General features: G+C 33.4%; 208 protein-coding genes, 1 non-coding gene and 28 pseudogenes across 237 annotated transcripts, besides 49 other annotated features; 129 read left to right on the forward strand and 108 right to left on the reverse strand.

Moving 5' to 3' along the window:
• Positions 1-2815: part of a mobile genetic element that runs on past the window's edge.
• On the forward strand, positions 1499-1819 carry TVAGG3_0374420 (uncharacterized protein; the record flags this gene model as incomplete). The annotated part of the gene is made up of 1 exon (XM_051231891.1): positions 1499-1819. One exon carries the CDS (start codon positions 1499-1501, stop codon positions 1817-1819), a length of 321 nt encoding a protein of 106 aa, XP_051101621.1.
• Positions 2816-3149: 334 nt separating the features above from the next.
• Positions 3150-3822: a mobile genetic element.
• Positions 3823-4261: 439 nt separating this feature from the next.
• Positions 4262-14593: a mobile genetic element.
• On the forward strand, positions 4323-4831 carry TVAGG3_0374450 (annotated as a pseudogene). The gene has a single exon. A coding segment is annotated over exon 1 (509 nt).
• TVAGG3_0374460 (uncharacterized protein) lies at positions 4854-5144 on the forward strand (the record flags this gene model as incomplete). Its single annotated transcript, XM_051231892.1, has 1 exon — positions 4854-5144. One exon carries the CDS (start codon positions 4854-4856, stop codon positions 5142-5144), a length of 291 nt encoding a protein of 96 aa, XP_051101622.1.
• TVAGG3_0374470 (uncharacterized protein) lies at positions 5248-5721 on the reverse strand (the record flags this gene model as incomplete). The annotated part of the gene is made up of 1 exon (XM_051231893.1): positions 5248-5721. The coding sequence occupies one exon, from the start codon at positions 5719-5721 to the stop codon at positions 5248-5250; it is 474 nt and encodes a 157-aa protein (XP_051101623.1).
• Positions 6100-6712, forward strand: TVAGG3_0374480 (organellar and viral DNA polymerase type B; the record flags this gene model as incomplete). Its single annotated transcript, XM_001294933.1, has 1 exon — positions 6100-6712. A coding segment is annotated over one exon (613 nt), but the record flags the coding sequence as incomplete, so codon positions are not given.
• On the reverse strand, positions 9701-10264 carry TVAGG3_0374490 (uncharacterized protein; the record flags this gene model as incomplete). Its single annotated transcript, XM_051231894.1, has 1 exon — positions 9701-10264. One exon carries the CDS (start codon positions 10262-10264, stop codon positions 9701-9703), a length of 564 nt encoding a protein of 187 aa, XP_051101624.1.
• On the reverse strand, positions 10342-10557 carry TVAGG3_0374500 (uncharacterized protein; the record flags this gene model as incomplete). Its single annotated transcript, XM_001325399.2, has 1 exon — positions 10342-10557. One exon carries the CDS (start codon positions 10555-10557, stop codon positions 10342-10344), a length of 216 nt encoding a protein of 71 aa, XP_001325434.2.
• TVAGG3_0374510 (uncharacterized protein) lies at positions 10677-10838 on the reverse strand (the record flags this gene model as incomplete). The annotated part of the gene is made up of 1 exon (XM_001325400.2): positions 10677-10838. A coding segment is annotated over one exon (162 nt), but the record flags the coding sequence as incomplete, so codon positions are not given.
• TVAGG3_0374520 (uncharacterized protein) lies at positions 10861-11289 on the forward strand (the record flags this gene model as incomplete). Its single annotated transcript, XM_001325401.2, has 1 exon — positions 10861-11289. One exon carries the CDS (start codon positions 10861-10863, stop codon positions 11287-11289), a length of 429 nt encoding a protein of 142 aa, XP_001325436.2.
• On the forward strand, positions 12181-12891 carry TVAGG3_0374530 (uncharacterized protein; the record flags this gene model as incomplete). The annotated part of the gene is made up of 1 exon (XM_051231895.1): positions 12181-12891. One exon carries the CDS (start codon positions 12181-12183, stop codon positions 12889-12891), a length of 711 nt encoding a protein of 236 aa, XP_051101625.1.
• On the forward strand, positions 12922-13179 carry TVAGG3_0374540 (uncharacterized protein; the record flags this gene model as incomplete). The annotated part of the gene is made up of 1 exon (XM_001312473.1): positions 12922-13179. One exon carries the CDS (start codon positions 12922-12924, stop codon positions 13177-13179), a length of 258 nt encoding a protein of 85 aa, XP_001312474.1.
• TVAGG3_0374550 (uncharacterized protein) lies at positions 13439-13678 on the forward strand (the record flags this gene model as incomplete). Its single annotated transcript, XM_001280322.2, has 1 exon — positions 13439-13678. The coding sequence occupies one exon, from the start codon at positions 13439-13441 to the stop codon at positions 13676-13678; it is 240 nt and encodes a 79-aa protein (XP_001280323.2).
• TVAGG3_0374560 (uncharacterized protein) lies at positions 13914-14348 on the reverse strand (the record flags this gene model as incomplete). The annotated part of the gene is made up of 1 exon (XM_001280321.2): positions 13914-14348. The coding sequence occupies one exon, from the start codon at positions 14346-14348 to the stop codon at positions 13914-13916; it is 435 nt and encodes a 144-aa protein (XP_001280322.1).
• TVAGG3_0374570 (glycine-rich protein family) lies at positions 14594-15139 on the reverse strand (the record flags this gene model as incomplete). Its single annotated transcript, XM_051231896.1, has 1 exon — positions 14594-15139. One exon carries the CDS (start codon positions 15137-15139, stop codon positions 14594-14596), a length of 546 nt encoding a protein of 181 aa, XP_051101626.1.
• A 1131-nt stretch (positions 15140-16270) lies between these two features.
• On the forward strand, positions 16271-16724 carry TVAGG3_0374580 (transposase-related family; the record flags this gene model as incomplete). Its single annotated transcript, XM_051231897.1, has 1 exon — positions 16271-16724. A coding segment is annotated over one exon (454 nt), but the record flags the coding sequence as incomplete, so codon positions are not given.
• A 601-nt stretch (positions 16725-17325) lies between these two features.
• Positions 17326-18005: a mobile genetic element.
• A 691-nt stretch (positions 18006-18696) lies between these two features.
• Positions 18697-20157, forward strand: TVAGG3_0374600 (malic enzyme; the record flags this gene model as incomplete). The annotated part of the gene is made up of 1 exon (XM_001312469.1): positions 18961-20157. One exon carries the CDS (start codon positions 18961-18963, stop codon positions 20155-20157), a length of 1197 nt encoding a protein of 398 aa, XP_001312470.1.
• Positions 20158-20770: 613 nt separating this feature from the next.
• On the forward strand, positions 20771-21430 carry TVAGG3_0374610 (retrograde vesicle-mediated transport, Golgi to ER; the record flags this gene model as incomplete). The annotated part of the gene is made up of 1 exon (XM_001312468.2): positions 20771-21370. One exon carries the CDS (start codon positions 20771-20773, stop codon positions 21368-21370), a length of 600 nt encoding a protein of 199 aa, XP_001312469.1.
• Positions 21431-21435: 5 nt separating this feature from the next.
• On the reverse strand, positions 21436-22541 carry TVAGG3_0374620 (positive regulation of myosin-light-chain-phosphatase protein; the record flags this gene model as incomplete). Its single annotated transcript, XM_001312467.2, has 1 exon — positions 21485-21952. One exon carries the CDS (start codon positions 21950-21952, stop codon positions 21485-21487), a length of 468 nt encoding a protein of 155 aa, XP_001312468.1.
• Positions 22542-22728: 187 nt separating this feature from the next.
• Positions 22729-23378: a mobile genetic element.
• Positions 23379-23493: 115 nt separating this feature from the next.
• On the forward strand, positions 23494-25368 carry TVAGG3_0374640 (ankyrin repeat and SOCS box-containing protein 4 family; the record flags this gene model as incomplete). Its single annotated transcript, XM_001312466.1, has 1 exon — positions 23494-25368. The coding sequence occupies one exon, from the start codon at positions 23494-23496 to the stop codon at positions 25366-25368; it is 1875 nt and encodes a 624-aa protein (XP_001312467.1).
• A 99-nt stretch (positions 25369-25467) lies between these two features.
• Positions 25468-25499: a mobile genetic element.
• Positions 25500-25653: 154 nt separating this feature from the next.
• Positions 25654-25686: a mobile genetic element.
• On the reverse strand, positions 25687-25869 carry TVAGG3_0374670 (Ankyrin repeat family; the record flags this gene model as incomplete). Its single annotated transcript, XM_001312465.1, has 1 exon — positions 25687-25869. One exon carries the CDS (start codon positions 25867-25869, stop codon positions 25687-25689), a length of 183 nt encoding a protein of 60 aa, XP_001312466.1.
• A 2836-nt stretch (positions 25870-28705) lies between these two features.
• On the forward strand, positions 28706-28939 carry TVAGG3_0374680 (serine threonine-protein phosphatase family; the record flags this gene model as incomplete). The annotated part of the gene is made up of 1 exon (XM_001312463.1): positions 28706-28939. The coding sequence occupies one exon, from the start codon at positions 28706-28708 to the stop codon at positions 28937-28939; it is 234 nt and encodes a 77-aa protein (XP_001312464.1).
• A 4-nt stretch (positions 28940-28943) lies between these two features.
• TVAGG3_0374690 (uncharacterized protein) lies at positions 28944-29792 on the reverse strand (the record flags this gene model as incomplete). Its single annotated transcript, XM_001312462.1, has 1 exon — positions 28944-29792. The coding sequence occupies one exon, from the start codon at positions 29790-29792 to the stop codon at positions 28944-28946; it is 849 nt and encodes a 282-aa protein (XP_001312463.1).
• Positions 29793-30242: 450 nt separating this feature from the next.
• Positions 30243-47262: a mobile genetic element.
• TVAGG3_0374710 lies at positions 30740-31603 on the forward strand (annotated as a pseudogene). The gene has a single exon. A coding segment is annotated over exon 1 (864 nt).
• Positions 32577-32978, forward strand: TVAGG3_0374720 (uncharacterized protein; the record flags this gene model as incomplete). Its single annotated transcript, XM_051231898.1, has 1 exon — positions 32577-32978. One exon carries the CDS (start codon positions 32577-32579, stop codon positions 32976-32978), a length of 402 nt encoding a protein of 133 aa, XP_051101628.1.
• TVAGG3_0374730 (uncharacterized protein) lies at positions 32998-33150 on the forward strand (the record flags this gene model as incomplete). Its single annotated transcript, XM_051231899.1, has 1 exon — positions 32998-33150. The coding sequence occupies one exon, from the start codon at positions 32998-33000 to the stop codon at positions 33148-33150; it is 153 nt and encodes a 50-aa protein (XP_051101629.1).
• TVAGG3_0374740 (uncharacterized protein) lies at positions 33803-34460 on the forward strand (the record flags this gene model as incomplete). Its single annotated transcript, XM_051231900.1, has 1 exon — positions 33803-34460. A coding segment is annotated over one exon (658 nt), but the record flags the coding sequence as incomplete, so codon positions are not given.
• On the forward strand, positions 36066-36728 carry TVAGG3_0374750 (uncharacterized protein; the record flags this gene model as incomplete). Its single annotated transcript, XM_051231901.1, has 1 exon — positions 36066-36728. The coding sequence occupies one exon, from the start codon at positions 36066-36068 to the stop codon at positions 36726-36728; it is 663 nt and encodes a 220-aa protein (XP_051101631.1).
• TVAGG3_0374760 (organellar and viral DNA polymerase type B) lies at positions 37310-38224 on the forward strand (the record flags this gene model as incomplete). The annotated part of the gene is made up of 1 exon (XM_001312461.1): positions 37310-38224. One exon carries the CDS (start codon positions 37310-37312, stop codon positions 38222-38224), a length of 915 nt encoding a protein of 304 aa, XP_001312462.1.
• On the forward strand, positions 38562-39173 carry TVAGG3_0374770 (organellar and viral DNA polymerase type B; the record flags this gene model as incomplete). The annotated part of the gene is made up of 1 exon (XM_001312460.1): positions 38562-39173. One exon carries the CDS (start codon positions 38562-38564, stop codon positions 39171-39173), a length of 612 nt encoding a protein of 203 aa, XP_001312461.1.
• On the forward strand, positions 39264-39779 carry TVAGG3_0374780 (KilA, N-terminal/APSES-type HTH, DNA-binding family; the record flags this gene model as incomplete). The annotated part of the gene is made up of 1 exon (XM_001312459.1): positions 39264-39779. A coding segment is annotated over one exon (516 nt), but the record flags the coding sequence as incomplete, so codon positions are not given.
• Positions 40097-40624, forward strand: TVAGG3_0374790 (uncharacterized protein; the record flags this gene model as incomplete). Its single annotated transcript, XM_051231902.1, has 1 exon — positions 40097-40624. The coding sequence occupies one exon, from the start codon at positions 40097-40099 to the stop codon at positions 40622-40624; it is 528 nt and encodes a 175-aa protein (XP_051101632.1).
• Positions 41100-41404, reverse strand: TVAGG3_0374800 (P-loop containing nucleoside triphosphate hydrolases family; the record flags this gene model as incomplete). The annotated part of the gene is made up of 1 exon (XM_051231903.1): positions 41100-41404. A coding segment is annotated over one exon (305 nt), but the record flags the coding sequence as incomplete, so codon positions are not given.
• Positions 41446-41901, forward strand: TVAGG3_0374810 (annotated as a pseudogene). Its single transcript has one exon. A coding segment is annotated over exon 1 (456 nt).
• Positions 41918-42337, reverse strand: TVAGG3_0374820 (protein of unknown function, DUF4108 family; the record flags this gene model as incomplete). Its single annotated transcript, XM_001294609.2, has 1 exon — positions 41918-42337. One exon carries the CDS (start codon positions 42335-42337, stop codon positions 41918-41920), a length of 420 nt encoding a protein of 139 aa, XP_001294610.2.
• On the reverse strand, positions 42744-43328 carry TVAGG3_0374830 (uncharacterized protein; the record flags this gene model as incomplete). Its single annotated transcript, XM_051231904.1, has 1 exon — positions 42744-43328. One exon carries the CDS (start codon positions 43326-43328, stop codon positions 42744-42746), a length of 585 nt encoding a protein of 194 aa, XP_051101634.1.
• TVAGG3_0374840 (uncharacterized protein) lies at positions 43581-43979 on the reverse strand (the record flags this gene model as incomplete). Its single annotated transcript, XM_051231905.1, has 1 exon — positions 43581-43979. A coding segment is annotated over one exon (399 nt), but the record flags the coding sequence as incomplete, so codon positions are not given.
• On the reverse strand, positions 44009-44806 carry TVAGG3_0374850 (uncharacterized protein; the record flags this gene model as incomplete). The annotated part of the gene is made up of 1 exon (XM_051231906.1): positions 44009-44806. One exon carries the CDS (start codon positions 44804-44806, stop codon positions 44009-44011), a length of 798 nt encoding a protein of 265 aa, XP_051101636.1.
• On the reverse strand, positions 44811-45344 carry TVAGG3_0374860 (protein of unknown function, DUF4106 family; the record flags this gene model as incomplete). The annotated part of the gene is made up of 1 exon (XM_051231907.1): positions 44811-45344. The coding sequence occupies one exon, from the start codon at positions 45342-45344 to the stop codon at positions 44811-44813; it is 534 nt and encodes a 177-aa protein (XP_051101637.1).
• TVAGG3_0374870 lies at positions 45729-46765 on the reverse strand (annotated as a pseudogene). Its single transcript has one exon. A coding segment is annotated over exon 1 (1037 nt).
• Positions 47263-47385: 123 nt separating the features above from the next.
• TVAGG3_0374890 (protein of unknown function, DUF4106 family) lies at positions 47386-47595 on the reverse strand (the record flags this gene model as incomplete). The annotated part of the gene is made up of 1 exon (XM_051231908.1): positions 47386-47595. One exon carries the CDS (start codon positions 47593-47595, stop codon positions 47386-47388), a length of 210 nt encoding a protein of 69 aa, XP_051101638.1.
• Positions 47386-47595: a mobile genetic element.
• A 698-nt stretch (positions 47596-48293) lies between these two features.
• TVAGG3_0374900 (protein of unknown function, DUF4106 family) lies at positions 48294-49136 on the reverse strand (the record flags this gene model as incomplete). The annotated part of the gene is made up of 1 exon (XM_051231909.1): positions 48294-49136. A coding segment is annotated over one exon (843 nt), but the record flags the coding sequence as incomplete, so codon positions are not given.
• Positions 49137-49138: 2 nt separating this feature from the next.
• On the reverse strand, positions 49139-49471 carry TVAGG3_0374910 (protein of unknown function, DUF4106 family; the record flags this gene model as incomplete). Its single annotated transcript, XM_051231910.1, has 1 exon — positions 49139-49471. The coding sequence occupies one exon, from the start codon at positions 49469-49471 to the stop codon at positions 49139-49141; it is 333 nt and encodes a 110-aa protein (XP_051101640.1).
• A 780-nt stretch (positions 49472-50251) lies between these two features.
• On the reverse strand, positions 50252-50608 carry TVAGG3_0374920 (protein of unknown function, DUF4106 family; the record flags this gene model as incomplete). Its single annotated transcript, XM_051231911.1, has 1 exon — positions 50252-50608. A coding segment is annotated over one exon (357 nt), but the record flags the coding sequence as incomplete, so codon positions are not given.
• A 4694-nt stretch (positions 50609-55302) lies between these two features.
• Positions 55303-57016, forward strand: TVAGG3_0374930 (poly ADP-ribose polymerase family, member PARP family; the record flags this gene model as incomplete). Its single annotated transcript, XM_001301695.1, has 1 exon — positions 55323-57014. One exon carries the CDS (start codon positions 55323-55325, stop codon positions 57012-57014), a length of 1692 nt encoding a protein of 563 aa, XP_001301696.1.
• A 28-nt stretch (positions 57017-57044) lies between these two features.
• On the reverse strand, positions 57045-58336 carry TVAGG3_0374940 (uncharacterized protein; the record flags this gene model as incomplete). Its single annotated transcript, XM_001301696.2, has 1 exon — positions 57411-58313. One exon carries the CDS (start codon positions 58311-58313, stop codon positions 57411-57413), a length of 903 nt encoding a protein of 300 aa, XP_001301697.1.
• A 326-nt stretch (positions 58337-58662) lies between these two features.
• On the reverse strand, positions 58663-59928 carry TVAGG3_0374950 (uncharacterized protein; the record flags this gene model as incomplete). Its single annotated transcript, XM_001301697.1, has 1 exon — positions 58702-59928. One exon carries the CDS (start codon positions 59926-59928, stop codon positions 58702-58704), a length of 1227 nt encoding a protein of 408 aa, XP_001301698.1.
• A 315-nt stretch (positions 59929-60243) lies between these two features.
• On the forward strand, positions 60244-63229 carry TVAGG3_0374960 (uncharacterized protein; the record flags this gene model as incomplete). Its single annotated transcript, XM_001301698.1, has 1 exon — positions 60259-63108. One exon carries the CDS (start codon positions 60259-60261, stop codon positions 63106-63108), a length of 2850 nt encoding a protein of 949 aa, XP_001301699.1.
• Positions 63230-63363: 134 nt separating this feature from the next.
• TVAGG3_0374970 (helicase) lies at positions 63364-64841 on the forward strand (the record flags this gene model as incomplete). Its single annotated transcript, XM_001301699.1, has 1 exon — positions 63491-64807. The coding sequence occupies one exon, from the start codon at positions 63491-63493 to the stop codon at positions 64805-64807; it is 1317 nt and encodes a 438-aa protein (XP_001301700.1).
• Positions 64842-64951: 110 nt separating this feature from the next.
• Positions 64952-67407, forward strand: TVAGG3_0374980 (clathrin binding; the record flags this gene model as incomplete). The annotated part of the gene is made up of 1 exon (XM_001301700.1): positions 64952-67360. One exon carries the CDS (start codon positions 64952-64954, stop codon positions 67358-67360), a length of 2409 nt encoding a protein of 802 aa, XP_001301701.1.
• A 1132-nt stretch (positions 67408-68539) lies between these two features.
• TVAGG3_0374990 (major facilitator superfamily transporter) lies at positions 68540-69842 on the forward strand (the record flags this gene model as incomplete). The annotated part of the gene is made up of 1 exon (XM_001301701.1): positions 68546-69778. One exon carries the CDS (start codon positions 68546-68548, stop codon positions 69776-69778), a length of 1233 nt encoding a protein of 410 aa, XP_001301702.1.
• A 386-nt stretch (positions 69843-70228) lies between these two features.
• TVAGG3_0375000 (uncharacterized protein) lies at positions 70229-70435 on the forward strand (the record flags this gene model as incomplete). Its single annotated transcript, XM_001301702.1, has 1 exon — positions 70229-70435. The coding sequence occupies one exon, from the start codon at positions 70229-70231 to the stop codon at positions 70433-70435; it is 207 nt and encodes a 68-aa protein (XP_001301703.1).
• A 772-nt stretch (positions 70436-71207) lies between these two features.
• Positions 71208-73553, reverse strand: TVAGG3_0375010 (SLL0572 protein family; the record flags this gene model as incomplete). The annotated part of the gene is made up of 1 exon (XM_001301703.1): positions 71325-73553. The coding sequence occupies one exon, from the start codon at positions 73551-73553 to the stop codon at positions 71325-71327; it is 2229 nt and encodes a 742-aa protein (XP_001301704.1).
• A 439-nt stretch (positions 73554-73992) lies between these two features.
• Positions 73993-75030: a mobile genetic element.
• A 2304-nt stretch (positions 75031-77334) lies between these two features.
• Positions 77335-77372: a mobile genetic element.
• Positions 77373-77928: 556 nt separating this feature from the next.
• Positions 77929-77965: a mobile genetic element.
• Positions 77966-79783: 1818 nt separating this feature from the next.
• On the forward strand, positions 79784-81109 carry TVAGG3_0375050 (Rac GTPase binding; the record flags this gene model as incomplete). Its single annotated transcript, XM_001309564.2, has 1 exon — positions 79996-80763. A coding segment is annotated over one exon (768 nt), but the record flags the coding sequence as incomplete, so codon positions are not given.
• A 16-nt stretch (positions 81110-81125) lies between these two features.
• Positions 81126-82332, reverse strand: TVAGG3_0375060 (actin; the record flags this gene model as incomplete). Its single annotated transcript, XM_001309563.2, has 1 exon — positions 81175-82305. One exon carries the CDS (start codon positions 82303-82305, stop codon positions 81175-81177), a length of 1131 nt encoding a protein of 376 aa, XP_001309564.1.
• Positions 82333-86833: 4501 nt separating this feature from the next.
• Positions 86834-112057: a mobile genetic element.
• TVAGG3_0375080 (phage tail repeat-like family) lies at positions 87296-87919 on the forward strand (the record flags this gene model as incomplete). Its single annotated transcript, XM_051231912.1, has 1 exon — positions 87296-87919. The coding sequence occupies one exon, from the start codon at positions 87296-87298 to the stop codon at positions 87917-87919; it is 624 nt and encodes a 207-aa protein (XP_051101642.1).
• TVAGG3_0375090 (uncharacterized protein) lies at positions 88059-88410 on the forward strand (the record flags this gene model as incomplete). Its single annotated transcript, XM_051231913.1, has 1 exon — positions 88059-88410. A coding segment is annotated over one exon (352 nt), but the record flags the coding sequence as incomplete, so codon positions are not given.
• Positions 88440-88682, forward strand: TVAGG3_0375100 (serine threonine-protein phosphatase family; the record flags this gene model as incomplete). The annotated part of the gene is made up of 1 exon (XM_051231914.1): positions 88440-88682. The coding sequence occupies one exon, from the start codon at positions 88440-88442 to the stop codon at positions 88680-88682; it is 243 nt and encodes an 80-aa protein (XP_051101644.1).
• On the reverse strand, positions 88687-89535 carry TVAGG3_0375110 (uncharacterized protein; the record flags this gene model as incomplete). The annotated part of the gene is made up of 1 exon (XM_051231915.1): positions 88687-89535. One exon carries the CDS (start codon positions 89533-89535, stop codon positions 88687-88689), a length of 849 nt encoding a protein of 282 aa, XP_051101645.1.
• TVAGG3_0375120 lies at positions 89608-90792 on the forward strand (annotated as a pseudogene). Its single transcript has one exon. A coding segment is annotated over exon 1 (1185 nt).
• Positions 91786-92310, reverse strand: TVAGG3_0375130 (uncharacterized protein; the record flags this gene model as incomplete). Its single annotated transcript, XM_051231916.1, has 1 exon — positions 91786-92310. A coding segment is annotated over one exon (525 nt), but the record flags the coding sequence as incomplete, so codon positions are not given.
• TVAGG3_0375140 lies at positions 92921-93503 on the forward strand (annotated as a pseudogene). Its single transcript has one exon. A coding segment is annotated over exon 1 (583 nt).
• TVAGG3_0375150 (uncharacterized protein) lies at positions 93552-94541 on the forward strand (the record flags this gene model as incomplete). Its single annotated transcript, XM_051231917.1, has 1 exon — positions 93552-94541. A coding segment is annotated over one exon (990 nt), but the record flags the coding sequence as incomplete, so codon positions are not given.
• TVAGG3_0375160 (DNA/RNA polymerases family) lies at positions 94572-95444 on the forward strand (the record flags this gene model as incomplete). The annotated part of the gene is made up of 1 exon (XM_051231918.1): positions 94572-95444. A coding segment is annotated over one exon (873 nt), but the record flags the coding sequence as incomplete, so codon positions are not given.
• TVAGG3_0375170 (uncharacterized protein) lies at positions 95834-96097 on the forward strand (the record flags this gene model as incomplete). The annotated part of the gene is made up of 1 exon (XM_051231919.1): positions 95834-96097. The coding sequence occupies one exon, from the start codon at positions 95834-95836 to the stop codon at positions 96095-96097; it is 264 nt and encodes an 87-aa protein (XP_051101649.1).
• TVAGG3_0375180 lies at positions 96145-96713 on the reverse strand (annotated as a pseudogene). The gene has a single exon. A coding segment is annotated over exon 1 (569 nt).
• On the reverse strand, positions 98724-98924 carry TVAGG3_0375190 (uncharacterized protein; the record flags this gene model as incomplete). Its single annotated transcript, XM_051231920.1, has 1 exon — positions 98724-98924. The coding sequence occupies one exon, from the start codon at positions 98922-98924 to the stop codon at positions 98724-98726; it is 201 nt and encodes a 66-aa protein (XP_051101650.1).
• TVAGG3_0375200 (organellar and viral DNA polymerase type B) lies at positions 99351-100292 on the forward strand (the record flags this gene model as incomplete). The annotated part of the gene is made up of 1 exon (XM_051231921.1): positions 99351-100292. One exon carries the CDS (start codon positions 99351-99353, stop codon positions 100290-100292), a length of 942 nt encoding a protein of 313 aa, XP_051101651.1.
• TVAGG3_0375210 (protein of unknown function, DUF4106 family) lies at positions 100655-101530 on the reverse strand (the record flags this gene model as incomplete). The annotated part of the gene is made up of 1 exon (XM_001309562.2): positions 100655-101530. One exon carries the CDS (start codon positions 101528-101530, stop codon positions 100655-100657), a length of 876 nt encoding a protein of 291 aa, XP_001309563.2.
• On the forward strand, positions 101567-102025 carry TVAGG3_0375220 (annotated as a pseudogene). The gene has a single exon. A coding segment is annotated over exon 1 (459 nt).
• Positions 102042-102460, reverse strand: TVAGG3_0375230 (annotated as a pseudogene). Its single transcript has one exon. A coding segment is annotated over exon 1 (419 nt).
• Positions 102497-103730, reverse strand: TVAGG3_0375240 (annotated as a pseudogene). The gene has a single exon. A coding segment is annotated over exon 1 (1234 nt).
• TVAGG3_0375250 (protein of unknown function, DUF4106 family) lies at positions 104583-105119 on the reverse strand (the record flags this gene model as incomplete). The annotated part of the gene is made up of 1 exon (XM_051231922.1): positions 104583-105119. One exon carries the CDS (start codon positions 105117-105119, stop codon positions 104583-104585), a length of 537 nt encoding a protein of 178 aa, XP_051101652.1.
• On the reverse strand, positions 105496-107102 carry TVAGG3_0375260 (annotated as a pseudogene). Its single transcript has one exon. A coding segment is annotated over exon 1 (1607 nt).
• On the reverse strand, positions 107135-110218 carry TVAGG3_0375270 (annotated as a pseudogene). The gene has a single exon. A coding segment is annotated over exon 1 (3084 nt).
• On the reverse strand, positions 110272-110509 carry TVAGG3_0375280 (protein of unknown function, DUF4106 family; the record flags this gene model as incomplete). Its single annotated transcript, XM_051231923.1, has 1 exon — positions 110272-110509. A coding segment is annotated over one exon (238 nt), but the record flags the coding sequence as incomplete, so codon positions are not given.
• On the forward strand, positions 110980-111951 carry TVAGG3_0375290 (uncharacterized protein; the record flags this gene model as incomplete). Its single annotated transcript, XM_051231924.1, has 1 exon — positions 110980-111951. One exon carries the CDS (start codon positions 110980-110982, stop codon positions 111949-111951), a length of 972 nt encoding a protein of 323 aa, XP_051101654.1.
• Positions 112058-112453: 396 nt separating the features above from the next.
• TVAGG3_0375300 (uncharacterized protein) lies at positions 112454-113561 on the forward strand (the record flags this gene model as incomplete). Its single annotated transcript, XM_001309559.1, has 1 exon — positions 112469-113509. The coding sequence occupies one exon, from the start codon at positions 112469-112471 to the stop codon at positions 113507-113509; it is 1041 nt and encodes a 346-aa protein (XP_001309560.1).
• A 72-nt stretch (positions 113562-113633) lies between these two features.
• TVAGG3_0375310 (protein kinase protein) lies at positions 113634-117716 on the reverse strand (the record flags this gene model as incomplete). The annotated part of the gene is made up of 1 exon (XM_001309558.1): positions 114442-117711. One exon carries the CDS (start codon positions 117709-117711, stop codon positions 114442-114444), a length of 3270 nt encoding a protein of 1089 aa, XP_001309559.1.
• Positions 117717-118046: 330 nt separating this feature from the next.
• On the forward strand, positions 118047-118322 carry TVAGG3_0375320 (uncharacterized protein; the record flags this gene model as incomplete). Its single annotated transcript, XM_001309557.1, has 1 exon — positions 118047-118322. The coding sequence occupies one exon, from the start codon at positions 118047-118049 to the stop codon at positions 118320-118322; it is 276 nt and encodes a 91-aa protein (XP_001309558.1).
• A 347-nt stretch (positions 118323-118669) lies between these two features.
• On the reverse strand, positions 118670-119437 carry TVAGG3_0375330 (exonucleolytic nuclear-transcribed mRNA catabolic process involved in deadenylation-dependent decay; the record flags this gene model as incomplete). The annotated part of the gene is made up of 1 exon (XM_001309556.1): positions 118670-119437. The coding sequence occupies one exon, from the start codon at positions 119435-119437 to the stop codon at positions 118670-118672; it is 768 nt and encodes a 255-aa protein (XP_001309557.1).
• Positions 119438-119632: 195 nt separating this feature from the next.
• TVAGG3_0375340 (mitochondrial ribosomal protein S18 family) lies at positions 119633-120773 on the forward strand (the record flags this gene model as incomplete). Its single annotated transcript, XM_001309555.1, has 1 exon — positions 119633-120613. One exon carries the CDS (start codon positions 119633-119635, stop codon positions 120611-120613), a length of 981 nt encoding a protein of 326 aa, XP_001309556.1.
• A 120-nt stretch (positions 120774-120893) lies between these two features.
• TVAGG3_0375350 (positive regulation of nuclear receptor transcription coactivator protein) lies at positions 120894-122425 on the forward strand (the record flags this gene model as incomplete). Its single annotated transcript, XM_001309554.1, has 1 exon — positions 121024-121962. One exon carries the CDS (start codon positions 121024-121026, stop codon positions 121960-121962), a length of 939 nt encoding a protein of 312 aa, XP_001309555.1.
• A 75-nt stretch (positions 122426-122500) lies between these two features.
• TVAGG3_0375360 (ankyrin repeat protein family) lies at positions 122501-123853 on the reverse strand (the record flags this gene model as incomplete). Its single annotated transcript, XM_001309553.1, has 1 exon — positions 122501-123853. One exon carries the CDS (start codon positions 123851-123853, stop codon positions 122501-122503), a length of 1353 nt encoding a protein of 450 aa, XP_001309554.1.
• A 66-nt stretch (positions 123854-123919) lies between these two features.
• Positions 123920-124126, reverse strand: TVAGG3_0375370 (spectrin binding; the record flags this gene model as incomplete). The annotated part of the gene is made up of 1 exon (XM_001309552.1): positions 123920-124126. One exon carries the CDS (start codon positions 124124-124126, stop codon positions 123920-123922), a length of 207 nt encoding a protein of 68 aa, XP_001309553.1.
• Positions 124127-124793: 667 nt separating this feature from the next.
• Positions 124794-130122: a mobile genetic element.
• Positions 125019-125231: a mobile genetic element.
• Positions 125180-130123: a mobile genetic element.
• Positions 130124-131579: 1456 nt separating this feature from the next.
• On the reverse strand, positions 131580-132401 carry TVAGG3_0375410 (structural constituent of ribosome; the record flags this gene model as incomplete). Its single annotated transcript, XM_001309549.2, has 1 exon — positions 131770-132384. One exon carries the CDS (start codon positions 132382-132384, stop codon positions 131770-131772), a length of 615 nt encoding a protein of 204 aa, XP_001309550.1.
• A 136-nt stretch (positions 132402-132537) lies between these two features.
• TVAGG3_0375420 (protein ubiquitination) lies at positions 132538-133845 on the forward strand (the record flags this gene model as incomplete). The annotated part of the gene is made up of 1 exon (XM_001309548.1): positions 132538-133830. The coding sequence occupies one exon, from the start codon at positions 132538-132540 to the stop codon at positions 133828-133830; it is 1293 nt and encodes a 430-aa protein (XP_001309549.1).
• Positions 133846-134299: 454 nt separating this feature from the next.
• TVAGG3_0375430 (RING/U-box family) lies at positions 134300-135114 on the forward strand (the record flags this gene model as incomplete). Its single annotated transcript, XM_001309547.2, has 1 exon — positions 134386-134616. One exon carries the CDS (start codon positions 134386-134388, stop codon positions 134614-134616), a length of 231 nt encoding a protein of 76 aa, XP_001309548.1.
• Positions 135115-135473: 359 nt separating this feature from the next.
• TVAGG3_0375440 (armadillo (ARM) repeat-containing protein family) lies at positions 135474-136826 on the reverse strand (the record flags this gene model as incomplete). The annotated part of the gene is made up of 1 exon (XM_001309546.1): positions 135474-136826. One exon carries the CDS (start codon positions 136824-136826, stop codon positions 135474-135476), a length of 1353 nt encoding a protein of 450 aa, XP_001309547.1.
• Positions 136827-136871: 45 nt separating this feature from the next.
• On the forward strand, positions 136872-139721 carry TVAGG3_0375450 (peptidase S8 family; the record flags this gene model as incomplete). The annotated part of the gene is made up of 1 exon (XM_001309545.1): positions 136872-139721. The coding sequence occupies one exon, from the start codon at positions 136872-136874 to the stop codon at positions 139719-139721; it is 2850 nt and encodes a 949-aa protein (XP_001309546.1).
• A 534-nt stretch (positions 139722-140255) lies between these two features.
• On the reverse strand, positions 140256-140808 carry TVAGG3_0375460 (uncharacterized protein; the record flags this gene model as incomplete). The annotated part of the gene is made up of 1 exon (XM_001309544.2): positions 140307-140786. The coding sequence occupies one exon, from the start codon at positions 140784-140786 to the stop codon at positions 140307-140309; it is 480 nt and encodes a 159-aa protein (XP_001309545.1).
• Positions 140809-141124: 316 nt separating this feature from the next.
• TVAGG3_0375470 (SH3-domain family) lies at positions 141125-142723 on the reverse strand (the record flags this gene model as incomplete). Its single annotated transcript, XM_001309543.1, has 1 exon — positions 141394-142701. One exon carries the CDS (start codon positions 142699-142701, stop codon positions 141394-141396), a length of 1308 nt encoding a protein of 435 aa, XP_001309544.1.
• A 668-nt stretch (positions 142724-143391) lies between these two features.
• Positions 143392-143429: a mobile genetic element.
• Positions 143430-144602: 1173 nt separating this feature from the next.
• Positions 144603-144639: a mobile genetic element.
• Positions 144640-145654: 1015 nt separating this feature from the next.
• Positions 145655-145870, reverse strand: TVAGG3_0375500 (uncharacterized protein; the record flags this gene model as incomplete). Its single annotated transcript, XM_001309542.1, has 1 exon — positions 145655-145870. The coding sequence occupies one exon, from the start codon at positions 145868-145870 to the stop codon at positions 145655-145657; it is 216 nt and encodes a 71-aa protein (XP_001309543.1).
• Positions 145871-147003: 1133 nt separating this feature from the next.
• Positions 147004-184679: a mobile genetic element.
• On the forward strand, positions 151312-153099 carry TVAGG3_0375520 (phage tail repeat-like family; the record flags this gene model as incomplete). The annotated part of the gene is made up of 1 exon (XM_051231925.1): positions 151312-153099. One exon carries the CDS (start codon positions 151312-151314, stop codon positions 153097-153099), a length of 1788 nt encoding a protein of 595 aa, XP_051101655.1.
• On the forward strand, positions 153731-154764 carry TVAGG3_0375530 (Prim-pol domain family; the record flags this gene model as incomplete). The annotated part of the gene is made up of 1 exon (XM_051231926.1): positions 153731-154764. A coding segment is annotated over one exon (1034 nt), but the record flags the coding sequence as incomplete, so codon positions are not given.
• On the forward strand, positions 155387-155977 carry TVAGG3_0375540 (uncharacterized protein; the record flags this gene model as incomplete). Its single annotated transcript, XM_051231927.1, has 1 exon — positions 155387-155977. The coding sequence occupies one exon, from the start codon at positions 155387-155389 to the stop codon at positions 155975-155977; it is 591 nt and encodes a 196-aa protein (XP_051101657.1).
• On the reverse strand, positions 157004-157435 carry TVAGG3_0375550 (uncharacterized protein; the record flags this gene model as incomplete). Its single annotated transcript, XM_051231928.1, has 1 exon — positions 157004-157435. One exon carries the CDS (start codon positions 157433-157435, stop codon positions 157004-157006), a length of 432 nt encoding a protein of 143 aa, XP_051101658.1.
• Positions 158612-159370, reverse strand: TVAGG3_0375560 (uncharacterized protein; the record flags this gene model as incomplete). Its single annotated transcript, XM_051231929.1, has 1 exon — positions 158612-159370. One exon carries the CDS (start codon positions 159368-159370, stop codon positions 158612-158614), a length of 759 nt encoding a protein of 252 aa, XP_051101659.1.
• Positions 163108-184257: a mobile genetic element.
• On the forward strand, positions 168546-169540 carry TVAGG3_0375580 (annotated as a pseudogene). Its single transcript has one exon. A coding segment is annotated over exon 1 (995 nt).
• On the forward strand, positions 171890-172375 carry TVAGG3_0375590 (integrase core domain containing protein family; the record flags this gene model as incomplete). Its single annotated transcript, XM_051231930.1, has 1 exon — positions 171890-172375. The coding sequence occupies one exon, from the start codon at positions 171890-171892 to the stop codon at positions 172373-172375; it is 486 nt and encodes a 161-aa protein (XP_051101660.1).
• TVAGG3_0375600 lies at positions 172605-173120 on the forward strand (annotated as a pseudogene). Its single transcript has one exon. A coding segment is annotated over exon 1 (516 nt).
• TVAGG3_0375610 lies at positions 174416-174970 on the forward strand (annotated as a pseudogene). Its single transcript has one exon. A coding segment is annotated over exon 1 (555 nt).
• On the reverse strand, positions 175353-175826 carry TVAGG3_0375620 (uncharacterized protein; the record flags this gene model as incomplete). The annotated part of the gene is made up of 1 exon (XM_051231931.1): positions 175353-175826. The coding sequence occupies one exon, from the start codon at positions 175824-175826 to the stop codon at positions 175353-175355; it is 474 nt and encodes a 157-aa protein (XP_051101661.1).
• TVAGG3_0375630 lies at positions 175844-177448 on the forward strand (annotated as a pseudogene). The gene has a single exon. A coding segment is annotated over exon 1 (1605 nt).
• TVAGG3_0375640 (organellar and viral DNA polymerase type B) lies at positions 178074-179678 on the forward strand (the record flags this gene model as incomplete). Its single annotated transcript, XM_001328740.2, has 1 exon — positions 178074-179678. The coding sequence occupies one exon, from the start codon at positions 178074-178076 to the stop codon at positions 179676-179678; it is 1605 nt and encodes a 534-aa protein (XP_001328775.1).
• TVAGG3_0375650 (uncharacterized protein) lies at positions 179784-180641 on the reverse strand (the record flags this gene model as incomplete). The annotated part of the gene is made up of 1 exon (XM_001328741.1): positions 179784-180641. One exon carries the CDS (start codon positions 180639-180641, stop codon positions 179784-179786), a length of 858 nt encoding a protein of 285 aa, XP_001328776.1.
• On the reverse strand, positions 180666-180905 carry TVAGG3_0375660 (uncharacterized protein; the record flags this gene model as incomplete). Its single annotated transcript, XM_001328742.1, has 1 exon — positions 180666-180905. The coding sequence occupies one exon, from the start codon at positions 180903-180905 to the stop codon at positions 180666-180668; it is 240 nt and encodes a 79-aa protein (XP_001328777.1).
• Positions 180952-181385, forward strand: TVAGG3_0375670 (annotated as a pseudogene). The gene has a single exon. A coding segment is annotated over exon 1 (434 nt).
• Positions 181413-182389, forward strand: TVAGG3_0375680 (uncharacterized protein; the record flags this gene model as incomplete). Its single annotated transcript, XM_051231932.1, has 1 exon — positions 181413-182389. A coding segment is annotated over one exon (977 nt), but the record flags the coding sequence as incomplete, so codon positions are not given.
• On the forward strand, positions 182565-182987 carry TVAGG3_0375690 (uncharacterized protein; the record flags this gene model as incomplete). Its single annotated transcript, XM_051231933.1, has 1 exon — positions 182565-182987. One exon carries the CDS (start codon positions 182565-182567, stop codon positions 182985-182987), a length of 423 nt encoding a protein of 140 aa, XP_051101663.1.
• Positions 183018-183458, forward strand: TVAGG3_0375700 (uncharacterized protein; the record flags this gene model as incomplete). Its single annotated transcript, XM_001328744.1, has 1 exon — positions 183018-183458. The coding sequence occupies one exon, from the start codon at positions 183018-183020 to the stop codon at positions 183456-183458; it is 441 nt and encodes a 146-aa protein (XP_001328779.1).
• Positions 183507-183725, forward strand: TVAGG3_0375710 (uncharacterized protein; the record flags this gene model as incomplete). The annotated part of the gene is made up of 1 exon (XM_001328745.1): positions 183507-183725. The coding sequence occupies one exon, from the start codon at positions 183507-183509 to the stop codon at positions 183723-183725; it is 219 nt and encodes a 72-aa protein (XP_001328780.1).
• Positions 184680-185451: 772 nt separating the features above from the next.
• TVAGG3_0375730 (uncharacterized protein) lies at positions 185452-186840 on the forward strand (the record flags this gene model as incomplete). Its single annotated transcript, XM_001328746.1, has 1 exon — positions 185452-186840. The coding sequence occupies one exon, from the start codon at positions 185452-185454 to the stop codon at positions 186838-186840; it is 1389 nt and encodes a 462-aa protein (XP_001328781.1).
• Positions 186841-187422: 582 nt separating this feature from the next.
• Positions 187423-188930, forward strand: TVAGG3_0375740 (ankyrin repeat protein family; the record flags this gene model as incomplete). The annotated part of the gene is made up of 1 exon (XM_001328747.2): positions 187587-188930. One exon carries the CDS (start codon positions 187587-187589, stop codon positions 188928-188930), a length of 1344 nt encoding a protein of 447 aa, XP_001328782.1.
• A 29-nt stretch (positions 188931-188959) lies between these two features.
• On the forward strand, positions 188960-191389 carry TVAGG3_0375750 (protein kinase protein; the record flags this gene model as incomplete). The annotated part of the gene is made up of 1 exon (XM_001328748.1): positions 188966-191308. The coding sequence occupies one exon, from the start codon at positions 188966-188968 to the stop codon at positions 191306-191308; it is 2343 nt and encodes a 780-aa protein (XP_001328783.1).
• Positions 191390-191400: 11 nt separating this feature from the next.
• TVAGG3_0375760 (protein ubiquitination) lies at positions 191401-192691 on the reverse strand (the record flags this gene model as incomplete). Its single annotated transcript, XM_001328749.1, has 1 exon — positions 191574-192593. The coding sequence occupies one exon, from the start codon at positions 192591-192593 to the stop codon at positions 191574-191576; it is 1020 nt and encodes a 339-aa protein (XP_001328784.1).
• A 389-nt stretch (positions 192692-193080) lies between these two features.
• Positions 193081-194043, forward strand: TVAGG3_0375770 (protein folding; the record flags this gene model as incomplete). The annotated part of the gene is made up of 1 exon (XM_001328750.1): positions 193086-193931. One exon carries the CDS (start codon positions 193086-193088, stop codon positions 193929-193931), a length of 846 nt encoding a protein of 281 aa, XP_001328785.1.
• Positions 194044-194321: 278 nt separating this feature from the next.
• Positions 194322-196721, forward strand: TVAGG3_0375780 (armadillo repeat-containing protein 4 (armc4) family; the record flags this gene model as incomplete). Its single annotated transcript, XM_001328751.1, has 1 exon — positions 194364-196676. The coding sequence occupies one exon, from the start codon at positions 194364-194366 to the stop codon at positions 196674-196676; it is 2313 nt and encodes a 770-aa protein (XP_001328786.1).
• Positions 196722-197052: 331 nt separating this feature from the next.
• TVAGG3_0375790 (uncharacterized protein) lies at positions 197053-198213 on the forward strand (the record flags this gene model as incomplete). The annotated part of the gene is made up of 1 exon (XM_001328752.1): positions 197053-198213. The coding sequence occupies one exon, from the start codon at positions 197053-197055 to the stop codon at positions 198211-198213; it is 1161 nt and encodes a 386-aa protein (XP_001328787.1).
• Positions 198214-198452: 239 nt separating this feature from the next.
• Positions 198453-199880, forward strand: TVAGG3_0375800 (chromatin disassembly; the record flags this gene model as incomplete). The annotated part of the gene is made up of 1 exon (XM_001328753.2): positions 198497-199699. One exon carries the CDS (start codon positions 198497-198499, stop codon positions 199697-199699), a length of 1203 nt encoding a protein of 400 aa, XP_001328788.1.
• Positions 199881-200171: 291 nt separating this feature from the next.
• Positions 200172-202256, forward strand: TVAGG3_0375810 (uncharacterized protein; the record flags this gene model as incomplete). Its single annotated transcript, XM_001328754.2, has 1 exon — positions 201796-202185. One exon carries the CDS (start codon positions 201796-201798, stop codon positions 202183-202185), a length of 390 nt encoding a protein of 129 aa, XP_001328789.1.
• A 151-nt stretch (positions 202257-202407) lies between these two features.
• TVAGG3_0375820 (uncharacterized protein) lies at positions 202408-204816 on the forward strand (the record flags this gene model as incomplete). Its single annotated transcript, XM_001328755.1, has 1 exon — positions 202685-203509. One exon carries the CDS (start codon positions 202685-202687, stop codon positions 203507-203509), a length of 825 nt encoding a protein of 274 aa, XP_001328790.1.
• Positions 204817-204935: 119 nt separating this feature from the next.
• On the forward strand, positions 204936-205977 carry TVAGG3_0375830 (maturation of LSU-rRNA from tricistronic rRNA transcript (SSU-rRNA, 5.8S rRNA, LSU-rRNA); the record flags this gene model as incomplete). Its single annotated transcript, XM_001328756.2, has 1 exon — positions 204936-205652. One exon carries the CDS (start codon positions 204936-204938, stop codon positions 205650-205652), a length of 717 nt encoding a protein of 238 aa, XP_001328791.1.
• A 156-nt stretch (positions 205978-206133) lies between these two features.
• Positions 206134-207151, forward strand: TVAGG3_0375840 (CAAX-protein geranylgeranyltransferase protein; the record flags this gene model as incomplete). Its single annotated transcript, XM_001328757.1, has 1 exon — positions 206203-207084. The coding sequence occupies one exon, from the start codon at positions 206203-206205 to the stop codon at positions 207082-207084; it is 882 nt and encodes a 293-aa protein (XP_001328792.1).
• Positions 207152-207261: 110 nt separating this feature from the next.
• Positions 207262-209519, reverse strand: TVAGG3_0375850 (helicase protein; the record flags this gene model as incomplete). The annotated part of the gene is made up of 1 exon (XM_001328758.1): positions 207918-209465. The coding sequence occupies one exon, from the start codon at positions 209463-209465 to the stop codon at positions 207918-207920; it is 1548 nt and encodes a 515-aa protein (XP_001328793.1).
• Positions 209520-210095: 576 nt separating this feature from the next.
• TVAGG3_0375860 (coiled-coil domain-containing protein 151 family) lies at positions 210096-211700 on the forward strand (the record flags this gene model as incomplete). The annotated part of the gene is made up of 1 exon (XM_001328759.1): positions 210096-211682. One exon carries the CDS (start codon positions 210096-210098, stop codon positions 211680-211682), a length of 1587 nt encoding a protein of 528 aa, XP_001328794.1.
• A 36-nt stretch (positions 211701-211736) lies between these two features.
• Positions 211737-213040: a mobile genetic element.
• On the forward strand, positions 211833-212960 carry TVAGG3_0375880 (Mariner transposase; the record flags this gene model as incomplete). The annotated part of the gene is made up of 1 exon (XM_051231934.1): positions 211833-212960. One exon carries the CDS (start codon positions 211833-211835, stop codon positions 212958-212960), a length of 1128 nt encoding a protein of 375 aa, XP_051101664.1.
• A 733-nt stretch (positions 213041-213773) lies between the features above and the next one.
• TVAGG3_0375890 (protein ubiquitination) lies at positions 213774-214833 on the reverse strand (the record flags this gene model as incomplete). The annotated part of the gene is made up of 1 exon (XM_001328760.2): positions 213774-214833. A coding segment is annotated over one exon (1060 nt), but the record flags the coding sequence as incomplete, so codon positions are not given.
• A 44-nt stretch (positions 214834-214877) lies between these two features.
• Positions 214878-215942: a mobile genetic element.
• A 425-nt stretch (positions 215943-216367) lies between these two features.
• TVAGG3_0375910 (uncharacterized protein) lies at positions 216368-220612 on the reverse strand (the record flags this gene model as incomplete). The annotated part of the gene is made up of 1 exon (XM_001328761.1): positions 216439-220554. One exon carries the CDS (start codon positions 220552-220554, stop codon positions 216439-216441), a length of 4116 nt encoding a protein of 1371 aa, XP_001328796.1.
• A 432-nt stretch (positions 220613-221044) lies between these two features.
• Positions 221045-221073: a mobile genetic element.
• A 141-nt stretch (positions 221074-221214) lies between these two features.
• Positions 221215-221247: a mobile genetic element.
• Positions 221248-221620: 373 nt separating this feature from the next.
• Positions 221621-222659: a mobile genetic element.
• A 381-nt stretch (positions 222660-223040) lies between these two features.
• TVAGG3_0375950 (polynucleotide adenylyltransferase protein) lies at positions 223041-224716 on the reverse strand (the record flags this gene model as incomplete). The annotated part of the gene is made up of 1 exon (XM_001328762.1): positions 223460-224716. One exon carries the CDS (start codon positions 224714-224716, stop codon positions 223460-223462), a length of 1257 nt encoding a protein of 418 aa, XP_001328797.1.
• Positions 224717-224773: 57 nt separating this feature from the next.
• On the reverse strand, positions 224774-225786 carry TVAGG3_0375960 (phosphoenolpyruvate carboxykinase family; the record flags this gene model as incomplete). Its single annotated transcript, XM_001328763.2, has 1 exon — positions 224803-225786. One exon carries the CDS (start codon positions 225784-225786, stop codon positions 224803-224805), a length of 984 nt encoding a protein of 327 aa, XP_001328798.1.
• Positions 225787-225880: 94 nt separating this feature from the next.
• Positions 225881-226303, reverse strand: TVAGG3_0375970 (uncharacterized protein; the record flags this gene model as incomplete). Its single annotated transcript, XM_001328764.1, has 1 exon — positions 225881-226303. One exon carries the CDS (start codon positions 226301-226303, stop codon positions 225881-225883), a length of 423 nt encoding a protein of 140 aa, XP_001328799.1.
• Positions 226304-228100: 1797 nt separating this feature from the next.
• On the forward strand, positions 228101-236149 carry TVAGG3_0375980 (chromosome transmission fidelity factor 18 family; the record flags this gene model as incomplete). Its single annotated transcript, XM_001328765.1, has 1 exon — positions 228101-236149. The coding sequence occupies one exon, from the start codon at positions 228101-228103 to the stop codon at positions 236147-236149; it is 8049 nt and encodes a 2682-aa protein (XP_001328800.1).
• Positions 236150-236598: 449 nt separating this feature from the next.
• Positions 236599-237281: a mobile genetic element.
• Positions 237282-239969: 2688 nt separating this feature from the next.
• On the reverse strand, positions 239970-241720 carry TVAGG3_0376000 (spectrin binding; the record flags this gene model as incomplete). The annotated part of the gene is made up of 1 exon (XM_001328766.1): positions 240003-241715. One exon carries the CDS (start codon positions 241713-241715, stop codon positions 240003-240005), a length of 1713 nt encoding a protein of 570 aa, XP_001328801.1.
• A 47-nt stretch (positions 241721-241767) lies between these two features.
• Positions 241768-241789: a mobile genetic element.
• A 1704-nt stretch (positions 241790-243493) lies between these two features.
• Positions 243494-243700: a mobile genetic element.
• A 666-nt stretch (positions 243701-244366) lies between these two features.
• Positions 244367-245454: a mobile genetic element.
• On the forward strand, positions 244402-245454 carry TVAGG3_0376040 (uncharacterized protein; the record flags this gene model as incomplete). Its single annotated transcript, XM_001328767.1, has 1 exon — positions 244402-245454. The coding sequence occupies one exon, from the start codon at positions 244402-244404 to the stop codon at positions 245452-245454; it is 1053 nt and encodes a 350-aa protein (XP_001328802.1).
• Positions 245455-245818: 364 nt separating this feature from the next.
• Positions 245819-245840: a mobile genetic element.
• A 530-nt stretch (positions 245841-246370) lies between these two features.
• Positions 246371-246577, reverse strand: TVAGG3_0376060 (cyclin-dependent kinase inhibitor 2C-related family; the record flags this gene model as incomplete). Its single annotated transcript, XM_001328768.1, has 1 exon — positions 246371-246577. The coding sequence occupies one exon, from the start codon at positions 246575-246577 to the stop codon at positions 246371-246373; it is 207 nt and encodes a 68-aa protein (XP_001328803.1).
• A 141-nt stretch (positions 246578-246718) lies between these two features.
• Positions 246719-247755: a mobile genetic element.
• Positions 247756-248100: 345 nt separating this feature from the next.
• Positions 248101-272385: a mobile genetic element.
• Positions 248974-251124, forward strand: TVAGG3_0376090 (annotated as a pseudogene). Its single transcript has one exon. A coding segment is annotated over exon 1 (2151 nt).
• TVAGG3_0376100 (uncharacterized protein) lies at positions 252631-252939 on the forward strand (the record flags this gene model as incomplete). The annotated part of the gene is made up of 1 exon (XM_051231935.1): positions 252631-252939. A coding segment is annotated over one exon (309 nt), but the record flags the coding sequence as incomplete, so codon positions are not given.
• On the forward strand, positions 253076-253785 carry TVAGG3_0376110 (annotated as a pseudogene). Its single transcript has one exon. A coding segment is annotated over exon 1 (710 nt).
• Positions 254703-255490, forward strand: TVAGG3_0376120 (annotated as a pseudogene). The gene has a single exon. A coding segment is annotated over exon 1 (788 nt).
• Positions 255519-256754, forward strand: TVAGG3_0376130 (uncharacterized protein; the record flags this gene model as incomplete). The annotated part of the gene is made up of 1 exon (XM_051231936.1): positions 255519-256754. The coding sequence occupies one exon, from the start codon at positions 255519-255521 to the stop codon at positions 256752-256754; it is 1236 nt and encodes a 411-aa protein (XP_051101666.1).
• On the forward strand, positions 257890-258750 carry TVAGG3_0376140 (annotated as a pseudogene). Its single transcript has one exon. A coding segment is annotated over exon 1 (861 nt).
• Positions 259187-260101, reverse strand: TVAGG3_0376150 (organellar and viral DNA polymerase type B; the record flags this gene model as incomplete). Its single annotated transcript, XM_051231937.1, has 1 exon — positions 259187-260101. One exon carries the CDS (start codon positions 260099-260101, stop codon positions 259187-259189), a length of 915 nt encoding a protein of 304 aa, XP_051101667.1.
• TVAGG3_0376160 (uncharacterized protein) lies at positions 260712-260912 on the forward strand (the record flags this gene model as incomplete). The annotated part of the gene is made up of 1 exon (XM_051231938.1): positions 260712-260912. One exon carries the CDS (start codon positions 260712-260714, stop codon positions 260910-260912), a length of 201 nt encoding a protein of 66 aa, XP_051101668.1.
• Positions 261121-261524, reverse strand: TVAGG3_0376170 (uncharacterized protein; the record flags this gene model as incomplete). The annotated part of the gene is made up of 1 exon (XM_051231939.1): positions 261121-261524. A coding segment is annotated over one exon (404 nt), but the record flags the coding sequence as incomplete, so codon positions are not given.
• On the forward strand, positions 261798-262187 carry TVAGG3_0376180 (uncharacterized protein; the record flags this gene model as incomplete). The annotated part of the gene is made up of 1 exon (XM_051231940.1): positions 261798-262187. One exon carries the CDS (start codon positions 261798-261800, stop codon positions 262185-262187), a length of 390 nt encoding a protein of 129 aa, XP_051101670.1.
• TVAGG3_0376190 lies at positions 262318-262799 on the forward strand (annotated as a pseudogene). Its single transcript has one exon. A coding segment is annotated over exon 1 (482 nt).
• TVAGG3_0376200 (HNH endonuclease family) lies at positions 262970-263533 on the forward strand (the record flags this gene model as incomplete). The annotated part of the gene is made up of 1 exon (XM_051231941.1): positions 262970-263533. The coding sequence occupies one exon, from the start codon at positions 262970-262972 to the stop codon at positions 263531-263533; it is 564 nt and encodes a 187-aa protein (XP_051101671.1).
• Positions 263583-263844, reverse strand: TVAGG3_0376210 (annotated as a pseudogene). The gene has a single exon. A coding segment is annotated over exon 1 (262 nt).
• TVAGG3_0376220 (DNA/RNA polymerases family) lies at positions 263989-266127 on the reverse strand (the record flags this gene model as incomplete). The annotated part of the gene is made up of 1 exon (XM_051231942.1): positions 263989-266127. The coding sequence occupies one exon, from the start codon at positions 266125-266127 to the stop codon at positions 263989-263991; it is 2139 nt and encodes a 712-aa protein (XP_051101672.1).
• Positions 266172-266756, reverse strand: TVAGG3_0376230 (phage tail repeat-like family; the record flags this gene model as incomplete). Its single annotated transcript, XM_051231943.1, has 1 exon — positions 266172-266756. The coding sequence occupies one exon, from the start codon at positions 266754-266756 to the stop codon at positions 266172-266174; it is 585 nt and encodes a 194-aa protein (XP_051101673.1).
• Positions 266775-266930, reverse strand: TVAGG3_0376240 (uncharacterized protein; the record flags this gene model as incomplete). Its single annotated transcript, XM_001328772.1, has 1 exon — positions 266775-266930. One exon carries the CDS (start codon positions 266928-266930, stop codon positions 266775-266777), a length of 156 nt encoding a protein of 51 aa, XP_001328807.1.
• Positions 266950-267351, reverse strand: TVAGG3_0376250 (uncharacterized protein; the record flags this gene model as incomplete). Its single annotated transcript, XM_051231944.1, has 1 exon — positions 266950-267351. The coding sequence occupies one exon, from the start codon at positions 267349-267351 to the stop codon at positions 266950-266952; it is 402 nt and encodes a 133-aa protein (XP_051101674.1).
• TVAGG3_0376260 (phage tail repeat-like family) lies at positions 268323-269612 on the reverse strand (the record flags this gene model as incomplete). Its single annotated transcript, XM_001328773.1, has 1 exon — positions 268323-269612. The coding sequence occupies one exon, from the start codon at positions 269610-269612 to the stop codon at positions 268323-268325; it is 1290 nt and encodes a 429-aa protein (XP_001328808.1).
• On the forward strand, positions 269895-270479 carry TVAGG3_0376270 (uncharacterized protein; the record flags this gene model as incomplete). The annotated part of the gene is made up of 1 exon (XM_001328774.1): positions 269895-270479. One exon carries the CDS (start codon positions 269895-269897, stop codon positions 270477-270479), a length of 585 nt encoding a protein of 194 aa, XP_001328809.1.
• On the reverse strand, positions 270484-270726 carry TVAGG3_0376280 (serine threonine-protein phosphatase family; the record flags this gene model as incomplete). The annotated part of the gene is made up of 1 exon (XM_051231945.1): positions 270484-270726. One exon carries the CDS (start codon positions 270724-270726, stop codon positions 270484-270486), a length of 243 nt encoding a protein of 80 aa, XP_051101675.1.
• On the reverse strand, positions 270745-271107 carry TVAGG3_0376290 (uncharacterized protein; the record flags this gene model as incomplete). The annotated part of the gene is made up of 1 exon (XM_001328776.1): positions 270745-271107. One exon carries the CDS (start codon positions 271105-271107, stop codon positions 270745-270747), a length of 363 nt encoding a protein of 120 aa, XP_001328811.1.
• On the reverse strand, positions 271247-272065 carry TVAGG3_0376300 (phage tail repeat-like family; the record flags this gene model as incomplete). The annotated part of the gene is made up of 1 exon (XM_051231946.1): positions 271247-272065. One exon carries the CDS (start codon positions 272063-272065, stop codon positions 271247-271249), a length of 819 nt encoding a protein of 272 aa, XP_051101676.1.
• A 2690-nt stretch (positions 272386-275075) lies between the features above and the next one.
• Positions 275076-276938, forward strand: TVAGG3_0376310 (conserved oligomeric Golgi complex component 2 family; the record flags this gene model as incomplete). Its single annotated transcript, XM_001328777.1, has 1 exon — positions 275076-276938. One exon carries the CDS (start codon positions 275076-275078, stop codon positions 276936-276938), a length of 1863 nt encoding a protein of 620 aa, XP_001328812.1.
• A 91-nt stretch (positions 276939-277029) lies between these two features.
• On the reverse strand, positions 277030-278209 carry TVAGG3_0376320 (protein ubiquitination; the record flags this gene model as incomplete). The annotated part of the gene is made up of 1 exon (XM_001328778.1): positions 277398-278030. One exon carries the CDS (start codon positions 278028-278030, stop codon positions 277398-277400), a length of 633 nt encoding a protein of 210 aa, XP_001328813.1.
• Positions 278210-278340: 131 nt separating this feature from the next.
• Positions 278341-278370: a mobile genetic element.
• A 1044-nt stretch (positions 278371-279414) lies between these two features.
• Positions 279415-281110, forward strand: TVAGG3_0376340 (protein ubiquitination; the record flags this gene model as incomplete). Its single annotated transcript, XM_001328779.1, has 1 exon — positions 279424-280983. The coding sequence occupies one exon, from the start codon at positions 279424-279426 to the stop codon at positions 280981-280983; it is 1560 nt and encodes a 519-aa protein (XP_001328814.1).
• A 505-nt stretch (positions 281111-281615) lies between these two features.
• On the reverse strand, positions 281616-282182 carry TVAGG3_0376350 (uncharacterized protein; the record flags this gene model as incomplete). Its single annotated transcript, XM_001328780.1, has 1 exon — positions 281616-282182. One exon carries the CDS (start codon positions 282180-282182, stop codon positions 281616-281618), a length of 567 nt encoding a protein of 188 aa, XP_001328815.1.
• A 2297-nt stretch (positions 282183-284479) lies between these two features.
• On the reverse strand, positions 284480-284821 carry TVAGG3_0376370 (ubiquitin-like family; the record flags this gene model as incomplete). The annotated part of the gene is made up of 1 exon (XM_001328781.2): positions 284480-284821. One exon carries the CDS (start codon positions 284819-284821, stop codon positions 284480-284482), a length of 342 nt encoding a protein of 113 aa, XP_001328816.1.
• A 382-nt stretch (positions 284822-285203) lies between these two features.
• On the reverse strand, positions 285204-286170 carry TVAGG3_0376360 (uncharacterized protein; the record flags this gene model as incomplete). Its single annotated transcript, XM_001328782.2, has 1 exon — positions 285204-286160. The coding sequence occupies one exon, from the start codon at positions 286158-286160 to the stop codon at positions 285204-285206; it is 957 nt and encodes a 318-aa protein (XP_001328817.1).
• A 565-nt stretch (positions 286171-286735) lies between these two features.
• Positions 286736-287713, reverse strand: TVAGG3_0376380 (Histone deacetylation protein Rxt3 family; the record flags this gene model as incomplete). Its single annotated transcript, XM_001328783.1, has 1 exon — positions 286736-287713. One exon carries the CDS (start codon positions 287711-287713, stop codon positions 286736-286738), a length of 978 nt encoding a protein of 325 aa, XP_001328818.1.
• A 123-nt stretch (positions 287714-287836) lies between these two features.
• Positions 287837-288208, reverse strand: TVAGG3_0376390 (uncharacterized protein; the record flags this gene model as incomplete). The annotated part of the gene is made up of 1 exon (XM_001328784.1): positions 287837-288208. One exon carries the CDS (start codon positions 288206-288208, stop codon positions 287837-287839), a length of 372 nt encoding a protein of 123 aa, XP_001328819.1.
• Positions 288209-290295: 2087 nt separating this feature from the next.
• TVAGG3_0376400 (uncharacterized protein) lies at positions 290296-291111 on the forward strand (the record flags this gene model as incomplete). Its single annotated transcript, XM_001328785.1, has 1 exon — positions 290301-290924. One exon carries the CDS (start codon positions 290301-290303, stop codon positions 290922-290924), a length of 624 nt encoding a protein of 207 aa, XP_001328820.1.
• Positions 291112-291187: 76 nt separating this feature from the next.
• Positions 291188-292875, reverse strand: TVAGG3_0376410 (uncharacterized protein; the record flags this gene model as incomplete). Its single annotated transcript, XM_001328786.2, has 1 exon — positions 291358-292569. The coding sequence occupies one exon, from the start codon at positions 292567-292569 to the stop codon at positions 291358-291360; it is 1212 nt and encodes a 403-aa protein (XP_001328821.1).
• Positions 292876-293081: 206 nt separating this feature from the next.
• TVAGG3_0376420 (uncharacterized protein) lies at positions 293082-294584 on the forward strand (the record flags this gene model as incomplete). Its single annotated transcript, XM_001328787.2, has 1 exon — positions 293218-294549. One exon carries the CDS (start codon positions 293218-293220, stop codon positions 294547-294549), a length of 1332 nt encoding a protein of 443 aa, XP_001328822.1.
• A 365-nt stretch (positions 294585-294949) lies between these two features.
• Positions 294950-296546: a mobile genetic element.
• A 340-nt stretch (positions 296547-296886) lies between these two features.
• Positions 296887-297497, forward strand: TVAGG3_0376440 (ubiquitin-like family; the record flags this gene model as incomplete). Its single annotated transcript, XM_001328789.2, has 1 exon — positions 296899-297474. One exon carries the CDS (start codon positions 296899-296901, stop codon positions 297472-297474), a length of 576 nt encoding a protein of 191 aa, XP_001328824.1.
• Positions 297498-298055: 558 nt separating this feature from the next.
• TVAGG3_0376450 (phosphoglycolate phosphatase protein) lies at positions 298056-298918 on the reverse strand (the record flags this gene model as incomplete). Its single annotated transcript, XM_001328790.2, has 1 exon — positions 298083-298910. One exon carries the CDS (start codon positions 298908-298910, stop codon positions 298083-298085), a length of 828 nt encoding a protein of 275 aa, XP_001328825.1.
• An 894-nt stretch (positions 298919-299812) lies between these two features.
• TVAGG3_0376460 (uncharacterized protein) lies at positions 299813-300390 on the forward strand (the record flags this gene model as incomplete). Its single annotated transcript, XM_001328791.1, has 1 exon — positions 299843-300307. One exon carries the CDS (start codon positions 299843-299845, stop codon positions 300305-300307), a length of 465 nt encoding a protein of 154 aa, XP_001328826.1.
• A 265-nt stretch (positions 300391-300655) lies between these two features.
• On the reverse strand, positions 300656-302155 carry TVAGG3_0376470 (Ankyrin repeat family; the record flags this gene model as incomplete). Its single annotated transcript, XM_001328792.1, has 1 exon — positions 300656-302155. The coding sequence occupies one exon, from the start codon at positions 302153-302155 to the stop codon at positions 300656-300658; it is 1500 nt and encodes a 499-aa protein (XP_001328827.1).
• A 610-nt stretch (positions 302156-302765) lies between these two features.
• Positions 302766-304901, reverse strand: TVAGG3_0376480 (uncharacterized protein; the record flags this gene model as incomplete). The annotated part of the gene is made up of 1 exon (XM_001328793.1): positions 302766-304901. The coding sequence occupies one exon, from the start codon at positions 304899-304901 to the stop codon at positions 302766-302768; it is 2136 nt and encodes a 711-aa protein (XP_001328828.1).
• A 126-nt stretch (positions 304902-305027) lies between these two features.
• Positions 305028-305065: a mobile genetic element.
• A 1175-nt stretch (positions 305066-306240) lies between these two features.
• Positions 306241-306277: a mobile genetic element.
• Positions 306278-306960: 683 nt separating this feature from the next.
• On the reverse strand, positions 306961-307308 carry TVAGG3_0376520 (uncharacterized protein; the record flags this gene model as incomplete). The annotated part of the gene is made up of 1 exon (XM_001328794.1): positions 306961-307308. One exon carries the CDS (start codon positions 307306-307308, stop codon positions 306961-306963), a length of 348 nt encoding a protein of 115 aa, XP_001328829.1.
• Positions 307309-307811: 503 nt separating this feature from the next.
• TVAGG3_0376510 (uncharacterized protein) lies at positions 307812-308384 on the reverse strand (the record flags this gene model as incomplete). Its single annotated transcript, XM_001328795.1, has 1 exon — positions 307812-308384. One exon carries the CDS (start codon positions 308382-308384, stop codon positions 307812-307814), a length of 573 nt encoding a protein of 190 aa, XP_001328830.1.
• Positions 308385-309351: 967 nt separating this feature from the next.
• On the forward strand, positions 309352-309921 carry TVAGG3_0376530 (uncharacterized protein; the record flags this gene model as incomplete). Its single annotated transcript, XM_001328796.1, has 1 exon — positions 309352-309921. One exon carries the CDS (start codon positions 309352-309354, stop codon positions 309919-309921), a length of 570 nt encoding a protein of 189 aa, XP_001328831.1.
• Positions 309922-310325: 404 nt separating this feature from the next.
• On the forward strand, positions 310326-311777 carry TVAGG3_0376540 (cellulose synthase operon protein C family; the record flags this gene model as incomplete). Its single annotated transcript, XM_001328797.1, has 1 exon — positions 310326-311753. One exon carries the CDS (start codon positions 310326-310328, stop codon positions 311751-311753), a length of 1428 nt encoding a protein of 475 aa, XP_001328832.1.
• A 1442-nt stretch (positions 311778-313219) lies between these two features.
• Positions 313220-315133, reverse strand: TVAGG3_0376550 (bifunctional inhibitor/lipid-transfer protein/seed storage 2s albumin superfamily protein family; the record flags this gene model as incomplete). The annotated part of the gene is made up of 1 exon (XM_001328798.1): positions 313220-315133. The coding sequence occupies one exon, from the start codon at positions 315131-315133 to the stop codon at positions 313220-313222; it is 1914 nt and encodes a 637-aa protein (XP_001328833.1).
• Positions 315134-318698: 3565 nt separating this feature from the next.
• Positions 318699-322738, forward strand: TVAGG3_0376560 (chromosome condensation; the record flags this gene model as incomplete). The annotated part of the gene is made up of 1 exon (XM_001328799.2): positions 318745-322353. The coding sequence occupies one exon, from the start codon at positions 318745-318747 to the stop codon at positions 322351-322353; it is 3609 nt and encodes a 1202-aa protein (XP_001328834.1).
• Positions 322739-322788: 50 nt separating this feature from the next.
• TVAGG3_0376570 (spectrin binding) lies at positions 322789-324372 on the reverse strand (the record flags this gene model as incomplete). The annotated part of the gene is made up of 1 exon (XM_001328800.2): positions 322979-324172. The coding sequence occupies one exon, from the start codon at positions 324170-324172 to the stop codon at positions 322979-322981; it is 1194 nt and encodes a 397-aa protein (XP_001328835.1).
• Positions 324373-324513: 141 nt separating this feature from the next.
• Positions 324514-324550: a mobile genetic element.
• A 1177-nt stretch (positions 324551-325727) lies between these two features.
• Positions 325728-325765: a mobile genetic element.
• Positions 325766-325947: 182 nt separating this feature from the next.
• On the forward strand, positions 325948-326973 carry TVAGG3_0376600 (RNA binding; the record flags this gene model as incomplete). Its single annotated transcript, XM_001328801.2, has 1 exon — positions 325974-326816. One exon carries the CDS (start codon positions 325974-325976, stop codon positions 326814-326816), a length of 843 nt encoding a protein of 280 aa, XP_001328836.1.
• Positions 326974-327011: 38 nt separating this feature from the next.
• Positions 327012-327306, reverse strand: TVAGG3_0376610 (DNA-directed 5'-3' RNA polymerase protein; the record flags this gene model as incomplete). Its single annotated transcript, XM_001328802.1, has 1 exon — positions 327085-327306. The coding sequence occupies one exon, from the start codon at positions 327304-327306 to the stop codon at positions 327085-327087; it is 222 nt and encodes a 73-aa protein (XP_001328837.1).
• A 660-nt stretch (positions 327307-327966) lies between these two features.
• Positions 327967-330165, forward strand: TVAGG3_0376620 (exocyst complex component Sec5 family; the record flags this gene model as incomplete). The annotated part of the gene is made up of 1 exon (XM_001328803.1): positions 327977-330085. One exon carries the CDS (start codon positions 327977-327979, stop codon positions 330083-330085), a length of 2109 nt encoding a protein of 702 aa, XP_001328838.1.
• Positions 330166-330877: 712 nt separating this feature from the next.
• TVAGG3_0376630 (cytolysis) lies at positions 330878-331568 on the forward strand (the record flags this gene model as incomplete). Its single annotated transcript, XM_001328804.1, has 1 exon — positions 330884-331528. The coding sequence occupies one exon, from the start codon at positions 330884-330886 to the stop codon at positions 331526-331528; it is 645 nt and encodes a 214-aa protein (XP_001328839.1).
• A 220-nt stretch (positions 331569-331788) lies between these two features.
• On the reverse strand, positions 331789-332916 carry TVAGG3_0376640 (regulation of vesicle fusion; the record flags this gene model as incomplete). The annotated part of the gene is made up of 1 exon (XM_001328805.2): positions 331822-332886. One exon carries the CDS (start codon positions 332884-332886, stop codon positions 331822-331824), a length of 1065 nt encoding a protein of 354 aa, XP_001328840.1.
• A 3344-nt stretch (positions 332917-336260) lies between these two features.
• On the forward strand, positions 336261-336530 carry TVAGG3_0376650 (uncharacterized protein; the record flags this gene model as incomplete). The annotated part of the gene is made up of 1 exon (XM_001328806.1): positions 336261-336530. One exon carries the CDS (start codon positions 336261-336263, stop codon positions 336528-336530), a length of 270 nt encoding a protein of 89 aa, XP_001328841.1.
• A 944-nt stretch (positions 336531-337474) lies between these two features.
• On the reverse strand, positions 337475-337744 carry TVAGG3_0376660 (uncharacterized protein; the record flags this gene model as incomplete). Its single annotated transcript, XM_001328807.1, has 1 exon — positions 337475-337744. One exon carries the CDS (start codon positions 337742-337744, stop codon positions 337475-337477), a length of 270 nt encoding a protein of 89 aa, XP_001328842.1.
• A 9-nt stretch (positions 337745-337753) lies between these two features.
• Positions 337754-338536, reverse strand: TVAGG3_0376670 (armadillo (ARM) repeat-containing protein family; the record flags this gene model as incomplete). Its single annotated transcript, XM_001328808.1, has 1 exon — positions 337754-338536. One exon carries the CDS (start codon positions 338534-338536, stop codon positions 337754-337756), a length of 783 nt encoding a protein of 260 aa, XP_001328843.1.
• Positions 338537-341945: 3409 nt separating this feature from the next.
• On the reverse strand, positions 341946-342569 carry TVAGG3_0376680 (uncharacterized protein; the record flags this gene model as incomplete). Its single annotated transcript, XM_001328809.1, has 1 exon — positions 341946-342569. The coding sequence occupies one exon, from the start codon at positions 342567-342569 to the stop codon at positions 341946-341948; it is 624 nt and encodes a 207-aa protein (XP_001328844.1).
• A 9-nt stretch (positions 342570-342578) lies between these two features.
• TVAGG3_0376690 (armadillo (ARM) repeat-containing protein family) lies at positions 342579-343361 on the reverse strand (the record flags this gene model as incomplete). The annotated part of the gene is made up of 1 exon (XM_001328810.1): positions 342579-343361. One exon carries the CDS (start codon positions 343359-343361, stop codon positions 342579-342581), a length of 783 nt encoding a protein of 260 aa, XP_001328845.1.
• Positions 343362-343614: 253 nt separating this feature from the next.
• Positions 343615-343711: a mobile genetic element.
• Positions 343712-343925: 214 nt separating this feature from the next.
• Positions 343926-345383, forward strand: TVAGG3_0376710 (thioredoxin-like family; the record flags this gene model as incomplete). The annotated part of the gene is made up of 1 exon (XM_001328811.1): positions 343935-345374. The coding sequence occupies one exon, from the start codon at positions 343935-343937 to the stop codon at positions 345372-345374; it is 1440 nt and encodes a 479-aa protein (XP_001328846.1).
• Positions 345384-345632: 249 nt separating this feature from the next.
• Positions 345633-345660: a mobile genetic element.
• Positions 345661-345748: 88 nt separating this feature from the next.
• Positions 345749-345775: a mobile genetic element.
• Positions 345776-346284: 509 nt separating this feature from the next.
• Positions 346285-347178, forward strand: TVAGG3_0376740 (spectrin binding; the record flags this gene model as incomplete). Its single annotated transcript, XM_001328812.2, has 1 exon — positions 346289-347056. The coding sequence occupies one exon, from the start codon at positions 346289-346291 to the stop codon at positions 347054-347056; it is 768 nt and encodes a 255-aa protein (XP_001328847.1).
• A 136-nt stretch (positions 347179-347314) lies between these two features.
• Positions 347315-348352, forward strand: TVAGG3_0376750 (proteasome regulatory particle assembly; the record flags this gene model as incomplete). Its single annotated transcript, XM_001328813.1, has 1 exon — positions 347315-348352. The coding sequence occupies one exon, from the start codon at positions 347315-347317 to the stop codon at positions 348350-348352; it is 1038 nt and encodes a 345-aa protein (XP_001328848.1).
• Positions 348353-348811: 459 nt separating this feature from the next.
• Positions 348812-349607, forward strand: TVAGG3_0376760 (UV excision repair protein RAD23 family; the record flags this gene model as incomplete). Its single annotated transcript, XM_001328814.2, has 1 exon — positions 348819-349571. The coding sequence occupies one exon, from the start codon at positions 348819-348821 to the stop codon at positions 349569-349571; it is 753 nt and encodes a 250-aa protein (XP_001328849.1).
• Positions 349608-349913: 306 nt separating this feature from the next.
• Positions 349914-350956, forward strand: TVAGG3_0376770 (macromolecule glycosylation; the record flags this gene model as incomplete). The annotated part of the gene is made up of 1 exon (XM_001328815.2): positions 349914-350891. One exon carries the CDS (start codon positions 349914-349916, stop codon positions 350889-350891), a length of 978 nt encoding a protein of 325 aa, XP_001328850.1.
• Positions 350957-351109: 153 nt separating this feature from the next.
• On the reverse strand, positions 351110-351767 carry TVAGG3_0376780 (universal ribosomal protein uL13 family; the record flags this gene model as incomplete). Its single annotated transcript, XM_001328816.2, has 1 exon — positions 351147-351749. One exon carries the CDS (start codon positions 351747-351749, stop codon positions 351147-351149), a length of 603 nt encoding a protein of 200 aa, XP_001328851.1.
• Positions 351768-352586: 819 nt separating this feature from the next.
• TVAGG3_0376790 (uncharacterized protein) lies at positions 352587-353018 on the reverse strand (the record flags this gene model as incomplete). Its single annotated transcript, XM_001328817.1, has 1 exon — positions 352722-353018. One exon carries the CDS (start codon positions 353016-353018, stop codon positions 352722-352724), a length of 297 nt encoding a protein of 98 aa, XP_001328852.1.
• Positions 353019-353081: 63 nt separating this feature from the next.
• On the forward strand, positions 353082-354518 carry TVAGG3_0376800 (protein of unknown function (DUF3447); the record flags this gene model as incomplete). The annotated part of the gene is made up of 1 exon (XM_051231947.1): positions 353082-354518. One exon carries the CDS (start codon positions 353082-353084, stop codon positions 354516-354518), a length of 1437 nt encoding a protein of 478 aa, XP_051101677.1.
• Positions 354519-356685: 2167 nt separating this feature from the next.
• TVAGG3_0376810 (uncharacterized protein) lies at positions 356686-357021 on the forward strand (the record flags this gene model as incomplete). The annotated part of the gene is made up of 1 exon (XM_051231948.1): positions 356686-357021. One exon carries the CDS (start codon positions 356686-356688, stop codon positions 357019-357021), a length of 336 nt encoding a protein of 111 aa, XP_051101678.1.
• Positions 357022-357786: 765 nt separating this feature from the next.
• TVAGG3_0376820 (uncharacterized protein) lies at positions 357787-358419 on the reverse strand (the record flags this gene model as incomplete). Its single annotated transcript, XM_001328818.1, has 1 exon — positions 357787-358419. One exon carries the CDS (start codon positions 358417-358419, stop codon positions 357787-357789), a length of 633 nt encoding a protein of 210 aa, XP_001328853.1.
• A 74-nt stretch (positions 358420-358493) lies between these two features.
• Positions 358494-359861, reverse strand: TVAGG3_0376830 (uncharacterized protein; the record flags this gene model as incomplete). The annotated part of the gene is made up of 1 exon (XM_001328819.1): positions 358494-359861. The coding sequence occupies one exon, from the start codon at positions 359859-359861 to the stop codon at positions 358494-358496; it is 1368 nt and encodes a 455-aa protein (XP_001328854.1).
• Positions 359862-359948: 87 nt separating this feature from the next.
• Positions 359949-366742: a mobile genetic element.
• Positions 361574-362386, forward strand: TVAGG3_0376850 (uncharacterized protein; the record flags this gene model as incomplete). The annotated part of the gene is made up of 1 exon (XM_001328820.1): positions 361574-362386. The coding sequence occupies one exon, from the start codon at positions 361574-361576 to the stop codon at positions 362384-362386; it is 813 nt and encodes a 270-aa protein (XP_001328855.1).
• TVAGG3_0376860 (uncharacterized protein) lies at positions 362828-363067 on the forward strand (the record flags this gene model as incomplete). The annotated part of the gene is made up of 1 exon (XM_001328821.1): positions 362828-363067. One exon carries the CDS (start codon positions 362828-362830, stop codon positions 363065-363067), a length of 240 nt encoding a protein of 79 aa, XP_001328856.1.
• Positions 363513-363965, reverse strand: TVAGG3_0376870 (organellar and viral DNA polymerase type B; the record flags this gene model as incomplete). The annotated part of the gene is made up of 1 exon (XM_001328822.1): positions 363513-363965. The coding sequence occupies one exon, from the start codon at positions 363963-363965 to the stop codon at positions 363513-363515; it is 453 nt and encodes a 150-aa protein (XP_001328857.1).
• TVAGG3_0376880 (organellar and viral DNA polymerase type B) lies at positions 364127-364927 on the reverse strand (the record flags this gene model as incomplete). Its single annotated transcript, XM_001328823.2, has 1 exon — positions 364127-364927. One exon carries the CDS (start codon positions 364925-364927, stop codon positions 364127-364129), a length of 801 nt encoding a protein of 266 aa, XP_001328858.1.
• Positions 365174-365767: a mobile genetic element.
• Positions 366743-367637: 895 nt separating the features above from the next.
• TVAGG3_0376900 lies at positions 367638-368557 on the forward strand (annotated as a pseudogene). Its single transcript has one exon. A coding segment is annotated over exon 1 (920 nt).
• Positions 368558-371076: 2519 nt separating this feature from the next.
• Positions 371077-371106: a mobile genetic element.
• Positions 371107-371390: 284 nt separating this feature from the next.
• Positions 371391-371562: a mobile genetic element.
• Positions 371563-372142: 580 nt separating this feature from the next.
• Positions 372143-372380, forward strand: TVAGG3_0376930 (uncharacterized protein; the record flags this gene model as incomplete). The annotated part of the gene is made up of 1 exon (XM_001328825.2): positions 372143-372380. A coding segment is annotated over one exon (238 nt), but the record flags the coding sequence as incomplete, so codon positions are not given.
• A 1397-nt stretch (positions 372381-373777) lies between these two features.
• On the reverse strand, positions 373778-374451 carry TVAGG3_0376940 (uncharacterized protein; the record flags this gene model as incomplete). Its single annotated transcript, XM_051231949.1, has 1 exon — positions 373829-374413. The coding sequence occupies one exon, from the start codon at positions 374411-374413 to the stop codon at positions 373829-373831; it is 585 nt and encodes a 194-aa protein (XP_051101679.1).
• Positions 374452-375612: 1161 nt separating this feature from the next.
• TVAGG3_0376950 (zinc finger, RING/FYVE/PHD-type domain-containing protein) lies at positions 375613-376161 on the forward strand (the record flags this gene model as incomplete). Its single annotated transcript, XM_001328826.1, has 1 exon — positions 375613-376161. The coding sequence occupies one exon, from the start codon at positions 375613-375615 to the stop codon at positions 376159-376161; it is 549 nt and encodes a 182-aa protein (XP_001328861.1).
• A 165-nt stretch (positions 376162-376326) lies between these two features.
• On the reverse strand, positions 376327-377268 carry TVAGG3_0376960 (spectrin binding; the record flags this gene model as incomplete). Its single annotated transcript, XM_001328827.1, has 1 exon — positions 376327-377268. One exon carries the CDS (start codon positions 377266-377268, stop codon positions 376327-376329), a length of 942 nt encoding a protein of 313 aa, XP_001328862.1.
• A 323-nt stretch (positions 377269-377591) lies between these two features.
• On the reverse strand, positions 377592-379169 carry TVAGG3_0376970 (retrograde vesicle-mediated transport, Golgi to ER; the record flags this gene model as incomplete). The annotated part of the gene is made up of 1 exon (XM_001328828.1): positions 378206-378814. One exon carries the CDS (start codon positions 378812-378814, stop codon positions 378206-378208), a length of 609 nt encoding a protein of 202 aa, XP_001328863.1.
• An 87-nt stretch (positions 379170-379256) lies between these two features.
• Positions 379257-381483, forward strand: TVAGG3_0376980 (ER to Golgi vesicle-mediated transport; the record flags this gene model as incomplete). Its single annotated transcript, XM_001328829.1, has 1 exon — positions 379266-381404. One exon carries the CDS (start codon positions 379266-379268, stop codon positions 381402-381404), a length of 2139 nt encoding a protein of 712 aa, XP_001328864.1.
• Positions 381484-381882: 399 nt separating this feature from the next.
• Positions 381883-383639, forward strand: TVAGG3_0376990 (serine/threonine-protein kinase TAO family; the record flags this gene model as incomplete). The annotated part of the gene is made up of 1 exon (XM_001328830.2): positions 381915-383243. The coding sequence occupies one exon, from the start codon at positions 381915-381917 to the stop codon at positions 383241-383243; it is 1329 nt and encodes a 442-aa protein (XP_001328865.1).
• A 4-nt stretch (positions 383640-383643) lies between these two features.
• On the reverse strand, positions 383644-384684 carry TVAGG3_0377000 (zinc ion transmembrane transporter protein; the record flags this gene model as incomplete). Its single annotated transcript, XM_001328831.2, has 1 exon — positions 383778-384602. One exon carries the CDS (start codon positions 384600-384602, stop codon positions 383778-383780), a length of 825 nt encoding a protein of 274 aa, XP_001328866.1.
• Positions 384685-385536: 852 nt separating this feature from the next.
• Positions 385537-386254, forward strand: TVAGG3_0377010 (uncharacterized protein; the record flags this gene model as incomplete). Its single annotated transcript, XM_001328832.1, has 1 exon — positions 385748-386062. The coding sequence occupies one exon, from the start codon at positions 385748-385750 to the stop codon at positions 386060-386062; it is 315 nt and encodes a 104-aa protein (XP_001328867.1).
• Positions 386255-386279: 25 nt separating this feature from the next.
• Positions 386280-409561: a mobile genetic element.
• Positions 388721-389569, reverse strand: TVAGG3_0377030 (uncharacterized protein; the record flags this gene model as incomplete). Its single annotated transcript, XM_051231950.1, has 1 exon — positions 388721-389569. The coding sequence occupies one exon, from the start codon at positions 389567-389569 to the stop codon at positions 388721-388723; it is 849 nt and encodes a 282-aa protein (XP_051101680.1).
• TVAGG3_0377040 lies at positions 389588-390883 on the forward strand (annotated as a pseudogene). The gene has a single exon. A coding segment is annotated over exon 1 (1296 nt).
• On the forward strand, positions 391335-391520 carry TVAGG3_0377050 (phage tail repeat-like family; the record flags this gene model as incomplete). The annotated part of the gene is made up of 1 exon (XM_051231951.1): positions 391335-391520. The coding sequence occupies one exon, from the start codon at positions 391335-391337 to the stop codon at positions 391518-391520; it is 186 nt and encodes a 61-aa protein (XP_051101681.1).
• On the reverse strand, positions 391753-392383 carry TVAGG3_0377060 (uncharacterized protein; the record flags this gene model as incomplete). The annotated part of the gene is made up of 1 exon (XM_051231952.1): positions 391753-392383. A coding segment is annotated over one exon (631 nt), but the record flags the coding sequence as incomplete, so codon positions are not given.
• TVAGG3_0377070 (uncharacterized protein) lies at positions 392494-392895 on the forward strand (the record flags this gene model as incomplete). Its single annotated transcript, XM_051231953.1, has 1 exon — positions 392494-392895. The coding sequence occupies one exon, from the start codon at positions 392494-392496 to the stop codon at positions 392893-392895; it is 402 nt and encodes a 133-aa protein (XP_051101683.1).
• On the forward strand, positions 392915-393070 carry TVAGG3_0377080 (uncharacterized protein; the record flags this gene model as incomplete). The annotated part of the gene is made up of 1 exon (XM_051231954.1): positions 392915-393070. One exon carries the CDS (start codon positions 392915-392917, stop codon positions 393068-393070), a length of 156 nt encoding a protein of 51 aa, XP_051101684.1.
• On the forward strand, positions 393715-394299 carry TVAGG3_0377090 (His-Me finger endonucleases family; the record flags this gene model as incomplete). Its single annotated transcript, XM_051231955.1, has 1 exon — positions 393715-394299. The coding sequence occupies one exon, from the start codon at positions 393715-393717 to the stop codon at positions 394297-394299; it is 585 nt and encodes a 194-aa protein (XP_051101685.1).
• On the forward strand, positions 394325-395185 carry TVAGG3_0377100 (uncharacterized protein; the record flags this gene model as incomplete). Its single annotated transcript, XM_051231956.1, has 1 exon — positions 394325-395185. One exon carries the CDS (start codon positions 394325-394327, stop codon positions 395183-395185), a length of 861 nt encoding a protein of 286 aa, XP_051101686.1.
• On the reverse strand, positions 395302-395667 carry TVAGG3_0377110 (uncharacterized protein; the record flags this gene model as incomplete). Its single annotated transcript, XM_051231957.1, has 1 exon — positions 395302-395667. The coding sequence occupies one exon, from the start codon at positions 395665-395667 to the stop codon at positions 395302-395304; it is 366 nt and encodes a 121-aa protein (XP_051101687.1).
• Positions 396316-397152, forward strand: TVAGG3_0377120 (organellar and viral DNA polymerase type B; the record flags this gene model as incomplete). Its single annotated transcript, XM_051231958.1, has 1 exon — positions 396316-397152. One exon carries the CDS (start codon positions 396316-396318, stop codon positions 397150-397152), a length of 837 nt encoding a protein of 278 aa, XP_051101688.1.
• Positions 398677-399211, forward strand: TVAGG3_0377130 (KilA, N-terminal/APSES-type HTH, DNA-binding family; the record flags this gene model as incomplete). Its single annotated transcript, XM_051231959.1, has 1 exon — positions 398677-399211. A coding segment is annotated over one exon (535 nt), but the record flags the coding sequence as incomplete, so codon positions are not given.
• TVAGG3_0377140 (protein of unknown function, DUF4106 family) lies at positions 400832-401407 on the reverse strand (the record flags this gene model as incomplete). The annotated part of the gene is made up of 1 exon (XM_051231960.1): positions 400832-401407. A coding segment is annotated over one exon (576 nt), but the record flags the coding sequence as incomplete, so codon positions are not given.
• TVAGG3_0377150 lies at positions 401899-402199 on the forward strand (annotated as a pseudogene). The gene has a single exon. A coding segment is annotated over exon 1 (301 nt).
• Positions 403311-403895, reverse strand: TVAGG3_0377160 (phage tail repeat-like family; the record flags this gene model as incomplete). The annotated part of the gene is made up of 1 exon (XM_051231961.1): positions 403311-403895. One exon carries the CDS (start codon positions 403893-403895, stop codon positions 403311-403313), a length of 585 nt encoding a protein of 194 aa, XP_051101691.1.
• TVAGG3_0377170 (uncharacterized protein) lies at positions 403915-404067 on the reverse strand (the record flags this gene model as incomplete). Its single annotated transcript, XM_051231962.1, has 1 exon — positions 403915-404067. One exon carries the CDS (start codon positions 404065-404067, stop codon positions 403915-403917), a length of 153 nt encoding a protein of 50 aa, XP_051101692.1.
• Positions 406808-407284, forward strand: TVAGG3_0377180 (uncharacterized protein; the record flags this gene model as incomplete). The annotated part of the gene is made up of 1 exon (XM_051231963.1): positions 406808-407284. A coding segment is annotated over one exon (477 nt), but the record flags the coding sequence as incomplete, so codon positions are not given.
• On the reverse strand, positions 407661-407903 carry TVAGG3_0377190 (serine threonine-protein phosphatase family; the record flags this gene model as incomplete). Its single annotated transcript, XM_051231964.1, has 1 exon — positions 407661-407903. The coding sequence occupies one exon, from the start codon at positions 407901-407903 to the stop codon at positions 407661-407663; it is 243 nt and encodes an 80-aa protein (XP_051101694.1).
• On the reverse strand, positions 407922-408284 carry TVAGG3_0377200 (uncharacterized protein; the record flags this gene model as incomplete). The annotated part of the gene is made up of 1 exon (XM_051231965.1): positions 407922-408284. One exon carries the CDS (start codon positions 408282-408284, stop codon positions 407922-407924), a length of 363 nt encoding a protein of 120 aa, XP_051101695.1.
• A 65-nt stretch (positions 409562-409626) lies between the features above and the next one.
• Positions 409627-425859: a mobile genetic element.
• TVAGG3_0377220 (attachment subunit-related family) lies at positions 409845-410886 on the reverse strand (the record flags this gene model as incomplete). Its single annotated transcript, XM_051231966.1, has 1 exon — positions 409845-410886. A coding segment is annotated over one exon (1042 nt), but the record flags the coding sequence as incomplete, so codon positions are not given.
• TVAGG3_0377230 lies at positions 414613-416219 on the forward strand (annotated as a pseudogene). Its single transcript has one exon. A coding segment is annotated over exon 1 (1607 nt).
• On the forward strand, positions 417131-417926 carry TVAGG3_0377240 (annotated as a pseudogene). The gene has a single exon. A coding segment is annotated over exon 1 (796 nt).
• A 2414-nt stretch (positions 425860-428273) lies between the features above and the next one.
• Positions 428274-429131: a mobile genetic element.
• A 118-nt stretch (positions 429132-429249) lies between these two features.
• TVAGG3_0377260 lies at positions 429250-429315 on the forward strand. The gene has a single exon. It is a non-coding gene; the product is annotated as a tRNA-Glu (tRNA).
• A 3563-nt stretch (positions 429316-432878) lies between these two features.
• Positions 432879-436608: part of a mobile genetic element that runs on past the window's edge.

A 436608-nucleotide genomic window follows, 5' to 3' on the forward strand; every position in this document is an offset into this window, starting at 1 on the left:
AAAATCCATCTTTGTTCGAAATGTTGCTGGGTTACAGTTGTAATAGTAACTGTTCCACTAGCTTCTACTGCCTTCATTATCATAGTGATGGTTCATTCCATGGAACAAATTTATTTGTCGGTGGATTTGAATCTGAAGCAAATGCAACTTTAAGAGTTGGATTGAAAGCAATGATATCATTTACAGATATAGATGTGCATTGTAGGCGTCGCGACTGAACTTTACTTAAGCTGAATGTTTCCTACGTTTTATGTTTAAAGCTAAAAACCTCCATGTTTGCATAAGTATTGCTACAGTTTAAGTGGTAATGTCTGACTTTAGTAATGATATTAGCTAATGGTGAGTCTGGTTTTGACACTAAACCTTTCCGGCGAAGTCGTCGCAAACGAGCAGAGTGTTTGAAGGATATTTTTTGAAGGGGTATTTTGAAAGTTTTGATAGAATGTAGTTTGTCAGTCGTTTCATATCGTAAACTCCTGAGTACTGACGTAAGTGGTGTTTGTCAATAATTCTTTCCATCTCCTCAGAAGTCTTTTGCATTCCTGACTGTATAAATTCAACGATGGCATAATATTTCTCTTACGTCGAATGTAACGTTGAAGAAATTCAATGAGTTCACTGTCTGGAACTTTAACGACAGAGGCTTGAACTTTTGACATAAATGTTTTCGCTGTTGAATCCATAGAGTCTGAAGTTGCTGATATAATGATTTGGTCATAGTAAGAGTCGTTTCCTAAACGCTCTGTTATGAGTATATGACGAATTAAATTAAATGTCTTACCTGAACCCATCTTTCCACAATAGAAATAAACGCCATTTGAACAGAACTCATAGTCCTTACTGAAAGGAAGAATGAGAGAAGAGTTAAGTTTGTCTGTAGTTTCATTCATGTCTTCATCTACGTCATGTATTAAATGCTTCATTTTATCTCCATTAAAAATGCAAGTCAGAAATATTCAGAACATAGCACCGAGTCTAACTGACAAGAGTATAAAGATATACTATGAACACGTTATGATGAAAACCAACCAAAATTCAAGAAAGTCAGTATACTTATGAATATCCAAGACACTGGGTAGAGTATGTAGGAGGTGAGAAAGCTATTGAAATCAGACAGGTTCGAAGTATTCCAGCAGGAAGAACAATATTATTGAAGAACTTTAATGTTTTGAGATATAATGATGAAACAAAGAAGCAAGATAGTTTCCTGTTGCTGTGTATGTGAACCTAGACACAGGAGATGACATGAAAGTTTTTAACACAAAGCTTCAAACGGTAGTGAGAGAACAACTGACTGCGGAAGGGCATCCATTACCTTCAGAAGTTACCATAGCATATAATTTTGAAACAAATCAATAGATTTTAAAGTCATCTCTGCAAAGAAGTCAGGTTTACATTTAATGAAGCAGATGTATATTCGAATGAAAACTTCAAAGCTATTGCATGGTTAGATAATGACGATTGCTTTAAGAAAATATTTAAATTCAGTGACTCAACAATGTCAATAGATGACCTTCGTGGAATGTTACCATCGACGTTTACAGTAGAAGGTTCAGCAGGATTGCTTACAAGATTGTCAATTGGTGGTATTTGGTCTCGTGAGAACATTGTTATAAAATCCAGTATAAGTGAATTTGCTGAAGAATCTATATTATGTCTTTCAAACTACATGTATTCGCCACCGAAGCATTATAGTATAACAAACTTTGTCAGTAAGTTTAACATAAGACTTGTCGAACCTTCTTCAATGAAAGATGTTGTGCTACCTAAAGATGGAAAGGATGGACTCATTATTGAGATGATTTTAATAGCATATTAAATGAGCTTGTTCTTGAAGGTCATTCATGATGAAATAACTGTTGTAGAAGATGTTAGCAATTGTTCAGACATTTTGAAGCGTATAGATGAGATAAGAAAGAAGTTTATGAATGAGAATGTTTATGTTTCATTGACTTTCTCCAGTAACGAGAACTTTTATGAGATAATATTGAAGAGAGATGATTTTAATATGGTGTAAATGGTAGCTTGGACAGCTTTAGGCGCAATGGGAACAAAAGCATTAGCATTTGGAGCAAAAGCACTTGGGCTTATGACGCAGTAAATAAAATGAGTGGAGGAAGGGTTTCGAAGACATTAGATGCAAATAAAGGGAAAGATTGGAGGCTGGGTTGCAAAGAAGTTAAGATTAAATAAAATAGGGCTCATAAATAAAGCATCCAATTTGGTTGCGACTGAGTCAGAAAATGCTTTAGGAAAGGACGATGAGTTTGCAAAACACGCAAAAGACTTTAATGACCAGATGAAAGGTGAAACAATGCATTTAAATAGATTCGATGGAACTAAAGAAAATGTTTCTTCTCCACCAGTAGTTCTTCCGTATGGTCCCTATGGAATGTATGGAAACCTTACGAAAGACCATTTGACCCATTGACTGGTGGAAGTAACTGGTATCATTACGGACGAAGAAGAAAGACAGTCAAGTTGGAGACAGACGTGAAGAAAGCAACTAAAAAGAAACCAAGGAAGAGAGTTATAAAGCAATGAATTCAACAGGTTAGAAATGAGGTTAGAAAACGTGTTAGATCTAACATTCTAACATAAACATTATTTTTGTGCTATGTTTTCATACGTGTGAGGGTGGTGATATCATTAATTTTAAGTTTATTTTTTATTTTATTTTTATTTTATTTGGATGTAATGACAGAACAAAAGCAACTCATACAAATCAAAACATATAACAAACATACATTTAAACATTTATTCTTCCTTCCTGAGCATAACATGTTCTTTCAAATACATCCGAGACCAGTTGACTTTTCATTGACTGTTTATAAAGATAGAAATAGTTATATCATTAAACCATACGATGACGAAGGTAAGTTATGTAAATTGTACGTTAAGAAGTTAGAGAAAGTTTATGGCTTCAAGTATGACTACAATAGGGTTAACACTGATGATGAAGATATTGAGGAAAATTTATGAGAACATTAGTGAAGTTGTTAGTGAGAACGATAGTGAGAACGTTTATTTTTACATTAGTGAGTTCGTTAGTGAAGTGAAGTGGTTGGCGGCTTTGTAAAGTGTCAAATTCACAAGTATTGGGTAAGGTGGAACGCAGTGCCACAGTACCCAAGACTTGTATACTAACTAATGTCGAACAATTTCCTCAAAGTTTCTCAGATTTATATAGATCACTAGAGTCCCCTAGGCACTGATTCTGGTTCAGTACCTAGGAGGCTCTAGTTCTCTAACGAACTGATAAAATGTTTTTAAATTTTTGGATATTGCTACCTGTGAAGCACTGACTTCAAGTCAGTACCTCACAGGTAGCAATTACATTGAAAGATGGGAGAAACTTTGTCCGAATGTTAAACTATTCGGACAAAGTTTCTCCATTTGTAGTGGAGATGGAAGGCTTTGAGGTATATTGTATTAATATATACCCCAAAGCCTTCCATCTCCACTTGAAAGTGTCCAAACTTTGGGTTAATAGTTTGCAATTAACCAAAGTTTGGACACTTTCTAGAAGGAATTGGAGGGTAAGAGATATACATTCATATGGTATATCTCTTACCCTCCAATTCCTTCTTAAAATGGGAGAAACTTTGTCCGAATGTTAAACTATTCGGACAAAGTTTCTCCCATTTTTTGAAGGAATTGGAGGCTATGAGATACTGATGCAATGTCAGTAACTCATGGCTTCCAATTCCTTCCTAAAACTCATAAAACTGGACATTACATGCATATAAAATTTGACATGTAAAATCCACTTTTTGTGAGCGGGGATTTGACTCCGTCAAATCCCCTTTTTCGTTTACGAGACCATAAACCTTTCAATTTCGAAGATTTTGAGAGCATTCCATACCGATGTCAGTCATGGTCTCTACCGACGTCAGTCAGGACGTGAACCGACGTCAGTTAGTAAATTCTATCGTTCTACTTTACAAAATGTAAACTTCTATCGTTCCAGTACCATATTTTCTTCGCTAGGGTCTAACACCAAATAGACCCTTTGTACTTGCAAATTCAATGCTCTCTCATTTTTTTGCAGAAAAGGAAAAACCTGAACACCATCGGGACTCGAACCGAGGTCCTCGACACCTATGACAAGGGAGTCCATACCACTGAGCTTTGAGCCGCTTACATATTTATTAGTAAAATATCATATATATGTTATATATGACACTTTTCATGCAATGAAGGTTATGTTGAAAATGACCAAACTTCATGAAAATCATGAATTTTTAACATTTCTTTAAGACAGAAAAAATAAAGTTAGAATTTTTTTTATTTATTTTTTTATTTTGTATGTAAAGACAGTAATGACAACATTAGAGAACACAACAACTGCTATCGTTCATGAAGCCATAAATGAAGAATACGAGTACATACAGTATAACAAACAGTTACGTCTCATTCGTTCAGTCAAAGATGATATGTATCAAATGCAAAGTATAATGAATGCTCTTCGTTCTACAAAGCAAGCATATCATTGGTTTGAAAACCAACAGACAAAAGAACTTTTAGAAAATTTCCTCATATGATTGCTTCCCTCGGAAAACCGAGAGAAGAGATTCCGTACGAAAATCGCAAGAATTTGGCTCCTGGTTTGAAAGGTTATTATGTTCATAGACTATTAGTAAATGCTGTAGCAATGTGGGCTTCACCTCGTTATGCTTGTTATATTTTCATGATGTTAGATGAACTATATAAAGCAGAACGTGAAGAGATGGAAAAGAAACTTCAAGCAAAAGATGAAGTCATTGAAGATAAAGATAAAAATATACAGAAAAGAATACCACGTTCGGTACCAAAAGGAGAAGAGCTATAAGTATATGATATATACTGAAGAGATGGAAAATGAAGAAGATAAAGATATGGTTATGTTACATTTAGTCAGAAGAAACAACAAGAGCTTTTATGACTTAGCTAAGATATATAAATCTGACAGAAACTGGTTCTATCGTGAAAACTTACCGATTTCAATGACTCCGAATGAGCAAATAAAGGAAATTGTCAAAAATACTCTTCCTCAAACACACTATGACATCAAAGGTTGCACAATACTTACATTCAAAGAAGACTTACCATTACTGAAGGAAAAAATAACAGAATATTTCGATAACTTCAAAGAGGAAGAATGAACAAAAATAATTTTTTTTGTTCAATGCTTTGAAATTATTTTTTACAGTCAGTCAATGACGACTGACTGACTGTTTGGAATTTTATACAAAAATATATTTTTGCTTAAATAGCTTCAGGGTCTATTTCTTCAACCATTTCACTTCCTTCGTCAATGTCAATATAAGCTTCTTCAACCTTTGGTAAGAACTTTTGTATAACATCTTTGTTCGTTATTGTTTTCAGAGATGAAGGATAATATTTCACATTTGTTTCACCTTTCTTATATTCTTTCTGTTCGGAAAGATTCATAGCAATACTGAAGAAGTCAACGTTAGAGTTCTTTATAACAGTATAATGAGTATCTTTGACATTCACGAAGAAACTCTTTTGTTTCAAAACTACTGCTAACTCTTGTGAAGTATAACGTTTGCGGTCAATGACGATAGCTAATGGTCTGACATACTGACCGAACTTAGATTCTTTCACAAACTTCTTGTTAAAGATAACATTAACATTTGAAGCACCATTGAACTCATTCTTGATGGCAGTAGCGAGAGCATTGTATGAAAAGAACTTGCAATCTTGCATGTGTTTCATTATAATAAAAAGTTCGAAATATTTTAAAACTAGCCTTAAAAAATCTAAGCTAATTTTTTTCTAAGAAATTTTTTAATTTCCTACTAAAGATGTATCGGAAGTTGTCTAAGTTAGAACACTCGGAAATAAAACAACTTCTTACAGAAGCTAACATAGAAGTAGCAAAACATTACGCGACAAACAAAAAATCACTCGCTGACATCCTCAATGACTACAATGGTGCAATAAGTTATGATAGAATTCATGAGTTCATAAAGCCGCAACACGGCGAGGACGAAGTCTATGCAAGAGCATTTCCTTTAAATGATGTTGCTATTGACTTATATCATAGACGTTCAGTACCACATGAAGTAAGAAGAGAAATGTTTGACATAACAAATGCGAACGTTGGTGAAACACGAGAGAGACGACACACTGAAACAACAGAGAAGAGAGATGTTTAAGAGCGCTATAGAACAAGTTCGCAAAGCTAATGATGTCATTCGTTCCATTGACGACAAACCAAAAGAAGGTAAGAGATGGTTAAAGAAAGATGAAGAGAATAGGAAGAGGAATGTTAAGACAGGCAATAGACTCATTGACTTTAACATCGAAGCTTTAGATGAACCAAACAGAGACTACTTACACAAACATTTGGGTAAGGTTTTCATGAGACTCTTAGAGAAGATTAAAATAAACTCCCAACAAAGATGGATGGTATGTTATAAACTTGGTGGAAAGTATGAATGTTCTACGTTAAACCTCAATAATATTGGAACATTACTACATCAGCTCTTGAAGGAGAACTTTATAACAGAGATTGAAGCAAATGCTGCAGGTATTGTTGAAATGCACTATGACTTCTTCTTGACAAACATAAAGAATCTTACTGAAATAAAGATGTATGATTTAACAGAATATGAAGGCTTAACGATGTCAGATGTTAAGAAAGGAAAGCCAAAAAAGAGACCCTATAGAGATGAAAGCACACTGACAAATGACCAGAAAGCCATTTTGGAAGCTCTTAAGCAAACAGGAAACCCAGCACTTATAGAAAGCTTTTGGAAAGATAATGGTGAAAGGAAGTTTTATAAAAAGAGAAGCGGTCAGTTCTGGAAGTATCTTTGCACATTACCTATAAATCTTGAACGCTATCAAATTTTCAATGAACTGAACAAAAGAACTGCAACACTTATGACAGAGGACAATTGTTTCGTTTATGCTTGCATTCAGGCTGGAGTAGATGGAGAGACTATTGACCACATGAGAGAAGTCATTCGTGTTAGAGACTTTCCTCAAAGTAAAGTACAAGAAATTTCTGACGCAACAGGTATAGCATTTAATGTTACCATTGGTTATTTCAATGACTCAAGACATAATGAAATAAAGAGATATATACCAAAAGAATGTGAAACTGTTAGAACTATTGACTTACTTCTTGTTGAAGACCACTACATGCTAAATGAAAGACTTCCAATGACAACATACTTCATTCGAAACTATAAAGAAATTCTCAAAGCTTGTGGTGGAATGAACATTGAGAAACAGATGAAGATTTATACAAAGAGAGAAGATAAATATGTAGTTCGTTATGATAGAACAACACCGTTATGGGATATTATGAAAACATTGTGGGGGTGCAAATATTTCGAACCTATTTCTTATGGAGAACTTTTCATATATACGACTGACTTATATAAACAGAACCTTGCACCATTTAAAGATTTGACATATGCTCCAAAGTATTGTGTACAACTGAAGAAGAAAGCCGAGTCAAAAGAAGTAAATAAAAATAAGTGCAAGTTCATTCCTGAGCACGTTTTCTTTGCTGACTTTTAGTGTAGCACAGACGGCTTTCATAAAGCTTTTAACATCTGTTATGACAGTGAAGATGGTTCAGTGAGTGAAAGCATTTGGGGTCAGAATTGTGCAACAGAATTTTTGGAAAGACTTCCTGACAAGAGTTTAGTATATTTTCACAACCTCAGCTATGACATAAACTTTATCTTAAGACACATGACAGAAGTGAAAGGAACTCCCATCATTAAAGGTTCACGAACAATGCAAATAACTGGTTTATATAAAGGAAGGGCTATTATTATAAAAGACTCTTACAGTGTTATAAATAAGAAGCTTAAACTATTTCCTGCTATGTTTAACTTACAAACTGGCCCGAAAGAAGTATTTCCTTACAACTACTACAGCAGTACTTTGCTCATGAATGACAACAGAACTGGTGTCATTTCTGAAGCATGCAAGTTTATCCAGGATGCGGATACATTCATGAAGAACATAGATTCCATCAAAGGTTGCAGAATAGATGAGAACCACTTCGACTTAGAAAAATATAGCTCATTTTATTGCAAACAAGATGTAAGAATTTTAAGAGAAGGATTTGTAAAGTTCAGAAATGACTTATTGAAAGAGTTTGATTTAAACGTATATGACTACGTTAGTATTTGTTCTATTGCTAACAAATTGTTTGAGAACAGAGTATACTTCCCGAATGGAAATCTTTATGACCTCTCAAATAAACAAAGAGAATTTATTTCGAGATGCATTCAAGGTGGAAGATGTATGCTGTCAGATAACATGAAACAAAAGAGCAAAAAGAAACTCATTGCTGACTTCGACGCTGTTTCATTATACCCTTCAGCAATTGCAAGACTCTATACTTTAGAAGGTATACCGAAAGTATTGAAGGAAGAAATGTTAAGCACAGAGTATCTCATGAGACATTTATTCGATGACGACCAAAAGGAACCCATTGGTGAAAAGTTTATGTCTGGCTTCTTTGTTCTCATTAAGATAAAAGAGATTGGCATACATAGACACTTTCCTTTAATAGTTTGTGACCCTGAACTAAATCCAGAACTTAACGTTCCCAGAAGTTCAAACACTTGCTGTTTAATGTATGTTGACCATATAAATTACAAGACCTCATAAAATATCAAAGGTGTCAAATGTGAAAGTGTTGCAAGGATACTATTACGATGGAAACAGAGATATTAGAATAAGAGATGAAGTAAAGAAGTTGTTTGAGTTAAGGTTAAAGTATAAGAAAGAAGGATCCTTTGCAAGAAAATATAAAGCTCATTCTGAACAGTATTTATGGCAAAACTATTCTATCTCCTATTGAGTCAAAATAACCATAGTAGATGACAAAGATGCTATAAGATATGCTATAAGAAACTACAACCATATAGTGAAGTTCGAAGGGTTGGATGGTTCAGATAAAACATTAAATATTATTTTCAAGCTAACGAAAAGCATTTGCAGACACTTTAACTTCTGTCCTCTTGGTGTAAATATTCTATCTATGTCGAAGAGAATAATGTGTGAAGTATTCTGTACTGCTGAGGACTTAGGAATGGACATCTTTTATAGCGATACGGACAGTATGCATCTCTACAATGAAGACATCCCTCGTTTAGCTCTGGAATTTCAGAAGAGATATGGTCGCGAACTTATAGGAAAGAACCTTGGTCAATTTCATAGCGACTTTGCAGAAATCACAAAAGATAAACAAAGTTTAGCTTATAAAAGTATTTTCTGTGGAAAGAAGACTTACATAGACTTACTCACTAACGATTTAAATGAAGTTGCATTTCACTGCAGAATGAAAGGCGTGAAGCAAGATGTTATTGCTTTAACCGCAAATGAAATGTTTCCTGACTCTGTTCAGTGTTTCTATGATGAAGATAAAGGTTTAATGGTTCCGCAAGGAAAATTTGACAAAGACTCTGAGTTCAGTGTTATGAAGTTATATAAAGCACTTTATGACGGTCAAGAGATTGCATTCGACTTATGTAAGTCTTCTAGTCCTTGCTTTGCTGAAAAGTTTAACTTTTCTATTCAGACTAAGACTTCATTCATAAGAAAGCTTAAGTTCTGAGGTCATGAATGAGAAAAATAATGAGGTCATTTATTTTTGTCAGCAGTGAGACCATTCATGATAAAAATAAGCCGCTAGCGGCAAGGGCGAAGCCCATGTGGTCATTTACAATACTGCGATGGTAGAGTTTAAGAGTTGTGCTTCAATGTAGAGACAGTCCTTATGGTCTGGAGGTAAGAACACTGGGCAGTTATGGTCATGAGTGGAGAACATGTCTATCCAAAACTCACGATTGAAGCCAGTTAATTTATAGTATTTAGGGTTAGGAAGTGGTGAAGTTCTTGTATGACCAATGAACTCATTTTCAACGCCTTTGGCTATATTAGAGAAAAGAATAGCTTGCTTTCTATCCCAAATGCCAGGTGTTACAATCTTTGAAAATTCATTTTTCCTCGGAAGCATTGCATCATAATTGAAAACATTCTTGAAATCATCACTTGGTTCAGAGATTTGAAATCTTATACGTAATGGATTTTCTTTCTCTTTAGCGACTTCATTGAATGGTGAGAATACAATGAATTGACAGTCATGTGTTCCATCTTCATTTTCATTAAATTCATAATGAAAGTCTATAAGTTGTGGCTGACTACCTTCTTCTTTCAGTTGTGCAAGAAACTCACGTAAAGGCTGTAAAGTTTGTACTTCAATGTTGAACTTTTTCTCGAACATCTCATTAAATGAAATCATACATTGCAACAATGTTGTATCGTCTTTAAAGTATTTGTATATGTGAATGTTTTGGGCGCTTAAAGACTGTTGTCATTTTCTATCTCGACTTGAAGTATAAAGTCAACTTTCCTAAATGCTCTCGTAATGTACATATTTGTTATGCCAATATATTTTTCTTCATTTATGTTCACAATCCAGTCTGTTGGAAACTTAAACGTTACTCTGTTCCCCTTTATTTTGACGTCAGGGTTTTCACTACTGAACGCAACAGATAAAGGTATTTGTCTATACATTTAGTTCCGATAAAAATAACCCATTTACTCTTTCTTTGCTTCAGCTTCTTTAGCTTTTGCTTCAGCTTCTTCTCTAGCTTTTTTCGCCAGTAGTCTTGGGTTCTTTTGTCTTCCAGCAGCTAATGCAGCAAGTTGTTTTCACTAAGTTTTCTCTTTGGTCTCTCTGGCTTTTGTTCTTGTTTTTGTTCCTTCAGTTCGGATAAAATTTGCTCACGAATTTCTTTCTTCAATGCTTCAACATCTATTGTCTGAGTCATTTGACTGCAGATAAAAAAACAAAATTAAAACTTTAACCGATGTAAAATGAGCTTGTCAAAATCAGAGCGAGAGTCTATTATATTAAATGACGCAAGAGGAATACAACATCCTTTCTATTACGTAAGTCAGAGTAAAGATGGTAAAATATACGTAAGAAAAAGAAAGGTTCCATTAGCGAATGCAGAAAGCGACAACATTAAGGTGCATGGCACCGAGGGCGAAGCCCATGTTAAGCCTTCTATTCAAACTGAAAAGTCAATAGAACCAGAAGAAAAGAAGCCAGATGTACTTTCAATAACGAACCAAGAGCTTATTGCAAAGTTCGTGAATTTCATTGAAAAACAAACCGAGTCAAAGAATCCTGACCCGCCAGTGAAAGAAGTTGAGACAAAAGAGAATGTACAGTTCATTGAAAATGTCAAGAAACAACTTCCACCACGAATGCCAAGAAGAAGAGTGAGAATAATGAAGTAAATAGATATTTTTATCTGAAGTAAATACATGCAGAACGAACAGCTAAACGAATTTACTCCAGCAGAGCATATTCATCAGATTCGCTCATATTTCGATATCATAGACATTGCAGTTCAAATTGGTGACACTAATAGAAAATATTCTGACGCAAAGATTCCATCACAACCTGGAACTGCTAAAGATAACACATGGGTAACATTCAATCTCTCACCTCCTGGTGAAAATATGTTGGACCTTTACAATACATTCATTACGTATAAAATGGAAGGTCAATTTATTGTAGATAAAGAAATTGGTTCAGGTTCCAATAAAACAAACCCACCAGGATTTTGGATTGGTTTCGATGACGCTTTCTATGCAGTTGCTGGATATCAAATCCTTGCAAATGGTCGTATCGTATATTCTCAAGACAACGCAAGAGAAGAAGCATATATAACTTCAAACTCACAAACTACCGAACAAATAAAGAAAGTAGATGTTTTCTCAAAGACTCGACATGAAGATGTATGGAGTCATTCGGGAACATGCAGAACAGGACAAATTGTTAGTGGTCCAATTACAGCAGGAAAATCATTTGATTTTAAGCTTCGTTTAAGAATTCCTGTTAGAAGATTCCTTCCATTAGAAGCTATTCGATTTATTCCAGCTTTTGCAGGAAACATTCAGCTTAAAGTAAAGTTCAGTAGCGACGCCTTACAATGCACATCTATATCTGTAAATGATATCATTGCTTTCAATCCAACTCTTAAAGTTGCATTTGCTTCAGATTCAAATCCACCGACAAATAAATTTGTTCCATGGAATGAACCATTCACTATGATAACGAAGGCAGTAGAAGCTAGTGGAACAGTTACTATTACAACTGTAACCCAGCAACTATTTCGAACAAAGATGGATTTTAATGAATGTTTCATTCATCCAAAGTCATTCTCTTTAGACCCTAACATTTATACAGAACTTGTAGAACATTATACAAACGAGGCTTTATGTTTTCCTGTTAAAGTTATGGATTGGATTCCTATGGACGGTTCATTCTCAAAGAATACAGATAGTTCAAGTGCAACATTTACAGCAGCTTATACGCCTATTAATGTTAAAAGTATTTGGGCACTATTTAGAAAGAAAGACAACTATTATGTTAATTTTGAGAACCCTAAGTTTAAATATCTTCAGCTTTCCATGGGAACTTATGGAAATATGCCTGCAGAACCTGAAAAATCATATGGACCTGTATTTTATGAAATGGTTGCGAACGCCTGCAATACAAACAATGATATGATAGGATTTAATGAAGATGTTATGAGGTCATTGGTGGATGATGGTAGTGTGGAACATAAATGGGATAGCTATGACAACACACATTTCTTATGTGGTTTTCCAACAGAAGTGGACTTTTGCTTCCAGCAAGGTCAAACATCTACTGCTCCAATAACATACAAATTGTTTGTTAAAGGACCTATTGAACTAGCAACTGAAAATGTACCAAAGCCACTTATTGGATTTATGAGGGATTGTTGCTTTGCCATTCAGGTAAGACAGTCAGGCATCCCCATAATAAGATTAGATGACTATAACTTAGCTGCGGACGACAGTGAGGAATAAAGGATGAACATCTATTTTTAAAGCTTATAAATGAGTTCTTCATCAAGCTCTCGCGAACCTTCACCATCTATGAAACAAACTTTACCAAACGATTATGGAGCACCTATTGAATATTTCTTACGAGCTGCACAATGGCAAAGAGCAGTCTCACCAAGGTTAGGTGTTCCACCAGCTCCTGTCAAAAATAGCATTTGGTCAAGTCCTTATATAAGATATGGTCTCCCACTAGGTTTGCTAGCTACAGCAGGAGCAGTTATGATGTTGAAAGAAACAAAGCAAATGTTGTAAATAATACTGAAGTAGCTGAAGTTAAACAAACTCCGACACCTTCGCCAAAACCAACGTCAAAACCAACACCTTCACAAACAACACCTTCAATGACTCCTGAACCTATGAAAGTACAAACTCCTGTTCAAAGTCAACTCCTAAACCGACTCCAACATTTAAACCAGAACCTACTCCTCAAATAAATCGAAAAACTCCTGCGTTTCCTTACTGAAAAAATAACGTTATTTTTATTTAATATTAAAATTTTATTTAGAGTAAAATGACAAATAAAGTCACTGAAGCAATGAAACAAAAGTTTTTGGTAGAATACATTAAATCAGGAACTGTTCCAGAAGGTTTTTACATTCATACTATGAAAGATGGTAGAGTTCAGTTTAGAAAGATAAAACAACCATTAGATAAAGAAGGAATTTTGAGAAAGATTAAACTTCATGAAGACAACATTGCTGAACTTAAGAAGAAGTTAGAAGAGTTGGATAAAGTCAATGATGAAAAATGAAGAAACCAAGGAAGAGAGTTATAAAGCAATGAATTCAAGAGAAAGCTAAAGCAATCAGAGTCGCAAAGCGGCTAAGGTAGAAATGAGGTTAGAAATCGGGTTAGATCTAACCTTCTACCCTAAATTTATTTTTGCGCTATGTTTTCATACGCGTGAAGGTAGTGATATCATTTATTTTTAAGTTTATTTTTTAAAATTATTTTTATATAAATGACAGAACAAAAATAAAGCATATCTACTCAACAGGAATGAGACCCTTACTGACTATGTATTCGTTTAATGCTTGATGAAAACAATGGTACATATTATCGTATGGGTATACACAGCGTCTGTTTCCATCGTCGTCGTATATGTAGAGCTCAAATCCAGTCCAACCTTCTTTTGTACAATATGTAGCTTTATTTAAGTATGCATTTATGTAGATAAGGCAATTTTCTTCATCGCTCCAGAAATAATTTTTGTTCTTTGTTGAAATAGTTTTCGTTCCTCTGCGACCATAAGGAATGTATGCAATGAACTTTGCGTCATAAGGGATTGTAATATATTCAGGGTTTCTTTCATCGTCAATGGGTCTGTCTTTGTTAAAATGCATGTTTCTCAGTTTTACTTGGGTTTTAAACAGCTCACGGAAACGTTCTGGGAAAGAGTCATAGTAAATGTAGTCAGACATGTCTTTACAATGAAATAAAAAAGTTGGAAAATAAATAAAATAAGGTTATTTTTATTTAGTGAGGACGGTAGTGAATTCGTTAGTGAAGTCGTTTATGCGTCAGATGGTTTTGCAAATATTTAAGGTTAAGTTGGTGTTATGGTTGTGTTGTAAAATATACGTTACTGGTTTCATAAAGTGTCAAAACCGCTAAGTGGTGTACGGAGGCGCGCAGTGCCGCCGTACCCAAGTTAGGGATACTAACTTTATGAAACAGTAGGTAGTGTAATGAATGAAGCAATTTGAGCAAAAGTGATGCCTTGGGAGCCACAGCCTTGAATTTTAATGTTCTCAACTTCTGCATAGTCTAGAAGTGTTATTCTGATTGCGCCATCTCCATATTTAACTCCACTTTTCATTGATGGTTTTCTTAGAAAATATTCTCTTTTATAATTATAACCATCAGGAACGAAAGAGTTAATAGAAAAGACGTATCCTGAACCTCCTGCAGCACTAAACCCATCGTCACCAGCAGCAGCTCCTCCATACCAACCTGCACCACCTCCTGAATTTGAAAGACTACATCCAGAGCAATGACCAGACCCTCCAAATCCAAAAGATGCTGCCTTTCGATTATCATGACTTACTTCTGTACCTGGACCTGTTTGTGTTCCACCATAGGCCGCATATTCTAGATATGAAGGATTAAGCGTTCCATCACCACCTTTATCTCCACCACCTGATCCTCCTGTATTGTGATAAGCATAAATAGATGTGGCAGAGTATCCTGACCCCCCCTCCACCGCCCGCAACTATGATGCGATGGTAAAGTGAGTCATTTTCGAGGCGAATATCACTAGCTCCACCACCTCCAGCACCATAAATATTTTCTGAGTTATAATAAGATCCATTTCCACCTCCATTGAATCCTCCTCGTTGAATTCCGGGAGTTTCAGTTGCCATTCCTTTTCCGCCGATATATAAAAATCTTTTTGTTTCGTTCTTCAGTGAAAGAATACCTTTTGAATATCCTCCTGGGCCGCCATTGTTATTGAAATATCCTCCGCCTTGCGCTTCCCAAACTTCAAGGAGATATTTTCCAGGAGGAAAATTAACTTCATACGGAGCACAGTCATATGTTAATGAACAAGGATATTCAAATGTATATTTGTAATCTTTTTCTTTAAATACTTTATTTTCTCCTTTAGTATGATCTGTTAGGTTGTATTTGAAAGGCAATTTTATTTATTGAATTAGTAATGATTAAACAGAAGTAAAAAGATAAACATGACTTATAAAGCAAGGATTTTAGTCGAATGACAAGTCAAAAGTAGGATATATCTTATAAAAATAATGTGACACTCAGAATTCAACTCCGAATTTTAGTTGGTAGAATCGATGAGCGGGTAACCTTGATGTAATAATTTCTGATTTTCATGATTGGGATTTATATTTATTTTACTCAGTGGTATATGAAATTGTTCTTTTATTTTTATTGGATTTTTAAAGAAAAGTAATGTTTCATTATCAGTATTATTAGTTACATGAAAGATGGTCTCAGTAAGAATACTTTTGGAGGAATAGAATTATTTTCTCCTAAAATTGTGAAAACTGAAAAATAACATTATTTTTGTTGCATGCTAAGTTCGGTCAAAATGTAAACCTCTCAATTTTATCATCGGGGAAAGTAACTCAATTCCTTCAAAATTATTCTTTAAATATTGAATTTAAAGTTATTTAATTTGGATTATAAATAAATAGGCTAATACAATATTTAAAAATGAGAAAAAATAACTTTTCAAAGAACTTTTCATAATCTCAAAGAAAATTTTTTATTCAATAATTATATAAATTAATTAACATTCATAATGGAATTGGATTTTTTTTATAAAAAATTGGTCCTACTTAACTTTTTGAGAGAATTTGGCTTTTCATTTTTTATTATGAGTAGACCAACCATTCCTTCTTGGTGGTTAATTCAAACACGCGAAAAACTTGAATCTCGCGAACTCAATTATTTAATTGCGTGTAAGCGAGTTCCATACGAGGATGAAATGAAGTGTGAATTTAGATCAATTTCGAAAAACACACTTAAAGCAGCATACACAAATGCAAATTTAACGCCCCCAAACGTTAAACCTGGTCCGGCACCAGATGATATTACTCCTGAAAATTTGCAATATGTTCTCCAAAAATTTCAGGAATATAAGTGCGGAATCCAAAAGATGTTTTGGCGTTTAAACATGGATCAAAATGTTTATTCAGTTTCCTACAATAAACTCAGAAGAATTTACAGTATTTTGGAGATCAAAGAACCAAAAAGTGACAGGCCCCCTCAAAAATATTATACGCCATATGAAGCAACAAAACCTGATACCATATGGCATGTAGATGTTCATTTTTTATACGGTTCACAGAGGTTACCTGTTTATGGTATAATAGACGATAAATCTCGGTTTTTGTTGGCTTTAAAAATTTTGCCAAATAAATCTTCCGAATCTACAACAAGAGTTGCCGAAGAAACGATTGGCTTATATCAAAAGCCATTTTGTTTCTGGTCCGACAACGGGGGAGAGAATATGGGCCAATTTTATAATTGGCTCATGCGAAACAACATTCAAATCCGCCACACTCTCCCCCATATGCCGCGCCAGAACGGCAAGATTGAAAGGCTCTGGCCGTCTCTTGAAAGAAATGTCGGCCGGTCTTCAAATGCAAAACAAATTCAAGAATTTCTTGATAAATTCAGGAAAAATTACAACTCAGTACCACATAAAACCCTTCCCAAAAAGGGTTTTCGCCCCATGACTCCAGAAGAGTGTTACAATGAGACACCACATTGGAAACAGGGTGAAACGCCATTTTGGAGAGTTATGATTGATGGACACTTCGAAATCAAAGAAATACCGAACCATTGAATACACAATTACGAATAAACGCTTAATTTTTATAAAAATCTTATTACATTTTTCCTGAATTTTTAAATTGTACAATAAAGATGGAAGGCTTTGGGGTACATATTAATATAATATACCTCAAAGCCTTCCATCTCCACTACAAATGGGAGAAACTTTGTCCGAATAGTTTAACATTCGGACAAAGTTTCTCCCATTTTAAGAAGGAATTGCAGGGTAAGAGGTACATAGTATGAATATATACCTCTTACCCTGCAATTCCTTCTAGAAAGTTCCAAAACTTTGGGTTAATTGCAAGACATTAACCCAAAGTTTTGGAACTTTCAAGTGGAGATGGAAGGCTTTGGGGTACATATTAATATAATATACCTCAAAGCCTTCCATCTCCACTACAAATGGGAGAAACTTTGTCCGAATAGTTTAACATTCGGACAAAGTTTCTCCCATTTAAAGAAAGAATTGTTCCTTATGAGGTATATATTCATACTGTATACCTCATAAGGAACAATTCCCTCCTTAAAACGAGAAAACTTGTTCGAAATTGTTTATCATTTCGAACAAGTTTTCTCGTTTTTAATAAGAAACTAAAGGCTATGAGGCACTGATTATATATTAGTGCCTCACAGCCTTTAGTTTCTAATAGATAGCTGGGAAACTTTCTCCAAATGATAAGTTATTCAGAGAAAGTTTCCCAGCTATCAAGAGGGAATTGTTCCTTATGAGGTATATAGTTATAATGTATACCTCATAAGGAACAATTCCTCCTTAAAATCGTAGATATTTTTTACTTATTACTCATGCTTTCAAAATCACAATCCTCTGAAAAGTTATTTTTTATTAAGAATTTAGAATTTTGATAAATACCTTTTTTCAATTTGATATAATACTTATATATTTTCAAAAAGACATTTTGAAAAGATATCTCAAAAGTTCTCTGAAAACCTATTTTTGATTAATTTTGAGAAATATCCGTATTAAATTAATCAATAAATTCATTCAACACTACTTTAATTTTTAAATTCAAAAAATTATATGTGCTTCTTAAAATGTCTCACAAAAATTTTATTATAAAATTATATACAATATTAAAAATCCCACAACATTTTTTACTTTACATAATCGTACTTCCTCGACGATTAATTTCCCCTCAATTCCTATCGTTGACCGAACTTAGCATGCAACATTTTAAGCATTTTTGTAATAAAATAAAGCTATTTTTGTGGCCAACATAGCCATGTTGAGAAAAATGTTTTCCAGAAAACAATCTATCGATTTCGGCATGAAGATTTGAATGGACTTGTTATTTGTGTTGCTTTTGTATGCTGTATTTTTCGCGGAAAAAAATGCAATTGGAATTTGAAATCTGAAAATTATGTATTTTTCATAATCTCATTGATAAATCTTATTTAAACAGGATATTAAGTAATTTTATTAGTATTAAGATGGAATTTAGCGAGTATGCTATTCAATTCTTCAAATTTTTACCCAACATTTTTCGGGGTTTTATAAATTGTTTTTATCATCTTATCTTTAATAAATCTTATCATAATTTTTGTCAAATTAATGGAGAACTATTAACACAAAATTTTAAATCAATTTTTATCTTTTCAAAAATTGTGAGAGTACTATTCAATTTAGCGAAAAATTTTACGCGCTCTCAATTTATGACCAAGTGAGCTCTCAAATTTACAATCACTGAATCCAGTTCATTTCTCGAAATGTCTGCAAAGAAAGACTACGCATCCCTCTCAGTTGCCGCTCACAAGCAATGGCGTGGCAAGATCGAAACAGTTGCTCGCTGCAAAGTTGAAGATAAGGATGATCTTTCCATCGCATACTCCCCAGGCGTTGCTCAGCCATGCCTTGAGATCCAGAAGAACCCAGAACTCTCTTACGAGCTCACACGCCGTTGGAACACAGTCGCCGTTATTACAGATGGTACAGCCGTCCTTGGTTTAGGCGATATCGGACCAGAAGCCGGCATGCCAGTTATGGAAGGCAAGGCTTTACTCTTCAAGCGCTTCGGTGATGTCGATGCCATCCCACTCTGCGTTCGCTCCAAGAACGTCGATGAAATTGTCAAGGTTGTTTCCCTCCTCGCTGGTTCATTCGGTGGTGTCAACCTCGAAGATATCTCTGCTCCACGTTGCTTCGAAATCGAGAAGCGTCTCCAGGAAATCTGCGACATCCCAATCTTCCACGATGACCAGCACGGCACAGCCATCGTTACACTCGCTGCTCTTCTCAACGCTCTCAAGATCGTTGGCAAGAAGATCGAAGACGTCAAGATTGTTACATCTGGCGCTGGTGCTGCTGGTATCGCTATCATCAAGCTCCTCGTCGCTGTCGGTGTCAATCCAAAGAAAGTTATCCTTACAGACAGACAAGGCGCCATCTACAAAGGCCGCTCTGGCTTGAACGACATCAAGGTCGAGATGGCTGAGATCACAAACTCCGAGCTCAAGCAAGGCACACTCGGCGATGTCATCAAGGGCGCCGATGTCTTCATTGGTGTTTCCGCTCCAAAGACACTTACACAGGAAATGGTCAAGTCCATGGCCGAGAAGCCAATCGTTTTCGCTATGGCTAACCCAACACCAGAAATCATGCCAGATGAAGCTAAGGAAGCTGGTGCTATTGTTGTTGGTACAGGCCGTTCTGACTTCCCCAACCAGATCAACAACGTTCTCGCTTTCCCAGCTCTCTTCCGTGGTGCTCTCGATGTCCGCTCTTCCCGCATCACAAACGAGATGAACATCGCTGCTGCTCGCGCTATCGCTTCCCTTGTTTCCGATGCTGAACTTACACCAGAATACATCCTTCCAAAGCCATTCGATCCACGCATCAGAGAGACAATCTCAAAGGCTGTTGCTCAGGCTGCTATCAAGTCTGGTGTTGCCCGCATCCATGCTTAAATTTAATAAAATTCTGTCACTATATTAGAAACATTTAACTTTTTTTATATATATTTAAGACGTAAATCATATTGTTATTAGTTACCAAATGTAGAACTTTGAAATTAATGCAAATAATAGTTGAGTTTAGTATCCAATTAGAAATCTATCAGCAAAATTTGAAATATCTTCATAATTGAAAGAGTTGTGTGTGGTATTTCTAATGTATTTGTTTGAACTGTGATGAATGATTCGTATACTATAATTTTATTGAAAGAATTGTAAATTGATTGGTTGAAAAAAGTTAAAAATGAAGTCGTATTATGAATAATCGATCCCCTACTACGCCTGTATTTTGAGGTTAATGTTGATTTTTAACAACTGAGAACTCCGATCGAAGGGATTCAGGATTTCAATGAGTAAAAAATGTTTTTTACTGATTATATTGCATAAATTAATGAGCATGTTGAACACACATTATTAAAATGCAAAAATGAAAGCGAAACTAGCGTTATGTCAATTTGTCAACAATCTGAAAGGTTGTAATCTTTTCGAATGTGGAAAATTACGATTCGACCAAAACGATGTTAACAATTGATCTCACGAATTGTGGGAAAATTTCTGTCAAAATTTTATGTATGGAGATGTTCAGTCGTCCATTATCAGAGTTGTTCTTGTTGGCGACTCTTCAGTAGGAAAGACATCAATATTGAACCGTCTAATATTAGATAAATTCAATAATAGCGAGCAAAGCACAGTAGGTGCGAATTATCATATTTATTCCCAAGAAGTAGATGGCAAAACAATAGAAATTCAGCTTTGGGATACAGCAGGACAAGAAAAATATAGATCACTAGGCCCAATTTACTTCCGAAATTCAGCTGGAGCCCTTGTTGTCTTTGATTTAACAGCAAAAGAAACATTTGATAACTTAAACTCTTGGATAGATTCATTTACAGACGTTGCTGGATCAGATACTGTTATCTGTATCGCAGCAAACAAATGTGATCTGACTGAGAACTGTGAGGTACCTTTAACCGTAGTAGAACAATGGTGTAAGACTAAAGGATACCATTTCCAGCCAACTTCGGCTTTAACTGGCGAAGGAATTCCAGAATTATTCCATGAATTGGCTGTTTTGATAGCTAAATCGAAATGGATGAAGAAGAAGAGTCAAATACACTCCCAGGAACTTGAACCTGCTGAACAACCTTCTGAAGGCTGTGGTTGTTAGATATGAAAAAAAATTATTTTCAAAAAAAAATTATTTTGTAAATATTTCATTTCTTTTGTTTTTCCCAAATTTTTTTCGATATTTTATTTTCAAAAAAAAAAAGAATAAATAATATTAAAATTTTTCAGCAGTTACCATCAGTCTCTTTAACGGCTTCGAACATATTGGACACGTCTTAAGGATCTGCTTGTTGTTAATATAGCAAGTATCGCAGACTTGTACGTGTGGACATGGTCCGAAGGTGTAGACTGGGCATTCTGCTTGGCAAAGGATGCATTTTCCTGGTGTGATTTGAGGTGTCTCACCATCACGCCTTGGAGACATCAAGCAATTAATCATATAATTTGTAATGTCGGATTTGAGTGGCTCTGGAGCGATTTCCTGGGCTCTTAAGCCTTCATCATTCAACATTTGATGGTCGCAACCTGCATTAATAAGGTATTGAACGATTTCTGCGTGATTGCAATTTGCAGCGTAATGAAGAGGGGTAAATTTCTTGTTATCTTGGGCGTTGATGTCGGCGCCGCATCCAAGGAGTAAGTCTACGTTATCAATTCTGCCATACATCGTTGCTAGATGCATTGGAGTCTGGCCTTGCCAATTTTGAGCATCAATTTCAGCTCCACAGCCAAGAATAGCATGTACTATTTCTGTGGACTCGCGCTCGCATGCATCATGAAGAGGCGTGCGCTGATCAGAGCAACGAACATGGGCTGTCGCGCCATGAGAAAGTAAGAAATTAACAGATTCTAGATTTTGACCTTCTACGGCGTAAAATAATGGCGTTTTCTTATCTGCATCAACTAAAGAAATATTTCCGCTATTTTCAGCAAGAATCTTAAGTACATCGAAATTGCCACCGATTAAATGCATTGGAGCTAAATAAAATTAAAAAGAATGCCTGAATAAAAGAATAATGAATTTTATTTTGAGTAAATGATGAACGAATTTATTTGGATCTGCACCAGATTTAACAAGTATTTCGACAAATTGTGGTTTTCTTTTTTGAACTGCTTGATGAAGTAACGGATTTGATTGAAATTATGAAAAATGCCATAAATTTAATAATGAATTCCATTAATATCTTCTATTTTTGCAATAGCTTCTTTAAATTGCTCTACATTGTCCTCATCCATGGCTTTGAGAGCATTCTTGAAAGCTTTCATTTTTTTCCTCTCAAAAAAACGTAGAAAATAATCGTTTTGGCGCTTTATTTGTAAACATCTCAATTTTTATTTCTTTCTTTTCAACACCAACGTATAACACACTCACAACTGATGTATTAAGCAGGATCTAAATTTCTACTAAAATGCCATATTAAAAAAATTTTAATGTCCAATCAAGACGTTCATCCAAATGAGTGCGGGACAAATTTGCCAGGTGTCACTTTTCAATAACCTTAAATTACGCTTTTCTAATTTTTAAAAAATAACCTTAAATTATATTTGAAGAAATTATGTCTATGATATATGTTTTATGCTAGAATCTTGGAGTTTTCATGCACTACACAAGAGCTCCAAAGTTCCAAGAGTGAATGCTCAATAGCAATTATAGAGATGTACCTTTTCAAAATGACTTTTACTGATTAAATTTAACCAATAGAAGACATTTTAAAAAGGTACCTCTACAATTAGATATACAAGAGATTCAAAGCTTCATTTCAGATAGATTTGAAACTTTGAAACGCTTGGTAGATTTTGAGTGAATGCTGACAATCATCTTTGAGAAGGTTTTCTTTAAGAAAACCTTCTCAAAGAGGTTTCTCAGGAGCCCTGAGGCTCCCTTTCGTAATGATTGGGAGCCTTGGGGCTCCTGAGACGAAGAATGGCTTCGCCGAATCTTTGATCAGCAGAGGCCAAATGAAAAGGCCTCTGCTGATGGATTCTCAGGAGCCCTGAGGCTCCCTTTCGTAATGATTGGGAGCCTTGGGGCTCCTGCAGCAGAGTATCGCTCCGCTCCATTAATTTTTTTTAAAAAAAGTGCCGTGTGGCAAATTTGTCCTGTTCCCTCATCCAAATAAATACAACGAATTCCGTAGTATCTATAAATACTACATTGATTCGTATATCGCGTTATATCAGCTGAAAACGGACAAAGAAGAAGAATTAAAGGAGATTTACAAAATGATCAAAACAGAATTGATTGATTCAAAGAAATATACTCCCAAAAAAATTATAAGAGATATCTTATATATAATTCCTTTTAATAATCGCTATACAAAGTCATATTTATATCTTGCCAAACTAATATCTGATGATTATCATATGGAAGAGGTCAACTATGTTGAAGAAATTCCAAACTACCTGTTTTATAAAGAATATGGAATTAAATTAGACAAATCTGCCGATTTTAAAAAAATTGACTTAGAAAATCTGGATATTCATATAGAAAATACAATTTACAGGGCAATTATGTATAATGACTTAGAAACATTCATCCAATTCACAGAAAGAGATGATTTTGATCAAAGCCGGGGCCTTAAATGTAAATTGTATGTATATTATGATGGCGATTATTCATTACTTGAAATATGTTGTTACCATGGAGCTGTTGATTGTTTCAAGTTATTAAGATCGAAATTCGACTCAAGCATAACCGGAAATTGTCTCCGTTTATCATTTTTAGGTGGAAATCCAGAGATCATGAGTGAATGTTTGAAATATCAAAGACCGGATAAAGAATGCATGGAATATGCTATTGTTTCACACAACATTGATTTTGTTACATTCTTGATGAACGAGTACGATTTAAAGATCAATTTATCTTATTGTGCAAAATATAATAATCTTGATGCATTGTTAGTTTATTTCGATCAAACTAATGATATTAATAAATGCTTTATTCAATCAGCGAGGTTTAATATTACATCTCTTTGCGAATATTTTCTTTCACTTGGTGCAAATATCAATGAAAAAGATGAATTTGAAAAAACCACTCTTCATATTGCAGCAGAGTATAATAATGAAGAGATAGCAGAATTTCTTATTTCACATGGCATAAATATCAATCAAAAAGCTAAATATGGATACACTGCTCTTCATATTGCAGCAAACTATAATAGTAAAGAAACGGCAGAAATTCTTATTTCGCATGGTATAAATATCAACGAAAAAAGTAATGATGGATCAACCGCTCTTCATAATGCTGCATATAATAATTATAAAGAAATGGTCAAGATTCTTCTTTCACGTGGTGCAAATATCACTGAAAAAGATGAATTCGGAGAGACTGCACTTTCAGTTGCATTAGTCCATAATAGAATAGAAACAGCCGAATTTCTTGTTTCAAAATTTTCAAATATCAATGATGAAGATAAATATACAAAATTTGTTCTTCACTCTGCAGCATCTGCCAATTCGAAAGAAACAGTCGAACTTCTTCTTTCACACGGTGCAAATATCAATGAAAAAGATATTGATGGACAAACCGCTCTTCATTATGCAGCAGAATTTAACAGTACAGAAACAGTCAAACTTCTTCTTTCACACGGTGCAAATATCAATGAAAAAGATATTGATGGACAAACCGCTCTTCATTATGCAGCAGAATTTAACAGTACAGAAACAGTCAAACTTCTTCTTTCACATGGTGTAAAGATCAATGAAAAAGATAATGATGGAAAAACCACTCTTCATTATGCAGCAGAATCAAACGGTGCAGAAACCGCTGAAATTCTTATTAAACATGGCGCAAATATCAATGTAAAAGATAATGATGGGGAAACCGCTCTTCATATTGCATCACAACATTACGGTAAAGAAACTGTCGAAGTTCTTCTTTCACATGGTGCAAATGTCAATAAAAAAGATAAATTTGGAAAAGCCGCTCTTCATTATGCAGCAGAATTTAACAGTACAGAAATAGCCAAACTTCTTCTTTCACATGGCGCAAATTTCAATGATAAAGATAAAAATGGAAATACAGCTCTTCGTATTGCATCATCTCACGATAATGACGAAACGGCTGAAATTCTTATTGAATATGGGGCCAAAAAGTAAAATTCATACATATGATTCTTTTTTTTGTTGTTGTTATCTAAAATAAAATTTATTTCAAAATATCGACTCACTTTTGATTTCTTGATGAAATTCATATAATTAAGGGTCATTAACCACTTTCTGACATTCTCTCAATTTTTTTGACACATAAACTTTACTTCCCAATTTTCTATGATAAAAAGTTAATAGTTTTGGTTGGGAAAAAGTTATTACTAATCACTAATTAGTACATCATATAGCTGTTAATCTTTTTGTTTTTAAAATAAAGATATGTTAATATTATGAGAGCATGTCAGAAAGTAGTAAGTGCACCATTAATTATATAAGTTTCTCCCAAAGATTCGTTTTCTGCCAGATTGGTCTTTTGGAACTCGGAATTTTTCTTATGTTATACGTTGCTGCATAATGAAGAGCTGTTTCCCCATCATTAACTTTTTCATTGATATTTGCACCATATGAAATAAGATTTTCAACTATTTCCTTACTATTATTAAGCGCCATAATATGAAGAGCCGTTCTTCCATGAAAATCTTTTTGATCGTTATTTATACAACATTTGAAATGAGAAAATAGGAAAATCTTGATGAAATATAATTACAAATTTGGTATATAATGTGGCAGGAAATCCCATTAACATCTCAATACATGATTGATTTATCTCTGATCTGATGCCAAAATTAAAATGTATAGGTAATGAAAATGATTACATAGATATTAATACTTTATCATTACAGTTTTGTAAAAATTCAAATTTATATGCCATTGAAGAACAGAAAATTGATAAGATATTTGGTAATTGTATACTAAAACATAGCAATTTTTGCATCAAATTTCAAGAAATGAATTTACTGGTATTTGAATCCGTTTTTTTTTTCAAATTCTGAATGATTTGATTTTGTCACATTTCAAATTGAATCATCGCTTTTTCAGAAAAGTTTTCTCGAGCCTGATCCATACCTCTCTATCATGTAATTTTATGGTTTAATATCTTACCAGTTATATCTCCTAAGATATATACTGCTGCCTTGCTTTTAAACTGTAAAAATAAAAATTTAAGAATGATAAAGATTTTAGTAACTTGATTGAAAGCTATAATAACAAATGTATGCTTTAGAGAAGCTATTTGTATTCTAACTTTCCTATCCTGTAAAAAATTGTTGATTAAACCATCAATTTGTAAAAACCAAAGTACCATTAGCATGCCATTCATTTCATGGCTCAGTTTGTAGCAACTTGATTACATGTTGTCAAATTCAAACTCTTCATTTCAACCACATAAAATTTACGATCTTCGTCATATAGAATTTTCATCGATCTGCATCTAGACTATGATAGCTTTCAGTTTTTAAATCAATCGCGCGATTTTTTTGAAACATCCGATCGAGCAACAAATTTTCCCATGAATTATTCGAATTTCTAATAGAAAACTATTAATTTGAAGCCATTACCTATAATTTTTTAAAAAGAAAATTCACCTAAAACGACAAATAATTCTCACCAGTAATCAACCGTTGATTTGCGGATTTGGTATATGTATATGCACTCCTTTTGTTAATGAGAAGTTATGAGCAAAATTTTTCAGCTTGATTGTCATAAAATCTTTGCAATATAATCAATAACCTCTAGAAAAAACCCAAACTAAAATATTATAACGCATTTCATATTATTAATGAGAATTATGTGACCTTTGTCATAAATTAATGAATTTTATGATGAATTAAAGTAATTTTTTCAATTTTTTTACTTTAGGTCAGGTAAGTGGGGCTTCCAGGCGCGTTGCGCCCTCTAGCCCATAAGAAATTTTGCCCAAGACCCAAGAGGAGGACCGAACCCCAGCCAACCAGCCGGTGACAAAACCAAAACTGTTGTTATTTACATCATATTAATGGTGTCACTTTTTAAAATGTCACTTTTATGTCACTTTTCACAAATTATATATGTTTTCATGTTTTGTCACTTTTCTGTCACTTTTCGGTAAAAACATTTTTATTATTATTATATAAATGAATTTTACAAAACCACCGTTACCGTTCTTTGGAAATAAGAGTAGATGTAAAGATATTATATTGAGAGAACTTAAGAAACTACCGAATGGTCTAACATTTGTAGATTTGTTCGGTGGAAGTTTCTATATATCCCATTTATGTCATACCGTATTTCCTGACTCAAAGATTATATAATGACTTCGACAACTATATGAACCGTCTCAAACATATTCCAGACACAAACAATATATTGAAAGAGTTAAAAGAAAAGATACCTATAGGTAAGATGGAACGTATACCATTAGATAAGAAAAATATTGTGAGAGAGGTTTTTGAAAAAAGCAGAATATATAGACTGGGATAGTATATCGTGCTAGACTATTATATAGTGGTTCTATAAGAGTTCATGACATTGAAACACTTATGTCAAAAGTTTTATATCTTAACTATACAAATGTTTTCAAAGAGGACATAGAAAAATATATTGAGGGTATAGAGTTTGTGAGATGTCATTGGACAGAGTTGTATGAAAAATATAAAAGACAAGGAAAATGTTTTCTTTATAGTGGACCCGCCGTTCTAAACACATGGGATTTTCAATACCAAGTAGACTGGACTTTGAGAGACCTTTAGAAACTTTAGACGTTATACATAACCATCCATGCTTTTACTTTACATCCGATAAAATGGTTTGGAAAGTGTCATGAAATGGCTAGAGGACATACATGACTATGAGTTTATAATGACAAGATAGAATATGAGAGAGGTCCTATAAACCGGAGAAAGTGTCACAATAAAGAAATTTTATTAGTAAGTAAATGTGGTTTGAAATAGGACTACTTGTTTTAGGTTTTTTCCATTGTGTCATTATTTATTTGACGTGGCAGAAAAGTACAGAGAATATGAAGATGAACCAATGCCTGCAAATTTCAGCATATGTACTCGTAAGAGATATTTTATCTAATATTAAATGGACGCACAGAACTTAGCGAATGCACAGCAACCTGGACAACCAAACCCAGAGAAATTTCCAAATGAAGTTAGAATACAAACTGCAATGGCAAAACTATGGTCAAGTGCCAACAGATGTACAAATGCAAACTGCCATGTCAAATGACGCTGCGTTAGGTTTGCCACCATGGTATGCAAATATGAGATGGAAAGAGTTTTATACAAACCCTGAAGTGGGATATAAACAACTTTATGCAGATGACGCGAACACAGGAGTTGACCCAGAATATGTTTTCTACCAGAGGAGAAACAGAATGTATGAGCTCCAGTTAAAGAATGCTATGGAACTCAACAGGAAACGTAAGAGACTAGGCGGACATTAGATTTTTACATATAGTAAAATGGGTTTCTTCAGTAAGATAGGAAACTTCTTTCGAAATGTTGGAAGAGGTATATGGAATGGAATAAAATCTGTCGGAAGAGGAGTATGGAACGGTGTCAAAAATATTGGTAAAAGAGTAGGTCAGTTTGTTGGTATTATACCTAAAGACCCTGAACCAGAAGAACAAGCTCCTGTAATACAACAGCCTGAACCTGCACCACAGTCAAGTTGGCAACCACAACCGGTATATTAAAAAATTATATTTTTACCGTTCGATAGTAGTTGTATATGAAACTAAGTTCTAAGTAAAACGCATGGTATAATGGAATTATTCTTTTTCTTCCATCTGTAGTAAACCATACTTGAAAGTCTGAAATACTTCCACTCGGCGGTTCATATAACTTTGTAGGTTTTTCGTAAAAGTCATTCATCAGACATAAGAAAGAGTTTTGCGCACCAGAAAATGAAGCATGAACAATAATAGCATCTGGGTCGAAAATATTTTCATATGTTCCATTAGGTTTTTCGACTTCATAATAGTCCGGGTGTACTGGATATGCTGCAGGCTGATTTAACATCCTCATAAATCTATACCATGCCAAGTTGTTATATTTTGTAGAAATATAAACGTTTTCTCCAAGGTCTTCTATTTTATTGATTTTAACAGTTGCATTTTTCCTGTCATAAATAATATCGAGATGGTATTCTCCTTCGTCAATGTTAAACTGGTTTGCATATTCAATATAGATATCGTTTATTTTTTCTTGAAAAGCTTGAAGAGTTGTTTCTAAGTTTATAAGCAAATTAACTTGTAAAAGTTTTCCTTGTTCAAATTTCTCATACATACGTTTTTCTTTGTTATAGTATCGAACTTCAAAACCGACCGTAAATGGGAAACCATGTATGGCTTCTGAAATGAACTTCATTCTACGAAAGCCAATAGCTTTTGTGACGGATGGGTCTCTTAACCATCTTAATGGGTAGTCAAAACGATAGCCTTCATGCTTTATAGTATCTAAGTCAAACTTTTGACCGACATTAGTAAAAAGTTCATCTAATGGTTTAGTTGTAGCAACTCTAGAATTTTCTTTTTCTATTGGAAGCATATTTTATCTAGAATAAAAATGTCAAATGAAACAGCGTCTATGAGAGAAATACAACACAACCGACAACTCATTATGCAAGCTCTAAATAAGAACACAACAAACTTTTCAAACTATTCTAAGATATCTGAGTCATTGAAAGGGGGTGACTTAAAACTGACATTAAACCCTATAACAGATGAGTTTCTATTTCAAGACAATAAGAACAATACTGTCTGTATAAATCCAACAAAAGGAACTTTAAACGAGAAACCTATAAATGAACTTCTTTTGAAAGCAGATGTTGACAACAAAGCTGACAAAGAATATGTAGACGATGCAATAGCAAAAGAAGAAGAAAGAGCTAACAATGCTTATGCAACAAAAGAACATACTCATCCTGAACTAGCAGACAAAACATATGTTGACAATAAAATGTCAAGTGAAGTGACAAGAGCTGAAAACGAATATTCTAAAAAGACTCATATACATTATATTAACCAAATAACAAGTCTTAAGGAAACATTAGAGACAAAAGCAGATAAGACTCATACACATTCTATATCTGATCAAACTTACAAGAAACCTTAAACAGGAAAAGTGACGTTGGACATACACATACCATTGCAAATATTACAAACTTACAAGAAACCTTAAACAGGAAAAGTGATGTTGGACATACACATTCTATATCTGATATTACAAACTTACAAGAAACCTTAAACAGGAAAAGTGACGTTGGACATACACATACATCTTCTGAAATAACAGACTTAAACGTTAGCCTTGAAAATAAAGCAGATAAAACATATGTCAATGAAATATACCAAAGTTTGATAGGAACAAAAAATATTGAAACTATTGTTGGTGACTTTTCTGTCAATGAAGAAAATAAATATTTTAGATGGCAGTTGGTACAGTCCTTAAAAAATGGTACACGGCATAAACTCATTCCGAAAAATAACAATGAAATGTATGTAAGCTATAAAAAGAATGATGGCACACAAGTTAAAGTTCCATTAGACAACAACTGCTACTTAAACTTATATGGAGACGAACAAAAGAAATATTTAAGGGTTTATGAAATGGCAGATATGACATTGCCTGACCCAGCTCCAGCACCACATTATTATGACTATGGAGATGACGACAGAACACCACATGTAGATGAACAAAAGCTAACATTATATTTAGATTATTATAGATATAAAAGATATAATGCAATAGAAAAAACGAGAATAGTATATTATTATACAGATGACAGAAATAAATATTATAGTCAAGACTTTACCTACCCTGAAAACATAAGATTATATTATAAAAATATTCTGACACAAACCAGAAGAAACCTGAAATAGTTGCACTATATTTTAAGTTCAAAAGAGACAATCTATAATATCTCATATGTTTGATTTAATGAACCCAGTAGGTTCTATTTATACATCTATGGATGCAAGAGGTCCTCAAGTAATGTTTGGTGTTGGTGCATGGGAACAAATAGTCGACAGGTTTTTGTATTGTGCAAACTCTTCAAAGGAAACAGGTGGAAGTAAAGATTTCAGGTGAAATTTACCTGCACACAGTCATTACATAGATTTAAGTACATCTCAAGCAGGTTGGCATAGGCATAGATATTGGGATTGGTCAGGAATGACAAAAGGTAAAGGATATGATGTTAAAGACGACGTTAAGTTTGCTATAAATTGTTACTGGAGTGACACTCAGGAGAAGGAAACCATACACATTTCGTTTCAGGATATACACAAACAACGGGACAAAGTAAAGAATACATGCCACCTTACATGACAGTTTACGCATGGTATATAATTGCTTAGTCGTCATTTTTCAACTTCTTTAGCATATTCGTCAGGAGTTGTCTTATATTTGTTAGGAACTGTCTTTGAAAGTATACCACTTGAACTTTGACAAGTTTGAAACGAGGTCTGACAATAGTAGTTTTATCTTCTGCTTGCAGTGTGTACATTTTGCCATGTTTGCCTAAAACTTCATAATATTCTCTTATATACTTTCTTCTATTTTACGAACACGAATGTGAGTACCTGTCGGGTTCCCATTGTTGTCATAGTCAATAGTATTTTCATATGGGTCGCGTTTAGGTATTTCTATTTTTACTTTGTCACCTTTCTGAAGTTTGAAGCCCGGCATTCTTTCTTGTTTGTCTCTTTTGACTAAATTATTAAATATATAGTCTTTCTCTAAGTCAGGGTTGTTTTTCATTTCTTCGGGGAGTGGTTTCCCAAACCTTTGTGTTTACGGTTATTGTAAATATTTAAAACTTGTTCTCATCTTTGCCATGGAAAGTGTCTATACTTGTCGTCATATGACATTTCATTTGCTTCATCACCTTGTGGTTGGTTTAAGTCTCTTAACATTTTTATACAACCGTCAATGACACCAAGAGCAGAATGGTTTTGGTCGACAATGAAATATTGGTTTACATTTTTTTGAACGCAGATAGTTTTTACATCATCTTGATTTGAAAGAACTTTCACAGTCAGATGTCAGTTTTGTTGGATGGTATTTGTCAACGAATATTGTCAAAGCAGTTTTCACATCTAAAATATTTTTGGACCATAATGGTATGGCTTCACAGTATCTTGTGTTTTGACCGACAAATATTAGCCAGTATGGAGGTCCATCTGTTTCTAACTCTCGGAATGTTTTCCAAGATATCCATAAACCAAGCATTTGGTGTTGAACTAAAGATTTTTATCATGAGTGCTTTCTTTGTTGCCTTAGAAACATAGGGGTCCTTGTTTGGATTCGTCATTTTTTAACCCATAAGAAATGGGTTTATTTGGCGCATTAGCAGGAGTTGCATCCAGATTTTTGCCCGCAGTGGGAACAATAGCCAGAGGTGTATTTGGAGTTGGAAGGAAGATTTTGAGTACATTAGGTATACTTAAAGAGAAAGCACAACCTATTATACAAACTGTACAGAAAGGTTGGGATGTAGCACGAGATGCAGCAAATCTTATTCCAAATCCTGAAACAAGAGGAAAAGTTCAAGGATGGATGGACAATGTAGGAAGACAAGCAGGAAACTATTATAACAAAGCAAATGACTACTATAACCAAGCAGGACACTATATGGACCAAGGTGAAAGATTCTTTAACAGAGGATATAACCATGCACAACAGTGGGTAAACAATAACCAACCGCAACCACCTCAAACTTGGGGAATGTAAAGTTTTTTACTGAGATGAAATGAACAATACAGCATTGAGACAAATGGGTTCAAGATGGATTTGTCGACTTCCAGCAGTTACACAACGTGTTTGTCAAGTTCTTCCTATACCTCAGGAAGTTTTAGACCGACTTAAAAAACCTAAACAACCAGTTGAAAACAAACCAAACTAAAATTTTTTACTGAGATGAAATGACCGAAGAAGTTGAAACGGTAGATTTGACACCACAAACAAAAAGTTCAGAACCATTGTCAAAACCTGTCAAAGAACTTACAGATGAAGAGAAAAATTCAATAATAGAAAGTGCCAGGTCTGGAAATACAAACCCTAACTATAAAGTCACTTTTCATAGAAATGGAACGGCTAGTATCTCAAAAAAGAAACAGACTCTCACAAATAAAATATTGAAGTCTGAAGGAGCTTTCGAGACAACAGATGGGAAAGTATACTTCACTGACCAACAGTTCATTATAGAACATCTCATTGACTTAGAGTCGAAATATTCTAAACTTTACAACAAACACAAAAAGTTGAAAGGAAAACAAAAACAAATGGCATATGATATTTACGAAGATGTTGACGACACAACTGTTCCTGCAAGTGAAGTAAAGTCAGGTGAACCGAAAAGTGACGAAAAACAGATAGAAGAAGGTGAGCCAAAAACTGAAGATAAACCAAAAACAAAGTTTAGTTTCCAAACTAAACCAAGTCAACCTTCATTAGCTGGTATGGGTTGGCGTCAAAGACTTATGGCAGCAGGCGGTTATGTAAAGTAAAGAAAAAAAACATATTTTTTTATTTTTATAAAAATGCCCCCATATAGAATGGACAGAAGGTCTGCTAGAATAAAAGCAGAGTTAGAAAGATATGGTTGGAGAGTTTCGAAGAAGTTTAAATATAGGAAGGGAAGACCCATAAAAGTCTATGACAAATTGTCTGGTCTTCGCTACGAAATGGATTTGGAAACAGCACGTGCCAATTATCCAAACAGATTAGAGAGGTTAGAAGAAGAACGTCTTATGGACATGCCTTTCGATGTTAGTGAACCTCAAGTTGAAGGACACGACGGCTTTGCCAGATTCTACTGGAAACATGACGAACAATTGCATCCTTTGAGAAGGAAAAAAGGAAAAGGTGAAGACGCACATGCTCCCATGGAAAGAACAAGATATGCATATGAGAAGTATCGTGAAGTTAGAAGTCAAATTACATCTGGTCGAACCTTTACAGTAAACTTTGACGAAGGAAAGAACAAAGAAGGCTTCATGGGTGTACTTGCTGCCATACAAGACGGAAATAAGAAAGGATACAATCTCAGATTGACCATAACAGATTTGGATGGTCACATTTACTATGCACATGGCAATGTCACAACAGCTGCAATGCTTCTTGACGCTTTCAAGACTACAAAGAGAGAACAAATGGTTGACTCCGACTCAGACATTTTGAATGCAATTGAAGGAATTGCAAGTGTCAAGTTCGAATGGTACCAACCTAACCCTCAAGCAGTCAGACAACATGTTTGTTAGATGAGAAATATGAAATGGCATACCATTTTAAAACAGTATATTTTTACATATATTAAATGTTTCAGGTTGAAAAACAAAGAACAAAAGTAGCAGATACAAAACCGTTAGACTATATCTTTACAAATGCCGGTAGGACTGTTTCAGATGAAGAAATTTCATCCCGAACATACAGGTTTGACTATCCAATTCGTTGGCTTCAAAGTCCTTCAGAAGCAAAGGCAATAGGATTTAGAAGAGTTTTGTTTTCAAATAGAACTAACGCGTTTATGTTCGCAGTAGATTTTCATGGGCAGTATAAAGGTGATGATGGTCTAATAGACAAATTCGACGAAATGAGAATCTTTACAGTTCGTTCAGACGAAAGTCTTGAGAAAACTCTAAATGACTTTCAAACTCAAATGAACAAATATTATTGGGAATTTCAAGAAAAATACGACTCTTTACTAAACGGAACGTACTATCTGAAACTAGAATACGATAAGATGAACTCAACAGTTTCATTTCAAAAGATTGAAATTAACCCTCCAAGAGATACACAGTTTTTATTTTGGCAAGTAGACAAACGTTCTTGGGCACAATTTCTTCGGTTACTAAACCAGAACGAACCATTACCACCTGACGGTCCTTTTAAATTTATACATCCACCAGCAGATTTGACAGTTTATAGAAACGTGTTTGACCCTCAAAATGTTATGTGTCATGCAAGTTTCAGTTCAAGCAACAATAGTTTTCTATGTATTGGTAAGGACTTTTATGACTTTGCTTCTAAATTCTACGAACCACCTAGTAACAGTTTCTCTGACTTTCAAGTTTGGTTCACAACAAACGGTGTGCAGCATATTATACCATTGTACTATGACTTTTATCTCGAATTGTCTTTCATATATAACTACGGAAAAGTGCTGAAAAAGTATTGAATGTGAAGATATTAGAAAATAACATTTTTTTCTAACATCGTAGAAAACTCATGAAAACAATTTATTTTTGTGAATATGTAAGCGGCTCATAGCTCAGTGGTATGGGCTACCTCGTTAAAGGCGTCGAAGACCTCGGTTCAAATCCCGATTCGCGCAGGTTTTTTCCTTTTATGCAGTGAAATTTCATGTACATAGGTTACTTTGGTGTTAGACCCTAGTGAAGAAAATAGAACGATATAAGTTTACATTTGTAAAGTTGGACGATAAAAATCTCTGCTACTGTCAGTAAAAGTACTGCTACTGTCAGTAAAAGTACTGCTAGGAGCAGTAAAAGTACTGCTACGAGCAGTAAAAAGGAAAATTTGAGAGGGTTTTCGACGATAAAGTACTGCTACTGTCAGTAAAAGTACTGCTACTGTCAGTAAAAGTACTGCTACTGTCAGTAAAAGTACTGCTACTGTCAGTAAAAGTACTGCTACTGTCAGAAAAAGTACTGCTACTGTCAGTAAAAGTACTGCTACTGTCAGTAGCAGTACTGCTAGTTGCAGAGATTTTTATCGTTGTGGTCCGACGGTTAAGCCACAAACGAATGTCCGACGTCCCACCAAAAAATATTTTTTTATTTTTATTGTAAGAACAGTATGACAGTCGAAGCAAAAACGTTCACGAACAAATCTAATGGCGAAACATTCACAAAAGGCACCTATAACGGTATTGAAGTCTTACGTAGAGACAAGGATGGTTATGTAAATGCAACAAATATGTGTCAGCAGTTTAGGAAAGACTTTAGAAGGTTGTTGGAAAATAAGTCCTGGGAAGAGTATTTTAAGGCATTTTGTGAAGAATATACCAACCCGCGGAAAACAGCGGGTTGCTTTTTATACAAAATTCATGCAGGAATTCCTGATGAAATCAAACAGGTTAGAGGAATGTATGTAGACCCAAGACTTGTAAACTATATAGCAATGTGGGCTTCTCCAAAATATTGCATAGCAGTTGGAAAAATTCTGGACTCCATAGACAAGAAAGTTCATGAGAAATTAGATGAAGAAGAACTTGAAGATACAGTAGAGAATGCAAAACCTTTGTTCGAACAAGAAGTTAGAAAAAATGTGCTTAAACAAATAGAACATGAACGTGAGATATGTTCTGGTTATAGAGACTCGCCATACGAACTAGACCAATGGGAACAAGAAGATTTAAAGAGAGAATTTAGAGAATATGAACTCGCTAAGATAGCATTAGAAGCTGCAGAAAAGAAGTTAAAAGCTTGGGGTTGTTTTGTACAAAAATATTGTGAGTAAATGAACCATTTATTTTTATTGAATTCAGCAAAAATAAAGTTTATGTTAGAATGTTAGATCTAACACGTTTTCTAACACGTTTTCTAACATCGTAGAAAACTCATGAAAACAATTTATTTTTGACCTAAAGACGCAAAGCGGTGGGACATAGCCCAAAAAATAAAGTTTATGTTAGAATGTTAGATCTAACACGTTTTCTAACACGTTTTCTAACATCGTAGAAAACTCATGAAAATCATGAAATTTACACCAAAAATAAAGTTTATGTTAGAATGTTAGATCTAACACGTTTTCTAACACGTTTTCTAACATCGTAGAAAACTCTTGAATTTTCATGAATGGCTCGATGTTGTCCATTGTTCTGTTTCAGAACAATATTTGTACTGTTTCAGAACAATATTTGTACTGTTTCAGAACAATGTCCGACGTACCACCAAAAAATAAAGTTTATGTTAGCATGTTAGATCTAACACGTTTTCTCACCTCTTTTCTCACCCGTTGAATTTTCATGAATTTCCTTAAGATAGAAAAAATAAAGTTAGTTTTTTTAAAAAAATATTTTTTATTTTTATTGTAAGAACATGTTAGCAACAACTTCACCAAACTCGTTAGTTATGAATCCTACGTCAATGTTGGTAGAGATGAAAAGCTTCATTCCTTCTTCATATACTTTTGAAACAAAAATCCAGAAGATAAAGCAAGAACTTTTAACATCTAATTTAAACTGTAGTGCGAAAGATGAAACAAATGAACAGTATCTTTATGAAATGCAGGACATTATTGACCATTTACCCAAATTGCCTGAAATCCAACAACAAAAACTAACCATTCCCGAATTTGACGAAATAGAAGTCAAAGCAACTGACTCAGTAGAAATAAAGAAGTTCATACGAAAGGTAAATTATGAATTCCTTGGTTTTCATTGCAACCATAAGGTTATGGACAAAGATTGCGACATGGTATATAAGAACATCTCTGACCTTTACAAATCCGAAGAATTTAAGACCTACGACAACTTTGTTTCATTAGTTGCAAAATGTGTTTGGGAAATAAGAGATAAAGATAGTAGGGGTAAGGTATGGAACGAACAAATAAGACCCGCTATGTTCGAGATGAAGAAAACCATTGACGCCTTAGTTGTTTTAGCAGGTAAGGTTTCAGAATATAACGCTAAAATGAACCCGCAATGTTCAAAATGTAAAGCAGCAATGAGGAAATATAACTACTCCGTCAAAGAGATAGAACGTATGCGAAACGACTATGCAGATTTAAAGAAAGAAGCAGAAAAACCAGCAGAAGATAAAATGGACATGTTAGCATTTCTGAACAAAAACTATCCAACAGCAGAAGATTTCCTTCTATCTGACGTCAAGAAGAAGTATAAAGAAACTTTCGGTATCGTTAAAACTTTTGACATACTGACAGAAGAAATAGAAGCTACAAAATTGTTTAGAGTCATGAACCATCGCAACATATACCATGTAAAACGCTTGTAAATAGTTATGTTAGAAAACGTGTTAGAAAACATGTTAGATCTAACATTCTAACATAAACATTATTTTTGCTGAATTCCGTATGAAATTTCATGAATTTTGTATGTTTTAGACCATGTTAGAAAACATGTTAGAAAACATGTTAGATCTAACATTCTAACATAAACATTATTTTTGCTGAATTCCGTATGAAATTTCATTATATAACTGTTATTTTTTTACGAAGAGAACTTTAACACTTCGTAAAAAAACTCTATGAAATCATGAATTTCCTTAAGATAGAAAAAATAAAGTTAGTTTTATTTTTATTTATTTTTTTATTTTGTATATAAAGACAGATATGTTAAACATTGAGTTTGAAACAGTTAAAAAGATAGACAATGACACCAAAGTGGTTCGAATTGGTGATTTAAACGTAAGATACTCAAAGAAATACAACAAATATTCTTTGTCAGACATTATATCTCCATCTGGAAAGAAAACATACCATTGGGTTAAAAATGCTTCTACTCAGAAAATTTTGACAAGAAATCCTGAGCTTATGATATCGGTAAGATTCTATGGAACTACAGCATATCTTATAGACAAAAGTCTTATACCAATAGTTTTGTTATGGATTGACCCAGTTGTTGGATATAACTTCATAACATATGGTTCATTCGATACTGAACGTTGCAGTGAAGGCTTACTTTACATCGTTCAGAAACCGAAGGACTTCAATACAAAGAGATATAAGATAGGAAGAACATATAATATAAGTAGTAGATATGACAGTATAGTCAATAGAGTCAAGGTTGTGTTTGTTAACGATATGAGAGCTGCTGAAACAGAACTACTTGAAAAGTTTGAGAAAATGTATGGTGCTCCCACGAAAGGTAAAGAAACGTTTGAAGTAGATGAGATAGATAAAGCTATAAAATTATTTGACGAAGTTGCTGAAAAATACATGTAAAGCGTTTATTTTTGGTCTTTTGTGAAAGATAGAAAAAATAAAGTTAGTTTTATTTTTATTTATTTTTTTATTTTGTATGTAAGGACAGAAATGTCAACATCAGAGAACACAACAACTGCTATCGTTCATGAAGCCATAAGTGAAGAATACGAGTGGGTTCAGTTAAACAAACAGTTACGTCTCATTCGTTCGGTCAAAGACGATATGTACCAAATGCAAAGTATTTTGACAGCATGTGCTACACCAGATACTAAGAAACCACAAGACTGGTTTGAATTAAATAGCACTCATGAACTCCTCAGTGAGTTTGAACATGTAGAACTTAAAAAGATGTACCAAGACAGACAAAACTTACCATCACATCTAAAAGGTATATATGTTCATAAGTTCCTAGTTAGTTCAATAGCAATGTGGGCTTCGCCTCGCTATGCATGGTATGTTTGTAAACTTCTTGACGAACTTTGTACAAAGCAGAGAGAAGATATGATGAAAGAAGACAAAAACATACAGAAAAGAATACCACGTTCGGTACCAAAAGGAAAGGAAAAGAACTATAAGTATATGATTTATACTGAAGAGATGGAAAATGAAGAAGACAGAGATATGGTTATGTTGCATTTAGTCAGAAGAAACAACAAAAGCTTTTACGACCTTGCTAAGATTTACAAATCTGACAGAAATTGGTTCTATCGCGAAAACTTACCGATTTCAATGACCCCAAATGAAGATGTGAAACAAATAGTTCAAGATACGTTACCTCAAACACACTATGATATTAAAGGTTGTACAATACTTACCTTCAAAGAAGATTTGCCATTGTTAAAGGAAAAAATAACAGAGTATTTTGACAACTTCAAACAAGTAGAGTAGATGAACCATTTATTTTTCAAGCTTGACACCAAAGATGGCTCAGGTAGCTCTAGATGGTAAATTGTCTTGTCAAATCCTTCTGGCATTCCGAGTCCTTCCTTCTGGCATTCCGAGTCCTTCCTTCTGGCATTCCGAGTCCTTCCTTCTGGCATTCCGAGTCCTTCCTTCTGGCATTCCGAGTCCTTCCTTCCGACAAGAAAAAAATTTCCCGACAACTGGAAAAAAATTTCCTGTTGTTCGTCCGTAAACCCTTCAAATTTTCGAAAATTGAGAACTTTTTGGTCGAACTTCAGAAAAAGTTTTTCCTTCCAACAGGAAAAAATTTTCCTTCCAACAGGAAGAACTCTTCCTTCCGACAGGAAAATATTTTCCTTCCGACAGGACACAAACGGATGAGTGACGTACCACCAACCGAGTCCATTCCAAAGCCAGAAGAACCGACAGCCCCAGCACCACAACAGACTAAGACTAAAACTCTTTATTTTTTACGCTTGACTTTTTACAATTTGAACTTTGTTTGCGTAGATATGAATTCTGAAAGAAGTATGAGGGTCTTGTATGACTTTGTACTTCTCCCATAGTTCATGTCTGTCAAACTTACCTGCCATGGACTCTTTCATAAGTTCCATGAAATCGTCTTCGGACAATCCGGGGAAAAGTACAATGTCAGTAAGTATTCTTTTAACATCCTTACTTAAACTCTTTGCTGTCTGTACACAAATGACAACTGAGATGTTAAAGTGTCTGAGCTTCTTAAGAATTCGACACATATCTTGTTCTCTGTTCTTTAACAAAGGATGAGAAGCAAAGTCATCTAAGATAAGAAGACATCTATGAGGGTACGTTTTCCAATCGTAAGATTGCAATTTCTTCGAAATGTATTCTATCTCTTTCTGTTTGTTTCTGAAGTGTTTCTTCTCTAATATTCTCTGCATTTCCTCATTTGGGTCTTTAAACTTCGAATTTATATACTCATTTATAGCATTATACTTCAAAACTCTTCTTTGGTACTTCTTTATCCAATCTAACAACTCAGTATCCTTTATACATACTAACTTAGACTTCTTTATAATATCTTTGAACGAATTGACGGTTTGGTCAAATTGACCAGAAGTACTACAAATGACAACTAACTCATAGAATGGGTTCTTCTCATCTAGTTCTTGTTGTTGTGCAGCCATTTTAAGATAAGTGAAAGTCTTACCAGACCCAGGTGGTGCAATTAGACCTGTTATACCATTCTGAGCAAATAAGAACTTGTCATGTATAGGCTTTATCTGAGCATTTTCTAACTTCCTCTTGTTCTTGTTTAAAACATTCTCAAATTTTTTGTCAATGTCAGCAAACTTTTTTTCTAACATATTTTTAGAAAAATTAAAATTTTTATCTTTTTGAAAATGTCTAGCGATTTCGCTATCTATATTCGAGACAAACTTTTCGACAGCAAAACATCTGTCGACCAAAAATCTTACATAGTGTAAACAAGAAAGGTGAATTTGTTCTAAAGTTCTGTTTCTGGGAATATGACAAGAACCATAAAACATTAAGCAGAGCAGTCTTAAAATTTGTCAATGACAGACTTGTTGACAGAGATGACACCGATTGGAAAGATGAAGTCCAACAAAAGTTCTTAGAATGCAAAGAAGACACATGCGCTGTTCTTGAAAATGAAATAGAAAACAGAATAGAAGAGCTATTAAAGGACAAAGAACTTTTACATAAATATGGTTCTGAGAAATTTGACATAACTCCACCAGAAAAGAAGAAGAAGAGAGAAAAGAAAGAAAAGAAAGAAAAGAAAGTAGAAGAGAAGAAAGAACCTGAACCAGTTCCAGAGAAGGTGAGATATGACATGTAAAAATAAAATTTTATTTTTAGAACATTTCTGGGTCAATGTCAATGTTCTCTTCCTCTTTAGGGGCAAACACTGGCTTAGACTCTAAAATCTTTTTACCCAATTTACCTTGAACTTCAACTATCTTAGACTCATAATATTCATAGTCGTCTGCTTTCTTTGGTTCATAAGGTATAACAAGTTTGTATGCTTTACCTTCTTTAAGGTTTGAGAACCTTCTGTCAAAATTTTCTTTGACTGCTAACAAACCTTCTATGTCTAAGTCTTCAAAAGTTGCACCACTTTTTCTAACAACAGCAAACTTAACTGGTGCAATGTTCCAAATTTTGTCAAATGTAGACTTTTCAAAATTGTAGAAGTAAACATTCAAATATGCGAATGGAGCTAACTTATCTTTGACTTCTGTCATGTACTTATTTACTGAGATGAATTTTGCCATCTTTTCTATCGGATAAAAAAAGATTTTTTTTTAAATTTACTCAGAAAAATTATTTCTTTCTATATACACCATTCCGAACTTTGAAAAGATGTTTTATACCAGCATAGAATTTTTCTCTAGAGCTTGGTCTTATATCGTTTTCATAACAATATTTTCTATATTCTTCATATAAAGCCTTTTTTTCATACATTTCATAAGGACAATCTAACCAAAATAGCGCATATCTATTTTCGTTATCTAGGTCTCTATATGTTTCTTCTGTTTGTAGAATTTCGCTTTCTCTATTTAGTTCTATGTCTATATATTGTGGCTTAAAAAGATGTGGGCAAGAAGGGTCTGGCGCTATGTAAAAAGTTAATTTTTCTGTCATCTTTTCTATCGGATAAAAAAAGATTTTTTTTTAAATTTACTCAGAAAAATTTTTCTTTGTATATACGCCGTTCTGAACATCTAAAAGATTTTTGACATTTGCCAAGAATGTACGTTTAGACGCTGTCATATAACCATATTCTTGACAATATTGTTTATACGAATCGTACAATGACCTTTCATCTAAACACTCAAAGTTAGTCTCATCTATAAACAGTTCATATACACTCTTGTTTGCTTCTAACAATGTTTGTCTTTCTTCGGTATGTGGAATTTGTCTTGGATTGAACTTAGAAATATCTAATGTCATGAAATATGAGAACAAGTGGTTGTAAAAGTCAGATGTCAAAGTTTCTGCTAAGTCGTCAAAATATTCTGTATCTTGCATATGAGAATCTGACGTTCTGACAACTACATATCTTCTGTCAGAACTTTCTAACTTCATCGGAACAACATTGTTTGAAACCATAATGAAGTTTGCAACATTTTCACAAACTCTTTGGTCTTTATACTTTCTTTCAACAACTCCAACTTTGTCTGTTATAAGACTCTTCAAAGCATCTGAGTTCAAAACTTTTGTTGTATCTATACTTTGAAGTTCGTTACATACTATAAGTTTCATATTCTCAATTGAAGAGTTAAATTTACCGCAGATGTTTTCTAAGTTTGTCATATTAGGGTTCGAATAACCTTCTAATAGTTTGCATAAGATATCTGTAAAGAATGTGTTCTTACCAGTTCCTTGTTTTCCAATTATAATGAGAGCAGTTTCATTTTTAGCACTTGGATGTTGTAAGATGTTTGCAAACCAACATAAGATATACTCATAGACTCTTTCGTTTCCATTGCATATAATTTCTTTGACATGGTCTAACCAAGCTTCTATAATATTTTCTTTCCATTCTACTTGTTCATATTTATATCCAGTGAAGATAGAATAGAAGTTTGGAGAAGGTGTATAGAACTTTATACCTCGAACTGAAAAATCTTCTAACTTTGACAATAAGATATCCCAAGCATCTAACATCTTCATGCCAACTTGTACGACTTTTATTTTCTTAAGTTTCTGTCTACATTCTTGTTCTGAAACTATTGTTGCTCTTGGTTTGTTAAAGACAACATCCCATTCTTTCATGACATAACATTCTGGGGCAGAGTCAACATAAATGACTAAACGTTTCAAATTCTCGACTGCTTTGTTATAGTCTCTAAATGGACACATATTTCTGAATGCTTGGAAGTCATAAAAATCTGAAACATCTATTCTGTACATTTTTATAAAAATAAAAAAAATATTTTTTTTTATTCTTGACTTTGTTGTTCCATTTGTTGCATTTGTTGTTCTTGAGCTATTTGTTGTTGAAGTTGTTCTTGTAATACAATACTTTCACCGGTTGCATCTTCCAATTCGAAACTTTCTGCCGTCATTGACAAATACATAGGACATAAAAGTTTTACAGGAACAAAGTTTGCGTCAACTAATGTCAACGTTATACTTGCCAAAGTGTTTGAGTTCACTAAGGTTGAAAATTCTGCATTCGAATGAACAATAGGCAAACCAGCAGAGAAAGTGTTGTTTATACGCATAAGTATCTTTTGGTCATAATAGTTTCTGTCGACATTCGAATAACACTTTGAACCTAAGTTTGAAACAATATATAAGATTGGTGTGCTTAATGTCAATGGAATAGACATTCCTTGTATGACACCTTTTCCTGTTATAGGAAACTGTTGGTAGTAAAAACCAGAAATAAGTTTTGTATTATAGCTCATATTGTTTATAGTAAACTCAGTCGGACATCCAAACATAATGAAACCTGCTCTAGTTGCAGCACATGTTACACCTGTACTTAAAGTATTAAATAAGTCAACAAAACCTGTTGGTGGTATATCTGAGTAAGTATCTTCAAAGGAGTATTTTTTACCATTCACAACAATAAAGTCTTCTGGTGTCAAAAGAGCAAAACAGGCTTTAGTCGTCATTGTGTTTAAGGTTAGTTTACAATATCGTCCTTGAGGACTTTGTAAGTTTGTTGTTATAGAATTATATGACTCAGGGTTTTTAGTCGTAATAGTATAAACCACTATATCTTCTGCCATTTACTTAGCAAATAAATTTTAATGAAATGTTGTGGTCGTCAAATATTTTTATAACGTCTGGGAAACTATATTTTAAGTTCAACGTTTCACCTCCTTTCATAACGTATATCTTGTCAATGACATTATATGAAACACCACAGCAACTAACGTCGGGTTCTATTTCTTTGATGTTTATATCGTCTGCCTCTGTCAAAAGTTTCAATAGTTCTTTCAAAACTTCATGAGGTGCAATGACATATGAGTTCACTTTTACAGGGTTGTGCTCAACCAAGTTTAACATTATACCTAAAGCTTGACAAATCTTCTCCTGAGTTTGAAGTTTGTCTTTCAGTTGTTGGTAGTCGTTTCGAATATCTGCAACAGAACTTAAGTCTCTGCTAACTTCAGGATATGTTGGTTCTTTTACAGGAACTATTGTTATACCATCTTTGTCTTCGTATGGTTTCCCCATTTCAACATCTCTTTCTTTGACATTGACAACAACACTTTGACTGTTTGTTTGAGTTGGTGAATTTAACCTCACGTCTGCCACCGCCATTAAACCTTTTGAAACACTTACGCTTCTATTTTTCGGAAATGACATTTTACTTAGAATAAAAAGATGGACGTATTTGAGTATCTCTTCGAATTGAAGCAAAACAAAGTTTACACACACAAACAATACAAATACATTGACAGAATAGTTCTTTACACAAACAATGGAAAATGTTATAGAATAGCAATATTTGCTGAACCAAAATATTTTCATAAAGCAAAGAAAGTTGGTATAACTGAAATGGTGAAAGTTCTTGAAGCAGACAAAAATATAACTTCAAAACTTACAGATATTTCTAAAGGTAAGTTTATCTTACAATATTATGTCAAAACTGGCGTACTGTCAATATTTGACGGAGAGAAGTCAGTTCAAGAACAACTTACTGACCTGCTGCCAAAATCTGCTCGATGGAAGCTGTCGTTATACCAATCTGAGGAGCCCCAGCAGGTTTCATCGAACGAATCTTCAAAAGAGCATCTTCCGTGAAAAGTGCTATTGGTTTTGTAAACTTCTTTGCTTTCAGTTCATCTGGACCGTCTCTGTCACCAGTATATTGTATTTGTACAGTACCAACAGTTGAAATACCACCCATAAAGTCTTCTGAGTCAGCAAATGGAATGCCAAGCCAAAAGTTTGAACGGTCTCCATTTGTATATTGAGTTTTTTGACCTCCTGTATGAGTCCATACTTTCACATATGGCATAATAGAACTTTGCATTTCAGGGTTAATGGTTGTTGTGAAGTTGTTGTTAAAGTTCATAGCATCTAATGTCAAGTTGTATGACCTCATATCCTCAACTGTAGAATATTCTTCTCTTGGATAGTATTTGCCATCTATGTTTATATGGTATTTAATACCAGGGTTGTAGAAACAAGAATAGTCATTTATAGTTCGTCTGAAAAGAACAAACAGAGTATCTGCATGTTTCATTGCAGTTGTTAAGGCAATATCTGTTCTTGCACCTGGGTCAGCACTTTGGTTTCCAACTTCACCTGCAAAGTCTTTGACAGATATTTGGTGTATAGGGAACATAAGTGGAACTGCAATATATTTGGCAGCTAAAGCATTTGAAATATCTGGGTCCAACATATAGACTGCAAGTCTGCTTTCTATTCTCTTGCATTCAAACTTTTCGCATGTGAACTTAACTGGGTCCCAAGCAGTTCCAGCAGCATTGAAATAATAGTTTACTTCAGTGTTGAAGTTTGAGAACCAAAGTCTAAGTCAACTTTGTCTTTGCAAAAGTCACAGAACTTTGGCTCCACCAGTTCCAGCTACAGTAATAGTGAATGGGTCTTGTGTTGGTGCAATGACTAAGTTTTTTGCTTGGAGTAAGTTCAATAGAAATTTTTCCTGCCCAGTTTGGCAAGTATCTTAAAAACCTGAAGATGAGGAAAGATGACAAAGGAACTCTAAGTTTCAATTTTACTTTAGTGACAGCATTTCCATCTGAACCAGAAAGGTTAACATAAACTCCTGGAACGTTAGGGTCAAGTCTTCTTATTTTCTCAATAGTTGCATATTGGTCTGTTTGTTCTCTAGCTTGTGGTTGTACTGAGTTTCTCAAAGCGAACCATTCATAGTTGCCCATGTTACTTTGAACTAAGTCAGAGTTAGAATATATCTTATATCCCATGAAAACTTCTGGAGCATATTGGTATCCGACATAGAAAATTCCATTGCAACCTTTCTTGTCAGACAACTGGCAGAAGGTTTTATTTCAATGTCTTGTTCCACGTATAAGAAAAGAGTTGTCAATAAATTATATGAAACCTGTCGCAAGCAATATCTACTGTTGTGAAGAACCTTCTCCAAACTCACCTACGTTTCCATAAGAAACAGCAGTTGTATATTCGTAAGTTCCAGGAACAATTTCTGACCTTCTAATGGCATTGTCGCATTCGTTATACCATTCGGAAAACATTTCCATTCATAGCATCCAAAACTGTTGGCGTTATATTCTGAGCGGCGTACATTTCATATGAGTAAAAATATAGAATAGTTGGATTTATATGTCATAATAGAACCCACGTGGACCAAGCTTTACTTTCTTCCTGACTGAGTTTTTAACTCTTCTTTTTCCTTCATTGCCCTCTGCTTGAAGTTGTGCATCTTTGCATTATGTTCATCTAGTATGTTGCAAATTTCCCATGTCCTTTTTGCCTTTTGGCTCTGGTCGCCCATCTCAGGTAACCTATATCCTAGAAAAGAGTTTGTCATAGTCTGTATTTGAGTCTTCGCGTATTGTTGCATGACTCTTTCCTGAGTTTCCGGTTCAAGCTCTTCAAACAGTGCCTGTCCATATGGAATATGCTCGTTTCCAAATATATGTTTTTGTAGCCATTCTGGTTTTCTTTCCATGTTACCAACTATATCTTTTGTGAATGGGAAAGCTTCTACCCAATCTTTCAGTCTTGCGTCGTTTATTTCTGTAGTTGTTTTATTTTGTCAAGGAACATGTTTTTCAATACTAACATTTCATTTGGTACTGTCCATTGAGTTTTCTTAAATATTCATCCCTTCTCGGTTCATTGTCTGCAAAGTAAGTTTTTATAGACATTTTGTAAACTTTCGTTTGGCAAGGTCATGTACAATAGGTTCTCTTCCTTCTCCCTCCCTAACTTTCTTTCTAAACTCTTCACCAAATATACCATCTCTATGGTTCTGTGTAGTTCTTTGAGATAAATGTTCTAGAACGTCAGGTGTTATATTTCCATCAGCCATGTTCATTTCATACTGGTCCAAAATATCTGCATGTTTCATATCTTTCAATGGCATTAAAGCGCGCTTAAAATACCAGCTATATCTGGTTCACCATTGACTTCCATTGCGTCTACAACTTCTTGGAATTGTGGTTGTAAGTTTATGAACCACCTATCCGGGTTAGCTTTATGACCCCATCTCATTGTAGTTCCATCGTCTGCAGAAACAAAAGTAGGTTTGTTTCCATCTTGGTTAGGTTCTGAATGAACTTTAAACAATGTTTCATTTCTATATGTTTTCTTGAAATTTAACCTTTTATCTTCACCGAGTTCATCCGAAGATTGAACGTTAAATGCTCGTAAGTAAAAAGGGTTGTTGTATTTGTGTACATTTTCTTTCAGTACTTTCATTCTATGCTGAATATTTTCATCTGGTGTTGGAGTCTTTTGTATGTCGGCAAACATTTTTCGATATTCTTCTACTATGTCAGCCGAATCTTTCTTAGACTCTTGGAAAGATTCCATATTCACCTCATGCTCTTGTTGAGGGTCAAGATTTTTCGGCTGTTCCAAATCTTCATCTAGTTCTGTGAAGTTAGTTTCCAAAGGAGTGACTTGTTCGTTTCCTTCAGGCTCTTCTAGCTGTTGTTGCTGAACTATTTCTTCCATGTCTGGTTGTATCTGAACTATTTCTTCCTGTGGAGTTTCTTGTACCTCATCTGCTGGCATTTCATATATTCCGAGACCGTTTTTAACAATTTCCCTATCTACGTCATCCGCATTCATAAGCTTTTGTTCTTTCGTTCCGTCTCTATTTTTTACGCGTTTCATGACGAAAGTTGAATTGTCATTTAGCTCTGACATCAAATATCTCGGAGTAAATTCATCCATGTCATTTGGATGATATGCTATTAAATCATATCCCTTAGCGAGCTTGTATTTTCCAGGTTTGAGATTATATCCGTTTTGGTGCTGAGCCATAAAGCTAAATAGGTTCGGGTCAGTATTTCCATCCTTGAACTTTCCAATAGCTTCTTTATATCTGTCACTAAAGTCAGCAGTATCTGGGAAACCACACTCTTCTTTAAGCATTTTTAAGAATTCTTGGTTTCCTTGTTCTCTACTTCTTTTATGTCCTTGCTCTGTTTGTGGTTGTTGTTGTGCAGGGTTTTGAACTGTTGGTTGCTGTGCTGGTTGTTGTGTTGGTTGTTGTGCTGGTTGTGGAGGTGGTTGTTGTGCTGGTTGTTGTGTTGGTTGTTGTGTTGGTTGTTGTGTTGGTTGTTGTGTTGGTTGTTGTGCTGGTTTTGGTGCATGCCTGTGTCTGTGTCCATGTGACGATGTAAATGTTTTAGGTAGTCCTGGTGCAGGTGCTTCTCTTGGAGGGTTTGGTGGTATATAAGTTCCACCAGCTGGCACATATGTTCCATCTGCAGCGTAATGTCCTACCTGACTTTTCGTTTTTAAGAAAGCATTTACTAGGTCTGTTTTGGTCTGTTGTAACTCTTTTTCTTGACTTTTCACAACAGTTGCTCTAACGGCGTCATAGGCACTTTGAACTGCCTGTCTCGTTGCTGCATCTGTTATTTTCGTCATATTTTGTGCTACTTCTTTTAACTCTTTGTCGAAACCTTCAGACTTCAGTTTCTTTCCAGATGAGAAGTCGTTCACTAGTTTCACCTTACTATGAAGAGCTTCGAAGGCGTTCTTAAAGTCAGCATTCATTAAAGCTTCATTTGAACTGTCTTCATCCGCTTGTATTTTTGTCCTTATTGACCCTATAAGTTGGGCTGCTTTAGCGTTGGCTTGGGCATCTAACCAGTCATTATTAGCTTTTATATATTCTGCGCTTTTCATTGCCTTTTGCATGGCTGCGTCGTTATTTTTACTTTCTTGTGCTAAGTTTTCATACTGTACGGTTTGGTTTTGCAACTGTAAAAGTTTTTCTGCCTTTACATTTGCTTCAACTTCTTTTTTATACTCATCGCTATCCATATATGTCTTCAGGGCTTTTTGTTTTATCTCTTCATCTTTCAGTATTTTATATTGAGTAGTATGGTTTTTCAAATTTATGACATCTTGTTCCATTTTTGCTACTTCTGCTGCTTTTTCTGACACTTTTTTCGCATATTCCTCTTACTTAGTTCTTTCAGTTGTTCTCTTTCTTCTTTCTCTACGTTTAACTCATTTAGTTTCTTTGTGTGTCTGTCATATTCTAGTTTCTTTTCGTTTTCACTTATTTGCTTCTGTATGTCTATGTTTGACTTTTTGACATCTGTTATTTGATTTTTGAGTGAACTCAAATTCATTTGACTTTGAGGGTTATAAGCTGTTCCGTCTGCAGCTCCACCATAGCCTGCCATTTTCGCTAAAAGTGCCGCTCTTAAACCTCCACTCTGTGCACCAAGAACTCGGTTTAAAAGCATAGGATTGCTTGACATTTGTTGCAACATAGTGGGGTCATTCAGCATTTGTTGTTGCAACTGTTGTTGTGGTGTCAGTTTTACTTTTGGATGTTTCAATGCTCCCTTCCTCTTACGTATATTCTTACGTAGCTTACGTGGCATTTTAAGTGAAGTTAAAAAGCGGTTTTTGACAGATGTTTATATGACACTTTCTCCGATTTATAGGACCTCTCTCATATTCTATCTTGTCATGATTTCATCGTAAATGTTTTGTCAAGACTTCTTCGTAAATGTTTTGTCAAGACTTCATCGTAATGAGTGTAAAGGACCAAAAAATAATGTTTATGTTAGAATGTTAGATCTAACATGTTTTCTAACATGTTTTCTAACATGGTCTAAAACTCTTGAATTTTCATGATTTCATCGTATATGTTTTTGTCGAAACTTCTTCTTCGTACATGTTTTGTCAAGACTTCTTCGTAAATGTTTTGTCAAAACTTTCTTGTCTATGTTTTGTCAAACTTCATCGTAAAGACTTTGTTGAGACTTTGTCAAACTTCATCGTAAATGTTTTGTCAAGACTTTCTTGTCTATGTTTTGTCAAGACTTTCTTGTCTAATTTCTCATGAACTTTCTTGTCTATGTTTTGTCAAAACTTTCTTGTCTATGTTTTGTCAAAACTTTATTGTCTATGTTTTGTCGAAACATTTACGATGAAATCATGAAATTCATGAAAATTCAAGAGTTTTAGACCATGTTAGAAAACATGTTAGAAAACATGTTAGATCTAACATTCTAACATAAATTATATTTTTGGGTCCTTTACGCTCATTACGAAGAAGTTTGACAAAAACATTTACGAAGAAATCATGACAAAACATTTACGATGAAATCATGACAAAACATTTACGAAGAAGTTTCGACAAAACATTTACGAAGAAATCATGAGTTTTCTACGATGTTAGAAAACATGTTAGAAAACGTGTTAGATCTAACATGCTAACATAAACATTATTTTTGGTCATTTACGCTCATTACGAAGAAGTCTTGACAAAACATTTACGAAGAAGTCTTGACAAAACATTTACGAAGAAGTCTTGACAAAACATTTACGATGAAATCATGACAAAACATTTACGAAGAAGTCTTGACAAAACATTTACGATGAAATCATGACAAAAAAGTCAACGGCTGGTCGGCTGGGGTTCGGTCCTCCTCTTGGGTCTTGGGAAAAATTCTTAGGGCTAGAAGGCACGAAGTGCCTGGAAGCCCCACTACCTTTTTTTTTTTTTTTTTTTTTTTACTTTAAATAGCATTAGAATATATTAATATATCGGGACATATTTTATGTCCTTCAGATTTTATGACAATTTGGCCAGAAATTTTGAAATAAATTTGATCCCCACATATTCTCGATGGTTCTATGATTAGTAGTTAGATATTTTTAGCCAATTGATTAACCGTTGCCAAAAAACATGTCACTATTATGATTATATTCTCTCTGAAAAAATAACCCGTAAAAACGTACAAATCATAAACAATTATATATTGCATATACAAGCTAATTTCACAGGAAAATTTTGATTTCATCGAACTATCAAAATCAAATTGTAAAAATTCAATTTAACCATCATGAGGCATTCATGAATTTCATTTGCATTTATCAGGTCTATTTAATATTCATTAAATTATTTCAAATTAATATTTCAGATAATTGGAAGATTTATGATCATCGAAAATTTTGGGAGATTTTATATTGCAATTTAGAATCATATGAAACTTTCTAATAATCTTTGGAATCAACGATGATATACTAGAATCAAAATCTCGAGCACAAAAGTGACATTGAATACTAGTAAGTATAGAATTTCCATGTAAACTATTCAATTTTATCGTTTTTTGTAGTCCACATTTCCTCACTCTCGATTTTACTCATAAAAATATTAAAAAAAATCACTATACAATATATAAAATATATATTTATATTATTAAAACCATGTTATTTTTGCGAGATTGCATCTGAAATTAAAATTAGGGATTTTTTGATTTTTGAACTAAAATTTGGGATTGGCAATTATTGAATAATCGATTGGAATATGAAAGAAACAAATTTAAAATTGAATAGAATGCGCCGATAGAGTTTTTCTCACAATTTTAAAAAGTTGCTCAATTCCTATTTTTGATTGAGTTTTTGCAAATGCTATATATCAAGTGACAAAATAAAAATAAAATTTTTGCTGCAATTCTATTTTTGCAACAATTTGTAAATAACGAGCAATCCTTGTATTCCAATAATCAACACTGCGATCACATATTATAAGAAATCCTTTTGAATTAGATTTTTCTTCGAATATTAAACCGGACAGTGTATTTCATGTTGCTTTGCGAGAAGATATATAATTTGCAAAGTGAATAAGATGTACACGATTCTGTATAAATCGGTAATTATTGTTTGGGAAATAACTCGGCATTGTATGAGAGATAATCTTAAGAGATTTTTAGATATGTTGAAATTTATATTATTTAGCTTCATTATCATTTGTTAATGTGTGTCTTTGCTGTTTTCTGATATTGGATATAAAGAACTCTTCTGTGAACGAAAAAAATCTTATAAATCATTTAATTCTAAACGTGCACAAAACTCATTCAATTTATGAAAATCGAATCTTTTTTGATATTGAGCTATTCCATATAAAACTAAAGAATACTTTATATTTTTAGTAAAAAAATGTTGAAAGCAGCTTATTCCCAATACATGTTGATTCAGACGTCAAAAAAAGTATTATAGTCAATCAAAATACAATGTGTCGAATCTTGTTCATTTATTACTATCGGATATTCTGAATTTTCTTTAAGATTAGATATGATTTTCACAATTTTAACCATTGTATGCTTTTTTGAGTGATGTACTGTTGGATCCCAATGTTTGTGTTATATTTGAATGTTACACTCTTCGTAATTCCTATGTCACAATAATTTTTAAATTGTAATAAGGTAGGTTAAAATAATGGCTGCTAAAACTACCGTTCGTAACACTCTCAATTTTGTATCGTTACGGGCGGGAGCGCCTGTGAATTTGCCGATTTCAAAATAAATAAACTTTACATTTGTAAACTGTTTACATTTGTAAACACTTTACAACACGTAAAGTCCTCAAATTTGAGAGTGTTACTGTCAAAATTTCGTGTTACGAGTGATTTTACCTACCTTATAGCCTCATTTAAAAGAGATCGATATATTACTATTTTTGATTTTACTATGCACATACTTGTTATATTCATAATTAAATAATAAGAAAAAACATAATAATATCAATTTTGCAATAACATGTTTTAAGCGTCAATACAACTGCCTAAATATATAATACATCTATCATATAATATAAAATTATGAGTATGTGGTTACAAAATACAATATTATCAAATCAGATTTCATTATGAAATCAATATTTGATATATTCATAATAAATCACATTGTTAATATAATAATCATTATCAAAGAAACAATAAGAAATAAAATATCAACCTTAATGTTAGAGAATTTTCAAATTGTTTCAAATTAAAAATAAGAACTTATTTAACCATATCCTATCGTCCAATATATGGAATCGTGCAATTTATATTCGGATATTTTAGAAAAATATATCAATTTAGTTCATAAATTATTCTTTATATTATTTCAGTATATCATATTGCACAATCATGTTATAATATTGGAATGTAGTTTTGTATTGTATTGTTTGGTTCTAAGTCTTCTCATTTCAAAAAGATTATTCCTTATTTCCTCAAAAAGGCTAAGTAAATCAAAACTTGGATAGCATATACTAAATAATATATAATTGGATAAGCATAATAGCTCAGGACGAAAGAAAAAAAATCAGATAAAAGTATGCATAATATTTTCGGTTCAGTTTATTTTTAAATGAATTGTCATTAAATTTGTAATGCATTTTTTAAACCAAAAAACCAAAATTCCAAGCTTTTACTTTTGAATGGTATTCAAATTTACCCTCTCCTATGAAAATGCCCCAGCAATATTTGAATTGATTTAAATCTAATTAAAGATATTTACAAAATAAATTCACGTCTCAAATTTACCTACCTATTTAAATATATTTAATATAGTTTAGAGTTGAATTTTACGTAATCAAAAAATTAAATTAAACTAAAAGTTAAAATTTGTTGGTAGTTACCTAAGAGCTATATCCGGATTCATGATATAGAGCATTTCACTGTGTTAATTGAGCTGATTTTCAAACTTCAGACAAGATGCTCCAATATGTACAACTTGGGTTGGGAGTTATTCCTTCTAACTCTGCATGTACTAATATTTATCCAAACACTGTAATGAATTTTATTTTCTTGCCTAGATTTTGATTTTATAGACCACCTGTCATAGCATGAAAAAAAATGCCATATATAAAAAGATGCCGCTGATATTAATATTCCCTTTATCAATAATTACACAAGCCAATAGTGTATGAATTGATGCATCCTATATATATCAAAAGCAATGAGCTTGATATTTTGTTGAGATATTTATCTATTATTAAAATAAAATATTGTAAATTTGCTAAATAGAAGCAATAATAGTAATCTAGTAGGTTTCAGGTATATAGCTACTATCATGCCAAATACAACTGTATCAATGGGTGTTAACTTTATTTTAACATATATCTCTTGATTTGCGATGATTTCGCGATGAAAACCATTGAAATATCAATATATTCTTCATTAGTCAAGTACCCTTCAATAAGTTCACATTAAAAACAAATGAATCATGATTTATAGTCGTTTTCGGATCAAATTTTAAGTTTTTATGGTAAAAATTTTTTGGCAAAATTAAAAATTTTGGGAAAAAAAATCAAATTTATTCAATGTCTGATTCAGAAGAAGTGGTATATGTCGAATACGAAGAAGAGGAAATATTAGAAGAAGAAGAGGAAGAGGAAATGAATGATATCTTCAGTGAACACACTATTAATGTAGGATATACTCAGCTCGTTAACTCTGTTGGTACATTGAAGGCCTTTGTACCAACCTGTGAAGCTGATTTATCTCCATATGGATTAATTACTGTCTACATTCCAGCAAATTTACTCCCTCTCTCATTGCAAAGTGTCCTTTGTTTGAATGTTTCACAGCACCTGTTAAAAGTCAGTATAAATTTAGAAGATTATAATTGGAGAAATCGTCCAAAGTTCTTTGAAGTTGAACATCCCGTTTATCATAAGAATTTTGTAGGTATTGCCTTGGTAAGAGAACTTGCCGAAAAATTCTTTACACAAAAATATGAACCCAAATCTGAATACAGGTCAAAAGCTTTTGTTCTTGCATCCAACACCAAATTTCAAGAATCTAAGGTTCAAAAGATTACAAATCATGGTTTCACTAAAGTACAAGCTATTTCAGCATTAAATCAAGTCAATGGAGACACTGATGCTGCAATATATTTACTCCGTACAGGCCTTGTTCCAAAACATTTTTCAGCTTACGGATCCACGAAAGATATATTGATTTCATACAACCAATGTCCTCTCCTTTACTTAGTTCTTGAAATTGTTGACATTTATTTGAATTTGACCGACCATTGCTGCATTTGCATGAAGCCACTCGGTGAACCAACAATCAAGCCAACAGTTTGTGATAATCCTTTATGTATTGTAAAGTATGAAAAAATCGGAATCGGAACAACCGTTGTTCAAGAAATCCGACGCGATCTAGGAGTTGCAGATCTCTTGTTCTCCGTATTTGCATCAACTATTGGCGAATTTCTTCTCCCAGCTCCCAAAGAATTCAACAATACTGAAATGATGAACATTTTCAAGGAACTTCCACCTGTAAATACGTTGGCACAATATCGTTCCGATAACAAACTTTGCGCCTGCATCGGAGTTAAGCCTTTCAATCTCATCAGATGGATTTTATTCACAAATAAAAGCCACTTTATGGCTTTACCACCAGAATTAAGAATTAAAGAAATCAACTGCAAGTATCAATTCCTTACTCTCATTTCAAACTTCGAAAAAGAAGCAATTTTTAAGGAATACAAGAAAAAATTTGGAAGTTTCTACTTATGGCATGGTTCCAGCTCAAACAGATGGTACCCCATTCTCAGAAATGGACTCAAAATTTGTTCTAATGACAATAAATTAATGGCTCATGGTGCTGCCCACGGAAGTGGAATTTATTTAGCAAAATGCATCCAAACATCCCGAGGATATATACGTTCTTCTGCTAATAATTACAAGCGCTCGATGTATGGTGACTTAAACATGATCGCTTTATGTGAAGTTATCAAAGATTTTAAACATCTCACTGAGGTTCAAGACTTTTGCCATGTTTTGAGGGATGAAAGCGAATGCATTGTAAGATTCCTTTTCATTAACGTTCAAACAAGTTCATATGATACACTGAAGCAAAAATTCAGCAAAATCCCATCTATCTACGATGTTTTCAATAGCTATGCTGAAACAACAAAGAAGAAACAAGCTGAGAAAGCGGAAATGGAGAAACAAAAAGCACTTGAAATGGAAAAACAAAAGGAGGAAAAGCAAGACGACTTTTAATTCTTTATTCATTTGTAGTTTTTTTATTTATTTATAAATGATTTATTATTTTGATTTTTTTTAATCCAAAAATATCCTAGTATATTAAAAAGTTGTCAACAAAGACACGCTTTATTCGTGACTTTGTGCTAGATTTAGATATCAAAAATTTGATTTCAAATTCAATTTAGATTCCAGTCAAACTCAATGGATATGTATCTTTCTATATAAGGAAACAATGTGCGCTATACAATTCCCTGTTTAAAATCTCCTTGTGTTTCTGTGGAGAAAAAAAATATTCATTTTAGGTACCTATGCAAGTTTTCCTAATATTAGGATATTAGGGTATTATAAATGATAAAGAGCGAAGACAAAAAAGAAAATTATTTTTTCTGATATAATTTCATAACAAGTAGTTTATTGCTTATCAATATATCTTACATCATCTAAAATATCCTTGTTAACAAGCATGTCAAAATATGTAAATCCGGTTGGTTTTGGTTGAGGACGTAAATTTGTGGGAGCCATTGGTTCTGCGCCAGATGAAGACTTTTCAACAGCCACAGGTATAGGTAAACCATTCTCATCAACCTTTTGATCACTTCCTCCTCGGAATTTTTCAACAGCTCTTCTGAATTTCTCGGCTTCTGCCTCTTCATCAGGTGGTGGACCCCAAAGGGCACCTCCTTTCTTTGGCGGAGGATTTGTTTCCTCTTCATCTTGATTTTGAATTTGATTTTCTGTCTGTTTTGGCTGTTCTGCATTTCTTCCTGCTCGTTGGCGTTGTAATTCTTCTTGAAATGCTTTCGCATTTTCCCTTTCGTCAGGTGGAGGACCCCATAATGCTCCACCACCAGATCTTGGCATATCTTCTTCCTCATCATTATCCATTGGAGATATTCCCATTTCATGGTTGTATCCCCAAAGTGCACCAGCCTGTTTTTCTACGACAATTTCAACTTTTCTCTTTTTAGGAGATATCTTTTCAGGTTGTACTGGTTCTTCAGGTTGAGATGGCTTTAATTCTTGAGGTGGTTCTTCTTTTTGAGCAGATCTGGCTGAATTTCGTTGAGAATCTTTTTTCGTTGCATCTTTTGCTGCTGGTTTTTTCTTTCTGATAATGTTTCTTGCAAATTGACTGTGTGGGTCAAATTTTGTAATAGGTCCTTCGGCACCTGCTACCCAATGTGGACCTTGATTTACTTTCGCGCGTTCTTCATCTATTTGACTTCGAAGCATCTTCATAACTTTTTCCATTTCGTTCACATCGTTTTCCAATTTCTCACTTCTCTTGGGTATTTTCGATTGACGAGGAGGCATCTGTTTAAAATTACTATAAAAAATAAAATTCAATGATGAAAAAATTTGAGCTTCAAAATTTAATAATTTAGAATGTTTCCCATAGTTTACTTTTTTTTTTGAGTGAATGAGAAGGAGATGAAATTTATGATACATGTCCCCTGTCTAGAGAGAAATTCATTATGACAACATTTTTTCTGGTCAATTTATAAGATTCTTCAAAAGATTCATTGAAAAATTGTAATAAATTTTGTCAAATTATTGATTCTTCTACTCAAATTGATATCAAACCAAACTTTTATGTGTATAATTTGGTGATTCGGGCTCATTTATAAAGAAACAATCAAATATTATAAAAATTGAATTAAAATAATTAAGGAAATGAATAGCTTTAACAAATATATTAACATTACTCATATGAATAAACAACAACCTCTTCTTCTTCAATGAAATCTTCTTCCTCCTCTTCTTCTTCGATGTTTTCTTCCTTCTTCTCTTCTTGTGCAACGGAAGAATGTTTCGAGTGGATGCTTGGAGGCAGTGAAGAACCTGAAGATTTCTTTGATGAAACACTTGGAGGCTTTGATGAATTTGTTGACGCAGACTTTGATGATGAAGCTGATTTATCTTCTACTTTGTTATCAGATTTCTTCGTGGAAACAGAGTTTTTATCTGATTTTGTTTGATAATTTGAAACAGTAACATCATTGAATGTTGCAAGATTGGAAATGTCAGGTGTTTGTTGCTTGATAAGGTATTCTTCCTCTAACGAATGAACTGAACCAGGATTTCGAATATTTGGACTGATTTCGGAATCTGGCTGAGCGGCTCTATCAACTCGTTCTGGTAACTCAAGTAATTTATTAATCCTATCTTGGAATGTTAATTTTTGCTTTTGTAATGCAGATTTACGATCGGTTTGCTTAGATGACGATTTATATGAAGATTTTGCAGGTAATGATGATTTATTTTGAGATGATGTATATGAGCGAAGGTCCTGCTGTTGACTGCTTTGAATATCAACAACTCCTCGTGATTTAACTTGAGAATCTGTTTTGTATGATGATTTATCAGTACGCTCTGTACCTACTCTCTGCGATGTTGCTCTGCTCGAGTGATGACCATCACTTCTGTGATGTCTATGGTGATGATGTCCAATAGGCTCTGGATCTTGAGAAATTACAAGATCTTGAGGAGTAGTTACATGTTCTTCAGAATCTTCATGATAATGACGACGGTGGTATGGTGGTGGTGGATCGTTTTTTGTGCATTCTGGTCTGAAATTTTTTACAATTTGTTCAAATTCTCTTTCTGTTGGTGGAAGTTTAAGTGGTATACTAACAGGAAGTTTCTTTGGTTGATGTTGAACATATCCATTTGTTTCTAGAGATAAAGTAAATAACGTTCTTTCCATTTTATTAGAAACAAGAAAATTTGATACCCAATTCGATGCTATTCTATATTCTATACCATCTGGGATTTGCTTTGCAGTTTCTGGATGATTATTAAAATGCCAAGAAGCTTTTGCAGAAATTTGGCACGCAATTGCATTTTTGAACGCATACTGAAAATCTCTAATATTACCCGGATTATTAGTTGCTGATGCCTCTGAATAATAATCAGTTCCAGATGACATAAGAAAACAAATTGAAAAAAAAACTGACAATTTTAACTTATTCGGTTTCTTACATCTCTGAGTTTCTATTGCTCTGCATTTTTACTGAAATTTGGTTATCTTGGGCATCACTATAGAGAAAATTCACACGCATGTGATATTTTTACTGACATCTTATTGATTCATCATAATCCAAAAATGAATTGAACCATTGGCATTATCCATTAATGTTTGCACTAATTTCTATGCTAAGAGGTTTTCTGCAAAGCTCTAGGATTAACTTATTTCTCGAAAATTCTTTCAATTGAATTGAATGTGAGGGAAAAGTGTTCGTTTAAAAATTGTAACTGAATGAGTTTTCTTCCAAAATTGCGAGAAATCGCAAATAATTTTGGAGTTGAACTTAACAGGAGCAAGATTTCATACTTGTTGTCGAAATTTTTTAGTTTGATTCCTCAAAATCTCAATGGAAATGAGCAAACTGAATTATTAGCTCTCAGTTACATATTAAAAGGGGATACGGTAAAATCAGATTCGATATTAAACATTTCTCGTTCTATACCATCAAAATATTCCGATATATTATTAGTATTAGTGTTATTATCGGAAAATAATGAAAGAAAAGCAAATGTATCTCTCAACATTCCTACAATAAAACAGATAGAAAATACAACAGACAAATATCAAGAATATAATACTGATATTACTTTTGAAGATTATATCAAACAACGCTTTGCAGATGTTCAAAATCAGCAACTTACATTACTTTCAACTAGTGAAGCGTCACAAGTTATTGTTATGACATTAACCGGTTTAAAAACAGATTACACAGAAATATTAGATGATCAGATTAAAATCACAACTCAAGTAAGATTTGAACATCATACAGAAGCATCTTCAATTGAATTATTCCGTAAATTTTGTCAAATTGGACAAACACGTTTACAAATTGTAAAAAGTCTTAAACATGATTCGTTTTCATATGAAATTCGACATCATCTTGCTCATTTTGATGCATACATTTCAACTTTAATTGATAATTCGCCAACATCAATTCTCACAAAAATTCGCCCCTTCGGACAAGTTTTCAAATGGATATATCGACTTCTCCAAAAAGAATCATTTGATGATATACATAAGGAACTTCTTCTTAGCTCTCAAACAAGTTTTAAATCAAGTTTATCATTAAATCTTTGGCAAGCTGCATTTGAAGAGACAGCTAGACCACTCTACAACTTTGCATTTACAACAGATGAATTTGAACAGCCAAAAATCTTGTTTACTTTTAAAGATATCAAAGAAGATTGTATTTTTGCTGGAGAACTCCTTAGATTTCTTAGAGATGCTGCACCATCGCATCCTGTTATCGAACTTTCCATTAAATTTGCTGAGGTTTTTCTGAATTTAGAAAACAGATTAAATGAATACGAAAAACGCTGCAACAAAGCAATAGAAAGGAACACAGACCAATGGATACGATTTCATGCACATCAAGAAGAAATCAAGTACAATAAATTTGTTCGCGAACAAAACGCAGCACGTGAAAATTTGAGGCAAGAAAGAATCAGAGAATTAAGTGAAATGAACAGACTGAAAAAAGCAAAACAGGAAGAATATGATAGACTTAGACAAGAAGCTGAAGAGTATAAAGCCAAAAAGAAGGAAGAGGAAAGACAGCAAAAAGAAGAAGAGAAAGCATACATTGAACAAGTAATGTCTGCAAAATCAGCAAATCCTGTAATGAGGCCATTAACTCAACACGAATTAGAACTTGTCGAAAGAGAGAAATTAGATTTGTTTCTTGAGTTCCAGGACCAGATGAGAGAACTTGGAGCAAGTGAAGAACAAATCATGAAGTTCTTCCCTGACATTAATATTCCTGAAGATGAAAATGATGCTTTGAATGTAAATGTCGAAGAAATCGAAGAAGAAGAAGAGGAAGAAAAGAAAATCGTTGAAGAAGAAGAAGAACAAGAAGTTGAACAACAAGCACCAATAAAAATGACACCAGATGTTTCTAATAACTTGATCCAGTTGCAATATACATCTTTTGTTGATGAAATTGATGAATCTGAAACTGATCACCAAGAATTTCATCGTCCTCAAGAGCAACAAAGAGGAAATCAAGAAGAAGATGTTCAAACAACAAATAATGAACAAGAAACAGCTGATAATAACCAAATTTTGGAAAATAATCAAAATGATAATCAAAATATGGATATTGAGGAAGAAGAGGAGGAAGAGGAAGAAGATATGTATGAACTTGCGCCACCTTTGCAAACAATTCCTGCAATTTTCCATAGATTAGTAATTCCATCTTTTAAATTACAACACAAACTTATATCTAAAGCAGTTTTCTCGCTTATAAAAGCAAGAGATTTATTTGTTGATCAACTTACGGCTCTCAGGAAGATTTTTCTCATTCAACCTTCTCCGATGATGGATAAATTCATTGAAGAATTCACTGATATTCCATATCAATTAGGATCGAATGTGAGAATTACAAGAGCTTTCAAACAAGGTTGTGAAAAAGCAGGATTTAAAGGAGCTGTTTCTATTTCTCTTGATGTTAATCAGCCAACAACTGTTCAAGGAATCATTGAACAATTAGATGGAATGATTATAGAGTTGGCTCCTGAAGAGATCTTCCTAAGATTGTTGCCTGATTCCATTATCAAAGAATATGTTGCTACTTTTAGAATGATCATGATGCTTGCCCTCGCTAAAGCTGCAATCAAGAAGCTTTGGAGACTTGATAGAGATTCATATTCTCATCAAAGCGATGCATTTGCTTTTAGATTTATGTCTCATTTTGTCATTGCAACAGAAGCATATCTTTATGGTTCTGCATTAGCAAGAGTTGTTCCTGATTTAGAGAAAGTTTCTTATAATGAAAGCATTGAAGAATATCTGCAAAGCCACAGAAATGTTGTCAAAATTATGTCGATTTATACATTAACTTCCCAAGATATGCTTCCATTTAAAACAAACCTTTGTTCTGCACTTGGAGAAATTATCAGATACGCATATGGTCCACTTCTTGGTGAGTCTGGTATTTCTTCAAATGATTTCTTTAACAATGCACATGTTTTCGCTGAATTAACCAGACAAATGGATGATTCATTTGCTGGTCAAAATGAAACTTACAAATTACTTTATCTTTTGTTTGAAGATTTTCTCAATGAAAATAATTATGTTTAAATGTATTGTATATTTATTCTAATTGACTATAATTCTCTATTTTTGGGCTAAATTTCTCCCAATTAAGCTTAAGAAATACTAATAGCACCTCAAGAACCCATTTGTTCTTACAATCGTGAAAAAAAAAGTAAAACATTATTTTCGAAATTAATTATTCTATTCCTTTAGCTTGTTTTGAAATGGCAAAATCATTTCTATATAATTTATTCAAATGTTGGTCATGTACTCTTTCTAAAATGTGCCATATTTGATGACTTCTTTTTCCGAGTTCGATTTAGATGAAAGAATTATAGCTGGTTTATATGCAAGCAATCACTATAGAGCAACAAAAATTCAAGAGGAAACTATAAGTAACCTTGATAGTAATTCCAATATAATTTTAATGAGTCCTTCAGGCACAGGGAAAACTTGTGCATTTAGCATATCTTTATTGAATCGAATTATAAAAAATTACACCAAGGAAGAAGGAAATATATATATAAAAGAGCAGAATAACTGTCCATTAGCTCTAATAATTGCTCCAACATCAGAATTAGTAAAACAAATTGAGATCGAGTTAAGAAAAATATCAAGAGACTTGCCTATTTTGATATCAAGTGTTGAAGGATCATCGAAACTAGATGATGTCTGGGCAGATCTCAAAACATCACACATCCTAATTATAACACCAGGAATCTTAAACAAATATACTAAATCCAGAAACATAAAGTTCTTCAGAGTTATTTCTATTGTTATAGATGAATGGGACAAATTATTTTCAGACAAATATTTATTTTTGGAAATTGAGAAATTCTTTCAAAAGAAAATGGTTAATCTTCAACAGATTATAGTTTCTTCAGCAACATGTAACCCAGAAGCTTTTCAAAAATTAACAAAGCTTTTCCCATTGGAATGGAAAATCATTTCATCAGATATCCAAGAAAATAATATAAAATCGAGACATTTTCTTAAAAGAATTGGTTCCTTTGAGAAGAGAATCAAATTCACAATCAATTCACTTAGGAAAATCAAATTTCAGCAAGCATTAATATTTTGCAATTTAAGAGAACTTGCTAGTTCATGCAATGATGCTCTAAACGCATGTGGTTTTCCTTCTTTTTATATTAGTTCACAAATTGATCAATCACAAAGAATTGATATTGTCGAAGAATTTCGCGATATGGAATATAGATGTTTAGTTACTACAGACTTAGTTGCACGAGGTTTGGATATTCCAACTGTAAATATTGTCATTAATCTCGACATGGCTCATGATCCCGAAACATTAAAACACAGAGTGGGACGTGTCGGACGGTTTGGGACCGATGGAATGACAATAAGTCTTTTGAAAAGATCTGAATGTCGGCAAATTCCAGAAATTAAAAAAATTACAGGATTGAAATTTGAATCTTATTCTGAAAGTCAGCAATATCATATTGACTTACCACCAATAGGTAATGAAGATAAGCTGCAAAACTTTGAAAAACTTTTAGAATCTCAAGAAAAATGTAAAGATATCGAAGTTGATATAAATCTTAATGAAAAAGGTGAAGAGGAAGAAGAAATACATGATGAAAATGAAGAAATTGGAGATATTGAAAAGCCGTCAAACGAAAAGCAAAATCCAGAGGAAGTTCCTCAAAACAGGCAAATTTGGTTTAGCCCTGAATATTGGGAAAACTATTATCAACAATGTCAAAAGTATCGACCTCCAATATGAGGAATATTTTAAGATCTACTTTCTACTTTCTTTTGTCAAATCACCTTTTTTTGTGACAAAAAAAAGTATTATTTTTGTTCTAAATAAAGAATATAATATATTGTTTTAAGTTCAAGCGGTTGTAATTGACACTTTTATTGATAGATGAGTTTTCGAGCGGAAGGAAAAAACGAATTAATCTCGCTACGTAATCAACTTGATTCAAATGATCCAGCTCAACGCAAAATTGCAGCCAAAAGAGTTGTTGCAATGATGAGAGCTGGCGAAAATCTTTCAATTTTATTTTCTTCAATGTTACGTTGTGTAAAAACAAATGATATCGAATTAAAGAAATTAACATATCATTACTTAGTTACCTATGCAACCAGCGAGCCTGAACAATCTATTATGGCCGTCAATACTTTCATTCAAGACAGCCAAGATTTTAATCCACTCATACGTGCGCTGGCTGTTCGTACTATGTGTAGAATTAAGATCGATACTGTTGCAGAGAACATGATTCTCCCTTTAAAGCAAACTCTTGCTGATAAAGACCCATACGTTCGAAAGACAGCAGCTTTAGCGGTTGCCAAGCTTTACGAAGTCATTCCTGAGCAAGTAGAAACAGCCCAAATCTTTCCAATTTTGATGAAATTATTATCAGACGAAAATCCTTTAGTTGTTTCTAATACAACAATTGCATTATTCGAAATTAACGAGCACAGAACTACTCCTCTCTTCGTTCTCAACGAAAAGACAGTTTCTCCACTGATTGCTGCATTAACTCAATGCAGCGAGTGGGTTCAGACCAATCTTCTTGATTGCCTTTCAAAATACAAACCGCTCGAGGCAAAAGAAGCAGATTTCTTGATTGATAGACTTATTCCGTTTTTAAAGCATTCCAATCCGTCAGTATCCATTGGAGCTTTCAGATGCATCTTCATGTTCATGAATAAGTCCGAAAAACCTGAACAAGAAATCTTTTCAAACATTATTCCTCCATTCATCACAATGTGCTCTTCTGGTGAGCCAGAAATACAGTTTATTGTATTGAGAACTATTTCTCTTTTCGTTAACAAATATCCGAAAGCACTTTCAAAAGAAATCCGCGTTTTCTTCATTAAATACAACGATCCTTCATACATTAAGATGGAAAAGCTCAATATTCTCATTCAGATTGTCTCACCCAAGAATATTACGCTCCTTCTTGACGAATTGGACGAATATTGCAACTCGGTCGATATCGGATTTGTCACAAAGTCGATAGAAATACTTGGCCAGCTTGCCACTAAAATCGAAGCATCCGCTCGTCGGGTTGTTGACATTCTTGTTCGTCAAGTTGAATCAAAGAACGATTTCGCATGCGAACAAGCCATTATCGTCATTACAGATATTCTCAGACGCTTCCCCGGAGAATTTGAGTCCGTTATTACAGTTGTTTTCAAGAATATTGAGAATATTAAAAATTCCAGAGCGAAAGCATCAGCAATTTGGATACTCGGCGAGTATTGCCAGCGCATAGACAATGCATCCGACATATTAGATATGTTTATTGACTCATTCCACGACGAATCTCCCGAAGTTCAGATTGAATTGCTCACAGCTCTTGTTAAAGTATACTGTTTGAAGCCAGACGAGTCCAAGGACCAGCTCCAGTTCGTTCTCAACGAATCCATCAAGGAGAGCGTCCTTCCAGACGTCAGAAACAGAGCTCTCATTTACTGGCGCCTTCTTTCCGCAGATCCAGAAGCTGCAAAGAAGATTATTGTGTTCCCGAAGCATCTCACAGGCCAGAACAGCTCCAAGTTCACTCCACAAGTCCTTGACGAGCTTATTAAGAACATAGGAAATGTTTCTGGTGTTTTACATGTTGCTCCTGTTGATTTCATCAGAAGAGTTCGATACATGCCTGAAGATAATGATGAAGAAGTCGAGAATTACGATGTTTCATGGGATCTCGCCAAATCTCAGGAGAACTTGAACGTTTTCGTGTCTTGGCAATCACAAAAATTCTTTTTGAAAGTTGTAAACAAAAGCCAAGAAAAAATTTCCAATTTCGCACTCGCATTGAATAAGAATCCAATTGGAATAAATCTTGATCAAGACGTAAAGTTCCCTACAGAATTACAATACGGAGAATCATTCGAAGTCCAGATTCCTATCAAAGTTTTGCCTGAAACAGCTGCAAACTTCGAACAAACTGACCTTCAATTTGCTTTGAGAACAAATAGCGGTTTGGTAATGTTCACTTCACCTATCAACATTTATGCAGTTTGCAAACGAGTTGATGGTGTTAACAAGCAGAGTTTCGAGTCATCATGGACAATGGCACCAGGTGAAGATGCAATTTCGATCAAGGGAACAATGGCAGATAATGTTTATCTTGAATCAAAGAATATTTCAGTTGTTTCTAATGAAAACAACGTCATCATGTGTGTTTTGAATTTCGGTAATTGTACATATCTTGTTAAGATGCGTCAGAGTGGTGAAGATGTTCAAATATTAGTCCGTGGTCAGAATAACTTATTCCCTATTATCAGAAACAATGCTCAATCTCTATTTCTTCTTCAATAACAATTATTTATAAATATTTTTAAAAGAAAATAAAAACTCTATTTTTATATATACATAATGATCTCATATTTTGATTGTTTTTTGATTTAAAATGCTATTAACAAAAAACCCTCCGATGTCAAAAACTAAAAATGGCTTAAAAAATCGTGTTCGAAAGAGTACTCCTTTTTGAGCACCTATATTAAATGAGCGGAGTTCATCCATTTTCGGCCTTATTATGATTTTTGATTTAATATTATATACGTGCATGCAAAGCCAAGTCATGACATTATATTTGATCTGCAAAACATCCAAGTTTTGAGTCTCTATTGTCAAAAATTGAGATTGTGTCAGAAAGTGGTTATTGAACCCTAAAAAGTCGTCAATTTTACAAAGTCGAGTTTAAAAATGTAAAAACAGCTAAGCAATTGATAAAAGACAGCGGGATTGTTTAGTTTAGATAATTTCATAAAGGATGACAAGAGATATGAAATATTATTCTCAAATAAATCACAAGATTATTTGCGAAATCTTCAAAGAATTTTTGATTTCCCCAACAATAGATATTATGGTTTAAAATTACTATTATACTATAATCTCTTCAAGAAAACGTCTGAACATCCATTGTTTAATGCATAAAATCCAAGAGTAGGTGCCAAAAGTGCTTACTCTTAAACAACCGTCGGATTTCCGGGTGAAATCGTGACACACTTTCGTCTTTCGTAGGCAGTGGTGGTTGTTACAAAAGGTAACTTCGAATGTAGCGTGAAATCTGCAAAAAAAATTCTGAAATTTGAATGGAGAACACAAAAATTGAATAGTTTACGTCAATAAAAAAGAGAAAAATGAAACCAATGTGTCTCGAACCTAGGACTTAGAGCAGCAAGCCCACTGTTTATCCCATTACATATTACACTACATGCATCTCTCACCTCAGTGAATGAGATCAACTATATGATAACTTTTTCCCCATTATATTCTTGTGGAAAAGTGACAAATAGCAACTTTGACCCTCTCTCAAAAATCCAATTGCCATTTTACAGTCATGTCAAATGAAAAAGATTTTTCTCTACCTCTTTAATAAAGTAATTCTCTGTATAATGCTTAATGTATATTTTATGTTTTTTTCGTGTCGTTTTGATGGCATATTAAATCTCATCCGCTGCTCTCAAATTGAGAGGAAAAAATTGTAATGAATTCAAAAAAATGGGTTTCTTCCGGAAAGAATTACTCTATGTTATAGTCATCATATTCGGATCCATGAACTTTGGTGAAACAATGGCCTATTGGAGCCCAGCTAACAAGCAAATGACAGCAGATCTTCAAATTAGTGATTTTGCAGGAACAGTTTTCAACACACTTCCTGCTTTCATGGGTATCATTACACCATTCTTCATCCACATTCCAATTAACAAGCTTGGCCGTAGACTTACTTCTTGCATTACAGGTATTTCTGCCGTTGTTGGTTGGTTACTTATCCCAATTGCCAACGAAAAGTTATGGATTTTCGCGTTCATTGGTCGTACAATCCTTGGCTTAACAGTTGGTTCATTCTCAACCGTCTGCCCATTGTACATTACAGAGATTTCTCCAACAGAGGTTCGTGGTTCATATGGTATTTTACACCAGTTTGGCGTTGTTATCGGTGCTTGCCTTTGCTACTTGCTTGGTATTTGGATCAATTGGCGCTACCTCGCTTTGATCCTTGCCCTTCAGCCATTCATCCATGTTGTATTCATCTACTGCGTCCCAGAATCACCACACCAAGATCATGAAGAAATTCCAGGATCAAAGAAGGAAAGCTTATTCTCCAAGAAATTCATTAAACCAATCTTGGTTTCATCCCTTCTTATGTTCTTCCAGCAATTCTCTGGCTGCAATGGCTTCCTTTCCAACCTTGAGAAGATTTTCAGCGATGCTGGTTCTTCAATCAGGCCATCTGTTGCCGCTTTCCTTGTCGGACTTTCTGGTCTCGTTGCAACAGGTTTCTCTGCACCACTTGTTGCCTGCATTGGCCACCGTCCAGCCTGGCATATTTCTTCAGTCTGCTGTGCCTTGGCTCTTCTCATCGCCGCTCTCAACTACTGGTTTAACTGGTCTAAAGTCATCCCAGCCATCATGATGATTTTGGATAATCTCATGTTTGGATTTGGCCTTGGTCCAATTCCATGGGTTATCACTCCAGAACTCTTCCCAGACTCTGTCAGACCAGTTGCAACATCAATCATGACAACACTTAACTGGACATTCGCTGCAATCGTTATGATGATTTGGCCACCAATGTCAAAGTACCTCAAGTTTGGTGTTTCAATGGCTATCTATGCAGGCATCTGCTTTGCAGCCTTTGGCTGGGGCATTTTCATGCTCCCAGATACACATGGAAAGGAAATGGGCGCAATCTTTGAAGAAAAGGCAGAGCCACTCCTTTCTAACAACTAATACTAAAACCTAAATTCTTTTGCATTAATTATAACATTAATTTGATATTTATCGAACAAAAATCAGCAATAAATTGGTTAATGGAAAGATATTGTATGCAAAATATGGGTTTGTAGTGATGAAAATCATTTACTGACCATCCAAATTCATTAGAATATTAATTCAAATTAAATTTTGCAATTTTCAATTATTTCATGAATAGAAAACAAAAAGTCACTCTGAGACTATCAGAGTTTTTAGTTCCGAAGAATGGAATTCCAATTGGAATGTAATCTTCTTTTATGACCAGCAAAAAGAAATGATTTACCGATTTTGGTGATTGGCATATAATACACGCCAACGTGGTAATTAATGAATGAAGTGTGCTGCAGTGTTCGCTATATTTTTCATGTTGATTGTTTTCAAATTTTTCTATAAAAAAAATTGAATGCAACGGCATTTTTTCATATTATGAAAATAACAATCTCTGTTCTAGATATAGGTAATCCACAATCAGGAAAAGCTGGTCTTGCATTGCATTACGCAAGAGGTACATATAATGAAAATGACCAAGTTCCGCCTGACGGAAAACTTAACAGGCAAGTTACCTTTGACGGTAATTACGTTGATATGGAGATATACGATCCTCCAGGTCAGAATGACTTTTCTGATGCATAAACGAGACTTATTCAACAATGCGATGGCTTTTTCCTAGTTTTCCGTGTTGATAACAAAGAGAGTTTCGAATACTTGCAAGAAGTCTATAATGAAATTGTCCGTGTCAAAGGCCCAAAGACACCTGTTGTAATTGTTGGAAATTACTGTGATTTACCCCAACCACATGTAGTTCCATATCAATATGCCCAGGAACAATCTGCTAGACTTTTTAACAATGCACCTGTTTATGGAGTTTGCCATAGTAATCCAAATACCATTATTCAAGCTTACGAAACCCTCGCTCGTCGTGTTTTCAAGAAACATCATAAGGATGAGTCCTCTTCTTCTTCATCATCATCAAAGAAGAAGAAGAAACCACAACAGCCAGAAGCTGGATGCTGCCGTATTGTATAAAGAAAAATAATTTTTTTTATTGATATCAATTTCACAACTTCTTGTGATAAGTATAGCCGTCACTCAAATTTTTATATTAAATATGCATATCTTAAACAATTTTGTTAGAAAATTTTTCATGTTTGATCATCCAAAAATGAACATAAGTACCAATGCTGAGAAACATAAACCATTGTAAGTTGATGAGCTGTGTGCAGCTTGAGACAGAAGATATAGAAAGTTTATATATCAAATTTAGTGCTAATAGTTAATAATATAAATTAAAAATTCCTTGCAATGCATGGTAAAACTCCACTGGTGTAAATGGAGTATATTATAAATAGTTATCCTCATTTGAAAAAAAAATATTAAGATTGAATGAAAAAAAAATATTTAATGGAACGAAAGACCAATTGCCGACATAAAATATACCCTTTTCTTTTTCTCAATCCCTTAATGTAATATATTAAATAACAAACATTTTTTTTACATTAAAAAAAAACAAAATTCAATAGTATTACTCTGTTCCTTTGTCCTCTGGTTCACTTACTAATGTTGAACCTTGTATTATTTGATTGATTTCGTTAACTCTATTCATCAAATTTGATCTTTGTCTGAAGAAAGCCTCTTTTTCGCCGGGATTAAGTTTGATTACGTACTTTCCAAGGTGCCTCATCTTATCCCTTTGCTCCATCATGTTCCTTTCGATGAGATCTTTTCGGCCACCCCAGTTTCCGCTCAAATACTTAATACAGTGGAGGCCAGAAAACCTCCTCGTTGCGGCCAAGGCATTCAAAATTCCGAAAATAAGAGCTAATCCCATACCTTTCGCAGTAAACTTCGCGTAGCCGTTAATAACGTCATGTTCGCCAATGGACATGCCACAGACTTTAAGAGTTTCCTCCGAAAAGAAACAGAAATTGTTCGGTAATACGATAAAATCTGCACATTTCGGATACATCTTCAAAATTGAAGGAATCTTCTCCTCAATGTCCGTAGATGGCGCGAAACTGAAAATTCCGGTAATAATTTTGCCTTTTAGAGGATCTTCGACAATATGACCGTCAGCAAGCTGCAAAGTAGCATGGGAAGGCATCAGAGCCTTTACTGGCCTCATTTGGCTCAAGGCTTTCTTTAAAGATTCTTGAGTTAGCGTTGTTTTAACCTCAATTACGCCTAAAACAGAATCTGCTGGGACAGGAGAGATAACTGTATCGGTTCCATCAATAGTAAATCTCGGGCAGGCATCGTTAACGATGATTACGTCGAGTTGGCCGGTTTGATTCATCGAACAATCAATAATTTCGCCGGTAGTGACTCGAAAGCCAGTAGGAAGGTGGGATCGTAAAAATAGTCGGACAAATGCCTCTCTGTTTGCGCTATCGTTGTTGAGAACAAACAATTCTTTTTCTGATGCTTGAGATAAGGCCATAATGATATCAACCTGGGCCTCAAAGTGGTCTTTGAGAGGTGGAGATAGTTGGTTGTTGAAGAATTTGTTGATGTATTTACGTAATGAGTCATTTATGAAATTAAGTTCGAGGGAAGTGTATAAAATTGTTTTCTTGTTATCAATATTCGGAATAGATTGATTAATTGTTACTAATATGACGTCTGCGTTGCTGCTATTGATTGTATTTACGATTGAGTTCAAACTTTCATCTGTTTGCATATTTAATGGGTATAATGGTGACGTAGATCTTTGTATTTGTATTGCGCCGTATTTGCTAGCAATTTGTGGTCCGTTTTCGACATTTTCAGGATCAATAACTAAAACTGATCGATTTGCCATTTCTTGAGCATGAGGATCATCAATGACTGCTTGCGATAATGCATACATAACAGTATGCTCTTTGAGAATGTTATCAATTGAAATTTTCACTTGTCTTGGCAGTTCTTTCGATCCTCTCTCAAGAACAATAATATTTTCACTGACCATGACGTTAACTATGCCTGGCCAAAGAGATTTCGAACGAACATTATCAAGAGTTTCGGCTGAAACAACACAAAATTCTGCATCAGCGTTAATATAAGGAATTTCGCATGCGCTCGCATCGAAAACAATAATATTTGCACATTGCTCGGCGCATATTACGGATTTTCTGTAATCTGCTGTAACAAAAATTTTATATGCGCCACAAGCTTGGTAATTCTTAATTTGAGTCTCTTCTTCTGGTGTAAATAAGCCTGGTTCGATCACATCATCTTGATTAAACTCGTAATGAGGTGATTTTTCGATGTAAAATACATCATCTTTGACTTGGAATCGATGTAATGGGTAAATGATAGCAACTCTGTCATAATTTTTCTTTAGTAATGAGCAGAAGTATAAGCCAACTTGCGTTTTGCCTAATTTTGGTGCAAGAGAAGTTAAAGTAATTACAGGTTTAAAAGATTTAACTACAAGAGATGCTTTCGGTAAGAACTCAAATCCACATGTACCGGTTGAAAGAATTCTGTTGATAAGAGACTGAACAACTGGCATTGGAATATTTTGCGCTTGAATGACGCAAGTTTGGATTCTTTTTTCAACAATAGTTCGTTCTAAACTCCTTAGAGAATATATTGAGTGAGGATGTTTGTAGATTCCTTTAAAATGTCGAATCGGAGGTTCACCATCTTCGCAATAGACAAATCCAACAACTTCGCGATCTTGTGCTTGAGCAAAATATCTCCAATAAATGTGAAATGTTGAAAAATCACATCCCAATATCAAAGTTCGAGTTCTAGGTGATTGAGTTGCCATAAATTTGACAAAAAAATACTGAAAAATACAGTAAAAAAAAGAATTCAGAATAAAGGGTATTTATTTACTGAAACTTGTTGGGGAATAACTTTTTAGTGATCTGCTGCTAAGGCCTCCAGCAAAGAAATAGCAGATTAAATAGTAGTTAAATGGAAATTATCTGCATTATTGTGATATCATGACAAAAGTATCCCCTTAATGTATTTGTTATATTATAACAGTTGAAGAGCGATCATTTAGATAATTCTTATATGATATAAATCGAATAATTCCATAATTATTTATTATTTGAGTTTATAGAATAAAAAAATGATTCTGCGCAGGAATAAAATGAGTAATTATGATTCGGAAAATAATACCAAAACTGATTTGGATCTTCATCAAGTTTAAATGGTGTGAAAAAGTGTCATTATAATAAAATAAACAAAAAAAATATTAAGGGTGCACCCGTATGTACGTTTATTTGAGAGGAGGAGGATTACCCTCTCAATTTTGAGGGATTCGTTAGTTTATTTTCTCGATGAATATGCAATAAAATTTGATTTTTACCTTATCAATATACTTCATATAATATACACATGTTCATGTAAAAACTTTTTCCCAAAATCCTCAGGAATTAAGGGATTTTTGAATTTTAAGAATTTTTTTCGAATTTTTTCGAAAAAAAAATATTTTCAGAACAGCCTTAACGGCTAAGATTTAGGAACAATGTTAAGTATCAAAAAGAAAGGAGGTCTGATATAGACAACATATATCGTTGAAGGTTGAAAAAATCTCTAATATTTGAGCCCAAAATTTCAAATTTTAATTTTTTGAAAAAAGAGGCCACCCGTATGTACGTTTATTTGAGAGGAGGAGGATTATATTTTTGAAAGGGTGAAACATTATGAATATGTTAATTATATAATAATATGTATTATTATAAAAAAGAAAAAATAAAGCACGTTAAAATTTTTCTTTCTTGATTTTTTACAAAATCTACTTAGAATTATGCAAAATATGACTAAATAATTATAAATTTCAAGTTAAATTTTAATTTTGATAAATAATTAAATTTCAAAATATCAAGTTCAGTTCGACTATGTATGTAGTAATTCCTCAATAAAGTGCCAAAACCCTATTAAAATATATGAACATTTTCAACATTTTAATGTTTTATTTAAAAATTTGATGGAATATGAGCTTCAAACAATTATTATGTAAATAAAAATAATTAAATATATGTATTTATTCGTATTACAACCGTAGTAAGTCGATTCTTCCTTTCTTCTACTGAGGTTTGAATTTGATTTCGAATTGTAAAGAGATTCAAAGGGAAAATACTAGCGGATAAAAACTACCTCCATGAAAGGGTCATAATGGAGTCAAGTTGTATTTTTTGATATTTTTTGCTTTTCGAGCCTAAATAGGTAGCCAAGATAATGCCTAAAATAAGGTTCTAAATTCTGAAGTTTACATGATCCTCTTGTGTGCACCCTTAATTCCACAAAATAGTATCGATACTTTCTTGATTTTGGTAATGGATTCCGACTATTTAGGTATTCGATGACTAATGGACGAAGAATGGAAGAAAAGAGCAATTTCGAGATAAAATTATTAAAAGATATATTAGACTGTTTGATCTGCAAATAAACATATTTGTACTGTTAATCGGTTTTACAGAATAGATCTTGTGTTATTGTAAGTTTTGAAAAAAAATCGAGAATTTTTCCTAAGATACTCATTTTACGAGATAAAATGATATACCATCTACTAGATATTTGTGAGTTATTTCCCTTATTTGACAAGTAACTACAGAAATTGTAGTTTCAGGAAATTTGAAAATGTTTGGTATTGTCATATTCAACGTTTTCAATTTCAATATACTATAATAATATAAATATAAATTCATGCAATCTGTCCTTAGATATGCTATCTAAACCTTAGATAGATATTCAATTTCATCATAAAGAATGAGAAAATTTCAAATTGTGAAATAAGACAAACATATTCATATATGAGATAATAACCAACTATATTAGGTTTCTCAATTCTTCATTTAAAATTCCAAAAAAAATTCAAAATTTCAAAAATCCAAAGAAGAAATAAAAATTTTATATGCAAATTTGCAAAATAAAAAAATTTTGGAATTATAAACATTATTTATTTTTGGTGTTTGTTCCAAGATTTATCTTTTTCCCCTTATTGGATTTGAATATTTTAGATTATTAGTTTAATTAATTTTGACTGGTATATTTCATGATGTCCACATCACAACATATTCTGAAAAATGAACCAGAATATATTTATTTAAAAAAGAGAAAAGGTATTAATAAAGATTTTTAATTGAGCTTATTTAAAAGGTTTTACTTCAAGAACTTTATATAGTTTACTTTTTTAAGTAACGTAATAACAACATCTTCAAGTTTATTTTCAATCCTTACGAATGTTTTGATGGGATGAGCTTACTGATAATTGGCTCATCCCATCAAAACATTCCTTAAAAACTCTGGCCTCGATGAAGGCCAGATTTCGCAATTTATCTCCTCAGAGCCCAGTTCCTCGACGATCGTCCTCATTAGGCTCGATCCGAGAGGAACTTGGCTCTGAATGAAAATCACAAGCTCTGGCCTCAGGAAAAGCCAGAGCTTCGCTAACCATCCTCGGGGCCGGGGTCCTCTAAGACCACCCTGATTTGGGGCGGCCGGAGAGGAACCCAGTCCCGAGAGAGCGTCCATAAGAAGCTCTGGCCTTTTCTGAGACCAGATCCCTCAAATACAATCCCCAGGGCCGAGTTTGAGGGAGATCATCTACATCATTGATGATCTCCTCTCGTCTCGGCCCTGAAAGACCTACAGACACAGGATCTGGCCTCAGCAAAGGCCAGAGCTTCTTTTTAAATCACCAGGGCCGGTTTTCCAAAATGCTTCTCTGATTCGGCCCTGGTAAGCTTACAGTATGAAGCTCTGGCCCTTATTCAGGCCAGAGTCTGCACATTTAATCCTCAGGGTCGAGTTTGAGGGAGATCATCCACATCATTGGCGATCTCCGCTCATCTCGGCCCTGAAAGACCTACAGATACAGGATCTGGCCTGAGCAAAGGCAAGTGCCTCGCTTACAGACTACATTTGCCGTTTTCAGGAGATCTTCCAAATCACGGACGGTTCTCGCTGAGATTCTGGAAAAACATCTAAATTACTACTCTAGAAAGACTAGAAGGGGGCCCTAACCTTGAGAAAGGACCCCCTTCCCGGTCTTTCTGGAGAACTTTGTTTCGCATTGCGAGTGTCTGCTGCGAATCTGGGGCAGAGCAGCAGACACTCGCAATTATATGTCGCGGCAAGTGCACCTGTGGTGCCAGAATGCACTTGCCGCGACATTTGCGAAATGCGAAGATGATTCCGGAAGGAATGGCAATACTGGCAAAGGCCACTCCTTCCGGCACCAGAAAGACTAGAAGGGGGCCCTAACCTTGAGAAAGGACCCCCTTCCCGGTCTTTCTGGAGAACTTTGGTTTGCATTGCTAGTGTCTGCTGCTTCTTTTGACAGAAGCAGCAGGCACTCGCAATTGTATGCCACAGCAAGTGCACCTGTGGTGCTAGAATGCACTTGCCGTGACTTTCGAGAAATGCAATGATGATTCCGGAAGGAATGGCAATACTGCCAAAAGCCAATCCTTCCGGCACCAGAAAGACTAGAAGGGGGCCCTAACCTTGAGAAAGGATCCCCTTTCCGGTCTTTCTGGTCGTAATACACATCATTACTTTCTCATTCTTTATTCTCTTTTCAAAAGCACACTATATGTTGTAAACAGAAATTCATCAAAAGTGACACCTCAGAAAAGCTAAAATATTGAATTTTTGGAACTTTTGATAGAGCACGTTTTTAAATATTAATTAAAGTAAATGTATATTTTGTAAAGATTCTTTTTAATAAAAAAATAAAATTTTGAAGAAGAACACAAAATCTTCTGAAAAATAATATCACATAAACTCATATTATTTTCTAATATATAACTATTTTATATAAAAATCAAATTCAATGATCTTAAAAGCGAAGGATAAACCTCAAAATTTACGAATATAATGAGTGGGAATATAATGCTTATCTATCATAAAACCATATGAAATATTCCCACTCATTATATTCGTAAATTTTGAGGTTTATCCTTCGCTTTTAAGATCATTGAATTTGATTTTTATATAAAATAGTTATATATTAGAAAATAATATGAGTTTATGTGATATTCTTTTTCAGAAGATTTCATTCTATATGCCTATGAAAAGTACTCTCAAAACTAACTTTTTCCTAATTATAATTAAATCTAGAATATTGTATTATGCTTAGTATTATTTCATTTTTCTCATTCAATTTAGAATTTACAAATGTCAAAAAATTGAGAGCTGTCACTTTTGATGAATTTCTGTTTATTACACTATATTAAACTTCAGCCCATATACTTCTGCATTACAGAGAGACAAAATTTATAAATATAATATTTCTGACGGTTAATTCCGTTATTATTAATCATTATAACTCATATTCTCAGCAGATGCATAAGATAAGAGATTAGAATCATAACCGCCCGTCGGAGCAACATCTCACTACATATAGTTCAGTTCAAATTTTATGAAAATCATTTCGAAAACAACAATTTACATCCAAATCAAGGAATAACGTGTTCCTTGTATTTGGATAACAATCCGCCCGTCGGGACTGGACTATTGTAGATGAATGTTGCATGATTTATTTATATCATTTAAGATCTCCAAAAAAAAAAAATTTAATTCGGAAAAAAACATCTAATCTCTATGGAAAATCATGACCGCCCGTCGGAACAACATCTCACTACATATAGTTCAGCTCAAATTTTATGAAAATCATTTCGAAAACAACAATTTACATCCAAATCAAGGAATAACGTGTTCCTTGCATTTGGATAACAATCCGCCCGTCGGGACTGGACTATTGTAGACGAATGTTGTATTATATATTTTAATTTTATAAAATTTCTACTTAGCAACTGCCTGTCGGAGTTTCATCTCATAGTACATAGCTCAGTTCAGAAATTTGTAATCATACCTATTTACAACCGCCCGTCGGTGCTGGGCTATGAGAACTTTGAGATTTTAATTTTATTACAGAGGCCTCGGGCTCTCCTACTTCTTATTTCTCTTCCTGACTAGTTTCCTCCCGAGGCCTCTGAAAAAAAAGGAAGAGTAAGAGAAGCAGGGGAGAGTATCAATGTTTCATTGGTGTCAGAAAACCTTAGATAGTATACAATTTTGAATTCCTTTAAGTTGATTAGCAATTTCACAAAAATATATTAAACCGTTTTTATAAAACGGTTTAATCGTCTTCAACACAATAATTTAGTACTTTTTAAGGGTGCATTCACGCCCGTAGGGCATAATCTTCAATTCTACTCTTTAATGTTATTTTCCAATTATCCTTCACGACAGTTGTCAGAATTTTGAATTAGAGTCAGACGGGTGTAAATGTACCCTTAAAAATTTATTTAAACTTGAAATCATATGCTTCGCGTATAAACCTTTCAATTCGCTCGAATTTTGAGCGACAGACGCGAAGAATATGATTTCAAGTTTATTTTCAAAATAAAAATTTTTAATTTCTGTCTCAATATTTATTTTAAAGATTAGTATTATATTTATCTTGTGTTGAAATAGTCTATGCAATTGCTTGAATAAAGGTAAACATCTGCAAAATCTTTCAGTGATTGGAATCTATCAAAATTACTCAATGTTCAACGAATATTTTGCCAAAATTCCAAAAGGTTTTGATGGTGTTATCAATGCATTCTTAAAAAATCTCATCCATATTGGCAAAAAGATTCAAACAAATGATCCGTTATGCTATTTAACATCCCCAGAATTAGGAATATGTCACTAGTTCCCGCAACATATTCAAACACTTAATAACATGGATATGTTGGAAAATTACCAAAAATGGGAAAATCTTTTTAAAATGGATGAAATCGGTTTAGAATATATATCTAAGCACCGATAAAGTTTTGTTAACATGTATAATTATTGATGACTCAATAAAAGTCGCACGTGCCTAAAAAAAAATAGTCAAAACTTTATTTCATTTCAAAGTCGTTACGATTATTTATTAGTTTTTTTTAAAAAAACTAAATTTTGCTTCTAATAGTTCTTAGCTATTCAATCGACTTTTTTGTTCCTATGAATTGAGGTAAATTTAAAAAAGTGACAAAAAATTTTTAATGACAGCAGAAACCTTATCAGGATTTTTTAATAGTAACCCAGACTTTGAAAGAGTCATACTGGATTTACATCAGATTTTCAGACAATTGGTCATGATATATCTAAATGATCCTAGAAGTTACTCGTATCATCCGGATTATATTCAGATCAACGATCTTAATGAAGTAATTGCACCCCTTCCACGTCTATCCAACCTTGAAAAGAACAAATGGGTAAGTTTACCGGATCTTTTAGATAGTTCTTTTGATAGAACTTATACGAGTATCCATGATTTTTCATTTTTATTGAAATGTTATCTACTAGACCCGATAAACCATGACAAAGAACTTGTAATTTCCAAATACAAAGAGACATTCGTTCCAAGGGGTTTCAAAGTTCTCGGATATGGAGCTCATAGTGTCGTTTTACATTCCGATGAATTCTTCTCTTCACACATATTTAAATTCTCAAAACTAGATCTTTCCGTGGAAAATAAGATCAAAGAAATACTGGGGATTCTAATTTATTATCCAAATTTGGCCGTGCCTAATAAATACTTTACCAGCAGCCCTTTGTATCGAAAAGGAACATTAACAGCCTATATACAAAACAATCCTAATCTCACACACCTAGAATTACTCGAAAAATTTTATCAAATTTGTTTAGACGTACGAAACATTCACAACCACAACATTATACTAAGAGATATAAAGCCAGACAACATTCTCCTCGACGAGTTTGATAAACCTCACTACGCAGATTTTGATGTTTCAGTGTTTGACACCGACAAAGCATATGATGTCACCGGAACTAGGTTTTACATGGCTCCAGAAGTTGAGCAGAACCTTTTCAAATTGAAATACGTTGGTTACGGTGTTAAATCAGACATCTTTTCACTTGGATGCGTTCTCAACTACATGTTCAATCACAATTATCCATATTCTATATATACACCTCTTATTCCAAAAAAAGTCATTTATCTGATTGATTTCATGAGAAATCTATAGATGAATTAATTTCATTGACCTTAGGAACTATGAAATATTATAGATCAAATCCTGTCAATGAAGGACACTTTGGATTAATGAATTATGTACCTAGACCTGATAACAAAATAAATCCAAAGCAAAATAGTGATTATGGAGAAAATTGTTTCAAGAAACATGCGGACAATCATAAAAATGCTCATAATCCAGGAAACAATCAAAATTCAAATAAATGACCCCCACCACAAAATGGATTTTCATCAACTAGTTTGAAAAACAAAAACTAACTTTTTTGAGAGCTATTTTGAAAGAAAAACTCATAATAACTCAAATGATATAAGAAATTAAAACTTCATTTGCTAATAAACATAAATCTTTTGAAATTAAAAGAATTTTTTTTCGAATTCAATAAATATTTATTCCGAAATTGTTTTAGAAGCACTTGCGGTGGACGATGGATGGGCCAGCCTCGTCGTATTCCTCCTTGGTGATAACCATCTGTGGGAATGTAGCGAGGGAAGCAAGGATGGAGCCACCGACCCAAACGGCGTACTTACGCTCTTCTGGGGCGACGATCTTGACCTTCATTGTTGGTGGAGCAAGAGCTGTGATTTCCTTGTCAAGACGTTCGGCGATGCCCTGGAACATTGTTGTGCCACCAGAAAGAACGATGTTAGCGTAGAGATCCTTACGAACATCGATATCGCACTTCATGATGGAGTCGAAGAGTGTCTTGTCGATACCATCGTATTCCATACCATCGAAGTATGGCTTGAAGAGCATTTCTGGGCAGCGGAAGCGCTCATTGCCGATTGTGATGACGTTGCCATCTGGAAGTGTGTAGTTGACGTTGATGGAGGAGTCTGTAGCGGCCTTCTCCATTTCAGCATCGAAGTCGAGGGCGACATAGCAAAGCTTCTCCTTGATGTCACGAACGATTTCCTTTTCGGCTGTTGTGTTGAAAGCATTGCCACGCTCTGTGAGAAGCTTGACCATCCAGGCTGTGAGATCACGGCCAGCGAGGTTAAGTCTCATGATGGCGTGTGGAAGGGAGTAGCCTTCGTAAATTGGAACTGTGTGGGAAACACCATCACCAGCATCGAAAACGATACCTGTTGTACGGCCAGAGGAGTAGAGAGAAAGAACGGCCTGGATGCCGACATAGAAGGATGGGACGTTGAATGTGTCGAACATGAGGGAGATCATTTTCTCACGGTTAGCCTTTGGGTTGAGTGGGGCTTCTGTAAGAAGAACTGGGTGCTCTGTTGGGTCAACACGAAGTTCATTGTAGAATGTGTGGTGCCAGATCTTTTCCATATCATCCCAGTTGTTGACGATACCGTGTTCAATTGGGTACTTGAGGATGAGGACACCAGCCTTGGAGCAAGCTTCATCACCAACGAAAACATCCTTGGCATTGCCACCAACTAATTGTTGTTTGTACTTTGGACGGCCGACAACGGATGGGAAAACTGAGCGTGGGGCTTCATCACCAGAAAAGCCAGCCTTGCACATACCAGAGCCGTTATCGATAACAAGAGTCTGAACGTCTTCTTCAGCCATTAGAAGAGAATGTGAAGTGAAAGAAAAAGTGTTTCTTATGACCTGTAAAGTTCTCAAATTAATTCATATAAAAAACGGTTTGAAACAAGTGAAGTCGTTTTTGAGCATTGATAATTTGTTCTGTCCGGGACATTCTGTGGAGTCTATCTGTTTCGAAATAATTATATAAAATCTATCTGTTTAATACACTATTTCAAATAGTTTCGAACAAGTTTCTGCAAATATTCAAACAAAATTGAATTTAATTTTAAAGGTTGTGGTTAATAGATAAATGATCTCTATCATGATTGTAAAGCAAATTTTTATTGCGAATCAGCAATTGCTATTCATTGAAAATTTTATTCAAACTAATTTTTATCATTCGCAGAAATTATGTTGCTAAGAAATTTTCTATAGCAATCATATTTTATGTATTGATTTTCACACTGAGAAAATGTTTTAAAAAAATTTCAATTCTCTTCAATTTGCAGTTTCTATATATATTAGCTAGACTGGGAAGATTTACTCATAATTATCTGGTAGATTTGATATACTTTGTTCTCATAACAGTAAGAAATTATGGTTTTGCAGCTGATGACCTCACGTGGCGTATAAATTGAATGGTTTAAGTCATTATGCCATGTGACGCCATCAGGTGATTAGACAAGAAATTAATCCAAAGCATATTTTCAATCAATATTTTATTTTATTATTATAATTTGGATAACCCTCATATAATCGAAATAATAAAGGTATTGACATTACTTGATCAGAATAACTTGTTCCCTAATATCATAAACAATGGTTAATTACTAGTCCTTCTGCAGTAACATTTTTATCAAATCTAAAAGATAATCTTTAAAAAAAAACTTAAGACTAACTTTGAAAGGATTTTCCCTTCAATATTGGAATTTTTTTTTTCAAAAAGACAACGAAAATCTTTAGCTTTGTTTGTTGCCATGATGTATGCTGTATTTCCATTATTATTCTTTGCTTCTTTATCAACTCCAACAGAGATAAGATAGTTAACAACTTCAAGTTTACTATATTGTGATGCTTTGATGAGTGGAGTATACCCATCATTATTTTTTTCCCCTATATGTTAATGATTATCTTTTAGATTAGATAATGTTGTTAGAAATGGTTAATCTATCCCTTTTAAATAAGAATTACTTCAATGATAGGTTGAAATCTCGCAATGAAATCAAATTTGATTCTTGATAACATTAAGAGCTTTTTGAATTGATTGAGCATGTATCACCATATGATATATTAATTACTACTACTTATTTGAATAATAAGCGTATTAAATTTCTCATATAAAAATTTATTTTGAAAAATGAGAGTTGATGTTTATGCTAAGGTAGTCACAAAATCTAAGTAGAAGGGCTTTGAAATATTGAGGAGATTTGGAATTTTGGCTCTCAAAATTTACCCTTCCTCACGACTCGAATTCTGAGCCTCTCAATGAGTTTCCTCTCAATTTGTTATTGACTTTTGAATACCTTTATTGAGAACAAAAAAAAATAAATATATTAAGATTCGTATAATATTAGCATTTTTCATAAAATGAAGGCCTGAAAAACGGGGCCATTCAAAAAATGAATTGTTTTGGGGAGTAGTGGATCTAGCATCTGTGTAACAAATAATAAAGATTGGCCGTAAAAATTAGGCCTAATCTCTTTTGGGTTAAATTTTGTAAATTGATATCTCTTCACATTCGTCTGTAGTGAGGTATAGATAACAAGATGATGGAATAAATGTTTTTGACATATTCACTTTTCACAATAATAGCCGAAATTAAGTAATTTGTTGCTAATTTTTTGTTTTTTACCTTGTTTTTAGGCGTACCACTACTTATTCATCTTTGTATCATTTTTGTGGAGCTCGTATTGAAAAACAATCAATGAAATCCATGTTTTCATTTGAAATCTGATAAAGTTAAACGTGCATATAAATTTCTCACTGATATCACTCAACTGCAAATTAACATATATGCAATTCAATAAAATTAGAAAAATTTCGGATTGTCCAAAATGAAAAATATAATTTTTTTTCTCTAGCCAATAAATCAATGTCTTATATTGCATTCATTGTTCAATAAGTAGTTACACATAATATTAGCATATAACACTCTTGCTGTTTACAGATACAAATTTTGATACAATTAATTTGTTTAAAGCTATTATGTTTATAGAGATCTCTTATATAACATGTTGTATAAGGTATCGATATTACTATTATTGTATTTAATGCACCTTTTTTCAACATATATATATAATAAATTAATACCCAGATTTGCCTTACTTTTACCACCTCTCTAAAGCTGGGGACACCGCCTATCGTTGGGAGTAGCTATTAAATAGAACCACCAAGGGTATTTTTCGAACTGCCGGTGTAGTTTAGTGGAAACATCCGACATGATGATTCATTATGCCAACGTTTTATTCCCATTTAGCTAATTTTTTTCTTTTTTGGATCATGAATTTTTTTGGGGTCACTATAAGATTTGTTTCATGTTCTAAATCTGCTGCATATGTAATCTATTTTTATTTACCTATTTTTTAAAAATCTATTGGATTGCCAAATTTGAATATATTTAAAATCATAAAAATCCAAAAAAACTATAAATATATGTTTTATGCATAGTGCTGATACTCAAATATCAGATTACTTAGATCCATGAATAATATCCGAATTTTTTTTCTTAAAATTAAACTTCAAAACTTCTTGCAATCTTATTCTTAATCAATTGTAAATTTTTAAAACCATTTTTTAAAATAATTTTGCGTAAATTTTATTCTCATGTTGTTTTAATCGAAAATTGATACATTTTCAAAAAAATAATATTGACTTATGAAATTCATTTTTAAGGTGAAATAGTATTGTTTTTATTAAAGTATATGAATAATATATAAAAAATTAATGAATAATATAAGCAGATTTTTAGTTTACAAAACAAATATGAGCAATGCAATTTCAAACTTTTGCTGGCAATTTCGATATTGCTCAAGTTTGTAGTATTTGTGATACCTATAACATCGGCTTAATCAAATTCGATTTTTCTTATGAGTTATTGAGAAAATTTGATTGCAATGAGAAGGATTTCGACGTTTTTGATAAACTAAGAGCTGAGCTTTAGGGTTCAGTTCATTTATGGCTGTAGTTTGATGTCGTAGATCTCTTTTTTATTGTAAATTCTTTCAGCATGGAGATCGAGAATGAATCTTTTGAGAACTTTATGAGTTTTTACACCCGTAAAGAGGTCCTTCGAGGAAAGATAGTCCAGACTACATGAAGATGTGGGTTAACCAAAAAAATCCGATGGTTTCCCCATATTCATGTAGATCTTCGAAAAAATGAGCACCAAAAAAGCCAAAAAAATAGGCTTTTTATTGGATTTGTACACTAGATCAATAACCTATTTAGGATCTGACACTCTTTTTAGCCAGAGATATGAGGTCCTTTCTAGGAAAACGATCTATTCATCCATAAAAAAAAATGAATTATCGTTTTCCCCAGAAATTACATGGGGAGTGGTAAAAGTAAGGCAAATCTGGGTAATGCAAAATTTCCAACCCTGAAGAGATAATGTGAATATCCGATTCTACCAAGTTAGTTGAATTTTTTTTACAGAAAAGATTACTCATTTCTTTTAAATATTATTGTTTTATAATTTTATTTTCTTTAATGTTTATTTGAAGACTTCAATAAACGTTCTCATTCTTTGTGTGACGTTATGCAGCTTCTTGGCAAGAATATCAAACTTATGTATTCTTATGTCATCAATTTTGTTCAATTAATTTACAATTTCTGTCCTCTGTTCAATCTTAATGTTTTATAATTATGCTTTTCATTTAAATTCATTAATAAGATAAATTTCGACATTTAAAAATCTGTCCTCTTTGAAAAATTTTGAATATTATTCCGCCAATTTTTTAAATATTTGCTTCTTAGGTTCAAGCTTAATGATGATCAAATACATGAAATTATTCAACAGAAAAGAATTGTTATGCTATTTTATAAATGCTTAGATATGCGATTAAAATTTATGTATGTTTGTATGTAACTATATTTGTTTAGAATAAAAATTATGAATTGGGGAAATTAAGTATGTTTTTAGGCTTCTGTGACGTGCCACTTAATCCATATGTTTAAAGGCTGCTTTTCAATGATGCTTCACACCAGTTGGTATACATATTTTAATTTTAATTTTTGCTAAAAATGATAATATTTCATACATATACGATTTATTTTAATATTAATTTGTGTTCAATTCAATTTTGTGCAAGAATTCCAAAATATGTTAAACTCCTTTTCTTTTGTAAAGTTTCTTATTCAAATTTTTGATAGAGGTTCATTCAATATTGAGGCAGAAAAACGATAGGGAGACTTTACGTAGGAAAATGGGTTTAGATTCTAATTTAATTGTGGCTGCATTCGATCTATAAAAATATATTTCTAATGTTTAATGTTATTTTGTCAGAATCGTAGCAATTCTTGTCATTAATAAACTTTTATTGGAAAAATTTCAACTTTTCAATAATCTAAAAAAAAGGTAGTGGGGCTTCCAGGCACTTCGTGCCCTCTAGCCCCGAAGATGTTTAGTATAAATGAAGTTTTTATTCGGAAAATTGTTAGTCTTCTGGTGTGAATTCGGAGGACTCTTCTTCTTCCTCCATTGCTTCTGGGAAGAAGCCTTCTTCTGGGTCGAAAACATTATATAATGTGTCGCTTTTCACAAATTATATATGTTTTCATGTTTTGTCACTTTTCTGTCACTTTTCGGGTAAAAACATTTTTATTATTATATATAAATGAATTTTACAAAACCACCGTTACCGTTCTTTGGAAATAAGAGTAAATGTAAAGATATTATATTGAGAGAACTTAAGAAACTACCGAATGGTCTAACATTTGTAGATTTGTTCGGTGGAAGTTTCTATATATCCCATTTATGTCATACAATATTCCAGACTCAAAGATTATATGCAATGACTTCGACAACTATATGGACCGTCTCAAACATATACCAGACACAAACAATATATTGAAAGAGTTAAAAGAAAAGATACCTATAGGTAAGATGGAACGTATACCATTAGATAAGAAAAATATTGTGAGAGAGGTTTTGAAAAAAGCAGAATATATAGACTGGGATAGTATATCTGCTAGACTATTATATAGTGGTTCTATAAGAGTTCATGACATTGAAACACTTATGTCAAAAGTTTTATATCTTAACTATACAAATGTTTTCAAAGAGGACATAGAAAAATATATTGAGGGTATAGAGTTTGTGAGATGTCATTGGACAGATTTGTATGAAAAATATAAAGACAAGGAAAATGTTTTCTTTATAGTGGACCCGCCGTTCTATAACACATGGGATTTTCAATACCAAGTAGACTGGACTTTGAGAGACTCTTTAGAAACTTTAGACGTTTTACATAACCATCCATGCTTTTACTTTACATCCGATAAAAGTGGTTTGGAAAGTGTCATGAGATGGTTAGAGGACATACATGACTATGAGTTTAGATACGATAAGATAGAATATGAGAGAGGTCCTATAAACTGGAGAAAGTGTCATAACAAAGAAATTTTATTGGTAAGTAAATGTGGTTTGAAATAGGACTACTTGTTTTAGGTTTTTTCCATTGTGTCATTTACTTATTTGACGTGGCAGAAAGATATAGAGAATATGAAGATGAACCAATACCAGCAAATGTTCAGCATATGTACTCGTAAGAGATATTTTTATCTAATATTAAATGGACGCACAGAACTTAGCGAATGCACAGCAACCTGGACAACCAAACCCAGAGAATATTCCAAATGAAGTTAGAATACAAACTGCAATGGCAAACTATGGTCAAGTGCCAACAGATGTACAAATGCAAACTGCCATGTCAAATGACGCTGCGTTAGGCTTACCACCATGGTATGCAAATATGAGATGGAAAGAGTTTTATACAAACCCTGAAGTGGGATATAAACAACTTTATGCAGATGACGCGAACACAGGAGTTGACCCAGAATATGTTTTCTACCAGAGGAGAAACAGAATGTATGAGCTCCAGTTAAAAAATGCTATGGAACTCAACAGGAAACGTAAGAGACTAGGCGGACATTAGATTTTTACATATAGTAAAATGGGTTTCTTTGGAAGAATAGGAAACTTCTTTCGAAATGTTGGAAGAGGTATATGGAATGGAATAAAATCTGTCGGAAGAGGAATTTGGAACGGAGTCAAAAATATTGGTAAAAGGGTAGGTCAGTTTGTTGGTATTATACCTAAAGACCCTGAACCAGAAGAACAAGCTCCTGTTATACAACAGCCTGAACCTGCACCACAGTCTAGTTGGCAACCAAATCCAACACCTCAACCGTATTAAAAAATTATATTTTTACCGTTCGATAGTAGTTGTATATGAAACTAAGTTCTAAGTAAAACGCATGGTATAATGGAATTATTCTTTTTCTTCCATCTGTAGTAAACCATACTTGAAAGTCTGAAATACTTCCACTTGGTGGTTCGTATAACTTTGTAGGTTTTTCGTAAAAGTCATTTGCCAAGCATAAGAAAGAGTTTTGGGCGCCAGAAAATGAAGCATGAACAATAATAGCAGCTGGGTCGAAAACATCTTTAAATAAATATGGTTCATCTCTTGCATATCGACTGTAAATATTTGCTAAAGGAAGTTCGACTTTCTGATTTAACATTCTTTGCAAATAATACCATGACATTGCAGTGAATTCTGTATATATTTGTTCGTCTTTCTTTGGATTGTCTTCGTAGATTTGAAATGACACTTGTGAATTTTGTTTGTCATATACAATTCTCACATAAAGTGTGCTCTCGGTATTTGCATATTCATCAGCATATTTTGCATAACATGAATTTATTTTATCTTCTATATTTTTTAACGCAGTCTGTAGAGAAGATGAAAGGTCAACTTGTATTAGCTCAATTTCTTCCCACATTTTTCGTTTCCCTTCAGATATATAATCTATATGAAACCTTACAATAAATGGAAAACTTTTATCTTCTACAGACACAAACTTCATTCTACGAAAGCCAATAGCTTTTGTGACAGATGGGTCTCTTAACCATCTTAACGGGTAGTCAAAACGATAGCCTTCATGCTTTACGGTCTCTGTCTCAAACTTTTGACCGACATTCGTAAAAAGTTCATCTAATGGTTTAGTTGTAGCAACTCTAGAATTTTCTTTTTCTATTGAAAGCATATTTTATCTAGAATAAAAATGTCAAATGAAACAGCGTCTATGAGAGAAATACAACACAACCGACAACTCATTATGCAAGCTCTAAATAAGAACACAACAAACTTTTCAAACTATTCTAAGATATCTGAGTCATTGAAAGAAGGAAACTTAAAACTGACATTAAACCCAATGACAGATGAGTTTCTGTTTCAAGACAATAAGAACCATACTGTCTGTATAAATCCAACAAAAGGAACTTTAAACGAGAAACCTATAAATGAACTTCTTTTGAAAGCAGATGTTGGCAACAAAGCTGACAAAGAATATGTAGACGATGCAATAGCAAAAGAAGAAGAAAGAGCTAACAAAGCTTATGCAACAAAAGAACATACTCATCCTGAACTAGCAGACAAAACATATGTTGACAATAAAATGTCAAGTGAAGTGACAAGAGCTGAAAACGAATATTCTAAAAAGACTCATACACATACTATATCTGAAATAACAAACTTACAAGAAACCTTAAACAGGAAAAGTGACGTTGGACATACACATACCATTGCAAATATTGCAAACTTACAAGAAACCTTAAACAGGAAAAGTGACGTTGGACATACACATACCATTGCAAATATTGCAAACTTACAAGAAACCTTAAACAGGAAAAGTGACGTTGGACATACACATACCATTGCAAATATTGCAAACTTACAAGAAACCTTAAACAGGAAAAGTGACGTTGGACATACACATACATCTTCTGAAATAACAGACTTAAACGTTAGCCTTGAAAATAAAGCAGATAAAACATATGTCAATGAAATATACCAAAGTTTAGTTGGAACAAAAAATATTGAAACTATTGTTGGTGACTTTCTGTCAATGAAGAAAACAAATATTTTAGATGGCAGTTGGTACAGTCCTTAGAAAATGGTACACGGTATAAACTCATTCCGAAAAATAACAATGAAATGTATGTAAGCTATAAAAAGAACGATGGTACACAAGTTAAAGTTCCATTAGACAACAACTGCTACTTAAACTTATATGGAGACGAACAAAAGAAATATTTAAGAGTTTATGAAATGGCAGATATGACATTGCCTGACCCAGCTCCAGCACCATATTATTATGACTATGGAGATGACAACAGAACACCACATGTAGATGAACAAAAGCTAACATTATATTTAGATTTTTATAGATATAAAAGATATAATGCAATAGAAAAAACGAGAATAGTATACTATTATGAAGATGACAGAAATAAATATTATAGTCAAGACTTTACCTACCCTGAAAACATAAGATTATATTATAAAAAATATTCTGACTTAAACCAGAAGAAACCTGAAATAGTTGCACTATATTTTAAGTTCAAAAGAGACATCCTATAATGTCTCATATGTTTGATTTAATGAACCCAGTAGGTTCTATTTATACATCTATGGAAGCAAGAGGTCCTCAAGTAATGTTTGGTGTTGGTGCATGGGAACAAATAGTCGACAGGTTTTTGTATTGTGCAAACTCTTCAAAGGAAACAGGTGGAAGTAAAACGATTTCAGGTGAAAATTTACCTGCACACAGTCACTACATAGATTTAAGTACATCTCAAGCAGGTTGGCATAGGCATAGATATTGGGATTGGTCAGGAATGACAAAAGGTAAAGGATATGATGTTAAAGACGACGTTAAGTTTGCTATAAATTGTTACTGGGATGACACGCAGGGAGAAGGAAACCATACACATTTCGTTTCAGGATATACGCAAACAACAGGACAAAGTAAAGACTACATGCCACCTTACATGACAGTTTACGCATGGTATAGAATTGCTTAGTCGTCATTTTCAACTTCTTTAGCATATTCGTCAGGAGTTGTCTTATATTTGTTAGGAACTGTCTTTGAAAGTATACCACCTTGAACTTTGACAAGTTTGAAACGAGGTCTGACAATAGTAGTTTTATCTTCTGCTTGCAGTCTGTACATTTTGCCATGTTTGCCTAAAACTTCATAATATTCTCTTGTATACTTTCTTCTATTTTTACGAACACGAATGTGAGTACCTGTCGGGTTCCCATTGTTGTCATAGTCAATAGTATTTTCATATGGGTCGCGTTTAGGTATTTCTATTTTTACTTTGTCACCTTTCTGAAGTTTGAAGCCTGGCATTCTTTCTTGTTTGTCTCTTTTGACTAAACTATTAAATATATAGTCTTTCTCTAAGTCAGGGTTGTTTTTCATTTCTTCGGGGGAGTGGTTTCCCAAACCTTTTTGTTTACGGCTATTGTAAATATTTAAAACTTGTCTCATCTTTGCCATGGAGAAGTGTCTATATTTGTCGTCATATGACATTTCATTTGCTTCACCACCTTGTGGTTGATTTAAGTCTCTTAAGATTTTTATACAACTGTCAATGACACCAAGAGCAGAATGGTTTTGGTCGACAATGAAATATTGGTTTACATTTTTTGAACGCAGATAGTTTTTTACATCATCTGATTTGAAAGAACTTTCACAGTCAGATGTCAGTTTTGTTGGATGGTATTTGTCAACGAATATTGTCAAAGCTGCTAAGATATCTAAAATATTTTTGGACTGTAATGGTATGGCTTCACAGTATCTTGTGTTTTGACCAACAAATATTAGCCAGTATGGTGGTCCATCTGTTCTAACTCTCGGAATGTTTTCCAAGATATCCATAAACCAAGCATTTGGTGTTGAACTAAAGATTTTTATCATGAGTGCTTTCTTTGTTGCCTTAGAAACATAGGGGTCCTTGTTTGGATTCGTCATTTTTTAACCCATAAGAAATGGGTTTATTTGGCGCATTAGCAGGATTGCATCCAGATTTTTACCCGCAGTGGGAACAATAGCCAGAGGTGTATTTGGAGTTGGAAGGAAGATTTTGAGTACATTAGGTATACTTAAAGAGAAAGCACAACCTATTATACAAACTGTACAGAAAGGTTGGGATGTAGCACGAGATGCAGCAAATCTTATTCCAAATCCTGAAACAAGAGGAAAAGTTCAAGGATGGATGGACAATGTAGGAAGACAAGCAGGAAACTATTATAACAAAGCAAATGACTACTATAACCAAGCAGGACACTATATGGACCAAGGTGAAAGATTCTTTAACAGAGGATATAACCATGCACAACAGTGGGTAAACAATAACCAACCGCAACCACCTCAAACTTGGGGAATGTAAAGTTTTTTACTGAGATGAAATGAACAATACAGCATTGAGACAAATGGGTTCAAGATGGATTTGTCGACTTCCAGCAGTTACACAACGTGTTTGTCAAGTTCTTCCTATACCTCAGGAAGTTTTAGACGCGACTTAAAAAACAACAACAACCAGTTGAAAACAAACCAAACTAAAATTTTTTACTGAGATGAAATGACCGAAGAAGTTGAAACGGTAGATTTGACACCACAAACAAAAAGTTCAGAACATTGTCAAAACTGTCAAAGAACTTACAGATGAAGAGAAAAATTCAATAATAGAAAGTGCCAGGTCTGGAAATACAAACCCTAACTATAAAGTCACTTTTCATAGAAATGGAACGGCTAGTATCTCAAAAAAGAAACAGACTCTCACAAATAAAATATTGAAGTCTGAAGGAGCTTTCGAGACAACAGATGGGAAAGTATACTTCACTGACCAACAGTTCATTATAGAACATCTCATTGACTTAGAGTCGAAATATTCTAAACTTTACAACAAACACAAAAAGTTGAAAGGAAAACAAAAACAAATGGCATATGATATTTATGAAGATGTTGACGACACAACTGTTCCTGCAAGTGAAGTAAAGTCAGAGGAACCGAAAAGTGACGAAAAACCGATAGAAGAAGAAAAACCAAAAACTGAAGATAAACCAAAAACAAAGTTTAGTTTCCAAACTAAACCAAGTCAACCTTCATTAGCTGGTATGGGTTGGCGTCAAAGACTTATGGCAGCAGGCGGTTATGTAAAGTAAAGAAAAAAAACATATTTTTTTATTTTTATAAAAATGCCCCCATATAGAATGGACAGAAGGTCTGCTAGAATAAAAGCAGAGTTAGAAAGATATGGTTGGAGAGTTTCGAAGAAGTTTAAATATAGGAAGGGAAGACCCATAAAAGTCTATGACAAATTGTCTGGTCTTCGCTACGAAATGGATTTGGAAACAGCACGTGCCAATTATCCAAACAGATTAGAGAGGTTAGAAGAAGAACGTCTTATGGACATGCCTTTCGATGTTAGTGAACCTCAAGTTGAAGGACACGACGGCTTTGCCAGATTCTACTGGAAACATGACGAACAATTGCATCCTTTGAGAAGGAAAAAAGGAAAAGGTGAAGACGCACATGCTCCCATGGAAAGAACAAGATATGCATATGAGAAGTATCGTGAAGTTAGAAGTCAAATTACATCTGGTCGAACCTTTACAGTAAACTTTGACGAAGGAAAGAACAAAGAAGGCTTCATGGGTGTACTTGCTGCCATACAAGACGGAAATAAGAAAGGATACAATCTCAGATTGACCATAACAGATTTGGATGGTCACATTTACTATGCACATGGCAATGTCACAACAGCTGCAATGCTTCTTGACGCTTTCAAGACTACAAAGAGAGAACAAATGGTTGACTCCGACTCAGACATTTTGAATGCAATTGAAGGAATTGCAAGTGTCAAGTTCGAATGGTACCAACCTAACCCTCAAGCAGTCAGACAACATGCTGGATACTTCCCGTTCATAAATAAGTCTGACATTGACTTGACAAGGTATGGAATTTACAATTCAATTGAAACAATTGTCAATGAACCTTGTATTCTTACATGTCTCAGGAACTCTGGTCTTGTTACAGATGAGAAGATGAAGTATCTTGAGTCATGTGTGAAGACAAGGTACATTCTCAGAGGTCAATTGGCAAAAATTGCACCGTTGGCAAATGTCAATATCCGAGTCAACATACCTACAGCTAAAGGTTCTTCACATGACGACTATGTTGTTGAGTTCAATTTACCATGGTTGAAGATTGCAATTGTCCACAACCACTTCATGTTGAACGAAAGTCTTACAAACCCATTGTTCGGAAAAGGCAAGTGCAACATTGTCAGAGCTGTAAACATTCTTTTCGAGAAAGGTTTGTTGGAACCAATTCCAGATGACAAGCTGACAGAAACTTTTGTACCAAAAGACGAAACAAACTTTTCACTGTTAGCAAGACCAAAAGTTGTTCCAGACAAAGTTCTAGTACAAAAGAAGTACACAATTCCACAAGGAGTTGGATTGTTCGGATACCAACCTGAACCAGAAGAACTTCCAATGAGGTTGCAAGAACTTCAAGATGCTATAAACAAACTTCCATTGAGACATCCGATTGACGTCAAATTGTATTGGAGAGCATCTGAGTTAGGTCAGAAGGTTTTATATGAAACAGGTTGCTTCGACGATGTTTATGAGATAACAGGAGAAGTTTCTCAGAAGATAAGAGACTCACTTGAATTTCCACGAACTGGACCAATTGGTTGCAACAAGTTCGACTCAGATGAAAAGATATACTATGTCGACCTTAACGCTGCATACATGAGGTTCGTCCAATATATCCCGACTGGAATTCCAAACGAAGACGGTGAGTTCCCAGGAAGGAACTATACAGTTGGAAAAGTCATACAACAACTCTATGATATTAGGAAAGCTTCAAACCCCAAACTTGCAATGACAATCAAATTGCTTATGAATTCGACATGGGGATATTCCATTAAGAAACCTCAAGAGATGAAGAGTAAACATTATGAGAAGGTCGACAACTTTGTTGAAAGGTTTTCTCCTTTTGTTTTGAAGTACGAATTCACTCAAGGTCAAAGTGGCTTAGTAACCACATTAAAACCTATTGTCGAACATTGGTCTTACCCTCAGTTCGCAAAGGCAGTCCTTGACAACTACAACAAATTCTTCTCCGAAGTCAAATCCAAAGTGAAGGTTTACTATGAGAACATTGACGCACTCATGACGAACGAAGAAGGGTACAACAAACTCATTGAAATGGGCATGGTCGGTGAAAAGATGGGTCAATTCAAATTGGACAAAATTTCACCGAAGTTCATGTAATATCGAAAAGGAAGTACTGGGGTGTTAAAGAAGATGGTGAAATAGTTAACATTGCATGAAATAAAAAATTTTTATTCGAATTTGAATCGGACAGGTCGAGTTACACCATTCTTGGTCTCAAAACTCATATTAACCTGTTTGTCTGTATTTTCGTCGACTATGGCACGGACACAAACATTGACCAAACGGACAAAAAGTTGTCATTTCGGATGGTCACGCAGCCAATCGCATTCGAGCACTTCGAAGAAGCCTTACGTTCCAAGGGAGAGGGTGTCTGGTGCAAGGGAGAGGTCATGAGACTCTACGAGCAGTACATCCTCAATGCCTGGGAGGACAAATCGTCCTTGGATTGGCAATTCTACCAACTTCTCTGGGACGACCTCCTACGCAACTGGGATGACGAAAGAGTCCAATTCAGAGGTCGGGAACTAATTTTGCAAATTGACCTTAATTTCACATACTTATCCAAATAAACGCCTAAATTTACTCGGGTTTCCCCTAAAATAAAATTTTTTTACTCTTAGAACACTCGAGGTTCTCCTTACGGTTGTTGAGCTTGTCACCGTCAATGTGTCTGACCCTCGTCTTCTTGTCTGGATTTGGAACCCATTGAATTGCGACAAGCTTGCCCATGGAGATTGAACCGCGATTCCGAAGGTTAAGGTTCAAGTGTCCCAAGTTGTTGAGGACTGGGGTAAGAACCTTGCCTGTCTCCTTGTTGCGGATTTGTATGGGTAGGGTTGGAAATTTCGTAAGCGTCATCGCAACAAGGGTTGCCCAAACTTCCTCTTCTTCGTGTTTCTCTTCTTCCTTTCTTCCTCTTCTTCTTCGTGTTTCTTTTTCTTCCTCTTCTTCCTCGACAATTCCTTCTTCAATTGGTACTCACGAATTACGGTGTTGGAGGTTCTGTCCTTTCCGAGTACCTTCCAGATGGCGTCTATCTCTTCGAGAGAAACGGTAGATGAGTCTGGCAAGGTCTCGGTTCTCTCTCGCGTAAATGCGCAAGGTTTCCGTCAAATCATTCAGGCATTTCTCATTGGAAGCTTGGTTCATGAGGACATCGGCTTTGAGCTTGGTCATCTCTTCCATAAGACTACTTTGGAGAGTCTTAACGGTGTTTGTCAGATAGCTTTCAAATTCAAAATTTGAATTTGAACTGGGCGCTTGTCTGGCAACATTGAAAGGACATCTGCCATTGTGTTCGGCTTCGGTGCTTGTTCGGACATCGAAAAAATGAAGTGGTTTGAGAATGACGGTTTTACTTCAAAAAGCTTGTTATGACGGTTAAGTCATACAACAAGTTTAAAATAATATCTTGTTCTTCTTCTGAACGTTTGTTGTCTCTTCCGATAAAAGTTTCGAACATGAGAACCAAAAAACGTTTTTTGAGATTGCGGAAGAGTTCAGGCAAATTTTCATATTTCTGGATATGTTGGAGCAGTTCGAAACATCTGAGCTGACTTTCGGACAAAATTGGGACATGTCAACAAATTCATCTTTGGTCGGACTGCTTGAAGGTAAGTCCCTACATGTAAGTAGCTCTGTAAAGTCTCTCATTTCTGCTAACTTTTGGAGTATAGCTTCGTAGTTTAGAAGTTTTAATTTTAATTGTCTTATTCCACTCTTTACTTCTAAACGGTAAGTATCCATGAGTCAAGAGTAGCTTTGGTAGCTTTAAGTGGAGCTATTTGTTCCTTGACTTCTGCAATTTTGGTTGCAATTGTGGTTTGAAGCTCCTTCAAGTTCGCCGTCTATGTCGTTCTCAACGCCTTCAACCATGGCTTGAACTCTTCATCGGTCCATTGAGATTGGTGTGGGACGAATTTAACTTGCTTCATTCAAAAAATGAAAAAAAATGTTTTTACTCAAAACGTTAAGGTTGACTGACTGGTTGGATGTCGCCCTTCACAGGTTATGTAGACGGCTGACCGAGAAGTGAAGGAGAGACTGAATTGCCAATTTTCATATGGTGGTAGGGGGTTCTCTTGTTTGGTATTTTTATCCAAGGACGTTTGTTTAGGAACTTAACAAGCTTCTCTTTTGGCGTCCTTTATGCCATCGTAGGCTGTCCCGTCTGGTATTTGAATTGAATTCCAGTCGAAGTCTCGAGCTGAAGTGTAGACCTTCCAGAAATAGTGGTGAACTTGACCTTGGGCTTCATTACCTGCGCAAGTACTGCTTAACAACTTCATTTATCTCTATAAGGTAAATTGCCTCGTCAAATCCTTCTGGTATTCCGAGTCCTTCCATCCGACAGGAAAATATTTTCCCGAAACTGGAAAAAAATTTTCCCGACGACAGGAAGGACTCTTCCAGTTGTCCGTCCGTAAACCATTCAAATTTTCGAAAATTGAGAACTTTTGGTCGAACTTCAGAAAAAGTTTTTCCTTCCAACAGAAAAGTTCTTCCTTCCGACAGGAAAAGTTCTTCTTCCGACAGGAAAGGTTTTTCCTTCGACAGAAAGGTTTTTCCTTCCGACGGTTAAGCCACAAACAGATGTCCAGTACCACCAACCGAGCCCATTCCCAAACCAGAGGAACCTAAAGCACCAGCCCTGCACCTCGCAACCTCAGTTCCAGCAAGTCCCTCCACCAAATTACTACCATTTCCACCTCAAGGTTACTACCTACCACAAGGCTTCCGAACTACCCTCCTCCTCAGCCTATGCCTTACTTCCCCAACCCTTGGATGTTTATGCAAAACCCTGCCCCACAATTCCAATCTCAATCCAGAGAGACCAAGAGTTCGAGAAAGTCTGAACCGCTTACGCAAAGAGTATGCTACTACCCCAATGGAAGAAGACAGGCTTTCAGTCTCTCCTCAAATCGACCGATTCGATCGTACCACAGATTCGGTTCGTGACCGTCCGTGAAGACTACCTCAAGCAGTCTGAGAGACTCTTCATCCTTACAACCATTTACAGTTGGAGCTCTCAAGAACATGCGCAATTACGAAGGTCAGACACCAGCTGGAGACCGCAAAACAGAGTACTCGCAAGAGCAGTCCAACTGGTCAAAACAACAAGACTGAGATAGTCGACTTCATTCTTGCAGCTTGCCCATACAAGTAAAAAAATAAACAATTACGAGTTAAAACTTTTTATTCTTTCTTTTCTGAGTTGTTTAGAGCTGGTTTCTCTTGTAGAAACCTTTCGTACTCTTCCATGGTCATGTAATTGCGAATTTTGTACGCAATTCCAGGTTCGTTGTTTTTGAACCTGATGTATGTAACGCTTCCATCCTCCTCAGGGAAGTAAGCTGCTAACATCTGACCAAGTTTTCTCGGTGACTCGGAGCTCATTAAAAATGTCACTTTTTAAACGTTAAGTTTTTAGTCTTATTTTACCCTTTGTTTACCCTTTGTTTACCCTTTGTTTGTCAAGGTAGTATTGGAGTGCAATTTCTCCAAATTCTCTGTGTCGGAGTTCTTCAGCATTTTCCAAGGTGTTCCTGGAGAACTCAAAGAAGTTGTCAAGAACATACTGCCATGCTGCTCTTCGGAGTTCGTCGGTATTTTGGAAGTGTTGCACCTTCGAGTCTTCTGACATGAAAAAAATGACACTTTTTCAGCAAAAATAATGTTTATGTTAGAATGTTAGATCTAACATGTTTTCTAACATGTTTTCTAACATGGTCTAAAACTCTTGAATTTTCATGAAATTTACACCAAAAATAAAAAATAAAATTAGTTTTATTTTATTTATTTTTTTTATTTTGTATAAAAGACATGATTTCAACAATCGGCACAACAACAATTCAAACAACTACAGCACCAAACTCGCTAGTTATGAATCCAACATCTATGTTAGTAGAGATGAAAAACTTCATTCCTTCTTCATATACTTTCGAAACAAAAATCCAGAAGATAAAGCAAGAACTTTTAACAAGTAATTTAGACTGTAGTGCGAAAGATGAAACAAATGAACAGTATCTTTATGAAATGCAGGACCTCATCGACCATTTACCCAAATTGCCTGAAATCCAACAACAAAAACTAACCATTCCCGAATTTGACGAAATAGAAGTCAAAGCAACTGACTCAGTAGAAATAAAGAAGTTCATACGAAAGGTAAATTATGAATTCCTTGGTTTTCATTGCAACCATAAGGTTATGGACAAAGATTGCGACATGGTATATAAGAACATCTCTGACCTTTACAAATCCGAAGAATTTAAGACCTACGACAACTTTGTTTCATTAGTTGCAAAATGTGTTTGGGAAATAAGAGATAAAGATAGTAGGGGTAAGGTATGGAACGAACAAATAAGACCCGCTATGTTCGAGATGAAGAAAACCATTGACGCCTTAGTTGTTTTAGCAGGTAAGGTTTCAGAATATAACGCTAAAATGAACCCGCAATGTTCAAAATGTAAAGCAGCAATGAGGAAATATAACTACTCCGTCAAAGAGATAGAACGTATGCGAAACGACTATGCAGATTTAAAGAAAGAAGCAGAAAAACCAGCAGAAGATAAAATGAACATGTTAGAATTTCTGAACAAAAACTATCCAACTGCTGACGATTTCCTTCTATCTGACGTCAAGAAGAAGTATAAAGAAACTTTCGGTATCGTTAAAACTTTTGACATACTGACAGAAGAAATAGAAGCTACGAAATTGTTTAGAGTCATGAACCATCGCAACATATACCATGTAAAACGCTTGTAAATAGTTATGTTAGAAAACATGTTAGAAAACATGTTAGATCTAACATTCTAACATAAACATTATTTTTACTGAATTCCGTATGAAATTTCATGAGTTTTGTGTGTTTTAGACCATGTTAGAAAACATGTTAGAAAACATGTTAGATCTAACATTCTAACATAAACATTATTTTTGCTGAAAAATGACCAAATTTCATGAATTTCCTCATAAGATTGCTATCCTCGAAAAACCGAGAGAAGAGATTCCGTATGAAAACAGTGAAGAACAGCGAGTAGGTAAGAAACCCCAGTCGCCAAAACTCATGAAAACAGTGAAGAACAGCGAGTAGTGAAAAAACCCTGGTCGCCAAAACTCTTTATTTTTCAAGCTTGACTTTTTACAATTTGAACTTTGTTTGCGTAGATATGAATTCTGAAAGAAGTATGAGGGTCTTGTATGACTTTGTACTTCTCCCATAGTTCATGTCTGTCAAACTTACCTGCCATGGACTCTTTCATAAGTTCCATGAAATCGTCTTCGGACAATCCGGGGAAAAGTATAATGTCAGTAAGTATTCTTTTAACATCCTTACTTAAACTCTTTGCTGTCTGTACACATATTACGACTGAGATGTTAAAGTGTCTGAGCTTCTTAAGAATTCGACACATATCTTGTTCTCTGTTCTTTAACAAAGGATGAGAAGCAAAGTCATCTAAGATAAGAAGACATCTATGAGGGTACGTTTTCCAATCGTAAGATTGCAATTTCTTCGAAATGTATTCTATCTCTTTCTGTTTGTTTCTGAAGTGTTTCTTCTCTAATATTCTCTGCATTTCCTCATTTGGGTCTTTAAACTTAGAATTTATATACTCATTTATAGCATTATACTTCAAAACTCTTCTTTGGTACTTCTTTATCCAATCTAACAACTCAGAGTCTTTTATACATACTAACTTAGACTTCTTTATAATATCTTTGAACGAATTGACGGTTTGGTCAAATTGACCAGAAGTACTACAAATAACAACTAACTCATAGAATGGGTTCTTCTCATCTAGTTCTTGTTGTTGTGCAGCCATTTTAAGATAAGTGAAAGTCTTACCAGACCCAGGTGGTGCAATTAGACCTGTTATACCATTCTGAGCAAATAAGAACTTGTCATGTATAGGCTTTATCTGAGCATTTTCTAACTTCCTCTTGTTCTTGTTTAAAACATTCTCAAATTTCTTGTCAATGTCAGCAAACTTTTTTTCTAACATATTTTTAGAAAAATTAAAATTTTTATCTTTTTGAAAATGTCTAGCGATTTCGCTATCTATATTCGAGACAAACTTTTCGACAGCAAAACATCTGTCGACCATAAAATCTTACATAGTGTAAACAAGAAAGGTGAATTTGTTCTAAAGTTCTGTTTCTGGGAATATGAAGAACCATAAAACATTAAGCAGAGCAGTCTTAAAATTTGTCAATGACAGACTTGTTGACAGAGATGACGCCGATTGGAAAGATGAAGTCCAACAAAAGTTCTTAGAATGCAAAGAAGGCACATGCGCTGTTCTTGAAGATGAAATAGAAAAACAGAATAGAAGAGCTATTAAAGGACAAAGAACTTTTACATAAATATGGTTCTGAGAAATTTGACATAACTCCACCAGAAAAGAAGAAGAAGAGAGAAAAGAAAGAAAAGAAAGAAAGAAAGTAGAAGAGAAGAAAGAACCTGAACCAGTTCAGAGAAAAAGAAATTTGACATGTAAAAATAAAATTTTATTTTTAGAAACATTTCTGGGTCAATGTCAATGTTCTCTTCCTCTTTAGGAGCAAACACTGGCTTAGACTCTAAAATCTTTTTACCCAATTTACCTTGAACTTCAACTATCTTAGACTCATAATATTCATAGTCGTCTGCTTTCTTTGGTTCATAAGGTATAACAAGTTTGTATGCTTTGCCTTCTTCGAGTTTGAGAACTTCTGTCAAAATTTTCTTTGACTGCTAACAACCTTCTATGTCTAAGTCTTCAAAAGTTGCACCACTTTTTCTAACAACAGCAAACTTAACTGGTGCAATGTTCCAAATTTTTGTCAAATGTAGACTTTTCAAAATTGTAGAAGTAAACATTCAAATATGCGAATGGAGCTAACTTATCTTTGACTTCTGTCATGTACTTATTTACTGAGATGAATTTTGCCATCTTTTCTATCGGATAAAAAAAGATTTTTTTTTAAATTTACTCAGAAAAATTTTTCTTTGTATATACGCCGTTCTGAACATCTAAAAGACTTTTGACATTTGCCAAGAATGTTCGTTTAGAAGCTGCCATATAACCATATTCTTGACAATATTGTTTATACGAATCGTACAATGACCTTTCATCTAAACACTCAAAGTCAGTTTCATCTATGAACAGTTCATATCACTCTTGTTTGCTTCTAACAATGTTTGTCTTCTTCGGTATGTGGAATTTGTCTTGGATTGAACTTAGAAATATCTAATGTCATGAAAATATGAGAACAAGTGGTTGTAAAAGTCAGATGTCAAAGTTTCTGCTAAGTCGTCAAAATATTCTGTATCTTGCATATGAGAATCTGACGTTCTGACAACTACATATCTTCTGTCAGAACTTTCTAACTTCATCGGAACAGCATTGTTTGAAACCATAATGAAGTTTGCAACATTTTCACAAACTCTTTGGTCTTTATATTTCTTTCAACAACTCCAACTTTGTCTGTTATAAGACTCTTCAAAGCATCTGAGTTCAAAACTTTTGTTGTATCTATACTTTGAAGTTCGTTACATACTATAAGTTTCATATTCTCTATTGAAGAGTTAAACTTGCCACAGATGTTTTCTAAGTTTGTCATATTAGGGTTCGAATAACCTTCTAACAGTTTGCATAAGATATCTGTAAAGAATGTGTTCTTACCTGTTCCTTGTTTTCCAATTATAATGAGAGCAGTTTCATTTTTAGCACTTGGATGTTGTAAGATATTTGCAAACCAACATAAGATATACTCATAAACCTTTTCGTTTCCATTGCATATAATTTCTTTGACATGGTCTAACCAAGCTTCTATAATATTTTCTTTCCATTCTACTTGTTCGTATTTATATCCAGTGAAGATAGAATAGAAGTTTGGAGAAGGTGTATAGAACTTTATACCTCGAACTGAAAAATCTTCAAGTTTTGACAATAAGATATCCCAAGCATCTAACATCTTCATACCAACTTGTACGACTTTTATTTTCTTAAGTTTCTGTCTACATTCTTGTTCTGAAACTATTGTTGCTCTTGGTTTGTTAAAGACAACATCCCATTCTTTCATGACATAACATTCTGGGGCAGAGTCAACATAAATGACTAAACGTTTCAAATTCTCGACTGCTTTGTTATAGTCTCGAAATGGACACATATTTCTGAACGCTTGGAAGTCATAAAAATCTGAAACGTCTATTCTGTACATTTTTTTATAAAAATAAAAAAAAATATTTTTTTTATTCTTGCTTTGTTGTTCTTGAGCTTTGTTGTTCTTGCATTTGTTGCATTTGTTGTTCTTGAGCTATTTGTTGTTGAAGTTGTTCTTGTAGTACAATACTTTCACCAGTTGCATCTTCCAATTCGAAACTTTCTGCCGTCATTGACAAATACATAGGACATAAAAGTTTTACAGGAACAAAGTTTGCGTCAACTAAGGTTAAGTTTATGTTTGCTAAAGTGTTTGAGTTCACTAAAGCTGAAAACTCAGCATTCGAATGAACAATAGGCAAACCAGCAGAGAAGTGTTGTTTATACGCATGAGTATCTTTTGGTCATAGTAGTTTCTGTCGACATTCGAATAGCACTTTGAACCTAAGTTTGAAACAATATATAAAATAGGTGTACTTAAAGTCAATGGAACAGACATTCCTTGTATGACACCTTTTCCTGTTATAGGAAACTGTTGGTAGTAAAAACCAGATATAAGTTTTGTATTATAGCTCATATCGTTTATACTAAACTCAGTCGGACATCCAAACATAATGAAACCTGCTCTAGTTGCAGCACATGTTACATCCGTCCTTAAAGTATTAAATAAGTCAACAAAACCTGTTGGTGGTATATCTGAGTAAGTATCTTCAAAGGAGTATTTTTTACCATTCACAACAATAAAAGCCTTCTGGTGTCAAAAGAGCAAAACAGGCTTTAGTCGTCATTCGTGTTTAAGGTTAGTTTACAATATCGTCCTTGAGGACTTTGTAAGTTTGTTGTTATAGAATTATATGACTCAGGGTTTTTAGTCGTAATAGTATAAACCACTATGTCTTCTGCCATTTACTTAGCAAGTAAATTTTAATGAAATGTTGTGGTCGTCAAATATTTTTATGACGTCTGGGAAACTATATTTTAAGTTCAACGTTTCACCTCCTTTCATAACGTATGTCTTGTCAATGACATTATATGAAACACCACAGCAAGCAATGTCGGGTTCTATTTCTTTGATGTTTATATCGTCTGCCTCTGTCAAAAGTTTCAATAGTTCTTTCAAAATTTCATGAGGTGCGATGACATATGAGTTCACTTTTACAGGGTTGTGTTCGACCAAGTTTAACATTATACCCAAAGCTTGACAAATCTTCTCCTGAGTTTTAAGCTTATCTTTCAGTTGCATGTAGTCGTTTCGAATATCTGCAACAGAACTTAAGTCTCTGCTAACTTCAGGGTATGTTGGTTGTTCTTTTACAGGAACTATTGTTATACCATCTTCGTCTTCGTATGGTTTCCCCACTTCAACATCTCTTTCTTTGACATTGACAATAACACTTTGACTGTTTGTTTGAGTTGGTGAATTTAACTTCACATCTGCCACCGCCATTAAACCTTTTGAAACACTTACGCTTCTATTTTTCGGAAATGACATTTTACTTAGAATAAAAAGATGGACGTATTTGAGTATCTCTTCGAATTGAAGCAGAACAAAGTTTACACACACAAACAATACAAATACATTGACAGAATAGTTCTTTATACAAACAATGGAAAATGTTATAGAATAGCAGTCTTTGCTGAACCAAAATATTTTCATAAAGCAAAGAAAGTTGGTATAACCGAGATGGTGAAAGTTCTTGAAGCAGACAAAAATATAACAACAAAACTTACAGATATTTCTAAAGGAAAGTTTTTAATACAATATTATATCAAAACTGGCGTACTGTCAATATTTGACGGAGTGAAGTCAGTTCAAGAACAACTTACTGACCTGCTGCCAAAATCTGCTCGATGGAAGCTGTCGTTATGCCAATCTGAGGAGCCCCAGCAGGTTTCATCGAACGAATCTTCAAAAGAGCATCTTCCGTGAAAAGTGCTATTGGTTTTGTAAACTTCTTTGCTTTCAATTCATCTGGACCGTCTCTGTCACCAGTATATTGTATTTGAACTGTACCAACAGTTGAAATACCACCCATAAAGTCTTCTGAGTCAGCAAATGGAATGCCAAGCCAAAAGTTTGAACGGTCTCCATTTGTATATTGAGTTTTTTGACCTCCTGTATGAGTCCATACTTTCACATATGGCATAATAGAACTTTGCATTTCAGGGTTAATGGTTGTTGTGAAGTTGTTGTTAAAGTTCATAGCATCTAATGTCAAGTTGTATGACCTCATATCTTCAACTGTAGAATATTCTTCTCTTGGATAATATTTGCCATCTATGTTTATATGATATTTAATACCGGGGTTGTAGAAACAAGAATAGTCATTTATAGTTCGTCTGAACAGTACAAACATAGTATCTGCATGTTTCATTGCAGTTGTTAAGCAATATCTGTTCTTGCACCTGGGTCAGCACTTTGGTTTCCAACTTCACCTGCAAAGTCTTTGACAGATATTTGGTGTATAGGGAACATAAGTGGAACTGCAATATATTTGGCAGCTAAAGCATTTGAAATATCTGGGTCCAACATATAGACTGCAAGTCTGCTTTCTATTCTCTTGCATTCAAATTTTTCGCATGTGAACTTAACTGGGTCCCAAGCAGTTCCAGCAGCATTGAAATAATAGTTTACTTCAGTGTTGAGGTTTGAGAAACCAAAGTCTAAGTCAACTTTGTCTTTGCAAAAGTCGGCGAATGACGTTTTATTTGTTCCCACTACTTCTGTAAGAGTGAATGGGTCTTGTGTTGGTGCAATGACTAAGTTATTTTTGCTTGGAGTAAGTTCGATAGAAATTTTTCCTGCCCAGTTTGGCAAGTATCTTAAAAACCTGAAGATGAGGAAAGATGACAAAGGAACTCTAAGTTTCAGTTTTACTTTAGTGACAGCATTTCCATCTGAACCAGAAAGGTTAACATAAACTCCTGGAACGTTAGGGTCAAGTCTTCTTATTTTCTCAATAGTTGCATACTGGTCTGTTTGTTCTCTAGCTTGTGGTTGTACTGAGTTTCTCAAAGCGAACCATTCATAGTTTGCCCATGTTACTGTTTGAACTAAGTCAGAGTTAGAATATATCTTATATCCCATGAAAACTTCTGGAGCATATTGGTATCCGACATAGAAAATTCCATTGCAACCTTTCTTGTCAGACAACTTGGCAGAAGGTTTTATTTCAATGTCTTGTTCCACGTATAAGAAAGAGTTGTCAATAGAAATTATATGAAACCTGTCGCAAGCAATATCTACTGTTGTTGAAGAACCTTCTCCAAACTCACCTACGTTTCCATAAGAAACAGCAGTTGTATATTCGTAAGTTCCAGGAACTATTTCTGACCTTCTAATGGCATTGTCGCATTCGTTATACCATTCGGAAACATTTCCATTCATAGCATCCAAAACTGTTGGCGTTATATTCTGAGCGGCGTACATTTCATATGAGTAAAAATATAGAATAGTTGGATTTATGTGTCATAATAGAACCCACGTGGACCAAGCTTTACTTTCTTCCTGACTGAGTTTTTAACTCTTCTTTTCCTTCATTGCCACTACTTTCACTAGATGAAGTTACTTCTTCACTACTTTCACTTTGTTCTACTCTTCTTCTTTGGTGTCGCTTTGGTAACTTGCCCTCTGCTTCAAGTTGTTGCATCTTTGCCTCATGTTCACCTAGTATGTTGTAAATTTCCCATGTCCTTTTTGCCTTTGGGCTCTGGTCGCCCATCTCAGGTAACCTATATCCTAGAAAGAGTTTGTCATAGTCTGTATTTGAGTCTTCGCGTATTGTTTGCATGACTCTTTCCTGAGTTTCCGGTTCAAGCTCTTCAAACAGTGCCTGTCCATATGGAATATGCTCGTTTCCAAATATATGTTTTTGTAGCCATTCTGGTTTTCTTTCCATGTTACCAACTATATCTTTTGTGAATGGGAAAGCTTTTACCCAATCTTTCAGTCTTGCGTCGTTTATTTCTGTAGTTGGTTTTATTTTGTCAAGGAACATGTTTTTCAATACTAACATTTCATTTGGTACTGTCCATTTGAGTTTTCTTAAATATTCATCCCTTCTCAGGTTCATTGTCTGCAAAGTAAGTTTTTATGACATTTTGTAAACTTTCATTTGCAAGGTCATGTACAATAGGTTCTCTTCCTTCTCCTCCCTAACTTTCTTTCTAAACTCTTCACCAAATATACCATCTCTATGGTTCTGTGTAGTTCTTTGAGATAAATGTTCTAGAACGTCAGGTGTTATATTTCCATCAGCCATGTTCATTTCATACTGGTCCAAAATATCTGCATGTTTCATATCTTTCAATGGCATTAAAGCCGCGCTGAAAATACCAGCTATATCTGGTTCACCATTGACTTCCATTGCGTCTACAACTTCTTGGAATTGAGGTTGTAAGTTTATGAACCACCTATCCGGATTAGCTTTATGACCCCATCTCATTGTAGTTCCATCGTCTGCAGAAACAAAAGTAGGTTTGTTTCCATCTTGGCTAGGTTCTGAATGAACTTTAAACAATGTTTCATTTCTATATGTTTTCTTGAAATTTAACCTTTTATTTTCACCGAGTTCATCCAAAGATTGAACGTTAAATGCTCGTAAGTAAAAAGGGTTGTTGTATTTGTGTACATTTTCTTTCAGTACTTCCATTCTATGCTGAATATTTTCATCTGTGTTGGAGTCTTTTGTATGTCGGCAAACATTTTTCGATATTCTTCTACTATGTCAGCCGAATTTTTTTTAGACTCTTGGAAATATTCCATATTCTCCGCATACTCTTGTTGAGGGTCAAGATTTTTCGGCTGTTCCAAATCTTCATCTAGTTCTGTGAAGTTAGTTTCCAAAGGAGGACTTGTTCGTTTCCTTCAGGCTCTTCTAGCTGTTGTTGCTGAACTATTTCTTCCATGTCTGGTTGTATCTGAACTATTTCTTCCTGTGGAGTTTCTTGTACCTCATCTGCTGGCATTTCATATATTCCGAGACCGTTTTTAACAAGTTCCCTATTTAAGTCATCGCATTCATAAGCCTTTTTCTTTCGTTCCGTCTCTATTTTTTACGCGTTTCATGAAGATAGTTGAATTGTCATTTAGCTCTGACACCAAATATCTCGGAGTAAATTCGTTCATGTCATTTGGATGATATGCTATTAAATCATATCCCTTTGCGAGCTTGTATTTTCCAGGTTTGAAATTATATCCGATTTGGTGCTGAGCCATAAAGCTAAATAGGTTCGGGTCAGTATTTCCTTCCTTGAACTTTCGAATAGCTTCTTTATATCTGTCACTAAAGTCAATAGTATCTGGGTAACCATAGTCTTCTTTAAGCATTTTTAAGAATTCTTGGTTTCCTTGTTCTCTACTTCTTTTATGTCCTTGCTCTGTTTGTGGTTGTTGTTGTGCAGGGTTTTGAACTGTTGGTTGCTGTGCTGGTTGTGGAGGTGGTTGTTGTGCAGGGTTTTGAACTGTTGGTTGCTGTGCTGTTTGTGGTTGTTGTTGTGCAGGGTTTTGAACTGTTGGTTGTTGTGTTGGTTTTGGTGCATGCCTGTGTCTGTGTCCATGTGACGATGTAAATGTTTTAGGTAGTCCTGGTGCAGGTGCTTCTCTTGGAGGGTTTGGTGGTATATAAGTTCCACTAGCTAGTATATAAGTTCCACCAGCTGGTATATAAGTTCCACCAGCTGGCACATATGTTCCATCTGCAGCGTAATGTCCTACCTGACTTTTCGTTTTTAAGAAAGCATTTACTAGGTCTGTTTTGGTCTGTTGTAACTCTTTTTCTTGACTTTTCACAACAGTTGCTCTAACGGCGTCATAGGCACTTTGAACTGCCTGTCTCGTTGCTGCATCTGTTATTTTCGTCATATTTTGTGCTACTTCTCTTAACTCTTTGTCGAAACCTTCAGACTTCAGTTTCTTTCCAGATGAGAAGTCGTTCACTAGTTTCACCTTACTATGAAGAGCTTCGAAGGCGTTCTTAAAGTCAGCATTCGTTAAAGCTTCATTTGAACTGTCTTCATCCGCTTGTATTTTTGTCCTTATTGACCCTATGAGTTGGGCTGCTTTAGCGTTGGCTTGGGCATCTAACCAGTCATTGTTAGCTTTTATATATTCTGCGCTTTTCATTGCCTTTTGCATAGCCGCGTCGTTATTTTTACTTTCTTGTGCTAAGTTTTCATACTGTACGGTTTGGTTTTGCAACTGTAAAAGTTTTTCTGCCTTTACATTTGCTTCAACTTCTTTTTTATACTCATCGCTATCCATATATGTCTTCAGGGCTTTTTGTTTTATTTCTTCATCTTTCAGTACTTTATATTGAGTAGTATGGTTTTTCAAATTTATAACATCTTGTTCCATTTTTGCTACTTCTGCTGCTTTTTCTGACACTTTTTTCGCATATTCCTCTGTACTTAGTTCTTTCAGTTGTTCTTCTTTCTTCTTTTTCTCTACGTTTAACTCATTGAGTTTCTTTGTGTGTCTGTCATATTCTAGTTTCTTTTCGTTTTCACTTATTTGCTTCTGTATGTCTATGTTTGACTTTTTGACATCTGTTATTTGATTTTTGAGTGAACTCAAATTCATTTGACTTTGAGGGTTATAGCTGTTCCGTCTGCAGCTCCACCATAGCCTGCCATTTTCGCTAAAAGTGCCGCTCTTAAACCTCCACTCTGTGCACCAATAACTCGGTTTAAAAGCATAGGGTTGCTTGACATTTGTTGCAACATAGTGGGGTCATTCATCATTTGTTGTTGCAACTGTTGTTGTGGTGTCAGTTTTACTATTGGATGTTTCAATGCTCCCTTCCTCTTACGTATATTCTTACGTAGCTTACGTGGCATTTTAAGTGAAGTTAAAAAGCGGTTTTTGACAGATGTTTATATGACACTTTTGTTCAGCACAAAAAACTACTCGGTCAAAGTGTTGTCAGTTTTGTAAAATAACCGTCCTATCTGTTTCTATAAGGGAAAAGGCTTCTCAAAGTATACTTCCTTGGAACGCCTGTAACTTTTCCTGTAGCGACGATAGACCCTTACTTGTCCGGACAAAGTTATACTATTTTGAATGCTCTACAAAAAAGTCAACGGCGACGACTCTCAAAAACCGTTGTGTAAAAAGTTTTACCGTTTGACAAAAAAGTATATATAGAAAACAAAAAACGTTTATAGTTCATTCAATATTTGAGATGGAACGGTTTGCCAACGGTAACTATTAAATAAAATAAAAAAATAGAGGGGGTTACCGTTGACGAAAACGGTTTATTTTAAACTTTTCTATGAGTAGTCCGAAAAAAACAGTTCATTTTTGTCTAATGTACGCGTCTCGAACAGTGAAGCCCAATTCAATAGAATACTATCTCGAAAAACAAGAAGCTGACACTGCTATTCAGTCTTTAATACAGAACCAAGCTCAGGAGAACTCAAAAGACTCCCAATTCAAATCGACATCCAATTCGAAGCAATTAAAACTTGACTCGAATGTTTTAAAACCACAGCCCGCACGAACAAATACAGCTCTAAGAATAGACCAAAGAATACCGAACAAAGAGTTGAGGTCAAGATTGAAATTACAATCGGATGAGTATTTTTCCCTTAACAACCAGGGAAATACTCCATATAACCGTATCTACACAAATACCGTTAAAGAAACAATAACGGCATACACAAAACTCTGTCAATTGGTCCCCAACCAGGACCAATTGACGGACATTATATGTTCCTACCTTCCCATATTTGCTGAGTGTGTGGAAGGTAGGACATTGTTACAAGCTTGCTTACGTATGCCACCAAATCTCCGTCAACAATTTGCTCAAATTGTACATGAATTTAAAGCTTTTAACAACGGATACGATGAAGATGAAGTAGCAGATGAATTTGGGGAAGAAAAAACATTTTTCCCCTCATATACTACGCCTGCAACAGTATTTCCTACTAATGAATTTCACAACTATTGTGTCGTTCATTTAATTGTTGTGGATATGCCCACAGGTGAAGACATTCTCAGTGGTGACTTCATCGAAGTCTGTATCAATACAGAATTGGGAGAAGATGAGTTGCACAAATTCTCCAACGTCGAACATATATTCAAACCAGCACACCAACTCTTTATCGAAACTGAAATAACACTCACACAAAATATGTCCATCTCATTTAAATCCAAATCAGGACGTCCATACAGAATTTGGATGAACTACGTCCTCCTCCACTACGCCGACGATGACGAAGAAGAGGAAGAAGAGGAGGAGGAAGAAGAAGAGTCCTCCGAATTCACACCAGAAGACTAACAATTTTCCGAATAAAAACTTCATTTATACTAAACATCTTCGGGGCTAGAAGGGGCGCAGCCCCTGGAAGCCCCACTACCTTTTTTTTTTTTTTTTTTTTTTTTTTAATCTAAGTTGCCATCTGTGATGCTTCCTATTCTGTTACAACTATTATAGCTTACATTAAAATTCATATTCAAAATTTCAAAATTTTATAAATTGATCGATACCATGATTTTAATAATATATTTGTTTGTGCTTTTAAATTTCTTAAGCTTTCAAAATTTAAGAGAATTGATAACTTAATACAATATGATCTCAATGATATATTAATTAATAATTTGCAAAATTTTAAAAAGTCTTCTCAAAACTAAATTCAATGCCTTTCAATCGAGATTTTGAGGCAACTTTACTATCTCAGTATGTGCTAGTCTGTCTAAACTATTATAAGAGAGTTGTTACAAAGAAGCATAAAATAATCGTCCGGCCAATAGAGCTTTCAATTGGCCGATAATACTTTTTTACGCGACTGTATTTGATGAAAACAATGAAATCCAATCACGATTTTCAGAAATTAATGCCAAAACGCATATCAACTATCAATAATTTACACTTTGATCAATCACCTGGTGATGTTTGGGAACTCTTTTACAATACATCATCTAATTCAGAACCAATTCAAGGTACAAATGTTCAGGCAGCATCAACGAATAATGAATGTTTCTTATATAACTGTATATTCATTGATATTACAACTAATAGTGCAATCTCTTTTTCTGAAGCAAACAATAAGTTTCTTAACTCTTATTGTTCATTTAATAACTGCAGCAGTAATACAAATGGTGGATCTATCTACTTTCAGTGTAATAGTTCCATTGTCCAATACCGAACATGTGGCTGCAAATCAGAAACAAACTATGAAGATGGAAATGGACATCATTCATATGTTTGGTTAATTTCTAGTTCAAATAATAAAAATAATCTTTATTTAAGTTCTTTTTATGAATGCGGAAATTTAGGAAAGCCCCATACAAATAATCTTTGTTATGGAAATATTGAAGTTAAATCAATCAACACAAGTTTCTGTGAAGCACACTATGGCTCAGGAATATGTCTAAGTGATCCAACAAGTCTAAGTAACGTAACATATTCATCATTTTGTAACACAACATCAAATTATTTTATTTTAGATTTAGCTAATGGTAACTATAATTTTAATTTTTGTAATGTTTTGAATAATGAGCACAAAGAATCTGTTTATGGAACATTCTTTGCATTTGGATCAACTGTTCTTATTGAAAACTGTTCATTTCTTGGAAACACAGGACCAGGAGTAGAATTTTGTCAATATCTTCGTGGTTCAATTACAGTTAAAGATTCTTTCTGTGACCGAATAATAGATAAAACATATGAATCAGTTACAACAAATAATGTTGAAAATATATATTCTATTCATCATCTTTCTCACTTTTCTTCATATCTTTGTGAAGCAAAGTTTCCTATTGTTGATAAAAAACCCACGGCATCTGCATCCGATGCGTTTCATCAATTATCATTCATCGTTAGACGAGTGCGTTAATTTTTCATGATTTTTATTGTTATCATCATTTATTAAAAATATTTTTTTTTACAAACAAAAAAAAAAATAAAAAATAAAAAAACACATTTATTTAAAAGAAGATTAATAATATCTTCGTTCTTTGTCTGGAGTGTGACATCTTTAGCTGTGTGTCCTTCGCTGTCAACAACACTCAAATCGAGATCTTCACGAGAAAGGAGAACTTTGACAACTTCGACTTTTTCGTTTTCAATAGCATTGAAAATAGGAGTTCACTTCATCAAGTTCTGACGGTTGACATCGACATTTTCGTGTTGAAGCAACTCTTCGACGAAACTAGTTGAGCCACATTTGGCTGCAACATGGAGAGGTGTCCACTGGATTGAGTCGACGCAGTTCAAGTCAACGTCATCTCTATCTGCGAACAGACGGATTAAGTCTGAGAAATCATTTGATGCAGCGATGTGAAGAGGTGTGAAACTGGAATCGTCAGGAAGTTGTGGATTGACATCTTTGTCGTTCAGAAGACACTCAACGTACTGTTTGTGGTGGAGAAGAACTGCGTAATGAAGAGCACTGCGATTCTTTTTTTTTGCTTCTTTATCAGCACCAACAGAGATAAGATATTGAACAACTTCAAGATGACCATTACATGATGCATAAATGAGTGGAGTATATCCATTTTCATCCTTTGCTTCTTTATCATCACCAACAGAGATAAGATATTGAACAACTTCAAGTTCACCACATTTTGATGCACAAATGAGTGGAGTATATCCCCAATAATTCTTTGCTTCTTTATTAGCTCCATTAGAGATAAGATATTGAACAACTTCAAGATGACCTTCCCTTGATGCCAAAATGAGCGGAGTATGTCCTCATTCACGAAGTCATTTTTTATATAATAAATCTGATAAATGTTTTAATTAATAAACAACAATAAAAAAACAAATTTAATCATCTTCAAGAACAAATTGACTTTGTTTTCTCTGAGTCATAGAAGCATTTCCAGAAGCAGGTGAATGGTATTCTTCTTGTGAATCAAATGATGACTGTGACAGCAAAAACAGGGAAGTTTGGATTGATCTTTGTGGTTCTGGGAAATCACTCATCATTGGGATGATTCCGCTCAAGAAGGCAATGAAATCTGAGTCCCTGACGAATTGGACGACTTCTGGTTTGTACATTGTCCAAAGAGACATAATTAACTGTACAGCGGCAGCAATCAAATCGGGAATGAGTAGTAAATCGTTTGCAAGTATCAAATATATTCTGTTAAGTATTTGTCTGTAAATCAATCGAAGTTTCTTCATATCGCAAGCATCAAGCAGTTTCAAACAAAGAGTAATAACTACAGGGCCTTGTCTCTCACTCAATAGTGGTAAAACGGCGTTCTGTATGTCTTGTTCTTGTACACATGTAGGAGATTGGCTGAGTAAGGCAATTAATGTCCAAAGAATGGTTGTTCTGCCTTTTACAGCTGAGCTCAAGTCCTGCATCAAACAGGAAATAATCAGGGACTTTTGGGAAATGTTTGCGTTCTGAAGAGCGCAATTTCTTAAAATTGTCAAAGCAACGTACTGATTATTGCAAACTGGACTCAAGAAGAGCTGCGAGAAGACACCTAGTAAGCCAGCTTCTTGTAGAATTGTACAGCCTTCAGATGAATTTGATAAAGCTCCAACAAGAAGAAGAGCGTACTTCTGGAGCGAATCGATGGATAAGCTGCTAACTAGAATCTTCAAAATATCGTTCATCATAGCTGTATCTAGAACAAATTGTTTGCAAAGTACTAATGCGGTCAAAATTTGAAGTCTTTGGCCGGTGAAAGTCTTGACTTCGAACAGAGCTGCGAGTGCTGGATGGTTGGCGAGTCTTGGAGCTATTGTTGGGATGTTAGCCATTCTAAATAACAGTAAAAGTGCAGTTTGTACGCATTTTCCTGACGACAAAAGTCCTTGTATGTGATCAAGGATCCTATTGTCATCGGCAAGTGTCTCTATCTGCTTATCCGTACACTTGTTTATTGCAGTACAAAGAGGCTTGCTGATGTCACTTTTTTCAGCGGCCGAAATAAGTGAAGTGACCAAATCAGTAACTTTATCTGGATTTAGATTGTCGACTAAGAACTGAGCAAAGTTTTCAGGAACAGAAAGTGAAACATCGAGAAGAGAAAGAAGATTTGCAATATTCTTCAGCTGATTAGCAATGAAAGGTATGATATAAGTAATAGCGTTAAGTGTTTCTTGTGTTTCGACAATTGATGTTGGTTTTGAGAAGAAATCTACCAATTGTTTTTGGTATTTTTGAACTTCACCTTCTCCACCTGCAGCAACTAGTCTGAGAACATAAGGAGCGATAGATTGGTCGTCGAGTTTTGAAACAAATGTCTTTGTGTACTTGCTAACTAAACTTGTGTGAGGAGAAGGAACAGAAATGCAGAAACGGATGGCTGCAGTGATTTGCGCTGGTGTTCCCTTGGCAAGGATCATCTCAATGATTGGTCCGCCGACGTTTTGGATGAATTTCGGAAATTCATCCGGTTGAAGTAGCTTCGATGAGGCCAAGAGTACTTTATCTGGATGGACAGAGTCCTTAGTATAATTGTCGACAATACGGGATGTCCTTATTCTGTCTAATAATGAAGGAGATACGTTATCTACGAAGAAATCAACAAGTGTTGAGAAAGCTGGGTTGTTAGGCTCAGTCAGGACACGAACGGTATGGTCCTTATCGATCGGCGGATAGTCTTTTCCGGCTTCCAATTGGACACGATCGTTTGGAGTTCCGAAATAGACCTCCCCCTTCTTGAAAAGTGCGACAATTTCCTCGAACTCAGGCCTTTCTGCTGGATTTTCGGACCAGCAACGAGTAATTAGGCGTCGAAGACTGTCAGGAACAGTTCTAGAAAGAGGAAGGCGCCAGCCGCGGTTAACAACGTGGTCAATGATCTCTTTGTGTGTCTTCTCGCGGAAAGGAATGAGACCTGTTTCCATTTCCCACAAAACGATACCGAAAGAATAAGAATCTACCTTTGGACCATAGCGTTTACGGGCAAGTACTTCAGGAGCTGTATAATGCGGGGTTCCAAGAGTTCCGTAAAGATCTTTATTGTCTCTCATATTTCCGGAAAGACCGAAATCTGCGATTCTCGCTGCATCGCTTTCATCGAGAAGAATATTCATGGTCTTGAGATCACGATGTACGATACCGTTCGAGTGCAAAAACGCCATTCCGCTCGCAACTTGGTAAGCAAGGGCTGTAAGACGGGCAGGAGGGAGTGGATGCTGAGGACAACGATGTATACGGTCGAATAATGAGCGTCCCGGACAGAATCTTGTAATAATACGATAAGGTTCTTTGATATGAGCACCAACGAGTTCCAATACGTAACGATTCTTGAGGTTTGCCATATTAGCAACCTCTGAGTAAAGAGATGCCCACGTAGAAATCGATAATTTGTCACTTCTGACTTCTTTAACTGCAATTAATTCTCCTGTTGAGATTCTTGTTCCCATAAATACAGTGCCGAAGCCGCCAGATCCGAGGGTCTTTCCGACAATGATATCTTCGCATGGAATATCAATGGAACGGAATTGATTCAAGGCATCATCCATTCTGAACCTGATTTGTTCCATTGGAGCGCCTTCCGTAGTTGGGTGATGCATGCCGACTGTATCTTGATTCTTCTTTGGCAAATGTCGATTGATCGAATAAAGTCTTGTTTCAATTAACTGTTGAACATCAACGGCGTTCTCAATTGAAATACTTTTTTGCTGAACTTCGGTAAGAGCTTGCTTAAGGTGCTGAAAATCTGCAATTTTATTGACAGTATCTTGGATTTGATCGTATTGTAAAACTTTATCGGGATCTAATGATAATAATTGGCAAATTTCAATAAGAGATTTTCTAAAATTATCAATGTATTCATGGACATGAGTTGTAGGCCAGTTTAAACATGTCCTAATCCAATTCGATCCTAAATTCGGTATAACTGTTGAAAAATGAGCGACTAATCCTGTGAACCTTTCCAAGGCCACTATTTCTGACTGATTAAGCGATTTGTTTTTTAAAGGTTGAATCGCAGATAAGAAAGATCTGATTTGTTGAAGAATATATGCAATGGAAGCACGATAAACTATTGTATCCTGAGCCATAAGAAAGATATTGTTTGCAACTTTTACGCATTGAAACAATTGATCTCCGGATTTTTCAGGAAACATTAAAAAATTATTACAAAAATATAAAATAATATGGGGGGAGTAACACAATGAGAATTTATAAAAAATTTGAATTAATGAATTAACAAAGTATTAGAAGGAACTTCACATTTATTACCTGTTTTAATAGAAAACAAAGGATTTTAGGCTTAGATAAGATATTCTTGATTAGAATTAGGTTATTTATCTAAATCATTTTGTTTTTCACTATAACATTAGCAACGTAATAGGAAATCTTTCGAAATAATAAGCCTCTGCATAATTTATTAGTTGATTTTGTCATAATTAATTTTTGAGAAAAACCGCCGAGCTTAACGTACACTAAATTTTCAATAACAATGTGGAGCATTAGTTCGAATATTCAATGGAAAACTCAAACGCAACCAGCAGCTAAAGAGGGTGTGACGACTCGTAAGCCCTTACAAAACATTACAAATCGAAATAACACTTATACGCCACCAGAAAAAATGTATTTGGCAGTAAAGCCACAGGAAAGGCCTGCAGTTAGATTTAACTTTAAACAAGACGATAATCCTATTGAAGAAGATATTCCATTTATGATGGATCAGGATCAAATTATTAATAATGATGACATTGACGATATTGTTTGGTAATTTCACTCTCGGCTATTGTTTGTAAATCAATTTCTGTTCACTTTAAATACATTCTTTTTACAAATTTTCGGATCAACAAAAATATAAGATATTTATACTATATATGAATATCAAATCATATCTCTCTCTTACATGTTCCGGATAATTGCTGAATATACTGATACTATAATCTATATGTTTCCGATGAGCAATTGATTACAACTTATTTCAATTTTTAATAGAACCAAATGAATAATTTTGGCATCTATATGCATATTAGTAATATAGTAGTAATAAAAATGGATTTAATAAATAAATATTATTTAGAATCTTTAAAAAGAAAAAAACTGCACAAATTATAAATCATTTCAGATGCTATAGATCTTATTCTCGAATTTTTCGTTTTCGAGTTTGCCACCGAAATACTTGTTCATCAAAGCAACGAACGTATCCAAGGTGACCAAGGCATCTGAGCCAGCCTGGTGAGCTGGACCAACACGAGGAACGTTGAGCTCGTTAGCGAGAGCCTGAAGACCACCGCCCATGAGATCCATGTTGCTTGCGATAAGTTTGATATCGTAGTAATGTGGGAATAATATGTTGAGCTGGGCGTTGAAATCCTTGACGTCTGGTGGGAGTGGCTTGCAGGTGAGCATCTTGAGCAAGTAGGCGAAGTCAGAGACTGAGTGATATGTTAAGTAGGTAATTCTGTCATTCATGACGAGGCCTGACGTGTAGAGCAACTGAGTGAAATCAAATGGCGAGATACCCTCGTTATTGAATCTCTTGAAGTCAATTCCGGACTGCTGAAGAAGCTCAATGGATTCAGAAGTGTACATATCTTCATCTAAGTTGAATTTGAAGTTAAATTGCCATGTGGAACATGGTTGAGGATATCCACCTTGACCGTCTCCAAGAGTTATACCGATCTGAATGATTTTGAGATAATCTACGTTAAGTCTTGTGAGCTGATATACGTAATCTTCTTGTGAACTGAAAGATCCAAATGGTTTTGCAATTTGGCCAGGGAATTCTGTATCCATAGCAATGTATGGATAGTCTTCGATTAGTTCGGAGATCTTTTTCATCTCATCTTCGAGATTGTGAGCCCAAACATCACGGATATTCTTTTCCATTAAATTTGGTATGCCCCCTAACTAAAAATTGAGAGACTATCATGACACCTGAATAAATCGAAAAACACTAAAGAATGGATATTTCAATAAAATTTATAGATATTTAATTAAGTTACATGATGTACATGCAATTAAGCTTATTTACTCGAATTTTTAGATTTTCATATTCGAATTTTATAACGTATTTTTTTGTAGATGGATTTCCTCTGGCTGAACGATCTTTCTACAGAGTTCGAAGGATTTGGAATTGCGCCAACCAAGTCCGAGATTGTTGCAATGCGTTCATCAGTATCATTACTTTGCGAAAGATCTTATCATGATTTAGTTCATTTCTGGGGTAAAATTAAAGGAACAGAAAGAAATTATTTAATTGTTGTATGTTATACAGGAGGTCTTCTTGGAACTCGTACGCCATACGCTTCATTAGATGGTGTTTCTTGGTTTGGACTTCCAACTGTCACTCAAACACTCATTTCTCATGTTGCAAACATTCGCGAACCTATTAAAGGCCAACCTCTTTCTAAGATTACCGTTCGTCATCCAAGAAATACAGAACCTTTCAAAGAATTAAATCCACTACTTCCACCAAAACCAGTCAAAGAAGGCGAAGAAGAGGAAGAAAAGGCTGAGGAGGAAGAAGAACAAAAAGAAGAGGAACCAGAAAACGAAGAAGAACCAGAACCAGAGGAGGAAGAAGAAGCTCCAGAATACGTTGAGTTTCAAATTCACGAAGATCAGCGTCTAGCTGTTCTTGTGCACATAATTGACAAGCATGGATTCATATTCCCACAAGATTCTCTTCTTTGGAAGTCTACATTCGAACTTAAACCGAACCCACTCTTCAAAGGTATTCCACACGATGCAAAATTAGAAAATTTCTTCAGATTTAATAAGGATGTTATGTCAGATACACAGCGTCCCAATGCAATTGTTGACGCGATGCCTCCTTTAACAGGAGAGCTTCCACCTAATGGATGGATTGTCTCTACAACTACACACTCTAACGTGGTTAAAGTTAATTCACGTGTATGGCCTGGCTTAGTTTTTATCTGCAAAGGTAATAAATGGGGTACAGTCTATTTTGGCAATGGTAAGCCAAATACAGATTACTTATTTGCGGTTGAAGGACTTGAAAAGAAAGAAGAAGTCAAGTCTTCAAGAATAGTGTACAATTAATTTTCTTTTTTTTTATTATTATTTATTTAGTATCTGATTATATAAAATTTGCTCTTGTTTCTCAATTTCATGAATACTATTTCTGGTGTTTTGAAAGAGCTTGAATGCCAAATCTAATTTAAAATTTATTCAGTTAATTCAGCAATTTTCCAAATATTTTATAGGTCACTATCGATTTTTGTGACACCCTGATTAATATTATCTTCTCCATTACTCATTTTGTAAATATGAGTCAAATTTGATCATTTCGCAATTTCGAAACATAAGGTTCTTTTTTCTCACATATATCATCAGCAATGCGACACAAATATTTTTCACTGTTGGAGAAATGATCTATCTCTTCATTCGGATAATGCGTCAATTGATATATCGGGAAAACGGTTTTGACACTAAAATCTATGTCATATAAAATGAATTTCTCGCCGTACGGGAATGCATCTCCATACGCCGCTCAAGGCAGTATGATGACAAACACGAATGTCGCAATTCAGCATCGTAATAATGAAAAGATGCTTCAACTCGTCAGAAGATTAACGTTATCTCCAAAAGAAAGAGCGGAAGCGCTTCATATTTTAAGTGTGCAACGCGAACAAATACCTGGTTTAGCGCCATATCTATGGTATTCACCAGCAACTATCACTGCTTTATTATCAGAAATAATTTCAATTTATCCTTATCTTGCTACTAACAATTTAAACATTCCTCTTTCAAACAGGGTATGCAATGTTTTGACCCTGTTCCAATGCGTTGCAGGGCATGATGAAACAAGAACTCCTTTCGTTAGAGCAAATATTCCAATTTATCTCTTCCCATTCCTTCATCAAACATCTCAGTCCAGAGAAGCCGAATACTTCAAATTAACATCTCTCGGTATCATTGGAAGCCTTGTTAAGGCAGAACAACCGGATATAATTGAATATTTGCTTAAAGCAGATTTTGTTCCACTTTGCTTGAGGATTCTCCAGTTCAGTCAGGAAATCTCACGAACTGTCGCTGCATTTATCATCCAGAAGATTTTATCTGATGCTGGAGGCAAAAATTACATCTGTTCTACAAGAGAACACATCGAAACAGTTCTAAAGGTCTTGAATCGCGTTGTTTGCGACTTGACACGCGATTTTTCAAGCCGTTTGGCGAAACATGTGATCGGATCTTACCAAATCCTCTTTGAAATCAAAGAAGTAAGGAATCTCATCGCGTCCCTTCTCCCTGCTGAACTTAAGGACGCAAAATTCTCTCCAAATACTGATGAACAGTTCAAGAATTTAGTTACTACTTTGCAGAACATGACTACATCGGCCAAGGCTGGTGTACAACCATTAGTTTTCTCAATCAATAAGAAAGATTGAAAAAAAATTATCATGCGGCTTTAAAACAATAGAGTATATTAATTTTTTTTTTTACATTATAATTTAAAAAGTATATTCCACGTTACACTTTTTGAATATAAGGTTGAAAGTTTGAAAGCAAGTTGCTCTTTGTCTCCCACTATATTACCCCTGAAAGTTTCGCCTTTACTAGTCAATCCTATATCTAGAAAACTTTATACTTTTAAAACGATATTTCCTTTAAAATAGTTTAATAAACAGTAATTTGCAAAATTGTTGAAATCTTCCATTGATTATCCCGTTTCAATTTTGAAACAAGTGACACAGGTTACAAAGTTGACTGCGAAATTCAGGTTCCAATAAAATAAAATGAGTTTTAGGGTGAAAACTCAATGAGAGGGGAAAAACATTCAAGAATTAGCTATTGTAGCTACCAAAAAGCAAAGTAGATTTTAGCAAAGTATTAATTTTTACAAGACAATGGATATTATTGTCAAAAACTAAAAATTATAGAATACAAACTAATGATGTATTGTCTTGGAATTGAAATTATATTTGATTACTTAGCACCTACGGACTCTAGATAGCGTTTTACATTGCCTGTTGCGACAGAGAGTGGAGTATATCCATTTTTATTCTTTGCTTTTTTATCAGCTCCAATAGAGATAAGATATTGAACAACTTCAAGATGACCCCATAGTGATGCTCTAATGAGTGGAGTATCTCCATTATTATTTTTTGCTTTTTTATCAGCTCCATTAGAGATAAGATATTGAACAATTTCAAGATGACCACGTGATGAGGCTATAATGAGTGGAGTATCTCCATTATTATTTTTTGCTTTTTTATCAGCTCCATTAGAGATAAGATATTGAACAATTTCAAGATGACCACGTGATGAGGCTATAATGAGTGGAGTATTTTCATTATTATCCTTTGCTTTTTTATCAGCTCCATTAGAGATAAGATATTGAACAATTTCAAGACGACCTTCTTTTGAGGCTATAATGAGTGGAGTGGATCCATTTTTATCCTTTGCTTCTTTATTAGCTCCAACAGAGATAAGATATTTAACAACATCAAGATGGCCTCTGGTTGATGCGTAAATGAGTGGAGTGGATCCATCATTATTCTTTATTTCTTTCTTAGCTCCAACAGAGATAAGATATTGAACAATTTCAAGATGGCCAAATATTGATGCCCAAATGAGTGGAGAATATCCAAGATTGTTCTTTGCATCTTTATTAGCTCCAATAGAGATAAGATATTTAACAACTTCAAGATTACCATTAGATGATGCATAAATGAGTGGAGTAATTCCATCATTATTCTTTGCTTCTTTATTAGCTCCAACAGAGATAAGATATTTAACAACTTCAAGATGACCTTTTATTGATGCGTAAATGAGTGGAGTATTATCCCATCCACTTTTTGTTTCTTTATCACAACCGCATTCTATCAGAGATTTAACAAGTTTTAAATTCCCTATTTCACTTGCGACAAGAAGGACATTCATTTCATCATCAAATTCAGATTTTTTGAATTTCTTTGTCCAAAGTCCTTCTTCGCATGCTTTAGAAATCATATTTTGATTTCCTTGAGATGAAAGTTCATCAAGGAATTTGTATATACTTACGAAATCACCTGATTTTTTAAGTTCTGAAATTTTTGATAAAATTTCATTCTCTTTACTGTTTTGTTGTTTAATCTGATTGATTTTCTGAGCGTTATTTTCATCAATTTGTTTGAGTTGAGATTGAAGTAATTTTATTTCGTTGTCACTTTTTAATTTTTGTTTTTGAATTTCGTTTAGCTCTTTTTGAAGATTTTGGATTTTCTCTGTAGAGTCAAACATTTCTTTTGCTTCGTGAACTAAAAAGTCAATAATGCCATTAAGTATTCCGAGTTTCATGTGTTTTTTGATTGATTTAAGTGTTGAAATAACATCTTCTAGGTTTTCGATATAAATATTAGAATTTCAAACACATGCATATAATTTATATCCTTTGATAGTATGACTGGACTGCTTGAGAAGAGTAATGAAGTCGTTTGCTGTTAAATTTGAAATCTTCATGATCTTTTTGATGTCTTCACTTTCAAATACATCAAAGAAATTACCTTCTTTAATGTAATCACTGATGTGAGAAGCGATGTATTCATAATTCTGAATAATGCCTTGACTCATGAAATGAGAAATCGTAACTTTACAGAAAAGTCCGACTCGGATTTGTTGAATTTCGGAGCTTCAAATTAGGAATATAGTAAATAGCATATATCACATATTAATAGTAAGGGTTTAACTGGTCTCAAACTACTTTTATCATTACCATAAGACAATTGTCCCAAAAACAAACTAAAAAAATAAAAACTTAGATAAATAAGCAAGATAAAAATAATAAGGTCATATAACTAATTCTTGAAGAATATCTCCGATTAGATTAATTATTGTCAATAGATTCTAGATACCATTTTACTGGACCTTGTGCACATTCCAGTGCAGTGTATCCACTATTATTCTTTCTTTCTTTTTTAGCTCCAACAGAGATAAGATATTGAACAACTTCAAGATGACCATTTTTTGATGACCAAATGAGTGGAGTATATCCCTTTTTATCCTTTGCTTCTTCATCAGCTCCATTAGAGATAAGATATTTAACAACTTCAAGATGACCATTTCCTGATGCCCAAATGAGTGGAGTATCTCCATTTAAATTATTTGCATCTTTATCATCTCCAATAGAGATAAGATATTTAACAACTTCAAGATGACCTTCACTTGATGCATAAATGAGTGAAGTTTCTCCATGATCATTTTTTACATCTTTCTTAGCTCCAACAGAGATAAGATATTAGGCAAAATCGCAACCGAATTTTTAAATCTCGATCGCAAAGAAAAATTTCGATTTTTTATAAAATCGCGAACTTCTGAAAAATTGCGAACAGAAAAAAATCGCGATTGTTTTTGAAATCGCGTTTTATTAGAAGTACGCGATTTTATAAAAAATCGAAATTAGATTAAAATATAGCGTCTAAAACCAAATTGCGAACAAGTTATGTATTGATTAAGAAAAATATATTTAAGATGAAGAATTGCTTGCTATGATGTACTGATTCATGATCAGTACATCATAGCAAGCAATTCTTTACATGAAGTTCGAAAACTTGGGTGCAATCAGATCTGATTGCACCCAAGTTTTCGAACTTTGTATAGGGAATTAAAGGGTGAGAGATATATAGTCTATCTATATATCTCTCACCCTTTAATTCCACCTCTGTAAGCGATAAAATTTTATCAAATATTTTATACTACGAGAAATTATGGCTTTGTTTCATAGACGTATTGAATTTACCGATTGTGTTAAAATGAGATCGCTTAATCTTTAAATTTATTAAGTTAATCAAATTTTTGATTAAACGCAACGATGTTTTGTGAAATCAAAACGATAAATATTCAATGCAAACGCACCTGAGCTATGTTCCTTTATTGCAGCCATTAAACATTTGTCTGGCTCACAATTTGAGAGCACTTCACCTAAATAATGCTATAATGAAAATTGAATTAATAAAAATCGTTTCTTCAAATAAACTTCACAAATATATTATCATTATGTGAATTTTTACTTATAAAATTAAATACATATTTAGTTTCTAGTATTTTTTTTTCTATTGTCATTCAAAATATAGCTACAAAACGAAGAACCATAATTTTGATAAACACTAAATGATAATATGATTTATAATATAAATAAAATATTTTCAAGTCCAATAAATCAAAATTGATATTTTTAAAAAAACTAATTAAGAATTCAGTGATAATTTTATCAAATATTACAAGACAATATGATTTATAAGCAGAATAAAATATTTATTATTAAATTTGAAAAAACACTTTTTTATAAAAAAAAATTCGGGCTATTTATCTTATATATATATTATACAATGATTTGACATATATAGTATAATAGAAATATCATAAAAACTAACATCCATTCGAATAAAATATATTTTGTCCATTTACGAGTCATCAGCAATATAAGTTATACTATAATTTTCCACTTTACATCCAGAACTAGTGCATATCGATGGCTTCGATGGCGTTTTATCGATTTATCACAGGCGAAATCATTATCAAGAAGTCATCGGCAGCCATTTCATTCTAGAATATCGAACTATTTGCTTACAATTTAATTTAAAATCATCTGATAATTTTATATTTTATAGGTGTTATATTCACAATGATATATATTTTATAATATTGAACATGAGTTGAACAAATCTCCACCTTACTGAAATAATATATGTTAATTGAATTCTTATAGGTCTATTGAAATCATATATGTCTATTGAAATATTGTATGCCTATTGAAATTTTATATATCTTTAGAAAAATTGTAAAATAATTCAAATTTTCAAGAAAGAGCATTTGACTTCATTTATGAATAAGAAAAAAGGTCATTCGTCCTCAAGCCAAAGAGCTGCTCAATCAGCATCACAGAGGACCCAAGCTCCAAGTACTACGCCTGTACAAAGTCATTCATCACATCAGAATACTGCGCCTGCACAGAGTATTTCACCACATCAAAATACCACGCCCGTACAAATTGATCCACCACATCAAAATACCACGCCCGTACCAAATCCTGAACCACTTCAAGATACAGATGATCCAATAGCATTTTTTGCTCAAAGGGAAATCGATTACATCGCCACTTTTGCTGACGCTCCAATAATTCCAGATCCTCCAAAAAAACAAAAAGAACCACTTAAAATAAGAATAGAAGAAATTTTACACAATGACGATAATAATACATTAATTAAATTAACAAATCTTACGTGCAAAGATTTTCGAGATCTTATAAGACTTTTCATCCCTTCAATTGAATTACATCATTATAAGAATACTAGGGTTTCAATGGAAGCACGTTTATTAATTACATTAACATGGCTTAAACACGCTCCTGGATTCGAAGAATTGGCCGATAAATTCGGTATCAAAAAGACACACACAAGGCAAATTATCATTGATGTGATCGATGCAATTGGTTCTAAAATCGGCCGAGAATATGTGAAATGGCGATCATTTATTAAATGGGATGATCGCGAAAAATCAAAAGAATATCCTTATATGTTGGGAGCACTTGATGCCACAGTTCAAGAGATACCCAGAAGTGCCAATCAAGAAAAATATTATTCAGGCAAACATAAAATATGCTGCATCAAAACTCAGTGCTTTGTAAGCCCAAAAGGATTTCTTTTACATTATTCCAAACCAATCAGAGGAAAGAGACATGATTTTCATTTGTTTAGGAAATCCAACACATTGATAAGCAAATTAAAAGCAGAAGCAGATAAGATGAAAGCAGAAATCGATCAAATACCAGTCCTTTTGGCAGACTCTGGCTATCAAGGAATTCATCAAATTATTCCATGGGCATTAATTCCATACAAGCGCAGAAAAAATAGCGAATTAACTGCTGAGCAGAAGACATTCAATAAAAAATTGTCAAGCAGCAGAATAATTGTGGAAAATTACTTCTCCAGACTCAAACAATATTGGAGAGTAATTGGAGGAAAGTGGCCCTTACATGTTGATAATGATCTCACTTTTTATCACAAAACATTTGGCATGTGCGCTGGCTTGACAAACAAACTCTTGTACAGGAGGCCACTTCGTAAAGGCGCAGAAAAATGGGATTTCCTTGACTTAGACAGCATGGATGAAACAACAGATGCATATAATTACACAGATTCAGCTTCAGAGAGTGATAGCGCCAACTTATATTTGAGTAAAAAAATATCTTTTATATTAATATAATTTTTATTCAACATAAAAAATATTAAATAATAAAAATATTTTTTAATATTTGCTAATGTCAAAAATGATTGAAAAGTGACGGCGGTTTGCGGTTTGACATGATATGAGTTGATTGGATATTTTATTTTTGTTCACCTGAAAGATATTATTGGATATTATTGAAATAATTGTAATAAAAGCAATATTAGTAATGATTGTCAAAATTTGTTTGAAATGTGACAACGGTTTGCGGTTTGACATCTTATTTGTTAATACATTTCAAACGAATTTTGACAATCATTACTAACATTGATACACTTCCAATAATTACATTGTTGATCCACTTCCATCACTAACATTGTTGATTCATTTCCAGTATTTGAGTTGCTTATCCACTACTATTATTGACGTTGTTAATTTACCTCCATTAATTGCATTGTTGATCCAGCTCCATAATAAACATTGTTGAACCATATCCATAATAAACATTGTTAAGCCATTTCCAGTATTTGAATTATTGACCCACTCCCATTATTAATATTGTTGATCTACCTCCATTAATGTTAAAATTGTTGATACGCATTCCTTAATATATTTATTTTAATTTGTTGTTAACTAAATAAAACCTCCTAAATAATAACTAAAAGAACCTGCATTATCTCTGAATATACTCATTTTTAATTAAATACTTATTATTGTGATTATTTATTTTTATATTATAGTTAAACCTAATTAAATGAACTCACAATACATTAAAACACTTTATAATTACAAATGGATAATAAATTATTGACCAATTCTCATTTCTAAGTAACGAAATCAAAAATGTGAATTATATCAATATGACACTTTTAACCTTTTTTAATCCGAAAAATCCAAAATACAATTTATACACATATTTAAGCAATATAATTATATATGTGATGATAGATCTCCATGATCAGAGTTTCGAGTTTTATTGAGTATTCATTGGACATCAAAGTTGAATCAAAGCAGCAAAAGTGAAATTTTCCGAGGAAATTTTGATGTAGCGAATTTTTTGTGTGAGCATTAATAGATCGAAATCACAAGAGAATATAATACCTCGCTACATATACTATTATATTATCATGTGAAATAAGAATGTTGAATCAATATCAACTGAGATATAATAGTATATAAAAAGTATTTTTATCATAGCTAAAAAAGAGATTTTTCACATGACAAAATTCTCAATGGAGAAAAACCATCTATATCCTACATATAACGTATAACGCATTGTTTTATACTTAAACACTTCTCTATGGATATATCTTGCGTAACATATATCTATCAGACTCGCTCATTTATTAAGCTATTAATAAAAATAGTATTCCATGAAAATCGTTTTTCCATTATATTATCCGTGAAATGCGGCGTAAACTTCACAATTCTCCGCTTCGGACGGAAAGAATTGTGTAGCCACACACTTGTCATGCATAATTGTGTATTAAGCAAAACGAAAGCATTCACGATACAAAATCTGTTAATTATGAATACTTTGATTTGACATTGAATATCTCATATCGAGATTTGAGATATCAAAAGCAAATTTTGATTTTTTATTATACAATTTTATTTGTAGTCTAATTATTATAGATATCATCAAATATTGTGAAAGCACAATTTTTGGACCAGAAATTTTATAAAATATTCAAAAGCTCAATTTTTCGAAAGTATTAGATAGCTATTATATTTGACATTGAATGCAAATATACTGTATGTGATTTTTATGAATATTTGTATTAGATAATTTGCGATCTGAAAAAAAAAAATTGAATTTACTAATATTTGTTCTATTTATATAATATACTCGGGCATTATATTATGATTAGAATACAATTGCTAAAATCGAGTCTAATATTTTAGAATATTTTTTTAAGATATTTGGGATTGAGTATTCATACTATGTGATTTTCATAACCAATGAATGTGCCCTACAGTATAAGTAAATATAAGAATAATTTTTTTCAATTTGATATCTTTTTTTAAAAAAGTGTGATTTTCACAAAAAAAGTGTTATAGTAGTAGGATTATAGTCCATACAATACTATTGTAATCTCTTTTCTCGAATTTAATTTTTCAATTAGCAATTCGAGAAAAAAATATTACTTAAAGGACGACTTATCACTCCGAAAAAGACCAAAATTAAGGACGTGATTTTTTTGAAAGTTCGCGATTTTTCAAAAAGTCGCAATTTTTTCCCGAATCGCGATTTTTTAAAAAAATCGAAATTTATCGTTCAAATCGCGATTTATTAATAAATCGCGAAAAAATTCTGTTCGCGATTTTTTAAAAATCGCGATTTAAGCTAAAAATCACAATTTATCATCAAAATCTAGATTTAAAAATTCGGTTGCGATTTTGCCTATTTAACAACTTCAAGATGACCATGCCATGATGCATAAATGAGTGGAGTATCTTCATGTTTATCTTTTGCTTCTTTCTTAGCTCCATTAGAGATAAGATATTTAACAACTTCAAGATGACCATGCCATGATGCTACAATGAGTGGAGTAGATCCAATATGATTCGTTGCATCTTTATCAGCTCCAATAGAGATAAGATATTTAACAACTTCAAGTTGACCATTTTCTGATGCACAAATGAGTGGAGTATCTCCATTTAAATTATTTGCATCTTTATCATCTCCAATAGAGATAAGATATTTAACAACTTCAAGATGACCATTTTCTGATGCTTTAATGAGTGGAGTATATCCAAAATAATCCTCTGTTTCTTTATCATCTCCAACAGAGATAAGATATTTAACAACTTGAAGATGGCCATTTGCTGATGCAAAAATGAGTGGAGTTAGTCCATATTTACTCTTTGTTTCTTTATCACAGCCATGTTCAATAAGAGATTTAACAAGTCTGAGAATTCCTTTTTCACATGCAACATGAAGGACATTCTTTTCATTATCATATTTATCTTTTTTAGGAGCTATCTTTTTCCAAAGTTCTTCTTCACATGATTTTGAAATCATTGTTTGATTGCCTTGAGATGAAAGTTCATCAAGAAAATTGTAGATACTTTCGAAATCATCTGATTCCTTAAGTTCTGGAATTTTTGATAGAATTTCATTCTCATTATTGTTTTCATCATTAATCTGATTATCTTTTGTTTCTTTGTTACTTTTTGGAGTTTGATTTTGATTTGAATTCGAATCTGCTTGAAGTGGTGGAATTTTCTCTGTAGAGTCAAACATTTCTTTTGCTTTGTGATCTAAAAAGTCAATAATACCATTAATAATTTCGAGTTTCATGTATTTTTTGATTGATTTCAGTGTTGAAATAACATCTTCTAGGTTTTCGATATGAATATTAGAATTTCGAGTGCAGGTATATAATTTATTTGCTTTTGTAGTATGATATGACTGTTTAATAAGAGCATTGAAGTCGTTTACTGTTAAATATGAAATTTTCATGATCTTTTTGATGTCTTCCGTTTCGAATATATCAAAGAAATTACCTTGTTTAATATAATCACTGATATGAGAAGCAATGTATTCATAATTTTGAATAATGCCTTGACTCATCGAAATGAGAAATCGTAACTTTACAGAATTTTTGGATTTCTGGGCCTCAAATTAGGAAAACAGTAAATAGAATATAGCACATATTAATGTTAGGAGTTTAACTGGTCTTGAACTACTTTTAACGTATCAAAAAAGAAAATTGTACATAAAACAAACTCAAAATATAAAAACCTAGATAAATAAACAAGATAAAAATAATAAGGACATACTAATTCTTGAAAAGAATGACTTCTTCTCGTAAATCTTGCAACATCCTTTAAATTCTATATGCCAATCATGATGCCTTGAAGCTCCTCTGATATGTGAGATGATTCTTTATTTGTAATTCATAAATATTCTTGATTTTATCTATTTTGGTATAAAAATTATATTTTCAAAATGGAGTTTTTATACTACTGAATAGTTTTGTAGTTAAAAAAGGAATAAGTTCTGTAGTAAGCTCTTTTATTATATGCTTTCTCAGCTATTTGACCTTTTAACGCCAGCGGCGGAGTTTGAAGACGTTGCGAACCTTCCAGTCAGCATAGCGGGATGGGCGGAGATGGCGGAAGCCATGGCCGACACCACTGAGACCACGGTGCTTGCGGCCGGCAGCTGTGAGGCCACGAGCTTCACGGCGTGTGTGGACGGAGTCGCAGATCCAGTTGAGCTTAGCATCGTGCTGGATAGCTGGGTGGACTGGATCGACGAAGATGCACTCGAAGTACTTGAAAGCGCCATCCTGGTTAACCCAGTAAGAGTTAAGGAGGCGGAGGGATGGGAGTTGCTTACCAGCCTTCTGTTCAGCGATAGCCTGAAGGTTAAGGGATGGTGTTAATTTGTAGATATGGTGTGTACGTGGCTTACCATACTGGCGGTTCTTAGAAGCAACACGCCTGCGGGAGCCCTTGCGTACGCGGATACGGTAGACAACCATACCCTGCTTGGCCTTGTAACCCATGCGGCGAGCCTTATCTGGGCGGGATGGATGTGTAAGGCGGACAAGCTCTGGAAGTTGGCGGTATTCCCAGCAGCGAAGGCGGAGGATGAAGCGCATAACTTCACTCTGCTTCTTGGTGTAGAGTTCACGGAGGTATGTGAAAGCACCCATGAAAAAGGAAAGACCACAACCGCTTGCCAATGCACTTTTTATTTTCAAATAAGGTTAATTTATTATTGCAATCTTTTAATATTTTTAGAATATACTATAGTACTTGTTTATAAATTGCGCTTTTTTAAAGGTAAATTTATATCAAATTTTTTTATGAGTGATAACAAATCATTTAGACTTTCTTCACTGGGCCTCCAGAATGTCGGAATTGGCCATAAGACTGATAATTTTACCCTTGTTGTTGGTGATAAATCTTATAAATGCAACAAATTTTTTGTCGATTTTATATCTCCAAAAATTGCAGAAATTCATTTAATTGATCCTTTATTGGATACATTTCAGCTTGATATTCCAGATCCAAATGGCTATTTTTCAATTTTATTAGATCTCATGAACGGAAAACCAATCAAATTACAAACAGAACACCTTGAATTTCTTAAAAAAGCTGCACATGCATTGGGCAATAATGAATTACTCCTTAAATTATTAGATATTCCAAATGAAAATATCAATTATCGAAACGCTCTTTCAGTATTAGAAGAAAAACTACCTTATGGACTTGATGTTACAAATGAGATCAATATTATCGCTTCATCTTTTTATAATATTAAATCAAAACTTCTTGAAGATTTGGATATCGATATTTTAATGAGAATATTAAATTCTCCGAACCTTGTTATAGAATCAGAAAGAAAACTATTCAAATTTGTTAAGAGAATTATAGAAAATAATGAAGAAGGACAAGTTTTATTATCCTCAATTAACTACACTCAACTTCCTGATGAAGATATGGAGCAATTTGGTAAAATAGTTCAATTTGATGAGTCAAAGACTTTGTTGTGGAACTCATTCCAGTCAAGACTTTTATTGGAGTGTAAAGTCGTACAGCAAAAGACTAGATACAACAAGAAGATTGCTAAATGTTTATATGTTGAAGACAAAATGTTCGATGGTATCTTTAATTATATTAGAAAACTTAATAAAGGTGTAAATCCAATTGATTGTGGTGCTGTTTCAGCTAAAGTGCAAGTTTCGGAATGTACAATTAAGATTAGAGAGTTATTTGAGCGAGACACTCATCCAAGATGGTATTTGACAGAAAAAGATAATAATTTCCTCCAATTTGACTTTATTAATGGAAAAGTTTCAATGAATGGTTATAGTTGGGGTAGTGGAAGTGAGAGTAGCTACTGGGAATTCCCTGTTTCATATACTTGGGAAGGATCTGAAGATAATGAGAACTGGACACCAATAGATATCAAAGATAACAACGAAGAAATGGGTGGAAATGAGAAAACTCATCACTGGGACTGCGAAAAGAGCCCGTTCTTCAGATATATCAGATTTAGATTAAGAAACGTCCAAAGAAGAGGTGGCCTTTACTCAACACAGCTTGAATTATTTGGTTTCTATGAAGAACCAAAAGAACAAAATCCAAATAAGTAAAAAAAATTTAAAAAGAAAATTATAGAACTATTTATAAATAAAAGTTCATTTATAAATAATACCCCCTGTTTATAAATAAAGTCCAATTGGAAAAACCATCGCAATTGGAAATATCCGTCGAGATTGGAATTTCCAACATCTCAATTTATTTATTCGGAAATTAAAAATAGAACCCCTTATGTATGAATACCTAATGAACGGCAACACAAAACAAAGGAATTTGAAAATTGGAAAAAAAACAAGAACTTTTCGTTTTCACGATCAGTCAATGTAAAAAATTAATTGGTGTATAATATCTTTAAAAATTTTAAGTTTTTATCTCAATATCAAATTCCAATCTCGCTTTAACCATTCTTCCAAATGGATATTATCCATAAATAGGTGGTATTATTTATAAATAAACTTTTATTTAAAAATAGGTCTAATGATAAAAGTGGTTTTCGGTTTTTTCAAAATTTTTATATTCAATCTTTATCCATAATTCTAAAATTGAACGAAAATATCTTTTCCAAATAAGACCGAGAAAATTTCCGTCATCATTCAGTTCATTTTAGCATGAGCAGTACCAACTCCAATGCTTCTTATATCAATAAACGTGAAAAATTGTGTGGCATATGCGAGGAACCTTTGGACGGACCATGCTCCAAATGCAAAGGAAACAACCACAGTGGATGTGCAACAGTTCGAGGTCGATGTGGTGATGCATTTCACGAACACTGCATAGATGAGTGGCTGAAGTTCTGTGATGTTTGCCCATGGTGCAACAAGGAATTTGAGTTTACTTAAAAATCATATACTTGCAGGCAAGTATTTTTCATCATAATTTTACGAATAAAAACAAGCAGTATTATTAGCTCCTTATCTTTTTTATTTTTGATATAAAAAGATTCCTCAAAATTGATAATATATGTAGATCATATAACATATACGATGAAAAAATAGTTTAAATTCCTTTGAAATAGAGGTTTCAAATACATCTCAGCGCAGCTACTTGAAGGCATAATGAGGATTTATATGAAAAACTAATAGTTAACCAATAAAATGAAAAGAAGTCAAAGAGAAAACTTGCGAAAAACCTCTGTATCATATTGTGTCCATTACCAATTAGGACTATTATCGATGAATAGATATAATAGGCTGAAAGCACAACTTCAGAATCCCAAAGCAATTCAACTTGTATACAAGGTTACATATGCGAATCTGATTTGACCCCGATATATTTCCATGAGATGTTAATGAAATATGTATTACTCATATAATCCAAACAGAAAAAGATAGAAAAATAAATGAATTATGTTATTTGAAGATTTTATGAATCATATTGTATCTTTATTAAAAATAATAGCTAATTTATGATCTAGTTTCGAATAGTTTTGAGTTTAATAATTCCAAATTTATTTTGAAAATAAAATTTTCATAAAAAATATAAAGAAAAATTCTTCCATATTTATCAATTTTAATTTTTTTGGCGGTTTTCCAATTATGAAAATGACTTCAAAACATTATTCACGTTGAATGTCAACTAATAATTATGAAATTCAAGAAGAATGACGAAATTCAATATAATTTTACAAATTACCATTGGTAATTGATTAAAAACATAAATATTGAACACTGAATATCTTTATTACAAAACAAACACTTTATAAAGTCTGTGAATCTCTATATTTTCGCAAATTTTCAGCCATTTCTGCAATTTCACTAATATCTTCCTCCGTTCCCATAAGTATGTCCTCAATTTGGGCATCATCATATTCATTTATGGCAATTACAGCGTCCGGTCCTAGAGAATTGTTTAAAAAGTACAAAATTCTAGTTAAAAGAGGGCAATATTTCAACGGATTATCACTCATTTCCATAACAGAGCCCAATGACAAAATAAATCCTTTCTGAACTAAAGAATTTATCACATCAATTGAAAAATAATTAGAAGCAGCCTGAATAGCAGAGATGCATTTCTTGGATGTCATGAAATCACTGTTCCTTGCCATTTCCGCTAAAGCCGAAAAGATTCCATGAGATTCTAAAAATGTGGCTGAATCCGGAAAACTTTTAACGATTTGCTTAATTAAACAACTTGTTCTGCTTGTGGTTTTTGGTTCCAATATAGCAGACCTAATAGAATCCCAGTTCAAATGGGGAATTAAGTGATTTACAATAAATTCTTCATCGCATTGAAGGCAAATCTCAAGAAATGATAGTTCTGCATCATCAATTTCACGGTCATGCGAAAAAATCGTTTCAATTATACCTTTCTCAACAATTAAAGCTGTTAATCCTGGTTCTTGAGATAAAACACTTGCAAGAGCATAGAATATACCAGGACATGCATCAATAACATTATAGTATTGGATACATGCGTCAATAACAAGCTCGAAAAATTCAATATTAATATGATTCATTTGTATAACGCAAATCGAAGCAAAAACATTGAATATTTCGTTAATAACAATAGGAAATCCAGAGCACATGTTAAAATAGTTCATAATAAGATCAATAGCGTTAGAAATGCATTCAGTCGAAAATTTCGGACAACAAAGAGCTCTCTGAATTGATTGGACAATGTAAATAACATAATCTATTTGTTCATCACTCTGCGGAACGATCAGTATCGAAATCATGTGAATTAAAAATTCATCATCGATTAAATCATATCTATATTCAGGTGGAAACTTCATAATTTGAAGAAGCAGGATCGATATATTTTTAGAGTATTCATTAAATGGCTCTTTAAGCGTATCAACTAAGAATTCAAGTATTTGATGTTTTTCAAGTATATTAACAGCCAAATTATATTCTATATTACTCTTATTAGTGCACATTATCAGCTGCTGAATACAATTTGCAAAGTCACTGAATTGTTGGTTTTGATAAGAAGAAATGAGATTCGAACAGCAGTAATTAAAGTAATCTGACGAAAACAGCTCGCTTTTTGTGAATTCTATATACAGTGTATTGTAATCTTGTTTATTTTGAGTAGACTTTGATGGATTCATTAAAATAACCCTGAAATTTTATGTCAGACCCTACCTTTCGAATTAATGTTTTCTCTGCTTTTTATTAGATATATCCTTCCGGGCCGACATTTAATCGACACAGGGAAAGGTGAACTCAGTAAGAAGCCAGAACACTTTTACTATCTGACATGCAACCCTCATGATGATTGTCCAGAGAAAATGATAAAAGTTTTCGGAAATGAATTCGAGAAGAAGTCATTTATCATCAGAAGAGACCTTTACGTTGCATATATAACACGAGATGAAGCAAGAAATGCTCTTCGCGCCGGAATTAAAATTCAGAAATTACCGAAACGTGATAAATTAACATACAAACACATTTTAAATACAACAAATCAGTATATCGCACTCATTGCACCAGGATGCAAGGTTCCTTACCGTCACGGATATATTGGAGATAAAGGTTTGATTTTTGAAAGCAATGAATCAGTCAGTGACGTGCTTACCAAAGTCTCAAAGATACCATGCGTCAGAATGGTTGAACAATTACCTCCAACTCACTTAAATACTCGTTTTAATCGAAACCTTGCGCAATATCCGAAACAAGACTGGGGCAACAAAACACTTTTCAAGTACAGTACAGTAAACAAGTTTTCAGACAAAGGACTTGGAGGCCACGGCCAAATTGTTTCAATTTCTGATACAGGCTTAGACGCTCAACTCTGCTGGTTCAAGGATCCAGATCAAGATGTACCAACAGAATCATTCAATGCTATGGACCATCGTAAAATTCTTACTTATTTCAGATACGCAGATGATAAAGACGGCCGCCATGGCCATGGCACGTTTATTGCAGGCATTATAGCAGGCCAAGCTGTTTGCCCGGACGATGACGATGATGATCTTTGCCCAGGAACAATTTATGATGGCGTAGCTCCTTATACAAGAATTATTGTTAATGATTTATTCAGAGAAGGCTCAGATCTTATCCACTGGCCAGGTAATGGTACTGATGTTTTCCTTTACCCTCGATATATGAGCAGCGCCGTTCAATATCATGCATTTGATTTCCAAAGTGGCTCAATTATCAGTTTTGCCATCGATTGGATCCAGTATTACATGCCACAGATGCTTCTTCTGTTCTCCGCTGGTGATCATGGCCGCATTCAAGGCAGCAAAATCCCATCTCCTGGAGATTGTAAAAATGTCTTGACAGTTGGAGCACTCTACCCAGAGGAATTCGGTATGAACCAATACGATGAATCATCCCCTGTATACGTTATTTATAATAATAACACGTATTTGGGTTATTGCGATCCAGCACATGGAACAACAGTCATGGACTTAACTTCGAGGCATGATTACTTACCAGAAGGATTAACATTCCCTATTGGTGAAAGCGAAAAAGAGGTTTTCATTGCCAAAGAAGAAACAGATATCTCATCTAAAGAATTATGTGCGGCAGTCATAGTTTTCGGTACGACAAAGCTTACAGGAAAAATCAAGAGACCAGTTATAAGGCTTCCAACTTCAGCAGAAGTTGATTTCAACACTGATGGAGATATCAAATTTGATTTTTACTACGGAGCCGACGAAAGGCACCTCAAATTCGGTATCAGTAACCTTCACGATACAACTATAAGAGGTCCAGTTTCTCTTGCGAGGTACAAACCAGAAGTTGTGATGCCAGGAGGCCCTGTTTGGGGTCCAGATGCCGGAAATAGAGAAGGAGAAACATGTGGAAATGACGGCGTTAGGCTTGGCGAAGGTACTTCTGTTGCTGCTGCATTTGCTGCAGGAGATATGATGATTATCAGACAGTATCTCAAACACGGATGGTACCCACGAGGTGAAAAGAATAAAGACGAAGTTATTAAGTCCTCAAATCACATGCTTCGCTGCATCATGGCCGGAATTTCGGATCCGGTCAAAGGACACCCAGACGGAGTCGGTTTTGGCCGGCCACGGCTTGAACGTTTTATCATCCTTCCTCAAGATTACAACCATACTAAGGGCCAATTGTACGGATACAGGTTATTCCGAAAGACAACAAACAAAGGAACGGCCTACGAGCAATTCGACTTCACCCCACAGGAAGATGGTGAAATGAATGTTACAATGGCTTGGAATGATCCACCTCACGACCCTTGGGCTCCATCAGATGTTTTATTCAGGCTTGATTTAAGAGTAGAGGATTCAGAAGGTTCCCCTGTAAGAGTAGGAAACAGAAAGGCCGAAGAATTCGCTGCTTTCGATGCCCATAACACTTGTAAGAGAATTGATATCAAATGCAAGAAAGGAGTCACTTACCATGTATTCGTTTTAATCCATGATATCGTTTACTATAACCGTGTAAACTATACGTTACTTATTACGGCTCCATTTGATCATTTCGATGATAATCAGGCTCCAAAGCAAATTGCCCAGCCAACATTACAACCAAGATGCCCTAATACATGCGAAGGTTCCGGAACATGCGAAAATGGCTTTTGCGTCTGTCCGGAAGATAGATTTGGTGATATGTGCCAATCCGAACTCCGAAAAGTTGATGAAGACGAGAGAATCGAAGAAGATCCATTCCAGCAATACGAATGGAGTATGTACGAGTTCACAGTTTCGAAATGGGGACCACAAAACAAATTGGTCATTGAATTGACACATACTCCTGATGCAAACGTATTCTGGATGTTTTCTATCAACGAACCACCAACATGGCATCATACACAACAAAGCAAATTCCATCATGATTTCGTAATCTTAGAAAACTCAAAGATTATTCTGGATTATCCTCATTGGGACTTCTTAGAGACTGGTGATAGGATTATTTTTGCTGTTTATTCCTTGGATCCAAAAGATATCGCTTATCAAATTAAATTCTCGGAACTTTCTGTGACACAGCAACAACCCCAACAACCAGCTCAGCCTCAAGAGTAATCTAGTATCATAATTATTCAATTTTTCTGTTATTTATAGATTTCATTTTGTTAAATTCTTTTTTTTTTAACAATCAAAATAGATATATTAAAAATTTTAATACTGTAACAACTATTTCTGCTTTTTTGTTATATTTAAGCCATATCTTCAAATAAATCTTTTGAAATCTTTCTTCAAATACAATCAAATATCACGATTCTTAATAATAAGTTCTAATAAAATCTATGATGCCCAATAAAATATCTGGGAGCTTATTTATCACTTGAAATTTATTGGAAAAAGAGACCATAGGCTATAATCACTTAATCTTACAACCACATATTCTTTGTTATTCTGATTCCTATAGTTTTTCAATTAACAAAGCCAGAGGAAAAATTCATCCCAATACAGTAACTCTAACAAGGGCGGACTATTATGATCGGTTGATTTCATGGGCATCATTAACATGATTAAATACGTCATGTTAATTGCAAAATTTAACTGTGATATTTTCATTGAGAAAAGTTATGTATTCCATTGCAAAAATTACATAAATGGTGATAAGATAATAATAACCTGTTTAATAAGACATATGTCATACATATTTTAATTAGCAATTTTATTTTCAGGGACTCCATAAATATGATTATGTTTCTTAGTTGCTCCTTCGAATAAGAATCCTTCTGGAGCATGGAATGGAGGAGCACCATCTTCATCAACATGAATTGACATTTCAATCTCAGCTGGAAATGCCTCTTCATTAGCAGATTGTAGAACGAACTTATCAGATACTACTGTATTTGGCTGGAATCCAGAGATGAGGAATTCTAATTCGCCAATTTCTTTATCGCCAAGGAAGTGATGCTTGAAAAGGACAACAACAAAAGAAGAATCTTCTTCATGTTTGAAATGGAATTCCCATGTATGATTGATGTGATGCTTTTCGCCTGCCTTCAAAGCATATGAAAATGGTTGAAAATTGTGTCTTGGGCCAACACAGAGGATCAATTCTGCCTTATCAGTAGCTGCATATGATCCAAGGTCAATGCTTCGAACTTGGATGTATACCTTTTTCATTTTAGACATGAGAAAGAATGATTTGAATGAGTCACTTTTATATCAAAATGGCATCATTACTCTTACATGTTTATTAATGGTTTATTTGTATGTTATACTAAGGTAAATCAATGTTGCAAATTTGACCAAAACGTTTTTTTTCAGAAAATTGAATTCACGATCGGCATCGTTAGTTGACCGGACAAGCATAAAAGTTTTAAATTGTGCAATTTTCTCATCCCAAAAAACTATGTCAAAAATAATTGAAATATTTCAATTTTCTCAAAGTCGAAAAAAATCGACTCTTTACAAATCACGTGACAAGGATAGAAAAATAATAGAATAATCAAGAATAACGATCACAATTTTTTTTTGCTGTTCGTAAAAACCGTTTCATTACATATAATGGCATCAAGTAGATTTTGGAGCTACCGCGCTTTCATTTATTCATACAAGATCTCAAGGAAGCTCCTCTTTCAGTCCCACTAGTAAATTTAAAAATAAAATTGAATAAATTTGAAGAAAATCATTACAAACATAAGTTATAAATAAAAAGGAGTAAAATTAAATCGGATATATTTAGAATTAGAAATATCTGAAAGTAAATAAAATAAAATAAAAAAAAAATATAATAAAATTAATAATCTTGGAAAACAACACCGATGAGGTTTTGAGGTGCCTTAGCGCATTTTTCACCTCTCATTGTCTCAAACTGGAGTGGAGACAAAGAAGTGATTGCGACGTATTCTCCAGGGTTAAGCATGATGCTTTCAGCGATTTCGTCATTGGCCTTTCTAAGTACAACACCCAGAGCGATTCCGATTGGCTGGATGCACTTTGTTGGGACGAATCCAGTCAAATGAGTGACAGGATGCATTACGTAAGTCCAGTCCTCGTGGGTTCTCTCGAGGAGAAGGAGACGGCGACCGCGAACGCAGTTCATTTCATTCGGGTTTTCAGCACGGAATGAATGAATAACTTCAACGGTGCCAATCGGATCGTAATTCGAAATAAATGATGTAATGGAAATATCGACTGATCTAAAGGCTGGTGTATCGCATTGGAATTCTTCGAATTTCTTGATACTTAAATCATATCTGACAAGATTGCGACTTTTAGCGTAATTTGTCATATCTAAGATCGGATTAATTACTTTGGCAGCTTGCTCGATATGGAAAGCGGCATTTTGCATGTTGGCGGCAACTTTCATGTAAGCGTACATAACAATATCGAAAAGTTCACGGAACATATCGTTTCTGATTTGGCTGAACTTGGCAAACTGTCCAAGTAACTCTTTGAACTTGTCGAGAGCTGTATTACTCTTGTTGACAAGAAGTAATCTTTGACTTTCTGTTTGAGCACGAGCTTCAAGAATAAGTGGCCAGTTTTCTTGGATTGGTTTCTTTTGCTTGTCTGTAACTGATGATTTCTTTGCAAGTGAAAGAGTGCAATCGTTGATTTTTTCTTGGGCTTTGACGTATTTCTTATCTGCTGTCGCCACGGTCTTTGTTAAGACTTGTCTAAGCATGGTTAAGTCATTGATTGGCTCCTGAGCATCAGTAAGTGTCTGCTCTGCTTTAGATTTGATATTTGGTTTCGGATAGTGCTGTAGTTCGGTTGATTTGTCTTTAATTGTTTTAGACATTTCACGGAATTGATCGTTTAATCCAGCAAGATGCTCCGAAACGACTTTGATCGCATCTGCTTGAGTACCGGGGAATCCCATCAAAGGAATTTCTCCTTCAGCGATCTTAGGAAGATGGTCTAATTTAAACTGTAATGGCTTTTTGTCTTTGTACTCTTCTGATAAAACAAGAGCGAATTTATAAAAGTATGTTGCTATTTTGAGATTTTCATCGTTCATAACACGAAGAAGCTCTTTGGCTTTAACAAGTCTTTCGTTGAGAATATCAATCACTGTTTTTTGTTGATTGTGCTTGCTCATTTTTTGTTACAAAAGTGTTTGATACTTTTTTTTGTCAAAAAAGAGGTGGAATTTAATTACGTCCTTTATAATACTATATTCATAAATGTTATTTTTCCCAGCTCCGATTTGATTAACTCCAAGTTTTTCGATATTTTTCAAATGTGAAGTGAATTTTATGGCTCAAAAAATGAGGATAATACTCATCTTTGTTTACAACACAATAATTGATTAGTATTTTATCATACTTTCAATTTTAGAATAAGAAATTTTGCGAATTCTTTATTTAATACTATAAATTTTTGCAAATTAGCATACCCTTCAGCTAAAAAGATGTTTTTAGAGTGTCTTAACCAGATAAGAGTCCTAAATTTATTTAGTAGTATATGAGGGCGGGTTGTGTGACATTTTTTGTAAACATATGATTTCATTCAATATTGAACGATTTTGTATCATTTTTTGTAAACATATGATTTCATTCAATATTGAACGATTTTGTATCATTTCTTTTAACATATGATTTTATTCAATATTGAACGATTTTGTATCATTTCTTTTAACATATGATTTTATTCAATTTACACGTTGTCAATTCTTCAAATAATTTTTTATTATTAGCATAATAGTCATTAAATTCTTCAACAGATGAAAAAATTTTTATTTAATGATAAATGAAACCGATTTTAAAAATAAATGAAACAGAGGAGGAAGTGTTGTAAACAGAAATTCATCAAAAGTGACACCTCAGAAAAGCTAAAATATTGAATTTTTGGAACTTTTGATAGAGCACGTTTTTAAATATTAATTAAAGTAAATGTATATTTTGTAAAGATTCTTTTTAATAAAAAATAAAATTTTGAAGAAGAACACAAAATCTTCTGAAAAATAATATCACATAAACTCATATTATTTTCTAATATATAACTATTTTATATAAAAATCAAATTCAATGATCTTAAAAGCGAATGATAAACCTCAAAATTTACGAATATAATGAGTGGGAATATAATGCTTATCTATCATAAAACCATATGAAATATCAATTTTTGCTTTACGCCTAATTTTTGACGACAATTAGCAAAAAATGTTAAATGTTAACACTCAGTCCATTTGAATATGAAAAATAAAATTGACTTTGATTAAATGTTTTTATTTATCATGCAATTCTTCTTGCGACCAAAGATTTGAATAAAAGTTCAAAAAATAAGATAGCTTAAAAAATAATATACGGTAGTGTTTACTAATAGATGAATAGTATATAAATTCTATTAAAATGGATTTGATCCAAAAAAATATAAAACCAAAAATAATTGTTATTAATTTAAATGAAGAAGTAATTAAAACGATTTGATTTATGATCAAATTTTATATATTTTTTTGGATCAAATCCATTTTAATAGAATTTATATACTATTCATCTATTAGTAAACACTACCGTATATTATTTTTTAAGCTATCTTATTTTTTGAACTTTTATTCAAATCTTTGGTCGCAAGAAGAATTGCATGATAAATAAAAACATTTAATCAAAGTCAATTTTATTTTTCATATTCAAATGGACTGAGTGTTAACATTTAACATTTTTTGCTAATTGTCGTCAAAATTAGGCGTAAGCAAAAATTGATATTTCATATGGTTTTATGATAGATAAGCATTATATTCCCACTCATTATATTCGTAAATTTTTGGTTTATCCTTCGTTTTAAGATCATTGAATTTGATTTTTATATAAAATAGTTATATATTAGAAAATAATATGAGTTTATGTGATATTATTTTTCAGAAGATTTCATTCTATATGCCTATGAAAAGTACTCTCAAAACTAACTTTTTCCTAATTATAATTAAATCTAGAATATTGTATTATGCTTAGTATTATTTCATTTTTCTCATTCAATTTAGAATTTACAAATGTCAAAAAATTGAGAGCTGTCACTTTTGATGAATTTCTGTTTATTACAGAAGAAATAAATGAAAGTGAAAATGTTCAACAAAAAATAAACGTTGTTAAACCAATTACTGATATAAAAATTTTTTCATCTGTTGAAGAATTTAATGACTATTATGCTAATAATAAAAAATTATTTGAAGAATTGACAACGTGTAAATTGAATAAAATGTTTAAAGTTGATGGATTCAAAATTTCAAAAATAAAAGGAGTGATTAGTTTGAAATCTATTCCTCAATCAAGAATCACCTCATTAATGAAAATTGATGATTTAACAAAAAGAATAAAAGAGATTGAAGAAAGAATGAATCAAATAATTGATTTCATAAATTCAAATAATCATTAGTTTCTTAAAGTTCTATGTTGAACTCAATCTTTATTTTTAAAATCGGTTTCATTTATCATTAAATAAAAATTAGAATATAAGTGATGAAATATATTTTTTAATTAATATTAAATCAGAAATGGCGGCAGGATTCTTTAAAAAATTATGGGATGGAATTAAGAAAGCTGCGGGTTGGGTTTATAAAAAGGTTATTAAACCGAGGATGTTTTATTGTCGTCTGGAAAAGTGACAAAATTATTATTGTCGTCTAAAAAGGTGACAAATTATTATTGTCGTCTGGAAAAGTGACAAAATTATCATTGTCGTCTAAAAAATAGATTTTTCAAGCATGTTTCGGTACCTAAATAAAGGAAGAACATCAATTCCATCTATGTATATAGTATGCAAACACGCATGATATATGGAGTAGCCCTTTATCTGGCTAAAAATCCTATTATTTGAAAATTCGCATTGTCGTCTAAAACCGCCAGACGACAATAATAATACCCCTATTAAACCTGTTGCAAACTTTTTGGCACCAGTAGCGAAAACGGCAGGAACTATCATAGGTGGAGTATTAGGTACTAAAGCAGGTAATCCGGCGATGGGAGCACAAGCAGGTAACGCAATTGGTGGAATAGCTGAAGGAATACTTAATAAAATAGGAGGTAGATAGTGGAAAAAATAAATAAATATTATTTTTATCTTAGTATCGGTTGTAGTCTTTGATAAACTTTTTCTCCTTTATTTAAAATTTCTCTTATTGGGGCTGCTTTTGGTGTTATTGATTCAGCAACGTCACTAATTGCTTCTTTATTCTTAAATATCCAATTTGCACCCTTCTTCAATGTTTCCCAAACTTTACTCGCTCCTCTTTTTACTCTATCCCACAGTTTCTTAAATATACCTGCAGCCATAGTTGATTATTTCATTAAAATTAAAAATTCATTTCCATCTTTTAATTTTGATTTTTTTATTTATTAATAAATGACGACTAACTATTTAGTGCCAAACACTAAACCAATTAATGGAAATGTATTTCATTCATTCGAAAAGATAAATGAAATATTCGCAAAGAATGATGGAAGAAGATATTATAGAGAACTTGAAAGTTCATGCTATGACTCTGATGCTCCATATTTTGATGATAAACAAATCATTTAAGAATTACAAATCCAGCTCATGATGTGAACCAATTAGGTGACACATATATTAAACGCAAAGTTAAAGTAACTCTAGTTTCAAATAAAGCTTTCACATGTGATGCCGCTTTTAAATGCATGCGTTTATTCGTTGGTTACAAATCATCAAATCAAAGCTTTAAACAATTAGAAGTAGAAACTGAAAGAGGTGATGCCGTTATCTTCAAATGGATTGCGCCCGTGAATCTTTCGCATTTGCAACATATAAACCAAAATCAGAAAGGAAAGTTAAAAAGTTTGTTCATTCGTTATATAATAATGTTCAAAAATATGATAACTCAGTATGTGGTAATATATTGACCCTTCAGAAGTTTTCAAGAACGCAAATAAAGAAGTTGATATCACTTTTGATATGATTATTCCGGTAAATGATTTGTTAGCATTTCAGGCGTTCGATGATTATCCTAAATCATTTGGTGATATCATTCTTAAATATTATGTTTTCAGGGATACTTTAGTATTTTGTCAGGTTGACCCGTTAAGAGTTGCTGATTTACAAAATTACGTTTATGAAAAGATAACTGATGAAAATTATGAAAAGATTATGAATCATGTTTTATAAATATGATCGCAAATCCAACAAATCGGACTTCCTGCCAAATTAATTACAAGCTTAGCCGCTACATCTGCTGACGCAACAGTTGATGACGTTATTATTTCATGCACAAAGATGGAAGTTTTAGAGGATAAATGCATTACACCAGGATACGGTTTAAATTGAAGAATCAGTTAAAGCAATACCACGTTTATTTAGTAAGGAAGATCCATTCATGATTCCAGCTCAACATATTGACGTTCGTTCACTAAATGGAGGTTGCATCACTCCTGAAGGTATTAGCTCGGATTTCTCATACGCTCTTCATAATGTTACAGATGTTGTGTTAACATTTCCGAAGAATGCAATGCAAAGAACGGTTTTAGAAAATCCAATGCTTCGAGGTCTTCAGGTCACTATAGATTCCAGAAACTTCCCCGATCAAGCGATGACCACAGTGGGTGACATATTCTTTACACGTATGCTTCAAGCTTCTGATTTAGATGGAGTGAATGAATGCACGGAAGAATACGAGGACTCATTAACTAGACCACTGAATGATGATAATGGCACGCCATTAGCTAGAACATGGAAAGACCAAACTTCATTCTTATGCACTATTCCAGTTCAACGTGATGGAGCGGGTATATTCTTTGATGGATTAGAAACTTTCAACTCACAAGTTACAGTACAAGTGAAAGCTTATCCAATCATTCAGGTGAAAATGACACTTACTGTTCAAAGGTGACAAATCATCCTCAGGTTTGGTTTACTAGGACTACATATTGGACATGGACACCAGATGAAGGTTTGAAATATCATCCAACAGGTACACCACCGCAGTATAGAAGTTCATATGATGAAATATTGATGAATAGAAATGTTTAAATTATAAATTTATTTTTTGATTAAATGGATTTAAATTCATCCACCCCTTATGAAGAATTAGCAGGAGTATATAATACATACGTAGATGATATGATTAATGAAGCATTGAGTGATAATAGAAATGCTCTATCTAAGGAAAAATTAATGAAAATTCCATATTCTGAATGTTACTTAAATTCAATCACTGCAGCAATTGGTAAACAAAATAAAGGTAAAACATTAACGATATTAAAACAAATTATCATTATTGCTAACACTTCCCCCCATTCACATGTGTTAATTATATCAACCGTTCAGGTTCACCTTCAGATGATACATTTGAATCTTTAAAGCATTTAATCAAAATTCCAATTATTTATTTATCACAAGAAGAAGCAGAAGATTATTTAAAAAACTTTTTAATGTATAAAGAATTATATAATACAATCAAGAAGCAGGGATTAGAGGATAAAATTATTGATAAACAACGGGATGAATTATTTGAAACACTTTCCATTTCAAATTTTGATAAAGAATTTTTGCATTCACTCATTTTCTAGATGATGCAGTGAAATCAAAAACTAATAACAAATGAGAAATCATATTTTAATCAGTTATTAACTCAATGTCGACACATTCAGTGTTCATTCTTTATGGCTGTTCAATATTTCAAAGCATTAAGCACAAACATTAAATCAAATCTATCAACACTTTTCATTTTCAGTGGGTTTAGTCGTCAACAGTTGAACGTTATGCTTTATCAAGTGAATTTACCAATGAGTATTAATGAACTTTACACACAATATCAACAATTAGGTGAACATGGAAAAATAATAGTTGATTTAAATAAAGGAGGTGTTAAATTTGATTAACTTTTTATAATTAATTTTTATTTTTTATTTATAATTAAACATGGCAGAAATGGCAAATCTTTTACAGGTTCCATTAAAACAGGGGACAAACAAAAAGGGTGCATATAATAGAACTATGAAAGTTCCAGATGGAATGAAAGAATTAGTTCATATTGTTGCTGGTCTTCAAAAAGATGTTAAACAAATGAGAAACGTTTTAACATTACCAGAAGCTCAAGCATATGCCAAACGTCATGGTCCCAAATTGGGAAGCACACGAAGCAGACATTACGGGTCCAAATGGAAAACCCGATGGTATAATGAAGTTTTTCGTTTACTGATGGTCAAGGTAATATTAAAGTCATAAATGGTTATAAATTAACTATAACTGATTATCCTAAACGTAAAAGCATATAATGAACGTTATCCTATTCAATTTGATGAAAATGGAAAGCTGTTAAACAATACATTGGAGAAGGTGAAAATGGTCCAATTAATTCATACCGTAGTAATCCATATTCTTATTTCAATAAAGAATTAAATGCTATGAAGAGGGACCGAATGGACTACCAAACGATATTCTACCAGTTTGATGGTCAATATGCAAATATTAGACCTGAAATTTCAGCTAAGAAATTCTTTAAAGTTGCTTTATTCGATCCAGTATTCGCAAATGTTAAAGATGAACTTAAACAGCAATTCCAACCAATTATAGTAGCAAGAATTGCATCAGGTGCTTTATCTCAAGCATTCAAAGATTTAATTAAGAAACCATTATATCAGCAGCGAGGTTTAACTTATGATTTAGTTAAGGAATCAGATAAAAGAAAATTTGAGAATCAGATGATTATAAGAATGCAATTAATGAATATATTAGGTCTATTAATTACAATGAAACAGCTAAAATCAACTTCATGAACAAATACAGGGAATAATTAGATTCAAAAGTTCCAGCAAAATAAAAGTTTAAATATATTTTTTATTCGATTATAAATGAGAAGACGTTTCACTTGTCAAAAGAACACTAACGCAAAAGCAGAGATTACGGTTGGTTATAACGTAAATGATGATAAATCACGAATTATTCAAAATGTTAAAGTTAATGTTAGCCCCGAATTAACAAGGTCAGCAACTCAACCAAATTTATTAACTCGTGACTTACCGAAAAAGGAGGAGGAGAATGAAGAAAACCATGAGAATGAAGACCCAACCATTTTATCTGAACCTGGTAAAGAACCCGTTGAAATTCCCACTTATCCAACATACCCCCGCCTCTTTCATCAAACATCGAGAACCCATATAAAATAGACATTAATTCTGAATTAATGAAAATTACCGTGATATATAATTAATAATTATGATTCAATAATAAATTTAATTGATCAATCCGGTTTAATTATTTACCTTATGAATCATTAATTCACATTATCGCCATTCTTTGTGATGTTCAAGATTCAGACGTTAAGATTCAATTTTTCATAGATGATGAGGTTTCATGCTGCGGAACAGTTGCAAAAATAAATCCTATAAAGGATATTAGCACAATTAAGATATCAAAGAACGGAACAACAACCGAACTTCATTTAACATATAATGATATTTATAATAAAATAGTTGATGAATATAAAATATCACTTAAAAAATTCTTTGTTAAGGCTATTTAATATTCAAGCATTAACATATATCGAATAATAATCCTTTGAATTCATAATCAATAATAATTGACCTTTCACCAGTTTCTATCGTTTGTTTTTTTTCTTTTTGTTCCCCACTATCCGGATCGGTCATTGTAATTGTTTTTGTTATAGTATCAGCTTTTATCTTTAACTTCAATCTTTTTTCCATCGGGATATTTAAACCAAAATTCCAAAAATTCGATATTGTCAATCTGTTCATATTTTAATCTATCAATTGCATTTTTAATACCATCTGAAAAATCTTATGAAATGGTCATTATGTGTCGGTTTGATTGAACTAAATTTGAATGAAGTGAAATATAACCTGTTGATGAATATGACACCGACTCATATTTTTCTGAAAAACACTAAAAATTTATAACATGAATGAATTTCTTATTCGTTGAATTTATGAATTCTTGAGGTAATCTTATTCTAGTTTTATTTATCACTGAGGAAAATAACGCTTTACCATATTTTTAATCGTAATAAAAATGTCAATTATCAATATTATTTCGAATAATAACTGTGAATTAAATTTAACAGTTAGCGGAATTTATAATGTTACTCTCGTTTCTGTGAGTGGTAAATTTTAATCCCATTCTTTTAGACCCTTCATTATATATCATTTATTAAGATGACCATGAAAAAAACGTATGATATGTATATAAATAATGTGATAGCGAAATGGATATTAACATGATTTTAAGTTATTTAAATGAATCATTTATCATATGGTATGAAGAAAATTTTAAATCAAAACCTTATAAACTTTTTGAACTTGATGAAATAAATAACCTTATTAAATTTCCGCTGAAAATTAAATTTTGTTCTCCTCATCTTCCTTCATTGTTGGGATATTAAATTTTTGAAAAAGATGTTGGGGATGTTTTGTATTCTGACACCGGTTCCAATTTCATTTTAATCAAATGTGATAAAGTTAATACCCCAATGAGATTTTCACATCAAACATTAGACCCTAACTCTTACCCATCAATACAAAACATTTTATCCATCAACTTAAACACATTTTCTTTATCATATCCGTTTCAATTATCCGGGAATTCATTTATTCTTCATTCAAAAGATTTATCAAATATTAAATTTAGAATAACTGACCTATTTGATTGTGATTTAGAATTTATGAATGAAATATTATGGCAATTTCAAATAGAAAAAATAGCCGATGAGATAACGGATTAAATATTTATTTTTAAATCGTAATAAATGATTAAACAACAGCAACCACAGCAACTTAAGGCACAAAGCGCCCAGGTCCTTCAAACCATTACATATGCCATATATGCATATAATTCAAAGACGGCAGAACAAACACAAAGGTTGAAATATGGAGATTTGGAGATAGTATTGAAAAATGAGCGTTTCGAATTCGTTTGCAAAGGTGGTGCAGTGATATCAAATATAAAAGAAATTTTATTTATGAATTCAAAAATTAAAGGGATAACGGATGATATAACATCAATTCCACCAGAAGAACAAAGATATTACGCATTAAATGCATTTCCTAAAGTTTTGAAGATTGGAAGATTTAATTTAAATGAGGAATTCATAAAAGGTTTCCTTAATGACATAATGAAGAAGGCAGATAAGGAATATGTAAATGGTGAATTAATGAAGAAAGCAGATAAGGAATATGTGGCTAGTGAATTAATGAAGAAGGCAGATAAGGAATATGTTAATGGTGAATTAATGAAGAAAGCAGATAAAACATATGTTAATGGTGAATTCATGAAGAAAGCAGATAAGGAACATGTGGCTAGTGAATTAATGAAGAAGGCAGATAAGGAATATGTTAATGAAAAAGATAATGAAATTAAAGAAAGGGTTGAATGGTATCATGAATGGACATCAAAGATTTTTAAAACTAAAGCTGATACAGGATGGGTTTCAGGATGTTTAGACCTTAAAGCAGATAAGGAATATGTTAATGATGAGTTAGAGAAGAAAGCAGATAAGGAATATGTTAACGAAATATACCAAAGTTTGATAGGAACAACTAAAAATATTGAAACTATTGTTGGTGACTTTTATGTCGATGAAGAAAATAAATATTTTAGATGGCAGTTTGTACACTCCTTAAAAAATGGTACACGGTGTAAACTCATTCCGAAAAATAACAATGAAATGTATGTAAGCTATAAAAAGAATGATGGTACACAAGTTAAAGTTCCATTAGACAACAACTGCTACTTAAACTTATATGGAGACGAACAAAAGAAATATTTAAGAGTTTATGAAATGGCAGATATGACATTACCTGACCCAGCTCCAGCACCATATTATTATGACTATGGAGATGACGACAGAACACCACATGTAGATGAACAAAAGCTAACATTATATTTAGATTATTATAGATATAAAAGATATAATGCAATAGAAAAAACGAGAATAGTATATTATTATACAGATGACAAAAATAAATATTATAGTCAAGATTTTACCTACCCTGAAAACATAAGATTATATTATAAAAAATATTCTGACACAAACCAGAAGAAACCTGAAATAGTTGCACTATATTTTAAGTTCAAAAGAGACAATCCTATATTATCTCATATGTTTGATTTAATGAACCCAGTAGGTTCTATTTATACATCTATGGATGCAAGAGGTCCTCAAGTAATGTTTGGTGTTGGTGCATGGGAACAAATAGTCGACAGGTTTTTGTATTGTGCAAACTCTTCAAAGGAAACAGGTGGAAGTAAAACAATTTCAGGTGAAAATTTACCTGCACACAGTCACTACATAGATTTAAGCACATCTCAAGCAGGTTGGCATAAGCATAGATATTGGGATTGGTCAGGAATGACAAAAGGTAAAGGATATGATGTTAAAGACGACGTTAAGTTTGCTATAAATTGTTACTGGAGTGACACTCAGGGAGAAGGAAACCATACACATTTCGTTTCAGGATATACACAAACAACGGGACAAAGTAAAGAATACATGCCACCTTACATGACAGTTTACGCATGGTATAGAATTCAATGAACGCTCAATGTTTGTAAAACAAACTTTAGAACGGACTGAAAGTCCTGAGCTCTAAAAGAGTGAACGGCATAATTTAACATTTTATTTTTATCATAAATGACAAAATTAATTAAGCCAACTATTTCTAAATTAATGATACCAATGAAATCATTTCATGGAGTACTTATCCCAGGTTCTTCACAATTAGCCGGGGCAAGTGTTGTGACTCAAGGTGGAACATTAGCGAATCCATTCAAATTATTAACTAAAGATGAACTTAATAAAATGATGATAAAATAACTGATAACAAAATTTTATTTCACTGCTACCAGGTCACCGGGTCACCGGGTCACCAGGTCACCAGGTTACATTAACTTTTCCGAAAAAATGAGACAACATGACATTTTGACAACAACATGGGTTCTTCAATAATGCTTCATAAGTACCTTCCTCATTAATGTTTTCAAGTTCTTCAATAATTAATTATTTTTGAAGAACTGAAGGGGTCACCGGGTCACCAGGTCACCAGGTTACATTAACTTTTCCGAAAAAATGAGACAACATGACATTTTGACAACAGTGCCGGAAATATGATGCAGTCCAAAAATAAAGTTAGTTTTAAAATTATATTTATTTTTTTATTCCTATATAAATGACAGCAACAAACGACAGCCGCAACTTTATCGTTTCTGATGAAAAAGTTATTGATTCATTAGTTGAGGAATTAGCTGAGGAATTAGTTGTGGCAGAAACTAAAACCCTCAACGAAAGAATTGGTGAAAACAAGGTTGATTTACATAACTACCTCAAACACGATGGAGGAAGAGGAAGGAAAACTGGTATGGCTTTATTAGTAAATAAAATTTCAAATTTAACGATTATAGATGTTGATATCAATAAATCGTACAATGATGAACTTAAAGAAACGGTCAGAAAAGACATTTTATCAAAACTTTCGGATAAAGATGTTATTGTTAAAACCGCTTCTGGAGGTCTTCACATTTATTGCAACACTAATTTCTTCTATGCAGTTTCGAACAGAATGATTAAATGTTATTCCTGCAATGATTATGATATCGATATCATGACTTCTATTGATGATTCAAAACGTTCATTAGTAGTTATGGCTGATTCAAGAGTTCGAAAGAATGCAACAGAACCAATCAGTACATACTCATTCATTCGTGGAAGTTATGATTCATCATTAACTAGAACAGTGAATGATATATTAAATGATTTGAATATTAAGGTAAGAGTTGAACAGAAGAACGAAGAAATAAAGAGTATAATGAATGAAAACAAAGATGTAAACATTGACGATAAACTTGCCCAGAGCATAGTTGATGGTATCTGTGATTTTGAAGTACATAATGACGGTGGAAACATGAATTTAGAAAAAGAAGTTACATTATTCACACTGTTTCAAGCTATTAATTCATTACCCAATCATTTGATTAATGAAGCATACGATAACGTTTATAACTTCTGCAGTTTAACAGAAAATGCAAAAAGTAATTTTGAAAAAGCACGTAATAGATATGCACATTTAATGACTTCTCCATTTGTTTTGGTGAAGATTCTAAAACTATATCAAAAGGAATATTATGATGAATATGTTTTACCTTTATTACGTAAGCCAAAAATAACATTTGACATCAAACTTGATGACTCGTTTTTGATAACAGATATTAGACGCAAGGCTGAAAATCATCAGTATAAAAACAGTTCTGAAGTAATTGAGGATTTATCACGTGTAATCCGTTTTGTAGATTGTGGAAACAAATATTTCATTCAGAAAGATTACAACATACACGATAAAATGAATCAAATATCATTCGTTCTTCAATCAAACATGAAAGAGTCACTTAAAATGATTAAATTATTTAAAGAAGAAGGTAAAACAATAACAGCATGGGACGTACTACTAAATCAATTGTCTTCATTAACTGTTAAGGGTGTTTGCTTTAAATCTGATTCCCCCGATGTTTTCTCAACGTTTCAAGGTTATAAATACAACATTCTCGAAAAGCTTGATTACTCAAAAATTGAGATGTTTATGAATTTCATTAAAGAAGCCATTTGTGATAATAACGATGAAGTGTATAAATACCTACTCGGCTGGATTGCATCAATGATTCAACATCCTGGAATCAAGAATGAAACAGCAATTATTTTGAAAGGACTTCAGGGAATAGGTAAAAACAGATTCACTGACATTATTTCTGAACTTCTCGCTGGTTATTCATGCAAAAACATTACCGAAATAGGTGAGCTAACGGGTAATTTCAATTCAGTAGTTGAGAATAAAATGTTTCTTGTACTTAATGAACTGAAGAATGTAGGTGAAGACAGACTCGCAAACTTCAACGCTTTGAAATCAATTATTACGGATAATGAGATTAGAATTAATGAAAAGAATCAACCCAGAAGAACAGCACAAAACGTTGCCAATTTCATTTTCGTAACTAACAACGTTTACCCTGTCAAAATTGAAGTTGGAGACAGAAGATATGTAGTTTTAAGAGTTAATGGTAAATTTAAGGGTCAATTTGATTACTTCAAGAATTTGATGAATTCATGCACAAAGGAATTTTATGATAATTTACTGACGTATTTTATGCAATATGACCTTTCATCATTTAATGTACGAATCATTCCGATGACTGAAGCCAAACAAGATTTAATTGAATTATCAACAAATCCTTTAGATGTATGGATAAATACACATTATGATGAATTGTGTGCAGGTATGAAGTGTAAAAATGCGCTATTCTGCAAACCATCAGACATGAAAGACAAGAATTTCCAAATGAGTATTAAGGATAAATGTGATAGGAAACAAAGAAAAATAGATGGTAAACAGACATGGTATTATGTTTTGAAAAAAGAAATGAAATGATTATATAAACAGGTTGAACCAAACGATAATGAGGATTCATTTACTGACGATGAAATACCTATAAATGAAGCTTTATAAAGTATGATTTGAATTTATTTTTGCATTAATCCCACTATGTTGTTGTCAAAATGTCATGTTGTCTCATTTTTTCGGAAAAGTTAATGTAACCTGGTGACCTGGTGACCCGGTGACCCCTTCAGTTCTTCAAAAATAATTAATAAATACCTTCCTCATTAATGTTTTCAGTTCTTCAATAATGCTTCATAAGTACCTCTCCCTATGTTGTTGTCAAAATGTCATGTTGTCTCATTTTTTTCGGAAAAGTTAATGTAACCTGGTGACCTGGTGACCCGGTGACCCCTTCAGTTCTTCAAAAATAATTAATAAATACCTTCCTCATTAATGTTTTCAGTTCTTCAATAATGCTTCATAAGTACCTCTCCCTATGTTGTTGTCAAAATGTCATGTTGTCTCATTTTTTCGGAAAAGTTAATGTAACCTGGTGACCTGGTGACCCGGTGACCCCTTCAGTTCTTCAAAAATAATTAATTATTGAAGAACTTGAAAACATTAATGATAAAATAACTGATAACAAAATTTAATTTTTATATAAATGGATACCCCACAAGCTCAAAATTTACCACGAATCATAACAAGGGAGGAAATGATAAAAATGATGCAAGAACGAATTAAAAACAACAAACCCAGAAGGGTTCGGGAAGAGGAATAAAAATTAAATTTGGATTGAGTTTAAAAATTCATCTTTATTAAATTCATCTCTTCCAATCAATTTATTTATTCTATTAAATTCTTTTATTTTTGCTTCACTCAGTTTAAGGATTGAACGGTAAGTTTTTAATTTTTCGATTATTTCTTTCCTCTCTTTATCGTTTTCAGCCCCACCACATTGCAGCTTCTTTTTGTAATAGCTTATTTTTGATTTAATGCTGTTTAGTTTCTTTTTATATTCATCGCCAGGACTGTTGGATGCTTCATTGTCACTCATTTCTTACGAAATAAAAAAAATTAAATATTATTTAAATATAATGGAGTAATAAAATAAATCGGAATTTCTATTAATTTATTGTCAACTTCAACTAATGCATTGCCGTTAATATATCTAACAAATTCAGCAATTGTGTCAAATCTTCGTCTTCTTTTTGTCATTGATTTATCAGTTTTTCCATAATCGAGATGAATCAAAACTTTATCCCCTTGTTTAAAATTCATGAGCCCCGAATTAATTTGTTCACGTTTAACATCATTCAACCTTTCCATTTGTTTTCTAATATATTCCCATTCTTTTGAAATATCATTTTTCATTTCCACTGGTTTCATGTTTATAGTTCTATGCCATGTATTATTGTAATAATATACTAACTGCTGTATGATGGAGTCATGATTTCCATCCCAGTATATCTGACCGTTAACCACTAACGCATCTCTAAGAGTTCTCATTACCGCATCAACTATTTTATTATGAAACGTATATGGAGAAGATGAGAAGTAAAAATTAATTTGTGGGAAATAATGAGCCATAGCTGCCTGAAATCCTTTATCACCATCACCCCTGATATTATCCACCCTTTCATGATCTAGTAAGTATTGAATAGCTCTTCTTGTTTCCTGTTCTGTTTTCCCTTTCACTGGAATGCAATATAAATATCTAGTGTTAATGTTAATGGCAAATAAATAAGTAACTTTTCCTTTTGAATATTCTAAATGATCGATTTCGTATGAATATGGATATGGTGCAAATGAGGGGCGACTAAATTTTTCCTTTAACGGTTGAATTTTTGGGTCAATTGGTTTATTTAATATCTTGAAATCCTTTTTAAAATCTTTTTGCTTCTTTAATGTTTGAAATGGATATAATAAAGTGAATGATGAAGGATTAACTGAAGGAGGTTTTGGTATTGTAAGTGATTTAATTTTATCTGCTTTGATTTTGGATGATGAAGTTTTGGATTTCATTCCTCCTTTCATTAATTCTGGATGTATTTTATTCATTTGTTTTAAATATACTGTATATAAAGGTTTGATATACTTTCCCGCTTCGAGTTTATGTTGAAGGATGAATTCCAAAAGTTGATCTTCATTTAAAACTTGGGTTGAACATGGTTTAACTAATGAATCATAAATTAAAGCTTGTGCTTCATTTATGGTCTGAAGGACCTGGGTGTTTTGCGCTTTTTGTTTTTGTTCCCTTGATTTTTGCGGCTCAGGATTATATAATTTATATAATTCATCAATATCTTCTTCTGTTAATACTTTATTTTTGAAATCTTTCAACTGTTTAAGTTGTGATTTAGTTTTTCCCTTTACATATTCATTATTTTTAATTTTGTCTTTAATTTTAGAAATTATTTTATCATGATATTTCAAAATTTCATTTTTATAATACGGATAATAATAATCCATATCATCACCCGTTATATTGTTATTATGTTTTTGGAGATATGCTTTTAATTCATAATAACTAAGAAAGTTTTGATTAAATACTAAATCATCAATTAAAATTTTTAAATTTATGGTATCCATTTATATAAAAATAAAATAAATGTTTAAGGGTGCCCACCTCTTTGATCAAGAATCAAAAGCATTATTTACATATTGAATCACCTCATTAATGTATCAAATAAATGGCATACAACATCCATTTTCACAACATACAGCCTTAGTGTGTGCTCCTGTTAATGCAGTCTTACCGATTGTTAAGCGAGTCATCGACCTGTTTTTAAGTTGTAAATTAATATTCTGACCATCAAATATCACTTTATCATTTATTATATCCAAATAATTTTTAGGTGTTAATCGTTTATTTTGTCGTAAACTAACACCTTTCATTTTTTGTGCAATCTTTTTAAAATCACTTCCATCAATTGAACCGTTGAATGATGTATAACACTTAGGGCATAAAGCAACCATGTTATCACCTTGTTTCTCAATTGCTAAACCCAATAACTTCTTCTCATGTGCTTTTTCTTCGGCTTTATTCTTTAATTTAGGTTTAAATTTCTCATCAAAACAGAAGAAATCAAATGGTGCGAATTTGAAAATGTTTTTATCATAAAATTGTTTATCGGTTACAATTGCTTGAAATGCTTGAGTGTTAGGAAGATTTGGGTCGCCAGCGATTGCCCAATAAGATGAATCAGTATCACCTTCAATGAAATGAAAACGATTAACATCCATGCATTTATACATAAAATCATAAATGAAAACCAAATACCAGTATTTAGCATTATCTAAAGTGAAGAATGCCTCTTGTAAACATGTTTCACATCTATAAAATCTATCTTTGAGCATCATTTGATATGTATCTTCACCTATTTCTCTTATGTTTTTAAACTTATTTGACATACATGCAACGCGTGCCTTCTGTGCATTCATTATTTTAGTCTTTGTGTAATTTTGTGTATTCATTGCATCGTAACCATATGATCCATTAAGCGAAATCTTGCAAAATAAACTTTTTCCTTTATTTCCTTCTAATTCAGCCTTTTGTCTTTCGTTCATAAATTTGTTCGCAAATTCATTAAAACAAGTGTTTTTAGTAAATGTTAAAATTGATTGAATATCATCAATGATAAAATGAAATCTGTCTATTAGACACCAAAGATAATAAGAAGAAAATGGTTGATATTGGTTGTGTGTTGATGCTAACTGAGTTAATTTTCTCTGTTTCTGGTCAACTGGTAGATTGTTTGATTTCATGTAATTATACATAAAACTACCAATTGTTTTTTCATCTGTGATAATATCTAAATTTCTTATTATCGGTAAAAAGTTTATGTAATCATTAATGTATTTTTCATCAATGTGACCCTTTACTTCAGCCACGAATAAAGTATTTTTTTTTTCTAAATTCCAATGCTTTTGCTTTCTTTGTTGCTGTATCACAAATGATAACACCATTCAATCTTCCCGGCATATACATTTTATGGTCAGTATATTGAATGAAACATCATGAGGATTAGATGAAATGATGAAGGATATAATGAATTAAAAATCAACACCAACGAAATGATCATGATGTTGGTGGTGTCCTCATTTGATACAGTTTTAGTTTCTGGATATATATGCAAGTTTATTAATGTGTGTGATTCTTTAAGATTAACACGATGTTGAACATTTGATAGACCACCAGTAATTCCATTACGGAGAATGTGATAAGCTTCAACTGAATCTAAAGTCATTGGTAAATTATTTTTTAATGCATAATTTCTTAAATTGATTCTTAAACGTTGAACATTTCATCTTTATTTGATTTTACGACATTGCAATAACAACACATTAACTGACAATTTTCTTTGGTATGTGGTTTTTCATTATCGATTCTATCCAATGTTGGTTTATTTGCATATGTAAACGCTTTACCACACATTTTGCATTTAGATGAAAGGATTAAATCGTGATAGTATTGAAAATCATCCATTGAAACATTATTTTTAGTATCCCTTTTTGCTTTTTCATCTTGTTTCTTATATGATTCAATTTTATATTTCCAATACTTTTTCGTTAATTCAAAACTTGATTCTATCTCTTCCTCAGGATATTTTTCATTATGATTAAAGTCTTTATATACTAAAGCGTAACGAATCATTGAAGCATTCGATGATAAAGAAAGATTATGAAGCATATCAATTTTATAAACAAATGTTTCTTCAATAATTTTATCAATTGGGTCAATCATAATTTCAACATCTTTATTGCAATAATGAATAAAATATTCTAATCTATTCTTAAAGTTTTTAGCATCATTGAGATATATTTGATAATCACTATCTGATATAGTTTCTTGAGTTAATGCTGAATAAAATGAATCTTGAGTGAATGGTTCCACTTTATATAATTCTTCTTCGTAATTTTCCCACGTGATAAATTGATAAGGGAAAAAGGATTTAACACGTGATTTATTGTTTCCGAAATCTTGAGTGAATTGGTCTAATGTCCACCCGCTATATAATTTCTGATGTCAATAAATCTTAATTCATATGGAACGTTTGTTTTCTTTACAATGATTTGCTTAAATTGTGAAGATGAACCCAGCATTAATTTTATTTTCCATTTTGCAGTGTTTAAATCATGAAGAATTAAATTTAAATCAAACTTTCCCGAATTAAAACCTATGATATTCACTTTATTAAATTCCTCATCTAGAAGTTCTTTAAATGCTTCCTTCTGTTTTTCATTTAATGTATGAGACAAAGTCCCCACCGTTTGCGGCTTCAATAATTCATTGTATTGTTCAATATTTGATTCAACAACTAATGAACAGGTTGAAAATAAAAACTCAATCCAATCAGAAATAAAAGAATCACTCGAAGTTAAGCAAAAATTCCTCGTATATGTTTTATCGTTTAATTTAACCGTTGATGATACCATGAATGGTTTTAAGTAAGCATTCAAAGTTGCACACTCAGAAAGTTGTAATTCTTCTTTAGTCTCTAATGTTTCAAAGTCAAAAGTAATATAATATCTTGTCGGTTGATAATATTCCTGCAAATTGTGAGCTAATAACCACTGATATATCTTCTGTTCGTAATATGTGGTGCATATGGTTGCTGTGTCTTTTGCAATGAACGTCTTGAATTAATCTTCCATTATTTTCTTTACATTTCTCACAATGCTTTAAAAATCTTCTTTGGTTTTTCCTTTCTGGATCATCACGGATAGAATAAACTTCTTCTTTACAATATGGACAAACTTTATAGCCGGTGAGTGCTTCAACGTCTGTTATTCTGTCAGCGTGAAGTTTTCCACATGGACTCTGTGTTAATAAAATATTTACTGTTTCAAATTCTGGATCTATCATTATTGATTCCACTAATGGAAAGTCTACCTTATTTATGTCCACGTCTTCTGGTTGAGGATCACAATAATAGAAATCAATATTAACATTTAACATTCTCGCTAATCTCTCACTTTCTGATGAAATGTCAAACCCTTCATATGCATCTATTGCTTCATTTAAATAGCTTCTACGAGTTTTAGGATTAACACCATCAGGAATGTTATAGAAGCGTTTAAATAACCTTCTACCTTCTGCTCTAATTTGATTATCATTCATTTTAGCTGTTCCGTTTTTGTTCATTTATGTAAGAATAAAAAATTAAAAAATAAATAAAAATAAAGTTTATTTTTTAAAGCCCATAAAATGAATTAAGAACACATAAATTTTTATCATCTGCGACGTGACGAATACATTTTAATTTACTCAAGAATGCGTACCCTGATACATTAAATCTAATTCCTGTCTTATTTAATTTCACAACTTTGAAAAGGAATGTATGAATAGCTATAAAATGATGAGAAGATGTTTTATGGGTTGCTTCCATTTTTTCTGAAATAAATGAATAAATATAATGTTTATAAGTTTTCATATCTTTTATGTTCTTAATAACGAATGGTATAGACCTTTCAACTTCATCTTCCTTCGGTGCTGTTCTTTCATATGAAACATTATTGGTATCTTCAAAATGAAACCACAATCACACAAAATTTTATATGTTCCAATGGTTTCTTTTGATATTTTATCTAATAAATCAAAAACTTTATCAACACCTGTGCATTTATTTAAATAATAATTTGTGTAAATATCATGATCTTCTTTCTTAATCGTATTAGTTGCATATGTCACGTTTTTAAGAGCTTTTTTGAATTTCTCAGAATCGAGAGGCGGTGAAAGTAAGATACAAGGGTATTCTTCATTATCAATAAATTGTAACTTATGTTTACGAATAAATTTAATACCTTCTTCTGAAAGTGTTTCGTCTATTTCACCATCTAATAAATTTTGTGTTGATTCTGAGACATAATTTTTATATCTTTCTTCATGAGATTTCTGAACTTCTGATTCTGAAGCTGGGATATTCATTAAACCCTCTACTTCATTTTCATTATATTTTTCAACTTCTCTTAATTCCTTAATTTTTTCATCTATTTCATCTCTTATTTTTTCCAGTCTTTCAATTTCATCATATTCATCATCTTTAATCCGTTCTTCATAATATTCAGGGAAAACATCAGGTTCTTTAGGTTTTTCTTCTTCAGATGTGAGTTAGTATACAAGTCTTGGGTACGGCGGCACTGCGTTCCACCTTACCCAATACTTGTGAATTTGACACTTTACAAAGCCGCCACCCACTTCACTAACGAACTCACTAATGTAAAAAATAAACGTTCTCACTATCGTTCTCACTAACAACTTCACTAATGTTCTCATAAATTTTCCTCAATATCTTCATCATCAGTGTTAACCCTATTGTAGTCATACTTGAAGCCATAAACTTTCTCTAACTTCTTAACGTACAATTTACATAACTTACCTTCGTCATCGTATGGTTTAATGATATAACTATTTCTATCTTTATACACAGTCAATGAAAAGTCAACTGGTCTCGGATGTATTTGAAAGAACATGTTATGCTCAGGAAGGAAGAATAAATGTTTAAATGTATGTTTGTTATACTGTGGAATTCGAATGAGTTGCTTTTGTTCTGTCATTTACATCCAAATAAAAATTTTCAGTAAAATAAAAAATAAACTTAAAAATTAATAATATCACCACTCCCACACGTATGAAAACATAGCACAAAAATAAATTTAGGTGAAGTGGTGAGATCTCACCTCTTTTTTCACCTGTTTTTTCACCCTGTTGAATTCATTGCTTTAATAACTCTCTTCTTGGTTTCTTTTTAGTTGCTTTCTTCACGTCTGTCTCCAACTTGACTGTCTTTCTTCTTCGTCCATAATGATACCAGTTACTTCCACCAGTCAATGGGTCAAATGGTCGTTCATAAAGGTTTCCATACATTCCATAGGGACCATACGGAAGAACTACTAGTGGAGCGAAACATTTTCTTTAGTTCCATCGACTCTATTTAAATGCATTGTTTCCCCTTTCATCTGGCCATTAAAGTCTTTTGCGTGTTTTGCAAACTCATCGTCCTTTCCTAAAGCATTTTCTGACTCAGTCGCAACCAAATTGGATGCTTTATTTATGAGCCCTATTTTATTTAATCTTAACTTCTTTGCAACCCAGCCTCCAATCTTCCTTTATTTGCATCTAATGTCTTTGAAACCCTTCCTCCACTCATTTTATTTACTGCGTCATAAGCTCCAAGTGCTTTTGCTCCAAATGCTAATGCTTTTGTTCCCATTGCGCCTAAAGCTGCCCAAGCTACCATTTACACCATATTAAAATCATCTCTCTTCAATATTATCTCATAAAGTTCTCGTTACTGGAGAAAGTCAATGAAACATAAGCGTTCTCACGGGCTTCGCCCTCACCGCTTTGCGGTCTATCTAACTTCTTTCTTATATCATCTTATACGCTTCAAAATGTCTGAACAATTGCTAACATCTTCTACAACAGTTATTTCATCATGAAATGACCTTCAAGAACAAGCTCATTTAATATGCAATTAAAATCATTTCAATAATGAGTCCATCCTTTCCGTCTTTGGGTAGCACAACATCTTTCATTGAAGAAGGTTCGACAAGTCTTATGTTTAAACTTACTGACAAAGTTTGTTATACTATAATGCTTCGGCGGCGAATACATATAGTTTGAAAGACATAATATAGATTCTTCAGCAAATTCACTTATACTGGATTTTATAACAAATGTTCTCACGAGACCAAATACCACCAATTGACAATCTTGTAAGCAATCCTGCTGAACCTTCTACTGTAAACGTCGATGGTAACATTCCACGAAGGTCATCTATTGACATCGTTGAGTCACTGTATTTAAATATTTTCTTAAAGCAATCGTCATTATCTAACCATGCAATAGCTTTGAAGTTTTCATTCGAATATACATCTGCTTCATTAAATGTAAAACCCGACTTCTTTGCAGAGATGACTTTAAAATCTATTGAGTTTGTTTCAAAAATATATGCTATGGTAACTTCTGAAGGTAATGGATGTCCATCCGCAGTCAGTTGTTCTCTCACTACCGTTTGAAGCTTTGTATTAAAAACTTTCATGTCATCTCCTGTGTCTAGGTTCACATACACAGCACAGGGAAACTATCTTGCTTCTTTGTTTCATCATTATATCTCAAAACATTAAAGTTCTTCAATAATATTGTTCTTCCTGCTGGAATACTTCTAACCTGTCTGATTTCAATAGCTTTCTCACCTCCTACACATACTCTACCCCAGTGTCTTGGATATTCATAAGTATACTGACTTTCTTGATTTTGGTAGGTTTCATCATAACGTGTTCATAGTATATCTTTATACTCTTGTCAGTTAGACTCGGTGTTATGTTCTGGAATATTTCTGACTTGCATTTTTATATGGAGATAAAATGAAGCATTTAATACATGACGTAGATGAAGACATGAATGAAACTACAGACAAACTTAACTCTTCTCTCATTCTTCCTTTCAGTAAGGACTATGAGTTCTGTTCAAATGGTGTTTATTTCCTATTGTGGAAAGATGGGTTCGGGTAAGACATTTAAACTATTCTCATATACTCATAACGAACGTTTAGGAAATGACTCATATTATGACCAAATCATTATATCAGCAACTTCAGACTCTATGGATTCAACAGCGAAAACATTTATGTCAAAAGTTCAAGCCTCTGTCGTTAAAGTTCCAGACAGTGAACTCATTGAATTTCTTCAACGTTACATTCGACGTAAGAGGAAATATTATGCCATCGTTGAATTTATACAGTCAGGAATGCAAAAGACTTCAGAAGAGATGGAAAGAATTATTGACAAACACCACTTACGTCAATACTCAGGAGTTTTACGATATGAAACGACTTACAAACTACATTCTGTCAAAACTTTCAAAAATACCATTCAAAAAATATCCTTCAAATACTTTGTTAGTTTGCGACGATTTCGCTGGAAAAGGTTTAGTGTCAAAACCAGACTCACCATTAGCTAACATCATAACTAAAGTCAGACATTACCACTTAACTGTAGCAATACTTATGCAAACATGGAGGTTTTTTAGCTTTAAACATAAAACGTCTCATAACTGACTTCGTTATCTTTCAAGGTTTCTCACGTTATGATATTGAACTCATTGGAAACAGTCAGGTATAACATTACCTTTTGAAGAAATTTGGGAAGCATATAAGTCTCTCATCTCTCCTCGTTCATACCTTGAGATTCATATCATGACTAATACATTAAAGTCAAAAATATTCCATGGGAACGACCAACATTGTTTTAAAGTTTAACCTTCAATTGACTGATGGTAAACAAATTCCATGCATCTCTGTCGCCATTTCTGTTAATATTTTTGCTGTCATTCATATCATCACTTCCCCATCCGTTAGCTTTTGAGGATATGCGTTAGAATAGCTGTTCTTAAATGAAGGCTTTTCACCTTTGAGAGCATAAACTCTATAACTTTCTGCATACTTTATGTTTGAACCTCCTGAGCCATCATTGACATAAATTTTTATAGGCTTCCACCCTTTGTTCATTTCCTGCTTCTTCCATTAGCTCTTTTGTTCAATAGTTCTACATCTTTATACACAGCACCTGTCTCAGTGAATTCAAACAATATTTTTCATTCGTTAGCTTTACATTCAAACCCTTGTCGAGTATATTGTTTCATTTCATACATATAAAAGGTTTTTATTCTATATGAAATGAGAAGCAAATCCATCTTAGCTGGTGCCGTTAATGTTCCAATTGAACCAACATCAAATGTTGACTCACGAACGACAAACAATTATTGTCATAAAGAACTATAGTTCAGAGTGTTTGAAAGAAAAAGAACCAGAACTTAAGTCGGTGAATTTTAAACTCAGCTTCAAACGCTAACGCTACATCAGATGTTAAGTTAGAGTATCCACCACTGGACCAAATTCTTTCAAGAGAGCCAACGACAATCCTTACACAAATGTTCAAACAAATCCTTCAGATAACGTAGACCATTACCTTCTTCAGTTATACCAAACAATTTTACTCAAAGACGATAAGAAGCTTTTGACAAATCTTATAAGTAAGAACCAAATAATTCTAACAAAGGAGGACCTTGAAAATGTTATATCACAAATAACAGGGAAACAATGTGTCATTGACTATCTCGACCCTGAAATCGAATGCTGTGGTCAAACTCCACTATTCATGAAAATAGGTAACATCCGCATCATTGAACACCAGGAACTACAGGAGTTGAGTTTAAGTATAAATATTCGAATGAATATACAAAACTTTCAACAGAATATATAAGCTTTGTTTGAAATATGTTTTAGTAAATTTAAAGCAGTCAGTCAAAAAATTTCAAGTTAGCAATTTGTAATATCTATCCAAAACTTCTTCAACAGTATCGAACTCATCTTCATAATGCAAACCTAATCTTATTGACTTGGTGCAGTTTTCACTAACACAATATTTTTCTGTTCTCTTGACTGACATAACTAACTCATTTGTTTCATCAAACAGCAACAACCAAAGTTCATGACCTAATACATAACATTCATACTTTATATTTTTAGCTCTGAGTTCTCTTGTAAGCTGTTGCATTTAATATTTTCTAAAAAGTCAACTTCAACAGTCATTCGCACTGGTGCCTTCAGTTCTACAGGCTCTCCTTGAAAGTCAACAAGTCTGAATTGCATGTCTTTCAAATTATGAGGACTAATGCGAACCCATTTACCTAAATGAGTTGCTATGACAGGAACGTTTGGAATGAACATTGAATTGACTGCATAACAGAAGGATTTATATTCTACTGAACCTTTACTATTAACTCCTGAAATGCCTGTGACATTAGCTATTTTAGACTCAATGTACAAACAATTGCCATAACATACATATGGAACAGATTTCATCTCAATCGTTTTGTCAACACTTTTCAAAGGAAATGTCATATGGTATGCACCCAAAAGAAGTTGAACTCTATGACTCATTCGTGTTATCTTAAACTCCTTCGCATAACTGAACTTCAAAACTCCTGCAATAAGTTTAACATTCATTAAGTTTTCTTCGTTATCCTTGTTTATTGTAGTATTTATGAGAGCATTTAACACTCCAGCTAATGTTTCCATCTTATATTCTACATTATTGTGAAATCTTATTTCGTGCTTCTTTCCATCTATTTCAATCTCCATGAAATCTGTTTCATCTGTTATAACGAATGAAGCGATAGTATTGAAGTCAACCATTCTGAATGCAAGCGCCTCATTCTGTAGACCTAAGTTTGTTTGTAGCTTTACTGTCCCGTATTCGTTTGGGTCTGTACTTTGCAAATAGAACAACATTTTATTCTCATTAAAATATGAGTATAGCTGCATATGCGTATGAAGCTGACAGAGCTAAACGTTTATATTTTGGTCAATACTCTCTCACACTTACTGACAAATATATTGTTATCACTGATGGAAATACTGAGAAATACATAACATGGAAGGACTATGAAAAGTTTGACCCTATTTTAACTCCATGTACTATGCCGTTTATAAAGGACGGTGAAATTATTGAAAAAGATAATACAACCGTATATAGGTCTGTTTATGAAGCATTAGAATATATGTTGAATCATAACCCAAAAAGATTTGACCCAAGCACTACACCATGTGCAATGCCTTTTATTAAGGACGGTGAAATCGTAAGAGTTCCGGATTCAACGGTTTACACAGCTGTTCAAAACAGTTTACAAAACATTTTAGCGAATATCTTTAATTCAGAAACTACAGAAATAAAATTACCATATATAACAGATGCTAAAGAAATTAAATCAAAAACGACAACATTATTTACGTCACTTAATGATTTAATGACTTATATCATTAATATTCCTGCACCAACTACAGCATTTGATCCAAACTCGACGGTTTGCAGTGTACCTTTCATAAATGACAGTTCATTAATTACTTTAAGGGATTCGACAGTAAATGAATCATTAAAGGCGTCATTAATGAAAATCATTGATTTTAATTCATTCACGAATACATATAATTCATTCATTAATGTTTCATATGCTTCTAAAGAAGGTGAGCCAAAAACTATGATAAAGCGGTGTATGAAATAAAAGCATCAACGACGAAATTGAATTCGTTAACTTTTGACGGTGATAGTTTCGTTAATGACATAACATCGGGGAAAACAATTTTAACGAAAGAATACTTAAAATCTCATGTTAGTGAGTTCGTTGAAATTGAAAAAGAAGGTGGAATTAAGTTCGATCCACTGAATTTCATTTTCAGCTTAGCGAATGCGGGTGTTAGTTTCGCTGAATGGACAACTATACAGAGTGAAATAAATGCAATATGGACGTTTTTGGGGTCAAAAGCGGGAATGGGTGAGCTTGTAAATGCTGCAAGAACATTAGGTGAAACAGGAAATTTTGTAGATGGTTTTAAAAGACTTGTTTCAAATGTTTTAACAAACACAAAGAAATTATTTAGATATACCGTACATAACGGACGGATTTTCGAACAGATAGCAACAAACCCTCCGGTTATGGCTGCGTTGATGATGGTTAGAGATATAAAACCACGTAACGACGGGAACGAAGAACATGAACAACAGGATACTGGTCGGGTTATTCGAGACATTAAAAACGTGTATCCTGAAGTTATTGATTTATTTAGAGGAGTTAATGATTCAATTTCAAAACATTCTATAACCCTCGATGAAGAGAATAAATTAACAGATTATATATTCGTCATTATTGCAGAATTAATGAAGAGAATAAATGAAAAAGGAATTGGTGATATCATTAATGTCAGCGATGTAATGATGAAAAGAAATTTTGACTCATTATTTACAAAACCGAAAACAGAATATAGTCTTTATGACGTAATTACCGAATTAATGAAAAAGATTAATGATAATAAGAGTTCTGGCGGAAGAGTTGAATTAGAAGTGAATGATGTTAATGAGAAATTAGCCGAAAAAGCAGACAAAAATGAGCTTTTAGCTCTGAGTGATAAAGTCAAGAACCACGTTCATTATATAACTTCAGACGAACAGATTATAACGGACTACCATGGATATTTAACACGAAGTGATGAAGCGAAGACAAAAAATGTTAATGAAAGAAGATATAAATACATTCGTGCTAAAGGTTATGACATAAGCTGTACTGTACAGTATGATGTAGCTAAAGCACCAGAAGCATTTGGTTATACCGGTGAAATTTATGCCTCTACTTTCAATGTTAACGGTGTATTAGTTGAACCAAGATTTACTTTGAGAGTTAAGGCAAAAATAACGTTTGAAGATGCTATTAAAAGTAAAGCTGACAAAGTTGAACTCGAAGCAATGAACAAAGTTTTGAAATCTCATAAACACAATATCTCCGATATAAATGAACTTCAAGCTACATTAAATAGTAAAGCTGACAAGAACCATACACATGAATCCTTCACTACTGTTAGAGCAGACGACATAATATTGAACTATACCCTTGGTTCAAGTGCACCTTTAGAGAATCCAAGTACAAGCGTAAAAGATACTCTTAACAATTTAGATAACAGTTGCAGGAATATCGAAGATCATGCCAGAAACTTTGAAGCATATGAACTACCAGCAATGTTAGATAAGAAAGCTGACAAAACTTATGTAGATGAAAATTATGCAAAGAAGTCGGAAGTAAATGCTGCGCTTAATGGAAAAGCCGACAAGAACCATACACATGAAGAATTTCAAACAATCAAGATTAAAGAAATTAAAGCATGCATCGAAATAGTAACAAAAACAGGAAGAAACGGTGCAACTGTACAAGAACAAAGAATTTATCCTCCTACTTTTCCTAATGGTTTAATAACAAACAATATAAATATTGAAGATGGCAATAAAGTTATAAACGTTAAACATGAACTTCAAACAATGAAGGCCCAGATTCTTCAAACATTATATCCTATCGGCTCTATTTATACGTCAATGAACTCAACAAATCCAGCAAGTGTTTTAGGTTTTGGTACGTGGAAGCAGATTGTAGATAAATTCTTATACTGTGCTAACTCTTCAAAGCAAACAGGGGGTTCGAAGAAAATTAAAGAAGCAAACCTTCCACCGCACTCTCATACAGGAACTACAAACACAACAGGTAGTCATTCACATTCAATAACAAAAAGAGGTTATACAAATCTTGCAGCAGGTTCGGATAGACAGGGAATGCATAGATATGATATTTCAAGTGACCCAGTAGATTCAAGTGCAGGTATTTTCTGTGGAACCGCAGGAAATCATTCACACACTTTCACAACAAATCCAACAGGCTCGGGTGCAGATTACATGCCACCATTTGTGACTGTATTTCGCATGGTACCGCGTTCAATGAACGCGCTTGAGCCTAGAATAAAATCTTTAACTTTACATAAATGAGCTTGAAAGAAGTATTCGAACAACATCCATGGAGGTCATTTAAGAAGTTCAATGAAGCTGCAAAGAGTTGGGGATTTACTAACAGAGCTGAAGTGAAAAGGTTCTTTGACAAAAATGTTGTACATCAAACAAAAATAAACCCTTACGACTACTTTTTACCAATTTACTCCAACACTCCTGACGCATACCAATTTGACACTCTCATTCAAAGCAGAAAAGGAGGACATAAACCATTCCTCATCTTCATTAATGTTAACACTCGCAAAGCATATGCATATCCAATGAAATAAAGGAACTCGTGAAGTGTTAAGAGTTTTACAAAAGTTTGTAGCAGAACATAGCCCAAGTACTTTAACATCAGACCAAGACAGTGCATACCTCAGCAATGAAATCACAGATTTTCTCATTAAGCATAACATAACTCACTACACTACTGAAGACCATAACCATAACATACTCGGCATCATAAACCGCTTCATAAGAACGCTCAGAGATTTAAACCAAGAGCGAGACTTTACCGAAGAAACAATGAAACATTTTCTCGAAGTATATAATTCCTCAACACATTCTACAACAGGACATACACCAAATTCAATGACACAACAACAAGAAGAAAAGTATATACAAAAGAAACGAAGCCAAACACAAAATATCAGAAATTCAACACAATTTACCCTCATTCCTGGTACAAAAGTTCGTGTAGTTCTTGACGACAAACCGTTGACAAAGAAACGTTTAAGGTTAAGTAGAAACTATTATATCGTAGACTCTACGCAAGGTAATGGATATCTTATAAAAGCTGCTGACGACTCTATTGCGTTTTACCCTCGTCACAAATTAGTCGAAAGTAGTAATGGCAAACTTGCTGAAACCATTGACGAAGCAAAGCGAGGAGTGGTTATTGAAATACTTGGCTATAACATAAACGATGACACTTATAAAGTAAGATATGAAGGAGGCGTTGAAGATGTTATACCATCTAAGAACTTGAGAGAGTCAAAGCCAACACATCTGGGACCATTAGAGCGGGAGTACTGGAAAGACAAAAATAAGCCAGAAAGAATAAGAAAATTCTTCTAAACTTTTTCATTAGATGTAAATCAGACATGAATGAGAACAGTCATGTATTATTAATGGTACCATTTATTTTAACATAAATTTACACCAAAAATATATTTTAGGTGAAGAGGTGAGATCTCACCTGTTTTTTCACCTCTTTTTTCACCCTCACGAATTTTCATGAATTTCCTTAAGATAGAAAAATAAAGTTAGTTTTATTTTTATTTATTTTTTATTTTGTATAAAAGATATGATTTCAACAATCGGCACAACAACAATTCAAACAACTACAGCACCAAACTCGCTAGTCATGAATCCTACGTCAATTGGTAGAGATGAAAAGCTTTATTCCTTCTTCATATACTTTTGAAACAGAAATCCAGAAGATAAAGCAAGAACTTTTAACAAGTAATTTAGACTGTAGTGCGAAAGATGAAACAAATGAACAGTATCTTTATGAAATGCAGGACATTATTGACCATTTACCCAAATTGCCTGAAATCCAACAGCAAAAACTAACTATTCCTGAATTCGACGAAATAGAAGTGAAACCAACTGACTCAGTAGAAATAAAGAAATTCATACGTAAAGTAAATTATGAGTTTCTAGGATATCATTGCAACCATAAAGTTATGGACAAAGATTGCGACATGGTTTATAAAAATATTTCTGACATATATAAATCGGTGGAGTTTAAGACATACGATAACTTTGTTTCATTAGTTGCAAAATGTGTTTGGAAATAAGAGATAAAGATAGAAGAGGTAAGGTATGGCATGAACAGTTAAAACCAGCAGCTTTTGAGTTAAAGAAAACCATTGATGCCTTAGTTGTTCTAGCTGGTTTTATTTCAATGTATAACGCAAAAATGAATCCGCAATGTTCAAAATGTAAAGCAGCAATAAGAAAATATAACTACTCAGTCAAAGAGATAGAAAGAATGCGAAACGACTATGCAGACTTAAAGAAAGAAGCAGAAAAGCCAGCAGAAGATAAAATGGATATGTTGACATTTCTGAACAAAAACTATCCAACTGCAGAAGATTTCCTTCTGTCTGACGTCAAGAAGAAATATAAAGAGACTTTCGGCATGATTAAAACATTCGATGTACTAAAAGAAGAAATGAAGCTACGAAATTGTTTAGGATTTCAAATATACATCGTACAATTCATGTAAAACGCTTGTGAAAAAAGAGGTGAAAAAAGAGTGAAAAATTAGGTGAAAAAAAAGGTGAGATCTCACCTCTTCACCTAAAAATTATTTTTATTGAATTCAGCACAAAAATAATGAATTTCATTAGTTAGAAAAATAACGCTAATTTTATTTTTATTTATTTTTTATTTTGTATGTAAAGACAGTAATGACAAACATTGAGTTTGAAACAGTTAGAAAGATAGACAATGACACCAAAGTGGTTAGAATAGGTGATTTAAACGTAAGATACTCAAAGAAATACAACAAATATTCTTTGTCAGACATTATATCTCCATCTGGAAAGAAAACAAACGACTGGGTTAGAAATGCTTCAACTCAGAAAATTTTGACAAGAAATCCTGAGCTTATGATATCAGTAGCATTTCATGGAACAAGAGCATATCTTATAGACAAAAGTCTTATACCAATAGTTTTGTTATGGTTAGACCCAGTTGTTGGATATAACTTCATAACATATGGTTCATTCGATACGGAACGTTGCAGTGAAGGCTTACTTTACATCGTTCAGAAACCGAAGGACTTCAACACAAAAAGATATAAGATAGGAAGGACATATAATATAACTCAAAGATATGACAGTACAGTCAATAGAGTCAAGGTTGTGTTTGTTAATGATATGAGAGCTGCTGAAACAGAACTGCTTGAAGTTTTTGAGAAAATGTATGGTGCTCCCACGAAAGGTAAAGAAACGTTTGAAGTAGATGAGATAGATAAAGCTATAAAATTATTTGACGAAGTTGCTGAAAAATACATGTAAAGCGTTTATTTTTGGTCTTTTGTGAAAGTCAGAAAATAAAGTTAGTTTTATTTTTATTTATTTTTTTTATTTGTATGTAAAGACAGTAATGTCAACATCAGAGAACACAACAACTGCTATCGTTCATGAAGCCATAAATGAAGAATACGAGTACATACAGTATAACAAACAACTTCGCTCATTCGTTCGTCAAAGATGACATGTACCAAATGCAAAGTATAATGAATGCTCTTCGTTCTACAAAGCAAGCATATCATTGGTTTGAAAACCAACAGACAAAAGAACTTTTAGAAGAATTTCCTCATATGATTGCTTCCCTCGGAAAACCGAGAGAAGAGATTCCGTATGAAAATCGCAAGAATTTGGCTCCTGGTTTGAAAGGTTATTATGTTCATAGACTTTTAGTAAACGCTGTAGCAATGTGGGCTTCACCTCGTTATGCTTGTTATATTTTCATGATGTTAGATGAACTATATAAAGCAGAACGTGGAGAGATGGAAAAGAAACTTCAAGCAAAAGATGAAGTCATTGAATCCAAAGACAAAAGCATACAGAAAAGAATACCGCGTTCAGTACCAAAAGGAAAGGAAAAGAGTTATAGTATATGATATATACTGAAGAGTTGGAGAAAGAAGAAGATAGATATGGTTATGTTGCATTTAGTCAGAAGAAACAACAAAGCTTTTATGACTTAGCTAAATATTAAATCTGACAGAAACTGGTTCTATCGTGAAAACTTACCGATTTCAATGACACCGAATGAGCAAATAAAGGAAATTGTCAAAAATACTCTTCCTCAAACACACTATGACATCAAAGGTTGCACAATACTTACATTCAAAGAAGACTTAACATTACTGAAGGAAAAAATAACAGAATATTTCGATAACTTCAAAGAGGAAGAATAAAGTCACGACAACATTAACGAAGAAGTCACGACAACATTAACGAAGAGAGAATGAGGTGAAAAAAGAGGTGAAAAAACGGGTGAGATCTCACCTCTTCACCAAAAATATATTTTTTACTTAAATAGCTTCAGGGTCTATTTCTTCAACCATTTCACTTCCTTCGTCAATGTCAATAGAAGCTTCTTCAACCTTTGGTAAGAATTTCTGTATAACATCTTTGTTCGTTATTGTCTTCAGAGATGAAGGATAATATTTCACAGATGTTTCACCCTTCTTATATTCTTTCTGTTCGGAAAGATTTAAAACAATATTGAAGAAGTCAATATTAGAGTTCTTTATAACAGTATAATGAGTATCTTTGACATTCACGAAGAAACTCTTTTGTTTCAAAACTACTGCTAACTCTTGTGAAGTATAACGTTTGCGGTCAATGACGATAGCTAATGGTCTGACATACTGACCAAACTTAGATTCTTTCACAAACTTCTTGTTAAAGATAACATTAACATTTGAAGCATTATTGAACTCATTCTTGATGGCAGTAGCGAGAGCATTGTATGAAAAGAACTTGCAATCTTGCATGTGTTTCATTAAAATAAAAATATTAAATTATTTTGAAAAATAACTTAAAAAATCTAATCTAATTTTTTCAAAAAATATTTTTTATTTCCTACTAAAGATGTATCGGAAGTTGTCTAAGTTAGAACACTCGGAAATAAAACAACTTCTTACAGAAGCTAATATAGATGTTGCAAAGCATTACGCAACAAACAAAAAGGCACTCGCTGACTTCATTAAAGACTATAATGGTGCAATAAGTTATGATAGAATTCATGAGTTCATAAAGCCGCAACGCGGCGAGGACGAAGTCCATGCAAGAGCATTTCCTTTAAATGACGTTGCTATTGACTTATATCATAGACGTTCAGTACCTCATGAAGTAAGAAGAGAAATGTTTGACATAACAAATGCAAACGTTGGTGAAACAAGAAGAAGAGACGACACACTGAAACAACAGAAAAGTGCTATAGAACAAGTTCGCAAAGCTAACGATGTCATTCGTTCCATTGACGACAAACCAAAAGAAGGTGAGAGATGGTTAAAGAAAGATGAAGAGAATAGGAAGAGAAATGTGAAGTCAGGCAATAGACTCATTGACTTTAACATCGAAGCTTTAGATGAACCAAACAGAGACTACTTACACAAACATTTCGGTAAGGTTTTCATGAGACTCTTAGAGAAAATTAAAATAAACTCACAACAGAGATGGATGGTATGTTATAAACTTGGTGGAAAGTATGAATGTTCTACGTTAAACCTCAATAATATTGGAACATTACTACATCAGCTCTTGAAGGAGAACTTTATATCAGAGATAGAAGCAAATGCTGCAGGTATTGTTGAAATGCACTATGACTTCTTCTTGACAAACATAAAGAATCTTACTGAAATAAAGATGTATGATTTAACAGAATATGAAGGCTTAACGATGTCAGATGTAAAGAAAGGCAAACCAAAAAAGAGACCATATATAGATGAAAGCACACTGACAAATGACCAGAAAGCCATTTTGGAAGCTCTTAAGCAAACAGGAAACCCAGCACTTATAGAAAGCTTTTGGAAAGATAATGGTGAAAAGAAGTTTTATAAGAAGAGAAGCGGTCAGTTCTGGAAGTATCTTTGCACATTACCTATAAATCTTGAGCGCTACCAAATCTTCAATGAACTGAACAAAAGAACTGCAACACTTATGACAGAAGACAATTGTTTCGTTTATGCTTGCATTCAGGCTGGAGTAAATGAAGAAACTATTGACCACATGAGAGAAGTCATTCGTGTTAGAGACTTTCCTCAAAGTAAAGTACAAGAAATTTCTGACACAACAGGTATAGCATTTAATGTTACCATTGGTTATTTCAATGACTCAAGACATAATGAAATAAAGAGATATATACCAAAAGAATGTGAAACTGTTAGAACTATTGACTTACTTCTTGTTGAAGACCACTACATGCTAAACGAAAGATTACCAATGACAACATATTTCATTCGCAACTATATAGAAATTCTCAAAGCTTGTGGTGGAATGAACATTGAGAAACAGATGAAGATTTATACAAAGAGAGAAGATAAATATGTAGTTCGTTATGATAGAACAACACCGTTATGGGATGTTATGAAAACATTGTGGGAGTGCAAATATTTCGAACCTATTTCTTATGGAGAACTTTTCACATATACTACTGACTTATATAAACAGAACCTTGCACCATTTAAAGATTTGACATATGCTCCAAAGTATTGTGTACAACTGAAGAAGAAAGCCGAGTCAAAAGAAGTAAATAAAAATAAGTGCAAGTTCATTCCTGAGCACGTTTTCTTTGCTGGCTTTGAGTGCAGTACCGATGGCTTTCATAAAGCTTTTAACATATGTTACGACAGTGAAGATGGTTCAGTGAGTGAAAGCATTTGGGGTCAGAACTGTGCAACAGAATTTTTGGAGCGACTTCCTGACAAGAGTTTAATATATTTCCATAACCTCAGTTATGATATAAACTTCATCTTAAGACACATGACAGAAGTGAAAGGAACTCCCATCATTAAAGGTTCACGAACAATGCAAATAACTGGCTTATATAAAGGAAGGGCAATTATTATAAAAGACTCTTACAGTGTTATAAATAAGAAGCTTAAACTATTTCCTGCTATGTTTAACTTACAAACAGGACCGAAAGAAGTATTTCCATACACTACTACAGCAGTGTTTTGTTAGCAAATGACAACAGAACTGGTGTCATTTCTGAAGCATGTAAGTTTATCCGGGATGCAGATACATTCATGAAAAACATAGATTCCATCAAAGGTTGCAGAATAGATGAGAACCACTTCGACTTAGAAAAGTATAGCACATTTTATTGCAAACAAGATGTAAGAATTTTAAGAGAAGGTTTTGTTAAGTTCCGCAATGACATATTGAAAGAATTTGATTTAAACGTTTATGACTACGTTAGTATTTGTTCAATTGCTAACAAATTATTTGAGAACAGAGTGTACTTCCCGAATGGAAATTTATATGACCTCTCAAATAAACCAAGAGAATTTATTTCACGCTGTATTCAAGGTGGAAGATGTATGTTGTCAGATAACATTAAACAAAAGAGCGAAAAGAAACTCATTGCTGACTTCGACGCTGTTTCATTATATCCATCAGCTATAGCAAGACTTTATACTTTAGAAGGTATTCCAAAGGTTATGAAGAAAGAAATGTTAAGCACAGAGTATCTCATGAGACATTTATTCGATGACGACCAAAAGGAACCCATTGGTGAAAAGTTTATGTCTGGCTTCTTTGTTCTCATTAAGATAACAGAGATTGGAATACATAGACACTTTCCTTTAATAGTTTGTGACCCTGAACTAAATCCAGAACTTAACGTTCCCAGAAGTTCAAACACTTGCTGTTTAATGTATGTTGACCATATAACATTACAAGACCTCATAAAATATCAAGGTGTCAAATGTGAAGTGTTGCAAGGATACTATTACGATGGAAACAGAGATATTAGAATAAGAGATGAAGTAAAGAAGTTGTTTGAGTTAAGGTTAAAGTATAAGAAAGAAGGAAATCCTTTGCAAGAAAATATAAAGCTCATTCTGAACAGTATTTATGGCAAAACTATTCTATCTCCTATTGAGTCAAAAATAACCATAGTAAATGACAAAGATGCTATAAGATATGCCATCAGAAACTACAACCATATAGTGAAGTTCGAAGGTTTGGATGGTTCAGATAAAACTATTTTCAAGCTAACGAAAAGTATTTGCAGACACTTTAACTTCTGTCCACTTGGTGTTAACATTCTGTCTATGTCGAAGAGAATAATGTGTGAAGTATTCTGTACTGCTGAGGACTTAGGAATGGACATCTTTTATAGCGATACGGACAGTATGCATCTCTACAATGAAGATATCCCTCGTTTAGCTGAAGAGTTTGAGAAACGTTATGGAAGAGTTCTCATTGGTAAAAACCTTGGTCAATTTCATAGCGACTTTGCAGAAATCACACCTGGAAAACAAAGTTTAGCATACAAGTCAATATTTTGTGGAAAGAAGACTTACATAGACTTACTCACGAATGATTTAAATGAAGTTGCATTTCACTGCAGAATGAAAGGCGTGAAGCAAGATGTTATTGCTTTAACCGCTAATGAAATGTTTCCTGACTCTGTTCAGTGTTTCTATGATGAAGATAAAGGTTTAATGGTTCCGCAAGGAACATATGACAAAGACTCTGAGTTCAGTTTAATGAAACTTTACAAAGCACTTTATGACGGTCAAGAGATTGGATTTGACTTATGTAAGTCATGTCAACCTTGCTTTGAAGAGAAGTTTAACTTCTCAATAACGACTAAAACAAGCTTTATTCGTAAGTTGAAGTTCTGAGGTCATGAATGCGAAAAATAATGAGGTCATTTATTTTTGTCAGCAGTGAGACCATTCATGATAAAAATAAGCCGCTAGCGGCAAGGGCGAAGCCCATGTGGTCATTTACAATACTGCGATGGTAGAGTTTAAGAGTTGTGCTTCAATGTAGAGACAGTCCTTATGGTCTAGAGGTAAGAACACTGGGCAGTTATGGTCATGAGTGGAGAACATGTCTATCCAAAACTCACGATTGAAGCCAGTTAATTTATAGTATTTAAGGTTAGGAAGTGGTGAAGTTCTTGTATGACCAATGAACTCATTTTCAACTCCCTTACTTAAGTTTGAATATAATATAGCTTGCTTTCTATCCCAAATGCCAGGTGTTACAATCTTTGAAAATTCATTTTTCCTCGGAAACATTGCATCATAATTGAAAACATTTTTGAAATCATCACTTGGTTCAGAGATTTGAAATCTTATACGTAATGGATTTTCTTTCTCTTTAGCGACTTCATTGAATGGTGAGAATACAATGAATTGACAGTCATGAGTTCCATCAGCATTTTCATTAAATTCATAATGAAAGTCTATAAGTTGTGGCCGACTACCTTCTTCTTTCAGTTGTGCAAGAAACTCACGTAGAGGCTGTAAAGTTTGTACTTCAATGTTGAACTTTTTCTCGAACATCTCATTATATGAAATCATACAGTCTTCTAACGTTGTATCGTCTTTAAAGTATTTGTATATGTGAATGTTTTGGGCGCTTAAAGACTGTTCGTCATTTTCTATCTCGACTTGAAGTATAAAGTCAACCTTTCTGAAAGCACGTGTTATATACATAGATGTTATGCCAATGTACTTCTCTTCATTTATGTTCACAATCCAGTCTGTTGGAAACTTAAACATTACTCTGTTCCCCTTTATTTTGACGTCAGGGTTTTCACTACTGAACGCAACAGATAAAGGTATTTGTCTATACATTTAATTCGGATAAAAATAAACCATTTACTCTTTCTTTGCTTCAGCTTCTTCTCTAGCTTTTTTCGCCAGTAGTCTTGGGTTCTTTTGTCTTCCAGCAGCTAATGCAGCAAGTTGTTTTTCACTAAGTTTTCTCTTTGGTCTCTCTGGCTTTTGTTCTTGTTTTTGTTCCTTCAGTTCGGATAAAATTTGCTCACGAATTTCTTTCTTCAATGCTTCAACATCTATGACCCCTTGGGTCTTGTCCGTAGGGCTTGTCTGAGTCATTTGACTGCAGATAAAAAAACAAAATTAAAACTTTAACCGATGTAAAATGAGCTTGTCAAAATCAGAGCGAGAGTCTATTATATTAAATGACGCAAGAGGAATACAACATCCTTTCTATTACGTAAGTCAGAGTAAAGATGGTAAAATATACGTAAGAAAAAGAAAGGTTCCATTAGCGAATGCAGAAAGCGACAACATTAAGGTGTATGGCAATGGTGAAGTCCACGAAGTCCATGTTAACCTTCTATTCAAACTGAAAAGTCAATAGAACCAGAAGAAAAGAAGCCAGATGTACTTTCAATAACGAACCAAGAGCTTATTGCAAAGTTCGTGAATTTCATTGAAAAACAAACCGAGTCAAAGAATCCTGACCCGCCAGTGAAAGAAGTTGAGACAAAAGAGAATGTACAGTTCATTGAAAATGTCAAGAAACAACTTCCACCACGAATGCCAAGAAGAAGAGTGAGAATAATGAAGTAAATAGATATTTTTATCTGAAGTAAATACATGCAGAACGAACAGTTAAACGAATTTACTCCAGCAGAGCATATTCATCAGATTCGCTCATATTTCGATATCATAGACAATGCAGTTCAAATTGGTGACACTAATAGAAAATATTCTGACGCAAAGATTCCATCACAACCTGGAACTGCTAAAGATAACACATGGGTAACATTCAATCTCTCACCTCCTGGTGAAAATATGTTGGACCTTTACAATACATTCATTACGTATAAAATGGAAGGTCAATTTATTGTAGATAAAGAAATTGGTTCAGGTTCCAATAAAACAAACCCACCAGGATTTTGGATTGGTTTCGATGACGCTTTCTATGCAGTTGCTGGATATCAAATCCTTGCAAATGGTCGTATCGTATATTCTCAAGACAACGCAAGAGAAGAAGCATATATAACTTCAAACTCACAAACTACCGAACAAATAAAGAAAGTAGATGTTTTCTCAAAGACTCGACATGAAGATGTATGGAGTCATTCGGGAACATGCAGAACAGGACAAATTGTTAGTGGTCCAATTACAGCAGGAAAATCATTTGATTTTAAGCTTCGTTTAAGAATTCCTGTTAGAAGATTCCTTCCATTAGAAGCTATTCGATTTATTCCAGCTTTTGCAGGAAACATTCAGCTTAAAGTAAAGTTCAGTAGCGACGCCTTACAATGCACATCTATATCTGTAAATGATATCATTGCTTTCAATCCAACTCTTAAAGTTGCATTTGCTTCAGATTCAAATCCACCGACAAATAAATTTGTTCCATGGAATGAACCATTCACTATGATAACGAAGGCAGTAGAAGCTAGTGGAACAGTTACTATTACAACTGTAACCCAGCAACTATTTCGAACAAAGATGGATTTTAATGAATGTTTCATTCATCCAAAGTCATTCTCTTTAGACCCTAACATTTATACAGAACTTGTAGAACATTATACAAACGAGGCTTTATGTTTTCCTGTTAAAGTTATGGATTGGATTCCTATGGACGGTTCATTCTCAAAGAATACAGATAGTTCAAGTGCAACATTTACAGCAGCTTATACGCCTATTAATGTTAAAAGTATTTGGGCACTATTTAGAAAGAAAGACAACTATTATGTTAATTTTGAGAACCCTAAGTTTAAATATCTTCAGCTTTCCATGGGAGCTTATGGAAATATGCCTGCAGAACCTGAAAAATCATATGGACCTGTATTTTATGAAATGGTTGCGAACGCCTGCAATACAAACAATGATATGATAGGATTTAATGAAGATGTTATGAGGTCATTGGTGGATGATGGTAGTGTGGAACATAAATGGGATAGCTATGACAACACACATTTCTTATGTGGTTTTCCAACAGAAGTGGACTTTTGCTTCCAGCAAGGTCAAACATCTACTGCTCCAATAACATACAAATTGTCTGTTAAAGGACCTATTGAACTAGCAACTGAAAATGTACCAAAGCCACTTATTGGATTTATGAGGGATTGTTGCTTTGCCATTCAGGTAAGACAGTCAGGCATCCCCATAATAAGATTAGATGACTATAACTTAGCTACGGACGACAGTGAGGAATAAAGGATGAACGTTTATTTTTAAAGCTTATAAATGAGTTCTTCATCAAGCTCTCGCGAACCTTCACCATCTATGAAACAAACTTTACCAAACGATTATGGAGCACCTATTGAATATTTCTTACGAGCTGCACAATGGCAAAGAGCAGTCTCACCAAGGTTAGGTGTTCCACCAGCTCCTGTCAAAAATAGCATTTGGTCAAGTCCTTATATAAGATATGGTCTCCCACTAGGTTTGCTAGCTACAGCAGGAGCAGTTATGATGTTGAAAAGAAACAAAGCAAATGTTGTAAATAATACTGAAGTAGCTGAAGTTAAACAAACTCCAACACCTTCACAAGCAAAACCTTCAATGACTCCTGAACCTATGAAAGTACAAACTCCTGTTCAAAAGTCAACTCCTAAACCGACTCCAACATTTAAACCAGAACCTACTCCTCAAATAAATCGTAAAACTCCTGCGTTTCCTTACTGAAAAAATAACGTTATTTTTATTTAATATTAAAATTTTTATTTGATTGAAATGACAAATAAAGTCACTGAAGCAATGAAACAAAAGTTTTTGGTAGAATACATTAAATCAGGAGCGGTTCCAGAAGGTTTTTACGTTCATACTATGAAGGATGGTAGAGTTCAGTTTAGAAAGATAAAGCAACCATTAGATAAAGAAGGAATTTTGAGAAAGATTAAACTTCATGAGGACAACATTGCTGAACTTAAGAAGAAGCTAGAAGAGTTATAAAGCAATGAATTCAACAGGGTGAAAAAAGAGGTGAGATCTCACCACTTCACCTAAATTTATTTTTGTGCTATGTTTTCATACGTGTGGGAGTGGTGATATTATTAATTTTTAAGTTTATTTTTTATTTTACTGAAAATTTTTATTTGGATGTAAATGACAGAACAAAAGCAACTCATTCGAATTCCACAGTATAACAAACATACATTTAAACATTTATTCTTCCTTCCTGAGCATAACATGTTCTTTCAAATACATCCGAGACCAGTTGACTTTTCATTGACTGTGTATAAAGATAGAAATAGTTATATCATTAAACCATACGATGACGAAGGTAAGTTATGTAAATTGTACGTTAAGAAGTTAGAGAAAGTTTATGGCTTCAAGTATGACTACAATAGGGTTAACACTGATGATGAAGATATTGAGGAAAATTTATGAGAACATTAGTGAAGTCGTTAGTGAGAACGATAGTGAGAACGTTTATTTTTTACATTAGTGAGTTCGTTAGTGAAGTGGGTGGCGGCTTTGTAAAGTGTCAAATTCACAAGTATTGGGTAAGGTGGAACGCAGTGCCGCCGTACCCAAGACTTGTATACTAACTGATGTGGGATATAAGAAATTTATAACATCATCTTTATTCATTTTTCCATCATAATCGAAATCATTTAAAAACTCGGCAAATTTTTTACAATTTCTTAAATAATATTTATCAACTTCATAACCCGCCTCCTCTAATATATCCTTTATTTCCTCGTTTGTGAATCCTAAATTTTTAACATCGTTAGTTTTGACGCTCATTTCATACAAAATAAAAAAATAAAATAATAAACATAACTAAGTTTTAATTTTTCGTAAGACATGAATTTTTAAAGTTTATTTTTTAAAAATTTTTTTATTTTTTATTTTATTCATGAAAATAATTATTTCTAATTTCTTTTACTCGTTTATGAGGTCTTTGATTATGACTCCATTGATTCCATTCAGGATTTAAACAATGTTTAATTAATCGCGGAATATCTGACATCATCTATATATATAGCTTCTTTTATAAAAGATAAAAAATAAATTATTTTAAAATTAATGTTAATTTTTTTAAAATGTGTTTAGTATATAATATTTATTACTAATTTATTTAATAATGTCGCACTTTCTTACAAATTCATGACTAAAAAAACGTAAGAAAAAATTTTTATATCAGTAATTGGTTTAACAACGTTTATTTTTTGTTGAACATTTTCACTTTCATTTATTTCTTCCTCCTCTGTTTCATTTATTTTTAAAATCGGTTTCATTTATCATTAAATAAAAATTTTTTCATCTGTTGAAGAATTTAATGACTATTATGCTAATAATAAAAAATTATTTGAAGAATTGACAACGTGTAAATTGAATAAAATCATATGTTAAAAGAAATGATACAAAATCGTTCAATATTGAATAAAATCATATGTTAAAAGAAATGATACAAAATCGTTCAATATTGAATGAAATCATATGTTTACAAAAAATGTCACACAACCCGCCCTCATATACTACTTTATTTTGTTAATTTGAATTTCACGAAAGATTTCCATTTTGGAACCACAAATCACTGTGTGAACCCAAAACACGGAGAAAAAGAAGTATTTCAAAGGTTAAATTAACCTTGCGATTCAATACTGGTAACCTTCATAATTTTGGAGAACCCTCAGAAAAATTTATTTTTCTTACAATTTTTTCAAAATTTATGAGTTCTACTCCGAAAAAGAAGCCTAAAAAGCCAACACTACCTCCAAATGAGATGTTTCATGCAAAACTTCCTCATTACTCCAATGATCCAATCCCAGAAGAGTTCAAATTCCCTTCTTTCGATTTATACGTTAGACCAATCAAATATGAGTTAGCTCCTGACCCTATTTTCCTTAACGAGAGACTAGTTCCCTATTACGAAGACATTGTCAATCAACTTACACCAGTGATTAATCAATTACTGAGTGATATTCACACATTAGAACAGAAAATTACACATAAATTAGATGAACAACCGATAAAGTACAAATTTAACTTCTTGAATGCTGATTTATGGCGAAAATTCAATACATTACTGGGAGAATTTAACAAAATTAAAAATAATTTACTGGTTTCACGACTTTCAATTATGGAGCGAAGAGTTGAGTTACTGATGAGGATCAATAATTTGGCAACATATCTTGCTGAACATCCGAAATATTTTTATATTAATATAATTCACGTGAATCAATCCTGGAAATCACTTGAATTCGATTACTTATCATCGTTATATCTTCAGTTCAAGGCAATAAAGCTATCAATAAGGGATATAGAGCAGCAATTACCTTTCATTCCTCATCCATTCTCAAAACCAGAAGAGAATGTCGATATGTTCAATCATTTAATACAAGACGCAATCCAAACAGTCGATCCATTGACAGGATATATCCCTGCTTCAGACACATACGATACATTTTATTTTTTCCTCACGTCAAGGCATTCACCAGTTCGATTTCCGAAAAATTATGACTGGAAACCCATAAACTATACCAAATCCTTCAATTACATCATGCAAAAACTTACAGAATTCAGTAATATCCAACCAAATACTCAAGAGTATCAAATCCTTCAAAGTTACACATCCACATACATTTTTGAGATGCTTTGTCTCATAGACAGAAACAATTCGAAGTGCCAAAAGCTTGACAACGCTTTTTACAAAAATTCTCTTAAACCAGTTAAAAAAGTCATTAAAAATCCCAGTTATCTATCACCAGATGAACAAGAAATGACTCCTCCTCAGTTATTTAAGAGCATTACGATGCTTTCTGGTCTAATTGGAGAATGTATCACTGCAACCTTCGAAAGTAACCCAGTTGATGTTTTGTTCCATATACAGAAGGCCAATCTTGCATTGATACTTGAATTATTAAGGAGAACTAAGAAATCAATGGAAGATCTCAAAATTAGTCAAGAATTGAAGTCATTTTGGGAGCTACTTCTATCAGCAACACAATCATCTGGTATTTGCTCAACAATTAAGTTTACAGAACAATGGCTAAACATTCAATCAGTACCTGATGAGTTTAAAAGTGCTGCAAAGGTTCCATTGGAGTTAATTAATTGATATTTGTATATATATTATATATATTGTTTGTTATTAAATTTCTATTTTCTAATTTTTTGAAAATTATTTTTAATTCTAACGAATTATATAAACTCATTTGCAAAAAATTGTTTCGGAAGTGTCTGAGATATAATATTTTTATTTTTTATTGAAAAATTACCCTAAAATTTTTAATTTCCCTGAGATCAAAAAATTGATTCTAACTTAGTCAAATTTTAGCATTTGTTCATTATAGTATTACCATTATAAAGGCTCTATGATATCCTATACTTCCATTTCAGTATTGGTCTCTATTATATTTCAAATAGTTCTATAATTTCGAAAAATTTCTCCATATTTGCGTTGCGAAGGTAAAAAATTAAGGATGTTTCAAGTTAAGAAAAAATGTGTTTGAAAAGTTAGTTGAATAAATAAAAGGGAAAAGTAATTATTCTTTTTCACTTTTTCAATTTGCCACCCAAATTTTGTGAAGTATTCAAAATGAAAATGAAAAATTTTATTGAAAAAGTGCATAAAGAATGACAACCTTTTTTACACTTTTTGAATTTTCAATTCAAAAAGTGTAAAAATGTGGTAAATTTACGACATTTATTTTGAAGCAATTACGATTTGTAAAGTAAACGGCTTTTCATTTTGATGAGTCAGGACCTTATTCATAACTTTGAATACATTGCTGCTCACATCAAAGATTACATTGATGAAAATAAGTTATTCGGTGTGTTTGAAACACAAGATATCAAAAAATCATGAAATTTTCACATTTGACAACAAAAGACTTCATCGATCTTCTCAAACAATCAGATCCTACAATCAAAGCAAGCGAGTTATACAAATGCACTCGAAATGCAAATATTTCTATTCAAAATTTCGAAGAAGTTGTTTCAATTCTTAAATCAATCAAGAAATACATGAAACTTGGAATACTTGATAGTGTTATTGACTTCTTAATGCAAACGCAAAACGAAATACCTAATTCTACAAAGAAAATCCAACAACTTCAAACAGATTTGAATTCAAATCAAAATCAACCCCCAAAAAGTGACAAAGAAACAAAAGTTGAACAGATTAAAGAAAAAAGCTATAATGAGAATGAAATTCTATCAAAAATATCAGAACTTAAGGAATCAGATGATTTCGAAAGTATCTACAATTTTCTTGATGAACTTTCATCTCAAGGCAATCAAAAGATGATTTCAAAATCATGTGAAGAAGAACTTTGGAAAAAGATAGCTCTTAAAAAAGATAAATATGATGAAGAAAAGAATGTCCTTCATGTTGCATGTGAAAAAGGAATTCTCAGACTTGTTAAATCTCTTATTGATTGTGGTTGTGATAAAGAAACAAGAACTTACTATAAATGTACTCCGCTCATTTTGGCATCAAGAGAAGGTCATCTTGAAGTTGTTCAATATCTTATCTCTGTTGGTGCTGATAAAGAAGCAAAGAATGATTTGGGATATACCCCACTCATTTATGCATCAGGACTTGGTCGTCTTGAAACTGTTAAATGTCTTATCTCTGTTGGAGCTGATAAAGAAGCAAAGAATAAATATGAAAATACTCCACTCATTAAAGCATCAGAAAATGGTCATCTTGAAGTTGTTAAATATCTTATCTCTATTGGAGCTTATAAAGAAGCAAAGAATTATTGGGGATATACTCCACTCATTTATGCATCAAGAAATGGCCATCTTGAAGTTGTTAAATATCTTATCTCTGTTGGAGCTGATAAAGAAGCAAAGGATAGCTATAAATATACTCCACTCATTTGGGCATCAAGAGGAGGTCATCTTGAAGTTGTTAAATATCTTATCTCTGTTGGAGCTGATAAAGAAGCAAAGGATAGCTATAAATATACTCCACTCATTTGGGCATCAAGAGGAGGTCATCTTGAAGTTGTTAAATATCTTATCTCTGTTGGAGCTGATAAAGAAGCAAAGAATAATCGGGGATATACTCCACTCATTTCTGCATCAAGTCAAGGTCGTCTTGAAGTTGTTAGATATCTTATCTCTGTTGGAGCTGATAAAGAAGCAATTAATAAAGATGGAAAAACGGCATTGGATCAAAAATTAATTTCAAAATTTTGACAAGTAAATATTTGACATTTACAATTTTTTTTTAAATGGCAACTAAAAACAAAGTTTCTGAAATACAAGTTCATTTCAGGAACTTAGAAACAATGGGCGACCAAACAGTTGTCCATAGGAAGAAATTCGAATTTGCTTTAGTTATTGTCAGAAAATTTGTAAAATTATTCTGTTCTGACGCTGTTTCGCAAGTTCCCAGAGATACAGATGAAGCAGTTGATGAAATTCTTTCATTCTTCCATCCATTATTGCAAATTTTCAGTCAAAATATAATTCAAACCTGGACTTATCCAACAATTGAGAATCCACCAAATTTTATTTTAGATCAATTACTTGACTTATTTACTAAATTTCACAATGCTGTTGAAAAATATGGAGAGGATTTTTCTAATATCATCAATGTCAATGCGCCAGAATGGCAGCAATTTAATAATCTTGATCTCCGTGCAATTCTTGCATCATTTACTCAATATATCAAGCAGCCAAATATCTCAGAAGTTCTTTTAAATAAAGTCAAAGCTAGACTTTCATCAATAGAAGAAATTCTCTCTAAAAACAGTGATGAAAGTTTAGTTGTTAGAACATTCTCTCCTATTCCTGTCAATTATCAATCATGGCTCGTTGATTACAATGATTTTGAGGAAATTAAAGAAATTGGCCGTGGTGTTTCCGCACATGTCTATTACGGCAAGCATAAAAGAACCGGAGAATACGTCGCCATTAAGAAATTTACCTTCCAAAAACTGAATTCTGCCAAATTCCAATCAGATCAACGCGAAGTAGCCGTTCTTGCCACAGCCCAGCATCCAGCACTACTCAGACTCATTGGAGCAACCGATTCCTGGCCATTCTGCATCATAACTGAGTGGATGGACGGTGGATCTCTTTACAAAGCCATCCATACTCCTGGCCACATGAATGCCACGCTCCGTACAATAGCAGCATTTGATATAGCACGAGGTATGCAGTTCCTTCATTCAAGGAAGATCGTTCACAGGGACTTAAAATCCTTGAATGTTTTATTAGATTCGAACAAAAAGGTTAAAATCTGCGATTTCGGGTTTTCACGGTTCGCAGAACAGTCAACAGAGATGACCAGCAACATCGGTACACCGCATTGGATGGCTCCTGAAGTACTAAAAAGAGGATCAAGATATACATCGAAAGTTGACGTTTACGCTTATGGTGTTTTGTTGTGGGAATTGTTGACTTCTGAAACTCCTTACGACGGTTTCGGTAGCCAACAGATTATTTCGGAAGTTTTGAATTTCGATGCAAGGCCACACCTTCCAGAACAAGGCAACATGGCCATGCGGGACCTAATAACACTATGCTGGGATCGCGATCCAAATACGAGACCAAATTTCGATGATATCGTAAAATTATTCAAACAAGGATTGGTGATGTTCGATGGTAGTAACACAGAAGAAGTACTCTATTATATAGAAAAAAGTGCAACGGAAGGTGAGTTACTCATTAACATGGTCGAAAAGTCCTTCAAAGATTTGAAAGAAAATAATCAAATTTTTGACACTGTAAAGTTAATTGAAAAAGTGGGTCTTCCACCAATATGTATTGATAGTTGCTGGGAGATTGTTGAATCAATTTACTCGGCTTTCGTAATAAGTAACCCGGAACAGCTTTCTAGGCTTTTATTCGTTTTCTTCCAAACATCAAAAGTATATTTCGTCTCAAAATTGCTCAGACAGATGCCGCCGAACTCAATACCATCTAGTATCATGGCAAAGTTCGTGGAAAACCTTCCGACAGGCAATCCTGGGACAGATACAAATATTGTTATCTCGGCTTGCAAGAATTCATGCCACGACTTAGCATCTATTTACTGCGTTAACCCAAAGGATATCGCTTTGGCACTAGAAGTCTCTTCAGTTAAAGGAGTTGAACTACAATTGAAATACATTGTGGCAGATCGATGCGTACAAGGGTTGAACAGCACAGATATTAGTCTACAGACCGCTGCATTGCGCTGCCTCCTGTCGCTTGGCGAATATAAAAGAATTCCGATTATTTTACTTGAAAAATACACACAGAATGAAGATTTGAAAGGATTATCAACGGCATCATACATAGCATTAGCTTCAAATGGAATTAGAATACCAAAGGCTGTTTTGAAACAAAATTTGGAAAATTTAGAAAATTCCGAAATTTCGAGATTGCTTTTATCATCCGCGTGCGAGAATGAAGAAAATTCAAGAGATATTATAGAGTTATTAACAAATATTACTCAAAATTCTGTTAATTTACTTATTCGAATGGAAAAACATGTTTCTTTGAGAGATTTGATTCTTGAAAAGATTAAAAACGGAAGTACCCCTGATTCATTAGCTCAAAAGATCAAGAAGGGCTTCCAAAAGTAATTTTTTTTAATTTGATAATATATATTTTTGTTTTATATATATATTTTTATTATTTTTATATATTAGTAAAACCTTCCTATCGGCCATAAATACAATTTTTAAATTAATGTTTTAATTCATCATTTGAAAAAATTATTTACTTCAAATGATAAATGGTTTTGGTGAACATCTTAAAATCAATAGTGTTATTTCAAAAATATTCAAATTTTATTAATTTATTTATAAAAAATTCAATAAAAAGTATTTAAATCATCGCAGATTTTCACTACTTAACCTTTGCATCTTTCTTAGCACCAACAGAAATAAGATATTTAACAACTTCAAGATGACCATATTCTGATGCATAAATGAGTGAAGTCCATCCATTTTCATCCTTTGCTTCTTTATCAGCTCCAACAGAGATAAGATATTTAACAACTTCAAGATGACCATTTCTTGATGCATAAATGAGTGGAGTATTTCCAAATTCATCCTTTGCTTCTTTATCAGCTCCAATAGAGATAAGATATTTAACAACTTCAAAACGACCATTATATGATGCAGAAATGAGAGGAGTATACATCCTTTTATCTTTTGTTTCTTTATCACATCCAATAGAAATAAGATATTTAACAACTTCAAGATGACCATATTCTGATGCATAAATGAGTGAAGTCCATCCATTTTCATCCTTTGCTTCTTTATCAGCTCCAGCAGAAATAAGATATTTAACAACTTCAAGATCACCATTTTTTGATGCAATGATGAGTGGAGTTTCTCCCCATTTCCCATTTGTTTCTTTATCACAGCCACATTCAATAAGAGATTTAACAAGTTTTAAATTCCCTTTTTCGCTTGCTTCATGAAGGACATTCATTTCAGTACCAAATACAAAATTTCTTGATGTCTTTTTCCAAAGTCCTTCTTCACATGATTTTGAAATCATTGTTTGATTTCCTTGAGATGAAAGTTCATCAAGGAAATTGTAGATACTTTCGAAATCACCTGATTCCTTAAGTTCTGAAATTTTTGATAGAAGTTTAGAATCTATTTGAAATTGCTGGATTTTCTTTGTAGAATTAGGTATTTCGTTTTGTGTTTGCATTAAGAAGTCAATAACACTATCAAGTATTCCAAGTTTCATGTATTTCTTGATTGATTTAAGAATTGAAACAACTTCTTCGAAATTTTGAATAGAAATATTTGCATTTCGAGTGCATTTGTATAACTCGCTTGCTTTGATTGTAGGATCTGATTGTTTGAGAAGATCGATGAAGTCTTTTGTTGTCAAATGTGAAAATTTCATGATTTTTTGATATCTTGTGTTTCAAACACACCGAATAACTTATTTTCATCAATGTAATCTTTGATGTGAGCAGCAATGTATTCAAAGTTATGAATAAGGTCCTGACTCATCAAAATGAAAAGCCGTTTACTTTACAAGTCGTAATTCCAAGGAAATAGAAAATCCATTAAAATATGTTCATAGGTAATTTCCATCAAAAATGAAAAGAATTTCTTTTATATTTCGAAAGATCTAATTTTCTTGAACAATAATTAACATTATGAAGCTCATTGATGTGTCATAGCAAATGCTGTGGACTATACTTGAATTTATAGGCTTGAGAATGACTCCAAATTAGAAAATCAGTTCAAAAATAATTACATTTATCATTATATGTACAAAATCTTAGCAGAAAGCGCTGTACTGATGTATCAAGAAGGTCTTATCAATTATTTTTTTTTACGATCCAAAAGTGACCAAATTACAAAAATTTTCAAAATCATTATATAGAAAATGGATGATGAAATATCAAGAATTTTAAATTCGCCAACATATTATGATGTCTTGCAGGTAGATAGAAATGTTGATCAAGAAGCTCTTAAAAGAGCTTACAGAAAAGTTGCATTGAAAGTTCATCCAGACAGATGCAAGCACGAAAAAGCTACCGAAGCATTTCAAAAAGTTTCACACGCCTACGAAGTCCTTTCTGATGAAAACAAAAGAAGACAATACGATTTATACGGAGAAACAGGTCCACGACCAATGAGAGCTCAAGAAGCAGAGGGAGCTCGCGTCTTTGTACAAGAAATAGATCCAGATATATCCAGACAATTCTTCGGTTTTCATCAATTTGGCTTTGGAGATGACTTTGATGATTTTCCATTTGGCAACGTACATTTTCGCAGATACAATTATGCAAGACCACAAGAGCAGAATTTACATCCATTCAGGAATTTCCATCTTCTATCAATTCTTGTTATTTTTATTGTTATGATTTTGCTCAATTCATTTGTACAGAGAATGGGATCAGGAAATATAGAAAGTTTGATAAAGTCTAATCTAGTATTTAATGGTATGCCAAAAAATGCTGATAGAAAATACATTGATTTTACAACATTATACTCACAGGAACCTTTCCAGATACCTTACGATGTTTATGTTACTGTTTATCGAAAATTAGGTGGGGTTAGTCCTCAAGAATTAACTAGATTCATACGAGATGTTGCAGATTCTGAATATATTAACTTTATGAAGGAAAAATGCAAAGCAGAATCCACACATAGCCTTCCTAAGACATCTTGTAATAGAGTTAACGAATTGGTGAAACAAAGACCAAGAAAATCTGTCTTTGATCTTTAAATTAACCAATTTTATTTTCTTATGCAATTTAATACTTATAGAAAGTTTTCTTTTATCATAACTTGTTTGGCAATACTTGTAAACATATAAAATTTAGCTTTTATTTCTTCAATATATCTGTATTATTTTTTTTTAATGTTTACTAAGCTCTTTTAGTGTATTAGGACGTAAGAGTTATATTTTCACATGCATATTTGTAATTAAGAAGAAAGATTGCAAGGTAGATAAATTTTGTTGTAAACTTTCTTCCCAGAACCCAAATCAAGAAACAAAGTATTCGTTTTTCCCTCTCGTAATCCATCTTCTTGATTACATACTCATTTTCCCTTAAAGCGGATATAAGAATTTTACCGGTGCATCACGCCAATAATGATAAAAAAGTGCCAAGTAGTGATTACTAAACGTACAAATAAATTTTAAATCATTGCGCAGATGGATAAATTTGATAATGAAGTAATTGAGCTTAGCAAATTAGCAGGTGCCAATGCTCAAAGACACCCACTCAAATGGATTAGATGGGAAAGTTCTTATATTTCTCCTTCAGGCACACATGCTCCTCCGTGGAGAGAAGCTGAAGGCGATTACGGCATTGTAATTGTTTCTACACATGATGCTGGAATTGTAATCATATTATGCAAGCAAAACGGCAAATGCCTTAAAATCAAGGGCTATTCAATCGAAAAGAAAAGCGCTTCTGAAGAATTAAACTACGAAGAGGATGGACCAGAAATGAAATCAATTGTAGATGTCTTACATGATATATCTAAGCACTTTGACAGTACATATGACGCTAAAGTTAAAGGTGAAATTTCAGACAGTGAAAATTTGGCCGTCTCTCGCGAAATCGCACAGAATTCACTTGTTTCTCTTCCACAACCGGTTCTTGTTCTAAGACAGCCAGAAAGCCCTACTGGCGAAGAAGATGCTGAAGAAAATCAGCCAGAAGATGATGAAAAGATTGTTCAATTCAACAAACCTTCATCAACTGAGGGTGAATACTGGAGCTTACATGCCAAACTAAAGGCACTTGGCAACCCAGAAACGTCTGATCCAACAAATAACGATCTTAAGGAATTGTCTGAGAATCCAGTTTTCAAAGAAGCATCTGGCCAGCGCGCTATTTATTCAACCGGTTCTATTCCTGCTCTTCGTGATATCCTTCGATTCAAACAAACACACAACTACGGAGATACTAGAACAACTCAACAGATCTATGCTCTTCGTATATTCGCTATGATTTCTCTCAATGCACTTATCAGAAGGCATTTGGCAAACCAAGATTTCGTGAATTTATTATTTGATCTCCTTAGAAGAGAAGAAATGACTTTAATGCCAGATTTACTTACAACAATTGCAAACTGCTGTCACAACACCGCTTTTCGCAACTTTTTCATTCAAGTCGGTGGTATTGAGCAATTAATTGTATTCATCAAACAGAGTGATTTAGTTTCAGATGTTTGCTATACACTCTGGTCAGTCAACAGATCAGCCGAAGCAACAAAAGCTATGATTGACTCTCACTTAATGATTGAACTTGAAAGATACACAAATCCATGCAATGCAAATGATAACCAAATGACAAATATCACACGTTTGCTATGTTCTCTTCCTAAATATGGTCCAAAGATATTCGAACCTTTGAAACCATATCACATCAAATTCTTCTGCCAAGGTCTAAAGTCAACAGATGATGAATGCGTATCATGGTCAGCTATGGCTTTAACATGCTACCCAATAGATGAAGAATTACAGAAATTATTCTGTTCAAAGGCTCAAGATGGCCCAACAAACTTGATGACAATGCTTGATAGCAAGAATGAAAATGTTATCTTATCCGGCCTTAATTGTGTTGTTACTCTTGGCGAAATTCCAAGCATCAGAGATGCATTTATTCCTGCTATTCATGCTAAGCTCCAGAGGCTTTGGAAGAGCGATAGTCCGAAAGTTATTCAAGGTGTTCTCAAAGCTCTTGGCGTTTTGACATTGAACAATTCATGCCTTGAATGGACACAGAAGCAGAATATGATTCCAGATTTGTTGAAATATCTCTCATCAACAGATCCTGATTATATTGTTTATGCAGCTAAAGCAATTGGAACTTGCTGCAACCAGAAGTCAAATCTTCAGCAATTAATGCAACTTAATGGTGTTAGAACACTATGGTCATTAATGAAATCTCCATATTCTGCTGTTCAAGCTGCTGCAACACGTGCACTTGTTCCATTCTTGAAGTCACCAGATTCACCAACAATTGTCAGAACATTTGTTGATGGTTTAGATTTGCTTGTTGGACTTCTAAAGAGTGATGATTCAGATGTTCAAGAAAGCGCTTGTATGGCAATTACAGAAGTTGCACGCGATACAGAAAATCTTGCTTTCATGACCGATCTGGGCCTTGTTGAATTACTTTCTAGACTACTTTCCACAACAAAAGATTCAGTAAGAACCCCCTTAGCAAATGCAATTGGTGTTGCCGCAGCTTATGGAGATAACAGACATCATTTCGGCCAAGAAGGTGCTGTTGATCCATTAGTATCATATCTCCAGCCACCATCAAATAATCCAGAAGTTCATGCCGCTACAGCTAAAGCTCTTAAAGCTCTGAGTGAAGATGCTCAGAACTCTAAGAAACTAAGCAATGCGGGTGTTGTAGAATACTTATTGATGATGGTTTCAAGTACAGATAGAGAACTTCAAATGGCTGCTGCTGTTGCTATTAGAAATATCAGAACTAACAGAGGTTAAGTTAATAATTTTAAGATTTTAGAAGTAAAGTGTATTTTTTTTCTTGGTTTATTAATTATAGCATTTTAAATTACAGCAGTCAATTATGAGCAGTAAAACCATTATTCAAAAAAGATTGAGGCAATACATTTGGAGAATTATATGAATTTAGAAATTTCATAGACTCCAATTTTCGTAACTATCTATGTACTTATTTGTCAGGAAGCTGTAATTCTTAATTCCCTTGTATTCGCAAAGTTTCATCTCTAAGTGCGGGTGTTTTTTCAATTTGAAGACTAAAACTTAAATACTTATCCATGGTGATATGTTTTATATTAATTCATTTCGGTTGAAAATGTGTCGAATTTCATGGAGAAAAATGACGGTTTTTATAAGAATGAGCGCTGATCTTTTTGGAGATTCTTCGGACGATGGAGATTCACTTTTTGGCGTAAAAGCCCCATACAAACCCAAAGAAGCGCCCACGCAAGAAAACAATCTTGTTTTACTAAGCATTACTTCAACTCCTACTCCAAAATCGGAAAATGAATTACCCCCAATTCCACAACCACAGCAAAGTCCGCCAGAACTACCGAAATTATCACCAGAACCACAAGTTGAAAAACCTGTTGAACAGAAAAATGAACCTCCAAAACCAGTAAATGTTGAACAACCAAAGCAACCAGAAAAACCAGTGGAGCAACCACAGCATTCAGCTCCAAAAGCAAAGGGAAAGAAAGTTTATACTAAAACTGACGTAGAAACTTCTCTTTCTCAATTTAAGAAAATGATTCAACAAAAATTCGATGAATTACAACTCGAAATACAGTCATTTAATCCACCTCCAATGCAATACCGTCATGTTTGCCTGTCAAATGAAAAAATGCTTCAACAAGTTCGTTCTATTGCGACTGAATCAGCTCAAAAGAACAGAATTCTTACAGAACTTCAATCACAGATTGATGAACTTTCATCTGTTTTTGTTGATCGCGAAGAAAGAGTTAACTTACGATCAAAAATTCAGCAATTAAATAAAGAATTAGCAGAATACTCACAACCAATTGATACAACAGCCTTAAATAATAATATAAATAGATTAGAAGAGGAACTTAAGAATATTTCTGAAAATTACAAGAAAGATGAACAACTTGAAAGAGATTCATCAGAAAACAAACTTCAGGTAGCTAAAAAGAATACCGAAAATGATACAAAACGATTAAATGATCTCATTAAGCAATCAGAAAATACAAAAAAGTCACTTGAAGAACAACTTCAAAAATTAACCTTAGAAAACCAGAAATTATCGGAATCTAACCCACAAGGAGATGATAAAGCAGCTGCTCAGCTCAAACAAATGAAAATTAAATTGGCAGAAGCGGCAAAAGGAGTTGTTCAAAGATTGGCCGGTGGAACCCTCAAAATATTCACAGGAAATATTAAAGAAAAGGGAAGATATCCATCAGCTCAGGTTTTAAACGCGCTGAAGCAAACTTTGGGAAATATTGCCGATGAAATTTTGAATCCAGATGATTACGACGAGGATGAGGAAGAGGACTAAATTGTATGATTTTCTATTACTTAAGTATTTTTTATCATTTTTTTTATTTACAATATTATAACAAAATTTATGATACACTTTGATTGGAATTCTTCCAAAATGCATGGTCATGCTAATAAATTGAGATAATTTTAAATTTTTTAGAAGATTTTGAGAATTTGCAGGGATTGGCTATTTGAAAATTCTTTAATACACTATAGACTACAATAATTTCATATTAAAAAAGTAAAATGTCTCTCAAGATTTTGGCTTTCAAAAGTGACAACTCAGCATAGACTTAGTAATGGAGGAAGAAGATTGGGGCTTTACTAATGATATTTACCAATCCTTTTTCCAGATGAACTTCGAATGGCCATGCCTATCATTTGATGTTATTCAGGATACATTAGGTGCATCTCGTCGTACATTTCCACATACTGCCTACTTTGTTTCAGCAACACAAGCAGAATCAGAGGACGAAAATCAACTCCTTGTCACAAAAATCAGCGAGCTTCAATATACTAAGAATGATGGCACAGCAGAAGAAGATCTTCCAGATCCAAAGATCCGTGTCTGCGGCAATTTCCACCCATCATGTGCTAACAGAGTAAGATGCATGCCACAAAATACAAATGTTGTCGCAACATGGACAGAAAGCGCAGGCGTTTGCATCTGGGATATCAAAGACGCAATTAATGCATCAAACACAGATTCTGGTGATGGAGCCGTCAATTTGCTTCACGAGTGCCCAGCAGATGATGAAGGTTACGGCCTCGCATGGTCTAAAATCCAGCAAGGCTTATTAGCTTACGGTGATGTCAACGGCATCATTCAGCTTTGGAAGCAGGATGGAAGCTCATTCCGTCAGCTTTCTCAGTTCCCAGCTCACGCCGACAGTGTTGAAGATATCGTCTTTTCTCCACAGGATGACGGCATCTTTGCAACATGCAGTAGTGATGGCTACGTCTGTATCTGGGATAACCGTGATCTCAAGGCTCCAATCCTCAAATTCCAGGGTCGTAATCTTGAAAAAGATCCAGAAGCCAACCCAGCAGATAAAATCGATATTAATGTACTCGACTGGAATGGTATCCAGAAGACCCTCATTGCTACAGGCTCAGACGATGGTCAAATCAACGTCTGGGATATCAGAAACGCATCTGACGAAAACGGCCCAGCATTCTCAATCGATTACCATCAGGATGCGATCACATCCATCGAGTGGAACCCCAACGACGAAACAGAGCTCGCAGCATCATCAGAAGACGGAAGAGTCACTGTTTGGGACATTTCTGTCGAAGCTTTCGATCCAGAAGACCGCGAAGAAGGTATTCCTGACCAGATGATGTTCGAACATCCAATTGCCGAGCCAAAGGAACTCCACTACCATCCACAGATTCCAGGACTTATCGCTGTCACAGGAGAAACATTTGATGTGTTCATTCCTGATATTGTCGAAGATGCTGATGCTCAAGAGGATGGAACTCCAGCTCCAGAAACAAATTAATTTTTCATACAACTTTTCTTTTTTATTATATTTATATTGAGTTATTATTATAAATAAAGTCTTTATTGAATGCAAAATGATGCTTTATTTCTACCTTTTTCAGTAAATTATCCACTGATATTTTCGAAATATAGATAAACTAATAATGTTGTTCATCTACACATATTAGAAACTCTTAAACACGGGATGATCAGCGTCAAATTGTCGTTGATTAAGATGTCTCTTTGTAAAAACTAGAATTCACTTTTTCTCGGAATCTAGCTGAGATAAATCAAAATTATTCGAAAATATGGAATGGTTGTAAACTATAGTTGTATCCTATTTATTTCTTTTTGTTTGACCATAAACCTCAAGATTTTTATCAAAATCTCATCCTCTCAAAAAATGGTATAAAAAAGGTTCAAATCCTTTTATTCATAAGTTCCTCGCAATTATTATCAAACTATAAGAATTTTAAAATTTTGAAACCGATTTTATTTTTATGGTTCGACTTCCTGCCCTAAATCCACACATTGTTTTCGTTAGCCGTTTTAACAAGAATCGCCAAGTTGTTTATAAACTTGATAAAAGCGGAAAACTTATTGATAATCCTAAAGAGACAACTTTAGAACGAAATTTGCAAAATATACAGAAATTACCCCCAAAGCTTAAAATTAAATTAGTAACAAATGAACAAGCAGCCAACCCTAAAGTAAGTAGCGAGGTTTGCAATTCCATAACAGAAATTTTACAAGAACCAACATTAATTTAAGTTCCTGAATCGATTCAACAGATTCCTTCACAATACCTTGTAATATAATAGTGTCAAAAGGCGAAATTTCACTATCTTGGCCTTATTTTTCATTCAAAAATGTTTTTAAAAATTTAGAAGAATTCTCATCAAAACATTAAATTACTAGAATCAAACATTTTTTAACCATACAATTTTTATCAATTAATTGAAAATTTCATAATTTTTGTAAAAGTACTATTTTATTCCTATTACCAATTTCCGTTTCCTTACAATTGATAATGTTTAAGTATTTTCTAAGTTTTTGGAATAATTTTATTAAATTATAATGATATTGAATGATTGAAATATATGAAGAAAAGAAGCCGTAAGCTTTGTTAGTTGATACAATTATATAAAGATACTTGAATAATGGCTTGCTTTCTAAGTGTATCTGTTTCCTATTAGGCAAAAAGAATTTTGATTTGAAATTAAATAAATTCATTATTTCGTCATTTGGTCATACAATTGAATAACAAACATGATAAATCAAACTATTAAAATTGAATGTGAACAGTAAAAGATTGATTGTGAAGTTTATCAAAATTAGAAAGATGAAATTTTTTACTGAAATCGTGTATTCATTATTTATTTTATTTCTTTAAAATCTATCTGACGCTTAACCGCTTCATGCAAATACGTTTTTTAACCTCACATCCGAATAACCCCGAAATTATATGATATCTTAAATTATTTTCTGCAAAAACAGCAAAAATTTTGAAAAGAGATCTCTGACTCGGAATTTTATAAGATCATTAAACAATTCTCTCATCCAGAATATCAACTTTAACAATCATGCAATTATTGAATTATCATTCAAAAAATTAAATCCACATTTCAGTTTTCTTTATTATGCTATTTTTCCTCTTCTCAATTGCTATATCAGATGAAGTTCCTCTAAGAACAAGGCCAGCACCCACACCTTCACGCACATTTAATCGAAAACCATCAATAATTTCAGGATCATTCTTCCTTACTGTGATGTCAGTGGCCGCAATTGCTGTTACAATTTACTTTTTCGTTTACAGATGCAAAAAAAGATGTCGAGGAAAATTCTGAAAATGAAACTGGATCAAAAAAAGACAAGAATTTCAAAAATCTCAAAAGGAAGTCAAAAAAACACAGAGTACATGGTCATCATCCTCGCAAGAACACACCAACCATTCCAGAGGGCGAACCATTACTTCCAGAATCAAATTCGGACTACAGCTATTACTCTTATGAAGAGGAAGAATTTGGTGAAGGAGAAGAAGAGGGAATAGTAGAAGAGGAGGAAGATCAGGCAAGTCTTTCCGTTAAATCACAACCCGCTTTTCCAGATAGTATCATGGTAACGAATGGATCCGCTTTTATTCTAACAGATGCTGACAATTTACTTGCAGAATATGAAATTGTTGCGCCAAATAACACCGATGAATACAATCAGAAAAATAGTATGCAGATTGTCAGAACTGCATCACAAAATGATGCATTGATGGCAATTCAAAATAAATTAAATGAAGAAATTCAAAAGAAAGCACGTGAAAGGCTTTCAGATGCAACTATGAGTACAGAGCAGTTCAAACCAACACCTCTTTCAAATGAAGAAGGTAAAGGAATCACTTCCCAAAGTAGTATAAATATTCCTTCATACATTACTGATGCACTTAGACCTTCAGATGATGAATCTTCTTCTTCATCAGAATTATCAATAGCTAAGCTTGGTTCTGATTTATAAGTTATTATATCGATTTTATATTTTGTTTGTAAAAAAAATCAAAACCAATCAACATGATTTTTAGTCTCTAAATATTCAATAGAATACCCACACATTCAAATTCGAATAGGATTTTCGAAATATATATAAATCAACACGAATAAGCATTTCACAGCTTTTTTGAGCTATAGGTTTACCAATGCTCATATATGCTAATTTGTATTGTTATGGATTTCTAATTGAATATAATATTCGAGTGAAAAGATGCAACTATAGCCATGTGAAGTTGTTTGGCATGCATAAATTATTAATCTAAGACAACCTTAGCCAACTATCACTGTACCAATGGAACTTTTGCCCAGAAAATTGAGTTCGTAACGTAAAATTAATCCATCGGAAATCTTTAACTTCTATTGAATTGCAATCAATTGTTAATTCCTTACTGCCAAGTTCACAAATGTAAAAACGGTTATCAATTCAATATTAAGCTATTTTACAAAAAAATTTCTTTGAATTCATAATGTTTCTTTTATTCCTATCAAATGTTGCATTAGAAGAAACACCAACAAGGACGAGGCCTTTAGCAACAAGACCATTGGCAACACCAACGGCTACATTTAACAGAGAGCCAGTCGTTATTTCAGGTTCTTTGATAATAGCTGGTACCATATTAGCTGCTATTGGTGGTTCTGTATTCTTTTTCTATTACAAGTACTTAATTCGTCAGAAAATTATTGAAAATGATGAGCCAGAGTCATGCTCTGACAAAGAAAAACTCAATGAATTCAAAACTGGAAAGAAAAAGCATCGGAGACGTAAAAAATATTCTAACAATAGTGTGCAACAACACAGTAATGTAGATGATCAAGAAAAAACTCCATTACTTCAAAGTCGAGATCAAGATTCATATTACAGTTATTATTATGAAGAAGAAGATGGGGAAAGTAATAAAGGAACAAAAACAAATAACTTCTCAACAAATCTTTCGACATTTGTTCTTTCCGAAAGCGAAGAGTCTCCATCTGATCACTATGAAATTCCTCCTGAAGCCGATAAAGGTACTAGAAGAGGTTCCATAACGAAAACAGCATCAGAAACTGATGCATTAAATTCTCTGAGATTTAATTTGAATTTGAATAGTCCCAAAGTACAAAAATTTCGTCAATCAAGTATATTTTTTGGTCAAGATAAAGCTCAATCACTCGAAAGCGGGATGAATGCAGGAATTACTGCACAATCAAGTTTACAAATACCATCATATATTACTGACGCTTTGAAACCTTCTGATGATGGATCATCTTCATCATCTGAACTTTCTCTTGCAAAAATCCCAGTAGATATGTGATATCAAATTATATATTTTCTTATTTTGTTTGTTTATAAATAATATTACTATGTATGCATAACAAATTCTATTTACAATCATATTCTTAACAAAATAACAATAACATAAGTTAATATTTCCTACATGAGTGTAGGTTTGCTAATCTTTGCATAATTGGTGGAAAATTCATATATGCTAAAGCATATAATGGTTTTTGCTTTATATTTAATCCATTCCAGCTATAATAATCTAATAATGTTTGCGAAATATTTCCAGATTTCATCATTGCAGAGCAATCTGAAGCATAAATTTTCTGTTTATATAATATGTTCTCTATCGGGGCCATAAAGAACATTAATGGTACATACAACGCAAATGTGGCAATTAATAATCTTCCTGCGGGTAGTGAATCACTTTCACATAATGAAGTTAATCCAGCATGATGAATATTGCGTATTAGAAGCGAAAACAAAAATACTTTAAAAATATTTAAAAATAATTTCATAAAAGGAATCTGATGTCTATTCATTTCGTATTCAACAATTGCCAATTTTTTGATATCACCTTTGTGCATGACATTTATCAATGTATCTGAGTAAATAATTTTTGGATTAAATAATCCCCGTAAAAAAATTCTTGCATGCTTCGTTCTAACATGATCATTGATCACATATGTTGTTATATCTTTGAAAAATTGCTCTGAACTTTTGTGATATTTTGCATTAATCGAATGTAAGTCGTAACCATTAAGAAATGAAACTATTAAAGCAATTAATGAGAGTAGTATGAAGATTGTGAACCATGGACTTTTCGGAGATGGGTTTATTACGTTACTATTTGAATCCTTTTTTTCGTAATCGATATCTTGAAGCTGATTTGAATCTTCACGATAAATTTTGTTAATAATAGTAACTATTAATGATAATGCAGCACCTATTAATACATAAATAAAAGCTAAATGCGATAATAGATAGTTAATTGAAGCGACATTATATTTAACTTTACTTTCAACAATATATTGATCGTAAATTCTTGGAAATGCATATCCAAAAATGAAATATATTGTGTAATTGAATATTGTGAACTTTAAATCTGAAGAAAATCTATTTACATAGCGATGAAAGTTTGAAATAATATAAATTAATGAACCTAGTGAAAGAGCAATTGATAAATACTGAGAAGATAATTTAAGTATTGAATAACGTATTGAAAAATACTCAAATTGAAGTGGATGCTTCATATATCTTCTGTACTGCTTGTATTCAAGCAATATTAGTAATGATTCTATTATTAAATCTAAACAAAGTAATGAAATAATTGTAGTTTTTAATTGCATTTAAAAAAAATTATTATGTAGGGGGTGTAAAATTTTATTTGAATTCAATTTTTTCCTCCCCCAATATAAAAAAATTTTGATTCCCCTCAAAGTGTCCTTAAAAGTGACACAATGGCTGGAACTGAGAGAGAAGTTGCCTTCCGCAAGCAAAGGCGTGACTATACAAAGCGTACAAAAAAGAACCATATCCGTGAAGGAACCAAAATCACTGTTAAAAAGCAAGAGAGATTCATACGTCCTGAATCATTAGTATCTAAAAACCGCCAGTTACAGACTGACAAAAAGAAATTCCTAGCTAACACAAAGCGCCCAGTTAGCAAGAATTTCCCACAGCCATCTGAGGAGGACAAAATTGCACTTGTTGTTCGTGTCACACCAAAGAAAGAGTATTTATGCAAGGAAGTTCGTACAATTCTTACAGAATATCGCTTAAATGATCAGTTTGATGGCGTTTTTGTTGCTCTTACACAAGAAAATCGTCAGAAACTTAAATCAATCGCCCACACAATTGTTTACGGTGTTCCTACTGTTGAATTCATCCGCCAGCTCATTCACACACGCGCTTTCACAGTTAAAGATAACAATGAAATCGCTATTAACTCAAACAAATTAGTTTCAGAGGCACTTTCAGATAAAGGCCTTGAATGCCTTGACGATATGGTCCATTCCATTTCTTCGGCTGATGACAATGCTACAGCAGTTGCAGCATTTCTCGCTCCTTTCCACTTCAACAAGATCGATGTCTCAAAGCCAAGACTTCTTGCAAGCCAGGGAGGTATCTCTGGATGGACTGCTGATATCCAGGACTTCATTTCTAAGATTATATAAAGATAGAGCTAAATATTTTTTATTAGAGAATGAAATTATAAATAATCTTTACTATTTTTAACTCAATTTCTTGAAAATTTAATACATTTCCTACAAAATTCAATATTTTCCAAGATTCCAAAAAAAATTATTTTTATCTCAATTAGTTTTCTGTAATTTTAAGATATCTTATTATTGTGAATAGCTTAGAGTGTTATTACCTGACTACAACAGCTCAAAGAATCTAAAATTGAAATTGATCATTGATTTTAAAGATCAAATTGTAAAACTATAATTTCTCTAGTTCCTAAAATAAAGAAACATATCAGTTAAATTCAGCTACTGCATATCATTCAAATTGATAATTCTTCAAAATTTTAGGTTCTTATCTATATCTATTAACAATCAACTAAAAATCTGTTTCTAAATACCATCATTCCTTAGAACAAGATCAGAAAAAATAATATTTTAAAATCTACGAACTAAATGTGACACAAGCATACTTTATCCATTCATGTATGTCTGAAAATCATTTAGTTAATGATTCTTCTTATTTTTTCATATTGTTGAAATGACTGAAAATACATTGTATAAAGATCGTGAGGATTGGAAAGATATTGAACCTCTCCCACTTCCACAACAGCCAGGAGATCCATTTCAAGTCGAATATACTGAAGATTATGTTGATTTGATGGGATATTTTTTGGCTGTTCTTCATAAAAAAGAAGTTTCTCAACGCGCATTGGAAATCACAAACAAAGTTATTCAAAGATTTCATAGCCACTATACAGCATGGTGGTATAAATATTACATTTTAGAAAAAATTGGCTACGATTTCAAAACAGAACTACAAAATCTCGAGAAAATTATCAAAGATGCTCCAAAGTCATATCAAGCCTGGCATTACCGCCAATGGTTGCTTGAAAGAACAAATGAAAAAGTTGATGAAGTTAGTTTCCTTAAAGAAGTGTTTTTAATTGATGCGAAGAACTTCCATGCATGGAGTTACGCAATATGGTTTGCAGATCATTTCAAACTATACAAAGAAATTTATGATCTTGCAAACTACCAAATCGAAATCGATATGAGAAATAACAGTGCATGGAATACAAGAAAAGCCATGGTTGACTTCATGAATTTAGATCCAAAAGCTGAATTCGAGGCTGCAGAACAAAGTCTTCTTAAAATTACTAAGAACGAAGCATCGATGAATTACGCTTTTGCAATTGTTGAGAAAGACAAATCTTTAGAACCAAAATTACAAGCACTCGGCGAAAAACTTTATCAAAAGAATCCAAAGAATCCTCGAGCTTTACAAATTTTATTGTATGTAGCTTCAGGTGCAAATGATACCGAAAAAATACAAAAATTGTGCCAAGAACTAATTATTGCAGATCCAATCAGAAAACCCTACTATTCATTAGTTTTGGAAGGTAAAATCAAATACAGATAACAAATATTAATTAATACGTTATCTATTTTTGTTTCATATGAATTATAAAATCATAAATTTTTATTTACTTTTTTTAAATTTGAAAATAAATCAAGTACATTTGATACCTCGTTATTGTTAATACAATAACTTCAGTTTTCTTATTTATATCCATATTGTCAAGAATATATAAATCTGATTTAAATCACGGTTATTGCGTTGATTATATATAATAGTCAATTCATGTAAATATTACAATAAGTAATTCCTTATATGATGCTTCACATAACAAGATACAAATCTCCAAAGTTCCCTATTAATGTGTACTTATATATTTTTGGATATTTCATAGAGAACATTTTCCTTTACCCCAGAAAAACATGTTTCTTATATGCATAAGGGTATATAGATATATCATCATATAAGCAATTTCTTATTAAATCTTTCAAATGATGAATTCTAATTATAAAGAATTTAACGAGAGTCTTCAATTTTTCTATAGCTTCCGGCACTTTGAATTCATAACTATCAGAAGAAAAAAAGCGTTATCTAGACAAAAACACGTAAATATCGTATCTTTCCTCTGGCAATATACAGGTTTATAAATTAAAAATGTTCAATTTGTCCTCATCCACATTATAAACATATACAATCATGCAGAAATAGAAACGTCATCGAACTTTAATTAATTCAAATTTCTGACAGCAAGGATGAAATATCATTGATAACTCATTTTAAACAGCATAAATGGTGGCATCGTCATATGGGCGTAAGTATATTAATAAATTTAAGTAATAATAAAAAGACTATGATTGTTATTTGAAATTCTATAAATAATAAATACTTTATTTTCTCTAATTACGCTTTTTGTTTGGTTTTCCACCATTCTTATCAAACTTACCACTTTTCTTCTTATCATTCTTTTCGAAATTCTTGTTATCATTCTTTCTTGGCTTATCATCATCGTCATTACGTTTCTTTCTGCGATCCTTCTTTGATTTAAGCTTTGCTGCAACAACAGCAGCATCCTTTGGATCGCGTTTGTTTTTAGAAACGAATGTTCTCTTTTTATCTGTGACAGCAGACATTGGATTAGAAGCGATATCTCTTGCTCTTTCTATATCTTTCAGAGACTTCTCGAGAACTTTTTCTTCTTTCTCTTCTTCGCGCATTTCTGCGACTTTCTCTTGAACTTCATCGATCTTCTTTTGTGTTGCTTCGATTACATTATCAGGAATTGTTCTCTTTGAAACAGGATTACTTTCAGCTGACTTTTCAATAATAGATTTCATCATTTCGCGGTCATCTTCTGTGATAAGAGCAATAGTACGTCCTTCAGTGTTAATCCTTGCTGTTCTTCCAACTCTGTGGACATAAAATGTCAATGATCTTGGCATGTTATAGTTAATAACGTTTTCTATGCCTTTTATATCCAAACCACGTGCAGCGACATCAGTTGCAATGAGGAATTCGGCTTGTCCACCTGCAAATAATGAATGTGCTTCGTATCTCTTGAGCTGTGTCATGTCTCCTTGTAATTCAGCAACTGGCATGCCGAGAGCTTTGAAAAGGAGGTAGAGGTTGTGGACAATCTTCTTCGTGTTGCCGAAAATAAGTGTCTTTTTGGTGCAAAGACGAGAGCAACATGCAACTAAAGTGGCATCTCTTGTTTCTTTCGTACATCGGATGAATTCTTGGGTAAGACCTTTGGCAACTTTGAAAACATCATCAAGATCAATACGAACTGGCTTTTTAAGAGACATTTCCGCTAATCTTGAAACGGATGAGTTCATTGTAGCTGTAACAAGGATAGATTGAGTGGTTTCTGGAAGTGATTTGTGGACTTCTTCGATTTGTGAGTAAAATCCTTCTTGAAGAAGACGATCTGATTCATCAAGAACTAATACAAGGACATTCTCAAGAGTAAAGCCTTCACAGTTCTTAATATGATCAATAATTCTTCCTGGTGTGCAAACCAAGAAGTCTGGGTACTCCAAAAGACGTTCTTCCTCTTCTTTGACATTGGATGAACCACCTGTAAGTAAAAGTGCTGTAAGTGGTGTAAATTGGATGATTTGAGATAAAACTGAGTATGTTTGTGCTGCAAGTTCGCGTGTTGGTGATAAAATGACTGCTCTTGTTTGTGCTTCTGTAGATTTTGAACGGAGAAGACGTTCAACTGTTGGAATAAGGAAAGCAGCTGTCTTTCCTGAGCCAGTAACAGCGGAAGCGCAGACATCACGGCCTTGAAGAGCGATTGGAATCGTCTTATTTTGAACTGGTGTTGGAATTTCGAAATTCATTTTATGTAGAGCACGAATAATAGAATGGGAAAGGCCTAACTCTTCAAATGACTCGACATCGTTCGGAAGAGGTGTCTCTGTATCGAAGAAATCAGTCATCTTCTGAAAAAAAAATTTTGACCAAAATCTTTCATGAAAGATTTTATTTTTAATTTTATTAATGATTTATACGTGATTAGAATTACATTCCATAAAAATCAATAAATTAGCTGATTTTGATAATTTGTGTCCGATTTCATGATAATGCATAAAAACTCAAAATTAGGCTTCAGTCACTTGATCAAATAAACTTCTATCTGGCATATGATTTATGCTCAGCTCGGATCATCTGGAAATCTATTAATTTAGATTCATAAATTTGAATATTGAAAGAATGATTTAATATATTAGATCCATGAATTTACCAGATGTATTGTGCACCAACCCTACTTTTCTTGATTCATTATTCAGTAATAATGTGCCTCAATCATGTTTTAAATGATATTATTATGGAATAATTAAAATGTCCGTATCCAAACAACTTAGAGATGCTTTTTTGTATGAGTTGGAAGTAGTCAAATATGAATAACAATATCAGATAACTGACAATATTGCAATTTGAGCAAATAAAGCCTTAAAAGATACGAACAATATGCTTCAAATGTGAAGTACTATTAAATGGTAGTATTCTTTTTGTTTTTGATGGTATTCAATTCAAATTATGAAATTCCATACTAACAGACAAAAATTATGAAAAAACAGGAGGAAGAGAAGCCAAATATTGCAGAAACTTTTGAATCAGATCTTGCATCTATTAAGGAAAAGGGCAGAGATTTGAAAGGTACTGATCGCGATTTTTATAACTCAATTGTACAGAGATTAGAAAATAACGAACAGGTTTTATCAGATCTTCGAAAAGAGCATACACAATTAAGAAGCTCTCTTGCAGTACTTACAAAAGAGAAGCAGAAACGAACAGGCAGCATTGACCTTCATGCAGATATTAAACATTCAACACACCAAGTTAACCTATTAAAGAAGCAAATAGATAATTACAGACATAAGAAACAAGAAGCAGTTAAACGCCAAACAGAATTACAAATCCAGCTTCAAAATCTTGAAGGCGGTTCCCAATCAACAGACACAACAACTGAGCGAATTCAAACTCTGAAGAATCGATTGGATAATGCTGAAATTAAGAACAATGAAACCAAGCATCTTCTTAAAATATATAACGCAATTATTTATCAATTCCAGCGTCAAAAGATGCAATGGAACAGACTTATTGAAGCTCAAAAGAAGGAAATTGAGCAGAAGAAGCGCGATCTTGCTGATCTCGAGCTTATTGCAAGAGATTCCGTTCATTCAATGAATGCCGCCAAACTTGAGTACAACAACTTACAGGCAAAGACAGCAGCCGCACGTGAAAAGCGTGAGCAACAACTCAAAGCCAAAACTGCTCAATACCAAGCAAATTTGCATCAACTGATTATGGAAGATTCGAATGATGCAAGACAAGCGAAGCCACAGCAATCCCTTAATTCTCAGGCATCTGTTGTAAGGAATCGTAACAACAGAGCCCAAAAAGATAAGAAAGACGAAAAGTTCAGAACGGTTTCTTCTAAATACGAAGAAATCGTTGAATACTTCGGAACAGGTGATCCAGATGCAATTGTCAAGTTCTTTGAGGATCGTCGTAACACATCTGCAACATTAACAAAGCAAATCGAAGATCTCAAAGCCGTGAATGACCAATTGTCCAAAGAAGTCGCTCAAAAGCGTTCTGCTATTGATGAAGCAGAGTACACATCTCATAAAGGTGTTGGTGGAAACAGACTTCTCCAAGAAGCCAAAAAGATTCTTTTGTCAGAAAATGAGAAACTTCAAGAAGCAGAGAAAGAGAAACTCGCAAGCATTGCTTTCAAAGAATCAGTTGTTTCCGGCATCTACCATCTTGCAGATGAGATGCAGCTTGTTCAGAAAGAGCCTCTCAACGCAAATTCACCAACAGAAGTCTTAGATTGGATCAAGGAAATGATTACAACAATCAAACCAAAACTTGAAGATGAAGACTATGATTTCATGCAGATTTGCAATGCTCAGGTTGTTGCTTCTAAGATTGCTGCTGAAAACAACTTCGACATCAGAGAAACCGAGTCATCTAAGAGAATAACTAAACCTAATAAACTCGGCGAAGTTCTCAAACAACAGAGACAAAAGGGAGACAAAGGTGAGTTTGTTAGCCGAGTTATGGATAGAAATGCAACAAAGGCAATGGCGCAAAGAATTGCCCAGCAAAAAGCTGCTGAAATTGCTGCTAAAAAGAAGAAAATGTAAAAATTTTATTATCGTAAATTCACTTTTTTTTAAGTAATTATATTACCCATTATATAGGGTGTCCAAAGGTGCGTTTAGCACAGCGCTCTATATGAGACTATTAAAGGAGATATATGCTGATTATAAATATATAATAAAAAATATGAATATATGTATATGATGAGTATGTTGTATTTTGGCGCCATGCTGGGATATAAAATGAATTTTGAGACAAGAGGCGGTTTCGCGGGAAATTTTGGCGGGATTTTTTTCATTTTTTTAATGAATCATAAAGAAAACATCCTCGCTCTTGCAAAAAAATGCAAAGACTGTAAAAAAATCTACGAGACATTGGTAAAATGCTTCGGTATGGATGCTCCTAGCTATTCCACTGTAACGTATCATGTTAGGATGTATCACTTCATGAACAAAAAGGCGCCCATCATAAAAATTGACAAAAAATCGCCGGATCAAAGAAAAATCAAAGCAATTCTTCAAGCGCTAGATGAAGACCCAAGAGCATCACTCAGAAGGATAGAGGAGATGACAAAGATACCACATACAACAGTCAGTTATTATCTGCACAATTATTTGAACTACAAACTAGCGTATACACGTTGGGTTCCGCACAACCTTAATTCAGTTCAAAAAAAATCTAGAGTCCAATCTTCGAAAGAGCTCCTCTCTATATTGGGTGCGTATCAATCCAAGAAGTTTCGCTTTTTAGTAACAGGGGACGAGTCTTGGTTTCAATATGCAACAGAAGCCAAAATCATGTGGATCCCGAAGGATGAAAATCCGCAAACATTCCCGAAGAAAAAAATTGACACACCAATGATGATGTTGTCGGTTTTTTGGGGCGTGAATGGCATCATCGCAATTGATATTCTTCAAAAACCTAATACGATGAATGCTCAGTATCTAATTGACAATGTTCTTACTCAAATTATCAATTCTGATGAGTTTGAGAAATCCAAACAACAAAAACAAAAGTTTGCAATTCATTTTGATAATTCAAGAGTTCACAAAAGTCATAAGGTAATGAATTACTTGGTGGAAAACAATGTCAAAGTTGTTCCAAACCCAATTTATTCACCTGATATTGCACCCTCTGACTTTTATTTATTCGGCACGCTAAAAAAGAGAGCTGAAGGACGCGAATTCGCGAGTCCAGATGATCTTGAAAATTTTGTAAGAGAGCAATTTGAGCAATTTTCTCATGATGATTTAAAGCGTGTCTTTCAAGCCTGGATCGATCGCTGCGAACGCGTGATTGAATCCAATGGTGATTATATTTAAATAAACTTTATATATATGTAACTTGTTTATTTCTATTCGCAGTATTCAGGTTTGTGCTAAACACACCTTTGGACACCCTATAGAACATTTAAAAGAGAGTCCACTCCAGACATCACCGCTGGAATTCACTATTTAGCATGATAATATCACGCTGTCTAACAATTTATATATATATATATTGTGCTTTTATTACAAAACACAAATCTCTCTATTATGAGCTAATGAATTAAAAATACATTTTACTCGTCTCAATAAATTCAAACGAAAAATTATAATTAATTGAATTAATTAATCATATTGAAGATAGATAATTTTTTATATCACTGTTTCCATGATCGAAACATGTTTTTCCTTCATTATCCTTTGCTTCTTTATCAGCTCCATTAGAGATAAGATATTTAACAACTTCAAGATGACCTTTTCTTGATGCATTAATGAGTGGAGTATATCCATTATCATCCTTTGCTTCTTTATCAGCTCCATTAGAGATAAGATATTGAACAACCTCAAGTTTACCAAAATATGATGCACAAATGAGTGGAGTAGATCCAATATGATTCTTTGCTTCTTTATCAGCTCCAATAGAGATAAGATATTTAACAACTTCAAGACGACCTTCACTTGATGCATTAATGAGTGGAGTAGATCTAATATTATCCTTTGTTTCTTTATTAGCTCCAACAGAGATAAGATATTGAACAACCTCAAGATGACCTTTTCTTGATGCCCAAATGAGTGGAGTAGATCCATTATTATTCTTTGCTTCTTTATCAGCTCCATTAGAGATAAGATATTGAACAATTTCAAGTTTACCAAAATATGATGCCCAAATGAGTGGAGTATCTCCATCATTATTCTTGATTTCGATATCAAAATTATGTTCAACAAGACATTGAACAAGTCTGAGATTTCCATCTTGAGAAGCTTTATGAATAATGTAATCTCCTTCTGAATCTTTGGTTTTTGCAAGTTCATTGAATGCAATTGACATCAAAATTCGAATATCTTTTTCTGATATTTCATCTAAGAATTTATATATATTTGAGAAATCATTTGATTTCTTCAGTTCAGAAATATTTTGTAAGATTTCGTTTTGAATATTGTAACGAACATAATTATGTTTTGGTGGTCTTGATCGCAATAATGAATCATGAAATGAGTTGATGATGATATTGAAGTTGTTTTCGTTACTCAAGTTTTGAATTTCATCAATTATTTGTTTGCTGCAAAACTCTAATCGGATATGTTCAATCAGTTGATAAAATGTTTCACTTTCTCTCGTAAGAGAAATGACGAATTTCGCTAATGAATCTTCATCTTTGATTTTCAGTTTATCACTATTGATAATTCTTTGTAAAATATCAAACCCAACTTTGTTCGATATTGTTTTGAGTTTATTCTCATCGATTTCGAAGAAATGTGAAGATATGAAATCTGCACATTCAAATGTTTTTTCTTCTGATGATATGTCGAAATAGAATTCAAGTAAATCAAAACAATTATTTAAGTCGATCGTTGTATTATCGATGAAATGATTTTTATAAAATTCAATTAGGTCATTAATATAAAGTTTCACTCCAATATGAAAGAGATCTTTACAAACACTTTCGTTGCATTCAACGTCTGTTTTCCGATATTGAAGGATTTCTTTCAAGATATTGTATGTTTCTTGTGTTTGTATTTTTGTATTGATATCAATCTTGACATTATTATTGTCTAAAAGATAGTTTTCATAAAATAATTTTGAAAATGCAACTGCGAAGTATTTGTTAATGATGAATTCGACGTTATTGATTGTTAGTGTAACCTTTTCGCGCGTTTTGCAATCATTAATCCTCTGAAGTATTTGATTATTTAGTTGAAACAATACCATTTAATCAAATAAGATATAAAATAAAAATTGCTGGATAATTTAAGGGTGCGCCCGGGAGGATCATGTAAACTTCAGAATTTAGAACCTTAATTTTTAAGCAATTACTTGGTCCCTAAATAGGTAGTAAAACTCTAAAAATATCAAAAAGTACAACTTGGCTCCATAATAATCCTGTCATGGTGGCAGTTTGTATTCCCTAGTATTTTCCTCTTGAATCTCTTTTTCTGTCGAAATTAAATTCAAATCTCAGAAGTAGAAGTGAATAATCGACTTATTGCTGCTATTATACGAATAAACAAATCCATTATATTATTTTTATTTACATAATATCTGTTTGAAGTTCATAATTCTATAAATTTTTCTTCAAAAACATTACAATCTTGATAGTTTTGATACTGTTTAATAGGTTTTTGGCACCTTATTTAGTAATTACAACGTATCGAGTCGATCTGAACTTAATTTTCGGAAATTTAAAATATTTATCATAAGTAAAATCTGATTTGAAATTTATGTTTAATTACTATATTTTGCATAATCCTAAGTAGCTTTTGTAAAAATTCATCAAAAAAATTTTAACGTGCTTTAATTTTTTATTTTTTAAAATAATACATATTATTATGTAACTAGAATATTTACAAATTTTACTGCTTTCAAAAATTTAATCCTCCCCCTCTCAAAATAATAATTTTGTCACTTTTTCCAGACGACAATAAAACATCCTCCCTGTTTTTTGCAAAAAATAAAATTTCATTTTTTTATGCTTAAAAAGTCAGAATTTTTATTTGCTTCTGGGATATATGATGGCTATATCAGACGCCCATTCTTTTTGATATTCAACATTAAACATAAAACTTAGCCGTTAAGGCTCTTCTGAAAATGTTTTTTTTTCGAAAAATTTGCGAAAAAAATCAAAAAATTTAAAAATCCCCGAATCTGCAGGGATTTTAAAAAATTCTTTTTAGTAAAACTTAAGGATATTGTATCAGATCTATTGGTATGGGCAAATTCAATTTTAATACAATATTCATCGAGATATTGCGCTAACGAAGCGTTCAAAATTGAGAGGGTAATCCTCCTACTCTCAAATAAACGTACATGCGGGTGCACCCTTAAAAATATTTTTATTAATAAAATATCCACCAATAAGTGGTTATCATTAATAGTATGATTCTACATGATCACATACGCTAAGCAATTTAGGAAAATGTATATGTTAAATTAAAATATACTTATATTAATTTAAGTTGAAATTTCTAAAATTTATTTGCTCGAAAATCTGTAACCAAGAGGTCACTAGAAGTGCACATATTTTATGAAATATTTAAGACATATTTGCACTACTTCTGAAGTTTTGAAAAATGCGAATTTGTCAAATTTAACTTTATTTACAGGTAATGATTCGTAGTTCAAAAAATGTTACGATTTTTGAATTGTTTCTTCCTTGGTAGTTAGAGCTCGAATCAGCTTATAGAGCAATCTAATTAATGCTTAAATTACTGGTTTGACCAGTAGTTAATAAATAAAAATTGTCAAAAATTATAAAGTTTTTTTTATAAAAGAAAAAAATAAAAATTAAATAACAATACAAAGAAAAAAAAGAATTAATTAATTTTCCATATCCTTTGGCTTAGGAAGTTGTGTTTGATTTTGTTGTTGTGCTTTCTTTCCCTTCGAAAGGATGAATCCTGGAAGTGCCTTAATCAATGTCCACTTCAAGTTCTTCTTTATGTATCCTGTTAATTGTCTCTTTGTTCCGAAAATGTCATACATGTGTAATCCTTGGTAAGTGAATGACCTGTCCAAGAACTCCTTGAATGAACCTGTTTCTTTACGTCTGAAGTTCAAATTCGCAGAAATAGGATGCAAAATGAATTCCCGACAGAAGAAAGCGCCTTCAGTTACTGAGTCATCAATTGCAGGAGAAGGAATTCCGCCTTCACTTATTTGGTTTGCTTCGTTTGGAGATTCTTCGATATCATCCTGATCGATATCCAACGCCCTCAAGTCATCAGCACTAGGGAATATCGCAATCAAGTTCTTGATAAACGGCATGGAAAGTGATGCAGAAAATGGAGCAATTTTACATTTAATCCTCTCGAAAACTGCTCTTTTCATGATCCTTTTTGCGCGCTTCATTCGTAAGTCAACGAAGATCTGTTCGCTTGTGCATGAGAATATGTCTTTGAACGCGTCTTGCTGTGTCTCATCCTTTGCGCTCAAGTTATTCAATGAGAAGTTGATGACGGCGGAATCATCGAGATTTGCCAAATAATACAAGTTCGGTTGTTGCAATTCGATGTCGCACATTGCTGTTCCATCTGGATGGAAGAACTTGACATAGACATTCCCTATTGATCCTGATATCAATGAGTCCCTTCCTGCAATCTTATTCGCTTTGTTGTCATCGAGATTTATCTTCAAAGAGAAAGCGTGAAATGCTGGAATGAAAACATCGAAATCATCAGGTCTGAAATTGACACTCAATGATTGCAATGTGACTAGTTTCATGGCAGAACTTAAGCCACTCGCGTGAAGGAACTGGACTTTGTCAAGATGGAATAATGGACGCAAACCATGTGTGTGTAAATCAATGATGTTACTTTTTATGATATTCAATGATGTTTGAGTATCATTTTTACGTTTTTCGAAAGTGAAATTGTTTGCGGAAAGGGAGCATGATGACTCTGTGTCTGTGAGCATTAATGTCAACTTAGACTCGACAATCTCCAAAATGAATTTTGTCGTGTTGAAATGCTTTAAAAGTTCTGGTTCTGTCGTCATCATTGGAAGAGGATTTTTCTTCTTCGGAGGAGGCATTTCGATGCCGAATTCATTGATCTGGTTCATGATGTCTGTTGTCATTTCGCCTATGATTGACCTGATCTTAATGAAAATGGTTTCTTTAGTGGAAACATCCAAATGTGAAACGGTTACTGAGAAAATTTTTCTTTCTAAAAAAGTTCCTAAAATTTCGGATTTGTTTCCATTGCAAGTGACTTTGAAACCATTGTCTGTTGACATCTTAAGGATCAATGGGTCGCCTGTGAGCTTTACTCTTAGTTTGTCGTTATTCATTGTCATCAACAGTTTCGGAATCATCACGGAAACATCGAAGAAAGAAAATTTCGGATATGTCGATGTTCTTCTGATGAAATTCTGTGGTTTAAGATATCTGTTGATAGATGAACCTTTGTGGATAATTTTGTGAATAAACGATTTGAGTAAATCCCCGTTGATTTGGAGATATCCGTCACCAAAATCAATGGTCGAGTGAAGTGACCAAGTATGAGAACAATATTTTGCGTATGGCTCGTACTCTGTGTCCGTGATTCTGTAGGAATCTATTGGCACGAACGTTGGCCTGCGCGAGTCGGCGTTAAGAGGATTATGGGATACGATTCTTGCGGTCATATTCGGAGCTGGGAAGATGAACATGGATCTCATGCCATTTTCGGTGTTCGCTCTGACTATGAACTGCGAAGCAACAATGGTAAATTGCCTTCTATCGAATGAAAAAGTGAAGTCTGGCATGATAAAGTTCATTTGAGCCGTTTGAGAGTACATATTATCGATATCGTGATGCTGTACGATGAAATCCTTCGCGGAGACTTTGAATAACCACCGATATCTGATCCTGTACTTGTCAAACATGTAAATTCTTTTGTATTTGTACTTTTCTTGCCTCCATAATGTGGATCCGAGCTTCCAATCTTGTTTAATCTCCGATGCGTCGGGTATTGACTTCATTACAATCTTCGATGTCTTCATATTAAAATCGAAAAAGTGAACTGTACGACAAGCGATGCCGGGAACGTTGAATTCTGTTAGCCTGTTATCGCAGTGTATTTTGTAGTGGAAGAAATCTTTACGACTGACACCTTTTTTCTTTGCATTCAAATACCAACCTGAAGTTTCGATATTTTCCATGGTAAGAAGGGTTCCTGAGTGTCTAGAATTCAAGGCGGTGTGTTTAACGTTAAGAGTCAATGCGCCACCAACGATTCTGCCGATATTTGATTTTTCCAAATTCTTATCAATGACGCAGAGCTTCTCCAGAGCGTTTTCTCTGTTGGAAATTGCAGGTCCATCCCATACCCACTCGAGATCTTTGAATAAAACTGAGTAAAGGACCTCTTCTGGTTCGGGTAATTTCGAAAACGCTTCTCTGTAGAGTTTGAAGAGCTGATTCTTGGATTCCTGTTCGAATTCTTCACTGTTGAATGTCTTTGTACCTCTGGCTTTCATGATTTGTATTGCTTTTTCTTGGCGAATTCGCAATTGTTGGACTGCTTCGAGTTTTGCTACATTTGAGAGTGTAATTGTATCAGTAAGTGGTGTAGTAGCATATTTTACGCTTCCTGTCTCGAAAACCATTGAAAATCTTCGAGATGTCGGAGGTAATTTGTCTCTAAATGCCGAAACATCGCCTTTTATCTGTTTAGAGACGAAGGAAATGAGGGAGAACACTTCGTTGATGTATGATTTCTCGGCAAAATCCGCGTGCAAAGTGAAATCGGCCTCTCTTGCCCTTAATCCGAAAAATGGCTTTGCAAGATTTAGTTCTGCCCATCTCGCGGTAAGGAAATTGTATGTCTTCTGTGGAAATACGACGTCTATCATCGCTGTTTTCGCTGAAATTTCCCTTTTTTGAAAAACAACTTTTTTCAGCGGAATTTTGAGAATATGATTATCGGAAAGAGCGAATGTAACATTCACGAATGGAGATTTCATGAAGTACTGGAATTTCGGTTTGACTTTCTCTTGTTTCTTCTCTAATGGATTTGATACTCCGTTAAAGTAGCGATTTAGCAGGCCAATGTCAATTAAAAATGTCGTTGATAGGTATAGATCAACATTTGAGAACGTCCATGAGCTTTTGTCGATTTTTATCGAAGGAATATCCGCAAGTGGTAATTCTCCACGAGTTGCAAGGAATCTGCTAGCTTCGAAAACGTCATCAAGGATGTTGAGCTCTGTAATGATGACCTTGAGCGTTTTCGTGTGTAAATCAAGGACAGGTAAGTTTAATTCGATTTTATCAATAAGTAACTGCGCATCAACATCTTCGTCGTCAGGACATGTGATGTGGAGTTGGCATGTGTCTGTAGATATGCGGCCCTCGTTGTATAAAATCGTAAGTAAAGGTATTTTTATGCCAAAATTTCTGTAGAAGTTCGTCATAAACTGCTTAAGGGATGACATCGAGCCTTTAAATGAGATGTTCAATGACGGTATATGCGCGAATGGGTCCTCCTCTGCAAGTGAAATCTCGGTCACTGAAAAATCCAAAGAAAAATTCGATTGAGCGCGAACAAATTCGACAGTCATGGATTGAAAACGGAATTTCACACCTTTAACAGTAACTGATATGTTGTGTAAGTTGATTTTCGCTGATTTTGTAATTAATATTAAAATGTAAGAAAGAATTTTTTGAATTATCCATTGTTCAATTGTGGTTTTCCCTGAATCTTGGCTAGAATTTTCGTGTTCTAGAATTTCTAAGTCAAGATCTTCGATTTTGACTTCAACATGGCGAAAAGAGTGAGTTTTTAGTATCGAAAAGAAGTTCAGTGATACTTCGATCAATGAGCTTCTTGCTTTGAATCGACTGCCTTCACCAAGCAAGTTGACAAAAGAGATTAATGTTTTTCCTTTCTCGTAGTAAAGCGTTTTATTAAATAGGCGCCGAAGAAATACTTGTATACGCCTTACAATAGTCATTTTGAGTGGTATTGCTATGCATAAGACTATTAGTGAAAGCAGGAAAAGGAAAACAATCAATCTCATTTTTATAAAAAAAAATAATTGAGAGTGCGAAAAATTCGGATTGTTCTCTCATATCATTTTTAAAACATATACGTCGGCATTAACAAAATTAGATTTTTTTTGAAATTTGGATAAAAGGGGATTTTTCAAATTTGAAAAAAATCAAAGATCGGTACTCATTCCGATAGCTAATTAACTTGTTGAAGCTTCGTGTATCTTGAGAGAATCTATACAATTGATCCACTTATGAAATTATTTCCTTATTTTTCAAAAATGTGTAATGTTCCATATTTTTTCGTATTAAATATCTGTCTTGTAGAAAAATAACTACATCTATGCAATCTTATTACTCATTCCCTAACACAATACTTGAATTATTCTCATTTTGTTTTAATAACATAAAGAATGTCTGTTCTTTAGTTTATTCATATAGGATATTTATATTTTAAGGGTGCACTTACTACTTTCTGACATGCATTCATCATAACATATCTTTTTATATAAAAGTCATATGAAGTACTATGTAGTGATTTATAATAACTTTTTCCATAGAGAAAATATTAGCTTTCTATCATAGCAAATTGGAGAATAAAGCTCTGGTGTCAAAAAAATTGAGAGAATGTCAGAAAGTGGTAAGTGCACCCTTAAAAAAAGAATCAAATTTAAAATAATAAAAAAATTATAATGAATTTTTACTGTCCAAGCTTAGATTGTGAGAGTGAAGAAGTGATATGCATCATTCCAGAGAGTGGTGTAACTAAGTAAGTCATCTGCTTACCCTTACCCTTAAGGAAGACTTCACCTCTTTCTTCGATGTTAAAGTTACCATTTTCGATGTATTCTTTTGTAGCCTTAGAAATCTGGATACGTCCAGCGATATCAGTACTCTGAAGACGAGCAGCGATGTTAATTGGGTCACCAATAATATCGAAGACAGGCTTATCAGTACCAAGAACACCAGCGAGAAGAGGACCGCTTGTGTTAATACCAATTCTAACTTCTAATGATGCATTCAATTTAAGGGTGCACACGAGAGGATCATGTAAACTTCAGAATTTAGAACCTTATTTTAGGCATTATCTTGGCTACCTATTTAGGCTCGAAAAGCAAAAAATATCAAAAAATACAACTTGACTCCATTATGACCCTTTCATGGAGGTAGTTTTTATCCGCTAGTATTTTCCCTTTGAATTTCTTTACAATTCGAAATCAAATTCAAATCTCAGTAGAAGAAAGGAAGAATCGACTTACTACGGTTGTAATACGAATAAATACATATATTTAATTATTTTTATTTACATAATAATTGTTTGAAGCTCATATTCCAACAAATTTTTAAATAAAAACATTAAAATGTTGAAAATGTTCATATATTTTAATAGGGTTTTGGCACTTTATTGAGGAATTACTACATACATAGTCGAACTGAACTTGATATTTTGAAATTTAAATTATTTATCAAAATTAAAATTTAACTTGAAATTTATAATTATTTAGTCATATTTTGCATAATTCTAAGTAGATTTTGTAAAAAATCAAGAAAGAAAAATTTTAACGTGCTTTATTTTTTCTTTTTTATAATAATACATATTATTATATAATTAACATATTCATAATGTTTCACCCTTTCAAAAATATAATACTCCTCCTCTCAAATAAACGTACATACGGGTGGCCTCTTTTTTCAAAAAATCAAAATTTGAAATTTTGGGCTCAAATATTAGAGATTTTTTCAACCTTCAACGATATATGTTGTCTATATCAGACCTCCTTTCTTTTTGATACTTAACATTGTTCCTAAATCTTAGCCGTTAAGGCTGTTCTGAAAATATTTTTTTTTCGAAAAAATTCGAAAAAATTCTTAAAATTCAAAAATCCCTTAATTCCTGAGGATTTTGGAAAAAAGTTTTTACATGAACATGTGTATATTATATGAAGTATATTGATAAGGTAAAAATCAAATTTTATTGCATATTCATCGAGAAAATAAACTAACGAATCCCTCAAAATTGAGAGGGTAATCCTCCTCCTCTCAAATAAACGTACATACGGGTGCACCCTTAATTCCTGAGGATTTTGGAAAAAAGTTTTTACATGAACATGTGTATATTATATGAAGTATATTGATAAGGTAAAAATCAAATTTTATTGCATATTCATCGAGAAAATAAACTAACGAATCCCTCAAAATTGAGAGGGTAATCCTCCTCCTCTCAAATAAACGTACATACGGGTGCACCCTTAATTCCTGAGGATTTTGGAAAAAAGTTTTTACATGAACATGTGTATATTATATGAAGTATATTGATAAGGTAAAAATCAAATTTTATTGCATATTCATCGAGAAAATAAACTAACGAATCCCTCAAAATTGAGAGGGTAATCCTCCTCCTCTCAAATAAACGTACATACGGGTGCACCCTAAAAGCTGTGTATTAAAATTCTGTTCTCCTATTTTTATGAAGAAATAGTTGTAATGTTAGTTTATATCGTTTTCGCAAACCCTAGTTTTGTATTTAATGACTTGATTCAATTTTAAGTAATTTTTTTGTTAGTAACTGACAAACATACGTAGAATAGTGTGATCGTCGAAACTTTGTCAGTACCTACTCTGACTATGACTGTGCTCGTAACACTTATGATTGTCCAAAAATATTGCCGTGATATGGAGAAAAAGTGATTTTATTAAAAAATTTACAACTATTCAAACATACCCCCTTAAAAAAATTGAATTTGGTTTGAGAAAAAAGTTCTTGGATATCATTGGAGAAAAAGTGATAAGATAAAAACATTTAAATCACAAATAAAAATAATAAGGCTAGAAATAAAAAATAATATTTTGCAAATATAAATGAAAACATTAGTAAACCTCTTTGGGTTTTGAATTCTGATTGTACTTGTCCAATTTTGTCAACTTAACCTTAAGAGTTTCCTTGTATTTTCCAGGTGTAGGAAGATTCGATTTTTGCATGTTTCTTTTAGCAACGATAGCATTTGTTTGTGCCATAATGAAGTTTGCGACGACATTCCATCTTTGATTTTCAGAATTTTTATTCTGTTGTTCTTGATCAGTTTGGAAAAGCTTTTTAAGAACAATCCTTTCTGTATTCAAACTAAATATGTAATTCATGTCAAGTAACTTATCTAATTTTGATCTGCAAGGATATTGCAACTCAATTCTAAGTTTTTCATTCCATGCTCTGCATTTTTTGATAAATTTGAAATGCTCTGTACCACGGAAATGGCTGGCATTTCCAGTAACTGGGTCAATAAAGCTAAATTTGGGAGTATTATCTATATCGGAGTTGTCGTTTTTTATTAAATATCCTCCGTTAGCAACACCAATTGTACATTGCATTGGATTAAAAATATCGCCATAGTACCATAAGAAATTCAATAATAATTTTGATGGAGAGAATTTTGTTGTACTTTCATTAATTTGGCAAACAGAGAGTAGCATATTAAATAATAATGTCGAACTGATACCTCCTTCGTAGTTAACTTCTAATTTTTCCTGACATAAAAGCATTTTTAAGTACATTAAAACAGGATACATTGACGGATATCTACTGAGTGCGTTTCTATTTCTTTCCATGTAAGCAAGGTAGTTAAGGTCATTATCTTCGTCAGATAATTGAGTAACAATTCCGATATCAATTGGAAGACGAAATCCTGAATCAGTAGCTTTAACTATTGGAACTTTTGCATTTATTACTTGAAATTGGGAAATTACTCCTGAAAGTTTCAAATATCTTCCAATAAAATAAAGTTCTTCTAGAGTATCATCGATAATTAAGTTTTTTATCACGACAGAAAGATCTATATCACTGAAAGGAAGATTTGAATCTGTTGAATTTGATCCGAATAAAATAACTTTTGCCAAAGGATAGATTTTAGTAATGCATTCTTGTATGTTTTTGTATATTCTCAGCCTGACATACTTTTCTTCCAATGTTGGTTGAATCCATTTCGCGAAATCGATCAACTCAAGATCTAAAAACGTATAAGGATCGCTTGTTGAGTAAAAGAACGAATCCATCCACGGTGGCTGCTTAGTTGAGCTTTTAATATTTGGTCGAATTTCATCTTTAAACTTTTCAAGTAACAAAGGATTCATAAAAATAATTTGACAAATATTTTTTCAATGTTTTGAAAAAAAAGAATGTGAATTTAAGAATAATCATAAAAAGAAGCTAGAAAGATTTACTCGCAGCGCTTAAGGATTTCCTTGGAAACCTCGAGGAGTTCCTGGGAAACGTGGCCGATCTTGTTGATGAGGTAGTCATCGTTAGCAGCAACCTGGGCCTTGATCTTCTCCTTATCCTGGTGCATAACTTCCTCGAACTGTTCCTTTGTGAAGTTGAGGCCTTCCCAATCGATATCCTCGTACTCTGGAACGTAGCCGAGTGGAGAGATGTGCTCTGGGGCCTTGCCGTAGGGTCTGTTGACCATCCAGCCAAAGACACGAGCGTTCTGGCCGAAGCCTGGCCAAAGGAACTTGCCAGCTGGGGACTTGCGGAACCAGTTGACGTGGAAGACAAGTGGTGTCTTGGCGAGCTTGGCCATCTCGAGGTAGTGCTTGAAGTAGTCACCCATGTGGTAGCCGCAGAATGGGAGCATAGCGAATGGATCGCGGCGGAGGGCGCCAACCTGGCCTTCAGCAGCGGCTGTCTGTTCAGAGCCGACTGTAGCACCAAGGTAAACACCGTGAGCCCATGATGTGGCCTGGAAGACGAGTGGGATATCGTTCATGCGGCGGCCACCATAGACGAAGATGGAGACTGGAACACCGGCTGGGTTCTCCCATTCTGGGTCAATGCATGGGCAGTTAGCAGCTGGAGCAGCGAAGCGGGAGTTTGGATGTGATGAGACACGGCCGCAGTCTGGTGTCCAGTCCTTGTTCTGCCAGTCGATAAGGTGAGCAGGCTTCTCCTCTGTCATGCCCTCCCACCAGATGTCGCCATCGTCTGTAAGAGCGACGTTTGTGAAGATTGTGTTACGAGCGCAGGAGAGAAGAGCGTTTGGATTTGTGCTCATGGCTGTGCCTGGGGCAACACCGAAGAAACCGTTTTCTGGGTTGATAGCGCGGAGTTCACCATCCTTGTTTGGCTTGATCCATGCGATATCATCACCGACTGTTGTGACTTCCCAGCCCTTCTTGCGGAGTTCCTCTGGTGGGATCAACATGGCGAAGTTTGTCTTGCCACAAGCTGATGGGAAGGCAGCTGTGACGAATGTCTTCTTGCCTTCTGGGTTCTTGACGCCAAGAATAAGCATGTGCTCAGCGAGCCAGCCTTCCTTGCGGGCGAGGTTGGAGCCGATACGGAGGGCGAAGCACTTCTTGCCGAGGAGAGCGTTGCCACCATAGCCAGAGCCATAGAACCAGATTGTCTGAAGCAATTCCAATTATCATGTAAATGATTACTCCAATGACAACCTTAACTATTGGATTTGAAAATGTTGATGGTTTTTGGCGCAAGTTATATTTGAACCAAAGCTGGTCATCATGGCGTAAAACTAAAAATTCCATAGATTTTGGTGAAATTAATCCATTTACATCATGACTCATATCATCTGTTAATGATGAGCATATGTATTCATCTTTGCCTGTTAAGTTGAATTCTAATTTTGCGATTTTTTTATAAATTCCGTCAATTTCAAATGAAAGATCATAGTCGTCAAAATCAGAGACTTTCTCGAGCATCACTTTCTTTGGAAGATAGTTAGAATAATATTTCGATTGAATTGTTCCGATAGATTTGCGGCCATTATCTGTGAAAACAGCTTCAAAACGAGTTTCATTTTAATCCATGTCTATAAAGCTTCCTATATAGTGATTAGCAAAACGTATAGCAACTAAAGAAGCTAAAAACATTACAAAAGAACCTTAATTATTTTTGACAACTCTACATTTATCAAAAATTTCAATCAAAAATCTGAGCCAGATTTTTAACTTTATCAAAAATCTCACTTATAATGAACAAATAGTAAGGATCTTCATAAAACTAGAATATCAGATTGACATAATCTGATTTATGCATGTAGTAAAAAGACTGAATCTCAAAGAAAAATGCAAAAATTAATAACAAACAGTTTTATATACAAACATACATACTTAATCATTTTACAGGAACAATGTTTAAGCTCTTAGCAATATCAGTACTGATGAAAAATGCTGGACTTTCGGCTTGGTTCTCATTTTTGCTTTCCAAATCAATTTGAAGCAATTCTATACTTTCATCCCCATTTCTAATAGGCTTTATGATTTTCAGCTGCTCTGGACTGGAATTTTGAAGTTTTGATTTTAATTCCGAAAAGAAATTTTCATTTTCATACGAATCTATAGCATGAAATTTATTGAGTTTAATTAGTCCTTGTATTGTCCAAGGCACAGACTTTTCGTTTTTTTGAGATTCATGAGTTTGATATATTTTAACAGCAGCTTGAGTTAGTGTTCCTGTTTTTGTAGGCGTTTTCTCTTGATTGATATCAGCAATCACTAAATCTGCTATTGAGTTTATTGAATTTTTCTTTTCAATCGAATTTTGATTTACATTGGAAGAAATAGGTTGAGATTTAGTGGTAGACATATCAACTTGTTCATTTTTTGTTTCAGATTTAGGATTATCTTTAATTATATTAGAATTGTGCTCATCATTCGTGATATTTTTAGAATTATTTTTTGAGGGGGTTGAATTTTGTTTAGTATGCTTTATTACCTTTGGATTAGTCCTAGATGATGCATTATCGCTTTGCACTTTATCATTTTCTGATCTGTTCAATAATATAGAGGATTCAATAGATGTATTTGCTTTTGACTTAGTATTTAATGAGGATCCTGGACTTTGAACTGGAAGATCAATTAGGCTCTGGAGTGATTTTTGAATTTCTGGAATTTCTTTAGTATTTTCATTTTTCAATTTGAGAATATCAGAGACAAAATTGAGTTTACGTATATTGACATCTGCTACTTTAGCTTTTGTATATATATATTCTCTTTCCAGTATTCTATTAGCGGATTTTGATCTAATTGCTGAGCTTCTTCTTCCGTAATTTCTCTCAATTTGGCTGGGGTAGTAGTTAAATCCATGATTGTATATACGTATTTTCCATTTAAATAAGTATGGCTGTAAACTTGATAAGATATCATTAACACAATATGATTTTTTATGGGAATGGACAAGAATGATTATATAAACTGCTTTCAAAGATCTTGTTTTATAATGATATAATGATTTAGTTGCATTTTTATTGAATCAAAAATGAATGGTCTTTAAGTTCAAATCGAATCAATATTTTGATAATACTAACTTTGTATATTTTAAATACAGAGTAATTATATGATAAAACCAAATACCTAAAATTTGATAAACTGTTTTAAGGGTCTTGGCTGAAATTGAGAAAACCAATAAGGAATATATCATATACAGAATTTAAATTTTCAAAGTTCGCAAATATTGTTTAGTTTCGGAGAAATCCTTCAGAAATCAATTGAATTTCAATGAATTTTAGGGAAGCGTCAGCAATGAATTCTGGCCAGAAAGCAGCCGCAGCGTATGGCTTCAACGTTGCCATGCCGACTAGAACGCAAGGATTCAATTCTTACGCAAATCCTTATACTCAGCCGCCGATTTCTCAAGGAATGAACAATATTCCTGATCAATTTCAACAACAGATGACAACAGGAGAATCGACAGCAATGAACTATGGCATGAAGATAGATATGCCAGGTAAATCTCGCCAAATGTACCCGCAACAAATGATAAATAAGAATTTAACCGCTCAAAAAGCAAGACAATATGGATTTATCGCAGAAATACCAGGATCCACACCTGACAATTCAAACGCTGTCCGCGTTGCTGCAAATTATGGTTTGACCGCTCAATTTCCAACAAGAGGTCAGAATATGCAAGCTCCATCAGCGATGAATGTCGATAATTCAATTAAGGCAGCATCAGCATTCGGATTTCGTGCAGAATTTCCAAATCAAAACCGTTCTTTCAATTTACCATCGCAGCAACCATTGAATTACAGGCAACCTCAAATGATGCAGCCTCAGCAGTCTTACGACATGACTATCAATCATCAATCCGCGATTGCTCAAAATTACGGTTTTGTTGCTGAAATTCCAAAGCCAAGGACAAACTTACAAGTGGGAAATATTCCTCTTAGCAAGCAGTTCCAGCAGTATTCACAGCAGCCTTATCAGCGCACTCAGTTAAAGAAAGTTTCCGGAATTTCTGTTCTCCGTCCTGATGAAATTCTATTTCCTCAAAACAACAACGATTACGATAATGATGACCAATACGATTTTGAATATCCTCAGCAAGCTTACGAACAGCCGATTTCGAATCAATTTCCTCCTCAAAACTTCAACTATTCTTTCATTCAGCCTCGTAAAAACATTGCTGATTACGGAATCAACATTGTTCCACCTGGATCTTCCAATCCACAAGTAAATCATTCGAGTACTGCTGAATATCTCAACCAAAGGATGTTTTATGGTCGCCACAAATCATCGACAACACAATCGTCATCACGAAGAAAGAAGAGCGAAGTCAATCCAGTCGAAATTTTGCTTTACGATTACGCATACGCGTTTCCTGATGCATTCGTGAGACATTTCCCACAACTCGTTAACTACGATTATATTTACGATATTCTGGATGAAATTCCACGCAGTTTGATCGATGCTGTCGTTGATATAAACCTTGATGAAAAAATGACCCCGATTTCTCACAGTTTCATCCAACAAGTCAAGCAGCATATATACAACAACTCAATCCCACTTCCTCCTGATCCAGAACCTCAAAATATCGAATTTAATAATCCGAAACCTCTTTCTGTTGCATTTACAAAGAACCATCCATTCCCGAACTTCCAAGAATCATCAGATGACCTCGCCAACTACTACGAGGGACCACAACGTTCCAAATTAGTCATTGATGATAAAAACACGAAACCACTCGTTGTAAAAGTCGGAAACAAGTTCTTTGGACCACAAGAAGAGCTTATTGATTCCGCCAGTGATGATTACGAGCCGAAAGTCAGAGATCGAAGAACATATGCAAAAGATTCAACTGCATCATCCTCAAAGAGGCATTCTTCATCTCACAGACACGGATCATCATCACACAGGCACTCCTATCACAGATCTTCTTCAAGGAGAATGAGAGATGACTACGATTACGACGATTATCCACGCAGACGATCATCTCACAGACATTCTCATCGTTTTCATCACCGTGATGATAGATATTCTGACGAAGATACAGAATTTGAGAAGAATTACAGATCATCTCAACATCACAGGAGATCTTCTCATAGGAAAGATGAGAAATACTCAGATCTTGACTCCACATCATCAAGAGATAACGAAAGAAGGTCTTCCAGGAGAAATCGCGACCAAGATCAGAGAATTGTCGCTCAGAAGCCAACGAGAAGGCCACAAGGTCCTCCACAAGACAATTATGTCGATCAAGGACCAAACAGAGGCGTTCCTCCTCAAAGACCACCAAGAAAACAACAAATTCCACCACAAGGTGAAATTAACAACCAGCCAAACGACCAACAGAATGCCAACAACCAAGTTTATGGCGAAGAAGAACAATTCAACCAGAATTATTACGATGACGGCCAGAATCAGAATTATTATGACGAAGGCCAAGAGAACAACCAATACTATGATGGTGGCGATAACCAGAATTATTACGATGATGGCCAGCAACCACAAGATGGCCAATTCTATGATAACGGCCAGTATTATGACGATGGCCAGAATCCTCCACCAGAAGGACAGTACTACGACGGTGGCCAAGACGGCCAATATTACGATGGTGGCCAAGACGGCCAATTCTACGACAACGGCCAATATCCACCTGATGGCCAGTATCCTCCAGACGGCCAATACCCACCTGAAGATGGTCAGTATCCTCCACAGGATGGCCAGTATTACGATGGAGGCCAATATCCACCGGACGGCCAGTATCCTCCAGATGGTCAGTATCCTCCTCCTGCAGACGGCCAATACCCACCGAACGGACAATACCCAGAGTGTCAGATGCCTCCAGGCGAAGGTGCAGGCCAAGGCGAGGAAGAATACGAAATCAGAGTTGTCAAGAGAACGATAAAGAAGAAGAGGAAATCGAAGAAAGGAGCTGCAGCAGCCGGAGAAGCATCAAAAGAACAGAAACCAGCCGATGCTCCAGCACAACCAGCAGATTCCACTCAACAACCTCCTTCAGCACCAGTTCCAGAGCAAACACAGCAAAAGCCAGCTGAAGAACAGCCTCAGCAGCCAGTTCCAGAAGAGAAGAAAGAGGAACAGAAACCAGCTGAAGAAAAGAAGGAAGAACAGCCACAGCCTGTTGAAGAGAAACCAAAGAAGAAGAAGAAGAAACAAGAAGAGAAGAAGGAAGATGAGTTCATTCCACCACAAAACATCTTGGCACAACAAGTCAGAAAGATCGAAGTCGCTCCAGACAAAGAAGTCATTGTTCTCAACAAGAAAGTTGAAAAGAAGGAAGAAAGCGCAATGACATTAGACGACATCGACGCTCTCATGGCTCCTGCACAACTCCAGGATTTCGATCCAAACGAACCTCTTCCAAAACCTCTCGCAAGCACAAGAAAGAAACGCTCATTAAGACACGACCACGAAGATTCAAAACACGATGAATCAAAACCAGAAGAAAAGAAGAAACAAGAAGAAAAGCCAAAGACAGAAGAAAAGAAAGTTGAAGAGAAGAAACCAGAAGAAAAGAAGAAAGTTGAAGAAAAGAAACCTAAATCAGATGAGAAGAAGAAGTCCGAAGAAAAACCAAAGACAGAAGAAAAGAAACCAGAAGAAAAACCGAAATCCGAAGAAAAGAAGAAAGTTGAAGAAAAACCAAAGGTTGAAGAGAAGAAACAAGAAGAAGTTGCTAAAGCTGAAGAAGAGAAACCAAAGACAGAAGAAAAGAAAGGAAAGAAAGCAGATGGAAAGAAGAAACCATCAAAGAAAGCAAAGACAGATAACAAACCAGCATTATTCGTTCCAATACAATTTGCAACTCTCAAAGGAGTTAAAGATGAACCAATTCCTAAAGCACTTTTGGTATCAACAGATTTCGATGAGAAACTATTTGTTCTTCCAAGACAACCTCTTCCTGATTCAGATTGGACTAAACTTGCAAACGAAGTTCCAACACCAAACATCACAGAAGAATACAAAGGAAAGCAAGGATTCATTGTTGATAACAGTAATTTCGATGAACCAAAACCAATGTTTACTCCTGGCGAAGTTGACAAATCAGGAATTCCTATTGTCAAGAAGAAAGAAAGAAGGAATTCAATCACAGAGAAAGATCTCATTACTCTCGAAAAGAACTACGAAAAGGATCTTTCCAAGTTCAACAAACTCAGGAAACAGCTCAAACAAGACAAAGACAGCAAACAGAGCAAATCAAAGAAGAAGAGGAAGATAGCAAACATGAGAAAGAAACAACAGCCAGTTGTTTCCGCAGAATGGTTGGCTGAACAGAAGCGTCTCAAAGCAGAAGAAAAAGCAAGAAGACAAGCAGAAGAAAAGATGAAATCAATGTTGGTCAATGCAGCAACAGCAGAACTAAACGAAGAAGACGAAGAAGATGAAAACAACGAACAGATGCCAACAGTCATCAAGAGAGTAAATCACCACATCGAAGGAGATGGTGAATACGAGTACGAGTACCAATACGAGGAAGAAGAAGTCATGGAGCCAGGAGAAACATGGGATGCTCCACCTGTTTTAACAATACAAACAGTTAGAAAGAGAGTAAGAGTTGACAAAGAACAGAAACAACAAGAACCAGCAAAGAAACTCTCAAGGAAACAGATGAAACAACAGAAACAACAACAGTTACAGAAAGAATTACAAGAAAAGTATCAACAACAAATCAAAGAAGAAGAAACAAAACAAGAGGAGGAGGAAGAAGAAAAAGAACAAGAAGATGCTCCTCAAACATTAGATGATATCGATAGATTGATGAATGCTGCTGCTCCTCCAAAGGAAGAACAAATTGAAGAAGAAGAGGAAGAAGAAAAGAAACAAGTCGAAGAAGAAGAAATCAAAGAAAAGAAACATAAATCTGTTGAAGAAAAAGAAAGACAACAAGCAATGGATGATTTCGGTGCTCTTATGGATGAAACACCTGCAAAGAAACAAGACTCTAAACCAAAGAAAGAAGAAAAGGAGTCTAAGAAACAAGAAAAGAAATCAAAGAAACAAAAACAAGTCAAAGTCGAAGAAGAAGATGAAGAAGAGGAAGAAATTAAAGAAGAAAAGAAACAAAAGAAACAATCAATCCAAGAAAGAGAACAACAACAAGCAATGGATGATTTCGGTGCTCTAATGGATGAAACACCAATTAAGAAACAAGAAGAAACTAAACAAGTTGTTGAAGAAGAGGAAGAGGAAGAAATCAAAGAGAAGAAACATAAATCTGTTGAAGAAAAAGAAAGACAACAAGCAATGGATGATTTCGGAGCTCTTATGGATGAAACACCTGCAAAGAAACAAGAAGAAGAACCAAAACAAGTTGAATCTAAACCAGAAAAAGTTGAGAAGAAACAAGAAACTAAACCAGCAACAATTGATGATTTAGATGCAATATTAAATGGTGACAAACCAAAGAACAAACCGAAACAAGAAGAAGAAAAGAAAAAACAACAAGAGCAACAACAAGAAGAAGATGACAAAAGAGGAGAAGACGCAATTCCTCCAAAGATTGCTTATCTCCTTGAACAACAAAGACTCAGAGAAGAGAAGATGAAAGACAGAATTCCTTATCCTTTGGCACCATCAAAACCAGAAGTTCCTGATCCAATTGTTGATGAAGCAGAGATCCTTGTTTCGAAGCCATTCAAACTCATAACAAAAGACAAATTCATCGACAGAAGACTTATGTTGTTTGCTGATGCAGAAATGAAGAAACTCATTGAAGAACAAGCGCAAAGACTTGCAGAGTTCTACACAAAGAGAGCAGCAAGTGAATACAACAAGGCAATGAATGAATACTGCACAAAGAGAAATCTTCCTCATCCAAAGATGAAAGAGATTCCTGGAATGACAGGTATAAAGATTCCAGAAAACGCTTTCTCATTGAAACCAATAACAGAACAAAAGGAAGAAGAAAAATCACAGAAACAAGAAGAGGAAGAGATTCTCGACGAAGAAATCAAAGCACAGATCCAATCATTCGCAGAGAAAGAGAAAGAAGAAGGTCCTTCTGCAGAAAACAACGATGAAGCAAATAAGGAACAAGATAAACCAAAGAAGAAGTGGTACTTAGAAGAAGAAGATGAAGAGGAAGACTTCACAATATTAGATGAAGAAGAAGCTAAAGAACTCGAAAGGAAATCAAAGGAAATTGATGATTTGGAAAGAGCAAAATTACCAGATTATTACGTCAATTTCAACGACATTTTAATGGATTCTACATGGCCAGAAAACAACCAAGTTTACTTCGATCTCAAAGAGAACTTCCCAGAATTATTCGCAAACCAGTTCCCAGAAGACAAACAGTTCGTAAAAGCTGTTGAAGAATTCAAATCTAAAAGTGACATTTCCAATCACGAAAAGATTTTCCAGATTGGCATTGACATGAACTACGAAGAGAGTGTTAAACAACTTAACGAGAAAACACACAACAAGATCAAATCATTGTTCAAGAAATACGAGAAAGATATTGCTCATTCCCGCGAAGTTTGGTTCAGTGAATTGGATTCGAAGAAAGAAGAAGAAAGAAAGCGATTAGAATTCCTTGAACAACTTCGTGTTAAGCGTCAGCAGCACACAACAAAGAGAGAACAAATGGAAGCACGCATGACAGAAGAAGAGAAGAAAGAATACACAGAATTCATGAACAAGAGAATTGAGAAGCACAAGAAGAAATTGGCTGCAAAGAAGAGAGGCGAGAAATATGAAGAAGAAGAGGAACAACACGAGAAACAACAGAAGGAACAACCAGCAAAGAAAGTAGAACCAATCAAGAGAATCGATCTCAACAAGAAACAACAAGAAGAAAGAGAAAGAAGAGCAGCAATGATTGCAAAGAGAAAACAAATGGAAGAAGAGAAGAAGAAAGAAGAAGAAAGAAAGAAACAAGAAGCAGAACAGAAAGCATACTTAGAAAAGAAGAAGAAAGAAGAGGAAGAAGAAAGAAAGAGGAAAGAACAAGCCGCAACACTTGAAATGGAAAAGAAGATCGCTAAACAAAAGGCAGAAGAAGAAAGAAAGAAACAAGAAGCAGAACTTGAACGTCAAAAGATAGAAATGATGACAGGAGGAAGATCTAAAGATGCTGGTGCTGTCAAACGTGAATTAGCTCAACAGAAAGTTATCCAGGCAAACATGAGAGCACGTGAAGACGAAGCAAGAAAGAAACAAGAGATAGAAGCTGCTCAAGAAGCAGGAGAAAGAGCATTCGCAGAAAGAAAACGTCTCAGAGAACTGAAAGAAGCAGAAGAAAAAGCAAGAAAGGAAGAAGAACTAAGAAAGAAACAAGAACAAGAAAACGCACTCAAGCAAATCAAAGCAGAAGCAGAAAGAAGAAGAAAAGAACAAGCATTGATGGCAGAAAAACAAAAACTTATTGCAGAAGAAAACGAACGTCTTCGTAAAGAAGCAGAAGAAAAAGCAAAGAAAGAAGAACTGAAGAAGAAGAAAGAACTCGAAGAAAAGAAGAAATTAGAAGAAGAAAAAGCAAAGAAAGAACAAGAACAAAAGAAGAAAGAATTAGAAGAACAAAAGAAGAAATTAGAAGAAGAAGATGCAGAAGAAGAAAATGAAGAAGAGATGTTACCAGAAGAGAACATGGCCGAAATTGATGCATTGTTTGCAAACGAAGAAGAAGAGGACCAAAACATAAATTTTAGTTTACCGTCGAACGATATCAAACAAGAACCAAAAGTGAAGTCTAAAAACATTACTTCACTGATGTCGTTCGACACATCATCTGCCGATCTTTCAGAAGGACAGTTCCGTGAGTACGAAGCACAAATGACTAAGCGCGAAGAGTTCAAGAAGAGCATCATCGAACCAACAGTTGAAACACGAGATTTTTCAGAAAACAAAAAGAAAGCTGTTGTTGGAAAAGTAAAAATAAAAACACAGAAAGACCAACAACTTGACTTACCACGTATAGCAAACGAATTAATCCAAGAAGAAAATGGAGATGTTGCAATTGAGTTCCCCGAACAAAATCGAAAGTTCATCAGAGCTCGCGACGGAAAAACAATTTACGAAATTCCACCAGGTTACGAAGACATTCCAAACTCAATGCTCCTTGACATGCTTGAAGACGAAGGACTTCTTGACGCCGATGAAGAAGTTGTTGAAGGAAAAGAAAACATCGAAACTCCTCCAGACTTCTGGAGCCAGAATTCATACAACACAGATTTGCAAGAAGAAGATGGCGAACAAGACAACGAAATTGAACAAAAACGTCCTGAAATTAAAGATTCACAAAACATTGTTATCGAAGGAAGAGCTTCTCAGAAACTTCAACTCGGAAAATCTTCAAAGAAATAAACAATTTTTCTCTTTTAGTTTTATTTTTATGTAAATATATGATTTTTTAAATAGAATGAGATTTAAAATGAAAGTATATTTATCACTATGAACTCATATTGTGAGTGTACTTATTTATCATTGTATTGATGAAGAATTATTGATTTTAAGAGAGGGTTTATGAGCGGATTCATTTAATGTACGAAAATATTAAAAAAGAGAGCGGGACAAGATCGAAAATCTGACATTTGTAAAGTTACAAATCTGACGATGTAAACTGTTTACAAATGTCAGATCAAAAAAAAACTTTGCCCGCCAAAACGCAAAAGTGCCATAATCTCATGGTGGACCACAGCTGGTGTCGCCGCCGACTATTCACTTGCTGGGATGCTACGCAGCCTTTGATCTGGCCAATCTTAGTGCTGCTCCATCCACATCAGCAAGTGATTTCGGCTGGAGATCTCCAATGGGTCTTCCATGAGGTTTCTGTACGCCAGAAGCACAATATCTATGCAGCCTGGCTGCTAGGATAGCGTAGCTAGGCTGCGTAATTATTGTGCTTCTGGCGATATTAGTTATACGTTATTGCCCTCGTTGACTATAGTACTACTCCCTTAACCTCCGAGGGTTAGGGAGTAAATTTGCTCGAAATGGGCAATGTTCATTACGAAATCTCTCATTCGATGAGAGACTTCGTAATGAGCATTGCCTTAAAGTACTCTTACTACTCTTTCCTAGTTCCCAAAAGGCCTAGGATTCTGTAATTAATCGAATAGGACAGAGTTTTTCCGAAGTCTCTCATTTGATGAGAGGCCTCGGAAGAATTCTGTCCTATTGTAATGTAGTTGTGGTACTTGGCCCACAAAGAGCGAGAGAACATGTCTGTAATTCGTTTATGCTGAAGTTATCTGGATGTCTCTCAAATGAGGAAGGAAATCCAGAAAACTTCAGCATAAGTTAATGCAGATGTGATTCTCTGGCTCTTTGTCGGCCAGAGAACGAATAAAAAGTTTATTGGATGAGTAGGCTCGATGGATGCCTACCCACTGCAAATATACGTTATTTTTTTATTTCCTATGAGAAAATAGTTTTCAATTTTTGTACTACTATATGTTTTACTACTTCATAAATCGTTTATTTTTCTTCTTAAAAATAGATTTATAATGTTTCGATTTTTTCGACTTTTTCAATCTTGATCAAAATTCAAAAATAAGCATAAAATCCAATAAAGTACATAAAATAACTCACATCTATCATATTAAAATTTTCGAAAAATCTCCAAAAAAATCACGGTTCGAAAATTTCGAAATCAAAAAGCACATTTTTCGTGGAGAAAAGAAGAAAAACAATTTTTTTTTGGAATTTTGGTGAGAAAGAATCTTCTTTATCTCCTCATATTGTGCATATTTTCGCGTTCTGAGAGCGGAAAACGCATTTTTGGAATGCATAGATTCCGAATCACACGGAAAAAATTAAGTTTTAATAAGAAAATAAACGATTTATGAAGTAGTAAAACATATAGTAGTACAAAAATTGAAAACTATTTTCTCATAGGAAATAAAAAAATAACGTATATTTGCAGTGGGTAGGCATCCATCGAGCCTACTCATCCAATAAACTTTTTATTCGTTCTCTGGCCGACAAAGAGCCAGAGAATCACATCTGCATTAACTTATGCTGAAGTTTTCTGGATTTCCTTCCTCATTTGAGAGACATCCAGATAACTTCAGCATAAACGAATTACAGACATGTTCTCTCGCTCTTTGTGGGCCAAGTACCACAACTACATTACAATAGGACAGAATTCTTCCGAGGCCTCTCATCAAATGAGAGACTTCGGAAAAACTCTGTCCTATTCGATTAATTACAGAATCCTAGGCCTTTTGGGAACTAGGAAAGAGTAGTAAGAGTACTTTAAGGCAATGCTCATTACGAAGTCTCTCATCGAATGAGAGATTTCGTAATGAACATTGCCCATTTCGAGCAAATTTACTCCCCTAACCCTCGGAGGTTAAGGGAGTAGTACTATAGTCAACGAGGGCAATAACGTATAACTAATATCGCCAGAAGCACAATAATTACGCAGCCTAGCTACGCTATCCTAGCAGCCAGGCTGCATAGATATTGTGCTTCTGGCGTACAGAAACCTCATGGAAGACCCATTGGAGATCTCCAGCCGAAATCACTTGCTGATGTGGATGGAGCAGCACTAAGATTGGCCAGATCAAAGGCTGCGTAGCATCCCAGCAAGTGAATAGTCGGCGGCGACACCAGCTGTGGTCCACCATGAGATTATGGCACTTTTGCGTTTTGGCGGGCAAAGTTTTTTTGATCTGACATTTGTAAACAGTTTACATCGTCAGATTTGTAACTTTACAAATGTCAGATTTTCGATCTTGTCCCGCTCTCTATTAAAAAATTAAAGATAATTATTAAACATCATATATATAAAGACCTGATTCAATTCATTGAATTGAAATGAATTTTTATTTAGTGTCATAAAATTGATAACGAGAGAAATATTTTGATATTAGAAATTTTATTAAAATTTACGGTTATTTGACAGTCTGAATGAATTCCAAAGAAAGTCATCCTCTGCGGATGACAATGTTTGGAATAGCTACTTCAAGATTGAATTCACAGGTGAAGAAACTAAAAGCTGTCTAAATTGTAATCTAACAACAGAGAAAAATCAATATTTCCTAGACGAATGCAGCTTCTTTGATGATAATGACCGAGTTATCAACTTTGACCCAATTTACAACACATTATTCCTACATAATCGCTGTTCTTTTAGTGATTGCATTTCAACAAAAGCTGGAAGTTGCATTAACTACCAAATTGGCCGAAATAGTTCAATTATTCAGCGAAAATTCTGTTGCACAAAGTGCAAAGGTAAAAGTGCTGGTCAATTTTCATTTACAAATGTTGGCCCTGATAACTTAAATTTTATTATTGAGAGTTCTATTTTTGATGCAGGGAATGAAGTTGAAGGATATTCTCTTTGCTGCACAATGAATGATAATATCGTAGTTTCATCAACAAATTTCTCATCATGTAAAGCAAAATTCCAAACTGCTGGATATTATAGGTGTGAATCACGCAATTATATAACAAAAATTAACCATACAACTGTTGTCAATAATTTTGCAAAAGAAAGTACAATGATAAATATTTGATATAACGCTTTGATTGATTCATGTAATATTATAAATAATACCATGACACAATCAGAAAGAGGAATTATTCACCATACTAAAAATTCTCTTACTGTAAAAAGTTGTTCTTTTATTAACAACACTGCTCCTAAATATTCATGTTTGATATATAACAATAATTCTGATCGAAATGAAGAAACAACAGTTGATAGTTGTTACATTGACAATTCGATTTCGTCAACATTTCTTATTTATGTAGAACCTACTAATCCAAGAGAACTATTTACTAACAAATTGATTCATCTTTCAACTGGTAATTGCAAAGCAGAATTTACAATTATCAATAAAAATATTTCTGAAGTTAAAAAACTTTCTCTTTTTTTACAAACTTTAGTAAACATTTCTAAATCTTCATAAAACACTTTCCATATCATTGAGACTTCTATTTTTAATATAACAAATTTTGTGTTTATGATGGGATGTGTTATATTCTATATTAATTTCTGATATCTTACATCGAGTTGTTTGATGAACTTAGTTACTTATATTTACTAAAGTTTATGATCATTTATTTTCGCAACAAAGATGAGAAGATTTGAAATTGCTCGACTCACAATTAAATAAATATACTGTATTAATTAATAACAATTTTATATTCAAATTATAAATAAAAAGTAAAATCAGGCAAAACTATATGCTTGCATAATGCACTAAAGTTAAATGAAACCATGAGATTTAAGAAATTCTAGCATTTTACATTTCTTTCGATTAACACAAATCGAAACAACACTGTAACCATAACCATCTTTGTCATTTATATCTGCCCCATGATTAAGTAATAGTTCTGCAATTTCTGGATGATCATTGATTGTAGCCAGAATTAAAGCTGTGTTTGAATTGTTAGTTTTTTCATTGATATCTGCTCCATTTTCAAGCAATAATTTAGCAGTTTCGAGTGAATTATTAATAGATGCAATATGAAGAGGAGTAGCACCATATTTATCTCTTGAATTAATTTTCAAACCATGTGAACATAGTGTTTCGGCTATATCTCTTAAATTAAACATAGCAGCTTCATGAAGAAGAGTTCCTTTATCAATTTTTGTGCAATTGACATCAGCTCCGTTATCAATAAGAAATTCTAATGTTTCTTTGTTTAAGTACTGCATTTGAAAAAGAACATTACTACCACATACATCTCTCCAATTAATGTCGGCACCATATTTCAAAAGAAGTTTAATAGATTCAATATCATTTCTTTTGGCTGACCAGAAAATTGGTGTTTCAGTAAATCGATTTTTTGCATTTGGATCTGCACCTTTTGAAAGTAAAAGTTCAACAATTTTGATACTGTTAAATTGAACAGCATAATGAAGTGGTGAATTATCCAATAATGAATCTACATTTACTTTGGAATCATGATCAATAAGAGTTTTAACAACATCGCAATTATTATTTTTAACTGCACAATAAATAGAACTCTCTCCATTATATGTTTTTTTGTTGACATCATTTCCACGAGATATAAAAAAGTTACAAAGAGAAGGTATATTAAAACCACACGAAAAGTAAAGAAAGTCATTATTATTGTATTTATCTCTATCTATTCCAATAAGAAAAGATTGAAGATTTTGATATTCAACACATTTTTGATATGGAATTTTGAAATTGCATTCATTTAATATATAAATAAAAATATCAATGTTATGCGAAATGATTGAAAAACTCAGTGAATCTCCATTTGGTTTTTGGAATGCTAAACATTCTTTAACTATATCTGGATTTGCATTTAGAAATGAATAATTCAAACAATTCGGTGTAATAAAACTATTGAATTTCGATCTTAATATTTTAAAGCAATTAACAGATCCAAAATAGCAACATAATTCAATTAAACTTATTTTACCATTAACTTCATGTAAAAATGGACATTCAATCATTTCATTTGCATAAAAACCAGGAATTTCTGTCAATCTACTGAATTCAGAAATGTCATCATACAAAATGCTTCGAAATAATGGATTCGATTTGCTGAAATCTAAATCTCCATAAAATTTTTCAAAAACACGAATTCTGTTTTTATTATAGTCTGAAATCAATAATCCATAAGCTTTATTAAATAAATATTGGCAAAATGGTGATAATCTATCAGTAAATGGTTTGTATTCATCATCTATTTTTTTGATTAGTGCCCAGTATGGCTTATAATTGAATAAATGAAATGTAAATGCATTATCTATGTGTTTCAAAATTGTTTCCGGGTCAAAATGGTATCTATCAATTAAAATTGACTTGATATCTTGATAAATCTTGTTTATTTCATCGATTTCGTTAGATTTAAGCTGATATATATTATCAAAAGTCGCAATGTATTCTTTATTTTGACTGGCTAGCTCTAAATATGTTTCATCTGCCTGAGATTCTTGCATTTTTCTATTTCAATTTTTTTCCCATTCATTTCTATCGGCGCGCAGATATTAAGGGTATAGTCCACTAAAAATTTTTAAGTTTTGACAATGAAAATAAGCTCTGTGACCATGTAAATATATATCTATGCAAAACGAGAGGTTATGCCATAATTTTTTTTAGTTATCAAATTTTCCTTTTTTTGAGAGAAGTCTCTCAATAATTTGAGAAGAATCTTTGATATAAAGAGATACACATTTGTAGAACGAAGTAAGTGTTTTCCAAACATTTTATATGTTCATCCTGTATAACAATATAAAGCTGCATAGTGCCATCTTGTGCGTTTGCTATTTTATGTACTTTTCATTGAGATAATCCCTCTTCTCGGGTGATTTTAACAGTCAACTCAATTTTAAAATAAAGATTTCATCAAAATGATTTCGAAATTCGGATATTGATTATATAAATAGCACTGTTAACATATTTTGGATGAGTAAAAAATACCTTGTTTTGTATGCATTTAGTACACCTTTATTTTTGATTAAAACTATAAAATTTTTATTCCTTATATAATAAATAGTATATGTTACATAAACATGAAATTCAATAGCATTCAATTTTGGATTTTTTAGATTTGGTAAATTTTAGAAGAAATAAAATCAGCAATCAAAATAAAGAAACTTTTTTTGTATCTTCTATGATTACCTTTTGGTACTAAATTTTGCATTAATAAGTAAATTATCTGTATTATTCTGTGAGCACAAGCCCTCAGTTATGCTGGTAGTGAATGAGGAATCGTCATTTTGCGAAGAGAACGCGATTATTAAGGTAATTTTGAGAATTGTCTTGAATTATTTAAAATTAAAGTTAATTGAATAGGTAGGATAACTAGCCTTTGCTAAATTTGTATAATTTGACCTTATTCTAGTTGGATCTGAGAATATTTTGCTGAAATAATAAATTATATCGCCGATTTATGAAAATTTCTCTGATGGGACCGACTCGCTGAAACGTATTAGTGTTAATGGTAACTTGTCTGAATTTTCAAATTTTTTTCGAAATCCAAAAAATCACAAACAAAAGCATCAAAATTAGATTTGCATTTAAGGTTTTCATTTTTTTTTGGAAAATAAAAATATTTTTTCCCCAATAAAGTTTGTTTTTACTTTTGAGAGGAATAGAAACGTTATTTTGGAATTTTGAAACGACAGAAATGTTCCATTTTTAATGTAGATTCTAAAATGAGGTCAAATCTTTGATTGAACCGTTATCCATTGAAAAACCTCGATTTTAAAATGTTATTCCAAAATATTCATCTAATGATATAGTATATATTTATTAATTATTACTTTTTATTCAATTTTCACTTTTGGCGGGATTTCATTTTTTTGTTGTTGTATGGGCCATATTGTTCACCCAAAACGGAAAACAAAGGCAATGCATAACATTTTACTCCACGAACGTCGTCGACTCTCAGCGCGACAGATGCTTGGTGCTTGCATAATGACCGGAATGCCATATACAAAAGGTGCTCGCTTTCTTTCTCTTTGTGGAACTAAGCCCCCTGTGAAGAGTGGTGTCATGAGACAACAGAGATTTTGTGACGATAAGATTAGAAGACTGTTTCGTACCGAAATGGCTAACAAAAAAGTGACAGAAAACCTTAAATTGCGCGGCAATTTTAATTAAAAAAATAAACATTAATTTTTGTGATTGATATTATGCATTTTATTTATATTATATAAGATTTAAATTTAGGGGAAAAATTGAAAAAAAAATAAGATTGGAAGTCTTTAGGTAAGAAGGAAAGGGCAAGAGATATATAGTGTACCTATATACCTCTTGCCCTTTCATTCTAAGTAGAAATGGGAGAAACTTTGTCCGCATCATAAGTTATGCGGACAAAGTTTCTCCGATTTCTAATGGGAATTGCAGGCTATGAGGCACTGATATATAATCAGTACCTCATAGCCTACAATTCCCCTTATTAGACTTCCAAACTTTGAGTTAATGTCTTGACATTAACTCAAAGTTTGGAAAACTTCTCGTAAGAATCAATCGTCAAAAACCTCGATTGCAGTTATATTCATTGTGTTAAATTTGATTTATTTTGAAATTTTTATAAATTAAATTTTATATAACATAAAGCGTTATGAATTAGTATTTCCATATGAATTTTATCTCGAAAATAGTAATTCTGTACAGTTATATTTCGGTTAATTTTGGAAATTTCTAGGAATACTTTAAGATAGTATGATTATATATAACTCTGCCTTCATGATTTATTTTAGCTTTCGCGCAAATATCAGTTAACTTAACTCCATTATTTGATTTTGTGATGGCTTCACAAAGCCAATCAATATCAATCTCTTCTGGAGAATGTCTTCTCATCTAGAATATTTTCAATACTTTACATACAAACATTTTTATTTCTAAAAAACTTTTTAATTTTTTCTAGGATATATGAATGAAAATAGTTAGAACAAGATTTTGAAGCTCAAAACATTAAAAATTATTAAAGATTTGTATAATATGATTAAAAATGGGAAATAATATGAGGCAATATAAAGGAATATGAATATTAAATAAATATATCTAAATAGAAAGAATCAGAAAAATCAAATTATTGGCGCCAAAAATGTCACCTTTTTGGTGAGCCATTTCGGTATGAGATACGATAAGATTAGAAGACTTAAAAGTATTTCCCTAATGCTGTCGAGAAAGTCCTTCAGTGGTTACTTATCCATTGATGCAAGATGGACGCACAGGCGAAACTCGCCAAGTTGTACAGTAACTGCGCTCGATGCTGTTACAAAAAGAGTTCTTGCATGCGTGAACATCAACCATATTGGTGGAAACAGACAGCATGCTCAGTATTCCGGAGCTTCCAACAATATGGAAAGTGCTGGAACTCGAATCATCTTGAAGCAATTAAAGAAATACAATATCTTGAAAGATGTTAAAGAGATTATTAAAGACCGAGATAACAAAAGTGTCTCTGTCTTTAAAGAATTTGGCGTCTCTCATCTTGAAAGATTCGATCCAGGTCATGTATCAAAAAATATCTCAAAAGATTTTACAAAGTTCTCAGCTTCTCATAAGACAGTTGAAGTTTTCAACGACAAGACTCAGAAGATTGAAAAAATAGAGAGACCTTTCTGGGGTCTGAATGCAAGCCTAAGTATGTGGCTTTGGTCATGTTTTGCTGAAGAAAATATTGACAAACGTACGAAAATGTGGGAGAATTGTGTCTACCATTACGTAGGCAATCATTCTTTTTGCGAACCGCACAATTACAAATGCTTTGAATGGCAAAAAGGTGTCAATTCGATCCAACTTCAATTCATGCTCTATGACTGGGTTCACAAATGGACACCCATAGTTTCCAAAGTTTCTTCCATTGGATCTACCTGCATGAATGAAGCGTTTAACTCCAAAATTGCATGCTATTTGGACAAATCAAGAGCCTGGAAGAACATTAACATTAGAGTTAACGTTGCAATCTTAGAATGGAATGATCCAGAGCATTTTCTCGGAGATATACAAAAAGCATTACATCTTCCCCCACTTCCAGAAGATTGTGTCAAATCATTTGAAGAGAATTGTTACTCCAAAATGATATTGAAACAAAAAACTGTTACAAAAGGTTCTAAAAAACAGAACAAATACAAAAAATCCATTCAGAGTGTACCAGGAGGAGATTATCAAGTTTTCAAGTCCGAATGGGAATCAGAAGACGAAGACATTGATGACTTTGATTAACGAAAATTACATTTTATTTATTGTTTTTGTTTTTAATTAAATTATTATTATGCTCATTTTCTTATTTTGATTTTTTCTCATTATGATATAAATAATTTATTAATGCATTTATCCAATAATTATGCTATGATATTTTTATGCCTTATTTCATTTCTCTTATATTTGATAATCTGGTAAAATATAGTTCAGACTATAATCATTTTAGATTATTGATATATTTATATAGGTTAGAATAAAATTAGTTTCATTTTCTACTTTTATTTTGAATTAATAATTTATAATATCAAATATTATGGCGTAACCTCTCCTTTAAAATATAGATATATATAGGCCTATAGAGTTTATTGGCACTCTCAAAACTCTAGAATTTTGAGTTTACTATACCCTTAACGTGTATTTATTATTAAATACCTTCTATTTCATTTCTATATTTTAAGGACCTCCTATGGAGAAAAATCCTCTCCAAATCTAAAATGCAGTAAACTTCAACTTGGCAAAATATACACCTAAATTTCAGTCATATTCCTAAATTGAACTCAGCTTGTGCTCAAACTTAATATAGAGAAAGTTATTATTTTTGAAATTTTAAAAATTGTTTTAGAATGGTGATGTAATGTATAATTTATTTATCAGTATTTACCATTTTCAGTCTTGCCTATGAAAAAGAATGAAAATCATATATGATAAAATGATATTAGAATAATCCGAACTTCAATCATTTTGAAGTTATTTGGGGGAGAGGTACTAAATATCAATGAGATGTTCATTATCAGCCAATTAATCAAAAAAAATTGTTTTCATTATTTCATTTTAGTCTTTATTCTTAATTTGGGGTATAATATTTCAACATGTATCTCAAACGAGGAACAAAGTCAAAAATCATTGATAATTGCACCATGTGAAATAAGAAGTTCAACTATTTCTTTATTATCCTCACTTTTTTATTGATATTTGCACCATGTGAAATAAGAAGTTCTACTATTTCTTTGCAATTATTTTTTGCTGCTTCATGAAGAGGTGTATTTCCATCTTCATCTTTTTCATTCATATTTGCACCATGTGAAATAAGAACTTCAGCTGTTTCTTTACTATTATTCCATGCTGCTTTATAAAAGGTCGTCATTCAATTCAAAAAGTGTAAAAAAGCATTATAGCTTCCACAAAATCAAATTTCGAATTTTGAATCTGCGCATAGGAATGATTTTGTTTTATAATTAAAATAATTTTCATGAATGTGTTTTGTTATTAAAATTATAAGACTTAAGGGTGCACCCGTATGTACGTTTATTTGAGAGGAGGAGGATTACCCTCTCAATTTTGAGGGATTCGTTAGTTTATTTTCTCGATGAATATGCAATAAAATTTGATTTTTACCTTATCAATATACTTCATATAATATACACATGTTCATGTAAAAACTTTTTTCCAAAATCCTCAGGAATTAAGGGATTTTTGAATTTTAAGAATTTTTTTCGAATTTTTTCGAAAAAAAATATTTTCAGAACAGCCTTAACGGCTAAGATTTAGGAACAATGTTAAGTATCAAAAAGAAAGGAGGTCTGATATAGACAACATATATCGTTGAAGGTTGAAAAAATCTCTAATATTTGAGCCCAAAATTTCAAATTTTAATTTTTGAAAAAAGAGGCCACCGTATGTACGTTTATTTGAGAGGAGGAGTATTATATTTTTGAAAGGGTGAAACATTATGAATATGTTAATTATATAATAATATGTATTATTATAAAAAAGAAAAAATAAAGCACGTTAAAATTTTTCTTTCTTGATTTTTTACAAAATCTACTTAGAATTATGCAAAATATGACTAAATAATTATAAATTTCAAGTTAAATTTTAATTTTGATAAATAATTTAAATTTCAAAATATCAAGTTCAGTTCGACTATGTATGTAGTAATTCCTCAATAAAGTGCCAAAACCCTATTAAAATATATGAACATTTTCAACATTTTAATGTTTTTATTTAAAAATTTGTTGGAATATGAGCTTCAAACAATTATTATGTAAATAAAAATAATTAAATATATGTATTTATTCGTATTACAACCGTAGTAAGTCGATTCTTCCTTTCTTCTACTGAGTTTTGAATTTGATTTCGAATTGTAAAGAGATTCAAAGGGAAAATACTAGCGGATAAAAACTACCTCCATGAAAGGGTCATAATGGACTCAAGTTGTATTTTTTGATATTTTTTGCTTTTCGAGCCTAAATAGGTAGCCAAGATAATGCCTAAAATAAGGTTCTAAATTCTGAAGTTTACATGATCCTCTCGTGTGCACCCTTAAAATGACTAAGATCCCATAAATATGAATAAAATTTAACTGAATTCGAATCCAATCATACTATATTGAATCAGACATATATTAACACTACCTAAAGATTACAGTCCTAATTAGTAATGTGAATATTGTTTATGATTTACCAAAATCAAATTTAGAACAATATTTATTAATATATGCATGATTATGGCTAGGTATTTTCTAGAATGAACAGCTAAGCTGCTCATATTGATAGTAAACGCACTTTTTTTTTGAAAATTTCAAAATCACTTCAATAGTTAAGAAACTATATGAAAAGCAGACTTTTTTTTTCGTACACAAAAAAAAAAAAAAAAAAAAAAAAAAAAAAAAAAAAAAAAAAAAAAAAAAAAAAAAAAGGTAGTGGGGCTTCCAGGCACTTCGTGCCTTCTAGCCCTGAGGATGAATGAGTATAAATGAAGTCTTGACAAAGTCTTTACGAAGAAGTCTTAACAAAACATTTACGAAGAAGTCTTGACAAAGTCTTTACGAAGAAGTCTTGACAAAGTCTTTATGAAGAAGTCTTGACAAAACATTTACGAAGAAATCTTGACAAAGTCTTTATGAAGAAGTCTTGACAAAACATTTACGAAGAAATCTTGACAAAGTCTTTACGAAGAAATCTCAACAAAGTCTTTACGAAGAAATCTTAACAAAGTCTTTACGATGAAATCTCAACAAAGTCTTTACGAAGAAGTCTTAACAAAGTCTTTACGAAGAAATCTTAACAAAACATAGACAAGAAAGTTCATGAGTGTAAATGACCCAAAAATATATTTTAGGGTAGAAGGGTATATCTACCCCGTTTTCTACCCTCTTTTCTACCCTCTTGAATTTTCATGAAATTTACACCAAAAATATACTACTAGGGTCATTTACGAAGAAATCTCAACAAAGTCTTTACGAAGAAATCTTAACAAAGTCTTTACGATGAAATCTCAACAAAGTCTTTACGAAGAAGTCTTAACAAAGTCTTTACGATGAAATCTCAACAAAGTCTTTACGAAGAAGTCTTGACAAAGTCTTTACGAAGAAATTCATGAAAATTCAAGAGGGTAGAAATGAGGGTAGAAAACGGGGTAGATATACCCTTCTACCCTAAAATATATTTTTGGGTCATTTACGAAGAAATCTCAACAAAGTCTTTACGAAGAAGTCACAATAAAACATCTGTCAAAAACCGCTTTTTAACTTCACTTAAAATGCCACGTAAGCTACGTAAGAATATACGTAAGAGGAAGAGAGCATTGAAACATCCAATAGTAAAACTGACACCACAACAACAGTTGCAACAACAAATGCTGAATGACCCCACTATGTTGCAACAAATGTCAAGCAATCCTATGCTTTTAAACCGAGTTGTTGGTGCACAGAGTGGAGGTTTAAGAGCGGCACTTTTAGCGAAAATGGCAGGCTATGGTGGAGCTGCAGACGGAACAGCCTATAACCCTCAAAGTCAAATGAATTTGAGTTCACTCAAAAATCAAATAACAGATGTCAAAAAGTCAAACATAGACATACAGAAGCAAATAAGTGAAAACGAAAAGAAACTAGAATATGACAGACACACAAAGAAACTCAATGAGTTAAACGTAGAGAAAAAAGAAGAAAGAAGAACAACTGAAAGAACTAAGTACAGAGGAATATGCAAAAAAAGTGTCAGAAAAAGCAACAGAAGTAGCAAAAATGGAACAAGATGTCATAAATTTGAAAAACCATACTACTCAATATAAAATACTGAAAGATGAAGAGATAAAACAAAAAGCCCTGAAGACATATATGGATAGCGATGAGTATAAAAAAGAAGTTGAAGCAAATGTAAAGGCAGAAAAACTTTTACAGTTGCAAAACCAAACCGTACAGTATGAAAACTTAGCACAAGAAAGTAAAAATAACGACGCAGCCATGCAAAAGGCAATGAAAAGCGCAGAATATATAAAAGCTAACAATGACTGGTTAGATGCCCAAGCCAACGCTAAAGCAGCCCAACTTATAGGGTCAATAAGGACAAAAATACAAGCGGATGAAGATAGTTCAAATGAAGCTTTAACAAATGCTGACTTAAGAACGCTTTCGAAGCTCTTCATAGTAAGGTGAAACAAGTGAACGACTTCCATCTGGAAAGAAACTGAAGTCTGAAGGTTTCGACAACGAGTTAAAAAAGTAGCACAAAATATGACGAAATAACAGATGCAGCAACGAGACAGGCAGTTCAAAGTGCCTATGACGCCGTTAGAGCAACTGTTGTGAAAAGTCAAGAAAAAGAGTTACAACAGACCAAAACAGACCTAGTAAATGCTTTCTTAAAAACGAAAAGTCAGGTAGGACATTACGCTGCAGATGGAACATATGTGCCAGCTGGTGGAACTTATATACCACCAAACCCTCCAAGAGAAGCACCTGCACCAGGACTACCTAGAACATTTACATCGTCACATGGACACAGACACAGGCATGCACAACAACCAGCACAACAACCAACACAACAACCAACACAACAACCAGCACAACAACCACCTCCACAACCAGCACAACAACCAACACAAACAGAGCAAGGACATAAAAGAAGTAGAGAACAAGGAAACCAAGAATTCTTAAAAATGCTTAAAGAAGAGTGTGGTTTCCCAGATACTGTTGACTTTAGTGACAGATATAAAGAAGCTATTGGAAGTTCAAGGAAGGAAATACTGACCCGAACCTATTTAGCTTTATGGCTCAGCACCAAAACGGATATAATCTCAAACCTGGAAAATACAAGCTCGCTAAGGGATATGATTTAATAGCATATCATCAAATGACATGGATGAATTTACTCCGAGATATTGATGTCAGAGCTAAATGACAATTCAACTTTCGTCATGAAACGCGTAAAAAATAGAGACGGAACGAAAGAACAAAAGCTTATGAATGCGGATGACGTAGATAGGGAAATTGTTAAAAACGGTCTCGGAATATATGAAATGCCAGCAGATGAGGTACAAGAAACTCCACAGGAAGAAATAGTTCAGATACAACCAGACATGGAAGAAATAGTTCAGCAACAACAGCTAGAAGAGCCTGAAGGAAACGAACAAGTCACTCCTTTGGAAACTAACTTCACAGAACTAGATGAAGATTTGGAACAGCCGAAAAATCTTGACCCTCAACAAGAGTATGCGGAGAATATGGAATATTTCCAAGAGTCTAAAAAAAATTCGGCTGACATAGTAGAAGAATATCGAAAAATTTTTGCCGACATACAAAAGACTCCAGCACCAGATGAAAATATTCAGCATAGAATGGAAGAACTGAAAAAAAATGTACACAAATACAACAAACCTTTTTACTTACGAGCATTTAACGTTCAATCTTCGGATGAACTCGGTGAAGATAAAAGGTTAAATTTCAAGAAAACATATAGAAATGAAACATTGTTTAAAGTTCATTCAGAACCTAACCAAGATGGAAACAAACCTACTTTTGTTTCTGCAGACGATGGAACTACAATGAGATGGGGTCATAAAGCTAACCGGATAGGTGGTTCATAAACTTACAACTCAATTCCAAGAAGTTGTAGACGCAATGGAAGTCAATGAACCAGATATAGCTGTATTTTAAGCGCGGCTTTAATGCCATTGAAAGATATGAAAGATGCAGATATTTTGAACCAGTATGAAATGAACATGGCTGATGGAAATATAACACCTGACGTTCTAGAAACATTATCTCAAAGAACTACACAGAACCATAAAGATGGTATATTTGGTGAAGAGTTTAGAAAGAAAGTTAGGGAGATAGAAGGAAGAGAACCTATTGTACATGACCTTGCAAACGAAAGTTTGCAAAATGTCATAAAATTACTTTGCAGACAATGAACCGAGAAGGGATGAATATTTAAGAAAACTCAAATGGACAGTACCAAATGAAATGTTAGTATTGAAAACATGTTCCTTGACAAAATAAAACCAACTACAGAAATAAACGACGCAAGACTGAAAGATTGGTAGAACTTTCCCATTCACAAAAGATATAGTTGGTAACATGGAAAGAAAACCAGAATGGCTACAAAAACATATATTTGGAAACGAGCATATTCCATATGGACAGGCACTGTTTGAAGAGCTTGAACCGGAAACTCAGGAAAGAGTCATGCAAACAATACGCGAAGACTCAAATACAGACTATGACAAACTCTTTCTAGGATATAGGTTACCTGAGATGGGCGACCAGAGCCAAAAGGCAAAAAGGACATGGGAAATTTGCAACATACTAGATGAACATAATGCAAAGATGCAACAACTTCAAGCAGAGGGCAATGAAGGAAAAAGAAGAGTTAAAAACTCAGTCAGGAAGAAAGTAAAGCTTGGTCCACGTGGGTTCTATTATGACATATAAATCCAACTATTCTATATTTTTACTCATATGAAATGTACGCCGCTCAGAATATAACGCCAACAGTTTTGGATGCTATGAATGGAAATGTTTCCGAATGGTATAACGAATGCGACAATGCCATTAGAAGGTCAGAAATAGTTCCTGGAACTTACGAATATACAACTGCTGTTTCTTATGGAAACGTAGGTGAGTTTGGAGAAGGTTCTTCAACAACAGTAGATATTGCTTGCGACAGGTTTCATATAATTTCTATTGACAACTCTTTCTTATACGTGGAACAAGACATTGAAATAAAACCTTCTGCCAAGTTGTCTGACAAGAAAGGTTGCAATGGAATTTTCTATGTCGGATACCAATATGCTCCAGAAGTTTTCATGGGATATAAGATATATTCTAACTCTGACTTAGTTCAAACAGTAACATGGGCAAACTATGAATGGTTCGCTTTGAGAAACTCAGTACAACCACAAGCTAGAGAACAAACAGACCAGTATGCAACTATTGAGAAAATAAGAAGACTTGACCCTAACGTTCCAGGAGTTTATGTTAACCTTTCTGGACAAACTGCAGCAGCAGTAACCAAAGTAAAATTGAAACTTAGAGTTCCTTTGTCATCTTTCCTCATCTTCAGGTTTTTAAGATACTTGCCAAACTGGGCAGGAAAAATTTCTATCGAACTTACTCCAAGCAAAAATAACTTAGTCATTGCACCAACACAAGACCCATTCACTCTTACAGAAGTAGTGGGAACAAATAAAATGTCATTCGCCGACTTTTGCAAAAAACAAAGTTGACTTAGACTTTGGTTTCTCAAACCTCAACAATGAAGTAAACTATTATTTCAATGCTGCTGGAGATGCTTGGGACCCAGTTAAGTTCACATGCGAAAAATTTGAATGCAAGAGAATAGAAAGCAGACTTGCAGTCTATATGTTGGACCCAGATATTTCAAATGCTTTAGCTGCCAAATATATTGCAGTTCCACTTATGTTCCCTATACACCAAATATCTGTCAAAGACTTTGCAGGTGAAGTTGGAAACCAAAGTGCTGACCCAGGTGCAAGAACAGATATTGCTTTAACAACTGCAATGAAACATGCAGATACTATGTTTGTACTGTTCAGACGAACTATAAATGACTATTCTTGTTTCTACAACCCGGTATTAAATACCATATAAACATAGATGGCAAATACTATCCAAGAGAAGAATATTCTACAGTTGAGGATATGAGGTCATACAACTTGACATTAGATGCTATGAACTTTAACAACAACTTCACAACAACCATTAACCCTGAAATGCAAAGTTCTATTATGCCATATGTGAAAGTATGGACCCATACAGGAGCTCAAAACACTCAATATACAAATGGAGACCGTTCAAACTTTTGGCTTGGCATTCCATTTGCTGACTCAGAAGACTTTATGGGTGGTATTTCAACTGTTGGTACAGTTCAAATACAATATACTGGTGACAGAGACGGTCCATATGAACTGAGAGCAAAGAAGTTTACAAAACCAATAGCACTTTTCACGGAAGATGCTCTTTTGAAGATTCGTTCGATGAAACCTGCTGGGGCTCCTCAGATTGGCATAACGACAGCTTCCATCGAGCAGATTTTGGCAGCAGGTCAGTAAGTTGTTCTTGAACTGACTTCTCTCCGTCAAATATTGACAGTACGCCAGTTTTGACATAAAATTGTATTATAAACTTTCCTTTAGAAATATCTGTAAGTTTTGTTGTTATATTTTTGTCAACGTCAAGAACTTTCACCATCTCGGTTATACCAACTTTCTTTGCTTTATGAAAATATTTTGGTTCAGCAAAGACTGCTATTCTATAACATTTTCCATTGTTTGTATAAAGAACTATTCTGTCAATGTATTTGTATTGTTTGTGTGTGTAAACTTTGTTTTGCTTCAATTCGAAGAGATACTCAAATACGTCCATCTTTTTATTCTAAGTAAAATGTCATTTCCGAAAAATAGAAGCGTAAGTGTTTCAAAAGGTTTAATGGCGGTGGCAGATGTGAAGTTAAATTCACCAACTCAAACAAAACAGTCAAAGTGTTGTTGTCAATGTCAAAGAAAGAGATGTTGAAGTGGGGAAACCATACGAGGACGAAGATGGTATAACAATAGTTCCTGTAAAAGAACAACCAACATACCCTGAAGTTAGCAGAGAGTTAAGTTCTGTTGCAGATATTCGAAACGACTACCAACAACTTAAAGACAAACTTAAAACTCAGGAGAAGATTTGTCAAGCTTTAGGTATAATGTTAAACTTGGTCGAACACAACCCTGTAAAAGTGAACTCATATGTCATCGCACCTCATGAAATTTTGAAAGAACTATTGAAACTTTTGACAGAGGCAGACGATATAAACATCAAAGAAATAGAACCGACGTTAGTTGCTGTGGTGTTTCATATAATGTCATTGACAAGATATACGTTATGAAAGGAGGTGAAACGTTGAACTTAAAATATAGTTTCCCAGACGTCATAAAAATATTTGACGACCACAACATTTCATTAAAATTTACTTGCTAAGTAAATGGCAGAAGACATAGTGGTTTATACTATTACGACTAAAAACCCTGAGTCATATAATTCTATAACAACAAACTTACAAAGTCCTCAAGGACGATATTGTAAACTGACCTTAAACACGATGACGACTAAAGCCTGTTTTGCTCTTTTGACACCAGAAGACTTGTTGTTGTGAATGGTAAAAAATACTTCTTTGAAGATACTTACTCAGATATACCACCAACAGGTTTTGTTGACTTATTTAATACTTTAAGGACGGATGTAACATGTGCTGCAACTAGAGCAGGTTTCATTATGTTTGGATGTCCGACTGAGTTTAGTATAAACGATATGAGCTATAATACAAAACTTATATCTGGTTTTTACTACCAACAGTTTCCTATAACAGGAAAAGGTGTCATACAAGGTCTATCTGTTCCATTGACTTTAAGCACACCTATTTTATATATTGTTTCAAACTTAGGTTCAAAGTGTTATTCGAATGTCGACAGAAACTACTATGACCAAAAGATACTCATGCGTATAAACAACACTTTCTCTGCTGGTTTGCCTATTGTTCATTCGAATGCAGAGTTTTCAGCTTTAGTGAACTCAAACACTTTAGCAAACATAAACTTAACCTTAGTCGACGCAAACTTTGTTCCTGTAAAACTTTTATGTCCTATGTACTTGTCAATGACGGCAGAAAGTTTCGAATTGGAAGATGCAACTGGTGAAAGTATTGTATTACAAGAACAACTTCAACAACAAATAGCTCAAGAACAACAAATGCAACAAATAGCTCAAGAATAAAAAAAATATTTTTTTTATTTTTATAAAAATGTACAGAATAGATGTTTCAGATTTTTATGACTTCCAAGCGTTCAGAAATATGTGTCCATTTCGAGACTATAACAAAGCAGTCGAGAATTTGAAACGTTTAGTCATTTATGTTGACTCTGCCCCAGAATGTTATGTCATGAAAGAATGGGATGTTGTCTTTAACAAACCTAAAGCGACAATAGTTTCAGAACAAGAATGTAGACAGAAACTTAAGAAAATAAAAGTCGTACAAGTTGGCATGAAGATGTTAGATGCTTGGGATATCTTATTGTCAAAGTTAGAAGATTTTTCAGTTCGAGGTATAAAGTTCTATACACCTTCTCCAAACTTCTATTCTATCTTCACTGGATATAAATACGAACAAGTAGAATGGAAAGAAAATATTATAGAAGCTTGGTTAGACCATGTCAAAGAAATTATATGCAATGGAAATGAAAGAGTCTATGAGTATATCTTATGTTGGTTTGCAAACATCTTACAACATCCAAGTGCTAAAAATGAAACTGCTCTCATTATAATTGGAAAACAAGGAACAGGTAAGAACACTTTCTTTACAGATATTTTGTGCAAACTGTTAGAAGGTTATTCGAATCCGAATATGACAAACTTAGAAAACATCTGCGGTAAATTTAACTCTTCAATAGAGAATATGAAACTTATAGTTTGCAATGAACTTCAAAGTATAGATACAACAAAAGTTTTGAACTCAGATGCTTTGAAGAGTCTTATAACAGACAAAGTTGGAGTTGTTGAAAGAAAATATAAAGACCAAAGAGTTTGTGAGAATGTTGCAAACTTCATTATGGTTTCAAACAATACTGTTCCGATGAAGTTAGAAAGTTCTGACAGAAGATATGTAGTTGTCAGAACGTCAGATTCTCATATGCAAGATACAGAATATTTTGACGACTTAGCAGAAACTTTGACATCTGACTTTTACAACCACTTGTTCTCATATTTCATGACATTAGATATTTCTAAGTTCAATCCAAGACAAATTCCACATACCGAAGAAAGACAAACATTGTTAGAAGCAAACAAGAGTGTATATGAACTGTTCATAGAAGAAAGCGACTTTGAGTGTTTAGATGAAAGGTCATTGTACGATGAATATAAACAGTATTGTCAAGAATATGGTTATATGGCAGCTTCTAAACGTACATTCTTGGCAAATGTCAAAAATCTTTTAGACATACAGAACGGCGTATATACAAAGAAAAATTTTTCTGAGTAAATTTTAAAAATATATATATTTTTATTTTATTTGAAATGTACGCTGAGTTTGTTGGAACAGACCTAGATAACGAAAATAGATATGCGCTATTCTGGTTAGATTGTCCTTATGAAATGTATGAAAAAAAGGCTTTATATGAAGAATATAGAAAATATTGTCATGAAAACGATATAAGACTAAGCTCTAGAGAAAAATTCTATGCTGGTATAAACATCTTTTCGAAGTTCGGAATGGCAAATATAGAAAGAAATAATTTTTATGAGTAAATTTAAAAAAAATATTTTTTATCCGATAGAAAAGATGACGAAATATATTTCAGTCAACAAATATATGTCAGGACTTAAAGAAGAACTAGACCCATTCGCTATTTGAATGTTTACTTCTACCATTTTGAAAAGTCTACATTTGACAAAGTTTGGAACATCGAACCAGTTAAGTTTGCTATTTGACTAAAAATGGTGCGAAATTTGAAGACTTAGACATAGAAGGTTTGTTAGCAGTCAAAGAAAATTTTGACAGAAGGTTTCTCAAACCTTAAAGAAGGCAAAGCATACAAACTTGTTATACCTTATGAACCAAAGAAAAGCAGACGACTATGAATATTATGAGTCTAAGATAGTTGAAGTTCAAGGTAAATTGGGTAAAAAGATTTTAGAGTCTAAGCCAGTGTTTGCTCCTAAAGAGGAAGAGAACATTGACATTGACCCAGAAATGTTCTAAAAATAAAATTTTATTTTTACATGTCAAATTTCTTTTTCTCTGGAACTGGTTCAGGTTCTTTCTTCTCTTCTTCTACTTTCTTTTCTTCTACTTTCTTTTCTTTCTTTTCTTCTCTTCTTTCTCTGGTGGAGTTATGTCAAATTTGGCGCAACCATATTTATGTAAAAGTTCTTTGTCCTTTAATAGCTCTTCTATTCTGTTTCTATTTCATCTTCAAGAACAGCGCATGTGCCTTCTTTGCATTCTAAGAACTTTTGTTGGACTTCATCTTTCCAATCGGCGTCATCTCTGTCAACAAGTCTGTCATTGACAAACTTAAAGACTTCTCTGCCTAATGTTTTATGGTTTTGTCATATTCCCAGAAACAGAACTTTAGAACAAATTCACCTTTCTTGTTTACACTATGTAAGATTTTATGGTCGACAGAAGTTTTAGAGTCGAAAAGTTTGTCTCGAATATAGATAGCGAAATCGCTAGACATTTTCTAAAAGATAAAATTTTTAATTTTTCTAAAAATATGTTAGAAAAAAAGTTTGCTGACATTGACAAGAAATTTGAGAATGTTTTAAACAAGAACAAGAGGAAGTTAGAAAATGCTCAGATAAAGCCTATACATGAAAAGTTCTTATTTGCTCAGAATGGTTATAACAGGTCTAATTGCACCACCTGGGTCGGGTAAGACTTCACTTATCTTAAAATGGCTGCACAAAACAAGAACTAGATGAGAAGAACCCATTCTATGAGTTAGTTGTTATTTGTTCGACTTCTGGTCAATTTGACCAAACCGTCAATTCGTTCAAAAGTATTATAAAGAAGTCTAAGTTAGTATGTATAAAGGATACTGAGTTGTTAGATTGGATAAAGAAGTACCAAAGAAGAGTTTTGAAGTATAATGCTATAAATGAGTATATAAATTCTAAGTTTAAAGACCCAAATGAGGAAATGCAGAGAATATTAGAGAAGAAACACTTCAGAAACAAACAGAAAGAGATAGAATACATTTCGAAGAAATTGCAATCTTACGATTGGAAGACTTACCCTCATAGATGTCTTCTTATCTTAGATGACTTTGCTTCTCATCCTTTGTTAAAGAACAGAGAACAAGACATGTGTCGAATTCTCAAGAAGCTCAGACACTTTAACATTTCAGTTGTCATTTGTGTACAGACAGCCAAGAGTTTAAGTAAGGATGTAAAGAGAATACTTACTGATATCATACTTTTCCCTGGATTGTCCGAAGACGATTTCATGGAACTTATGAAAGAGTCCATGGCAGGTAAGTTTGACAGACATGAACTATGGGAGAAGTACAAAGTCATACAAGACCCTCATACTTCTTTCAGAATTCATATCTACGCAAACAAAGTTCAAATTGTAAAAAGTCAAGCTTGAAAAATAAAGAGTTTTGGCGACCAGGGTTTTTTCACTACTCGCTGTTCTTCATGAAATTTCATACGGAATTCAATAAAAATATATTTTAGGGTAGAAGGTTAGATATAACCTCTTTTCTAACCTCTTTTCTACCCCAGTTATTTTATAAACGTTTCACATGGTAAACGTTATTTTTTAAATTTTGTGAAAACTCAACGGTTTGACACAAGCCCTAAAAATTATTTTACTCAGAATTTTGTTGCTGAATTCAATAAAAATATATTTTAGGGTAGATGGGTATATCTAACCCGATATCTAACCTCATTTCTACCCCAGTTATTTTATAAGCGTTTTACATGGTAAACATTGTGAATTCGTGAAATTCTAAACAATTTCGTAGCTTCTATTTCTTCTGTCAGTACATCGAATGTTTTCACAATGCCGAAAGTTTCTTTATATTTCTTCTTGACATCTGAAAGAAGGAAATCGTCAGCTGTTGGATAGTTTTTGTTTAGAAATGTCAACATGTCCATTTTATCTTCTGCTGGTTTCTCTGCCTCCCTCTTTAAGTCAGCATAGTCGTTTCTCATACGTTCTATCTCTTTGACGGAGTAGTTATATTTCCTCATTGCTGCTTTACATTTAGAACATTGTGGGTTCATTTTTGCGTTATATTCTGAAACCTTACCTGCTAGTATGACTAAGGCGTCAATGGTTTTCTTTAACTCAAAAGTTGCTGGTTTTATCTGTTCATTCCATACCTTACCTCTTCTATCTTTATCTCTTATTTCCCAAACACATTTTGCAACTAACGAAACAAAGTTGTCGTAGGTCTTAAACTCCCCAGATTTGTATATGTCAGAGATGTTCTTATATACCATATCGCAATCTTTGTCCATGACTTTGTGGTTGCAATGAAATCCAAGAAACTCATAGTTTACCTTTCGTATGAACTTCTTTATTTCTACTGAGTCAGTTGCTTTGACTTCTATTTCATCGAATTCAGGAATAGTGAGCTTTTGTTGCTGAATTTCAGGCAATTTGGGTAAATGGTCAATAATATCCTGCATTTCATAAAGATACTGTTCATTTGTTTCATCTTTCGCACAACAGTCCAAAGTACTTGTTAAAAGTTCTTGCTTTATCTTCTGGATTTTTGTTTCGAAAGTATATGAAGAAGGAATGAAGCTTTTCATCTCTACTAACATTGAAGTTGGGTTCATGACTAACGAGTTTGGTGCTGTTGTTGCTAACATGTTCTTACAATAAAAATAAAAAATATTTTTTTAAAAAAACCAACTTTATTTTTTATTTCGGGAAAACTCATGACAAATTCAAGAGGGTAGAAAAGAGGTTAGAAAAGAGGTTATATCTAACCTTCTACCCTAAAATATATTTTTGCCGAATTCATGAGTTTTGGTTGAAAGAATACGGTGGAGCCAAAAGTGGCTCGACCTCAAAACAAGCATTTTCTGTATAAAATTCATGAAAATTCATGAGGTTAGAAAAGAGGTTAGAAAAGAGGTTATATCTAACCTTCTACCCTAAATTATATTTTTGCTGAATTCAGCAACAAAATTCAAATTGTAAACGGTTTAATAGAAAAAGTGTTATTTTTTCATGTCCGAAGACTCGAAGGTGCAACACTTCCAAAATACCGACGAACTCAGAAGAGCAGCATGGCAGTATCTTCTTGACAACTTCTTTGAGTTCTCCAGGTACACCTTGGAAAATGCTGAAGAACTCCGACACAGAGAATTTGGAGAAATTGCACTCCAATACTACCTTGACAAACAAAGGGTAAACAAAGGGTAAAATAAGGGTAAAATAAGACTAAAAACTTAACGTTTAAAAAGTGACATTTTTATGAGCTCCGAGTCACCGAGAAAACTTGGTCAGATGTTAGCAGCTTACTTCCCTGAGGAGGATGGAAGCGTTACATACGTAAGGTTCAAAAACAACGAACCTGGAATTGCGTACCAAATTCGCAATTACATGACCATGGAAGAGTACGAAAGGTTCCTACAAGAGAAACCAGCTCTAAACAACTCAGAAAAGAAAGAGTAAAAAGTTTAACTCGTAATTGTTTATTTTTTTACTTGTATGGGCAAGCTGCAAGAATGAAGTCAACTATCTCGTCTTTGTCTTGACCAGTTGGACTGCTCTTGCGAGTACGTCTGTTTTGCGGTCTCCAGCTGGTGTCTGACCTTCGTAATTGCGCATGTTCTTGAGAGCTCCAACTGTAAATGGTTGTAGGATGAAGAGTCTCTCAGACTGCTTGAGGTAGTCTTCACGGTCACGAACCGAATCTGTGGTACGAGTCGAATCGGTCGATTTGAGGGAAGAGACTGAAAGCCTGTCGTCTTCCATCGGGGCTGTGGCATAATCTTTGCGTAAACGGTTCAGACCTTCTTCGAACTCTTGGTCTCTCTTCGATTGGGATTGAGATTGGAATTGCTGGGGTGGAGCTTGTTGGAACATCCAAGGGTTGGGGAAGTAAGGCATAGGCTGAGGAGGAGGGTAGTTCGGGAAGCCTTGTGGTAGGTAGTAACCTTGAGGTGGAAATTGGTAGTAATTTGGTGGAGGGACTTGCTGGAACTGAGGTTGCTGAGGTGCAGGGGCTGGTGCTTTAGGTTCCTCTGGTTTGGGAATGGGCTCGGTTGGTGGTACGTCGGACATCTGTTTGTGGCTTAACCGTCGGAAGGAAAAACCTTTCCTGTTGGAAGGAAAAACCTTTCCTGTTGGAAGGAAAAACTTTTCCTGTCGGAAGGAAAAACTTTTTCTGTCGGAAGGAAAAACTTTTCCTGAAGTTCGACCAAAAAGTTCTCAATTTTCGAAAATTTGAATGGTTTACGGACGGACAACTGGAAGAGTTCTTCCTGTCGTCGGGAAAATTTTTTCCAGTTGTCCGGAAAATATTTTCCAGTTGTCGGGAAAATATTTTCCTGTCGGATGGAAGGACTCGGAATGCCAGAAGGATTTGACGAGGCAATTTACCTTATAGAGATAAATGAAGTTGTTAAGCAGTACTTGCGCAGGGTAATGAAGCCCAAGGTCAAGTTCACCAGTATTTCTGGAAGGTCTACACTTCAGCTCGAGACTTCGACTGGAATTCCAATTCAAATACCAGACGGGACAGCCTACGACGACATAAAGGACGCCAAAAGAGAAGCTCTTGTTAAGTTCCTAAACAAACGTCCTTGGATAAAAATACCAAACAAGGAGAACCCCCTACCCCATATGAAATTGGCAATTCAGTCTCTCCTTCACTTCTCGGGTCAGCCGTTCTACATAACCTGTGAAGGCGACATCCAACCAGTTCAGTCAACCTTAACGTTTTGAGTAAAAACATTTTTTTTCATTTTTTGAATGAAGCAAGTTAAATTCGTCCCACACCAATCTCAATGGACCGATGAAGAGTTTCAAGCCATGGTTGAAGGCGTTGAGAACGACATAGACGGCGAACTTGAAGGAGCTCAAACCACAATTGCAACCAAAATTGCACAAGTCAAGGAACAGATAGCTCCACTTAAAGCTACCAAAGCTACTCTTGACCTCATGGATACTTACCGTTTAGAAGTAAAGAGTGGAATAAGACAATTAAAATTAAAACTTCTAAACTACGAAGCTATACTCCAAAAGTTAGCAGAAATGAGAAGACTTTACCAGAGCTACTTACATGTAAGGGACTTACCTTCAAGCAGTCCGACCAAAGATGAATTTTCTGACATTGTCCCAATTTTGTCCGAAAGTCAGCTCAGATGTTTTGAACTGCTCCCAACATATCCAGAATATGAACGTTTGCCTGAACTCTTCCGCAATCTCAAAAAACGTTTTTTGGTTCTCATGTTCGAAACTTTTATCGGAAGAGACAACAAACGTTCAGAAGAAGAACAAGATATTATTTTAAACTTGTTGTATGACTTAACCGTCATAACAAGCTTTTTGAAGTAAAACCGTCATTCTCAAACCACTTCATTTTTTCGATGTCCGAACAAGCACCGAAGCCGAACACAATGGCAGATGTCCTTTCAATGTTGCCAGACAAGCGCCCAGTTCAAATTCAAATTTTGAATTTGAAAGCTCATCTGACAAACACCGTTAAGACTCTCCAAAGTAGTCTTATGGAAGAGATGAAGGGACTTAAAGGTGAGTTCCTCATGAACCAAGCTTCCAATGAGAAATGCCTGAATGATTTGACGGAAACCTTGCGCAATTACGAGAGAGAGAACCGAGACCTTGCCAGACTCATCTACCGTTTCTTCGAAGAGATAGACGCCATCTGGAAGGTACTCGGAAAGGACAGAACCTCCAACACCGTAATTCGTGAGTACCAAATTGAAGAAGGAATTGTCGAGGAAGAAGAGAAACACGAAGAAGAAGAGGAAGAAGAGGAAGAAGAGAAACACGAAGAAGAGGAAGTTTGGGCAACCCTTGTTGCCGATGACGCTTACGAAATTTCCCAACCCTACCCATATCAAATCCGCAACAAGGAGACAGGCAAGGTTCTTACCCCAGTCCTCAACAACTTGGGACACTTGAACCTTAACCTTCGGAATCGCGGTTCAATCTCCATGGGCAAGCTTGTCGCAATTCAATGGGTTCCAAATCCAGACAAGAAGACGAGGGTCAGACACATTGACGGTGACAAGCTCAACAACCGTAAGGAGAACCTCGAGTGGTTCTAAGAGTAAAAAAATTTTATTTTAGGGGGAAACCCCGAGTAAATTTAGGTGTTTAGTTCATTAAGTGGGTTAAATTAAGGGTAATTTGGACAAGTAGTTCCTGACCCTGAATTGGACTCTTTCGTCATCCCAGTTGCTAGGAGGTCGTCCCAGAGGAGTTGGTAGAATTGCCATTCCAAGGACGATTTGTCCTCCCAGGCATTGAGGATGTACTGCTCGTAGAGTCTCATGACCTCTGCCTTGCACCAGACACCCTCTCCCTTGGAACGTAAGGCTTCTTCGAAGTGCTCGAATGCGATTGGCTGCGGGACCATCTGAAATGACACTTTTTGTCCGTTTGGTCAATGTTCGTGTCTCGTGCCATAGTCGACGAAAATACAAACAAACAGGTTATATATGAGTTTGAGACCAAGAATGGTGTAACTCGACCTGTCCGATTCAAATTCGAATAAAAATTTTTATTTCATGCAATGTTTTATTTCTGTGCCGTCTTCAAGTATGCCCCAGTACTTACGCTTGGAGAGGACATGAACTTCGGTGAAAATTTTGTCCAATTTGAATTGACCCATCTTTTCACCGACTAAACCCATTTCAATGAGTTTGTTGTATCCTTCTTCGTTCGTCATGAGTGCGTCAATGTTCTCATAGTAAACCTTCACTTTGGATTTGACTTCGGAGAAGAATTTGTTGTAGTTGTCAAGGACTGCCTTTGCGAACTGAGGATAGGACCAATGTTCGACAATAGGTTTTAATGTGGTTACTAAGCCACTTTGACCTTGAGTGAATTCGTACTTCAAAACAAAAGGAGAAAACCTTTCAACAAAGTTGTCGACCTTCTCATAATGTTTACTCTTCATCTCTTGAGGTTTCTTTATGGAATATCCCCATGTCGAATTCATAAGCAATTTGAGTGTCATTGCAAGTTTGGGGTTTGAAGCTTTCCTAATATCATACAGTTGTTGTATGACTTTTCCAACTGTATAGTTCCTTCCTGGGAACTCACCGTCTTCGTTTGGAATTCCAGTCGGGATATATTGGACAAACCTCATGTATGCAGCGTTAAGGTCGACATAGTATATCTTTTCATCTGAGTCGAACTTGTCGCATCCAATCGGACCAGTTCGTGGAAATTCAAGCGAGTCTCTTATCTTCTGAGAAACTTCTCCTGTTATCTCATAAACATCGTCGAAGCAACCTGTTTCATATAAAACCTTCTGAGCTAACTCTGATGCTCTCCAATACAATTTGACGTCGATTGGATTTCTCAATGGAAGTTTGTTTATAGCATCTTGAAGTTCTTGCAACCTCATTGGAAGTTCTTCTGGTTCAGGTTGGTATCCGAACAATCCAACTCCTTTTGGAACTGTGTACTTCTTTTGTACTAGAACTTTGTCTGGAACAACTTTTGGTCTTGCTAACAATGAAAAGTTTGTTTCGTCTTTTGGTACAAAAGTTTCTGTCAGCTTGTCATCTGGAATTGGTTCCAACAAGCCTTTCTCGAAAAGAATGTTAACAGCTCTGACAATGTTGCACTTGCCTTTTCCGAACAATGGGTTTGTAAGACTTTCGTTCAACATGAAGTGGTTGTGGACAAGTACAATCTTCAACCATGGCAATTTGAAGTCAACAACATAGTCGTCATGTGAAGAACCTTTAGCTGTAGGTATGTTGACTCGGATATTCACATTTGCCAACGGTGCAATTTTTGCCAATTGACCTCTGAGAATGTACCTTGTCTTCACACATGACTCAAGATACTTCATCTTCTCATCTGTAACAAGACCAGAGTTCCTGAGACATGTAAGAATACAAGGTTCATTGACAATTGTTTCAATTGAATTGTAAATTCCATACCTTGTCAAGTCAATGTCAGACTTATTTATGAACGGGAAGTATCCAGCATGTTGTCTGACTGCTTGAGGGTTCGGTTGGTACCATTCAAATTTTACACTTGCAATTCCTTCAATTGCATTCAAAATGTCTGAGTCGGAGTCAACCATTTGTTCTCTCTTTGTAGTCTTGAAAGCGTCAAGAAGCATTGCAGCTGTTGTGACATTGCCATGTGCATAGTAAATGTGACCATCCAAATCTGTTATGGTCAATCTGAGATTGTATCCTTTCTTATTTCCATCTTGTATGGCAGCAAGTACACCCATGAAGCCTTCTTTGTTCTTTCCTTCGTCAAAGTTTACTGTAAAGGTTCGACCAGATGTAATTTGACTTCTAACTTCACGGTACTTTTCATATGCATATCTTGTTCTTTCCATGGGAGCATGTTTGTCTTCACCTTTTCCTTTTTTCCTTCTCAAAGGATGCAATTGTTCGTCATGTTTCCAGTAGAATCTGGCAAAGCCGTCGTGTCCTTCAACTTGAGGCTCACTAACATCGAAAGGCATGTCCATAAGACGTTCTTCTTCTAACCTCTCTAATCTGTTTGGATAATTTGCGCGTGCTGTTTCTAAGTCCATTTCATAGCGAAGACCAGACAATTTGTCATAGACTTTTATGGGTCTTCCCTTCCTATATTTAAACTTCTTTGAAACTCTCCAACCATATCTTTCTAACTCTGCTTTTATTCTAGCAGACCTTCTATCCATTCTATACGGGGGCATTTTTATAAAAATAAAAAAATGTTTTTTCTTTACTTTACATAACCACCTGCTGCCATAAGTCTTTGACGCCAACCCATACCAGCTAATGAAGGTTGACTTGGTTTAGTTTGGAAACTAAACTTTGGTTTTGGTTTATCTTCAGTTTTTGGTTTTTCTTCTTCTATCGGTTTTTCGTCACTTTTCGGTTCCTCTGACTTTACCTCACTTGCAGGTATGGTTGTGTCGTCAACATCTTCATAAATATCATATGCCATCTGTTTTTGTTTTCCTTTCAACTTTTTGTGTTTGTTGTAAAGTTTAGAATATTTCGACTCTAAGTCAATGAGATGTTCTATAATGAACTGTTGGTCAGTGAAGTAAACTTTTCCATCTGTTGTCTCGAAAGCTCCTTCAGACTTCAATATTTTATTTGTGAGAGTCTGTTTCTTTTTTGAGATACTAGCCGTTCCATTTCTATGAAAAGTGACTTTGTAGTTAGGGTTTGTATTTCCAGACCTGGCACTTTCTATTATTGAATTTTTCTCTTCATCTGTAAGTTCTTTGACAGGTTTTGACAATGGTTCTGAACTTTTTGTTTGTGGTGTCAAATCTACCGTTTCAACTTCTTCGGTCATTTCATCTCAGTAAAAATTTTAGTTTGTTTTGTTTTCAACTGGTTGTTTAGGTTTTTTAAGTCGGTCTAAAACTTCCTGAGGTATAGGAAGAACTTGACAAACACGTGGTTGTGTAACTGCTGGAAGCCGACAAATCCATCTTGAACCCATTTGTCTCAATGCTGTATTGTTCATTTCATCTCAGTAAAAAACTTTACATTCCCCAAGTTTGAGGCGGTTGAGGTTGGTTATTGTTTACCCATTGTTGTGCATGGTTATATCCTCTGTTAAAGAATCTTTCACCTTGGTCCATATAGTGTCCTGCTTGGTTATAGTAGTCATTTGCTTTGTTATAGTAGTTTCCTGCTTGTCTTCCTACATTGTCCATCCATCCTTGAACTTTTCCTCTTGTTTCAGGATTTGGAATAAGATTTGCTGCATCTCGTGCTACATCCCAACCTTTCTGTACAGTTTGTATAATAGGTTGTGCTTTCTCTTTAAGTATACCTAATGTACTCAAAATCTTCCTTCCAACTCCAAATACACCTCTGGCTATTGTTCCCACTGCGGGCAAAAATCTGGATGCAACTCCTGCTAATGCGCCAAATAAACCCATTTCTTATAGGGTAAAAAATGACGAATCCAAACAAGGACCCCTATGTTTCTAAAGCGACAAAGAAAGCACTCATGTAAAAATCTTTAGTTCAACACCAAATGCTTGGTTTATGGATATCTTGGAAAACATTCCGAGGTATAGAGAAGATGGACCACCATACTGGCTAATATTTGTCGGTCAAAACACAAGATACTGTGAAGCCATACCATTATGGTCCAAAAATATTTTAGATGTGAAAACTGCTTTGACAATATTCGTTGACAAATACCATCCAACAAAACTGACATCTGACTGTGAAGTTCTTTCAAATCAGATGATGTAAAAAACTATCTGCGTTCAAAAAATGTAAACCAATATTTCATTGTCGACCAAAACCATTCTGCTCTTGGTGTCATTGACAGTTGTATAAAAATCTTAAGAGACTTAAATCAACCACAAGGTGGTGAGGTAGATGAAATGTCATATGACGACAAATATAGGCACTTCTCCATGGCAAAGATGAGACAAGTTTTAAATATTTACAATAGCCGTAAACAAAAAGGTTTGGGAAACCACTCCCCCGAAGAAATGAAAAACAACCCTGACTTAGAGAAAGACTATATATTTAATAGTTTAGTCAAAAGAGACAAACAAGAAAGAATGCCAGGCTTCAAACTTCAGAAAGGTGACAAAGTAAAAATAGAAATACCTAAACGCGACCCATATGAAAATACTATTGACTATGACAACAATGGGAACTCGACAGGTACTCACCTTCGTGTTCGTAAAAATAGAAGAAAGTATACAAGAGAATATTATGAAGTTTTAGGCAAACATGGCAAAATGTACAGACTGCAAGCAGAAGATAAAACTACTATTGTCAGACCTCGTTTCAAACTTGTCAAAGTTCAAGGTGGTATACTTTCAAAGACAGTTCCTAACAAATATAAGACAACTCCTGACGAATATGCTAAAGAAGTTGAAAATGACGACTAAGCAATTCTATACCATGCGTAAACTGTCATAAATGGCGGCATGTAATCTTTACTTTGTCCCGTTGTTTGTGTATATCCCGAAACGCGATGTGTATGGTTTCCATCTCCCTGAGTGTCACTCCAGTAACAATTTATAGCAAACTTAACCTCGTCTTTAACATCATATCCTTTACCTTTTGTCATTCCTGACCAATCCCAATATCTATGCTTATGCCAACCTGCTTGAGATGTACTTAAATCTATGTAGTGACTGTGTGCAGGTAAATTTTCACCTGAAATCGTTTTACTTCCACCTGTTTCCTTTGAAGAGTTTGCACAATACAAAAACCTGTCGACTATTTGAGTCCAAGTTCCGAGACCAAGTACTACTTCTGGTCTGGTAGAGTTCATTGACGTATAAATAGAACCTATAGGATATACTGTTTGAAGTATTTCTGTCTTTAATGTTTGAAGCTCTGTTTTGTCTGCTTTTTTATATAACTTTTCTTCAAGTTCATTTACGTCAGAGATGCTATGTCTATGATATTTTTGTGGGTATGTTCCTTCTGTCCATGCTAAAATACGTTCTTTTGTTGCATCTACATATCCTTTTATCCATGTCGAGTCTGCTTTTGTATTCCTTAACTCTGTAACACCTTTCTCAAGCTCTTTCAACTGTTGTCCATCTTCCATTAAACCTCTGGTATGACTTGAAACCGTTTGTGTCAACATATCTACAGTTTCTTTGTCGGCTTTAAGGTCTAAACATCCTGAAACCCACCCTGTATTGGCTTTACCTTCTAAAATCTTCGATGTCCGTTCATGGTACCATTCAACCATTTTTTTAATTTCTTCATCTTTTTCATCCACATATTCCTTATCTGCCTTCTTATCTAATGCACTAGCCACATATGCTAACTCATCGTTAACATATGTTTTATCCGCTTTGTTGTCAACATCTGCTTTTGTTGCATATGTTGCATCTGCTCTGTCATGTTCTTCTTGAACTTTTTCAATGACATACTCTTTGTCAGCTTTGTTGTCAACATCTGCCTTCAAAAGAAGTTCATCTATAGGTTTCTCGTTTAAAGTTCCTTTTGTTGGATTTATACAAACAGTATGGTTCTTACTGTCTTGAAATAGAAACTCGTCTGTCAATGGGTTTAATGTCAGTTTTAAGTTTCCTTCTTTCAATGACTCAGATATCTTAGAATAGTTTGAAAAGTTTGTTGTGTTCTTATTTAGAGCTTGCAAAATGAGTTGTCGGTTGTGTTTTATTTCTCTCATAGACGCTGTTTCTTTCGACATTTTTATTCTAGATAAAATATGCTTTCAATAGAAAAAGAAAATTCAAGAGTTGCTACAACTAAACCATTAGATGAACTTTTTACGAATGTCGGTCAAAAGTTTGAGACAGAGACCGTAAAGCATGAAGGCTATCGTTTTGACTACCCATTAAGATGGCTAAGAGACCCATCTGTCACAAAAGCTATTGGCTTTCGTAGAATGAAGTTTGTGTCTGTAGAAGATAAAAGTTTTCCATTTATTGTAAGGTTTCATATAGATTATATATCTGAAGGGAAACGAAAAATGTGGGAAGAAATTGAGCTAATACAAGTTGACCTTTCATCTTCTCTACAGACTGCGTTAAAAAATATAGAAGATAAAATAAATTCATGTTATGCAAAATATGCTGATGAATATGCAAATACCGAGAGCACACTTTATGTGAGAATTGTATATGACAAACAAAATTCACAAGTGTCATTTCAAATCTACGAAGACAATCCAAAGAAAGACGAACAAATATATACAGAATTCACTGCAATGTCATGGTATTATTTGCAAAGAATGTTAAATCAGAAAGTCGAACTTCCTTTAGCAAATATTTACAGTCGATATGCAAGAGATGAACCATATTTATTTAAAGATGTTTTCGACCCAGCTGCTATTATTGTTCATGCTTCATTTTCTGGCGCCCAAAACTCTTTCTTATGCTTGGCAAATGACTTTTACGAAAAACCTACAAAGTTATACGAACCACCAAGTGGAAGTATTTCAGACTTTCAAGTATGGTTTACTACAGATGGAAGAAAAAGAATAATTCCATTATACCATGCGTTTTACTTAGAACTTAGTTTCATATACAACTACTATCGAACGGTAAAAATATAATTTTTTAATACGGTTGAGGTGTTGGATTTGGTTGCCAACTTGACTGTGGTGCAGGTTCAGGCTGTTGTATAACAGGAGCTTGTTCTTCTGGTTCAGGGTCTTTAGGTATAATACCAACGAACTGACCTACTCTTTTGCCAATATTTTTGACTCCGTTCCAAATTCCTCTTCCTACGGTTTTTATTCCATTCCATATACCTCTTCCAACATTTCGAAAGAAGTTTCCAATACTACTGAAGAAACCCATTTTACTATATGTAAAAATCTAATGTCCGCCTAGTCTCTTACGTTTCCTGTTGAGTTCCATAGCATTCTTTAACTGGAGCTCATACATTCTGTTTCTCCTCTGGTAGAAAACATACTCTGGGTCAACTCCTGTGTTCGCGTCATCTGCATAGAGTTGTTTATATCCCACTTCAGGGTTTGTATAAAACTCTTTCCATCTCATATTTGCATACCATGGTGGCAAACCTAACGCAGCGTCATTTGACATGGCAGTTTGCATTTGTACATCTGTTGGCACTTGACCATAGTTTGCCATTGCAGTTTGTATTCTAACTTCATTTGGAATATTCTCTGGGTTTGGTTGTCCAGGTTGCTGTGCATTCGCTAAGTTCTGTGCGTCCATTTAATATTAGATAAAAATATCTCTTACGAGTACATATGCTGAACATTTGCTGGTATTGGTTCATCTTCATATTCTCTATATCTTTCTGCCACGTCAAATAAGTAAATGACACAATGGAAAAAACCTAAAACAAGTAGTCCTATTTCAAACCACATTTACTTACTAGTAAAATTTCTTTGTTATGACACTTTCTCCAGTTTATAGGACCTCTCTCATATTCTATCTTATCGTATCTAAACTCATAGTCATGTATGTCCTCTAACCATCTCATAACGGTTTCCAAACCACTTTTATCGGATGTAAAGTAAAAGCATGGATGGTTATGTAAAACGTCTAAAGTTTCTAAAGAGTCTCTCAAAGTCCAGTCTACTTGGTATTGAAAATCCCATGTGTTATAGAACGGCGGGTCCACTATAAAGAAAACATTTTCCTTGTCTTTATATTTTTCATACAACTCTGTCCAATGACATCTCACAAACTCTATACCCTCAATATATTTTTCTATGTCCTCTTTGAAAACATTTGTATAGTTAAGATATAAAACTTTTGACATAAGTGTTTCAATGTCATGAACTCTTATAGCACCACTATATAATAGTCTAGCAGATATACTATCCCAGTCAATATACTCTGCCTTTTTCAAAACCTCTCTGACAGTATTTTTCTTATCTAATGGTATACGTTCCATCTTACCTATAGGTATCTTTTCTTTTAACTCTTTCAATATATTGTTTGTGTCTGGTATATGTTTGAGACGGTCCATATAGTTGTCGAAGTCATTGCATATAATCTTTGAGTCTGGGAATATTGTATGGCACAAATGGGATATATAGAAACTTCCACCGAACAAATCTACAAATGTTAGACCATTCGGTAGTTTCTTAAGTTCTCTCAATAGAATATCTTTACATCTACTCTTATTTCCAAAGAACGGTAACGGAGGTTTTGTAAAATTCATTTATATATAATAATAAAAATGTTTTTTCCTGAAAAGTGACAGAAAAGTGACAAAACATGTACGAAGAAGTCTTGAAAATTCAAGAGGGTAGAAAAGAGGTTAGAAAAGAGGTTATATCTAACCTTCTACCCTAAACATTATTTTTGTCTGATTTTACGAAGAAGTCTTGACAAAACATGAAAACATATATAATTTGTGAAAAGCTCCTGGAAGACCCGTATATAAGAACTTCATTTATACTAAACATCTTCAGGGCTAGAAGGCACGAAGTGCCTGGAAGCCCCACTACCTTTTTTTTTTTTTTTTTTTTTTTTTTTTTTTTTTTTTTACACCCTCTCAATTTTTTTCCAGTTTTCGTACTCATATGGTATTATTAGTTTATAATAATCATAGAGCTTTCGCTATACTGCAGTATTAAAATATAGCTGTATTGTGATTATCTCCTTGAATTTGAGAGGATTCTAAGTTTAATGTCAAGATAATCTCAATTGAATTTAGCATGGAAGCAATATTTTTACTATTGTAAGATTGCTCATGATAGATCTATGCTTGTTTTACAAATATTTACGAAATCTAATCAAAATACCGTATCACAGGAAGTTGAAAAATAATAACTTTTAAAAAATTGTGTTTTTATATGGTTACAATTGGTAGTCTTTATAATTATGAGTGGAAGCTCTATGTTTGCTCAGAAATATGAAATATAATCAAGATTGAAGTTTGAATATAATTATATGTGTGTAAATAAGTTATTAAAAGCATTTGTTGCATACTATATCTCAATATTCCTGCAAGTACGTACTCAGATCGGGAGAATCTCTCACTTTTGTTCCGCAATGTGACATTGGGAACAAAGTTTCCGATCTGAGTACATATTTGCAGGGTTCTGCAATGGCATCCTGCAAGTACGTACTCAGATCGGGAGAATCTCTCACTTTTGTTCCGCAATATGACATTAGTCATTTGATTCCCGAAAGGAGTTTACATTTGCAATATACTATCATATTATATTGCAATTATAAACCCCTTTCGAAGAAAGCTAATTTTTTTCATATCTCAATGTTGTATTAGAAATTAGATTATAGAAAGGAGGTTACGAGTACAATGTTATACCATATAATATTGCAATCGTAAACTCCTTTCTACAGTATCTTCTTTTCAATATAATTTAATTTTTTCATTCTTCTTTAAACTAGTAAATTTTATTCACAATTTAATCTAAATCATAAATATTCATGTTTTGCAGAAACGTTTTTTAACTCAAATCGTTTTTTCTTATCAAATTTTATATTTTTTCTTTTTATTTTCAGTTTTTTGAATTTTTTTTGGAATTTTTTTATTCAATTTCAATGTAATTTAATCCTTTTTCATATGTATTATAATTTTATTCATCTTTAAATTTTTAATTTTTGAATACAGGCGATAATTATTCATTCAATTTTTAAATGAATGTTTTGATGGGACGAGCTTACTGATAATAGACTCATCCCATCAAAACATTCCCTTGAAAACTCTGGCCTTCATCGAGGCCAGAGCTCACAATTGATCTCCTCAGAGCCAAGTTCCTCGACGGTCGTCCTCATTAGGTTTGATCCGAGAGGAACTTGGCTCTGAATGAAATTCACAAGCTCTGGTCTTAGGAAATGCCAGAGCTTCGCAAATAATCCTTGGGGCTGGTTCCCTCAAAGACCGCCCTTATTCGGAGCGGCCGGAGAGGAATCCAGTCCCAAGAGAGCGCCCATACGAAGCTCTGGCCTTAGCAGTGGCCAGATCCTGCAAATACAATCCTTAGGGCCGAATTTGAGAGAGATCGTCAACATCATTGACGATCTCCTCTCATATCGGTCCTGAAGGGCTTCAAAATACAGGCCCTGGCCTCAGCAGAGACCAGGGCTTTGCTTACAGCCCTCAGAGCCGAGTTCCCTGAGATTGTCCAAATTACGGACACTTCTCAGCGGAACTCGGCTCTGAGAAGCAACAAATACTAAGCTCTGGCCTCAGCAATGGTTCAGGGCCTCGCTTACAGTCCTCAGGGCCGGATTTCCCAAATGCCGTCCTGATCTAGGGCGACAGGAGAGGAATCCGACCCTGGGAAACAGCAAATCCGAATTTCTGACCTCAACATGTGTCAGAGCCTGCAATACTAATCCTCAGGGCCGAGTTTGAGGGAGATTGCCCACATCATCGACGATATCCTCTTATCTCGGCCCTGAAGGACATACAGATACAGGCTCTGACCCTTGTTGAGGTCAGGGCATCTCTATAAAGGGCAGTTTTTCTATGTTCTTTCATTTTCTGAAAGATCATAGTGAAAAGGCTCTCTGATGCTTTATTGTTTCAAAATAGTACATGCTTGAGATTATAATTTTGCAGCAAATTTATTGATTGCATGCAAATATTTGATCTTAATAATTCAAACATGCAAATTTAGGGCTTACCCGTTACAAATAAAATATTTGCTTAACGGAACTCTTTTATAATGAATAAACACTCTTTTTTATATAATAAAATATTTATTTCATCATCAATGATAATTAAGTAAATTTATAACAATAAATGTATTTACAATAACAAGTACATATCATTATCATATATGCTTATCTTCAAAACTCTATTTTAAAAAAGATGCCTAATTGCAGATGCAATAAAAATCAAGTTTTATAGATTAACACATTGAAATTATACTTTGCACAAAACATTATGCTTGTGCTTGTAAAATCTTTTAAACAATTGTAAATAATCAAATATGATATTTGATGTGATATATGTCTAGACCAGAGATTGAAATATGAACAGGAGAAAGACAAGTTCTGATCATAGGCAAACATTGGACATCAAATACTATGCTCTGTAAAAAAGTACGAAAACTGGAAAAAAATTGAGTGGGGGTACGAAAAAAAAAGTCTGCTTTTCGTATCGACTCAATAGTTAATTATTCAATTTACTTCACTCAATACAATGATCTTATAGAACTGTTATGAAATTTCTTATTTTTTTATTTCATTTTTTGATGACAGATTCTTTTTTTAAAATTGAAGATTTTCAAGATCAAAACTGGACAAACCCAGGTGAGTTCCTTTTAAAGCACAAGGATCACTTTAGTTCTTTAAATGATTTTGCTTCAGCTTTAATTTCTTATGGAGAAGTACTTAAAGCTCGTTTAACAACAATCATTCACGACGATTATACCGAATTTGTAACAGTTGCAAAGCAATTAATTCAATTAGGAGATAGTATGACGGAATTAATCAAATCATTTTCAAATGCACAAAATGCAGTTGAACATGCAACAAAAAATTTACAGCAAGCATCACAACCTGTCAAAGCACAAACCGAAAAATTACATAAAATTCGTATAGAAGAAGCAGTTTGCAAATTAGCTTTAGATATTGTAATTTCACTTGAAAACATTAAATCAAAACTTACAACTGATACACATCCAGCTATATTTTTGGATTCAGCTATTGGTTTAGCGATAACAAAAGCGAAATTAGCCGGAATTAATCAACCAGCGCTAAGTATTAGAATTGAAGCATCATACAATAAAATATTTAAAGATTTCACAAATAAATTATCATCAGCATTTATCGATTCAGTAAAATCCCGAGATATTTCTTCACTTTCGATCATTCTACATGCAACAATACTTTCTGATCAATTCCAGTTGATTTACAAGTCATTCTCGGATATGTTTGTCATACAAGAAGTCCAAAAACTTAATATTTCAAAGAAAACAAAATCAATTTCAATATTAAATTCTTTGATTGACACGATTATGGATCAGAATGGATACATTCACTTCATATATGAAAATTCCTTACCAATTTTTGACTTCATTCTTAATTCTGTTTGGCCAAGTTTATCTGATTGGATTATTCGTAATGTAGAGATTCCATTGAGTGACGCAAAGGCTGTACATACATCCTACATCTTACTTATCAAGCTAATCAACGAAATTGAGAAACTTTGTCGTAGTAAAATTTCAGTCAACAAAATTCACAACTCTATTTATGATATACAGCTCTATGATAAGCTCAAACTCAAGATATACCCACAGCTAGTATCAACGGAGCTAAATCCTCAAGTAGAACAGATTATTCAAGCAAATCCGAATTTGATTGATGGAGAGTTCAAAGTTTCAACGTCATCGCAGCTCTTTGATATCATAAAATTGATTTTCAGTGAAGAATATTTCATCCTGAACGAAATCGGAGATTTTTTAATTCTGATGATGAAAATTTGTTTAGTTTACAAAGAATTTTGTCAAAATTCTGTCAAATTCAAATCTCACTTAGCTTTTGACATTAGAACCTTCATCCGCAAGCTTAAGAGTGTTACACCTATTGAATGCGATGAACCCCTTAAGCTTGTATCAAATTCATTGCTTGAAACCAGTGAAAAACTGGAAAATGACGTATTAGCAGTAATAGTCAACGAAACACTGCCTAAATTAGATTTTATTTCAACAATTACTATCAAACCAGAGTCGGAAATGCCAAAAACTCACTCATCTTTGGCTGCTTCAGTATTTACAAATTATAACAAGTGGATTGATACAGAAAAGTCGCCTCTAAACTCGCCAGAGTTTGCTTCCAAGGTTTTTAATGCAGTCATGGATCGATTTAAATCAAAAGCCACAACAAGAATACAAGATGTCAGAGCACAGACAATTGCCATTGCTAAATTTAATAGATCATCAACGATCGATCCGGAGATAATCGAAGGGAAGCTAAAGAAGCAATTACTCTTGGATTTGGAATGTATCGCCACTAGAGCAGCCAAATACGACTTTCCAGCCAAAGAAAATGACATTTACAAGGAAATTACTTCTATTCTTACCCAAGTTAATACATCTGAACCTGAAACAAAATAAAAGTATTCTGTTTTTAGTAATTTTTAATTTTTTTTTACTTTAAGCAAAAAGCTATACCAACAATATCAATTGCACTTCTGCTTTTGAATTCTTTTATTTCAGATCTGAAATTTATTTTCCATAGTTTTTCTCACTTTCATTGTAATTGAAAGAACTTTGGAGGAATACATGTGTATATACATGTTTAATAGTAACGGAAGTGGAAAGTCTAGGAGCAGAAATATAGTACACATATAAAAATTTAAATTGAGTTATTTTTAATTCATATGAATAATAAATTAAGGGCGCCACTAGCTTTTCGTACATTCTCTCCGATTTTCTGACAAAGGTTTAATTTTCTTTGTCTTTTCACACATGTATGCGACATTTTGAGAATATATCAGAAAGTTGTAAGTACACACTTAATATCTGAGCACGCCTAAATCTATGAAAAACATTAGATTTTATTAATATTTTTAATTATCCATCATTATTCTTTACTTCTTTATCAGCTCCAACTGAGATAAGATATTTAACAACTTCAAGATGACCTTCTTTTGATGCCAAAATGAGTGGAGTTTCTCCAAATTTATTTTTTGCTTCTTTATCAGCTCCAATAGAGATAAGATATTGAACAACTTCAAGTTTACCATATCTTGATGCATAAATGAGTGGAGTATCTCCAACATTATTCTTTGTTTCATTATCACAGTTACATTCAATCAGAGATTTAACAAGTCTGAGATTTCCTTTTTCACTTGCGACATGAAGGACATTTTTTTCATTATCCCACCTATATTTTTTAGGAGCTATCTTTTTCCAAAGTCCTTCTTTACATGCCTTTGACATCATTTCTTGATCTCCTTTCTCAGAAAGTTCATCAAGGAAATTGTAGATACTTTCAAAATCTCCAGCTTTCTTAAGTTCAGAGATTTTGGTTAAAATAGCTTTCCAATAGTTGTTATTTTCATTAATTCTAGTGACTATAGTTTCTTTGGTGGCATTTCGTGTTTGACTTTGAAACGCTTTTAATTCGTTTTGAAGTTTTTTGATTTCTTCTGTATAATCACGAATTTCTCTGTCTTTTTGATTTAAAAAAATTAATGATTCCATCAAATATATTGAATTTCATGTATTCTTTGACAGATTTAAGAATTGAAACAATTTCTTCGAAATTTTGGATAGTAACATTTGCATTTCGTGTACAGATATATAATTCTTTGGCATTAATAGTTGAATGTGATTGCTTGAGAAGAGTAACGTACTGATCGGCTGTCAAATGTGAATATTTCATGATTGTTTTGATATCTCCTATCTTGAATGTATCGAAAAAGTTTTCATTTTTAATATAATCGCTGATATGAGCTCCAATGTATTCGAAATTCAGATTCATATCCTTTTGAAATGTTGCTACTTTACAAAAGAGTAGGTGACAAAAGTGCATACTCTTAAACAACCGTCGGATTTCCAGGTGAAATCGTGACACACTTTCGTCTTTCGTAGGCAGTGGTGGTTGTTACAAAAGGTAACTTCGAATGTAGCGTGAAATCTGCAAAAAAAATTCTGAAATTTGAATGGAGAACACAAAAATTGAATAGTTTACGTCAATAAAAAAGAGAAAAATGAAGCCAATGTGTCTCGAACCTAGGACTTAGAGCAGCAATCCCACTGTTTATCCCATTACACTACATGCATCTCTCACCTAAGTGAATGAGATCAAATATATGATAACCTTTTCCCCATTATATTCTTGTGGAAAAGTGACAAATAGCAACTTTGACCCTCTCTCCTTTACAAAAAATCCGAAAAAATTAAAAATCGAAATTTAGATTAAAAATGATCTCACTGCCAAATTTCATATGAGAATATATAAATAAAATTCCATTTCAACAATTAATTTGAATACTTACTAGAAAATCAGAAATTATGGGCTGCGAAGGACTGACTTAGATTTTAGTATTTTGTAACCTCTAATTCCACTTAGAAAGAAACTAATGCTGGATTAAATTCACAAAAATTGTGCATTATGATGGGAATGAAAAGCCCAGACGCAGGGGGCCATAAAATGTACTAAAAGCCTTTCACTCTCATTCCAAGTAGAAGAATCCCTAGATGAAAAACATAAAATGCCCATTCATTAGGCATGATTAATTTCCTGAAATTAACTCTAAGACGACAGCACATGTAAAGCTTGCCGTCTTGAGATGTGACTTTTATGATGTCTAAAGCTTTTGATAAGTCAATTTTCTCACTCTCAACGAACTCTTTTCAGGTTACATTTGCTCTTACAAATGACCTGAGCACTGTTTATGAAGACAATCATGTTTTAATATCTTATTAATTCTAGTTTTCTTCATGGTGAATGGAGATGCAGATATTAAGAGGCTTTGGTTACGATCATTGCCTTCATTTTCGTATAAGACTTCAGGCGGTCAATATTTTTGGGATTTCAATGATATCTATTTATCGTTAAAATCTACGACGATTATTTTGGACACAAACTTCAATGATCGAAATCTCAAGTGAAAACGAAGAGATTTTCCAAGGAATCATTCAACTTCAGAAGGTTCTTACTGATGTTTCTGTCGATAACTATGCAAATGTTAAAAGACAAATACTCCAATCCTCATATTCAAAGAGAGATGACAAAGTTCGTGTATTAGCGAACGAATTCATATCACTCTACAAGATCAGAGAGTCTAAAATCGAAATCATATGTGATATGATACAATCTCTTTCAGGAGCTGGCTCTCAAAAGAACAATATGGACAAATTCAAGCAGATGCTATATGCAGAGCTCATTGATTTTCTCAATGCTAATGATGTTGAACTGAATTTGATGATGATGCGCCAATGTTCGCTCAAAGGAATTTTTACAAGTAACCAGATACTTACTACAGTCATGAAGTTCCCACCAAGTGAAGAGGAAGTCTATGCACGCGTATTTCTCGCATTTGCACCCGAATTGGACATCATGGAAGGAAAATATTATAAAACTCACGTCAGAATTCTTTATAAGCTTAATGTCATGAACCCATATATCAGACAATGCATCAATAAGTACCCAACAGAGTTACGAAGAGATAAATACAAAATTTTAGGAGAAATGTTTAATCATGGTTTTGAAGTCGTAAGCAAGCAATTTACGATCAAAACAGATGATGTCGAACTTCTTAAACAATATACTACAGTTGACGACTTCGATGTCAACATGACTCTTGAAAACGGAGCATTTGATATTATTACTCACAAATTTAAGCCAGAAAAGCAATTAACACTACTAGAATTTGCAGCTTTATACGGAGCAGAGAAATGTTTCCAGTATTTGCTTTCAATTGGAGCTAAAATGACAAATAATATTTCAATTTACGCAATTATTGGTGGCAACCTCCAAATAATCGCCGAAATACAAAAGGCAGGCATCAGTTTCGCCAATGCTCTTGGTGCAGCCGCTCAATATCGTAGACAAGCACAACTTGAGTGGATAATCCAACAAAATCCACCACAAGAAGAGCTCGACAAGGCTCTAAACAAGGCAGCCAAGTATAACAGCTGTGAATCTTTGCTAACTCTCCTCAAAGCAGGAGCAATCCCAAGAAATCCAACAAAAGACGGCAAATTGGCCACATCTTCAATTGCGGCCAAACAAGGACACGTTGAAATTGTTGACTTCCTCCATAAAATCGGCTGTGGAAACATCAGAGAAGACGCAGTTGCAGCATCTTTGTATGGAAAGCTCAGTATTATGCAATTGCTATGTGCAAAGGGCTTGGATGTCAACGAGGTTGATAGCGAGGGTAAAACATTGCTTCATTACGCGGCAGAAGGTGGTTCCAAGAGAGTATTGAAATATTTAATCGAAGCAGGTCTAAATGTAAACGAATTGGACTACAAGAAGAGGTATCCTTTGCATTACGCATGCTTACACAACCACATTACTGTTGTAAAAGAGTTATTATTAAGTGGTGCAGAACCAACTGGCGCTGACATCGATGGAGTTGGAATCAGTGAAATGTCAACGAATGAAGATATCAAAGCTATCATGAAGGTTGCAAAGAAAGCATAATTTGAAAAATTCAAAATTTATAATTTTTTTTTTCTGTTAAATACTATATTATATTTTGATTTTACTTACTCTGTTTTGCATTTCTAATATCATTTTGAACCATAAAAAAGATGATTTCTTAAATTGTATTTATCTACAAAGATTATATAAAATAACCTAGACAAATTTCAATCTTTGATGTATTTTAAGTTATATTTAAGCATTGAAAAGAGAGTTTTAATTTCCTGTGTGTGGTCATGACATAAACTATTCAATTTTGAGAGGAGACTGTTTATTTTTGAGAAAAAGTCGTCATTACAAAAAGTCAAAACAGGCCATTCCAATATACTCCAGCAAATTTCAAAATACCGCACATATGAGAAATGATACTGTCAAGGATGCGTCAGGGAACTCTAAACAGAAAGAGCTAAAAATTAACCTCTATTAAGTTACTTCCATATGAGGAGATACTGTCTAAGTAAGGCCTTCATAAGGAAAGGATTGTGGAACCTTGACCGCTGAAGAGTTCAAAATTTATATGCTATAAATATAAGATATAAAATAGGAACAGGAAGTGATAATACAAATAGAATATAATATAGACTTGAAGAAGTTGAAAAAGAAGTCATAGATGAAATAAGCACAAAATTGATTTAAATGTTAGTTTTGTACCAATTGAGTGGACCTTCAATTCTCTTATACAATTCATTGTAAATAAAAGCTATTGAAGATGCTGGAAGTAGTGACCATGGCTTGGTCATAAATTGCATATGAGAACCTTGGGAGAGATAACCAAGGAAATCAGAGGTATATTCATATGCTCCAGCTATATATGAACTATCAATGACATTAGAGTTAACATAAACTTTACGGCATTTGACCGTATATACATCATTAGCTTTAGTAATTTTGATAACTGTTCCGGCCACAGTTACAACTCTGTATCCCTTATCTTCATAATTAAAATCAACCCTGTTGAAAAGTTGCCTGGAAAGAGAAGCAAATTTGACAAGTCTAAAATAATTGTGAACTCGAACTCCTTCGAGTTTGAAATCGCTTGCAACTTGATCAGCTATTGCTATGAGATCTTTCGTTGAATAATCCTTTTCAAGTGTATTGACTTGTACATTAATTGGTCTATAAGGAACATCATCGTTGGGTATTCCTTTTAGTCTTTCATAGCTATTTGCCTGATTTATAAGATAAATGAATAAAATCATAATTGTGTCATATGACAATCTTGACAATTCGGGATAATAATTTCTGCAAGACTAACAGCAACGAATTACAAATTCTCATATTCAATATTGAATTTTTTTTCCCCTCCATAATTTTTCAGTGGATTTGATCAATATTTTGCATCAATTAATTATAAGGGTTCGAAGAAAAGTGACATACCATAAAAGCATTTCAACATTCATAAACAGTATTTGATCCAGTATCTTCTGAAAATGAGCATATTAGAACTTACTGAGAGCTTTGAGTAAGGATGTCAATTCGGAAAATTGTTTTCGTTTTAGGAGAATATAATTTTCCGTTTGGAAAATTTAAAAAGTGAGACGCGCAGGATTCGAACTTTATTAAAAGTTGATTTAAATATATTCTAGTGTGGAATCTAAGGATAATATCATATTTAAAATAAGAATATACGAGTTTAGGTAGTTTTATTTTTTCGATAAATTTGAGAGTATGTACGTTTAGGGCATCAAAATTGTCAATTCGCTCAGCGAAAGCTGAGCTAGCTTCGTTCTCGAAAGAATAGGGAAGGAGTGAAGGAGAGTCATACAGATATTGACACATTCATATAATTTCAACAAATTTTGATCAAATTGAAATTCAATGAAATTCATTTCACTTCATATCCTTCAGTCAGTACATTGACATCCTTCTACATCACAATTATAACTCGGGCATCAATAGTTCTACAACTAACTCAGAAAAAAACAAGATTTTTACTTCCAGCTTACAGCTTTTAAAAAGTTTCGATGATAAAAATCACTCTACTCTTGTTTATAGATATGTGGTGATAGTAGGTAAACATATTCTTATCGATTTTAATAAAAATATTTTTACGAAAATCTGAGCCAATTACAGAGTTATTCATAAAGTCCATGATAACTGTAATTACTTCATCTTTGTTTTATATTTGAATAAACAATTTAATTTAAATTGCATAATATTTTTTGGTTGAAAGACAGGAAACTTAGTTGAGTTTGTATTATTTTTATCGTTTAATTCATCGTATCAGTGAGTGATCCAGATATTTAAGATATTTAGAAAAAAATTATTAATTTGATTAACAAATTTTCATCAAAATAGCAAAAATCTATTTGATAGCTGTAAACAAACAATAATTTTTATTTCAAGCAAAATCACTTATTTTCATCTAAACGTATAAAATTGTCAATTTTATGAAAATAAATTGAAAATCTCATGAAATGTAAAGGAGAGTAATATTTTTCAATTTTCTTTTTTTCTTTGTCTCAAATATTTTCTGTTGGGAATTTTCTTGTTATCAAAAAATAATTTTAATATTTGTTTATTTCATTACATACAATAAAATTTTAAAAACTCTATTTCTTCTCAAGAAAATTTTTTTCCTTCATATGAAGAAACATTTTGTTCTCCATTTGATACTGAGTCTAAATCTCGATTTTTGAATTTTCTTCTTTCCAAATTTCTTTTTTCCAAATTAGAAGTTTAATTCAAATTTTCAATAGTTTATATATTTTCTCAAACCGTCTCAAATTTTCTCACTTTTTAGGGATTTTCTCTCAAAATATTCAAAAATAGTAATATCAATACATGTGTCTAATATACTTTAAAACCATCGTGACAAAATGCAAAAACGAAGAGTTCTTCTCTCCAAATTTTTTTCAAAATCAAAAAAATCGGATAAAAAAGTACGTTTGGAAAATTCATTTTTATCATTTTAGGAATTTTCTCACTTTTCTTCCAAATTGACATCCTTACTTTGAGTAAATCAATTGTCTTTTGGAAACTGAAAATAAAATAAAGAACTAGTGTTGAACAGCTTTCTGGAATGCACAATTTAGGAAATAAGTTTTCAATCTAAGTCCAGATTGTTTATTTCATTAAAATATATTCATTTTATATCCAGAAAGATTCTATAGTGACAAAAGAAGAAATTCTCATTGATTTATCATTGGAGTTTATAAAACATTTTTCTATTTTTATATCATGAATATAAAGTGGCATAAAATGTGTATATGGGTGCTAGTTTTGTACAGACAGATATTAAAGTTAAATTTTAAATATTTTATAAAATGATTGTCAAAATCCTCATATTTGTTCACATTTGCATATTATATTATCTAGGAATGTGAGAGTGTTGAAATTTTTTTTCAATCGTCGGATTTTGAGATTATCTAAAAAGGGAGTTGAAATTTACAAATAATAATTTTATTCGTAATTTAAGAATTAACAATTGTGTAAAACTGCCAAATATTAATACATATATCAGAGCATATTTAAATATTTAAAAGACAAGAAGTATTTATCTGAATAGTGTACCAGTAATGGTGTTATAGCTACCAGTAACATCATTAAGATCTTCAAATTGATCTGATCCAGGTCTACGCAATTGTAATGTTAAAGTTTCACCATTCACTAAGTTCATCATTTCCAATGTCAAAGAATCGTTGAATTTTCTATTATCGTATCTAGGAATTGTTAATTGCATATCGTGAACTTTGCGATCAACAAATTGAGTCATAGTGCGTTTAATATCAATTGAACGGGTATTCATGTTGACATAGAGGAAATATGTCATGTTTTTCCTCTTGACTTTAATATAAAGCTGAAGATCTCTGATTGTTGTCTGAATATCACTGCTCATTTTGGTAACGAATGAAACCGTCAATTATCAAATAATATCGGCGCTACACGCCAATAACACATTTCTAAATGAATAGTGTTATGCAATATTTGCATCATAATTTTATACAAAACACTCTAAATTTACATAACCATACTCATGAACAAGAATATTTTTTAATTTCATTGCATATTCAATGATAATTTAGTCACAAAGCAGGATTGTTCTCACTCTATTATGCAATTAATCACATCGTGTTTCAATTCAGCATATCATATTCACTATTTTTATACAAATCTCTTTTTTTTATTTGCTTGGCAAACACTGACTATTGTTTTCACATGTGAATGTTTTTTAAAATATAGATTAATTTTACATATAAATTAATTTACAGTTTTTAAATTTAATCACGATACATACTTCCTTGGAATCTAGACATTGTTGGTGGCCCAAATCTAGAGTATCCCATTCCCATGTCGGGTCCTGGAACGGCCATTGCTCTAATCATCATATCTCTTGTGTTCTTCATGCGATCTCTTTCTTGTGCAAGAAGGTCAACTTCCTTCTTTAGCTGTGCAATGACTCCTGATGCTCCAGTAGCAACAGAAGAGCCAAGACTTCTCCTAATACTTTGTAATTCTTTGAGGATTGACTTTTCTATATCGTTATCTTGTCCGTATCTGCGAGCTTGGTTTCTCATTCTTTCTGCTTGTCGTTTTTCCTTGATAAATGCTTCTGTCTGTTGTTGAAGGAAAGCTTTTTCTTCTGCAAGGTGTTTATCACGTGCAGCAATCTCAGCTTGAAGATGACGAATCTTACGTTCTTCTTCATCAACTTGTTGCTGAGATGCTGTAGTTTCGTTGGCTCTGCCCGCAATATCCGTTTTTTCCTTACGAATCATGTTGATAACTGAAGCAAATTGCTGCTGGAACGAAGCATTTGTTGTATCAATTTGCTGGAGAGAAAGCTTGATTTGATGTTCTAAAGTTACAACTTGCGAATCTCTTGCAGAATTTCGATCGTTACTAGTATATTCAGCAACTTCAGCTTTGAATGCACGAAGCCTTTCATTAATTGTTGAAGTAACAGTCGTTGTAAGTTGAGAAATATCTCTATCTTGCTGAGTACGAATTGCAGCAATTTGTGTTGCCACAGATGATCTTACTGTGCGTAAAACTTCTTGCTTAATTTTGTCTAAAGCGTCCTGTAATCTGCTAGCCGTTCTATCAGAACGTTGATAGCTTTCAACAATAGATCTAGCTTCACTAATTAATTCTGTACGCAAGTTATTAACTTTCTCGTCAATAGTTTGTTGAAGTCTTCTTTCAAGAGCTTCAAGCTGTTCCTGTGTAATAGTCATTTTTAAATTTAATAAATCTGTTTAGAATTTTCAAAAAAGTGACAATAAACATGAATGGAAGAAATATTGTGTTATTTCCTATATTAACTAACAACACAGATGGAAAATGTTATTTATCCAAGTTTTAAACATAGATTTTCATACATCAAATTCTTTTGAATTGAATGTATTATTTCGTAGTTAAATCTTTATTGGAATACTCTATACAAGTGACAGTATCTCACCCATCCATATGTATTTTCCTTTAATCTTAAAATTTAAAAAATATCTTAAATATTGCAAAAGAAAATATTGAAATATATCATCTGAAATTAAGTTGAATTGGAATGTCATTCTATGCTAAAATAAATAATGCATGTTTATTAGAACAATTTGAATTTAATGAGAAAATTTTAGGCAATTTATCTCATTTCTAACGAAACAACAACAAATAAGCTATAGATACTAATGCTTATGCTAAAATCTTTCATGCATTAATACGAATCTGAAATCAAACAATATTTTCAAATTATAATACATTTTGAGAGAAAGCAAACCCTCAAAATGAATGTGTTCAATGAAACTACTATTAGACCTTAATCCTGGCTAATTTTTGCTTTTGGTCCGATGAGAATTTTTCCATAAAACATCGGAACAAGTATTGTTGATATTGGTTCGAATAGAGTACCTTTAACATTAATTCCTGTTGGTGTTGGAACAATATCAAAGAAAGTTAATCTGTCAAAAAGTATTTTTTCTTTTGTTTTCTTGGATTTTCTTGTTTTTAGTTCCTTGACATCAATTGGATTCTCTAGTTGTGTTAACCAGAAGTTACCATCTTCGTCTGAATAGCGAATTTCATATCTATTTTGATTAATATCAAAAAATAACCTGTAAATAGTAAAGAAGTCATTATTGATTGTTTCTGGATTAAATAAAGAAGAAAACACTTCAATCGAATAATTCACACCGATTTCTCTGTTAAAAGCAAATTTGAATACAGGCATCTTGATTCTAGATCTAACATATTTTGATGGTTCGGCAATACGTGGAATTCGATCGAATTTTGTTAATATCTTGTAATTAATAACACGAATTGAATAATCTGTTAAGGAATTGAATGATTTTGACTTCAAACCATTACGTGTAGAGCTGTAATATGATGGAAGCGTATTGTCTATTAAAATATCAAGTAGTAATCCTTTTACTTGGGCGTAATTCGATAATTCAATGACTTCAGCAACTTTTTGGTACTTATCTTCGTTGCATAAAGCTTCAAAGAAATTTAAAACAGTACACCATCTTCTTGTTAATCCTGAGCTTTTTGGATGTGCGAATAAACAGCCGCAATGAATTGCAATATCAACAATATCGGAATTTGGAGTGTAAAATGTTGTACCTGATATGTTTCGAGAAGTAATATTTGTATTCGAATTTAAAAAGAATCTTTCGGAGATGTAGAATCGAAAAATATCACCTACTTGTGGTTTGAATTGAGATAGATCGAACGTTGGCGTGTATTCAAGGACGAGTTCTGATGGATCAGGAAATGAACCATCGAAATTTTTGATCATCTAAAATAAATGACACAAAATAGGAAAAATATAATAAGATATTTATAAATATTAATAGTTTAAAACGTAATCTATAGTTCATCTTCACTATTTCTTAAAAGAAAATAACAAATAACATCAATCTTAAAGACCATTTCCATTCTTTTCAGAAGATGCTGCTGGATCTGTATATAACTTCGGGAAAATAAAGTACCAGAATACGAATGTAATGATATTGACAATGATTATACCGACTAAAACGCCAATTCTAGCTGGATTTGGAAGAGCGATAGATGATTCCTTAACGCATACTGCATCTGATTCATTATGCCAATCTGGGCATGTGCCGATGAATGGACCGTTTTCGTCACCTGGAACACATTGTTTTGTTGAGGAGCACCAGCCGCACTTATAATTTCCTCTAACGCTCATGCAATTAGTGCAGTCAGTTCCGGAAGCCTGGGCGCACTCTTCTGTTGGATATGAACGAATGATTCCGAAGAGAAGTGGAAGCATCATGAAATCTTGCAGTTCCCATTTCAATAGTTTACATTTTTTTGTTATCCAATCAAGAAACGAAATGAAATATTGAATTTTTCTTCACAGTATTATGCATTGTCATCTATACATTGCAATAATTGCTAAATTTAAAAACAATTGGGGTTGATCAAAACAAGAATTGGCCATATTATAATTATACTTTAAGGGACCACCAGCTTAGTTTACAACTAATTAATGATAGATTTTTTGAGGTCTATCATCAATTGATAGAATAGATATTTTTATGAATCAGCAAGACCAGATCATACCCATCACAGATTTATAATCTGTAAACTTTATGTCAAAATCAGTCATATTGACAATGCAAAAACAAAAGGGGAAAAAAAGATTCTTTTAATTTAGAAATTTAAAAGATCAAAAACGTAATTCTAAGATTTTAGTTAACATATGAGATCAATGATCTAATTGTTATAAAGTTCATAATATCGTAAGCTTCAATTTTATACCAATATTGCAAATTGTATCAATTCTACTGCATTATTTTGATAGGTGATTTATTTTATGATTGAAGAATTGATCTACTTCTTGTGCTGAATCATCTCGTGTCGGTATACAAGTGAATTCTGTAGATAATTCGTGGAGATAACTCAAGATTGTATTAACTGATTTTCTCCAAACTCAAACATCTACATATATAGGCTATGCATAGTCTATAGCCAGAGTTTCATGCCATAATTTTGGTTGGAAGGAAGCGACCGAGTCTTTAAGTTTCAGTAACATTTCGATATCTAAATAGCAATTCCTTTACTCTATTTTCATCTATCATATCATCATCCATATGAAGTTGAGTTAAGCGTAATAATTTTTTGCATTTTGTCCAAAAGGTACTCGCTTTACTGAGTCAGTTGAATTCTGATGATCATCATTCCCCACTCTCCTCCAGTGCTTAAGAAAAGGAAAATGCCATGCAAGAATATCTGTTTGAATACTTATTGGTGGGGCAGGATATAATATTTCCCATGCATATCTGGAATTATAATCAAAATACATTTTAAAACCATATCTTTTTGACTTTTTCATTAGCCAATGATCATTAACATAACTAAAAAGTCCATAACCATTCTCAAGAATCATAAGATTCCCATCATCAACATGAAGATTAATTCTATAAATAGGAATTGCTTCTTTATCATTATCAGGTAGAAAAGTGAGCATATATAATTTTTCAGTATCATATATTACGTCTGCGTCAATTTTAATAAACCATTCATTGTCTGGAATGAACTTAAATACATAATTATAATATGAATCAAGAGCACGTTTTGCATCATATCTTTGAAAATAATGTTGATCGTTCGCAGGTATAACATCATAATCATACTTAACTGGAATGAATGTTGGATGTTGTTGACAAAATTTTAAAATTACTTTATCTGTACCATCTGTTGAATTGACATATCCAATCACTCCTTTTTTTAAAGCCGGTAATAATGAATTTAAAGATGCTTCAATTGTATTTATCTCTAATCTTGGTCTTGAAGTAAATTCATATTTGATGAAGCCGGCCCACATCGATATTAAGCAAAAATGTTCATAAACACTCAGCAAAAACATTAGTATAAGATAGTTATGATGTGTTGAGCAAAAGCATTTCATTAAAAAGATCGACTTTAAATTTATGAATTTATATTTTATCATTGAATTTTCGGGAATTTAAATTGAGCAACCCACAGTTTAATATATCTTAAATTGAAATGAAGCACTTCTCAAAATGATTAAATTATGAAATTGAAAATAGTCAAAATTAGCTCGCAAAAATAGTAATTTAAGAAAGCTGACATTATATAGCGCATTCTGTTAGCGCACCGTTGGGCAACGTTATAGAATAAGCTGATACAATTCCCTTCTAAAGCAGATCCAAATGGAGAAAATGATTATATATGATGAGTATTATCATATGACATACATAAAATCAATAAATGTCAAAATCATTTCAGAAAAATGTACAAAATTATATTGAAATTGCTCTAACTACATTTAAATCCAGATATAATCTCATTATCAGCTATTTGAATGGAAATTAATTACTTTCGTTCAGTTAATATTAATGAAACTTACTGAAGCTCAACTCAAACAAGCATGTGAAGACTATGAACAAGCTCTGGAGTTCACATTCAGAGTTCACAAGTCAGATTTAGAAAGAATTGACGCGTTAAATGGTGTAGTTGAAGATTTTGATAAGTTCTTTTATGAATACGTATACGTTATTCTCGCATCTGGATTCAGGGCCAAAGTTGCAGCACGTCTCTGCCCTTTACTTGTTGATTGTAAAGGTGATTTAGACAAAATGAGAGAAATTTTCAAAAATGAATCAAAAATTAAAGCTATTGCCGATGTTTATCAAATGAAATCCAAATGGAAAGAGCTTCGCGAAAGTTTTACAAGCATTGACAGCCTTATGCAGCTTCCACGCATTGGCCCGATAGTTAAATATCATTTAGCCAGAAATATTGGAGTTTGCTCATGTGCAAAACCAGATAAGCATATGGTAAGATGGCTTGAGGAAATCACAGGATCCAAGGATGAAGACGATGTTCATGTAATTACTGATGCCATTGCAAAGAAGGTCAACAAGAAAGAAGGAACTGTTGATTTTGCCTTATGGGTATGGCTTTCTCATAGTCGTGGTGAGGAAATGGAATGCTGCAATGGTGGCCTCGCTCTCAGATAAATATTTTAATACAATGTAAGTAAACAGACACTTTAACATGCTCTTTTACAATAATACTATTTTGTTCACATTCATTTTTTCAATTTTTTTTGCATTCAAATAGAAAAATTTGTTATTGAAGCATACTGGACTGATAAATTGATCCATGATCTAATTGAATGTATATGTTTGAAATTTTGATCTAAATAATTACTGAATTTTCTTGTTTCAATAGTTTTAATCATGATTTCAAAAGAAATTCTCCATTCTGGATGTTTGTATATGTATTTCTCTTGTTCATTCCATGATTAACTTTTAGATCATACAAATTATGAATGTTATTATTAATAATGAAATTTATATTTTGAAATTTAAATAAAAACAAAACAGTTTACGAATAGATGATAATATTTATTAAGAAATAACATTGGCTTATATATACAATAGCTTAAATCTACCATAAAAGATATTCGACGTATAATCTTGCATCATTTGCATTGGGACCGCAAACGAACATTCTATTATTTGTTCTCATGATTGTGTTCTTCTCAACAGGACAGTATGTATGCCATAATGAAGCTGCCTGAGAATTTGCGACTTTAACACAAATTCTGTCAAGAGTATTAATGTATCCACCCTTTCTTCCTTGCATTGCAGCTGCCCACCAGCCATATCTGGATCCAAATGTGTGAACAACTCTTTGTGCTGAAATAATTTTTCTCAAACCACATACAAATGCTTCATCTTCATCGGTAACATATGTTACATCGCTAAATCCTTCGCCAAATCGGGCGTTTGGATCATTTGTTACAACGGAAATTTCAGGTTTGACATCACATCTCTCGAGAAGACTTTTAGAGATGCCAACAGGTGGAATAAATTCAATTCCATCATTAAAATTATGCGCTTCAAGTACATTATCATTCGTAGATTTGCATTCATCTTTTGGAGGCTCCGAGGTGCCAAATAAGTAATTACCGACATAATATGCAGCATGGAATCCGAAATTATTACGTAAAAATGGTGCAACTTTGTAATGAGTATATAATACTTGTGGCCATGTAATATTATTGATCAAAAGGTCTGGATATTTGTTGCTGATATCAATACATCCAAATTGGTAATCTGATGGTAACTCAATTCCCTGAATATTGTCACCGGAATCTTTAATATAATCGGGAAGTTTGAATGGATATAAAGATTTTTTAACGTAAACTACTCTGTTTGTAACCATTGATATCAGAAATGCGTGATAAAGCATTGACATTCTATCTGCTAAAGGATATGGTTCAGCATTTATATAAATTTTACCGGTAACACGCCTTGATTTTGCAGTATTTTCGTATGTTTGAATTGCTTTATGAGCACGTACAATTTCAAAGCATGAAACCTCTGATAGTTCGTTGTTGCAATCAAGATAACCTGCGGACCATGTTGGAAGATGTAAATACTTTTCTGCATTCATTACATCCTTTTCATCCGCTGTTTTGTTAATTAATGGGAAGTATAGATCAAATGGGAATTCATTATCAACTTCTTCCAAAGGATCTGGCGAAAATTTCATAGCTGGAACTGTTTTTTTACTCGAAATAATACATATTTGAGCGCATGCTGCGAAAAATAATGAGGCTAAAATAAAGATTCTTACTAAAATGCTGCCTTTCATTTTTGTCACATTTTCTTTATTTTCAATGATCTCTATAATTATTATCAGATATTGGATTTCAGCATTTTTCTAAAAAAAATTGATTTGTAAATTTTGATCACTTTTTTTCATCCTAAATGCTCCCTTTTTCAAATATGATTCTCTTTTCTAAGAGTTATTTGACAGTGATCTGGTAATATTTTGTATGACGTAGAACATAAGATGCATTAAGAATCAAGTGTCTCAGGCGTAGAAAGTTCCCTAATTGCTGAAAATATAGCATTGATATTCTTTTAGGATTCCCATACCTTATACTTAAGAGAAGACATATTCAATAATGTCCATTGGTTCTTTTTCAATAGTTAAATTATTTCGTGCAAGGGTCTTAGTAAAGATATGCTGTCAAAAAACAAATTTTGAAATTTTATTTGAAAACACTCCGGAGAATGCACAACTCAGTTATATAACATATACATTGAATGTATTATTCAGACCAAGATATTATAGCCATTTTATTGATTAATTGAAATCATTTGATTTAAAAACCTAATCACTGTACCATATTTATACGAGAGTTTTGAATTAACTTTTGACCAAAAGCTGATATCTAATGCATTCTAATATCTATAAAAATAAATTACAAACGAAAATCTTATTGAAATTTCAAAAATGTTTTTGTTACTATCTTTTAACACATTATCATCAGATATATGCCCTTGCGAAGTGCACCAGTCTCGTAATCCTGGGTGCTGCTGCAGTGGTATCAGCAGTAGAAGTGATTATCCATCAGGCTGTTATCCAGATTTTCCAGACTCTATTTTACCATCATGCCCAAGTGAGCATTTTAAACAACAGTTAGATTTAAAGAGCTGGCTTATTAGAGAATTGTTTTGCGTTGTTGCTGATCATCGTGATGTTGCAAATGGAAGAACTGCTGACGTATATTCAACAATTAACTCAACAAACTATACTCCAGTATATACAAACGGTTCTGACGATACTACAGATTCAAATTCTTATCAGCCTAAATCTTATATTTATGATACAGACGGAAAAATCTTATATCTTCCAACATCTTCTTCAACTTCTGTTTGCACTCAAAACCTTCCATTTGATTTCTTATACGACATTACAGATCAAGACTGTTATTCAACTTCCGGAATTTTATTATCAACATTCCAAGAATGGAAGGTTGCAACATATCCAGGATCATCAGAAGAAGCAACATTATACTTCAATGGTATTGAAAAAGCAAGTGTTGCCGATTGGACTTCAAATTTGCAAGATCTATTGATAACTGTTGAGTATGCACCAGAAGGAAACCATAACATCTCAGCCATGTATTTCAATTATTCAACCCAAGACTCTTCCGCTACGGCTCCTTATAAATTCTCATTAAATGTTCAATACGTTGAAGCAGGAAGCAATATTACCCTTTCTAGTGGTCAGTTAGGCTATGCAAATGGATCTAAGATCATTGTTGGAACCTATGCTGTTTCTGGAAATTATACAAATATTACTTTATATGATGACTTATCAAAGAACATATTACCTATTCCAATTGGAGCCTCATGTGATTCTGCTAAATATTCACCTCTTAAATATGGCGTTGATACACTTGGTGGCTGCAATTCAAATTATAATACATCAACAAACCCTCTAAATAAGAATTTAGCCATTGCAAAGATTGGCCAGCCAAACCCAGAGAACCTACAAGATTGGTACCTACTAGAACTGCCATCTACTTGCACAAGTAATTCTTATTTCAAATATGTTTTCTACACAGAGTTTAACGGAACAACAAAGATGCCAATTAACGTCATAAATAAGGTAAGTCTCACCTGTGAGTCGTTGCCGAATAATATGAACGGCGCCATGGTTTCTGCAGCATTTGTTCCAACACCACAGAGCGAAGTTAAATACATCGGCAAATTCCCTGTCAAACTTGTTAGATTACCAACTGATTTCTTCTACCCATTCTCAAAGCAATCCACAAACTAATGTTAATTCATTTATTTTTAATAAAACTAAGTTATTCATTAATTTTTTATTATGTTTTTAGAATGATCCAACACATCATATTTTTATAGTGAACTATTACTTTTTATCGCAAATCACTAAATTTCAAATAATTATCATAACAAAGGTAATATGAGCAAGGGGAAACAAGAAGCATAGCATAATACTGTTCTATGAAGAAATATCTGTTCACAAATTCCGAATAAATTTTCATGGGCTCCCCATATTTTTGCGACCTGTAAAATTATGTTGTAAATATGATCAGGAAGCTTCTGGTTATTCGAGTCATCAAATCGATCATCGTTTTTTTCTGAAAGTTCCAAAAATTAGAAGAATAATATTTTTTGTTGTGTGTAATACACATAAAAATCAATAACATTAAGGGTATAGTAAACTCAAAATTCTAGAGTTTTGAGAGTGCCAATAAACTCTATAGGCCTATATATATCTATATTTTAAAGGAGAGGTTACGCCATAATATTTGATATTATAAATTATTAATTCAAAATAAAAGTAGAAAATGAAACTAATTTTATTCTAACCTATATAAATATATCAATAATCTAAAATGATTATAGTCTGAACTATATTTTACCAGATTATCAAATATAAGAGAAATGAAATAAGGCATAAAAATATCATAGCATAATTATTGGATAAATGCATTAATAAATTATTTATATCATAATGAGAAAAAATCAAAATAAGAAAATGAGCATAATAATAATTTAATTAAAAACAAAAACAATAAATAAAATGTAATTTTCGTTAATCAAAGTCATCAATGTCTTCGTCTTCTGATTCCCATTCGGACTTGAAAACTTGATAATCTCCTCCTGGTACACTCTGAATGGATTTTTTGTATTTGTTCTGTTTTTAGAACCTTTTGTAACAGTTTTTTGTTTCAATATCATTTTGGAGTAACAATTCTCTTCAAATGATTTGACACAATCTTCTGGAAGTGGGGGAAGATGTAATGCTTTTTGTATATCTCCGAGAAAATGCTCTGGATCATTCCATTCTAAGATTGCAACGTTAACTCTAATGTTAATGTTCTTCCAGGCTCTTGATTTGTCCAAATAGCATGCAATTTTGGAAGAAACTTTGGAAACTATGGGTGTCCATTTGTGAACCCAGTCATAGAGCATGAATTGAAGTTGGATCGAATTGACACCTTTTTGCCATTCAAAGCATTTGTAATTGTGCGGTTCGCAAAAAGAATGATTGCCTACGTAATGGTAGACACAATTCTCCCACATTTTCGTACGTTTGTCAATATTTTCTTCGGCAAAACATGACCAAAGCCACATACTTAGGCTTGCATTCAGACCCCAGAAAGGTCTCTCTATTTTTTCAATCTTCTGAGTCTTGTCGTTGAAAACTTCAACTGTCTTATGAGAAACTGAGAACTTTGTAAAATCTTTTGAGATATTTTTTGATACATGACCTGGATCGAATCTTTCAAGATGAGAGACGCCAAATTCTTTAAAGACAGAGACACTTTTGTTATCTCGGTCTTTAATAATCTCTTTAACATCTTTCAAGATATTGTATTTCTTTAATTGCTTCAAGATGATTCGAGTTCCAGCACTTTCCATATTGTTGGAAGCTCCGGAATACTGAGCATGCTGTCTGTTTCCACCAATATGGTTGATGTTCACGCATGCAAGAACTCTTTTTGTGACAGCATCGAGCGCAGTTACTGTACAACTTGGCGAGTTTCGCCTGTGCGTCCATCTTGCATCAATGGATAAGTAACCACTGAAGGACTTTCTCGACAGCATTAGGGAAATACTTTTAAGTCTTCTAATCTTATCGTCACAAAATCTCTGTTGTCTCATGACACCACTCTTCACAGGGGGCTTAGTTCCACAAAGAGAAAGAAAGCGAGCACCTTTTGTATATGGCATTCCGGTCATTATGCAAGCACCAAGCATCTGTCGCGCTGAGAGTCGACGACGTTCGTGGAGTAAAATGTTATGCATTGCCTTTGTTTTCCGTTTTGGGTGAACAATATGGCCCATACAACAAAAAAAAAATGAAATCCCGCCAAAAGTGAAAATTGAATAAAAAGTAATAATTAATAAATATATACTATATCATTAGATGAATATTTTGGAATAACATTTTAAAATCGAGGTTTTTCAATGGATAACGGTTCAATCAAAAATTTGACCCCATTTTAGAATCTACATTAAAAATGGAACATTTCTGTCGTTTCAAAATTCCAAAAAATCTGAATAAGCAAGCTTAACTGAAAAGGAAAATAAGTTGGTTAGAGATTTTGAATTCTAAAGTTTACATCCTATTCAATCAATTGTTTTTTAGTGAATGGATGATAACACCTCACCACCGCCGAAATCATTAAGAATTTACATATATCATCCTGGTGAGTGGATGCTGAAGGTGAATGTTCAAGAAAACACACTCGTCAAAGATCTCAATCAAATTGTTCTAGGAGAACCTGCCTATTTCATCCATAATGGCGCTGTACTCCATAGCAATTTTGAGATCGGCTACTATAACATCAAAGAAAATGATTTTATTGTTGTTGTAGATAAGCCATCCATTCCAAAACAATATATCGATAATATTTCAGTTCTATCCGACGTGAGTCAATGCATGGAACTAGCAAAGTTACAAGATATGCAATTTCAGAAAATGGAACGTAAACCTCGTGTGTATCGAATGTTTTTATCAACATTTGAATCAGTAAACGAGCCTTCAAACATTCCACAAATACCAATCAAAATACCTCATAAACCGAGCAAGCCTTGTTCTGATCCACTTCCAAAGTTTTGGAGTGATTACAGTCATAAAATGGCTCCTCAGGTAATTAACCCTGAACCTTCTCTGGCTTCATTATGTCAGAGACAAGCCGGCAATGCTGATGCAGCATTTCCCTAAATATGTATTTTTTTCTTCTTCTTTAATCAATTAATTTTTCAAGCCAATTCCTTCTTTAGATCACTTATAAGTTAGATCGTATAAAAAATGGCATTGTTATGAAAATGACACGACAATCAAATTTGAGTATTTTGATAACCTTGAGAGGATGCCATAAAATCATCTTCATTCTCCAAAACAATGATGTGAGTCATAATTATGAAAGTATTGTTGAATTGCCATAGGCAATTTGACGAATCTCAAAAACATTTCGTATTTCCAAGTGCATTCTCATTTATTCTTTAATTTTTCTAAGTGAATATATATATTGTATGATGAAATGTCGTAATTGTAAGCTTATAAATCCTACCGATTTAAAAATCTCATTTTTATCTAGTATCATTTCATGAATTGTTACTTCTAAGGAGTGCAATTCGTAGAAGTCAACTAATCAAATTATAAAAGGCTCCAGTCTATGAGATTTTCAATTTCAGACTTAAACATATAAAAATATAGTTTGTATGAATCATAATTTCATTGGAGTTGTATTTGAAAATGCATTCATAGTATTTTGAAGACGTAAAATAAAAATTGAAAGAAAATTTTATACAGAATAGTAAGTTTTTATTTTATTGTTTCTTGGCCATCTCTTCAAACATGTCGGCAACCTCAACAAGTGAAGGATGGATCCATGTAGGTCTATCTTGTTCCGGATATTTGAGAACATCGTCGCGAGTATCAATTCCAGACAAAACCAATATTGATCTAGCTCCATTTTGTGATGCAAATGCAATATCTGTAATCATTCTATCGCCAACCATAACAACATCATCTTTTGTAACTCCTAATGTAAGTAAAACTGTATCAAACATTGGTTTGTTTGGCTTTCCAATGACAGTTGCATCTTGGTTAACTGCTACTTCGAAAGCTCTGACACAAGCGCCACTTCCGCAAATTAAAATTCCTCCGGCCATTGGGAAGTTTGGATCTGGATTTGTTCCGATTAATTTGGCACCAAAGTTCTTAATAATGTAAATTCCGCGTGAAATGTCTGCATGCGATAAGCTCTCTGACTTAGAAACAATAACAGCTTCAGCTGGTTGTGGTTCTGGGTCTGTTTTCATATTGTGAACTTCAATTCCATGCTGGCTAAGTTCTTGCATTAAGCCATCAAAGCCACAAACGAAGACTTTATGGATATTATTGTGTTGGAGGTATTTTGCTGTTGCAAATCCGGAAGAGAAGACATCTTCTACTTCAAATCCTTGAAGGCCGAGCTTTTCAAGCTGTTTTAAGTATTGCTCACGTGTTTTTGAGCAGTTATTTGTAACTAAAACGAGTCTAACACCGAGTTTTCTGATTCTGTTTAGGGCATCAATTGCGCCTTTGATTGGTTGGTTATCAATCCAAATAACACCATCACCATCTAAAAGAAGGACCTTTGGAATTCCACTCATTGTAAAATTTAATAAATTTCTAAAGGGTTAATCGTACGACGATAAAAAATTTTGTAAGTGGTCGATCGCGCTCTCAATTTATTTTGATGTTTTTTCATGATCTATTACCATTTGTCATTTGTTCGACAGTAGTCACTGATCATGCGATAAGAGCTTAAACTCATTTGTTTTTAATTTATTTGTCATATATTTTGGATAAATTAAGCAGATAGACGAGAACTCTAATGAGCCAATGTTCCTTCCCAAGATTGATATCTAGAGTGCACGTTTCATATCACCGAAACATTTCATACCCTTTAATTCATTGAATTTTTTCTTTTTTTAAAGCAGTTTTTTGAGGTTTGAAACATAAATCAGTAATATAGTGCTTCAAAACATGATTCAATTAATTTTCTGCTAATTCAACTACATCCAAGAGATTCAATCTATACCAAACCAAAAACTTGGATGATATTTCAATCTGATTCTATTCTCTTTTCACACATTTGTTCTAGGATTGACAATGTCAGTAAAAGATGATTTAAAAAAGGATAAAATTGAAAAAATATCTTGAAAGAAGCATTTGCAATGCATTCGAAAATATAACTATTGGTAAATATGTTACAGCAGCATTACACGTTGTAATAGTACAACAAGAGCCCAGACTATTATTCAACTATTTTTTGGGCTGATTTTGTTGATGATTGATGCCAACAAATCAATGATTTATGAGTTTTTTTTTTTCCTCGAAAATTATCATCATACTTTTATCGAATCTCCTAATAAAACATTGCTTTATTTAGATCTGTGAGAGCACTCATGAATCATATCGATCAAAAGGGGCGAAAAGCAGGAAAAAACAAATCAGTATTTCATGTCAAATCATTATCTAAATCACAACCCAATATGACGATACAGACCGTTTGGTCGGAGATGATAAAAAAACATCTTTGATGTCTTCTCCAGAAGCATTCATAGAGCAGTTGGACGATAGAGAAAAGGCTTTATATTCCGAATTGCGTGATAAAGCTATTGCTAAATATTCAGTTAGTGATCCAAACATTAAACTTGGCCAATTAAATGAAGAAGTCAAAAAGCAATTCACACTCTTAAAATGGATCCTTGATGTTGACGAGAAGAAACTTCAATTTGGCAACAATGACTTAGAAAAAATGAATTTAACGTTTGGCCCAGATTTAACATCTTTACCAAGATACAGGTTGAAAGTAGCAGGACCATTCAAAAATGTAACTCATACTCCTGTAAAGCATAATCATACACAAAATAGATACAATCGCTTTGTCAAAGAGCAAAGTGCTTTAGAAGAATTCAAAGATATGGCTCCAACCGAAAGAATGAAGGTTTTTGGCAAGAAGTGGAATGAACTAACCGAGGAAGAAAAGAGCAAATATGCTTAAATTAATTAACGGCAAATAAATTTATATTATTATAAACAATAAAGAAAAAAGCAAATAAAATTACTATATATTTACATCCCATTCAAAATATAAATAGTTAACGAAGTATTACGATAATTTTGTAATGATATTTTCAAAACTAAAATATCTTTTTTGAGTAAGCTTCTTTCTACTGATAAAGCATTCTTTATCTGAATAACTTATATAATGATTAACAATAAGGTTGATTTTAAAACATAAATTTGAAATTTTTTATATAAATCTCGTCCTCTATATATGATATCAAAATGTGGTAAGTTTATATAAAAACCAATATAAAAATTTCAAGTTTTTAAATTAATATGAAAACTAATTTGAAGGATTGTATCCCGGAGATTTTGCAATGATATCCATTGCTTCCTGGTACTTCATTGCTACTGCCAAGTCATATGCAGATCTTCCGTTAATATCTTTAGCGTTACCATCAAATCCCTTTAATGAGCAAATTAATTTTATCATCTCTGTTTCTCTGTCAGAAACTAAACGGTGCAAACAAGTCCATTGGTTATGATCAGAAGTATTAATATCAACTCTTGGGTTTTCAATAAGAGCCTGAACAACTTTATAACAATGGTTTGTTGTTGCAAAAAGAAGTGCTGAGCATCCATTTGCATCTTTCCAATTGACATCAATTTCACTGCATTGTGCAAGCAAAATTGCCATCTGTAAATCAGAATATAAAATTGACTGATGAAGAGCTCCCCAAAGCTGAAGATTTGCCATTGGATCAGCACCATATTTTAAGCATTCACAAAGTGTATATGCATTGTTATATCTTGCACTAAAAATATAAGCATTGTTGATTAAATCATGTGGATATCTACCTTTTTCATCTAAGTTTTGTTCAATTATCCAATCAAAAATATGATATTGTCTATGCTCAATGCAAGGTTCCAAATTATATACATCAAACCCTTGTTGTTCAAGAATACGTAATATTTCCAAAGCGCCACCAGAAATTGCGAAATAAGCAGCATCTTGGCCCCATTTATCTTTCGCATTCAAGTTTGCACCATTCAAAAAAAGCCATTTAAAACAATTAATAGAATTACAATATGCTGCATATAAAATTAAAGTCGGATCACCTTGTAGTACAGGATAAGGCTCCATTAATACCATTTTGTTAATTAATTTCATGTTAATATTAAAGTTTGGAGCTAATGAAAATTGATTTAATTTGTCTACATCGTCTGTTGCAATGGCATGCTGGATTGAATCAAGTGGATGACCATAATGTACTAATTGATCTTTGATTTCATTTATATTATTTATAAATTCGTTAAAATATGAAAAACTTTTTGTAAATTCATCCGAGAAAATTCTAGTATATAATGTTGGATGTAATTTTGCAATGACACTTCCGAAAAATATCTTAATGATTGCAATCGTATTTACTTTTTCTTTTGGTTTCTGCAAAATTGCATCAAAAATTGGTAAAAGTTCATCTAAAGTAAGTGTATTTTCTTCCAATAGGCGATACATGAAGTGATATGCAGCGCATAGACCTGATTTATTGTTATCGTCTACACCTGATAGTGTTTGTTCAATGAATATTGCTTTGAATGGCGTCAAATTTCTTTTTGATTCATCTGAATTGATGATATCTTTAACTAATCTTGTTAGGAAACCGAGATTTTGTGGTCTGACTGTATAAGCTTGAAATATTTCGTGAGTTAAAAATGAAATCTGATTTGCAGAGTTAAGATAATCTGATTTAAGGATTAAATCAAGTGTTTCTTGGTAGTCATCTTCATTTATTAATGTTAAACCCTTCTGAAATATGATTAAGTCTTGAAAATGATCAATCATAAAAAATGTCAATTTAAAAATTCAGAACGATAATTTCAATAAAAAATTTTGGTCAGATGCTTAACTATTGAATGCACTTTTGATGTGCTTTATTATTTGATAGTATAAAATGAAATCTAAAGAGTCATTAGATTGATCCTATGATACTGAGTCTATATTCAAATTGGAGTCAAGGATTCTCCCCTTTTTTTGAAACTCTATTTACAATTGTAAATTTACCATGAACAACAAGCATATGAGATACAACCCATTGATATGTTATGATATTTAATGCATATTATTTGTCCATATCTATCTATCACTTGCCATGTAAAGCAAAAAGACAAGCAGAGAACTTATATCTGAAATCAAAATCTTATTTCAAAATTCCGAGAACACAAAAATAGTTGTTTTAACTTAGAGAAACTGTATTCCACTAAATAGATGAATGAATAGTAATTGCACAGTTGCGCGAAAAATGTGTCAAAGACTAGAAAAAGAAGCGAAGTTTTAATAAATGATGTATATGCAGGGGCTATCGAGTTTGTTCCAAAATAACGGGTTTGAAGGCCCGCTGTAGTATGATATGAAACAAATAAAAAATTAATTAATAAAAAAACCTAAATTAAATTTAATGCCTATGAGATCTATGACTTCTCTTCTTATGTCCGCCAGAGCTACTACTTTCCTCTTGGCTGCTGCTACTTTCTTCCTTCTTTTCACTGCTATCATCATCTTCGCTACTTGACTCTTTCTTGTGTCCTCTGTGGCTCTCGTGGCCTCTTCTACTTCCATGAGACTTGTGAGAGCTCTTCTTTTCTCCAGAATCTGATGAATGCTTGTGTTTCTTGGAGCTGCGGTGTTCTTCTTCACTATCAAATAATTCTGCATCAACTTCTTCAACTTGGTTGGCGTATCTTGGCATGTAAAATGTATCGTCATCGAATTTCTTGCGGAATCTCTCTCTTTGCTGTGCAGAAACTTCTGGCTTATGGCGGTGGTTATGGTTAGATGGAGTACGACCTGATTCTGTGACATCTCCTTCTTTCACGCGCTGATCGTAGCATCTCTTGCAATGAGGCCTGTTGTGAGCGCAGATTGCTTCACCAGGCTGTAGTTGACGACCGCAAATACGGCAGCAGAAGCAACGTTTGTGGTAGAACTTGTTTTGCCACCTGATTTTATTAACTTCGGTTAAACTGATTTCGCCTTTGCAGTATGAGCAAGATTTGAGGTATCTGATGCCTTGTTCTGGGCAGTAGTACCTGTTATGGTGTACAACGAAGTTCTTTCCGTTCAATTGCTTATCGCATTCGTAGCAAGTGAAGCATTTGACGTGGAAGTAGTGGGTTCTGTCGAAAACGTATCTTCCGAGAATTGGGTTGTCGCATTTCTTGCAGGATCTGTGAGCTGCGATGTGTTTGCAACTTTCACAGCAAAATTGGTTCATAACGACGTGGTAGTTGCTTTCGCTTAACTTTGTGCCGCATTCGTAGCATCTTAAGCAATCTTTGTGGATTGTAAGGTTGAGATCTCTAAGATTAATAATATCATCTGGATCGTCGAGGAAATCTGTGCAAATTGGGCATCTGTTGAGCTTACCATTGATTTTTGCGCATCCGAGGCATATTGGTTGCTCTTTGTACATGACGCATTCAGGTGGTTGTAAAACTTTTTGGCATTTGTAGCATTTGAGGCAAGTTGGGCAGTAGCAATTTCCGAAAGCGTAAAGATACTTGTTTTTGCAAGGCTTTGAGCAAACTTTGCATGTCTTGAGAAGAGAAGATTCAGGAGCATCGTCTTTGAAGTTTGCATTGTTAAATTGTGAGCCTCCTCCGAATCCCATTGACATTGTAACAGGTGGAGGTGGTGCCTGGCTTGTCATCATCTGGCTTTGGAAGGCCATTGTCTGATTCTGTGGAATCATAGTGCTCTGGAATGCCATTGAAGGTGGTGGAGGGGCCATTCCCATTCCTGTATTGAAGCTTGATGCTAGTGGTGGTGGCATCATGTTTGGTGGAGGTGTCATCGCCATTCTTCCACTTTGGAAGTTAGATGCTGGTGGAGGAGGCATCATATTGCCTGGTGGAGGTGGTGGTAAACCACTTGGGCCTGTAGGAAGTGATGTTCCGATTGGAGCTGGTTGATTTGCACTTGATGCTAAGCTATTGCTCATTAGAGGTGGAGGAAGGCCGGAGCTTGGCGGTGGTGGAAGACCTGTAGATATTGGTGCAGCAATCGGTCTTGAATTAAATGATCCAGCTGGTGGAGGAGGTAATCCGGCGCCTGGTGGTGGTGGTAAGCCACTTCCTGATGGTGGAAGGCCTGTACCAAGTGGAGCTGGTGGTAATCCGCATCCTGAGCCAAGTCCGGTGCTCATTGGTGGAGGTGGTAATCCGGAATTTCCTGGAGGTGGAGGTAATCCTGATGTTGCACCTGGTGGAGGTGGTAAACCACGGTTAGAACCGAATGCTGGTGGTGGAGGAAGACCACCAGAAGGTGGAGGAGGTAATCCGCTTCCTGCTGATGGAGGAGGTGGTAATCCAGCGCCAGGAGGTGGTGGTAAACCAGATCCAGAGCCTGGTGGTGGTGGTAAACCACGGCCGGATCCAAAACCTGTTCCTAAAGGAGGAGGTGGTAATCCGCCCATTCCAGATCCTGGGGGTGGCTGTAAACCACCAAATCCACTTGAAGGAGGTGGAGGCAAACCTCCCATTGCTGGTGGTGGAGGAAGGCCGCCCATTGGTGGAGGAGGTAATCCAGACATTTTAGATTATAAATTTAAATTTCGCATAAAAAGTGCTGAATTTTCTGAACGAATTCAAAAAGGAAATCAAAGAACTGAGGATTTAAAATTTGGAAAATATTCTATTGCGTGATAATGAAATTATATTGTCGTAAACAGAAATTCATCAAAAGTGACACCTCAGAAAAGCTAAAATATTGAATTTTTGGAACTTTTGATAGAGCACGTTTTTAAATATTAATTAAAGTAAATGTATATTTTGTAAAGATTCTTTTTAATAAAAAAATAAAATTTTGAAGAAGAACACAAAATTTCTGAAAAATAATATCACATAAACTCATATTATTTTCTAATATATAACTATTTTATATAAAAATCAAATTCAATGATCTTAAAAGCGAATGATAAACCTCAAATTTACGAATATAATGAGTGGGAATATAATGCTTATCTATCATAAAACCATATGAAATATCAATTTTTGCTTTACGCCTAATTTTTGACGACAATTAGCAAAAAATGTTAAATGTTAACACTCAGTCCATTTGAATATGAAAAATAAAATTGACTTTGATTAAATGTTTTTATTTATCATGCAATTCTTCTTGACACCAAAGAGTTGAATAAAAGTTCAAAAAATAAGATAGCTTAAAAAATAATATACGGTAGTGTTTACTAATAGATGAATAGTATATAAATTCTATTAAAATGGATTTGATCCAAAAAAATATAAAACCAAAAATAATTGTTATAATTTAAATGAAGAAGTAATTAAAAACGATTTTATTTATGATCAAATTTTATATATTTTTTTGGATCAAATCCATTTTAATAGAATTTATATACTATTCATCTATTAGTAAACACTACCGTATATTATTTTTTAAGCTATCTTATTTTTTGAACTTTTATTCAACTCTTTGGTGTCAAGAAGAATTGCATGATAAATAAAAACATTTAATCAAAGTCAATTTTATTTTTCATATTCAAATGGACTGAGTGTTAACATTTAACATTTTTTGCTAATTGTCGTCAAAAATTAGGCGTAAAGCAAAAATTGATATTTCATATGGTTTTATGATAGATAAGCATTATATTCCCACTCATTATATTCGTAATTTTTGAGGTTTATCATTCGCTTTTAAGATCATTGAATTTGATTTTTATATAAAATAGTTATATATTAGAAAATAATATGAGTTTATGTGATATTATTTTTCAGAAGATTTCATTCTATATGCCTATGAAAAGTACTCTCAAAACTAACTTTTCCTAATTATAATTAAATCTAGAATATTGTATTATGCTTAGTATTATTTCATTTTTCTCATTCAATTTCGAATTTACAAATGTCAAAAAATTGAGAGCCGTCACTTTTGATGAATTTCTGTTTATTACAATATGACATCAAATTTTTCTGAAATTTATCTTGTCAGATTTGTGACCGGAAACTAAATTTTTTTTAACTACGAGTGAATTACAGACGCTATTCTAATGTCTATGCAAATATGATGAAAATTTAGGCTTTGATAGCGAATTTTACATCACAGACTTACGTTAACGTTTTCTCAATTCAATTTTTCAGAAAATTGCATGAACTCTGATTTTCAATTTTTATTCCCGGTTCTAAATGTGTTTTGATTTCGATCCCTTGAAAATTGACATATAATTTCAAAATCTTCAAAATTTGAAAATAAACTTGGTAATTCCTTCAAAATTTAATTCTACGCTATCTTCTGGTAATGGAGTATCATTATCATTTGAACTTTCTTACTTTCATTCACAAATTGCAGAGAAATTTGTAAAAATTTAAGAATTTTTAGGTAAATTAAAATTTGTAATAGACAACAATCAATACCGCATGATTATCAATGTTGTCAGCATATTATTTATTGATTTCTGGCGAAAATAATTCTATTCCTTTGAATATCGCAGCACATAATCAAGAATTAACATATGTGTTACATCATGCAAGATATATTGCTCCATATGTGCAATGAATAGTATTCACTCAATATAATTCAAATAAAACTTGAAGTTTTGACTATGAAGATTGAAAAAAAAATATATAGCTAGGTATTTATGAGTATGGGTTATCTTGATTATAAGGGTTATCCTCATCTGGTTTGTTATTTGATGGCATCTCTGGTGGAGGATAATACATCAGATTTGGATTAGGAGTAGGGTCAACAAATTGTGGTTTTTGTGTTTGATTTATATGCAATGGATCATCGTTATCATCATAAGCAACACTGGGTTTTTCAGGATCCTTTTTATCTCCATTTGTTTGATCAATTAGATTTTGATTGAGTTCTGGTGTAAATCTATTAGCTTTATAATCTTTCTCAAAGTTGCGTTCCAGCGAATCGCATGCACATAATATATTAAATAATACTATTAAAGATGTAGGTAACATCATGGCGGCCATGAAAAGGATATTCGCCAAGAATAATGCTTGAAGGCAAATACTGCATTGTCCACAGGGGAAAAATGGAATTGCATCAGGGCAATTTTCCATTTCACAGCAACATCTATCTTTGGGCATGATCCATGAGTACAGAATCCACAACAATCTCCAAAATAGCAGAGATAGTTACGGCGACTTGAATAGAATATTTTGAACAATGGATAATAGTTTGAGCAACGATTATAGATACATGCCCATCGAAATCCCATTCTGTAGAGTCTATTAGGATAACAGCAACCCATACAAATAATCGCTGGCAAAATAGCAATACCACCATAAAAGAAAATAGCAACGGTTGGGAAGATTATATCGACTTCATCCATTAATAATAACCTTTTATTTGAAAATGAGGAATTTTTATTAATGAATATTCTTGGTGCTCTAAAAGTTGGTTTATCTCCTGAGATGACAGTTAAATCAAATCGTTGTTTTCCTTCAATTGTCAAAGCAAATGCAATTAAATTTTAAATCTCTGTATTATTTGAAAGTTCAGTATTGATTGACTTGGAATCTTTAGTTATATATGAAACTGATCCGAAAGGCTGATATTTTGGACGGAATTTGATTTTCATGTTTGATGTATCGAAATTTACATAGTTGATGATGCCATCTTTGGTTTTTGTATTTCTTAATGGATACATATCATTTGAATGCGTTGAAAATATTGTTTCCATATTATCAGAATTGGAAATAAATGCAACAACTGTAATACTAATTGGCCTTTGCATATTATTTGAAGTATTGATGGTTAATGATGTTATTTTATGATTTTCTCCAATATATGTTTTGTGATCTTTAAATTTAATTGTTTTTTCTAAATTATTTGTAGTCATATATGTTATGCTACCTTCTAATGAAGTTCCTTCGATCTTTATTGCAGTATGATAATAAATACCATCTGAATAATTAAAAGAAAAGCTTTTTATGGAATTTTTGTGAGCTGGGACGAACGACTGAGTTACTACTTGTCCATGACTCAAGTTTAACGTAAGGTCGTCCTTAAATCTGCAATGAACAAAACCAATCAACAAAAACATTTTGAAAGCAATTGAGAGATTTACAAAATTTGACGTGTCAAAATTCGGATTTTTGGACATGAAACTAATGTGTTTGTATTTTTAAATCAATTCATGACAACTTGGAAACGGTTTGACACCATCGGATCCGATAAAAATACACCCACAAATAATATGGTTACAAACAAGTATATACCCACAAATAATAACTCACCAATACTCTCATTCTCTCATGTGTAATAAAAGGAATAAATACTATTGCTGACCCAATATAAAATCCAATATTGAATTACTTGTACCTAACTAAGATTGTGAGAATATTTTCTTGATTTCTTCTGATTTTCTTTATTGACTTAGTATAAACAAGTTACCTCTAAAAAATAGAATTTCAAGAATTACTAGTTACATTACATTCTTGATCACAGATACTATTAGTGATAGCCTTATGATAATTTTTAAGATATTGCCGTTGATCAAGCTTTATCAAATTATTCTTGCTGAAATAATGACACAAAATGCATTAATTTATACACTCATTTAACCTCAAGTATAAAAATATATATTTAAGGATTATTATTAATGAGATGACTTTATAAATTTTGAAAAGACTAAAATTACATCTAAATTATCATATAATGGTAATAAAAGTGATCGCTTCTATATGTTGATCTATACTTGCTCATACAATGATGAAAATAAAGAAAAAAAATGTAATTTTTTGTATTTTAAGGGAAATTTGAATAAAATAACTATATCATGCAATTTTTCTGAAGATATATAATTTGAGGAATGGTTCTTATAGCTTAAATACGAGAGAAATTGCCACTTGTGAAATCTGAGTCGTATACATATTATTGATTTTGCTATAAATTTTACCAAAAAAATAACTTGTCGATGTTGTTAATTTGATCTGTATTTATATCATTCCAAACTGATTTTAACGACTATATTTTTCAGAAATTATTTGAAGTGTAACATTTGATAAAAAATGTTTTTATGGATAATATTAGCTTCACTTCTTGTAACTGGCTTGGTAGTTGGATGTGTTTTCCTCGCATGGAAGCTGTACCAATGTTGGAGGAAGAAGCATAATAGAGTCTCTGGCGAGGACGATAGTTCTTATAGTACTAGTAGTTCGTCAGATACTGCTGTTAGAAGGTCTGATTATCCAGTTCGACAATATGTATCATATCAGAATGAACAACGCTATTATCAAGTTAACCAAGAAATACTTTTAAGAAATGCTCTAGATCAATTTCAACAAGAGCAGGAAAGAGAAATATATACAATTGCAAAAGAGTTATATGAATATCAAAAAATAATTCAAAATGATGAACTTCAAGAAATACTTTTCCTATCAGTTATTTTTCTCGAAAATATTAATGAGATTCAAAGTAGCTTCAATGGTATGAAGATGTTAGAAGATTTTCGTGATTTATTACGGAATGTTCGAGATGAAATTCGTAGTGCATTAAATACACGTCGCACCATTCGGGTTGCTATTCTTCAACGTAATGGAAACGAAATTCGAGGAATGGTTGCGCAATTTCAGGCATAAAACATGTGCAAAATGATTTTTTATGTTATCGTTTTGTTTATTGATTTGAGTAAAGAATTTATAAGTAAATCTAGGTTTATACAATGGGTTTATAGAATTTTAAATAAATGCAATAACATTGGAATAAGAATTACCTATTAGTTCCTAATCTCAATTGCAATCATCTCATTTTAATGCAATTCTATGTATGTCATGGACAAATCTTTTCTTTAAATGTATGAGGAGATTTCTTATGGGAAATGGATCAACTAACTCTTAATCAGAAGGAATTGAATATGAAAAACTTTCTATCTGGCTTTAAAAATTACAACATATAGTGCTCATCTATTTTTATTAACAATTATATATCCATAAAAGTATTTGAATATGGGTAGAATCGATCAACAAGGAAAAAATTTTTTTTCATGGAAGCAATAAATCAAGGTCGAAAGCTTATTAAAGATAAAGTTCGCGATGTTAACACGGCCAAATCTCTTATTTCTTATGCAAAGCAGCTACTCACTAAATCTCGTGCTGCTTGGGCTCCTCCAGAAAAAGGTACAATTCCATATGATCCACAATCATGGATTGAAGAACTTTTATTTGTTGCATATGTTATTTCAACATGTTTTGAACAGAATCCAAAGCAATTTACCGATGAAAATCTTCAAAATCAGTTGGTTGCAATTTTATCGTACGCTTCAGTACAATTACGCCAGATAGATATGATATCTTCAATCATCGATTCGATTGTTCAGTCGCTTATTTGTCCAAATTTAGTTATTCCAGATTATATTTTACTTCATAACCACAACGCAGTTCATTTATTACTTAACGTTTATGAGTCTGAAATTTCAGATGGTGTTCTTTTATCGGCATGCATCTGCCTTGCAAAAGATAAAAACTTTTACCACTCAGTTGACAAATATTTACCAAGAATAGAACAGAAGTATCCAGCAGGAGCAGCATCACTGAAAGCTGTCCTCATCATGCAAAACATTTCCAACTCTCAAATACCAGAAAAAGCTCAAGAAGCTTTGACAATAATAAATAACGCGCTTTCAAAGGAACCTAAGAACCCACAGCTCTTATACAACGCTGCAGTCTTATGTCTCAAGCTCCACAACAAGGAGAAAGCCTGCGAATACGCTATTAAAGCTTTGGAATCAAATCCGGCTCTTCCTTACACTGTTCTTTTAGTTATGAAGTTACTGAGGTCTAACTGTGATTTTAAGGCAGCTCTTGACCTCGCTGATCGTTCTCCGTTAGAAGCAGGCTATTGGTCAAAAGAAATCGTAATCGAAGCTTGTCTTGTAGCCGCTGAGTCCGGAAACAAGCAAAAGATCGAGAAATACTTTACTAGACTCCGAAAATACTGGCGCCAGGACCCAGAAGCACTTTATGCAACTGTCAAAACATCATTGATGCTTAATAACATAGCCTATGCATCAGAATGTTTTACATTATGGTCAGAGTTCGACCAACAGTCGGCAGAATTCTTCTACGCCTATTCTCAGCTCTGCATTTACTCAAATGATCTGAAAGAAGCGGAAAGACATCTCATGTATGCAATTGATATTGATGGATCTTGCGCTGAATACCACTCTACACTTGCTCTTGTCCTTCACAAGCGTGGAAAACCAGAAATGGCAATTGAAAGAGCCAAATTCGCAATTGATCTTGATCCTGACTGCATACATTCGTGGCTTGTCCTCGCAAATGTTAGTGATGGAGATGTTTCGGCCAATGCTCTCAAGAAAGTACAAGATCTCAGATCTACAACTGTTGATATGACTGGAGTTGAATTAGTAATATGCAGTGGTGATAGTCGTGGATCTTTCTCAATAGAATAAATAATTTTTTATTATGAATCCAAAAAAAATTATCCTTTTTTTTTGAAAAAGTTTCATAAATGGGTGAATATGTTCCCTTTTGAGCAAATTAACTGGATTTCTTTTTCTTTTGTTAAAAATGCTTTAATTAATTTCATTAATAAATTTTACCTTGATGGATTATAGAATTGTATATGATTATTCTTGTTTTTAATATTGATAATGCTATATGTCAATATTCTCAGATTCATTTGTATTAATATCTGGTTATTCGAAACAGGAAAACTAATTTTTTGACATATACATTTGCAATTATCTTTTGAATACTTTATGTTCTTATAAGGATGTCGGAACTGCCAAAAGCGCAAATTTTGTTCATCAGGAATTGCCAAGCTTGGCAATTCTTGGATGAGCGAAGTTTTGAAAAAAAATAGTAAATTTTGCATTATTTAAGTCTGAAAGAAGCAAAAGAATGCTATATTTTAGTTTCTATATATTTTTGAAATAAAATGATGGCATTATTGATGATTTTTAGAAATTTGATATTTGAAATTGAATCATTTGATATTTTTGCCGAAGGATTTATGTTTTTTGTGATGTTGTGTATTAGGTTATAGCGAAACTAGAGATACTCAATGTAAACTCTTTTTAAAATAACGTACAATTGCCAAGGCAATTTTGGTTTTGGCAATTGTACGTTATTTTTTTCGCAGTGATTTGAGTGAATTGCCAAACCTTAAACTTTCTTGGCAATTGTACGTTATTGAGAATTGCCCAATTGCCATAAGCTTCAAGAAAGCTGAAACAATGACACTGAAACATATTTAACTACACGTAAAATCAAATCAGACTCATTTATTAAAAATGCAATATATTTATGCTTATTGTTTCGTTTAATCAACATGAATTTAAGACTAAATTCTTTCTTACATCTGAGATGGCCTTCTTACATGAATTATTATGTAAATTTTAGATTATTATGGAATAATATTAATCATTTGAACTGTTTTGCGGAGTTCTTTTGTGAATATGATACATTTGTTGAACTGATATTCAATTCTCAATAAGATAATGCATTTCTGTTATTATATTTCGAATAATTTTTTAAAATATTTTTTTTAACTGCTCACAAAATATAGCAGAGGACTCTCATCAAAATGAACGGAGTGTGATTTATTTTTCACATAGAAATTAAAATACAATATAATTAAAAATAAAATGAAGAAAAAGGAGAAAAAAATAGGTCCTAAAACCAAATACTAATAACTATGATATATGTATCTTATTGGGCGAAATTGGCGCCCTTCGGACGCCAATTTCGCCGGAAATTTTTTAAGAATTGCCAAAATGACCTCAGAATTGCCAAGTCTGCATCCTTAGTTCTTAAGATTACTTCTTGATGCAATATTAAATCATAGCGTTTTAAAAATGTAAAATGTTTACTAAGACGAACAGAGGTGATAAAAGAATGATATCCAGTTCGATGTTTAGATGTTATTTATGCCTTGACCAAAGGCAAAAATAACTTTGATTCTTTTATATCGCTTTCTGTGTTCTATTTTCTCCTCATCCAATACGCAATTTGGATTACGTGTTTTACTTGGAGTTTCTAATGGAGTGAGAACTGGTGTATATTCAGGTGTTTCATTAGCCGTGATAAATGGTGTTTCATTAACAGTACCCACAGGGGTTATTTCAGGAGTTTGCGCAAACGTAATTACGGGTGTTTCGTGAGCTGTCATGTGTACAGTTGAAAGCACTGTAAGATAAGGAGTTCGAAAAAATGTTTCATCTGGTGTGTATGCTGCTGTCTCATGAGGAGTTTTTATATTTGTAATGCTTGGAGTTATATAAGGTGTATCATTAGGGGTTATGGCCATAGTTATATATGGGGTATTCATTGGTGTTTCTTTAGCAGAGAGTTCTGGTGTGATGTTTGGAGTATTTCCTGGTGTTTCTTTGGCAGTATTATAAGCTGTTGAAAAAGGTGTCTCAGCTACTGTTTGATGAGCTGTTTCAAATGCTGAAGTAAATGGTGTCTCACATGCAGTTTGATAAGCTGTTGAAAATGGTGTCATAGAAGCAGTTTGATAAACTGTTGAAAATGCAGTTGAATATGGAGTATCAAAAACTGTTTGATAAACTGTTGTATATGGAGTTTCATAGACAGTTTGATAAGGCGTCTCAAATACAGTGGTGTATGGTGTCTCATATGCTGTACTTGAGGCGGTTGAACTTGGAGTGTCAAATGCAGTTTCAGCAGCAGTTGAATGAACTGTTGTATATGGTGTCTCATATGCTGTTGTTGATGCTGTTGAGAATGGAGTTTCAAAAACTGTTTCAGCAGCTGTTGAATGAGCTGTTGTATATGGTGTCTCATATGCTGTTGAAACTGCAGTAGAAAATGGTGTCTCATATGCTGTTGAAACTGCAGTAGAAAATGGTGTTTCATATGCTGTTACATAATGTGTGACTATAATTGTTCTATATATTGGTGTTGGAATATATTCAGCATATGGAGGTCCATCTAATGGTATTTGTTGGTATCTGTATTGACGATTGGAATCACCAAGAGGGTTATGAATATTAAAATCTATCTGCGGAATGCCTTCACCTTTTGTCTTTGAATAGGAATCACCAAAATTGACATTGTACTTGTTATTTGAAGTAAAATCTGTAAATAAGGATGAATAGACTGTAACAGATGATGACTGTAATGAAATGTCCATTTCATTATAAGCGAAACCACAATTTGAAATAGAAGCTGAGCATCCTCTTAATACCAAAGCATTATTTTTGTTTTTGTAGAAAAGAGCATCTCTTAGAATATTTCCATTCATGTTCTCTAGGTATAAAGCTCCGGAGTAATAAGATGTACTGTCAATGCAATAACAATTTGCAAATACATTTGCATTTAAGCTAACAATGTTTAGCATTTGTAGGGATGGTGAACTATATGATGAGTTTAAAAATCTGATCTCGCATCTTCGTCCATCAATACCAAAATATCCATTATTAACTCCACTAATTGCAACGTTATCGATTTTGGTTATCTCGGATGGGTTTGTTATTACGTGGAGAACTGCTCCATTAGTTGCAGTTGCAACACAATTTTTGAAGCAAAAATTTGATAACTCAATTCTTTGAGCATTATTAGCATAAATAACACCTTCACTTGATGTTTGGCAATTGTACATTGAACAATGTTCCATTTTCAGCATATACTTCGCTGAATTAATAATATATTTTCCATAATGATTAATGTTACTAAAGGTGACGTATTGGAAAAGATAATGCTGAGTATTCGCATTATATGGATTTCCATTTAGTGTGGATTGTGTTATTTCTCTGTTACTATCTGTATAATCGGCTTTAAGGAAGACGATTAGATAGCTAAACATAATGAACCTGTACTGGGTTTGAATGCCCTTTCAATTTTTACATCATATGAAAAAAATTGAATATGGTTCAGAAAAGCTTTTGATCCAATTTACAATTTTAATATATGAATTAGCTTACACATCATGAGGTAGTGAAAAATTAATTTGGCTAATGTTAAAGGAATTTGAAAAGAATTCAATTGTAAGATTTGAAAAGTTCTACCGGGAAAAACTTGATTTAACATTTTTTCCGATGAATTCTAAATTAATAGATGGAGTATATGTGATTGGAGATTAAATACATTTCAAAGGATTATCGTTTGATTCGCGAGTTACTTTGTTTATTAACAAAAATTCATCAAGGACTATATTGTTGTGGTAGGTTGGAGTACAATGTCATTAAAATTTGTTTTCAAAGGAATAACACCGCATCCTTTCAATTGTATTTGATAAAAAGCATTCAAAAAAAAGTTAACAATTCAATTGAAACGCTATTGAAAAAGGTCGAAGGACAGTAAACTTCGAATTTACAATATGTTTACTATTTTATACTAGCATTCTTGTCATATTCCTGAATTAATTCATTAAGGATACCCTTACGTGTCAGATTTTTTGCGCATACGAAGAAGTCATGCTAGACATGAGCTATAAACCTGAAATTTTAGCAACATATTTAAAACTTTTTAAACTACAATAGACTTTAATATTCAAGAACAAAAATATTCTTTTTAGAAATTACATAATTATTTTATGTGAAATCTATATAAAAACATATTTTGCGAGCGTAACTTTTTTCTTTATAAGCACCTTATATGACTGATAAACTGTGAAGGCACATAATTGTTAATTCATAGAGTTGATATGTTTCCAAAATTGAGAGGAAATTTGAAAATTGAATACCCTTTCAATTCAATTTTCAAAAGATATCAGCTCCTTCAATAATTGAAGGACGATTTTGATCATTTGCTCTTAAAACAAGTATGCCATGGAGAAAAAAGTTACGCTCGCAAATCTGAAATATAACTATCATATAAAAAAATTAAATTTCTAATTTTTTACTCTATAGATATTATTGGCCACTTGTGTAATGCATAAAAGTTTATGTCATATGCATACATTTGGAAGTATGGGAGACGAGGGAAATTACTTCTATGAGGGACTAGGATTTTTAAAAATTTCTCTATCGGACTCACCATTCAATTTCTCGAAAATTAAAAAAAATCAATAATAGCTAAAATGTATTATGCATAACAAATTTTAATGTTACACGGTATTTTTTGAACTTCATGACATGAATTTTCTTTATATTATTTTTTTTTTTGGATTTTCTATGATTTATGCGATAGGCTGGAACAACATTGTAAGTGCAATGATATCATTTATAGAGAAATCTAAAACTTCAGCATTCAGAACTCGCAACCACAAAAATATTCATTTGCTAAGTAAGTAAAGTTGATTAAGTTCGACACTTAGCTTTTATACGTAAAACCAAGTGTGTATTGTTATTTCTTGTTAAATTATTGAGAAAAAAATAAATTGTAAGAGAAACGATACTGATTATTGAAATAATATTGAGGGTAGCTGCAGATTTCTTCATTAACATGCCGGAAATTTGTTAATCTTGGTTTTCTATCATAAAATCTGTCGAAGAATCTAAAAACGGAGATATGAAATAGAGATCATGTAAATCTAGAGTATCCTGTCAGAAAAATAGACTAAGCATGTAACCCTTTTTTGGTCATAAACACTTTTTACCACTTAGTCATACAGATGATCATTAAATTTAAACGAGCACTTTTTGTCAGAATTTATTCTTTTACAAAGACAGAAGATTTTAGTATTATTTAATATTAGTGCTGTAGCAAAATTCAAAAAACGGTGAAAATTCAGTGAATTTGTGAATTCACATTTTTTTTCGACATTTTTCTTGATATATCCATACACATTAAGAACACAGCTTTGATACGCTTAAAAAAGCATATTTCATATGAAATTGTTAAAGAAATAAACAATTTATATAAAAATTGCACTTATGGGCAGTTTAGATATATAATTTATATATAACATATATACAAATCCATAGACAAAGTGCAATAACTACAATGTTGTAGAAAATTACAGCAGAAATACTGACTTTTTGAAGGATAATAAGAATTCTTCTAAATGTTGTATTTTTATAATTTGATTGATTTTTTTACTATTTCATTAATCTTTTATGAATAATAATTATTTTTAATATATGTGCTATTAAAATTTCAAATTTTGACTAATATATCTAAGTTATCTGAACGAAACATTTAGAAAATATCATACTTACATTGAAATAGCAAGTAGAGCATATTAATAGCAAGTTTCTTGGCTTTATATCTATCATCTATTGTTGTTTGATCAAACAAAATTCACTCTATTATATGGTGTCAATTAATTAAAACAATTTTTAATAGTTATTTATTTAGTGCGAATAAGTGCAAACTCATAAATGAATAACTTAATAGTAGAAATGAATTATCTGATATAAATCTCACATTTTGTCCATCAGAAATACTTTAATTGCATACGCATAACTATTAGTAATACGTCTGGAGTGTCAATTAATAACAATCCCACAACAAGTAAAATTCAGATTTTTATTAAACTTATTTTTTCCTAAAAGTTTTCTCAAATTACTATATATACATATGTGGATAAAATAATAGTAATATTGTAAAAAATTAGATAATTTTTTTTATTTGAGAACCTCTCAAAAGTTCATTCAATTTATCAATTGTTTCAGTTTGATGTATATTCATTTCTGGAGCCTAAAACTTTAGCAATCATGACAATATCATATTCTCTTTCTAACTACGCAATGTAAGGGTATCCTTAAATTTAAAATTCATTAAATCAAAAATTCGTCATAATTCAGAATATCAACATGTTGTTGGTATTGTATCAAAGAGTCAAATGACAGCATTATTCTTTTGTTTTTTTCATTTTTCCCAAAAATATATTTAATCGGAATATATTTCAGATCTGTATTAATCATGCATTTATTACAGCTGGTATTTTTCAACCATTCTGCAATATAATCATATTGAATTTCGGATTTAATAAAAAATATATATTAAAAAATTGTTGGAGTATCAACTCGTTGTACATTTGAATGATACTAATTCTTAGATGTGAATAGTAATTCGTGAACAACTTGGTCAGATGCCGGGTTTTTGGTTCAATTTTTTTGTGATTCAAGTGAAAAATAGTAATTAGCTATAGTATATGTATACATGTCTAGTAAGGATGTGTTCCATAGGGTTTAAAAGTAATAATTAAAAGGTTGATTTTTCTTTACAATTTAAATTTCAAGAAGTAAAAGGAGATTGTTGGTATATGAGTTCTTGATGACTAACAAATACCGAAACATGTCAATTGAAGTTGACATTCAGTGCTTATTCCCCATAAGTCTCCAAAGCCATTGAAATTGTGAGGTTTACATCGAAATTTTTTCGAAAAAATGGGAAATTAAAATGCAATGATTTTATGATAAATAGATATTATTATATTAATTAATGCTATTTGTATCATGAAATTGGGATTTCATCAAAACTATGCACTTCCTCGGGGGAATTTTTAAACGGTCACTCAATTTGATTTTGATGGAAGGGCAGGAAGAAAGACTAATTATCAAGAGCATTCAAGTTGAAAATTTCAAGAGCTATGCCGGCCTGAAAGATATTGGCCCTTTTCATCCAAGTTTTACAAGTATTGTCGGTCCCAACGGGTCTGGTAAATCGAATGTCATTGATGCAATGCTATTTGTCTTCGGCTACAAAGCACGCCATATGAGACAAAACGTCCTGAAAGATTTAATCCACAAAAGTACAAAATATCCGAATTTAACTAAAGCATCTGTCAAAGTTATCTTCGCAAAGTACATTGGTGAAGAAGAAGTTCCCAACAGTGAATTTTCTATCGGTAGAGATGTCAGAACAAACGCAGCATCCAACTATTATTGGAATGATCGTTCCTCATCATACACAGAAATCACCAAGTTCTTGAAGTCAGTTGGAATTGACTTAGACCACAACAGATTTTTAATCTTACAAGGCGAAGTTGGCTCCATTGCCCAGATGAAGCCAAAAGCAACGAATCAGAACTCCGTAGGCTTATTAGACTACATTGAAGATGTCATTGGTACAAGCGAATACGTCGAACCCATCCAAAACAAAGAGAAAGAGATTGCCCAGATCAATATAACAAGAGATGAAGCAATTGGTCGCATGACACATGCCAAGAAAGAGAGAGATGTCCTTGAAGACTCCAAAAACGAAGCAGAACAATACCTCGAATGGCAAAATACCATAAAAATTTTGCATGCAGCACAAATCAACAACAAAAAGGAAGGATTAAGGATGAAGATTGTCGAAGACCAGAAGATAGTTAAAGAAGTCAATGAAGCACACGCCAAAATGCTTGACAGTCATAAAGAAGACCGTGCGAAGTATGATGCCAAAATTCAAGAAAAAAATTTAGTTGAAAAACAACTTGAAAGGCAGAAAAACAGTGTCAATGATCAAAGTAAAAAGGTCAGAGGGTCAAAGAACAAAAATGCCGAATTAGATTTGAAATCCAAATCATTAAATTCTACAAAAGATCAATTAGAAAAAGACAAGAACAAGATGCTTAAAGATGTCGTTGAAAGTAAACGCCAAATAGATGTTCTCCAGAAAACAATCGAGAATTCTGAGTCAGAATTATCAGAAAAACAAAAAGAATACGATAGAACTAAAGAAGAAATGGAGAAACTCTATCAAAACACAAAAGATGAAACAACAAAACTTCAATTGGATTTGACAATGTGTCAAACGGTTTTGTCAGAAAAGAATGAAGCAGAATTAACATTAAACACTGAATACATGTCATACAAGAACGAATTGAAGTCAATAAACCTTGCACAAGAAGAAAACAAGAAGTTAAATGAAAAATTAAACCAGGAACTTGAAAAAGCAAAATCGGATTTATCCCAAAAAATTGAAGAAGAAAAAACCTTAAATGGAAAAAGTGACATAGAAGAAAAAACGTTAAATTCTTTGAAAGAAAAATTAGAAGATAAAAAGAAAGAATACGAGAATCTGCAGCAAGAAAGAAGAACAGTATTTGTGAAATACCAAGAACTTGAAAATAACGTACAAAGAAACCGTCAAAAGAATAAACTTGTTGAAGGTTTAGAAGATTTCAAAAAACGAGAAAATATTGAGGGCTTATTTGGTCGAGTCGGTTCCTTAGGTACTATTGATAAAAAGTATGATGTCGCAATTACATATGCAGCAGGAAATGGATTAGATTTCATTGTTGTTGATACTGATGAAACGGCAAAAAGATGTTTGAATGAATTAAGACAGAAAAACTTGGGAAGAACAACTTTCATCTGTTTGAACAAAATCAAGAAATTCCAGGATGATTTCAAAGCTCCGGAAGGAAGTCTCAGATTAATCGACTTAATACAAGTCAAAGATAAATCTCATGAAAAAGATTTTTTGAATGCTTTTTATTTCGTTCTCAAAAATACGTTAGTTTGTGAAACGATAGAAAAAGCCAAAGAAATCGGTTACGGTTTGAGACAAAGAGTTGTTACATTGCAAGGAGACTTGATTGAACCTGCTGGTACAATGACAGGTGGTGGAAGATCAAAACCAAGGTCAGGAGGTATGGATTTGGTTGATGAAAACGAAATTAAAAATCTTTCCCAGAATTTACATAATTTGGATGAAAAAATTCAAAATTTAAGGAGAGAAATCGACCAAATTTCCTCTCAAATTAGACAGCTAAATCCAGAACAATCAAAAATTGACTATGAAAAGTGTCAAATGGCAATTAACTCTTTGAATGAAACGGTTATGACGATAGAAAACCGTTTACAAACTTTGGTCAAACCGGAAATGTCAGAAGACGATAAAAACAGAATAATCGAACTAGAACAAAAAATGGCCGAAATTGAACCAAAATTAGAACAAGCAAAAAGTGACGCAAAAAGTGCCAAACAAAAAGTTGATGAGTTACAGTCAAAAATTGCAGATGTTGGCGGAAATGAACTGAAAGCAATTAAAGTAAAAGTCCAAAGTTACAGGAATACTTTGAGTATGTTAAACAAAACAATTGCTGAGTCAAAACAAAAAATCAGTTCATTGGAAAACCAAATTTCCAAAAACGAAAAGAAAGTTGAAGAAAACAGAAAAGAAATCGAAGATTTAATACAAAAGATTTCTGATATTTCTCCTTTGTTGGCTGAAAGTTCTCAAGAATTAAATGAAAACAATGAAAAACTTGCAGAACTAAACAAAGAACTTCAACTCTTAGAAGACAAAATTGAAGTTTTCAAACAAGATATTGAAAAAATGAAAGAAAATTTGGATGAATATTCTCAAGAAATTGAAGAGTCAGAAAAACGTGTCAAAACCGCCGCCGATACACTTGAAGATGACACACAACTTTTAGAGAGATTAACAAAGAAACTTGGTGAATACAATGTTGACCAAGAGAAGCTTTCCGAATGGGAAGATCGCGATGAACACGAGATCGAAATAGAAATCGCAAGTTACGAAGACAAAGTCAAAAGTACGAATGCGAATATCTCTGCAATTGACGAATATAAGAGGAAAGACGAGATCTATCAGCAAGAACTCGAATCCTTCCAGTCAATTGATAAACAGAGAAGTGAGTTGCAAAGGGAATATGAGAATTTGAGGCAGGAAAGACTTCTTAAGTTTTTGGATGGTTTCGAGAAAATTACAAAGAAACTCAAAGAAATTTATCAGATGCTCACTTTGGGAGGTGACGCAGAACTTGAGTTAGTTGATACTTTGGATCCTTTCTCTGAAGGAATTACGTTTTCCGTGAGACCGCCTGGAAAATCATGGAAACACATCGCGAATTTGAGTGGAGGAGAAAAAGCTTTGAGTAGTTTGGCTTTGGTTTTCTCTTTGCACCAGTTTAAGCCGACACCGCTTTATGTCATGGATGAAATTGATGCGGCGTTCGACAACAACAACGTAATGATCATTGCTAACTACTTGAGAGAGAAAACAACTGATGCACAGTTTATTGTTGTAAGTAACAGAAATAATTTCTTCGAATGCGCGGACAGATTAGTTGGAATTTTCAAGAAAGAGGATTGTGCAACTGCTCTGATGATTGAACCAACGAAATTCGTGCCAAAGGACCAGAATAATAATGAAGGTCATGAAACTGTTTTTATTCAAGAATAATTTATTATATTTTTTTATTTGTTAAAAAAATTATTTTAATAAATAATTCTTTTTGTTTTTTTCTAAACTTGAGATCATCTAACATAAACTTCCAATGGATAATTTTGCATGAGATTTGAGATAATGATTCCTCTTGATATTTTAGAATAATCTCTGTAGACGATTTATCATTTGTCATAACTTTTGACAATGTCATTCACTGTCATATGTCAAAAAAATTGAGTGAATTTTAATCGTCCTTTTTTACTTTTTTTATAAAAAGAATGATCCATTAGAGACGGTATCTTTTTATCCATGCATTTATGTTATTTTTCCCTATCTTAATATAGGGATTTATTTCCCTTTAATATTCTACAGAGTAGGGGATATAAATAATTGTGAAGAATAGATTTGGACTTTCTCAATTTCAATCATAATCTCTCGAAGGAAGCATTAATATACTTTTGTAGAATGTCTAAGTATAATAAGAATAAATTCATATTATAGCTTCAGAAAGTAATGTACTATTGTAGAAAAGAACAAAAAAAATATATTCTGTTTTCTATAATAGAAATTTTAGTTTAATGAGAGTGTGACAAAATGAAGTAAATAAAATCCTATATATTAATATAATGTTAGATATGTGTTAAGCGCCATGTGAAACAAGAATATCCACAATTTCTTTATTGTATTTTGCTCTTATAAAATTAAGGGGTGTTTTTCCTTGTTTTGTTTTGGCTTTAACATCTGCACCATGTGAAACAAGAATTTCCAAGGCTTCTTTGCTGTTATTATATGCTGCATAATGAAGAGGAGTTTCGCCTTCATTATTAGGAACGTCAATTTTTGCACCATGTGAAATAAGAAGTTCTACAATTTTTGCGCAATTATTTTTGGCTGCGATGTGAAGAGCTGTTTGGTTAGACAAATTATCCTTTGCTTTGATATTTGCACCTCTTGAGATAAGTACTTCCGCTGCTTCCTCATTGTTATATTCTAAGGCAAGATGAAGAGCTGTCTGCTTGTTTTCATTCTTCCTCAAAATATCTGCTCCATGTGAAATTAGTAAATCGATGATTTTTCCATTGCAATATTTGGAAGCATAATGAAGAACTGTTTCATGTTTTGAATCATTATCAATCTTTGCACCTTTTGAAAGGAAATATTCGACAAGTGCTGGATGATTTAATCGAAGTGCTGCAGTAAAATCATTTAATGAACTGAAATCCCCTTTGGAATCCATGTAAACAATGAATGCAAGAATGTTCAAATGATAGAAACAATCAAATGTGGACTCTATTTTCATTGCATGTTCATTCATCAAATATGTAACAAAATCAATGTTATGAGAAATGATCGCAAATTTCATACAGTTACAACGATCGAAGTTGATTATTTCTTTTACGCATTCTGACAGGATATCTGGGTTTCCACGTAAAAATGCTAATTGTATGCATTTTTCTGTAATCTCTGCATTGAATTCTGCTCGTAAATATTTGAAGATTGATGCTGATCCATGGTAACAGCATAATTCAAGATAAGAATATCCATCTTTTGTAGGGGGATATACTTCACTTATTAGTGTTTTATCTTTATTGAATCCTTCTTTCTGAGTAAATGCGACAAATGACTGTTTGTCATCGTCCATTATTGCCCTCCAAATTGTGCCTTCTAGATGAATGGTAGGAATGTATCCTAGTTCTCCATATTCCTCTGATTTTCCAATTATAATTCCGTACTCACTATAAATTAAGCAGCCGAAAATTCTTCCAATATTATGTATTTTGATTGGATTGTATTCATCATAAATCTTTTTGAATAGGATCAGGTATGCTTTCATGTATTTATTGTTATAAATAGAGACAGTTTCTATGATCTGGATAATCTGAGAGGGTGTAAAGTATTTGGTTTCGATCAAGTTTCTTTTAATCAGTTTGTAAATCGTCTCTATTTCTTCTTCTTTGTATGTTTTCAATTGGTATATTGCTGTAATTGCAGCATTATAATCTTAGTTATTTCCATTAGTTCGCTAAGTTGAGTTGACATAATGAAAAATGAACTGAAAAATTTCAATGCAAAAAATTTCGAAAAAAAAATTCAAAAAATTTAGGAGTCCTAAAATTTTTAATTTCCACTTTTATTTAAATTTAAATTGGAAATTTGATAATAACGCACTTACTGTAATAAACAGAAATTCATCAAAAGTGACAGCTCTCAATTTTTTGACATTTGTAAATTCTAAATTGAATGAGAAAAATGAAATAATACTAAGCATAATACAATATTCTAGATTTAATTATAATTAGGAAAAAGTTAGTTTTGAGAGTACTTTTCATAGGCATATAGAATGAAATCTTCTGAAAAATAATATCACATAAACTCATATTATTTTCTAATATATAACTATTTTATATAAAAATCAAATTCAATGATCTTAAAAGCGAAGGATAAACCTCAAAAATTACGAATATAATGAGTGGGAATATAATGCTTATCTATCATAAAACCATATGAAATATTAATTTTTGCTTTACGCCTAATTTTTGACGACAATTAGCAAAAAATGTTAAATGTTAACACTCAGTCCATTTGAATATGAAAAATAAAATTGACTTTGATTAAATGTTTTTATTTATCATGCAATTCTTCTTGCGACCAAAGATTTGAATAAAAGTTCAAAAAATAAGATAGCTTAAAAAATAATATACGGTAGTGTTTACTAATAGATGAATAGTATATAAATTCTATTAAAATGGATTTGATCCAAAAAAATATATAAAATTTGATCATAAATAAAATCGTTTTAAATTACTTCTTCATTTAAATTATAACAATTATTTTTGGTTTTATATTTTTTTGGATCAAATCCATTTTAATAGAATTTATATACTATTCATCTATTAGTAAACACTACCGTATATTATTTTTTAAGCTATCTTATTTTTTGAACTTTTATTCAAATCTTTGGTCGCAAGAAGAATTGCATGATAAATAAAAACATTTAATCAAAGTCAATTTTATTTTTCATATTCAAATGGACTGAGTGTTAACATTTAACATTTTTTGCTAATTGTCGTCAAAAATTAGGCGTAAAGCAAAAATTAATATTTCATATGGTTTTCTGATAGATAAGCATTATATTCCCACTCATTATATTCGTAATTTTTGAGGTTTATCCTTCGCTTTTAAGATCATTGAATTTGATTTTTATATAAAATAGTTATATATTAGAAAATAATATGAGTTTATGTGATATTATTTTTCAGAAGATTTTGTGTTCTTCTTCAAAATTTTATTTTTTATTAAAAAGAATCTTTACAAAATATACATTTACTTTAATTAATATTTAAAAACGTGCTTTATCAAAAGTTCCAAAAATTCAATATTTTAGCTTTTCTGAGGTGTCACTTTTGATGAATTTCTGTTTACAACACTTACTTAATGTGTTATTTATGAGTTTTTCTTGGTAAAAAAAACTTTTTCTGACTCTGTCAATTTTGTTGACAAAATTTTATTCTGAAAAATAATAATCATTATTAGTTAATGAATATTTGTGCTTCAAAAGTTAAAAAGTGTCATTCAGTTTACAATTTTGTTCTGAGTTCTTCTTCGACGATTATTTTGTAAACTGTTTTTTTAGTATGTCAAATTACGATTCAGATAAGTCTGAAAAAAAGACTTTGTTTATAGCTAACTTGCCTATCGAAGCTTTAGAAAAGCATGTTCGAGAAGTTTTTGAGCCCTATGGAACAATTCTCACAGCATTTATCGTTAATACTCGCGGAACCGTTAGATCACGTGGAATTGCATTCGTTGAATTTGAAAAGCACGAACAAGCAGAAGCTGCTATGGCAGCAACAAACGGAATGAAATTTTGGGAAAATCAAATTAGAGTACAATGGGCTAAACCATTACCACCAGAAGAAAGAGAAAGAAAACAGCGTTTAGTACAGAGAAAGCAGCCTCAAGATATGAATGGAATGTCTTCATCACAAATGGCCATGAATTCACCCCGAGAAATGTCTTACAGAGATAATCCACGTGATTCTTTTCATGATGGATATCACGAGTCATACAATGAGCCTTATCATGATTCAGAAAGAGTGATTAACGATTATAGATCAGATTCAAAGCCTCCGCCAATAATGCTTAATCAGCAGAACGCACAGCCTCCTTCCAGGCCTCAAACACCCGTTTTAAACAGAGCTTCAACTCCAATTCAAAACAGAGCACAAACTCCAGTTCAAAACAGAGCTTCTACTCCAATGAGAGCAGAAACTCCACGTCCTTCACAGAATTCACAGCAACCAAATACAGAAATTGTAGAGCCACAACCCGATAATTTAATAGATATTCCATTCCAAAACGATAACTTCGTAAGAAAAGATATCAAAGAGATAGTATTACAACTTAAATCTAGAGAAGAGTTTTTGGCCCGTATTCTAGGCAAAAGATCGAATAGAGCTATTGATTCAATTCTCTGAAAAAAAAATATAAATTGTTTTTTAAAATCACCGAAAAACAATCTAGTTTTCAGAGATTGTATAGAGAGCTTGTTGTTATTCTTTGTATTTATGTTTTAGATTTGTATTTATTTTTAAATAAAATTTAATAATTCTTTCTCAAGCGACTATTTTTGGCAGTAACTTGAGCCATGTTGTTTCTATTTATATATATTAGGTGTAAATTTTTATTCCAATCAAAAATATTTTTATTATTTTTTTCTATTGTATTTATTCTGCTAACATTTAATTAGTTTTGGGTTGGTGTTGTATCCTGACGAGAGTAGAGAAGCATTCTATCAAGAAGATCGACATGTGTTAAGAGCATTCTACGGCAGCAAAATCTCTTTAAGTTAAGTGCGTTTAAAGCTTCTGTATAGTTCATGTGCTCTTCCTCGATTAGTCTGACGTACTCTTTCCATTTGTGTCCGATGATGGCTCCGCAAGTAAAGCAACGAACAGGAATCAGCATTTTAAAATGTAAAGTTCTCAAATATTTTTTAATGTCCTGTGTTTTGGTAATGGTAATTATAATTCAAATCAAAAAGGGACATTATACAAAAATGAAATCTTAGAAAGATATGGGTTTTTGGTCCAATTTTTCATTTGATTTTTTTCTTTATTTAGAGTTTCTAACTATTATATATAGGTGAAGATATATCTATGTGCAACTAATATATTAATTGCTAAACTCTTAGTATTTATCAAGAAATTGATATCAAATATTGATACAACTCAAAATAAAGCTTCAACAAACATATATTATCCAAGTTTTACATTTTCAATACGGAAACTAGTATGATAAAAGCTGAATAAAGGTTCAACATATGGCATATAAATTATTTATATGATTTGTAAGGAAATTTGTAATGTAATACTCATAAAAAGCGTGTGGTAATTCTTTTTTAAGATGATGGCGAAAAGAATCAAGTAATATGAAAAAAAATAATCATTTTCTTTAGAAAATGATAAACAATTGCAATGGCGTGAATAAATAGCTGTTTTTAGCAATGAGTGTATGAAAAACCAAGCAGTTGAATCATGTTTTACAGTAGAAAAAATGAAAATCTTGCAATGATTCCTTATAACTTTACTTATCGTTCAAATAAATCATATATCTGCACGCCCGTAACAAATTTTATATGGAAGGAAAACGACAACCAAGGGACTTAACAGATCCAGTTTGCCTTAATTGGGCTGATACAGTTAGCAATTTTGGACAGCCTGAGCAAATTTCTGGAGTTGTTATCCAAGAAATTGATACAAAAGAAAAGGCAGGGCAAAAAATCGAAATTGGACGCCAAAGAACTAAAACAGAACAAACCCTTAGCTTCGACACACCTCAAAATATCGCTTTATTAAATCAACAAAAATTTGATCCACTTGATTTCATTAGAACAACAGAATTTGCAGCGCATCCACTCCTTCACCTTAAAAATGCATGCAAAGCAAATGAAGATCCGATCGATGACTTTAATAAATCTCCAATCCAAAAAATTGCCGATCAATTGCATAATTATGTCGAAGCTACTGAAGATTTAGCTAAAGCCAACTCTCTTTTCAGCACAAACTCATTCCCAGGAGAACAACTTTTAGCTCAACTTGACGCAGAATTTGATAGAATCAACGCAAATATGAATTTATTCTTCAAAGGAATCTACGAGCAGAACCAGAAAGCGTACGAAGCCAACAAGGAGCTCAGCCGTATCGGCCAAAACGGTTTCATCTTCACATTGGCAGACGAAATCGTCAAACTTCAATTTCTTGGTCAATTCGATGAAATTATCAGAGTTTACGAAAAGAGGAAGAAACTTCCTGATTTGGAGAAGGTTATGCCTTTCTCACTTGCCATTCAGGATGTCGAAAAAGCTTTGCGTGGTGTCGAAGACGCATTGAGAAACAAAATTATGCAGATGACGCCTAAAACATTCAACGAAAAATACTGTATATTACTTATGGGTATAAACCCACAGAAAAATGCAATTACTCAATTAATTATCGAATTACAGCAAAGAATCCTCAACGCGTTTACAAACCAGCCTATTACAAACGCCTGTGGTGTATTTGAGACTACCTATCCTTTCTTTAAGACTCTTATCGACTTTTTCCATGATAATTATTTTGATCAATACAAAACTGCCAGATTCAGCATTGAATCGCAAATTGCCCAACTTGTCAAAGAAATATCCGACAAATCCACAGAAAGTCTTAAAGATATTGCCGTCAAATCCGAATTTACAAAATTTAATGAAGAATTACATCAGACAATCCTTCGTATCTCTCAAATGTACAACATAGCTCTCAAGTCCAAGTTCATGCCCGACACAATCAAGCAAGCACAGCTAGATTTACAAAATTGGTACCTAGAATTCCTTAAACAGTCATTTAAAGAGATTTTGAAGTCCCAGGAATACGTGAAAGGCATTGTCGAGTACCAGATCCGAGTTCTGGACGAAGGAGAGCTATTTACTCCGGAACAATATTCAACTTTAGTTTCGGAGCCCATTTTCATGCTTCTTGACGTTACCCATGAAGAGATTGCCATGAATGGAAAGGGAAACATCGTCCAAACCCTTGCTATGCTCAACGAATTAGAAGATAAACTTTTTACAGATCTTTTCCAGAAATACCAGAACGTTACAAAGACTCCGTTCAGCGACAAAGAGAGTCGTAAGATCTTCCTTATTACGGACGAGATCATAGAAATCCTCCGAGCCAAACTTGTCCGACAATTTGCATCTGACATCAGCTCAAAAATCTACCAAGGATTCTTCCTTTCGTGCATTGACTGGCAAAAGGATGATATTCCATTCCAAGCTGATGGATGGCTTGTTTATCTCCTCAACAAAGTCATTTCTTGCAGAACAACATGGGGAAATGTTTACGAGGAGGTCAGAGAAGACTTAATCGCTGCGATAACGTCATCAATACTCTATTCTTTGAAGCAATTGCCTGTTATTAGTAAGGCAGGAAGAAAGAGATTGTTGTTAGACCTTTGTATTATTGAAGATGCGTTTTGGATGGAGCCATTAATACCTATCCCTGATCCAACTGATCCTTCCCACCAAAGAACAATCGATCCTCCTTTCGGAGCGCTCGGAAAGAAGCCCGAATTGGCTTACGACCCAATAGAAGCTGAAATTGGAGCCAAAGACTCCGATGTAAAGACAATGAGACAGAATAATACATATCTGGCTCTTAAGAAACAGCTGAATTTGCAGCTTAGATCTCTTGTTAACAAAAGTCACTAAAATTTAGGTTATATTTAATAATTTTTTATGAATCCATGAACTGTTTCTGAATTCAATTCAATGTAAATATTATGTATATTGAAAGATGATGCTAAAACCACAATGCTTTCTAAAATAATTTTTTAATTTGAAACTTCTCATTAATTTTGTGTCTCACAAAGCTGTTGAAAATCTAAAAAGTTGATTTTATGCTAATTTGTTCCAAGGTTTTCATCAAATATCCATTACATTAAAAGAAAGATATTATTATTTTTCAATTTCTTGGAGATAATTCCGATTTTCATAAGTAAAATCGTTTGAATACATAAAATAAAGAACATTTATTTTCCAAAAATTTCGTGATTTCGAGTTTTTCAATCTAAAATTCTTATTTTTTGAATATATTTTTAGATTTTTGAATTTTTTTTGGAATTTTAAAAGTTATTTATATCTATGATCATGTGTCAATATCAACTAGAAAGCTTGTTTCATGTCCAAATACATCAAACATTCCATTAATCATTATGTTCCTCTGATATTTCCAACATTTCTTGGAATTATATCAATATTTTGAAGATAAATGTGTTTCTGACATAATGAAATGATCATTCCAAATGGAATCCCCTAAATCTATGAGCAATTTTGGGTCCGTAAAAAAGGAAAAACCTTCTAATAGAGAAGATGACGTTCCCTGTTATAAAATCAAAACACATTTGAGTTTAAATCGATCACTTATGAGTTATACATTCAATTATCCGATGATAGAGAATTACATAATATCATATCACATGTCAAGTTTTTTGTTAAAATTTTGCGAAAATGATCCCCATGAAATCGCTCCCCGCCTGGGAACCAGGTGAAGAAATTGCAAGTGCTGCTACACATGCCATAGGAATTGTATTTTCTTTCATTGCAACTATATTAGTCATTGTTCAACAAGTCAAAAATTATAATAGAAATAAAACGATAGGAATGGCAATTTTCTGTGCATCAATGTTTATATTATACACAGTTTCAACATGTTATCATGGTGTAAAGCAAGAAAAGATCAAGAAAATTATGAGATACGGTGATCACTGCTCAATCTATTTATTAATTGCCGGAAGTTACGCTCCATACTGTCTTACAGTTTTAGCCGATACAAATGGAACTCTTCTTTTAATCGTGATTTGGTCATATGCCGCAATCGGAATTTTCCTCAAAATCATGTGGTTCGATTACGTAGATACAATTTCCCTCTTATATTACATTGTTATGGGCTGGCTCGTTGTTTCTACATTGGGAACTTTAGTTCGTAACTTTGAACCTGCTGGCATTTACTACTTATTCTTAGCTGGCGTTTCTTATACTTTAGGCACAATGTTCTTCGCCAGAGATAAAATCGCATATACTCACGCAATTTGGCATCTTTTTGTACTTTGCGGAACTATCTGCAGCTTTATCAGCTCATATGTTTATTGCTAATTACTAAAAATACAAGTGTTTGTTAGAATTTTTTTATAAACAATATTATTTAATTTTTTTTTTATTTTTTGTTATTGGAGCTTTTATTTTACCTGAGGGAATTGATCATATAAAGTCTTCATCATGGTTCTAACGGTTTTTAAATAACAGTTTTGATGGTAAAGGGAAATTTGTTGAATAATTTACTTTTTGGTGAGGAGTTGAATAGAAAAACAGGTAAATATCGAAATATAACATTTAAAAGATTTTAAATACAGAGGGGTAACAAAAATATACAAAATAAAGATGCGAAATTATGGAAATGCAGGAACTTTTGCCATGTTGCAATATTTGATGTAATCTTTTTCGCTAATCCAAAGCTTGTCGTATTTCTTAAGGAGATATCTCCAATCCTGCATTGTTGGGAGATTTTGAGGGTTCTGTAAGTTCGGAAGGATAAGTTCGAATGGATCAGAGACTAATGCTTTCTTGTTGCGAGAAATGATAACAAGAGCAAAAGATAAAAGCGCTCTTGAACCGAATTCGATCCAGCAGTCGAAAATATGTAAACGAATAATTGGAGGGAACTCCACATTAAGGAAACCTGTTAAGAACCATGAAGGCGTGTAGAAATTCGAATCGCAGTTAAGACGTAATAAATGTTCATGAACCTTTGGGTATTTCGCTCTAAAGACGACATCCCAAATCTTGAGGATCTCCTTATAACGAGGGAAGCCAGGGAGGAAGTGATTTCTTAACAGATGCTTTTCTCCTGACATTAATTTTGCGAAGCAGTTATATGCTGTATTTTCATCGAGATACAAGAGAAGCATAGCGGCTATGAACGACATGCCTTGTGTATAACCGAGTTCAGGATCCTGGTTACTATAAGCTTTTAATATACGGCGAAGCGAGTTAAGGCATTTATCATTGTAGAACATTGGACAATTTGGCATTGTACGATCAAGGTCTGCTTCAATCGTGCGCCAAACAGATGTTGCACCTTTATTGATCAGAGAATCTAAATCAACCGAGGTATCGGCAAGAGGATTTAAGAAATCTGGCTGTAATATAATCTTCCATGCACGTTCTCGGCACGAATCGGGAATTCCATGTCGAATAAATTCGCAAAGTTTTTCTCTTCCTTTTCCTGAGTAATAAATCCAATTATTATACATTTTCATCCATTCATCAACACGCTGCTGTTCAATCTTAGAATCTTTTTCTCTCAATTTCTTTTCTTGGGGAGAAACTTCTTTATTTTCGTCAACGTACCAACCGTAGCGATCAACTTTGTGATGAGTTTGAGATGGACTGGTGGGTGACTGGGTTCCTGATTTATCTTCAGGATTTCTTGATGGGGTTGAAGGAGCCGACATGAAAGCGTTTTTTTTTTGATTGAATATTTTGAAAAAGTTAATAAAAAATATTTTTGAAATAGTTGAATTTTTATAGTCGATAAATTTATTGGTTATAAGGGTTTCGTTTTGCGAAAAAAACGTACAATACGCAATTTCGCTAAAAAAACATTTAGCTAGCAATTTCGACCTTTGACTCCACTCAAGACGTCACTTTTTTAATTTTGCGGTATCATATTTTTGGAAAATCTTTATGAATATTATATAAAAAGTCTCTTTAATATCTATATTTCATATTTTATCGATTTTTAAAGTTTTTGCGAAAAGTATTCAATTATTTTTGCTATTTGGTCGGGTAAATGTCAGATTTGCGACATTTTCTGATATGATATTCAGATTCTACGTTGATAATAATGCATATAGAACCCTCTTGCTATTGTGTCAAAATTGCGAAACCGATAGCAAAAATATCTCGCAATATCAAAATTGAGATATTGAGTGAATTATGCATTATAGAGATTAAAAATCTGATTTGTGAAAACATCTCATCAGTTTCTAGCTAATTCAAAAATCTTTACTATCTTATTCGATTAAAATGAAAAGGGAATAGTTTCATTATGCTTTAAATGACAGCCTTATAATATAATCATAGTTTTCGCTCAATATGCAGCATTTTTTTTCGAAATCTATGGTCAATATCCTAAATACTGATTGCTTTGCATTCATATCTCTTACATTTTCTATACCCACATCACTATTCATTGCTATTCCTATCTTTTTCATTTTTGTTTGTTTCTCATAATTTCTCAAAAAACATGATAACTTGATATTTGTAAATATCATACTTTATAACGTAAATAAGAACTTGACCTATTAAGAAAAGCAGTAATGAAAAGAAAATCTGAAATTCATAAAAATTACAAGTTTCTGATGACAATTAGCTTAATTAAACCAGGTACAAGATTATATAATTGTATTTTCTATCCAATTATCCATATAATATCTTATCCAGAAAAAATAACTTGATCAATACCAAATGATTTTTTAACTAGTAAATAAAGTATTTTCTTTACACACACATTGTATATCATAGTTTTTTTTTTTTTTTTTTGGTTTCGCAAAACATCCAAAAACAAATATGCTATAAAAGTGACAATTTTAGCAAAACGAAACCCTTATTGGTTACGACATGTTCATCGATTTCTTTTAATTTCGAGAATGATAAATTTTTGATTTCCTAAAAATTAGGTTTACATGTCAGAAAAAGTGATTAAATTTATTTTTTTCTATTCATTCGAATTTTCTACCATCTTTTAGTAACTAGAAGATTCCATGAAATCAATTCCAAGCTGAAACTTAGTAATACTTATACTACGTAAACCATTGTGTTATAGTAAATATGGCAACTTTCTGCAATTCATGTCAACCATGGACTTATCTGCATCAAAGAATGCTCAGGCAAAAATTTCTTTTTATTCACTATAACTCTAAACATAGGGCTAATAGCAGTGTAACCAATGCGGCAACTATAATTAACTTAAAACATTGTACCTATATATCATGGCATTTCTCAGATCTAAGATGTCACTCTCGTTGATTACTTCATCAACTTATAAAATTTATGATGTTACCCCAATTTAGAGACCAATAGAACATTGGTTCTTTGATATTGCAAAGATTATTCTATCACCTCATATGACCTCTAGTTTTAAGAAGATTTCAAGATCTCCACACCAACATTGTAAAAACCCATTTTAATATAGCATATTCATTTTTTACATACAGTATAGCTTCTCCTATAATAACACACTATTATCAATCACAGTTTGAGCAAAATCAGAAATAACGAATTGTAAAATTTTCATTGTTTACCTATTAAAAAAGTTTCAGCATTTGCCCAAAAAAGGTACATTCACGAAAAGTGTCTGGTCGCTTCCTTCCGAAAAAAATTGAGGTTAGAAAAATTTTTCATTTACGTTAAAAATTTTAATGGAAGACTATAAAGAGATTCCCGTAGATAATACAAAAAAAAACTGGCATCGCAGATCACACAAATAGAAGGAAATGATATTGTAATTAATGATGAAGCATTTAATAATTCATTGGGGTCCATTATAAATTTCCCCATTATTATGAATACGGTACCATTATTATAAATTCCATTTAATACGCATAATGGATTAATTCGAATAAAGGGTCAATTCGAATAACCGCCAAAAATGGAATAACGGGTCTTATGGAAATTCCATTTATTTTATCGGAATTTCGAATAACCGTTTTATTCGAATTTCCATTCAAATTAGAATTTCGAATAAACGGGTGTTATTGGAATTTCCATTCCAAGAAAATGTAATATTTTGGCTTAATACTCACACATCAAATATAGCAAATATGGATTATCATTTGTTTCCAAAAGATTAAATATATTTGGCATGAAATTTTGATTAGCTAGATCAATTACATATAGTGGATACTGCATTTTTTGGAATAGAAATTCCAATAACACCCGTTTATTCGAAATTCTAATTTGAATGGAAATTCGAATAAAACGGTTATTCGAAATTCCGATAAAATAAATGGAATTTCCATAAGACCCGTTATTCCATTTTTGGCGGTTATTCGAATTGACCCTTTATTCGAATTAATCCATTATGCGTATTAAATGGAATTTATAATAATGGTACCGTATTCATAATAATGGGGAAATTTATAATGGACCCCATTACAAGTATGGAAAGACCTCACCAATCTTTTGGATAAACCTTCACCAGATACTTTTGATAAAATCATTGACGCTATACCAGATGAAGAGAACAAAATTATTCCATCATTATTCATCGAAACCGGATTTTACAAAATGGAATATTGTTGATAAATGATCTGATTTTGAATCTCAAGTGATTTTTGTATTATTCAAACTATCAAAATGTGAAGAAGTTCTCCAACATCTAGTCGAATATCAAGGATTGATTGAACAAATTTTCAAATTTATATTTAATCATGAAAATCAAGGAAAATATGACATTTATGCACTTGAAACTATAACGCAAATGTTACATCTACTTACAGATGATGTTGTCAATACTTTACCTGTTGAGGAATTTTATCATACTCTTTGGCCATCACAGGACTATTTTCTTTCATACTTCACTGAACTATTATGCACACACCCAAATACCTCGTCCATTAAACCAATAATAGCTTTTCTTCAAAAAAACATAGTTATTAATTATGAAGCAATGAATTGTTTAAATAGAATTCTGAAATGTGTTATTTCTTACAATCCTGAAAAAATAAATGACTTTGTTGATTTCAAAAAATCAACATTTTCGCCAACATTTTTGGGGAGATTTATTGTGTCGATTCCTCCTGTTGATTATGAATAATTTCCTACAATGCTTTCAACACTTCGTATTCCAATTGTTCAACAATGCAATGATAACCAGGAACTATTTGTTGAAATTAAGGACTCCAATATTATCGAAACCGCATGCAGTTTATTCCAAAATGACGAATATCCTGAAGAGTACAGAACAATCACTATTCAATTTATTGAAGGTTGTTGTATTAACAACTGTTTACGCGAGTTCACACTCAAAACAATCAAAAGAATTGGTTATTCCGAATTTATATGCATTGATGAAGACTATTCAGCTAAAATTTAAAGATCTTTATTCGTAATCATTTCATATTATCTTGATTATTATGGTTTTCATGCAGCTGAACTTACATTTGATTGTTACATTCTTCATTTTATTGTAGATATCATCGAAGCAAATTCAGAAATTGCACTGGATGTTCTTGAAAAGATTATGCACTATTACGACGAAAAGGGACGATTGAAAGAAATCTTATTTAATGACGACTTTCCAGCAATTCTTGATAGTTTGGAGAAAGTTTATGAAACTTCGACTGATATTGAAGAAAATCGTATAGATCAGTTTTTGAATCAATATTATGCCACAATTAAATGATATTAGTTGATTTAATGTTCACGAAATGCTTTGGTTTCTAATAAAATTAAAAATAAGTAAATACATTTTAATTTTCATATAAAATATGAAATTTCATTTTAGAAATCAATGATAGCATGAATCTTTGTGTTCTCATTTTAAATAGAATTTCAGAGATAACTGAAAATACCTTTAATGAGAGAAAAACATTATTTGATATATGAAAGTTGAAAATACAACCTCTTTAATCTCGACAAATGAATCGGCTTTAGTTAGACGATTAATAAACAATATATTTTTGTTCATAAATTTAAGATTGAAGCTGAAGATAATCCGCTTTGCTTATCAGAAGTGGAAACCTGTTTATAATACTCTAGGAAATGATCTATACGATTTTCTTCAATATCAGTCGAAGTTTCATAAACTTTCTCCAAACTATCAAGAATTGCTGGAAAGTCGTCATTAAATAAGATTTCTTTCAATCGTCCCTTTTCGTCGTAATAGTGCATAATCTTTTCAAGAACATCCAGTGCAATTTCTGAATTTGCTTCGATGACATCTACAATAAAATGAAGAATGTAACAATCAAATGTAAGTTCAGCTGCATGAAAACCATAATAATCAAGATAATATGAAATGATTACGAATAAAGATCTTTAAATTTTAGCTGAATAGTCTTCATCAATGCATATAAATTCGGAATAACCAATTCTTTTGATTGTTTTGAGTGTGAACTCGCGTAAACAGTTGTTAATACAACAACCTTCAATAAATTGAATAGTGATTGTTCTGTACTCTTCAGGATATTCGTCATTTTGGAATAAACTGCATGCGGTTTCGATAATATTGGAGTCCTTAATTTCAACAAATAGTTCCTGGTTATCATTGCATTGTTGAACAATTGGAATACGAAGTGTTGAAAGCATTGTAGGAAATTATTCATAATCAACAGGAGGAATCGACACAATAAATCTCCCCAAAAATGTTGGCGAAAATGTTGATTTTTTGAAATCAACAAAGTCATTTATTTTTTCAGGATTGTAAGAAATAACACATTTCAGAATTCTATTTAAACAATTCATTGCTTCATAATTAATAACTATGTTTTTTTGAAGAAAAGCTATTATTGGTTTAATGGACGAGGTATTTGGGTGTGTGCATAATAGTTCAGTGAAGTATGAAAGAAAATAGTCCTGTGATGGCCAAAGAGTATGATAAAATTCCTCAACAGGTAAAGTATTGACAACATCATCTGTAAGTAGATGTAACATTTGCGTTATAGTTTCAAGTGCATAAATGTCATATTTTCCTTGATTTTCATGATTAAATATAAATTTGAAAATTTGTTCAATCAATCCTTGATATTCGACTAGATGTTGGAGAACTTCTTCGGATTTTGATAATTTGAATAATACAAAAATCACTTGAGATTCAAAATCAGATCCATCTATCAACAAAATATTTACCAATTTTGTAAGAAATCCGGTTTCGATGAATAATGATGGAATAATTTTGTTCTCTTCATCTGGTATAGCGTCAATGATTTTATCAAAAGTATCTGATGAAGGTTTATCCAAAAGACATGTGATTTCTTTCCATACTTGTAACGAATTATTAAATGCTTCATCATCAATTACAATATCATTTCCTTCTATTTGTGTGATCTGCGATGCCAGCTTTTTTGTGTTATCTTGGGGAATCTCTTTATAGTCTTCCATTAAAATTTTTAACGTAAATGAAAAATTTTTCTAACCTCAATTTTTTTCGGAAGGAAGCGACCAGTCACTTTTTGGAAATGTATCTTTTTTTTTGGACAAATGCTGAAACTATTTTAAATTCAACGTTGTGATAAATGCTCTTCGGCATTAGAATCAAAAATAATCATTAATATGATAATTACACTTTTATTGCATTTTTAACAGACTTCACGCCTGTATAAAAACGTAATAAAAGTGTAAATTTTAGCATCCTCAATTTTTGGGCAAGTGGTTAAACTATTTTAAATTCAATGTTGTGTGAAATGTTGAAAAATAAGTTTCATAAATTTGTGAACCAAAATTTTTTGGAAAATCGAAAATTTATATACTATTATATATTATTTTTGCAATACATTATTCATATCTTAAACGGTTATTTTGAATTCAAAAACAAATTCAATCATTTTATGCACTTCAAACTTTAAAATTACTAAGAATATTCCATTTTCCAAAATATGAAATATTTTAGAGAGTTACAAAAATAAGATAATAATAAAAATTACTGTTATAATAATAATCAAAGCCATATGGAATAATGGTAAGAAACTTCATAAACTTTTAAACCCAAAAAAGGGATTCATCAGGGAAAAGAATTTATATACATAGCGAAGTACAAAAATCGAAAGAACACCAATACTTATCAAATGCAATACTTTTAAAATCATGTTCACAAAAAGATGAAAAAGGATATAAAGAATCAAATATTCGAATTCTGACATTCGAGGTTTCTCCCAGAAATAATCAAACATCATATGTGTGATATCCTTGCTTTTGAGCTCCCTGTTAGAATTAGAAATTCCTCCATTATTTTAGAGATGCGAGTTTCCGAATTTTTTTAGCCCTGGGATGTCATAACCGCTGCGGTTTTGTAAAATTTGGGATAAATTTTGACAATCAATTTTTTGTGGGATGTACGTTTATATCAATTTGCTCGGCGTTTGCCGAGCTATTGTACAATCCTACTCGAATTCATTACGCAGCCCTGGTCACTCAAAGGCCAGGGCATACAATTACAAAATAGTAGAGTGAGACTCTTCTAATTTCTTCCAATCACAAGGAAGATCTTAGAAGAGCCTCACTCTACTCGAACACATTACGCAGCCCTGGTCACTCAAAGGCCAGGGCATACAATTACAAAATAGTAGAGTGAGACTCTTCTAATTTCTTCCAATCACAAGGAAGATCTTAGAAGAGCCTCACTCTACTCGAACACATTACGCAGCCCTGGTCACTCAAAGGCCAGGGCATACAATTACAAAATAGTAGAGTGAGACTCTTCTAATTTCTTCCAATCACAAGGAAGATCTTAGAAGAGCCTCACTCTACTCGAACACATTACGCAGCCCTGGTCACTCAAAGGCCAGGGCATACAATTACAAAATAGTAGAGTGAGACTCTTCTAATTTCTTCCAATCACAAGGAAGATCTTAGAAGAGCCTCACTCTACTCGAACACATTACGCAGCCCTGGTCACTCAAAGGCCAGGGCATACAATTACAAAATAGTAGAGTGAGACTCTTCTAATTTCTTCCAATCACAAGGAAGATCTTAGAAGAGCCTCACTCTACTCGAACACATTACGCAGCTCCTGCTCAACAATGAGCAGGTCTTACCACTTTGAGAGGCTTTCGTCGAGTTCTGATGCAGATCCCAACGCGAGCGAGAGTCTCTCAAGCAAGCTTCTAATTCGTAGCTAGAGTTTCACTCTTATGAACTGGCAGCCAATTTGAGAGACTTTCGCTCGAGATCTAATGAAAAATCAGAACTCGGCCAAAAATTGCCCAAACAGGCTTGTAATTCGTAGCTATAGTATTGATCGTATGGATGTGTTGCCAATATGAGAGACTTTCGCTCGATGTCTGATATTGCATCAGACATCGAGCGAAAGTCACTCAAAACAGCTTAGACATGTCTATTTTGACGGCATTAAATGATTTCATAGGAAATGTCTCAGTTGTTAATTAAGTTCACGTGAGCTTTTATGAATGAAAATAAGTAAAAAAAAGAATTTTCTCAAAAAAATTGTGTACGCATTGAAATTTTTATCTATAAATTTAGATATGTCATCAATAATATAATATAATTTTAAATTCGTGGAGTACACTTGGGATAATTGAATATGGGCTACCCCATCCCAACCTCTCAAACTTCCTCTGAATTTGGACAAGGTATCCCAATCCCAAAGACCTATCTGAATAAAATGAAATAAGTATATTATATATATTATTTATTTGCTAATAATGAGCATAAATCGCTAAAATTATGAAGAAATTAAAAATTAAAAATTAAAATTAGAAAAAAATGTTGATTTAATGAGAGAATATTGTATAAAAATAGAATTATTAGCTAAAATACGTATTAATTTTATGATATTTCAATCACATTAACGAAAATCGCCCATTTTTAATTCAAATGGGCGGGAAAAAAAATAAAATTCCAAAAAAAAAATTGAATTGGGGAAACGATAGGGGACGGGATATGAGAAACCCCATATGTTTGGGAATTTTTCGCATCACTAATTATTTCTTAAGAGAGCTACCATTTCGCTTTTATTCTCCAATAAATCAAGAAAATCTTTGCTATTTCTTGTCCCAGAACCAAGGAAATTTCGGTTTTCTTCTTGATCAGAATCAAGAGAATCTTGGTTATGATCTTTCTTATAACGCATAACTGCCATATCAAGGGGAGTCTGATTAAACTTATTGAATGAATTTACTTCGATACCTTGAGTATTTTGGATTAGATATTAATGCTGCTATATGAAGAAGTGAATTCCCTTGAGTATATTGTCCTCTGACATTTACATGATATGAAATTAGAAGTTTGTTTAAGTCCTCGCTATTTCTTTCCAAAACAAATGTTTCATAATCTGTAGTATCTATCTCTCTCTTTCAAAAATCATTGAAACCTATCAATTTTTATTGTTTTTCCATTATGTTTAACGTGATTAATAATCCATACGATAATAATGATGAATGGGTAAGATCTTATTCAGCTATTATCGCAAAAGGTAATCAAGTATAACTTCCACACTTTCTTTTTTTTGTGCGGCTAATTTAGAAGGAAATGCGACATCTTATACAATTTTTATTGATGATGATGGAAACATTACAATGACCACCAAAAAGAATACCACCCCATTATTTTCTTGTGGAACTGAGATTGAATTAATGGATAGCATGAATCTTTGTTCTTTCAATTTAAATAGTATTTCAGAGATAACTGAAAATACCTTTAATGAGAGAAAAACATTATTCGATATATGTAAATTGAATAAATATACTATTCCACCTAAATTAACATATAAACTCTTTAATCTTGACAAATGACTCAACCTTAATTAGATGATTAATAAGCTATATAGTTTTGTTTATAAATTTAAGATTGAAGCTGAAGATAATCCGCTTTGCTTATCAGAAGTGGAAACCTGTTTATAATACTCTAGGAAATGATCTATACGATTTTCTTCAATATCAGTCGAAGTTTCATAAACTTTCTCCAAACTATCAAGAATTGCTGGAAAGTCGTCATTAAATAAGATTTCTTTCAATCGTCCCTTTTCGTCGTAATAGTGCATAATCTTTTCAAGAACATCCAGTGCAATTTCTGAATTTGCTTCGATGATATCTACAATAAAATGAAGAATGTAACAATCAAATGTAAGTTCAGCTGCATGAAAACCGTAGTAATCAAGATAATATGAAATGATTACGAATAAGGACTTTTTAATTTCAGCAGGATAATTTTCATCAATGCATATAAATTCGGAATAACCAATTCTTTTGATTGTTTTGAGTGTGAACTCGCGTAAACAGTTGTTAATACAACAACCTTCAATAAATTGAATAGTGATTGTTCTGTACTCTTCAGGATATTCGTCATTTTGGAATAAACTGCATGCGGTTTCGATAATATTGGAGTCCTTAATTTCAACAAATAGTTCCTGGTTATCATTGCATTGTTGAACAATTGGAATACGAAGTGTTGAAAGCATTGTAGGAAATTATTCATAATCAACAGGAGGAATCGATACAATAAATCTCCCCAAAAATGTTGGCGAAAATGTTGATTTTTTGAAATCAACAAAGTCATTTATTTTTTCAGGATTGTAAGAAATAACACTTTTCAGAATTCGATTTACACAATTCATTGCGCCATAATTGATAACGATACTCTCTTGAAGAAAAGCAATTATTGGTTTAAGAGACGTGGAATTTGGATGCGTGCATAATAGTTCAGTGAAATATGAAAGAAAATAGTCCTGTGAACGCCAAGAAACATTAGAAAATTCTTCAACAGGAAAAGTATTGACAACATCATCTGTAAGTAGATGTAACATTCGCGTTATAATTGTAAGTGCATAAATAGCATATTTTCTTTGGTTTTCAAGATTGAATATAAATTTGAAAACATGTTCAATCAATTCGTGATATTCGACTAGATGTTGGAGAACTTCTTCACATTTTGATAGTTTGAATAATACAAAAATCACTTGAGATTCAAAATCAGATCCATCTGTCAACAAAATATCTACCAATTTTGTAAGAAATTCGGTTTCGATGAATAATGATGGAATAATTTTGTTCTCTTCATCTGGTATAGCGTCAATGATTTTATCAAAAGTATCTGATGAAGGTTTATCCAAAAGACATGTGATTTCTTTCCATACTTGTAACGAATTATTAAATGCTTCATCATCAATTACAATATCATTTCCTTCTATTTGTGTGATCTGCGATGCCAGCTTTTTTGTGTTATCTTGGGGAATCTCTTTATAGTCTTCCATTAAAATTTTTAACGTAAATGAAAAATTTTTCTAACCTCAATTTTTTCGGAAGGAAGCGACCAGTCACTTTTTGGAAATGTATTTTTTTTTGGGGGGCGGAATCCTGAAAGGTTAATTATCAAACATACGATTATTTTTGATTCAAATGCTGTTCGACATTAGAATCAAAAATAATCATAAGTATGCTAATTACACTTTTGTTGCATTTTTAACAGGCTTCACGCCTGTATAAAACACAATAAAAGTGTAAAATTTGAATTCAAATTTTTGACAACAGGCGTGAATCGTCATTCAAAATTAACATTAAACATCTGAATTGAAGGCTGTGTCATAGGGGCGTAAGTGCACCCTTAATGTTGTGCGAAATGCTGAAAAATAGGTTTCTTTATTATTGTGCAGAATTTAATGAATGATGAGAAAAATCTCGTGATAAAATGCAAAAAATATCTTATTAAGAAGAAAATCGAAAAGAGATAGGTAGCAGTCTGAAAATTCCTGTCTAGATCCATTAAAATGTTGCAGTTCAGATATTTCAAAAAAGTGACAAAGGATAATTTTTTTACAGATTTCATAATGTTATTCTTTGCCCAATTTTCATTATCAAGACTTACATTCGACCCAGCTGTCAACGACAGTTTTATCAAAATCGTTAATGACGCGAATTGGAATGATGTTAAGAAGAAAATGAAGGAAGGCGTTATTTTCTTTCATGCTCCGCATCAAAGGGCCTCAGATACAGGATATTTGCGTTACGTACATGTCTGCAGACAATATGCTAAAGAGAAAGATGATAGATTTTATGTCGTAAATGGAATGTTTGCAGATAAAGTCCCTCGTGAATTCAAAATCCCAGGATGGCCATCATTAGTATATTTCAAGAATGATAAGATATCACCTATCGTTGAACAATTCCATGGCCCGATGTCAATTGCCAATTTAGACAATTTTGTTCACAAATATACATGGCCAGGATTTGTCGAGGTCAATGTTTCATCTTCTATGGGTATGCAGGATCTTATTAGAATGGCTTTCAGAGATGAATTCGAATCAATCTCCACTGGTTTCATTTTCGGAAATAATGAATCGCGTTTCGGAAGAATTTGCGAACAATTTGCTAAAACTCATTCAACAGACATACGATTCTTGGAAATTACAAACCCAGATGTCGCTCACAACATCGGAGTTCACTTCCCAAGTATTTCTATCTTCAGGATTGAAGATCATAAGATATTTAACTTCTTCGGAGAACCTAAACTCGAAGTCATCGAGAAATGGTATAAATCTGAGGTTACTTCTTCGATTAATATCAAAGAATTCAATCAATACGAATTATTCGATATCAGTGGCTTAACAATACACACAGTTATCAAGTTAGTACCTCGCGAAGACAGAATCGGTAATTCTACGATGTTTGATGACTTAAATTCCTTATATTACATCGGAACACCGAATGTTCTCAGATATGGTGATCCAACAGAGATGCGTCCATTACTACGCCTTTTCAACATCAGCGAAGATGCTAAAAGGATTTGCGTATTGTCAAATTACACAAAACTTGGAATTTACGATTGCAGTGAAGGCCAAGTCTTCGACAGAATGCCAGAATTCCTTGAAACACCACCACAGATTTACGGAGAGATCGCAATGATCACAGAAACATCTTGGTCCGATTTCATTGATCATGGACCTCTAATTGTATTATTTACTTCGAAATTCAACTGCAGATTATGTCCAGAATACGAATACTACTTCCAAGAAGCTTTCTACCAAGCCAGAGACGCAGTTCCAAATAATGTCAGATTTACTATGTGGCCAATCGCAGAAAACAACAAAGTTTCGTTTATGAACAGGATAAACTGTGATGCCCCATCTGTTGTTTTCTTCCCAAGCCATCATCTCACAGAATCTGTAAAATACGACGGAACTCGCGATGTAAACTCACTCAGAAAGTGGATTAACAAGGTTGTTGTAGAAAACGAAGAGAAGAATGTTCGTTCAAGTCAAGAATTGTAATAAATATATACTTTTTTGAATTTTTTTTTGAATTGAAACATTTCGGACATTCGCTCAAAAATCGGAATACAGGCGTGAATAATATCAGAAAATAAAAATTCTCAGACATACAATTATTTTTGATTCAAATGCTGTTCGGCATTAAAAGCAAAAATAATCATATACCAGAGAATTACACTTTTCCGACAATTTTGGGTAGCTTCGCGCCCCTGACAAAACGTCGGAAAAGTGTAAACTTAAAAAGGAAATTTGAGAGTGTGTCAGAAAGTAGTAAGTGCACCTTTAAGGCCACACTCACGCCCATCTGACTTTAATTCAAATTTCTGATAACAGGCGCAAAGTGTCATTGAAAATTAACATTAAACATCTTAGTGGTGCATTTACCACTTTCTGACATGCTCTATTAATATCAATATATCTTTATTTTAATAACAAAAAGTATAACAGCCATATTAGGTACTATATAATGATTTATATTTACTTTCTCCCGACTAAAAATATTAACTCTTTATCATAGAAAATTAGGATATAAAGTTTAGATGTCAAAAAATTGAGAAAATGCCAGAAAGTGATAAGTGCACCATTAAAAAATCATTGTTATCGTCCATTATCATAAATGTGCTTTTTAATATTATCTACTCTATTTGATGAAAGCAATTAAAATTAAATCTTAAACAAAGTTTACAACTATTTTCAAGTTCTATTCAAAATTTAAATAAAGAATTCCAAAATTTAGAATTTTATGAGACAAATTGAATGATTGAAACGGTTTTTCAATTTGGTCAATAATATGAAACCCAAGAGTCCAATTGTGAGCGCAGCAAAATTTATATTGCAAATTTTGAAAAGCTCACAATTTTTTACTCATGTATTTGGATTTTTAATTTTTTTGACATATATATTGTTAATCGATCATGTTCATGTTTTTCGTATTAGCAATTCAAATGGATTTCAAAGAGTCAATATTGGATGACTCTCCAGGATTTGAACATTATTCAAAACTTATCACAAAGTATCATGAATATATTGAAACATGGGATGAAATATACAAAATTCATTCAAATAAAAATAGCATAGTTTACGGAATATTAGACGACATCAAGTTTAACTTGATTGATACCGGATATTTTACTCCACAAGAGATGATTAGAGAGTTAAAAAAAATTTGTAAAAATCGTTTACGTTATCGTCATGCATACTTAGATTTAATAAATTACATATCTGAAGATTATCATTGCAAAGATAGTTTGGATATCTCAGATCTTTTGGAATATGATAACACCATTAAAAACACATATCAAGAGGCAATTTTAGAAGATGATGAAAGAACATTATTGCAATTCTTAGATAGTGAAGATCTTAATGTCAGTGAATTACTTGAAAGTTGTTGTTTAAATGGAGCAGTCAAATGTTTCAATTTATTACGAAGTGAATTTAATGTGCCAATCACCAAAAAATGTCTTCACAATTCATTTCTTGGAAGCAATATAGATATCATACAAGAATGTTTGGATGAACAAGAAATTGAAGAAGATGCATTTAAGGCTGTAATAACAACTCATGATGCAAACCTTTTTACTTATTTGAATTTGAAATACAAAACACAATTTAAATTACTCAATCCACAACTTCTTCTTTTTAGTTGTAAATGCCATGATCTTAGGTTATTTCTTAATATTTAACTTCAAACGAATAATATCAACTCATGTTTACTATTTTCTCCAGCTTTTCATATCCGTGATCTTTGTCAATATTTGTATGAGAATGGGGGAGATATAACTTTTTCTAATGCAGGTGGAACAACAGCTCTTCATGTTGCAATTTATGTAAATCAAACAGAAATTGCAAAAGATTTAATTAATTTAGGATCTAATATTGAAGCATTTGATAAAGCATATGGACGCCCCATAAATCTTGCAGTAACAATGAACTATACTAAAATGGTGGAAATCCTTATTTCAAATGGTGCCGAAACCACCATCAATGATTCAGATCATGGTTTTTCATTACTACATGTTGCAACCATAGTTAAAAATAGAAAAATTATTGATATTCTAATTAAATATGGTGTAAGAGTGAATGATAATTCGAACAAGTTTGGTCTCACTCCTCTTTTATTGGCATCACTTTTGAATTATAAAGAAATCGTTCAATATCTGATTTCACGTGGTGCAGAAGTCGACACGACAGATAAATATGGAAATAATGCAATTGCTTATGCATTATTGTATAACAATAAGGAATTCATGGAAACTGCGCTTAACCGTTTTCATCAAGAGATAGATTCTATAAATTATAAAACATTTGATTTGGAAAGAAATAACAAAGACTTGATCAAACTTCTAATTTCATATCATGTAAATATCAGAGGACAAAATACTCATGGAAATTCACTTCTTCATATTGCAGCATTAATGTCAAATCCAAAGAATGCCGAAATATTGATTTCTCAAGGTGTTGAAGTAAATTCATTCAATAAGTTTGATCAGACTCCCCTTGATATGGCAGTTATGCGTTATAAGAGAGATCATAACCAAGATTCTCTTGATTCTGACCAAGAAGATAACAAAGAGTTTGTTGATTTTGATAAAGAAGATTTTCTTGATTCTGGTACAAGAAATAGCAAAGATTTTCTTGATTTATTGGAGAAAAAGAGCGAAATGGTAGCTCTCTTAAGACTGAATGGTGGAATTTCTAATTCTAACAGAGAGATAAAAAACAAGGATATCACACATATGATGTTTGATTATTTCTGGGATAGACGTAACCGTCCAAAATTCCAATTTTGGAATTTCTTCATTTTAATTAATATTACCTTATATGTAGGAAGACAGATACAAGCATTTACAAATAATTTTATGAAGCTGCTTTTGAAAGCATTTCGGTTGATACTTGTGGGTGTTGGTGTGATTTATATACTTCGCTATGCAATACGCGTTTACTTAAGTTATTATGAGCATTCCCTTTTTTGGGATTAAAAAGATTATGAAGCTTCTTTCCATTATATTACTTAAGGCTTTGGCCATATCTTCTAAATTATAAAAGTAATTTTTTATATTATCTGATATATTTTCAATTTTTTCCCACCTTTTGGCAATTGGGACTTGTTTACTAATGAAGGCTGTTGTTCAATTGTTTTAAAAGAAATGAGAATGTATTGAACTCAACAACACACAACAAATTATAAAGGCTGTTGTTCAATTGTTGACTAATGAACTCAACAAATAATGAAACCTAAAACACACAAGTAGCTAAAAGCATAATGTAAATTAATAAGCTGTTATTCTTCAATTAATTTCCAAAATGAAATTTCATATTTTATATGAAATTTGAAATATTAATACATATTTTTAATTTTATATGAAACTAAAGCATTTTGTGAACATTAAATCAACTAAAATCAACAAATTGTGGCAAAATAATGTCGTAAAAGTGACAAATCAAATGGGGCAAAGAAATTGGCTTCTCTTCGAATATGCGAGCAAAAAGTATTTCATCGAAGTTGATATAAACGATACATTTGGAAAGTTCAAGCAAATTGTTGAGAATAAAATAGGAACAAGACTTCCTGAAAACATTGCATTTATCAAACAAGGCGGAGATGATAAGTATGAAGATATGACTCAAACATTTAAGGATGCAGGCATAACAGAAATGTCAACACTTACTATTACAAACTCTGCTTCGGCTCCAACCCGAACAAAATCAGTTTCTGCTAAACCAGCACCAGCTCAACCAGCTCCTCAGAAAACAGAGCCAGTCAAAGCACAACCAATTAAACCGGCCCAACCAGCTCCAGCTCCACAACCAGTTCCACAGCCAGCTCCAGCCAGACCAGCTCCACAACCAGCACCACAGCCGGCCAGATCCGATCTTAGTGACCAAATACAACAAATCAGCCAAGTTACAGGCGAAACTGATCATTCCAAAATTGAAGCCTTATTACGACAGAATAATGAATCTGTCGAAGCTGTTGTTAACGCTATATTGGATGAAAGATCACAAACGAATGTTGTTACACAGACATCACAATATTCTAACGCTGTTCAAGAGCAATTTAATCAATTTACTCAGGCAGAAAAGGATGCCATCGAAAGACTTAAGTCTAATGGCTTCTCTTTCTCCCAGTGCGTTGAGATGTTCGTAGCTTGTGATAAGAATGAAGAATTGGCGTTAAGTCTTTTATTAACAGGCTAAAACTTTAATTGTAAACATTTCCTAATGCAGTAATGGTTACCTTTAAACTTTTTAATTGAAATACTTTTGTCATTAATGTTAAATGTAAAAAATAATCGAATTAGATTTTTTCGTTTGCTTCAATTTTTCATATGTATACTACTAACATCTTTACTAGCATATACTATTGTAGAAAACAATAGAAATCATTCGAAAATTCCCCATATTCCAAAATCATATTTGGATTGGCCTCCATTAAAAGTTTATGCATATCCAAATAATAGTCGGCATACATCAGAATGCTTATATCCATCGGATTTTCCTACACGTTATATTACAGAAAACGGATTTTGGTTTCAAAGAATGCTAGAACCAACAGTTCATGAACAATTACTTGCATCTCCAATATTAACAAATAATACAAATGATGCTGACTTATTTTATATCCCTCATTACAGCCGAATGTGCAGCGGATTTACTCCTCCTGAAGAAAGGTGGGAAGAACTGCCAGATTACTTAGAAAAATATGGTCATTACTTCACTAGATACAGTACTGTAGATCATTTTATGATGCATTCCGTACCAAATTATGGAGATAAACCCGCTGATATAGCAATTGATGATAGCAGACAGCCAATAATAGGTGTATTGGATTTTAAATGGTCTGAAATGATCAAAAGTCCATGGACTCACGCAAAAAGTCAGATTTTACCTTTTATAACTTTAAAATCTAAAATAAATCCAAAAGCTAAGCGCAAAATTCCGGTTTTTGTGGCGATGTCAACTAATCACTTAGCAAAGAACTCAGCCAATCTTAGAAAAAATCTAACAGAAATTTTCAAGAAGATTAAAAACTCAGAATTCATCAAAATCTCGAGAACATCACCAAAATCAGTTAGAGACATATTAGCTGTACTGCCCACTAAGATGGGATCCTCTGATTTCTGCATCATTCCTCCAGGAGATGCTCCAACATCAAAAAGATTATATGATGCGATTTCCCATCTTTGTATTCCAATAATTGTAGCAGATTATATGACATTACCATTTGACGGAACTTCAATTAATTATACTGAGTGTGTGATTCAAATTCCGTCAAAAGATATTGAAAAAATTCCAGATCTCGTTAATAATTTTGATAAAAACAAAATAAAGGAAATGAGAAAGAAACTGGAGATAGTAAGAGAAATGTTTATATGGGATTACAAAAATCCACCGAATGCTGGCCAAGCTTTTTGGAATTTTGCTTGGAATTTATATTATAAGTCAGAAATGATGAAGCCTTACAGGAATTCCGAAATGACTGGATACGATAATGATCCTCCAACAATTTTTATCTAGTTTATTTACCATAATAGTAGAAATTTTCGAAATTATTCATTTTATATCTGTTATTAAGTTAAAATATTAATGTTTATTTAATCTTTATCAAAATTTAGCAAAGATTTCATGAGATTTGTTCTCAATCTTAACAAAATCAAATTTTATCATTTATATTTAAAATATTCTACCTCATACTAAATAACTGAGTCAAGAAGGCAAATTCTTATTAAAAAGCGGTTTCAATTACTCTATATCAATGTATATTTAAAGAATTTATTCAGAAAAAGTTTCAAGGAACTTGACAGCCTGAGCACCAAGTTGCTTGTTGACCTTTTCAAGGGCTAATGCTCTCTTTTCTTGTTGAGCCTTCTTTTCATCGTAATATTTTGCAGATTCGGCCTTTCTCTTTTCTTCGAGATCAGCAACAACCTTTCCGTACTTCCATCCCATTGTTGTTGAAAGTTGACCAAGCTTTGTTGTTGGCCTGTCAGTATGAATTGAGACGCAGCGAAGAGCTTGTGGAATAACAAGGCGTTTGCATGAAACATACTTTGATGGAATGCCTTCGAAGCATTGGAGATTAGAGAAAGCATCAGCACCGCGATGTGATTTGTATGGAATCATTCCACGAACAGCACGAGCGAAAATTTCGTGTGGAGCACGTTGGTGGAATGGACCATCACGTGGATTTGAGTTTGTTGTCTTGTTAAGGAAGCGTTCGTAACCATGAACAGCGAATTTGTGTTGACCATTTAATTCGATCTCTTCGCAGCGGACAACAACAACCTTACGACCTTTAAGGAGTTGTTTGGCAACTGCAGCTGCAAGACGGCCTTGAATATGGCCCTTAGCATCGATTACAACTGGTGCAGACATACGCTAAAAAGGCCATCGTCACTTTTTCGAAATTGTTAAAATTTTGAACTTTAATTTCCTTGTTTGACATCGAAATATATTATCTCTATACAATAGATATCATTTCTGTGTAATTATTTTGCCATAAATTTGAATATTGACGTTCATTTCGAAGAGAAAAGCTGAGTCGTTCTGGAGTTCAGCATAAAGCATTTCTTCATTTCAATCATTTCTCAAAAGTCTAAACTTCTTTGTAACTAGCAGTTGCAGAACATGTATTTATATAAGATTTTACATTTATTATGTATGAATGTCAAAATGAGATATCTGATAGATTAAGGTATCATAGGGCAGCGCCCTTTCTCAAATTTTTGAAATATTAGTCTTAAAATCACATCAGCCATTGCTGCTTTCAGAACCATCATTAATTTGCTCAATCCAAATGGCAGTATTTGTAAGAAATTATAAGTCTCAATGTTCCTTTTGCTTTAGAATCATACAAATTTGGTAAAAATATGATTTAATTATTTCAAACATTGATCTCCAATGTTACAATTACCGATTAGACAATGACTTTATATGAATTTGATATCAGTTCCTTTATATTATTATGCAGAATCATATTTTTTCGATATCGAAGGGGTTCGATCATGGAATAGAGTTAGGTAATGCTATAATGATCAAAGGAAGTAGTATGTGAAGTGTGATTTATAGAGTGAACGAAAAAACATTGACTTGAGACCCATTCTCTCCGCTCCTGTGCTCTCATCATTTCTGTTTTCCACATTCACGTCAATAAATCACACCTCACGCATATGACATCACCAATGAAAAATTTTTTAAAACACAAATGAAAACTTTAAACACGTCATTAACTTCATTAGGATTTTTTACGATAATGTGAAAAATTAAGGGTAGCGAAAGACCACAAAGCGTGAGAGTGTGGGCGAGAGTGACAAAAATAATTTTAAAAATTAATGATGAAATGAATGTTTATTTATTTAGTCGACGATTAACCCAACCACCAACGTCAGCCATTGCTTTTCGAGTTGTTGAGCCGTCACCTGAACCACTCCAATCATCAACCAAACCAGAGCCAATATTTACGCCGGCGTTTAACGCTGTGCCTAATCCTGGTTTAACTTTATCAAGAGCTCCACCAAATGTATTAACTAATGGTTTAACTACTGGTTTTACTATGTGATCGTTCACCCATGTCAAGCCCTTTTTAATTCCATTTCCTATTTTAACGAATCCTTTTTTGAGTTTATTCCAAAATCCCCAAGCCATATTTTATGAGAAATTAAAAAAATTAAATTTTCACTTATAATTTATATTTTTATTTTATATAAAATGAACAGTGAACAAAATAAGAGAATGAACAATACGGAACAAAGAACGGGTAATGTTGCCGCGTATTTTCACAATATTATAAAGAATTTAATACAAACAAATAACGGCACCCGAAGCTTTTTCTTAAGGACTGTAGACTGTCACGACCAAGCGGCACCTTTCGATGATTCACAATATACAACAATTTCAATAACACACACAGACCATGACATATCACAAATTACAGACGGATTTTTAACATTCAAGATAAGACAGAAAGGATATTTCGTTGGTTTGAATCCAGCATTTAAAGATAATGACCCCAATCACTTATTTAAATCATTCATTGGCTTAAAATCTTCCTCTCATATATTGGACCAGTTATTTATAAATAACCGTAATAAATCGACAGGATACACACAAAACGAGATGGTAAGAGAAGGGTTCGCATATTCAACACTAAAACCACACAATGAAAAGAAAACGAAGAAATATACACACTCATTATATGAGAACGTTGAAAATTATTCAGAGTCAGCCGCTGGTGTTTTCGTTAATCTTGCAGATTATGCAGACGGAAAAGAACATATCGAAGAATATGAAATAAATATTCCATTCGATGACATTTTAGCCCTTCAAGCGTTTGACATGTTCCCCAATTTCTGTGTGGGTGATATTGAATTGAAATTTTACATAAAGAAAAAGGGTTTCGTTTATGCTCTATTGAATCCAGAAAAAGTCAGAGATTATAAAGCAATTAGAGAGGGCGAAGATTTGAACGCTACGTTTTCAACAACTACAGGATCTGGTTTTACTCATGCATTTTCACAGGTTAATAACCCAAGTTATGGTTTCACAAATGTGAGCAAAAGAACTGAAACAATCGGTGGTCAAAGTGTTGACATTTACACACCTGAGAGCGGTGAAATAAGGTATATCATGACTGGCTTAAGTGCTCAATCAATTAAATCAAACATGTATGGCTTCAAAATTAGTGAAAGGTCAAAACAATCAATATATAATTTATTTAAACAGCCAGTTTACATTCCATCACAAGAATTAAACTATAACGCTTTTCCATTAGCAGCAACTCAGGCAGGTATTCAATCAACATTAAACATTCCGTTGGATAATGTCACGTGCTTTTCTGTAATGTTCCCCAAACATGATAACGATTATACAGTATTTGAAAACCCAATTTATGATAACTGTCAATTAACCGTTAAGGATACCCTTACGTGTCAGATTTTTTGCGCATACGAAGAAGTCATGCTAGACATGAGCTATAAACCTGAAATTTTAGCAACATATTTAAAACTTTTTAAACTACAATACACTTTAATATTCAAGAACAAAAATATTCTTTTTAGAAATTACATAATTATTTTATGTGAAATCTATATAAAAACATATTTTGCGAGCGTAACTTTTTTCTTTATAAGCATCTTATATGACTGATAAACTGTGAAGGCACATAATTGTTAATTCATAGAGTTGATATGTTTCCAAAATTGAGAGGAAATTTGAAAATTGAATACCCTTTCAATTCAATTTTCAAAAGATATCAGCTCCTTCAATAATTGAAGGACGATTTTGATCATTTGCTCTTAAAACAAGTATGCCATGGAGAAAAAAGTTACGCTCGCAAATCTGAAATATAACTATCATATAAAAAAATTAAATTTCTAATTTTTTACTCTATAGATATTATTGGCCACTTGTGTAATGCATAAAAGTTTATGTCATATGCATACATTTGGAAGTATGGGAGACGAGGGAAATTACTTCTATGAGGCACTAGGATTTTTAAAAATTTCTCTATCGGACTCACCATTCAATTTCTCGAAAATTAAAAAAAATCAATAATAGCTAAAATGTATTATGCATAACAAATTTTAATGTTACACGGTATTTTTTGAACTTCATGACATGAATTTTCTTTATATTATTTTTTTTTGGATTTTCTATGATTTATGCGATAGGCTGGAACAACATTGTAAGTGCAATGATATCATTTATAGAGAAATCTAAAACTTCAGCATTCAGAACTCGCAACCACAAAAATATTCATTTGCTAAGTAAGTAAAGTTGATTAAGTTCGACACTTAGCTTTTATACGTAAAACCAAGTGTGTATTGTTATTTCTTGTTAAATTATTGAGAAAAAAATAAATTGTAAGAGAAACGATACTGATTATTGAAATAATATTGAGGGTAGCTGCAGATTTCTTCATTAACATGCCGGAAATTTGTTAATCTTGGTTTTCTATCATAAAATCTGTCGAAGAATCTAAAAACGGAGATATGAAATAAAGATCATGTAAATCTAGAGTATCCTGTCAGAAAAATAGACTAAGCATGTAACCCTTTTTTGGTCATAAACACTTTTTACCACTTAGTCATACAGATGATCATTAAATTTAAACGAGCACTTTTTGTCAGAATTTATTCTTTTACAAAGACAGAAGATTTTAGTATTATTTAATATTAGTGCTGTAGCAAAATTCAAAAAACGGTGAAAATTCAGTGAATTTGTGAATTCACATTTTTTTCGACATTTTTCTTGATATATCCATGCACATTAAGAACACAGCTTTGATACACTTAAAAAAGCATATTTCATATGAAATTGTTAAAGAAATAAACAATTTATATAAAAATTGCACTTATGGGCAGTTTAGATATATAATTTATATATAACATATATACAAATCCATAGACAAAGTGCAATAACTACAATGTTGTAGAAAATTACAGCAGAAATACTGACTTTTTGAAGGATAATAAGAATTCTTCTAAATGTTGTATTTTTATAATTTGATTGATTTTTTTACTATTTCATTAATCTTTTATGAATAATAATTATTTTTAATATATGTGCTATTAAAATTTCAAATTTTGACTAATATATCTAAGTTATCTGAACGAAACATTTAGAAAATATCATACTTACATTGAAATAGCAAGTAGAGCATATTAATAGCAAGTTTCTTGGCTTTATATCTATCATCTATTGTTGTTTGATCAAACAAAATTCACTCTATTATATGGTGTCAATTAATTAAAACAATTTTTAATAGTTATTTATTTAGTGCGAATAAGTGCAAACTCATAAATGAATAACTTAATAGTAGAAATGAATTATCTGATATAAATCTCACATTTTGTCCATCAGAAATACTTTAATTGCATACGCATAACTATTAGTAATACGTCTGGAGTGTCAATTAATAACAATCCCACAACAAGTAAAATTCAGATTTTTATTAAACTTATTTTTTCCTAAAAGTTTTCTCAAATTACTATATATACATATGTGGATAAAATAATAGTAATATTGTAAAAAATTAGATAATTTTTTTTATTTGAGAACCTCTCAAAAGTTCATTCAATTTATCAATTGTTTCAGTTTGATGTATATTCATTTCTGGAGCCTAAAACTTTAGCAATCATGACAATATCATATTCTCTTTCTAACTACGCAATGTAAGAGTATCCTTAACGGTCAAAACATACCAGACCAAGTGGTATCAACTCAGGGTGCAAGATTCCTTCAATATCAATTAATCGCAGGTGATTTATCAAATGGTTTGAGATGCACTAAAGAATTCGAGGACTCAATAACAATGAAAAAGAATGCAGGAGATGGTACAAAGTATAAAAACCCTCTCAGTGATGGAACCAGTTTTATGTTTAACGTTCAGGTGGAAAGAAACAACGCCGGCTATACATTCGATGGTTTAGACAGTAACGGTCAAAACGTCGCGATCCAATTCAGAGGGCAACCATTATTCACAGGTGAAGGAAGGGATACTTATTATTTCGTAGATGCAAACAATAAAGAAACACATCCACCACCACCACAGTTATGGGTATGTCGTGACACATATTTTATTGCTTCAGTTGATGACGGGCTTAAATATGTTTCGTCAGGTTCTCCGCCAGGTTCTCAAGATAATTAATTAAATATATTTTGAATTTTATTTTTAAATAAATGAAGACGTATTACTGGACAGATGAAGAGAAAAATAATTTACCGTCAGAATTTGTGGCAAGCAAGAATGAAAGATATATAGTTATTGAACAAGTTAGGGCGGTATTAAATGGCTCATTAGTTGGGGACTTAATCATGAACGCAGATTTTATCGAACGTGACCACTATTTAAATTATGCAGCGTGTTTCGTTAATGACCAACCAAACAAGGACACGGCGAAATATAAAATAAATTCTCGCCGAAATGGTTTTAATTTATGGTTCACTCATTTGAACGGTGAGCCTTTAAGTGATGAGGAAAAACAGTCTTTTAAATTTGTGGCGCGTTTTTTATTAATTTATTGAAATTTTTATTTATAAATAAATGATGTCAGTAGTGAATAGAGAATTAAAAGCATCAGGTGAGGTGAAATTTAATTTGGAGTCACTGAAGAAAATGAGAGATGGAAAAGATGAAAGGATAAATGATTTAAGGGATGAAGTGAATAAAAATAAAGTTGAAGTTATGAATGAGGTAAAGATGACAGAGGATAGATTAAATGAAAAAATAAATGAAATAAATGAAGAAATTAAAAAATTAAATGAGGTGCTTATTAATCATTATGAAGCGATAAAGACAATAGGTGATAAAATGGGCATGATTGAGGAGAATAAATAAAAATAATTAAGGCACATATCGGTGAGGACTTTGACCCATTATGAATAATTTATTTTTATCATCAATATTTAAAATTCATGTTGCGTATGGGTCGGGGTCTTCTTTTAATGGCATTGAGCCCAGCATATAATGACCAGGCGAAACACTATCATAATCTTTTTCATGTTCCAAAAGCTTTAAATTGATTGGCTCTGATGCATAACCCCAAAGATAAATTTTAGCTCCTCTTGTTGGTAATTCTGAAGGGTTTTTATGATATAAAGCAAAATAATTGGATAAATCCCTTTCTATCATTGTTTTATCAAATCCGGTTTCTCCGGGAACCCATTTTGTTAAGGCTTCATTTCCTCCAGTTGAGTTAACCCATTTATATTTTTTACCAATGAATACATAAGACATCATGAAATTAATTAAAACAAATTGAGTTACGGTATCTGCAGCTAGTATGTCTTTTTCATCACTAATAAATAAAACCATGTTTATCGGCTTTTTATAAAATTCAGGTCTTAAATCATGCCATATAGAACTTCCCGCGTCTTTATGCACCATTTCAATTAAACTTCTCACGTGATTATTTTGAGTAACATTTATTTCAGTCAATGGTATTTCATATTTTAAATCAGGTATATTATAAATTCCGCCAGTTAATTTAGCGGATAAATTATCACCATTTCTCATGTTCTTTATCTCATTTATTATCAAATCCATTTCATAAAAATAAAAATATTATATTTAATCATTAAAATTTAAAATTTATTTTTCATCATTCCTCATCATTTATTTCATTCACTTTGTGGAGCTTCTTCTGGTGCTGCTCCTTCAGTTCCTTTGTCGTCTGGTGGTGCTGATGGTTTGCCTTCTTTCATTGGAGATGAAGAGCCGGCTTTTCCAACTTCCTCCACTGTTTTAGCTTCTGCAAACGGATTGAGTCCATTCTCCATCATATATGCGAAGCGTTTAGTATCTTCTTTAACTGCACCGTTAAAATAATCTTCAACCATGTTGAACCATTGCTTCTGTCCTCTGCGGGCGTCTTCTTTAAAATCTTCCATCTTTACACGCCACGTTCTATATTCATTAAGTGCAGCGACTGGGTCTTCATCAACTTCAGCCTTTCTTTTTCTTTTCAGTAATTGAAGTAATGCAGCAGCTTGGACACCGTCAGTGCAAAAAGCGACGAACTCAGGATTTTTACAATTATTCAAACCTAATAGCCATATAATGACATCATTTATGTCGGAACCATCCCAGTCGCAATCATCCGCACACATAGCCTGTTTAATTACTTCTATATTAATTTTGGGTGTTAAATGTTGTAAATCTTTTGTTAAATAATTTTCTTTAAAGAATCCCCAGAATCTATTAGGGTTATCTCTAATGTAGTTCTTAAATTGTTGATACGAACCCTCACACAATTTCAGATTTAAGAACTGAAAATATTTTTTCTCAACCAATCGAACGTAAAGCATACGATAAATAACGATTGGAGAAATAATCTTTTTAATGAATTCAATATTGGATTCATCACCTTTGGCGCCTATGATATTTCTAAATGCTTCAGCATCTCCTGCCCAATATTTTTTAACTAATGGCGCAATTAATTTTGTGAATATGTTAAATATTGATTGTGTCTTCTTTGGTTTCACCGGCATTTTATACCCTGTTTGTTCTAATAATTGACCCTCTGGCTTTAGTCTTGTATGGGTAATCCATGGATTATTCGGGTCTACCGTTGAATCATAAGCGTAACGTTTACCCCATTCATTAACGCTTGGTTCTTTAATTCTGCTCTGTTTTGTTGTGTGAGTGTCAAAATATGCTTGCCTCAAGGCGAAGTCGGAGTCCCTTAACTTATAACCATTAATAATGATAGGACGACCGGCTTTATCATAAACGACCACTTCTTGTGTTCCGTCTCCGTCTAAATCTTGAACGCCAGCGCGTAATCCACGTTTCTCAGCCCACGGTTGAGCCGTTTTAATTGATGATGCCAAAGGAACCTTCGAATTTTCTTTTTTATGATTTAAAATGATGTTTATTAATGAATCGTAAAGGTCTTGTTTCTCTCCCGTATATTTTCCGTTTTTCTCTCTTGGCTTTCTGATATCTTCAATTGTGTTAAAATTCGATATGTCATATCTCTCATCCATTTAATGATAAATAAAAAATAAAAATTAATGTAAAAATAAATGATAAAAATTAATTGAGAACGCTAAATGTTTGCTCGTTTGCGTCTATATATAATTTCTGATGTCCAGTGATTTGTTTATAAATGTTATATAGTTCAGAAGAGGTAAGAGGGATATTTAATTGATACGTGATATATTGTAACTGTTGGCGTGAATAACCAGCGAAAATAAATATAGTGGATAAGTTAGATTTTAAGTTGGTGCTGAGTGCTTTCCAGAAATGAACTAAAATAAAGAATGAAAATTGAATGTGTCGGCACTTAGTGAGAAGGTCATTTATTAATCCTGTTTTATCGTTTAACTCTTTAGTATTCGTTGCATCCTCCAGAATTACCACCGTGTGTAAAAATTTACTTTTGAAATCAGTGATAAATAATTTATTAAATAGCTCATCCCTCATTTCCTCTGGTAATTCATCCTCCAAATTATTTTCTTTTATTTTATTATAAATCATTTTATATTTTATTATCTCATTTATTAACTTTGGGGCTTCTTTATAACTGACATATATTAATGGTTTTTCAATCAATTGAGAACATTTATAAAATGTCTCATCGTCTGCGTCTCCTGATTTATTAATGTAAATTATCAAATGTGTTTCTTTACTGTTTCGTGAAATTTTTATTATCTCCTTTGTCATCGTGTACGTTTTACCTGTCCGTTGTCTACCCACTAAAACATTCACTGAATTTAAATAAATGTTTGTTCCCTTAATTTTGGTCAAACTTTCTTTATTACTTCTGCCCTCTAGTTCTTCCATCATCTCGTAATTTACCAAATCATCACTCGACATATTGTCAACGTCTTCATATTCATAACTCATTTAAAATAAATTAAAAATATTTTATTGAGTATGAAATGTCTAATATTAATGATATAGGATTAATTAAAAAACACATTGGTGAGTTACTGAACGGTTATGAATACAAATTAAATAAATTTATATCAAGTATTGAAGACAAAAACCCTGAAGTGAGGAAGAAGGAAAGAAAAAAGTTAATGAATTATTTTAATGAGAATTATAGATTATACCCAAAATTAAGTCAGGCTTTAATAAATAATGAATTTAAACCATGGGCGTTTTTGCTTGACATTTACGAAAAAATTTTGGACATGTTGAGAAGGGAAGAAGACGCTATCGATTGGGTTATAAATTTTGCTTTCAATCATCAGGATATAATATTTTATTTATACAACAAATCAAAGGAACCCGAAGTAAATGACGAGCGTGAATTAAAGCGATATTATGACGAACGAATAAAAAATATTTTGAATAATACCGCCTTATATAGTAAGAAACGATATGCAAAAGTTGAGACGTTGAGGGATTATGTAAAATATCAATTGTTAGGAATACCAAATAATGAAATAACTAATGAACGGTTAAAATATTTTCAATCATTATATGATAAATATCATAAAAATGGAAAGGCAGAGAAAAAGAAAACAGAAATGAAGGGAAAAAATGAGAATTTTAAAAAGGATGAAGTAGATGAAAAGATAAACGAAGAAATAAAGAAAAGGGAAAAGTTTTTAAATCGAGTCCATGGAGAAGTAAAAATAAGCTCATAAATTATGGTGAGAGGATGAAGTGGGGATTTGATAAAGTTAGGGATAAATTGGAAGAGAAAGAAAGGGATTCATTCGATTTGAAAGGAAATAAAAAATATTATATGAAAACTGTTGGAGCAAAAGGAACTTATATTATAGACTATTTCATTTCTGATGTGTTCGTGTGGTTGTTAGTTGTTGAGATGAACACTAGAAGAACTTATGCCATATTGAGTTCATTAATTACTAAAATTAATGGTGAATGGAAAGCACCAAAAGAAACGAAAGAGAATATGACAGCGTTAAATACTATTCAGTCTTTAAATTCATTAATAATAAATGGTGTAAACATTAAACATTTAGTCTGTGACCAAGAGCCAGCTTTTACCGGCAATGATTTGGCTTATTGGTGTATAGAAAACGGCATAACATTGAGGGTTTACGTTAAAAATAAAGTTTCAAATTTTGTGGATACCAACGAAGAATCAAGAGGGAACCATTCAACGCTATCAATTTTGGACAGAATCTGCCGGACATTACGAACTATGAACTATAACGCAGGATATGGGACTATCATTTATCCTGAAGTTATGGAATATTTAATAAATGAATATAATAACTCACCCAACACTTCATTCACTAAATTTTTCAAACATCCTGTATCACCAAACATGATGACAGACGAAATGGAGCGTGAATTCTGTTTATATTGTGCCAAAATGAATTTCATAACTCATGAAGAACCTGAATTCGATGTAATCGGTCATAAAGTGAGAATTTACAATGAAGCGTCCAGTATGGATAAACTGAAAAATAAACTGTTGGAGGGAGTATTTAAAGTCATATCTAAAGAGGGTGGTTTATTCGTTTGTGAATCATTAGTGACGGGTGATGTTGTTAAAGTTCCTCGATGGATGTTAAAAGTTGTCATTTAATATTTAATTTTTTATCCCTTATTAAATTTTTAAATGGTGAATTGAAGAACTTGAAAAATATTAAACCTCTTGAAGTTGTTGAATCATTCAACCCTGAAACCATAACCTTTAACACAGTTGATGAATTCAATAAATATTATGCACTCAATGAAGAGGAATTTATGACATTATCCACGTATATATTAAATCTCAAATATAAAATACCAGGGTATAAAATAACGAAACCGAAAGATAAAGACGGTAAGGTGACCGTTAAACTTATCACTGATTATGTGGCACGAAAAATTAAAAATGAAGAAATGAAGGAAGGAGGAAATGAACGAATAAATAAAATTGAGGAAGAATTAAAAGAACTGAGCGAAGCAGTTAGTAAATTATATATGGTAATAAATGAAATGACAAATAATAAACTATAAATTAAAATTTTTATTTTTTACTAAAATGAACATGAACGCCATGATAAGTTTAAAGCGTGAAGAAGCGAAGAACTCACAAAATGTAAACGTAAATGTGGAGCCTAAAACCTCAGTTTACGTTTCAACTGACCGTATACCATTAAGTGAATCAGCCGTTAAATCTCGAGATATTGAAATATTACCACCACCACCTGAATATCCTGAAGTTAATGAAGACGGAAAGGATAAAATTTATTATGAACAACAGATAAAAGCTTCAAAATGAAATCGAGGCATTAAATTTAATGTTGAAAATGATAAGAGATAACCCAATATTTATTAATAAATTAGTATTAGTCGACGACTGGGTATTAATGAGATTTGTCGATTTACTCACTGATGCTGATGATGTACAGCTGGACGTTGAAGATTTAGGTAGCGGTTGCATTACTAAAAATAAATATCGCAGGGTTAATGCTATATATGTTATCAAGGATGGGGAAACCAAAAACGTTAAATATGCTTACCCAGAAGTAATGAAAAGATTAAAGGAAATAGGCGTAAATGCTAAAATAGTTTGGTAAAAATAATTTCTCATTTATGTTTTAATTTATTTTTATTATCTTCTCTCTTCACTGTTGCTTTAACTTTTCGTTCAAATTTACAACATCTCATTATTTTGCCGTCTTTCTCAAGCTTAAACCTTGTCTTATTATCCAATAAATTAAAGTTTATTTCTTCACCCCAGTATAATGCTTTATATAATTTTTAACACGTCCTTTAAAATATTTGTTAGCATGATTTATTATAGTTTCTGATGGAATACCTTTTAATCTTAAATGTTCAGCTGTTTGTCCTTTGTCATTTCTTAATAAATCATAATAAATTTTCTTTCCTGCTGATATATGAAGGACACAGTAAGCGTTTTCTAATTCGTCAAAATCGTTATGAAATTGACCCATATCTGAACCAATTAACTCACGCCCGTATCTTTTCTTAAATTCATCAGCCAGCATAGATATTTTTTCATCTTCTATGTGCATTGAGTCTGTATCTTGATAATAAATATTTATTCCTAAATCTTCTGCCGTCGTCATCACCTCGTTCATTATGCGCTTAGACATTGACAAAACAGAGACGCCGAATACTGGGCTGTTAAATTGTGTATCCCAAACTTTACACATTTTGAAACACCATAAATTAGATTCATCAATTTTGTAAAATTCCTCAACTTGATGCCAGTGACTATATAAATAATAATCTTTTTTATCATCTTCTATATACGTATTTGTTGTCTTTATCGTTTTCTGGATAGTTTTTCCATACGCTGAATTCATGATGAGCTTTAATATTTTTTCCATCGGATTTCGGCTTTTTTGTATACTCTCCTTAAATCATAAATTTTTCTAATGGTGTTTCGTATTCTATGGTCCCTGTTACCTTTCCAAATTAAGCCACCCAATATTTTATAACTAATATTCTGATATTTTACCAAATCCTGAAGCGCTATCATATCCACCCTCATAAATCCTGTTTCATTCACGTTTCTGTTTAATCCGTTTTCATCTCTTAAAACAATTAACGGAAAGTCTCTACTTTTTCCAACATTAGTTATTTCAATATCCACCACAAAATAACTCAAATCTTTATCTTTCGTTGGTTCTGTTTGGTCTTCATCGAAAGCACGAACTAATAAAGGGTGGGGATTATTGTCATCATAAATTTTATCATCTATCAAGCATTCATTTATAATTTCTGGCTTTCCCTCAATTGTGAATAGTCTATTCATTGCTGATGGGTATAAACTACATGCGTCAAAGTCATTCAATTTATCCTTTACAACATATCTTTTATTATTTTTAGTCATGCAACACCCACCATAAATTGCACCCATTATGTATTCCTTCACACTTCCTGATATTTCGTATAAATTACCGTTAGGATAAAACACCTCACGATTTAAAAACTTATTGGCTAAACTTGGAACAGTTGTTATATTGTAAATGTCCATGTTTATGGGTTCCTGAAGACAAACAGAACGGAAAGCACCGAATCCAACCCTTAACACGTTAACGTCTTGTTCACAATAGAATTCACAATATTTGAACATGTCGAATGTTCCTCTTTCCTTCTCTGCATTAATCATTTTAATATTTTGTTTAAAAGTTGCTATTTGTTTTTTACCCCATTTAGGTGTCTCATCGTTTCCTACTTCATCAATAATTCCCACTCCTCCCGTTTCATTAATTCTGTCATAAGTGTAATATCTATATGGGAATAATTCCTTTTTAATATCTGTTCCCTTAAATGCATCAGGGAAACACACCGGAAAATTACTTAATTTCTCTGTGAATATACTGTATGAGTCTCTTAATTCAATGTGTTTTCCATTGGGAACAGGACAAATTTGCCACACGGCACTTTTTTTAAAAAAAATTAATGGAGCGGGCTCCTGAGAATCCATCAGCAGAGGCCTTTTCATTTGGCCTCTGCTGATCAAAGATTCGGCGAAGCCATTCTTCGTCTCAGGAGCCCCAAGGCTCCCAATCATTACGAAAGGGAGCCTCAGGGCTCCTGAGAAACCTCTTTGAGAAGGTTTTCTTTAAGAAAACCTTCTCAAAGATGATTGTCAGCATTCACTCAAAATCTACCAAGAGTTTCAAAGTTTCAAATCTATCTGAAATGAAGCTTTGAATCTCTTGTATATCTAATTGTAGAGGTACCTTTTCAAAATGTCTTCTATTGATTAAATTTAATCAGTAAAAGTCATTTTGAAAAGGTACATCTCTATAATTGCTATTGAGCATTCACTCTTGGAACCTTGGAGCTCTTGTGTAGTGCATGAAAACTCCAAGATTCTAGAATAAAACATATATCATAGACATAATTTCTTCAAATATAATTTAAGGTTATTTTTTAAAAAAATTAGAAAAGCGTAATTTAAGGTTATTGAAAAAGTGACGGTTGGCAAATTTGTCCCGCACTCTTTTCCATTATATATGTGTTTCTGTCTAATGATTTTTGAGCCTTTCATGATGTTATTTTTTATTCCAGATTTCATTAATAGCCTGCCATCATAACCCATATTATGAAAATATATTATTGAGTTATTCGGTAAATAATTCATTAACTGCTCATCACAATTAAACCCCGTGAATGTCTTTTTTATGCTACCGTCTTCATTTGATAAGCACACCATAAATGGGATTTCTTGACCTTCTTTATTGCATGTCTCAAAATCACCGAACCAGTAACTTTTCTCCACTTTCTTTTCATCATTATTTTCATTTTCGCCTATTCTATCCTTCATTATTCGAAAATTTCTTTTATCAATATTTTTTATTCCCTTTACGTTTTCCTTTGGTACAAATTGCATGACTTTTGCCTTATCCACGTCTTTATCGTTTCTGTATAATGGCTCAAAAGCTCCGACCTCCTCTAAATTTAAAATTAAGTTTAAACTTGACATGTGAGCTTTTTGTGTGCTTGTTTCGAATCGTCCATGGGCACATTTATATGCTTTCATCATTTGCTCAGTTGTCCAATTTCTCAGCTTACCGTAAGCGCAAACTTTATCATAATTTTTAATAAAGAATGGATTAATGGACACTTCTTCATTTATGAAGTAATGATTTTTATAGGTAAACAATGAGACAGAGTATTTATAGCCTTCACTGGGTCCGTAACATTTGCCGGGTTTGTTCTCGTTAGCGATTCTCACCTTACCGCTTTTATCGTCAACATACCTTAACACACATTTTATTTTGTATTCATCACATATTTTAGCTAACACATTAGTGGGGCAATATTTAGAATCCAAAAACCTGTTCGAAATCTCCACTAATAAATTTTCATCTTTAATAGTAAAACTTAAGGCATATATTAAACAGTTATATTTCATTTCCTCCCTGCACTCATTATTTTCATTTGTCAATTTCGTGAATATTTGATATCTTGCTAAATATGGCTCTAATAATTTATATTCTTTCTTCAATCTATAACCCCAAAAGTTACTCTCTTTCATGTTTTTAGCATTTGCTGGCTTCTTTATCTTATCATCAATGGTGAAATATATGACGTCGAAAAATTCCAAATATAATTTGGTTCCATCATCTGAAATGTTACCGCTTAATTCTTCGATTTTATAAATGAACTGACCGTTTAACATTTGCTCGAATCTTTGTCTAAAACTTTCTTTATCAATTGGTTGGCTTCTCTCCTGACCATTTACGATATAATGAACCAAAATTTTAGTGTTTATTGGTTGAGTCATTATATGCTTTTCGTAAAATTCTTTTAATTTCTGACCCACAACCCTGAGTTCATCTTGGGGCGGTGCCATGTGAGGTGAAATTTATCATACACCGATTGGACCTTTTGCTTTCCCGAAAACATAGAATTTATATTGGGGGCCAAATATATGTGCATATATCTATACTAATCAAGCCATATTTACTCATATAGTATTGAGGAATAATGTGTTTTATATAAGATATGAATTTCAAAAATTTTGTTTTATTTCATTTTGAATACAATGAGGTATCTATATATATACTCTATATTGTGTTTGTAAACTCATTTTGGTCACATATCCATTTTTTAATCTGCATCTTATTTGAGATTTCAAAATTTTATCGACAATCATATATGATCACATCGGAATTTGGAGATACTTATCTTGTATCTCCAAATATCGATGTGATCATTGTATTTAATTGTATATTGACCAAGAGATTCCGATGTAGAATATTCAAAGTAGATAGTTTTTCCATTCTGCACATATATATGCAGGGTCTATCACTGGCACCCTGCATCTATATGTGCAGAATGGGAAAATCTTGCACTTTTACCTTTCGATGCGAATGTTGCAAACACTTTTCCCATTCTGCACATATATATGCAGGGTCTATCACTGGCACCCTGCACCAATATGTGCAGAATGGGAAAATCTTGCACTTTTACCTTTCGATGCGAATGTTGCAAACACTTTTCCCATTCTGCACATATATATGCAGGGTCTATCACTGGCACCCTGCATCTATATGTGCAGAATGGGAAAATCTTGCACTTTTACCTTTCGATGCGAATGTTGCAAACACTTTTCCCATTCTGCACATATATATGCAGGGTCTATCACTGGCACCCTGCACCAATATGTGCAGAATGGGAAAATCTTGCACTTTTACCTTTCGATGCGAATGTTGCAAACACTTTTCCCATTCTGCACATATATGCAGGGTCTATCACTGGCACCCTGCACCAATATGTGAGAATGGGAAAATCTTGCACTTTTACCTTTCGATGCGAATGTTGCAAACACTTTTCCCATTCTGCACATATATATGCAGGGTCTATCACTGGCACCTGCACCAATATGTGCAGAATGGGAAAATCTTGCACTTTTACCTTTCGATGCGAATGTTGCAAACACTTTTCCCATTCTGCACATATATATGCAGGGTCTATCACTGGCACCCTGCACCAATATGTGCAGAATGGGAAAATCTTGCACTTTTACCTTTCGATGCGAATGTTGCAAACACTTTTCCCATTCTGCACATATATATGCAGGGTCTATCACTGGCACCCTGCACCAATATGTGCAGAATGGGAAAATCTTGCACTTTTACCTTTCGATGCGAATGTTGCAAACACTTTTCCCATTCTGCACATATATATGCAGGGTCTATCACTGGCACCCTGCACCAATATGTGCAGAATGGGAAAAGCGCGCACTTTTGTTCTTCGATGCGAATGTGTCGGACATAATTCCTGATTTGCTCATATATTTGCAGGGTCTATCACTAGGACCCTGCACCTATATGAGCAAATCAGGAATTGCTTGCACTTTTTCACTTGAATGTGATTCATTGAATTTCAATTCGAGAAAGGAGTTTACAAATGCAGGGTATTGTTCCTTTACCCTGCATTTGTAAACTCTTTTCTCGAATAGCTTGCACTTTTTTCAAAGAATGTTAAACATCGAATTTCAATTCGAGAAAGGAGTTTACAAATGCAGGGTAAAGGGACAATACCCTGCATTTGTTAACTCCTTTCTTGTAAAACCTTCCTCCAAAAAAATATAAAGATCACATTCTTCTTAAAACTCTCAAAATCTCATTATTTCAATCTTATAATCATAAATAAACATACTCTTTCTATCTAATATTTCTCTATTCCTTAATTTTCTTATGAAATTTGTTATTTTTTATTTAATTTTTAAAATTTTCAATTTTTTTTGGATAATTTTATTCAATTTTATGGTAATTTATTCTATTCTCATTATATACATGGCACGATGGGCGCTACTTTTTTGGCGCCAGCGGCGCCGCCCGCGCCTCCGGTGGCTCCCACTGGTGGGGAGGAGACGATAGAAAAAGATATAAATTTTACTACAAAAATTGAATTTTGGAAATTCTTTTGATTTTTTTGAATGATTTACGAAGAGATTGAACACATTTTGTACTATGAAATATCGTTATTAATAAATTTACTTCTTAAACATCTATTAAAATCGCAATTTTGAATATTTTTATGATTTTTTTTGACCCGATCACTTGCGCCCGCGCCCACTGGGAGGGGCGCTTGTAAAGTATTCAAAAATCAATGTAAACATTTCAATTTTTGCTCCCACCTCCCATTGGGAGGGGGGCATATATCTTGTAGCGTTCAAGTTCAAGTGATGAAAGTGCATAAGAAAGCTCCTTAATCATACCGATAGAAACAGCATTAGGGGCGCCAAATGGCGCTCGGTGATGTTTCCCATAAAAGCTTAATTTCAGGTATCCATAATCATAACCTGTCAGACGCAATAATTCATTAGCACACAATCATCGTTTCTCAATCAAGAAACGAAACGCACGATTGATTATGCTGGCCATTAAATTTTCATATCAAATAATTTACTACTTCAAGAAAAATTAAAGACTATCATCAACCAAAGCTTAAAATTCTCAGTGTTTACAACTCTCATACTTCGAATATGCATATTTCCAAAATAGCATGAAATTTTTTTTCATTTGAGCTCATTTTCTTTTGTTCTATTAACTAATACATGCAGTACAAGCTTGTTATACGTATACTTAATAAGTAAGGTCTTAAGGGAAATAATAAAAAAGAATTTTGCTATTAATTATATTAAACAATATTTATTTGTAATTTCGTGATAATTATATTTCTTATTACAAAGTAAAGGTATTTGATATAATGTTTGCCTTACAAAAATGTTTCCTTTGTCTTGCCACCATAGGTATTCTATTTTGTCACTTTTTGCGCCCGCCGTGCCATGTATATCTCATTATATAATAATATTGTTCATTTTTATTTTTTTAATTTTTCAATGCATACGATAATTTTTAATTCAATTTTTAAACGAATGTTTTGATTATAGATCCGTATTTTTCCCAACTGAGCGGGGTATCTCCAATCCCAGCCCTATCGTCCTCCCAGTGTCAGTTTTCAATATAAAATCCAAATTTTTTTTGAAAATAAAAATTTCGAGAAATTTTTCTGATTTTTTTTCTTTGATTTCAATAATTCAAAATAAATTTGGGAGTAAAAAGACACTATTTAATGAAATTCATATGAGTGAATGTGGATAAATACTCTCAAAACATACAATTTATCTATTTTTTCTTTATATTATCAACTAATTAGTGATAATTTTTTTTGAATCAGATTTTTTTTCATTAAAAACATAATATATAACACAACAATGATGCACACATACGTATCTACACATCAAAATATAAAGCTTGTTTTGGTCTGGGCATCCCAACCCAAAATTCTTTAAAAATTGAATAAAATTGAATACTTGGGGCTGGGATACCCATCCCAAAACCGAATTGAATTTTTTGAATTAAAGAATATATTTATGTATTTATAATATACATGTGATGTCTATAAAAAATACTAAATTCTAAAAAAAATTCAATTTATTCAAAACGTATACTAAGTGATGAGAGAGGGTCAAAGTTGCTATTTGTCACTTTTCCACAAGAATATAATGGGGAAAAAGTTATCATATAGTTGATCTCATTCACTGAGGTGAGAGATGCATGTAGTGTAATGTTATAAACAGTGGGATTGCTGCTCTAAGTCCTAGGTTTGAGACACATTGGCTTCATTTTTCTCTTTTTTATTGACGTAAACTATTCAATTTTTGTGTTCTCCATTCAAATTTCAGAATTTTTTTTGCAGATTTCACGCTACATTCGAAGTTACCTTTTGTAACAACCACCACTGCCTACGAAAGACGAAAGTGTGTCACGATTTCACCCGGAAATCCGACGGTTGTTTAAGAGTATGCACTTTTGTCACCTACTCTACTAAGTGATCACTTCATTAGTAGGATCAGCAATCCTACTAAATGGTGAGAACGCCACTAACTAAAAAGGGAGTCCTTGGAGCTCTTGATCTCTTGTCAGTAGAGTTCATAATGAGGCATGGCATCTACTGATTAGAGATCAGAGCAATCCTACCTTACCTTCAGGAGCTACAAAGCTCCTAATCGTTACGAGAGGGAGCCTTGGAGCTCCTGAAGCTCATCAGCAGAGGCTATTTACCATTTGGGCCTCTTCTGATGAAAGATGCGAAACACGTCTACGAACCAGGAGCTTCAAAGCTTCTAATCCTTACTAAAGGGAGCTCCTGAGTCTCCATCAACTGAGTCCCAGATGGTAAATGTCCTTTGCTGATGAAAGATGCGAAACACATCTACGAACCAGGAGCTCCAAAGCTCCTAATCCTTACGAAAGGGAGCTTTGGAGCTCCTGAAACTCCTTTTACTATAAAATAGGACAGTTTTCTTCTGAGGTTCTCATCAAATCTAAGACTTCAGAAGAAAGCTGTCCTATCAATGTATACTTACACTCTCATGGACTACAAGTGTACAATTTTAAGGCAGAGATTATCTGAGGCCTCTCATCAAATGAGGGACCTCGGATAATCTCTACCTTAAGTAGTCAAATAACTTTTCTCACTATTTAGGAACAAAAGAACAAGAGTTGGAGTACTTTAAGGCAAGATTCTTCCGAAATCTCTCATCGAATGAGAGACTTCGGAAGGACCTTGCCAAATCCTTGAACGCCAATATCCTTGGAACTGAGCTAGAACCAGGGAGAAGTAGCATACTATAGAGCACGATGGTAATCTCGGAAATGCTTATATCGCCCCAAGCACAATATTTAAGAAGTCTAACTCATATATACAAGAAGTCAGGCTGAATAGATATTGTGCATATGGTTTGCAGAACTCTCATGATATTTAAAATTCATGTTATCCCAAAAAGGTGACACTTTGGGTGTATCGTCCATCCCAGGGATGCAAAAATCACATCACCTTGGATCTATATTTTGATGGGATGAGCTTACTGAGCATAGGCTCATCCCATCAAAACATTCCCTTAAAAACTCTGGCCTTCATCGAGGCCAGGGTTTACAATTCATCAGCTCAGAGCCAAGTTCCTCGACGGTCGTCCTCATTAGGCCCGATCCGAGAGGAACTTGGCTCTTCATTAAAATCACAAGCTCTGGCCATTGCTAAGGCCAGAGCTTCGCAAACCATCCTCGGGGCCGGTTTCCTCAAAGCCGCCCTGATTCGGGGCGGCCGGAGAGGAAACCAGCCCCGAGAGAGTTCCCATACGAAGTTCTGGCCCAAGCAAAGGCCAGATCCTGCAAATACAATCCTCAGGGCCGAGTTTTTTGTGATGATCGTCGATCATGTCGACGGTCTCGCAAGAACTCGGCCTGAAAGACATACAAATACAGGCTCTGGCCCTAGCAAAGGCCAGGGCTTCGCTTACTGTCTCAGGGCCGGCTTTCTCAAATGCCGTCCTGATCTAGGGCGGCAGGAGAGGAATCCGGCCTGGAACATCCAAATACGAAGCTCTGGCCAAGCAAAGGCCAGAGCCTGCAAATACAATCCTCAGGGCCGATTTTGAGGGAGGTCGTCCACATTCACTTGCGATCTCCTCTCATTTCGGCCCTGAAAGAAAGAAATACACAGGTCTGGCCCTAGCAAAGGCCAGGGCTTCGCTTACTGTCCTCAGGGCCGGCTTTCTCAAATGCCGTCCTGATCTAGGGCGGCAGGAGAGGAATCCGGCCCTGGGGACATCCAAATACGAAGCTCTGGCCCAAGCAAAGGCCAGAGTCTGCAAAATACTCAATGTTCAACAATTACAAATCTCATGTCACCCAGAAAGCTATGAAGGAAGCCCTTTCTCTAGGTTAGGACTTCCTTCATAGCTTTCTGGTACTGAGTGGAGTGGTTTTGGCTTCCATTGCCGCTCACTCCAGTAAGATCACGAGATTGTACAAAAGCCACGGCAAGTGCATTCCAACACCATAAATACACTTGCCGTGGAATACGGTTGCGAGTGCCTGCTGCTTCAACCGAGATTTGCAGCAGACACTCGCAATGATAACTAAAATTTATCATAAAGCTGGGAAATGGGCCTTTTCTCAAGGTCAAAGCCCATTTCTCAGCTTTATGATATTGAAACGAACATTTTGAGAGGTTATTACTGTTTTTCCCGGAATCATCTTGAGATTCCGGGAAAGTCATAGCAAGTGTAATCTATTAGCATAGATACACTTGCTATGACACATATATGCCAGCATCTGCTGCTTACCCCCAAATATGTAGCAGATGCTCGGCATCACATCTTGAGATCCTTATTATCTGCGTATTTTTCATTTTAATATATATAACTGTGTGTGTCTAACACAAGTCTATATGCGCCATGTAAAATATACACTAATACACACATATTGATCATAATTAATAAGATATCAAACTATAAAAACTGAGATATTACTATAAACTATATGTATTATTATATAGGTACCATACTATAAGGTCATATGAATATTATTGAAATTAGACACACTTTATATAATTTTATAATGTGAATAACTTGGGTCATAATTCCTACACGAAATGATCGGCATTACCCTAGTCTATCTGTGTGCAAAATACCAAGGAACAAATCAAATACTCACCATATCTTTTTTTAAAAAGGTCCAATCGGTGTATGGTGATTTTCACCTCACATGGCACAACCCCGTTCATCTTTTCCGTAAATTCTCAAGTCTAACTTTTCCCCGAATGGTTTTTTATCTAATCTTTCAAATGTACCTTCGATTCTTTCTTTTACATCATCGTTGTAACTCTTCACATCTTCATAAATCCTCATAGCTTCTGCGTTTAATTCACGCTCGTATTCTTCGTCCATCTCTAAATTCCCTTTATTTATTTCATTCATGTATTCCTCCACTTCTTTTTCATTCTTTATTTCCTCATCAATTTCATTTCTTACTTCTTCCGCTTTCTTTTCATCTTGTTCATAATATTCATCTTCTCCTCTACGTTCTTCATAAACGTTATTATCTATTTCTTGCACTTCTTTAGGTTTTTCGTTTTCTTCGTTGTTGTCAGATGTAGGATATAAGAAATTTATAACATCATCTTTATTCATCTCACCCTCATAATCTAAATCATTTAATAACTCCGCGAATTTTTGGCAATTTCTTAAATAATATCTGCTAACTTCAATTCCTGCCTCATCCAATATTTCGTTTATTTCCTCGTTAGTGAATCCTAACTTCTTCATGTCGTTTGTCTTAACACTCATTTTATATAAAAAATAAAAAAATAAAAATTAAATTAATTTTAGCTCTAATTTTCCAAACTCTAATTTTCATGAAATTTTCATCATTTGCTTTATCACTCATTATAAATTTCATTGGTTCATTTATGAAATCGTTAATGTTTCATTCATGACTTTAATAATTTTTATCATGAATTTTTCATTAATTCATAAAATATTTATTATCATTTTATTTAAAATTTCATTTTTTCGCTTATGATTTTTTTCATTTTCTCAATTGATTTTATTTATAAATTTTCATCATTTCCTTTAATAACATTCATTTCATCATTAATTTTTAAAATTATTTTTGTCACTCTCGCCCACACTCTCACGCTTTGTGGTCTTTCGCTACCCTTAATTTTTCACATTATCGTAAAAAATCCTAATGAAGTTAATGACGTGTTTAAAGTTTTCATTTGTGTTTTAAAAAATTTTTCATTGGTGATGTCATATGCGTGAGGTGTGATTTATTGACGTGAATGTGGAAAACAGAAATGATGAGAGCACAGGAGCGGAGAGAATGGGTCTCAAGTCAATGCTTTTTCGTTCACTCTATAAATCACACTTCACATACTACTAAGGAATCAAAATGGCAACTCAAGTGTAAAGAGTCTTTCTTTCAGAAAAATATTTGGATTTTGTCACATAGATAGCAATCCGTATCATTAAAGGAATACGCTTTATTGCATTTTTAATTTGTTTTGAGTATCGTTTTCAAACTACGTTTTTTTTTATAATTTAAATTGAATAACATACTAGTCCCACCACAGAAACACGCTTTACTTGTATATAATTCCATTCCACAGAATCCAAATGCCCCAAAGGCTATTGTTCTTTCTTCCAAATTCAACGAAATCGGAAGACATTCGGCAATAAAACTTGATACAGCTCAAGGCAAAGAAATTTCGAAACTTCATGCAACAATTTCAAAAACCGCAGGTTTTGATAAAGTTGAATGGGTATTAGAAGATAAACAGACCTTAAATGGAACTTTTGTTAATCATAGAAAAATTCATCGTCATTACCTTGTTAATTCAGATGAAATCGTATTTGGCGGTGGTCCAGATTTCGAAATAGGAACAAAACTTACGTCTACTTCAAAATCAGATTGTCGATACATTTTTCTTTCACCTTTGCCTTCAATATTACTTTCACCATTAATTGATATTGATGAAACATTAATGCCGCCAGATAAAGCCGAACCATGCCCGATTTGCTACGAACCAGCTTTGAAAAGAGTTCCTCTTAGCTGCCACCATACATTCTGCCAGAAGTGCATTCGCGTATGGTCAAAGAAATGCCAATCTGACCATAAACCAGTCATTTGCCCTGTTTGCAGAAATCCTGTACCGACAGATAATCTCGGCTTTGCAGAGATTGTTCACCGTGGAAAGGAAGTCGAAATACAGACTCTCGATCCACTCTTGAGAAAACTTGGAGTGGATTCAGCTGCAGCAGTCAAAAAATGCTCAATCTTCAAAAAATGGGACTCAGAAGCAAAAGATGACTTCTACAAATGGCTTCAGATTTCACAGAAAAGTCCAGACAGATTTATTATCTTTTGCGCTTTAACAGATTGTTTTTATCAACAGATTATTAACGCTAACGCAGAACAATTACAGAATGCCGTTGATGACTTCGGAGAGAAATGCGAACCAACGCGCCAGAAACTTCTTGAGATGGTTATTTATATTATTTTTCACAAAATTTATCATGTGAATTCGAATTAACTAATTTCTTTGTTCGTACTGTTTATTTGTTTTTATATAAAATGTTTTGTTTTTGTTTGGTTATCCTTTTAACTTTTTTTTGAGATATAAAATTTTAAAATTCTATCAAAATCATGAGTAATTTGAACATTTTTATTACAAGGGAAGGTAACTATAATAGAGAGCTTATACCCATACAAGCCCACCTTCTGATTCAAGATATTTTGCTGTTTCACTTTTTTGTCGGTTAAGAGCAAGATGAAGAGGTGTCATGTTATTCATGGTAACAGAGTTTATGTTTGCTCCTTTCTTGATAAGTTTGGGACAAATATCAGTTAAACCAGCTTCTGCAGCATAGTGAAGGGCAGTCCAACCCATTGAATCCTCAATTTGAACATTAGTCTCAGGACTGGATATCAAGATTTCAGCTAAGTCAATACTATTATTTCTAATTGAAGTCATTATTGGTGTCATTTTCTCTATTGGGTCTTGAATATTAGTGTTCACATGGTATGAAATTAATACCTTGAGCATTTCAAGCTCATTTAGCTTTAGAATAATTTTTAGAGGAGTATCTCCAAAGCGAGTGCTGCATTCTATGTCAACTGATTGTTCACATAAAAATGATAGAAGCTCAGTATTGTTATTATAACATGCTAAGTGAATTGGTCTAATTTCTTTGATATCTGGTGATTCTAAATCAAAACCACGAAGATAAAACTTTTGCACTAAACTCGTATGTCCAAATTTACAAGCATAGTGAATTACTGATTGGCCTGATGTATCTAGCGCTTGAAAATCTGCTCCTAAATTATCAAGTTCATCACATATTGGCATTGAACCACCAGCAGCTGCGTAATGAACTGGAAGTCGCCCAATCGTATCAGCAATACTTAAAACTGCTCCATGGTTAAATAAATATCTGAAACAGTTAATTGATCCAAAATAACAAGCAACAGATATGATTGGTGGACTATTTACACAAAATTCTTCTCTATCGGGATAGTTTTTAATGGAGAAGTTAACATCTGATAATTGATGAATAGATGATTCTAACTCAGAAACACGATCTTCTTTAATAATCGTAAAGATTGAATCGTATATTGAAATTTCTGCTGATGATGTCATCTTTTATATTCTGTATTTCTAATGTAAATACACGAAAGAAAAAATGATTTTGCCATTTTGGAATGTGCTCAGCGTTTTAGACTTTCCCGTGATAGGGAAATTGAAACACTACATGATTTTTTGCAAAACATAATGATTAAACACTCCAAAATAGAAAATAAGCCGAATATTTCTTGAAATATATAATTTTTCTATGCATTTCATGGGTGTCTCTAGAAGTTTATCAGAATTCCATTAAAGCGACCGAAAAATAATAGGGAATTTTTTGATTGCATAAAAGTGACAGAAATATTAAACTGAGAGATAATTTATAATAAACGTGACAAAAAATGGGACTCGTAACTTCCTGTTGCAAAACTAGTCATGAAGATCCAGACGAGAGAGTTCCTCTAAAAACTAATAAAGGTGGAAATGGCGGGATTATCATTCCAAATTTTTCAACAAAAGATCCAAGCGATGATTTTATTGTAGATCCAGCAATTAAACAATTCCTAGAAAATTTTTCAAGTGACGATGATGCTACAAACGGTAATGATGCAATTTTTGATGAATTAGTAAAGCAGCAAGATTAATCATGAAAATTATTGTTAAATACAAAAAGAAGTTTTAAAATCATGACTTGATATATATATGTACTTTGTTGTGTTAATAATGGCGACTTACAGACTAAAAATAAATGTTATTACTTAATTTCATATAATATAAATTTCCTTTTTAGAATACATGAGCGTTTTTATAAAGTTCAACAAGTCTAGAGTTTTGATTACAAAATTTTGGCTACTGAACGAAAGATTATCTAAACAAAATAAGATTCAAATAGAAACATAACACAATCAATTCCAGTATACCAGAGGGTGTAAAATTCTCAAGTTTATACCATTATTTTAAAAAGTAAAAAATATAAATTTTAATTTCGCTCTTTGAAAGAAAAAGACGCTTAGCAGCATCCCTTCTTTTGTTCTGAAAATTCGATTACAGGTGCTTCTTGTACGATTTCGCTAACTTTATAGGCAACATGTTCAAATAATTCCTGAATACCTTCACCATCTTTAGCAGAAACGATATTAACAGGAATATCTTTGAGCTCTTCTTCTAAGTCATGTAAACGTGAGCGAAAACCTTGTTTGTCAGGAATAAGATCTGATTTATTTGCCGCAACAATAATATAACATTTAGGTCCGACAACATTTCTGTAACTGTCAACCCATTGCTGGATTTCTGGCTTTGGATTTTTATTAGAAGCGTCAAAAACGATGACGGCAGCTTGAGAATCACGGAAATAAACATTAGTAAGTGATCTATACTTTTCTTGACCAGCTGTATCCCAAATTGTAAGGGTAACTTCTTTGCCATTCGAAAGAGTGCAAGAGAATTTCGATGTGCTATTAGAAATTGTTGGTGGTGTGTTTGGATTGAATGTGTTATCAATGAGTCTCTGCAAAATGCATGTCTTTCCTACATTTTGCTCGCCAATGACAACAATCTTGCGGTTGCATGTGCTTACATTCATTTTTGACGGTTGTGTCAAATCTTGATCGATTTTCATTGTTTTTCATAAAATTTCATATCACTTTGCATAGAAAAATAGAAAGATCATCTCGTATATTTTACATCTAACCGCACAATTGGTAATTTTGATCGGAATGAGAATCTGAATTCCGAAAAGTAATGGAGCTTCATATTGTATAATGAGGGATGGTGCTGTTTGAGAGTTTTGAGATTAGGTTCCTAATTTCCAAAGCCTATATTTGCTTTTTAATTCCCATATCTTTTAATTTGGTTTTAAGATGCTCGCCTATAACGTTGCCTGATATTAAATGATCAAAAGTTTCATTTGATTGCTCATTTAAACTCAAAACATTCTTTTTTTCATCAAATGGATTCGATTCACATAAAAATCCCTTGAAAATATCAATCTTATGAATAAATAATAATTGTCATCTCTTTTGCAATAATATTTATATTAAACACTATCAAAATTTTTATTTCCAAATTTGATGAATAATGAGGGTGGTCAGCAGCAACAACCATTTCAGAACAGAAGAGCTTTTTATGCTGTCCAAACAAATCAGCCACAACAACAATCTCAAAATCAGGATTTAATGCCTTGGGAAACAAAAACAGTTTTAGAAATGCCGAGAAATGAAGAATTTTCTTGTTTTTATCCTCCTTATTTCAGACCTGTCTCTATGGCAATACCTATTGACAAAGAAACATACGATAAAGTTGAAATTCCACTTGGAATTACAATAAATCCAGCATTGGTTTCAGACATTTCAGTTATAGATTACTCAAAATCTAGCATACATCGATGTTCTAAATGTGCAGCATATCTTTCTCCTTATATTAAATTACTTACCGACGGAAAATCATACAAATGCCCAATTTGCGACGAAATTGTTCATGTAAACGAAGATATAATCAGATCTCATGGCTCATTAAATAATTTTCCTGAGATAGCAAATCAAGTTTACGAAATGTTAGCGCCAAGGAATTATATAAGTAATCCATACTTTACTCCAACATTTTGCATCATAGTTGATGCTGGAATGTACGCATTTGACTCAGGTTTTATTTATAATTTCGTTGAAAGTGTCAAAACATCGATTTCTCAGCTCGATGATAGCACAAGAGTTACATTAATTGTTTCAACAAACACAATATCAATCTTTGATTTCGATAAAAAAGAAGAATTAACACTTCCAGATTTATCAGACTTAGATTTTCCTCTTCCAATGCCAACCATGCTTGCAGAATGCAGAGATTCATTTAATAATGCATTGGATTCTATCCTTACTAGGAAACCAACTTCTGTTGGCAATAGTTATGGTTCAGCATTAGAAGTATGCACGAGAATCATGAAACTGACAGGTGGAATCATTATAGCTGGCATGTGTTGTCGTCCTCTTGAAGGTCCGCATAAACTTGAACCAAGATATATCACGACAAAGACGAAAGAAATCGAAATACTGAAATTAAATCCAGGAAAAGACTCAAGTTTCTACAGAGATATCGGATTCCAGCTCAGTAGATGCAATATCAGTGTCTATCTGTTCTGTTGTGTTTGGAAAGACTTCAATCTCGATCTTGCTACTATAGGAGTTCCATCTGGTCTAACGGGCGGGGAAGTTCACTTTTACAAAATTGACGAAGACGATTACAGCAAGATGATGTATATTGATATTTACAAAACTATTAATAATGATTATCTTTATTCATGTTCTTTGAAATTAAGAGCCCAAAAAGGAGTGAAAATTACTCGTCAACATGGAAATTTTTCAATTCAAAGTGGAGAATTAATATGGTTCCCTATTTTGAATCCACAACATGCTGTCACTTATGAGATAGAAGTTGAAGAGTCCTTATGTGTAAGGAATGCCATTTTCCAAGCCGCTCTTTTGTATACAACGAAAGATAAAATGAGAATGGTCAGAGTTTTCACTTTTGCCATACCTACCACACAAAATGCAGCAGCTGTTATAAAGAACGTTGATCAGATGTCGTTATCACTTCTCATCGCCAAATCTACTGTCTTCAAGATGATTGTTGAAGCACAAACAGAAGCCATTAAAGATCTTAAAGAAAGAATGAAGAAAATGAGAAACAGAAACATTTTATATCCATCAGTTAATTATCTCATGCATTCTTTCTGTTACTCAAAAATGCTGGCCATCATTATGAAGAGTGATAATAGAATATGCGATGCAATATTCTATAGATCAATTAATATCGTTAATTTCGTTTTGAAGCACTATCCAAGGCTTCTTGCAATGTATCCATCAAAAACCGATGAACTCAAATTAGATAACAGTGCTTTTGAAAAAGGAACGGTTTTCTTGGCACACATGTACGATAGAGTTGTCATTTGGGTATCTCCTGCAACAGATAGGGATTACATTGTTAATGCATTTGGTGTTGATTCATTTGAAAACATTCCAAAAGAATTACCTCAATTGCAAACTGAAGAAAGCAGACAATTGGTTGAAGAAGTTAATAATTGCAACAATATATCACGTTGCTATTTGCCATGCTCAGTAATTAAGCAAGGAGATCCAGAAGAATGCATATTTGCTGAAATTTTAGTTGACCAAAACTCAGATAGAAGAACTCCTATTGCCCAATGGCTTGATGTATAAAGTTATAAAATTGTTTTTATATAATAAAAGATTTTAAAAATATTTAAGATACGAAATATAATGTTTTATTGAGATGTATAATTTCCACCTCCCAATTTTTTTATTATACTCATAGGTATGTATATTTTCATTGTATTCAATATCATTCAACCTTTTATTAGATTCATCCGATTCAATACTCATATATCGAGCTTTCTGGAAACCTATTTCTAGCCGTCTATTCGATATATAATCACAGTTCAGCTACGAGTTTATCCAATAACGCCTGATAACAAAAACAATAAATCCAAAAGTATATTATTTAGTAGAAATTTTTGGAATATATAACACTTATCATTTTTAATGCCGTTCTCCAGGGATCCAAATCTCTTACTCTAAAATCCAATCGGAATGATTATTTTTGATATTTTTGTTTGGAAATAAATTATCTACATAACCAAAATTATTTATGAAGTGAATTCAATGTGAGGATGATAGCCCATCCTCTCAAATAATTTTCAATAAATCTACATGAGCGGTCAGAAAGGTCGTGTAGCCAAAGAAGTAGAGATCTCTGATCCATTCGATGTGAAAAAGCATGTTCATGTTACATTAGATTCAACAGGAACTTATCAAAATATCCCACGTTCTATGTTATCTGCCATTCCTATTGCTTCGACAGGAACTATATTAGATGATAACAGTTATGATTCCAGCATGCTTCCAGAGCAAATATCCAAGAACAAGTTAAGGATTTCAAAGCCAACAGATGTTGAACATAAAATTCATGTTACAATGGATAGTGAAAATGGATTCGTTGGTCTCCCACCTGAATTCGAAAAATTGCTTAAGGGCAGTGGTATCACAAAGGAAGAAGCCGTTGCACATCCAGAAAACACTGTCAATGTTCTTAATTTCTTCAACAACAATCAAGCAGTTTTGGACCAACAGCCATCTGTTCCAGCAACACCTACAGTACTTCCACCGCTTGAAACTGTCGTTAAGAATACAGATCCAAGATTTTTGCTCATTGACATGCAAAAACTTGATGAAGGCAGTACCTGCACAGTATACACAGCTATGTATCATGGCAGAAAGGTTGCTGTCAAAGAAATGCTTCTTAATGAAAAGAATGAAAAGAATTTGCTCGATGAAACAAGATTAATGTATTCTATGCAAGATGACCATATCGTTAAATTCTACGATGCATACAGAGTAGGCAACACACTCTGGATCATCATGGAATACATGGATGGAGGCGCATTAACAAATGTTGCCACATTTTGCGACTGCCAAGAGCCACATATTGCCTATTTCGCACGCGATATCCTTCTCGCCCTCAAATACATGCACGCACAGAACAAGATTCACCGTGATATCAAGACTGATAACGTTCTCCTTTCAGAAACAGGAAAAGTCAAACTTGCCGACTTCGGTTATACTGCACAATTGACAGCAACTGCCGATAAGCGTAAATCTATTGTCGGAACACCTTATTGGATGGCTCCTGAATTAATTCAAGCTTTCCCTTATGGTTTCGCCGTTGATATCTGGTCTCTCGGTATCCTCTGCCGTGAACTCGCTGAAGGTGAACCACCGTACGTTACAGAACCTCCAATGCGTGCACTTTTCCTCATTGTTTCACGTGGTATCCCAGAAATCTCGAACAAGGAAGTCCGTTCACCGGAATTCATCGACTTCCTCAACCGCTGCTTGCAAAGAAACCCAGCAATGCGTCCTTCAGCTGCAGAACTCCTCGAACACCCGTTCATCAAGATGGCCTGCGAACAGAAGTACATTCCACCGCTGATCGACCTCGCAAAGCAACTCTCTGCTCAGGAAGAGTTCGCTGACTTCTAAAGAGTTTGAATTTTATTGTATTTTAATTAGCATATCGTTCTTTAGTTTCATAAAGTTAAAATTCTTCCATCATTGATTATCTTATTACGAATTCACTCATCAAATAACTTAATTTTCAAATAAATTTATATTAATTCAAGAACTATCTTTTTATCAGAAAAATTCATAGGTTTTTCTCGGAAGAATTAATAATTATACTATTTTGATCAGCTATTAACCTTCAAATATCTCTTGAATAAAATGATTTATAAAGATTGCTCATATCAATATGAAGAAATACCAATACAGCCAAAAATATTGAAATAAAACATAATGAGAAGGTTTGATTTAAGCAAATAATTTTCATCAAAGATATTTATTGATATAAACTTTTAATATGATTAATTTAGTATTCGCCGTTGTAGATCAAAGTAAATTCGAAAGATTTGGAATAGAAAATCAAAGTTTTATAATTTTATCAATTTTCTAAGTAAAGAATTGTATTTTATCATACACTAATATACGTTCTGCTAGTTATCTATATTACAGTTATGCTTATTTATCTTCTGGATTGAGAGTTTCAACAATGGCAATCGAAAGCATACATAAAACTCCGATTAAGAACATCATGAAATGCCATGTCTTTTCAGCACAGTTCCATTCTGTCTTGTGCTCAAACATCTCAGCCCATTCGTGGCAGCCAACGAATAAGAAAGTTCCAGCGGAAAACGCAGCGATAACGCCCATAACGATTTGATTTTCTACAAGTTTTGTAATAATGATACCTGTGATTAATCCTGCCGGAGTCATTAATGTATAAACAATAACAAAGAACCAAAATAGCCATTTCTTTGGTCTATCTTTCAAAATGATCAAAGATAGCGCAAATGCTTCGACTGGCTTGTGACCAACAATTGGGCAAAAGATGGCAATGACACCATCCATTGTTTTCATGATTCCTAATGCGAGGCCTTCAATAACAGAATGAATGTCCATAATGATGTAAAGTGAGATCATTGGGACTGTAAGATTTGAGTTCGTTTCACCAAACATTTCTGGGACTTTCTCTTCGATTGGATTTGAAACTAAAAGATTATCTTCAAGTGAACTTGGAGGAACATTTTTATCATGGAAATGTTGATGATGGTGGTGACCTTCTCCTATCTGAAATTCTTCATCATGTTCACCGTATGAAAATAATTCAACTGCAGTCAATAAAACGAATGTAGATATAGCAACGGCAGGTGCAAGAGGATAATTGATTTTGTCTCCAAGTTCTTCGAATGAATCTGCAAGCAAATGCGCTAAACCGGCACCAAGAAAAACTCCGCCTGCCAGAGCTTCAAGTCGCGATTGCCACTTGATAGCTCTGATGCACATTGGCATTGCATTGCCTAAAAGCGTGGTAATCCATATAATACCAGCGGAAATATATTTTAGGAGCTCTAGGCTTACCTTTGCCATTATGATTGACAGAAAATTTTGAATAAAAAAATTGAGCAGCTCTCTCAATTTTCGGGGGTCATATTTCCCAAGTGCAATATAATATCGGAATTAACTAATAATTTAAAGTTTTAGATCCAAGTTGACTTTTGTAAAAATTTAAAAGGTCAAAAATTTCCAAATCATTATTCAAGGGATACATATTTGAGAAATAAATTTCTTACATTTTTAAAATTTGACGTTACTAACAATTCAAATTTTATTGAATGGAATGTTAACCAAATAAATGAGCAGATGCTTTGTAAGTTACAGAAAGCACAACACACATAATTTGACATTAAAAGGAGCTTATAAGTCCAACGAACCAAGCTTTCCAGAAATATTTTTTCATTCTCATTTCAAGTTTGGGTTTTGTAACTGTAATGCCACAATATATTTGAGAGTACACAAGTAATATAAGAATTTCCTTCGTAGAAATATACAAATTTATTATAAAATAGATCTATGATAATAAATTCTGTGATGCTTCACCATAATGGTCATGACCAAACGAATGCAGGCATACAATAATATCAGAAATACCTCTCACATTATGTTTATATCTTTTAATATGAATGATTTTTAATTATTGTTGCTAAACTAATATCTATGCGTCTGTATATGATATAGCACAAATAGCCTATGTGTTATAATTTGTGAGTACCGTAACAACTGCTTATATATAAATTAAAAAATCGATATATCGACAATTTTTGTCAAAAGTCTTCTTGTTATGTTCATTAATTGGAAAATATTCTATTTAAAGAACAGTAAAGAGATTCACACTATTTTGAATCATCTAGCAAAATCATTATTTCAAAAGTATATTACCCGTAATGTCTCTCAATTTAGTATATTACCCGTAATGTCTCTCAATTATATTCAATTGAAAAGAGCAGACGGAACAATTATTAATTTTTAAATAAACATCATATTTGTGACTGTTAACTATGTACAAGTGATAAACATCGTTTTTAACGAATAATATAAAACCAAGTTGGAAATTAGTTCATTTTTTTTATTTGTATTTCTCATACATTTTCATGGATGACAATGATCTTTATTTTCCTACAAGCCCTCAAATTTATAACAATAGTACAGATGAAGATACACCAATAAACATGGATCCAATTGATAATATTGAAGAAACCAATCAAAGCCTTGATGCGATAGATTCTTTCAACCAATCAAATTACGATAAGCAGATGAATTCACATTTAATGTCATGTCATGCAAATCCGAATTCTAATTTCTTACCAGAATTGGATATTATTTCTCAAGTCGAAAATGTCCGCAAAATCCTTACATCAGAGTTTCATAATAAAGAGCAGAGCCAACTTAATGTAGAATCTCAATAGAAAAATTATATAAAATTATTATCTTCATTTTCTATCAGCTGATCAGCAAAAACCATTTACACAAAATAGTTTCAAGCGCTCATATTATTTTCTATATTTTTTTATAATTAATATTTATCTCACCAAGTGATTTTCCTATTACAAATTGTTCGATTTACTTATTTGATTTTTACATAAAATATATAGATTTACTCCTTTTTAAATACATTTTTAATTAAATAAAAAAAAAAAAAAAAAAAAAAAAAAAGGTAGTGGGGCTTCCAGGCACTTCGTGCCTTCTAGCCCCGAAGATGTTTAGTATAAATGAAGTTTAGAGGACATACATGACTGTGAGTTTTATTTACGACAAGATAGAATATGAGAGAGGTCCTATAAACCGGACAAGTAAGGGTCATATAAACATCTGTCATTTTACTCAGAATTTTATACAGAATTCAATAAAAATATATTTTAGGGTAGAAGGGTATATCTACCCCGTTTTTCTACCCTCATTTCTACCCTCTTGAATTTTCATGAAATTTACACCAAAAATATATTTTAGGGTAGAAGGGTATATCTACCCCGTTTTCTACCCTCATTTCTCCCTCTTGAATTTTCATGAAATTTACACCAAAAATATATTTTAGGGTAGAAGGGTATATCTACCCCGTTTTCTACCCCTCTTTTCTACCCTCTTGAATTTTCATGAAAATTTACACCAAAAATATACTACTAGGGTCATTTACGAAGAAGTCTCAACAAAGTCTTTACGATGAAGTCTTGACAAAGTCTTTACGAAGAAGTCTCAACAAAGTCTTTACGAAGAAGTCTCAACAAAGTCTTTACGAAGAAGTCTTAACAAAGTTCTTTACGAAGAAGTCTTGACAAAGTCTTTACGAAGAAATTCATGAAAATTCAAGAGGGTAGAAAAGAGGGTAGAAAACGGGGTAGATATACCCTTCTACCCTAAAATATATTTTTGGGTCATTTACACTCATTTACGAAGAAATCTCAACAAAGTCTTTACGAAGAAGTGCCATATAAACATCTGTCACTTTTCAGGAAAAAACATTTTTATTATATATATAAAATGAATTTTACAAAACCACCGTTACCCTTCTTTGGAAATAAGAGTAAATGTAAAGATATTATATTGAGAGAACTTAAGAAACTACCGAATGGTCTAACATTTGTAGATTTGTTCGGTGGAAGTTTCTATATATCCCATTTGTGCCATACAATATTTCCTGACTCAAAGATTATATGCAATGACTTCGACAACTATATGGACCGTCTCAAACATATTCCAGACACAAACAAAATATTGAAAGAGTTAAAAGAAAAGATACCTATAGGTAAGATGGAACGTATACCATTAGATAAGAAAAAATATTGTGAGAGAGGTTTTGAAAAAAGCAGAATATATATAGACTGGGATAGTATATCTGCTAGACTATTATATAGTGGTGCTATAAGAGTTCATGACATTGAAACACTTATGTCAAAAGTTTTATATCTTAACTATACAAATGTTTTCAAAGAGAACATAGAAAAATATATTGAGGGTATAGAGTTTGTGAGATGTCATTGGACAGAGTTGTATGAAAAATATAAAGACAAGGAAAATGTTTTCTTTATAGTGGACCCGCCGTTCTATAACACATGGGATTTTCAATACCAAGTAGACTGGACTTTGAGAGACTCTTTAGAAACTTTAGACGTTTTACATAACCATCCATGCTTTTACTTTACATCCGATAAAAGTGGTTTGGAAAGTGTCATGAGATGGTTAGAGGACATACATGACTATGAGTTTAGATACGATAAGATAGAATATGAGAGAGGTCCTATAAACTGGAGAAAGTGTCATAACAAAGAAATTTTACTAGTAAGTAAATGTGGTTTGAAATAGGACTACTTGTTTTAGGTTTTTTCCATTGTGTCATTTACTTATTTGACGTGGCAGAAAGATATAGAGAATATGAAGATGAACCAATGCCTGCAAATGTTCAGTATAATGTACTCGTAAGAGATATTTTTATCTAATATTAAATGGACGCACAGAACTTAGCGAATGCACAGCAACCTGGACAACCAAACCAGAGAATATTCCAAATGAAGTTAGAATACAAACTGCAATGGCAAACTATGGTCAAGTGCCAACAGATGTACAAATGCAAACTGCCATGTCAAATGACGCTGCGTTAGGCTTACCACCATGGTATGCAAATATGAGATGGAAAGAGTTTTATACAAACCCTGAAGTGGGATATAAAACAACTTTATGCAGATGACGCAAACACAGGAGTTGACCAGAATATGTTTTCTACCAGAGGAAAACAGAATGTATGAGCTCCAGTTAAAGAATTGCTATGGAACTCAACAGAAACGTAAGAGACTAGGCGGACATTAGATTTTTACATATAGTAAAATGGGTTTCTTCAGTAAGATAGGAAACTTCTTTTCGAAATGTTGGAAGAGGTATATGGAATGGAATAAAAACCGTAGGAAGAGGAATTTGGAACGGAGTCAAAAATATTGGTAAAAGAGTAGGTCAGTTCGTTGATATTATACCTAAAGACCCTGAACCAGAAGAACAAGCTCCTGTTATACAACAGCCTGAACCTGCACCACAGTCTAGTTGGCAACCAAATCCAACACCTCAACCGTATTAAAAAATTATATTTTTACCGTTCGATAGTAGTTGTATATGAAACTAAGTTCTAAGTAAAACGCATGGTATAATGGAATTATTCTTTTTCTTCCATCTGTTGTAAACCATACTTGAAAGTCTGAAATACTTCCACTTGGTGGTTCGTATAACTTTGTAGGTTTTTCGTAAAAGTCATTTGCCAAGCATAAGAAAGAGTTTTGGGCGCCAGAAAATGAAGCATGAACAATAATAGCAGCTGGGTCGAAAACATCTTTAAATAAATATAGTTCATCTCTTGCATATCGACTGTAAATATTTGCTAAAGGAAGTTCGACTTTCTGATTTAACATTCTTTGCAAATAATACCATGACATTGCAGTGAATTCTGTATATATTTGTTCGTCTTTCTTTGGATTGTCTTCGTAGATTTGAAATGACACTTGTGAATTTTGTTTGTCATATACAATTCTCACATAAAGTGTGCTCTCGGTATTTGCATATTCATCAGCATATTTTGCATAACATGAATTTATTTTATCTTCTATATTTTTTAACGCAGTCTGTAGAGAAGATGAAAGGTCAACTTGTATTAGCTCAATTTCTTCCCACATTTTTCGTTTCCCTTCAGATATATAATCTATATGAAACCTTACAATAAATGGAAAACTTTTATCTTCTACAGACACAAACTTCATTCTACGAAAGCCAATAGCTTTTGTGACAGATGGGTCTCTTAGCCATCTTAATGGGTAGTCAAAACGATAGCCTTCATGCTTTACGGTCTCTGTCTCAAACTTTTGACCGACATTAGTAAAAAGTTCATCTAATGGTTTAGTTGTAGCAACTCTAGAATTTTCTTTTTCTATTGGAAGCATATTTTATCTAGAATAAAAATGTCGAAAGAAACAGCGTCTATGAGAGAAATACAACACAACCGACAACTCATTTTGCAAGCTCTAAATAAGAACACAACAAACTTTTCAAACTATTCTAAGATATCTGAGTCATTGAAAGAAGGAAACTTAAAACTGACGATAAACCCAATGACAGACGAGTTTCTATTTCAAGACAATAAGAACCATACTGTTTGTATAAATCCAACAAAAGGAACTTTAAACGAGAAACCTATAAATGAACTTCTTTTGAAAACGGATGTTGACAACAAAGCTGACAAAGAATATGTAGACGATGCAATAGCAAAAGAAGAAGAAAGAGCTAACAATGCTTATGCAACAAAAGAACATACTCATCCTGAACTAGCAGACAAAACATATGTTGACAATAAAATGTCAAGTGAAGTGACAAGAGCTGAAAACGAATATTCTAAAAAGACTCATACACATTCTATATCTGAAATAACAGACTTACAAGAAACCTTAAACAGTAAAAGTGCCGTTGGACATACACATACCATTGCAAATATTACAACTTACAAGAAACCTTAAACAGGAAAAGTGACGTTGGACATACACATACATCTTCTGAAATAACAGACTTACAAGAAACCTTAAACAGTAAAAGTGCGTTGGACATACACATACCATTGCAAATATTACAAACTTACAAGAAACCTTAAACAGGAAAAGTGACGTTGGACATACACATACATCTTCTGAAATAACAGACTTACAAGAAACCTTAAACAGTAAAAGTGCCGTTGGACATACACATACCATTGCAAATATTACAAACTTACAAGAAACCTTAAACAGGAAAAGTGACGTTGGACATACACATACATCTTCTGAAATAACAGACTTAAACGTTAGCCTTGAAAATAAAGCAGATAAAACATATGTCAATGAAATATACCAAAGTTTGATAGGAACAAAAAATATTGAAACTATTGTTGGTGACTTTTCTGTCAATGAAGAAAATAAATATTTTAGATGGCAGTTTGTACAGTCCTTAGAAAATGGTACACGGTGTAAACTCATTCCGAAAAATAACAATGAAATGTATGTAAGCTATAAAAAGAATGATGGTACACAAGTTAAAGTTCCATTAGACAACAACTGCTACTTAAACTTATATGGAGACGAACAAAAGAAATATTTAAGAGTTTATGAAATGACAGATATGACATTGCCTGACCCAGCTCCAGCACCATATTATTATGACTATGGAGATGACGTCAGAACACCACATGTAGATGAACAAAAGCTAACATTATATTTAGATTTTTATAGATATAAAAGATATAATGCAATAAAAAAAACGAGAATAGTATACTATTATGAAGATGACAGAAATAAATATTATAGTCAAGATTTTACCTACCCTGAAAACATAAGATTATATTATAAAAAATATTCTGACACAAACCAGAAGAAACCTGAAATAGTTACACTATATTTTAAGTTCAAAAGAGACAATCCTATATTATCTCATATGTTTGATTTAATGAACCCAGTAGGTTCTATTTATACATCTATGGAAGCAAGAGGTCCTCAAGTAATGTTTGGTGTTGGGGCATGGGAACAAATAGTCGACAGGTTTTTGTATTGTGCAAACTCTTCAAAGGAAACAGGTGGAAGTAAAACGATTTCAGGTGAAAATTTACCTGCACACAGTCACTACATAGATTTAAGTACATCTCAAGCAGGTTGGCATAGGCATAGATATTGGGATTGGTCAGGAATGACAAAAGGTAAAGGATATGATGTTAAAGACGACGTTAAGTTTGCTATAAATTGTTACTGGGATGACACTCAGGGAGAAGGAAACCATACACATTTCGTTTCAGGATATACACAAACAACGGGACAAAGTAAAGAATACATGCCACCTTACATGACAGTTTACGCATGGTATAGAATTGCTTAGTCGTCATTTTCAACTTCTTTAGCATATTCGTCAGGAGTTGTCTTATATTTGTTAGGAACTGTCTTTGAAAGTATACCACCTTGAACTTTGACAAGTTTGAAACGAGGTCTGACAATAGTAGTTTTATCTTCTGCTTGCAGTGTGTACATTTTGCCATGTTTGCCTAAAACTTCATAATATTCTCTTGTATACTTTCTTCTATTTTTACGAACACGAAGGTGAGTACCTGTCGGGTTCCCATTGTTGTCATAGTCAATAGTATTTTCATATGGGTCGCGTTTAGGTATTTCTATTTTTACTTTGTCACCTTTCTTAAGTTTGAAGCCTGGCATTCTTTCTTGTTTGTCTCTTTTGACTAAACTATTAAATATATAGTCTTTCTCTAAGTCAGGGTTGTTTTTCATTTCTTCGGGGGAGTGGTTTCCCAAACCTTTTTGTTTACGGTTATTGTAAATATTTAAAACTTGTCTCATCTTTGCCATGGAGAAATGTCTATATTTGTCGTCATATGACATTTCATCTACCTCACCACCTTGTGGTTGGTTTAAGTCTCTTAAGATTTTTATACAACTGTCAATGACACCAAGAGCAGAATGGTTTTGGTCGACAATGAAATATTGGTTTACATTTTTTGAACGCAGATAGTTTTTTACATCATCTGATTTGAAAGAACTTTCACAGTCAGATGTCAGTTTTGTTGGATGGTATTTGTCAACGAATATTGTCAAAGCTGCTAAGATATCTAAAATATTTTTGGACTGTAATGGTATGGCTTCACAGTATCTTGTGTTTTGACCGACAAATATTAGCCAGTATGGTGGTCCATCTTCTCTATACCTCGGAATGTTTTCCAAGATATCCATAAACCAAGCATTTGGTGTTGAACTAAAGATTTTTACCATGAGTGCTTTCTTTGTTGCCTTAGAAACATAGGGGTCCTTGTTCGGATTCGTCATTTTTTACCCTGTAAGAAATGGGTTTATTTGGCGCATTAGCAGGAGTTGCATCCAGATTTTTACCCGCAGTGGGAACAATAGCCAGAGGTGTATTTGGAGTTGGAAGGAAGATTTTGAGTACATTAGGTATACTTAAAGAGAAAGCACAACCTATTATACAAACTGTACAGAAAGGTTGGGATGTAGCACGAGATGCAGCAAATCTTATTCCAAATCCTGAAACAAGAGGAAAAGTTCAAGGATGGATGGACAATGTAGGAAGACAAGCAGGAAACTATTATAACAAAGCAAATGACTACTATAACCAAGCAGGACACTATATGGACCAAGGTGAAAGATTCTTTAACAGAGGATATAACCATGCACAACAATGGGTAAACAATAACCAACCGCAACCACCTCAAACGTGGGGAATGTAAAATTTTTTACTGAGATGAAATGAACAATACAGCATTGAGACAAATGGGTTCAAGATGGATTTGTCGGCTTCCAGCAGTTACACAACCACGTGTTTGTCAAGTTCTTCCTATACCTCAGGAAGTTTTAGACCGACTTAAAAAACCTAAACAACCAGTTGAAAACAAACCAAACTAAATTTTTTACTGAGATGAAATGACCGAAGAAGTTGAAACGGTAGATTTGACACCACAAACAAAAAGTTCAGAACCATTGTCAAAACCTGTCAAAGAACTTACAGATGAAGAGAAAAATTCAATAATAGAAAGTGCCAGGTCTGGAAATACAAACCCTAACTATAAAGTCACTTTTCATAGAAATGGAACGGCTAGTATCTCAAAAAGAAACAGACTCTCACAAATAAAATATTGAAGTCTGAAGGAGCTTTCGAGACAACAGATGGAAAAGTTTACTTCACTGACGAACAGTTCATTATAGAACATCTCATTGACTTAGAGTCGAAATATTCTAAACTTTACAACAAACACAAAAAGTTGAAAGGAAAACAAAAACAAATGGCATATGATATTTATGAAGATGTTGACGACACAACTGTTCCTGCAAGTGAGGTAAAGTCAGAGGAACCGAAAAGTGACGAAAAACCGATAGAAGAAGAGAAACCAAAAACTGAAGATAAACCAAAACCAAAGTTTAGTTTCCAAACTAAACCAAGTCAACCTTCATTAGCTGGTATGGGTTGGCGTCAAAGACTTATGGTAGCTGGTTATGTTAAGTAAAGGAAAAAACATTTTTCAAAAAAATATTTTTTTATTTTATTTGAAATGTACGCTGAGTTTGTTGGAACAGACCGTTGGGAAACTTGTTTGTTAGATGAGAAATATGAAATTCACTGTTGTGAGTCATTTGAAGTCAGAAACAAAAAGACAAAAAGAGTTTTAAGCGGATGGGAGCGAAATGACGGATATGCTAATATGAAGATGAGTGGAAAAAACTATTTTAAACATGTTGTCATTGCAACTCATTTTATACCGAACCCTAACAATTTACCTTTTGTAGACCATATAAACCATATAAGAAACGACAATAGACTTGAAAACTTGCGTTGGGTCACTTGTTCTGAAAACAATAAGAACATAGGCAAATTTCGAGATATTGTATTCGAATTTGTCGACGAACTAGAAGATGAAGCAATTGAAATTACAGACTATGGCGAGCATACGTTTGAGTTTTACTACTATAGCGAAGAACAAGACTCTTTCTACTTTTATACCGGCGTAAACTATAGGAAATTACAAGTATGTTTTACTAAGGCGGGCTATGCTCATGTAAACGCTAGAGATACAGATGGAAAATACGTTCAAATACATCTTAACAAATTCAAGAAGCTATATGGCATACCATTTTAAAACAATATATTTTTACATATATTAAATGCTTCAGGCTGAAAAACAAAGAACAAAAGTAGCAGATACAAAACCGTTAGACTATATCTTTACAAATGCTGGTAGGACTATTTCAGATGAAGAAATTTCATCCCGAGTATACAGGTTTGACTATCCAATTCGTTGGCTTCAAAGTCCTTCAGATGCAAAGGCAATAGGATTTAGAAGAGTTTTGTTTTCAAAAAGAACTAACGCTTTTATGTTCGCAGTATATTTTCATGGGCAGTATAAAGGTTCTGATGGTCTAATAGACAAATTTGACGAAATGAGAATCTTTACAGTTCGTTCAGACGAAAGTCTTGAGAAAACTCTAAATGACTTTCAAACTCAAATGAACAAATATTATTGGGAATTTCAAGAAAAATACGACTCTTTACTAAATGGAACATACTATCTGAAACTAGAATATGACAAGATGAACTCCACCGTTTCATTTCAAAAGATTGAAATTAACCCTCCAAGAGATACAGAGTTTTTATTTTGGAAAGTAGACAAACGTTCTTGGGCACAATTTCTTCGGTTACTAAACCAGAACGAACCATTACCACCTGACGGTCCGTTTAAATTTATACGCCCACCAACAAATTTGACAGTTTATAGAAACGTGTTTGACCCTCAAAATGTTATATGTCATGCAAGTTTCAGTTCAAGCAACAATAGTTTTCTTTGTATGGGTAAGGACTTCTATGACCTTACCTCTAAATTCTACGAACCACCTAGTAACAGTTTCTCTGACTTTCAAGTTTGGTTCACAACAAACGGTGTGCAGCATATTATTCCATTATACTATGACTTTTATCTCGAATTGTCTTTCATATACAACTACGGAAAAGTGCTGAAAAAGTATTGAAAAATATATTTTAGGGTAGAAGGGTATATCTACCCCGTTTTCTACCCTCTTTTCTACCCTCTTGAATTTTCATGAATTTCCTTAAGATAGAAAAAAAGTTAGTTAAAATGAGATGTTTACTGAACTGGTTGGATGTCGCCTTCACAGGTTATGTAGAACGGCTGACCAGAGAAGTGGAACAGTGCTCTGAGAATTTGTATAATTCGTGGAATTGGACTCTCTCTGTTTGGAAGTTGTATCCATGGGCGCTTTGCAAAGAACTTGAGAAGAGCTTCTTTCTTCATCTCCTTTATGTCGTCTACAGGAGTGTTTTCTGGTATTTGAATTGGAATTCCAGTCGAAATCTCGATTTTCAGCGCACCTCTTCCAGACAACCAGACGCCGAGGGACTTGTTGGCTTTGTCCTTGCCCAAATACTGCTTAACAACTTCATTTATCTCTATAAGGTAAATTGCCTCATCTAATGGCTCGATGCTGTCCATTGTTCTGTTTCAGAACTAGTCTTGTACTGTTTCAGAACTAGTCTTGTACTTTTTCAGAACTAGTCTTGTACTTTTTCAGAACTAGTCTTGTACTTTTTCAGAACAAATTTCCCGTAAAAGCTCTCAATTTGAGAGAAAAATTTTCTGTTTCAGAACAATATTTGTTCTGTTTCAGAACAATATTTGTTCTGTTTCAGAACAATATTTGTACTGTTTCAGAACAATATTTGTACTGTTTCAGAACAAGACTTGTACTGTTTCAGAACAAGACTTGTACTGTTTCAGAACAAGACTTGTACTGTTTCAGAACAATGTCCGACGTACCACCAAAAAATATATTTTAGGGTAGATGGCTAGATCTACCCTCATTTCTACCCTCATTTCTACCCTCGTAGAAAACACACAAAACTCTTGAACTTTGTATAAAAAAAGCAACCCGCGGAAAACAGCGGGTTGGTATATTCTTCACAAAATGCTTGTTTTTGAGGTCGAGCCATTTTTGGCTCCACCGTATTTTTAAACCAAACTCGTTCATTTTGTGCTGAAATAAAATAAAGGTAGTCCCACCAAAAAATATTTTTTTATTTTTATTGTAAGAACATGTTTGCAACAACAGCACCAAACTCGTTAGTCATGAACCCAACTTCAATGTTAGTAGAGATGAAAAGCTTCATTCCTTCTTCATATACTTTCGAAACAGAAATCCAGAAGATAAAGCAAGAACTTCTCCAAGGAGATTTAGACTGTAGTGCAAAAGATGAAACAAATGAACAGTATCTTTATGAAATGCAGGATATTATTGACCATTTACCTAAACTTCCTGAAATACAACAACAAAAGCTCACTATTCCAGAATTCGATGAAATAGAAGTGAAACCAACCGACTCAGTTGAAATAAAGAAGTTCATTCGTAAGATAAACTATGAGTTTCTTGGATTTCATTACAACCACAAAGTCATGGACATTGACATATATAAATCTGAAGAATTTAAGACCTACGACAACTTTGTTTCGTTAGTTGCTGAGTGTGTATGGCAGATAAGAGATAAAGATAGAAGAGGTAAGGTATGGAACCAACAGATAAAACCAGCAACCTTTGAGTTAAAGAAAACCATCTACGCCTTAGTCATACTAGCAGGACAAATTTCAGAATATAACGCAAAAATGAACTCACAATGTTCTAAATGTAAAGCAGCAATGAGGAAATATAACTACTCCGTCAAAGAGATAGAACGTATGCGAAACGACCATACTGACTTAAAGAAAGAAGCAGAGAAACCAGCAGAAGATAAAATGGACATGTTGACATTTCTGAACAAAAACTATCCAACTGCTAACGATTTCCTTCTTTCAGATGTCAAGAAGAAATATAAAGAAACATTCGGCATAGTTAAAACTTTTGATATCCTTCGTGAAGAAATAGAAGCTACAAAACTGTTTAAAGTCATGAACCATCACAACATATACCATGTAAAACGCTTGTAAAACTTTATGGTAGAAATGAGGGTAGAAAACGGGGTAGATATACCCTTCTACCCTAAAATATATTTTTATTGAATTCTGAGTAAAATTCTGAGTAAAATATATTTTAGGGCTTGTGTCAAACCGTTGAGTTTTCACAAAATTTAAAAAATAACGTTTACCATGTAAAACGTTTATAAAATAACTGGGGTAGAAATGAGGGTAGAAAACGGGGTAGATATACCCTTCTACCCTAAAATATATTTTTGTCTGATTTACGCTCATTACGATGAAGAAGTCTTGACAAAACATATACGTTTAGTTTCGATGAAATCATGACAAAGAATGTACGATGAAGAAGTCTTGACAAAACATTTACGATGAAATCATGACAAATTCAAGAGGGTAGAAATGAGGGTAGAAAACGGGGTAGATATACCCTTCTACCCTAAAATATATTTTTGCTGAGTAAAATGACCAAATTTCATGAATTTCCTTAAGATAGAAAAAATAAAGTTAGTTTTTTATAAAATATTTTTTTATTTTGTATGTAAGAACAGGAAATGTCAAACACTGAGTTTGAAACAGTTAGAAAGATAGACAATGACACCAAAATGGTTAGAATTGGTGATTTAAACGTAAGATACTCAAAGAAATACAACAAATATTCTTTGTCAGACATTATATCTCCATCTGGAAAGAAAACAAACGACTGGGTTAAAATTGCTTCAACTCAGAAAATTTTGACAAGAAATCCTGAGCTTATGATATCGGTAAGATTCTATGGAACTACAGCATATCTCATCGACAAAAGTCTTATACCAATAGTTTTGTTATGGTTAGACCCAGTTGTTGGATATAATTTCATAACATATGGTTCATTCGATACGGAACGTTGCAGTGAAGGCTTACTTTACATCGTTCAGAAACCGAAAGACTTCAATACAAAGAGATATAAGATAGGAAGAACATTTAATATAACTAAAAGATATGACTCTACAGTCAATAGAGTTAAGGTTGTGTTTGTTAACGATATGAGAGCTGCAGAAACAGAACTGCTTGAAAAGTTTGAGAAAATGTATGGTGCTCCCACGAAAGGTAAAGAAACGTTTGAAGTAGATGAGATCGACAAAGCTATAAAATTATTTGACGAAGTTGCTGAAAAATACATGTAAAAATAACGTTTACCATGTAAAACGCTTGTGAAAAAAACAGGTTAGAAAACAGGTTAGAAAACAGGTTAGATCTAACCTTCTACCCTAAATTATATTTTTGCTGAATTCAGCAACAAAAATCTAAGTAAAATGGCATAAGATTGCTACCCTCGGAAAACCGAGGGTAGAGATTCCGTACGAAAACAGTGAAGAACAGCGAGTAGGTAAGAAACCTTAGTCGTCAAAAAACTCTATGAAAACAGTGAAATTTCTCTAGACAGACTTTTTTCGGTCTTGCATAAAACTCTATGAAAATCATGAATTTCCTTAAGATAGAAAAAATAAAGTTAGTTTTATTTTTATTTATTTTTTTATTTTGTATGTAAGGACAGATATGTCAACAACAGAGAACACAACAACAGTTATAGTCCATGAAGCTATAAATGAAGAATATGAGTGGGTTCAGTTTAACAAACAACTCCGTCTCATTCGTTCGGTCAAAGACGATATGTACCAAATGCAAAGTATTTTGACAGCATGTTTTGCTCCAGATACTAAGCTTCCTAAAGACTGGTTTAGGAACCAAAGCACACAAGAACTTTTGAGCGAAGCACAGCGAGACATACTTTTTTCTGAAAACAGTGAAGAACAGCGAGTAGGGAAGAAACCCCAGTCGCCAAAACTCTATGAAAATCGTGAAAAATTGCCAAACGGTTTGAGAGGCTATTATGTACATAGACTTCTTGTAAATGCTGTTGCAATGTGGGCTTCGCCTCGTTATGCTTGGAATATATACAGACTTCTTGACGAAATTCATAGACAAGAACGTGAAGAGCTAGAGAACAAGCTTGAAGCAAAAGATAAAAGCATACAGAAAAGAATACCGCGTTCAGTACCAAAAGGAAAGGAAAAGAACTATAAGTATATGATTTATACTGAAGAGATGGAAAATGAAGAAGACAGAGATATGGTTATGTTGCATTTAGTCAGAAGAAACAACAAAAGCTTTTACGACCTTGCTAAGATTTACAAATCTGACAGAAATTGGTTCTATCGCGAAAACTTACCGATTTCAATGACACCGAATGAAGATGTGAAACAAATAGTTCAAGATACGTTACCTCAAACACACTATGATATTAAAGGTTGTACAATTTTTACCTTCAAAGAAGACTTACCGCTACTGAAAGAAAAAATAACAGAGTATTTTGACAACTTCAAACAAGTAGGGTAAATTTCAATCTTTATTTTTCAAGCTTGACACCAAAGATGGCTCAGGTAGCTCTATAAGGTAAATTGCCTCATCTGCTGGGTCTATGTCGGTCATTGTTTCAAGACAAGTCTTTTATTGTTTCAAGACAATGTTGTATAAATTCTGTACAATATTGTACTTTTTCAAGACAATGTTGTATAAATTCAGTACAATATTGTACTTTTTCAGAACAATGTTGTATAAATTCAGTACAATGTCTCTCAAATTTGAGTACGGCTGTACTTTTTCAGAACAAGTCTTGTACTTTTTCAAGACAATGTTGTATAAATTCTGTACAATATTGTACTTTTTCAAGACAATGTTGTATAAATTCAGTACAATATTGTACTTTTTCAGAACAATGTTGTATAAATTCAGTACAATGTCTCTCAAATTTGAGTACGGCTGTACTTTTTCAGAACAAGTCTTGTACTTTTTCAAGACAATGTTGTATAAATTCAGTACAATATTGTACTTTTTCAAGACAATGTTGTATAAATTCAGTACAATATTGTACTTTTTCAGAACAATGTTGTATAAATTCAGTACAATGTCTCTCAAATTTGAGTTCGGCTGTACTTTTTCAGAACAAGTCTTGTACTTTTTCAAGACAATGTTGTATAAATTCTGTACAATATTGTACTTTTTCAAGACAATGTTGTATAAATTCAGTACAATATTGTACTTTTTCAGAACAATGTTGTATAAATTCAGTACAATGTCTCTCAAATTTGAGTACGGCTGTACTTTTTCAGAACAAGTCTTGTACTTTTTCAAGACAATGTTGTATAAATTCTGTACAATATTGTACTTTTTCAAGACAATGTTGTATAAATTCAGTACAATATTGTACTTTTTCAGAACAATGTTGTATAAATTCAGTACAATGTCTCTCAAATTTGAGTACGGCTGTACTTTTTCAGAACAAGTCTTGTACTTTTTCAAGACAATGTTGTATAAATTCAGTACAATATTGTACTTTTTCAAGACAATGTTGTATAAATTCAGTACAATATTGTACTTTTTCAGAACAATGTTGTATAAATTCAGTACAATGTCTCTCAAATTTGAGTTCGGCTGTACTTTTTCAGAACAAGTCTTGTACTTTTTCAAGACAATGTTGTACTTTTTCAAGACAATATTGTACTTTTTCAAGACAATATTATATTGTTTCAGAACAAAGACGGTTAAGACACAAACGAATGTCCGACGTCCCACCTACTGAACCCGTTCCACAGCCAGAAGAACCGACAGCCCCAGCACCACAACAGACTTACTACGACTAAACATTTAATTTTCAAGCTTGACTTTTTACAATTTGAACTTTGTTCGCGTAGATATGAATTCTGAAAGAAGTATGAGGGTCTTGTATGACTTTGTACTTCTCCCATAGTTCATGTCTGTCAAACTTACCTGCCATGGACTCTTTCATAAGTTCCATGAAATCGTCTTCGGACAATCCAGGGAAAAGTATAATGTCAGTAAGTATTCTTTTAACATCCTTACTTAAACTCTTTGCTGTCTGTACACAAATGACAACTGAGATGTTAAAGTGTCTGAGCTTCTTAAGAATTCGACACATGTCTTGTTCTCTATTCTTTAACAAAGGATGAGAAGCAAAGTCATCTAAGATAAGAAGACATCTGTGAGGGTAAGTCTTCCAATCGTAAGATTGCAATTTCTTCGAAATGTATTCTATCTCTTTCTGTTTGTTTCTGAAGTGTTTCTTCTCTAATATTCTCTGCATTTCCTCATTTGGGTCTTTAAACTTCGAATTGACATACTCATTTATAGCATTGTACTTCAAAACTCTTCTTTGGTACTTTTTTATCCAATCTAACAACTCAGAGTCTTTTATACATACTAACTTAGACTTTTTTATAATATCTTTGAACGAATTTACGGTTTGGTCAAATTGACCAGAAGTACTACAAATGACTACTAACTCATAGAATGGGTTCTTCTCATCTAGTTCTTGTTGTTGTGCAGCCATTTTAAGATAAGTGAAAGTCTTACCCGACCCAGGCGGTGCGATTAGACCTGTTATACCATTCTGAGCAAATAGGAACTTGTCATGTATAGGCTTTATCTGAGCATTTTCTAACTTCCTCTTGTTCTTATTTAAAACATTCTCAAATTTCTTGTCAATGTCAGCAAACTTTTTTTCTAACATATTTTTAGAAAAATTAAAATTTTTATCTTTTAGAAAATGTCTAGCGATTTCGCTATCTATATTCGAGACAAACTTTTTGACAGCAAAACATCTGTCGACCATAAAATCTTACATAGTGTAAACAAGAAAGGTGAATTTGTTCTAAAGTTCTGTTTCTGGGAATATGACAAGAACCATAAAACATTAAGCAGAGCAGTCTTTAAGTTTGTCAATGACAGACTTGTTGACAGAGATGACGCCGATTGGAAAGATGAAGTCCAACAAAAGTTCTTAGAATGCAAAGAAGACACATGCGCTGTTCTTGAAGATGAAATAGAAAACAGAATAGAAGAGCTATTAAAGGACAAAGAACTTTTACATAAATATGGTTCGGAGAAATTTGACATAACTCCACCAGAGAAGAAGAAGAAGAGAGAAAAGAAAGAAAAGAAAGTAGAAGAAGAGAAGAAAGAACCAGAGCCAGTTCCAGAGAAAAAGAAATTTGACATGTAAAAATAAAATGTTATTTTTAGAACATTTCTGGGTCAATGTCAATGTTCTCTTCCTCTTTAGGAGCAAACACTGGCTTAGACTCTAAAATCTTTTTACCCAATTTACCTTGAACTTCAACTATCTTAGACTCATAATATTCATAGTCGTCTGCTTTCTTTGGTTCATAAGGTATAACAAGTTTGTATGCTTTGCCTTCTTTAAGGTTTGAAAACCTTCTGTCAAAACTTTCTTTGACTGCTAACAAACCTTCTATGTCTAAGTCTTCAAATTTCGCACCATTTTTAGTCACAATAGCAAACTTAACTGGTGCAATGTTCCAAATTTTGTCAAATGTAGACTTTTCAAAATTGTAGAAGTAAACATTCAAATAAGCGAATGGGTCTAGTTCTTCTTTAAGTCCTGACATGTACTTGTTGACTGAAATATATTTCGTCATCTTTTCTATCGGATAAAAAAATATTTTTTTTTAAAAAAAAACGTTTTAAAATGGTATGCCATATAGCTTCTTGAATTTGTTAAGAAATAGTCTAACGCATTTTCCATCTGTATCTCTAGCGTTTACATGAGCACAGCCATCCTTAGTAAAATATACTTGTAATTTTCTATAGTTTACGCCGGTATAAAAGTAGAAAGAGTCTTGTTCTTCGCTATAGTAGTAAAACTCAAACGTATGCTTACCATAGTCTGTAATTTCAATTGCTTCATCTTCTAGTTCGTCGACAAATTCGAATACAATATCTCGAAATTTGCTTTTGTTCTTATTGTTTTCAGAACGAGTGACCCAACGCAAGTTTTCAAGTCTATTGTCGTTTTTATATGGTTTATATGGTCTACAAAAGGTAAATTGTTAGGGTTCGGTATAAAATGAGTTGCAATGACAACATGTTTAAAATAGTTTTTTCCACTCATCTTCATATTAGCATATCCGTCATTTCGCTCCCATCCGCTTAAAACTCTTTTTGTCTTTTTGTTTCTGACTTCAAATGACTCACAACAGTGAATTTCATATTTCTCATCTAACAAACAAGTTTCCCAACGGTCTGTTCCAACAAACTCAGCGTACATTTCAAATAAAATAAAAAAATATTTTTTTTGAAAAATGTTTTTTCCTTTACTTAACATAACCACCAGCTACCATAAGTCTTTGACGCCAACCCATACCAGCTAATGAAGGTTGACTTGGTTTAGTTTGGAAACTAAACTTTGGTTTTGGTTTATCTTCAGTTTTTGGTTTCTCTTCTTCTATCGGTTTTTCGTCACTTTTCGGTTCCTCTGACTTTACCTCACTTGCAGGAACAGTTGTGTCGTCAACATCTTCATAAATATCATATGCCATTTGTTTTTGTTTTCCTTTCAACTTTTTGTGTTTGTTGTAAAGTTTAGAATATTTCGACTCTAAGTCAATGAGATGTTCTATAATGAACTGTTCGTCAGTGAAGTAAACTTTTCCATCTGTTGTCTCGAAAGCTCCTTCAGACTTCAATATTTTATTTGTGAGAGTCTGTTTCTTTTTTGAGATACTAGCCGTTCCATTTTTATGAAAAGTGACTTTGTAGTTAGGGTTTGTATTTCCAGACCTGGCACTTTCTATTATTGAATTTTTCTCTTCATCTGTAAGTTCTTTGACAGGTTTTGACAATGGTTCTGAACTTTTTGTTTGTGGTGTCAAATCTACCGTTTCAACTTCTTCGGTCATTTCATCTCAGTAAAAAATTTTAGTTTGGTTTGTTTTCAACTGGTTGTTTAGGTTTTTTAAGTCGGTCTAAAACTTCCTGAGGTATAGGAAGAACTTGACAAACACGTTGTGTAACTGCTGGAAGCCGACAAATCCATCTTGAACCCATTTGTCTCAATGCTGTATTGTTCATTTCATCTCAGTAAAAAATTTTACATTCCCCAAGTTTGAGGCGGTTGAGGTTGGTTATTGTTTACCCACTGTTGTGCATGGTTATATCCTCTGTTAAAGAATCTTTCACCTTGGTCCATATAGTGTCCTGCTTGGTTATAGTAGTCATTTGCTTTGTTATAATAGTTTCCTGCTTGTCTTCCTACATTGTCCATCCATCCTTGAACTTTTCCTCTTGTTTCAGGATTTGGAATAAGATTTGTTGCATCTCGTGCTACATCCCAACCTTTCTGTACAGTTTGTATAATAGGTTGTGCTTTCTCTTTAGTATACCTAATGTACTCAAAATCTTCCTTCCAACTCCAAATACACCTCTGGCTATTGTTCCCACTGCGGGCAAAAATCTGGATGCAACTCCTGCTAATGCGCCAAATAAACCCATTCTTATGGGTTAAAAAATGACGAATCCAAACAAGGACCCCTATGTTTCTAAGGCAACAAAGAAAGCACTCATGGTAAAAATCTTTAGTTCAACACCAAATGCTTGGTTTATGGATATCTTGGAAAACATTCCGAGAGTTAGAACAGATGGACCTCCATACTGGCTAATATTTGTCGGTCAAAACACAAGATACTGTGAAGCCATACCATTACAGTCCAAAAATATTTTAGATGTGAAAACTGCTTTGACAATATTCGTTGACAAATACCATCCAACAAAACTGACATCTGACTGTGAAAGTTCTTTCAAATCAGACGATATTAAAAACTATCTGCGTTCAAAAAATGTAAACCAATATTTCATTGTCGACCAAAACCATTCTGCTCTTGGTGTCATTGACGGTTGTATAAAAATGTTAAGAGACTTAAACCAACCACAAGGTGGTGAAGCAAATGAAATGTCATATGACGACAAGTATAGACACTTCTCCATGGCAAAGATGAGACAAGTTTTAAATATTTACAATAGCCGTAAACAAAAAGGTTTGGGAAACCACTCCCCCGAAGAAATGAAAAACAACCCTGACTTAGAGAAAGACTATATATTTAATAATTTAGTCAAAAGAGACAAACAAGAAAGAATGCCGGGCTTCAAACTTCAGAAAGGTGACAAAGTAAAAATAGAAATACCTAAACGCGACCCATATGAAAATACTATTGACTATGACAACAATGGGAACCCGACAGGTACTCACATTCGTGTTCGTAAAAATAGAAGAAAGTATACAAGAGAATATTATGAAGTTTTAGGCAAACATGGCAAAATGTACAGACTGCAAGCAGAAGATAAAACTACTATTGTCAGACCTCGTTTCAAACTTGTCAAAGTTCAAGGTGGTATACTTTCAAAGACAGTTCCTAACAAATATAAGACAACTCCTGACGAATATGCTAAAGAAGTGGAACATGACGACTAAGCATTTCTATACCATGCGTAAACTGTCATGTAAGGTGGCATGTAGTCTTTACTTTGTCCCGTTGTTTGCGTATACCCTGAAACGCGATGTGTATGGTTTCCTCCTCCCTCAGTGTTACTCCAGTAACAATTTATAGCAAACTGAACGTTGTCTTTAACATCATATCCTTTACCTTTTGTCATTGCTGACCAATTCCAATATCTATGACTATGCCAACCTGCTTGAGATGTACTTAAATCTATGTAGTGACTGTGTGCAGGTAAATTTTCACCTGAAATCGTTTTACTTCCACCTGTTTCCTTTGAAGAGTTTGCACAATACAAAAACCTGTCGACTATTTGAGTCCACGTACCAAAACCCAGAACTGTTTCTGGTCTGGTAGAGTTCATTGACGTATAAATAGAGCCTATAGGATATAATGTTTGAAGTATTTCTGTCTTTAATGTTTGAAGCTCTGTTTTGTCTGCTTTCTTGTCATATAAATCTTGAGCAGTGAATTTAACGTTATTTTCATCCTTCATGACATAAACATCTTTACATCTAATGTTTCTCATCGTCGTTATGTCGTCATCCGATGTTAAACCTTGTGGAAAGTTAGGAGGTTTCCAATATATACATCCCCACCAGTTTCTTCAACCGTTCCTTCAATATTTTCTATAGCAACAGTTGTGAAGAAGTCATGTGTATGTCCAACGTCACTTTTCCTGTTTAAGGTTTCTTGTAAGTTTGTAATATTTGCAATGGTATGTGTATGTCCAACGGCACTTTTACTGTTTAAGGTTTCTTGTAAGTTTGTAATATTTGCAATGGTATGTGTATGTCCAACGGCACTTTTACTGTTTAAGGTTTCTTGTAAGTTTGTAATATTTGCAATGGTATGTGTATGAGTCTTTTTAGAATATTCGTTTTCAGCTCTTGTCACTTCACTTGACATTTTTTGTCAACATATGTTTTGTCTGCTAGTTCAGGATGAGTATGTTCTTTTGTTGCATAAGCTTTGTTAGCTCTTTCTTCTTCTTTTGCTATTGCATCGTCTACATATTCTTTGTCAGCTTTGTTGCCAACATCTGCTTTCAAAAGAAGTTCATTTATAGGTTTCTCGTTTAAAGTTCCTTTTGTTGGATTTATACAGACAGTATGGTTCTTATTGTCTTGAAATAGAAACTCATCTGTCATTGGGTTTAATGTCAGTTTTAAGTTTCCTTCTTTCAATGACTCAGATATCTTAGAATAGTTTGAAAAGTTTGTTGTGTTCTTATTTAGAGCTTGCATAATGAGTTGTCGGTTGTGTTGTATTTCTCTCATAGACGCTGTTTCATTTGACATTTTTATTCTAGATAAAATATGCTTCCAATAGAAAAAGAAAATTCAAGAGTTGCTACAACTAAACCATTAGATGAACTTTTTACTAATGTCGGTCAAAAGTTTGAGACAGAGACCGTAAAGCATGAAGGCTATCGTTTTGACTACCCATTAAGATGGCTAAGAGACCCATCTGTCACAAAAGCTATTGGCTTTCGTAGAATGAAGTTCATTTCAGAAGCCATACATGGTTTCCCATTTACGGTCGGTTTTGAAGTTCGATACTATAACAAAGAAAAACGTATGTATGAGAAATTTGAACAGGGAAAACTTTTACAAGTTAGTTTGCTTGTAAACTTAGAAACAACTCTTCAAGCTTTTCAAGAAAAAATAAACGATATCTATATCGAATATGCAAACCAGTATAACATTGACGAAGGAGAGTACCATCTCGATATTATTTATGACAGGAAAAATGCAACTGTTAAAATCAATAGAATAGAAGACCTTGGAGAAAACGTTTATATTTCTACAAAATATAACAACTTGGCATGGTATAGATTTATGAGGATGTTAAATCAGCCTGCAGCATATCCAGTACACCCAGACTTTTATGAAGTCGAAAACCCTAATGGAACATATGAAAATGTTTTCGACCCAGATGCTATTATCGTTCATGCTTCATTTTCTGGCGCCCAAAACTCTTTTTTATGCTTGGCAAATGACTTTTACGAAAAACCTACAAAGCTATATGAACCACCAAGTGGAAGTATTTCAGACTTTCAAGTATGGTTTACAACAGATGGAAGAAAGAGAATAATTCCATTATACCATGCGTTTTACTTAGAACTTAGTTTCATATACAACTACTATCGAACGGTAAAAATATAATTTTTTAATACGGTTGAGGTGTTGGATTTGGTTGCCAACTAGACTGTGGTGCAGGTTCAGGCTGTTGTATAACAGGAGCTTGTTCTTCTGGTTCAGGGTCTTTAGGTATAATACCAACGAACTGACCTACTCTTTTACCAATATTTTTGACTCCGTTCCAAATTCCTCTTCCGACAGATTTTATTCCATTCCATATACCTCTTCCAACATTTCGAAAGAAGTTTCCTATTCTTCCAAAGAAACCCATTTTACTATATGTAAAAATCTAATGTCCGCCTAGTCTCTTACGTTTCCTGTTGAGTTCCATAGCATTTTTTAACTGGAGCTCATACATTCTGTTTCTCCTCTGGTAGAAAACATATTCTGGGTCAACTCCTGTGTTCGCGTCATCTGCATAGAGTTGTTTATATCCCACTTCAGGGTTTGTATAAAACTCTTTCCATCTCATATTTGCATACCATGGTGGCAAACCTAACGCAGCGTCATTTGACATGGCAGTTTGCATTTGTACATCTGTTGGCACTTGACCATAGTTTGCCATTGCAGTTTGTATTCTAACTTCATTTGGAATATTCTCTGGGTTTGGTTGTCCAGGTTGCTGTGCATTCGCTAAGTTCTGTGCGTCCATTTAATATTAGATAAAAATATCTCTTACGAGTACATATGCTGAACATTTGCAGGCATTGGTTCATCTTCATATTCTCTGTACTTTTCTGCCACGTCAAATAAATAAATGACACAATGGAAAAAACCTAAAACAAGTAGTCCTATTTCAAACCACATTTACTTACTAGTAAAATTTCTTTGTTATGACACTTTCTCCGGTTTATAGGACCTCTCTCATATTCTATCTTGTCATATCTAAACTCATAGGCATGTATGTCCTCTAACCATCTCATAACGGTTTCCAAACCACTTTTATCGGATGTAAAGTAAAAGCATGGACAGTTATGTAAAACGTCTAAAGTTTCTAAAGAGTCTCTCAAAGTCCAGTCTACTTGGTATTGAAAATCGCATGTGTTATAGAACGGCGGGTCCACTATAAAGAAAACATTTTCCTTGTCTTTATATTTTTCATACAACTCTGTCCAATGACATCTCACAAACTCTATACCCTCAATATATTTTTCTATGTCCTCTTTGAAAACATTTGTATAGTTGAGATATAAAACTTTTGACATAAGTGTTTCAATGTCATGAACTCTTATAGCACCACTATATAATAGTCTAGCAGATATACTATCCCAGTCTATATATTCTGCTTTTTTCAAAACCTCTCTCACAATATTTTTCTTATCTAATGGTATACGTTCCATCTTACCTATAGGTATCTTTTCTTTTAACTCTTTCAATATTTTGTTAGTGTCTGGAATATGTTTGAGACGGTTCATATAGTTGTCGAAGTCATTGCATATAATCTTTGAGTCAGGAAATACAGTATGGCACAAATGGGATATATAGAAACTTCCACCGAACAAATCTACAAATGTTAGACCATTCGGTAGTTTCTTAAGTTCTCTCAATATAATATCTTTACATTTACTCTTATTTCCAAAGAACGGTAACGGTGGTTTTGTAAAATTCATTTATATATAATAATAAAAATGTTTTTCCCTGAAAAGTGACAGAAAAGTGACAAAACATGTACGAAGAAGTCTTGAAAATTCAAGAGGGTAGAAAAGAGGTTAGAAAAGAGGTTATATCTAACCTTCTACCCTAAACATTATTTTTGTCTGATTTTACGAAGAAGTCTTGACAAAACATGAAAACATATATAATTTGTGAAAAGCTCCTGGAAGACCCGTATATAAGAACTTCATTTATACTAAACATCTTCGGGGCTAGAGGGCACGAAGTGCCTGGAAGCCCCACTACCTTTTTTTTTTTTTTTTTTTTTTTTTTTTTAAATATTTGATTTGAATACCTTCAAAGAGATATATACAATTGCCATTTATGTTTACTTTAAAAAAAAAAAAAAAAAAAAAAAAAAAAAAAAAAAAGGTAGTGGGGCTTCCAGGCACTTCGTGCCCTCTAGCCCCGAAGATGTTTAGTATAAAATGAGGTTTTTATTCTGAAATGTTTGTTTAAAGTTTTTTACGGATGGAAATGAACTGGATATCGTCTGAGTCTTCGCTTGTTTCCTCCTCTTCTTCTTCTTCGTCCGAATTGTCTTCATCTTCACAATAACCAGATAAGAAGATGGTTATTTTGGTTTGTTCTGGTTTTTTGAGAAGCATTTTGGCTGTGCCAGTAAAAACGAACTCAAGATTTTGATAGAATTGTCTGCTTGAGTGAGTGAAATTGCATACTGTAACTGGCATTGCAACTCGGTTTGCTTGAACAGATATTATTGAAACTTCTTCTCCATCTGGTATCCGTTCAGGAATATCTAAAGCGGCTGTTGTGATAATATGCATATTGTTTTCGTAATGCAATTTTGGATATATTTCGAATGGATGTGCAGCTACACCAGCTGGAGCAACAATGGAAAGATTCCAGGAGAAAGAACCGTGTTTGTTTTCATCTTCTTTCCAATTGTAAGTTAAAGGATAAGGGCGAAAGTCTTTGAGTGTTTCATATAGCTGTTCTCTTAAGTTTGGTTCACAGCAAAGAATGAATTCGTCAATTGCTTGAAGAGATATCATAGTTGAAACATAAGGCAAATTCGACAAGAAAAAGTCAACCATTACTGTCGGGTTTTGAACTTTGTTTTCTAATGTTTCGACTGGTTTTATTATACTTTTGAAATATCTATCATAGTCATTGTTGTCTGTTAAGGACAAATTGTTTGGATAATCTGCAATGAGTCTTCTATATCTTGCTTCTGTTGTTGAGAATGAGAAGACACCTTCTGGTTCTGTAGGAGTGTAAGTTTTTAGTTGAACTTGAGCTTCAATTTGTGTCTGATTGGAGTCTGATTGGACTGAAACAACTTGAGCTTCTGTAGTTTGTTCGACTTCGGCAGTTTCTTTTGGTTGAATTTGAGCTTCAATTTGTGTCTGATTGGAGTCTGATTGGACTGAAACAACTTGAGCTTCTGTAGTTTGTTCGACTTCGGCAGTTTCTTTTGGTTGAATTTGAGCTTCAATTTGTGTCTGATTGGAGTCTGATTGGACTGAAACCTGTGTAACCTCTTTGGACATACTAGTAAAGTATGAAGATATAAGTGTTTGACCTTTAAAGAGCTTTTGTAAAGAATTGTCAGTCATGCTACTACTGTGGTCTTCCATTAGACAAAAATGAACTGTTTTTTTCGGACTACTCATAGAAAAGTTTAAAATAAACCGTTTTCGTCAACGGTAACCCCCTCTATTTTTTTATTTTATTGAAAAGTTCCGTTGGCAAACCGTTCCATCTCAAATATTGAATGAACTATAAACGTTTTTTGTTTTCTATATATACTTTTTTGTCCAACGGTAAAACTTTTTACACAACGGTTTTTGAGAGTCGTCGCCGTTGACTTTTTTGTAGAGCACTCAAAATAGTAGCTTTGTCCGGACAAGTAAGGGTCTATCGTCGCTACAGGAAAAGTTACAGGCGTTCCAAGGAAGTATACTTTGAGAAGCCTTTTCCCCTTATAGAATGAGATAGGACGGTTATTTTACAAAACTGACAACACTTTGACCGAGTAGTTTTTTGTGCTGAACAAAAAGTGTCATATAAACATCTGTCAAAAACCGCTTTTTAACTTCACTTAAAATGCCACGTAAGCTACGTAAGAATATACGTAAGAGGAAGAGAGCATTGAAACATCCAATAGTAAAACTGACACCACAACAACAGTTGCAACAACAAATGCTGAATGACCCCACTATGTTGCAACAAATGTCAAGCAATCCTATGCTTTTAAACCGAGTTGTTGGTGCACAGAGTGGAGGTTTAAGAGCGGCACTTTTAGCGAAAATGGCAGGCTATGGTGGAGCTGCAGACGGAACAGCCTATAACCCTCAAAGTCAAATGAATTTGAGTTCACTCAAAAATCAAATAACAGATGTCAAAAAGTCAAACATAGACATACAGAAGCAAATAAGTGAAAACGAAAAGAAACTAGAATATGACAGACACACAAAGAAACTCAATGAGTTAAACGTAGAGAAAAAGAAGAAAGAAGAACAACTGAAAGAACTAAGTACAGAGGAATATGCGAAAAAAGTGTCAGAAAAAGCAGCAGAAGTAGCAAAAATGGAACAAGATGTAAATTTGAAAAACCATACTACTCAATATAAAATACTGAAAGATGAAGAGATAAAACAAAAAGCCCTGAAGACATATATGGATAGCGATGAGTATAAAAAAGAAGTTGAAGCAAATGTAAAGGCAGAAAAACTTTTACAGTTGCAAAACCAAACCGTACAGTATGAAAACTTAGCACAAGAAAGTAAAAATAACGACGCAGCCATGCAAAAGGCAATGAAAAGCGCAGAATATATAAAAGCTAACAATGACTGGTTAGATGCCCAAGCCAACGCTAAAGCAGCCCAACTTATAGGGTCAATAAGGACAAAAATACAAGCGGATGAAGACAGTTCAAATGAAGCTTTAACAAATGCTGACTTTAAGAACGCCTTCGAAGCTCTTCATAGTAAGGTGAAACAAGTGAACGACTTCTCATCTGGAAAGAAACTGAAGTCTGAAGGTTTCGACAAAGAGTTAAAAGAAGTAGCACAAAATATGACGAAAATAACAGATGCAGCAACGAGACAGGCAGTTCAAAGTGCCTATGACGCCGTTAGAGCAACTGTTGTGAAAGTCAAGAAAAAGAGTTACAACAGACCAAAACAGACCTAGTAAATGCTTTCTTAAACGAAAAGTCAGGTAGGACATTACGCTGCAGATGGAACATATGTGCCAGCTGGTGGAACTTATATACCACCAAACCCTCCAAGAGAAGCACCTGCACCAGGACTACCTAAAACATTTACATCGTCACATGGACACAGACACAGGCATGCACCAAAACCAACACAACAACCAACACAACAACCACACAACAACCAACACAACACAACACACAACAACACACAACCAGCACAACAACCAGCACAACAACCAACACAACAACAGTTCAAAACCCTGCACACAACAACCACAAACAGAGCAAGGACATAAAAGAAGTAGAGAACAAGGAAACCAAGAATTCTTAAAAATGCTTAAAGGAAAGTATGGTTACCTCAGATACTTTGACTTTAGTGACAGATATAAAGAAGCTATTAGAAAGTTCAAGGAAGGAAATACTGACCCGAACCTATTTAGCTTTATGGCTCAGCACCAAAACGGATATAATTTCAAACCTGGAAAATACAAGCTCGCTAAGGGATATGATTTAATAGCATATCATCCAAATGACATGATGAATTTACTCCGAGATATTTTATGTCAGAGCTAAATGATGATTCAACTTTCTCATGAAACGCGTAAAAAATAGAGACGGAACGAAAGAAGAAAGCTTATGAATGCGATGACGTAATAGGGAAATTGTTAAAACGGTCTCGGAATATATGAAATGCCAGCAGATGAGGTACAAGAAACTCCACAGGAAGAACTAGTTCAGATACAACCAGACATGGAAGAAATAGTTCAGCAACAACAGCTAGAAGAGCCTGAAGGAAACGAACAAGTCCTCCTTTGGAAACTAACTTCACAGAACTAGATGAAGATTTGGAACAGCCGAAAAATCTTCTTGACCCTCAACAAGAGTATGCGGAGAATATGGAATATTTCCAAGAGTCTAAAAAAAATTCGGCTGACATAGTAGAAGAATATCGAAAAATGTTTGCCGACATACAAAAGACTCCAACACCAGATGAAAATATTCAGCATAGAATGGAAGACTGAAAAAAATGTACACAAATACAACAACCCTTTTTACTTACGAGCATTTAACGTTCAATCTTCGGATGAACTCGGTGAAAATAAAAGGTTAAATTTCAAGAAAACATATAGAAATGAAACATTGTTTAAAGTTCATTCAGAACCTAACCAAGATGGAAACAAACCTACTTTTGTTTCTGCAGACGATGGAACTACAATGAGATGGGGTCATAAAGCTAACCCGATAGGTGGTTCATAAACTTACAACCACAATTCCAAGAAGTTGTAGACGCAATGGAAGTCAATGGTGAACCAGATATAGCTGGTATTTTCAGCGCGGCTTTAATGCCATTGAAAGATATGAAACATGCAGATATTTTGGACCAGTATGAAATGAACATGGCTGATGGAAATATAACACCTGACGTTCTAGAACATTTATCTCAAAGAACTACACAGAACCATAGAGATGGTATATTTGGTGAAGAGTTTAGAAAGAAAGTTAGGGAGGGCGAAGGAAGAGAACCTATTGTACATGACCTTGCAAACGAAAGTTTACAAAATGTCATAAAAACTTACTTTGCAGACAATGAAATGAGAAGGGATGAATATTTAAGAAAACTCAAATGGACAGTACCAAATGAAATGTTAGTATTGAAAAACATGTTCCTTGACAAAATAAAACCAACTACAGAAATAAACGACGCAAGACTGAAAGATTGGGTAAAAGCTTTCCCATTCACAAAAGATATAGTTGGTAACATGGAAAGAAAACCAGAATGGCTACAAAAACATATATTTGGAAACGAGCTTATTCCATATGGACAGGCACTGTTTGAAGAGCTTGAACCGAAACTCAGGAAAGAGTCATGCAAACAATACGCAAGACTCAAATACAACTATGACAAACTCTTTCTAGGATATAGGTTACCTGAGATGGGCGACCAGAGCCAAAAGGCAAAAAGGACATGGGAAATTTGCAACATACTAGATGAACATAATGCAAAGATGCAACAACTTCAAGCAGAGGGCAATGAAGGAAAAAGAAGAGTTAAAAACTCAGTCAGGAAGAAAGTAAAGCTTGGTCCACGTGGGTTCTATTATGACATATAAATCCAACTATTCTATATTTTTACTCATATGAAATGTACGCCGCTCAGAATATAACGCCAACAGTTTTGGATGCTATGAATGGAAATGTTTCCGAATGGTATAACGAATGCGACAATGCCATTAGAAGGTCAGAAATAGTTCCTGGAACTTACGAATATACAACTGCTGTTTCTTATGGAAACGTAGGTGAGTTTGGAGAAGGTTCTTCAACAACAGTAGATATTGCTTGCGACAGGTTTCATATAATTTCTATTGACAACTCTTTCTTATACGTGGAACAAGACATTGAAATAAAACCTTCTGCCAAGTTGTCTGACAAGAAAGGTTGCAATGGAATTTTCTATGTCGGATACCAATATGCTCCAGAAGTTTTCATGGGATATAAGATATATTCTAACTCTGACTTAGTTCAAACAGTAACATGGGCAAACTATGAATGGTTCGCTTTGAGAAACTCAGTACAACCACAAGCTAGAGAACAAACAGACCAGTATGCAACTATTGAGAAAATAAGAAGACTTGACCCTAACGTTCCAGGAGTTTATGTTAACCTTTCTGGACAAACTGCAGCAGCAGTAACCAAAGTAAAACTGAAACTTAGAGTTCCTTTGTCATCTTTCCTCATCTTCAGGTTTTTAAGATACTTGCCAAACTGGGCAGGAAAAATTTCTATCGAACTTACTCCAAGCAAAAATAACTTAGTCATTGCACCAACACAAGACCCATTCACTCTTACAGAAGTAGTGGGAACAAATAAAATGTCATTCGCCGACTTTTGCAAAAACAAAGTTGACTTAGACTTTGGTTTCTCAAACCTCAACACTGAAGTAAACTATTATTTCAATGCTGCTGGAGATGCTTGGGACCCAGTTAAGTTCACATGCGAAAAATTTGAATGCAAGAGAATAGAAAGCAGACTTGCAGTCTATATGTTGGACCCAGATATTTCAAATGCTTTAGCTGCCAAATATATTGCAGTTCCACTTATGTTCCCTATACACCAAATATCTGTCAAAGACTTTGCAGGTGAAGTTGGAAACCAAAGTGCTGACCCAGGTGCAAGAACAGATATTGCTTAACAACTGCAATGAAACATGCAGATACTATGTTTGTACTGTTCAGACGAACTATAAATGACTATTCTTGTTTCTACAACCCTGGTATTAAATATCATATAAACATAGATGGCAAATATTATCCAAGAGAAGAATATTCTACAGTTGAGGATATGAGGTCATACAACTTGACATTAGATGCTATGAACTTTAACAACAACTTCACAACAACCATTAACCCTGAAATGCAAAGTTCTATTATGCCATATGTGAAAGTATGGACTCATACAGGAGGTCAAAAAACTCAATATACAAATGGAGACCGTTCAAACTTTTGGCTTGGCATTCCATTTGCTGACTCAGAAGACTTTATGGGTGGTATTTCAACTGTTGGTACAGTTCAAATACAATATACTGGTGACAGAGACGGTCCAGATGAATTGAAAGCAAAGAAGTTTACAAAACCAATAGCACTTTTCACGGAAGATGCTCTTTTGAAGATTCGTTCGATGAAACCTGCTGGGGCTCCTCAGATTGGCATAACGACAGCTTCCATCGAGCAGATTTTGGCAGCAGGTCAGTAAGTTGTTCTTGAACTGACTTCTCTCCGTCAAATATTGACAGTACGCCAGTTTTGACATAAATTGTATTATAAACTTACCTTTAGAAATATCTGTAGTTTTGTTGTTATATTTTTGTCTGCTTCAAGAACTTTCACCATTTCAGTTATACCAACTTTCTTTGCTTTATGAAAATATTTTGGTTCAGCAAAGACTGCTATTCTATAACATTTTCCATTGTTTGTGTAAAGAACTATTCTGTCAATGTATTTGTATTGTTTGTGTGTGTAAACTTTGTTCTGCTTCAATTCGAAGAGATACTCGAATACGTCCATCTTTTTATTCTAAGTAAAATGTCATTTCCGAAAAATAGAAGCGTAAGTGTTTCAAAAGGTTTAATGGCGGTGGCAGATGTGAAGTTAAATTCACCAACTCAAACAAACAGTCAAAGTGTTGTTGTCAATGTCAAAGAAAGAGATGTTGAAGTGGGGAAACCATACGAAGACGAAGATGGTATAACAATAGTTCCTGTAAAAGAACAACCAACATACCTGAAGTTAGCAGAGACTTAAGTTCTGTTGCAGATATTCGAAACGACTACCAACAACTTAAAGACAAACTTAAAACTCAGGAGAAGATTTGTCAAGCTTTGGTATAATGTTAAACTTGGTCGAACACAACCCTGTAAAAGTGAACTCATATGTCATTGCACCTCATGAAGTTTTGAAAGAACTATTGAAACTTTTGACAGAGGCAGACGATATAAACATCAAAGAAATAGAACCCGACATTGTTGCTGTGGTGTTTCATATAATGTCATTGACAAGATATACGTTATGAAAGGAGGTGAAACGTTGAACTTAAAATATAGTTTCCCAGACGTCATAAAAATATTTGACGACCACAACATTTCATTAAAATTTATTGCTAAGTAAATGGCAGAAGACATAGTGGTTTATACTATTACGACTAAAAACCCTGAGTCATATAATTCTATAACAACAAACTTACAAAGTCCTCAAGGACGATATTGTAAACTGACCTTAAACACGATGACGACTAAAGCCTGTTTTGCTCTTTTGACACCAGAAGACTTTGTTGTTGTGAATGGTAAAAAATACTTCTTTGAAGATACTTACTCAGATATACCACCAACAGGTTTTGTTGACTTATTTAATACTTTAAGGACGGATGTAACATGTGCTGCAACTAGAGCAGGTTTCATTATGTTTGGATGTCCGACTGAGTTTACTATAAACGATATGAGCTATAATACAAAACTTATATCTGGTTTTTACTACCAACAGTTTCCTATAACAGGAAAAGGTGTCATACAAGGTGTCTGTTCCATTGACTTTAAGTACACCTATTTTATATATTGTTTCAAACTTAGGTTCAAAGTGCTATTCGAATGTCGACAGAAACTACTATGACCAAAAGATACTCATGCGTATAAACAACACTTTCTCTGCTGGTTTGCCTATTGTTCATTCGAATGCAGAGTTTTCAGCTTTAGTAAACTCAAACACTTTAGCAAACATAAACTTAACCTTAGTTGACGCAAACTTTGTTCCTGTAAAACTTTTATGTCCTATGTATTTGTCAATGACGGCAGAAAGTTTCGAATTGGAAGATGCAACTGGTGAAAGTATTGTACTACAAGAACAACTTCAACAACAAATAGCTCAAGAACAACAAATGCAACAAATGCAACAACAAAGTCAAGAATAAAAAAAATATTTTTTTTTTTTTATAAAAATGTACAGAATAGATGTTTCAGATTTTTATGACTTCCAAGCATTCAGAAATATGTGTCCATTTCGAGACTATAACAAAGCAGTCGAGAATTTGAAACGTTTAGTCATTTATGTCGACTCTGCCCCAGAATGTTATGTCATGAAAGAATGGGATGTTGTCTTTAACAAACCAAGAGCAACAATAGTTTCAGAACAAGAATGTAGACAGAAACTTAAGAAAATAAAAGTCGTACAAGTTGGCATGAAGATGTTAGATGCTTGGGATATCTTATTGTCAAAGTTAGAAGATTTTTCAGTTCGTGGTATAAAGTTCTATACACCTTCTCCAAACTTCTATTCTATCTTCACTGGATATAAATACGAACAAGTAGAATGGAAAGAAAATGTTATAGAAGCTTGGTTAGACCATGTCAAAGAAATTATATGCAATGGAAACGAAAGAGTCTATGAGTATATCTTATGTTGGTTTGCAAACATCTTACAACATCCAAGTGCTAAAAATGAAACTGCTCTCATTATAATTGGAAAACAAGGAACTGGTAAGAACACTTCTTTACAGATATTTTGCAAACTGTTAGAGGGCTATTCGAACCCGAATATGACAAACTTAGAAAACATCTGCGGTAAATTTAACTCTTCAATAGAGAATATGAAACTTATAGTATGTAACGAACTTCAAAGTATAGATACAACAAAAGTTTTAACTCAGATGCTTTGAAGAGTCTTATAACAGACAAAGTTGGAGTTGTTGAAAGAAAATATAAAGACCAAAGAGTTTGTGAAAATGTTGCAAACTTCATTATGGTTTCAAACAATGTTGTTCCGATGAAGTTAGAAAGTTCTGACAGAAAAAAAAAAAGAAGAAAAATAAAAAAAGGTAAGTGGGCTATGCCAGGCACTTTCGTGCCTTCTTTATGGCCTGAAAGATTGTTTAGTATAAACTGCAGTTTTTAATTGAGGGCTCCAGCCATACGAAATTTTTTCCACAGACCCAAGAGGAGGACGAACCCCAGACGACAGCCGTTGACTTTTTCTGTCAAGACTTCTTGTACAATGCTTTTGTCAAGACTTTTCGTATGAGCGTAAATGAACCCAAAAATAATGTTATCGTTAGAATGTTGATTCTAACACGTTTTCCTAACATGGTTTTCTAACATCGTAGAAAACTTATGATTCATCGTAAATGCTTTTTCGAAAACTTTTCTTCATCGTAAATGTTTTTGTCAAGATTTCATCGTAAATGTTTTGTCAAGACTTCTTCATAAGCAGCGTAAATCGAACCAAAATAAGTTTATGTTATGCATGTTAGATCTAACAACGTTTTCTAACATGTTTTTCTAACATGTAAGAAAACTAAATGATTTCATCGTAAATGCTTTGTCGAAACTTCTTCATCGTAAATGTTTTGTCAAGATTTCATCGTAAATGTTTTGTCAGACTTCTTCGGTAAACTGAGCGTAAATGACCAAATTTCAAGGAGTTTTTACGATGTTAGAAAACGTGTTAGAAAACATGTAGATCTAACATTCTAACATAAACATTATTTGCTGTAAAATTTCATCGAAATTTATGCTTTTCAGTAGTTCTTGTTAAGACTTCTTCGTAAACAATAATGTTTATGTCACAGTATATACTCTGTATTCATCGTCTTTGTCACTGACTTTTTCATCGTAAATGTTTTTGTCACTTTTCTGTCACTTTTCAGGAAAAACATTTTTATTTATATATAAATGAATTTTACAAAACCACCGTACCCTTCTTTGGAAATAAGAGTGATGTAAAGATATTCTATTGAGAGAACTTAAGAAAACTACCGAATGGTCTAACATTTGTAGACTTGTTCGGTGGAAGTTTCTATATATCTCATTTGTGCTCATAAATATTTTCGACTCAAGATTATATGCAATGACTTCGACAACTATATGAACCGTCTCAAACATATATCCAGCCACAAACAAAAATATTGAAAGAGTTAAAAGAAAAGATACCTATAGGTAAGATGGAACGTATACCATTAGATAAGAAAATATTGTGAGAGGTTTTTGAAAAAAGCAGAATATATTGACTGGGATAGTATATCTGCTAGACTATTATATAGTGGTCTATAAGAGTTCATGACATTGAAACACTTATGTCAAAAGTTTTATATCTTAACTATACAAATGTTTTCAAAGAGGACATAGAAAAATATATTGAGGGTATAGAGTTTGTGAGATGTCATTGGACAGATTTGTATGAAAAATATAAAGACAAGGAAAATGTTTTCTTTATAGTGGACCCGCCCGTTCTAAAACACTGGGATTTTCAATACCAAGTAGACTGGACTTTGAGAGACTCTTTAGAAACTTTGACGTTTTACATAACCATCCATGCTTTTACTTTACATCCGATAAAAGTGGTTTGGAAAGTTCATGAGATGGTTAGAGGACATACATGACTATGAGTTTAGATACGATAAGATAGAATATGGAGAGGTCCTATAAACTGGAGAAATGTCATAACAAAGAAATTTTACTATGTAAGTAAATGTGGTTTGAAATAGGACTACTTGTTTTAGGTTTTTTCCATTGTGTCATTTATTTATTTGACGTGGCAGAAAGATAAGAGAATATGAAGATGAACCAATGCCTGCAAATGTCAGATATGTACTCGTAAGAGATATTTTTATCTAATATTAAATGGACGCACAGAACTTAGCGAATGCACAGCAACCTGGACAACCAAACCAGAGAATATCTCAAAAGAAGTTAGAATACAACTGCAATGGCAAACTATGGTCAAGTGCCAACAGATGTACAAATGCAAACTGCCATGTCAAATGACGCTGGCGTTAGGTTTGCCACCATGGTATGCAAATATGAGATGGAAAGAGTTTTATACAAACCTGAAGTGGATATAAACAACTTTGCAGATGACGCGAACACAGGAGTTGACCCAGAATATGTTTTCTACCAGAGGAGAAACAGAATGTATGAGCTCCAGTTAAAGAATGCTATGGAACTCAACAGGAAACGTAAGAGACTAGGCGGACATTAGATTTTTACATATAAGTAAAATGGGTTTCTTCAGTAAGTAGGAAACTTCTTCAGAAGAGTTGGAAGAGGTATATGGAATGGAATAAAACCTGTGGAAGAGGAATTTGGAACGGAGTCAAAAATATTGGTAAAAGAGTAGGTCAGTTCGTTGGTATTATACCTAAAGACCCTGAACCAGAAGAACAAGCTCCTGTTATACAACAGCCTGAACCTGCACCACAGTCAGTTGGCAACCAAATCCAACACCTCAACCGTATTAAAAAATTATATTTTTACCGTTCGATAGTAGTTGTATATGAAACTAAGTTCTAAGTAAAACGCATGGTATAATGGAAATTATTCTCTCTTTCTTCCATCTGTAGTAAACCATACTTGAAAGTCTGAAAATACTTCCACTTGGTGGTTCTATATAGCTTTGTAGGTTTTTCGTAAAAGTCATTTGCCAAGCATAAAAAGAGTTTTGGCGCCAGAAAATGAAGCATGAATAATAGCATGCGGTCGAAAACATTTTCATATGTTCCATTAGGGTTTTCGACTTCATAAAAGTTCGGGTGTACTGGATATTCTGCGGCTGATTTAACATCCTCAAAAATCTATACCATGCCAAGTTGTTATATTTTGTAGAAATATAAACGTTTTCTCCAAGGTCTTCTATTCTATTGATTTTAACAGTTGCATTTTTCCTGTCATAAATAAATCGAGATGGTACTCTCCTTCGTCAATGTTATACTGGTTTGCATATTCGATATAGATATCGTTTATTTTTTCTTGAAAAGCTTGAAGAGTTGTTTCTAAGTTTACAAGCAAACTACTTGTAAAAGTTTTCCCTGTTCAAATTTCTCATACTACGTTTTTCTTTGTTATAGTATCGAACTTCAAAACGACGTAAATGGGAAACCATGTATGGCTTCTGAAATGAACTTCATTCTACGAAGCAACAATAGCTTTTGTGACGGATGGGTCTCTTAACCATCTTAAGGGTAGTCAAAACGATAGCCTTCATGCTTTACGGTCTCTGTCTCAAACTTTTGACCGACATTGTAAAAAGTTCATCTAATGGTTTAGTTGTAGCAACTCTAATTTTCTTTTTCTATTGAAAGCATATTTTATCTAGAATAAAAATGTCAAATGAAACAGCGTCTATGAGAGAAATACAACACAACCGACAACTCATTTCAAGCTCTAAATAAGAACACAACAAACTTTTCAAACTATTCTAAGATATCTGAGTCATTGAAAGGGAACTTAAAACTGACATTAAACCCAATCGACAGTTTTCTTTGAAGAAGTAGACCATACTGTTTGTATAAAATCCAACAAAAAGAACTTTAAACGAGAAACCTATAAAGAAACTTCTTTTGAAGCAGATTTGACAACAAAGCTGACAAAGAGTATGTAGACAACAAGAGACAATACATGAGGCAGATAACATACAACCCAAAAAACATACCTTCATACTAGACTAGGCAAGTACAAAACATATGTTGACAATAAAATGTCAAGTGAAGTGGACAAGAGCTGACAAAGAATATTCTAAAAGACTCATACACACATGCAATTTCTTACGAATTCGAACGACACATAACGCTGTGGTATAGAAATATTGCAGGAACGGTTGAAGAACCTGATGAACTGGTGGGGATGTATTACTTGGAAACCTCCTAACTTTCCACAAGGTTTAACATCGGATGAAGACATAACGACGATGAAATACACTAGATGTAAAATGTCTATGTCATGGAGGATGAAAACAAGTTAAATTCACTGCTCAAGATTTATATGAAACAAAGCTGACAAAACATATGTTAACGTTGAGTTAGATAAAAAAGCTGACAAAACATATGTTAACGATGAGTTAGTAAAAAGCTGACAAAACAGAGCTTCAAACGTTAAAGACAGAAATACTTCAAACAGTATATCCTATAGGTTCTATTTACACGTCAATGAACTCTACCAGACCAGAAGTAGTACTTGGTTTTGGAACTTGGACTCAAATAGTCGACAGGTTTTTGTATTGTGCAAACTCTTCAAGGAAACAGGTGGAAGTAAAACGATTTCAGGTGAAAACTTACCTGCACACAGTCACTACATAGATTTAAGTACAGCTGAAGCAGGTTGGCATAACATAAGATTTTGGGATTGGTCACACATGAAAAAAGGTAAAGGATATGATGTTAAAGACAACGTTCAGTTTGCTATAAATTGTTTCTGGGTGAACACACAGGGAGAAGGAAACCATACACATCGCGTTTCAGGTATACCAAACAACGGGACAAAGTAAAGACTACATGCCACCTTACATGACAGTTTACGCATGGTATAGAATGCTTAGTCGTCATTTTCAACTTCTTTAGCATATTCGTCAGGAGTTGTCTTATATTTGTTAGGAACTGTCTTGAAAGTATACCACTTGAACTTTGACAAGTTTGAAACGAGGTCTGACAATAGTAGTTTTATCTTCTGCTTGCAGTCTGTACATTTTGCCATGTTTGCCTAAAACTTCATAATATTCTTTGTATACTTTCTTCTATTTTTACGAACACGAAGTGAGTACCTGTCGAGTTCCCATTGTTGTCATAGTCAATGTATTTTCATATGGGTCGCGTTTAGGTTTTTCTATTTTTACTTTGTCACCTTTCTAAGTTTGAAGCCTGGCATTCTTTCTTGTTGTCTCTTTTGACTAAACTATTAATATATAGTCTTTCTCTAAGTCGGGGTTTGTTTTCATTTCTTCGGGGGAGTGGTTTCCCAAACCTTTTTGTTTACGGCTATTGTAAATATTTAAAACTTGTCTCATCTTTGCCATGGAGAAATGTCTATATTTGTCGTCATATGACATTTCATTTGCTTCACCACCTTGTGGTTGATTTAAGTCTCTTAAGATTTTTATACAACTGTCAATGACACCAAGAGCAGAATGGTTTTGGTCGACAATGAAATATTGGTTTACATTTTTTGAACGCAGATAGTTTTTAATATCGTCTGATTTGAAAGAACTTTCAAGTCAGATGTCAGTTTTGTTGGATGGTATTTGTCAACAATATTGTCAAAGCAGTCAATCTAATATTTTTGGACTGTAATGGTATGGCTTCACAGTATCTTGTGTTTTGACCAACAAATATTAGCCATATGGTGGTCCATCTTCTCTATACCTCGGATGTTTTCCAAGATATCCATAAACCAAGCATTTGGTGTTGAACTAAAATTTTTATCATGAGTGCTTTCTTTGTCGCTTAGAAACATAGGGGTCCTTGTTTGAATTCGTCATTTTTAACCATAAGAAATGGGTTTTATTGGCGCATTAGCAGGAGTTGCATCCAGATTTTTCCCGCAGTGGGAACAATAGCTAGAGGTGCATTTGGAATTGGAAGGAAGATTTTGAGTACATTAGGTATACTTGAAAGGAAAGCGCAACCTATTATACAAACCGTACAGAAAGGTTGGGAGGTAGCACGAGATGCAGCAAATCTTATTCCAAATCCTGAAACAAGAGGAAAAGTTCAAGGATGGATGGACAATGTAGGAAGAAAAGCAGGAAACTACTATAACAAAGCAAATGACTACTATAACCAAGCAGGACAACTATATGGACCAAGGTGAAAGATTCTTTAACAGAGGATATAACCATGCACAACAGTGGGTAAACAATAACCAACCGCAACGCGCTCAAACGTGGGAATGTAAAGTTTTTTACTGAGATGAAATGAACAATACAGCATTGAGACAAATGGGTTCAAGATGGATTTGTCGGCTTCCAGCGTTACACAACCAGTGTTTGTCAAGTTCTTCCTATACCTCAAGAAGTTTTAGACCGACTTAAAAAACAACAACAACCAGTTGAAAACAAACCAAACTAAAATTTTTTACTGAGATGAAATGACCGAAGAAGTTGAAACGGTAGATTTGACACCACAAAACAAAAGTTCAGAACCATTGTCAAAACCTGTCAAAGAACTTACAGATGGGAGAAAAATTCAAATTAGAAAGTGCCAGGTCTGGAAATACAAACCCTAACTATAAAGTCACTTTTCATAGAAATGGAACGGCTAGTATCTCAAAAAAGAAACAGACTCTCACAAATAAAATATTGAAGTCTGAAGGAGCTTTCGAGACAACAGATGGAAAAAGTTTACTTCACTGACCAACAGTTCATTATAGAACATCTCATTGACTTAGAGTCGAAATATTCTAAACTTTACACAACAACACAAAAAGTTGAAAGGAAAACAAAAACAAATGGCATATGATATTTATGAAGATGTTAACGAACAACCATACCTGCAAGTGAGGTAAAGTCAGAGAACCGAAAAGTGACGAAAAACGCAAACCGCAACACGACACCGCCGCCCTAGAAGCGCGCCACCAACAACTGACACGCATCAACCGCCTATGTGGACGGGAGCAGCATCTAGCCTCTCTCAGTAGAACCTTCTTCAATCTTTTTGACTGCTAACAAACCTTCTATGGTTCTAGCTTCAAAGTGGCAGCCACTTTTTCTAACAACAGGCAAACTTAACTGGTGCAATGGTTCCAAACTTTGGGTCAAATGGTAGACTTTTCAAAAATGTTAGAAGTCAAACATTCCAATAAGGCGGAATGGGGTCTATTTCTTCTTTTGACTTCTGTCATGTACTTGTTGACTGAATATATTTCGTCATCTTTTTCTATCGGATAAAAAATATTTTTTTTTAAAAATTTATCCAGAAAAATTATTCTTTCTATATTGCCATTCGAACTTTGAAAGATGTTTATAGCAGCATAGAATTTCTCTCGGAGCTTGGTCTTATAATCGTTTCAATGACAATTATTTTCTATATTCCTTCAAATAAAGCCTTTTTTTCAATACATTTCATAAGGACAATCTACAGAATAGCGCATATCCATCTTCGTTACTCTGGTCTTATATGTTTCTGTCTGTTTGTAGAATTTTGCTTTCTCTATTTAGTCCATGTCTAATATATTGTGGCTTAAAAAGATGTGGGCAAGAAGGGTCTGCGCTATGTAAAAAGTTATTTTTTTCTGCCATCTTTCTATCGGAATAAAACAATATTTTTTTTTAAAATTTCCTCAGAAAAATTTTTCTTTGTAATACGGCCGTTCTGAACATCTAAAAGTTTTGACATTTGCCAAGAATGTTACGTTAGAACGCTGCATAAATAACCATACTCTTGACAATATTTTTATATCATCGTACAATGACCTTTCATCATAAACACTCAAAGTAGTTTCATCTAGAATCAAGTTCATATACACTCTTGTTTGCTTCTAAATGTGTCTCTCTTCGGTATGTGGAATTTGTCTTGGATTGAACTTGGAAATATCTAATTCATGAAATAGAGAAAGTGGTTTGTAAAGCAGATGTCAAAGTTTCCTGCTAAGTCGTCAAAATATTCTGTATTTCATATGCAGAATCTGACGTTCTGACAAACTACATATCTCTGTCTCTATAAGGATACATCATTTGTTGTAAATTCAAAGTTTCCATTGTTTGTTATGACCACACGGAAAGCCCATGGTCCATGTATCACAGCAAAGCTTTTGATTTGGTCGTAGGGCTTGACCCTACGACCTTTCTTCGCTTTTAGGCAATGGATATTCGCTGTAAGCTAACTTGATTTTGTTAAAAAGATTTGAAAAACTAAATTATTTGAAATCATTTGATTGAAAGGTTGGGGGGCATGGGAACAATGGGTCAAGCTTCTCCCATTCATTTTACCTTTTTCAATCTGATTGGAAATACCAATAGGTAAATTCGATCGACAATACCTTTTGTAAGATTTCATTCTAATGAAGTCGTTAACAATCAAAATATTCTATTAAGTGTGTTATGAGGAATTTCAAAAGAATAAAGAAAATGGTAAAACGTTAAATAACGTATTATTAAAAAATTGATAATTAAAATTGAAAAAAATAAAAAAAAAATAAGTAAAGTGACATGGAAATTGAAAATTAAATCAGTGTAAATTTATTTTTTTCTCGCTTGTGAAACGTTATTCCGGTCATTTTTTTAAAAAATAATTTTTGTTGTTAGAGATAAGAGCTAAACGTGTAAACAACTTCTTTATGTCTATGAAAATTCTATCTTGCCTTTTTTTTTTTCTCTGCTTGTGAAACGTATTGCGTCTTTTTTTTTAAAAATTAATTTTTTGTTAGAAGATAAGACTAAAACTCGGTAAACAACTCTTTAATTGTCTAGAAAATTCCTATCTGTGCCTTATTTATTTTTTCTCGCTGTGAAACGTATTTCGGTCTTTTTTTTTAAAAATTAATTTTTGTTTAGAGATAAGAGCTAAAAGCTCCGGGGTAAACAACTTCTTTAATGTCTTAGAATCTATATCATTTGCCTTTTTATTTTTTTTCTCGCTGTGAAACCGTATTCGGTCTTTTTTTTTTAAAAATTTAATTTTTGTTGGAGATCAAGAAGCTAAAACTCGGTAAACAACTGTCTTTATGTCTAGAAAATTCTAACTTGCCTTTTATTTTTCTTGCTAGACCCTGTGGAAACGTTATTTCGGGTCTTTTTTTTAAAAAGAATTTTTATTATATTTTTTGTTAGAGATAAGAGCTAAAACTTCGGTAAACCAATTCTTTATGTCTAGAAAATTCTATCTTGCCTTTTTTTTTCTCTCGCTGTGACGTATTCGGTCTTTTTTTTAAAAATTAATTTTTTGTTAGAGATAAAGCTAAAACTCGGTAAACAACTTCTTTATGTCTAGAAAATTCTATCTTTTGCCTTTTATTTTTTCCTTCGCTGTGAAACGTATCTCAGGTCATTTTTTTAAAAAATTAATTTTTTGTTAGAGATAAGAGCTTAAACTTTGCAGACAACCCCCTATGTCTAGAAATTCTATTCTTGCCTTTTATTTTTTCTCGCTGTGAAACGTATTCGGTCTTTTTTTAAAAATTAAATCTTTTGTTAGAGATAAGAGCTAAAACTCGTAAAAACTTCTTTATGTCTATGAAAATTCTATCTTGCCTTTTATTTTTTTCTCGCTGTGAAACGCTATTCGGTCTTTTTTTTTAAAAAATTAATTTTTTTGTTAGAGATAAGAAGCTAAACTCGGTAAACAATTCTTTATGTCTAGAAAATTCTATCTTGCCTTTTATTTTTTATTCTCGCTGTGAAACGCATTGGTCTTTTTTATAAAATTATTTTTTGTTAGAGATAAGAGCTATAAACCTCGGTAATAACAACTCTTTATGTCTAGAAAATTCTTCTTGCCTTTTATTTTTTTCGTCGCTGTGAAACGATTCGGTCTTTTTTTTAAAAATTAATTTTTGTTAGAGATAAGAAGCTAAAATCGGTAAACAACTCTTTATGTCTAGAAAATTCTTATCTTGCCTTTTATTTTTTATCTTCGCTTGTGAAAAACGTAGTTCGGTCTTTTTTTTTAAAAATTAATTTTTGGTTTAGAGATAAGAGCTAAAAACTCGTAAACAAATTCTTTATGTCTAGAAAGTAATTCTATTCTTGCCTTTTATTTTTTTTCCGCTGTGAAACGTATTCGTCATTTTTTTAAAAATTAATTTTTTAGTTAGAGATAGAGCATAAAACTTTGCAGATCACTCCCTATGTCTAGCTAAATTTACATCGTCTCCATTTTTTATATATTTTGGTTTAGAATGTTCCGAAAAGCGTTAATATGGTCATTAATATTAATTGAAAAAGAACCTTTGAATTAATTCAATCTGATCTTCACAAAATATTTTAAATTACAAATTTGTAGTGTTGAATGGATAATTAAGTTATTAAAACTCAAATACTAGTTTATGAATAAAAGTATTTGAATTTATTCAATTTTGTGATTTCTCCTTCAAAAAATCAAGTTTAATATCTATTTGCCATTAATAATTAAAATACAATGAAAACATATTTCGAAATGAAAAGAAATGACTTTTTCTGTTCTTTCAATCATTCAATTTGAATTTTGCAATATTGGATCTCATTAAAATAGCTATTAAAAACAACAAGCAATTTAACTTACATTCAAATTTATTTGTTGTTATATTCAACTTCTCAAAAACATATAATATTTCGGTATAGCATGATATCATGCTATATAATATAATAAACCTATAATAGTATCATTCTTTCAATTATGAAAGGAAAAACCCGAAAAAAAAATCTATTTTCGGTCTATAACAAAAATAAACATGTTGTCATCCATTCTTATTGTTACGAATGAGCCGTTCAGAGGATAATTTTATATATTGATATTAAACATAAAAACAAATGGAAAAAATTAAATTATATACATCCAAGTTTCGTTCAGCGGTTTATATATGTTGTTTCATCCACAGGATCTGGGTTGACTCCCCGTATCCGAAACTTTTTTCTTTACGATACCTATGTATAAAATTATTGTTTCAAATGAAATTAGAGTTTGAAGATTACAAATCATAATTTAGACAGTATTGAATCGTTGTCCAAGACAAGGCAACACCACTCGATGTTGCTCTTTACATTTGTTTGAGAAATATATAACCGTGTCTTCTCAGCCTAGCAAAACTTTAAAATCAATTTTTTTATAATTCTTTTATGAAAAACTCTTTATTTTGTTCTTGTTTGAAATAAGGAATTTCTGCCGTTTTGTTTGTTATTATAACGATGTTGCAGATGAGATGGGGTAGATTCCACATGTGGTCTTTAACATTTGATTATGCTGCACTATTAAAAATTAAAGGTTTGGGATTTTTGAACCATATACTTCATTAATGTCTCTTCTAAGTAAAAAAAAAAAAAAAAAAATAAAAAAAAAAAAAAGCAGTGGGCTTCCAGGGCTGCGCCCTTAGCCCTGAAGATGTTTAGTATAAATGAAAGTCTTATTTACGGTCTTCCAGGACCTTTTCACAAAATATATATGTTTTCATGTTTTTGGTCACTTTTTCTGTCACTTTTTCAGGTAAAAACATTTTTATATATATATAAAATGAATTTTACAACCACCGCTACCCTTCTTGTGGAAATAAGCAGTAGATGGTAAAGATATTCTATTGAGTGAGGAACTTAAGAAAACTACCAGAAATGGTCTATACAATTTGTAGACGTTGTTCGGTGGAATTTCTATATATCTCCATTATTGTCATACAATATTCCCAGACTCAAAGATTATTATCAATGGACTTCGACAACTATATGAACCGTTCAAACATATACCCAGACCATCTAACAACAATATGAAAGAGTTAAAAGTAAAAGATACCTATAGGTAAGATTTGGAAGTATACCATTTAGATAAGAAAAAGTATTGTGAGAGAGGTTTTTGAAAAAAGCAGAATATATTTTGACTGGGGATATGTATATCATGCTAGACTAATTATATAGTGGTGCTATAGAGTTCATGACATTGAAACACTTAGTCAAGTTTTATATCTTAACTTACCAACTGTTTAAAGAGGACAGAGAAAAATATATGATGAGGGTATAGATTTTGAGATGTCATTGATCAGATTTGTATGAAAAATATAAGACAAGGAAAATGTTTTCTTTATAGTGGACTCCCGCCGTTCTATAACACTGGGATTTTCAATACCAAGTAAGATGGTACTTTGAGAGACTCTTTTAGGAAACTCTTAGACGTTTACATACCATCCATTGCTTTTAACTTTACATCGATAAAAGTGGGTTTGGAAAGTGTCATGAGCATGGTTGAGGACATACATGACTATGAGTTTAGATACGATAATATAGAATATGAGAGAGGTCCCTATAAAACTGGAGAAATTTCATAACAAAGAAATTTTATTGGTAAGTAAATGTGGTTTGATAATAGGACTGATAACTTTTTTAAGTTTTTCCATTGGTTCATTTCACTTATTTGAGCGTGGCAGAAAGATATTAGAGAATCGAAGATGAACGCCAATGCCTGCAAATTGCTCCAGTTATGTACTCGTAAAGAGATATTTTTATCTAATATTAAAAATGGGACGCACAAACTTAGCGAAATGACAGCAACCTGGACAACCAACCAAGAGAATAGTCCAAAGTGAAGTTAGAATACAAACTGCAATGCAAACTATGGTTCAAGTGCCAACAGATGTACAAATGCAACTGCACATGTCAAATGACGCTGCGTTAGGTTTGCCACCATGGTATGCAAATATGAAGAAAGAATTGGGAAAAAGAGTTTCTTTTATAAAAACCCTGAAGTGCGTATATAAACAACTTTATGCAGATGACGCGAACACAGGAGTTGACCCAAAATAGTTCTTCTTACCGAGGAGAAACAGAATGTATGAGATCAGTTAAAGATGCGTATGAACTCACAGGAAACGAAAAGACAGGCGGACATTAGATTTTTACATATAGTGAAAATGGGTTTCTTCAGTAGTTATTGGAAACTTCTTCAGAAGAGTTGGAAGAGTAGTATGGATATGATAAAGATCTGTCGGAAAGAGGAATTTGGAACCGAGAGTCAAAATATTGTAAAAGAGTAGGTCAGTTCGTTGCGTATATATACCTAAAGACCCTGAACAGAAGAACCAAGCTCTGTTATACAAACAGCCGGAACCTGACCCACAGGTCAAGTTGGCAACAAATCCAACACCTCAGAACCGTATTTAAAAAATTATTATTTTTACCTTCGATGTAGTTGTATATGAATACTAAGCTTCTAAGTAAAACGCGTGGTATGAATGGAAATTATTCTCTTTCTTCCATCTGTAGTAAACCATACTTGAAAGTCTGAAAATACTTCCACTTGGTGGTCATATAGCTTTGTAGGTTTTTCGTAAAAGTCATTTCCAAGCATAAAAAAGAGTTTTGTGCGCCAGAAAATGAGCATGAACATAATTAGCATCTGAGTCGAAAACATTTTCATATGTTCCATTAGGTTTTCGACTTCATAAAAGTTCGGGTGTACTGGATATTCTGCAGGCTGATTAACATTCCTCAAAAATCTATACCATGCCAAGTTGTTATATTTGTAGAAATATAAACGTTGCTCTCCAAGGTCTTCTATTCTATTGATTTTAACAGTTGCATTTTCCATGTCATAAATAATATCGAGATGGTACTCTCCCTCGTCAATGTATACGGTTTGCATATTCGATATAAGATATCGTTATTTTTTCTTGAAAAGCTTGAAGAGTTGTTTCTAAGTTTAACAAGCAAACTAAACTTGTAAAAGTTTTCCCTGTTCAAATTTCTCATACATACGTTTTTCTTTTTTATAGTATCGAACTTCAAAACCGACCGTAAATGGGAAACCATAGTATGGCTTTGAAATGAACTTCATTCTACGAAAGCCAATAGCTTTTGTGACAGATGGTCTCTTAACCATCTTACGGGTAGTCAAAACGATAGCCTTCATGCTTTACGGGTCTCTGTCTCAAACTTTTGACACGACATTGTAAAAAGTTCATCTAATGGTTTAGTTGTAGCAACCTCTAGAATTTTCTTTTTCTATTGAACAAGCATATTTTATCTAGAAATAAAAATGTCAAATGAAACAGCGTCTATGAAGAGAAATACAACACAACCGGCAACCATTATATACAAGCTCTAAATAAGAACACAACAAACTTTCAAACTATCTAAGATATCTTGAGTCATTGAAAGAAGGAAACTTAAAACTGACATTAACCCAAGACAGACGAGTTTCTATTTTCAAGACAGTAAGAACCATAACTGTTTGTAATAAATCCAACAAAAAGAACTTTAAACGAGAAACCTATAGATGAAACTTCTTTTGAAGGCAGATATTGACAACAAAGCTGACAAAGAGTATGTAGATGCAACAAGAGACTATATTCTTGCATGGACAGATAGAACATACCACAAACACCATAGCACATAACAATCTAATGACGTAGATGAACTACAGCCAATTTAGCATGACAAGCGGATAAAACAATGTTGACATAAAATGTCAAGTGAAGTGACAAGAGCTGACAAAGAATATTCTAAAAGACTCATACACAGGATTTTCTTCGCAACTGTTGGTATAGAAAATATTTGCAGGAAAACGGTTGAAGAACCTTGATGGAACTGGTGGGATGTACTACTTGGAAACCTCGCTAACTTTCCACAAGGTTTAACATCGGATGAAGACAAACGACGATGAAATATACACTAGATGTAGAAATTGTCTATGTCATGGAGGATGAAAACAAAGTTAAATTCACTGCTCAAGATTATATGACAACGAAAAGCTGACAAAACATATGTTAACGTTGAGTTAGATAAAAAAGCTGACAAAAACATATTTAACGATGAGTTAGTTAAAAAAGCTGACAAAACAGAGCTTCAAACGTTAAAGACAGAAATACTTCAAACAGTTATCTATAGGTTCTATTACACGTCAATGAAACTCTACCAGACAAAGTAGTGACTTGGTTTTGGAACTTGGACTCAAATAGTCGACAGTTTTGTATGTGCAAACTCTTCAAGGAAACAAGGTGGAAGTAAACGATTTCAGGTGAAAACTTACCTGCACACAGTCACTACAAAGATTGTAAGTACAGCTGAAGCAGGTTGGCATAAACATAGATTTTGGGATTGGTCAGCAATGAAAAAGGTAAAGGATATGATGTTAAAGACAACGTTCAGTTTGGCTATAAATTGTTTCTGGGTAACACACAGGGAGAAGGAAACCATACACATCGCGTTTCAGGTATACGCAAACAACGGACAAAGTAAAGACTACATGCCACCTACATGACAGTTTACGCAATGGTATAGAAATGCTTAGTCGTCATTTTCAACTTCTTTAGCATATTCGTCAGGAGTTGTCTATATTTGTTAGGAACTGTCTTTGAAAGTATACCACCTTGAACTTTGACAAGTTTGAAACGAGGTCTGACAAATAGTAGTTTATCTTCTGCTTGCAGTCTGTACATTTTGCCATGTTGCCTAAAACTCATAATATTCTCTGTATACTTTCTTCTATTTTTACGAACACGAATGTGAGTACCTGTCGAGTTCCCATTGTGTCATAGTCAATAGTATTTTCAATATGGGTCGCGTTTAGGTATTTCTATTTTTACTTTGTCACCTTTCTGAAAGTTTGAAGCCTGGCATTCTTTCTTGTTTGTCTGCTTTGACTAAACTATTAAATATATAGTCTTTCTCTAAGTCGGGGTTGTTTTTCATTTCTTCGGGGGAGTGGTTTCCCAAACCTTTTTGTTTATCGGCTATTGTAAATATTTAAAAACTTGTCTCATCTTTGCCATGAGAGAAATGTCTATATATTTTGTCGTCATATGACATCTTCATTTGCTTCACCACCTTGTGGTTGATTTTAAGTCTTAAGATTTTATACAACGTCAATGACACCAAGAGCAGAATGGTTTTGTCGACAATGAATATTGGTTTACATTTTTGAACGCAGATAGTTTTATATCGTTATTTTGAAAGAACTTTCACAGTCAGATGTCAGTTTTGTTGGATGGTATTTGTCAACAATATTGTCAAAGCTGCTAGATATCTAAATATTTTTGGACTGTAATGGTATGGCTTCACAGTAATCTTGTGTTTTGACCAACAAAATATTAGCCAGTTGTGGTCCATCTTCTCTATAACCGTCGGAAGGTTTGCAAGATATCCATAAACCAAGCATTTGTGTTGAACTAAAGATTTTTATTCATGAGTGCTTTCTTTGTCGCTTTAGAAACATAGGGTCCTTGTTTGAATTCGTCATTTTAACCATAAGAAATGGGTTTATTTGGCGCATTAGCAGAGTTGCATCCAGATTTTTACCCGGCAGTGGGAACAATAGCTAGAGGTGCATTTGGAATTGGAAGGAAGATTTTGAGAGTACATTAGGTATAGCTGAAAGAGAAAGCTGCAACCTATTATACAAACCGTACAGAAAGGTTGGGAGGTAGCACGAGATGCAGCAAATCTTATTCCAAATCCTGAAACAAGAGGAAAAAGTTCAAGGATGGATGGACAATGTAGGAAGAGCAAGCAGGAAACTACTATAAAAAGCAAATGACTACTATAACCAAGCAAGGACACTATATGGACCAAGGTGAAAGATTCTTTAACAAAGGATATAACCATGCACAACATGGGTAAACAATAAACCAACCGCAACCGCCTCAAACGTGGGGAATGTAAAGTTTTTTACTGAAGATGAAATGAACAATACAGCATTGAGACAAAATGGGTTCAAGATGGATTTGTCGGCTTCCAGCAGTTACACAACCACGTGTTTGTCCAAGTTCTTCCTATACCTCAAGAAGTTTTAGACCGACTTAAAAAACCTAAACAACCAGTGAAAACAAACCAACTAAAATTTTTACTGAGAATGAAATGACCGAAGAAGTTGAAACGGTAGATTTGACACCACAACAAAAAGTTCAGAACCATTGTCAAAACCTGTCAAAGAACTTACAGATGAAGAGAAAAATTCAATAATAGAAAGTGCCAGGTCTGGAATACAAACCTAACTATAAAGTCACTTTTTCATAGAAATGGAACGGCTAGTATCTCAAAAAAGAAACAGACTCTCACAAATAATAAAATATTGAGTCTGAAGGAGCTTTCGAGACAAACAGATGGAAGGTATACTTCACTGACCAACAGTTCATTAAGAACATCTCATTGACTTAGAGTCGAAATATTCTAAACTTTACAACAAACACAAAAAGTTGAAAGGAAAACAAAAACAAATGGCATATGATATTTATGAAGATGTAACGACACAACATACCTGCAAGTGAGGTAAAGTCAGAGAACCGAAAAGTGGACGAAAAACCGTGAAAGAAGAGCCAAAAAACTGAAAGATAAACCAAAACCAAAGTTTAGTTTCCAAACTAAACCAGTCAACCTTCATTAGCTGGTATGGTTGGCGTCAAAGACTCTATGGCAGCAGGCGGTTATGTAAAGTAAAGAAAAAACATTTTTTATTTTTATAAAAATGCCCCCGTATAGAATGGATAGAAAGGTCTGCTAGAATAAAAGCAGAGTTAGAAAGATATGGTTGGAAATTTCAAAAGAGTTTAAATATTAGGAAGGGAAGACCCATAAAAGTCTATGACAAACTGCTGGTCTGACCTATGAATGGACTTGGAAACAGGCACGCGCAAATTATCCAAACAGGTTAGAAGGTTGGAAGAAGAACGTTCTTATGGACATGCCTTTTCAATGTTAACGAGCCGCAGTTGAAGGACACGAGCTTTGCCAGGTTCTACTGGAAACATGACGAACAATTGCATCCTTGAGGAGGAAAAAGGAAAAAGGTGAAGAGCACATGCTCCCCATGGATGAAACACAAGATATTGCAATAGAGAAGTATCGTGAAGCTTAGAAGTAATTACATCTTGGTCGAGACGCTGACGAGGTAAACTTGACGATGGAAAAGAAACAAAAGAAGCTTTCATGGGTGACTTGCTGGCAATTCAAGACGGAAATAGGAAAGGATACAATCTCAGACTTAACCAGTAAACAGATTTAGCATGGTCACTATCTTACCTATGGCACTATGGCAATGTCCAAACAGCGTGCACAGACTTATCTTGACGCTTTCAAAGACACAAAGAGAGAACAAATGGTTGACTCCGACTCCAGATTTTGAATGCAATGAAGGAATTGTGAAGCGTGAAGTTCGAATGGTATCAACCTACCCTCAAGCAGTCAGAACAACATGCTGATACTTCCCCTTCATAAATAAGTCT

Source organism: Trichomonas vaginalis, chromosome V, assembly GCF_026262505.1.
Source record: "Trichomonas vaginalis G3 chromosome V, whole genome shotgun sequence".
NCBI lineage: Eukaryota > Parabasalia > Trichomonadida > Trichomonadidae > Trichomonas > Trichomonas vaginalis.